At 44.4% G+C, this 576,716-nt stretch overlaps 3 protein-coding genes, 1 long non-coding RNA gene and 2 pseudogenes across 11 annotated transcripts in view; 2 read left to right on the forward strand and 4 right to left on the reverse strand.

The window, feature by feature from the left end:
* Positions 1-45,884: 45,884 nt before the first annotated feature.
* Positions 45,885-343,251, reverse strand: MYO18B (myosin XVIIIB). 3 transcript variants are annotated; one of them, XM_031656039.1, is made up of 44 exons: positions 343,101-343,251; positions 323,925-324,076; positions 321,668-321,826; positions 315,455-316,768; positions 314,699-314,765; positions 313,840-313,952; positions 312,329-312,505; positions 307,062-307,260; positions 303,962-304,104; positions 302,365-302,465; positions 298,528-298,591; positions 285,896-286,040; positions 260,672-260,845; positions 257,844-257,934; positions 255,389-255,581; positions 251,395-251,475; positions 248,472-248,619; positions 239,497-239,656; positions 236,739-236,922; positions 235,358-235,580; positions 231,449-231,558; positions 213,253-213,318; positions 207,229-207,357; positions 205,330-205,473; positions 203,387-203,476; positions 190,294-190,413; positions 189,758-189,866; positions 185,891-186,012; positions 182,715-182,869; positions 178,454-178,577; positions 177,356-177,556; positions 172,743-172,853; positions 170,118-170,222; positions 154,548-154,700; positions 131,045-131,158; positions 129,509-129,625; positions 126,889-126,972; positions 124,925-125,062; positions 121,998-122,183; positions 84,198-84,328; positions 72,788-72,832; positions 71,241-71,378; positions 48,869-50,108; positions 45,885-46,099 (listed from the first exon to the last, which is right to left on the reverse strand). In XM_031656039.1, exons 2-43 carry the CDS (start codon positions 323,961-323,963, stop codon positions 48,881-48,883), a joined length of 7,695 nt encoding a protein of 2,564 aa, XP_031511899.1. In that variant the 5' UTR covers positions 323,964-324,076; positions 343,101-343,251; the 3' UTR covers positions 45,885-46,099; positions 48,869-48,880. The 3 variants fall into 3 exon arrangements, with proteins under 3 accessions (XP_031511899.1, XP_031511898.1, XP_031511900.1); XM_031656038.1 differs by having other exon boundaries at positions 185,891-186,015; XM_031656040.1 differs by lacking the exon at positions 72,788-72,832 and having other exon boundaries at positions 185,891-186,015.
* LOC108580793 lies at positions 220,825-221,581 on the forward strand (annotated as a pseudogene). Its single transcript, XR_004178833.1, has one exon. The product of XR_004178833.1 is annotated as a peptidyl-prolyl cis-trans isomerase A pseudogene (transcript).
* Positions 343,252-357,845: 14,594 nt separating the features above from the next.
* Positions 357,846-521,107, reverse strand: GRK3 (G protein-coupled receptor kinase 3). 5 transcript variants are annotated; one of them, XR_004178835.1, is made up of 22 exons: positions 516,656-521,107; positions 479,873-479,949; positions 439,122-439,195; positions 421,827-421,928; positions 419,542-419,616; positions 415,753-415,814; positions 410,982-411,033; positions 409,069-409,160; positions 408,193-408,292; positions 400,926-401,004; positions 398,816-398,946; positions 396,205-396,299; positions 391,364-391,471; positions 383,561-383,627; positions 382,931-383,031; positions 377,346-377,412; positions 376,156-376,251; positions 372,741-372,903; positions 368,646-368,782; positions 365,654-365,767; positions 363,823-364,770; positions 357,846-358,068 (listed from the first exon to the last, which is right to left on the reverse strand). XR_004178835.1 is itself a non-coding variant. In XM_031656041.1 (21 exons), the coding sequence occupies exons 2-21, from the start codon at positions 479,934-479,936 to the stop codon at positions 364,609-364,611; spliced, it is 1,941 nt and encodes a 646-aa protein (XP_031511901.1). In that variant the 5' UTR covers positions 479,937-479,949; positions 516,656-521,107; the 3' UTR covers positions 357,846-364,608. The 5 variants fall into 5 exon arrangements, 3 of the variants coding, with proteins under 3 accessions (XP_031511901.1, XP_031511902.1, XP_031511903.1); XR_004178834.1 differs by having other exon boundaries at positions 363,719-364,770; XM_031656041.1 differs by having other exon boundaries at positions 357,846-364,770.
* Positions 433,747-436,823, reverse strand: LOC103888280 (annotated as a pseudogene).
* A 1,632-nt stretch (positions 521,108-522,739) lies between the features above and the next one.
* Positions 522,740-569,932, forward strand: LOC101003089. Its single transcript, XR_004178836.1, has 3 exons — positions 522,740-523,014; positions 558,001-558,049; positions 569,447-569,932. It is a non-coding gene; the product is annotated as an uncharacterized LOC101003089 (long non-coding RNA).
* LOC101004370 (gamma-crystallin S-like) overlaps positions 553,540-576,716 on the reverse strand; it is a 104,733-nt gene continuing 81,556 nt past the window's right edge. Inside the window, 4 exon segments of the mRNA XM_031656044.1 lie at positions 553,540-553,866; positions 555,442-555,529; positions 575,891-575,942; positions 576,186-576,274. Of these exon segments, the coding sequence (XP_031511904.1) occupies positions 555,485-555,529; positions 575,891-575,942; positions 576,186-576,274 (186 nt within the window). The 3' untranslated portion in view covers positions 553,540-553,866; positions 555,442-555,484.

The following is a 576,716-nucleotide window of genomic DNA, read 5'->3' on the forward strand; positions in this document are numbered from 1 at the left end:
GTGTCATCTTCTCTCCATATATGACCCAACAAGCTTCTGTGTCATCATGGTGACAACATCTCACAACGGGTCACACCTGTCACACAGGGGCCCATGAGGGTTTAGTAGGAAAAGAGCCATTGGCTACTTCCTGTTCATTCCTAGTCAAGGTCTAGGGGAGATATCCATTGAGAAAGAATGGGTGATAGTTTAGAGAAAGAATCAAAGGCAATGAGTGGCTACTCAATGAAAGCAAGTTTGACATTTGGTTCTGTATGCAAATTGTGCTCCCTGCCAGATTGATTGGTGATAACTACTTTGGAGCTTTAGTTTTCTCATCTGTAAAATGAACTGGTTAAAGAAAGGCAATATTGGCCGGGCGCGGTGGCTCAAGCCTGTAATCCCAGCACTTTGGGAGGCCGAGACGGGCAGATCACGAGGTCAGGAGATCGAGACCATCCTGGCTAACACAGTGAAACCCTGTCTCTACTAAAAAAAAAAACAAAAAAACAAAAAAAAATTAGCTTGGCGAGGTAGCAGGTGCCTGTAGTCCCAGCTACTTGGGAGGCTGAGGCAGGAGAATGGCATAAACCCGGGAGGCGGAGCTTGCAGTGAGCTGAGATCTGGCCACTGCACTCCAGCCTGGGCATCAGAGCGAGAATCCATCTCAACAAAAAAAAAAAAAAAAAAGAAAGGCAATATTTTCCAAAGCATATTGCAACTTACTGACTTACAAGATGCTCGGGGGGAAATAATATTATGACAAAATAAATTTAGAAAAGGCTGCTTACTATGGCCCCCTTTAGGTGCTTCTTATGATACTTTGGCACATTAAAGGCTCTGACAAGTTCTGTAGAGAAGACATTTGCTTAATCTACAGGCTTTACACTTGACAATGGACTCCGATGTGACATCTCTGAGCATCACATCAAATCAGTGACCTACAGCATCCACACTAGGGAAATTTGAAATGGAGGATGCATAACGGCTTTCCTTGCTCTAGGAGTTGCTAATTTGAGACAAAGAGCTCCTGGATGACAGGAATGATACCTCACACAGTGGTGCTGATAAAATATTGCATGAAAGGAAGAAGTTCATGATTGCTTCGTGCCTGTGGATAATCTAAAAAGAATCCCTAATCTTTCTATTTTACCAGGTGCTGTATAATGTACCTGGTAATTCCTATAACCATTTATCGATCACATACTATATGCCAGATTTTGAGGATGCAGATATAAACAAACTAATTCTCTGTCCACCAGCAGTTCCCCACCTCTAGGGGACCTGGCACTAAACAGCAAGTGCCATAATAGAGACCTATGCAGAGAATGGTGGATAGTGGGCATCTTTTGTTTGCCATTTTACCCTTTTCCACCCTGCTCTGGCCTCCAGACCCTGATCCATATGGACCATGTCAGCAGACTTCCTTGTCTTTTTGCTGCCTGTTGTTTTCAGCCAATGAAAGGCACCATCAAGCTACTGGAGAGTCAGAGAGAAGTAAGGTTGAGAGTTTATTCTCTTGGCTCCCTCCTTGACAGGTCACTACGGTGTGGGTGTGTCCCTTTTTCAAGGCTCCTGCCAGGGAATCTTGTCTAAAGTTCTAGCCTCTGTAAATGGTATAATTGTTCTTCCTCCCTTTGCAGCTTCAGGACTAGAAGTAGTAACAGCTTTCCAGTGTTGCTCGTCCCAGGTGCTGTACTATGCCTTGTCAGTTTCCTTTAACCCTGCCCATTGTAATGCACACTCCATTGTAAACAACCTCTTAATCAAAGTCTCTTTGTGGTGTCTAGTTTGAGTATGGCATTTGTTCTCAACTGGGACCCTGACTAATGCATGATGTGAACACAGAGAGTGGTGTGGTGGATACACAGAGGTGGGGCAGGAAGCTAAACCTCAGGAGAGGAGGGGGATGACTAAGTAAAAGCTTCATGGAGGAATAAACATGTGAGCTGGGTTTTGAAGGCCAACTAGGAGCTTTCCGGAAGATTTCATATTGATGAAAGATGCACCTGAACAAAGATATAGGGGTAATCAAAGGCAAAATCCATGCTAGGAAATAATAAATCAGAACTTTGTCCTGGGGCAAGGAGGAGTTGCTAAAAGGGTAAACTTTACAGGGGTAAACTTTAAGAATAGCATAAAGTTAAATGATGCTGCCTCTTCCAAAATCATTCTCCCATGTCTCTGAAACTGACCATCTTGGAGGATGTGAAGGTAACTTCTGGTCACAAATTCTTCAGGATTCAATGACCAACATGCTGCAAATAAGCCCTGGCAGCTCTGAGATTGCAAACAAATAGCCTATAGGCAAGATTGGAAATGCAAAGAGTTATATTGGACCCATAAAGATCTTTGAGAAGAAAACTCAAGGCAACACTTACAAATTGAGATAGTGTACTTCAAAACTCTGGCTTCTTAAAAATGAAGACAGAAAGAGATGGTCTGGCAACACCATGATTGCATTCACACTTGGCAGCAATCAGTTGGAGCTGGGACGCTCTCTCCAAAGCTAGCATAGGTCCTGTAGTTTTCCACAGTCCCCACCACTCCCTATTGACCTGGTCTTTGTGCTGTTGTCTGCAAAGCTCTATAAAAATTATCCACTGAACTCTATAATGATTTAGATTGATAACCCTGGATATAGAAGATACAGCCCCATCTATAAATTCTGTACTGTTCCTTTTTCCTCTGCCCGTGCCTTAAACAAAGAACTTTTCAACACTCTGACGTGTCTTTCTCTGGATCAGTGTCTGGGAAAGGCTGGAGCATGTTTTTGCCTCACCACCTTTGTGCAACTTACACACAGTCTTTTTCTTAAGTGGGCAGAGAGTGGGTTCGATCTGCCTCTCATGATCAGAGCTGGCAGGATTTTAAAAGCCTGCACCAGAAAAACGCTTGTTCTTTGATATACGATGCCAGCCCCAGAAGGACTCTGGGAGCGTCAAAATCATCCCCCTCATTTTACAGATGGGGAAACAGATGGAGATAATGGTAGGACTCACACAGGCACACATAGTGAATAAGGGGTGAAGTGGGAAAGAGAAGGGAACCAACATTTGGTGGCTCACTACTAGATGCTTCATAGGGGAGGGTTGTGTTCTTTTCATAATCAATTAGATAGTTCTTAATTCCTTTTTACAAATGACGTGATGAATTCTTGGAGAAAATTAGTAAGATATCAGAGGTCACATGACCAAAATATTGTAATAATTTTGAACTTAGGGGCCCCAGAGTCAAATAATGGGCATAGGTGCCAGTATCAGCTCTGCTACTGAAAAAAAAGAAGTCACTGACTCATTCCAGTGACTCTTCCTAAAAGAACACTCTAGATTTCTAAGCTCACAGAGTGAAGTTGTCCTGGACACTAGAGGGTTATCATGACAGGAACAGTCTCTCCTCTCTATAATGGAAGCTACTGTAGTGTGACACTGAAACGGGACAGCCTAGGTCCGTAACCCATTCTTCCATTTGCCATCTTTGCATCCTTGACTAAACCACTTCACCTCTCTGAGCCTTAGTGTTCTAATCTCTAAAATGAGAACAGGATGTCTCTCAGTGGAGTGGAGGTGGTTAAGAAGATCAGTGCAATAATATTGTAAAGTGCCTTGCAAATCGTAGACTGTGCTTTAAAGATTTGGTCCTGCTTGGGTTGGGGGTGGTGGTTCTCAAGACCATCCACTGATTCACTAGAAGCACTCACAGGACTTAGCATGCAGTTGTACTCATGGCTAAGGCAACACTACAAGGATTCAAAATCAACTCAGTAAAGGAAAAGACACAGATAAGGGTCTGGAAGCCATGTGCAGGCTTCCTATGTTCTCTCCCTTCCATGGAAGATCACACAGAACACTCCCTCCAGTAGCAAAAATGCAGCAATTCATTTGTAATATTTATAATGCCCAGCATAGCCCATTTGAGATTCAGAGTTTAGGGTGGTTTTCAGGGGTTGCTCATATAGATTTTTCTGTCTAGCAACAACCAAAATTCCAGACTCCCAGAAAGAAAGCAGGTGTTCACCATAAATTACATTGTTTCTATAAACAGTCAAGGCACAGAGAATCAACCTTATCAGTTAGGGAATGGAGGAGACATTTTAAAAGCCAAGTTCCCAGATGCCAGCTAAGGAGCAACTTGCAAACAGGCCTTTATAAAGATTACATCCTCAGGCTTGCTGTTTTAATTCTTTTCTGCAAAGACTCCCTTTCAGAACACTTTTGCTCATTCTACAAATCTTTTTGAAGCTTCAGTGCAGTTTCTGGGACCACAAGGCTACATGTAGAGAACAGAAAGTTCTGAACTCAAGGAATGGGCAATCTGGAAGAACAAAGAAAAAAGCAAAAGCAGTGACAATATAACACTGTGCAGGACAGGAAACCTATTGCTTTTTTCTACCTGTGCCCTCTCCCTGTTTCTGGGATAACAGTATCCGCTTCTTCTCTTTGGAGAACTGCACCACCATTCACCCAAGAAATTCTCTGCTAAGACTGCCAGTTGCAGATGGTCGTAGACACTTGCATATAAGCCAAGCCTGGCCAATGACATTCTGTTGACCACCAAGGGACAGAAAGTAGTTGAGACTGTGTCACCCATGGCAATGTCTTAGAGAGACCATTCGCCAACTCCTGCTTTTATGGTCCCTAAAGATTGACTGGTCCATGCCCTTTCAGAAGCCTGGTGGCTTCTTCCAATAACTCCTTGTTCTGACTCAAATGAGCGAAGGTTGTTTTTTGACATTTGGACCCTAGCTGGAACCTGCAGGAGAAATGTCTTGGCTGGAGAAGAAGAGTAATGTGGGATATGCATCAGGGACAACTATATCCTAACAAAATGTAAAATGGGAAGAGATGGCACTAAGTTGCAATCGCTAAGAAAGACAGGGAGCATATTCTAGGTGCAGAGAGTATCATACCCAAAGGCCCAAGAGTGTGAGGGTGCAGAGTGAGTCTGAGCAACTGAGACATTCAGCATCTTAAGTGCTTCCTGGAAGCAATTGGGGTAAGACAGTTTTGAAGATGATATGGGATAAGCCAAACCACTGAAACTTGCATGCCACTTGAGGGAGATTGGATTTTATTTTGCAAGCAAGCATGGAAAGATACATATTTTGGATAGATTATGCTGACTACAGGGTGGAAGCCTCATGAATGGACATCTGGAGATAGCCATTATCAAGATCACATTCTTTATCAGAGAACTTTTATGCTCATATCTGCATTCCATCTTCATCACATTCCAGATTGAGAGAGGGCAAAATCTATCTCCATTTTTACAGACGGGAAAGTAAAGAACCACCTAGAGGGAGACTAGAGCTACACCATGATGAAACGGGGTCTCCACACAATGACTCTTAAGCTGGAGGGTTTGCCATTGCCGTGATTAAACCAGGGTCTCTCCCTGTGTACCCCGAGGCAAGCCAATGGGTCTAAAACTCAGAAGATTCATGGGCCAAGCAAGTAACAATAAATGAGCAAATTAGGTCCGTGTGGGCCAGTAGGGGTGGAGATGGGAATGAACTGATAGTAAAATCCCTTGACTAGATATCAAGGGAAGGTAGAAGTCTGAATTTTGTGTGAAATGTTCTTATTTTTGAAGCACTGTGCTAGTCAAACTAAAGCATTCCCACCTGTAGGCCACAGGTCTTCAGCCCCTACATTAAATTTCCACCAAGCCCCAGCTAGGGTTGCCAGATTCAGCAAATAAAAACAAGATGCCCAGGTAAATTTGAATTTCAAGCAAGTAATGAATAATGTTTTAGTGTAAGCATCTTAGTCTGTTTGTGTTGCCATAAAGCAATACCTAAGGCTGGGTAATTTATAAAGGAAAGAGGTTTATTTGGCTCCTGGCTCTGCAGGCTGTACGAGAAGCATGGTACTGGCATCTGCCTCTGGTAAGGGCCTCAAGCTGCTTCCACTCATGGCAGAAGACAAAGGGGATCCTGCTTGAACAGCAATCCCACGGTGAGAGAGGAGGTAAAAGAAAGAGAGTGGGGGATGTGTTAGGCTCTTTTCAACAACCAGCTCTTGCAGGAACTAATAAGAGTGAGAGCTCGCACTTATACACCCCACTCCTCCAGAGGTTGTTAATCTGTTCTAGAGATCAGCCCCTGTGACCTAAACACCTCCAACACTGGGGATCAGATTTCAACATGAGGTTTGGAGGGGTCAAAGATCCAAACCATAGCATGAAGTATGTCCCAAATATGGCATGGGGTATACTTGTGCTAAAAAAATTTTTTTTTTGACTTTTTAAATCTAAACTTCAAATTTAACAAGGGTTAGGATTAAGGTTAAGGTTAGCGACTCTATCCACACCAACCTGCTTGCCTTACCCAACACAGAAGAAAGAAGCTGGCTTCGTGTCCACCTCCAGGCTCATCTGGGGCCTGTGCTAATTCTGCACCTTCATCAATAACTCTTGCTGCTCAGCCCACAATTCCCCTTGAGACCTATCCTGTCACCTTCTCCTCCTGCCGTTGATGGATGGAGACCACAGAGGCTTATTGGAGATATCTGGAAGAGCCCCATGCAACTGGGGCTTGCAACATGCACAGCACAATGCCTATGCCATCCAAAATTGACAGCAATGCTATATTGGGCTGAATATTGAATATCTTCTGCCGTGTGATCCTTATAAGAGGCAAGGAAATCCTCCCGACCCTCACAAAGCCAAGAGCTGTGGTCATCTGGTGCTGATTAGAGACTCCGGAACAGCTCGGTGGGATCTGGCTCCCGCCGTTCGCAGATAAGACGATAACGTGTCGTGCTTACTTGGATGCATTACTTGGGAGTATCCAAACAGCCAAATGCAAAGTTCTCTTCCGCTGCCCACCAAGTATACCAGCCCCTGGTTGCAAAGAATCTTTGTAAATGGCTGGGCAATGGGAGGTGTCCTGATTCTCATTCTTTCTTCTAAATGTCCTTCCTGTTTGTCTTTGAATGTCCGGCTGATGAATGGCCCCACTGTCAGGCAGAGACGAGGTGATAGGAGTGGAGTCAGTCCTGTGACTCAGCTCATTTCCTGTGCCAGGCCCAGTGGCTCCAATACCCACTTATCCATCTTTCCCATGCCTCAAGGGAGAAACTCAAATGTTCCCATGCACCCAGGACAAAAATGGCCAAGACTTACCAAACTTCTCTGACATTGGGCATCTGTTTGCCTCCTCTCCCCAATCTGCTTCTCTGACCATTTGAGTCTGCTATGGCTCAACCCTTTGTTTCTCCCCAAAACTGATTCAACTACTCCTAATGGGCCTCCCCGACACCACCCTCTTCTGCCTTCAATCCAGGCTCAGATGAGCCTGGAGTGGGGAGAATTTGGGGTCAGAAAGAGCCAGTTTGAAATCTTGGCCATTCCCTTGGAATGCTGCATCACTCTAGACAAGTCACTTCACTTTTCTGAGGCTCATTCTCTTCATTTGTGACCCAAGGACACTCATTCCAAGCTCACAATGTTTTAGGAACAATTACATTTTGTATGTGATATCGGTGGTGGGTAAGAGAGGAGGAAACAGTTAAGGTTGCAGAGAATGTTAGCTTTTTGAATATTCCCTATGTTCCAAACACTGTATCAATTTAGAAGTTAATCACTTTGTATAGATTACGAGCTATTTAATCCACATCTCCTTCCCCATGCAATAGCAATAGTTTTGGGTCTCTGTGTTACACAAGAGGAAACGAGCTCACCAGGTTTTTATTGAGCACCTGTTATGTGTTAGGCTCTATACCAGGATCTGACAATGCAGTAAATAAAATGGGCACACTCCTCTTGATGGTTATATTTGACTGGAAGAGATAGATATTAATACAATAAAGAGATGCAGAAAAATAAAATTACATATGCATGAGTGCCGTGAGCAAACTGTAGAGGGGGCATCGCTCCGATTTAACTCAAACTCCTGATTGGGTCCAAGATGTCGACGGCATGCTTCCCCCAGGAAATGATATTTGAGCTGAGAGTTGAAGGCTGCTACCTTAGTTTGATTTCTCCAGAATCTGACCCTGAAGCAAAGATTTGAATAAAAGTAGCTGATTCAGGAGATGATCCAGGGAAGCACTTGTAGAGGAGTGAAGAGGTGAGACAGGGATAGGAAAGAATCAATAGAAGATGCATTATCCAGCCAGAAACCAATCCAGGGAACTAGAGTTCCCGTCTGGAAACTCTGGGAGGCTCTGGGAGAGCATACTCCAGCCTCAAGCTCCTGTCACTTAAGGGATGAGAGGGTCAGGGTCGTTCTCTCCTAATTCTCATCGGCCACTGGTTGAGGGATGCTCCCAGAGAGCATTAATTCTGGTGTGCTTTGTGCAAGGGCAGCCAGGGTTTAAGTGCCCAGGAGAAACATTCCAAGGGTGCTAGACAGGGCTGCTGGAAGTTGATAGTTGGGTGGGCATGCACAGAAATGGTAAGTGCAAGGGGCTGTGGCAGGGCACCAGCAGTGTCCACTGGAGATGTGTAAGTATCAACTGCACACAGATTTGGAGAGATGGGGAAGTCTTCCAAGTAGAAGACACTGCTTTTGCATGGACCCTAGGTGGGAAGAAGGAACTTGTCCCCCATCTCATTTATAATAAGCAACTTGTCCCCGATCCTGTTTATAATAAGCAGTAGATCCAGGTTCAAACTGGGGCCCAATTGACTCCAGAGCCTTAATTTCTAAGACTTCCTGTCTGTATTCCAGCAGAGTCCAGCAGGATCCAGAGACAGAAACTGTCAGATCACCCGCATGCCGGCTTCCTGAACCACGATTTAATTACAGCACCAGTGCCAGGGGCTTTGAAAGTCCCAGACTAGGTGTTTAAAACACAGGAAGTAAGAAGGATTTTGCTGTGACTCGCTTCCCCTTCAAGGACTGCTCCTGGGGACACATCAAATCCCCAGCCTCCTTTCATCCTCCTTTTGCTTTTCTAGCTCTTTAGCCGTGGACTGTTTTTTTCTCTTCCAGATAATTATTTACACAGAAGGAGAATAATTAGCAGCCCAGGAAACGCCGCTTTGTTCTCAGCTCTCTGCCCCTGCCTGCCTCTCTTGTCTGAAGTGGGCGCCTCTGCTGGGAAGAGAGACATCAAAGTCCGCGGAGGAGGCTTTACGCAGAGAGGGATTTTCTTTGTCTGGCTGAAAAGCAAAGAAGGACAATCTCAGCTTGTTTGTGTCTCTACCCCCTGACTGCCGCTGTGTCTCAGGCCTGAGGACCTGCCAGTGGCCCTGCAGAGGTTAGAATAACAGATTGCTTTCCTGGGTGGCTGTTTCCCTCTTGGGCTCAATCTCTCTCCCTTGACCCTCTTGCCTTTTGGTCTCCTGTGCGTGAAGGGTGTGTTCTGCCATCTCAGAAAATATCAGAGGTGAAAGAGCATGGCCTCAAAAACACAAACTCAAATGCTTTTGCAGTCAGCAGGTTGTGGGCTGAGTGAGGCAGGCAAGCATAAAATAAGGGAAAGAGGGAGGTGGGGTCTCGGGTGGCTCAGAGAGTACATGCCCCTTCTAAAACCTGTTTGTCATTGCCATGTGGTAATGGGGGCCCAATGCTGCTGACCTCCCAATTTTCCTAAAGAAGTTGGACACCTGAATTTTTTTCTTTTTTCTTTTTTTTTTTTTATTATACTTTAAGTTGTAGGGTACATGTGCACAACGTGCAGGTTTGTTACATATGTATACATGTGCCAAGTTGGTGTGCTGCACCCATCAACTCGTCAGCACCCATCAACTCGTCATTTACATCAGGTATAACTCCCAGTGCCAACACTCCCCTCTCCCCCCTCCCCATAATAGGCCCCGGTGTGTGATGTTCCCCTTCTTGTGTCCAAGTGATCTCATCGTTCAATTCCCACCTATGAGTGAGAACATGCGGTGTTTGGTTTTCTGTTCTTGCGATAGTTTGCTGAGAATGATGGTTTCCAGCTGCATCCATGTCCCTACAAAGGACATGAACTCATCCTTTTCTATGGCTGCATGGTATTCCCTGGTGTATATGTGCCACATTTTCTTAATCCAGTCTGTCACTGATGGACATTTGGGTTGATTCCAAGTCATTGCTATTGTGAATAGTGCCGCAATAAACATACGTGTGCATGTGTCTTTATAGCAGCATGGACATCTGAATTTTCTTATGACATTTTATGTATTGTAAAATACTGTAAGGGTGAAATGAAACACCAAAAGGAGGTCTGGATCCATCCCCTGACCACCAATTTGCAATGACTGATCTGTTCCAATTCTATCTTCTTACAAATAAGGGAAACAGGATTCATAACTTAGCCAAAACCACATGTAGGTGATGAGGTCAGACTGGAACCCTAGCCTTCTAGTATGTTATGGCTGTTCTCATCACTTCACAATCAGCCTTATGTTATGCAAGGCACACAAATAGTTATCAACTAAATAATTAATAACAATGTTTACCTTATATTGTCACTATTACGTTTTAGCACAATTCTAGGTGCTATGTAGCCTCAATATATTCATCAGTACGCTTTTGGTTGCAAAGGACAGAAACTCAACTCAAAACAGTTTAAGCAAACAAAGGATAGATTGGCTGCCATATGCAAAGGTGCATAAGCTTTGGGTCACACTCATCATCAGTTTGCTTTGCTGTACCACATTCTCTCTTTTTTTTTTTTTTTTTTTTTTTTTGAGACTGAGTCTTGTTCTGTCGCCTAGGCTGGAGTGCAGTGGCGCAATCTCAGCTCACTGCAACCCCCACCTCCCAGGTTCAAGTGATTCTCTTGCCTCAGCCTCCTGAGTAGCTGGGATTACAGGCGCCTGCCACCACGCCCAGCTAATTTTTGTATTTTTAGTAGAGACGGGGTTTCACCAGGTTGGCAAGGCTGGTTTCAAACTCCTGACCTCAGGTGATCCAACCACCTCGGCCTCCCAAAGTGCTGGGATTACAGGTGTGAGCCACCATGCCCGGCAACCCACATTCTCTTTTTATCACTTACACTTTGCAGAAGTTGAGATGCGAGATAGTTGAATTGGCCACAAAAAGCTCTGAGTTTGCTCCCTCCCAGCTAAAAACCCTAGTGGGCAAAAGTCCCAAGAGTTGTAAAGAGTTCCCTGTCCCAAGAGTTCAGCAAAAGTCTCAGGGCTGACCCTCACTGCACCAACTTAAGTCATTGCTCATGCCTAAACCAATCTTTGTGGCTAGGAGGACAGACTGCACCCAAATTCCACAGGTTGAGATTGGAGAGGAGGTGGTTCCCCAAAGGAGAATCAGGGTGCTGTATGGAAAATGAAGACATGACAGACATAAGCCACAGATGTCCATTCTAACAGTGTTAATTTCCATAGCAGTTTTGTAAGATAGTTATTGTCCCTGGATCCATGTGACTCACAGGCCCTTTCTACCATGGAGTGAGATACGGGAATAACAACATGTTTTCTACTCAAAGGAAACCATCCACATTTTCTAAGGCAGTGGTTCTTTTTTTTTTTTTTTCCTTTTTTTTTTTTCTTTTGAGATGGAGTCTCACTCTGTCACCCAGGCTGGAGTGCAGTAGTGTGATCTCGACTCCCTGCAACCTCTGCCTCCTGAGTTCAAGCGATTCTCCTGCCTCAGCCTCCTGAGTAGATGGGATTACAGGCACCTGCCATCATGCCGGACTATTTTTTTGTATTTTTAGTAGAGACATGATTTCACTGTGTTAGCCAGGATGGTCTCGATCTCCTGACCTTGTGATTCTCCCTCCTCAGTCTTCCAAAGTGTTGGAAATTACAGGCATGAGCCACCATGCTTGGCCAGGCAGTGGTTCTTAACTGGAGACAATTTTACCCCCAAAGGGACCTTGGCAATGTCTGGAGACATTTTTGGTTGTCCTAGTTTAAGGGTGCTACTAGTATCTAGTACGTAGAGGCTAAGGGTGCTGCAAAATGAGACAACTCACCACAAAGAATTGTCCAAAATGTCAATAATGCTGTGGTTGAGAAACCCTGTTCTAAGAGTTTACAACTAAAGAAGTCTCAAGGACATTTATTCAAAGCGGATAGACAGGCCACAGTCCTGCCTCCCCCCAGGACCTTGTCCATTTGCTTACCATAGGGTGGGGTAGACAGAAGGATCACAGCTAATCTCACCTGTTGGAAAAGGCATTCCACATGCTGGTGGCCAAAGTGGGTTCAAGCTGGTAGGAAAAAGCTGGCTATTCACGGAGTCAGCTCAAGTTCTAGCAAGCATGATCTGTGGGATTCCACAGTGTTCCACAGGCAGGGCACTGAAGAGATCAGAGAAGGGGGTATCAGGGGAGTCCATTTCAGTATCCAGCCTCTGTACTGGGGTCCAGGGCCCAAGAGGACCTGGAAAGACTGAGGCAGGGCTTAAACATCTCAGAGATAGAGACCCGGGCCAAAGTGTCTGAGAAAAACCAGGACACAGGTGAGGGCTGAGGGAACAGAGGGCAAAGCAGAGGCCTAAGTGGAAGATCAGATTATGGGCCAGTGCAGACAAATACCCGAAGTCAGCCCCAAGGCATGGGTGCAGCTGAGGCTTAAATATGGCCCTTCTGTAGGCAAGCTTGGTCCTTCATGCTGAGGAGCAAGTGTGGGTGAAGGTAAGTCCTTACAGGTGTAGAAGGGAACAGGCATGCACAGGTTAAACTCAGGCGTATCTTGACTAGTAGAAAATCCAGCCAAGACTTTAAAAATGTATTGTATGTGTATATGTCTGTGGATATGTGTGTGTGCATGTTTACATTTGTGTATGTATGTTTATATGTTTCAGTGTCTGTGCATTTACCAAAAAGCATATGAAGTGGCTCTCAATCTAAGACACCCCTGACGCGTGGTGGGTGATCAATAACTGCTTTGCTGAATGATAGTAAAGTACACTGAGTACAAAGCTATTATTGTCTATAAAGTTCAGAAGCTAATGTTTCTCTAGGATCAGCAAACAAAAAAGATGTTGATGCTGAATTGACTGTCTCATCTCAATGGTTTGTTAATTCATTCAATCATTGTATTATTTTCTAATGTAAGCACCTACTTCGTGTTCTGTGCTCTGCTCCTACTGAGCATATAGAATAATGAACAAGACAGGCACATTTTTTTTCTTGGAGTTTATGGATGAGTTGGGGAGAAAACCCTAAAGATATGTTAATTGTTTAACTGATGGCTGCTGTCCTTATTAGCAACTGTTAGTTCATCTTAATGGAGTTGGTTGGGTTTGCAAAGAGAGAGAAAATTTACTTACGTCCACCATATTTAAAGGATTGTCTTTGGTATAATCCTTCCTCCCCCGATAAAAACTACTCTTTGATGTCTTAAGATGCTATAATAGACTTTACGCTACCAAATCAAGAAATAAATGATTAGAAGAAAGAAGAGCTTTAATTGCTATCATACTATTTTTAGTTCTTAACCCTTTATGGTTTGAGCTGGAACCTATAGTCACAGTTTTCCCAGGTGGCGACTGGGAAGGCTAATGGTTGAAGGAAAACATAGACATTCCAGCAAAATGGTGTTTAGTGTTGAGGGGCAAACTTTGGATTTTGGAGTGGAGTAGTTGGGATGGCTGAAAAATGGGAAATAGAGTCAGTCCCATGTTGATCAGAGATGGAAACCAGCTAACCATCCCTATCTGATGTGCAAAGAGACCTGGACCTGAGTCAGGCATCTCACATTCAAGCCCTGACTGCCCCCTCTGGCTACCTGATATTGGGCACTTTTGGTCACTTTGTATTCTGGGCCGCCTCGATGATCTCCTCTGAAAAATGGGGCTAATCATCTTCTCCTGCTCAGAGGGTGGTTTGAGCATCAACAAGATTGTTTGTGGAAGCTCCTTTCCACTGTTGAGGGGCGTTCAGCATACGAGGTAATATTTTCATTGTTCTCTTCACGCATCGGGTTATTCTCATTTCTGCCACTTGTTTACACCTGTAGTCTTGGCACTTCTACCATTCCACATGAGTAATTTCCGAATTAAAACTGCTTCTCAGCTGGAAGACCTTGGAGTCTCTCATTTATTCATCTGACTATCATTCAAGTCAACATATGTTGTTTTCTAGTTGCACCAAGTAAACCATTCCAGGGCTGGAATCAATGATCTTTGGTGTTGGAACGGTCTAACAGCAGAGAAGATGGAAATTTAGGGCACATGTAGAATCATGGCATAATTTAAGAAGAGGCAAAGGGCTGGGTGATCATTCCCTGAAGGCCCCATCTAGTGGGTTCACGCAACACCAAGATCCAGGATGTCGAGACTGCGACCTGGCTTTGGAAAGATGAATTATGGATGGGGGCTACCCTGTGTTCCTGTCTTGCTCCATCTGTCTTCTCCTGTTCAAGCCCTGATTTCTATATGGCCTTCTGTCTTCAGGGGACCTCGAGTGGGTGGGACAGAATGCCAAGCACAGGGCCTGGCCTTGGGGATTGCATTCTAAGGATTCAAAGCCAGCAGGTGGATTCTGACCCAAGGTAGCATGGCATGTACTTTGAGCCAGAAGAGGCTGTGTTTTCTCCATCTATTAGCTAGGTATGTTTTATTTGTGAGAGACAAAAAGGTGAACTCAAACTACCTTAAGCAAAAATAAAATGATTAATACTAGTAAAATAAAAATGGAGTGGTAGGACTCCCTCATGTAACTAGGGAGTCAAAGGAATGGAGCCAGTTTTGGACTTCACTGGGTCCAGCGGCTCAGGAAATATTGTCAGGATTCTGCTTTCTCTCTAGCTGTCAATTCTGTTACGGCTTTTGGCTTGGTTTCTGTTCCAATAGCTTCTCCATACCTGATAACCATTAGACCCCTGGCCTACTAATATTCTAGCAACTTAACCCCAGTGAAAGAAAAAACAAGTTCTTCCTGAAATCCTTATCAGAAAAGTCTCCCTAAGGACTCTGGTTGTCCCAATTTAGATACCTTCCCATCCTCAGTCAATCACTGGGGACACAACTGGATGACATCACACCTCTGTTGCTGAAGATGATGGCAGGAAGGTCAGTCCCACCCATACCAGATGGAAAAGGTCTCTGACTCAAGAACGTTATCCTGTCACCAGAAGAAGGGGGTAAAAGAAAGATGGAATCTGGACAGACAAAACCAACAAACATTCATCATATCGAATAATGTTTCATGGATCCTAAGCCCCATGAGATGATCCACACACAGAGAAGAAAAGCTCCATGCTCAACTTAGCTTTGAAAACACTGCCATCTCAATTCCCTCTTATTCTAAAGGCTCTGAGAAGTCCTGTATTGAAGAGACTTCTTTTAATTTGTTTAACCCAGCATTTTCTTAAATGTTTTGACCACTGATTTTTTTTTTTTTCAGGATCAATTTTTAAATCATGGAAAAATGATGGACTAGGAAGGGCCAGGATTCAAATGTTGAGAGCATCAAAACCAAACAATCTGTGGTAATAATGAGGTTGGGGTTATTATACTAGGCTGGAGTTGGGCAGAGGTGTGTTGGGAGGGTGAGCAGTGTGGAAACAAGCAAAGAGCATCAGCAGAATAACATTTCTTGGTGGTAGGGGCACAGGAGCTGAGAGCTATGATAGTGCCACCTCCTTGAGGTCCCATCTTACTCTGAGCAGGAGAGAGATATTGGAGAATGGAGATGGATATTCATCTGGTGACAGTAGAGAAGCCCATGACTCTAGCAAGGACTCCTCAGCTAATGAAGCTGTCTGCTCCAAAAATTTGGAAGAACACAGCCACCCAGTATTCAAAGCAAAACTCCAACAGCCCCATCAAGGTGGAAAACAGAAAGCTGACCCTAACAGGACTTTGGTGCTCCAGCCAGGATGCAGGGTCAGGACCTGGACCTGTCAGGATCCAACCAACAAAACAGAAACAAATCTATGGATTTAAAATCAGGAATTTGATAAAAGAAACTGGTTATACAGGGGATGGAAGGGCTGAGGAGTTTGCTTACAACCATGGGATATCACAGAGAACAGTAGAGCCGGAAGCTCCTACCACCTCCTGGCTGGAAGGTCAAAGGACAGAGTTACTGGAGTCCGGGGTCTGGGGTTCCTCAGCAGAAGCTGGCACCACAGGGGGCCAGGCCAACAGTAGCTGGGGCTACAGAAGGTTCACAGTTGCCACTGGAGATGCTGACTGAAGAGTGTGTGTGTGTGTGTGTGTGTGTATGTGCGCACACATATGTATATGTGTGCGTATGTGGTGTGTGTATGTGTGTATATGTGTGTTCATGTGTGCATATATGGTATGTGTGTGCATGTGTGTATGTGTGAATATATGTGTGTATGTATGTGTATATGTGTGTATATGTGTATATGTAAAACTGTGTATGTGTGTGTTTGTGTATATATGTTTATATGTGTATATCGTGTATATGTATATATGTATGCATGTGTGTATGTTTATGTGCTTATATGTGCATATGTATGTATAAATGTATGCACATTTGTGTGTATATGTATGTATATGTATATATGTATGCTTGTGTATGTATGTATGTGTGCATGTGCCTATGTATGTACATACATGTATGTGTGTATATGTATAAATGTGTGGATGTGTGTTTGTATAGGTATATTTGCGTATATGTGTATGTATGTACACACATCTGTGTATATGTATATACGTGTGTGTGTGTTTAATCTTTTCCCTCTTTAGTCTACTGTCGGTATCTGCCATTGCTGAATCCAGACAGAAGCCAGTTGACCCAGGAGCTTCAAACACACCTGTGGAAGACAGCTCCTTTGCAATTTCCTGCATTGCAGAACAGAGCAGGGAAAAGGTCAGGAGGTCATGGGCCAGCAGAACCCAGCTTCAAAACACAAGGTTAGGTGGTTTCCCTGATGTTTCCCCAAATCAGGGATTGGCGAACTGTTTCCTATCAAGAGCCAGGTAGTAAATATTTTAGGCTTTGTGAGCCATTCAGGCTATTTGGTCTGTGCTGCAGCTACTCAAATCTTCTGTCGTAGTTCAAAGCAGCCATAGACCATATGTAAACAAATTATGTGTTCTGATGAAACTGTATAAAAAGGAGTGAGTAGAATGTGGCCCATAGGCCATAGTTCCCTGATCCCTAGAGAGCTCACTAAAGGATGCTGGGGATGTACGAATGCTTTCCTTCTTTCAAGAGGAACAGAATCCTGTATTGCACTGATCACAAGGCTAATAAAATAATCATTTAAAAAAAACATTTTTATGCTTAAAGTTGTTTCCCCCAGAATTCTGATTAGCAAAGTCTGTCCTCAGCTGTCACAACAATCTACCACATTATTCTCACATGTGTCTTTAAGATGCGCCAACATGTTGCAACCCAGTCCCATACACCTTCTCCAGCCTTTCCCAGGACAGCATGCAATTTCTTCTTCCAAGAGCTCCAGGCGCAAGGGAAATGTGAACAACAGGGGGTTGATTTTGAATTGTACGTAATTAACCACCAGTCAAGGGCTGATCTCTCATTGCAGAGGCTAATTCTGTCTGTGGAATTGTGAGACTAATTCTATACAATGCATTCTTGAGGTTAGAAGATGGAGTTTGGAGGGCAGTGGCAACATGTTCAAGTGGAAATTGATCCAAAGTGGTACAGACAGCTGCTTAGCCTAGGAAGACACCGTCCTCTTTCCCAAACTCAGGGCACCGTCAATGCGCGCCTGAGCTCCCCTTGCCTATGAAAGGAGCTTCGTTCTAAATTTTGACACATTCATGACATAGAATTTCTCCCTTGATGAAAAACTTCTCCAGAAAACTCTCATTTCTTAGAATCCCAAAGTGGAAATGCCTATCCCAGCATTTACATCGTTCCTCTTTTCCCACCCTGGAGTTGGGCTGTTCTATACTTAATAACTCACACAATCTCCATCTCACTCACTCCACATTTGGGTCCTCTTCCCTTAGTTCTTTGGACTCCATTTGCTAATGCTTCCAAGATCCATCATCCCAGGAGCCATTGCCCTTAAAGAGGTAAAGTAACAAGCAAGATGACACAGACTTGTTCGGCTGGAAGAGTCTTGACAGAATTTGCTGACCACATGGCATTCACCACTTCTGGGAGTCAGAAAATGTCCTTGTCCAAGTCTACTTCAGAGTAGGAAGTAGTCCCAAAGGTTTGGAGGGGCCTATATTATATTGTCCTTTTCTCCCAATTCTATAACTTTTTCTTTTACCATGATCACTTATTTTAAAAAGGTGAAGAGGCAAAGAGAAGAGCTATCTTAATCAGAAGTGTTGATATGCAATAATTAATACTTTTTACCTGCTCCATCCACCCCTAAATTTCAGTTTTGTCCATGTCTTAGTCCACTTAGTGTTGCTATAACGGAATTCCTGAGACTGTGTAATTATAAAGAAAAGAGGATTTTTGGGCTCATGGTTCTGCAGGCTGCATAAGAAACATGGAGCCAGTATCTGCATCTGGTGAGGGCCTCAAGCTGCTTCCACTCATGTTGGAACACTAAAGTGAGTGTGTGCCGAGATCCCATAGTGAGAGAGGAAGAAACAGAGAGAGGCAGGGGAGATCCTAGGCTCTTTTTAACAACCAGCTCTTGAAGGAAGTAATGAGTGAGAACACACTCATTACCATGAGGACAGTGCAAAGCCATTCATGGGGAATCTCTCTCTTTGACCCTAACACCTCCCACTGGGCCCCACCTCCAGTTTTGGGGATCAAATTTCAACATGAAATTTGAGGAGATAAACATTCAAACTATTGCAGTCCCTGAAGCACAGTGGATACCGCATTTTCTCTCAGCTATCAATCTTAGTGTCCCTCCTTGTCAAATTACACTTCAACCCCACCCTCAGCTTCATGCATTCACACATTTCTCTTGAGTTAATGTTTTCTCCTATTGACTGACCCTCCAGCAACCACCTTCTCCCACTCACATTCTCACATCCCATCCCCTCAAGGTGGTCCCTATCCCTACTCTCATCCTGGTTGATCTTGATTTTGTGAGCAGGTTATTAGTATCAACTCATGATATTGCCTATCTGTCTCCAAAAATCACTGGCATTAGAAGTTGGTCTGCCCTAGTACTTTGAAATAAGTTACTTTGGACTGAAATAATTTTCTGATAGTGATAGCATTTTTGAAAGCAGACATTCATTTATGCTTGTTTTACATCATTTTGAGGACCTTGAACAGTGTTGCATATGGTGCCGATAGTGAATGAGATTTGTCTCATTTGCCAATTCTAATTGATTGGGAGTGCCTGCATGGAGCCACATCCAGGTTCAGCAGGCAAGAGTTCCACGATCAATTAGTAATGTCTGCCATGGCTATATGGTTATGAGGGTGAGGACATGCTTGCTACTTATCTGCTCTCCCTCTGATAAGTGTTCAACTATTACTTGCTGAAGCTGAGTGTGACATAAAGAGCTCAGAACCCAGAATTTTAAAAACTGGCATTTAAAATTAGTGTTACTGCTAATTAGCTAGGTCGATACTGAGCAAGTTTCTAGTCCTCTGTGGGTCTCCATTATCTTAACTATTAAGGGAAAAGTTGAGACCAAAACAGCAATACTTAGCCTAAAGCCTCCAACCTTGCAAAAGCTTGTGAAGAAATTGATGGGCATTCCCCCAGATGAGTGTCAATATTTCAAAAAGACTAATAGAAAAACTGTAGCATGGCTAAGAATAACTTCTTTGTAAAGGCAATGTTCTTTTGAAGCTAAATCTAAAAAAAAGAAAAAAAAAATAAAGAATGACTTTGCGATCAGATAAACCTGAGTTTTTAACCTAGTTGGGTAAGTTACAGAACTCCTCTGTGCCTCTGTTTCCTGAGTTGTGAAATAAAGACAACTTTATGACAGTCTCATAAGGATTAAGTAAGATAAGCATTGTAAATCCCTCATCTGGGCTTTAGTAAGCACCCAATAAAATCATATAATTATTGATATTATGATTATTTTAGATGAGACAGGCCACTTATCTTTTAGAGGCATTGTATTAACTGAGTGATCATTCGTTATATAGATCTGTGGTTATTCTGTGGGAAGCATATCCTTTTTTTTAGATGATCAGAGCAGTTTAGTTTGCTGGCTGCATCCTTTAGAACAAGGGGCCCTAGGGAAAGAGAGGAATATATCAAAGAGTCTTCTGATGTGGAAAAGGCCGGGAACCCGGGGGATGGTTGTCCTCTGAAGCCCTTTCTTATTTTGAACGTCTGCACTCCTCCAAATGCCAGAAATGTGTCTCTACAGGGCTTGGTACACAGGCAGCTTTCCTGATGGGAGGTGAAGCCATTCTGAGATTTTCTGTACTGTTCTGTGACTTAGCGTACAGTTCACGTCCCCTGTCAGGCCAATTACCGACTTAAAATGTTGTTAGGAAAAGGCAGGCATGTTCATTATGTAGCAGCGAGCACTGGGGCCCACTGGTTTTCTATTTATGCTGTTTGTAAAAGCCATTCTTTCCTAGTCCTTTGACTGTGCATGTCACCAAAAGGCTCCCAAATCACAGATTCTTCCCTGGTAGCTGTCCATCTCCCCTTTTTCTGCCCATCCATCACCTTCTTCCACTCTGCAGGGGTCGGGCAAGACAGGAATTGCAGCTGAGTAGGAGCGGATGCTGTTGTTGGCAGAAACGTTACTTCCTGTGAGAAGGAAGAGAACAGAATAAAATGAGGGAGGAATTAATTGATCAAGTTAGATTCTTGTGGCTCAGATTGATGGGAGATCACAGGATGCCACACCTTGGTTAATTTCAATGAAGAACTTGAAACCATCAAATAAACCAACAGGTCTCCTTTGTGGAAGGTAGACAGGACCAGGAGTGAGGATACCTGGGTTCTACTTAGGGCCCGTTTGATCTTGAGCGGGGCATCAAACCTCTCTAGCTTCCAACCTTTTCTTCTGCAAATTGAAATTGATGGGTAAGATTTTCATTACGTTTCCATCCAGCACCTATAATTCATGGATATTTTATTTTATGAACCAAAAGTGGTTGAGAAGCTGAGTTCTTTGGAGGGTTCCTATTTTGGCTTTATATAGACCCCGTCTCAGTACTTACAAGAGCTCAACCAGTTATAGCTGACTATTTCAAAAATTTGAATACACTTTGGATAAATCTATATTTGTTGGAGGACAGAACTTAAAACTTCAGCAACCTGGAATAGTATCTATTCATCTGGTCAATCAATCTTTCTTTAAAATTCTATAATAAATATTTTATTGCAAGAAATACATACATAGGCACTTTTTTTTTATTAATCCAAGTCTGCTATCAATCAGGAAACAGATTAATGCTTTTGCTTTGCTTTTCCTAAGCAAGCAGAATGAGCTCATCTCAGGCATAGGATTAGTTCCTTCAGCAGTGTGCAGTCTTTCTTGCATCTTCAAGCCAGTTTGACATCTAAAGTCATTGCCTCATTAGGTGCCTGCTGTGTGCTAAACCAGTCTTTTACTCTCTCCTACATTGGCTCTCCTAATTTTGTTTTTCTTTATTTTCTATCTCTCTCTCTTTCAAAAAAAATCACTTGCTATTAAGTATAGGGCACAAGGTTTCCAGAAGGAAGCTTAGGAAGCCTAGATTTCTTGATAAGGTAAAATACAACTCTGTCCCTCCTGCCTCTCCTCTTGCCTCCTGATAAACCAGAAAGATATAGAGTTTCAAAGTGGTTTGCTCCCTTTTCAAACACCACTTTCCATGATGGCTTTTCCCCTCTAATGCAAAGGGAATTGTTCTCCTTTCTCAAAAGAGAAAGCACCCCCTTTTCAGGGAAGCCATCAGCATCCCAGTATTTACTGATTTAAGATGACAATGGTCTCCTTAGCAACCTCATTCTCACCAGATTAGACAGGCCCTCTTCAATGCTCCAGGTCTTGCAAATCCCAGCCAAGACCAGAACATGGCTCTTTCCAACATTGGTAAACGGAATATAATGAGGTTATATTTAAAAGCCCGAGATAGATGATAGTTTCTCCCCAAGTAGCAAAGGAAGGTTGTCATGCTACAGAGTGATCCTCTTTAACCAAGGGCTTGGTGGATAGAGGATCATATCAATCCTATCCTTAAATGAACTTAGTGTTTTAAAGAGAAAAGACACCAGGCTCTATACAATGCTTACCTCTCAGCTTTTGGTTGAAGCTGCAGATAATAATAAACAAAAGCTCCCAGTGTGGTGTCTGGCACACAGGAGGTAGTCACTAATGAAGCCTGAGGGGTGTGAAGATCTACTAGACTGCGCTGGCTAATAAGACAAGGGGCCAGTCTGCTTTATTCAGCATCGATGTTTAGCATGCTGCCTGATGCTTAAAAGTTTATGTTGCTTAAATGCACTTCATATCTGGGATCCTCAAGATCCCAGATGAGTTCAATCACATCATCACCCTATGTTTCACAGATGAAAAATGAGACTCAGAGGCACAGTCTCTGGACTAAGGTTCCACAGTCAGTGGCAGAGCCAGGCTGTGTCCCCAAGTCCCATCGCTCTAGACCACTCCATTAAACTGTCTCTATAAACAGTAGCTCTTTCTCTGGGCTCTGTGAGGAAAAAATCAAGGCTCAGTTCCTCTCCAGTGCTCTCAGCTCTGTTTATCAACCAACTTGGAAGAAGCAATTGCAATGAGGAGATTCCCCTCAAGGAACATACAATGTCCTTGTTGCTTTGAAATTTTGTAACTCCACCTCATCCCGTGCTCCCTGGAAGGTGCCTACAAATTTGAAGCTTGAATGATCCCAGGTTCAACACAACTCGTTCTCATTCACGGAGGAGAGCTCATTTTCTGTTGCTTCTCTAACATATGTTTATCCAAATTAATCATAGTAACAGGGGACTGTACATCCCTGGCATGGGGCTCTGCTGCCTGGGCAGATTTTCTTGGCAGGGAAACTGAGCGGGCACACAGAACTTGCAAAAGGGGTGGGCTCAGAGCTAATTTAATTGAGCTCTGGTAAGAAACTGTCAGCCCCTTTCCACAGGGCAAGGATTATGGAATAAGAAGGAGGTAAAAATGCAGAAAGCAAGTGATACAACACGACTCTTTCCTGGGGCTGCAGGATTTATTCATGATCCTGGGACTCCTTGCTCTGGGCTGATGCTAAGCAGTGGCCTGGGAAAATAGCAGTCACCCAGACTAGAAACCCCAGAGGCATCCAGGAATCCTCTCTTTTTCTCAACCTCCACATCCAATTGGTTTCTAGGTCCTTTTGTAGCCCCTCCTCTTGGCCTGAGTTCACCCGTTCTCATCAGTTACCTAGACTTTTTCATCAGCGTCCCCATTGTCCCCCCAAACCCCCCCAGTTCCCCTTTCTGTTGTGTCATCTCTTTTGCAGCTGGTATGATTTTCTTAGAAGGGAAATCTACTCAAAACCCATCAAAGATTTCTCATGTCTTTATCATAAAACCAAATCTGGAAGCCTGGCATTCAGATCCCTTCATAGCTAGTCCGGGTCTAATTCTGTGGTCTCATCTCTTGGCACCTGGACTCAGTCTTCTTGAGCATCAGTAGACTTCCTCAACTCCATGTCACTGCGTCTTGTTTCTTTTACCTACAGTTGCACTCCAGCCCTGATCGCCCTTATGCAAGTCCTAGTAGTTAATATTTCATTGTTTCCCAAGGGACACAATCTAGCTCTTTAGGAAAATTTTTAGGCAATCATGAATTTGGGGTTCACTACCAAGGGGCTCAAACATATATTTGAGGACAAATGAAGAACACCCTTGCATTAATATAGATTACAGTAATAAGACAGTGACCAGGATGATAGGGGATTCAAGCACAGGCTTTTGAAATAGACACGAGTGTAAGTTCCAGCCCTGGCACCAGCCATGAGGCCAGGGGCAAAAAATGCTGAACCACTTTCCTCTGTTTTTTCCTCTGTAAAATAGGCATAGTAATATCACCTACCTTATTTTTTAATTAGGTAAAACATCTAATGCTATATCTTTTGCAGAAATGTGTTTAACAAATAGTAGCAGTGATGATGAGGATGGTTGATGATGATGATAGTGATATTAGCATAATCCAAGCACATTTTGGAGTACTACATGGTCCAGTTTTGGAGGAATGTGACATTCAAAGAATCAGTCCAGCAGCCAAAAGGCATTTCCACTATTTATCTTAAAAAGACACAATATAACTCACAACACATGTTTAAAGACCCCTTTTTCAATACCTCTTACCCTTCCATACAGTAGCTGTTTAAAAGTGATTCCCTTCCTAACCGCTCCACAATTCTCAACTGTTAATCAAAACCTCAGCAAGCTGCCAACTTTTCCTCTTCTTTCTTTCCTGTTCTTTTTATCTGTGGAATAAATCTTTCCACACCCACCCATTGGTTGTCATCCCTCATGAGTTTTGCTTTTTGCATAATAAATGTCTGGTGGGGATAATGAGAATGCTGAGTGAACAATGAAAACATTTGCCTTAGTATGGGAAGGGAGAGAAGGGATGAGAATATACATCCATTAATCCCAGTGTTTCTGTTAAAACAGCAACAGACCAACCTGTAAAATAACACAAACACTAAATTGGTGAATTGCCACCATTATCTTTGGTAAACAGTGCAATAAATTGGGATGACCTTTCTTAGTCGACAAGAAGATAATGTATGAAATTATCAATACCATCTTAAAACAACCTGCAGCCAAGTTGGAAGGAATCCCATCCTCCAACCTGTGCCTTTAACCCTTAAAAAGCCAACCCACAAAACAGCCAACAACAGACCCTGGGGAGGTTTAGAATAGTGAAAAACCACACCCAATTTTCATTCTAGTAAGATCTACTAAAGCAACAAAAAGAAAAATACACATTTCAACATAGCACTTGCTTTTAAAAATTTCTTCCACAAATGACCTCAAACATATATCCAAAGATACATACGCAAGGATATTCATTACAACATGACAGAAGCAAAAGACTGAAAACAATCCAAGGGTTCATCAAGGAGGACTGGTTAAAAAATGATGGTACATTCATGCAATGGCATATTACGGTGGTATTTTTCTGCTGATACAAAAAAAATCCTCAAAATACGTTCTTAAGTGCAAAAAGTAATGTGTAGAAACATTTATTTAATATGCTCAAATTTGCGTTTGTGAAATTCACACAAACGCATACATTTGTAAGACACACACCTTTAAAAAATTGTGCATTTTATATTTCTGCTTGTCCATGCATTAAAAATATATCAGGAAAGATAACAAGAAATCACTGGGAACGAATATCCATGGGAAATAGGGCCAGGGGTAGAAGTAGGAAGGGAACATTTTTCACTGCATGTCTTTTTATACTTCTTTTTTCACAGGCAAGTCTTACTTTATAATGAAACTTTTTCTTTTCAGGAAGAAAATCGCACTCACTTGGAGTCAGACTTGGATTCAAATCCCATCTCTTTCCTTATTAGCTATGTGACTTGGTGAAGCATTTCACTGCTGAGACCTCTGATTTCTCACTGTAAAATGGGACCAATTACCCATAACTTGTCTGGCTGTGAGACTATGTACCTAAAATACCTAGCATGCATCTACAAGATAATAGGTACTCAATAAATTATAGTTTTCTACTTTGATCAATGTCTTGAAGTCTTATTTCCCATGTAAGTATTAAATATGTAACACTCACTTTGTTCCTGCAGGTGACCTGTCTACTGACCTTGCATCTTTATCTCCCTCTCTCTCAGAACCATACCTGTCCTTGAACTTAATAGATTGTCAAGTTTACCTTCAATACTTGCTTCTTAACATCACTTATAATTCTTTCCAGCAATTTTTCTCCCCAACCTCATCCAACCTTTTATCCTACAAATAGGATCTACTTGCTGGTGGACCGTCTCAGGGTCCCTCATCACTACTCATAAGCAATAATAACAATATCTAATATTTATTGGGCATTTTCTATGTGCCTGCCACTGTTCTAAACATGTAATTCATCTAACTACCTGGAGAAGTAAGGACTATTAGTATCCTCACTGTACAGATAAGATAACTAAAGGTGAAGCAGAGTGGGGTTAAGAAAGTTACCAAGAATGGGGAAGTAGCAGAGCTGTGTTGTTCATCTGCCTTCTATATTCCTACGTACCCTGTTGAGAAAATTCAAATACTGTAAGACCAGGAGATCCTCAGTCTATCAGTGCCATTTAATAATGATACATCCCCATCCTCGTCTGTTCAAATAGCTTTGTTATTCTCTTCTCTAACATCCCTCCACCCGACACCCGCAGAAGTGACTGCAGAAGGCAATCTTGGAACACTCCTCTAGCCCAGTACAGAGGCATGGCTGAATTCTGAGAACACTTCTGGTCTGCAGTCTGTATACCGAAATTCCCAAGGCAGCTACCTTGTCCCCATGATGACAGGGCTTCAATTGAACACTGATCCCTGCACGACACACTGTCGGTGTGTTATTATGACACTGTCAGTGCATCTGTGAGTCTGTATCTGGCCACAGATAAATGGCTTCCTTTTCCCCACACTGCCAACTCATATTTAGGTAGTGATTCTGTGGGAGAAATTAATGACGGCTCATCAGTGTCCATGCACCCATTGCCACAGCCTGATGGCTGATGTTCACCCTAGTTTACTTGTTTCATAATTTAATTTCTCACCAGAGATCAATCGCGCTGTTTTTCTGAGGCCATTTCTTGTAAGAATTGAAATCAATTGAAGCGTTGACTCTGAATCACTCTGTAAGGACAGCTGTATTTTAAATTTTAGAAGCTCCAATGTATTGAGTCTGCATTTTGACTTTGCAATGCAAACGAAAGTATGCTATTATTTTGTACTTGTTGTATACCAGCCACTGTGCCTAGCACTTAGCATACATTTTTCCACTGAATTCTCAGGGAGGTACTATGATTATAGATGTGGAAGCAGTGGCTCAGAGAGGTAACAGGTTTTGCCCAAGCCCACTCAGAGGTGTGGTCAGGACACAAACTCAGGCCTCTGGAATCCCAGCCCAGTGATTATTCATTTCTTCATTCAGTCACTCGTTTATCCAACATAGTCATTGGTGTCTCCCAGGGCTGGGCACTGAGGATTCAGTGGTGAACAAAATGGTCTCACTTCTCTACTTATGAAACCTTTAGGACTGTTGTATCAAGAGCACATTATGCTTGCAAAATAACCATCACCTCTTATTTCCCAGGCACTATAAAAGTTTACAAAATGCATTCACACCCATTATCTCATTTTGAATAAACTTACTGTACTCCCCGATGCTTAAATAAATGACAAATAAGACCTGTGACTCTGGAGTAGCCTGTTACAGAAAGTATATCCTCTTCCACTCAATCTTTCCAAAACCAGATGCTTGCATTTACTGTACTTGAAGCAATTGCATTAAAATTAAATTACCTTTCTTCCTTCATTCATTTCACCCCTGCTTTCTGTTGGTCTTAAAATGCTCCTTGGGTCTCTAGATAGGTGGTTTCTGTTTTCCATTGCCATTGCATCTCAGATGAACAGGTGCTGGGGGCTGGTTGCCACTTTGGAGACCTTTAGGGTACTGTTTGAGAGCTGGGGGCAACCCCTGAGCAGTCAATCCCTGTCCTGGTAGTCTGCTATTCCCCTCCTACATTCTTTGTTTTTTCAGATTTTAGAGGGTTTTAACCTTTATCTTAGGTTCAGGGCTACATGTGCAGGTTTGTTACATAGGTAAACTCATGTCATGGGAGTTTGTTGTACAGATTATTTCATGACCCAGGTACTAAGCCTAGTACCCAATAGTGTTGGCGAGGTTGTGGAGAAAAGTAAACACTTATACCACTGTTGGTGGGAGTGTAAATTGGTTCAACCATTGTGGAAAGCAGTGTGGCAATTCCTGAAAGAGCTGAAAACAGAGCTACCATTCAACCCAGCAATCTCATCACTGGGTATATACCCAAAGGAATGTCAATCATTCTGTCATAAAGGTGCATGCATGCATATGTTCATTGCAGCACGATTAACACATTTTTTTTAATAATGAGAGGAAATAACAAGCAAATACTCCTTGAGCATCAATTATGTGCTTATAGTCCTGTAGGTAAGGATAGAGATTTGAGGGCTTTTGGCCCCAGGGTAAAAGGAAGCCATAGAATGGTGGGTCCCAGCGTGAGAAGGTCTGGCATGTTCTGCGCCACCTTCATTTCTGCTGATGGAGAAAGACCCCACAGGCGGGTCACAGGAGTCATGCTCTGCCCCCCACCCTTGTCCCTCAGAATTCCCCAGAGGTCTTTAACCCTCAGCCACTAAAAACAATAATGATAATAACAATGATGGCACTATTTGTAAATCTAAGGCTTGATCTTAGGATCTGGGACTCCCCCATGTATTTATCACATTGGTCTAGCGACTGGGGGACTCTTCAGTATATCCACCAAGACTTTTCAGGGCATTCTTTTAAAATTATACTTTGAGTTTCTGTTTCATGCCAGGAAAGAGTTCTTGTCCTTGTGGATTTTACTGCGTAGTAGCTGAAACAGACAAAAACAAAACAAAACAAAACAAAAAAAACCATGCAGACCAGTAACTACAATACAACGTGTGATGCGGACCACAAAGAAAATAAACAGGAAGTAGGGACTAAAGTAACCGGAGGAAGTCTACTCCAGACTCTGAGAGCAAAGCACGTTGAAGCTGAGACGTGAAGGATGAGAAGGAGCCAGCCATGAGAATTCCAATGGGAAGAGCATTCCACACACAAGGAACAGCACGAGAGAAGGATCAGAGGTAGAAAAGAAACTGACAGGCAGCCAGTGTGGCAGGAATTGACGAATGAAAGGAACACAGTGTTAGATGTCAGAAGGGGTAAACAGGGACTGGAGTAGATCTATGCAATTAAAATAGAATGCAAGCCAGAATATGTTTAACATTTCTAGATATTCAAATGAATAGAAATAACCAAGCGAAATTAACTTAGAATATTTATTTAACCCAATATAATGAAATATTTTCAAGTTATTTTTTATATATATACAATTATTAATATGGTGTATTTACATTTTTAATACCATGTCTTTGTAATGTGATATGCATTTTATGCTTACAACATATCTCTGTTTGGACTGGCCACTAGAAACGTTCAGTAGCTGAATACAGCTAGTGGCTATCTGATTGGACAGCACAAGGATAGATCACGGTGGTAACCAGTTATATTGGCGACACCTCCTCCAGACCTCCCAGTGGACTACATCTCTCAATAGTCATGCCTTTTTGTAGCATCCCCCCTAAACACACATACAATAAAGATGGGCCAACCGGCCGGGTGCGGTGGCTCACGCCTGTAATCCCAGCACTTTGGGAGCCTGAGGTGGGCGGATCACGAGGTCAGGAGATTGAGACCATCCTGACTAACACGGTGAAACCCTGTCTCTACTAAAAATACAAAAAATTAGCGGGGCATGGTGGCGGACGCCTGTAATCCCAGTTACTCGGGAGGCTGAGGCAGGAGAATGGCGTGAACCCAGGAGGCAGAGCTTGCAGTGAGCCGAGATCACGCCACTGCACTCCAGCCTGGGTGACAGAGCGAGACTACATCTTAACAACAACAGCAACAACAACAAAATGGGCCAACTAATAGAAGGCAGTAGAAGTGATATGGCATAGTTCCCAAGACTTGGCCTTTGGAGTTCTACAACCTCCCCTTTCACCTCTTGTAATTCTTGCACTTGGACTCAGCCACCATGGCTGGAGGAAGCCTAAGCAGCCATGTGGAGGCAAACGCATGGAGGAGAACTGAGGCACCCACCTGATGGCCCCAGTGGATCTCTGACAGCAACCAGCTTTAACTACCAGCCATGTGAATAAGGTGATGTTGGACTTTCCAGCTACCCCAGTGGGAAATAATATTATTTTAAGCCCCTGAGTGTTGGGGTGGTTTGTTTCCTGATAATGGATAAGCAAAACTCATGGCAATAATTTTGTTTTTATTTGGAGTGAGACAGGGAGCCATGGAAGAATTTCGAGGGGAGGGATATCTTGATCTGACTTTATTTTTAACAAAATCACTTTGGCTATTGGGCTAAGAACAGACAGTTGGGGGCAAGAGTGAAAATGTAGAGCTAAGCAGGAGATGATCACAGCATCCAGGCAAGAAATGCTGGTGCTCAGAAATGGGTGCTCAACAAGAGTGGCAGTGGTGGGAGTAGAGGGCAATGGACCTATTTGGGATATTTTCCTGGTAGAGTCAAAAGTGCCACTGATAGATTGGATAAAGGAAGGAAAATTAAGTAAGAAGTTGAAGAAATGTATGGGAAATACTTGGGAGATGCCCTTGAGGACATTTCTGAGGCTTTCACATCTGTCATGGTGCCCCACTTCAGAATAATTCTGAGTTAGTGCAAGTTAAAAGGTGAAATTGCCTTCTCTCTCTAGACGCCATTATTTATGGTATTTCCCCAGATTCAATGAGCCTAGACAACAATGCTCACCCTCTGCCCCCAAATCACAAGTGTGTAAGTGCATGAGCATGAATAAGTAACAAGTATCCTAAGGTTTCTTGACAGTTGCTGTATTTTAGTGGCTGCATAAAATCTCCCCCATCCCCTAGCCCTCAACAGCTGCTGGGATGCCACAATTGTGCTACTCAATACAAACTGATACTTACTGAAGTCATAAGCGCAGATACTATTAAATGGAAATGGGTTGCCTAGCAGAATCAGGCACATATGCAATGAATAACCACTATTTATTTATTTAGCAGTAGCAGAGCCTCCATTTTTCCCCAATGAGAGGTGAAATGCCTGTCAGTTGAGAGCAGAACTAACTCACTGTATCAGTTACTATAGTCACAATAACGCTGCTAACAAACACTCACAGAAGCCCAGTGGTACACACTGGTAACTGTTTCTTGCTCATGTGCTTGGATTTGTTGGCTAGGTGGTTCTGCTCTGCTCTGCTGGTCTTAGCTGGGACTTTTTCACCTATTTGCAGGTGGCAGTCTTAAAAGTACACTGCTTGCATCTCACATCAAAAATAACTTTATGTTCAGCTGCAAGAGCCACAGTTACTTGACAGCTTCAAGTTGCTACTATATTCAGAATCTCCCTTGGCTTTCAAGCCAAGGCCCCACAGTTGGGGTGCAGCCCTCAGATAACGACTTAATGGAGCAGAGTGCCAGAGCCCGGCTGTTCTGCCCAATACTTGATTCCTATATAGGAAAGTTTTTGCTCCAGATCTCCCTTTTGGGTTGGTTGAGACTTTGTCCAATATGATCATGATCTTAGGCTCTCTGTCCAATCCTGTTTCTCTTCCTTTCTTTCATATAATAGGTATCAGATGGACATTGAGGTCTAAAGCCTTTCCCTGCCTAATTCTGCTTCTGTCACCTTTTGTCTTCCACCATCTTGTACTCCTAACTCCACCTACATGTCTGTTTCTCAGATGACCCAACTGACACACTGGAGGTTGGCTTGCTGGCTGTTGGCAGGTCTTGAATGGCCTTGGCTAGGATGTCTGAAGTGACTCAGCCATGCTCCATGTGACTCTTGTGAACCAGCAGGTCAGCCCAGGCGTGTTTCCATGAAGATGACAGAGACACAAGAGAGCAAGCAGAAACATGCAAGCCCTCTTGAGACCTAGGCTTAAAACTGGTATACCATATATTCTACCTCATTCTGTTGGGTAAAAAAAAAGAAAAAGAAACAGTCACATAGGAAGGAAATACTCTGCCTTGATGATAGGAACTCCAAGGTCACATGACAACTCAAGGGTATAGGGAGAGATGAATTACTGGGGCCATGATTACAATTTGCCATTGGACAAACCATCTCAACAGCAGGCCTTCCAGCCTCTGGACCTTCACCCATGCATTTCCTCTCCCTAGAGACCTTTCCTCCTTATACTTGAATATTTGCACTGCACCCAGCCTTCGACAGCTATCCCAACCCTCTTCCTTTGTGAAGTCCTTCCTGGCTACAGTTGCTGTTTTCTCCACATCAGAACTGAGAGTCTTCAATGTGATGGTCAAATGCAAATTCAGATGCAGTTCTTCCTGTCTCCAAAATAAATGGTAGGCAAGTATTTATGGAACAAAGAAGTAGATACATGAGTGAAACTCAGTAAGAGACCTAAATGAAAGGCGTCCTATGTGAAAATGGAGATATTGTTTGTATCTTCTTCATAGACGTGTTAAGGAGAATTAAATAAGACACTCCACATTAAGCACTTAATATGTCCCTAGTATATTATAAGTGATCATATACCTAAGGATAAATTATAAACTAAAACAGAAGAAGGCTGGAAGAAAAAGATGAGAGAATATCTCAGTGACCTTTTGAGAAGGCAAAGATTTCTTAGAAAGGGTTTAGAAAGCATGAATCATAAAGGAAAAAAAAATAAACTGGCTTTACCAAAAATAAAAACATCTGCTCATCAAAATACATCTTTAAGAATACAAATAGGCAAACCACAGACTGGAAGAAAATATTGCAAAACATATCTCTGACAAAGAACTTGCATCTAAAACATAGAAAGAATTCTTACAACTGGATAATAAAAAGACAAGCAACTCAATTTAAAAAACCTGAACAGACACATCATGCAAGAATATATGTAAATGGCCAATAAGTTCTTGAAAATGTGTTCAACCTCATTAGTTATTAGAAAAATGCCAATTAAAAGCACCATAAGATACTGCTATACACCCACCACAATGGCTGAAACTAAAAGACCAACATCATCAAATGAGGGTAAGGATGTGGAGGAGCTGGGATTCCTTTACACAGCTGGAAGGAATAGAAAAGGGCACAGCAAAGCCAAGTGCAGTGGCATGTGCCCATAGCTCTCAGGAGGCTGAGGAGCTCAGGAGTTCAATGCCAGCCTGAGCAACATAGTGAGAATCTCAACTCTAAGAAAAAAAGAAGGCCAGGTGCGGTGGCTCACGCCTGTAATTCCAGCACTTTGGGAGGCTGACGAGGCAGGTGGATCACGAGGTCAGGAGTTCGAGACCAGCCTGGCCAACATGGTGAAACCCCATCTTTACTAAAAATACAAAAAAAAAAAAAAAAAATTAGCTGGATGTGGTGGCGGGCACCTGTAATCCCAGCTGCTCAGGAGGCTGAGGCAGGAGAATTGCATGAACCCGGGAGGCAGAGGTTGCAGTGAGCCGAGATCGCACTATCGCACTCCAGCCTGGGGGACAGAGCAAGACTCCGTCTCAAAAAAGAAGAAGAAGAAGAAGAAGAAAAAAAAAAAACAGGAAGAAGAAAACAGCAAATTCTCAAGAAATTGCACATATATCTACCCTAAGACCCAGCAATCTGGACAAATACAACTAGGTATTTATCCAACAGAAACAAAAGCAAATGTCCATAAAAAGCCTTGAACACAAATGTTCAGAGCAGCTCTCTTCATAACAATCCCGAACTGGAAACAGTCTAAATATTCATCTACAGGAAAATAAGATGACTGGGGTATATTTGGACAATGAAATATTACTCAGCAATAAAAAAAAACAAACTACTGACTCATCTAATAATATGATGAATCTCAAAAATGTTTTGCTGAGTGAAAGAAGTCTGCACCAAAAAAAGTATATTTTGCATGATCCCATTTGTATGAAATTCTAGAATAGGTAAAAATAACCTATGACGACACAAATCAGGGCAGTGGTTGCTTGGGGGAGGAGGGAACACTTGACTGGGAAGGGACACGAGGGAACTTTCTAGGGTGATTAAAGATGTCCTGTCCTGATATGCATTCATCCAAACAGACTGAGCAACACTCTTTAGATCTCAGCAATTTCACTGCATGCTAAGTAGATCTGAATAAAAAAATTAGAAACATGAGCTATTGTCATTATGATTAGTCATTGTTTTGTTGTGCACCACGCACCAAGGCCCGGTGCCATGAAGGCAGGACCCTGTTTTCTCTTGCTCGTGCTTAGTTCTGTGGTGCCTAGCCCAGTGCCTAGCACATAATAGGTACTCGATAAATGCTTGTTGAGTGAATTCATAAATGAATGAATGAATGAGTGTTTGAAGAGGGAGAGAGAAGGAGTGACATAAATTTCTGGCTGTCCAAAACTGGAGCTGGGAGAGATACTGTTCTGATATTTACAGCCTTCAAGCATTTCTGTTCTGGTTTGCTGGACAAATGGGGGCTCCTGTAACACTCATAGCTATGTATTTACAAGACAGCCCTGAAGCTACTTGGGAACTAATTCTGCCTCGTTATGAGATCGTTTGCCTTTAGAAAAGAAGATGTAAATATTCCCCACTCGGCTGAACAGAATGGCTCCACTGGGCTCCCCCAAACAGTCTTTAAGAACATCCTTTAACTTAGAAAAGATTTGCAAGGGCAGGCCGAGGGATGCGTCTAGGGGAAGAAGGGAAGCTGATATTACTGAGGGCTTACTAGGCGTCATGTTCCGTGCAGTGCTGAGCACTTTCACAGGCATAGTCTCCTTTACTTTTTAGGATGCAGCTGGCAGGGATCATTGTCTCCATTTCACAAATGAGAACACTGAGTCTCAGAAGTGTCCCAGGTGAGTTACACTCCGCAAAGGTTGGCATCGAACCCCAGGCCTGCCTGACACCTGGTGGCGGAGTGAACCCAGGGTGCAGTTCCAGCTCTGACACACGCTTGCTGGGTGCGTGGGCTTATCATTCTCTGAGCTTCAATTTCTTCATCTGTAGAAAGAGGGCACATGCCTTGCCTTCTCTGCCTCCTTAGGGTGGAGCCATGATGACAACATCCTGGCGACACTCAGAAGGTGCAGAGAGTCGCTATTTCTCGGCTTCTCCCACCAGTGAGACTGAGAGGAAGCCCAGGGAAGAAAAGATCTAGCTCTTGCCTTACCCAGGGGAGCTGGGCATGTCACCTGCCAGGAGGTCGTCTGCCAGGTTGTGACACAGGGAACAGGCCCTCATTTCTCCAGTGCAACTTTCCTGTTGGTGCTGCCTTCTACATTTATTCAGAAGCTCATTACTTCTCACACCTGCCCTGCTACCACTCTGGTCTGAGCCATCTTCATCCCTCACTTGGATTCATAACCTCCAAACTGGTCTCCCTAATTCTGCTCTTGTCTCCTTAGAGCCTATTTTGTATCCAGCAGCCAGAGATATCATCAAAAACCCCAGGCAAAAATCATGTCAAAACTCTGCTCCAAAGCCTACACTGGCTGTAGGCAGGGGTGTCCAGTCTTTATATTATTATTTTTGTTATTTGAGATGGAGTCTCACTCTGTCGCCCAGGCTGGAGTGCAGTGGCACAATCTTGGCTCACTGCAACCCCCAACTCCTGGGTTCAGGCAATTCTCCTGCCTAAATCTCCAACCAAGTAGCTGAATTACAGGCATGCGCCACCACCCCTGGCAATTTTTTTTTTTTTTGTTTTTGTAGAGGCGGGGTTTCACCATGTGTCCCAGGCTGGTCTGGAATTCCTAGGCTCTAGTGACCCTCCCACTTCAGTCTCCCAAAGTGCTGGGATTACAGGCGTGACCAATCTTTTGGCCTCCCTGGGCCACATTGGAAGAATTGTCTTGGGCCACACGTAACATACCCTAATACTAACAATAGCTGATGAGCAAAAAAAAAAAAAAAAAAAGACTCTAAAAGAATCTCATAATGCTTTAAGAAAGTTAATGAGTTTATGTTGGGCCACATTCAAAGCTGTCCTGGGCCGCAGGAGTCCCTCGAGCCATGGCCATGGGTCGGACAGACCTGCTCTAGGGCCTAGGGCAAACCTCATCCTAGTTCGCTCAGGACTTTCCCTGTTTTAGCACCAAAAGTTCTGTGTCCCAAGAGCTCCCTCTGTTCTGGGCAAAGTGAGATGGTTGGTCACCCTAAATGGCTCCCACCTTACTCTCAGTTAAAGCCAACATCTTTACAAAATCCTACAAGGCCCTACATCATCTGACCCTCATCATCTCTCTCATCTTGTCCACCATTCCTCACCCGCTCGATCACCCCACTGCAGCCATACTGGCCTCCTTGAAGGTGCTCAAACCCACCATTCCTGCTCCTACCTTAGGGCCTTTGCATTGACTGTTCCCTCTGCCTAAAATGCTCTTCCCAAGTTCTAGACATAGCTGGTCCCTTTACTTTCTTCAGATCTTTACTTAAATGTCTTTCCCAAGGAATCCTTCACCTGCCCACTCTATCTAAAATGCTCTCTGCACCACTTCCAATGCCTTCTAGTCACTTCTACAGCTTCTTTTTTTTTCCTCCTCCACATTTTCAGTGGCCTAATATCTTGTATAGTTCACTTACTCCTCTTGTTTACCATTTGCTCCCACCCCCAACTATCATGTAAATTGCATGAAAACGCAAATTATCTATCTGTTTTATTAACTGCTTTATCTCTGGTGCCAGATAAAGCCTGACACCTAGCAGGTGTTTTATGGATAAATTTCCTTAGATCAACCACTAATTGGGTCCTGGACCTCACAGCTGTCTGGAGAGAGCCCCAAGAAAATAGCCGCAAACCTAAGGGCAGACATGGACCAGCGAGTGGATAAAGAAAATGTGTTATCTTTATACCGTGGAATACTACTCAGCCATAAAAAAGAATGAAATAATGTCTTGCAGCAACTCAGATGGAGCTAGAGGCCATTACTCTTTTTTTTCTTTTTTATTGTACTTTAAGTTCTAGGGTACATGTGCACAATGTGCAGGTTTGTTACATATGTATACATGTGTAGAGGCCATTATTCTAAGTGAAGTAACTCAGGAATGGAAAACCAAATATTATATGTTCTCACTTATAAGTGGGAGCTAAGCTATGAGGTCGCATAAACATTAAGAGTGATATACTGCCAGTCTGGGCAACATGGCGGAAGCCCGTCTCTACAAAAAATACAAAAAATTAGCCATAGTTGGTATCACGCACCTGTAGTCCCAGCCACTCGGGAGGTTGAGGTAGGAGAATCACCTGAGCCTGGGAGGTCGAGGCTGCAGTGAGCTGAGATCATGGCACTGTACTCCAGCCTGGGCAATAGAGTGAGACCCCGCCTTGAAAAGAAGAGTTATGTAATGGACTTTGGGGACTCAGGGTTGAAGGGGAAGGCTGGGAGGGGAGTGAGGGATAAAATACTGCATATTGGGTAGTATACACTGCTCAGGTGACAAGTACACTAAAATCTCAGAAATGATCACTAATGAACTTATCCATGCAACCTGAAACCACCTGTACCCCCAAAACTATTGAAATTATATATACATATATAACTAAAATAATTTTTTTAAATACCTAAAAACAGAGGGAGGTACAGGTGTGCAGAAGGCTACGGCAGCCTTCCCAGCCCCACCTGGAAGTCAAGGAAGGCTGACATCTGGAGGAAGGAGGGCAATTAGCAAGGTGAAAAGGCAGGTGAGAATAGTGTAAGCCTCTAAGACCAGTGGATGGTCTTTTGAGTGGATGCTCAAACAATAGCTGTGCATGAGTGAATACAGGAATGAATAAATGAGTGTCCCAAGTGGAGATAAAGGCATGCAAGAAAGCCCAGAAGGGAGAAAGACGAGGGTAGGATTGGAGCTGCATCCAGGGCAGAGACAGGCAAGACAGGTGGGGACCACATCACACAAGAGCCAGGTATAGTAACGTCTATAGTGTCTGTGAGAATGTTGCCAGAGGAGATTAACATTTGAGTCAGTGGATTGGGAGAGACAGACCCACCCTCAATCTGGCTGGACACCATCTAATCAGCTGCCAGAGTGGCAAGAACAGAGCAGGCAGGAGAAGATGGAAAAGCAGACTTGCTCAGTCTTCCAGCCTTCATCTTTCTCCCATGCTTGATGCTTCCTTCCCTTGAATATCAGACTCCAAGAGATACTAACAGCCATAATAATAACAACTTCAGCTCACATTTATGGGGTGCTTACGAAGTGCTAGGCCAATTCAAAGTGCATTTTCATGAATCTGTTTGTTTAATTCTCACATCGCCCTTTGCCTTGGCTTTAGTCTTAATGCAGGCTCCCCAGAAAATGCACCTGGGGCAAGTTTTAAATGCTCATATGCTCTTGGAAGGTACAGTCTCAGGGCAGAGAGACTAAGAGGAGAAGGGAAATGAGGCAGGAGAGCTAAGACACAAGGTCAGTGATGCACTACCAAGCTGGTTACGGTAGTTGGTTGGCTGATGTGGTCTGTCCCCAGTTAGACTGCATAGGAAAATTTCCTGGTGTGGTCCAACAGAAGGAGGAGTGGAGAGAGTGTGTAACTACAGCTCCCTCAAATCTCCTGTTTCCCAGCGCTTAAAGTGCACCCTGCCAGGAGATCCTTTTCATAATATGCATGTGGTAGGAGGAGCCAGAGATCCTGGACTTTGGCTTCAGGTGGTTGGACTCCATGGGCATGGAGTACGTTGCCATAGCAACAGCCGTGAATCAGGTAGCAATTGAGATTCCAGGAGTTATATGAGACCAAGAGAACCTGAGGAGGCTCATGAGATGGATCCAATATCATCATTGTCCTGACTTTACAGCAGGAAACGGAGGCACAGAGAGGCTACACAGCTCCACCCATACAGCCAGCCTGTGGTGAGCTTAGCACCACACTGAACAAAATTTGGGCCACTCAGGATTGCAGACAAAAAAAGAATGTAGACCTAAATCTTTGAGACCAGAACTTGGAGGTGCTGTCAGGATTCTTTAGTGCACCCTAGTTATTTACAATTGACCCAAAGACTGAATTATCCTCAAATCATTTCTCTCCAGCTCTAGGAGGCAGCAAGAATTTGAGGGAAAACACTAGGTTGAAGTCTGCTTCCAAATTACTGTGTAACTGTAGGCAATAGATGCTCCTTCCGTGGTGCTGTTTCTGCATATAAAATGATGCGGCCAGTGTAATGTACCGGTACCAGCTGGGCCCTGCCAGCAGTATTTGCTCCTCAGTCACAGGGAACACTCTTGCCTGTCCCCATCCATGCCCTCGAAACGCACTCCTGGGACTTCCATGCACAGGTAAGGGGCATTAGTCCATGGACCATGAGCCATCATGCCCACATAGCCCTAAATGAGACACCCAGGGAACCACCAGCAACAAGAATAATTTCCAGTACTTCCCTTTATTCGGAAAGGTCACATTTAAACTCTTCTGGGCCTTTGATGCCAAAAATTGAGTTCCCTCAAATATGGGAGAACAGGCTGGGCACCTATGGAACGAGCTTCTTACCCACCCCACTTTTGAGGTTGGTTGCTTGAGACTGAAGTGAACAATAGGGATGAATGCCTCCTAGGGCTGAGTTAGGCACTCCCTGCCTGTGCTAGGCCAGGGAACTCTTTGGAACTCTTTCGAATGTTCCCTGCACTGGCCGGACAACCAGGCCTGGAACTCGAAGATCAGAGTGACTGTCTTAGGAAGAGCACTGAATGAGGAGTCAGGAGCTCTGAACTCTAGTCCCAGCTTCTCCACTGCTAAATCAGGCCAGTCACTTGGTCTTGCTGAGCCTCAGCTGCCCCATCTGTAAAATGGGCATAGTAATCCTTGTCCTGGTGCTTCTGCTGGCCAGATAGGCTCTAAAGATAGGTCTCCGCTCCCACCCCTTATTACTCAAAAGAAACCAAAAATTAGAGGGGCTTAACAAACTACTTGAGGTTACACAGCTTAAAAGATGGCAAAGCCAGGAGTACACCCAAGCCTAGTCCTAGACACAGGTCCCCATTGCCTCCCAGATGGAGCAGGCAGGCCCAGCTTTGTTTAACCAGGAGATGGTGCAGGTGAAGTGATGTGATCCATAGGCCCGTTCAGCCAGCTGACCTTATAGGAAAGCACTATCTACACTGCAAGCTTAGCCCAAGATGTTAATACCAAGAATGCATATATTTGGAGATAGAGCCCCGAGTTCAAATCCCAGCTCCACTTGTCTGTGTTTCTGTCCTCTCTGAGCCTCAATGGCTGGTATGGGGAAAAGTCATTAACTTGACCCCTTGTTATGTTCTCTCTCCCCACTCGCTGAACAATGAAAATTGCTCACCATCAGCCACAGACACTGACTCGTTTTACCAAGGGTGAGGTCACTGTGCTTTAAGGGACTGCATCCTCCAATGTCCTTCCACCTTTTGCTGCAGACCCCCTTTTTGCATAAGCTGAGGATCAAGGGAAGACCAAGGGCTTTTGGTAAATGCAGCCATGTCTTTCCCTACCCTTTGTAGCAAGTCTAAGCAGGAAGACCGTAAACTTTAGATTCTAGGAGATGGGAGATTGAAAGAGGGTTAAATAAGCCATTCCAGTGAATCCTACAAGGTGTAGGCATGCACTATGAGCATGATTTTCTCACTGAGCCCAGAATAAGACTACTGGGCCTCCATGCAGCTATTTACAAAGGAGCATTTTGAGTCATTTTATATTTCTCCTTGTGCATATAGAACACATGGATAGGACAGTGGTTCCCAACCACTGTCTCTTAGAAGTGATGTTTGAATATCACCAAGCACAGTGCCTCTCTCCTCACAGACACACAAGAATGGGAGCTATGATGATTCTTAACAAAGGGTGACAGGGTCACTGTGTCACCTTGTCACCAGAGCTGCTGCTTAACATCTGTCACTATGCTCTGAAGGGAGCTACCTATATCGACAGCTAAATAAGCAACCAGGTCCACGGAGCGGGAGTCCAGTCTGAACTGTCCATCACCTTCTGAAGACAGCAGCGGGAGCTTGGCCAGGCCATTAATCACAACCAGAGCCTTCTACGGCTGCATCCAACATCCTTTGACACCTGCCTCTTCTAGCTGCAACAACAGTCTCCCCTCTCCTGTGCTTCCCATGGACAATCTTTGGGAGTGGGAAAGAATGCAGAGCCTTAGCTCCCCCTCCTTGAACTCTGCAGAGAGCCAGGGGCCTTGGAACAGGGCTGGGTCTGTGTTGGCCTGGAGAGGGCCTCTGAAACTTTAGAAATGTACATTTGGCTTATCTGAGTTCCTTTCTCAGGAAATTGACCTTTGGGCCTCCTAGATGGTATCAGAAAGCTGAGGCTTTTCAGATTGCTGCACCCAGACAATGAGACACACCTGCTGCCTGTTGACCAACTCCTCTTTCTTGCCCCTCCTGTTCTCCTTCCCTGCTTTATAAACCCCTAACTTTGGTTGGGAGGGAGAGGTTTGACAGGCTGATGTCACCTCCAACACAGCTTTTCTTCTGGAGCAACATTTGTTGTCTCAGTGATTGGCTTTCTGTGTGGTGAGCAGCCAGACCTGGGTCAAAGCCCTGGAGTTTGCCAACAAAATTCTGGTTCTCTGATCAGGAATTCATTGCTTATGGCTCAGTGGCCGTGGACCAGGAGCATTTCAGAAGCCCTCCTAGCAGCTTCCCAGCCATATTTGCCAGAGATGGGTTTCAGTCTCCTTCTCTTCTGCCTCACCACTGCCAGCCCCAACTGCATTCCTGATTGCCTAGGAAGAACAGGCTTTGAAATCGGACATCTGCATCCAGATAGGTGAGTGCCCTCTGTAGGTCCCTGACAGCAGGAGTCTCTCCTCTCAATTTGGGGGAATTCCAAAGGAATTTCCATTTGTTGCAGGTTGGACAAGCCCGGTTGACTGGCTTGAGAGTAGAAGGCACCCTAACTGTTTTGGTTTGGACACTCTTGGGTTTGTTGCTACTACAATTAGTATTTTGATAATTGTTTGTTTCCAAAATAAAGATTTCCTTCCCTGGCAATACTCGTGGTCTGTGATATGAGCAACTGGACCTAGGCCCAACCCCTGGTGTTTGGCAAAATATCATGCAGACAGAGAAGGATGACCTGTAGCTGCTGGACTGCTGGTGGGACAGCAGGTGGTAGGGGCATGGCCAATGTATGTGTTTCCAAGTCCATTAGCTGTCCTCCCAGTAAACTATAAGCTTCACGAAGCCAGGGTCTTTGCCTATCCCATTTTCAGCTTTATCTACCGTGCCTGCAACAGTGCTCAGGACATGAGGTGATCTTTGTTGAATGAATAAATGTTGAGTTCTAAACTCGGCTCTGCTATTAAGCGCCTTTGGAAAACTCATGTTCTTCTCTGAGACTCATTTTCCCCACCTGTAAAATTACCTGGAGGCTTTCATCTAGTCCTTATGGTCTACGGTTCTTTCAAGACATGGGTGCCCTGTTAAAAATGGCCTCAGGGTATAAAAGCAAGAGGAAACATTTGCAGGAGAGCATTTAATCCACCTGGATTCATGACCACCAACATCCTCACCTTTGAAATAATTTTGGTTACATCAGCAGGGACGCCATAGCAGGGCATAGTCATATGGTTGGAGCCACAGACTTGGGCATCAGGGAGCAGTTCTTCTGAGACCAAAGAAAAAAGATGCCACCATTTGCTGCAGGCTGACTATCTGACAATCAACGGACTAAGTGATTCATGAGCTCTCGATTCCTTACAAGGATGCCGGGAAGCTGGTACTAGTTTAGACCTATTTTACAGATGAGTAAAGGAGAGGTCAGAAAGCAGTGACGTCTGTGAGATCACGCAGAGAGAATCTCTGACCTGAGGCATGAGAGGCAATGCCCAGCCCAGGGGCCAGGCCGTGTTGATATCCTACGTAGCAGAAGTGGTAGTGTCACATAGACGTGGATGACACTTACTACCCTGGGTGCTAGGGGTGAGCACACTGCCTATGTGACATCAGGGCCCACTGTGGAATTTCTGGAGTCATCTTGTAGGAAAGAGGTTCAAAGCCTAGCCAACATGGTGAAACCTCGTCTCTACTAAAAATACAAAAATTGGCCAGGCATTGTGGTGGGCGCCTGTAATTTCAGCTACTAGGAAAGCTAAGGCAGGAGAACTGCTTGAACCCAGGAGCAGAGGTTGCAGTGAGCCAAGATCACACATTTCACTCCAGCCCGGGTGACAAGAGCAAAACTCTACCCCAAAAAAGAAAAAGATAAAAGGATCTGGAAGGAAGGAAGGAGGGAGGAGGGAGGGAGGGAGGGGAGGGAGGGAGGGAGGAGGGAAGGAAGGAAGGAAGGAAGGAAGGAAGGAAGGAAGGAAGGAAGGAAGGAAGGAAGGAAGGAAGGAAGGAAGGAAGGGAAGGAAGGAAGGAAGGAGAGAAAGAAAGAGAGAAAGAGAGAAATAGAGAAATAGAGAAAAAAAGAAAGAAAGAAAAGAATGAGGATGAAGTTGAGTAAGTGCCTTCTGCTCCAGGCTGTGTTGGGTTGGGGAATTTGAGAGGCATGGGGATGGTTGTCAACTTGTAGCATGTTAAATTGACTTTTAATGAGCATCTTCAGGATTTCTGTTTGCTGCTGCATAATGAGGAAGACTTTGCTGTTATTACTTGAAATTAACCTTTTTGGATGCATCACTTACACATCATTGAAGAATAATGACTGATTTCTTTTATAAAAATGTGCTTCATAAAATAAACGTATTATAAATTTTTAACACAGAACTCACAAGATAATTTCATCTTTATTTTTCTTCATAGTACAGCTTGCTCCTGACAGTATATTCATTTTCTTGCTTATTGTCTGTCTCCCCAGCTAAGATATTCCCTGAAGAAAGGCAGGGTGACTCTGCCTGCTCACTAGAGCTTGGGTGTGAGGAACAGTGCCAGGCCTTAGAAGGTACTCAGCAAATACAAACTGAATAAATATTACTGGCACATGAAGAGAAAGGCATGGAAACTCAAAGGTTCCAGGCTCTAAAATGCCCAGGAAACATCAATGCCAGGAAGGCAATGAATCCGTTGCCCCCCGCATTGATAATCTGTTCCTGACTTCCAGAATTACCTCTGTTTGCGGACCAAGCTGGGAGCTTGGGACATACGTATCCTGTATGAATAATAAATTATTCTGAATGAATAATATTCATGTATATTATTTTGTATGAATAATAAATAAATGATAAAATATTAATAGATTAATAATTAATAATAATTAATTAAATCACCACTTCCTTTTGCATTGTGTTACAGGCTGAATTGTGAACCCCTAAATCTCATGTGTTGAAGTTCTAACCCCCCCATACCTTAGCATGTGACAGTGTTTGGAGACGGAGCCTTGAAAAGGGTGATTAAAATCCCAGCACTTTGGGCGGCCAAGGTGGGTGGATCACCTGAGGTCGGGAGTTCAAGACCAGCCTGACCAACATGGAGAAACCCTGTCTCTACTTAAAAAATGCAAAATTCTCTGGGCCTGGTGGCACATGTCTGTAATCCCAGCTACTCAGGAGGCTGAGGCAAGAGAATCGCTTGAATCCAGGAGGCTGAGGTTGTGGTGAGCTGAGATCACACCATTGCACTCCAGCCTGGGCCACAAGAGTGAAACCCCATCTCAAAAAAAAAAACAACCATGGTTATTAAAATCAGGCCATAAGGGTAGGCCCTGTTTCAATATGACTGCTGTTCTTACGAGAAAATTTGGACACAGAGACACCAGAGGTGCAGCCACATAGAAGAAAGACCACGTGAAGACTCAGCAAGAAAGCGACTATCAACAAGCCAAGGACAGAGGCCTTAGGAGAAACCACCCCTGCTGACACCTTGATTTCAGACTTCCAGCCTCCAGAACCATGAGGAAATAAATTTCTGTTGTTTAGGCCACCCAGGCTGTAGAATTTTGTTACAGCAGCTCTAGCAAACTAATACAGTATGCTATACTTTCCCTTCCCTTTCCAGGGTTTTATGAGAGTTCAGTAACTGTTGTTCCCATTACTGAGATGAGAAAACTGAGACCCAGCGAGGGAAGTGACTTGGCTGAGACTCCATGACTCGATGGATTTCACTGCAGAAACCTTGGGAAGAGCCTCATGCAAGAGCCTGGGTCTTATCCCATTCCCACCCCACACCTAAGCATTGGCGAGCTTTTGGGTGGTGCCTCCTCTTTGCCGGGGCTTTGCCAGAGGTCCTGGCTGCTTTCCCCATATATCCCAGCACTCTCCAGTGACCCAGAGCCCTCCTATGAATGGCAAGAGGTGGATGGTGGATTCACCAAGTGGGAGACTGAGCCTACATCAGAGACAACAGGGTCCACTGTTCACCAACGTGCTCCATCAGAGAGGCAGGAAGGTCTCCAGAGACGGTGAGGTCTCCAGAGAGGGGCTCCAGTGAATTTCCCTCCTGCCCCATCCTCCTCCCTTGCCCCACTTCTACCCAGAGTCTCTAGTGAGGATGATCAGAGATGAGAGCTCCTCTTTTTGGGGTGACCTTACCAGTTATTAGGGGTCAAATTTTGTGCCCACTTCCCCAGCCCCACTCAAAAGAATGTGGAAGTTCTAACCTGCAGTACTTCATAAAATGACTTAATTAAAAGGTAGGGTCTTTATAGGGTGACCAAGTTAAAATAAGGTCATTAGGGAGGACCCCATCCAATATGAAATGGGGAAATTTGGATACAGACATGAACAGAAGATGAAATGAGGAGACACAGGGGGAAGATGGCCATCTACCAGCTAAGGAGAGAGGCCCTCACAGCTCTCAGGAGGAATTTACCCCGCTGACCTTGAATCTGGACTTCAACCCTCCAGCTATGGTACTTCGTCACAGCAGCCCTTGCAAACTAACACAGCAGTGATCCAAATGGGAATTCCCTCCCACGGGTGGGAGCTATGATTGGTTACACCAGAGGGGTCCTAGGGATGGAGACAAATTTGGGGTAGGATATGGAGTCTATGCTAGTGGGAATTTAAATAAAGGCAGCATTTGCTACCTAAATGTGGGCACACATATGCTAGCTTCGCCTTGGTAAAAAGGGAATAAATTCAAGGTTCTTGAATGTTGATGTGGGTGCACATTTGTAGGATGCATATATATCAGTGTGTCACATGCATTCAGGGTGTGTGGGCTCATTTATTTGTTCTTTGGCTCATTCATTCATTCATCATTCATCAGTTTCTTGAATGCTTGTACACACTTATAAATGCACAGGATAGAGAAATGAATTGGCAAAGGAATATGATAGACAAGCATGGGGATTAAGGGAGCATGGAGGGGGAGCATTTGTTTCTGTTTGATATATCAGGGAAGACTTCCTGGAAGAAGTGAGCTGAAACTGGCCAGGTGAAGAGGAGGAAGAAGGTCATGGCATATAGACATGTAGGAAGAGAAATAGCAGTATATACCCCAAACTACACACCGTTCGGGTTGGTTCTATTCTTTGGAACAGTCCCACCCCTATCTGCACCCCATCGACACTCTGGAATCCCAGGTAGCAAGGCCATAGAGAAGGCACAGATGCCCAGGAGTCAACACTTTATTTTGTTCAGGCCAACCACACTGGGAGCCCAGCATCCCCGCAGGATTTGCCTTTGTGGGCCTGTCTTGTCTCTTGAGGGTGGCCGTGCTGGCTGGCTTTGGCCACTGGGGAGGCCTGGCCAGTCTCTCTGTCTCCAGGTTATTGTAGAGTCGGGAAGTCTTGAAGGGCAGCTTCAAGGAGGCTGGAAGCAAACACAGGTCAGAGTTGATGAATGGGACAAAGGATGGATAAGGTTTTTTTTTTTTTTTTTTTGGAGGCAGGGTCTCACTTTGTCACCCAGGTTAGTGTGCAGTGGTGCAATCATAGCTCACTGCAGCCTCCAACTCCCGGGCTCAAGTGATCTTCCTGCTCCAGCCTCCCGAGTAGCTAGGATTACAGGTACATGTCACCACACCCAGTTAATTTTTTATTTTTTATTTCTTGTAGAGGTGGGGTCTCACTATGTTACCCAGGCTGGTCTCAAACTCCTGGCCTCAAGTGATCCTCCTGCCTCAGCCTCCCAAAGAACTGGGATTACAGGCATGAGCCACTGTGCCTGCCCAGGAAGATGGGTACATTTTGACGGAGACAATGAATGGGGTGGAGGGCCTGGAATTCTATACACCCAGGTGGCATTACTGTAGCAACTCCACAGAAAGGGATGGCAAAGTGTAGGCAGCAGAAGGAGAACAAGTCGGGGAAAAAGTTGGGATAGATTTCCCAAAGGTCCAAAAATTCCAAAGTAACCTGGCATTTACTGCATCCATGGGGTGCCATGCTCTATTCTAGGAATCTCTCATATTCTCATGAAATCCACAGTGTTACCTTAGGTAGCTGGTACTCTTATCCCTATTTTCCAACTGAGGACGCAGGGGCTTGGAGAGACTGTATCATTTGTCCAGGGTCCAATGGCTAGTTACAGGGCAGAACTGAGCCTTGGGGGGTCTTGCTTGGTCCCAAAGCCCACCATGCATTTGCATTGTTGGAGGTGCTGCATTGTATAGCTGAAAAACTAGCATCCTTGGAGAAGAACCTAGCTCAGGGTAGGAAGGGGACTTGATTAAAACGGAATGGCAGGGACAAGATGTTCTGTGATGACTTCTGCTAAGGACTGTTCCTCATGGATGTGTGCCCTTTACTTGGCCTTTGAAACTGCTTTCTATGTCCCCGAGAGCATAATAATGTAAATGAATATCAGATCTTTACTCGGTAATTGAGAGCAGAGAGAAGGCCATGTTAAGTCAAATTAGTTTGCTCTGATATAGTCCAAGCCTGTCTCTGCGGAAGGGGCAATGGCTTTTTGATGGGCTGAGGCTGCCTCTCGAAGAAATAGAGGATGTGTGGCTCATTTGGGTCAAGGAGGCCTGCGGGTTGCAGCAGGTGCATCCTGAGAGCCATATGCAATCGCTCGACCATCTGAGCCTTGAGCTGCAGTGAGTTCTGAGATTCAGTGACTGGGAGATTTACGAGGGCTCATAGACTCTCAGGCAGCTCTAATTTCACTCATGAAGATGCCAGGAATGTGTCCCTATGGAAAACTTTTAAAGATAAATGTAGGGATTCTAGAGCTGGAAACCCAATTCTGCCCTGGTGATTCTGTACAAGTGACTTTAATCTTTCTGATCCTCAGTCTGTCAACCTGATAAATGGGGATAAATAATATCCACCACCACTTGGGGATATCAGGAGTACTAAATGACTGTCTGATGTGTCCACTCAATAAATGTAAGCCTTGGTTAGCAATGAATTCCTCTTTTTTTTTTTTTGGAGAGGGTGTCTCGCTCTGTCTCCCAGGCTGGAGTGCAGTGGTGAGATCTCGGCTCGCTGCAAGCTCTGCCTCCCAGGTTCATGCCATTCTCCTGCCTCAGCCTCCCCAGTAGCTGGGACCACAGGCACCTGCTACCACGCCCTGCTATTTTTTTGTATTTTTAGTGGAGACGGGGTTTCACCGTGTTAGCCAGGATGGTCTCGATCTCCTGACCTTGTGATCTGCCCACCTTGGCCTCCCAAAGTGCTGGGATTACAGGTGTGAGCCACCGCGCCCGGCCTGAATTCCTTTTCTTACCTTGACTCCAGATGAGTGACAGGATGAGTGCTAGGAGCGGGAGGAAGGGCAGCCAGTAGTTACTTCTCCTGCACTGTTGCTCTGTGATTTTTGTACTTGTTCCCTCCCCGCTCAACCTAGGGCCTATTTCTCTCCATATGTAATGCAAGTGGACTCCACTATTCTGAAGGTCTCTTCCAACTCGGCCCTTTGCATGTCTGCGATCCCACCACGGATCTCCCGTCATTATGTGGACAGAATGCCATCGCAGCTCCTTCAACCCCAGGTGGAATGACATTAAGAAAAGAAAATGATAGTAGGGCGAGGAAACTTTAAATATCTGGCATCTTCTTCTTCTTCTTTTTTTCCTGAGACAGAGTTTCACTCTTGTTGCCCAGGCTGGAGTGCAGTGGTGGTGCCCTCAGCTCACTGCAACCTCCGCCTCCCCAATTCAAGCGATTCTCCTGCCTCAGCCTCCTGAGTAGCTGGGATAACAGGCACCAGCCAAGACACCCAGCTAATTTTTTGTATTTTTAGTAGAGACAAGGTTTCACCTTGTTGGTCAGTCTGGTCTCGAACTCCTGACCTTAGGTGATCTACCTACCTCAGCCTCCCAAAGTGCTGGGATAACAGGCGTGAGCTACCGCGCCCGGCCACATCCAGCACCTTCTTTAGTGTCATCCCACAGGAACCCCTTACTTTCTGATGTGTCTGCATTTCAAAGTACAAGGAAATGGAGGTACCCAGCTGAGGGCTCGTGAAAGGCTTTGCATCCAGCAACACATGACTTCAGCTAAAACCTCTAAAAATCTTGATCTCTAAAGAAATTAGTTGTGGCAGTAAGGACAGTATAGGAGCACTTGCTCTCCCCAAGGCTGCAAGGTGAACTCTCATTCCCCAAGAACAGCCCCAGCCTGTTGCTTTTACCTGAACTGGTGTCTACTTCTGGAGATATTTTTTCATTATGCTTGCAACATCGTCGTCTTTCCTCCCCGCCCCTGGCTCTCTGTGCTCGGGGGACGTTCCCTCACCACCGTCACCCACATGTCGTTGGATTCCTGGTCGACTTTTGATGCTGTCAGCACTTTTGAAGGACACGATGGAGCTGGAGGATGAGGACGAGTCGGACAGGTGAGCAGGATCCTCCTTGGGCTCCGGGCTCTTTTTCAAAATGGTCTTGATCCCCGAGAGAAAGGAACGATCAGCCTCTTCCGTCTCAAAGTGGACGCTTGAACGCTGTGAACCGTCTTGCCCACCTTTGGCTGCTCCGGCCAAGGATGTAGGCGTCTGGGGCTTCCGGATAGCTGGGAGGAAGTCATCGAAGTCCACTTTGGTCTTGCGTTCGTAGTCGAGGCTTGGGAGTTTCCAGCTGAAGGGGTCACTGCCTAGAGGTTCCTCCATCAGGTGGGCAAACTGGCGGTTCTGGAAAACGAGCGGCTCCTTTCCAAGGTCTGGACAGCCCGCATCGTCCACAGAGGACTCCAGACACCGCCTCCGAGGACGCAGTGTGGGTGACAACAGCATGTCCCTGGGTGTGGTCGGGGAGCTCAGTTTTCTCCCCATGCTCGGTCTGGATTCTAAGAGGGACTCGCAGGAACTGAATCGGGTCTTCGCCTTCTCGGGGAGTAGGGTCGTGCCCCCAACACCATCTGAAGAGATGCATTTGAGGCTGGTGGACCTCAAGAGACCACCAGCGGCCCCTTCGATTTCCAGGGGTGACTTTGCCCCAACCCTCAACGAGAGGTTTCCCTCGTCACTGCCAGCCCTGCCCCTCCTTAGTGTGGAAGCCCCAGTCGTCTGATAAATGGGGAGAGTGGGCCAGTCCTCCAGGCCCAGCGTGGACCCCTGGCCTCTCTGGGCTCTCTTCCTCCGGAGCCCTTCCACGAACTCCGAGAGGGCCGCTGAAGGACTGGGCAGCTTTTCCCTCGATAGCGGGGATGTATTTGTACTCCGAGAAGCCAGGGGAGAGGACGCAGCTTCTAATCTCTCTGTGGACTTTCTCTGGACGGCAAGCCCTTCGCCGTCCCCAAAATGACAGTACTTTTGCCGGCGGACGAAGTGGGGAGAAACAGGTTTGTCTCCCAAGGTCTTGCTGCGGACATCTGCGGACCAGGCTCTGCTCAGTGCCGATTGGGTCCTCTCAGCGTCCCCAGCCTCCTCATTTATCCTGTGCCAAGAAGAAAAATGCAGTCTGTAGAAATTGTGCAATTCATACAATTTGTGCAATCGGTGTGAGAGCCCCTAAGCACAGGCACTAATATTATTTTTCTTTGGAAATACCATCCCTATCGCACTCTCAAATGAACCATATGATTTAATGTGCAAATTCAAGCCATGTAACTGATTTCTTGTTGCTTTCTGAATGCAATTTCTGTCTATAATTAAACCCAGCTAAGTACATTTGAGTAGATTAAAACTGCAGCTAGGACGGAAGAATTAGATTTATGAGGCATCATATCTGACATGATAGGACCTATCATCCCAGAGCTTACTGTGAAATAAGTAGTTTGCTTCTTCAAGACCGGAAGAGGACATACACTGGGTTGTTTGTTTATTTGGGGCCAAGCCCAGAGGACAGTCCCACTAAGTGGGGCTTCTGAGAGTCAAGACCCAAATATGTATCTCCACAGGATGCCCCATGACATCCCTGATTGTTTCATGGGGTGAGGGTGTAGGTAAAATCTTGTTCCCCCAGAAGGGAAAGACTCACATGAAATCAACTTAAAACCAAGACTAAACACAAGAGGACAGACGGTTTCTATTCTGGGACTCCACCAGACGTGGCTTTTATGCAGAGGGAGTTTGTAGCAGCAGCGCCAGAAACACTTTGCCTCTGAAAAGTAGAAGCCTCACAGTGGGACCAAATTAGAGACTGTAAAATAAATGGCATCATTCAAAGGAGAGAGACTGGAGTCCACCAACCTTTCCTTTAATAAATAAAATCTATCTGTCCTCTGTCTAAGAGAAACGACCCCCTTCCCTCCCACCAGCAAAGTCACAATTTATTTTTTTAAAAAGTAAAAAGTGGCCAAATGTCAGAGTTTTGGCATTGCAGATAAAGCCACTGTGGGTGCAGGCCTGAAGAGACGCTGAGGGCAATGCATACGCGGGTTTCCAATCATGGGGTCCCTGCCTCTGAGTGCATTGTTGCTGGAACTGTAACAATCGGGAAGACTGCAGGATTCGGACCTCTGTGTATAAAGCGTGACTGAGATTCTGCTACAAGACTTTGGGGAAGACTTCTTGCTTACCCAGCTGGATAACACCATTTCCACTCCTGATCACACAGGACAATTTAGGAGAAAAAGAACCGACCACAATGGCCCAATGGGCTTTTGAATCTGGGAAGGAAGCCAAGCCAAGGTCCCTTGAGGTGATGCCATGGAAGGCAGGGAGGGAATGGTTGGGGCAGGAGAGCAGCATCTTTCCCAGGGAAATAGGTGGGGGCTGAAATAGACTCAATGTTTGCCTCCCCCGAAAATTAATATGTTGACACCTAATCCTCAATGTGATGATATTAGGAGGTGGGGCTTTTGGGAGGTGATTAGGTCACCAGGGTGGAGCCCTTGTGAATGAGATTAGTGCCCTTATAAAAGAGGCCCCAGAGGGCTCCCTCACCCCTTCCACTGTGTGAGGACACAGTGAGATGGCCATCTATGAATCAGACAACAAATGTAACTGCCAGCACCTTGACCTTAGATTTCCCAGCCTCTAGAACTATAAGAAATACATTTCTGTTGTTTATAAGCCAACCAGTCTATGGTGTTTTCGTTATAGCAGCCAGAAGAGACTGACACAGGCACCTAGACCCTGCCTTCCTGAGTGCCCCTGAGGACAGAGCTTCAGTGATCCCACAAACCTATCTCCTCTAGGTCTGGCAGGAGCTCCCCAGGCTGGGGGCCTGTGTGAGGTCGCCATGGCAACGATGGGCCCAGCTAAAGGGCTTCATGAGGACAAGGCATAGAGCTGGCTGTGATCATCTGCCTCTCCTTATTCCCCATGTCAGATGGGAGGAAGAGGATTGCAGTAGCGGTCTGGTGATGGTAAGATCTGGGTGTCAAGGTGGCAACGTGGAGGAGCTACCTCCTCTCTCTCTCTGACCATCACCCTCAGTCCTTCTCCTGTGTGATCAGGCTTGCTATTCCTGCCCTCTTGCTCACCCTGTTCCAGGACGCTGGTCTCCTGGGACAGGCCAAGCCCTCCCTGCTTCTGTGTCTTGCATGAGCAGTTCTACCTGGAGTACTCCTTTCACTCCCCGAACCCTAGTCATGGTGCCTTCCTCCTGGGGCAGCCAGGACAGTGAAAGAAACGCCCTTGATACTGTCTCTGGCACCTAATCACCCAAATAATGGTTAGTGGTTATGATGAATAATTTATAACCAATAATAAATGGTTATTAATCATTAATAATTAAAGGCAATCATTATTACTACTATTTAACTTCTGGATCTCCAGAACCCAACCCCACACTGGACTCAATAAAAGCCTCAATTGAAGTTCAAAGAGGGATGCACAGGAGAATGAATGGGCAGGTGACCTTCAGCTCACCACAAGAAAGCTTGGTTCCCATGTGCTAAAACAAAGGCCATACGTTTGCCCAGAGCAGCTCCCTCCTTTCCTATTTCTTGCCTGTTCCCATCACAGCTGGACACGGGCTGGAAGAGGAGATAGAGGGCTCCTTTGTGATTCCCCGAAGGCGTATTTGTCAACTTCATTGCTTTGGAATCACTCCCCGAATACACGGCAGGACGGCATTCACACGCCTGTATTTTTTTTTTATTCCCTACTTTTTATTAATAAACAGCTTGGAGCTGCCAGGGGCAGTGGGCTGCTGCAGAACTGACAAAAGTCATTTCCATCCTGTCCTGGTCCTGAAAGGAGGCGGGTGTGATGAATGAGTGTCTTGGATGCTCTGTCTCATCCATTGCCTGCCACGTGAGGAGGGCAACATTGAGGGCTCCTGTCACCGAATCTCCCGGGACTCTGCCATCCTGCTCACCCTAGCTTCCACTGCCACTGCTGGCTGCAGACACCAGGGCAGGGCATGAAAATGGAGGGTGAAGAAGTCCCAAGAGGAGGAAGAGGAGGAGGAGGAGGGAAGAGGGGGAGCCAAAAACATAGAGGGGAAAAAAGGCATAAAAGTAGGTGGAAGGAGAATCACAGACCACAAGTCTGAACTGACAGTGTCTTGCTGACTCTCATTTCTGCACCTCCGGAGTTGGCACCAAGCCCAACATGTAGTAGATGTTCAGCAAATGCTGTCAAATTCAATCAAGGTAGATGAGAAAGAAGAGGTAGTCAGGATGAGAAAAGTGAAGGGAGGGCAAAGAAATGTAGGAAGAAGAGAAGTAGGGTCAGAGCATGAAAGAAGAGGAGGCAGTTTAAACAGGAAAGAAGTTGAAATGAGATGGAGAGAAAGAGGAAGGAGACCCAGAAGGGCAGTGGTGATGGAGAAGAAGGAAGGAGACTTAGGCAAAGGCAAGAAGGAGAGAAAGGAACATTGCAGAGGCCTTTCTGGCTGGCAACGAAGGATCTGCCATCTTCGGCTTTGACAAAAAGGCAAGATAGGCTGGGGTCCATGGTGAAGTAACCGGCTGGCCGGAAATGGGGATCTGGAGGTCACAGTCTGAGTGCTGGTGATCAGGTACAGAGGCCATAGGTTTGCTAGGCCCAAGCCAGGAAGGTTCCCAGCTATGCTGGCACAGGGGAAGATTCACTCGCCCTCCCTGGGGCCCTTGAGGGGCAATGCCTTCTACAAGGCATGGAAGCCAAGATGTTCCAGCACAGCCACTCAGGCCCAGCTTGGCTGTCACGGGGTCTGATGTCTTGAGATTGGAGTGAGCTGAGTCCCACCTTTCTGGAATGGTCTGGTGCCTTTGAAACCTCAGCTGGGGAGCTTAAAACAGGAATACAAGCCATGCAGTGTAGACTCCTGGTGGTGGGGGCTGGAGAGGAGAAGAAGTGGGGGTCAAGTGAGGAGAGAGGGGGAAGAGAGGGCAAGAAGGAAGGAAAGAAAGAAGCTGCCCACGGCCAAGTGCTTCTTCCTGGCTTTCCCATGCAGAAATCCACCCACATCTCTGCAAGTGCTTTTTCCATTTCCTGTCTGCACCACCTCTCAAGGTATAAAGTTCCTTGCATCCACTCCTTTCTGTATAGAGACTGAAGAATTTAACCTGAATTCAGATGTCCTTTTGTAGGCTTTGGGATAAGGATCCCAAGTTCTGCTGAGTGAGGTTGGATGATCACCCCCGCTCCTGTCCCAGCGCTGGACACTTCAGACACATCCTATCTGACTTCATCTGGGGACCAGTAAGAGTCTTTTTTTTTCTTTGTAGCTGTCTTCACAGGACCAGCTCGGTGTGGCTCAGATGGAACTCCCCATCATCATCATGATGGAGGGATGTCGGATAGTCAGGATGTTACGGTGTCCGCTTCCCGGAGCCTGGGCCAGGGAGAGAGATGATGTATAGAAGGCTCTCAGAGTCACTGAGAGACAGGATAGGCAGGGGTACTGTTACTCTTCAAGGAGAGACTCCAGAAAAGCCTTGGAGACATCTGCTGCCTGCCCTGTAGTCTGTCCAAAAAGGAATATCCTTCTGGTATACCTGCTACGGGAAAGAGCCAGAGGATAGTCCTGGAGCATCCAGCCACAAAGACACTGGGCTGGTTCTATAACTTAGTGGATGAAATAGTCATTGGTCACAATGGCTACCCCTGACTAGATACCTACTTGCGCCAGGTGCTGTGATGGATACCAGGAATATAGGAGAGAGCAAATGGATGGTTCCTGCCCTCACAGCAACCCTGAGAGATAGGGATTATGATCTCCAGGCACAGAGAGGCTGAGTAACCTCTGCAAGCGCACACAGCTGGCAACCAAGTCTGGTTTTACCACTCACTAGCCACGTGACCTGGGGACCACTGCCTAACTTCTCTAACCCTCAGCTTCCTTAGCTGAACAATGAGGGAAACCAGATTGGCCTTGCAATGCTGTGGAGATCAGAACTCCATGAGGGCAGGATTTTTATGCATTGTATTCGCTGCTACCAGTGTCTATAGAACAATGTCTATAGAACAATGTCACAGTAGGTGCTCAATGAATTTGTATTGAATAAGTGAGGGAAGCACCAGGGCCCTAACACATTATAGGTGCTCCATAAACACGTGTTGGATGCATGAGTGAACTGCCAGTCCTCAGGCACATAGTAGGTGCTCAATAAAATGTTCAAATTATGAATCATGCTCTAGTGCTTGCCACACAGTAGGTTCCAATAAATATTGGACTTATTAAATGAATTGATGAATAAGGGTATTTATATGAAAAAGCTGTAAGTATGGGTTGCTTCAAGTTATAGAAGTTTATTAGGTAAACTAGGACATGAAAACTCAGGAATACTGAAATTTCAACTCTTTCTGACCTACAAGGCAGGAAAAAAAAAAAAAAAGCTTCAGACGCAGAGAGACCTGAGTTCAAATCCCGGCTCTGTCTATTCCAAGTCAGGTTTGTTTTTTGTTTGTTTGTTTTTGTTGTTTTGTTTTGTTTGTGATGGAATCTTGCTCTGTTGCCCAGGCTGGAGTGCAGTGGCACAATCGTGGCTTACTGCAAACTCTGCCTCCAGAGTTCAGGTGATTCTCCTGCCTCAGCCTCCCAAGTAGCTGGGATTACAGGTGCACACCACCACACCAGACAAATTTTTGTATTTTTAGTAGTGACAGGGTTTCACCATGTTGGTCAGGATGGTCTCGAACTCCTGACCTCAAGTGATCCGCCCACCTCAGCCTCCCAAAGTGTGGGGATTACAGGTGTGAGCCATGGCACCCAGGCCCCCAGGTATCTTTTGAAGCCTGAACTTACACAGGAGTAAGAGTGGGAATGACACTGCCCTAGGACCCAGGGTCTTGTTAGAAATGAGAGATGATGCGTGTCATATGCATACTCAGTATTTAAGAGTGGAAGCCATTTCTACTCCCATTACTCCCAGTACTGCCATTGAGGCAAAAGACACTACAGTTAAACTTTCATGCATTACTTATTTATCTCAAAGTTAATCCTTTGACATAACGGTTTAACATAAATTTTAAAATCTTAACACTTGTCTGATTGCTTTTCTTTAATGACCTCTTTCATCAGTGCTAGAGAAGACCGCAGATTGAGGGCAGATGTTCAAGAGTAAACAATTCCCATGTATAAGCCTACTGTGAACCGCACGGAGAAGGGAAGTGGAGACTGAAGTGGTTGGTTCAGCCTCAGAACGAGCTAGTGTCTGAGACAGTGTCTCCTGCTTGGACCATATCCCTTCCCCTTTCAGATTAGCTTATGAATGGGGCCCCATCATTTTATCTCTAGTGTCGACCACAGAAGCAGATGCTCCATGAAAACTGGCGAAGAACAAAGAAGGCACCTATATCTGCATGTATCGTAGGCAGTATCTCATCAAGCTAAGCAGCATCACCCCATCAACATCAGAGGCATCACCCCACCTTGCAAATGAGGAAACTGAGGCTCAGTGGTGAGAAACCATTTGCTCAAGGCCATACTGCTAAGTGGCAGGGCCTACATTTGAACGCTGGTGGGCCAGCTCTGAATCCCATTCTTCTCCTTCCACTACATCACACACCCACCGGGCAGAAGGCTGACGGGAAACCTCAACCAGTTGAATTTACATCTACACATACATATTTTTCAAAATCCACTGCAATGTAATGAACCAAGAAAGTCCAAGTCAAGGAGATGCTGGATTTACTGTCATTAGATTTAATCACACAGCAAAACAAGCAAACAAACAAAACATAATTCCCAGGTCTGAGTGTGGTCAGAGCCTGGGCCAATTCTAGCTACAGGAAACTCAATACAGATTTAATGACACCGTGAATCATCCCCCAAAGCATGCTGTCAGCCCCCATTCTTCATCCATTCCCTGAAATTAAAGAGGAAATTAAAAACATATTGATGTTCTTTAATACTGGTGAGGCCTGAGATGGGAAACCAGATGCTCTTTGAAGATGGCCTGAAGATTTGGTAACTGAGTCCAAAATAACAACAGAGAGTCTGTAATAAAAGTTGACATGGTACCCAGGACTATGCCTTATGCAGGGAATGGGAGGCACTTATTAAGCTACTGTGGTGCACAGGTAAATACCACATCATTAGAGTTGTCATGTATTATGCCTTTAGGCTTTATAGACATTACTCAAGTTTAGGCTCACAACAGTCCTCTAAAGCAGATATTGCAATCTTCCCCTGTCAGAACTGAGGCTCAGAAAGAATCAGTAATTTGTCATAAGTGGGAGAACATGGATTTAAACCAAGGAGTCCTACCCCAGGCCCATGGCTCCCAACTGCTTTACTCTACTGCCCTTTATCGTCCCATTTTATAAATGAGGAAGCTGAGGCTAAGAGAGGCAAATGGGCTTGTTGAGAAGGAGCAGAGCTGAGACTCCCACCCTGGTCTGTCTGTCTACCTATAATGTTCCGAGCACATAGCAGCAGAAGATGGGCCGCCCTCCCCTCCTGGGGAGAGCAGTGTAGGTGTTGAGTCTGGAAAAAAACATGCAGAAGGGTCAGCAATGCAAGAAATTCCAGAGACACTGTGAAGCACAGACTATAAATGCACCAAGAGGTTGGCAAAGGAGAGAGCAGTCAGTACTGGTGCCTGGGTGCACAGCCTTCCTTTCTTTTTTTTGAGATGGAGTTTCATTCTTGTCGCCCAGGCTGGAGTGCAATGGCGTGATCTCGGCTCACTGCAACCTCCACCTCCCGAGTTCAAGCAATTCTCCTGCCTCAGCCTCCCAAGTAGCTGGGATTATAGGCGCCCACCACCACCACAGCCAGCTAATTTTTGTATTTTTAGTAGAGATGGGGTTTCGCCATGTTGGCCAGGCTGGTCTCCAACTCCTGACCCCAAGTGATCCGCCCACCTCAGCCTCCCAAAGTGCTGGGATTATGGGCGTGAGCCACCACGCCCGGCCATGCACAGCCTTTCTTGAGGAGGTGGGTTGAGTCAGGCTTTGGAAGAAGGGTAGGATTTCACTGTTGACGATGGCTCGAGAAAGACATTCCAAGCAAGAGCAGAAGATTCCTCCTATCGATTCTTAGCTTACACAATCTGCAAAACTCTTGACAAGCAAGGGCTGATATCTAAATTTCACAGGCCAAGGAAAATGAGGCTTAGGAAGCTCCCTCACCCCTAGCTGAGAGGGAAGTTCAAAGTAAGGAGGATGCCAAGGAAGCAGAGAAGTGAGGGGGAGGTGACATTAGCAGCAATCTGTCCCCATGCTGTCCCCATGCCTGGCCACTCCTGGCATGGGGAATAGAGTCAGGAAACAGACACGGTGAATATCCTGCATTCCTTACAATATGGCAGATTTTATGAGACAAGGTCGCTCTCAAGGCTTGCTTGCTGTTCTCTCTGATGCTTAAGGTCAGTGCCGAGTCTTTGACAATTTTACAAACCAATCCATCCAGCTGCCCTGAGTGGACACCTGCCTCCATGCCTTCTGCGGCTCAGCAGAATTTGGCTTGACTTCACCCACACATTCTTACTGGCTACCGGGGACAAAGGTCAGTGATTTTTGCATAGAGTTGCCCATTCAAGTCACCCTTGGAAGTCTACCCTCCGCAAAAAAAAAAAAAAAAAAAAAAAAAAAAAAAAAAACAGTTAAACTGGAGCTGAGTAGTGATAAGGGGATCATTCTCATTTAAAAGAGACTGAAGAGTAATGCAAGATGTTAATAATAAGAAAAATTGAACAGGCAAAAAGGGTATATGGGAGGATAATTGGGTAATATAAATATGGATAATGTTATGGATTTCTTAATTTTCCTAAGTGTGATAGTGATACGTTAGAAAATGTCCTTCTTAGAAGAAAGATGTGAAACTATTTAAGGAGAGCTGTTGTGATGTTGTCAACTTGTTTTCATAAGGGAAAGGAAGGGAAAGGAGAAGGGAGAAGAGGAAGAGGGGAGAGGAGGGGAGGGAAGGAGGGGAGGAGGGGAGGGAAGGAGGGGAGGAGGGGAGGGAATTTTCACAATGTTTTGAAGAACGTAATTCTAGATTTGCAGAGTAATTAAAATCTACTTGGCTTGTAGATTCAATTTGGATTCAACATATGTAAGCGAATTTAATGCATCCCTTCACTTTCCATGCAGAGACATTGCCTCACCAGAGTATGGTGAAATGGCAATAGTCACAGAAAACCTCAGACTAATTCATGAAAGCACCCAGCTCCCCATGAAGATGCAGCTTTAAGTGAATGGAAATTATGCATCCATTAATATTTCCTTGCTTCCATCCTGAATCATTTATTGAGTGTCGTGATGACAGATGCTGTCAACACAGAGATGAACAGTGCTTGCCTTCAGGGAACTTACATTCTGGAGGGGGTGGTAGATTCACTAAGTTAGGACTGGAAGAAAATATGAGTGAAACTTCATGTTTCCCTAGGCATAGAAGGTAAGAAAAAAAAACTTTTATTTTAAGTTCAGGGGTACATGTGCAGGTTTGTTCTATAGGTAAACTTGTGTCACAGGCGTTTGTTGTACAGATTATTTCGTCACCCAGGAATTAAGTCTAGTACCCACTAGTTATATTTTCTGATTCTCTCCCTCTTCCCACCCTCCACCCTCTGATAGGCCCCAGTGTGTGTTGTTCCCCTCTATGTGTCCATGTGCTTTCATAATTTAGCTTCCACTTATAAGTGAGATCATGTGGTATTTGGTTTTCTGTTCCTGTATTAGTTTGCTAAAGATAATGGCCTCCAGCTCCATTCATGTCCCTGCAAAGGACATGATCTTACTCTTTTTTATGGCTGCATAGTATTCCATAGCATATATGTACCACATTTTCTTTATCCAGTCTACCACTGATGGGCATTTAAGTTTATTCCATGCCTTTGCTATTGTGAATGGTGCTGTGATGAGTATACATATGCATGTGTCTTTATGGTAAAACAATTTATATTCCTTTGGGTACATACCCAGTAATGGGACTACTGGGTCAAATGGTATTTCTGCTTTTGGTCTCTAAGGACTCACCATGCTGTTTTCCACAGTGGTCAAGATGGATTAAATACTAAAATGTAAAAGCCAAAACTATAAAAACTCTAGAAAACAACCTGGGCAATACCATTCTGGACATAGGAACGGGCAAAGATTTCATGATGAAGATGACAAAAGCAATGGCAACCAAAGCAAAAATTGACAAATGGGATCAAATTAAACTAAAGAGCTTCTGTACAGCAAAAGAGACTATCAACAAGGTGAACAGACAACCTACAGAATGGGAGAAAATATTTGCAAACCATGCATGTGACAAAGGTCTAATATCCAGCATCCATAAGGAACTTAAACAAATGTATAAGAAAAAAAAAAAAAAAACATTAAAAAGTGAGCAAAGGACATGAACAGACACTTTTAAAAAGAAGGGATACATGTGACCAACAAGCGTATGTAAAGAAGCTCAACATCACTGATCATTAGAAATGCAAAGCAAAACCACAATGAGACACCAACTCACACCAGTTAGAATGGCTATTATTAAAAAGTCAAAAAAATGGCAGGTGCTGGCAAGGTTGCAGATAAAAAGGAATGCTTATACACTGTTGGTGGAAGTGTACATTAGAAAAAAAATGTTTATTTACATAAAAGAATAAAAGCCTAGCTCAGCTCTCAGCTTCCAGATATAGTAGCTTGCATCAGAGCTACCTGGAAAGCCAGAAAAGTAGAATTCAAATTTAAGGACAGTGGAAAGCCATCAAAGCAGCCAGGACTCAAAAGGCCAAATCTTGGAAAGAGGGAAATACACTGAAGGTGAACACAGTATGATGTGGCATTTCCCTGAGAGTCATTTGCTGACCTGAAAGAAGAATTAAGATGGAGAACTTATACTTCCAGATGCTATATTGGTTCAAGGATGGACACATAGAAAAGTGAACTAGAATAGGGTCTGGAGACAGACGTATGTACATAAGATCACTTGATTTATGACAAATTCATACTGTTGTGTAATGTGGACAATATCATTTCTCTAAAACATATGTGCTAGACCAACTGGATATCTATATGGAAAAGAGTGAGCCCTACCTCACACCACAAATAAGTATCAATTCATGATGCATTGTATATCTAGATATAAAAGGTGAATCAATACAATGTCTACAAAAAATAAGAAAATATTGCATGATTTCAAAGTAGGCAAATAATTTTTCAACAATATATAAAGAGTACCAACCATAAAGGAAAACATTATAAACTGGGTTACATTAAAATTAAGAACTTTGCTTATAAAAATAAACCATTAAGAGAGTGAAAAAGGCAAGTGACTGAGTGGAAGAAAACCCACATACCTTATAAAGGGCATGCATTTAGAATACATAAAGAACTACAGATCAATACAAAAGAGATGGATAACCAAAGAATAAAAATAATGGACAAAAGACTTTCTCAGACACTTCATTAAAGAGGATATTCGAATGAAGATATAAGCATATAGAAAGGTTTATTTACCAGGGACATGTGAGTGAAGAACAAAATTTGAAACTACTAACACCTATTAGAATAGCTAATTTTTTAAGTAACAAAACCAGGCGTTGGCAAGGATTTAGAGCAATCAGAACATTCATTCACTGATGACGGTTACATAAATTGGAATGACTGTTTTGACAGTATTTACCAAAGCTGAAAAAACACCTAGCAATTCTACTGCTGAGTATACACCCAACAGAAATCTGTATATTTATGCAACAAAAGATGTGCATAAGATTGTTCACAGTAATATTACTCATAATCATGGGAAACCATAAACAACTTAATTGTCTATTAATAATAGAATTAATTATTACTCTATGTTCACACAATGGCATATTATTGACTACGGTTTCTCAGTGGTGGTATAATTGCCATTTTGGACCCGATAATTCTATGTGGCCTGTCCTGTGCATTGTAAGATACTTGGCAACATCGTTGAACTCTACCCATTAGATGCCAGTAGCATGAGACAGTCAAAAATATCTCCAGACATTGCCAGTTGTCCCCTGTTGAGGTGGGTAGTGGTGCAGAAGTGCCTCCAGTTGAGAGCCACTGTTATAGACTATAGAGCAATGAAAATAAATGAATTACCGCTACATGCAACAGTGTGGAGGCATCTTGAAAACATAATATTGAAAGAAAGAGGCCAGACACAAAAGAGGACATATTGGATGCTTCCATTTACACAGTTCAAAAAGGGGCATATCTAATATACAGTGTTAGAAGTCAGGATGGTGGGTATCTTTGAGGAAGGAGGAGGTGATGGCTTGAATGGGCACAAGGAAGTTGTAGGGGCACTGTAATGGTCCAGTCTGGATTTTGTTAGTAATTACAAATGAACTAGGCATGACCAATTTTTTGAAAATTTCCTTAAGACCCACTTTTCTGTATATATATTTCAATGGCAAATTTGTGTAACAAAACCTTAGCTTAACAGAGAACCACAGATTTTAAAAGAGTGTTCTGAACCATCAATGATGTATCCAAATAGTTTTCTACAAACTTGCAGCTTAGGTGAGTCTCAAATTTTCTAAAAGGTCCACAGACCTACCATCCAAGACCTGGAGTTCCAGACAGGAAACAGGCTTCCTTCCTATAAATACTTGTCTAGGATTTGGGTCCTAAGGATAAATCCTGTGTCTACATTCAGACTCCACCTGGTTTCACTTGCTCAGGCCTTTGGTCCATGGTTAATGTGTTTGCATTGAATATTTCTGTGCATTCAGTTTCAACATCTTTTCCACTAATCTTCCTAATACTAATAAAACTGAAAATACTCCTTATGTCCTAGTAAGACATAAAACCATATTCATGAGAGGCCCATTCATTAAGTGTTTCCAGGATGGATTAAAATTATCCTCAGCTCCCAGTTTTAAGAATGCAGAGACCAGTAAATAAATGTATTATTGAAATAAGATTAGCATCAGATGCTTAACCCACTTTGGGAACGAGCTGTTTTTAAAGCTAAGTACCATTTATTCACATATCTATAATTAATGAACTAATTACAAATGAGTCTTATCTACTCATTTAAGCAGCCCTCACATGACCCATCTTTGGCTTCCTGTCTGTAGTAGAGTAATTGCCCTTCTTTGAAAGTAACACAACTTTTTTTTTCTTAAAGACAATACAGTGTAATTTAGACCTTTTTACTTATTCAAACCAGTCTTATCCCAAATAAAAACAAACAGGGGTGGTGGCAAGATCTGCATCTTTCTTTTTAAACCAAGAACTGCAAGCCAAAAGTTTGGGTCTGCAAATGTTTACAGAAAGCAAATTTTCCCCTGCAAACAGGAAAAGTTGTAATGCCATCTTTTAGCCAAACGAAAAGCAGTTGTGTTAAATCGGCACCAAAGCAAATGATACATACAACAGTAATTAGCAAAGATTACACAGTAATTAAAATCACGATGATTATGTGAGTGAGAATAATTTATACAATAATCTCCATGCTCACATTGCAATATGGTACAAGTCCAATAGCAACAGTAGAAAGCCGGGGTTGGTAATAAATTCAAAGCACAGCATTACTAATTATGTGGTGATGGATTGGCCATTGAAATTTAGGGATAAATAAAGTCTCTGATCAGGATACACCATTTTAGTTGGATTTCCCAAGGTTACTGAATGGGGACCCCAAACACTCGAATACATTTCCTTCCTCCCTACCATTCTTTGTCTTCATAGTCTTGCCCATTCCTGTAGTTCAGCCTCCCCATTGGTGGAAAACATTTTCTATGCTTATAGTTTTCATCTACCAAGTTTCATTCTCCTGCTTCAGGTAAGGCCTTCATTGTCCTTTGGGGAACCCCTCCTCCCTTACTGTTCTCATGGTTTGGTGGGAATTTCCAAGGGCCAGGTGAAAGACTGACTTAGGTCAAAGGTAAGAGGCTCCTTCAGTCCCCTTGTCCATTATGACTGGTTCAGGTTCACTCAGGCTTGCATTTTTTGTGAAACTGTGAAGAAGAGAGAAGCTCTCTTTACTACTGGACTCAGAATGGTGCAGGCATGAATCTGGAGCTGTTGGCCGCCATCTTGTTGCCTCAGAAAGAAACCAACATAGAAGACAGCAGAGCAGAGAGGTTGGTGGGGAACCAAATCCCCATGTTCATTTTTTAATTCCTGGATCTAGCAATGCCTGAAGCTAAATTTTCCTTTTTGGTTTCCCAGCTACAGGAAACAATCAACGTTCCTTCTTACTCTAGCCAGGTTGATGTTTTACGTCACCTACACTCATAAGAATCCTAACATTATGCAGAGGTTTCTCGGTACCTCCTTAGGGCTCCAGGTCAGAGTTTAAAAAGCTTCTGGACAATTCTCTTTGGATGTCCCCAAACACACGAAATTTAACATACTTAAAAGTGAGCTCACCGAAACTCCACTTTCATTGCCAAGAGGTTTTCTGTTGTGTTCATGGATTTCTGCTGTGAGTTTAGCCCACTTTTGCAATCTCTGGCATGTGGAGCATCCAGTCATAGTTTTCCCTAGTCCTGCCTGTCAGCATCCATGCCTCCGCACAGCAGTGTCACCTGGCCTGCTCTGGGATGAAGGACAGAGGATGGAAGGGAGTTTCTGCTTATTAAACACCAACGTGGTGGCAGGCCTTCCACTGGGTACTCTAGAGTGCTAATTTGCTTTGGTTGTTAATTCTTCAGCTCTGCAAAGGGAACATTATTAAAGCCTATTTAATGGTGGAGGGGCTGAGACTTGGAGACTGTAACTTGCTCATAGTCAGGAACTAGTAAAGGAGAGGTTGTATTAGAAAACAGATCTACCCTTTACATTCTTGGAGTGTGTTTTTCAGGCCCACTGGTCAGGCCCTGTTGAACTCTCTGAGCCCACCACCCACCACATGCTTCTGCCCTCCACCTGCACTCTGAGGGCCTGAACCCCAGACCTTCTGTTCTCATTATAATTCATCAATTCTGTTTCATGTTTCCAATAACTTGTTCTGCGATAGGAGACAGTTAATGTGTTTGGCAAATCTATCAGGGGTTCTTGATATTGTCTGTTTCAGTGCCCTGATGAGAAGCCATCTTACTTCAATCCACTGGGCACTTATCTGTTCAATGAGTATTTATTGAGTACCTACTATGTGACAGGCACTGTACTAGGTGCTGAGGTTCAAGAAGGACAAAGACAAGGGTTATGTCCTTAAGAAGCTCACAGCCTAATGAAGGGGACAGACACCTTGCCAAGATTATATCTACATAATATGGACGATGCTATGGGAGAGGGAGATTTGAGTTCTGTGAGATAACAGTAGAGGGGCACCTGACCCACCAGGAGATCGGGGAGGCTCTTGTGGCAGGCAATGCATGAGCTGAGTCTTGAAGGATGATTAAGAGGAGACAAGAAACATGGGAAGGGTGTTCCAGTCGGAGGGAATATCACAGACAAAGGACTAGAGTTACGAACTAGCATAGTACATGCAGAAGAGCTACAAACTATTTGGGGTACAAATTGTGACGAAAAGGAGGGAAATAAGACCAGCAAAGTAGGCAAGACCAATATCATGAAGGGCCATGTAAGTCAGGCTAAGGCATTTGACTCCTACCTTGTAAGGCAGAGGTCAGCAAAGATCTTCTGTAAAGGGCCAGATGGCAAATATTTTTGGCTTTGTGCATTATATGGTCTCTGTTGCAACTCATCAATTCTGCCACTGCAGTGAAAACACAGCCATGGTCAATATGTTTTTTCAAAAAACCATAAGCATGGCTGTGATCCAATAAAACTTTATTTACCAAAACAGGGCAAGGGCCAGATTTGGCCTGTGGACAGGAGTCTGCTGACCCTTACTGTAGGCAATGAGGAGCCACTGAAACCAGATTTTCCTTTTAGAGGAATCATACCGGCTAAAGTATAGAGGATGGACTAAAGGAGGGTGGTTTTGAAAGGTCTTTGCCAGAGTCTAGGAGCAAAATTATGGTAGCTTGACTTAAAGGTGTTGGCAGTGGGGGATGGAGAGAAGTAGAAAGAGTATTTGTTTGGGTGGGGGGTAGAATACAAGACTTAGGGATTCGTTGAATATGGGGATGACAGAGGGGAATGATAACCTAAGATAATAAGGGCTCCGGCACGGGGTGCTTTATGAATGACAGAACCACTCAATGATCCTGATAACACAGGGCTGGTGGGGCAGGATGAGTTTCCTCTTGGACATGCTGAGTTAAAACATCAGGGAGATACCTGGTTGGTGATCAACATAGACAATAAGATAAGATACATAAATTTAAAACTTGGGAGAATATAAAGGCTGTTCGTCTGTATTTGGGGGTCACCTGCTGACAGCTGCAGAGCCAACATCACAAAAGGAGAATTGCCTGCTATCAGGTGGAGAGAGAAACAGCCAGGTGAGGGCACTAACCTGTGAACCCTGGCATTTGGGGATAAAGTCCAGGCAAAGACCGGGGAAGAGACATTTGAGGAGCACCAAGGAACAGAAATCTTGTCAAGGTCAAGCAGATAGAGTTCCAAGAAATGTTCAACAGTGGGGAAAAGTCCAGGAAAATATAAAGACTAGAGAATGTCCCCTGATTTGTGTCTTTGGAAGCTGCTGACACAGTAAGAAAGGTTTCAGTGGAGTGGCAGGGCAGTCTCTGGGCTGCAGTAAATTAAGGCGTAAATGTGGAGTAAGTGAAGATAGTACCTGTTAACAACATGTCTGAGAAGCTCAAATCAAAAGGAAGGAAAAACAATAACTCAATAGGACAGCAGGGTGATGGACAAGGACATGGTTAGGATGGGGAGGACCTCAGGTGTTTATAACCTCTGGGGGAAGAAGTAAAACAAGGAAAGTTGAGGACACAGGAGACAGAGGTGACACTAGATGAATCACAGTGTTTTAGGGGGAAGAAGACCTGGATCCCCATTAGCTTCAGACAGGACAGGATTGGACCTCATCTTCTGAGACCAGAGGGAAGACACGGGCAGATAGAGATGAATGCATACACATCACCACAGAAGTTAAAGCCATTATTATTTTACTTTGAATGAAACAGGAGAGGAGGTGCCTCCTGAGAGTGATGGGGAGAGATCACGAGGAAGTCGGGATGATTTGGAATAATTGCCCAGGAAATGAGAACAGCAACTGCCCAATGACAAGACATTGGCAGTCTCTACAGCTAGCTAGGTCGTCATGCCTGTCAGCATGTGGACCTTGCAGAACAGGGTGAGTGACCATGGCTGGGGTTTTATTGGGCTTGGGGTGAGGATCTAGAAAGAAATGGGGCTTAGACCCTGCTCAGGAAACCCAATGTATTGTAAGGGTAAGAAGAAGTTGGGAGAGCCTCACTGCCCTCGCACTCTCGTCCACAGAGCGGTGGAAGGAGGGCGAGAAGGAGAGACCAGGCACACAGCAGGGACTAACATGAGCATGCCAGCCCCTGGACAGCCCAGGCACCATTTGTGGCCAGATGTTAAGAGAAACTCCTGAACAAAGTGTGACTGCCACCACCCAGCCCATAAACCCCCTCTCTGTGGCGACAAAGGTAATTTAGTGTCTTCGTCTCCAGAAGCGCTTGCATTTATCAGTGGCAGCAGCGCGATTCCTGGGCTGTAAATCATAACGCTTTAGGTGTATTTCTCTTGAGTTGACATCCCCTTATAAATAATGTGGGGAATGCTTTTATTTTGTTGGCAGAAGACTGTTTTCTCCCTCTCTTCTGTTTTTAGAGTGACCTTCTTTCTCAGTCAAATGGGATATATCCAAGAGGCTCATTTATTGGGTCTTCCCACGCACCAGGTAATATGGGAGCAGGTATAAATAGGAGTCCTGTTCTCTACTATGATACAGTCTCCTAGCAGAAAGGACACTCATATCTATTAGAGTTAAAATGCAAATGCCCTTTGATCCAGAGAATCGTTTACCCATGTTTATAAGGATGTGCGTTTTTCAAAGCTTGACAAATTAATAGCAAATATCTGGAAAGCACCTAAAATTGAAATAAGGACACTAGAGTTAAATAAAGCATGGCAGCTTGTGCAGGAATTATAAAGAATGAGATGGACTTAGGCATACTGGTAAGGAAAGATCTCTAAGGTGTACTGTTGAGGGAAAGAAGTAAATTGTAAAAATTTACAAAAAGCATAACACATAATTATATAATTTATGTTTTTTAAAATCCCACAAATATGCTACATATTTGCTACAAGTACATGTATATGTTTATGATATATACATATAGAAAGAGATATAGAAGGACATACACCAAACTGAAGATGATGAATCCTTCTGAGAAGGAAGCATAAGACTGCAGTGGTGGCAAACAGGATTTTAGCCTTCTGATATATTTTAAGTTCTTTAAGAGAGGAAGTATTCATAGATTGCTTGTGCAATTAAAAAGAGCTAGAAGTCAAGACACCTGTACTCTGGGTCAGTTCATACTATAAATTTGGATAAGATATTTCCTCTGCAGACCTCAGGTTTTCCCATCTATATACTGAGCAAGTTGGGCTGGACAATCCCAGTGGTCCTTTGCAACTCATAATGTCTTGAGTCTTCGAGTTGTAGACATATTCAAAGGAAGGGTTTCAAAATTTTTAGGGCTCAATGCCATAGGATCTGGCACTCAGTAGACACTTTGTCTTGGTTGAACACTGAAGGTTGAATAATAATCCTTAGGCAGTTTTAGTATTAATAAACAGAGGTCAGATTTTTCCAGTAAACTTTACCAGGTGAGTGATCTACCTCCTGGATGAATGTCAGAGAGCTGTGGTAGTGTGGCAAATAAAATAGAAGCTTTGGAGGGATTCCAACCTAGGTTCAAATTCTGGCTCTTCTACTTACCTACTTTGTGCTACTGAGTGAACTACCAACCTTCTCTGCACCACAATCAGCGCTGAGCTGTGACAAACCACAGTTAATATTTCTGCTCCAGCTTTGATGCTGTGGTCAGTTATTTATTCATCAAACACTTATGGAGCACCAACTGTGAGCCAACCCTAGGGATGTGGCCATGAGGAAGACAGACAAGAAATCCCTTCTTACAGATGTATAAGTATCTCCCTTGCCTCCTGCCCTCTCCCTGTTCTTGGTGCAAGCACTATTTACTCCGAACAGCAGCTGAACATGCCCAAGGATGTGGAAGGGGAAAGGGAAGAGAAAAGGGAAAGAGACTCTGGATGGGCTCTCTGGGAGATGCTGAAGACCAACCCACCTTGCCTGAGGGCCCGCTGCAGGAGCTGTAAGACCATCTATGCATGGATCAGTTGCTCCCCCTTCTCCGAGTCTCAGATTTCTCTTCCGCAACATGAAGATAGACGGTGAAGTCTACCTCCTGGGATTCCTCTGGGCATCAAATAGTTGCTAATGCTGATTCAAATGGCTAATGTTTTTAGCTCTTTCTAGGTGCCAGGCTCCAAGTAGAGTGGCTTGTGCATCACCACATTGCCCCTGACAACAATCACGATTTACTCAGGAGGAAACACGAACAGAGAAGTTAAGCAGCTTGCCCAAAATCTCACAGCTGCAGATATGCAAATAAAGAATTGAAATATTATTTTTTAATCTATGTCCGGGTCCATACATAGTAAGCATTTTGAAATGCTTATTGAAAGTTATATGTACTGCTTTGTCTTGTTGTTCCAAAAAGTTTACTTGAAAAACTATACGTTATATACGTTTTCCTATAAATTACGGTTTCTAATCCAGTGCTAGAGAATTCAGTGAATTTGGAAGCAGCCAGAACACTGATTAAAGATGAATCTCTGTATAGAATAACAATTCTAAAACTTTTCAACGGGTCATTACAATGCAAAAAGTGCCTACTTTTTGTTATTTGACAATCATCAATTATATCTTAAACATTTATAGCAAATGAAAAAAAAAAAGAATTGGAACCTAGATCTGACTTGAGATCCTGCACCAAAACCATCATACCTCTCCCATTCAAACAGGTGCCAAACAGCTTAGATGAGGCTACGATTCATGGGTTAGGATCCTTATCATCCATCCTAACATGATTATAATTATGAAACTTGGTTATAATGTTAATAAGCATTCTTCTCTGGCTGCCTCCAATTCTCCTGCTGCCACTGGCAGACAGGCTAAAGCAAAGGTATTTAGTTTTCAGAAGAGATAAAGTCCTCATAGTTTGGGGTTCACAGAGGACACAATTCCCTTCTTCATACAGGCCTTTGTTTTTAATTAAGAGCAGTAATCAGATAATCTTGCTTTAATTAGCTCCCCAGAAGCACCCCATTCTTGGAGCCTTTCTTTGATATTTTCTGCATTAAGTCTTTCAGCCTAAGACCATCCTGCAGACATGCACCAGACATTTGCCATTTGCCAAATATGCCCAGAAGGTTAGCATAAACTCCCACTCCCTTCTTTTTTGTAAAGACAACCCCTGCATCAAAGCAAACACGTCTTTGAGTCAGGAAGGGGTTTGTTTAGGTTTGCTCTGTGAATCTGTGATTTTTCCAGTCTTATCACATTGGTCCTTCTGTTCACAAAAGCTGTGTGCATTTCATCTTAATTATGCATCTCTTAATCATAATTTCTGACTTATGGCCATTAACTCCTAATTACAAGAGGGCCACCCTTGAAAAAGGAAACCAAATGAGCTCAGAGAAATGGAGCTGAAAAGCAAGAGGGAAGATGGATGATAGAAGTTGTGCAACTAAGGGTGAATCCAAAGGCCCATTTATTGAAGGTGGTTATTGTTGGCACTTCTGTAGATTTGTGATGCTTCCATATCAGGCCACACCTGAATTCATCCCTTTCTGTGGTAAGGAAATTATAAAATTAAAAATAAAGCTAAAATTCAAATAAAGCTAAAATCTCCAGATGATAAATCCTCTGGCCCAACTTCTTTATGATGACTCTCCATTAAAAAAAATTTAAGTGAATATGTTTATTAAAAATTTTTTGAACCTGTAATTACCCATAAATGGAAAAAAGAGTACGACGTGCCTTAAGGAGAAGGCAACTATAACAACTGTTGCTATTTTTTTAAATGTTCACCCTGTGCTATTTTAAAATCTGGAAAACCAAGCTCTGGAGAGGACTGCATTAAGTCCTCATTGCTTCAACCATTTGGATCAGCAAATAAAATTATATTCCATGTTTTGCAGATGGGGAAGTAGAGGCTCAGAGAGGGTAAGGGATCTGCCTAAAATCACAAAGCTATGTGGCAGAGTTATACCTCAGACTTTCAGGACCATGCTTGTTCTTGCCTATGCCAGAGACAATGAAAGACTTGAACAACAACTTTCAAAGTCTGAGATTCTTCAAGCTATTGGCCATCCAGAGGCAGCAGGGAGATACTCTTACCTGGGGCTGAGGATGCGGCTGCTGGTGGCTGACTGTCGAGAAGGAGTCCTCACAGTATCTGTGGCCATGGACAGAGTACAGCTCAACCAGGATTGCAGGCTGCCCTCTGGCTGGGAGCTAAGGATGGAGACGTTATCCCTAGAATAAGATTGCAGGACACCATCAGCACGATGATAACCACAGTAACAGCAATAATTAGATATTCGCCCATAGCATAAGCCAGGCATTGTGCTAAGTGATATACCTGCATAACCTCATTCACCATCCCAGAGAGGTAGGAGCCAGTGCCGCCCCAGTTACACAGATGGAATTACTGAGATTTGGAGAGGCCAATTTGGGTCTTGGCCAAGTTCGCCCAGCTAGTTAATGATGAAATTGGGATGCAAACCCTGTTCCTTTTTATTCCAATGCCCATGCTATTAATCATGGCCCTCTTCCTTGGGAAGATACACACTCCAATACAAATGTTGAGGTCTCTCCAATTTAGGAGTAAAGTTTGGCATTGATCTTGATATGTTCAAGGAATATATCAAGTGTGAAGGTCTTAACTCCTTCCTTACCTTAGCTGGATCATCTTTATAAACAGGGATTCTACTTTTATGTCCCCTGATTCTGAAAGTGGCACAGACAGAGAGGGGGTCCTCATAGGTTCTCAATGAGACCACGTAAGTTGATATACTCACTCGACATTATGTATATGTGTGTGTATATGTATGTGTGTATATTTGTATATTAATATTTATATGTGTGCATGTGTGTGTATATATAATATATATAGTTTTTTTTAATAGGATGCTCCTTGTATGCCAAGCACCAGGGAGCTGAACACATGAACTTAACATTGACCCTGTCCTCAAGACCCCATCTCTATAAATAACCATAAAATTTTTTAATTATTAATGTTTTATAGAGGGACAGACAGTAGGTTTTACTAGAACCTGCCCTCCGTCTCTACAAAGCGTTCATAATGGTAAGTTCTAATAAAACCTACCCTCTATGCCTCCATAAAGCATTAATAATTTTTTCTTTCGAAGAGGGAGCCTTGATTTGCTTCGTGGAGGCCTAAGGAAAGACATCAAGTAGTGAAAGTTGAGCTCCACCTTCTCTGAAGGTTAGCATTTGGCTATGCAGGGATGGAAGAATGGAATTTTGGGTGGAAGGAATCATGTGCACATAGGTATGGAGGTCATAATGGTTGGGGCATAAACAATATGGAAACCAGAAATCACAGTTAGAGGGGAAAGTAACGGTCTGAATGTGCAGAATACAAATGTCAGTGTAAAAAGTCTATTCTGGGGCAATAGGGAGCCATTGAAGGTGTTTGAGGACCGTGGCATGAGGAGGCACAGGCTTCTTTCTGTCTAAAAGAACTAGGGCAGTTCAATACTATGTCCCCAGTGCTGTATGTTGTGACCATGAAGGCATTAGTCTCATGGGCATCACTGATAATTCTCTAAGTGCACATGGATGTTCCCCCTGCAAACTGGACAGAGAGAGCCAGGGGCTCACCCTTGTGAGCTGCTCGGTTCTACTTGGGGTTAACTTACATCTCTTTTTTGCCACTGCTGCCACAATCCACTGCCGTCTGGACACTAGTAAGAGGCAGAAGAAAGAGTGTTATCCTCGTGCTGCCAGGAGCTTGGGAACATGGTTACTGATGTTAGACAGACATGAGTGTGAATCCCACTTCCAACCTTTGCCCCTGTGTGATCTCAGGGCAGTCACTTGCCTTCCCTGAGCTTCCTTTCTTCCTTCTTAAAATGTGGCAAACAATGGGGGCTCTGCTGTGGAGCAGAGTAAGTGAGATAACCCTTGTAAAGATCTCAGCATGGTTCCTGGCAAATAGATAGTGCTAATTAAGTGGTAGCAACCATTACCGCTACTCTTGTTTTAGTACAACTAGTACTGCCATTATTAATAGCATTGTTATTGCTAACAAGCCAGGCATTTGCTGTATGTTCTTTGTGAGTGCTAGCAAATCAGACATGGAGCAGGGCAGCTTCCCGGGGCATTGTGGGAAACTCCAATACTAATTACGATGGTAGCTATTCTTTAGAGAGCATCCCTCCATTCAACAAACATGCTACCCACACAATCTCATCTACTTCCCCCATGCGTCTCCATTTTAGAGATTAGGAACCTGACACACTTGTCTAAGTCACACAGCTTTTGATCCCAGGCCTGTTAAGCTCATGCTCCTAACCAGCGTGCAATTGTTCAGAGGGTGGGTGCAGACAGCCAAACCGCAAACCTCGGACACCTAGGACATCATTTTAATCTGGATCATCACACTGGGGCTTCTCAGTATTCTCTGCTGTAATCTGGACAATTCCTCTTTTAGAAGATCTAGCTGTTTCCTCTATGAGATGCACCTGCTGCTCCTTGGCTCCCATCCTCAAGAGCCTGTCACCCTGGGGGTTTCTGTTTACATGCATTTGTTCCCACCAGGCAGTGACCAACACCCCTTCTGGACCAAGAACAAGTGTTATTCATCCTTCAGCCCCAAAGCTCAGCCAGACCAGAAGTTCTCAGACAATGCTTGGTGAATCCAACAGAAGAAAAGTCAGTAAACAACAGCCATGGGCCAATTCTAGCCTCCCATCTATTTTTATAAATAGAGATTTTTGTCTGTGATTGTTTTTGCACCATAATGGTAGTGCAACAAAGACAATATGGCAGGAAAAGGCTAAATATTTACTATCTGGTCCTTTGAAGAAAAGGACTCTACAACGGAACAAAAGCAGCTTTTGTGAATGGCCTTGTGGGAGGCAGAATAATGGCCCCCAGAGATGTTCACAATCTAATCCCCAAAATAAGGGAATATGTTTCCATACAGGGAAAAAGTTTTATTGGAACACAGTCACCTATTCACTTACATTTTGAGTACTTCCTCACCTATTTTGACTAAACACCAATCTTTACTTGAATCCAGCACTCAGGAAAGTCTTTATTGCCCAATAGCTAATTAAAGCACACACTGGTGTTAGTTCTTGTTCACTATTTACCCTGGCTGACTCCATGAGTACTAGCCTCCTGGGTGGACTCGGCATTCAGATTCACCCTCTTCCAAAGGGCTCTTCCCCAGTACTAGAGACCCATTCACTTCATGATGTCTAATCATGCTGGGCATCTTCTCATCTCCTTACTCTTCTGCATGCTCCTGCTCTCTGACCCACTCTGTCCGTACAGGGGGCTGGTCTGTATGGACAACATCAATGGGTTCCCTATCCCATCAATGGGTTCCCTATCCCATCAATGGATTCTCTATCCCATCAGTGGCTTCCCTATCCCATCAATGGGTTCCCTATCCCATCAATGGCTTCCCTATCCCATCAATGGGTTCCCTATCCCATGGCTTTCTCTTGGACTCAGCCAATAGGGAATGCAGCTGACAGTTCACAGGAAGGAGGGAAGAGAGGGAAGCTGAAGTACTTATTGTCCTGGATTTCTGAATTTTTCTCTACTGTCTATCCTTGTGTTGGCTGCAGCTCTCAACCAAAGGCCAGAGCTCCTCCTATCAGGCCTCTCTCTCACTCTCTTTCTTTCTGGATTCCAGCAATTGCACCCTCTTCTTCTCCCTTCAGACCTTGCAGGAGTTACTGCTCTCAGTTGCTGCTATTCCCTAGGTGCTGCACCATCTATACCTTGGGGCTTCCTCACACCTTTGTAAATAGTCCTTTTGTTAAGCTCTCTTCATTTAGAGTTTGTATTTCAGTTTCCACCAGACTCTATTACAATAGCTAATCTCAATGCTTTTTCTACCTTAACAGGAAGATCTGCATTTACTAGGCCAATAGTTTACATGACAAAGAAGCAGACAGCAGGCATGACCCAACATTGCACTGCTAACTACTGTTACACCCTTAATCACAGTGTCACAATGTGGGGGGGAAAAAAAAGCAGTGAAGAATCTAAAGAGGCAATCTTATAAGAGCCTAAGATTATCAGCAATCATTACTAGCCCCTCCTAAGCTTCTGATCTGGGAAAGAACTAGCCACAAAAACAAATTTAAAAAAAGAAAGTATAGCTGCTTATGAATCCTACATTTTTATAGTATCTGCACACTGGTTGGTTTTGCCCGTGAACCTGTTTCGCTAAATTTGCATAGAATATCGAAGGCTGAAGTCAAGACCCACCAGGTGGTCTGTTTGTTCATTCATGATGAAATACTGTCCATACCAAGACTGGTATCTGACCTGGAACACATGTTTCCTACCATTTGAGCTGGTCTCCAAAAAAATGAGAGTATGTTTAAAATAAGGAGGCTGAATTAAGAGCTTCTGGGAACTAAGCCTCACGTTTATTGTATGAACAAATGCCAAAGGCACCTAACGCCTTTATCGTGAGATGATCTGCAATGAAGTCTTCGGGACAGGAGATTAAAAAAAAAAAAGGCTTTCAGGCAGAAGCAGTGGAGAGTTTTGTACTGTCTGCTCCTGAGAAGCATTAAACCACATGGGCAGAACTCACTGCCATGTTGACTGCCTGTAAGTCACAGGTTACTGGTCCTGGAAAGTACTTGAGTTTGTACACCATGGTGCATGGAGCCCTCGAGCTCTGGGAGACACCATGAAAAGTGCGGGTACCAAGGGGTTAAGAAGAGAGACCTAGGAGGAAGGATTAGCCCCAAACCTTCCCCTCTCACTCCAATCAGAAGATGGCTGCACTCCATCCTAAGCTAGAATTTTGTACATGAGTTTGCTTTGGTATAAAAAAGGAATTCTACAATAAGGAGGGAGTTTGAAACCCACTGGTCCTTTTACCATGTGAAGAAAGAGTCTCTGGGCTACAAGCTCCATGAGGCAAGTCCATGTCTGCTTGTTCCCTACTGTACCCTGTGTCCCAATACAGAGGGTGTCCATTCATTGTTTTCTGCTGAGTGGACACAGGCCCAAAGGACAGATGACCTGTCCATGGTCCTGATTCATTTGGCGGTACAGCTGTCTGGGACCCTCATCTGACATGAGGTCAGTGGTTCTTTCTCTCCCCTTGGTGCAAGTGGCTTTTCAAAAAAAGAACTTGACCAGGCATGGTGGCTCATGCCTGTAATCCCAGCACTTTGGGAAGTGGAGGCGGGTGCCTCACGAGGTCAGGAGTTCAAGACCAACCTGGGGAATATGGTGAAACCCTGTTTCTACTAAAAATACAAAAATTAGGGGCCGGGCTCGGTGGCTCAAGCCTGTAATCCCAGCACATTGGGATGCCGAGACGGGCGGATCACGAGGTCAGGAGATCGAGACTATCCTGGCTAACACGGTGAAACCTCGTCTCTACTAAAAAATACAAAAAAAAACTAGCCGGGCAAGGTGGTGGGCGCCTGTAGTCCCAGCTACTCAGGAGGCTGAGGCAGGAGAATGGCATAAACCCGGGAGGCGGAGCTTGCAGTGAGCTGAGATCCGGCCACTGCACTCTAGCCTGGGCGACAGAGCGAGACTCCGTTTCAAAAAAAAAAAAAAATTAGCTAGGCATGGTGGCGTGTGCCTCTAGTCCCAGCTACTTGGGAGGCTGAGGTGGAAGAATTGCTTGAACCTGGGAGGCAGAGGTTGCAGTGAGCCAATATCATGCCATTGCACTCCAGCCTGGGTGACAGAGTGAGACAAGAAGGAGGAGGAGGAGGAGGGGGGGTGGGGAGGGGGAGGGGGAGGAGAAGAAAGGAGGGGAGGGGGAGGGGGAGGCGGAGGGGGAGGGGGACTTGTGCTGGGAATTTGTAAACAGGGGATTGACGATGAGCAAGATAATTAATTCAATGTCTTCAGCTGTACTTCTTTAGGGTCAGTCTTTGCCAGACAGTTCCAGTCTAAATGCAAATGTTGCCTGGGAAGTAACATGTAAATTCACTGGCCCCATCTCACAGTGACAGACACAAGTTCTCCTTAATGACAGGGCAGTTACTGGGCAGAGAACAGAGACCTTGACAAGGGAAAGGAGGAAGTAGGTTACATTTGACATGACAGCAGAGCTTGGCCATTAGCAGTGTAGGTTATGGGGTCAGCCTGGAAATCAGATCATGGCTTCGTCACTTACTGCATGGATTGGGGCAAGTTTCTTGACTTCTCAGTTCCTTCATCTGCAAACTGGGAATGATAATGGTAGGAACCTCAGAGAGTTGTTCTGAGGATAATGTATCCCAAACAGGTAGCATAGTACCTGCACAAAGTAATTTCTCAAGAAACGGTACCTATTCTTACAATTATCATTATTTCCTGTAATGCTGCAATAGATAAAGTCGTCTGGAGCCCTGACTCTCTGTGAATCCTACAAGCTAGATATATGGGCTAGAAGGAAAGCCAGGAGGTCTATGCAGCATCATTTAAACAGGTGTATATGGTACTAAGGCCTTGCGTTGCAACGTGAACTGCAGCATCAACCTCCTTAGATTAATAGGAATGCTTTAAGTTGTTCTCCTTGGCCTGGAGCACATTCATTACTCACAGGGGACAAACTAGAAAGTAAAAAAGTGGCTGGAAAGGAGCTGTTGGCAGTTCCAACGACTGTCCTACTATGGAGCAAGAAACTTTACAGTTTGGACAGAGCCTGGGTCCACTCACGAATAGATTAACTCAGAAGCATGCCCTCAGTAGCAACCAGAATCTTTGGTTAGACCCAGATCTTTCCACTTGTCCTACTGCAGCCTAATTTTAGCCAGGTTATAAAAGGATGTACGTTGGAAAATGTCCAACTTATACTCAACAAAGCAATTGAGGACTCTTTTTTCAGAGCATTCATCTCAGATTGGACCAGCTGGTACTTATACACTTTCAGCTAACCCGAGAGTAAGAGGTCATTCACTGACCTCTCTACATCTCACCCAAACCCCTTTACCCCTCAGCCAAGGTGACAGACAGAGCAGCCGCAGCCCCTGGGCCATGAATAAACGGGGCTGTCTGTCAGCCAGCACATTCCTCCCTCCATGAATAATGAGCATGCACCAGGCCTGGGTGACTGGCTTAAAGCATTTCTCCATTAATCTAAGGAGGTTGATGCCACAGTGCAAGTTACAATGCAGGTCCCTAGTGCAAGAGAGCACATGTTTAAATGCTGCCGCATAGGCCACCTGGTTTTCTGAGCACGTAGCCACGTTTCCAGCCTGGAAGGCCTGTTACACTCAGATCTAATTCTCTCCTGGGTTGGCTTTGAATTCTATTATAATTGAGAACTCTGGAGAAGTACCTCGAACCAGTCCCTCAGGCTCTAATCCAAACCTCTTACCCCAGAGTGATGAGGCAATTAGGAGTGAAGTGTAGCATGGAGCTGCTGGCAAGTGGGAGACTATAGACTGGGGCCTGGGCAGGAGCTGGGGGTTCTGCTGTGGACTGTGGATTTACAATCTAGCAACACAAATACTTCTTTTCATTGTTTACAACCAATTTAATCGCACTGTGATCAGAGAACATGCCTTATACAATATTAATTCTTTGAAATGTGTTGAGACTTCATGGGCAATTTTTTTCCCAGTTTCCCCATCTCTGCGATATTATTGAAATCTACAGTGTTTCCACCTCAGATCCAAGTTCTAAGTCAACACATGAGGATCAAGGCCTGCCGAGAATTAGGAAATGCTCCCTAAGAACCACGCTGGATTCAGGGCTGGCTTCAGGGGCTGGCAACCAATGCCCAGAAGGGCCTGCATTTTGGTTTAATGCTCTTCTGTCACTGTCTTAAAATTTTTAATACTTTTTGAACAAGGAGCCCCTTCCTTCCTTCCTTTCTTTCTTTCTTTTTTTTTTTTTTTTTTTTTTTTTTTTTGTTGTTGAGACAGAGTCTCGCTCTGTCGCCCAGGCTGGAGTGCAGTGGCGCAATCTCGGCTCACTCCAAGCTCCACCTTCCAGGTTCACGCCATTCTCCTGCCTCAGGCTCCTGAGTAGCTGGGACTACAGGCGCCCGCCACCTCGCCTGGCTAATTTTTTTGTATTTTTAGTAGAGACGGGGTTTCACCGTGTTAGCCAGGATGGTCTCGATCTCCTGACCTCGTGATCCGCACGCCTCAGCCTCCCAAAGTGCTGGGATTACAGGCGTGAGCCACCGCGTCCAGCCTTCTTTCTTTCCTTTCCTCCCTTTTTCCTTCCTTTCTTTCCTTTCCTTCCTTTCCTTCTCTTTCTTTCTCTCTCTCTCTCTCTCTCTCTCCTCTCTTTCTCTCTCTCTCTTTCTGACAGTTTCACTCTGTTGCCCAGGCTGCAGTATACTGGCACCATCTCAGCTCACTGCAACCTCTGCCTCCCTCGTTTAAGCCATCTTCCTGCCTCCGCTTCCTGAGGCCCTGGAACTACAGACGTGCACCACCACGCCCAGCTAATTTTTATATTTTTGGTAGAGACAGGGTTTCACCATGTTGGCCAGGCTGGTCTCAAACTCCTGACCTCAAGTGATCCACCCACCTTGGCCTCCCAAAGTGCTGGGATTACAGGCGTGAGCCACCGTGCCTGGCAAGCCCCACACTTTCACTTCACAATGAACCCTACAAATGATGTGGCCAATCCTGCCTGGGGCACTGGGGCATTTTAAGAAACTGAGGGTATCAGTGGGTTTCAATGGGTCATCTTCAGAGGAGAAGAAAGGTAGGAGAAAGGGAAAGAGGAAGGCGGGATGGAGAAAGAGAAAGGGGGAACGAGAGGGCTGCTGCTCCCTCATCTACCTTCCTGGGGGACACTGGTCTTCTTTCACTTCCTAGAACGTGCCTTGATCTGCCCTTACTCATTTTCTCCAGGCCTTCCCATGGCTGGCGCCTTCTTCTCATTCAGGTCTTAATTCCAACCCCTTTCTCTCTGGGAGGCTATATCTGCCTATCCTGCTCTTCATCACAGCACCATGTTCTCTGCCCTCATAACTCCAATTGTATTCTAGTGTTTATCAGTCTGTGCACTTTATTTTTGGATACACACACACATATACACACACACGCACACACTCCACCATCAGAATGCAGGTTTGATAAAAGCAGGACCAACCCTAGGCTCTTCTCCCTCTCTATTCGTTGGCAATTCAACCAACCTGGGCTTTAGACACAGTTCCAAACGTTCATTTCTGCCTGACTTCAGGCAAGTTATTCAACCTCTCTTCATCTGTAAGAGAGAGAATAACGATAACGAGAAGCAAGTGTAATAAAACAAGCACTTAACACAGCATCCCGCATGCAATAGGTGCTCAGTAAGAATTTATCAGATGAATGAAAGAATGCAATTGATGATTCTCATTGAGCCCCTACTATGCGCAAGGTACTGTGCTAGGAAGTCATACTTTTTCACTTGCTCCGTATTATTAACCCATCTTAGACTCAAAGAGACGGAGGCTCAGAGAGGTTGAATAACTTGTCCAAGGTCACGTAGAAATTAACTATTAGATTTAATTGGCAATCAAACTTGTTGATGTGCAAAGCCTATTCCCTCTCAAATTCTTCCTTGACTTCCAATTGTAATAATCCTGCACGTTGCACGGGGCTTTTTCAGGTACAGGCACAAGATGCATTTACACCTGGCATTCTGTAGTCATCTCACACCTCACAGCAACTCTGAAAAACGGGTGATGTCCCTTCCAGCTATGAGGCAGGTGTTATATGGAAACTAGAGATCCAGTCAAGGAAAGAACATCAGAAGCCCAGCAGGGAGGAAGATTTAAGCCCCTACAGACAGAAGATCATGAAAAGTGAGACAAAGAATTCAGACTGGATTCCTGGGTGCCCAGGGCATGGAGCTCAGAAAGGGTAGATCAGAACAGAGGAGGCAGATAAAGGCGTCTCTTATTAGGATGAGGGTGACAGCAAGGTCCCTTTAAAGCCAGAGGGGACTCCCCCTACGCCAAGACTGGAGTGATGTCTGCAACCTTCTGTGACCTCACCCCCAGGACCTCATTCCCCCAGTGAGATGTTTGTCCCTTGCTTCTTGTTTTCCTTTTCATTTTATAATGTTTTTATTTCTTAATGTTTGGGGGTACATAGGAGCTATATATATTTATGGGGTACATGAGATGTTTTTATACAGGCATGCAATACGTAATAACCACATCATGGAAAATGGGGTGTCCATCCCCTCAAGCAATTATCCTTTGTGTTACAAACAACTCAGTTATACTCCTTTAGTTATTTTGTAATGTACAATGAAATTATTATTGACCACAGTCATCCTGTTGTGCTATTAAATACCAGGTCTCATTCATTCATGCTAACTACATTTTTGTACCCATTAGCCATCCCACCTCCTACTGTCTATTCCCATGGGTTAAATTGCTTTGATTTTTATACCCCACAAGAAAGTGAGAACATGCAATGTTTCTCTTTCTGAGTCTGGCTTATTTCACTTAACATAATGATTTCCAGTTCCATTCACATTGCTGCAAATGACTGAATCTCATTCTTTTTCATGGCTGAATAGTACTCCATTGTGTATACGCATCACATTTTCTTTCTTCATTCATCTGTTGATGGACACTGTCCCTTGCTTCTTGTTGCACCTTCTTCCAGCCTGTCACCCACCCTTCAAGCATGGACCCTCCACCTCCTTCCAATGCTGTTATGTTTACTTAACTTTTATTGTTTACTAGAAAAGCAATATTTGCTATGCAAGTGAAAATAATTTAAACATTTTGCTCATTGACCAAAGATGGTAGTAACTACAGCCATTCATTCCTGCTGTAATTCATGCAAAAGCTCTATTGTTTCTATGAATGGAGAAGCCAGCCCAAGCATCAAACAAGTAATATTGACAAAAGGAGTTTGTAATTACAGTAAGTTCTGCCATGACACTCATAAAACAGGAGGAGGAGGGGGCAGTGGAGGTGGGATCCTAAATGCAATCATGGGCTGGAAAGCAGCTGCAACATCAGGATTTGCCCTTGTACCAGCAGTTTGGCAGCTGTGCCAACTAGCAGGGAATGGCGGGAATATTTGGAATGTGCATAGAAGCCACTTTTGCACAAATTAAAGAATTTTTTAAAGACGAAGTCTTTTATTTAGAGGCAAAACATGAAGTTTTATTTACTTATTTATTTTCTGAGACAGCGTCTTGCTCTGTCGCCCAGGCTGCAGTGCAGTGGCACAATCACAGATCACAGCTCACCACAGCCTTAAACTCCTGGGTTGAAGTCATCCTCCTACCTCAGTCTCCTGAGTAGCTGGGACTACAGGTACCACCATGTCTGGCTAATTTTTAAAAAGGAGTTTTCGTAGAGATGGAGACTCCTTATGTTTCCCAGGCTGGTCTTGAATTCCTGGTCTCAAGTGATCCTCCTGCCTCAGCCTCCCAAAGTGCTGGGATTACAGGTATGGGCCACCATGCCTGGCCAAGAACATGGAGTTTTAAGAGTCCAGTGGCTCTCCGTCTTGCACTCAGCACCTTTACTGGAGAGTCTGAGGTTACAAATCCCTCAGCGGCTATGACCAGCCCAGGACTGCATTCAGGGAGGAGGTTATGTGCATTCTAAAATTAGGTGTATGGAGTACATAACTTATTTGAGCAAAATCTCCTAAAGAGAGTACTAGTAGAGCCAGAGATGTGTGTGCATGTTCATTGCACAGATTTCAGAAAATATAAATAAACTCGAAGAAAAAAAAATTGTCACCCGTAACGCCTTTCCTCAGTGTTAGAATGTTGGTGTATTTCTTCCAGTTTTTTTCCTGGACTATTCATAGTCAGCTCTAATATAGACAATATAGATGTCTGGTTCTTCCTGCTGGCTAAACCAGAGCTGATTTGTAACCCTCTCTGCTTCCCTTGCCTGTCTTGTACCCACATGCCCCAAAGGTCAGCAGCTGCCCCTGCCTCCACCCCTTAAGAGGGGTGTGAATGGCCAAGGTCTGGGTAGGAAGTTCAGCAGACCTGAGTTCTCGCTCAGTGTATGAAGCTAATTTGCTGTGTGACCTTGAACTTCTCTGCAGTCAGGGTCCTCATACGGAAACAGAGAGGGACGCATTCCAAAGACTGATATTTGACAGTTCTGGCTGCAGAAAAAAACAGCCTTCACAGAGAGGAAGACCAAGAAAAATTGGCTTTTAATGCGGCCTGTTCAGGTGTGTACAGGGGCAGCTTGCAGGCAGCAGGAGGGAACCACCTCTGGAGATTCTTTATTGGAAAGCTATGTAAGGAAAATGTCTTCTCTGCTACCCAGACTTTGCCACAGAAGCTAGAATGGGGGCAGGGATGTGTGGCAAGACAGGCAGCTGTGGTTCCTAGAGAAGCAATAAGCCAAGGGCACAAAGGTAGCTCCTGGGAACAGAATGCTACAGGAGTTGGACGCCTGGACCCATGGGTCCAGCTGGGATACCCCAAACTCTTTCCAGCTGAGCGGTCCACCTGTGGCCTGCAGTAGCTTGAGACTCAAGCAGAGATGGTGAGAAGTAGCCCATCTTCTGAGAAAGGCAAGAAACCCTGCCACTGAACTTGGGTGGTCTCGCTAATCACCAGCCCAACCTTGCATCTTTGAATCAGCCATATGCCCTTGTAAAACGATGTCCATTATTCTGTACAAACATAGCTTCCACTTATATAGCACTTACATGCCTGTCATGTTCATCTGTGAACTCAATTAACTCTCAACAACAGCCCTATGAAATAGGCTGTAGATTGAATATATGAAACTTCCAGTCTGTAGGTCAAAAATAGTCCCATCTTGGCAACTGCATGTGGTTCATCCTAATATTATTATGCCCATCTTACAGATGAGGGAATTAGGCCAAGATTGGACATGGAACTTGCAGAAGACCATACACTAGTCCTTATTCCAGTCACATTGCCTCACCAAAGGCTTGCTGAGCCGGACTGAGAGGTTTTAGCAACAGCAAGGAGAGGTTAATACCAGCAGAGCAACATACAGTCTCTCCTCACCCGAGTAAGCCATTGATGCCTCCAGCCCCAGAACATCTTTGGGTTTCCCAGTGAATGTGGCCCCTGCCCGGCTAAAGGGCAAAGAGCTCCCCAGGATGCCGTCCACCTGCTGCGCCCAGCCCCGCCCAGCCCCCAGCAAGTTACCTCTCAGTATCACTGTCGCTGGATGCCACTTCTTCCAAGGCTGCCTGCAGGTCAGCAATCCGCCGAATGGACGTCTCCAGGTCTGTCTGGAGGGTCTGCCTCACTGTCCCAAGTTCCTCCACATACTTCTCCTGGGGACAGAGGTTGCAAACACACGTTGGCCTTGGGCAAGAAATGCACCACCCATGCATGCACTGGGGAAGAGACACGCCCCAGGCTGAGCCTAGCGTTCACTGAGCACTATTAAGTGGTAGGTTCTCCACGAGAGGCTCTCTCTGTGGACAGGTTTATGGGATCCTCAACCAGGTGTTCCACGGTTCATAGAGGAGGGAATAGATACTCCAGGGCATGACACACAGAGCTTGCTCACCTGTGCAGGGAGTGCTGCTCCCAGTGCATCTGACCCCAGGGCCATGCTCTGAATCTGCACCACCATGCGCAGCGGATACTCAGCCCATCTCGGATGGATGAGTAAATGTAAAAACCAAGAAGGGTCATGGAGTCTGGTTTAGGAAGCTGAGCCCCAGGGATAAATCTGGTGCAGGAGGTCATGGGGAGAGTATAACAAAGATGGTTTTCTTTCAAGTACGTCCCCTAGACACCCGCACCTTGCTGTCCTCACAGCAGCAAAAGCAAAGATGAAAAACCTAGCCGGGCTCCCTCTAGAACAGGCAAGCACAATGGGCATTTGTGGAGCTCTTTCTGTGGCCAGAGCTGTGCTGAGTGTTTTGCAGCCAGGATCTCACTCATGCCTCGCAGGCCCCGCAGGTGAGTCTCTATTCTTGTTCCCATTTCACAGATAAGGAACTGAGGCCTTAAGAAGTAAAGACTTCATGGCGGAGCTGGAACTCAAGCTCAGTGCCTCTGACTCCCCTCTCGGGGTTCATCTTAGTGATCAGTACTTTCTGGTACCTTTCTAATCGGATTTTATCTGGACTCTTGGGAAAATCTCTGACTTTAATTTGTAACCTACTCATTGCTACCCTTTAACATACAATGATTGTCACCTGATGGTTAGTTTGCCCCCAGGGGACATTTGGCCATATCTGGAGACATTTCTGGCAGTCACAACTTGGAGAAATGCTGCCGGCATCTGGTGGGTAGAGGCCAGAGATGCTGTTCAACATCCTATGAGGCACAGGACAATCCCACAAAGAATTATCTGGCCTGAATGTCCACGGTGCTGAGTCTGAAACCCTGGGTGAGACCCAGAATCTAACCTCCTGGTAATTCATCTTATGGGGGATAAATCAAGAGGCAGAACACAGCTCTATGCCCGAGGATGTTTGCAGCGGTGCTACCGACGACAAGGAGAGGCTGAGATCTGCCTCATCACCCAGCAATTGGGAATGGTTAGAGAAATCACAGTGTGTCACTTTGAGGCTCTTAGGCAGACATTAACATTAGAAATAAGAATTGTGGCAGCACGGAGTGCTTCTGTGAAATAACATGAAGCAAACGGAATAGATCCAAACAGTATCATGCCCAAATCTATGCAAATAACACGGAGAATTGAGAATATTTACGGATGGGGCGAAGCGGGGTTATAGATGGGATTTTTCTTGTAAGCGGCTCTAATTATGTAAAGTTTATTTTTGGACTGCTGTATAAAGGAACACACATACCAACTAAGGACAGTGGGAGGGAAGAAATTTGAGGATGTGGGATCAAAGTGCAATTCCCAGCTCCCCATGGAACTGAGTAGGTGAGTGAAAATGAATGGCTCACAGCCCCTCTCTAGCCTAGAGTCATGTTTCTCTTTTTCTCTTTTTTTTTTTTGAGACAGAGTCTTGCTCTGTTGCACAGGCTGGAATGCAGTGGCGCAATCTCAGCTCACTGCAACCTCCCCCGTCCCGGGTCCAAGCAATTCTCCTGCGTCAGCCTCCCAAGTAGATGGGATTACAGGCACCCACCACCACGCCTAGTTAATTTATGTATTTTTTTTTTTTTTAGCAGAGACGGGGTTTCATCATGTTGGCTGGGCTGGTCTTGAACTCCTGACCTCAAGTGATCCGCCCACCTTGGCCTCCCAAAGTGCTGGAATTACAGGCATAAACCACCGCACCCGGCCTCATTTTTCTTTATTTTGCAGATGAGGAAATTAAAGCCAGCAAGGTCACTCAGCGAGGTCACTCAGGAAAGGCGCAGAGCTGGGATCTGAACTCTGGACTTGGTGGCTCCAAGTCCAGTGCTCTTTCTGTGGCTCTGATTGCATTCCCCAAAAGAAGTCAGTGAGGACCATTGCAGAGACACACAGCTCTGCAGATCGGCCTGCCCGTTCACATTATTGTACGTCTGTGCCTTTCCAATGTTTTCTGATTTTAAAGAGAGAGAGGCAGCAGGCAAAGACTGAGTAAGCCTAAGGGCCAGGCTGAGCTGATGAGAGGGAGAAGGGGTGGCGGGAAGGATGCCACGGTGGTGGCATGAGAAGGGGCTGCCAGTCCATCCCAGTTGATTGAAGCCACCAACTGTGAAATCCCCATCTCAGCCTTGACAAGGTGAGAGACAACCTGAGGTTCAGGCCTCCAGGTTGTCAGAGGAAATAAAGGACACTGAGGGACTGTGAAGGAGGGGGTGCTCACCCCAGGACATCAGCATGTCAGCTCATAAACGCACCTAGAAAATGGCTAGGTGCAAAATCCTAGCAGCTTCTGGGAGCATCTGCCCAGGCTCCACTCTTTTCCCTTTTTTTTTTTTTTTTTTTTTGAGACGGAGTCTTGCTCTGTAGCCCAGGCTGGAGGGCAATGGCACAATTTTGGCTCATTGCAAGCTCTGCCTCCCAGGTTCACGCCATTCTCCTGCCTCAGCCTCCCCAGTCGCTGGGACTACAGGCGCCTGCCACCACGCCTGGCTTTTTTTTTTTTTTTTTTTTTGTATTTTTAGTAGAGACAGGGTTTCACCGTGTTAGCCAGGATGGTCTTGATCTCCTGACCTCATGATCCGCCCACCTCGGCCTCCCAAAGTGCTGGGATTACAGGCGTGAGCCACCATGCCCAGCTGGCTCCACTCTTTTCTAATGGGCCAGGACGATGGTGTCACTGGGCATTAGCCACTTTCTCCCAGATATGGCACCTGTGTCTTTGTAAGACACAGAGGCAGAAAAATCTGTATTGCTGTCTTAGATTCTATCCCACGTCCACACATCTGGGCCATTGTGGGTTACGTGTTAAGTACAGTGAATCCTATAAGCATTGGTTCAATGAATGTCTAACCCAATGACCTGTCTGAGGTCACGCCGCTGGGAGACCACAAAGCTGAGATGTGCACCTAGGTCTTGGGTTCTTAAGTGGGAACCCTTTAGGTCACATGTGCTGAGATACGAGAAAAGGGTATACAGACGCCCCTTCCTCGTTTTGCTTAGCTGAATCTTGCCCGTGTCAGTGTCATGCAGGAGCAGCAAGCTGTACAGTCCACATCCTCAGGGAGCTTCCTGGAGGGTAGAAGAGACAGACAGAAGGAGGCACTGTGTCTCAGGGATGGGTGGGCCTGGGCTGGGACTAAGCAAATGGGCAGAAGAAATAGGAGTCTAAAATGAGTCAAATCCACACTATCATAAAAGTGAAAGTAGGCTCTGGAGCCGAGCTGCCGGGGTTCAAATCGCAACTCTGCTGCTCACTGGCTGTGTGACTTCCAGCAAGTTACTTAACCTCTCTGACCTCAGTTGTCTCACTGGGGAAATGGAGCCAGTAGCAGACCCTCCCTCACAGGGCTCTTGCGAGGAGTAGATGAGCTTGACAGAGTGGAAACCTGACCAACAGTGGCATAGCTATCCTTTAATTCTCATAGGAGAAGAAGCATCAGGAAGAACAGTGTCATCCCCAGTTCACTGAGGAGATCCGCCAAAGTCACAAAGCAAACAAAAGCATCGGAATGCAGGACTCTGGCTCTGAAGATTTTTCACTATCCTGCAGAGACAAGACATGAAAAACACAAGGGCTGCATAGAAGGTGAGTTGGCTTAGACACAGCAAGAAGAGGTGAGAACCAGAAAGCCATCATTAGTTAGGCCAGAGTATGTGGACCAAGGACAGGGTTTGGGGACCTGCCACTACCTTCCACCCTCCACCGTTGCCCCCTTGCCACCCTCTGCATCCCGTCCTCCATCTGCTAGGGAAGCATCAGACTCAGTGGGTGCACCCCGAGGAGAAAGCTTGGAGAAATTTAGTGTTGGTGTAATCAGCAATCAGCAAATCTTTCCTGCTTCAACACAAAAACCAAATGGAGTCTGCTGATTGCAGAGACCATTTCATTAGGCTAAACAAGTACAGTGCCCCACACGGTCTTCCTGGGGCAGATAAAACAAGGCACCAGCCAGAGACCCCTCCGGAGACACGGAAGGGATGCACAGGCAGAAGGGGAAGTGAGTCAGTGCCCCTCTCATGAAACAGGAAGTGGACGGGAGGCAACGACAGCATCTGACAATCGCGCTCGCTTGGGCTTGGCTCAGGGCTGCTTCATGCAAATGGGGTTGGGTTCTGAGGTTGGGTGTGAGCTTGGTCCTCTCTGTTATTAGCTCTCCTCAGAGATTTGAAGCATGGAGAGAAATTGGAAGGTGGGGGATAATTAGGATACAAAATGATTTAGATAGTTAGATGCATAGACAGCAGAAATCCTTTAAGATATACACCACATTGCCGGGGTAATCTAAAACTACAATATAATGGTGTACACACTGTAGACACACAACATCCACACCTCCTGGTATATATTATATATTCATATATTATTCATTCATACATACATACATTTAATAAACATTTGTTGAGCACCTACGAGGTGCAGCACTGATCTAGGCGCTGGCAATACAAATAAAGTCCTCACTTCCACAGAGCTTATGTTCTTGCAGGGATCTAATCTCTATCTGTATTACCGGTGTCTGGAACACAGGAGGCACTCGATACATGTTTGGGGATGAAATGAATGGTGCTATTGTATGACTATTAGTGGCGAATTAGGGAAGGATAGAGGTATTACACATTTTAACTAATGCATGCATAATATACATGATACATACATAATATATGGAGGATATATATATCGTGTACACAGAGATCAGTACAATAACATGTACTATGTAGATAACATGCATACTTGCTGACCTGCTCAGCATCACTTGAGAGAACTATGATTCTTGTTAAACCCCCAGGCTACTCCCTCTGGAACATATCAAAGAGTTGCTCATGTGAGAAGCAGTTCATGTGATAATTAATGGCTGCAATTAAAGTCATCTCCTCTTGTGATGTTCAATTAGAGGCTAATATTTAAAACTGCTGTTTGTTGTTTGTTTTCTCTGTCCAGAGCATCTCAATCTTCAGAGGACCCCTCTCCTCTCTGCAAATGGACAAGACTCTCATTTGTTAATTTCTGCACCTCTAGAGGTTGCCTCTCAAACCTCCTGAGGTGTCTCCCAAGGCCCCCCAAAGTTAATTTCACCTGTGCCACACAATTTACACTATAGATCAGACTATCTCAAAACACTTTTGAAACTTGATGAAAACCTATCTTGTTGCTTTCTTCTAATTTGGTAAAGACAAGCAGAAAATGTTACGGAGCCTGGTGCTAAAAAGAATTTCACACACATATGCTATTATATATATAAACATGTACATATGTGAACATGTGTGCACAATATGTACATGTGTAGATACACACCCAAATATTTCCAGCATCTGGCACATAGCTTACCTAACCAATATTAAGGATGTATTTATTAGAATCTGGTTACTGATTAGAATTAGCAATCAGCCATCCTTTCTGGCTTCAACCTGAAAATCAAATGGAGTTGAATTTTGCCTGTAATATGTACTTTATCCTATAGATCAGGGTATATCCTGAAACTTGATGAAAATAATCAAGTAGTTTCATATCCTTAAATGTTTAACAAACCTTGAACATAATAAATACGTGTTAAACTAATAAATAAGTGAATATATTTATGTATATTTCTTGCAAACACAGGCACTCTGCTAAATGTTCAAAATATCTTATCTCATTTAATCTTTATCGAAACCCCCAGAGTCAAGTACTATAGAAACACAAAAAGTGAGCTGAGATTATTGCAACAAAGTGGTAGCAATGGCTATTATCTCTGTGTGGTAAGATATCAGGCAATTTTTACATTCCTTTTAGCACTCCTCAAGATTTTCTGTAAAGAATAAGAATTATGTTTATAGTAGGCAAGTTAAAAATATATACTTTATTCCTCTCTGATGCTACAGTGAACAATCTCCTCATCCACCTGCTCCGTGCTGAGAGGTAATCTTCACCACCTTGTCATGTCCATTTTACAGATGAGCAGACTGAGACTCAGAGAGGTTAACCCACTTGCCTAGGGACACACAACCAAGGAAAGATCTAGAGCTAAGCTCAAGTCTCCTGACTGCAGTCCATGGCTCTTTCCAGCTTTGCTTCTAATTGTTCCTGTTTCATCCGATGATGCCTATGTATTTGCAGGTGAGGGAATCTTTCCCAGAAAGAAAGGCTACGAGGAACTGCCATTGCTTCCTTCAAATTGTTCGAGGGTCACTTGCCTGGGAGAAATGAGGCTGAGGCTGGAGGGTGTGAAGTGGGGGAATAAAAGCCCTGTGGGCCGGTCAGGGTGGCTCATGCCTCTAATCCCAGCACTTTGGGAGGCCGAGGTGAGAGGATCATTTGAGGTTAGGAGTTTGAAACCAGCCTGACCAACATGGTGAAACCCCGGCTGTAATAAAAATACAAAAAATTTAGCCGAGTGTGGTGGCGCACACCCGTAGTCCCAGCTACTCAGGAGGCTGAGGCAGGAGAATTGCTTGAACCTGGGAGGCGGAGGTTGCATTGAGTTGAGATTGCACCACTGCACTCCAGCCTGAGTGACAGAGCAAGACTCCATCTCAAAATAATAATAATAATAATAATAATGCCCTGTGAATTGTGTTCCATCAAGAGCTCAAAGGCTACATTGGTAATAGAGTAAGCATCAGCAGGTGGTGTTAAGCTCCACTTTGGGAAAGGAAACAGTGGGAGTGGCCCTAAGAAAATGCAAATGTATGCCCAGTCTCCAGCAAGAATAAGGACGGAGGAGAAGTTGGTCATCACTCTACAGGGTTCTTTCCTCATAATTATCCTGAAGATTTGTTACATTATTCTTTTTTTTTTTTTTTTTTTTGAGGGAATCTTGCTCTGTCACCTAGGCTGGAGTGCGGTGGCATGATCTCAGCTCACTGCAACTGCCACCTCCCAGGTTCAAGCAATTCTCCTGCCTCAGCCCCCCAAGTAGCTGGGATTACAGGCACCTGCCATTACACCTGGCTAATTTTTGTATTTTTAGTAGAGACAGGATTCCACCATGTTGGCCAGACTTGTCTCTAACTCATGACCTCAAGTGATCCACCCACCCTAGTATTATTCTATTTTTATGATGTGATAATAGACACAGAGAGACCCATCAAAGGTACCAAATTCATACAGCTAGAAAGTGACAGATTAAAGTTGGGGCCTTCGTAATTTCTAAAGGGTCAGCAAATACCCAACAATACCTCCTGTCCTTTTCTTCATACATGGCAGGCATGTCTGATCAATCACAGCAGAGACCCAAGCAATCAGGGACTAGAATCCATTCTCTTAACTCACCAACCCAAGTGTGTCATTCCAGTGCTGTCCTGTGCTTCATCTGCCAGCATCGGTCAGAACTTTCAATTCTGCTACACTTTTTTTTTTTTTTTAAGAGATGGGGGGGTCTCATTCTCTCGCCCAGACTGGAGAGTGCAGTGGTGCAGTCATAGCTCACTGTAACCTTGAACTCCTGGGCTCAAGTGTTCCTCCCAACCTCAGTCTCCTGAGTATCTGGGACTACAGGCATGCACTACCATGCCCAGATATTTTATTAGTAGTAGAAGTAGTAGTAGTATTTGCAGAAACAGGGTTCTGCTATGTTCCCCAGGTTGGTCTCAAACTCCTGGTGTCAAGTGTCCTCCCTCCTTGGCCTCCCAAAGCATTGGGATTACAGGCATAAGCCACTGCACTCAGCCTCTGCCACATTTTTAAATGATCCCAATCCTCCTAGAAATGGTTTTCATATCCTCAAAGAAGATATTTATATTAGTTAGTTGGTTCGCAAGTTTATTTCTCCTTAAAGATTGGTGAGTATTCTGTGGATCCGAGTGAAGCTGAAGCTAATCACACTTCCAGGGAGACCCTAGTGAGTGGGGAGAGGGAGAGATGCAAACTGCTAACAATATCACAAATAGCAGGAACAGAACTGGCTTTGGAACGACACGAGCCCTGAAGCAGCTACGCGAAAACCGAAGAGTTACTAATCCTTTCGCACCTTCAGTTCCTCATCTGTTAAAATGGCAGTACGACATTATTCCTTGACAAAAGGTGTTACAAGGAACAAATGAAATAACGTAAAATTGTGTACACCTCATCTACCTACATCAGTAGCACGTACTTGGTCCTCAGGTTCCTATTTCCTTCTTTCTCAGTAAAGACACAGAAAATACGAGGGCTGCTGGCATTTAGTGAGGATGACTTCATTTTTCAGAAAATGACGTCTAAGAATCTATTACTTGTTTTGTTGTAGCTGGAAGGATTTTACAGAATGCTTTGGGAAAACAGAAACCACTCTAGGTCATTCAGCCAAGGGAATTTAATACAGAAAATGTGTGACCCAGGTGATGGAAAAATTGAGAAGCCAGGAGAAATTAGCAACAGCAGGAAGGCACTGCCAACCTAGGGCTGGACAAAAAAGCCAAGGAGTTGGGCCATCCATTGGGAAGCGAGACCTCAATAGTGCTGCCGGGAGGAAATAGGCTTCATGGAGGAAGGGGGAGAGTCCTTGATAAAATCTGGATTAAAAGGAGGTACTGCTGCTTCCATGGATGCCTCAAGGCAGTGTCAAAGAAAGATATCCTGTCTTCTCCCTTCCTTTTGACCTTCAGTTGTCCATCACTGCCTTTCATTGGCAGAACCTACCAGAAGTCAAGGAAACCAGGAAATGTCATTTTCTGTAATTCTACAGCAGAGCAGAGAAGGGGTAGGAGTAGATCTGAAAGTGAACGGGCAATGGCTGGTTCAGAGCTCTAAAGCATCCAGGATCATTCCAGGTTTCATTATTTAAGACAGACAACAGTGTTTTCAGTCCGTACAAATTCATCAAACTGTTCACTTATGTGATTTGCACACTTTTCCATGTCCATATTTTGAGGAAAAAGTTATAAGACATCCAGAATTACGATTTTCTTTCTTTTTTTTTTAATTTTAGAGACAGAGTTTCGCCCTGTCACTCAAGCTAGAGTGCAGTGGTGTGATCATAGCTCACTGCAGCCTCGAACTCCTGGGCTCTGATGATCCTCCTGCCTCAGCCTACTCAGTAGCTAGGACCACAGGTGCACATCACCGCATCCACTTAAGTTTTTTGTGTGTGTGTGTGTGTGTGTGCGCCTTGTTTTTTGTTTTTTGAGATGGGGTCTCACTATGTTGCCCTGGCTGAACTTGAACTCTGGCCCTCAAGTGATCCTCCCATCTCTGCCTCCCACTGTTGGGATTAGAGGTGTGAACCATTGTGCTCAGCCACCAGAATTATTATTTTCAAGGGCTACAGAATCAAGTGCAGGATTACAGATCCCTATTCTGTACTAGTTACATATTGCTGTATACTAAGTTACCCAAACACTTAGAGTTTTGAAATATCCAATATCATGTATTATCTCTCATGGTTTCTGTGGGTTGAGAATTCAGGAGTGGCTTCTCTGGGTGGTTCTGGTTCAAGGTACTTGGCAGCATGAATAAAGGCCTCCCAAAGATGTCCATGATCTAATCCGGCAACATGTAAATATGTTCCCTTATATAGCAAAAGGCATCTTGCAGATACGATTATGTTAAGGATCTTGAGGTAGAGGGACATTATCCTGGATTCTCCAGGTAGGCCCTAATATTATCAATCATAAGGGTCTTTGAAGATGGAGGCAAGGGGATCGGTGGGGCAGAGAGCAGCAATGTGGAGATGGAAGCAGGGATTGGAGTGGTGCACCCAGGAGCCAATAAATGCTGGCAGACTCTAGAAGCTATAAGAGGCTGGAACAGATTATCCCCTGGGGACTCCAGAAGGCACCAATCCTGATGATACCTTAATTTTTAATGCCTTTGGACTCATCTTGGACATCCGATCTCTAGAACTCTAAAAGAATAAATCTGTGTTGTTTTAAGATACTGTGTTAGCTTTTACACTGTTGGTGGGATTGTAAATTAGTTCAACCATTATGGAAAACAGTATGGCGATTCTTCAAGGATCTAGAACTAGATGTATCATATGACCCAGCCATCCCATTACTGGGTATATACCCAAAGGATTATAAATCATGCTAAGGTGAAGACACATGGACACGTATTTATTGTGGCACTTATTCACAATAGCAAAGACTTGGAATCAACCCAAATGTCCATCAGTGACAGATTGATTAAGAAAAATGTGGGTACCATATACACCATGGAATACTATGCAGCCATAAAGATGTGAGTCTAAGGTCCCTTTGTAGGGACATGATGCAGCTTTCAAAACCACCGTTTTAGCAAACTATCACAAGAACACAAAACCAAACACCGCGATGTTCTCATACCTCACAGGTGGAACTGAACAATGAGATCACTTGGACCGCTGGAAGGGGAACATCACACACCGGGCCTATCATGGGAGGGGAGTGGGAGGATTGCATTGGGAGTTATACCTGATGTAAATGACGAAAGTTGATGTGGGTGCTGACGAAGCTGATGGTTGCAGTACACCAACAGGGCAATAAGTATACATATGTAAATAAACCTGCACATTATGCACATGTACCCTAGAACTCAAAGTATAATAATTAAAAAAAAAAAAAAAAAAAGATGCTGTGTTAGTGGCTGCTTGTTGCAGCAGCGATAGGGAATAAAGGCAGGATCTATCGAAATGCCAGCCAGGGCTTTGGTTGTCTGCAGGCTTGACTGCAGCTGGAGGGTGCCCTTCCAAGCAGGCTCACTGATGTGGCTACTGGCTGGAGGCCTCACTTCCTCACTGGCTGTTGGCAGGAAGGCTCAGTTCTCTGCCTCATAGATCTCCCACTGATGTGGTTTGGATTTGTGTCCCTGCTCAAATCTCATGTCGAATTGTAATCCCCAGTGTTGGAGGAGGGGCTGGCCTGGTGGGAGGTGACTGGATCATGGGGGTGGATTTTCCCCTTGCTGCTCTCATGATAGCGAATGAGTTCTCACAAGATCTGGTTGTTTAAAAGTGTGTAGCACCTCCCCCTTCTCTCTCTTCCTCCTGCTCAAGCCATGTAGGGCCTGCCTGCTTCCCCTTCGACTTCTGCCATGATTGTGTTTCCTGAGGCCTCCTTAGCCATGCTTCCTGTATAGCCTCAGAACTATGAGCCAATTCAACCTCTTTTCTTTATAAATTATCCAGTCTCAGGTAGTTCATTATAGCAATGCAAGAACGGACTAATACACCCGCTGAGCTGCTTCAGTGTCCTCATAACACAGTAGATGGTTTTCCCATAGCAAGTGATCCAAGAGGGAACAAGGCAGAAGCCAAATGTCATTTATTCTATAGTTTTATCATTCTTTAGACACAGGGTCTCACTCTGTTGCCCAGGCTGGAGTGCTGTGGCACCATGATGGCTCACTGCAACCACAAACTCCTGATCCCACATGAGCCTCCTGCCTCAGCCTCCTGAATACCTGGGACTACAGGTATGCACCATCACACCAGGCTTTTTTTTTTTTTCAATTTTTTTTGTAGAGATGGGGTCTCATAGTGTTGTCCAAGCTGGTCTTGACTTCCTGGCCTCAAGTGATCCTCCTGCCACCAAATGTCTTTTATAGCCTAGTCTCAGAAGGGGTGACCTATTACCATTGATGCAATCAATATGTCACACAGACCAACTCTGATGCAGTATGGGAGGTGACAACACCGGGGTGTGAATGCCAGAGACGCAGATCACTGAGAACCATCTTGGGAGGCTGGCTGTCACAGTAACATCAAAAGATCTTCACATGTGTCCCATCTCAATTGACTCCCATACCTACGAAGGAAGAACTTCTCATCTCAAGAAACACATCTGTTTATGAGTTGAATCATGTCCCCGGAAAAGACAGGTTGAAGTCTTAATCCCCAGGACTTCAGAATGTAACTGTACTTAGAGATAAGGTCTCCGCAGAGGTAATCTAGTCAAAATGAAGTCATCTGGATGGGTCCTAATCCAATATGACCAGTGTCCTTCTAAGGACGGGAAACTTGGACACAGAGATACACTTAGAGGGAAGAGAATGGGAGGACACAGGGAGAATGTCACATAAAGATTGACGATTAGAGCGATGTATCTAGAAGCCAAGGAACATCAATATTTTCCAGTTAACCACCAGCAGCTAGGAGACAGGCATGGAACAGTTTCTTTCCTAGAGCCTTTGGAGAGAGGATAGCCCTGCTGACACCTTGGTTTTTGGACTTCCAGCCTCCAGAACTGCAGGACAATACCTTTCTGTTGTCTTAAGCCATGCAGTCGGTGGCACTTTGTTATAGCTGCCCTAAAAACTAATACAACACCACGTGCTCTTTTCTTTCTCTTTTAAACGCCATTGCTTTGCTTTTCTGTTTCTAATAGCATTCACTATAGAGAATGCAGAACATTTAAAAAGTGACAAAAGAAAACTTTGAAAATCATCCTTAAGTCTGTTATTTGGGGACAATCGCTTTTCATGAATATGTTGGTGTATTTCCATCCTGTGTTCATTTCTGCATATGTGTATAGATACATCTATTTGACTCACGCTCAGGTAAAACACCTGTATATTAAAGGCAGAATGGAGTTGACTCTGCAGCCAAGTAGGGGACTCTATGGAACTGCACACCATCCAGCCTTCCCTGCCAGGATTCTCCCTTATCTTGAGGCAGAAGGGCTCGCTGCTCCAGGCACCTGCTTCTGGTCTTTCCTTTCTTTTCTTATTTTTCAACCCGATGGTTTTAAAATGCCCGCAGCTGTTGCCTGAGGGTCTTTATAGCTTTCTGGAAAGTTAACATTTAGGCAACTTGAGCTGTTTAAAATGTACATGATGAAGAGCTTGCCTGCAGAACGTCTAAGTCGGCTGCACTGCTGTGTGCATTCACACATCCCATGAGCATCTGTGGACACACATGCCAGACACCAGGGGCCAAAACGGAGGCTTAGAGCAGGAAGCCACCTGGTAAAGACTGCACAGTCATGGGGCTGCAGAGAAAAAACTAGAACCTGGGTGTTTCCTACCCCTGTCCTCGTTCTCTTAACAAGTGCACCTCTCTCCATTTCATCCACTTTAGATGGATCATTTCTGCCTGGAAATCATTCCAGCTACTTGAGTAACCATCGTGCCAGGGACTGGAGCTTCAGTGGCGAGGAAGGGACTTTGTACTTGATTCGTGGAGTCCCTGATGTGTGGGGAGGAGTGGACGGCACAGACCCCTCAAGACCCTATCACACAGGGATGGAGAATGTGGCTAAAGCTCTCTTGGGGCATTGGGATGGAGAAGGGGAAGGGAAAGGGAGGGGGGATCAGGCTTCGAGGCAGGTAACTCTATCTTGGGTTTTTCAGTCGCAAGGTTTGCAAATAAAAAATTTAAAAAGAAATCTCTCTAAAGTTCCTTAAAGCTCTTGCTATTCAGAACTCCTAGCTTTGCCAGCCCTAAAATTCCTCTCCATCCTGTGACTTCTGATGCAGCATTCTCAGAAAGGCGCAAAGAAGAGCCATCATGGGACCCCAACAACCTTCTCAAAGTTGATACCAACTGAGCAGGGGATTCATAAAACCCTCAGATGCAAACAGACATCCTGACCTGGAGTAAACTCCAAACACCCCAATCCCAACTTCCCAGAGTCACCCACCCAACTGCTCTCTGAATAAAGAAAAAAAGGCATTTCATTTTTCTGCTCAAACACAAATATGACATATCTGTGCCACCCAATTTTCCTGACAGGGGAATAATTATATCAACATAATTAAGTCTCGACTGCAAAAATTATCTGCACTGCATATACTGACACTACACTTCCCACATCATACTGCCATTGTTCCAGCGGGTAATTACTAAGCCACCTTTGACATGTCTTATTTCAATTTAAATGGAAATGCAGCTCATATTTCTTCTCAGCCCACTAGCCCATGTGATTGCAGAAATAGGGAAAATGGACTTTGCAACTTCTCAAGTGGCCACTGGATTTTGTCTCCAAAGAAGTTTAGTGTGGGAACAATTTATAGATTACCCTGGATCCCTTCTCTAGGCTTCAGGTGTCTCATCAATGCAATCTCTTGCATCTTTCCTCTGCTCTCCGTTCTGTTTTTATAAATTTAGTCTTCATCGTAATTTCCTAAGGATTCATCTAGTTCTCTTTTTTTTGAGACAAAGTCTTGCTCTGTTGCTCAGGCTGGAGTGCAGTGACGCAATCTCGGCTCAATGCAACCTCTGCCTCCTGGATTCAAGCAATCCTCAGCCTCCCAAGTAGATGGAACTACAGGTGTGCACCACCATACCCTGCTAAGTTTTGTATTTTCAGTACAGACAAGGTTTCGCCATGTTGGCAGGGCTGGTCTCGAACTCCTGACCTCAGGTAATCCACCTGCCTTGGCCTCCTAAAGTGCTGAGATTACAAGCATGAGCCACCATGCCTGGCCAGGATTCACACGGTTTGGTACTGATGTTCCTCTCATCAGTCTAGCCCACTCTCCAATTGTATTCCACAAAGCCTCCACGGAGGAATCTCTTTACCCTGATCATGTCACTCCTCTGCTGAAAAGTCTTCAGTGTCTCCTCAGTTCCCACAGTCCCAACTGTGTTGTTTAGCATATCAGGTCCTTCACAGTCTCTGTCCCAACTCCCCCTTTCTTTTTGCTGCCCACACCTTGCACCCCACATCAGTAATTCCCAGAGTTTTCCCAAGCTCCCAAACATGCCATGTTCTTTGATGCCTCTGTGCCTTTGAATCTACCATTCCTCCATCTGGAATGTTCTCGTCTGCCTTCTCCCTTCTCTGACAAGTGAACTTCTACTCATCCATCAAGACCCCATTCCATAATCACCTCCTGTATGATGTGCTCTCTGGTTCCCTCTGAGAGAATTAGTTTCTTTCCCTTCTATGCTCCCAGCATTTGTACAAGCCACTAGGATAGACAGATATCCCATCAGATTGTAATTATTTGCTAATGTCTAATTCCCTACTATACTAATCTCCTTATGATAAGGTTGTACTCAGCCTTATATCCCAAATACCTCATGCAGTCCTCGGAACTTAGAAGTCACCACATAAATACTTCAACTTTAAACTCTTCCTGCCCTAAATTCATAACTTGGGCAGTATGCAGCAGATCTTATCAACATGGGCCTTCAATGCACACAGACATAAGCTTGCAACCCAGCTCCACCGTGTGCAGTGTGACCCCAAGCAAGTCTTGCCACCCACTTGACCCTCAGTTTTCTCATCTGCAAAGTGGGAATAATAATAGCATTGCTGTGCTATAGGACTAGCTGAAGAGTCACTGGTGAGAGGAAGTGTTTGACACATTGCATAGACTATAAGAAGTGCTTAATAAACATCAGTTCACTTTCTTATCCTTACAACTATTGAGTGACAGCTTGTGCAATATGCCAACCTGGGAGGTCTCCTCTGTTTTGATGCTTTCTCACCCTCACCCCATCTTCCCTGTGCCCCCAATTCTCTCCACCCAGGCATCTGCCCTATACTCTACTAGCCAAACTATTTTAATGCCCCAGCCTGGGCCTCACAGTCCTTCCTGTCTCCTCTCCACAAAAACATGCTCGTCGTATGTCCCACTTCCTCACTGTCAGGTCATAAGTCACATTGACCATGCCCAAGAATGAGATACGACCACTACTGCCAATGTGACAACTCCCTGGGGGACATTAGGCCTTAACCTGGTGTAGCATCCACGTACATTCACAGCAGTCCCAGGAGAGACTCTACTTGGGTTGCAGACACAGCAATACAAATACAAATACAAATACAAATACAAATACAAATACAAATACAAATACAAATACAGGAGTTGGAAAATCAGATCACCCCTTGAATAAAGCCATCCAGGCCACCGGTGATTAAAATGACTGTATGCCAACAGCTATGCAGATAGGCAAAGCCAGGGTGAAACAGCACAGATGTGAGAATGAGAATCACACCCAATGCAAGACATAAGAAATGGATCCCACATCTGTTCAGATTCCCCAGGCACCAGTGAGTACATCCTGGAGTCAGCCCCTCAACTCTACAATAGATGTCACTTCCTTACCTATCTTCAATACAGAGCATCATGCAGCCCAAGTTACATTCAGGTGCTTTGTAAACTGTAAAGAGCTGAATGCATAGGAGATAATTATTTATCATACTGTTTCTTCATTCTTCAGAGACCCACTTCTCTTTTCAGGCATATCCCATCACCTCGCAACAATGAAACCCCAATCAGCATTTTCCACAAGCCAAAGAAACATCTTAAATGAGCTCGAGTAAGAAGGGGGAAACAATCCCTCTCAGGCAAATCAAGCCTCATCAATAGTCATGTATTATTAGATATGTTCTTCCAAGAATTGATCAAGGAGGAATAGAATGGAGATATTGGTGTTGGTGATCAATGCCAGATCCTAGCTCTCCCCAGGCTTGGATGAGAGTCAATGCTATCTCCCTCAGAAATGGGGTGAAGGCAAAAGCTACCATCAGAGAAAACGGAGCATGCAACATAAACAGCAAAAGACGCCAATAAACAGCGTGCGGCCAGGCATGTTAATGACTAAAATTAAGACAATGATTTCTGGACTTGATTGGTTTCCATCTGCTGAGGCACAAGGATATTACAGAGTTGTAAACATCAAGTCCTCATCTCAAAGTAGTGGAAAGTTCCACCTATTGATTGCATAATTGCCTTTTTTGGTAGTTACAGCTCTTATTTATTCATGGCCATTTTTTAGTGGAATTGGTTGAAATATCCACTAACTCTAAATTAAGCACACGAAGTGGCCTCAAGAGAGAGGTTCTGGGTGGATTTTTATTTCTGACCAAAAGACACTGAGCAGTGTCTTGAGAAAGGAGGGTTTCTCAACCTCAGCATTAGGGATATTTGGGAGCAGATAATTCTTTGTAGGTGTTTAGACGGGGCTATGCTGTACATTTCAGAATGCTTAGCACCATCTCTGGCCTCCACCCACCAGATATCAGCAGCACCTCCCACCCAGGTTGTGCCAGCCAAAAATATCTCCAGATATTTCCTAATGTTCCCTGGGGGGACAAAATCACTCCCAGCTGAGGGTCAAGCTACAGGCATAAGGGTAAGCAGTAGACTTTATTTTTGAAAGACATGGACTCTGGAGTCAGACAGATGTGAACTTGAATCCAGGACAAACCACTGTTTGCTGTGTGACCTCATCTTAAAAATGTAAACCTCCCCTTTCGTAACTTTGGGGGGTCCAGCATAAAGAGAAACTATGATATAGTACCAGCTGTTCCAAGTGAGGTCTCTGGGCCAGGAACATCAGTACCACCTGGTTGCTGGTTGGAAATGCCAAATCTCAGGCCCCGCCTCCAACCTGCTGAGTCGGAATCTGCACCTTAACAATATCCCCGGGTGATCTGTGTACAGGTGATATTGGAGAAATGCAGACATTGTGCTTAAGAGCATATGTTTTGGAGTGATCACATATGTTGGTGTCAATCTTTCCTAGCTATCTGGCCTTGGGCAAATCACTTCAACTCTTGTAAGCCTCTTTCGTTAAATGTGTAAAATAGAGATAAAAATATTTCCTTGCTCATAAGGTTGAAAGTGCAGATTTAATTAGATGGTGCATCGAAAGCACTTTGCACAGTGCCCGTCACATAGTAGACATGTAATAAATGTTCATCTCCAGGCTGACCTCTGCCCCCCCTTTCAGATGCCTCTCAGACTATGATATTAGGATGCCGGGGCTCACCGCGGCGGAACATAAAGACGTTGAAGCTACCTCCATACACTTTTGCGATCTTCCTTTTGATGGAGTCTGAAATTATCTCAGCCACTTGGCCACTCATGGTCCATTTATTCATTTATTGACTCAGCAGGAAAGAGAAACAACTGCTAAGCGGTGTGCTCTCTTTCTTTTACCTCCCCATCTCAAGGTTACGGCCTGGTTGTGCACGCCTCTTGGATGAACAGCCTCATCAAATTCGCTTCGCAGCTGGGGCCCATTGACTCTTGCCAGGCCCATCAATTCTGCCCTCCCAGGCACTCAGGATCATCTTTTGTTTCTGATCCAGGGGTTTGACCCGCAAGGTCTTCCAGCACTTTGGAAGTCAGGCATTGATTCCAATGGTCTCCCCCATTTTTCTCCAACTCTGGGACATGGCTCTTTGACTCTCTCGCCCAGTGCCCGGGATCACTTTGGTCACAGCCTCCGAAGTCTCCTTCCTCCCCCCTGATTCCCTCTCTGGAGGCCAGACACTGCCCTGGGACAGACAGTAGACTGAACCAATCAAAACTGTGCTTAAAATGGCTCCACATTTGAATGGGACCCTTTGGAACCACGGGAGAGGTCTATGAGTTTCCTGTGCACATCCAAGTGCTTGGTGGGACAATTTCAGTTTTATGTTCCAAAACAGGGGCAGCAATTTACAACCCTCAGGTCAAATCTGGCCTCCTGCCTGTTTTTGTAAATCAAGTTTTATTGGAGCACAACGATGCATTTATGCATTATCTGTGGCTTCTTTCATGCTATAATGACAGACTTCGGAGGTTGAGACAGAGACTCTATGGTTTGCAAAACTGAAAATATTTACTACCTGGTCCTTTGCAGAAAAAGTTTACTAGCCGCCCCTGTTCTAAAATCCTAAAGTTCTAAAATTGTATAGCATTAGGAGCTAACAATTCTAAGAATGTATAGATTTCAATAGTCCATATTTCTATTAGGTTGAGCCAGTTACAATCAGCTATGTTGAACCAATTTTGACCTATACAAATGGCAAATTCATATGGTTCAATTTAATAAGATTTTAATATTATGCGTGTCGAACGATTCAAGATTCTATTAATCCTAGGATTTTCTGGCTTGAAGGCTCTAAGGTCTTACATATCAAAGTTCTAGGATGCTATCATTCCAAATGCTGAACTCAGTGGGTCTAATTTTTGAGTGGCCATATTGATAATTAAGAGATGCTGTTGTATTAGAGGAAGAAAAGGTGTGAACATTAATTAGCAGACATAAAAGAGTTTAGTGAGTAAATTAATATTTCAAAAAATGCAAGTGGATGGAACCTTGTGGAAAAAATGGATGAAATACAGATGGGAGATGGTGACCTTTGCCTCCTCACTGTCCTAAGACTAGGATGACCTAAGACACAAGTGAGATTTGACCCAAAAGAGCTGTGGGACCAAGAGAGGCTCAGTTGAGTATGCATTACTCTTTGTTGCCCCAGAAACGGGTCCCCCTGCTTGTGACAATGATATGATGATGAGAAAAGTCACGTGAGTTCAAAAGGGATTGGAAAGGAAGTGGCACGTGGTATAGCCGCCTCCACCCTAGGGAGAAGTCTGGGAGGCAATTGCAAATAAGATGGGAACACAAAGAAAGCATTTGGATTATGCATACAAGGATTATGCCTGTTTGAGATCACGCCTGCTGTCCAATATGGTAGCCACTAGCCACGCATAGCTATTGACCACCTGATGTGTGGCCAGTGTGACTGAGGATCTGAATTTTAAATTTTATTCCACTTCAAATAAATTTAAATATCCCTATGAGGCTGGTGGCTACCATGTTCGACAACACCATCCTAGGGTATTCATATATGTTATAGAGAGATAGAAAATAATCTAAATATCAGAGAAATTATGGCACTTCACTTGTTCTATCTGCTGAAATCACCCCATGGGAGAAAACTGGAGGAACTCCAGGCCAAGAGTCATTGCGTTCTGTCCTGTTCTACATTCTATGGGCAGAAGGTTCTAAGAGATGCTATTATTCTACGTTCTAAAAATGCAAAGCCCCGAAGGGCAGATGTGCTCAGGAAACCCTTTTGATTGATATTCACGGCCACCACCACCACCCCATTTTTAAGAACAAGCTCTCACTTTTGCATTTGTGAATGTTTCATGGGGTCACTCAGCAATTAGTAAATATTGGAACACCTACTAAGTGTGTGGTTAGCTTCTGGAACCCACACTGGAAGCACCAAGAAGAAAGTGATGCTTAACAATAAGAAGTAGATAGTGAGAAATAAGATCTAGAAGCAAAAAAACAAATCAGTAATACAGAGGCAGAAACCATAGCTACATTGTGTAGTGGATTGTGTGGGTGAGATCTGCATGGGAGGAGATCCTGTCTCTCTCTCTCTTTTTTTTTTTTTTTCCTTTGAGACAGAGTCACTTTGTCACCCAGGCTGGAGTGCAGAGGCATGATCTTAGCTCACTGCAACCTCCACCTCCCAGATTCAAGCAATTCTCATGCCTCAGCATCTGGAGTAGCAGGGATTACAGACATGTACCACTATGCCCAGGTAATTTTTGTATTTTTAGTAGAGATGGGGTTTCGCCATGTTGGCCAGGCGAACAGGAGTTGGGCAGTCTCCAACTCCTGCCCTCAGGTGATCTGCCTGCCTTGGCCTCCCAAAGTGCTGGGATTATGGGTGTGAGCCGCCACGCCCCACCAAGATCTTGTCTCTAACCTCTCACAGCCTTTGTCTCCTCACCTGCAATTCAGTGCAATGACATACCTATATCAGGGTTCCTGCCATGGCTGCTGTGCCTAGGAGTCACCTGGGACCCTGTTAAAAAGCCAATTCTGGGTATATAAATTTAAATATTTTGGGAAATTCTGATGAAAAGGCAATAAAGAGAAGATGATATGAGAAAAAAAAAAAAAAAAAAGCCAATTCTGACTCAAAGGTGTGGGGCTGAGCCTGAGACTCTACATTTCTATAGCCAAGGCTGCTGATCTGCGAATATACTTTGAAAAGTAAAGCCATAAGTCACACGAAATGGAAGAGAATTAAATGACATGAGGTGTAAAACATGCTCAGGCCTGGCATAAATGATAGGCTGTTATATAAGTAATAATAACAAGTAAATACAAGCTATACATAATGCAACTTAAAATCAACCTCCAGCTGACATCCTTAACAGAAGCAAACCAAACAAGCAACCAACCACAGAATCACAAACTGGGGTTCTGGTCACACTTTTCCTGTGTGTGTGTGTGTGTGTGTGTGTGTGTGTGTGTGTGTGTGCGCGCGCGCGCGTATTCATAGAATATATATATAATGATCTGTGAGTCATATATAAACATATAAAATGTATGTGTGTGTGTATATATATATATATAAATTTTTTTTTTGAGACAGTCTCACTGTCGCCCAGGCTGGAGTGCAGTGGTATGAATCTCAGCGCTTTGGAGGATGGAGGCGGGTGGATCACCTGAGGTCAGGAGTTCGAGACCAGCCTGGCCAACATGGCGAAAACCCATCTCTACTAAAAAAAAAAAATTATTATTGTTTTGCCCTTTCAGGTTAAGTGAACCTTAACTATGAGTATCAGCACACAGAAGTCTGAATTGTCCCTAGGACCTTGCCTGAAAATCATACCAGTTAAAATGCAAACATGGTGATTAGATTTGACATTCAGCCATGTCTTTGGCTTACAGACAACAAGTCTTTAACACTGGCCCAACATTAAACTACAACAAAAACTACTCTCCCTAAACAACAAAAGTGCATAAACAGAATCTTAACTTGCATACTTGGGATTTCTCAACTGAGGCCACGCCTTTGTGATGGAAACGAAATAGTCTGAACGCGGGAAGGCATCTTGGTGTGGGAAGGCACTGGTAGGAACAGACAACAGAAGGATCATCCTGGGAAACTCAGAGCTGCCAGACTCTCAAATGAGCTACAAAAAGATCTGCATCACTGAACTGTAACCATAGCTGGGGCCAACAGGAAAGCAGACAGCCTTCTTTATTTGGTTTTACTCTCTCATGTTTTTTGGCTGGGGTCAGTGGGTGAGTACCGCAAAGAATTACAATTGATTGACCACTTAACACGTGCAAAACATTCTAATCTCCCAACTACCTGATAACCCATTCTACAGACGGAGAAACAAAGACTCAAAGACGACAGGTGCTTGAAAGAGATAGAGACAAGATTTAAATCCAGCTCTGCTGTCTGCCTCCAACTCCACTTCTTCCAACCGAGCACAGAACAAGTAAGCTAACTACAGCCTGTGGGCCAAATTCAGTCCACCATCTGTTTTTCTAAATAAAGTTTTATTGGAACACAACCACGCTCATCTATTCATTCATTTGCATACTGTCTAGGGCTGCTTTTGTGCTACAACAGCAGAGTCGAGTAGTTGTGACAGAGACAGTATGGACTACAAAGTCTAAAATATTTACTACCTGGGCCCTTTACAGAAAATACTCGCCAGTCCCTGGATCAGAGCATCCAGCTGCTACCTGCGTGCAAACTCAGCAGGCTCTCAGAAAGAAGTGAAAACCGGAAATCATCTTCTTTCTTGAGTTCCTTTCCTTTTGTGTGCTGAAAAGTGACATCAGTCTTTTTTCTTCTCCCCACCCACCAAGCAATTAGCTCACAAAGGCAGGAGCCTGAAGGATTCCCCCTGAGTGTTTGTTTATAAGTCTCTCTCCAGCAGGACGCTTTGTCTCCAAACCGCTGCCAAACTTTAATAACAGCACCAACCACATCATCTTCCACCAAAAGCAAACAGGAAAGCTAGTTCTGCCGCCCAGCTGGGTAGATGTCAGCTGCAGACAGCTGCAAATTGCCTGAACGAGGACAGATGTAGCTTGTTTTTGCCTTTCTTTTTCCATTTGAAAACTTTGCGAGGGGGAGATGAGAATGCTGTTAGGGAAATGAATGTGTTGATTCTAATTATCCAAGCGGGCGGGCGGCAGAGGTGACAAGCAGCAGGATGGGCTCCCAGTCATTTACCTGGAATGCAGCCAAGACAAGGCTGGAGAAAGGGCAGAATTCCAATGAAGCTGACACTCAGGACACTGAGCACAAAGAAGGAGGCATCTGTGAACTCACAGGTCACAAGGTGGGGTATACAGCATTTGGGGACGTCATTCCCAGAATTTTCAAATAGAAAATAATTCAACCACTGGCCTAGACTTCTATGCCTGCTCTAAGTCACAGGGCTTGCCTACTCTTGAAGGAGCTCTACAGTGCTCTTTGATTCTGGTCTCACTCTGATAATGAGATGATAATGGTGGTAGTCATCGTGGTTAGAGGTGGTAATAATAATTTTCATGATGGTGGTGGTGCTAATGATGGTGATGATAATGATGATAATGATGGTGGTGATGAAGATGACGATTGATGATGATGGTGATGATGATGCAAGCAGTAGTGGTGATGATGACGGTGATGAAGATAATGATGGCAATGGTTGCGGTAACAATGGAGGTGATGGTGATGGTGGGAATGGTGGAAAAGATGATGTGTTGGTGGTGACGGTGGTGGTGATGAAGATGATATGGCGATGATGACGATAACGATGATGATGGTGATTACGATGATGATGATAGTGGGCTTACTTTGTGCCAGGCACTGTAATAAGTATTTAAATACATTATTTTATTAAGTAATCCCCACAATGCTGTGAAGCAGTTGTAGTAATTATCTCCATTTTATGAGTTAACAGGGAAACAGAGAAAGTGAGTGCCTTGACTAAAGAAACAAAGTAAGGACATGATGGAACTGAGATTTGCATCTAAGTCTCCTTACTCCCAGTTCTTTGTCCTTTCTGTCAAGCTTTTTCTTCTCTCGGCATGCATTTTTTTATGCCTACTATGTGCTAAGCAATGTTCTAGGGCAAAAGTAAGTGATTTTTTTTTTTTTCCTGTAAAGGACCAGGTAGTATGTATCTTGGACTTTGTAGGCCAAATGGTCTTATCACAAACACTCCTCTCTGCTTTTGTAGCCCCAAAGCAGTCATAGAAAATGTAATGTTTGTAACTATGTTTTAATAAAACTTTATTCATAAAAATCAGGAGAGCAGCCAGATCTGACCATAGGTTATTAAGCTGTATTTTGTGGTGCTGTCTCAGGGGCCAGGATGGAAGAGTAGGTGAGCCCTAATGGGAAGCTCTGCTTTTTTTTACCACAAATCTGTATCAGCTATGGATTTAAAATAAGATTTGGCTACTTAAAAGAAGAAAAAAGCATGGTAATCTCTGGATAACTCCTTGCTACCTCCCAGGCGAGATAAGCAAGGGATATCTCTCTGCCCTTTGAAACCCTGTCTCCAAGAGATAAGGTGACACATCTGGAATCCAGTTGTGGGGTAGGTATAGAATCAATCTAGAACGGGATGGAGAAGGGGAGGTCTATGGGAATGTCGTTGTCCATGGAGGTAGTAATTTCCCCAACCCCACAGCTGCATCAGAGAGATGGAATTTCTACCAGTCTGAGGTTGGAGAAGACAGTTGGAATGAAGAGGCCTGGGCACTTTCAGGTTTGAGATTGTGTGACTCTGTGCATCGCTCTTGGGGTGTAGGAATGTGCTTGTTTCAGGGGAGGCTGCCACCGTGACTATCAGCCCTTAGAGACACACTCAAAGCTTGCAACTCTATGACCAGTCAGCTCCGGGCTTGCCCAGGGGTCTCAGCAGAAAGAACTCTAAAAGTCATCTGGTCCATTTTACAGAGAGAGAGGGTGAGTCCAGCAAGGGAAGAGACATGCCCAAGGCCATAGAGTCAGTTAGAGGCAGAAGTGTGGCTCGGACCCAGACTTCCTGGCTTCAAGGCAAGCTCCTCCTACTGTGTGAGCCACCCCCTTGAGAAAACAGAAACGGAATTTAGGCTGTCCACGTCTGGCCTCCATTTCCTTTCTTTGATCCACCCTACTTATGGGATGTCCCAGCCCCAGGAGTAACAGAAAATATACAAAAAGGAAGAGGAAAAAGTCAAGCAGGAGGCAGGAACACAAGCGGAGAAGATAAAACCTAGAAGGGGCCTGCGGCAAGGCAGAGAGATCTCTGCAAGAGTCAAGGCCCACCAATGTGGCCTCCGCCGTGGGCATCCAAAGGCTTTGGCTTTTTGGAAACCATTTCTCCTCCTTCTGGCGCTAACATTTCAATTTTCTTTGGGGGAATCTATTCTTCCTCTACTCTCCATCCACATGGCTAGGGTGGAGCTGACTCTACTCCTGGATTCAGGGCTGGGCATGTACCCCACAACTGTTCAATCCAGCCTGTACCCTTCAAGTACCAGTGTTTGGTTTAGGTGTGGGCATATAACCCAAACCAGACCAATCAGAATCAATGAGATTCTACTTCTCGGCCTTTGTTTGAGCTGTTGGGTGGAAGGGGCCCTCTTCTTGTTGAGGTTGATAGCCTTGTTTGTCAGCCTAACTCTGTTGTCACTAGGAAGGGAAAGCCTGTCTGAGAATGGCAACCAACTCCAAGGAGATGGGGAGGGAAGGATTCAGTCGGTGGTGTGCTGGTAAATGTTCAAAACTGACGGTGGGGATGAGTGGAAATCCTTGATCTGCAACATCTGCCAATTTCCATAGTGTAAATAATCCCACAATGGCCAATGTCAGGCTACCAATGTGATGTCATGGAGCACGGAATTGGGAAGAGATGGACACAGTCAGCTCTGGCAAACAGATACAGGTTGACCCCAGCACACCAAATTCAGCCTGTTGGCATCATTTGAGTCCCTGAAGTTCACTGAGTCTGAAGCCAGAGGTCATGACACTTTTTCATTACATGAGTCAATAAATTTCCTTTTGCTTAAGCCAATTTAATTTTGTTTCTGTCACTTACAACTAAAAGAGCCATAATCTAGACAAGTTATATTCATCTTTTCCCACTAAATACACTTTCAATTCCGAACCAGCCAATTCTCCGAAAAAAACCATTTTGCTTCCCAACTGCTTGGTCGATACTCATATTCTGAGATCCCCTCTCCATTTCTTATTAAGCTCTGCCAAAAAAGAACAGTCAAAAGAGAATTACCCTTCAAACTGAATTATACTTTGGAAATGGATCAAAAACATGGAAGTGTCTGACTTTGGGGTCCCCCTGGATTTCCTTGGGACCACTATCTTTTAAAGACGTCAAATCATAACAATGATCAAGCTTTTTACCAAGGAGACTAACGTTCCTAAGCCTCCCTGGCATACAATTAAGTGAAACATAATCTCATCTCAACAATATAAATCGGATATATTTGAATAATTTAATATACTCCTGCCATATTCAATCAATACCTCCCCCCTTCCTTTTTTAAGTAATTAACTTTGCGGAGTTAAGTTACTCTAATTTCCAGCAAGTCTGAAGTGACAAAAGTTCAACTGATAAAATCTCAAGGGGCAAGATTAGTATCTGCTCCTCTGTTTGCCATCTTGAGCCTCAGAGCATTATTTGTAATTGGTATTAGCAACTTTAAATTCTGATTAATTGCTGGAGAGCCTGTTTTCAATGCAGAAACAAAGCCACAAGTCGGGGAGTAATAGACCCAATTATTCCTAGGTAGGCTTTTGGTAATAGATTTTATTATCAGGATAACTCATCTCAGAGCCAGACGCAAAGAAACTCATTTCATTAGATGGTAACACCTCTTGAATTGAGACAAGCACATTCACCATGTGAGATAAAGACAGCTTGGGAGAATTCACTTTCAGAAACGTGTCTGAGGCTGGCAGCACCTAAATGCCTATTAGGACTAAGTTTCCTTTGTACAGAAACCTTTGTAGGGAAACAAACAGGAGACCACAGTGCCTAGAAGCGGGGGGAGTGACAGAAATACACGCGGTTTCCCCTGTCAGCTCTCTGAGCATGCGGGAGGCCATTAGGAGTAGGCATTAAAAGGAAATCTGTGAACACGGAGTTTATAAGCGTGTTGGGTCATTTTGAATCCCACGGAGATAACAGGGCAGTAATTAGGAGGGCTACCTCCCTGTCAGGAGAGCCATAAAACGTGTTATTTACACCCAGCTCATGGCCCCAAATGCCCTCCATATGGAATGCCTTTTTAAATACTTCAGTTCCCAGCCAGAATAATTCATCTTTACGCTTTCAAGTTCATAGCCATTTGCAGGGAGAAAACACCAAGGGCTTTCTGAAATGAACCCCTTCACTGTGGGTTTGGTGAATACCATGGAGTAAGTAGATGGAGGGGGACTTTTGAAAACATGGTTCGGGAGTGGAAAAAAAATTAAAGCAAATGAAAACAAAGAAACAAAACAAAACAAAACAAAAAACAGAACCTGACTTTGGGCTTCCTAAGGCCCCTACCTGCTATGTTCAGATTCTCAGAAGGCAGGAGAAAATGAAGAGGGAGAGAGAAGCAGCTGTGCTTTTGGGGATAGTTATGTGACAGGCAGATCTAGAAGCATGGCATAAATTACTTGTTTTAGTCTTTTCCAGGAGACGTGACTGCACCTATTTCATACATGAGTTAAAAGAGTATGCTCAGAAGGACAGATTTCTAATGGTGAAGTAATCTTGCTTAAAAAGACAGTCAGTAAGCGATGAGACTTGATTAAGAGCCTTCTGACTCTAAATTTTCACTCCTTCCACTCCACCAACCGCCTTCTAACAGGGTATGGGGACAACACCCCGAGGAGACTCCAGGTCATGGGTGTGTGGGAAGTGGCTCATATTGGCTGGCAAGAGCTGATAGCTAAATTTTAGGGAATTTTGCAAGCCACTTGTCAAACACAGCTATTATTAAAGATTAAATGATATAAGCTTACGACTAAATACATAGTATGAAAAACAAAGGTAATACATACTCAAAACACATCGCTTTCTAATTATTTTGCTAACGTTTTGCTCTGACGATGCTTTTGAAGGTATTTGTGCTTATTGTACCTGTATGGTGGAAATGATATACAATGATGCACTACTGTGCATGGCTTCCCAACTCTGCCTTCGGTGACATCATGTAGTCAGGTTGAAATCAGCCCTGGAGGGAGAATTTACACCACAGAAATTGGCAAACACTACAAGCCAGGAATCCACCTGCCCTGGAAAGGCAGTTGTTAAACATTTACCAACACAACACCACCCCAATCTTTTTTCCTGGTGGTCTAGTAAAGTCCTCTTAGATCCAAATTCACCTCCTAATCACCTCCTCATCATCAATGGGCTTTTTCCTTCGAGGGAAACTGACCAATACAGAGGGGAACAAGGCCGTCACAAATTGATCAATACGGAGGGGAACGAGCCATCCTCGAATCTGCTCTACGCCTCACATTCTTTACACTTTTCCCCCTGAAGGTGGAAGATATACCCCAAAGTAACACCAAATAAATAATGCATGAACCATATATAATTGATGCTAGATTTAACAGAAGTAGAGCCATAAGTGGTTGTCTATTAACTATTTATGACTTTGCCCAGGCGGCTGACAAGCCAGGCTCAGTGAGGAGATCACACCCATGGTCCCATGTTTTATTTAAACGTGATTAAAAGTACACAGTCTGCAGCAAGGCCTTCAATTCCACTCAGAATTAGATTCTGCTGTGAAGTCACCGCTGGGTCTCAGGAAGGTTGGGATTGGATTTTGCTGGAACCGCTACCAGTTTTTTTCCTACAAGGGTAGGGAGTCTAATTTCTGCCTCTTTCCATTCTTGACTTTCTCCTTTCCTGATGTTCCCCCTTCTCCAGCTGCCCTGTGACCTTGGGCACAGCACCTCCCTGAGCCTCAGTTTAATCATCTATAAAATGGGGAGTTATCATAGGTGTTAACTAAAGGGTTATGGTGAGGATTAGCTCAGACAGGTTGCTCTTAACAGGTGGTGATTTTGCCCCTTAGAGGACATTTGGCAATGTCTGGAGACATTTTTTATTATGATAAATGGGGCAGAAATGTTATTTGCCTCTAGTAGGTAGAGGGCAGGGATGCTGCTGAATATCTTACCACACACAGGACAGTCTTCACAACATACAATTATCTGATCCTAGATGTCAATAATGCCAAGGTTGAGAAAGTCTAGATTACAGAATCAAAAGCAGTATTAACATATATTATTAATTTTTAAAAATTATACTTGAGCACGTAAACACTATGTATCTAAAATTCACCGAGTCGGTCAGACCTGCATTCAAATTCTGACTCTGCCATTTACTAGGAATGTGACTTTGGAGAACCTGCTTTATCTGTCTGGATTTTAGTTTGTTTCATAATAAAATAAGGACAATTACCTCCAATGGTGAGGCTCAAAATAGAGGATTCGGAGGTCAGGGCTATCTAGCTGTAACATCTGTCACCCTATTGATCACCAAGGTTGATCTGGCTGATCTAGCTGGCTGGGCAGGTGTCCCCTTCCCCGCTCACCACTCTATGTACATCCTTCCCAAAGCCACACACTTGAAGAGGATGACCGTCTCTGACAGAGGAGGACCAGTCTTCGGTCAAGGGTATGCCTCCAAACCTCCAAACAAGTTCTCAAAACAGAGGATTCATGTAAAGTACTTAGCCCAGTACCCACCACACAGTATATGATAAACAAATATTAGATCTTATTAACATCACTGCCATCCACCATCACGGGCATTGCATGGCTGTGGAAGTGGGGCTGGGAGAATATGATAAAGCTTGAGTGGAAGGAGAAAATCAGAAACTCAAAGGAAGAAAGAAAATAAAGTACCATCTATTAGGTGCTTATTATGGGCTGTCATTTGACACTTTTATATACATTATCTCATTTAATCCCCATACCTACACAATAAAATAGGCCATATTATGCTTATTTCACAGATGAGGAAACTGAGTTGCTTCAATGTTAACTTGGCTGTCTGAGGTATCATACTCCAAGCCCAATGCTCTTTCCAACCACTCTATAGTGGGTTAAACAGTGTGCCCCTCAAAATCCATATCCACCTAAAAACTCAGAATGTGACCTTATTGGGATATAGGGTCTTTGCAGAAGTAATGAGTTAAGCTGAGGTCATACTAGATTAGGGTGGGCCCTGAATTCAATGACTAGTGTCCTTACAAGAAGAGGAGAGATACACACAGAGACAGAAAGAGAAGAGGGGAAGGCCATATAAAGACAGGGGCAGAGATAAGTGTGATGCAGCCCAAAGGCCAAGGAATGCCTGGAGCCACCAAGGGAAGGAAGGATTCTCCCCTAGAGCCTTCAGAGGAGTATGTCCCTGCCAACATCTTCATTTCAGACATCTAGCCTCCAGAACTATGAGACAATAAATTCCTGTTGTCTTAAGATATCCAGGTTTTGATAATTTGCTATGGTAGCCTAGAAATTTAACACACACCCTCCCCCCAACATGGGTCAAAACAGTTGTGTGTGTGTGTGTGTGTGTGTGTGTGTGAGAGAGAGAGAGAGAGAGAGAGATGAGAGAGAGATGAGAGAGAGAGAGAGAAATAGCAAGCCTAAACCTAGACAAGTGGGTGCTAAGGAAGAATAAGGAAGAACAAGGAAAGCAAAAGAAAACAGATTGAAGAGGGAGGAGGAAGAGATTTTGCAACTGGCATGCAGTAGGGGAGCTGCAAGGAGAAAGAAGGAAGAGGAGAAAAAAGGGGTGAAGAGTCTGTGTGTATATCCCTGTATCTCGTTTCTCTCTGACTCTGGCAGCCTGGACATTGCCTGACACACAGCAGGCATTCACTAGACATTTGCTGAATGCAAGTGAGAGAAGTAACGATAAACAGGACTAGATTGCTGCTCCCCCAAAGCTGCCAGCCAGTATTTGCTTTATCATTCAAGAAACTCCAAACAAGTTTCAGATGAATGATGCATCCTCCATACAATCTCCCCCAGGGCTCCTGTTTGTATGAAACCATTTCTTCCTTTGCCCACACATCCCATCTTGTGTCAGAGTTATTGAGGGATACGTGCATCTCCTTCTCTAGATCTTGAGCAATTCAAGGGCACAGTCCCTAGTCCATCCATGTTTGCATCTCCCACAACATCAGGCACAGGGCTAGGTACCTAGTAAGATACAAACAAAAGTTGGTTGATCTAAAATTTTCCATTTCTAAGATGTACTTTTCTGAGTCATTTGTTAAGATGTAAAACTTCAAAATGCTGAGAAAATTATTCAGCAAGCAATTACTGAGCATCTACCCTATACCTGACTCTGATAGGGAGGTTGCAGCCTGAGTCAAATAAAATCTTCTCTCAGGGTCTCTCTCTTTCTAGGAAGACAAGAACACTGGCATTTACAGTAACTGAGTGACACATGCATTGATGGGGTGGGCACAGAGGGTATGGGAACACAAAGGAGGTGCTTAATCTGATATTTGAGTTTTTAAGGTTGCACAGGCAGGCAGCAGGATGTATGAGGAAAAGGTGGTGAATCAAGGAGTAACACGGCATTGGGGTCTTGTCTTAGTTCAATTGTGTTGCTATAAAGGAATACCTGAGGCTGAGTAATTTATAAAGAAAAGAGGTTTATTTGGCTCACAGTTCTGCAGGCTGCACAAGAAGTGTGACACCAGCATCTGCTTCTAGTGAGGGCCTCAGCTGCTTCCACTCATGACAGAAAGGGAAGGGGAGCTGATGTGTGCAGAGATCACATGGCAAGAGCAGAAGCGAGACAGAGAGGAGGAAGTGGCAGGCTGTTTCCAACGGCCATTTCTCAGGGGAACTCCGGTGGGAATTAACACAGTGAGAACTCACTTGTTACCATGAGGAGGCACCAAGCCATTCATGAGAGATCTGCCCCCATGACCCAAACACCTCATATGAGGCCCCACCTCCAACACTGATGATCAAATTTCAACATGATGCTTGAGAGACAAACATTGAAACTATAGCAGTCCTCAACATCTGCCTTTATGCTTAAGTAGAACAGGTAAGAGGATGAGAGGCAGACAACCAAAGGTGGAAAAACCTAGAAAGGTTAGATTTCTTGTAGGTCATAGGAAGCAGTTTGAACTTTGTTCTGAAGGCAGTGGGGATCTGTGACCCATGGAAGGTCTTTTTTTTTTTTTTTTTTTTTTTTTTTTTTTTTTTTTAGATAGAGACTAGCTCTGTCACCCAGGCTGGAGTGCAGGAGTGCAACCACAGTTCACATAACCTTGAACTCCTGGGCTCAAGCAATCCTCCACTTCAGCCTCCTGAGTAGCTGGGACTACAGGTACATGCCAGCAGACCTAGCAAATTCTTCTTTGTTACTTCCTTCCTTCCTTAATTCCTTCCTTTCTCTTCTTTCCTTTTCCTTCCTTTCTTTCTTTCTCTCTCTCTCTCTCTTTCATAGAGATGGGGTCTTGCTATGTTGCCCAGGCTGGTCTTGAACTCCAGGTCTGAAATGATCCTCCCACTCATCCTCCCAAAGTGCTAGGATCAAAAGGCATGAGCCAACACATCCGGCCCCATAAAACATTTCTTAGCAGAGAAATAACACAGTAAGCTACGCTCCCTCTTGAAAGATCTCCTACAGGCAGGAGCAAGACTGAAGGGAAAGTGGGGAGACAAGTGAGAAGTCACTATAGAAGCCAGACCGGAGGGGATGATACTTAAATAAAGACAGAATAAGCAACAATGGGTCAGGAGGGGTGAATTGAAAAACACCTCAATAGGGTAAAATCAACAGGTCTGACCATTAAGCTGTGTGAGCGAGAGGGAGACAGGCTGCTGCAACTTCTAGCTCAGGTCACCGGATGGATGCAGGAAAAGTAAGCAGAAGCACCATGCAAGTTTTTCAAGACCTGGGGAACTTGTGAAAAGGACACCTGGATCAGGGGAAAGTCAAAACCAGAGAATCAGGCCAAGGTGATGAAGGGTAAAACCCAACAGGTGCAGCCTCCGAAATAGGTGCACCTGGAAGGCCGAAGTCAGGCCTTCCCGTCAGCATCAGGACTTCTAGCTTCCTCAGGCACCCCTTGATTACCCAGTCCTGGGGCCAGGGTGGTTTCCCCTGGGCCCTGTAACTACTGAAAAACAACAGGATATACATCCGCAGACGAGTTGCTTCATCGCTCTAATGACAAAGGGACTGGAATGATTTAGAGCCAGAATATTATTTTCTCCATAATGGCTCCTGGAGTCTCCAGGAATAGTACATTTACTAAAATTAATGGCAAAACCTCATTTTTCTTTTTTCTGGGAAGCAAAGTTCCACCGGAGGGGTAATTGATCCTGATCTGGATGTGTCGGAGAGTCAGCTGGGGGTATAAATCATTCACATGCAACAACTCACAGTCCTTTAAACCAACACCAACAGTGACAAATAGTACAGGCTGGGGACAGGCGGAAAGGAATGTGGACAGGAGATCCATCAACATCCTTCCCGCTGCTCACCAGGGCCCAGAGCACCGGATCCTTTTTTGGTCTCCACAGCAGAGCCATTTTTCAGCAAGGTTGGGTTGAAAGGGAAGCAGGTGACCTGGTGATAGCTTTAGCATTGGACACATGGGACACCAGTCCCAGCTCTGCCCTTCCTGACCCTGCGGCCCTAGACAACCTCACACCCCGGCCCCTCCATGTTCTCCACTTGCTGAGGTTGACATTAAGTGCTAAAGTAGACAACTTCTGCGAAGGGCTTGAACATAGAATGACTCAATAAACATTTGTTGATGGAATGAATAAATCAATGCTTGGACTGTGGAGTTAGGAAATTTATTCTATCCCTCCCAGGGAGGATTTGAATTCTAAAAACGAAGACAGACCAGGAGCGGTGACTCATGCTTATAATCCCAGCACTTTGGGAGGCGGGGGCTGGAGGATGGCTTGAGATCAGCAGTTCAAGACCGGCCTGGTCAAAGTAGTGAGACCCCATTTCTATTTTAAAAAATTGAAAAATTAGCCAGGCACAATGGTATGCACTTGTAGTCTCAGCTACTCTGGAGGCTGAGGCAGGAGGATCGCTTATGCCCAGGAGGAGGAGGCTGCAATGAGCTATGACTGTGCCACTGCACTCCATCCTGGGTGACTAAGACCCTGTCTCAATTTAAAAAAAGAAAAGAAAAGAAAGAAGGAGAAGGCAATACTTTGCCCAAAGAAATGGACTTGTGGTAGTGACAGTGGATATGGGAGAGAGATTTGGTGCCAACTGGCCTTCTAAAGTCCCTCAAATCACAGTGCATGCCCCCTTGTTTTGCCTGTGAAAGCTCTGAGCTCTCATGATGGAGGAAACTCCATATTTGTACGAAGTACACTAGCCATGGCCTTAGTTGTATTTTCTCATGCAGTTATGTATTTCCATGTATGAGCTCCTAGGGGGCAAAGGTGTGTGCTGTTCCTCACTGGGTATCCGGCATCCAGCACAGGGCTTGGCCCACAGTGAAAACTATGAATACACATTGCACGAAGGAAAGAAGCAAAGTTCTGGCTGCCTTGCAGGATTTTAGTATAGTTTAGAGAATGTACGGCACAAAGAAGCTGCCCCTTATCTTATAGAAACGGGATGAGGGAAGGCAAGTTGGTGGCGTGGACACGAACAGATGGGATGATCTGTCTTGAGAAGCCAGGGACAGTACCAGGATGCCACACCTATAGGAGGGGCCTCAGCAGCAAGACTCAAGTTTCAATGACAGCGAGGACTTAACTCTCCCACTGAGCCCTGGTTTGGGCACACTGAGAACTTCTGCACAGCAAGGACCTTATGATTCCTTGCCCTTCCTCATCAGTGCCTACCCCTGTGCCATCCTCATAGCTGGTGTTGAATAGGTATTTGTTGAATGAATAAATGAGCGATGCAAGAAAGTATAACTTCCTCTCTTCTCCCAGTGGAAATTTCCCAGAGCTCAAAGGCAAAGGAAATATTTGAGAGCAAATAGGTTGGTGAGTTTTGGGACATGCAGTATTTGGAAGAGGCTGCTGGCCTGACCTTATCTGTGGAGCTTTGTTCTTCCACAGGATCACTAAGGAAAGGACGGGATGTACTGGATAACTTCAGAATACCAACCAAGCAGAAATGTGCCTTCCTCTTGTGTAGGGGGTTGGAGGGTGGCCTTCCAAAAGACAATTCCACTTGGGACTTGTGAACGTGATCTCATTTAGAAAAAGGGTTTGCAGGCCAGGTGCGGTGGCTCATGCCTGTAATTCCAACACTTTGGGAGACCAAGGAGGGTGGATCACCTGAGGTCAGGAGTTCCAGACTAGCTCGGTCAACATGGTGAAACCCCGCCTCTACTAAAAATACCAAAATTAGCTGGGCGTGGTGGTGCGTGCCTGTAGTCTCAGCTACTTGGGATGCTGAGGCAGGAGAATCGCTTGAACCCGGGAGGCAGAGGTTACAGTGAGCTGAGATTGTGCCACTGCACTCCAGTCTGAGAGACAGAGCAAGACTCTGTCTCAAAAAAAAAAAAAAAAAAAAAAAAAAAGCAAAAGAGTTTGTAGATATGATTAAGGTAAGGATCTTAAGGATCTTAAGGTGAGATCAACGTGGATTTAGAGTGAGCCCTGAATCCAATTACAGTTGTCCTTATAAGAAAAAGGCAGAGGGATATTTGGGACATACATACACAGAAAAGACAGCCATGTGAAGAAAGCCATCACTGAGGCAGCCACAAACCAAGGAGCACCTGGAGCCATCAGAAACTGGAAGAGGCAAGGAAGGATGCTCTTCCAGAGTCTTCAGAGGGAGTGCAGCCCTGCTCACACCTTGATTTCAGATTTCAGGCCTCCAGAACAATGAGAAAATGAATTTCTGTTGTTTTAAGCTATGCAGCTTGTGATAATTTGCTATGGCAATCCTAGGAAATGAACACTCCTTTCAACCACACCCACCAAACTAAAGAGAAAAGTTCAGCTTTGATAAACTTATCCAGAATCTTGCCATCAGAAATTGGAGACAGACGCGGGTCTAATTTCAGCATGCACGCAAGCTCTTTAAGGTTTTGTGTTGTGTCCATTTTGATTCCTGTGTGGGAACTACGCTATAATCTTTTCAGTATTTCAGGGCCTTTTAAGATCTGAATATGGCCCCAGGAATGGGGACAGGGAGAGGAAAGAGAGAAAAGAGGGAAGGAGAGAAGACGAGAGAGAAAAAGAGATCAAGGGACAGAGAGGAAGAAAATCACTATTTGATCTGGCCAGAATGCCTGAGTGCCTGGCTAGTTAAAGAAGACATCAGAGGAGAAAGGCTGGGGATGTTCTCTCCTCCCAGCCAGAGCTTGCCAGGAGGGGCACTCAGCTGCATGAGAAACGGGGCTAGTTAATGAGGAAGTTATCCTGTCAATTGGAGGAAAGAGCTTTTCTCTTTCCCAGGGCCACAGGCGGGGAGGAACTGCCAGTCAGGAGGCCTGGACTTTGGGAACCTGTGTCTCTGTGCGGTGCCTTACCGCCCCTTCACAGAAAAGCCTGACGGGGATGACACCGGCTGTGAGAGACAGTGGCCCAGGACATATTAATATATGTGCTGCAGGAAGGACAAGTTGGTGAGACCTCTCACAATACCAGAGTGGACAATGCAGGAAGGAGAAAACCAGTGTAATTGAGAGACCTCTGGGCCAAGCCTTGGCATATTGTGGGCTGTCTCTAGAAGGCTGGATGATGGTAGGCAATGGGGGTGCCAGATACCCGCCAGATCACAGAATCAGAAATCTGGAACCTTAGTGATATCTGGCCCCATGGAGAAAAGGTGGAACAGACACTCTTAGATGCTCTGTGACCTGTGCAGTTCTTCTTAGAACACACTGAATGATGGAGAAACCTTCCCATTAGGCAGGAAACAAATTTTAAAATGTTCCTTGGGGCTGGGTGCAGTGGTTCATACTTGTAATCCTAGCACTTTGGGAGGCCGAAGTGGGCAGATTGCCTGAGCTCAAGAGTTTGAGACCAGCCTGGACAACATAGTGAAACCCTGTCTACTACAATACAAAAAATTAGCCGGACATGGTGGCTCACGCCTGTAGTCCCAGCTACTCAGGAAGCTGAGCCATGAAAATCGCTTGAACCTGGGAGGTGGAGATTGCAGTGAGCTGAGATCGCGCCACTGCACCCCAGCCTGGGCAACAGTGCAAGACTGTCTCCAGAAAAATAAAATAAAATAAAAATAAATGTTCCTTGGTCCATCCTGGAGGCAAAGTATGAGTTAGTGACTAAAAGTAGAGACTACATTGTTAGGCAGCCCTGGGTTCAAATTCTTACTCCTGTGTGACCCTGGGCAAGCAAACGTACCATTCGGAACCTCAGTTTGGCAAGTTGATATCTCCACGCATCAGTTTCCCCACCTTTTTAATGGACATCAAGACAGCACCTACCTCACAGTTCTGAAATGAGGATTTAGATGAGAAATGCTTCCTTCAGAACCTGGTAGGGAGGAAATACTTCACACATGGTGGCTTGAATCATCATTTGTATCTTTTATTTTTGTTGTTGCTACTAACAGCCCAGAAACAGCTCTATGTTTACCAGATGTGGCCTTAGACTAGTCATCTCCCCTTTTGGAAGGCTCGGTTTGTCCTCATCTGTGAAATGGGGGCAATAATTCTGACTTCACAGGGCTGACATGAGGATTATAGGATATTATGGATGTTGAGACCCAGTGAAAGATAGGCCATTAATAAACACCGGTTCTTTCCTCTTTTGTACGAGGCCTTCCTGCCATTGGAGTGGAATGAATGGAGCAGGAAAAGAAAGTCTGGGATCTGATATGTAAATGAACTTGGGGGCCATCCGGCAGCAGTGAATGCCATTGGTCCACTTTGGGCCCACCCCCAGGGTTTGCAGCCAATGACAGTGTTGTCTCAGCCCACTCCCCTTCTGGTTTCTCCTGGCTTCCGGCACATCCCAGAGGCCCAGGACCCAAACCCATGAGTCTCCCGTTCAGAAGTCTTAAGAAAGGGGGGCTCTACCCCATTGCAAACCCTCAGTTGCTAAGAGCCCGCAATGGGGACAGGACTCACCAGCTCCATGCACCGCCGGCTGGCCTCCGCCTCCCGCTGCACCAGCTCTTCCATGTCGGCCTTCAGCTCCTCCAGCCGCCGCTGGTAGTACTGGCTGCTCTCCCGCTGCTGGGACTCCGACGTGGCCGCCTGTGAAAGCTCCTCCCCCATCTTGATCAGGCTGTCCCGAAGCCGGATCACCAGGACCTGGGAGGGGCAGAGACACATGCCCACCTTGAAGTTGGAGGCCAGGGGTATGAAACAAGGGAGCCTAAGAAAGAGAAATCCTTTGCCGAGTTTCCTGTGTTTTTATAATCAGGATAAGAATGCTGATGTCTGCTACAAAAATGAAGAATTAACAACATGCAAAAAATGACAGTCGGGCTCAGTGCTCACGCCTGTAATCCCAGCACTTTGGGAGGACAAGGCGGGTGGATTACCTGAGGTCAGGAATTAGAGACCAGCCTGGCCAACATGGCGAAACCCTTTCTCTACAAAAAATACAAAAATTAGCCGGGCGTGGTGGCGCATGCCTGTAATCCCTGCCACTTGGGAGGCTGAGGCATGAGAATTGCTTGAACTGGGGAGGTGGAAGTTGCAGCGAGCCAAGATCATGCCACTGCATTCCAGCCTGGGTGACAGAGAGAGACCCTGTCTCGAATAAATAAATAAATGAAATAACTGCTATTCTGAGAGGCAGTGTAGCATATTTATGAGAACCCTTGCCCCCAAGACCCTCTGGGTTCAAATCCCACCTCTGCCTCTTGCTGGCTGTGTGACCTTGGGCAGGTTATTGAGCCCCTCTGAGAGACAGGGATGATGATAGTACCTGTGTCCCAGGGACACTGTCGGAATCTAATTTCTTGGTATGCAGAACGCTTGGGTGCCTGGCACATAGGATGTGCCAGATAAGGGTTGGGGATTATTAATTTTTTTTTCCCCCCCCCAGCAGCTCCTATTTATCTCGAGGGACTGATGCAATGAAGAGAGAACTCTGCTGAGGTCAAAAATCTTTCCCCCACATGTGTTTTTGTTTCCTGATTTATAAAATGAGGGTGTTTAGGTAATCTCTCATGACGCTCAGCCCTACTATTTTATGACATTTTTCCTTTCCTGGTGGCAGGGGGGATGGGGAATCCTTGAGGACACAATGAAACAATAGAGAGAAAAGTGCTTTGGCCATCACAAGTGCCACACAAAACAAACCCAAGGACTGTTCTGCAGAATTCATTAGTTGGCCAACAAGCCCAGAACCAATCGATCCTGATGGGCAAATACTCTAGTGTTGACATAAGACGGGGCCCACATGAATATTTCAAGCCCCTGCTAAGGACTCTGAGCCCTTTTTCTGCAGCCACAGGCAGTGGGGATAACAGCCTGCAGATCAGACACCGAATAATAACCTGAAAGAAACGCTTTCCTATTCAGTTCACCTCTCAAATGAAGTTCAGCAACAATTCCAAGAACAGCAGGAAGACTGGAAGGAGTTCTCAAACTGTGTCTTTGAGGTACCCCATCACTACACCTCAAAGACCCAGGATTCTACTAAATTCAAATCATGGCGGCAGAGGGGAAAATTGAATTTGGAGATAGAATCTTTCCATTTGAAGTTTTCCCACACTCATTTTCTTTTCTCCTCTGCTATCATTTCACTATGCTAGAACCAAGTTTTAAAATGGCATATGATATAGCCCAACTTTACATATTTAATCATTTAAAATATAGTAGATCAAAGTTTCATGGTGATTTGCAGAGACAGTCAGACCTTGAGGAATTTCTGGGAACCAATGAGGGTCAAAGCAAAGAAGAATTTCTCTGTGTTCTTCATCCATAGCAGCCTTATTGGAGACCAAATGTCCCTAGGGAGATCAGGGGGAAATGTTTCAGAATGAGGAATGCAGCCTCACAACCGTCTAGACACACTGTCTTACTGTGGTGAAGCCAGCTGGCTGCGGAGAAATTGGAACCTGTAACCAGGAGGAAGTGAAGGTCAGGTGTCAATCTACCTTATCCCACGCACTGCCTGGCTTTATCTTGAGCAAGTCACTTGACCTCTCTGGGGTCATCTTCTCATCAGATAAGGCTTATCCTACCTGCCTCACAGGACTGTATCAAACATCAAGTGGAGTGACTGATGTGAAAGTATTTTGACAATGGTGATGTCTTCTGTAAATGTCCCATGTCATTGGCCTACAGAGCTGAAGAAGTAAACACCTGTGTTCCCAGCTCAAGGGTAATGTGAATGTAATCACTGAACCCCACCCCAGCCCATCCAAGCCTTACCTGTCCTTCAAGGTTCAGCATTAATGCCACCTCCTCCCAGAAGCCTTCCTGATTCCTGAGTCTTGAAAAGATCTCTATCCTCTAAACATCACAGCACTCTCTCCATATTACAGATATTTATATACATATCTTACCCACATTGCTTACAAAGATATATGCTTCTGAAAGCAGATCTGTGTCATACATCTGTCTTCTGTGCACCCTAAAACAGGGCCTAGCACACACTGGGTGCAAAATAAATTTCTGTTCAAAATGAGTACTGGGCATGTAAGTGGTTGAGTAGGTGGATGGAGGTAGGAAGAACTGGATCAATGCATAAAAGAATGCGCAGACAGAGGGGTTGAGGGCTAAAGAAAAAATAATAGAGGAAGAGAAGAAAAAGTGAAGGGGAAAGGAAGAACAAATGCAAGGGAGGATGGATGAATGGACCCATGATTGTGGAAGCAGAAGGAGAGACATACGTGAGGATGGATAGGTAAATGGGTAGGTGGCTTGAGGGATGATGGTATGATGGAAGGAGGGAGGGAGTGTAGGTGAGGAGTGGATGAGTAATGTATATCTAGATAAAGGCATGTGAGTAGAGAGAAGAGTAGAAGGGTGGATGAAGTTTACACAAAAGCTCTCCCTGCTCTTGGCCCAAGTACTATTTATGTATCACTATGTACCTCAAATCTCTTAATCTGCACCTTCTGGAACTCCGTCTTGTTCTCCAGGTCACAGATGACCGCCTCCTGCCTGCTGACAATGGCTCGATCCACAGTGGACTGCTCCAGGTACTCGATGCGCATCTGAGCCACCTGCAGCTGTAGGTACAAAAGAGAAGTCTTTTGGACACCTGTTGTCCCTGATACCAGGACAGAGACACGTGCAGGACCCAGCCTGGGAGGGTGGGGGGAGCTCTTTATACCACCTCCTTCTCTGCTCAGGTGTGCTGCATGTTAAATGTCTGTACAAGCGAGAATTGCTGGGCCTCAATCTTGGGACCCTCATTGGACCCTCACAACAGACCCTGATACTGGGTCTCAGGTGCTGGGAGGTGATGCTTCTTATGTCTTCAGAATTGAAAACAAGACTTTTAATCAGTGCTTCCCTTCTCTCCTTCCCTGCTCTGATCAAGGAGCAAAGCTAGTCTGTGAGTAAGAAGCTACGGCATCAAAAAGATAAAGCAAGGGTGGGTTTGGGAGCCAGGTTTCTTCCTGGTGTGTGAGTCTGGGAAAGTCAGTTCCTTTCCTTGAGCCTCAGTTTCTTCATTTTTCTTGGGAGGATTAGAGGAGATTAGTGACTGGCACATACTAAGCAGCCAGCAAATGGCCACTGCTGTTATTCCATTTGTTGTGCGTGTTGGTACTCAGCCCCTATAGGAAATTGCTTGAGACCTGGTCACTCCAGCAGTCACATGCAAGGCTTCTAGAAGAGCTTTGAAACTTTCATGGATAATAGCAACCCTCTAGGTAATGACAGAAACCCAGAGATGTTTGGAGGGACCATGACTTCAAAGGAAGAATTCACAGAGGATCATGATCCTGTCTTGCACAGACCATCTCTTTGTTCTTGGAGCCACTTCTCAGAGGGAGAAAATTCTGCACTGCATGGCTGAGTCTCAGTGCATGGAGCATGCCTGGATCCAGCACAAGAACAGGCAAGAGTAAATAAGTGTGAGTCTGCGTGCGTGTGTCTGTCTCTCTAGGGAGCGGTCTCAATGTGCCTGGCACACAACTGGAATTGAGTGAGTATCTGAATGAATTGATGAGTAAAAGAATGAAGGAAACAGTTTCCAGGAGCCAAAGTGTAAGTCAGTGTCCAGGGAAAATCCCTCTCTTCCTCCCTGTGATGGTTAATACTGAGTGTCAACTTCATTCCGTTGAAGGATACAAAGTATTGATCCTGGGTGTGTCTGTGAGGCTGTTGCGAAAAGAGATTAACATCTGAGTCAGTGGGGTGGAGAAGGCAGATCCACCCTTAATCTGGTGGGCACCATCTAATCAGCTTCTAGTGAATATAAAGCAGGCAGAAAAATGTGAAAAAGGAGATGGGCTTTAGCCTCCCAGCCTACATCTTTCTCCCGTGCTGGATGCTTCCTGCCCTCAAACATCAGACTCCAAGTTCTTCAGTTTTGGGACTTGGACTGGCTCTCCTTGCTCCTCAGCTTGCAGACGGCCTATTGTGGAACCTTGTGATCGTGTAAATTAATACTTAATATATTCCCCAGCCAGGCCCAGTGGCTCACACCTATAATCCCAGCACTTTGGGAGACTGAGGAGGGCAGATCACCTGAGGTCAGGAGTTAGAAACCAGCCTGACCAACATGGCAGAACCCCATCTCTACTAAAAATACAAAAATTAGCCAGGCGTGGTGGCGGGCACCTGTAATCCCAGCTACTCGGGAGGCTGAGGCGGGAGAATCGCTTGAACCTGGCAGGCAGAGGTTGCAGTGAGCCGGGATCACGCCACTTCACTCTAGCCTGGGCGACAGAGTGAGACTCTGTCTCAAAAGTAAACAAACAAACAATAAACTCATATACACACACACACACACACACACACACACATACACACATACATCCTATTCGTTCTGTCCCTCTAAGAAAACCCTGACTAATACAACTATAGGATGGCTCTGAGCACATACTTGTTCTTGAAGCTTGTGCTTCTCCTTCTTGGCTTCCTCCAGCTGCAGCTGCAGTTCTTGGATCTGCCCAATGTCAGCAGCAGACTGGTGAGACAAAAAAAAATGTATATATATCACCCTGAGACCACAAGCCTTGCTGGGAAACCACCCCTGAAAATCCCTACTTTCCCCACCCACAGATGTCTACATCTCTCAGAGCTTCTATGATAATAGCTGTCTCCCAAAAATTACCTCTCACATCCTCCTCACCATCTTTCATTTCAATGTTCGCTGAGTCACTCCAATTATATAAGCCTCTGGATTTGGTCAACTGTCCAGCATTTTATTATACACGCCTGAGAATCCAGACAGAAGTGGGCTGGCCATGGCACTAGGACCAGATTCCAAGGGATGAGAGCTACTCGGCGGGGTCAGGTAACTGAGGTTCTAGACCTGGACCCTGGTCTTAGCAATCTACAGATCTGCACCTCAATCTCTGCATCCATAAAATGGACCCATAGCCTCCGCTGGGCTTTTCTGTATTGGGTTTGTTCAGAGACTACATGAAGCAGTGGAGAGTAAAGGTTTTTTAAATAGAGCCAACTGCTGAGCTTCATTACCTCTGAAGAGAGGAATTCTAGAGGGTAGAAGCACCTCTTTACTTTCTATTTCTTGTGTCTTTATTATTTAAATTATTTATTATGGGCATAGGTATAGAGTGCCTTCGTAACTTAACAGATACACCTCTCTTTGGGGCAAAAATATGGGTGATTCGCAAGTGTAGACAGTGGCATAGACTATTTTGTGGTTGTTACCATGTGGATGATATCACCAATTATTTTGCTATTATGATTCTTTGTCCAGCAGAAACCCCTTCAGATCCCACCTCTGTCAGATGCATTTAGAGCGCAGCAGGTATTTCACCCTGGATCTCCTCTGGAAGGGGTATTGCAAGGAAGACATTGCTCTTGGAGGGAGCTGTTCTTCCCCTTATGCGGTTATTATGTGGAGATCCACTGGGGATTCCACATCACATCCCTCAGCTTCACCCCAAAGCTTCTGTTCCACCCATGCTGCCCTCATGTCTCCTGATCATCTCCCAAGAGCATCCATCCACTCCTCCTCATCTTAACTCCATCTACCAGGCTGGAGTTGTCCTTCCCCTGGACACGTTCAGCTTTCATTTATTCAACAGTGATTCACTGAGCACCTCCAGGCCAGACGCTCTTCTTGGCTCCGAATACAGCACTGGACAAGGCAGAGGAGGGTCCTGCCTTTATGGAGCTGACAGTCTGGGGCGGCATGCTGGCTGGTCCTCTCCAACTGCTCTTGCCCCTGAAAAGCTTGCCAATTGATTCCCTTCAACCATAAAATAAAACCCAACCTCATAACAGCCTCTAAGACCCTGATCTGATTCTCTTCTTTCACTGAGCCTGTCTTGTGCCACATTGTCCTCACTGGCCTCCTTTCAGTCTCTCCAATGCACCATCACAGGCCCTTTGTATGTGCTATTTCCTCTGCTTGGAAGGCACCCCCAATCCCCAGTGTCCCACTCCAATCTAAGCAACTCCTGCTCTTTGTTCAGATCTCCATCCAAATGACACCTGCTCTGGGAAGCCTTTCCTGACTCCCAACCTAGGTCACGATTTGCAGAATTGTGTTCATTTTCTGTCTGGACTCTTGGTTCAGTTTGCAAGTCTCCCCTCTGCTCTGGGTGACCATATGATAAGGTCTTCCCAGTCCACTAAACTGTGAGGTACATGAAGGTGGGAATGGGATGTGCTTTTGATCACCACAATATACTTAGCATTTTTCACAGTGCCTAACACATGGCAAGGATTCAGTAAATATTGAATAAATAGATATAAAGATAGGAATAAAGAAAGAAAGCAAGAGGGGGAAAGAAGAAAGAAAAAAGAGAAAGGGAAGGAAGGAAGGAAGGAGGAAGGAAGGGAGGGAGGGAGGGAGGGAAAGGAGAGAAGGAAGGGAAGGGAGGGAAGGGAGGGAAGGGAGGGAAGGAAGGAAGGAAAAAGAAAAGCAAGAAAAGAAAGGAAAGGAAAGAAAAGAAAGAGAGAGAGAAAACAAAAGAAAATGGTGGTTGGATAGGTGAATAAATGGGTACGTGGGTGGTAGGATGGATGAATGGATAAATGAATGGAAAGATGGATGGATGAATGGATAGATGGATAAATGGCTGGATGGACAGACGGATGGGTGGTTGGGTGGATGGGTGAATGATTGGATGGGTGGATGATTGGATGGATGGATGGATGGATGGATGGATGGATGGATGATGGACAGATGGATAGGGGAGTGGGTGAATGAGTAGATGGATGGAAAGTGAATGGGTGAATTGATGAGTAGATTAATGGTCGATGGGTGGGTGGATGGGCAGATAGAGGCATGGATAAATCCAAATCTTTCTTGGTGGACATGTCCTCCAGAGATGCACACACCATCTAAAGGTGACATTGTCCTCCATTAGGACCACAGGAAATGTACAATTCCTATCTATCTCTGTGCACTTATCCCTCCAAGATGTTAAGATGAGGGAGCAGTCCAACCATATCACCTTCTCAACATTCCCCATTCACCCCACCCTAAGTCCCTGAGCTTCTTCCACCAAGGTCCCATTCACTACCTGAGCAATGAGGTCCTTGTGCTTCTGCATCAGCTCATTCAGGTCATCCTGGTCCTCATCAATGCGCTTCAGGAGGTCCGTCTTCTCAAACTGCAGCCTGTACAGCTGCTCATCCACCTGGGAGAGGCAGGTCAGTGGTCAAGGCAAGGTGGGAGGGTGAGGGATGGGCAGCAGGGTCCAGAGGAAGAGTAAAGAGGGGCTTGCCTATGGGTGTGTGAGGTGAGTGACCATCGATGTTTAAGAGTGGCTGTGGTTACCAATGCATGTGGTAGGTGTAACAGCTTGGGGGTGTTTGTGTGTGTGTATACTAGGTATTGCACGTGACTATGAATTCAGGGTATATGTGTGTATGAATTTACGTCTGTGCAGTCCCACTTGGGAACCTATGTGTGCACATTTTAAATAGGCATAGTACATATATGAAAATGCAAACCCGGGCACTCTCCCTGAGAACAGGGACTTTGTTCTGTTCACAGATATAACCTCAGCAGCCAGCACCAGGCCTGTCCTATAATAGGTGCTCAATAAATATGTATTAGATGGATGAATAAACTTGGAGACATAGGTTACCTATAAGGAGGGCATTTATTTTGTGTGTGTGCCTGGTGATCGCATATGAATATGTACATTCATTCCTGTGTATACACATGTGCACATGTACGTGTATGTGTGTGTATGAATGCTTGTAGGCAAGTTCCAACAAAATAAGGGACAAAAAGGCCCACAGAGGTCTTGAGATAAGCATTTGCCTATAAAACTCTATACCTAAACTTTAGGGTTTTATACATTGAGTATAAATCTAAGCCAACCCCGTACACCCAGACAAGGGACTTGGAAACCTACATCCAATTTTCACCAAAATAATAAATCGACAATATATGTCCATGTGTCCCCATTCAGGGGTGAGCACGGGTAGTTCTATAATAAATGGCTGAAATCTTCGCCTGGTAATGAGCCTAAGTGGGCCAAGAGATGCCCTTGTCTCCACTTACTAGAGGGAACATGCAGTAGCCCCACAATAAGGACCAAGTTCCAGCTCATGATGGTGAGCACACAGTAGGACCACAGCAGATATCTGAGAACCACTTAGAGTGGCGAGCAGGGTGGGCACACAGTATACACCTGTGTTCCCACACTGGGTACTGAGCAAATAACAAGCTCACATCAGATGCACATTCACAGCACTGAGCACCCATTCTGTCCAAACAGACTTCCTTGCTTATCATGGCAGATGGGAGTACACAGTTGAGCCTCATCAATGCCTCATATCTTTATAATGCTCAGCTTACAGTAGGATGCCTGCACGTTCAGAACGCTGAGCACCTAGTAGGTCTACAATAAGTCCCCCTGTCCCTGTCACAGAGCTGAGCACACAAGAGGCCTACAATGGATGTCTGTACCTCCAAGGTGCTACTCAGTAGGTTTACAACAAATGTCCTTGTACTTCCTATAGTGCTGAGCGCACACTAGGCCCACACTAGCTCCCAGAGGCCTATGGTGGCCCAGGTCCCTGCAGCTGCAGGAAGGGACAGGTACCAGGCTCTTGTTTCGCGTCATGTTCTCCAGCTCGCTGTGCATGCTCTCCAGGTCCGCTGTGAGCACCTTCTGGGTCTTCAAGGCCTCCTCACACTTGGCTTCACTCTGCTCCAGCTGGACCAGGCAAGAGGTGGAGAAGAGAAAAAAAGAACATGAGAAGGTAAGAGATGAGGGGAAGGGAGGTGGGGAGGGGAGGGGAGGTGAGAGGTGAGGGGGGAGGGGAGGGAGAAAGGGAGGGGGAGGGGAGGGCAAGGGAAAGCAGAGGGGAGGGGAGGCGAGGGGAGGGGAGGAGAGATGAGGGGAGAGGAGAGGCCTCCTCATGAGGCTGCCTCCTTGAATGTCCTTCCCCTCTAGCTCAGCCCAGCCCCTGCCAGGCAGGGGATTAATTTACAGGCGACCCTCATGTCTTCACAACTATTCATCAACCCACACCTAGGGGAAAGCAAATAAATTTGCATTTGAAGCAGCCAGGTTCTGAGCCCACTCACAGCGTCACCCCTGGTGCATCGCCAGGAGCTATTCTTCAGTCCCATTCAGCAAATCCTTGCTGATGCCCACTCAGTGCCAGACATTGGACATGCAGGGAACAATCAAGCCGGCCCCTGCCCTCTCAGTGGGAGACAGGCAAGAACCGCTAATGACAACCTCTTTGTGCAGTAAAGGGAAGCGGGGGACACCAGCACAGTGGAAACGCAGGATGGGAATCAAGGGAGGCTTCCTGTAGGAGGTGGTTTGAAGGCCTATGGGAACCAGCCAAGTGGGAGTTTCTTAACCAGGGTTCAGGGTTAAAAGTGGGTCCACAGACCCCCTTTAAAATGGTATGCAAAATATTCTGCATGTGAGCATTTAGCATTTTCCTGGGTTCACAGCTTTCACTAGAAGGCTGACAGCCACCGACTTAAATAAAGCTCTCTCTCACACTTTTCTTTCTCACTTTTCCTCCCACCTGCACACAGTAGGCCTCCTATCCTAGCAAAGTGGAGTCATCAAGATTCATCCAATTACTTATGTACATGGCCCCAGGTGACTGACATGCCCCACTGGAGAAAGCCATATTCATGAACATACCCTAAATCCATTCTGCAACTGGCAGCTGCCGCTTCTGAACTCAAACTCAGCCTTTTTTTTTTTTTTTTGGAGACAGAGTCTTGCTCTGTCGCCCAGGCTGGAGTTCAGTGGCGCGATCTCGGCTCACTGCAACCTCCACCTCCCGGGTTCCAGTGATTCTCCTGCCTTAGCCTCTGGAGTAGCTGGGACTACAGACGCCCGCCACGATGCATGGCTCATTTTTGTGTTTTTTAGTAGAGACAGGGTTTCACCATATTGGCCACGCTGGTCTTGAACTCCTGACTTTGTGATCTGCCTGCCTCGGCCTCCCAAAGTGCTGGGATTACAGGTGTGAGTCACCACACCTGGCCTAACTCAGCTCATTCATCATGTTCAGCTCACAGCAGGATGCCTGCACATTCAGAGTGCTGAACATTTAGGAGGTCTACAATAAGTCCCGTCGGCCCTCTTATCCCCCTTTTCTGTATCTCTGAACAGAAAACACTCTTAGAAATCACCTAAGGTCAACATTTGGGGCTCAGAGAGGGATGGTCCACAACTCACAAAACCCCCTTTTCTAGCCCCTGGAACAATGTATTCCTGCAGTTGGGCCCAGCAAAAGAGGGCTGGGGGTCCATTTCACTCGGCAAATGGGAGGGATTGAGACACACTGAGAAAATGGATGTAGAGCAAGGGAAGGTAATTGGCCTTGTTAGAGCATAATGGACAGAGGAAGTGAGATGTCAGGCCTGGTCTTATTTTCCAGCAGGTGACTCAAGTGCCTCTGCCATGGCTAGGAGGTGGGTGATAGGGCTCCCCTGAAGGCAGGCAGGGCAAAGCCAGCCCCTCTTTTAAGCAGAAGTCAGAGGACTCATGAAGGAGAAGCATTTAAGCTAAGACCTAAAAGATGCAAAGGAAGGGCCGGTCGCAGTGGCTCATGCCTGTAATCCCAGCACTGTGGGAGGTCGAGACGGCGGATCACCTGAGGTCAGGAGTTCAAGACCAGCCTGACCAACATGGTGAAACCCCATCTCTATTAAAAATACAAAAAAATGAACCGGGTATGGTGGTACATGCCTGTAATCCCAGCTACTTGGGAGGCTGAGGCAGGAGAATTGTTTGAACCCAGGAGGCGGAGGTTGCAGTGAGCCGAGATCGCACCATTGCATTCCAGCCTGGGTAACAAGACTGAAACTCTGTCTCAAAAAAAAAAAAAACAAAAAAAACAAAAAAAACAAGATGCAAAGCAGATGGCCATGTGCAGAGTGCACTGGGCAGCAGCAATAGCAAGTGCAAAGGCCCTGAGGCAGAGACAGGAACTAACGGTGGTGCTGAGGAACAGAAAGCTCACTAGTGCGGCCAGGCAGCTGTACAGAGAAGGAGAGGAGGGGGAGATGCTGAAGATGTGCACAGGGGTCACATCACTGAGGCTTGTGAGCTGGGCTGCAAAGCTTAGATTTTATTTCAGTCTGCCAGGAAGCCATGGATGGTTTCTAAGGATGTAGGTGGCCTAATCTCCCTCTGGCTGCTGTGGGGAGGGTGGGACCAGATTGGAAATAGGATAGACAGTGAGACGGCCGCCATGGTCCTACAGGAAGGAAGCAGTGGAGGTGCTCCAGCTGGGGCGGAAGGGGTGGAAGTGGAGAGAAATGGAAGAATCGGCACAGCGCAGTGTGCAAAGAACAAAAGGTCTGGGCGGCGGGAGCAGATGGGCCATCAAGGGAGATGATGTCAGATAACTAATGGTGGAAGAGGAGGCCTCACGCAGGGCCCCTCTGCCAGGCCAAGGAGCTGGGCTGGGAGCCAGGAGGCAAGAGAGAGTCATTGTAAATAAAGCAACAGGGCAAAGCAGAACACGATGCCACAGTTCCCATCTGCCCAGCCCCTACTTCAGCAGAGGGTTTCAGCAGCATGATCCCGCCGGTCCTCAGAGCCCCCGGAGAAAGCAGGCTCTATTTTTATCCCCATTTTATAGATGGCATAATGGTGCATGATCCAGAAATGCTCTTTCCTTTCCCTTCTTTCCTTGGAGCAAGCAGAGACAGGGATGACTTATCCCCAGACAGAGATGAACACAGACAGCAGTCAATGGAGACAGCTGCTGGCCTTCTTAGCTCATACTGGGCTGGAGATAGGATTATCTCGGCCTTGATGGTTTTGGCATTAGCCGCCCCACCTGCCACTGTTGCTTGGGGACCATGTTCACGGCACTGTGCTTTCTCTGCCTTGCTTCATGAAATCCCCACAGCACCTCTAGGAGAAAGGTGCCACCATTAGGACCTTTTGATAAAGGCGGACTCTGAGACACACAGAGGGGAAGTGACTTGTTCACCATCACAGAGCTGGTCTGTGGACAGCCTGCTTGCTCCAACACCAGAGGCCAAGCTCTTAACCACTGAGCTTCACCGCCCCTCATAGAAAGCCACTCACTGGAAGGTCTGACCACACAGATAGAATGGATCCAAATAGAGAGAGAGCTCTGTTGCAGAGAAAACAGCTCAATGGTTTCGTGCTGTAACAGAAACCTCTTAGGCAGCAGCATCAGGAGAGCCTGGTATAGGTTGGGAGTCTGTAAAATGACAGAACACAGAGTTTGAGCAAATGTGGTGGAAATATGCATCATTCCTGGAACCTGCCAGGGATGAACACATTCATTCCGAAGGACAGAGGAAGGAAACCAACGTTACCAACACTCAGGGCCAGATTGCATTGTATGTGTGATTCAGAGCTAGGGCACTGGAGCCAGACCCGAGGGAGTCTGCTTCTCCCAGCAACACCATCTTCCTATGCCTCAGTTTCCTTCTCTGTAAAATGGGAATAGTTCCATCATGGAATGCCTGCAGGATACATGGGTGAAAACATGCAAAGTGCTTACACAGCATCTGGCAGTGAGAAAACATTACAAAACGGTAACGATGGTCACTGTGGGCTCCTTTCAGAAGGGGGAATTTTAAACTCCATTTTAGAAAGAAAATGAAGCAGAAGCCAAAAGAAGGGGCCAAGTTTACACAGTCAGGATAAGCACGGCCTTGGCACTGACCATCTTAAGGAGGAATTTTGGCCTTCCTGTCCCACTGGGATGGGTAGAGGGAGGTCAGTAACCCAGAGGCACACAAGTCAAGCAGGTCTAGATTTTAATAGGATCTGGATGGGCCAGACCAGGAATCTCCCAGCCCAACACCTCCACGGGGCAGGTCCTGGGCCGCTGCTGACAAGCTGTCTTCATGCTGAGCTTTAAAAGTTTCAATTTATGGCCGGGCGCGGTGGCTCAAGCCTGTAATCCCAGCACTTTGGGAGGCCGAGACGGATGGATGACGAGGTCAGGAGATCGAGACCATCCTGGCTAACACGGTGAAACCCCGTCTCTACTAAGAAATACAAAAAACTAGCCGGGCGAGGTGGCGGGCGCCTGTAGTCCCAGCTACTCGGGAGGCTGAGGCCGGAGAATGGCGTGAACCCGGGAGGCGGAGCTTGCAGTGAGCTGAGATCTGGCCACTGCACTCCAGCCTGGGCGACAGAGCGAGACTCCGTCTCAAAAAAAAAAAAAAAAGTTTCAATTTATTACATTTTAGGGAGCAGAAAGAAATACGGGGCCACCTCTGGCTGGTTTTCTATTATGGATGACCCAGCATAAGAAGAATTCACTGCACATTATTTTCATACGGAGGCTGTTTGACTAATGTTTTTATGAAGTCGTTGGCAAGTCATGTTAGGACGGAGATCAGATCCTTCAGTGGTACGACACTGGCCAGACACGCCTTTGAAAATGCCTTCCCCTGAGGAGCTCTGGGCAGAGTCGTCAGAGAGCAGTGGGGAGTAAAGGTGGCTGGGCTGACAGGCGACGGGGAAGAATTATTGACGTTCACTCTTCAACCCTTGTGGCCAGTGTGACAATGAGGACCTGAGGTGACAGCTGACACTTCCCATCTTTCGACTCCGAGTAACCATCACGTCCCCATGGACCAGGCCTTTCAGTGGTGGAAAGGTTTAGGGTGAGTTGAAGGCCCCGCAATTTCCATCTCTCTCCCGACCTAGTGTGGGCTGGACCCCAATAGACCCTCAACAACACAACTGATTTGATTTTAGTTTAAGTTCATTCGATTTTTGTTTCTCTTCCAATTTTTACTTTTTTGTAAAATCAATAGAACAATGGCAAGAGTATGTGGGTACAAAGCACCAAAACACTTCCAATACCTAGAAAAAGCACGTTCCTCCAGCGCATACTAAGTCATTCCATTGTTCTCTAATTAAATCAGCCCGGCTTCCCCAGATCTGTTCAAGGTAGGCATCTATGGAGGGCTTCATTGCCTACTATTCCCTTGGGATTGGATCCTTCTTCTAGTAAATGGCAAAAATGTTCATTTCCAGTCCTCCCCACACTGTACTTATAGAGGGAAACATACTTCCAGATCTTATGCATAAATTAAGTGCTGCTAAGCTTTGGTCTGGGGATATTTGGTGAGGCCCTGACTCTTCTGCAATTGTGGGTCCTGGAAGCCTGGAGTTCACAGGGGTAAGATGAGATGAGCACCATCTAGGGTCAAAGAACAGGAGGGAAGGAGAGGTTGCATTCTCTCTATGTTCTCTACCACCAGGGGGATGTTTAACATCATACAGTATCATGTGGTGGTTAGGAGCAGACCCAAAGGTCAGGCAGAATTGGATTTCAGTCCCAGTACCTCTGTCTATAAGCCTGTGACCTTGGGCAGGTTTCTGAACTTTGATTTTTCCCATCCATATTAGTCTGTTCTCACTCTACTAATAAAGACATATCTGAGACTGAATAATTTATAAAGGAAAGAGGTGCACTGGACTCACAGTTCCACATGGCTGGGGAGGCCTCACAATCATGGCAGAAGGCAAAGGAGAAGCAAAGGGATGTCTTACACGGCTGCAAGCAAGAGGGCATGTGCAGGGAAACTCCCTTTTAAAAAATCATCAGATCTCCTGAGACTTATTCACTGTCACAAGACCAGCATGAGAAAGACCCACTCCCCATGATTCAAACACCTCACAGCAGTTCCCTCCCATGACACATGGGAATTATGGGAGCTACTTTTGATTCAAGATGAGATTTGTGTGGGAACATAGCCAAGCCATATCAGCATCCAAAAAATGGGGGACAAAGTGATTTGCACTGATCGAGTAGGACTGCTGAGTACAGCTGTATCAGTTGTGCACTGTACAAGCCTAGGGGATGCCATGCACGAAGGTTATGAGGATGAGCTGTTACTCTGTGCCGGGCACTGCTCTGAACACTTTTCATGTATTAATTCATCTAACTTTCAGAATAGCACTCTGAGGTAGGGTCAACCACCATTCCTGTTGTTATAGTTGAGGAAACTGAGGAATAGAGAGGTTGAGTGACTTAGTGATGGTCATTCAAGTACTGAATAGCAGAGCTGGATTATGAACACAGGTAGTCTGGTCACCAAGTTTCCACTCTAAGCCACTACCTTGCACTCCCTCAGAAACAATAGTGCCCACTACAGACGCTCTGTATGGCAAATGTGGTATGGTACATGCCCAGCATCTACTCCCCATTCTTTTGAGAGGACCCCATCTTCCCTGTGATAAATGTCCACCTCCAAACATCCATGTGCTTTGATGGTGCAGATCCTGCTCCCCAAGCTCAGACGGGCACATGACCCAGCCTATACAATCAGAGCATCACCTCCTGTTGGCCATAGTGGTTGGGTTGGTTCTGTAATAATAACACGGTTGACACCAAGATTTTTGCTGAGACTATGAAAATAAAGTTCACTCTTTCTGAAGCAGGATAAAAGCTTGGAAAGTCTGGGCAAGATGGAAGAGTCTGCCTAAGAATACAAGACAGAACAGGCGTAAGATATAAGCTGACGTTGAGGTGAAATGGGTGGCAAGATACATCATCTTGATGACATAATTGGGGTACCTAGATCTAGCCAAACCTGAAGGCAGTCCTAGCCTCAGAACTTTTCAGATATTTTAGCCAATAACTTCCCTTTTTCTATGCAAGCCAATTTGAACTGGGTTACCACCCAAAACCCAGATACGAATGAGTGAGTGAGTTAAAGGAGGTAATGCATACATGATGTTGGCCACAGAGTAAATACTCAAAAAACATTGCTATCTGTCAGGCATGGTGGCTTATGCTTGTAATCCTAGCACATTGGGAGGCCGAGGTGGGCGTATTACTTGAGGCCAGGAGTTTCAGACCAGCCTAGACACCATAGCTAGACCTCATCTCTATAAAGGGTAAAAAAATTAGCTGGGCATAGTGGAGCACTTGTAGTCCCAGCTACCCAGGAGGGTGAGATAAGAAGATTCCTTGAGCCTAGGAGTGCAAGGCTGCAATGAGCTATGATCACACCACTGCACTCCAGCTCGGGCAACCCCATCTCTTAAAAAAGCAAAACCAAACACTGCCATAGTGTTAATTGATGCTAATCTACCAAAAAAGTTGCATCAAAGTGATTCCATCCAAAACCCTGTGATAGAGTAACAATTATTTACTGTTTACCTGTTCTGTGTATGGATCCTCACCCTTAGTGGGCTCAATATTTTTCTTTCCTAATTACTCAATGACGGGGAAAGAAAGGAAGGAGATTTCTTCAACACTCACTACATTAGGCACTGCGTGGCCGCTTGATAATTCATTATCACTATAGCCTACAACAGCCCTATAAGGAAGCAGTCAGCCCTCATCATTTCACAAATGAGAAAACTGCAGCCCAGGGAAAAGTGATTTGCCCAAGGTCAGACTCGTGTGCTAGTGGTTGAGACTCCAAACCCATGCCCTTCCTGGGCCACCCCAAAGACCCCTCTACACACAAGTCTCTGTTCCTGAGCTAAATCTAGGCATTCTCTCCCCTCACCCATCTCTGTTTCATTCAGTGTGAGGCCAATTGAGATTCCTATCACATATACATCAACTACAAACTGATGAATAGCATTACTTCTCTATGCGAAGCCATCTGCCTGCTTTAAATACCTGGGTAAAATGTATTGCTAGGATTTGTTAAGCTATTAGATGAGTTGACTAGACATAGAGAATAAGGTGTGGAGAGGAAAAATTCCGGTCTTTGGGCAGAGTGGTTAGAACCTGGATTTCTGGGTCTAGTTGAACAACTGAAGGGATTTTAAAATACTGCATCACAAACACCACAGGGAAAGCATTCTGGTTAAGAAATGGTGTCTTTGGAAGGCTAATCTCAACACACCCCAGGCCTTGACATCCTGTCAGGGTACTTGGAAGAACCAACCTTCAACATTAAGGCTTTCCCTGAAGGGAATCACCCACAGCTCAAACTAGAGACAGTCCTCACATCAAACAAAATTGTCAAATGCAAACATATTAAGAATGTCAGCCGTGCGCAGTAGCTCACGCATATAATCCCAGCACTTTGGAAGACCGAGGCAGGCGGATCACCTGAGGTCAGTGTCAGGCCTCTGAGCCCATGTCAAGCCATCACATCCCCTATGACTTGCACATATACGCCCAGATGGCCTGAAGTAACTGAAGAATCACAAAAGAAGTGCCAATGCCCTGCCTCGCCTTAACTGATGACATTCCACCACAAAAGAAGTGAAAATGGTCGGTCCTTGCCTTAAGCCATGATATTATCTTGTGAAGTTCCTTTTCCTGACTCATCCTGCCTCAAAAAGCTCCCCCACTGAGCACCTTGTAACCCCCACTCCTGCCCGCCAGAGAACAACCCCCCTTTGACTGTAATTTTCCTTTACCTACCCAAATCCTATAAAACGGCTCCACCCTTGTCTCCCTTCGCTGACTCTCTTTTCGGACTCAGCCCGCCTGTACCCAGGTGAAATAAACAGCCACGTTGCTCACACAAAGCCTGTTTGGTGGTCTCTTCACACGGACGCACATGACATTTACCATGTTGCCAGAGACAGAATTCCATCCCCTAGAAACGTATATGTTGAAACCACCCCCTAATGTGATGGTATTAGGAGATGAGGCTTTGAGGAGGTAATAAGGTTTAGATTCGGTGATGAGGGTGGGGCCCCCATGATGAGATTCGGGCCCTTAGAAGAAGAAACACCAGAAAGTTTCTTGCACTCTCTCCACCATGTGAGGACACAGAGAGAAGGCATTTGTCTGTCTGTAGGCCAGGAACAGAGCCCACAACAGAACCCAGGCATGCTGGTACTCTGATCTCAGACTTCCAGCCTCCAGAATTATAAGAAATAAATGTCTGTTGCTGAAGCTACCTAGTTTACGGTAGTTTGTTATGGCAGCCTGAGCTGATTAAGACGTGTTGATTTACAACAAGTAACATTTCTAGGAAGTAGCTGTTTTCAGTTTCAGATGAGGAAACTGAGGCACAGACAGGTTAGTTAACTCATCAATGTCACACAGCTAATAGTGAAGGAGGCAGAATCTGAACTGAGATCTCTTTTAAGTCCACAGCTTTTTCCTGTAAGCCCTGTGGAATATGCTCACCACCTGCTGAGCAAAGCAGGCCTCTTTTCACTTGTCTTAAGTCTACTTCTTTGAGGGTTCAAGAGTCCTCCTAATTTTTTGTATTTTAGGATCTAAAGACTACTTGAATCCTCCACCACTGAACAGACTTCAAAAGCTTCTATCCTGACTTCCTCTCTGGTGATGATGAATCTAGATCACACTGATGCTCCAAAGAGAGAAAGAAAAATAGAAGAGCAGGATAAAACATCCAAAAAAGGCCCTCCCTGAGCCCCGTCTCATTCACATCCCTCTTTTATTATATTCCAGCACCCCTTTGCTCCCCTAAACAGCACCATGTCTTGTGCCTCCACGTCTGTCTCCCCACTGGACACTAGGCTCCTGGAGGGCCACCTGGCTCTTGTTCAACTCTGGGTCCTGACATAGTATGAACTCGACCCACATGGTGTACTGAGAGACTGAGGCAGACACGTGAGCTCAGCCGCATCAGTGAACCTGCAGGGTGAGCCAGGGCTGCCTGACTCTGTAGCCTGGCACGGCATGCACCCCGGGGAAGAAGCCCACCACCAGGAGTGCTCCCCCATCCTCCGTGCATAGGTCTCTAACCCAGATACCCACAGTGTCCACAGGAAGGACAAGGGGTGGGACATGTGGGCAGGATTCCCCTCTGTAGGAGGAAATGACCTGGACAGGGAGGGTGACCACAGCTTTATTCACCAGACCCCACATACCCGAGCTGGTCCCTTTCTTCAAAGCCAGAAGGAGGGTACTCTGGGAGAAACAAGGGAAGCTCAATTACAACCAAGTACCCCCATTTTTCTAAGACACTGGGTTTTTTTTTTCTCTTTTCTTTCCCCTTGCCCTCTACCTCCTACTTAGCCCTTTTTGAAATGCAAAATAACCTCTCACTTCCCCCTCACCCAACATTCCCTATAGTGCAAGTTCCTCTGTGTGCTCCGAAAGAGTTTCTCCTCCAGAGCACAGCTGACTTGCAGATCGAAGCATGTCCCCAGGAAAGAATCCCCTCCAGGGGGTTGCCTCAGGAGGGTATGCCCAAGGCATGACCACTCGGCCACTTTTACAACTTACTCTTGCCCAGAAAAGTGCCAACTCAACTGCCCACCAGGTAACTAACTACCTGATAGCAGGGAGACCCCCTTACCCTTGCTCACTCTCCCCGTTACCTTATGGAAGTGTCTGATTTTTGCTCCAAAGGTAAAGAGGCACATTTAAAGTATAATGTTTTGTGCCCTTTTCCCAAGCTAGCTTCAAAAATAAACTCACTTTTCTTGTACCAGGCCTGGTCCTTGTTAATTGGACTCTATATGAGGCGGCCAGCAATGAACCCAATTTTCAGTTACACTATTAATGGTCAGGGCAGAGGGCATTTTAATGAGATTTCTCTTTAATAAGTGGATTATTTTGCTAAAAAGAAAACACACACCGTGTGTGTGTGCACACACCCACACGAGCTTGGAAACCACCAGTGTAATTCAAATCCCAGCAGAAACTGATTGGGCACTGAGGGACAGAACCATGAGTAGGGAAAGTTAAATATCTTGAGACCCCCAGTCACTAAGCTAAAGGGAAAATTCAAGGTGGGAACTGCTCAGGGCAAATCTGCCCTTATTCTATTCAAAGTCATCCCTCAGCTCACTGAGATAGATGCGTATTCTGACTGCCTCCTTTGGAAAGGCTTATCAGAAACTCAAAATCACTCATAGGTGGGAACTGAACAATGAGATCACTTGGACTCGGGAAGGCGAACATCACACACTGGGGCCTATCACGGGGAGGGGGGAGGGGGGAGGGATAGCATTGGGAGTTATACCTGATGTAAATGACGAGTTGATGGGTGCTGACGAGTTGATGGCTGCAGCACACCAACATGGCACAAGTATACATATGTAACAAACCTGCACGTTATGCACATGTACCCTAGAACTTAAAGTATAATTAAAAAAAAAAAAAAAGAATGCAATCATTTGTCTCTTACCTACCTGTGCCCTGGAAACCCCCTCCCTGCTTCGAGTTGTCCCCGCCTTTCTGGATGAAACCATTGTACTTCTTACACATATTGATTGATGTCTCAAGTCTCCCTAAAATGTATAAAACCAAGCTGTGCCCCGACCACCTTGGGCACTTCATCAGGACTCCCTGAGGCTGTGTCACAGGCCCGCATATTCAACCTTGGCGAAATAAACTTTCTAAATTAACTGAGACCTGTCTCAAATTTGGGAGTTTCACAGAGTCTTGGCCACGGAGGTAGACTTTCCATCATCCTGCACCACTCCCACCTCACCAGAATATCCAGCCAACCCGAACACCCTCTGCCTGACTAACTGATTTAAAATTTGGATTCTAAGATATTTAAGATTGACCCATTAGATTACCTCAAAATCAAGAATTTCTTTTCATAAAAAGACTCAACATTACACCAAGAAAATGTAATGGTCAACCCTAAAGTGAGAGAAAATAATGGCAGTAGACATATGTAGCAAAGAGCTTCTACCAAAGTATCCCACATATCACTAAGAAAAATACACACAAACCAACAGAAAAATAAGCATACACCTTGGACAGGTAAAAATAAATATCTAAATGGATGATATACTTTGAAAAGGTGAACATCAGAAAAGTGCAAAATAGAATAAAAAATATTCCCCTTCCCTCGGAAAGGCTAAAACGCCAACAACTGATAGTAATACCAAGTGCAGGCCATAACAGGAAGCCAGTAGGGCTTTCATATTCTGCTGATGGGGGTGTAAATGTCTACAGGTACCTTGGAAATTTATTTTGTAGTATCTGCTAAAGCCAAAAACCATGTGTACTATGACCCAGAGATACAACACTTCTAGTTATGCACCCTACAGAAATGCATACATTTGCTCCCCTCCCATAAAATAATGCACAAAAAAAAGTTCACAGTGGCTCTATTCATAACAAAACCCACATACCCATAAACAGTAACATGGATAAGATAAATTGTGGTAGTTGCATACAACAGCAAAAACAATAAACCAGTTATTAGGTTGGTGCAAAAGTAACTGCGGTTTTTGCCATTAATTTAATGCCGTTACTTTTTGCCATTACTTTAATTGCCTAAAATACACGCAAAAATATCAATACAGCTCACATGCATAAACAGAGGGAAAAAAGGCAAGATACAAGGCCAGCACATGTGGATGGTGAGAATTTCTCTAACGAGAAACATGGGAAGACAGAAGACAAAAGGCCTGTTTGGAAGGGGACAGGTTCTCACACTGGCATTTGGTTCATCACCCTTTCTGCTAAATCCACCAGGCACCTTTTGAGAACTGGCCGTACTGCAAGGCCAGGTGGAGGGTGGCCAAGGTAAGGAGATTTTATCTTCCCCAGGATTACTCAGTGCTTGAGACACTGGTGCTAGGATGACAAGCTCATCCCTTTTGGTCTGGGACTTACTGGTTTTAAAATGGGGAGTCCTGAGTCCTGGGAATCTCAGATCTGCATAAATAAAAATCTCAGACCTGCATAAATAAAAATCACTCTGAAATTGGAAAAAATAGGGATTCAAATTCCAGTTCACCCAAAATTGAGGAACATTCTACAGTGCAACTGGCCTGAGCTCTCCAAAAATGTCAGTATCATAAAAAAAGACAGACTGAGGAACTATGACACCATGAAAATAATGGAAGCAGTTTTACATTCCAAGTTGGATCCTAAATTGGGAGATAAAATTGCTAAAAAGGACATTGGGGTTAATTGGCAAAATTTAAATAGACAGCAGACAAAATCAGGGGCCAGATAATTATTTTAGGCTTGGCAGGTCAAGAGGCAAAATCAAGTATATATGTGGGCATTTATAGAACCACCTTAAATGTAACCATTTAAAAACAAAAAAAATTCTGTGCTCACTAGCTATAATAAAATAAACGCAAAAACAAAAACCACAAAGAAATATGCAGTTGGCTGGACTTGGTTTTTGGGTCTTAGCTTGCCAACTCCTGGATTAGAAAATATTTTTAGGCCAGGCAGGTGGCTCACACCTGTAATTCCAGCACTTTGGGAGGCTGAGGTGGGCAGATCACCTGAGGTCGGGAGTTTGAGACCAGTCTAACCAACGTGGAGAAACCCTGTCTCTATTAAAAACACACACACAAAAAATAGCTGGGCGTGGTAGCGCATGCCTGTAATTCCAGCTACTCGGGAAGCTGAGGCAGGGGAATTGCTTGAACCCAGGAGGCAGAGGTTGCAGTGAGCCGAGATGGCGCCATTGCACTCCAGCCTGGGCAACAGAAGAAACTCTGTCTAAAAGAGGCCGGGGCCGGTGGCTCAAACCTGTAATCCCAGCACTTTGGGCGAGGCGGGTGGATCACGAGGTCAGGTCCAGAGACCATCCTGGCTAACAGTTGAAACCCGTCTCTCTCCGCATCCTAAAAAACTAACCCCGGGCGAGGTGCTTGGCGCCCTGTAGTCCCAGCTACTTGGGAGGCCCTGAGGCAGGAGAATGGCAGGGAACCGGGGCCGGAGCTTGCAGTGAGCTGAGATCCGGCCACAGCACTTGCTCAACCGGGCGACAGAGCAAGACTCCGTCTCAAAAAAAAAAAAAAAAAAAAAAAAAAAGAAAAGAAGGAAGGAAGAAAGAAGTTTTATCAATAGCAAATTTTGTGATTTTGATTAGGAAACAGGGGCATCATGTCTTTAAATTGCTTTCAGATAATTCAGAAAATATAATTTATAGAGAGAACCAGATTGCAAATGTGGAAAAATATTAAAAGTTGGTGAATCTGGGTGAAAAACTTAAATGAGCCCTTTGAACTATTCTTGCAACTTCTCTGTAAGTTTTAAATTCTTTCAAAATATATTTTTTTAAATCTCAGTTCCACTCATCTCTGTGACTTTGACCGATTTTCCTCTATGCAGAGCCTCCTCCTATATAAAATGGGCATAGACTGGGCGTGTTGGCTCAAGCCTGAAATCCCAGCACTTTGGGAGGTTGAGGCTGGAGGATCGCTTGATCCCAGGAGTTTCAGACCAGCCTGGGCAATGTGGTGAAACCTCATTTCTACAAAAACAAACAAAAATTAGCTGGGCGTGATGGTGAAACCTCACTTCTCCAAAAAAAAAAAACTTAGCTGGGCATGGTGGCACATGCCTCTAGTGCCAGCTACTTAGGAGGCTGAGGCGGGAGGATTGCCTGAGCCTGGAAGGTCGAGGCTGCAGTGAGCCATGATTGAGCCACTCCACTCTAGCCTCAGTGACAGAACAAGACTTTGACTCAAAAAAAAAAAGAAAAAAGAAAAGAAAAGAAATGGCATAATGGGCACAATACTAGTTGTCTCCTCCGGAGTCTAGCCAACACCTGTCCGGTCTCTCCCCACTCATTGACTGAGCACTTGCGGTATACAGTCACACTCCCACACACTGGTTCAGAACAGAAAAGTCTCCTGCTGTTGCAGAATTCATTTCACTGCACTCAAGTGGGTTTGGGGGATACAATCAGGTCATGACGCTGATGTATTTGGCACCATGACTGGCAGAGTGTAAAGAATCAATGTTCCCCATCAATATCATTGTTGTAGAATAGTTATCACGACCTTGACAGGCCCTCCAAGACTAAACGGTAACAGGTCCTTTTGGGGAGATATCCCCGCCTTCCTGCCTGTAATGAAACTGGTCTCTTCCCACTTCATTCATCATAGCATTGAATGTGTCAATATTTGTGGGGTGAATAGGCCCGTGATAACCATGTTTTCAACCAATTACAACTCTGTCTTTATCTTCTCCAACAGCAGGTTATGTTAATATTGAATCAATTCACTCCAACATAAGCTTTTTTAAAAAGGCTCTTCAAATAAAACATCGCGGGAAGCCACCTGTTCCATAGTTCCTGGCTGGGGAAAAATGTTCCCCAGGTGCCCACACACAAAAGACTCCCATCAGGGTCATCTTCCCAGTGCTTATTAATTATTTCCAGTGTCTCATGGAAGCATGCATGACACACAGTGACAAATGTCCCAATTAAGGGCACTGAGCATGAATCCAGGGTTATTAGTCTTCAGGGCACTAATAGAGAGCCTCAGGCTACTAACAAATCACCGCTGGCAGCTCACGGTATATGAGTCGCACGAGGCTGTGTGGCCCCATCTGAGTAAACACCGGAGCTGAGCCAGAATTCCCAAGTGGAAGGAACTACAGGAGCACTCAGGGTGTCCAGGGAAGATGTGGCCTGTAGTCCCCACACTTTGGGAGGCCGAGGCAGGTGGATCACTTGAGCCCAGGAGTTCGAGACCAGCCTGGGCAACATAGAGAAACCTTGTCTCTAACAAAAATACAGAACAATTAGCCAGGTGCGGTGGTGCACACCTGTATTCTGCTTGAGGTTGATGTTGTAATAAACTGCGATTGCACCACTGCACTCCAGCCTGGGTGACAGACCAAGACCTTGCCTCAAAAAAAAAAAAAAAAATTAAAAAGGATATAATAGCCCCAAGACAGCAGAAGACCAACAGGAGGCATTGGTGGTGTTGGGGGAGCAGTTCAATTCCCAGGTGCTTGAGTCGGATTCCCTCAGTTCAAACCCGGCTGGGATTTTTATGAATCCTTTGTGACTTTGGCTAAGTCTCTTACTATGTTTACTCATTCCAGTCCCTGCCTTTAAGGGGTTGGAAAGAAAATGATGGAAACAAAGGGATAATTGCAGGGAGTGACAAGTACTAACTTAGGGGCAGATTATGAGGAAAGAGAGGCGGCACCCTCACCCAGCCCATGGAGGTCCGAGAGGGCTCCAAGACAGGACACCCAAAGTCAGCTTCACAGAATGCTTAGATGCTCATCAGGCAAAGAGGGATCAGGGGAAGAAGCAAGAACCCAGCCAAAGGCATTGCTTGGGCAAAGGTGAAGGGGTGAGGGCAGACGCAGAGGATACAAAGTCATTCTAAGCTTTGGGTGAGGGGTGAAAGGAGAGTAGGTGCCAAAATATGCATCCCTGTAGGTCAAGGTAAGAAACCTGGACTTTAGGCTGAAGGCAATGAGAAACTACCCATGGATCTTGAACATACAAAGAACCAACTTTGCATTTAAATTTTAAAATTCTCTCTCCAAAGATCAGACGTACAAAGATCGCTCAGACAAGACCGGAGGCCAGCCAACTTGAGAGAAATCCAAGTACAAGATATTCAGGTGGACTGCAATACAAGCAGAGAGAGATCGGGGGGATGCATTTCAGAGCCATTTAGAGGGTACAATGACTTGGCGGCAGCTTTGTTCTCAGCAGGAAGAGGTGAATACAGCCCCCGGCATGAATTAAGTCAACGACTAAAGAGTTCAGTGTAAATCCTTCTCTATTTAACAGAAAGCAAATAACGTATTTCCTCTGTGGAAGAGACAAAGGTCATAAGCATGAATCAAATAGGGGGAGAGAAAAAGCAACCGCTGCCCTGTAGCAGACGCCATCTCCCACTTTCTCCTTGGAGCCAGGTGTTAGCATCTGCTGTTCACAGATGTCATTTGTGCACAGCGATTATCTCAATTATATATCTTGGTTGTTGGAATTGCTTCTGTCTCCAGATTAGTTTGTTTCCAGTGGAAACATTCCATGGGAATTAATTAGAAATTGACTCTGGAAAAAAAACAGGTGTCATTAGATCAACCCCACACCTTGTCTGCCTCCCTGTTCCACGAGGTCGTATAAAATCATGTGCTCAGAAACTAAAATTTTCCAATAGCTGACACCGGTGAATGAAAGGAGAGAGCCAATGAGGATGTTATGTTATATTTTGAAATCGTTTTTTTTTTTTTTTTGAGACAGTTTCATCTTGTTGCCCAGGCTGGAGTGCAATGGCATGATCTCGGCTCACAGCAACCTCCACCTCCCAGGTTCAAGCGATTCTCCTGCCTCAGACTCCCAAGTAGCTGGGATTACAGGCATGCGCCACCATGCCCGGCTAATTTTTGTATTTTTAGTAGAGATGAGGTTTCTCCATGTTGGTCAGGCTGGTCTTGAATTCCTGACCTCAGGTTACCTGCCCGCCTTGGCCTCCCAAAGTGCTGGGATCACAGGCATGAGCCACCACGCCTGGCCAGGAGATCACTGTCTTAGAGTTTTCAATTTAATGACTCCTTTCAAATCCATTGTCCAGTGTTCTTTCTACCAGCCCAATCAGCTGGGATTATCATACCCCCTTATTAGGCAAGAAAGACTCTATGCAAGGCAGGTGACTTGCCCAAGATCTGCAGCAAGGTAAGTGGCACTGGCAGGATTTGAATCCTATATATGGCTTTCAGGAGTCTTCTGCGCTGTATCAGGAGGGTTTTAAGCCTCAGGTGTTCACTGAGATGTATCCAAAGCTCCCAATAGAGGGAAACTGGGAGAAAAGAACCAAATGATTATCTTAGGGTTCTAGATGCGGGGGCAATGGACAGAGGCGGTGCCTGCCCATCTGGAGAGAAGATGCTGTAGCTAAGGGAAACTCCATTGCTGCTGGTAGAGCCTGATATTCTGCACATCAGGGCTCCTGTGATTTAGCTGGGGACTTGCCTTTTTTTTTTTTTTTTTGGAGACTGGGTCTTACTACATTGCCCAGGCTGGTCTCAAACTCCTGGGCTCACAGAAAAAGACCTCCCTCTGTCTCCCAAAGTGCTAGGATTATAGGTGTGAACCATTGCACCTGGAATCCTGCCAATTTTTACAAGCCATTCTGGCTACACCTTCCTCTGCTCAATAGCTTTCTATGGCTCCCTATGGCTTTGGGATAAAACGGAAGCTCCTCAGCCAAGCTCACTAAACCATTCATGAATGGGCTCCAGCCTCCATTACTGGTACTATCCTCTCTGCCCTTTTTACCCCTGGATACCTTATATTCCAGCAATACCACGTCAAATTGAATATGCTTTCTGTCTCTGTGTGCCTCTGCCCTTTTATGCACCGGTGCTTCCTCCTAGAATGGCTACATACATGTACCTTGTCTAACCAGAAATTCATTTCCATCTTTAAAGAGACAGCCAAAGCTACCAGCTCCTCTCTCAAAGCAAAATTAAGGGCCTCCTCTTTAGCTAATCCAAATATTCCTCCAATAAAGAGTTTATCACTCTGCTTATTATAGCCTGCTTCTAGGACTAGGAGCCCCTTAAAGGCAGAGACCTTGACGTTTCCTCTTTATCCCTGTAGCTTGGCCCCAAATTCATCCCAGAGTGGAGATCGTATCCATATTTGCAGAGTGAATACAGTTCTCTCTGATAGGTGCATTCGAACACATTCCCTCCTACATGTCCTTTATACAACAAACCTTTTGACTGGGTGCGGTGACTCATGCCTATAATCCCAGTACTTTGGGAGGCTGAGGTGGGCGGATCACTTGAGGCCAGGAGTTAGAGACCAATTCAGTGAAACCTGGCCAACATGGTGAAACTCCATCTCTACTAAAAATACAAAAATTAGCAGGGCGTGGTAGCAGATGTCTGTAATTCCAGCTACTCCGGAGGCTGAGACAGGAGAATTGCTTGAACCTGGGAGGCAGAGTTTGCAGTGAGCCAGAGATGGGGCCACTGCACTCCAGCCTGGGTGACACAGCGAGACTGTCTCAAAAAAAGAAAAAAAAACACCTTTCTCTAGGTTTTCCATCATCACAGTGAGTGAGTGTAAAGGTCACAGAACATGTTCAAATTTCTCTTTTCTTTTTTTTTTCTTTTTCCTTTTTTTTTTTTGAGACAGGGTCTCGCTCTGTTGCCCAGGCTGGAGTGCAGTGGTGTGATCTCAGTTCACCGCAACCTCTGCCTCCCGGGTTCAAGTGATTCTCCTGCCTCAGCCTCCCGAGTAGCTGGGATTACAGTCATGTATGATCACACCTGGCTAATTTTTGTATTTTCAGTAGAGACAGGGTTTCACCATGTTAACCAGGCTGGTCTCGAACTCCTGACCTCAGGTGATCCACCCACCTCAGCCTCCCAAAGTGCTGGGATTACAGGAGTGAGCCACTGTGCCCGGCCACCTGTTCAAGTTTCTGAAGACTTCACTGGCTTTCCCTCCTCAGCCCCCAGCCGTCATGTGATGATGCTGCTTCGCTTTAGAAAAAGGGCTCAGAGAGGTCAGGACACTTGTCAAAGGTCATGAATTAGCAAGTGCTGGATCCAGTTTTCTCTACTCAAAAATTAACTAATTTTAAAACAGGTGAAAATAAGATGTGTCACACTAATATAACCTCAGTGGCAGTTTTCCCATCTGCAAAATAGACATACTACCACTGAACTCAAACGGGTGTTCTGAGGGATAAATAAAGCCTATGGTTCCCCCAGAATCCCCCAGTGTGGTTGTTTAAAAATGCAGATCCTGAATTCCAACCAAAACTTGATTTATTTTTAAATGCGGGGGGTGGGGAGGGGGCAGAATCCAGAAGTCTGTGATTTTAAAATGGTGTTTAACTTCTCTGATGTGCAGCCAAATCTGAGAAACCTCCGAGACACTAAGGAAAAGTCTGGTACATAGTAAGTGCCTGACAATAAAAGTTAATAGGACCCATATTAGGCAAACCAAGTTGTAAGGGTATAGGACATGTACTGCTGTGGGCCCTTAGGTAAATTACTCAACCTCTCAGAGACTGCCTCTTCATTAGTAAAATGGGTTGAAAATAGGGATAGCCACCTCCTAGGGTTATGGCAAGGATGTTCTGAAATAAGACACTTAAATGTTGCTAACCAAGCCTCATCTGCACATCCCATCGATTCCCAATCAGCCCCACGTTTGTCCCTTCTTGCCATCTCTATCAATACTCCCCCAACCCAGGTGACCATTTCCTCTGGCCTAGAAGGGTGCGTTAGCCTTCTAAAGATACCCCTCATACCTTCCATCATCCAATCTCCACGCAGAACAACAATCCTCTAAAACATGAATCCGATTCTGTCACGCTTCACTCACAACCTCCCAATGGCTTCTCACCACCCCTGGGATAAAATCCAAACCTTCCAGGCCCCGTATGTTCTGGTCCCTGTCTGTTTCTCCTTCTCCCAGGGTATTTTAGCTGACCACCCAAGCTAAACAGGACGCCCCTGCAGTTCTCTATCTTAGCACCCTATTTATTTCCTTTCTCATTCAAATTAAGGTGTGGGATGATTCTATTTATTCGTATCATTGTTTGTCTTCTTTTCCATCAGATGTAACTTCTGTGATGGTGGGTACCACTGCTGTCTCACTATCCATGGTGCTTATATTTAGCACACTGCCTGACACACAGTAGGTGCTGCATAAATATTGAATGAATGAAATTGTTCAGCATCATGCTCCGCACTTAAGCAGCAGCCAGCAGCAAAGTAAGCTCCCTCTTCCTTCCTCCTCCTGTCTTCTTTCCCTACCTATGTCCCTGGAGCCTTCAGGCAAAGGACAAATACTGTATATTGGAGAGGAGATGCAGCAATGCCCAATGTCATCACTGCTTTATTTGATTAGCTCTGACTCTGGCATCCGGGACACGTGCGCTGGGAGCCAAAGCAACTGTATCCTGACCTCTGGTCCACGCGATCCCATCCTTATAACGATTTCCATGACAACAGCAACGAAAAGCCAAGGCTGTGGATTTCCTTTGATAGGAGCCGGATGCAGAGACCGGGAAGAAGGACTTTCAGAAGAATGAGGCTCTTTGATTCAGCTCAAAGCGCCTTCATTAAATACCACTTTTTCCCAAGAACATGCATTTTAACCCTGCAGAGGGCGAATTCTCATGAATACTTAATAAAACAAAAAAAGAAAAAGTAACAAAATCTCTGTGGTTTCTTTTCAAAAACATTCACCTGTTGGGGGAGGGGAGGTTTGGGTGTTGTGGCACTGGGGACATTTTGATGGAAGATGGGCAGGCATGTGGCCTTCTGCCAAGCGAGTTGCTTCAACTCAAAATGCCTGGCCCCTGGCTGAGCCATCACACAGCAACTCTGCCTCCCTGGAGGCAAGCCAGGTGGCTCAAGGTTCCCTACCCACCTGGTCAGCCAAGCAGACAGGAAGATGCAATGTGAGTCAAAAGCATCTCCCAAGTCTGCACTTAGAATCACAAGCTTTGTATTCAAAACCCCGACTCTGCCACTTACCTACTGTGTTACTTTGGGCACACCACTTGCCACCTCTGGACAACATTTCCTCATCTGTAAAATGGGCACAATGCCACCTCCCCTCCCCTAGGAGCATCATGAGGATTAAGCAGGGTGATGCGGTCAAGCACAGGCGATACTGGCTTCCTGACATGGCCATGAAGAGGGTAGAATGACCAGCCATCCTGGCTTGCCCAGGACCCAGAACTGGTAGCACTAAAACTAAGACAGTCTCAGATAAGTCAGGAGGGCGGATCACACTAGAAGAGAATGATCTGATAAGGGAGATGGCTAAGAGTCGTAGAATTTTCAAGATGGAAGGGTCCTCCCAGTGTCTTCTGGTTTAACAAGTTTACTTCTGTCATATTCTTTCCAATAGCATAAACTCGGTCTGTTCATGAGAAAACCATCAAACCCAGATTAGAGAACATCCCATGGGATACCTGTCCAGTGCTCCTCAAGACTGTCAGGGTCCTGAAAAGCAAGGTCAACCTGAGAAACTGTCCCAGAACAGAGGGGACTGGGCAGGCATGGCAATAAAAAGCAGCGTGCGGTCCCGGGTTGGATCCTGGGAGAGGAAATGGGCATTAACAGAGAGACTGGTGAACTCCAAATCAGGTCTGAATTCAGGTCTTCGTCTGGTTTTGTTTTGGTTGAGGTCTTCTAGTTAAGCGAATAAGCTCTAACTGAAATGTTTTGTTTTACAGATAGCAACTGACACCAGAGACTGGAAGCGGCAGAAGCTCTGGGATCTCTGTTTCCAACCATTGGCACTATAGTCTGTTGCCTTTTGCTGCTTTCCTGGAGACCTGCTGGTCATCATGGGCTGTGTCTCCAGAAGGAAGACAGAACAGCACTGGGTTTGGAGTTGGGAAACACGGGTTCCAGGCTTGGCTCAGCCTCTGACTGGAGGAAGGGATGGTAATCCTTTAGGAAGGAAGGTGGTGAAGGCATCTGGGCTTAGCAAGAATGACTGATCCAAGGAAAGGTAACATCAATTGCGAGGACACAACACTCCCAGCAGAGCTCTAAGCCTCCCCAGGTATCTTCAGCTACCCATGGGGACTGGTAGCAAATACTGAGTTCCTGCTACATCATTCAGCTTTGGGACCTCTCTCCCCAAGGCTTGCACCACCCTGTCAGATCCATTCACATTTCTCAACACTGGCTGCCCTGGACCACACTGTCTGTCGCCGGAACAGCCCACACGCATGACATCTCCTCAGGTCCCCGGGCTCTGCTCTGGCCTCACTTCCCTACCATCCTCAACCTTGCCACTCCTCCTGTCCTCCTTTGAAGCAGCCAGGGACGGTAGAGCCTGAAGATCTGGGTTCAAATCCTGATTCTGCTGCTTTCAAGCTGCGTGACTTTGGGTAGGTCATCACGCCTTTCTGCCACCCAATCACCTGAACTTGTGAAATGAAGTTGATGATCCTCACCTCACTCAGCAATCCTGAGAACAGCATGCAGCACCATGTATGGAGATACAGAGGACCCAGTACCTAGTGAGGGCTCCAGCTGGTAGCAGCCAGTGGTCAACATCATGTCTTGATCAATATCATTAGCATACTAATAGGCAGTCAAACTGCCAACGTTTGTATAACTGTTGCTGTTGTTAAGCATTGGTTTTGCATGACTGGCACTATTGCTATTTGGCTCATATACACACCACACACACACACACACACACACACACACCAGGCACACTGCACTTAGCCATTCTGGCTAGTGTTGATCTGCCCAAGTCCTCCAGACATCATCTCTGAAGAAGGCAACAGGACTCCTTCTTAGATCTCTCCTCCTCACCGACACTCCATGTGACCCTTGCAGCCCCGAAATGCCCCCCATCTCCCTGCAGTTCTGTGAAAGTTGGAGGTTGGCACCACGGTTCCGCTCATACCTGGGAGGGAAAGCCATTCCCTGCAGGTCGTAGCATCCTCCCCACCCTGATTCTCAAGGGGATCCCATGACCCCCACCTGGCTGTGCACTTTCTCCAGCTCCTCCTTGCTGACTGATGTCTTGCCATCCTCCATGGTGCCGAGAAGGAGCTGCACGTCTGACAACAGTGCATGTGTCCTCCTGAGGTCTCTCCGAAGTCGCTTCTCCACGTCAAAGTCCCGATGGCCAATCTGAAAGCCAAAGGAAGACCCATGAGCTTAGGTGGCAAAGCAGTGGCCAGGGTCTAAGTTTTCCGGAACCAGGCTCCCTGGTTTAAATCCTGCCTTTGCCACTCACACTGTGTGACCTTGGGCAAGACCATTCTCCTCCCCGAGCCTCAGTTTCCTCAACTGAGAAATGGGATTGGCACCAACCACATTGGGCTGCTGTGAAAATTAAATACCTGCCTAGCCTAATGCTTGACACAGAATAAATGTACAAGAAATATGAGTTGCTATCATTGCTGCTATCATAGCTCGTATGGATCCAAAGTCACTCCATCATCCCACCTTTTGCGCACAAGTCATCAGTATGACCTCACCTCATCTTGTAAGAGCCTCATGTGCCAGGTGAATCCCTCTGCTGCTGGCCAGGTTCTGCTGACAGAAGTTAGGACAGTCCTGGGTGGGCAGGGACTGGACAGAGCCTCTCGATTTCTGGGGAGTTATTAATGTTATTGATCTGGGTGTTGTTGTATGAGTTTATGAAAATTCATTGAGCTGTACACGTGGGATATGGAGTCCTCTGTATGTGTGTTACACCTCAGTAAATTGTAAATGTGCTCCTTTTGATGATCTAAGTCAATCTTTTCTGTCCTTTGGTCCTGTTTTCCAGTTTAAGGACAAGAAAATGACATCATTTGCTGCAGAGGAACCTTACCCAGAGGTGAGTACATTCCTTCCCCCAGAATCTTGAATTTGCCAGGGACAGCTGTTGAGGGAGTCCCAAAGAAGCCACATCCTGGACTGGGCACCAGGACTGTGACCTTAGACTCCTTGATAGCTTTCAGTGGCCAAAAAGTACAGGCTAAGCCAAAGCAGAAGAGGTACAGAATTACACTGGGCCCTACATGAAATTTCAACAGCCGGTCGGTCACCTCTCTAGAAACAGCACTGACTTAAAAGACAACGTGTTAACATCCCTGAAAGAAACTAACGACTCCTTTCTCGGACTCTTCAGGAGACCAGAGGATACAATACGGGCCTGTCCATCAGATGGGGAGTTTTAAGCAAAACAGGGTGCAGGTCCCTCAACACTGGGATGTGGTTTTTACACACCTGGAAATCTGTGTCTCCACATCAAATGCTAACCATTTCCTGGGATGCTCAGAATGTCCTGGAATATTCTAGAAAAAACACGGGGTTGAGAATGAGCAGATCTAAGCTTTAAACCCTGGCTCACCATTTGTTGATGATGGAACAGTGGCTGAGTCACGCCACATCTCTGAACCTGAGTTTTCTCATCCACAAAAGGAGAGGTTAAAAAAACACCCTGTCCTTCCTGTTGAGATAAGACAAGGATCAGACGTGATATTGGATTCCAAAGCACTTTGTATGCTGTTGAGTGCTTTGCAAATATAAAGGATTGTGAGTATTGTCTGATGACCTAGAATGTGTTCCTCCAAATTTTGTATTTCTATTTCTCCACTGCTGGTTTTGAATTCTTTGACAAACAAGTTGGTTCTTAGAATATGGTCTTTATATCTGAAATGTATTGTTTTGGTAGGTTCAAAATGCTGTTCTATTACACACACACACACACACACACACACACACAGTCTCATCTGCTGAACTGAGGGCTGGGCATTGTGCCAGGCTCTTTGTCACGTGTTATTGCATTTAACTCCTGTGACAATCTCCTTAAACAGACCTTATTACTATTGCCTTTACAAATGTAGTAATAGCTTACATTTATAGACACTTTCTAAGTGTCATATACTATTCTAAACACTTTATAGCTATTAATGCATTTAGTCATCATGATGAATCGATGAGGTGTATAGTATTATGATTCCCATTTTACAGATAATGAAACTGAAGTTTGCAAAGATGAGGTAATTTGCCTCAGTTCACACAGCTAGTAAGTGGCAGAGTTGGAATATGAATCCAGCTTTTCTGGCTGGAGAGTGGTAATTTTAGTAAAATATACCATTAGATAGGTGTGTTTTAGTCTTTAATTCTGAAAAAAATACATCATGGGAGCACAGAAGAGCATTATCCAGCTCAGGCTGGGATGGAATTGGGAAGTAGAAGGTAGCTACCGCTAGCGAGGGGAGGTAGAGGCAGGATGTTTTAGGTAGAAGGCACTTAATGAGTAGAGGCAGAGAGGCGAGAAACAATCTGGGCTGTGCATTTCTGGGTGGTTGCCATGAGGGTATAAAACCCTGGAGTGGGTGGGGGGCAGGTTACAAAGTGAAAGAGGTTTTCCAAAAACGGCTCTTACATGGAGGAACAACTGATATGAAAGAGCAAATGATCTGCCCAACGTCATACTGCTACTAAGTGGCTATGCAGAGATCTGAATCCAGGCAGCTCAGCATTAGGATGTAAGTCTCTAACCATTGCACCACAGTGCCTAGTGGAGCTGCTTCATGAACCCAGATTTACTTACTCTAGAACCCAGACTCTTACCATGATTACGCTTAGGCAGTGGGCTTTGCACATTTCTTATATTTGTGTCTGTTTTTGTTTTGCCCATACCCTAGAGTGCCTTTCATTCTCCTGTGGGGCGAGTTAGCATCAGGGACATTCCCTGATGTTGACACTGACCATGCAGTAGAGATGGCTCAGATTCTACGATCTTCACTGCCTGAAAGGCCCTGAAAATGCTGGCACTTTTCAGAGGAAGCACTGCAAACAAAATTCACAAGAAAATCTCAGACCAGTCATCCTCCCATTTATAATAAATGGCTACAAGCGAGGAGGGCAAAAAATACCACTCATTAGGTTAATGGGAAATAAATGTCATGCTGCGAGTTTCCATTTTGTAGCACAAAGATTCAAACTTTGATAAAGATGGTTAATAATTAACCAATAAATCTACATGATGTTTAGTGTTGTTATGAGTAACTATATTGCAGTCTTAGTTGGTTCACCATTTATCATAAAGGCAAATTATTTGGGGAACTTGTTAAACGTCCATTGTCAAAAGAATCTCCAAGCACTATTAAAATATGATCTAGACGTGCTGTTAGGGATAATCAAACCACTTTACAGATGGGGAAATTGAGGCTTGGAGAGAGAATGCATGTTGCTAAGGGTTTCACAAATTAATGGCAGAACTGGCTGCCTGAGAACACGATGAAAAAAAGATGGTCCACAAAAATATGGTTCTAGCTAAGTGGACCTTATTGCTTTTAAGCAGAATCATAATAGGTTTTTAAAATGATAGACATTCAAATAATATAGACCTCATTTAGAATCTTCCTAGGGTACTAACTTGCTAGGCAATCCTGGGCAAGTTGCTTTACTTTTCCGAGCCTTACTTCTTTCATTTATATGAAGGAAATAATAATATCTAACCCACAGCATTACTGTGAAAATTAATGTTGGTAAAAAAATATGATTAAGCATGTATCTTGAAATTTATGAGTAACAACCAAACAAACAGAAATAAAGTTTGTAGCTTCTGAACCAATAGTTCAAAAGAGAACACAGGAAACATCAATCTATCTAAAAGTAGGAAAGCAATAGAGGGAGAGCAATGTAAAGGAACATGAAACTAAAAAAACACAAAATAAGATAATACAAAATAGTTTCAAATATATCAGTCATTATAACATATGTAAATAAATTAAATTTTTATATGAAAAGCTAGACTAAAATATTGCATTGAAATTATCCAGCTGTTTAAAGAAAACACATGAACATGCACGCATACACACACACACACTCCCCTACAAATCTTCAAAATGAAATAGAAAAAAGTTTTGCAGGTAAACTGACTAAAATAAATCAAGCAAAATAAAATAAGGCAAAACTCACTCATGGAGAAAGAAAGACACCAGGTAAGAATCGAAGCAAAGATCTTCAAGAAAATAAAGCAATGCAAAACTTAGATGCACCTAAATATATAACCATAAATACATAAAGAGAAACTATGACAGAATTGTTAACAAAACTTGGAAGAACAACTCTCATGGTAAGGATATAACAGGACTCTCTCAGAAACTGATCAAGAACTCAAAACCAAAGTTAACAGGAGGTAGTTTTTAAAAATACATAATCATGTATTTTAAAACTTTTCTTTATGGCTTATGCTTTTACATTTGTATATAATGTTGAAATAAAAAATTAACAAGCTTGATTTATTTGCCACATAGAGAACCCTGTGCCTCATAAACAGTTACATTATTTTCCACTCAATAGTTCATTTTTGTTTCTTTGGTTTTATTTTTGTTTTTGAGAAAAGGTCTCACTCTGTCACCCAGGTTGGAGGGCAGTGGTGTGATCCTGGCTCACTACAACCTCTGCCTCCTGGGTTCTAGTGATTCTCATGCCTCAGCCTCCTGAGCAGCTGGGATTACAGGTGCCCACCACAACACCTGGCCAATTTTTATATTTTTAGTAGAGGCAGGGTTTCACCGTGTTGGTCAGGCTGGTCTCAAACTCCTGATCTCAAATGATCTGCCCATCTTGGCCTCCCAAAGTGCTGGGATTACAGGTGTGAGCCACTGTGCCCAGCCACACACAATAGTTTATTAAACTCTACCAATAACTAGAGCAACAAAGAGATCTCTACAATTTCAAAGAAAAGATGTTATGCATTCTACCATGTTATCTATCCAAAGTGCCCTTAAATTAAAAATTAACAATAGAAAGTTATTCTATCCTAAATCATCATCCTAAATGTTAATAAACTTGAAACTCGAGTTCTAGATAGCTTACAGGTTAAAAGAAAAAAGAACAAAAGATAAGACAAAACACTTAGTAGATGGCGCTAAAACAGCAATTCCAGGTAAATGTATTATCTTAAATGTACTTAAAAGAAAACATTTTAAGTGGGAAACAAAATATTGAAGGTGAGTCAAACATTTTAATACTAAAACTGAAGACCAAGAACAAAAATCTAAACCAATGGGGCCGGGCACGGTAGCTCACGCCAGTAATCTCAGCACTTTGGGAGCCAAGGCTTGTGGATCATGAGGTCAGGAGATCGAGACCATCCTGGCTAACATGGTGAAACCCTGTCTCTACTAAAAATACAAAAGATTAACCGGGCGTGGTGGTGGGAGCCTGTAGTCCCAGCTACTTGGGAGGCTGAGGCAGGAGAATGACGTCACCCCAGGAGAGGGGCTTGCAGTGAGCTGAGATCGCGCCACTGCACTCCAGCCTGGGCGACAGAGTGAGACTCCATTTCAAAAAACAAACAAACAAACAAACAAACAAACACACAGAAAAAACAAAAAACTAATCAGCGGAAAAAAGAAGGAAAAAGAAACAAATACACAACAAAGAAGCAATAAAACAAAAGCAGGTTATTTGAAGGGATTACACATAAAACTCTAACAAGACTAATCATCATTAACCACAAAAAACTCAAAAGTAAACATTATGATTAAAAAGAAAATAATCTGATACAGTAGAATTTTTTTAATAACAAAATATCATGAACATTTTTTATGTCAACCTATTTGAAAAATTAGATGAAATAATAAATGTCTAGAAACATTTTAGTTACCAAAGTTCACTCAGTAAGGAAAAGAATTATACCTGAATTTGTGTTCAGTTATGATTACAGCATTTTGGCACAGTAATCAAATAGGGTTACAAGCAAATTGTATCAAATTTGCAAGAACTGCATGATCCAAATTTTACAAAAAATTGTCTCAGAAATAGTTGTGAACTCATTTTATGAGATTAGTATAACACTTGGCAAAGTCTAAGAGAAAAAAATTACAAACCAATCTTACTTATGTGCCTGGTTTCAAAAATCCTAAATAAACTCTCAATAAACTGGTAGCAATCCAAAAGAGCCATGTATTGAAAACATATGACACTAAGAAAGGTTTATCTGGGAAATACATCAGGATACATTAAATATCTAAAATATACTACATTAATAGATTCAGATAGGTCATCAGATTAACAACAATTGCAGAAAAAGCACACAATATTCAATAATAAAACATCTTTTTTAAGATATTAGAAAATTACAAGGCCGGGCGCGGTGGCTCACGCCTGTAATCCCAGCACTTTGGGAGGCCGAGGCGGGCGGATCACAAGGTCAGGAGATCGAGACCACGGTGAAACCCCGTTTCTACTAAAAATACAAAAAATTAGCCGGGCGCGGGGGCGGGCGCCTGTAGTCCCAGCTACTCAGGAGGCTGAGGCAGGAGAATGGCGTGAACCTGGGAGGCGGAGCTTGCAGTGAGCCGAGATTGCGCCACTGCACTCCAGCCTGGGCGACAGAGCAAGACTCTGTCTCAAAAAAAAAAAAAAAAAAAAGAAAATTACAAATACAAGAGTGATTTAACCTTATTAAAGTTACAGTTACATGCCACATTACATTTCCATCAGTGAGGGACTGTATATACAATGGTGGTCCCATAAACTTATAATACCATACTTTTGCTGTACCTTTTCTATGTTGAGATATGTTTAGGTACACAAATACTTACCACTGTGTCACAATTGCCTACCAAACTCGGTACAGTAACATGCTGTACAGGTTTGTACCCCAGGAGCAATGGACTATATCAGATAGCCTAGGTGTGTAGAAGGCTATCCCATTTAGGTTTGTGTGAATGCACTCTAGGATGTTCCCACAATGATGAAATTGTCTAATGATGCATCTCTCAGAAAGTATCTCTGTCACTAAGCAATGCATCACTGTAATTACCAAATACACTGCAAATATGTATATCACAAAACTTTAGAAGCACTCCTATTAAGGTCAGGAACAAGAAAAGGATGTCAAACATCTTTCTCTACCATTCAATCTTATACTGGAGGCCCAAGCAAATGAAATAAGGTAAGAAAAAGAAACAAGACATAGAAAGCATAACTATTTTTTAAATTTGTTGAGATCTTTGTTGCCTCAATGGGACTATAGGCAGCGGGTGCCTGTAGTCCCAGCTGCTCAGGAGGCTGAGACAGGAGAATGGTGTGAACCCGGGAGGCGGAGCTTGCAGTGAGCTAAGATCGCACCACTGCACCCCAGCCTGGGTGACAGAGCGAGACTCTGTCTCAAAAAAAAAAAAAAGTCAAAAGCAATACTTTAGAACTACTAAGACACATGATGACAGTTCTATGAACTCAGTTAAAGAAGAGTATCTTGAAGATGGCCGAATAGGAACAGTTCCAGCCTCCAGTTCACAGCATGAGCAACACAGAAGACGGGTGATTTCTGCATTTTCAACTGAGGTGCAGACCGACACCTCACACCTCACACTGCTGGGTACACCCCTGAGACGAAGTTTCCAGAGTAACAATCAGACAGCAACACTCGCTGTTCATCAATATTCTATCTTCTGCATCCTCCGCTGCTGATACCCAGGCAAACAGGGTCTGGAGTGGACCTCAAGCAAATTCCAACAGACCTGCAGCTGAGGGTCCTGACTGTTAGAAGGAAAACTAACAAACAGAAAGGACACCCACACCAAAACCCCATCAGTACATCACCATCATCAAAGACCAAAGGCAGATAAAACCACAAAGATGGGGAAAAAGCAGTGCAGAAAAGCTGGAAATTCAAAAAATCAGAGCACGTCTCCCCCTCCAAAGGAACGCAGCTCATTGCCAGCAATGGAACAAAGCTAGATGGAGAATGACTTTGATGAGTTGAGAGAAGAAGGCTTCAGTCGATCAAACTTCTCAGAGCTAAAGGAGGAACTACAGAACCAGCACAAAGAAACTAAAAACCTTGAAAAAAGAATGGATGAATGGATAACTAGAATAATCAATGAGAGAAGACCTTAAAAGAACTGATAGAGATGAAAACCATAACACGAGAACTACGTGACAAATGCGCAAGCTTCAGTAACCAACTCGATCAACTGGAAGAAAGAGTATCAGTGATTGAAGATCAAATGAATGAAATGAAGCGAGAAGAGAAGTGTAGGGAAAAAAGAGTAAAAAGAAATGGACAAAGTCTCCAAGAAATATGGAATTATGTGAAAAGACCAAATCTACGTCTGATTGGTGTGCCTGAAAGTGACGGGGAAAATGGAACCAAGTTGGAAAACACTCTGTAGGATATCATCCAGGAGAACTTCCCCAACCTAGTAAGGCAGGCCAACATTCAAATTCAGGAAATACAGAGAATGCCACAAAGATACTCCTCGAGAAGAGCAACTCCAAGACACATAATTGTCAGATTTACCAAAGTTGAAATGAAGGAAAAAATGTTAAGGGCAGCCAGAGAGAAAGGTCGGGTTACCCACAAAGGGAAGCCCATCAGACTAACAGCAGATCTCTCAGCAGAAACTCTGCAAGCCAGAAGAGAGTGGGGGCCAATATTCAACATTCTTAAAGAAAAGAATTTTCAGCCCAGAATTTCATATCCAGCCAAACTAAGTTTCGTAAGTGAAGGAGAAATAAAATCCTTTACAGACAAGCAAATGCTTAGAGATTTTGTCACCACCAGGCCTGCCCTACAAGAGATCCTGAAGGAAGCACTAAACATGGAAAGGAACAACCAGTACTAGCCATTGCAAAACATGCCAAAATGTAAAGTCCATCGATGCTAGGAAGAAACTGCATCAACTAATGAGCAAAATAACCAGCTAATATCATAATGACAGGATCAAGTTCACACATAACAATATTAATCTTAAATGCAAATGGACTAACTGGTCCAATTAAAAGACACAGACTGGCAAATTGGATAAAGAGTCAAGACCCATCAGTCTGCTGTATTCAGGAGACCCATCTCACATGCAGAGACACACATAGGCTCAAAATAAAGGGATGGAGGAAGATCTACCAAGCAAATGGAAAACAAAAAAAAAGCAGGGGTTGCAATACTAGTCTCTGATAAAACAGACTTTAAACTATCAAAGATCAAAAGAGACAAAGAAGGCTATTACATAATGGTAAAGGGATCAATTCATCAGGAAGAGCTAACTATTCTAAATATATATGCACCCAATACAGGAGCACCCAGATTCATAAAGCAAGTCCTTAGAGACTTACAAAGAGACTTAGACTCCCATACAATAATAATGGGAGACTTTAACACCCCACTGCCAACATTAGACAGATCAACGAGACAGAAAGTTAACAAGGATATCCAGGAATTGAACTCAACTCTGCACCAAGCAGACCTAATAGACATCTACAGAACTCTCCACCCCAAATCAACAGAATATACATTCTTCTCAGCACCACATCGCACTTATTCCAAACTTGACCACATAGTTGGAAATAAAGCACTCCTCAGCAAATGTAAGAGAACAGAAATTATAACAAACTGTCTCTCAGACCACAGTGCAATCAAACTAGAACTCAGGACTAAGAAACTCAATCAAAACCGCTCAATTATATGGAAACTGAACAACCTGCTCCTGAATGACTACTGGGTACATAACAAAATGAAGGCGGAAATAAAGATGTTCTTTGAAACCAATGAGAACAAAGATACAACATACCAGAATCTCTGGGACACATTTAAAGCAGTGTGTAGAGGGAAATTTATAGCACTAAATGCCCACAAGAGAAAGCAGGAAAGATCTAAAATTGACACCCTAACATCACAATTAAAAGAACTAGAGAAGCGAGAGCAAACACATTCAAAAGCTAGCAGAAGGCAAGAAATAACTAAGATCAGAGCAGAACTGAAGGAGATAGAGACACAAAAAACACTCCAAAAAATCAGACCTGGTTTTTTGAAAAGATCAACAAAATTGACAGACTGCTAGCAAGACTAATAAAGAAGAAAAGAGAGAAGAATCAAATAGACACAATAAAAAATGATAAAGGGGATATCACCACCAACCCCACAGAAATACAAACTATCATCAGAGAGTACTATAAACACCTCTACGCAAAACCTAGAAGAAATGGATAATTTCCTGGACACTTACACTCTCCCAAGACTCAACCAGGAAGAAGTTGAATCCCTGAATAGACAAATAGCAGGCTCTGAAATGGAGGCAATAATTAATAGCCTACCAACCAAAAAAAGTCCAGGATCAGACGGATTCACAGCCAAATTCTACCAGAGATACAAGGAGGAGCTGGTACCATTCCTTCTGAAACTATTCCAATCAGTAGAAAAAGAGGGAATCCTCCCTAACTCATTTTATGAGGCCAACACCATCCTGATACCAAAGCCTGGCAGAGACACAACAAAAAAAGAGAATTTTAGGCCAATATCCCTGATGAACATCAATGCAAAAATCCTCAATAAAATACTGGCAAACCAAATCCAGCAGCACATCAAAAAGCTTATCCACCATGATCAAGTGGGCTTCATCCCTGGGATGCAAGGCTGGTTCAACATATGCAAATCAATAAACGTAATCCAGCATATAAACAGAACCAAAGACAAAAACCACATGATTATCTCAATAGATGCAGAAAAGGCCTTTGACAAAATTCAACAGCCCTTCGTGCTAAAAACTCTCAATAAATTCAGTATTGATGGAACATATCTCAAAATAATAAGAGCTATTTATGACAAACCCACAGCCAATATCATACTGAATGGGCAAAAACTGGAAGCATTCCTTTTGAAAACTGGCACAAGACAGGGATGCCCTCTCTCACCACTCCTATTCAACATAGTGTTGGAAGTTCTGGCTAGGGCAATCAGGCAAGATAAAGAAATAAAGGGTATTCAGTTAGGAAAAGAAGAAGTTAAATTGTTCCTGTTTACAGATGACATGATTACATATTTAGAAAACCCCATCGTCTCAGCCCAAAATCTCCTTAAGCTGATAAGCAACTTCAGCAAAGTCTCAGGATACAAAATCAATGTGCAGAAATCACAAGCATTCTTATACACCAGTAACAGACAAACAGAAAGCCAGATCATGAATGAACTCCCATTCACAAAGCTTCAAAGAGAATAAAATACCTAGGAATCCAACTTACAAGGGATGTGAAGGACCTCTTCAAGGAGAACTACAAACCACTGCTCAGTGAAATAAAAGAGGACACAAACAAATGGAAGAACATACCATGCTCATGGAAAGGAAGAATCAATATTGTGAAAATGGCCATACTGCCCAAGGTAATTTATAGATTCAATGCCATCCCCATTAAGCTACCAATGACTTCCTTCACATAATTGGAAAAAACTGCTTTAAAGTTCATATGGAACCAAAAAAGACCCTGCATTGCCAAGACAATCCTAAGTCAAAAGAACAAAGCTGGAGGCATCACGCTACCTGACTTCAAACTATACTACAAAGCTACAGTAACCAAAACAGCATGGTACTGGTACCAAAACAGAGATATAGACCAATGGAACAGAGCCCTCAGAAACAATACTACACATCTACAGCCATCTGATCTTTGACAAACCTGACAAAAAAAAGAAACGGGGAAAGGATTCCCTATTTAATAAATGGTGCTGGGAAAATTGGCTAGCCATAAGTAGAAAGCTGAAACTGGATCCTTTCCTTACTCCTTATACGAAAATTAATTCAAGATGGATTAGAGACTTAAATGTTAGACCTAAAACCATAAAAACCCTAGAAGAAAACCTAGGGAATACCATTCAGGACATAGGCATGGGCAAGGACTTCATGTCTAAAACACCAAAAGCAATGGCAAAAGCCAAAATTGACAAATGGGATCTAATTAAACTAAAGAGCTTCTGCACAGCAAAAGAAACTACCATCAGAGTGAACAGGTAACCTACAGAATGGGAGAAAATTTTTGCAATCTACTCATCTGACAAGGAGCTAATATCCAGAACCTATAAAGAACTCAAACAAATTTACAAGAAAAAAACAACCCCATCAAAAAGTGGGCAAAGGATATGAACAGACACTTCTCAAAAGACGACATTCATACAGCCAACAGACACATGAAAAAAAATGCTCATCATCACTCACCATCAGAGAAATGCAAATCAAAACCACAATGAGATAACATCTCACACCAGTTAGAATGGCAATCATTAAAAAATCAGGAAACAACAGACGCTGGAGAGGATGTGGAGAAATAGGAACACTTTGACACTGTTGGTGGGACTGTAAACTAGTTCAACCATTTGGAAGACAGTGTGGCAATTCCTCAAGGATCTAGAACTAGAAATACCATTTCACCCAGCCATCCCATTACTGGGTATATACCCAAAGGATTATAAATCATGCTGCTATAAAGACACATGCACACGTTATGTTTATTGCAGCACTATTCACAATAGCAAAGACTTAGAATCAACCCAAATGTCCATCAGTGACAGACTGGATTAAGAAAATGGGGCACATATACACCATGGAATACTATGCAGCCATAAAAAAGGATGAGTTCATGTCTTTTGTAGGGACATGGATGCAGCTGGAAACCATCATTCTCAGCAAACTATCACAAGAACAGAAAACCAAACACCACATGTTCTCATTTATAGGTAGGAATTGAACAATGAGATCACTTGGACACAGGAAGGGCAACATCACACACTGGGGCCTATTGTGGGGAGGGGGGAGGGGGGAAGGATAGCATTAGAAGATATACCTAATGTAAATGACAAGTTAATGGGTGCAGCACACCAACATGGCACATGTATACATATATAACAAACCTGTACGTTGTGCACATGTACCCTACAACTTAAAGTAAAATAATAATAAAGTGGCCGGGCGCAGTGGCTCAAGCCTGCAATCCCAGCACTTTGGGAGGCCAAGACAGGCGGATCACAAGGTCAGGAGATCGAGACCATCCTGGCTAACACGGTGAAACCCCATCTCTACTAAAAAAAATACAAAAAAAAACTAGCCAGGCGAGGTGACGGGCACCTGTAGTCCCAGCTACTCGGGAAGCTGAGGCAGGAGAATGGTGTAAACCCAGGAGGCGGAGCTTGCAGTGAGCTGAGATCCAGCCACTGCACTCTAACCTGGGTGACAGAGCGAGACTCCATCTCAAAAAAATAATAATAATAATAATAATAAAAGAAGAGTATCTTAAGATATAAAAGCACAAACCATAAAACATGGTTAACACGACTATATTAAAAATATTTTTTATTAAGCTAAGGACATTATAAACAAAGTGAAACAATTATGCATAGTGTAGGAGATATTTGTAAAATACATAACCAAAAATGGATTCGCATCTTGTATAAAGGTCATGAACGATCAATAGAGAAAAATGAGACAAAATTCTATGAATAGGCAATTCACATAAGAAAAGGCCACAACCAACATGTGAAAAATGCACAGCATCCCTAGCAATGAGGGCCATGCAATACCATTTAGCACCCGATGCCTGGAAAAAATGTTTAAAGATGTCTGACAGTGCCGCACGTTGGTAGGGACGTGAAGAAGTAAAATCTCAAGACACGTCTAGTGACAGTGGAAACTGCTGCAATCACTTTGGGGAACAATCTGAGCGATATTTAATAATTCCCAAATTGTACATTCCCAGGAGCCAGCAATTCCTCTTTCAGCTCCATACCCTGGAGAGACTCTCGCCCGTGTGCACAGTGAGACAGATATGAGACTATGCATTGCAGTTTTGGGTTTTAGGGTGGAAGTAACTAACTACCCACCAATAGAAGAAGGAGATTTTTAAAAATGAATGCTGCGTGGAAATTAAATGAATTAATTAGAGCTGCATGTATCATTATGGACTAATCTCAAAAACATAATATAGAAGGGGACAAAGTAAAGTGCAGAACCATATTGCTACCTGTGGCTGAAGTTGAAATATACATTCAGGGGAATTATACACTTCAAACCCCAGGGAATGGTTTCATCTGGGGAGGGAGGAAAGAAAGAGGAAAGCAGAGCCAGGAGTGAGATTAGGAAGGGACGTAAAGAGGCCACCAACCGTTCTTAAAATGTTTTGTTTCCTTAAAAACATCTGAATAAGAAGTGGTAAAATGTTAATTTATGTGAACCCTGACAGCTTGATTCATAAACACCAATTACATTATTTGTTCTGCTTTTCCATGGGTTTGGCAAAGGTCATAACAAAAACACTTAAAATCATCAAACGTGCTAGTTTATTAAAAGGATCCAGTTTGGTGACTAACACAAAGCTGGCTTTTTATTCATCTAAACTTACCTTCTCTTTACATGTAAAATTTATTTTTGCAGTATGTATAAAAACCTGGCTTTATTAGATTATCTATTCTGTTTTCTCAAACTGTGCTGAATAGAATGCAGCCTTCTCCCAGTGATTGCCCACTGTCATTCTAGAATCTGGTACTGGGCTGTGCTCTCGCCCTGATGCTGAAGGAAAGCCACCTCAATGACTCTGAATTCAATGGTCCCAATTTCTTGGCTGGAAAATTAGAAAACCCAGAGACGAAGGAAGATTATATCGACTCCCTCAGTTTCCAACTCTTACTCTTGCTGCTGTGATGTCCCTGCTGTGGAAATCACTCACTAAATCAATTTGTTTTTCAATACATAATAAGCATTTATTTTGTCCAAGGCATGGCTGCCCAAGATGATCATCTGAAGTGGACCCACGTTGTTTTGTGAATAAAGTTAGTGAATCTAGGGAAGGATATTGATAACAAGACCATTACTAATTAATAGACATGGGGCCCATGTTAAGCAAATACATTAAAATACACTCCTTTGATACTTTAAAAGAAATCATAGAAACCACAGGTATTTCTCTCCAGCGCTGGGATTTCATGTAACAGCAGCACAGGAAGGGAATAGAGTATCTGGGAGGTGGAAGAGCCATTCCTTGCAATTCTGAAATCGGAAGCTGGCTCTGAGCTCTGCTGGCTACATTAGTAAAGCAACAGTTCTCAGTAGTGAGGGAAGTTGATTTCTTTTCCCCAAAGGACACTGGGCAATGTCTAGACATTTTTGGTGGTCACAACTGAGGTGTGTGCTACCACAATGTGGTGGGTAGAGGTCAGGGATACTGCACAATATCCCACAATGCACAGGACAGCCCCTCTACCTCAAGGAATGATCCAGCTCCAGATGTTCATAGTGGTGCAGTTGAGGACCCTGGTGTACACTGACGGGCGGTTGAGAACCCTGGTGTACAGTAATAGCCACAACCCCATAAGGCTCTGCTCTCCAGAAGCTCGGAGTGGTTAACTAGCTCACTCAAAGCCGTGTAGACAGAAGTGGTCCCTCCGAGGCTTAAAGCTACATTTGCCTGGCTCCAAGGCTGACTGCTTCTAGCAAATGTCATGTTCTCAGGAGGGCAGTCATGTGTGCAGTGGCCATTCACACACATCCCCTTAAAGGAAGGACTGTCTACACTCTGATCCCAACAGCTGCTGAAGGCAAAGACAGCCTCCTCCATCGCTCCTGGCTGGAGGCACTCTGTTTATTCCCCATGGGTTCTTACAAAAACCCTGCTGTTTGCAGGCACCTGAAGTTCTCTTTGAAGAGCCAGTGAATATGGTGGGAACAGAGCTGATGGAGGAGAGGGTATCCCTCAAGCTGTTCTTCCCATGAGTCCGTCTCTCAAATAGGTCCCTGAGGCACTCCTGAATGTCTGCCGATGTCTCCCCCTTACCTGGTCACAGAGGGTTCCGATCAAGCCTTCCAAATCTTGCTTCTCATGGAGGACCATCTGCTTCTCTTCATATTCTTGCTCCAGCTGCATTTCCAGCTGACGGAGCTGTGGATACACAGAGCGGAAGCATACACAGGGTAAATGAACTCCATCCGGACAAACCCCACAAGGCAAGGACCCTCAGGAGGAGGAAAAACGTAGAGCTTGTGGCTTTGTTCCATGAGCCTGCCCTAGTGATTGGCAGGTGGTGTCTCTGTAGGAGAACTTAAGAGCCTAAAAGCTTGGGGGCTGGACAACAGAAGGGAGGGCTGGTCAATGATGGGGAACCTCTCGCCATTGACTGTGAAACCCCCTCCCCCAGGTCCCCAATAGAACAGATGCCTCCCTCCTGTAGCCAAGGCCACAGTTGAATATTTGCAAGTCTTTGCACTCTGATTTTTAAAGGCTCTGCACAATATTATGACCAACATATCAAAAATGCATCAATACACAATGATGCAATAAAAGAAGTTGCATTTGAGATTTTTTGGTGTTATAAACTATATGTGGCCGTCTCCAAAATTCATATGGTGAAACCCTAACCCTCAGTGCAGTGGTATCTGGAGGTGGGGCCTTAAGGAGGTAATTAGGTTTAGATGAAGCCATGAAGGTGGAATTTTCACGGTGGGGTGAGTGCCTGAAGAGAACCAGAGAGCTGTCTTCCTCTCTCTCTTTCTCCGTCATGTGAGTCTACAAACAGGAGGTGGTGGTCTGGAAGCCAGGAAGAGAGCCCTCGCCAGACACTGAACCTGCCAGCACCTTGATCTCAGATTTGCCAGCCTCCAGAACTGTGATAAATAAATGTTATCATTTAAGCCACCTAGACAATGGGATTCTGCTACAGCAGCCTGAACTAAGACATCTGACTATAAGCAACCCATTTAATTTGCAACTGGCTCTGATTTCTCAGCAATTACCCAGCCAACACAGACATTTCCCACTAAAGCAAATACCCCACTGTGGCTGCGCTTTGCAGACCACCCCCACCAGCCTCTCTTGTGTACCTTATCTCATCCCCTCCATCCTCCATTTCCACCTCATACCATCAGAGATCCTATTTCACGGGTGGGCAAACTAAGTCCCAGGGAAAATCCAAAGTGCATACTCTGAAATTAGTGGCTGTTTAGAGGAGTTAGTGTCCTGTCCCCGGACCCCAGCTCTTTCTGCCACCCCAGACAGCCCCAGCATTCCCACCCAGGTCACTAACTATTGATTTCCCGCCAACGTGAGAGAGAGACTGGACAGAGCAGTCACCGGAATGAGAAGTCAATATCAGTGTTTGTCATAAGGAGAAAAACACCTTTCTCTGACTTCACTCTCTCCTTTTATAAATCTATCCAGAGAAAAGCCTCCGGAGAGTCTGGGTCACATCTCCAACTCACTGGAGCCCTGGCTGAGGGCACACACCATACTTTGAGGCATTCTTAGAATAAACCAGAAATGTATGCAACCTTCACCTGAAGAAACATGGGCAGGGACTGAGAGCTTCCGTCTCCTTACCCATGGAGGTGGGGAAAAAGTACTGATTGATGGTCACTTCTATAGAAAGCAAGTTCGTTTCAAAAATTTCGTTTAGGAGTGAGAGAAATACAAGGCACTCTATACCTGTTTTAGAATAAAGACTGGAAAAGCTAAAATCATGTTGAAAAATACACAAAATAACAAAAACTATACATCAAGCAAGGCAGAGTTGAGTGTACTCTGTACACAGGTATGATTCAGGGGATGAGAAGGGAGGGAAGGTCATTATAGATTATGTACTCCATAATGCGAGAACCTGTTAAACGAGGCTTAACCCGAAGCTTTCCAGCAGTTCCACTTTGTAGACCCTACATTCACATCCGTCAATACAGCTCTAAGAATGTTTATCTCAGCACTAGTTATAAGGGCAGAAAACTGGAAACAACCTAAATGTCCAATGATAGGGGATTTATTGTATAAGTTGAGGACATGCTTTGGGTGAAAAACTGTTAAGCCATTAAACATCTAAGTTAGATCTGTATTTACAGACACGAAAAGAGGCCATGAAAACTGCGGAGACAACAGGCTTCAGAACCGCATAGCCTCGTTTAGTGAAAATGGTATCTCCGCAAATCTGCATATGTGTATACAGAGTGAAAGACAGCTATAAAAGAACACTTAAAATAGTAATAATGATGGCTTCTAGGAGATAACATGTCAAGGGGTTATTCCTTTTTTGCACACTGGAATGGCTACAAAGACCTTGGATAAAATGTTAAGAAATGGTTTGACTTGTAAGGAAAATAGTAAGAAAGAATTGATTCTATTATTGAAATTTAGAAGTCCTTGGCATCAGTCACATGGCATTACGGGGACTTAGAAGACATCTCTGAGCCATTATGCTGGATGGTTCCAGAGGCTTCTGGAAGTTCCAAGATCCTATTTAAGATAGGCATTTCCGCTCCTATACCCTTGAAGGCACCTCGATGCTAAGGTCTCAGGTGGTTGCAGAAAGAGCTTGTCCCCAGATCCCAGACCCTGTCCTCCTCATCACTCTAAGGAAGAGGGCATCCATACCAGACCTTCCAGGACCCAACGGTACAGCTGTGTTCACTGCTCACATACCCGCTTCTGGCAGGACTGACGGACATCCTCCAGTTCCTCCTCCTGGTCCTCACGGTCCTTCTGGTGCATCTGCTTCATCCGCTCGATCTCCAGCTCAAACCGCTGGCGGAGCTGGGGGGACAGCAAGGACAGCACGTGAGGGTGACCCACTCTAACTCTCCAAGCCCTCCATGTCATCCTTGGCATTCCAATTGCATTTTTATTGTTGGAATACATAAATGAGAGTCAAGTTATTTCCCTAGGCATCCTGGGAGGTCACCAATGGTGGGTAAATAGATTAAATATTGCCTCTACCCATTCTTGTGCTTATAACAGACATCACATATCAATCACACTTTCCCACTGAGTTTAGATGCAGCCTCAGAATCCTTCTCAACACTCTTTCTTTTTTATTTTTGAGATGGAGTCTCCCTCTTGTTGCCCAGGCTGGAGTGCAATGGCGCAATCTCGGCTCACTGCAACCTCCGCCTCCTGGGTTCAAGCGATTCTCTTGCCTCAGCCTCCCAAGTAGGCATGTGCCACCATGCCTGGCTAATTTTTGTATTTTAGTAGAAATGGGGTTTCTCCATGTTGATCAAGCTGGTGCCAAACTCCTGACCTCAGGTGATCCACCTGCCTCGGCCTCCCAAAGTGCTGTTATTACAAGCGTGAGCCGCTGTGCCTGGCTCCCTTCTCAACACTCTTAAGATGAAACATATTTCTCATTCCTGGAGCAGGCATCAGTGATGGTTTTCTGGGTGGGTGGATAGGTAGACGAATGGTAGGACAAAAGTTTATGAAGACATGAAAGCCTGGAAAAGAAGATGACTTGCCCAAAATGTTATCTTAGACAATTCACTTTACCTCTGGGTTAGTCCTCTTTCTCTGTAGAAAACAACCGTCTTAGAATGCTACTATGAGAATTAAATGAGATGATATAAAGCACCTAGCACAGTATCTGATACATAAACATTATTTTCTCTTTCCCCATTATTTCAAAAACAGAAAAGACTATCCCCTCCCTCCCCAGCAACCTGACATAATTAAGAGGTGTGATCCCATGAATGAGCTGGGTCTTTACACAAGAACCTCCAAAACACATGCAGCAGGCATAGATCTGTGCACAATGCTGGAACTGTGTGAAGTCATATAAAGGATTCTAGAGTGGAAGGCAAAAGAGTCATGAGTTCTAGGTCTAGTTCAAGACTTATACTTTCCTGATCTGCATGATGGACAGATTGGCCCAAGTCCTGGCTTCTCAAATTTTGTGGCACATTAGAATTACAAACACATTTTTAAAACATACAAATTGCAGAGCTTCACCCTAGACCTACTGGAGTAGAATCCCCAGGGTACAGGGTCCAAGAAAGCTTTGAAGCTTTCCTTTATCTACCTATACTCTTTAATGCTATTGGACCTGGAAAAAGCATTTGGAACTCAATAGTGTAGATGGGTGAAACGGTTTTGCTCTGCGTCCCCACCCAAATCTCATTTTGAATTGTAATTCCCATAATCCCCACATGTCAAGGGAAGGACCTGGTGGGAGGTGATTGGATCACAGGGGGTGGTTTCCCCTGTGCTTTTCTCACGATAGTGAATGAGTTTTCACATGATGTGATGGTTTTATAAGGGTTTGACTGTTCCTGATTCACACGCCCTCTCTTGCCGGCCACCATGTAAGACTTGCCTGTTTCCCCTTCCACCATGACTGTAAATTTCCTGAGGCCTCCCCAGCCATGTGGAACTGTGAGTCAATTAAACCTCTTTTTTGCATAAATTGCCCACTCTCAGGCAGTTCTTTACAGCAGTGTGAAAACAGACTAATACAATGGGTTACCTTGTAGAAATTATAACTTTCTGATCATTTACTCTACTGTCCCAGCACCTCTCACCATGCTTTTGGAACTTCACAAGTGCTGTCCCCAACATGGAAATTAAGCTCAGAAAAAACAATCTGGGTCTTTTAAAACGTCGATAATATTCCCTGCTATGCCGTGGTGAGGAGCAAAAAGGATAGTGCACGTGAGAGGCCCTGTTACAGTTCCTGGCATAAAGTAGGCTCACTTTAAATGTCAACTTCATGCCTTTTTTTCCTTTAAAATGACAGGGGTTATGGGAAGATAATCCAAAACCAAGGAGCCTGAGCAAGCAACTATAATATTTCTTTTTCATTTTTTCTAGCCTCTTGGATATTCTTGACATCTGCAATACCATTTATGTCAAACTTATACGAGTTAACATAAAATTCCCTGGAAAAAGTATTGTATTATAATCAATAAATATCTACTGGATGTCTACAAGGGCACAATGCAGCCTGGGGTTATGGGTGAAGCTGAAGACGGATAAAAGTGTTGAGTCAGCCTCACCTCCTGGGTGAACTGAGCATGGAAATTCAGGAAGTTGCATTAAGTTTTGGGTCCCTGAGGCCAGGGTAATATATTTTTTGCTTCCAAGCATCAAGTGGTTCCCCAGTGGTATCTTAAAGAGTTAACACAGTTTTTCAAGAGGGCTTGTTTTATTCTTGGCTCTGGGAAGATCCTGTTCATGTAAGGAACACAAGGAACACTGGGTTGCTACATGGCACTGCACCGTCATCCATGCCCTTTAAAGACCTACACAGATATTCCACCTTCTTCACAAGCCTTCACTGATTCATAGCTGTGGCTGGCAGGAAGCTAGGGGAGAGATAAGGCTCCATATTTGATTGTACAGACAAGGAGACTGATGTCTGGAGGAAACAGGGGTTGCCTAAGGTCATATAGGCAACAAGCTGCCTCAAAGACCCCGTATTACAGCTCCTTGAATATCCTACGGGTATCCTGTCTCCAGGCTTTTGCACAGGCTGGTCCTCTCCCCGGAACTCTCTCATTCAGCCAATTCTCATTCATCCTCCAGCTTCCTGCTTCAGTAAACGTCACTTCCTCCAGGAATTTTTCCCTGATCTCTCCCTCAACCCTGCTGTCATGGCCAGATCTTCAAGTTTAACATTCCTCTAACACTAAGCATGACTATAAACTTTGGGAGGGCAGAGATTGTGTCTGTCTTATTTGCAACTGCACCCTTAGCATCCACAGAGTGCGTGATGCAGAGGAAGTACTTAATGAATACAGGCTGACTGAGTAAAGGACTTGTCTTCCTTATCGCTCCTTAGTGAGCATCCAAGACTTTCCGGATCGTGTTCCCCCATACCCATCACCCACATGTCTTGATACTCACCAGGCTCCATCTTCATGGAGTAGTGGTCAGCAAGAAGCAAGAGCTGACACCTGGCTCCCCAACCCCTGTCCCACCCATCCCCACTTCAGTTCAACAGAGCTGCTCGGAGTTCATCTGCTTTACACATTCACGACACCCGATCACATTTTCTCGCATAAGGGTGGCCCCAGCATTTTTTTAAAAAACACTTTAAAGTAATTGCCTTTTACAAAATCCCACAAGAGAAATTCGTTTAGAGCCAAGCATCAGAAAAAGCGTTACTTCCCCCAGAAAAATTTTGTTTGTTTGTTTGTTTGTTTATCTCAGGCATGTAACTCACATTTCCTGTTTCTCTCCGACCACCAGGAATTGTAGAGCTAAAACTGTTACATGTGTAAGACCATCTGTTTTGCTTTATCTGCATATTAATTTGCTGTCCCCACCGCCCCCCCTTAGTGTCAATTTTAATTTGTACTTTTCTGGTTTGGATTGTTTTATTTATAATTTTTGTATTCTATTATACATATACCTTGTAAGCTGCCTCAAATTATTTATAGAATGAGGTAAATAAACGAGCATATAAATAAGCAAGCAGACAAATAAAATATTCATCTGGTACTTTGCAGAGGGTGTTGGTACAAGAGTATTTTATATTTTTGTCTTACTCCCTTTGTTATTTTATTATTTTATTTTTCCCAAAGAGTAGCACTTCAATCTGCCTTGAAGTTGTGTACAATGCCTGGCACATAGCAGACATTCAAGGCGGTGTGGGGTCAGATGGCATAGGTTCCAAATCCCATCCTTGACACTTTCTCCATGTCTCTGAGTCTCAACTTCCACATCTAAAGTGGGGATAATACTAAGATCTCCCTACATAAAGTTCTTGGGGAGATTCATGAGATGTGTGGGGAGAGCTTAGGGCTGAGGTTAGTACACAGACAGTACTCAATGAAGGTTAGATATTTGGTCAACAGCTATTTATTGAGCATCAACTATGTACCTGGCCTCATTCTAGGCTCTAGGATTACAGTAAGAAGCCAGAGAAACAGAAAAACAATTTGACTTCAGGAAGCTTATATCCTAATGAGAGAGAAAGGCATAAAGCAAACTTTTAAAAAATACTATCTAATATGATGGCAGGTACCACAAAGGAAAGCAACCCAGCTAAGGAGACAGGAAATGAATGTAACATAGTAGGAGCTATTTGCAAGGTGATTAAGGCAGGCTTCTCTGAGGAGGTGACACTGAACCTTGCAGGAGAAAACTGGATCAGGAAGGATCTGAATGTCAGACTTAGGAGCTTAAAAGTTCCCTAGGATAAAAGAGAGCCACTGAAGGATGAGGAGCAGTCAAGTGAGGCACCCATGTCGTATTTTAATAACATCACTCTGCATTGGAGACATGGGACAGGGTGTTGCCCTGGGACAGGGCTTTCCTACCTGCTCCAGCTGCTTGATGGTGTTTTCCTGCTGGCTCTGGACTTTCTGTTGCTCCACGGCACTGGATTCCAACTTCCAGAGCCTCTCCTTCAAGCTAGCAACGCAATTTTCCCCCAGAGAGGGTGACCCTAGCAGCTCCCGTTTATGGTCCTGTAGCATCTCCACCTCCTGCTTCAGCTGCGAGGCTTCCTGCTCCTTTTGCTACAGAGACAAAGAGGACAGAGGTCCGGAGTCACATGAGTATGTCTCCCTCCTCCTCCAGAGATACCTCTACAGTCAACTGGGGCTGGAGTGGCGCTTTCCACTTTCCAGTGCCTGCCGTCTCCACCTGGACCGCACAGCCCCTCACAGCGCCCCCTGTGGGACACCAGCAAGGGCTGCTCTCAGTACTGCTCATACAGGCATGGAGCTGGGGATGGGAGGTGGGATTGGAGTAGACTGTCCCTAGAGTTCAATCTCAGAGCACCTACAAGAAGGGTTGACCCCATTTATAAGGGAAGTGGAGGCACATCGTTAAAGCTTTCCTGTGTGCCTTCTGAGGCTGGATTGAGATGTTGGAGCAGGGAGGCAAAGTGCTCAGAAATGACTCTTCCAGGTTAGAAAGTCAGCTCCAGGATCAAATAACTCTTGGCTAGATCATGAAGGAGCTGAGTACCAGGCTAAAGTGCCCAGAGGTTCTCCTGCGAGTAGTAGAGAATCACAAAAGGATGAGGAGCAGCTGAGTGAGGCACCCGTGCTGTATTTTAGTAAAATCTCTCTGCACTGGAGCCCGCATGGACCAGGGCATTGCTCCTGGACAAAGTTATAGCTAACTCATTCTCTGCTGAGCCTGTCGTACCTCCCAGGTAAGCACCTCAGAACCTGTGCAGGTAACTGGAGCAAGATCAAGACATCAAGATTGCTCAGATAAAGGCTGATTATCAATTTGCCAGCCACTGTTTGCTATTTTATTAAGACACACTGGGACCCAGCTGCTTGACAGACCAGGATACCCTTGTGAAGTTTTCTCTCTGTCACCATTTGCAGCAGGTGCACGCTGGAGTTTCCTGAGATTCAGCCACCAAGAGCCAAGGCAGCTCTGTGTCCCCTATCCCTTACCTTCAACTGCTGCTGAAGCTGGCCTAGCTCCCACCGGACACTGGTGTTCTCCTGGGTCACTTTCTCACGGAGACCCTTCTCAAACACAGACTCACCTAGGGCCTGGGCCAGCTGCAGGTCAAACCTGTCCAAAGCAGAACATGCGTCAGGGCTCTGTAGGCAGGTGGGTAGGGGAGTGATTGAGGCAGGGGCAGGGAGGGGCTGCAGAGAGGCTACTAGATTCCCAAGAACCATGAGAAAGAGAGCGAAAGGAAGAAGAAAGAGAAAAAAAGAATGAGGAGTTGGAAATTTTTCTCAATGCTTTTACATAAGGCTGTGGATGTAGGATGGGAATCTGAAAAATCACAGAGCAATTTTTAGGGTTTAGATAGAGTTGCCACAAAAATACTTGAACTTATTATTCTAGATTTCTCCCTCGCCAGAGTCATTCTGACTGAATTTCCACCGTTAGACTGAAACTTCTGCTGCCCTCATCAGCTCCCTACTAAAACGCTAATCTAAATGCTAACCCTAAAATCTAATAAAAATACATGGACAAAAATGAAAATAGAATAAAATTATATACAGATATAAAGGATATATTTTTAAAACTGGCCAGGCACGGTGGCTCACGCTTGTAATCCCAACATTTTGAGAGGCCGAGGTAGGAGGATCACTTGGGGCCAGGAGTTAAAGACCAGCCTGGTCAACAAAGTGAGACCCCATCTCTATTTTTAAAATTTTAAAATTAAAAAAATTTTAAGTTTAAAATTACCTGGGCATCGTGGCATGCACTTGTAATCCCAACTACTCTGGAGGCTGAAGTGGGAGGATCACTTGAGCCCAGGAGGTCAAGGCTGCAGTGAGCCATGATTGTGCCACTGCACTCCAGCCTGAGTGACAGAGCAAGACCTTGTCTCAGAAAAACAAAACAAAACAAAACAAAAAACCTGATCTACCTGGTCTGCCAGTCTATGTCAAGGCCCCTTAAATCTATCAGGTCCCATTTGACATCCACTATTTCCTAACCAGTGAGCAAACAAATGGATGTAAGTAGAATGAGGATATTCTACATTTCACATTTTAACATATTGTCTGGCTTATACTCTCCTATGCCACACTAAAGCATGCTGATTATTGATAAAATGATGGACATTTATACATTCTTGTCCTCATTTGTTTCTCAAGCAGAAAACACAAAGACTAGTCAGTCCTACTGAATGTCATCCAGGGAATTAACGCCTTGTTAGGGGCCCTCCTGCCCTTCTGTGATGACCACTGGGTGAGAAGCACTTCCTGGATGTTATGTCACTCTGTTCAGTTGTCTCAGCCTCCTGGCAGTATCACAGATGAGGAAACCAATAGAGAAGCCCTTGCCAAGCCTCAGTAAGGTGTGACTTTGAGTCACTTGCCCTTGGCCCAAACAGGAAGTCCCATTGCTCCAGAGATCTTGATATGGCAGAAGTGGGCATGGGGTTTGGCCTTTGGTGGCAAGAAAGTCTCCCTTGTTATAAGATTATCCAATGTTCCTTAATATTAGACTATCACTCAAAGTCTCAGACTCCTGAGAGACCCAATCATAAGGGAGCCCTCCTGTTGGAACAGCTCAGGAGCTTTCTGATTGGCTGTTGGTGACATCATCCAAAGGGCACTATTTGCTGCCTCTGAATGGAAGCATTGTGATGAGCGTGATGATCCAGCCGTCCCAATGTGCCAGATCCTGGGCTGGGATCCATGTCGTTCTTACAACAATTCAGCAAGAAACATGTCATTCAATCCATTCACCGAGGAGGAAACTGAAGTTCAGAGAGGAGGAGTGATTCGGCCCCAAATTCCAAAGTGGTGGAAGTGGATTTGGGCTCAGCTTCCCTAGTGTCTTAGCTAGTCTCCCATCTACCTGTCCGTTCCTGGGACAGGTGAGGGAAGACAGTGGGGGCCAGACAGTAACTGATGGTGCAGAGGAGTCCTTGACTTAACAGGCCACTTGATGCCAAAGAGTAGCTACTACAGACCCCAACTCCTACCAAACAGCTCACAGTGACCAGCCAATCACCTGAGGCCAGAGAGATTTGCACACAACCTTCACCCTGCTAAGAAAGGGCCTTGGGTCCAGCCTCCCTTGAGTGTGGGAGCCAGTGAGTCTAGCCAGGGCTTACCTGGGGTTTCATCAGCCCTCAGAACCAAGCTTTGTGACCCATAGGGTAATCATGCCACAAACAATCCAACCAAAATGAAACCATTCCAGGCCACTCTGAACTTAGAAGCCAAAGTGGCAAACAGAGAACTCTACCAATGGGGAGACATCCCTCTGTCCTGGGCCCAGCAAACTCAAGAGGCAGCTGCATCTACATTTCGATTAAGCATTGAGAGATGCAAGGAAGTATTTACTGACTTCTAGATTTTTCCTTCACCATAATCATTCTGCCCAAACTTCCACAGTTAGACTGAGACGTAAACGCTAATCTACCTGGAAAGGTAATGCCTGCTATCTGCAGTTGGCATCAAAACATAAATTAGCTTCTGCCAAGAGATGGTAACAGAGCAGAGGGCATCACAAGAAAGCTAAGTTTTGAGAGGAGGACATGCAAATATGAAGAAATAGGAAATTTCCTTGGGGGGGTATCCTGGGGAGATTCATAAGTCCCTGTAATGAGGGATTCCGTCCAAAGAGAAAAGGAAAGACCAGAAAGATGGAATTTTCTGGCTGTGCAAATTCCAGAGGCTGGCCCCTTCCTCATCAGAGAGCTGAAACCCTCTGTTAGGCCTTTCAGAACAGGAGTAGAACCCATAGTTAGGGGCCAAGAGGGTTACAGCGGGGAGAAACCTGGGGAATGATGGAATCCAAACCTCTTGTTTCACAGACAGGAGTATATGTCAGACCCATTCTTCAAGATCAGATGACCTGTTAAGTCCAAGGACTCATCTGAAACATCAGTCGCTCTCTGGCCCAGAGAGATGGTGTTATTTGCCAAGGTCACACAGCAGGTGGCCAAGATGGAGCCAAGCCATTTTCCCTACTGCAAGGGTAGGGTTCAGCCAGAGCACCCATGGGGAGGTGGCAAGGGGAACAGAGTGATATATCAATAAACACAAAATAAGCCTTTCTTATTTTGGGGGTGGAGAGCAAGCTAACGATCCCCCAAAGACCTTTTTCAGATGAAGAAGCCAGCTCAGGAAAGCTGAAAGATAAATAAGAGAAATGATATTTAATGCAGATCAAGTTCAAAATCTATGCCACCTCCATGGAAATATAATTCTGCTTCCTACTTCTTGGAAAGGAGGCAGTTTCCACAAAATCACGTCTTGGCTCACGCAGGAACATTTGTCTGTATTTTGTCATGGGCCTTCTAAAAGAGGCTGCTTCCCACCTATTTGCCTTCTATGACATCTCCATTAGGTCTTGGCTGGCTCAAAACAGGACCCCTGTATACCTTTACCCTCACCAAGTGAGCTGGAGAACTTCAGACACAGCCAAGGTGTCCAAGCATCACAGGTTCTGAGGTTTTGCATGAAGAAGCCTATGAGTGTGCGAATCTGGGTACAAATCCAGGCTCCACCATCACTCCGTTGTAACAGCAACCCAATGGGAACGCAAGTATGGGAACCACACTGCGCAGATTCAAGATTAGCATCTTGCTGGTGCACAAGGCCCAGTCTCTGCCAGAATGGCTCATATGATCTGAGAGTCCAAATCCTAAATGAGAAGGCCATATTTTGGCCTCCTCCTTATTCTCTAGCCCAATTTTCACCAATGGAAATAGGAACCAGGATCAGTCCACTTAGATGTACTGACTGCATCATTTAGTCCTCACCACAAGGGGGCGATCTTATCCCCAGCCTACGGGTAAGGAATTTGGCTGGGAAGGGCTGAATGACCTGCTCAAGGTCACACATCTAGAAAGAGGCACCTTCAGGACTTGAATGAGATGACTTTAGTATCAATACCTGGGCTCCAAATCACCATGCTGTCTTGACCCTCCGCAATAAACCCTTCGCTCGACAAATGGGGATGTTAAGGCCCAGAAGGGCAAAGAAAGCTCCCCAAGGTCACACGGTCAATTGGCAACATAGCTGAGGCTGGCTAAGAGAAAAGAATCATTTCTTGCTGGATTCTTGGGAGACCCGTACAGGAATAAGGTGTGAGGGGACAGGGAGGAAGATTAGAGCAAAACAAGAGAGTTGAAGTGAGGGAGTTAGAAGGAGAACCTGGATACCCGAGAAGACCCCAGCTCCAATGTAGCCCACCCTGGCAGCCCAGGTGATGGTGAGGGATGCAACTCACTTCTTCTGCTTCTTCTCCAGCTCATGGTTTCGACTTTGTTGGTTCTCTAGCAGGACGCGGGTGTCCTCCAGGTCACAGGTAAGATGGTGGCACTTCCTCTTCAGTTGGTGAGCCATCTTCTTGGCCCCATCATAAGCACTTCGCAGCTCCCCGAGCTGTAAGAGTAATAGAATGAATTACCTGGCTCTGTAGGCATGGAATGCGCTTTTTACTTTGTATTTCAAGGAGTTGCTATTTCCAAGGTGTGTAATGAGAAAACAGCAGATGCTGGAATGGGGAGACCCTGTCTTGACTACCTTCCTCCTGGGCCACCTCCAGGATGCTACTTTTCCGAGCCTCAGTTTGCTCAGAGGTAAAGTGGGGATAATTCCATCACTCTCTTAAGGTTGATTTTACTTTAAATCTCCAGCCAATGCTCCCACAGACTTTACCTACCCTGCCTCAACTTGATGACCCCCTGAGCCACCAGATAACTCATATCCCCACCAGCCGACACGATCGGAAGGGATATGTGAGGATTAGCCACAGAGCAGCCAAAATGACACACCTAAAAAATCTGACCTGGAATCCCAAGTGACAAGCCTTAAAGGTTAAAGCAGCAAATGGTACTTTGCATGGACTGAATTAACACCTGAATGCACACGGCCTTAAACAAACAAACGTAAAGACTCTTGCATCTTCCTCCAGGAAACACTCTCCCAAATGTCCTAGTTTAGGTCTGGGAAAGAGCAGAGCATGCAACTCAGCACACTGGCTTTGAAGAAATGGCCTCATTACAGAATTGCTTTAAATAAGCAAAACTCTGAGTTAATGAAGCCTGTAATTCTAAATTCAGTATTTGAAGGCAAATGGGATGTTTTCTTATATTCTGCCGCTCAGAGAAGGTTGCAGTTTTATTACTTTTTAATGTATCATAAATATCCCCCTTCCCTAGGGAAACTGACTCAACTTTGTAATTTGTTATTAAAGAACTGGGCTGCTTTCCTGCAGTTGTCCATCTGTGTTTATCTATGGTTCAAGTGTCTCTTGAGGACCACGATGCAATGTTCATCTTGAAAGTGACCACTAAAACCATCACCACCAGCATAGAGGATATCAAGAGTCACTTCCATTGTTTATAAAATCCCATGTGATCTCACCCAGGCCCACCTCTGCAAGGCAATCACATGATACTTTTTGCTCACGTTGAGAATAGAATAGATACACAAATATAACCTCCACCCTATGGCTCTCATATCGAATGGGAGAGACTATGAAGTGCGTAGGCAATTACAGTACAGCATGATGAGGCCTATGTTTTGGGAGACAACTCAGGGACTCCCAACTCAATCTGCGTCAGCAAAGACTTTCTGGAGAGAGTGACATTTAAGCTAAGATCTTAAGAATAGTTGGAGATATCTAGGCAGGAGAGAAAAAGAAAGATTGCTCTGGGAAGAAGAAATAGCATATGCAAAGTCCCAGAGGTGAGAAAGAATCAGACATTTTTGGAAGGAGAAAGAAAAAACGGAGTGTGGCTGGAATCAATGCTGTGCTGGAGTCGGCTGGTACCAATTTGAAAGAGATGCACAGAGCCAATTCTGTGCATCCCTTTCAAATTCCATGTTAGTGACATCACAATGGTAGTTTGAAATTGGCCATGGTGGGAGAATTTACACCAGGGAAATTGGCAAGTGCTACAAATCAGGGCTTTTTCTTTTTCCTGGAGTCATTTACTAGCACACAATTTGTTGGAGTGTGAACTGGTTAGAATGTAGATGAGGGATAGTTGGAGGCCACAGAAGACAAGCAAAGAGACCAAACTATCTGTACATTCATCTAGAAAGGCTAGATAAGATTATATTATATATAGATAAGATTGCATTAGATTTGTAATGTCACCTTCAAGAAAGAAGGACATTTCAGGATATCAGAAATGCAGAGGATGCAAAGCCCTAACAATAATGGTGCATACTAATATTATGGCGGCCAAGATGAGTGGGAAGAACAGTTGATAAATCCAGAAATGTCCTTTAGGATAGAGGTTTGTGTTTCAATGTCTAGACAGAGACAGAAGACAAGGCTCTGGGCTCATGGAAGGTGAAGAGTTGGAATGAAGACCGTTGCACTGACAAACCCCTCAAAGAACTGCATGCACCTCAGTGAGAAGAGAAAATAAAAGCTCCACATCCTGGCCTGGAAGGTGGTAAGAAAGCTTGCTTTCACCCTGGATCTAGGTGGGGGAAGAAGTACTCTTATAAGAATTTTAAACCCCAGGTCTAAGCCTCATGTGGGTTTAGAGATCCAACTGACAATTTTTACACGCTGCAAAAAATCTGAGACCAAGAATTTAGCATTATCTCAGGGACTGCTGCCAAAGAAAGTGAAAAAGGGTTTCTTCTAGCAGAACACACCCACGACCCTGTTATCAAAGGGCTCCCATCAAAATCAATAGAATGTTAAAAAAAAATTAAATCTCCTGCTGAAGATTAACTCACGATAAAAAATAGCTAAACACACATACAAAAATTCACTGGGAGAGAAACAAAAAAAAAAACATTCCACAATGCAGAACACCTGGGACTACTGTGGGAGGAGCAGAGAAACCTGTTGAAGATGAGCTCAAAAACAAAATTTACAAAACACGCAAGGAAAAAAATCCACCATGAGAGTCAGCATACTTTATGATCACAGAACAATCTGAAAGAGACTCTGAAACATTCCTTGGCTGCAGTGTGGCAGGTGGTTGAGAGGAGAGGCCAGAGGCAAGGAGGACAGCTAGGAGGTTGTTGCTTTGGTCTGGATGAGAGATGAAGGTAGCAGATTAGAATAGAGGCAACAGGGAAACGTGACAGTTTTAAGACCACTGATAATTATGTAATAGATAAGAAACATGAGTTAAAGTGACTTCCACAGAGTTCATGTAGAAATGGAACTGGAACTCAGATATCCTGAGTTAATATTCATGTTCTTTACACCACAGAGCAGTCTCTGGATAGAAGATCCACATGTACAGACAATATTTTTCATGTCTCCCAGTGACCAGCATTTTAATAACAGTGGAGATGGAGAAACCTGAAGTGGCTGGTATCCTTTTCCTCCCTCCCCAGGGTCAGTTAGTACCTCGATCACCCACAGTGGAGGTGAGAGGCTGCCCACTCTCTGACACTTCTGTGGCCCAGACTACCCCCACATCTTACCTTTTGCTCCAGCTCTTTCCTGGCTGTCAGCTCCAAGTTCAGCCTCTCCTCGCATTGCTGCAGACGCTTTCTGAGGAACTCGTTCTCCATCTGAGCACAGTCGAAGCGCATTTGCCACTCGTCTGCTGTTTAACGGAGTCAGGGAGACCAGGATAAGAGGCCAAATGAGTGTAAGGCAAGAGTGAGAGTGGCTCTCCTCCACTTTCTTGGCTCTTGGCATGCCATTTCACAATATACACAGAGCCCCTGAGCTTCAACCTTGGACCAAGAAACTATGCTTTAACTCTGAGTTTTAAATAACGCTTCTTTCAGGCAGCCTGTCCTGACCACCTCCAACTGTCTAAAGTTCTTGACTGCTCATTCTTCTAAGGTTGGTTGCCTTATACTGTTTAGTTGTCTCTATAAGTACATTCATATCTTCCCTTTTCCAAGGAAATTTCATAATCCTTAAGGGCAAGGGAGCTGTTTCAGTCATCTGTGAGTCCTTCACACCCTCTGGAAGAGTTCCCTACAAGCAGATTCCCATACATGTTGATACAAGCTCATGGATTGCTTAATGAACCTAATACAATAATCAGGTAAAAAGAGTCATCCTACTAGCCAAATTTATTGGGTTGTACAGAGTATATAATCATTGGCTGTTGCTCCAATTAACAAATAAGTAAATTAGCAATAATTCAAGACTACTAAACTGGTCAGAAGATGTCTCCACAAGATAAGATGCATACCAAATCCTTTGATTTGGTAAACAACTCAAAAAAATTATTGGCTGGTTTGATTAAAACTGTTAGACTGATTAGAATGGGTTATTTTAGGTTGATATGTCTTATCTTTTGACTATCTGAATAATAGAATAATGCCCATTAAGTTAATGAAGCTGTGGAAAACATTCCACAAGTAGATGACCAAAGATAAAGACCACCCACTTATTCACCTATCATCCATCCATCTGTCCTTCCATCCATCCATTCACACACTCATTGAGCACACTACTTTGTACAAGATGCAAGGGATAGTGAAATGAATAAGAAGCCATATCCACCTACCTTCCAGAATAATCAAGCAGGGGAAACAAGTAAAAAGACAGTTGAAACCTAGTATGATCAGAGCTTTCACAAAGAAGCTTATAGAAATCAAGAAGAGAACTCAAATTAATAAGACAACAAACTTGTTTTGTTCATCATTGTGTTCCCAGAGTATCCTATAATGCCTAGCATTTGGTAAATGCTCGATAACTTCCACTGGAAAGGTGGATAATTGAATGGATAGGATGTTTGACTAGATGATACGGTGGAGGATTAATGGATAAATAGTTGGTTGTGTAGGTGGAATAGTGGATGGATGGATGGATGTTACTGTAGACAGAGAAGTGGGTGCATGAGTGGATGAATGCATGGATTGAGAGATAAATAAATGATAGGGTATATGGATAGGTGGGTGAGTAGATGGGCAGATGGGTAGATGGATGGTTGGGTAGATGGATGGATGGGTGGATGGATGGATGGATGGATAGATAGATGGATGGTAGGATTAAGTTCTTGAAAGAGGTGACCTCAATAGAGATTTCTACATCATTAACCAAAGGAAGGATGGTATAATAATAAAGAGTTAAAGCTTGTTCAAGCTTCGACCAAGGTAAAAACATCATGATGGGAAAAGCACACTATCTGTCCACCAGGAAAAGCCTCACAATCACAAGCAGCATGGCCTGCAAAAGTAAGAAGCAGCAGCAGAAAGCATTGCTGCAGCTTCCCATGTACTCTGTGCCATGATGTGCTATAGAGCAAGTGGCATGAGTGGGCAACACGAACAAGAGGGGAAACTGTTCTCCTTCAAGGCTCATCTCTACCTCCAATCTCCCTGCCCATGAATGCCACCCTTAATCAACGTGTTTTCCTGAGTTTACCTGATCTCCCCATTTATTTTGCAAATATCTTGAGAGCAGGGCCCAATTAAAATTCCTCTGTAACCCCCACAGTGTCCAGCTCAGTGCTGAGTGCATATCATAAAAGGTTCTCTTTAAATATTTAGCCATGCATAAAGGAAAACATATTTTTTAAATAATTCATACTCCATCTTGAACCATAGAGATGGTTGTGGTACCACTGCAATGATATGATTAAAATGTTTTACTGCTTCTTTCAAATTTCCTATATTTTAGACATTTTCTATAATGAGTATGTATTACTTTCATAATGAAAAACAAAATATTTGTGGGTTGGCTTCTTGGAATGAGCATCCAGAGCTGAGAGCCCACATAGCATTGTGACTAATGTGCTCATGAGCTAAGCACATGTCCCCCTCCCAATAACACCCCAGTCTTAACAGAGGAAAACAAACTGGGAAGCATTATTTGGACATGAATCTCACACAGATGGAACTGACACTGGCGTTCCTCTGGGGATTTTTTAGAAATTACCTCCAAGGCCAGAGACTGTCCCACCCTACTGATTCTATACCAACATGTTCCCCTCTCCCTATGTGTACCCTACCTTGTTGGGTCTTGCTTTTAAGAGAGCCTCAAACTCATCTGTATTAACCTCCCCGGTAAATGCCTGCCACGGGGGTAGCCAGGATGGAAGAAGAACAAGAATTCAACAGAAAATAAATACGCATTGTCTCTTCTCCACAGACCCCTGCTCTCCATTCCTCTGAGTGTCCCTGACATTTCAAGGGCACAAATTACCTGGACACACGGAGGGAATAATGCTGACATTTTATAGAAGCTGACACACTTGATATCCTTCTCACCCAACTCCATTAGGCTGGGGAGGCACAGTGACAAGCTGACAAAGATGTCACCAGGCCATCCAATCACAAAGTCTCCAGGAAACTGTGTAAGAAGGACACCCCCAGAATCTCCTGGCACGACTGAACAAATGTATAACATCCCTGGGTAAAACCAAGAGTCCTCTTGCCTTCTCGCCATTCAGTAACTGTTGAGTGTCTGACACTGCTTTACCCTCTGTAAAATGGGGAGAGCTGTAGTTTCTGTTCTGCAGGTTGCTATAAGGATGGACTATGATCTCATTATTCCTCATAATAATAACGGTAAAGCAGCTATTAGCTATTCATCACTCTATGCTACACATGTGGCTAAACATTTTCTATCAATTATTCAAGCCAATCTCCATCTGAAAGAGGAAGAAACTGAGGCACAATTTCTTTGCCCCCAAATCCAAATCCAGAAATACAACTTCATAGGTTCCAACTTTTAACCACTAGACTGCCTTCCTCAAAATTTATATTCTGTTTTTATTTGTATTTTTTTGAGACAGTCTCTTGCTTTGTCACCCAGGCTGAAATGCAGCCTAGGTCTCCCAGGCTTCAGTGATCGTCCCACCTCAGCCTCCCAAGTAGCCGGGACTTCAGGCGCAGGCCACCACACCTGGCTAAATTTTAAAATTTTTTGTAGAAATGGGGTCTCACTATGTTGCCCAGGCTGGTCTTGAACTCCAGAGCTCAAGCAATCCTCCCACTTCAGCTTCCCAAAGTGCTAGGATTACAGGTGTGAGCCACCACTCCAGGCCTCTGAAAATTTATTTTTAAAATATTCACATAAACATAAACATACCTTGCCTATAAAGCTACTATTTTAAAATCATCACTTGCATTAAAACTAAACAGCACATATCATACGGATAATTTGCTATCTAGGATATTGCTGGATTGTCTGATCAATATCTGCTTATTCCATTAGGCTGTAAGTTCCAAGAGAGTAACACTGTGCCTGTTTGCTCTGCCAGAGTCGCAGTCCCTCATGCGATGTCTAGCACCTAAAAAGTGCTCTATCTATGAGTGACTGAATAAATGGAAAAGACAACTTTGTCCGTCAGCTTCCAGCCCCAAGGGTCCCAGGCTGCTCACCTCCTCCAGCAGGATTCCTTTCCAAGTCATTCAGCTGAATTTTCTGCTGGGCTTCTTCCAGCTGTTTATTCACGTCTCCCAATTTTTTCTGGACTTGTTCATGCTTGCTCTAGAAGAAATGGCTCAAGGTCCAAACTGGAGCTGGACAGAAGACCTGGGCTGGTCATCTTACCCATGGTGCTTCCAAGGCTCGGATTGGCCACCCTCTGCACAGTCCCCTGAGCCATGCAGAATCCAGGACCATGAGCTAGCCACCTTTGGCACATTTCTCACCAAATCACCTCCAAGGCTAAAGACTGTCCACTTTCTACACAATCCTCTCCTATTTGCCTCTCTAGCCAGGGACTATCCACCCATAACACTCCCAAGGCCAAGCCTTAGGAGACCTAAGTGTCCCCCAGGACCTTGAGCCCAGCAGTCAGTCAATCTGTGCATCTTGCTTAAGCATACTGATCCCCAATGAGAGGGTCGGGGGACAGACCCAACCATTTTTAGCCACCGTGTTCAGCCACCCCTGGCCACCCCTGACCACTCACCTTGAGCTCCTGGACCTCCCGGAAGGCCTGTAGCCGCTCTGCCCGCTCACTCTCCAGCACCTGGCAGGCCACATCACCTTTGAAGCGCTCATCAGCCAGCTCAGTGGTCAAGTCAGCAATCTGGGACGGGGAATGGGGTGATCAAGGATGGGTCACTCAGTGGAGCCACCAACCCTTCTCTCCCCATGCACTGGACCACCTTTGGACAAATCACCAGCTATCATGGGAAAACAACCCTTAAGTATAATCAAGTGGTTAAGAGGATGGACTTCAGAATTTTATTGGTCTTGATGTAGTAGAACTCTTGGTCCAACACTCACTAGCTGTGTAACTTTACACCAAGCAGGATGCCTTGCTGGTTCTCAGTTTTCTCAGACTTAAAGGGGGAAAAACAACTTACGTCATTATTTTGAGGATTCAAGGAGATAATCCATTGAAAGGTTAGCACAGTGGCTGGCACGTAGTAAGTGCTCAGTTTTAAACATGGCCATTTTAGTGGAATCTCTTTGTAACCAGCTTTTAGCAAATCATCTCACTGGATGTACCAACACTGTCCCTCAGTAAGACACACTGAGGGATACCCACAGCACCAGAATGCTCTCCGCCAGAACACCTCTCTGCAATTCTCCATGGCCCATCTGCCCCTAGCAGGTGACAGCATGCACATCCAGCATCAGTGTGTGTGCTCCCAAACTGTTTTTGCCTGTTGCATTTTTACCGTAGCTATCTATTCCGTTCGCTACTACATAAACTTACAGAATATGGCTGGACAGAGTTTCTATGAACACTAGGTTGAATGCCTCGGAAGGAATTAATAAAGGTAAGCTGCTTTTAGAAAATGCTGCCAAATAGGCATTGCAACAACTAAAGAGAAAGTCGAAGTAAAAAATTAGGTTTTTGTATCCAAATTACTTTGCCATTGGCTCTGTTTTAAAGAAGCCACAATTGGAAATCATACAGTTGTATATTACGAGTGTGGTTTAGAGAAAGAAAGAATCAATGGGTCCTGCCTCAGAAATGCAGTGATTTCAATTATACATGTAATTAATTTTAAAATAGAATTTTTTAAACGAATTCTCAGCTGCACTGAATTTTTTTTTTCTGATTAACTGACCAGCCACCGATGCCAAATGCCACAGGGCTTCTGTGGCATTACTGTTCCAAAATGAAGCATTCAGGGTTTGAGGATATGGCAGAATACGTAGGGGAGAAATATATGAGTGGAGTGTTTGTGGCTAAGAGGCAGAGAAACCTCTTATGGGAGGCAGCGGAATTGTAAGAAAAGAAAGAGGTAGGGTGCAAGGTTCGAGTCCAGGCTCAACAACTAACACCTTGGACAATCCCTCCTGCTCTGGAGCCTTAGTCACTTGAGCTGTAAAATGCACTGAATTAGGTGTGGTCACATGTCCTCTTGCTGCAAATTTTGCATGTGAAGATGTTAGAACGCCTCACTCTTTCATCGGACCCTCTGCATCATGACTGATATTTAGGGACAACTCTGCATTATTTTGACTGAGAAGGTAAATAGTTCTTACAATGAGCAATGTAGCTGCCCTTCCTGAGCTAGCCTCTCTTGGTAGCTTAGGCAGGCTCAAAATTTATTCAGCTGTCCCATGAAGAAGGAAGATGCAGATCTATGTTCTGACATAAAAAAATAAATATCCCCAAGAAATATTGCCAAAGGGAAAAAAAAGGCAAATTTGCAGAATAGAATGTTTGGTGTCATCTCATTTTTGTTTGCACAGAACAAAGCACTCCCAAACTGTTAATTGGGATTTTTTTTTTTTTCCTGGAAGGATGATGGGATCACAGGGAACTCCAGTTTTCTTGTGATGCATTTCTGTATTGTTGTTTTTTTAAACTGATTTTGTAATGAGAAAACAAAACAAAATATCTTTCAAAAAGAGTGAAAAAAAAAATCTGAGGCTGCTCTGTGCATTCCATGCTCCCCATCTGTTTCACTTCTCCAGCCCATCTGCTTCCCACCCTGTTGACCGCATCACCAACTGCTGAGACCAAAATGCACATTTTAATAGACACAGAGGAGAAAGGCGGCTTGGGGGAAGCACTGCAAAGTCACATCACGCGTAAATGGCAGAACTGAGATTTTGAACTCAGACCAGTCAGATCCAAGTCAGGACCTCCAGTTAATTAATGAGGGACTCTCCTAGGGTGCTCCTGGTTGTCTCCAGCATGGAGCTTTCTCTTGCTGTTCCTTACACTGTGCACCAGGGAAGTCCTTATGTGGCAATGATCTCGGATAGTTGTTAAAATGCAAATTCTAGGGCAGAGCATGATAGCTCATGTTTCTAATCCCAGTGCTTTGAGAGGCTGAGGTAGGAGGATCACCTGAGGCCAGGAGTTCAAGACTAGCCTGGGCAACATAGCAAGACCCTGGCTTTACAAAAAAGTTTTTAAAAATTAGCCAGCTGAGATGGTGTGTGCCTACAGTCCCAGCTGCTCTGGAAGCTGAGGCGGGAGGATCACTTGATCCCAGGGGTTCTAGGCTGCAGTAAGCTATGATCACACCACTGTACTCCAGCCTGGGTGACAGAGTGAGACCCTGTCTCTTAAAAAATAAAAGAAAATGCAAATTATAGGACTCTCAGACCCCTAAACCAGGATCTCTAAAGCATAATTCAGGAATCTACATTTCAACTTGTTCCAGGGTGATTTTTATGGACAATAAAATGTAAGAATTACTGCCCTAGAAACTGCCAGGATCTCCTCCTAATTTTGGCCTCACACTTGGATTTGGAGGGGTTAAATTTGGTTACCTGTGCAAGATCATTCTTGCTGCAAGAGTGCTGATTTGCACTGGCCACAGGATACAGGGCGGTGCAATCCAGGAATGCCCCAGGTCACACCCCTAACCACCATCCTTGAAATCAGCATTAATTCCAAGCACCAGGATTGTGTTCTCTCCACCTTAGCCAATTAGTGTGAAATTTAATTTATGCTAATCGGCCTGAGCAAGGGGAGCACACAACTAATTTGATGCGTTCATTTTGAGTTTCACAGAACCCAAAGGCTGGAGCCCAAAGGACAAGTAGTATTTTCATACTGGGGGGAATGACACATGCTTTTCACGGAGACAAGTGGCCCCTGACCTTCCCCTGTCCCCACAAATCCCTATCCCTTCCCACACCATGGGGCACAGCGGCTTTGGAGCAAGGTGAGGAGCAGGCACCGTGCTCAGACCTGTCAGGGGATTGCAAATTGAAAACCAATTTAATGAAGGGGGGGTCTGGTCTGCAAACCCAGAAGAGTCCTTGCAGATTCCTCAAGAACCAATTAACTAGAAATTATCTTGAAAACCTCTCCAGATCTACCACTTGGCCAAATCAACAGAAATATTCTTTCTATTGAGGGACAATTACTCCAAGGGTCTGCCAGAGAGAAGGGGACAGGAATTAATACATTTGTTGTATATTTTGTATAGAGTGGAACAGAAAAAATACATCCTGTGCACTGGCCTTATTGGCAGCTTGGGAGAGCAGTGAGTAACTGGGATTTCACGGATGTTAAATACTGGACACACATAGGGTCTCTGGGACTGTCACTGTTGCTTGTTATTCACGGATCCACCAGGCACTATGCGAGCACTTGTTGTGTGCCAGGTCCTGTTCTGAAGGACCACACTGGCCGGTCAGAGAGATAAATAAACCACAGGGGCACACACACACGGGTCTTGGCTTGATCCTGTCCTCAGCTCTTATATTCATAGACTCCCAAGCCCAAAAACCATCTGACCTGCCGACAGCAGGAAACGGCAACTTTTCGCTTTCCTCCTGTAATTTGCAATTTGCACAGAAAGATCTGTTCATTATAACCCCTTATGTGAGAAACAGCTCACACTCTTGAAATGCTGAGGATAGGTATGCACTGAGCACTTGGCATATGTCATCTGCTTTAAGCCCTTCAAATATCTTATAAGAAGGGCATTTTTGTTATTCCCTTTTCACAGAACAGGAAACTGAGGAGTTAAGAGAGAGAGGGATTTGGTTAGGATCATAGCTGGTAAGTAGCAGAGGTAGCCCAGCTCGGGCTGCCTGACTCCCAGCACCTGGTTCATAATAACCCTGCTATTTTCTGTCCTACATCTACCATCTGACCCTTTCTTTAACCTCCCTCACCCCTCTGGCATCTGGACGTTAGTAAAGTAATTATCCACCTGGAACAAATCAGACAGCCATAGCCCAGAGAGCTGAGATTAAGTAGCCAGTGGGTACAGATCAAAGAGCAAGTAAGATCTGGACCTCAATCACCCTTACTGGGCACTTTGGCCAAAGAGAGCCTGGGTGGATGCCCAGTGGAAGGGGAGTCCCCACTCCCATCCCCTTCAACCTGAGTGATGAAAAGACAAAATGAGGCAGTAGATACAGGACCAGTGCAACTGCAGCACCAGCAGGCTTGTGGGATGTTTGTCAAGGAGATTAAGCCATGGCTTCATTCTCATGGTACTGCCCCAGAGTTGCCTCAGTCAGCAGGGGAAATTCAGAACAAATCTGTAGCTTAGTGGCAGGCTCCCGGGTTCCCCAGAGATGCCTGTTGGGCACCAGTTCCAGCCCTCTGCTGTGCATCCCAGCCGGGTTCACCACTCGCTACTAAGTAATAGTAACATAGAATAACCATAATAATAACCATCGCCACCACAGAGAGTGCTTACCACATGCACAGGTTTACCCACAGAATGCTCACAATGCTGAGAAGTGGGTACTGATGTTGTCTCCAGGTGGCAGATGGGGAAACTCAGGCACCAAGGTGCAAACACTCACCCAAGGACACCAGCCAGGTGGTGGCTACTTAACCACGCTGCCAAACTGACTCTTGAGGACTCAATGAATATGGGTCAACGGAACGAATAAGGGCATGACAGCAATTCATACATGGGAAGGCTCTATAGGCTCTGGATATCAGTGGGAATGGGTCAATCTTGTAAGAATGCCAGGAGAAACGTTATGCCTCTGAGCTGGGCATATGAGGGTGACACACCACCCACTGGCCTTGAGGGTCCCTCTAGAAAGAAGGGACAGTTGTGGCCTTCCGGGGGGTTTAGAAGGGGGTTTCAAGGGCCACTAGGGCCCCCCAAGTGTTTCAGCAGAAAGAGGAAATAATCCTAAGATCACGACACCCACATACCCCTTTTTGAAAATGTCCTTTGGTCCTGCCCTGCCCTTCAGGATGAAGTCCAAACCTCAAAAGTGATTCTCCTGACCCCCTGCAATCCAGTCCGGCTTCAGGCCTCATCTCTAGCCCATAAGCAAACCCCCACCCCTGCCAAACACACCCCCCGCCATACAAGACACTCCAACTACCAGAATTGCACCTGCCAGACCAGGTTCTGCTCTCTGCCTCTGCTCTTGCTGTGCCCTATACCTGGAATGTCCCCTCACCTTGTCACCCGGCCAGCTCCTGCTTATCCTTCAAGCCTTCTCCCCTGTGAAGCCCTCCCTGACCCCACTTCCCACCTGAGTAGACGCTTCTCCTCTATCACAGTCTGTTTGGAGTTGGCCAGCCCTGGGTTCAAATCACAGTTCTGCCATTCACCAGCTGTGTGATGTAGGGCGAATCACTTCAGCTCTTTGGGCTTCCCTTGCCTCATCTATAAGATGGGGATACTAACACCTTCCTCACAGTTTGAGTTAAAGGTAAAATTAGATAATGCAGGTAAATGCTCACAGTGCTGAGAGGACTTATCACAGCAGCTGGCACAGAACATCACTCATTAAATGTAATGTTTCTCATTAAATTCAGTATGACTCCATTCATTCACTGAATTTGCATTGAATGCTTTGTGCTAGACACAGAAGGGTATAAAACTGTCTAAGATGTGTCATTATCTTCGAGGAATTCACTCTACTGGGGGGGGAGGGTGAACACTTTTAAAAATACATTTATTGGTAATAGTGGTGATGTGGCTTGCTAGATAGCAGGCAGTGTTATAACTGTTATGAAGTAATGATTACCACTGCCATTTTACTGATGATGAAACAAAGGCTAAGAGACTTGAAGAATTTGCCCACAGTCTTGTAGCAGTAAGGGTATAAAGTCAATCATCTGGAACTCAAGCTGGCTCAACCCTCTGCCCTCCAAACCGGACATACAAGGTCAGGTCACTGTATTCATTCCTTACCTCGTACCCAAATTATTTATCTGCGTTACAAGACAGGTAGAGAAGAGATTATGGACTCGGTGTTGTATGGGCAAACTGAGGCACACAGTCAGAAAGAATACACCAGCTGTTCTTTAGCGGAGAGGCCTTCGTTACTTCCAACAGGACCATCTATGAATATGACCACCATGCCTCTGCCACTGTCCACCAGGAGACCCTCCCCAGCATGTCCCAGCAGTGAAGGCTCAACAGATCCTAATAGCCTAAGACAGATAAGAAACCATGCTGTCTAATTTCCCCCCCGGGAATTAGGGAGCTACCCGTCCAGTGCCTCACAGAAGCATCACGCTGTGGCAGGACTATGGAGCGAGGAGTCAGGAGACCTGGGATGTGGTCTGGGCTCAGTCACCAGTGACCACATGACCCCAACAAGTCACTTTCCTACCCCCTGCTAGAGACAAGCTGGAAGCCACACTGATGACCCATGATCAAACTCCCTCAGCACTTTGCAAACAGACTTTCCGACCTATGTACACCTCCAGTCCCCGTCGGTGGATTGTCGCCACAATGTCTTACCAAAAGCGAAACCTCTCAGGCTAATGAGGCCAGAAATCAGGAGTGCATGGGCCTGTCTTTTGCCATTAATAAGGTCTTGGGGGGAAATCCAGAACCTACTCCAGAGGGGTGGGGGAAAACACCCCACCTCATTAGATATCCCGTGTGCTCCCCAAACCTTACAGGTGCTTCCAACAAGAAGACCAGCGCTGCCTTCTTATGAAAATAAAATTTAAAAAAACCCAGTTTGCACCAAGGCAGATTTTGCATGCTTGAAGCATATTTATAGCCAGCTTCTTAGCGGCTCCTCGTCTCCTCTTCTTCAAATGAAGCACTTAAATCATTCTGCAATAATGTTGTCTTTTTAATAAGCCTAGTCAAATGGAGTTTTCACTGACGAGACACAACATGTGTTAGCAATGTGGATAGTACTGTTTCTCCCCCTCCAGAGACAAAGGGGTGGCATGCAGAGGCCATGAACCGCAGCACGGGTGTCTTCATAATGCACGGCCCTGGAAGGGTGTCTGCTCCTTGTCTGTTAACAGAAATTCCCTCCCAAGAAAGCCGATGCACGTGGAAGAAGATATCTTCTAGCTGTTCTCTGGCCTAATGTGTCTCAAAGTGTGGTCCCAGGACAGGCACCTTTAGCATTTGAACTTGTTAGAAATACAACCTGCCCAAGGCTATGCCAAGCCCACTGATTCAGAATCTCTAAGGCCGGAGTCTAGCAATCTGTATTCTGAGAAGTCTTACAGGGCATTCTGATACATTTGCAAGTGTGAGAACCACTGCTCTAAAGCAACGTCACCCACCGAATCAGGATCACCTAGGGGCTGGAGGGCTCCCCACCCCCCCATACCAAGAACCTCCTCTTGGATCAGACCCTCAGGAGGTGGACTGGGGAAGATACAGGACTAACAGCTCCCCAGGTGACTAGGATGCTCTTTAAAGTGTAAGTACAGGCCTGGTGTGGTGGCTCACGCCAGTGCTCTGGGAGGCCAAGGCAGGAGGACTGCTTGAGCCCAGGAGTTGGAGACCAGCCTGGGCAAAGAAGTGAGACCCCTGTCTCCACCAAAATGGAAAAAAATAGCCAGGTATGGTGATGCACACCTGTGGTCCTGGCTACATGGGAGGCTGAAGTAGGAGGTTCACTTTAGCCCAGGAGGTTGAGGCTGCAGGGAGCTGTGTTACTCCACTGCATTCCAGCCTGAGCAACAGAGTGAGATTCTGTCTCAAAAAATAAAAATAAAAATTAATTAACTAACTAATTAAAAAAGAGTAATGACCTCATGAATATAAGGCACGCTGTTTGGGTGGTGGTTGCACTAAAAGCCCAGACTTCATCACTATGCAATACATCCATGTGAAAAAAAAAAAAAAAAACTGCCATCGTACCCTCTAAAACTATTTAAAAATTTTTTTTAACTTAAAAGTGACCAACATAAACCAGTAGTAGCATTGGAAGTTGGGGAAGATGAAGTGGGAAGGGAGAGAAAGATTTGAGGGAGAGAAAGTCATTATAATACTCAGTCATCAAACGTGCTTCCTGGATAAAGCACTGCTTTGACTTCAGTTGATTCATTTTTGATAGAAGTGACATCACAATTTTGGCTTGCAGTTCAGGATGATGGTACCAAAAGTGCTCCTACCCAATCCCTTCTCGATTACTGTGTGAAGATTGCTGAAGTCATCCTTTGCTAAATCCCTTAGTGCCCCTTTTATGAGAATCCATGGAATAAATTTCCCTAACACCTCAATACCCAGAAAAGTTACTTATCTCATGCAACAGGTGTTTCTTTTTCTTTAATCTACATGCAGTATGTCTATGAAATATCTTGTTTCCCTCTTAGCTTTGGCTGCTAGGAAGCTCAGTGTCGGATTTTTCAGCCCAACTTTAATGCTTCTATTTGACCATTCTTTATCTATCCTGTGCCAGGGACTGGGATTATTTGATGAACAGGGATGAAAGCAGGGATTATTGATCCCTGTTTTAGGGGTTTCAGTCTAGCTGGGACACAGATACAGGAGGTCACTAGGAAAGAGTCAATTAATCCTGTGAGGGGAAATGACAAGGCTAGTGGTAGCACAGAGTAGGGCCCTAACTCACCCTTAGAGTGTTGAAGAGGGCTTCTCAGAAGAAGTGCCACCTAAAATGAGTGACAAGCGATGAAGAGGTATTAACCAGGTGAAGAGGAGGAAGGGAGTGTTCCAGGCAGAGTGAACAGCACACGTGAAGGCTATGAAATGAAAGGGCATCCAAGGCCAAAGATGGATTTCCATTTTCTACCTCTTCCCCTGGCTTCATACGCTCATCAACTCTTATTTCCCTTTGCTCTGGCTTTCTTCACTTTTAAATTTTATCTTAATTTTTCAAGGCCCCATACATCTTGTTGTAACCATGATACAAGCAAAGAGTTAAAGAGGCTGAGCCGAATATGCTGTAGGTGTTGGCATTTGTTTGCTTGGTTCAGGTTGCAGAAGCCTGAGCCCCCACCCTTCCTTCTCCAAGTGTCCCATAAACTGCAGCTCTGGATGCTAAAGATGTTCATCTCTTCCCTGCACATCTCCCCCAACAACTGATGCATGGCAAATCCGACCTGACAGTTCGTGATTAATGACTACCTCAAATGTCAGCTCAGTGGGAAGGAATTTCCACAGGGAAGTCCCTGATATTCCTAACCTGCCCACAGCTCTCCGATTTTTCACTTCTGCTGTTCTACTCATTGTTGCTGCCGGCGAGAGGTCAGACAGCTTGCTCTCGCAAGACATGAATGAGACATCAGGCACGTGTGTGTCATTTCTTCTCCCCCTTACAGTCTTTTGCACAAGAGGAGCACAGGCTCAAGGTGCATCTCAGCCCAGCCTCTCCTAACTCTCTGTGTGGATGTGGTCCTTCCTGCAAGGAGCAAGGCTTCTGTCTTCTCCCTGGCCGACTCCACGGTTGACACTTTAATGTGGGGAGAAGGGACACAATCTTACAGGGAAGATGAGAAGCAGCAGAAAAGAGATCGCCTCCTCCCAAACTTCGTTCCACATCCCCACGTGAGCCATCTCAGGCTCAACTTGGGTTATCAATATGGGAAGAAGAGTATGTTCTATTGGCTTAATCATAAATCCATTTATAGTTACCATTGTCCATCAACCAAGCCAAACAATATTATAAGCAAGTAATAACAACACAAGGTGCTCTCGGGTGTAGAAAGCTTTAAATTTTGTCCTGGACTGACAAATATTATCTCACATTGCCCCAGGACCTTGGCACCTGCCATATCTACTCTTTCTACCAGATCTGCATATAGATTACAGCAAATCATTCGGATCTGGAATCAAACATCCCCTTCCATGGAATTCTTCCTTGACCACTTAGGTAAATAGAGCCCATGCTCAACCTCCATCACTGTCACCTCCTTCTGCTTCATAGCCATAGCACTTCATGATCTGTGACAAGCTTGCTTGTGGTCTGTTGTCTCCCTCTATTGGCCTGGAGACCTTGTGTAAGGACAGGGACTTTACCTCCTTCCTAGCTCTATCAAGGTGTCCAGTCAAATGTCTAACACATGGGAGATACTCATATGTATTTGTTGAGTGGGTGAAAACGTGGGTTTAATTTGGTCTTTAACAGAATCCTTGGAGGTACCCAGAGCTTCATGGAGAAACAGAGCTGAGAATAGGATGAAGCACATAAAACACTTACCTAGGGTGCAACATTTAAGGAGGCACCCAAAAAAACCAAAAAAACTCTCAGAAATCAAGATAAATGATTTTAATGCAATATTTTAAAAATCTCAATTAGTCAAAAAATCCACGATGAAGAAAACATCAACATTTTAAATAAAGATTGGTTCACACTGTATAGGATGCTTACTTGCCTCACCCTAATCGTGGCCTACAAATTTTGCATTTACTTAAAATGTTGATATTTTGTTCATCAGGGATTTTTTTTTTGCATTACTTTACAATTTTAAAATATTATTTATTTTGCTGAGTTTTTTGGTGACCCTTTACATTTTAATCCTTAGATAAGTGCCTCCCTTTCCCCAGTCCTGAAAGTCTACATGGAACAGCAGGTTTTCCTCGAAAAGCTCCTCTTTGGTCTAGCCACGGCTTGCTGACCACATGCAACATAATAGCACATAATATGATTTGGCCGTGTCCTCGCCCAAACCTCATATCAAATTGTAATCCCTAGTGTTGGAGGAGGGGCCTGGTGGGAGGTGACTGGATCATGGGGACAGATTTCCTCCTTGCTGCTCTAGTGATAGTGAGTGCGTTCTCACAAGATCTGGTTGTTTAAAAGCGTATAGCACCTCCCCCTTCTCACTCTTCCTTCTGCCCCAGCCATGTAGGACGTGCCTGCTTCCCCTTAACAATCTACCATGATTGTAAGTTTCCTGAGGGCTCCCCAGCCATGCTTCCTGTACAGCCTGTGGAACCCTGAGTAAATTAAACCTCTTTTCTTTATAAATTACCCAGTTCAGATATTTCTTTAGAGCAGTGAAAGAATGGACTAACACAGCATATGACTTTGTCTAGAAGTCTGTCTCTAATTTGCAGTGACTTTCTTGAAGCAAGAACTGTCTGGTTCATGTAGTCACCCCCAACCCATGAAATCAACACCCAACTAAAGAAAGAAAGCATAGGGAATGCAGTCACACATTCAACCAACATAACCTTCTCCAGTCACATAACCATATCCCAGGTAACCCCCACTCTGAATTTGGTGTTAGATTCCCATAAATACAATGACACCATAAGCATACAAGGATATACCCCTAATCAATCAAGTATTCTTCTGTAACTGAATCATTTTCCTTTGGCACTATGTTTGCAAGAGCAATCCATGTTGATACACATTTTCTAGTTTAAGGATCAGAGGGTAAATGTTTTAGCTTTCACAGGCCACATGGCAGGGCTGAGTAGTTTCAGGTTGCAACTGCTCAGCCCTGCCATCGTAGCATGAAAGCAGTCATAGACTACACATAAAGGAATGCACATGGCTGTGTTCCAATAAAACTTTATTTACAAAATCTGGTGGTGCATTGAATTTGGCCAGTGAGCCACAGTTTTGCCTGTCTCTTCATTCATTTTCACTCTTGGGAGTTCCAGTTTTTACTATCACAAAACATATTAACCTATTCTCGTATTAATAAGCTCCCATTTAAGTGTTTATTTTCCTGTGTTTACATTCCTCCAACACAACAAAGCCTGTTGCTATGAACTTCTTGTATTTTCACATATTCATGGATAAGTTTCTCTAGCATAAATACCTAGAGGTGGAATTGCCAGCCACAGGGCATGGACAGGTTCAACTTTCATAAATAATGCCAAATTGCTCGAGAGTGATGAGATCAATTTATGATCCCATCAGCGGTAAATAAGAATTCCCACTGCTACACAGCCTTGTCAACACTTGGCTACACCACACTCTTTGATTTTTCCAATCTGATTTGTGAAACAGTACCTATTAAGGTGTTAATTTGCACTTCCTAATTGCTAATTAGATTGAGTGTCTTTTCATGAGTGTATTGGCCATTTGAATTCCTGAACACTTGAACTCTTGAAACAAGATTCCCTTACTTGGGAACTGCCCATTCATATTATTGGCCTATACTTGTTGTTTTTCTGTTCTTTTTGTTTTTTTGTTTTTGTTTTTGTTTTTGTTTTTTTTGAGACGGAGTCTCCCTCTGTCGCCCAGGCTGGAGTGCAGTGGCCGGATCTCAGCTCACTGCAAGCTCCACCTCCCGGGTTCACGGCATTCTCCTGCCTCAGCCTCCCGAGCAGCTGGGACTACAGGCGCCCGCCACCTCGCCCGGCTATTTTTTTGTATTTTTTAGTAGAGACGGGGTTTCACCGGGTTAGCCAGGATGGTCTCGATCTCCTGACCTCGTGATCTGCCCGCCTCGGCCTCCCAAAGTGCTGGGATTACAGGCTTGAGCCACCGCGCCCGGCCTGTTTTTCTGTTCTTACTGGATTCTTCCAATTGATCTGAGGAAGCTCTTTACATATTCTGGACACTCTTTTCCAGTTTGCAAATTCCTACTCCAAGTAAGTAATATATCTTCATTTTATGCTCGGATAAACAAAAGTTCATTATTTGAATATAGTCAAATTTGTCATTTTTTCCCTATGATTTGTGCTTTTGTGACTTACTTAAGAAATTCTCCCCTTTGGAACCAAGTGACATGGGTTTGAATCTCAGTTATACTTGCTGGTTGTGCAGCCTCGAGGAAGATACTTAATATCCCAGGGCCTCAATTCCCTTCACTGTAAAATGGGTTCAATAACAGTATGTGCCTCACAGGTAATTCTGGAGTGCTTGTAAAGCAATTAGCACACTTGCAGGCATATCATTGTTCTCCCCCTTAAACGGATCTCACATACATAAAGAACCCCACAAGGACCCAAGAGGAGGGATGGGGATACCTTGCTTTCTAGTAGATCTGTATTCTGCCGGAGTTCATTCCGCAGCTTCTCTGATTTTTCTAGCTTCCGTCTTAGCGTTGTAAGCTCCTCCTACAAAAACAAACACGTTAACAGAAATCATTCCAGACCAGAGATTAAGTTCCACCTGTGTTAGGAGTGAGCAAAGGGCACAAAGTTTCAGTTAGAAGGAATAAACCTTAGCAATCTATTGCACAGAATGGTGACTATAATAAATAATGATGCACTGTATATTTCCAAACTGCTTGCAAAAAGTAGGTTTTGGCTGGGCGCGGTGGCTCACACCTGTAATCCCAGCACTTTGGGAGGCTGAGGCGAGTGGATCACCTGAGGTCGGGAGTTCGAGACCAGCCTGACCAACATGGAGAAACCCTGTCCCTACCAAAAATATAAAATTAGCCAGGTGTGTTGATGCATGCCTGAGATCCCAGCTACTCAGGAGGCTGAGGCAGGAGAATCACTTGAAACCGGGAGGCAGAGGTTACGATGAGCCAAGATACCACCATCGCACTCCAGCCTGGGCGACAAGAATGAGATTCTGTCTCAAAAAAAAAAGTAGGTTTTAAGTGCTTTCACCACAAAAAAATGATAAATGAAGTGGTGGATTTGTTAATTAGCTTTGCTTAATCATTTCGTATTGTAAACATATATCAAAACATCACATTATACCCCATAAATATGTACGATTACTCTTTGTAAATTAAAGATGAAAAAAAATTTTCTAAAGAGTGGTTGGGGAATGGAGTGAGTAATTCAGCCAGCATCCATGAAGATACCCAGGTGCTAGGTTCCAACAAGAGACTTTTTGTTTCACCACTTCCAAATTTCAGTGTCTCTGTTCATGCAAGTCTGGTCCAGCCCAGCCCTGTCTAGGGGCTGAACATAAATAATCAGAATGAGTCCCTTGCTTTGCCTGAGGCTGGGTATGCCCAAGTGTGGACACTGTGCTCACTTCATTCTCCAGGGATTGCCTTTCTGCCAGTGGCTCAGCACTGTGCCTATGACAGCACCATTCAGAAGCTGCTTCACTGCCCACCCACAGCAGGCGGGTGGAATGAACTATGGAGCAGACACACAAAGGAAGGCTATGCAGCCATAAAGAGAGAACAAGGAAGAGCTCCACAAGAATGGAAACGGCAAGATTTTCAGAATATCTTTCAAGTAAAAAATAAAAGTCGAAGAAGAATATAGTACTTTTTTTTTTTTTTTTTTTAGATGAAGTCTCACTCTGTCGCCCAGGCTAGAGTGCAGTGGCGCGATCTCAGCTCACTGCAAGCTCTGCCTCCCAGGTTCACGCCATTCTCCTGCCTCAGCCTCCCGAGTAGCTGGGACTACAGGCAACCGCCACCATGCCCGGCTAATTTTTTGTATTTTTAGTAGAGACGGGGTTTCACCGTGTTTGCCAGGATGGTCTCAACCTCCTGACCTCATGATCTGCCCATCTCGGCCTCCCAAAGTGCTGGGATTACAGGCGTGAGCCACCGCGCCCAGCCAGTATTCTACTTTTTATGTAAGAAATATAAGAACTAAATGTGTGCATGTATTTACTAATTTTTGCAAAATAATAACAACGAAAAGCATGAACCAGAAACCAATTGAAACAGTTATAAAAGATAGGTGGTGACAGGAAAGAATGATAGAAAAAGAGTGTTGTCTGAGAGGTAAAAAAAATAATAGTAATAAATAAATAAATAAAAGACTCAAAGACTGCCCAATGAGCTTCTCTGGGTTAAGTAGTGAGTGTTCACGAACCCCTCTGTGTTGATGGAGGCAGAGGAACATCTGGAAGGGGCATCAAGGCTGTTAGGCTGAGCATTCTAAGATCAAGAATGTTCAGGAATAGGGGCACAGGGTCCTGGATGCAAGCAGGAGGAGGGGGGTGTGGGGAGCAGCTACTCAGCACCCTTTCTGCCACATTGACTGACCTCCTTGGCTCGGAGCTGCTCATTTCCAATGGTGGCACTAAGTAGGGGCCGGAGGGAACCAAGGAGCTGCCACCATGGCCAGTCCTTGACTGCGAGGAACACAGCCACATTCTTCTGGATGCACTGCGCAGCCAGTCGGCGAATCTGCAGGGAAGGAGAACACAGACTGGAGGGTCCTTTCCAATCCAGGTGAGGATAAAGGAAGGAGAGGAGGCAGAGGGTAGCAAAGGGGCTGGAGGAAGTGGGGTTATTTCCTGGTGGAAGGGACTGGATACCTTAAAACACATACACACACACACACACACACACACACAGGCTTCCTTTCTTGTAGTCCTTTTGATAAGTCAGGCTCTCTGCATCAACCATGATGCCATAGTTTAGTCTTGCATGGCCAAATAATACTAGCAGAAAGAGTAAAAGAAACTATACAATAGGTTACATCTTACATGGGGATTAGGTTTAAAGGTCATCATGCAAAACAAAAACTATCACTGAAAAATCTCTAAAACTGCCCACAAATAACAATGTCCAAGATTATGTTATTAGCTTATATTGAAGGGAGATCATTTTTGCAGTGTATTTAAACAGTAATTCCATGCTTCTCAAACTTGAATGTGCATCAGAATCCCCCAGAGGGCTTGTTAAACCCCAGAAGGCTAGACACCACCCGCAAAGGTGCTGATTCAGCCACTCTGGGATGGAGCCTGGAAATGTGCCTTTCTTACAAATCCCCAGGTGATGCTGATGCTGCTGGCCTGGGACCGCAGTTTGAGAAGCACAGATCCACTTCATTCTTATCACTGCGGGGAACCAAAGCAGCACTGACTGGCAGAGAGGCCAAAAGATGCTTTTCCCTCATCACCATCACAGCAGCTGATTCTTGTGCAGCAGACATTGAGCTTCCTAAGTGCTAGGAACTGCCCTGAGCATCTCACACACCTCAATTCGGTCCTCAGTCTAGTCCTGGGAAGATCATGTTATTTTATGTATTTACAGATGGGGAAAGTGAGATTCAGAGAGGTAAAGTCACATGCCCAGTGCCACCCAGCTTCTCAGTGCCAGAGCAGGTTTGAACCCTTGCAGTCTGGCTGCAGAGCCCAGGCTCTGAAACTCTATTCTACATCATTCCAAGGTGTGAGCTACTTGAGTACAGAAGGCCAGTGGGATTGCCTATAATATTTTCATTATTCATGGTCTCATCTTTTTTCTCTTTCTGCCAAGTACTATACTTGAGTTTACAAGTTCGCATAAACTGGAGGCACATACAACAAGACTCCATTCTAGTGGTAGTAGTAATTAAGAATAACAATCCAAAGGTAACAGCAGTTAGAGTTTATTGAGCAATTACTATGTGCCATGTACCGTACTAAGTGCACATCATTTCATCTCACCTTCACCCAGCTACTAAGAGGTAGAGGTGGAATTCGAACATATATATTATTTGTTACCAAAGCCATGTGGTTTTCTCTCTATTGTGCAGCTACAGAGAGGAAATTCAGTCTACAGGGATCTCTGAAGATGGTGACCCTAAATGCGTCAGTGCTTCAAGTTCGACTTGGCCTTTGGTCCCCAAAACCTCAGTGGCTGGGCCCTGGTCATGCCCCGTCTGCTGACCTGTGAAAGTGACTTCCTCCGGAAACAAGACAGGTTGAAAGCATGAACCGGCCCAGGAGGGCTTGGACAACCTCATGGCTACCTAGTGCAAGACTGACCTCATGGATAATTTGATGTCAATGTCCCAGAAACAGTCATAACATCCTGCAAAGCCTCACTTAAAGTCTCACTGCTCAGGTTGGATCCTTGGACCAGGTGCACTGGCATCATCCTGAGGGACAGGCAGACCCTATGCCCACTCCAGACCTGTTGGATCAGACTCCGCATGTAAACAGCATGCAGTACCTTCAACTTCTTGAATTCCTGGCGAGACAGAAAGCCCTTGCAAGCCGCCTGGAAGAGAACGATGCTCTGAGATACCAGCTTCTCTCGTTGCCTCTCAAGTCTGGAGATCACACCTGCCTTGAGAAAAACCTGGGGAGAGGGAAGGTTTCAGGTGAGTCCTCTGCTGAAGAAGGTTGTCTACAATGGGAAGTGCTTGCAACTCAGACCCCACTTCTCTTGCACGCACCTGCAATATTTGTTGGCAGTTGCCCTTTAATTGGGAGGTGGGGGAGTCTAAATTATCAAAGCATTTTGTCTGCTGATGGCTCCTCTCTCCCTTCCCCTAGGCCCTGGATACTCAGTGTGGGCCACACACCAGCACCATTGGAAATGCAGAATCTCGTACTCCATTCCAGACCTGCTAAATCAGAACCTGCATTTTAACACGATCCCCCGGGAATTCCTGTTCACATTCCTCTGAGAAGCACTGCTAGGATGGACTTGCCTAAACTGTTCTGTACACGGTCACCACCTGGAAAGTGTAGTACATGCAGAGTCCCACACCCCAGGAAAGGCTGGGTGGTGGGTTTAAGGCCAGGCCTGGGAATGTGAATATTTCGATTAAGCACCCCCAGCAATCTGAGTGAAGCAGTGGCTTAGAAACAACTCACTCCAGCCGGGCACGGCGGCTCACGCCTGTAATCCCAGCACTTTGGGAGGCCAAGGCGGGCGGATCACCTGAGGTCGGGAGTTCGAGACCAGCCTGACCAACATGATGAAACTCCGTCTCTATTAAAAATACAAAATTAGCCAGGCGTGGTGGTGGGTGCCTGTAATCCCAGCTACTCTGGGGGCTGAGGCAAGAGAATCACTTGAACTCGGGAGGCAGAGGTTGTGGTGAGCCGAGATAGTGCCATTGCACTCCAGCCTGGGCAAAAAGAGCAAAATTCCATCTCAAAAAAAAAAAAAAAAAAAGAAAGAAAGGAAAGAAAAAAAGAAACATCTCAGTCCAGCCTTGTAAGGAGGGGCAGAGACAGTGGGGGGAGGGATGACAGTCCTCTTGGTCAGGAGAGGATGGGGTTGGGCTGGTGCCACCCACGGAGGTGCTGAGGGATCTAGCAGGAAACAGCTCTTGGTACACGATTTCCAGGCCGTAGCTCATCAATAATGGATGATGGCCTCTGCAGCACTCTGATCAATGCCTCCTTGGCACCCCACAGAGCCACCTTCTAGTAGACTGCAGGGAACAGGAATGAGGGAAGCTGGGACCCCAGGACTGACTGTCAGCAAAAGATCAAGGCAGAGAGTCCTGGAGGTTTGAATTAAATGCTTTTCTATGAGAACCTGAAGCTTCTGGGCCAGGCCTGCTCCTGCCGATGCGTAAGGGTAGTTCTGGTTTGCTGTGGTCATTTTCTCATCTTCCGAGAGGCAGAGGAAAAATGCTCTTATGGTGGGATTTGAGTCAGTGACAGGGAAAGGAGTCATTTTTCTGATGCCCTTATGCTGCTTATTTCTAAAAAGAGTCCCATGTGTTTCTTTGTCATATGTGGTTTATAATCACAAAGGGGGTTATCTGGAGACACTGGATAACTCTATATTAATTGATGACATTATCATTTAATGGATAACATTTAGGGGGCACTTACTGTGTTTTGGAACTGGACTCAACAACTACTTGACATGCAGGTAAAACGCTTTACATGCCTAATCCTATATGGTAGTTATTATGATTCTCACATTTTTTGGAGGAAAAAACTAAGGCTTAAAAAAAAAAGGTATTTGCCCACGATCCTTTACAAGCAAGTGGTAACCCCAGGATTTATTTTCCTCTATCTGACTTCAGACAAGACTACAATGATCACTGAATAGGGTGAACATTTGCATGGCATCTACATTTTCTAAAGTGCTTTCTCCTAGGTCTCTTTTTAATACTCAAACAGCTCTATGAGGAATCTACTGGCTTAGGCAGGTTATGAAATTGACTCAAGGTTACACAATCAGGTGCCAACAAAGCTGAGACCTGAGCCCAGAACTTCAGGTTTATTTCCTGCACTCATTCTCAATGTCTGTCAACATGAGGCTGCCTTTTCTCATTCGTTATGATACAAGCACTTGAAGTGCGAGGTTCAATTGCAATTTGATTCCAGGCGGAACAAGGGGTCTCGATCGATTCTCCATTACCCTAAACCTATTTTTCGTAATGGAGACCACTCATCTCCGACCATCCTGCACTACGCCTTTTCTCAATGGGAAAATAAAAATCAGCACACCCAGCCAGTGCTAACTCTGTTTCCTAACCCTCCATGGCTTTGCAGAACACTTCCTATCAGACAGGGCCACCAAGGCCATTACTCTCACTGAAATAAAGACATGATTGGCTCATTACCTATCAGATTGCTTCAATAATGACTGTATTAATTTCACAAGCTAGTGAGTCCCAAAAGCTGCTATAAAAAAAAAAAAAAATCAATGATCAAAGTGATGACAGCTCCAGTTCGTATATTACAATAGATGGCAGGTGCTGCCAAAACCACTATTGATTATGAAGCTTTCATTAAAAAGATAATTGGAAATAACCATACACAGAATGGGAATAAGCCTGTGCAGAATCTTATCTCAATTTCTCCCCTTTTTTTTCTTTCTTTTTTTTTTTGGCCACTTAAAGAGCATACTGCCGACCAGAAGGCCGACTGCATGTAGAATCACACCTTTTCCACAAATGCCATGGCCCTCGGCACAAGCCTTGATAAGGCACCAGAGGCTGAAAAATCACGAAGAAAAATCTAAATTATTTGCTTTTCATGGGTCCAGCAGCTTATCGGAGGCAAACAGCGTGTAACATCCCCAAAGCCCCACCTTTAAGGAATCCACAGGGGACACAACTCTGTAAACTGTTTTTCCTCTAAAAATGCGGAAGGCCCAGGTTTTTAAAAAATCTGATATGGCAACAGCTTCCATATCTGGTACTGCCGAGGAATTAGCTCCTCTCCTCTTAGTCACGTTACAGATTAGAGGAGTTTAATTCTTTAAACATTAAAATGCTATCCTGTTTGATAAGCCTCTTGCCCCACTGACAAATGTATTCAGCAAGCAGTGGCAGACACCACCTGTTAAATGACACTTTATGGATCCCCACAGTCATCTTGGGAGGTAGGAAGTAATGGCCTCATTTTACAGATGAGATAACTGAGGCTCAGGGAAGTTAAACCAGTCACTCAAGATTCACGCAGTTAGGAAGCGGTGGTGCCCGGGTGTGGACTGGGTCAGCCGATTCTCTTGTGCCCTGAGTTTCACAGCCTTCTCCATTATTACGTGCCAATCCTGCAATGCATAAGATGCTGCATCTGCCCCTAACGCTCTCAGTCTATCCCCCGGCCTGGCCTCCAAAAGGACACATTGACCTTGATTTGCTCTTGACAGTTTCTCAGTCAATACCAAGTATTATTCAATAATAATCATGTTTTATTATCTGAATGTTTAGGCGTACAGACTTCTTGCTCCTGCCAGTGTAAACTGTGTGTAACGACTGTTTTCTTTCTTCTTCTGCAAGAGCTACCAGGACTATAGGCCCTGATTTTCACATTTATGACATAACTGCGTCATTATCTAGACCAGTGGTTCTCAGACTTGAATGCACTGGAATCGCCTAGAGGGCTTGTTATACAGACTGCCAGCTCTGTCCACTTCCAGAGTTTCTGATTTACTAGGTCTGGGTGGAGCCTGAGAATGTGTTTCTAGCAAGCTCTTGGGTGATGCTGATGCTGCTGGTCCAGGGCCCATACTTTGAGAACAGCTGGGCTAGAAGGATGAAGTTCCTGGAGATGAAGAACAATTCCCCAGATTCAGGACCGTAAAGACCTATCTGTAAAGAATATGTTATGTACAGTCATGCACTGCATAATGACATTTCAGTCAACAATAGACGCATGCATATACAACAGTGATCCCATAACATTATAACACCATACATTTACTCTACTTTTTCTATGTTTAAATACTCAGATCCTTACCATTGTATTACAACTGCCTACGGTATTCAGCGCAGTCACATGCTGTACAGGTTTGCAGCCAGGAGCAATAGGCTGTGGCATCTACCAGGTGCGTAGTAGGCTATCCCATCTGTGTTTGTGTGAGTACGCTCTGTGATGTTCCCACAATGAAGAAATTGCCTAAGCACTCATTTCTCAGAATGCATCCCCATTGTTAAACCACATATGACCGTATTTCCATTCATAAACAATAGGACCCAGAGTGCATGGAAAAGGCCCCGGTATTTGGGCCAATGCAGGTTTGCATGGAGTCTGAACCTTTGGCTATAGATAGGACCTTGGAAAGAGGCTTGTTTCCCAGGGGCACAGCTTCCTCATCTGTAAAGCAGGAACACACCTGATATCTCACAGAAGACTGTGAGTGAGGATCAAAGAACAAAACGTGAAGTTGCCTCGCATAGTACCTGGCTTGCATGGGAGTCCAGTAACTGACAGGTTTATCCTCTCTAGTGAAAAAGCCTTCAAAGACTTGAGATGCTGCAACTCCTATCAGGAGAAATTATCTTGAGATCACAGCGGAATAATAGCTTCCACCACACACCTTAGCAGGACCAAGAGGCCAGTGGGGAGACACTAGCATGTTTAGGGTGGGCTGAGGGCTGGTAGCCAGTGTAGATGACTGTGAGCTCCCTGAGGAAAGGACCTGCTCTCAGGGATGCATATGATAGGGAGGGCTCCATGAAGTACAAATAGCCAATAATGCCACCCTTGCGGGCTCCTGGAGAGCAGGACCCTCCCAGCACCTCACATAGCTCCTGGAGGTGGAAGGCAATTGACAAAGGTTTCTTAGATGGCATTAGTCAACCAGTAAGTAACTAGGTGGGGAAACGTGTGGAGTAGTCCTTCTTTTGGTCTGTTCCTCTCCAGTCTTCCTTCTTTCCTTTCTTCCTTCTTTCTTTCCTTCCTTTTTTTTTTTTTTTTTTTTTCCTTTTTAGACAGAGTCTCATTCTATTGCCCAGGCTGGAGTGCAGTGGCGCAATCTCAGTTCACTGCAACCTTTGCCTCCCGGGTTCAAGCGATTCTCCTGCCTCAGCCTCCCAAGTTGCTGGGATTACAGGCGCACATCACCACGCCCAGATAATTTTTATATTTTTAGTAGAGATGGGGGTTTCACCATGTTGGCCGGGCTGGTCTCTAACTCCTGACCTCAGGTGATCCGCCTGCCTTGGCCTCCCAAAGTGCTGAGATTACAGGCGTGAGTCAACACACCCAGCCTCTAGGTTGTATTTCTAAACTGTGTCCCTTTCCCCTGCCCCACCTCCTTGGTCCTTGAGTTTAGGATCTCCGTGCCCCACTTGCCAAACTATCAGCCATGGAACACTAGCTCCAGAAGATGGTACTGGGTATTCCACACAAACAAAAGGCGAGGGGTTCCACAGTCAAATAGTTTGAGAATCCCTAAATACCATGTTTCCCACCTGGAAAACTTCAGCGTATATAAGCATATCAGGGAAGTGTGAAACTCTGCTATAAACTTTTGAGCATATTTGGAAGAGCTTTTGGCTCAACACCAGTTTGGGAAAAGCTATTTCTGTCAACTTGAATAATCACGGGCTTTCTTCTCGAGCCCCTTCTTTCATTTCCCTTAGTGCTGCTCATCAGCTATGACGATAGCTGTGTTAGAGCTGGTTGCAAAGTAGAAGTTAAAAGGCTGTGAATGAAGACGAGCAGTTCTTCCCAGGTTTAATGGCGGCTCTTTCTGAGGCTCAGAAGGTCATCCTGAGGACCAGGATGCTAATTCTTCCAGACCACTTGGGGTCCCCAGGAGTGAAGCCTCCAATAAATGATATTTCCCAGTGTGATTTCAACCCACATTATGACAGTTTATCTTCATGACCTTGTAAGATAGGCAGGGCAGAAAATCATTAGCTCTTCTTTCAGTTTGGGAAAAGGAGACATGCAGAGATAATGGACAATGGAGGTAGGACAAGAATCAGGTCATCTCTGGGTCCCTGATGTGATGGGCAGGATGTTGTAAGAAAGCGGCTCTACTCACTTGGCTGTGCCCCAGAGCCACCGCCTTCTTTTCCAGATCCAGGGTCTCCAAGAGCTCCTCCACGGCCTGGGGAGAAAAGAAGAGAGAAGTTGGAGAGCAGAGAGGGTAGGAGGATCCTAAAGGGAAAAGTCAAGCTGGCTCGATGGCTGATGCGCCAGGACGGAGGATGACCCCACATATCTGTGAGCTTCGGCTAACAGAGCCCCACCTCACAGAGGAAGGCGCAGATGCTGAGCACCTACTGTGTACCATCCACTCTATCTTCACACACACACCTATTTGTTCCATCCTCCTATTTTACAGAGCAGAAAACCAAAGATACGAAATGAAATAAAGGATGCAGCTGTTAGGGAAATCAGTACAGAGGTTCCTCAAATAATTAAACACAGAATTACCAGATGATCTGGCCATTCCACTTGTGTGTATATACCAAAATGAATTGAAATCAGGGTCTTGAAGAGATATTTATACATTTATGTTCTTAGCAGCATCATTCACAATACCCAAAAGGTGGAAACCACCCAAATGTCCACTGATGGATGAATGGATAAACATGATGTGGTCTATCCATGCAATGGAATATTATTCAGCCTTAAAAAGGAAGGAAATTCTGACACATGCTACAACATGGATGAACCTCAAGGACATTGTTCCAAGCCAAAGAAGTCAGTCACAAAAGGACAAATACTGCATGATTCCACTTAGAAATGAGGTACTTAGAGTAACCAAATTCATGGAGACAGAATAAAGAATTATGGTGGCTAGGGGATGGGGAGAGGGGGAAATGAAGGCTTATTGTTTAATGGGTATAACATTTCAGTTTTGCAAGAGGAAGAGCATCGTGTAGATGGATGTTATGATAGTTGCACCACATTGAGAATATACTTCTTGCCACTGAACTCTATGCTTAAAATGGTTAAGATGGGCCGGGCGCGGTGGCTCACGCCTGTAATCCCAGCACTTTGGGAGGCTGAGACGGGTGGATCACGAGGTCAGGAGATCAAGACCACCCTGGCTAACACAGTGAAACCCTGTCTCTACTAAAAATACAAAAAATTTAGCCAGGTGAGGTGGCAGGTGCCTGTAGTCCCAGCTACTCGGGAGGCTGAGGTAGGAGAATGGCGTGAACCCGGGAGGCGGAGCTTGCAGTGAGCCATGATTGCACCACTGCACTCCAGCCTGGGCGACAGAGTGAGACTCTGTCTCAAAAAAAAAAAAAAAAGGTTAAGATTAACTTTTATGTTATATATATTTTAATACATACACATACACACACACACACACACACACACACACACAACAAAAACTAAATGAAGGGGCTTTTTTTTTTTCAAGATTACAAGTTTGCACACAGGGCAGAAACAGATTCCCATTAAGTTCTTTCTGGCCACACCTATGTCTTGAACTGTAGTGCATGCCTAGTAATTCACTAAGTCCTCCTGTGACAGCCTCCCCACTCTATGCTTCTCTCATTGCACTTCCTGGTGACTGCCTCTCTCCCACAAATACTTGCTAAATAAATGACATGGTCACTAACCTCACCTGCCTGACCTACATTATGGCAGAGGAGCCTGTGTTTTCTGTACTGCACTATAGTATTATCCTTTTTTTTTTGAGATGGAGTCTTGCTCTGTCGCCAGGCTGGGATTCTTCTGCCCCAGCCTCCCAAGTAACTGGGGCTACAAGCATGTGCCACCACGCCCGGCTAATTTTTGTATTGTTAGCAGAGACGGGGTTTCACCATGTTAGCCAGGATGGTCTCCATCTCTTGATCTCATGATCCACCTGCCTCAGCCTCCCAAAGTGCTGGGATTACAGGTGTAAGCCACTGTGCCCAGCCTATAGTACTGTTCTATAGACACAATAGGAGCTCAATAGATAGGATGACTGGATGAATAAACACCCAAACCAGAGAGATTCCACAGGGAGGAAAAGCAGCCCCATGCAGGAGAAACAATTTTACTCAAAGAGATTTCTGGATGCAGCATGGACCAATCGCCATTTAATGGAATCTTCCCCTTGTCGAATAGTTGTACAGGCTTCGAAACAATCAGCCAGTGATTTGGACTCTCAGATAAACCCAGGTTGTGCCTGGTTGCTTAGTGACTGCTAATTTCCCTCCCACCCACCCTCATACCACCCCTCACTGGTCTTTCATTCACTGAAAATCGGAAAGTCTATTTTAAGAATAAACTGTCAGAAAAGTAATTGCAATGCTCAGGAAGCAAAAGGTATTATGAAGCTGGAGTAATTTAGTAAATGAGTTTCAATTCCATGGGTCAAAGGCATCACAGAAGACTTCCTAAGATTTTTTTTTAAAAAAAAATCCCTATTAAAAGTCTAGCCCCAGACTGCAATCAGGAAGGAAGCTCCATCTTCTGACCTCCTGTAAGAACATTCCATGACACTCTTCCAAAATTTCGGTGGTTTCGCTTATCACATTTTAGCCAAACATGTTCCAAGGGAGCTGTAGGTGGTAGAAATGAATAAAACCAATATATCCAAAATATAAGGCCTTTTTTCTCTGCACAAGAAAAAATAAATTAAAAATTGACTGAAGATAAGATGGATGGATTTTTTAAAGGAAATATAAAACCAATGAAATTTTTCTAAGTGTACCTTGAAGGTAAAGTCTACGGCAGATGTTTTGGGGGAAAAAAAAATCATGATCCAGAGTTAGATCCATCTGGGTTCAGATCTTGGTTTTATCACTCCATAAACTGTGTGGCCTTGGGAAAGTGCTTTACTCTGAGCCTCAGACTCCATTCAGAAAGATGGGGACAATAACAGTACCTGTTTCAGAAAATTCTGAGGCTGTGCTTGTGCAGGGCTTTATATAGCACTGGGCGTGTAGTAAGCACTCAATAAATGTTAGGACTTATTGCATCCTCATAGTCACCTCTGTTTTGGTCAAAACCTTGGAACGGTGCTGCAAAACATGAATGAAGGCTCCCACTTCTCAGATACACTTCAAACCCTGCCAAAGCACGTGCTCAACCCACTGTAACCGAGTTTCCTTCCAGTGCAATGAAATGACTTGGCAAAGCTCACATGTTTAGGAAGTGATGGTAGGGGGTTTGAACCCAAGGAATCAGCTTCTGATCTTCTCTCCACCCTCCAATGCTGGGATCAGTTCCACCACTCACTAGCTGTGTGACCCTGGGCAGGTCTCTCCTCCTCTCTGGTCTTCAGTTTGCTTTCTACAACATGGGGTAATCACGCCTGTCCGACAAGGATGTAGTAGCAATTTTATAAGGTCATATAAGCAGCATGTAAGGGAGATATTTCCAGAATGGTGGAGGAAGGGGCTTAATAAATCCTCTCCCCCTCCCAAAACATGATAAAAATGGATAAAATTTCCAATCACCACAAGTTCAATACTCTGGAAATTGGACAATGGGATATGACAAATTGAGAAGCATTTATTCAAGAAAACCTACTGGATCTTAAGTAGAAACAATGAGGCAATATTGATTCCAGGTTCTCCCACTCACCACCCACCCCAGCTCTGTCTCTCTCTCTCTCTGCAGTAGTCCTTCCAGGGTGAGGCAGCTCTGAAAAACAGCAGCTTTGCTTCCAGAAGGGGCTCACCTGTATGGGGCAAAGCATGGAAAAAACCCACGCCTGGGAGCATTGTCAGAAACAGTAGCGATTTTGGCAGGAAACAAATGAGGAAGGCCAATGACACAGCTAAGCCTAAGGTTGTTGTCCTGATTGAGGCAAGCACTAGCCCTTAAACAAGCCAGAAATTTAACAGGAGATACAGGAAATAGGACAGCCACAGTGGGCTTGATAAATTCCCATATATTCCTGGCTCCAGGCTAAACACAAGAACAAGAGAGACTGGAGAAGGCTCTGGCTATCTACATATACCTATTTATTTGAACATGAAGCCATGTGTACAGGCAGAAAATATGTGAAAGGGCCAAACAGAATGTAGAGGCTGAAGCACAACTGGGAACTACCTGAATGCTGAATGCATTTCCCAACCCCCACGTGGATCCAACAGGATAACAGAAAAGGCTTAAATATTCAAGATGTTTGATAACAACCTCTGCTGACTCTAAGCTATGTGGACACAGGAGCAACGCCTAGGAAGTCAGCTTTAAAATAAAAACACAAATTTTTTTTTTTTTTTTTTTTTTTTTTGAGACGGAGTCTCGCTCTGCCGCCCAGGCTGGAGTGCAGTGGCAGGATCTCGGCTCACTGCAAGCTCCGCCTCCCAGGTTCACGCCATTCTCCTGCCTCAGCCTCCGGAGTAGCTGGGACTACAGGCGCCCGCCACCTCGCCCGGCTAGTTTTTTGTATTTTCTTTAGTAGAGACGGGGTTTCACCATGTTAGCCAGGATGGTCTCGATCTCCTGACCTCGTGATCCGCCCGCCTCGGCCTCCCAAAGTGCTGGGATTACAGGCTTGAGCCACCGCGCCCGGCCAAAAACACAAATTTTTATTGGGCAGAGATATCAGTGGTCCCACATTGTGAGGACACAGATTCCGTAATTTTAGTCAAGACAAGTTATAATACTAAATGATTAAGAAAAGATCAGAATGAAGAGTTACTATAACATATCATCTAAGATGTCCAGTCTTCAGCAAAAAGGATAGGATGTGCAATAAATGTAAAATTGTGATCCAAACTAAGCGTGAGGGGAAACAGTAGAAAGCATTTTTGTGGGTTCAGAATTTGGACTTAATGGCCAAAGACTTCAAAACGGCTATTGTAAATATGTTCAAAGAACTAAAAGAAACAATGTTTAATGAATTAAAGGACAGTGTAATAATAATGACTCCTTAAATACAAAATATCAAGATAGAAATTATTTTTAAAAGATCCAAATGGAAATTCTTCATTTGAAAAGTAAATTAACTGAAATGATAAATTCACCAAAGGAGTTCAACAACAGATCTGAGATGTCAGATGAAAGAGTCAGCAGACTTGAAAATAGATCAATAGAAATTATCCAGTTTGAAGAACAGAGAGAAACAGGAAGGAGGAAAAATAAATAAAGCCTCAGAGACATGTATGGCAAATCAAGCATGCCAATATATGTATAATAGGAGTCTCAGAAGAAGAGGAGAAAGACAAAGATTTTATTTATTTATTTATTTATTTATTTATTTATTTATTTATTTTATTTATTTATTTTTGAGACAGAGTTTCGCTCTGTTGCCCAGGCTGGAGTGCAGTGGTGTGATCTTGGCTCATTGCAAGCTCCACCTCCCGGGTTCATGCCATTCTCCTGCTTCAGCCTCCCAAGTAGCTGGGACTACAGGCGCCCACCACCACGCCCGGCTAATTTTTTGTATTTTTAGTAAAGACCGGGTTTCACCATGTTAGCCAGGATGGTCTCGATCTTCTGACCTCGTGATCTGCCCGCCTCAGCCTCCCAAAGTGCTGGGATTACAGGCGTGAGCCACTGCACCCAGCAAAAGATTTTAAAAGTATGAAAAACGATGGCTAGAAACTTCCCAAATTTGACCCTCCTCCCCGCCCCCAAAAAATCTATGCATCCTAGCAGGTCATTGAATTCCAAATAGAATAAACACAAAGAAGCCACCCCAAGATTTATTATGAACTATTGAAAATCTTGAAAGCAGAAAGAGAGGAATAACTTATTGTGTAAAGAGAAGCATCAAAACAATTAGTGGCTGACTTATCTTCAGAGACAATGAAATCCAGAATGCAGTGAGATTACATGTTAGAAGTGCTGAAAGGAAAAAACAAACAAGTCAATCAGGAATTCTGTATCTGGCAAAATTATTCTTCAAAAATGAAGGTGAAGTAAGGACCATCTCAGGTAAACAAAGGCTGAAAGAACTTATTGCTATGAGACCTGCCTTACTGTTTCACTTATATTAAAGGAAGTCCTTCAGGATGAAAGGTATCATATCACATGTAATTCAAATACTTAAGGAACTAAAGAGCATGGGAAAATAAAAACACATAGGAAAATGTAAAAATCTTCATCCTACAGAATGGGAGAAAATTTTTGCAATCTACTCATCTGACAAAGGGCTAATATCCAGAATCTACAAAGAACTCAAATTTACAAGAAAAAAACAACCCCATCAAAAAGTGGGCAAAGGATATGAACAGACACTTCTCAAAAGAAGACATTTATGCAGCCAACAGACAAATGAAAAAATGCTCATCATCACTCGCCATCAGAGAAATGCAAATCAAAACCACAATGAGATGCCATCTCACACCAGTTAGAATGGCAATCATTAAAAAGTCAGGAAACAACAGGTGCTGGAGAGAATGCGGAGAAATAGGAACACTTTGACACTGTTGGTGGGACTGTAAACTAGTCCAACCATTCTGGAAGACAGTGTGGCGATTCCTCAAGGATCTAGAACTAGAAATACCATTTGACCCAGCCATCCCATTACTGGGTATATACCCAAAGGATTATAAATCATGCTTCTATAAAGACACATGCACACGTATGTTTATTGCAGCACTATTCACAATAGCGAAGACTTGGAACCAACCCAAATGTCCATCAATGATAGACTGGATTAAGAAAATGGGGCACATATACACCATGGAATACTATGCAGCCATAAAAAAGGATGAGTTCATGTTCTTTGTAGGGACATGGATGAAGCTGGAAACCATCATTCTCAGCAAATGATCACAAGGACAAAAAACCAAACACTGCATGTTCTCACTCATAGGTGGGAACTGGACAATGAGATCACTTGGACACAGGAAGGGGAACATCACACACCGGGGTCTGTCGTGGGGTGGGGGTAGGGGGAAGGGATAGCATTAGGAGATATACCTAATGTAAATGATGAGTTAATGGGTGCAGCACACCAACATGGCACATGTATACATATATAACAAACCTGCATGTTGCGCACATGTACCCTAGAACTTAAAGTATAATAATAAAAGAAATCTTCATTTTTTTCTTTGCTTCCCTTAACTCACCTAAAAGACATAAGATTAAATAAAAGAAAATCATAAAGCTTTATTGTTGATTTTATAACATATATAGATGTGATTTGTAGTTATCCCTCAGTATCCACGGAGAACTGGTTCCAGGACCCCCAAAGGATACCAAAATCTGCAGATGCATTAGTCCTTTATATAAAATGGCATAGTATTTACAAATAACCTACTCATATCCTTCTGTATACTTTATCTCCAGATTACTTATAATACCTAATACAATGTAAAATGCCATACAGAGAGTTATTATATTGTGTTGTTTAGGGAATCATGACAAGAAAATAAGTCTGTATATGTTCAGTACAGACACAACCATTCTTTTTTTTCCAAATATTTTCAGTAAGTTGTTGGTTCAGTTTGTGGATGTAGAACCCACAGATACATATGGAGGGTAGACTGTATATTACGATAGTATCACTAAGGTAGGAGGAAGACACGAGCTATATTGGAGCAAAGGTTCTATATTTTCCCAGAATTAAGTTAGTATTAATCTGAAGTGCAGCATCTTGAATTACAAAACATACTGTAATCCATAGAACAATCACTAGAAGGGGTAGTCAAATGGCCCCCTGGAAAATATCTAGTTTACACAAAAGAAGGAAGTAGGCTTTGCAGACGCTGCCGCCGAGGAAAGTCCTGTACTACTAGCTGTGGTCAACCCTACCGTGTTCTTCGACATTGCCGTCGACGGCGAGCCCTTGGGCCGCGTCTCCTTCGAGCTGTTTGCAGACAAGGTTCCGAAGACAGCAGAAAATTTTCGTGCTCTGAGCACTGGAGAGAAAGGATTTGGTTATAAGGGTTCCTGCTTTCACAGAATTATTCCAGGGTTTATGTGTCAGGGTGGTGACTTCACACGCCATAATGGCACTGGTGGCAAGTCCATCTATGGGGAGAAATTTGAAGATGAGAACTTCATCCTAAAGCATACAGGTCCTGGCATCTTGTCCATGGCAAATGCTGGACCCAACACAAATGGTTCCCAGTTTTTCATCTGCACTGCCAAGACTGAGTGGTTGGATGGCAAGCATGTGGTCTTTGGCAAAGTGAAAGAAGGCATGAATATTGTGGAGGCCATGGAGCGCTTTGGGTCCAGGAATGGCAAGACCAGCAAGAAGATCACCATTGCTGACTGTGGACAACTCGAATAAGTTTGACTTGTGTTTTATCTTAACCACCAGACCATTCCTTCTGTAGCTCAGGAGAGCACCCCTCCACCCCATTTGCTCGCAGTATCCTAGAATCTTTGTGCTCTCGCTGCAGTTCCCTTTGGGTTCCATGTTTTCCTTGTTCTCTCCCATGCCTAGCTGGATTGCAGAGTTAAGTTTATGATTATGAAATAAAAACTAAGTAACAAAAAAAAAAAAAAAAGAAGGAAGTAAAGGAGGAGAGGACCAAAAGAAGGTGTGAAGCCCACATAGAAAATAGCAAAATGGCATGTGTAAATTATATTACAGATCAATATATTGAACACCTTAATAAAAAGGCAGAGATTGTCAATTTGGATTTTGCAAAAAGAAGATTCAACTATATACCATCTGTAAGAGTTGCAGTTAAATGCAAAGATAGGTTGGAAGGGGGGAAATGAAATAAGATCTATCATGTAAACACTAAACATAAGATAGCTGGAGTGACTATACTATTATCAGACAAATTTTGTTTTAAATTTTGTTTAAAATTGAAAACAAAAATCATTACTAGAAAGAAAGGGAGACATTTTATAGCAATAAAGGGTTAATTCATCCAGAAGATACAGCATTATAAATGTCTGTACCTGACCACAGAGCCCCAAAACACGTGAAGCAAAAACGCATAGAATGACAGCATAAATAGAAAATTTAACAGTAATAGTTGGAGAGCATAATACCTGACTCTCAATAATTTACAGAACAATTAAACATAAATGATAGCAATACGCCAGGCACAGTGGCTCACATCTGTTGTCCCAGAACTTTGGGACACTGAGGCCAGAGGATTCCTAGAGCCCAGGAGGTCGAGACCAGACTGGGCAACACAGTGAGACCCTATCTCTAAAAACCAAAATCAGCCAGGTGTGGTGGCATATGCCTGTAGTCTGAGTAACTCAGGGGGCTGAAACAGGAGTATCACTCGAGCCCAGGAAGTCAAGGCTGCAGTGAGCCATAATCGTGCCACTGCACTCCAGCCTGGGCAACAGAGCAAGACACCGCCCTGTCTCAAAAAAAAAAAAATAGCAATGATATATAAGACTTGAACTATACTATTAACCAAATCGCCCCAACTAACATCTATAGACAACTCAACAACTGAAGAATACATGTTTTTTACAAGCACACCTTGAACACTCTCCTAGATATATAATATTAGGCCATAAAATAAGTCGCAATAAAACAAACAAACAAAAATAAATGTAAAAGTACTGTAATCATATCAAATATGTTCTCAAACTAAAACAGAATTAAATCAGAAACCAACAAGAAAAAAGGTGAGAAAGTTCCAAATATGTAGAAATTAATACACTTCTTAATAAACAATGGGTCAAAGAAGAAATCACACTAGGAATTAGAAAATATCTTGAACTAAATGAACATTTTTATGTAATGCAGCCAAAGTAGTACTTTGAGGAAAATGTATGCTTTAACCATGTATATTGGAACAGGAGAAGGATTTTGAATCAATAATTTGAGCAAGATTCCATTTTAAGAAACCAGGAAAAGTAGAGAAAACTAAACTCAAATCAAGTGAAAGGAAGGAAATAATATAGAGTAGAAATCAATAGAAGACAAAAGAACCAAAGAAAACAGAAAAACAACAGAGAAAAAAATCAGTGAAATCAAAAGTTTGTCCTTTGAAAAGATAAAATTGACAACGTTTATTTACACTGACCAAGGAATAAAGAGGCAGAAAGAAAGAGATGCTACTAATTAGCACAGTCAGACCAATAGAATGAATTTAGATTATGAAAATAAACTCTTTATTTACGGCCAATAAATATCTGACAAAGGTTCCAACACAATTCACTGGGAGAAATAATAATAGTCTTTCCAACAAACGGTACTGGAACAATTGAATGTTCATATGCAAAAAAAATGAATGTAGGCATGTATGTTACACCGTACACAAAATTAACTCACAACAGATCAAATGTCTACATGGAGGAGCTAAAACTACAAATCTTCTAGCAGAAAATGGGAGAATATCTCTGTAACCTAGGGGTAGGTAAAGAGTTCTTAGATATGAAAAAAGCACCAGTCACTTAAAAAATTAGTAAACTGAACTTCATAAAAATTAAAATCTCCATGCACCACTATGAAAATGAAAAGACAAGCCACAGGCTGGAAGAAAATATTTTCAAAGATACATCTGATAAATAATTATGTCTAGAACAAATAAAGAACTACTACAACTCTATAAGATAAACAGCCTAATTACAATGGGCAAAAAAAAAAAAATAGAGATTTCACAAAAAAAGAGATAAAGTAGCTACTAGGCACATGCAAAAAAAAAAAAAAGTCAACATCATTAGGGAGAATGCAAAATAAAACCACAATGAAATGCCACTTTGTATACAACAGGATGGCTTAAATCAAAAAGGCAAACAATTCCAAGTATTGATAAGGATAGAAAGTGAAACCCTCATACATTGCCAGTGAGGATGAACAATGGTAGAGCCACTTTGAAAAACAACTTGACAGTTTCTTTAAAAGTTATATTTAAAAGTTAAACATAAATTTACCATATAACCTAGCAATTCTCCTCCAAGAATGCACCCAAAATAAGTAGAAACACGTTTTTACACAAAGACTGATGTGCAAATGGTTCACAACATCCTTTTTCATAATAGTCAGAAAATCAAAAACTATTCAAATGTAGTTTAGAGATGATCATTTGATTAAATATCTACTACTATTAATCAAAAAATATTTTATCTTAATTATTTGAGGTTTCTAAGGCAAAGATTAAAGCCTTCATTGTATAGCAGGGGCATTAAAATCCATAGAAATAGTAGAATTTTACTATTTTTACAACAAAATCGTAATTGATTATATTTATTATTCTGTATATATGAAAGTCACCATGTCAATATCTTAAATTACTCAATCTTCCTATCAAGAGTATTAGAGACTATTAGTATGCCATTTTAAGATAATAAAACTAAGTCAAAGAAGGGCTGAGTGACTTGTCAAATGTCACACAGCCAGCGAGCAGATTAGACACAGTACGTGCTCAGAAAGCCAGACTCCAGAATCTGTATCCTTAACCTGTTAAGCTATCCCACCTCGAATTCACAAATGGTAAGATTCATTCAATGAAGCAGCCCAGGCATTGAGCATAGATGGATCATCGTCTTCACTGTAAGTCAACATTACACCTCAGCAAACATGGCTCTTGGCAAACCTGAGATCTCTCCGCCTTAAGTATGAATATTCCAATAGCCTGTGTCAAATTGAGCCCAGATTTTGGGGTCTAATAGATTTCAGTCACATCCAACTCATAGCCCCCACTTACACCGTTCCATTGTTTCCTAGAATTTTGCAAAGAGCTTTCTCTCCAATGTTGAAGAAGAGTGTACCCAAAAAGCATATGGGCTGACATCTCACATTTGGCTCTATATACCAGACAGGCAGAGAGACTCCAGAAATGATGAAGAGCCATAGCTGCAAAGTGCTTCCCCAACTCACTCCTCAATGAACAGCTTGATATGAAGAATCTGTGTCTATGGAATAGGACGCTTATCCTGTGAACCATTTGGCTGCCGTTCATATAGCACCTGCCCCCATGAAGCCCACACCATGGTCCAATGGCTTCCATATGTTGAGCTCCTACAATGTACCAGACACTTTGCTATGCCATACTATATGTTGCCTATGGTCATACATCTATCAAGTATCAAGGGCGTGGATTCATAGAGAGAGATAGGAAGAAGACACAATTTGAACTCAAGTCTATCTGACTCTAAATCACATACTTTAACCACTGAGCCTCTCTCACAAGTGGCCAAATCATTCCATAAGGGTGCTAACTGTGTCTGTTTTTTAACTATTTATGCTCAAGGCTATAAATGAAATGCCTGGAAAAAGGCAGAAACTATCCAAAAACCAAATGCACATGCACTTACCAATGTAATTGGGTTGATTAAAATTAAGTGGAAAACATGTAAAATAATTAAAACAATAGACCCAGCTCACAGTGTGCGGTGGTTCACACCTGCAATCCTAGCACTTTGGTAGACCAAGGTGGCTGGATCATCTGAGGTCAGGAGTTCAAGACCAGCCTGGCCAACATGGCAAAACCCAGTCTCTACAAAAATACAAAAACTAGCCAGACGTGGTGGCGCGTGCCTGTAGTCCCCAGCTACTCAGGAGGCTGAGGCAGCAGAATTGCTTGAACCCAGGAGGCAGAGGTTGCAGTGAGCCGAGATAGCACCGCTGCACTCCAGCCTGGGCGACAGAGCGAGACTCTGTCTCAAAAAACAAACAAAACAATAGACCCAAACTGGAGGGAGACAGCAAGGTGAACAAGAAAGGGATGATGAATAAATTTCAGGAGCAAAGGTGGTGGGAGCCCCTGAATAATTATTCAGCACCTAGACAGCAGACAGTTTCCTCTCTGGCCATGGGCTCATAAGGGTTTCCTCCCAGCAGATAAAGACTCTTGAGATGAATTCACAGGAAACTGGGAATGTCCACCAGGGTGGGAGACAGAATAACAGTGGCCGCCTTCGAGAAGATGGATTGACAGCCCTTAATTATGTTCTTCAGCTCAAGTCCTCAGGGACAGAGATTTTGCCGGCTAAAATCAATCAACATTGTAGACACTCTGCGGGGAGGAGGGTAGGCCCAAGGGTTTCCTCACATCGATCAGAGACTTGGCAACTCCTGCTTTAGCAGCAGAAAAATGGAAGGGACCAGAATCTGGGACTTAGCCAAGGTGAGTTGAAAGAGCGCCTTCACTGACCTGCCTGAAATTCCACCCTTGTATTCACTCTATGTAGGCTTCGGTGTAGGTTAAAGCATCATCTAACCAGAGGGAGTAGCCTGGGAGACAGGAATGGAACTGAAGATGATTAGAGGGAGAAGACAGGGTCATTTGGGAGGCTTCAGTATGTGCCTGGGTGTCTAGAAGAGACAGGGGACCCCGGAATAGCCAGAGGTCAGCATGAGGACACTGCTTCCTAGAGAGGACCATGGAATGGGCAGCATGGACTTCGCTTCCTTCATAATTTTGCTGAAGCCAGTCCAAGTCATAAAGATCAGGTCTGCTATGCCATGCACCTGCTGAAACCCTTCAGAAGAGCATCGCTGAACACCTGATAAAGCCCAGACTCTCCAGCTTGGCTAACAAGAACCCAGAATTTGCTTCTGTTAAAGTCCTCAGCCCCTTTTCTTGGCACTTGGCATCTTTTATGCTCCAGCACCATGAAACTATCTATGCACCTCCGTGACTCCAGATCTTTGCAATCCTGTACCTAACATGAGAATGTCCAGTAACCCTCCTCCTACTCAGTTCCTCCAGATAGTTTCACAGACCTCATCTCAAGCATCACCTACTTCTGAGGTGTCTTCCTTGAGTGCCCCGCTCTCACCTCCCTTGGAAACATCAAATGTTTTAGTGGCATCTCCTGGGGTGTACCAAAGCCAGCTCTGTATGGAAGTTGCTGGTGCCTAGCACAGGATCTGGTGAAAAGCAGGCACTTGGTTAAAGTTGGACGAAATTAATGATAATTATTTAAAGTTAATATCCATGAATGGCATGTCCTGTAACGAACTGCACTAAATATTTTGCCTGCCTTCAGAGGGCTTCCATTCAAGTCCTCTGTGAACATGAAAAGATGCTCAACACCCCTAATCATGAGGGAAATGCAAATCAAAACCACACTGAGACACCATCTCATACCCATTAGCATGGCAACTATCAAAAAACAAAACAAAAAATAACACGTTGGCAAGAATGTGGAGAAATTGCCATCCATATGCAGTATTGGTGGAAATGCAAAATGGTACAGCTGCTATAAAAAACTGTATGGCAGCTCCTCGAAAAATTTAAAATAGAATTACCATATGATCCAGCTATTCCACTTCTGGGTATATACCCCAAAAAACTGAAAGCAGGGTCTCACCAGGGCCTACTGGAGGGTAAAGTGTGGGAGGAGGGTGAGGACTGAGAAACTACCTATTATGTACCATGCTTATTATCTGGGTGATGAACTTGTCTGTACACCAAACCCCTGTAACATGAAATTTACTTCTATAATAAACCTGCATGTGCACCTCCCCTGAACCTAAAACAAGAGTTAAAAAAAAAAGAAAGCAGGGTCTTGAAGAGATATTTGTACATTCAACCCAGCAACCCCATTACTGGGTATATAGCTAAAGGAATAGAAATCATTCTTTTGTAAAGACACATGCACATATATGCTCATTGTAGCACAATTTGCAATAGCAAAGACATAGAATCCCCCTAAATGCCCATCAGTGACAGACCAGATCAAGAAAATGTGGTACATAGACACTATGGAATACTATACAGTCACGAAAAAAAGAGTGAGATGACGTCCTTTGCAGAAACATGAATGGAGCTGGAGGCCATTATCCTTAGCAAACTCATGCATGAACAGAAAACCAAATACCATATGTTCTCACTTATAAGTGGGAGCTAAATGATGAGAGCAAACGGACACATAGAGGGGAACACCCCACACTGGAGCCTGTTGAAGGGTGCAGGATGGGAGGACGAAGAGAATCAGGAAAAATAACTAATGGAGGGAGAGAATCAGGAAACACAACTAATGCGTACTAGGCTTAACACCTGAGTGATGAAATAATCTGTACAGCAAACCCCCATGACACAAGTTGGTTACAACAAACCTGCATTTGTACCCCCAAACTCAAAATAAAAGCTAAAAAGGAAACATGGAATCAACCCAAACATCCACTGACAGTTGAATGGACAGGTAAAATAAGGTATACATCCACAATGGAGTATTTTTCAGCCTGAGGAAGGAAATTCTGATACATGCCACGATGTGAATGAACCTTGAGGACATTATGCAAAGTGAAATTAACCAGTCACGAAAGGACATATGCAGCATGATTCTACTTCTGTGATGGACTTAGAATAGTCAGATTTATAGAGACAGAAAGCAGAACGATGATGGTCAGAGCCTGAGAAGAGGAGGAATCAGGAATTACTGTTTAATGGGTACCAAGTCTCGATTTTGCAAGAAGTAGTTATGGAGATGAATGGTGCTTATTGTTGCTCAAAAATATGAATGTACTTAATACCATTGATCAATACACTTAAAAATGGTTATGGTGGTAAAGTTCTTGTTATGTGTATTTTACCATAATTTTTTTTTTTAAGCCCTATGTCAGGAATCTGAGAGCCTGAGTTCACATCCCAGCTCTACTGCTACCTGGCTGGGTGGTCATGGCCTCAGCTGCCTACGCTGTGAAATGAGGATGATTCCCAGAGTGGGAAGGCTTTATATTTTGAATACTGTCTTAGCTCATGGCTCTGTAACCTTTTCATAGTATGTCTGATATTTTGTAATGAGAGTTTATGCATCCGTGATGAAAGACATATGCTACTTCTGTTTCAGGAACACAATATATCCATCAGGTACCCACCAAATGAGAGTACTTCATTGGGAAACAGTCTTGGCATGAAACACCAACATTCAGACCTCACCTGCTAGACCCACAGGGGACTTCACCAAGACCCATTTTACACCCTGACAATGAATCCCCTCTGCTGCCGTCTAGTGTCTAATGACAATATTGACCTTTTCTAGCTGTCAACCTTGTCTTATTAAATCCTGAGGTCTTAACTGCTTTGCACACAGAAACTGATAGTTTGCCCACCCGAGCACGTGTTCATGTATAATTCATGGCATATCATGTGGCCTGACAAATGAATATTTATCAGCTTTTTCATAAGAGGCAGGATGGTGTTTCTTTTTGTTGCTACCAAAAATTCTATGCTGCAGCAAATAAAATTTGTGAGCAAATAAAAAAAGAATAAGAAGCAGCAAAAATTCCCAACCAAGTCCATTCTCCTTGTAATTTTCCATTTTCTGAGGCCTCTAGCATGTATGGAGGTGGTTTTGGTTTGGCTACAACAGAGAACTGCTGACTCATTCAGAACAGAAACGCTTCCATATGCTACACCCTTTCCCTCCACCAAAAAACTCCCCCATACCTCACTCCTGCACCATTTTCAACCACAGAGGAGCCCAAGACCCTCTCAGTGGTTCCATTCAGCCCCTCTGAATGAAGTCAAATTTGGGGAGACCAAGAATAAGGAACCCCTGAACGAAGACTGGTACAGAGAGGTTGATGGCACCAAGTCAGGCAGGATTTCATGGCTTCCAAAATGGGCCACTACCCAGAGAAGGGATAGCCCTGTGCCACAGACATCTGGGGATCACGTCCCCTCTATAGTGAGTTAGGAGGGCCCTGCAGAAGTCACTGCCTTGTCTACTGAAAGTGGCTTGTGCCCCGGTGCCCACTGCAAAGAAGAACTAAGAAGACACCTAAGAATTGTGACTCTGTTTACTTCTAGTCTTCTGACTCATTCATTGAGGACTGCAGTGCTGATGATCTCAGGCACACGCAGGCACGTGCAGTTGCAACAGGATTGTGAACACGTGGTCTGTGCGACTTGGGTGTCATCACCCTGGATCTGAAAGAGGATGATGACATTGATGGTGCTGCTGCTGATGTTGATGACGGTGGTTAGTGTATATTGAGCCCTTACTGTGTCCCAGGCCCTGTGTAAATGAACTATACTATTACATGCCATTCTCAGAACACTCCATTGAGTGGCATGGAGTACTCTTTCATCTTGCTATTCAGATCCCAGCTTAGCTATTACCCCCCATCACATCCGCTTGTTTAATTAGTTTTTGTAGCACTTATCCTGAAATTATGTGGATTCCCCTATATATTTTCTGCATTGTGGTCCTTCCCACTTTACAGATGAGGAAAGGGAGGCAGAAAGATGACATAACTAGTTTACATTCACGCAGCCCCACCTGGGAATCAAATTCAGGTCGGTTTGAACTACCTCCCTTTATGAACTATGCTCTTTAAACTATCGTCCCCTGGAATGGAGAAACTTGAGTCCAAGGAGCAAACCCACAAATGCCTGGCTGTGTGGCCTCGGGAGCGCCACTTCATCTCTAAGAAGCGTGGTGTTCTCTTTTGTAAATGGGGTGTAATAGCTCTTCTTTTGCAGGGCTGTTACGAAGATGAAATAGGGCTTTGCAAATTCTAACAAGGTCTCTAATCATTGATAAGCCTGTGGCCACTCTTAAGAGAAACATTTTTTGAAAGTCTGGCACTGGAAGCAGAGATGAGATTCCATGAGTTTACGCTGTAGTTGGAGGAAGAAGACACACAGGGACAAAAACACAAAGTTAGGCCTAGGTATTCATTCATTCATTCATTCATTCACTCAACAAAAAAATTACTGAGCTCTTGCTGGAAGCCAGAAAACATAGAGGAGATTCACATTATTTCAAATAAGTGCTACATATACATCAAAAGAAGAGGATGTGATGGTGAATGAGATCTGAGCTGGGATCTGAATAGCAAGATGACACCAGCCATGCAAAGATTTGGGGAATGAGTACTCCAGGCAGAGAAAACAGCTCGCGCAAAGGCCCTAAGGCGTGATGTTCATTAGAATTCTCAAACACTGAGCCCTGATGTAAATATTTCCTAAACATTTTAGACCCCGAAGCCCTCTTTTCATAGACCACCTCAGGGTGCTGGTGCTGAATGGAACACACTTTGCAAATGATGACTTTTCACCCTTTTAGCTGGGATGCTGTCTTCTCATGACTCTATTCTTATTCTTTTCCTAAAGTTCCTTATGTAGGGGCCAGAAGGGTCATTCTGGGATGGGTCGGGTCCCAAATGACATTGTTGTGTGGGTTCGGTCTAGAGCAAGGATTTGAGCGAAACTTCATGCTGCCCTCAGCACTGCCCCCATGGTCCTGCTTTCAGATTCCAGCTGGTCCAGATGCCCCCTGGGGCAATCCCTTATAGAACACAAGCCCATCAGACCTCAGTCAAAGCCATGTTGCCCAGGCTGGTCTTGAACTCCTGGACTCAAGCAATCCACCCACTTGGGTCTCCCAAAGCACTGAGATTACAGGCATGAGCCACTCACCGTGCCCAGCCTTGGAACATATCCAATAACCAAAATATCCGTATCTGGGGCCTTCACCCCTCTTGCATGTGCTCCACCTACCTTCCTTTCATCTATTCCCTCGGAGGTCGACATGAGCTTCTTCAGGAGTGGAGGGTCCAGCACCTGGAATTGCCGGCGGAAGTGAGTGAGCCCCATGTGGTCAGCATAGCCTAGGGAGGTAGGAGCAGGCAGGAGAAGAGCACAGAGTCCAGATGAGAAGACCCAGCCCGGTTCCCTAAACCCCCAGACAGGAGTTCAGGGCCCTGCTCCCAGCCTGGCTACTAACTTGCTGCATGGACTCATATCTTGGGGCCTCAGTTTCTCCACTTGTTAATTTAAGAGACTAGATTTGATCAGCACTTCCCAGAGGTGTTCCTGAGAACACAAACCCTATAAAATGCTCCACTGCAAGTTTGAAAAAGCTGCACACTCATCTGCCTCTTGGAAGAGGCATGTCAGCATCCAAGTCAAGGACTCTGAGAACTCGTGCAGGGCAGATGCCCGATGAGCCTTGAGTTTCCCAACGTTAGCCCAGAGGTTCCAAAACCTGTTTGACAAAGGAAAGTGTTTTGTTTAACACGAATTACCACCCCATACACTGTATGTGAAGCATGCTGCATTGGGCAGTATCTAAGGGCTTTTGTAAGTCTACCATGTAGGGTGGACACAGCTGCATCCTTCTATGTGGGGAACTGGGAAGAGAAGGGGTGCCTGAAAAGCTATTGGGAGAAAATGACATTAGATTCAGTTTGTGAAGAAGCCATAGGGTTTTCCAAAAGAACTTGGTATGGAAGAGAAGTCTAGGCAGAGGGGGCTGTACAAACAAGACCTAGATCAGGGAAGTATAAGTTACGTTCTAAGACTGGGCATGGTGTCTACAAAAAATACAAAAATTTGCCAGTCATGGTGGTGCATGCTGTAGTTGTTGCCACTCTGGAGGTGGGAGAATTACTTGGGCCCAGGAGGCAGAGGTTACAGCAAGCCATGATCGTGCCACTGCACTCCAGCCTGGGTGATAGAGCAAGACACCGTCCCAAAAAAGAAAAAAAATTATTTTATAGTCCACAGTCACAGCCAGCATTTACTGAGAGCTTATGTGTGCAAACCACTAGGGTAACACCTTCCTCGTGTTACAGACACTCATGGGCCTATATTATTATCCTCACTTTACAAAAGGGGAAATTGAGACCCAGAGAGATGAATTCACCTAGTTACACAAGCAAAAATAGTAACTGTCTCAGTTGGGACTCAAACCCAGGCAGTAGAGAGTAGCCAAAGAAGAGCAGAAACCAGGTCCCAAAGGAAATTGAACTCAAATTCCAGGTCTCGAGATTTAGACTCTTCCCTGGGTGCGAGAAGAGCCTCGATTGCTTCAGAAAGACCCCTCGCGTGACTGGATCAGAAAAGGTATGGTAAAATCTCACTCCACTTTTGAGACTTCACGATAAGCCAGATGCATCAACTAGGAAGAATAGCAATCGTGTGTGTGGCTAATCCTGGAAGACTTCCTGGGGAAGAGGAGGGTCTCAGACCAACTTTGAAGGATGCAGACAGCACAGAGATGGGGGACCTGGGAGGTTACAAGCCTCCTTTAGGGCAGACCTATCTGCATTCACGTCCCATCTCTGTGCTTACGAGCCCCACGACTGGGAAAATGATTCACCTTTTTGAGATTCAATTGCTTCACTTGTCAGATGAGAATAACAAGATCTATCTTCACATGGTCACTATGAGGATTAAATGCGATGACAATTATAGTAAAAGCAGCTAATGGGTATCATGTGCTTTTCCACAACCTGCCACTCTTCTAAGCTTTATTGTCTTATTAACGCACCCAGCCCCACAGCAGCCTTCAGAGGTATGAGCTATTATAGGAGAGGAAAGGGAGATAAGCCCTAGCGAATTTCCTAGAGTCACACGGCTGGTGAGAGGTGGTGGATCAGAATCAAGGCCAAACCATCTCCCTCCAGAGCTGGAGCCGTGCCCACCAGGCTGCACAATAGGCAATGTTTAATGAGTTTACTACATACCTTTAGCACAGTGAGAATGATCTCATTTGTTATATCTGACAACACAGTGTCTAGCACGTAGTAGGTACTCAATAAACAGCGTGCATGGGTATGTATCACACATGCATGTGTATGTAGGCATATATATATAATATGCACAGATTCCAAATAATAAATATTTGATGTATCTGTGTATGCATACAAATATATCTCATGTGAGTGTGAAAGAGACAGATATGACTTACAATAGAAATAAAAAGAGGAAACGAACCAGGTCTAGGAGGCAGAAATTGGACATTTCTACCATGAGATATCAAGCCTGCGCTTAGTTGGAAAGCTCATCCTGGCTGAGTTGGGCTGTGCTGAGAACAGAGAGGGCAGATAGTGTCGTGAGGTCCCGCGGACACAGGAACGGGACGCCCTGACCCTGAATGCACACAGGTATTCTAACAGTCTGATCCAGGTCCAGGGTGCCTGCAAAGGCCCAGCACTTCCTGCCAAGCAGCCAAATAGAATCGATTCAGTGTGGGGGACCAGCCACTGGCTGTGACCGTCCCCCTCTTCTCGTGACATTATCTGTCTCCCTCCTCTGCAGCTGTGCGGGCGGGAGGGAAAATCATTGATATGTTCAGCGGAGTGGGGGTCTCATCTTTGCTTCTAGCTGCTCCCAGTCAAATACTCTGTGCCCAGGGGTCCATTATTAACCCAGCAGGGGGAGGTGGGGGAAGCGACCATACACTAGGGCACTAGTGACCACGGAGACTTTAACCAAACGAGGTGCCCACCTGAGACTTCTGCGTGTCCCAGTCACTCTGTCCTCTGCAGACAGCATGGCTGTGTCTGAGCCATTTCTGACTGTCAGAGAGGGGAGTCAATGTGGTGGCCTTTGGGGACTGAGAGGCGGAAAAGGATAGCAAGGACTGGGATCAAACTCAACTCCTAAGATTAGCTGATGTGGGGACATCAGGTGCACACTTACTAAAATACAGACCCAAAAATTTCAATCCCTTGATTAGAACCCCTCCATCCCCCTGCCAGCCCATCATCTCCCCAGGTGGACCTGGTGATAACCCAACACAGGCATTCACAGCCTGCACTGGTGGATGTCTTGGCCTCTTCTCCCACAACTCCTCACTCACTCTGAACCTACTTCTCTGAAAAACCTGCCCCTTTTATGCCTCCCTCCTTCATACTTTCTGATCCTTCTGCCTAATGTTTCCTCCCCTTGCCAGAGGTGAGCAGTTTCTTATGCTTCGAGGCCTGACTATGATATTACATTGCTGTCAGGTTTCCCCAGATTCCCAGTGAGAGTACGAAGCTCCCTCCTCTAGGCCTCAGGGCCTCCTGTATCCCTGGGTGATATGAGCCCTCATCAAATCATATCATCGTCTCCTGGGATCACAGCAATCTCCCAAACCAAACTGAGCATCATGAACACCAAAATATCACTCATCACGGAAATTCCACCCTCTATTGCAAGACAATGCTCCTTAGAAATTCATGGCTAAAAGGAAGACACAGCCGTAGTCTTCTAGGAGTGTACAGGCAATTCTAGAAATAATATGGGCTTTTTCAACAGGTGCAGCTAACCACCATAGCACACGTATACCTATGTAACAAACCAGCATGTGCGGTACATGTATCCCATCTTTTGTGTGTGTGTGTGTGTTTTTAGAAGAAATAAAGAAAAAAAAAAAAAAAAAACAGTGGACTTCAGACTCAAAGAGACCTGGGTCCTGATCCAGACTCTGCCATGTCCAGGCAAGGTGACCCTGAGCAAGTACTTCCACCTCTCTGAGCATCAGTGGCCTCATCTCAGAAGACTGCTGGGAAGAGTAACCAGGATGCTGAGTGTGAAGCTCCTAGCACGTGGCAGGGGCTCCCATCCCTTGGCTGCCACTGGTGGGTGGACATGTCCCAGGAGTCAGAGACAAGGTGCTCTGTCCTGGCTGTCTCTTACCTGTCCTGTGCAGACGCAGAGCCTCCAGGATGTGGAACCCAGCAAGCTGCACCCTCAGTGCTGGGATATCCAGGGCCAGAGGTGCACCTGCCCCAGGCTTGTCTCTACCAGGCTGTGGTGGTGTAGGAGATTCCTGCTCACTCCTGCTTTCCACCACAGGGTTCAGTACCAGGCAGTGGATAAAGTGCAGCCGGGACCTTTTGATCATGCTGGTCAGTGCATCCTAGGACCAAATAGAGGGAAGTCAGGGCCAGTTGTCTCAGAGAGACACAGAAAGGGGACTGGACCCTCCCCAAATATTCATTAAGCCCAACCTGGGCATCTTTGGGGCCCCTATGCCCTACATCAAGGAGCTCCCACTACAGCCTGATTTGGACTCATGAGAAATAATGGTCCTTGTTGAAACAGATGGAGAAACTGAAGCATGGAGAGAGCAAGTGAGTGGCCCCAGGTCACACAGACCAGTGACAGAAGAGCTAAGACTAGAACTCAGGACTCAGGCTAAGGGCGTTTCCACTATAACCCACCAGGAGGTTCATTTTTTTTTCTTTTTAAAAATTAATTCATTTATTATTATTATTTTTTGAGACACAGTCTCACTCTGTCACCAGGCTGGAGTGCAGAGGCACGATCTCAGCTCATTGCAACCTTCTCCTCCCAGGTTCAAGCGATTCTCCTGCCTCAGCCTCCCAAGTAGTGGGACTACAGGTGCTCACCACCACACCTGGCTAATTTTTTGTATTTTTAGTAGAGACGGGGTTTCACCATGTTGGTCAGGCTGGTCTTGAACTTGTGACCTTGTGATCTACCCGTCTTGGTCTCCCAAAGCGCTGGGATTACAGGTGGGAGCCACTGCGCCAGGCCACTACAAGGTTTATTTAAAGGTGTCCTTCCCTTGTCTCAGCCCATTCTCATCTGTGCTCAGCCTGGCCACTGACCAATCTCATGCCCTCCTTTATTCACGGATTCACATTCCAGGTCTAGGTACCACATTTACATTAAGCTGGGCCCTGCCGCCTTGCCCCGGGGGAACCTGGTGGTGAGCAAGGCAGACAGGGCTAGTCTGGCTCTCATACGTGTCACTGGAGTCCAGAGGGCATTCATAGCTTGTAGGAACTCCTCCAGGCCTCTCAACTCAACACCAAGCAGCACAGGCTGAAGGCCTCAGACTTGGATCGGTCACTTCCCGGGGGTGTGACTAGAGTCAAGTTTCATTGCTGCTGGGAGCCCCCATTTCCTCCTCTGTGGGGCGTGGGGTGACGCTCGCCCCTCTGGCCTTGCTGGGGAGGTTAGAGATGATGTAGGCACATGACTCAGCCCAGAGGAGATGAGGATGGAGGCAGTGAAGGCCAGGACACCATGAGACAGGGTGTCTACTCACCATCTGCAGCTTGATCTGGGAGCACGGGGCTTTCCTCCTCACCGCGGCCAGGCTGCTGGCAAAGGTCCTCCTCACCATGCGGTTCCTCTGCAGGGCCTGCTGGGAGGTGCCCTCCAGGCCTGCCACAGCCCGGCACACAGGAGGCAGCTTGGCTCGGGCCTGGAATAGACTCCGCAGCTCCTCTCTGGTGGGGAGGAGGAAAAAGAGAGAGGAGCTTTAGGAAGTTCTTGGGAAAGCCTTGGCCTGGGTGGTGGCAAAGGGAACAAGCCTTCTTGCTTCCTGCTCCTCTGCTTCCTAAAGCCTCCTCTACAGTCACGTGTCCCAGCTGCTCTCCTTCATTCACAGTCTCTCCTGCCAGGTGAGGCTTTGCTTCATGGCAAATGCCAGCTCCTTCCCGATGCCCGTCTTCTACCTGCAAATGCTCCCTCTCTCCCTCGGCTTAAAGCATCTGTCCTATGGATATTCTTGTCACTTACATACCTATAGCAATACTACGACACCTATACTTCCTTAGAGGGCAAACTCCTCTCTGCTATTCCTCGACCAGGCCTAGCACACAGTAGGCATGCGCCATGTGTTTCATGCAAGAAGGAATGACTCAGGCTGGGCATGCAGTTTGTGGAGCTGCAAGATAATGTCAAATAAATACCCAGCCTGGGCCGGGCGCGGTGGCTCACGCCTGTAATCCCAGCACTTTGGGAGCCCAAGGCGGGCGGATCACGAGGTCAGGAGATTGAGACCATCCTGGCTAACACGATGAAACCCCATCTCTACTAAAAACACAAAAAATTAGCCGGGCGCGGTTGTGGGCGCCTGTAGTCCCAACTGCTCGGGAGGCTGAGGCAGGAGAATGGCATGAACCTGGGAGGCGGAGCTTGCAGTGAGCCAAGATCGCACCACTGCACTCCAGCCTGGGCGATAGAGCAAGACTCCGTCTCAAAAATAAATAAATAAATAAATAAATACTCAGCCTGACACCTGAGCAGATAGTGCCTTCCCTCAGCATCCCTGTCATGAACAGGTTCTGAGGTTAGTGGCCAGGGTGCTAGCTTTTTGTTAGTGGTGGTGGTGGTGGTGGTTTTTTTGAGACAGAGTCTTGCCCTGTCGCCAGACTGCAGTGCAGTGATGTGATCTCGGCTCACTGCAACCTCTGCCTCCCGGGTTCAAGCGATTCTCCTGCTTCAGCCTCCCAAGTAGCTGGGACTATAGGCACCCGCCACCAGGCCCGTCTAATTTTTGTATTTTTAGTAAAGACAGGGTTCCACCATGTTGGCCAGGATGATCTCGATCTCTTGACCTCATGATCTGCCCGCCTTGGCCTCCCAAAGTGCTGGGATTACAGCAGTGAGCCACTGTGCCTGGCCAAGGTGCTAGCTTTTTAAGTGTCTATTCCAATAAAGCAGAGCTGGCCTGCCCTCTTCCATGAGCCAACTATGAACCAGGCTGTCTAATAGGTCATCTGCTATTTTATGTCACCAAAGCCTTCTTAGACCAGACATGGGAGTTTTGGGACCCCATTCCCATTTCTTAGATTATGAAACTGAGGTCCAGGTCACGTAGCTTAAAAGAGGGAAAAACAGAATCTGAGCATTTTCCTGACTCCAAAGCTGGGCTATAGCCGCTGAGTCTTGTAGCCTCGTCCAACTCTTATTTATGGTGCAGGAAGCAGAAACCACCAAGAGAAGGGAGAGCGACTGCCCACGGTCACTCAGGTGACAAAGGGCAGGGCTGGGACTCAACCCGGGCCACCTGGGTCATCATTCAGTCCTCTGTGTGCTCGCAGCTCCTGTTGTCCCATCCTTGGCCTGGATCTCTCTCTAGGAGCTGGATGTTCACGAGCCCCACTCCTGGATATGAGTTTCCAGTCAGCTCTGACATAATGTGCTGGGAATTCTCTAAGCATCTCTTAGACTCAAGCTGGGTCCTGGCTGTGCTCCTGTGTTGCTGTGTTGAGCAAAGGCAAGCCACTTCACCGCTCAGGGCCTCGATTTTTCTCATGTGTAAAATGGGACTAAGGATCTTGTGTTGTGATAAGGATTAAGAAGATACTAATAAAGCGTTTATGCTGATCTGAGGCATATGGGGGTAGTGAGCAAGTGGTCCTTTCTCACCCTGGTGCCCACCTGAGACACCAGCACCTCCCTGGTGGTCTCAGTTTCTCTTCTTGTCTCTAAGCTCTACCCCTGCAGAATTCCAGCATTGAACTTGGGAGCATGCGTGCACACACACACAAACACACACACGTACACACACATGCACACACACACACCACACACACACACACACACAGCATTTTCCAATAACCCTCTGAACTAAAAGCAGAGAATGCTGCCAGCCTCATGCCAGCACTCTGGGCTGAGCAGCCAGGGAACATGGTGAGCTTTTTTTAATGCTACAAAACGTATCATTTCAGTTTTACGACTCCCTAGTTCTTGAATGTCCATAAAAGTTGTTCCAGTCACATCATCTCTCAGATACTTAATGAAAGGCAAAGTGCCAAAATAAGAAGTCACAGCTTTTTAGCTTTTGTTCCACCTCCCCAGAAGGCCAGCTTTTCTCCTCGGCTGGGTTTGCTCTGGCCCCAGGGAGACATTGCACTGCTCCAATTCAAGTTATGGTTCTTTGTTCCATTATGGAGGGATGGGATTCCTGGGCTGGCCCTCCCACACTGTGTTGTTGTAGCTGCATGGTTTAGGTGGGAAGGAAAACACAGCGCCTCCAATGCCCCATCCCCGTCCCCAGCCCTGGCCCAACTCACCTTTTTGACTGTTGCAGGACCTGGGGTGCATCCAGGGCTGAGAGGTTGGGCTTGGCTCTGTGGAGCCAGCCCGTGAGGTCGTACCGCACAGGGTCCCATCCCAGCTGGTGGAAAATCTCACACTGGAGGGGCTGCTCACAGGTCCGCAGGGCAGAGGACCCTGGAAAGAGACATGGTGGCATGAGTGCTAGGACCTGGTGGGGACACATTGCAATCAGCTGGCATCCCCTAAACTTACAGTATCTATCTTAATGTGTTCCCAGATAGCTAAAGCTCATGGCTGAAGGCACCCACGTTTCTCCTGCTGTGGTGAATTTGTGTACATTATTTCCAAAGTGCATTTTATTCTTTCTTGCTTTCTTAAATCTAGGATACCTGTTTTTCCCAAACATCATCTGCATACTCAATCTCCTTGAGTTTTTCTATATATATAACCACCTATCACCTGGGCTGTGATTTACTTAATGTTTTCTTTAAATCGACTTACATTTTCACAAGTACAGTACATTCATTTTAAAAGAAGAATCATATTGCAGATTTGATGTGCAAGACATGTTCGTTTTCTGATATGCATGGCAATTGGGATGAAATATTTTATAAATATTTAGTTGTATGCCACGTAAAATCATTTTTAATACCATCAACCAAATAAATACAGGGAATACTTTTGGGAGATACGGGCACACTGGTTTCAAGAGACAGGGTGGGAGAAACAAATGGGCCTGATCTTGGGGGCTAGAGAAATCCTAGGTTCTTTACCATTTATTACTGTGTGAAGGGTGCCAAGCCCTGTAAGTCTGTGAGCATCAGTTTCCTCCTCTGTAAAATGTGGAATAAATAATGCATACCTCCCAGAGTGGCTTATGGCTTAAAGGAGATAATGTACGTAAAATATTTTAGTACAGTGTCCAGCTCATAATGGTCACTCAGTCAGCTGTAATGGTTATCACTGCCCTTGACTGCACTTAAACCTTTGCTGGTGTTCCCAAATCACAAAGTGTTGTTTATGTTCACATCCCCAGTGCCCAGCGTCATGCTTGGCACAGGGAGAGTCCAGAAGTGCTTGCAGAATGAATGCATGGATTAATTAATTGAGGGATTGCTGTTCATTTATTATATCACTCTAACTATTGTGATGCTCACAGGTTGCAATCACAGGTTTGGGATAGCTGTCCCCACACTGAATGACTGCAGATGGATTTTGGGGTTTTTTTTTTTTTTTTTTGAGACAGAGTTTCGCTCTTGTCGCCCAGGCTGGAGTGCAATGGAGTGATCTCGGCTCACTGTAACCTCCACCTCCCAGGTTCAAGCAATTCTTCTGCCACAGCCTCCCGAGTAGCTGGGATTACAGGTGTGAACCAACATGCCCAGCTAATTTTGTATTTTGAGTAGAGACGGGGTTTCACCATGTTGGCCAGGCTGGTCTCGAACTCCTGACCTCAAGTGATCTGCTGGCCTCGGCCTCCCACAATGCTGGGATTACAAGCATAAGCTACTGCACCCGGTCCCCAGATGGATTCCTATTAAGAGTGGTCAGATTATCATGACTCTTGGATGTATCCGGAACGATCTTACTTTGCTTTCCCATCCTGCTATTGCCAACATACTCGCATGCACTAGGGTCCTAAGTCTTCCCCTCAAATCCTAATTTGCTGCCTCTAAACTCCAGTAAGCTAGGAAACAAAGGACCTGCATTTCTTGGAACTCCCTGCAAAAAAAAAGCAGTGTGAGAGTCTGCAGCTTTCGTGAGCCTGTGTAGGAGTAAAGGGCGTGGCATCTGCCACCTGTGTGGTTGCTTAGAGGTACTCTGTGCTCACTTCCCAGATTGCCCCTGTCCAGGATAATGGAAGTTACCAGCACAGAACCCTTCTAATGAAGTGAAGTTTCCCTGTTTCAAGAGTGTCCTGTGAGGCTTTCAGAGCCGTGCAGTCCTTGCCCTCAAGAAAGTCCCCTTCCAATGGGAGAGTAAAGCACCCACGGGGAGCAAGGTGACAAAGCACACACCAGGCTTTGGCACAAACGTCCACACTGCATTTGCAATGCCACAGGTATCTGTTTACCTGGCTGCCTCCTTCCACTGTACTGGAAGCAACCTCAGAGCAGCGACTGGTCGACTCATTGTTAGGCTCAGCAGTCAGTACAGGGCTGGGCTCTGAATGAGGATCATGACCGAGTAGGGGACAGGGAAGAAAGAAGAAAGGATGTTGATGTTTGCTAAGCCCCGGCTCCTAGCACTCTCTGCTGGACATGCCAGCATGAGTGATTTCACTCTGGTTGGTGATGTGAGCATCTCTGGGCTGGTTTCTAGAAGATGACACCGAAGTTCAGAGACATGAGGCAGTTTGGCTAATGGCGCACAGCAGGATGAGGCCACAGGTCTGCTGGTCCAAAAGCCTGCCTCTGTCCAGGGTGGTGTCCAGCACATGGAGAGGCCGCATTTCCCAGGCAATGTCCTGGAAAACAGTACCCAGGTTCCAGGCCTGCTTGTTCCCCTCATTCACTCCTCTATCCTGAAGTTGACTTTTATTCCACAATTTTGTCCATGAAAGCATTTCCCATGAAGTCTTTGGCTTTCGGGAGCCCCGTGGATACTTCTGGAAGATGGAGCCTTATCCAGCATATCTTTCTCACAACTTCAGGCTTCGTCACCTCCCCCAGGAGCCTGAAGCTGAGGGGGCCCCTAGACAGGGCTCCCTCAGCCGCTGCAGGTCACACTCAGAGGTTGATGAGGGCCTGTCACCTGACTGTCCACTGTGCCTGGGCTCCATGAGGGCTGATCCCTGCTGACCTTTGTGGGAACACTCAGCAAATGTACCTGAGGTAAGGGAAAGAGGTCATAAACAGCGAGCCCTGGGTCAGCCGGCATGCCCCAACTGTTCTGGATGATCGAATGTTCTCATTAACTCAGAGCCAACCAGAAAGCAATAGGTGAAGAGAACTATTTTTTCTTTTGAAACAAAATGTCGTAATTAATGTGTCTTATCAGGGGGTTTAAGGCAAAGGATGTGGACAGAGTCTCTCCCTTGGGAACTGAGGGCTTTCTAGCATCCCGCTAGGGATGTCTGCGACTGACACGACAGACCTCATGGATAAAGGGGAGGGGCCCCAAATCTAACCACATCCCCTTGTGCCCACTCCAGCCTCACTCTGCCATACGCCTTCTGCTTCCAACCCTACTTGCCATCTCTTTTGCCTACAAGGCAGGATCCAGAAAACATTCCCTTTGATAACACATTTCATTGATTCTGGATCACTGAGTTTTCACATATTCATCAGTTTTGTAAAAAGGATTCACTGTGCACCTCATCCCACCAGCTGTGCCAGCTGTCGTCCCCGCAGAAGTGACCAGCCTCGCCCCTGTCACCACGCAGCTGGCCTTCCCCAAGGGGAAATTACTGACGAGCAAGTGTGGGACATGCCCCGGTGACCAAAGCAGCGGGGAAGAGAAAAACCAGGGAGGGAGCCAGGACCACAGGCAGGGAGGGGTCACTGCTTTCCACAGGGAGGTCGGGGAAAGGCCACGGGCAGCACTGGGCTGGAATGTGGCGGAAGGGCCCTCCAGGCAGAAGGTGCTGCTGACGTCAGCGCCCAGAGGTGGGAATGTGCATGGTATGTTTGAAGAGCAGCAAAGGGAGCTGTGTGATGGGAACAGGAGAGGGGAGGGGAACATGCAGATACGGCCTTGTTATGATCAGGGCCGTGGGGAGACAGTGAACGGGAACAACTGCCCTCAGGGAGCGCCGGGTCGTAGGGAGAATGGCAACAAGCAAGCAAGCAGAGAAACAACCACAACTTCACAGAGCCTGGCAAGGGCCCTGAAGGAGGAAACGGAATCGTGATGGGGTCGTGAGGCTGCCAGGGGGACAGCTTCAGACAGGGCAGGGAAGGCGTCTAAAGGGGGACCTCTGAGCAGAGCTGAAGGAGTGGGAGGTGGAAATGCTCCGTGTAAGCAGCACCTTCATCCTCACCACGGTCCCCGGGTTTCACCAGGACTGCTGTCCTACGGAACCGGGAGGAGACTTTCCAGGAGTCACCAACAGTGCAGTTGAGCGGTGAGCAGGAGCCACCTCAGGGCTCTGGGGCCCAAAGCCTGGGCTTCCCCAGCTCTTTCTCCTGGCTGGGTGAGTGAGATGGATTTCACTCTGAGATGTGAGTGAGATGGATCTCACTCTGAGATGTGAGTGAGATGCCTCCCTGCCTCCCCAAAATCTCCGCTCCTGAGCCCATATCATACATAGAGACTGGGGTCCCTTTGACAGCCTGGAGAGCTACAAGTCCGCCTGGCCTTTGGAGTGAGGCTGCCCAGGTTCAGTGCCAGCCCTGTGCTCGGCGCCTACAGGGCCCTGGGAAGCCACTGGACCTCAGCAAGGACTCAATCACCTCCCTGTAGCTGGGGTGCAGTGAAGCCCACAGGCCTGGCTCCAACCAAGGGCTCCACAACTAGCAGTTTCTGCCACTCATTCATTCTCCTTTCCCAGCTAGCAAAGGGGCAGACGCATCTCACACCCCAGCTTGCGTGGAGGGGAATCCATCATTGCCAGGATTAAGTAAACGCCAGGACCTCTGCAGGATGAGCACGGCCAGGACTGCGGCATGACTTCCTAGGTCCTAGGCACTTTTGCTTTCATGGGCACCTTCCTCCATGAAAATATATATACACACACGTATATACACACATGCACAGACATGTATACAAACACACTCATACATATATACACATATATACACACACACATATACAAACACACTCATACATATATACACATATATACACATATATACACATACACACATACAAACACACTCATACATATATACACACATATACACACACATATATACAAACACACTCATACATATGTACACACATATACACATGCACACACGTGTACACACATATATACACACATATAGACACACATATACACACATACATATATACAAACACATACATATATACACATATACACATACACGTATACACACTCATACATATATACACACATACACACATACATATATACACACACGTATACACACACATACATATATACACACACATGCACACATATACAAACACACTCAAACATATACACACACATATACACTCATACATATATACACAGGCACACACACATACATGTATACACACACATATATACACACAGGCACATGCACTACATACATACCCTCACATATACAAACAACTAGACATACACACACATGCACATACACAGGCACACATGAATACACACATACACATATAGACACACATATACACATATACACACACATGTTCACACACATACACATATATTTACACACAGGCATACCCATATACACATACATACACACACATACACACATACTGTTGTGCAATGGGAGGTGGAGATGCCTCCCTGCCTCCCCAAAATCTCCACTCTTGAGCCCATATCATACCTAGACACAGGGGTCCCTTTGACAGCCTGGAGAGCCACGAGTCCGCCTGGCCTTTGGAGTGAGAACTCCAAGAACTGCATCATTAGGTGATTCAGCCCTTGTGGGAACACCATAGGGTATGCTTACACCAACCTAGATGGTACAGCCTACTACACACATAGGCTGTATGTACAGTCCATGGCTCCTAACTACAAGCCTGTACAGCATGTGACCACACTGAATACTGTAAGCCACCATAACACAATGGTAAGTACTTGTATATCTAAACGCATCTAAACATAAAAAAGGTGCAGTAAAAATATGGTATTATCATCTTATGGAATCACCATTTGTATACACAGTCCGTTGACTGAAACATTGCTAGGCGGTGCACGACTGTGTGTGTGTGTAATCCCAGCACTTTGGGAGGCCAAGGCGGGTGGATCACTTGAAGTCAGTAGTTCCAGACCAGCCTGGCCAACATGGTGACACCCCGTCTCTACTAAAAATACAAAAATTTAGCCAGGCGTGGTGGCAGGTGCCTGTAATCCCAGCTACTCGGGAAGCTGAGGCAGGAGAATTGCTTGAACCCGGGAGGCGGAGGTTGCAGTGAGCCGAGATCGCGCCACTACACTCCAGCCTGGGTGACTAGAGTGAAACTCCGTCTCTCTCTCTCTCTATGTGTGTATATATGTATACGTATATATGTATATATGTATATATGTATACGTATATGTCTATATACACACATTATATATACATATAAATTACACATATATACACACATATATGTGTGTATATATAATTTAATATATAGGCATATATTAAAGAATTGCACTTGACTTGACCTAAAAGTTCTTTTTCGTTCCAGAAATTAAAACGTTTTCTGGGAGAGAACAGCACACGCTGGGCACACGGTGGGGTGAGGAGGGAGAGCATCAGGAAGAATACCTAATGGATGCTGGGCTTAATACCTGAGTGATGGGACAATCTGTGCGGTAAATCACCATGGCACACATTTACCTATATAACAAACCTCCACATCCTGCACATGTACCCCGATCTTAAAATTTAAAACAATTTAAAACCACATTTTCATGGGCCCCCAGAACACCAGGCACTGTGCCTCCATGATGGGCAGAGAAGTCAGCTCTGCGCCAGTCACTGGCAGAGCCAAGCTCTCTGGGAATAATTGAGGGATTTGCACTGTGAGCTTGCTCCAGGGAGAGCTGCAGGCATCAGATGCTGTTGCTGCTTCACTGGTTAGACAATCCTGTCCGGATGTAGGCAGAGGAATCCACCGTGAAAGTCTCAGACAGAGGCCTCTGCTGGTCACCATAGGGCGGAAGCTTCTGGCGGCACTCACTCACTGGATGGTGACTCTTCTCCCAATTTCTTATAAGCCGTTCCAGCTGGACAATCACCCGAAACATTCCATCAAGATGCATCTGTCTACATCTCCAATGACTTCAACGTGCCCAAATCCAATGGTCATTCCTCAGCCCACACCTCATTTGACCTTTCAGCCCCATTTGATACGGTCGATCCCTCCCTCCTCCTGTGGCGTTCAGGGAGACACATTCTCCTGGGATTCCCTCCTGCCTCCCTGACCACACCTCGGTCTCCTGCGCTGGTTGTTTGCCTTGTCCCTGACACCTTGACATAGGAATGTCCCAGAACCTAGTCCTTGGACATCTTCTCAGCCAAGTCTCATTCTCTCAGTGACCTCAACCACAGCCACAGGCCTCAGTCTTCTTCTTTCAGACGCACCCGCCTTACTGTCTCTTCTCTGCTGGAAGGGCGGTGCCATGTGGGTGAAGATGTGTGTTTTCTTCACTGATGCATCTCCTGGGCTAGGACAGTGGCCGCCACGTATTAGGTGCTCCATCCATATTTTCTGAATGGACCAAGGAATGAGTGAGGAAGAGCACACATCCTGGCCTCAAAGAGGGTTGGGACTGATAAGATCACTAAGTACATTTACCTTCTTCTTTTTTTTTTTTTTTTTTTTTTTCAGATGGAATTTCACTCTTGTTTTCCAGGCTGGAGTGCTGTGGTGCGATCTTGGCTCATTGCAACCTCCACCTCCCAGGTTCAAGAGATTCTCCTGCCTCAGCCTCCCGAGTAGCTGGGACTACAGGCGTGTGCCATCACACCCAGCTAATTTTTTGTATTTTTAGTAGAGATGGGTTTTCACCATGTTGGCCAAGCTGGTCTGGCACTCCTGACCTCAAGTGATCCACCCGCCCCGGCCTCCCAAAGTGCTGTGATTACAGGCGTGAGCCACCACGCCCAGCCAGTACCTTTGCCTTCTTAAGTGCCTAGTGGTGTGGGGATCTGAGTCTCAGATCCAGACAAACCATGTTTTGAATCTGCCTTTTGACCCTTCTCCTCTGGGTGACCTTGCACAAGCGTTTCTGGAACTCAGTTTGGGAATAAGAATATGTATCTCTAAGTGTGGGGCAGAATCCTACCAGAAGATATCCATAAAGCTGAGGATGCAGCTGAGTGGAGCAATGCAACACTCCCCAACCCCGGAATCATGTTCTCTGTCACCATCAGCATCCTCATTCTCATCAATAAACCTGCAACACCTTGCCCCTGGTGACAAAGCTCTGCACGCACATAATATGACCCAATCATCATAGCAGAAATGGTAGAGAAAAAGGGGGCAAGGGGTGACTTCTTTCCCCATTTTAAAAACATATCAACTAAGACTACGAGAGGTTTGCCCCATATCATGCAGGGGAAAGTAGAAATAACTAGACTTCAACTTGGAGCCTATGGATACCGAATCTCATGATCACTTTGTTCTGGTTTAACGTCTTCATCTCCCCTCTTGCTCCCCCTTCCACCAATCCAACTCCCACCAAGTGCTATGGACTTTACCTGCTAAACACCTCCAGAAGCTTCTACCTCCTGGGGCAGGCCAGCTCCTCTCTCACCCTGGCCACAGCCAGCTCCTCTCTCACCCTGGCCACCTGCCTTCCTACCATATCTTCACACTACAGCCTCAGGGAACTTTCCAGAATGTGAAGCTCATCATGCCTCCCACTGCCTAGAATCCTTCATGGCTTCTCGTCGCTCTAGGGTTAAGACCTTTGCATGACCAGCAAGGGTCTCTGCAGTCTGAGCCCAGAAGCCATCTCCAAACTTGTACTGCATCATGTTCCTGGCTCTCTGTTAGATTCATCTGCACGCATCTCCCACTGGCTACCAGAAAAATGAGATGCACCCTGATGCGCCCCATCAGAGTGCAGTTGCAGGCTCAGTGTGCACATGTGTGCTTGGCTATGAGCTCGTCCCTTCCCCATGAGGACGTGGCCCACTCCAGGCTGGTTAACTACCACATGGAACAGTACCCAGCACACAGTGGCTGCCCAATGTGTTCGTTGAATACTGGAATGAATGAAAGCACACACAGGCTCATGCACATTCACCTCTGCACATTGGAGCCTCTGTGCAGGCCTTCTCAGGCCTTTTTCTGCAGCTGAGAAGGATAGATTCCAACACCCAGGCTGGACTCAGGCCCCATCCCCAGCTCGTTGCTTCCTTACCTTCAGTCCCAGCTCCTTTCTTCTCGAAGGCAGCACACAGACGCTCGAGCACCACACTGTCACTGGAGCCCTCTACACGGACTTCCTCATCCAAGACCCAGAAAAGGCCTTTGGCATCCTGGGCACCTCCTCCAGCTGGTAAGCGGACCTAGTGGGAGACCCAGGATTCATTGAAGGGCCCTGATCCCCATCAGAGGCCTGTCTTGGGCTTCTCTTCCCACCGAAGGGGAATGGGAGCATCCAAGTCCCAAGCATCAGGACTCAGAATGTGCCTACCCCAAACCATGCTCCCATTCACCCCAGACTCTCAGTGTTGAAGCCACAAAACGACAGCAACTGCTCATTTGCAAACTGTCCAAATCCTGCCTCTGTGCTCACCTCCTGTGTGGTCTTGGGCAACTTACTACACTTCTCTGAGCCTTGTTTCCTCCTGTGTAATGAAGAATGAAAATACCTTCCTTGGAGGGCCGTGGTGAGGATTTAACAAGGGGAACCCTCTGGGCATTGCACATTTCTAGATACATACAGGCAGCTGGTCTATTTGTGCACAATCAAACGAGAAAGGATTAATTCTGTCTGCATCGTTTCCTCTAAAAAGTCCTTGTATTCTTTTTTTTTTTTTTTTTTTTTTTTTGAGACGGAGTCTCGCGCTGTGGCCCAGGCTGGAGTGCAGTGGCGCGATCTCGGCTCACTGCAAGCTCCGCCTCCCGGGTTCACGCCATTCTCCTGCCTCAGCCTCCTGAGTAGCTGGGACTACAGGCGCCCACCACCGCGCCCGGCTAATTTTTTGTATTTTTAGTAGAGACGGGGTTTCACTGTGGTCTCGATCTCCTGACCTTGTGATCCGCCCGCCTCGGCCTCCCAAAGTGCTGGGATTACAGGCGTGAGCCACCGCGCCCGGCCCCTTGTATTCTTTAAACTAAAATCTTGGGGAGGAAAAAAAAAACAATAAGCACTCAAAGAACATTTCAGAGAAGGTGAACATGATTCAATAGCACAGACGTAGAATTTTAAATCTAGCCATAAGCTTCAGAGATCATCTAGTCAACCCTGTAATGGTGCATATGGGAAACTGAGAGAGGCCTGCGGAGTTTAAAAGGCCTCTCTGAGGGCCCACAAGGAGTTGGCACAACCAAAAGAAGGCCAGCAAGTGGTTATAGAGGAAATGCAATATGCACAGTGACCAACTGTCCTACTGTGCCCAGGACATGAAACTTTCAGTGCTAAAGCTGGGAAAGTCCTATGCAAACCAGGACAGTTGGTCACCCTAACTGAGGAATCCACACCCCTCAGAGGCCTGGAGAGGGGAAGGGGGCACATCCAGGGTCTCATGGATGGAGAGCCAAAGATGCAGAGCTGGAACTGGATCCCAGGCATCCTTCACCTTGGCCTTTTTCATTGGTGCTGAAACTGATAGCCAGCCCATGCTCAGAAGGTCCTCAGAAAATAGCTGTGAAGGTTGGGCATGGTGGTGCATGCCTGTAATCCCAGCCACTCAGGAGGTTGAGGCACGAGAATCGCTTGAATCCGGGAGGCAGAAGTTACAGTGAGCTGAGATCATGCCACTGCACTCCAGCCTGGGTGACAGAGTGAGACTCTGTCTCAAAAGAAAAGAAAGAAAGAAAAGAAAAAGAAAGAAAGAAGGAAGGAAGGAAGGGAGGGAGGGAGGAAAAGGAAAGAAAGGAAAGGAAAGAAAGGAAAAAAAAGGAAAAAGGAAAAAGAAAGGAAAAAGAAAGGAAAGAAAAGAAAGAAAGCAAGAAAGCAAGCAAGAAAGACAGAAGGTAGCTGTGCAGCCACAGGTCCTGCAGACTACCCTGCCCCCTGCCCTTCCCAGCCAACACTGCTAAATCAGCCCTTCAGGTCCACCCTTTCCTAGGAGAGGCACAGGTGAGGAAGCACAGTGTGGAAGGAAATAAACCAGACAGATGCCAACCAGAACACACTGAGCTGAAAACAGCCAGCCGGGCTTACACAGGAGAGGGCTTTGCAATGATGGGTGTAGCCCACTGTGTGCCAAGAGAAAGTTTGCAAGCCAACTCTGGTCAGCAGGAGACAAGGAAGGAAGAAAAGGACAGGGGCAGCCTGCAGTGTTAGATGGCAGGAGAGATGCCACCAGCAGGGTACCTCCTGTGTGCCAAGCATCATATCAGGTGCCTTATGTGCAATATCTCATTGATGTTCACAGCAACCCAGAGAAAGTAGCATCCCCATTCTGGAAATGAGGAAACTGAGGCTCAGAGAGGTGAAGCAACACACCCAAGGTCACCAAGATTGGACCCAAGCATGGCAGGTTCCATGGCCCAAGCACTTTTGTACTAAAATGTGAAGAGGAAGACAAAAAAATCAAGTGAAATTGTCCCAGGCAGTTCTGAGTTGAGTAGAGGTAAAGATCTGGGGTAGCAAAGTGAGTTCTAGGGATGGAGAGAGTGAGGTAAAGACTCAGCTTCCCTCAAACTAACACCTGTCTGCCCCTAAATGAGTTCAGGGCCCTGCACCCAACATGGTCCCCTGTTCTCCAGTCCCCCAAGGTCCCCGGTCTCTTCTGGGAACAGCACCTTCATTCAAACATCTGACCTTTGCAGGCCAGAGTGGCTGGAGGCCTCTGGCCGTGAGCCCTGAACTCACTTTGGCTCAGGCCTCAGCCTCCCAGGCATGGGGCTAGTCTAAGACATAGACTCAGACATAAAGGAGAGCAGCAGTTCTCAACCTGATGACGCTTAAACTTCCATTGTTCAGGCCACAACCCAGACCAATTAACACAGAATCGGGGGGTGGGTCCCAGGCATCCACGTTTCCAATGATCCCGGGGTGACTCTAGGTGCAGACGGCATTGACAACTAGTAGACTGAAGACTCAAATCCACGAGCATTTCAACATGGCCAGCCGGCATCTGAGAGCCTGGGCTGGCTGGGCCCCGTGTTACCTGAGAGGGATTGTGATCCACAGCAGCCACAGTGGTCCCTGGGGAGGGCTCCGGGAGGTCAAACTGCACAGGAACACCTTCCTGGAAAAAAAATCGCAGGATTTAAAAGTTAGTGCTTTCAGTGAGCTGAAGGGGGAAGAAAACTTCTGAAGAAGGAAAAAGCGGAGAGGACTTCCATCACCTCTTGGCCCTTTAAAAAAATGGTTTTAAAAATTTTGGCAAAAGATACATAGCAAAAAAGTTACCATTTTAGTCATTTTAAGTATATAGTTCAGTGGTATAAGATACATTCATGTTGTTATGCATCCATCACCAGCAACCATCTCCAGAACTTTCTTCATCTTTCAAAACGGAGTCTCTGCACCCAGGAGACTTAACTCCCTGTTTCCTTCTCCCCTAGCATCCTGCTTTCTGTGCCTCTGATCTTGACTTTTCTAAGCAGCTTATGTAAGTGAAATCATATAGTATTTGTCCTTTTGTATCTGACTTACGTAACTTAGCATAAAGTCCTCAGGGTTCATCCAGCCTGTGCCATTTTGTCAGAATGTCCTTCCTTTTGAAGGCTGAATAATACTTCCCAGTAAGTGCGTATCTCGTGATGTGCATATCTCATTTTGCTTGTCCATTGCCTGTCAATTGCAATCCACACGTGGGTTGCTTCTGCCTTTAGGCTATTGTGAATAATGTTGCAGTTTGGTGCACAAATACCTGTTTGAGTCCCTGATTTCAATTCTTCTGAGTATATACCCAGACATGGAATTGCTGAATTACGTGGGAATTCTATTTTTTTTATGTTTTGAGGTCCACCATTCTGTTTTCCAGAGCGGCTGCACTATTTTACATTGCTACCAATACCGCACAAGGGTTGAAATTTCTCCACATCACCCCAACACTTGTTATTTTCTGATTTTTTTTTTTAGTAGCCATTATAATGTGTGGGAGGTGGTGTCTCAATGTGGTTTGGATTTGCCTTTCTCTTACAATTTGTGATGGTGAGCTTCTTTTTGTGTGCATTTGTAAATCTTTGGAGAAATGTCTGTTTAATTAATTTTCCCAGTTGTTAATGAGGTTGTTTATTCATCACCTTTTAGCCTTTGTGTGGGAAGAAAAATTGTCAATCAACGCTCCAATGACATTCTGCTCATCATACAGGGTGTCAGCCATAACGCTGACAGCTTTATCAGAAACCGGTAACTCAGTCCACACTTTTAAAATATTTACTGAGAACATAATGAGGCTGAGTGTTCGGTGCTGGAAGTAACAAGTGTAAACTATGAGGAATAATAGTTGCCACAAAAAGGTCACCAGAAGCTGGGTGCGGTGGCTCACGCCTGTAATCCAAGCACTTTGGGAGGCCGAGGCAGGCGGATCACCTGAGGTCAGGAATTTGAGACCAGCCTGGCCAACATGGTGAAACCCCGTCTCTACTAAAAATACAAAAATTAGCCGGGCATGGTGGCAGGTGCCTGTAATCCCAGCTACTTGGGAGGCTGAGGCAAGAGAATCACTTGAACCCAGGAAGCAGAGGTTGCAGTGAGCCAAGATCGCTCCATCGCAATCCAGCCTGGGCAACAAGAGCGAGCCTCCATCTAAAAAACAAAAAATTTAAAAAGTCACCAGAAATGTCTGGGAAGTGCTGTGGACAAAGATGTTCATCACAGTATTGTTTACAAAGCCTCGAACTTAGAAACCACCCTGATGTCTATAGGAGAGGAAATACAATCAGATGCAACCACTGCAAGCAGGTTTACTAAGATTTGTAAGTGAAGGGAGGTGATGTGAGCAATGTAATACTGTGAGGAAAATGACAGACAACAAACTCACGTGTACGGGAAGATCCAAAATCCACAGACAACATAATAAAGGGAAAATGGTAAAAAAACAAACAAACAAAAAAAAAAAACAGAATGGTAACAGTGGTTGCCTCTGGATGGGAGGGCTAAAGGAGATTGTATCTTTAGTTTCTTTGTACTTATATGAAGTTTCCAGTGTTTTAATTAAAAATGTATTACTTTGATAATCAGAAATAAGTGAAATATTATGGGAAAAATAAAATAGCTGTTACACTCTTTATTCTTGTTCATTAAATGCTCAAAACGGCCCCTTTGGGGAGTATGGTAACAATGACCATAAAACAACCCCAGTTCTCTGCACTTTTCTATATCCATACTCTCTGCAGTGACACTGCAGTGCCTCCATCAAGAAGTGGAGCCTGTTTTCCTACCGCTTGAATCCATGCTCAGCCTTAGACCTGTTGTGACTCACTGAACACAGTGGAAGTGATTTTGTGCAAGCCTCAGGTCTAGGCCTCAAGGTCCCCTGCCCACTTCTGCTTGCTCTCCTGGAACCCTGCCCAGCGCTATGAGGACAGCCCAGGCTAGCCTGCTGGAGGATGAGACATTTGTAGAGCAGGGACAAGGTTACCCCAGACAAGGCCTGCCTAGATCCGCTCACAACCAGCTGATCCCACACGTGAGAGAGCCCCGCCAAGATCATCAGAGCCATCTACCCCAACCTACACCTGAATCTGAACACAAGCTCAAGAACTATCCTGGACCAAGAGAGCTGTCCAGGCCATCCAGACACTTGGGAGCAACAACCAAAGATTTTTTCTAAAACACTACATTTGGGGGTAGTTTATTATGTAGCATTATTATGGCAAATCGTAACTGATACAAAAGTATTATTATCTCTGTTTTCCACGTAAAAAAATCGAGGGTCAGAGAGGGTAAGCGCCTTTCCTAAGGCCACACAGTCAATAAGCGACAGAGTTGGGATCAGACCTCAGGTTTCATCAGCGTCATCTGTTTGAGATCCATTTATGTTGGTGCTTTATTTTTATCACCAACTAAAGAAATGAATGTAACTTCAATACTTATTATTCTATATTATTGAACTAATGAACAATATGGCCATTTTTAATATTCTGCCAGTAGCACTTGTTGCAATAAAAGTGGTCACACCTTCAGGGAAGAAGGTGGGAGTCATCTAGGGAACTGAAAATCCTCTCATTTTCACGTGGGTGATAGAGACACACGTATGTTCATTTGGGTAAATTCATTGAGCTATATGCTTCTGATTTATGCCCTTTTCTTTGTAATTTTTTGTTTGTTTGTTTCGAGATGCAGTCTCTCTTCGTTGCCCAGGCTGGAGTACAGTGGCACAATCTCAGCTCACCACAACCTCTGCCTCCCGGGTTCAAGTGATTCTCCTGCCTCAGCCTCTCGGGTAGCTGGGATTACAGGCCCGCGCCACTGCGCCTGGCTAATTTTTGTATTTTTAGTAGAGATGGAGTTTTGCCATGTTGGTCACGCTGGTCTTGAACTCCTGACCTCAGGAGATCCGCCCACCTCGGCCTCCCACAGTGCTAGGATTACAGGCATGAGCCACTGTGCCTGGCCTTATATTTCAACTTAACCTTTTTTTTTTTTTTCTTTTTTTATGAGAAAATAAGATCTGGCAGGATCAGGCCTGTACATGCTTCCTGGTTCACACACAGAGTTTCTCTCAGGTGCCTCCTAGAAGAGGAATTGCTGGGTTTTGGGGTGCATGCACCTTCAACTTTGTGAGAATCACCGTGCTGTGCTGTAGAGGGGTGTGCAGCCCACTGCTTCCACCCACCCACAGGACTCGAAGGACATTCCCCACTCAGGCAGATGTAGACTGACTCTTGCAGGAGCCTTTTGCTTAAGTGAAGCGGGAGAGGATGAAGCAGTCATCCCAAAGAAAGGACAGCCATGGAAGCAAGGCCTGGGGAAGTCCAAGTTCCTTGATGCTTCTGGGCTGCAGGGTTCAGAAGGTGGCGGGGGGAGGCTGGACTGTGGAGGGAGCAGCAGAGGTCTGGGGAGCCAGGCCTGGGGAAAGGGCTTTGTTCCCTGGTGAACCGAACAGGGTGAAGCTGCAGGCTACTGGGGAATGGGAATCCCACACTTCACATCTGACCTCACACCCTCCATGGAGCTCTGGTGAGGGCCCTGCTCCAGCCCAGGCCTACCTCTCGGTATCGCTGCAGCGTGGAGACAAAGGTCCGCTGGTAGAACAGCAGCTGCAGGCGCTCATGGGCGTAATTGTGGCACAGCTCCTCGAAGGTGGCTGCCCGGTCCTTGCCCTGGTGCCGGGGGTTCTGGAAGCCTGGAGAGTCCACCACCATGATGGAGGCCATGGAGAGATGGTGGGAGGAGAAGGATCTAGACAGAGAAGAGGGAGGTGAAATGTCTGAGATGGCATGGAATCTAGGAGCACACTCATCCAAGCCTCCAGTAGAACTGGTTTCAAAACTAAGCTCAACTCTTATAGGCTGTGTGACCTCAAGCAAGCTACTTAACCTCTCTGAGCAGGGGTTTCCCCAACTGTTAAATGAGGATGGGGGTGAGTAGATTTATCCCAGGGACAGCTATAAGGACTAAAGGAATTAAACTGCCTCCCACTGGCCCAAAGTAAAAAAAAAAAAAAAATGACTAGCTTATGGTCACCCAGCAAGTCGGCTACCATGTGAAGCCTAGGCCCTCCTTTCCTTTCTTCAGAGGCCTATTAAAATCAAAAAACTATTTTATTTAATACATCAGTTTACAAAATTCTTCCAAGCTATCACCTCCTTGTATTCTCCTGATGAATCTGTAGGGGTGGACAGAGCAGGGATTATTCACATCAAAAATCAGGACTTAAGAGACTTTAGAGCCAGTCATATGTGGGCTTCAATCCTTGCTCTGTGACAGAGAGGATGTGTGTCTCTGAAGAGTTGCCCAACCTCTCTGAGCCTCCACCGTCTCAGCCACCGTCTCAGTTAATGATGGTGACTAGCTCAGAGGGCTGTTGTGAGGGTTGGGTGTGATAAGCTTCCATGGCCGTGAAAGCAAAGTTTGCCACGTGGTTAGTGCTCAGTAAGTGCCACCTGCTATCATCACCATGAGTATGATCAGCTAGGAGCTTTTCAGGGCCCTTAGTTGAACCTTGGTTCTTCTCTTGTTTGCTAAGGTTTTCCAACTATAATATGGGGATAATAAGAGCAGCCACCACATAGACATGCATGAAGATGAAGTCGGTTAATTCTTGGCAAGACAGACACCTACTAGGTGCTTATAAATGCTGTAGTAGGTACTTTGATCATCAGTGCAGCATTTCACAGACGTGGCCTCTGAGAACCCAAACCTCGAAGCAGCTGCCCTTCACTGGTGAAGGCAGTTTCCTCCGCCAGCAGTTCATTTCCCACTCCCAGTACTCCCTTCTCTAAGCACGCATGATCCCCTTGGTTTCTAGATAATATGTCTGTGGGCTCAGATGGTAATTACTTCGGCAGCGTCAGAGGGACTTGATTCTGTGTCCACGACAACTTGGAGAAACCCGGCTGCTCTGTTGCTACGCGCCAGCCTCATCCCTTTAACAGGATTTCAGAAGCCTAATTATGCTTTCTGCTTTCACAGAGGAGGAAGGCAAGCCTTTGCCTAGGCTCTGGATTAGCTCTGCTGAAAAAACGGCTTCAAGGGTTTCCAAGCATGGGCTCAGTGCCTTGTGCATAACGATAGAAAACAGAGGCTCCTCTGGCCTGCAGCCCCACAGAGGCACATCAGAGGCACACCCCGGCCCACTCCAAATTTCTACCATGTTGCTCCCATCCCCAGCAAGACAATTTTGAAAAATAAATGGATGAGAACAATGTGCTAGGCTATTCAGGGGAACTGAAAGTATGAGATGAGAATGTGGCATTGTGTTTGCATCTCGGTTCTCCCCTTCACGCTTTAGTCTCCTCCTCTGTACAATGGGTCCATGTGAGTACTCGGTGACGCAAAGCAGGTTAAACAATTAGTACAATCCCTGGCCCTCAGTAGACATTCAAAAGTGCTTAGCTTTTATTGTTGGTATTTTTACAAGAATTTGTTTTGTTTTGTTTTGAGACAGAGTCTCGCTCTGTCACCTAGGCTGGAGTGCGGTGGCGTGATCTCGGCTCACTGAAACCTCTGTTTCCCAGGTTCAAGCAATTCTCCCTGCCTCAGCCTCCCGAGTAGCTGGGATTACAGGCGCCCACCACCATGCCCAGCTAATTTTTGTAATATTTAGTAGAGACAGGTTTTCGCCATGGTGCCAGGCTGGTCTTGAACTCCTGATCTCAGGTGATCCTCCCACTTCAGCCTCCCAAAGTACTGGGATTACAGGCATGAGCCACCACGTTTGGCCAGGAAGAGTTATTTAAATTCATTATTTCTTTTAATCCTCACAACAGTCCTTGGGGAGAGAGCTATTGTACAGATGAGGAAAGGGAGATCAGAAAAGTGAACTGATTTACTGACCACACAGCCAGTGGGTGGCCAAGGTGGAAATTAAACCCAGCACTGTCCACCTTAGAAACCCTCTCGCCAGCTGAAAAACTGCCACTTTGCTCAACTGCCCGGTATGTGAATTCATCTGTGCACCTGCAAAAGGCCAACTGTGTGCCTAGGGAAAGGCCCCGTTACCTGTTGATGAGTGAGACCACGGCCGCAAAGAGCTCCTGGTACAGGCCCGAGGCCATCCCCTCCACACACTCCACTCCTGTCATCTTGAGCCCTGGGAAAGGGGATCAGCATTCTTGGTTAGGGATCTTGCCTGGGGCCAAGGACATCACTGCAGAGCAGCAGGGGCCACTCAGCTTAGAAAATCCTTCTTTTCTTGCCACATCCCTCCACTGCTGAAATTATTTCCCCAGGTTCTTAGGACAAAGTCTAACTGTCCTATCAGGGCCTACAGGGTCCTATGTAACCTGCCCTACCTTCACCCCAGAGTGATCTCCTGCTCATCCCTCAGGGCTCAGCCTAAATGTCACCTCCTCGGGAAAGCCTTCCTTGACTACCACCACCACCACTAGGCCAATCCCCAGCTCTACCTTGCTTCTAATAGCACTTCCCATAGCATAATCTTTCTAGTATAGTTATTTTATTAACCTGTGTCTCCCTCATGAGGCTGGGTGTGCCCTGAAGATAGACCCTGTCCCTGGGTTTATTGATCTTTAAATTGCCAGTGTCTGGCATAGAGTAGACACTCAGTAAGTGTTTATGATTCCTTTTCTGGAAAGAAATTTGGCTATTTTGTATTAGAAGTCATAAAATGTTCGTATACTGGGACCTAATCATTTCACTCCTAGGCTTTTATTCTAATGAAACATTCAGAGAAATAAAGCTTGCTGGGGACATAGGTTCTTCCAATTGTTGATTAAATTGGCAAAAATCACTTTTTTGAAATGACTTGAGTGCTCAACAATAGAAAATGGGTTAGGTAATTTGTAGTCTGCCCATACAAAGGAATGCTTAAAGTCAGGTATGAAGAATATTGAATGAGATTGGAAAAGTGCCTACCTAGAATGTCAGGAGGAATATAAAAGCTCAAAAACTATAATTACAGTTGTGGACTCGATTTTGCTCTAACACACACACACACACACACGCATGCACGCACGTATACGCATCCCATTACAATCACCAGCCTTGATTAGGGTGCATTGAACAAAGCAGAGTGAGGAGTGTAGGGGGTCAGATCACAAATTATGTCCCTTAAGTTTTAGTTCCGTCTAAAAAACTGAAAACACAGTTTCCAAATCGGTGCGCACTAGTGCCTGGAGGAGTAATTCTGCTCGTACATTCCAGGCAGCCCACTGCAGCCCCGAAAGCATTTCCCACCCCTCCTCGGAATCCACCCCCAACCTGGGCTGTTGCTAGGCAACCCACAGCCTCCCAGCCTCTCTCCTAAGCCGGAAGGTCCCCTGCCTGCTTAATGTCTACTCTTGAGACCTCAGCCTGAGAGGTTAACTCAGACTCACAAAGTGGTGACTGCATGTGTCTGTGCCTGTGTGTGATGCGCCCGTCCTTAAGTATGTGTGTGGTGTTTGTGCCTGTGCATATGTGTGCACATGTGTGCTTGTGTCTATGCATGTGTGTGTAGTTGTGTGGTATGTGCATGTGTCATATATATCTGTGCACATGTTTACACACACACATGCCATGCATATCTGTGCATGTGTGTGGTGTGCATGCTTGCAGTATATGTGTGCTGGTGTCTGTGCATGTGTGTGTTCATGTGTGTGATTCTGTGGTGTGTATCTGTGCACAGGTATACATACACAACTTGTGCTGTGCATATGTGTGGTGTGTGCATGCTTCTGTGAATGTGTGTGTATGTCAAAGAGGAGAGGTAATCTTCAAGAAAAGCACAGCTCACACCAGAGCACAGACCTGAAAGGAGACACAGAGGGCCAGTGGGGTCCAAGTGACATTAGCCCCTATGCTGAAGTCCCCGGAAGGTGGAAGCAATGCCAAAGGTGCAAAGGAGCTCCAAGAGACGGGTCCCAAAACCACAGCTCACAACACTTCTACTCATTAATCCCAAACTCTGTTGTCTCAAGGACAGCAGCTCTTAGAGAGCCCCCAAAGATGCACAGAGGCTGCAGACTTGGGACTCGGCAGATCACATCCTCGGTAAATCACATCCTTGCAGGTACAGTACAAAGTCCTCCTGCTTTTCCCCCATGGCAGTTCAAAACGCCCTTGTTCTTCCAGCTGCTCAGGCCAAAATCCTAGCAGCCACTGCTGGTCTCTGCCCTTCTCTTAGGGCCCACGCTAACACCTCAGCTTGTAAACTAGACCCTGAATCTGTCCCCACCTGCCCCATCTCCACAAGCACTTCCCACCACCACCTATCACCTGGTGATTTTTATAGGTTCCCAGTGGGTCTCCCTTCTCCCACTCACTCCCCAACCTTCATCCAGGCTGAGCTTCTTAAAGCCAAATCATGCCATCCCCCTGCTGAAGGCACTCCATGGCTTCCCAAGGGTCTGAGAATAAAAACCTTCGTTTATAAACCCTTAGTGAGCTGACCACACCTTGCTCTCCACCCTCATCTTCTCCCATCCGTCCACCTTGCACCAGCCATTCGGGCTTTATTTCCATTCCTCAAACAGAAAGACTAGTCTTTCCTCTACCTAGCAGGTGCTCAGCAAACATGAAATCCAATGGAAATGCATTGGTCCATTGGCCCTGCCCATGGCATCCCCTCCCCACAGCGCGGATCTCCCTGCCAGGTTTCAGCAGCCTTCATGACCACTGAACCGAGGTAGTTATTTGAGCATTAGCATTGACCAGGTAGAAACAATGTCCCTTTCCACCCACGATGGCTTCCCCTGCACCTAACACAGGCCTTCATAGCGTAGGCCCTTAACAAATCTTTGATAAAAAAAAGTTAAAGAATGCTGGTGTATCCCCAGGAGCTGGCCCAGAGGGGGCCCAGCTCACCCAGAGAGGCAGCAGCCTCGTACCTGAGCTGGTTTCCTCGTCCTCGAGGCCCCTTTGGCTTGGCCCAAACGTCATTTGCTGGATGATCTGTCGAAGGTGGTGCTTGAAGGTGGCCGTGTTCAGCTCCTCATACTCGCAGCCGAGGGCCTCGGCTGCATAGTTTGCCCACTCAAACCTCATGAACTGCTTCCGGCCCACTGCACAGGGGACAAAACAGAGGCGTGGCAGTGAGGCCGTGGGCATGGGGGGGTGAATGAACGCCCAAGAGGACCCCGGAGAATCTCAGCACCCTCCCAATCTCCAGGCCAGCCCCCTCAGCAGGGAGCTTGGACAACCGCCCAGGCCTGGACCCCTAGGCAATGGCCCTGGAGGAGTCAGCTTTCCCAAGAGACTTGCTTATCAGACTTCCTTGCCATTTGCATTTTTGCATTACTTACTTGTTCTTTCTTTTTTGCTTTTCTTTTTTTTTTTTTTCTGAGACCGGAGTCTCGCTCTCTCGCCCAGGCGGTGGCGCCATCTTGGCTCACTGCAAGCTCCGCCTCCCAGGTTCACGCTATTCTCCTGCCTCAGCCTCCCGAGTGGCTGGGACTACAGGCACCTGCCACCACTCCCGGCTAATTTTTTTTGATTTTTAGTAGAGACGGGGTTTCACCGTGTTAACCAGGATGGTCTCGGTCTCCTGACCTCGTGATCTGCCCGCCTCGGCCTCCCAAAGTGCTGGGATTACAGGCGTAGCCACTGCGCCTGGCCTGCATTGCTTACTTTTTCAAAGCGATTAAAAATATCATGGGGAAGCACTCTAAATGTGAAATTGGGGAATAGTTAGTAAAATTATGATTGATTCGCCCACCCACATATCCATTTACCTATCCATCCAGGCATGCACTATCCCCTGCAAGCCGCCTACCTATCTTTCAACTCCTCATCCAATCACACATCCAACCATCTAACCAGCCATCTGCTTACTCTGTACATGTTGACTGAGCTCCCTCCATGTGACAGGCACTATGTCTGCCACCGAAATCAATGAGCAAGACAAACAAAGTGCCTGTCCTCATGGAGCTTATAGTCCGTTGAGGGAGTGTGACAGTAGACAAGTAAACAAATAGATAAGATCATTTCTGGCCATAAAATTATAAAGTTCCCTCAGCTCTCTGCCAAACAGAAACTAAAGCAGGGTGCTGAGATCAAGAGAGACTGAAGAAGTCGTTTGATATCTATGGTGGTCAAAGCGGGCTCTATCTGAAGTCGTGATACATTAACTGAGCTATGAAGGGTGAGAAGGAGCTACTACATAAAGAACCAGGGAAGTGCTTCAGAGGTTGAAGGAGGAGGCAGTGCAAAGGTCCTGGGGCAGAAATGAGCATGGTGTGTTAAAGGAATGCCAAGCAAACCAGTGTGGCTGGAATGTAACGGGGTGGGGAGAGGAACCAGACGGGATTAAAGAATCAATGGAGAGCCACTCTCTGGACTATTATAAGGCCATTTAAAATTAGCAACAAAGACCCTACATACCATGGACAATGCTTACATTTGAATGCCAAGTGGAAAGCAGATTAGAAAATGATGTCATAGTATGACATCAACTGTGTGAATCATTCTAAACTGCTGTAAAGAGTAATAAAAGGGAAATATAGCTAAATATTAACCATCACTGCTAGGTAAGGGGATTTTATATTTTCTAATTTTTTTTTTTTTTTACCATGGTTGAGCACTAATTTTTTAATCCATATAAAAATAAAAATAAATGACTTTTTTTTTTTTTTTTTTTTTTTTTTTTTGAGATGAAGTCTCGCTCTGTCGCCCAGGCTGGAGTGCAGTGGCGCAATCTCAGCTCACTGCAAGCTCTGCCTCCCGGGTTCACGCCATTCTCCTGCCTCAGCCTCCCGAGTAGCTGGGACTACAGGTGCCAACCACTACAGGCGCCCACCACCACACCCACCTAATTTTGTTTTCATATTTTTAGTAGAGACGGGATCTCACTGTGTTAGCCAGGATAGTATCTCCTGACCTCATGATCTGCTCGCCTCGGCCTCCCAAAGTGCTGGGATTACAGGCGTCAGCCACTGCGCCCGGCTAATAAATGACTTCTTAAAACAAATAATAGTGCCATCCTTAAAACATTTTCACTAACAAATACATGAAAAAATGTTCAACATTACTAATCATCAGGGAAATGCAAATCAATGCAAATCAAAACCACAACGAGGTATCATCTCACTCCAGTAGGATGGGGTGACAAAATACAAAAGTGCTGGCAAGGATGAAAAAAGAAAAAAAAGGAACTAGTAGACACTGTTAGTGGGAATGTAAACTAGTGCAGCCACTACGGAGAGCGGTATGAACTTTCCTCAAAAAACTATAGATAGAACTACCGTACGATCCAGCAAACCCACTACTGAACATTTATCCCAAGGAAATCAGTACATCAAAGAGACATCTGTACCCCAGGTTTACTGTAGCATTATTCACCATAGCCAGGACAGGGAATCAACCTAGGTGTCCAGTAACAGACAAATGGGTAAAGAAAATGTGGTATATATACACAATGGAATACTATTCAGACATAAAAGAGCATGAAGTCTTGTCATTCATGGCAGCATGGATGGAACTGGAGGACGTTAAGTGAAATAAGCCAGGCACAGAAAGACAAATATCACATGTTCTTTATTCATATGTGGAAGCTAAACAAAGGTTTATTTCATAAAAGTATAAAGTAGAATAGAGCATACTAGAGGCTGGGAAGGGTTTGTTTGGGGCTAAGCGGGTGGATAGGGACAGAGTTGTTAAAGGACACAAAATCACAGCTAGATAGGAGAAATACGTTCTAATGTTTCATAGCATTGCAGGATGACTGTAGTTAACCATAATATATTATATAGATTCCAATAGTTAGAAGGAGGATATTGAATGTTCCTAACACAAAGAACTGATAATTGTTCAAGATGATGGATACACTAATTACCCTGATCTGATAACTATATATGTTTAGAAACACCACTATGAACCCCATAAATATGTATACTTATTATATGTCAACTTAGAAAAAACTAAAAAAAATTTCTTTCATCTCTTATTTTCCTACAAATGTGTTTCCTTCTTTGAAATAAGAATCACAGCCGCCAACAGAGATTTTTCAATCAATCAGAAAGAGATTATGAGGGCCCAATTCTTCAAGCAGACAGCCTGATGAGCCAGTCTGGCTTATGGCAAAATTAGAAATTTGGAAAAGGACTTTATCTAGGACTTTGACCCTACCCAAGGAGGAGGTCTGGCCCCAGTCACCAAGGGTATTACATCCTCCTACGTGCCAATTACTCTGCACTGGTCACAAGAGCATTACTGTATTATCCCCATTTTATAGACTATGTCATTTTACAGATGATGAAACTGAGACTCAGAGAGGTAACATGGCTAATTTTAAAAAATCCTGTCACTTTCAAAAATGATGGAGAAGATGATGATGATGATGATGATGATGATGGTGACAGTGATGATGATGGTGATGGTGATGAGGGTGATGATGATGGTGTGATGACGATGGTGATGGTGGTGATGATGATGCTGATGGTGATGATGATGATGGTGATGATGATGGTGATGACAGTGGAGGAGGGATGGATGATGTGGTGGTGGAGTGGATGGATGGAGGAAGGAGGGTGGAAGGATGGTGGATGGATGATGGTGGATGATATGGTGGAGTGGATAGATGGATGGAGGAAGGATGGTGGATGGATGGATAGATGGAGGGAGTGGTGGAGGGAGGATGGAGGATGGTGGATGGAAGGATTACATGGTGGTGACGGTGATGGTGATGATGATGGTGATTTGGCGATGATGGTAAATGTAATAGATGGTATTTGATGGTGGCGGTGATATATAGCAGTGATGGCGCTGCGGTGGTGATGATGGTGGTGGCGATATGACAGTGCTGATGGTGATGATGATGGTGTCGTGGTGATGATGGTGGCGGTGTGACAGTGTTGATGGTGACAATGATGGTATGGTGGTGATGATGATGGTGATGGTGATGATAACAGTTCTCATTCACTTACCTGATTTTATTCAACATTGCGTCTTTGTTCAGCTCATGACTTTTACTGTTAAAAAGCGTGTGTTATTGTTCCAGGAGTGACACATGGAAAAAGCTCAGTACTTGTTAGTTGTAGTTATTTATTATTATTATTATTGTTATTATTAAATCTTCACAAGAGTCCTAAAAAGCTCTATTATTAATCTCATTTTGTAGATTAAAAATCTAACTGAGAGAAGTCACCAGAAAACAGGCTGATACTAAGTGGAAGAACTACATTTTCACCAAAATCAGTCCTTCAGATATCATCTTTTTTGCCATATCTTTGTGACTCTACTTTTAAATGGACTCACTTTTCATTTTCACTTAAATAAATTATAAACAGAAATATTATCACACTATGTTAAATGAGAATTCATTATCACCTGCCATAAATAGAAAGTAGAAACAAATATTACGTAAGCACAATAATGTCATTAGATTCTAATTAAATACGGTTACCTGTGAGCCTGAAGTCTGCTCTCTCTTTGTTAAGAAGGGAGATTAGCAAATATTAGAGAGAGGTGTTAAAGGCTATTATCACTGAATGAGACTTTCTTCTTCCTGTGCTGGGGATTGAGAGTGAACTAAATAGGAGATGTCTCTCTAGGTAGGTGAGGTCCTGTCCCCTCTTGCTCTACTCCACGCCTGCTCTCTCAACATTTGCAATTGTAGTGACCTTTCTGGCCTCGATGAGCTGGAAGAAGTCATAAAGGAAATTGGCAATTGATATTTCTGAAAAGAAGAGTGGTTAATGGATGCTGGCTGGACTCTCTAAATCCTGCCTCACCTAGGGGGGATATTTGCAGGTGCAGCTGAGATGCATGCTGCTGGTGCAATCCAGGTGGGCACACAGGGAGCTTTGCCAGGAAAAGCATCTTCTACTATCAGCTCCCCGAAGGCTGGCCAGTGCACAAAATCCAATCCCATGGATTCTTCTGTCTTTGCTTAGACATGGGTGGTGACCAAACTGTCTTCCCAGGGGAGGTCAAGAACCCTGAGTTGGCACCTGTGGCATGGAGAAAAGGAACTGGGCAATAATATGGGTGTTGGCCCAAATCGGATCTGGGTCCAATTCCTGTTTCTGCTGTTCCTACTTTGTTGCACAAAGCCAGATGCACAGCCTTTTTGAGATCATTTCTGGTGTGTGCTTTTGGTTGTCAGCCATTTTTCCAGTTGCTAGGGAGAAACAGGTCCCCAGGGCAGGTGGGCCCACAGTTCCTGCCTTCCTGCCCCATTTCCCTTCCTCACTGCCCTCCTGGTCCTTCCTGGATTCACCTCCTGCATGAACCCTTTGCCCTTGAACACTTAACTCAGCATCTGCACTCCTGCTAAGGTGTTACGTCTAAGAGAGCCCCTGAGGCTGCAGGGACCTAGCATGACCATGTTAGCAAGGTTTGGTTGGATCTTCCCTTATTATGGAGGCCAAGGGAAGGCTCTCTAAAAAGAAGACAACAGCCTGGCACGCTGCTCTTTCTCTGTCCTTCTATTTCCTAGGAACTATTTGCATGTCTGAGATGAGGTCAGCCTCCAGCCAATATGCCAGCAAGGGCAGGGCTGAGTCAGTAATTCTCTCAGTGGCAGAATGGGTGTGAAGCAGGGCAGAGCAGCCGGCCACACAGGTGGGGATCAGAGTTCCCCAAAGGTGCACCTCGTAGCAGCTGTTCTATGGAATGGTCATCAGTATCACTGGGAAAAAATGAATAATGTATCACATCAATTTGGTCAATGCTTGGTTAAATCGGTTTCTTAACTGCAGGACTTCTCAGAGCCTTTAAAGTATATCTTATGAATCTGTAAGAAGGGAAAATTCTGTTCAGATTTAGTTGGCCTCAGAATGCTTTTACAGAATCTCTTGCAGATCTAATGATGCATGAGACAGTGGTTTTGGAAATAGTGATTTAGCTGAAAGAGTGCTGACCTAACCAGTTGACCCTGGGCAAACTGCCTCACCTGAGCCATCTGTCAGGTCACTCCTTCGGTAAGAGGCAGGCTGGGATTTGAACTGAGAGAAAGAAAAAAGAAAGAAAGAAAAAGAAAGAAAGAAAGAAAGAAGAGAAAGAGAGAAAGAGAGAGGAAGGGAGGGAGGAAGGAAGGAAGGAGAGAGAGAGAAAGAGGACGGAAGGAAGGAAGGAAGGAGAGAGAGAGAGAGAAAGAAAGAGAAGGAGGGAGGGAGGAAGGAGAGAGAGAGAAAGAAAGGAAGGAAGGATGGAGAGAGAGAGAAAGAGAGAAAGAAAAAAGAAAGAAGAAAAAGAAAGAAAGAGGAAGGAAGGAAGGAAGTGGAGAGAGAGAGAAAGAAAAGAAAGAAAGAAGGAAACAAAGAAGAAAGAAAGAAAGAAAGAAAGAAAGAAAGAAAGAAAGAAAGAAAGAAAGAAAGAAAGAAAGAAAGAGAAAGAAAGAAAGAAAGAAAGAGGAAGGAAGGGAGGAAGGAAGGAAGGAAAAGAAAGAGAGAGAGAAAGAGGAAGGAAGGAAAGAAGGAAGGAAGGAAAAGGGAGGAAGGGAGGAAAAGGAACAAGGGAAAATAATGAAACTGCAGTTCCTGAGTTGCTCAAATCCACCTGCAAAGGCAGGTTTTTCCCTTTATGTCAATAGAAAACAAGAGAGAGAGAGAGATAACATAGCTGTTTCCCCCCACACGCCGTGAGTTCAATTGCTATCAATTACTGTGGCCTCCTGCTTTTATTAATAACCAAGTTATTTCTCCTTCCAACAATAGCCGTGCTGTTGCTGAATTACTCAACATTATGTGACTTATTTATAATCTTGCTGCATCTGGTTCACTTTTCCTCACACAGAGGTTTACAATTCGGAGGCCTGTGAGGAAGGAGGCCACCTGTAGAGAAGAGATAAGTCTAAAAGGCTGTAGCTGCTACAGGAAAAGGCAATGTTCTGGAGACAGAATGCCTGAGTTCAAATCCCACCCCCATTGCTTAAAGCCGCGTGATGTTGGCAAAGTCGTGTCAACGCTTTGAGCCTCAGTCTCCTCCTCTGTGAAATGGGAATGACACAGAATTTACTCCATGGAGTGCTTGTGAAGAACGAATGAGGTTATATCGTTCTAAGCAAACTATCACAAGGACAGAAAAACAAACACCACATGTCCTTACTCATAGGTGGGAGACGAACAAGGAGAACACAGGGACACAGGGTGGGGAACATCACACACTGGGACCTGTCGGGGGGGTGGGGAAGGGATAGCAGTAGGAGAAATACCTAATGTAAATGGTAAGTTGATGATGGGTGCAGCAAACCAACATGGCACATGTATACCTGTGTAATAAACCCACACATTGTGCACCTGTACCCTAGAACTTAAAGTATAATGATAATAAAAAGGAAGAATGATGAGGTTATACAGGCAGGACGCATAACACACAACCTGCTCCGTACATGTCAACTCTATTATGATCCCACTCGGAGATTTCCACCCTTAAAAATGACAAATGGGTCAGAAAGAGAAACCCCGGGAGAAAATCCAATTCAGGTAGCTGTGGCTTTCTGCCTAGGGACATCCAGAAAAGTTCTATTTTTGAGAACATGGAAAATGTAACCTTCTCATTCTTAGAGGCTAGAACTTCAAATCCATTCCTGTTTCTTAGGGCTCCTTCCAGGTCCTGCAGCCCCCAGCTGCCATGCAGCCCCACAAACCTGGACATATTGTTCCACCTGACTGGGTTTGGAGAAAGTTGTCCAAAGGCCTGGCCAATGTGTCGTCTATAAATTAATGCTGAGTTATGCACAATCCAACATGAATCATTGCCTGTACCTTAACAACTGAGAACACAGCACAGACCACTCCCAACGTTCTGGGGACTATGAGCAGGTGTTTGGGGGAAAAGAAGGCTTTATGAGCAAATCAGTTGGAGCAACATCAAACTAAACTCAGCAAAACAGGTTTCCTACTTGCAGGACTTGTCAGAACCTTGAATATGCCAACGTGCATGGGGAATTTACAAGTGGAAGGGAGCCTGTGGGGGGGTCTTTCAAATTAATTTGGTCAAGAAGCCGGAGGAGAAAGATGGATGAGGCATCTTTGAGGTGGTGGGAATTGTGGAAAGAACTGGAAGCTGGTTTTCCCAAGATAATTTCAACCTAGCTGCAAGATCTTAAGTGAAGACATCAGCCTCTGAGCTTCAGTTGCCTTATCTGTAAAATGGAGTAGCTCTTCTCCCATCTGGTTGTTTTAAGAATGAAATAAGACATTGAATGTGTCAAGCCACCTATGAGTGTGTCCCAGAGCAGGTGATCCAAGCTGGGGAGCAGAGTCGTCAGGGAGACCTTGGCTGGAAGATGTCACATGGGGCACCTGCAGGGGCAAAGGCTAAAGAGTGGACCAGCTGCAAGCCTATGCGCCACTTGCCTGAGGTCAAGGTAGAGCCCAGGACCAAGGCCAGACCTAGATGGTCCCCTGTAATGCTCTTTCCACATTCACATGCCCCTCGCTAAGGCAGGCTGAGCGGGGGCCATTCAGCCTATCAGACTGTCCCCTTTAAAGCTATTTCCTGGGTCTGAGGGAAGCCCAAGAGTAGCTGGCATTTTCTGAGTACTCACCATGCATCTGAACCTATGCTAAGCATGTAATCTCATCAATGCAACAACCATACAAAAAGGCATGATTACCAATTCCATTTATTGGTATGGCCATGAACCCTGCAGTTCAGTGTGATATAAAGAATAAGGGTGTGGGATTTAAAGACAGAACCGCTTGGTCCCAAATTGGGCTCTTTCTTTCCCTTTGTCCATGACCTTAGGTAACTTACTTTGCTTCTCTGAGCCTTCACTTACTCATCCATAAAATGGGTATAATCTACCACATAGAGTTATGAAGATTAAATGGAATAATCCATGCAAAGCAATTAAATCATGTCTAGCAGAAGATGAATTCTTAGTAAATATTAACAATTCATTCCATCATCATTGCCATTGTCATTGTTATTGCTAGCATTGCTATGCTTTGCCTCTGAATGACGAGTCCAGAACTCCTACGTATTGGAGTTCTCACTGAGCCATCACTATCTGCCCTCCAAAAAGGGGCGAATAGGGTTTTTGGTAATCAAGGTAAAAAGGGAACCTGGAGAGCACCTAGTCCACCCCGTTCGGCAAGTTCTTTCTCCCCACTGAGCCTCAGTTTCTTCATCTGTAAAATAAGATAATACTAAAAAATACAAAAAACGAGCCGGGCGAGGTGGCAGGCGCCTGTAGTCCCAGCTACTCAGGAGGCTGAGGCAGGAGAATGGCGTAAACCCGGGAGGCGGAGCTTGCAGTGAGCTGAGATCCAGCCACTGCACCCCAGCCTGGGCAACAGAGCAAGACTCCGTCTCAAAAAAAATAAAAAAAAAAAATAAGATAATAGCATCTACTCCATGAGATTGTTGAAGTAGCCAAAGCTCTTAGAATAGTGTCTGGATCCAAGCTACTTGGGAGGCTGAGGCATGAGAATCACTTGTACCTGGGAGGCAGAGGTTGCAGAGGGCCGAAATCGTGCCATTGCACTTCAGCCTGGGCAACAAAAGTGAAACTCTGTCTCAAAAAAAAAAAAAAAAAGAACAGTGCCTGGGCGCATGGTAAGCACTGATTAAATGTGAGCTGCTGTTATTATTTAGGAGAGACAGAGGCCCAGAAGAATGGTAGAAACCTTTACAGAGCTACCCAACAAGTGAGTAGCACAACCAGTCTGAAACTGCGGTCCCCTAGGTGTCCTAGCCTCCTCACCCCACCTTCCCAAGATGTGGGACTGCCAGTGAGCTCTGTCTTCCAGCATCGCCACTTCTCAGCAAGTATTTTTTAAAAATATTTAATTGTTTACATCCCAAGCAGCCATTCCAGCTTTATGAATAAATTCTACATGCTCAGAGAATGCAGCATAAATCCTTGCCTGCGGCCCAGAATAGACCTGGCTGCAGTAGCTGTCAGGTTGAGAGCCAAGCCACTAGCTGGGGCAGGGCAGAGGATGCAGGGCCTGCAGCCGTGGGAAGGCATTTGGGCGGGATGGGGCAGAGGAGGTGACAGGCCTGTCCAAGGACAGATCGATGAAATCTCCAGGATGCCAGGCCACACGGCAATCCTGTCTCCATTAGAGCCCTTAGGTTCACAGCACCAGTGCAGGGTCCCTTAGGTTGACGCTTTATGATTAGGAAGACAGAGGCACTAGGCCTTGCATTCAGAAGGAGGACCCTGAACCTGCTCCATGCTGAATCAAGCCACTGCGTCTTTGCCATTCAGGTTCCTCTGCCTAGAGCACCCTCCCTAATGTATTCTGTTTTCAAGATTTGCTTCAAGGGTCTCTGCCTCTAGAAACTCTTGAGTAGAACTGACCACTCTCAACTTTGGTTGTCTCCTGCCCAGAATTCTTCCCCCAGCATCATCTACCATCCAAGATGGCCTGGGTCCATCTTTCTTAATTTGACTGAAATTTCATCTTGGAGGGTGAGGGTTTATCATCCAATAGGCACAGAGGAGAAGAAAAGAAGGGAGAGGGGCCAGGCGCGGTGGCTCAGGCCTGTAATCTCAGCACTTTGGGAGGCCAAGGCAGGTGGATCACCTGAGGTCAGGAGTTGGAGACCAGCCTGACCAACATGGAGAAATCCCATCTCTACTGAAAATACAAAATTAGTCAGGTGTGATGGCACATGCCTGTAATCCCAGCTACGCAGGAGGCTGACGCAGGAGAATCGCATTGAACCCGGGAGGTGGAGGTTGCGGTGAGCCGAGATCACGCCATTGCCCTCCAGCCTGGGCAACAAGAGCAAAACTCCGTCTCAAAAAATAAAAAAAGAAGGGAGAGGGAAGGAGGAAGTGAAGGAAAGAGGAGGATAGAAGAGGAAAGAGGGGAGGGAAGGGAAGGGAAAAGAGAGAAGGAGATGAGAAAGAAGCAAAGGAGGAGGGAAGAGAAGGATGAAGAGAGGCGGGAAGGAAAGGAGAGAAGGAAGAGAGAGAGGAGAAAGGAGGGAAGGAGGGAGGAAGCCATACAGGATCAACAGAGCACTCACTCAGGAGTCAGGAGACCATGATCCTAGGCCCCTGTAGCCTCGCTGGGTGACCCTGAGAAAGTCTCTTCCCTTCTCTGAGCCTTGGTCGCTGCCCTGTTCAAAGAGGGGCTTAGGCTGCTGCAGTCCAAGACCCTTTCCAGCCCTTGGACTCTCCACCCATCGGGGATGCTCTTAGGGCCAAGTGTGCGAGTGACTCCTTGCTTTTTCAGCCATGCAGAGAGATCTCTATGGGAACTGGCGGAGCCCTGGCAAGTTGAGGCCATGGGAGGCTGAGCTTGCTTGTCCAAGGCCCTCTGCACAGAGAAGCCCAGGCCCAGCCCTGCAGTTGTCCCGCTTCTCCTGACTCCACAACTCTTCACGCCCTTTCAGAGCTTGTAGAACTGAACAAAGCTGTCGCAGCCAGCTGGGTCCCAGACACCATCTCTAATCAGTACCCTCGGGAAAAACGTAGGGAAAGCAAATATACTCTGGGCTTGGAGCACCTTGTTACAGGGTGAAGCTCACCTCATTAAGGGGTGGAAGCAGCTGGAATGGAGGTGGAGAAGGAAGGGAGAAGCCTCTTAGAATTGGAGGAGAGCCAAGCAGAGTTATGAGCTGCAATCAGAAGCCACCATATGGGGACCTGGTCGGGCTCCTCTGAGCCCTGCATGCTTCACCTAAGGAAATAGATGTGAGCCCAGAGATATAAGGACAGGACAGGCCTGTCTTAGAGGCGAGGACAGACACAGCATCCTTAAAGTGGAAACAGCAGGTCCCTTTAAAAATGCCAAGCCTTCCTCGGACTCCCAGTGACGTAGTGCATGGCAGACAGATAGTCCAGCTTTGTGCCACTTGGGACTGTGTGACCCTGAATTAGTGGCTGCACCTCTCTGAGCCTCAGCTCCTCCACCCACAAATGGAAATGATAACCCCATAGTACTTACCCCATAGACTTGTGAGGGCTAAGTGAGCCAACCAGCCCATGAGGGAGGTGAATTGGGTGGGTTCATTGAAATGTTAAACATCGGACACACCCTTGACTTAATAGTTCCACTGCCAGGAAAATGCGCACAACTCTCTGTACACAAGGATGTTCAGTGTGCCATTATTTATAACACCAGAAAAGCAAGAAACAACATGAATGCTCATCAACAGAACTGTCATATACACAGAGGCCCATTCATTCTGGACAGTCCCCTGCAGTTGACAAAGAGAATCAGAAATATCCCTATGAAGCAATGTGGAAAGAGGCCCAAGGCGAGATATGACGTGTGAAAAAAGCAAAAGGCATAGAACAAAGATGGTGTGAACCCACTGGCATAAAAAGCAATAACCAACCGCTTAATCCACATATAGGTGTTAAATGCATAGATGTAGCTAAATGCTCAGTTTTGAGGCCTGAAGATAAAGGCTGTTTGGATTACAGTAATTCACCAATGTCAATGTCCTAGTTTTGATATGTACCGCAGCTATGCATGATGCCCTCATTGGGGGCTGCTGGGAGAATTTTCATGGAATATTGTGTGTGATTTTTACAATTTCCTTGGAGTGCATAATTATTTCAAATCAAAAGTTTAAGGAAAAAGGCAGGCGTGGTGGCTCACACCTGTAATCCCAGCATTTTGGGAGACTGAGGTGGATGGATTATGTGAGGTCAGGAGTTCGAGACCAGCCTGGCCAACATGGTGAAACCCTGTCTCTACTAAAAATACAAAAAATTTAGCCGAGTGTGGTGGCAGGCACCTGTAATCCCAGCTACTCGGGAGGCTGAGGCAGGAGAATCCCTTGAACCCAGGACGCAGAGGTTGCAGTGAGCCGAGATCACACCACTGCACTCCAGCCTGGGCAACACACCAAGACTCAGTCTCAAAAAAGAAAAAGAAAAAAAAGTTTAAAAAAAAAAACAAAACTAGCCAGGTTAGGGTAGTGAAATTATCCTGTATGATACTACAACAGTGGATACATGACATTATATAATTGTCAAAATCCGTGAAAGAACACAACAGAAAGAGTGTAGACTGTGGACCTTCACTGATATAGAGTATCAATATTGGTTCATCACAAGATATCAGTAATAGGGAGAACTGTGGGGACAAGGAGAAGGGGTACGTACGAATTTTGTACTTTCTGTTCAATTGTTCTGTAAATCTAAAATGCTTTAGGAATTAAAGTCGGCTAAGCACAGTGGGTCACACCTGTAATCCCAGCACTTTGGGAGACTGAGGCAGGAGGATCACTTGAGGCCAGGAATTTGAGACCAACCTGAGCAACATAGTAAAACCCTGTTTCTACAAATAAATAAATAAAACTTAGCCACCATGGTGGTGCATGCCTGTAATCCTAGCTACTCAGGGGGCTGAGGCAGGAGAATCGCTTGAAACTGGGAGGCAGAGGTTGCAGTGAGCCGAGATCACGTCACTGCATTCCACCCCAGGTGACACAGAGAGACACCATCTCAAAAAAAAAAAAAAAAAAGCCCTGAAGGAAGGGTACACCCCAAACTGTTCACAGTGGTCACCGGTCACCTTTGATAGCAATGGGATTTGGGGTGTGAGGAAAGACCTTTTTTTTTCAACTTTCTATTCTTCTGGACTATTTCCAATTTTTATAGACAGACAACATTGACGTATTCCTCATACGATTGATTTAAAACAGTAAGACTGGTAAAACACTTCCCAAAGCTCTTGAATATATGGTCATTGTGTTATGTTAACAATCTCTCTGTGACTATCACTGACCGTCTACTCTCAGGTCTTACCACAGCTTGGAGAGCATCCAGCCACCTCCTCCTATCCCTGGATGGACCGTCCTTGCTACTGGTGCCAGGGTATCACAGCTCTGTGGGGGACTGGGCCCTTGTCATTATGGATATTGTCTCTCCTTCCCACGAGCACCTCCTGACACCCCAAGTTACAGCCCCATCCATTCCTGGACTGATCTCTTTATGATGGTGGCAGGCAGGGAGTGAGGTGCCGGCTAGATAGCAGCCTCCCTTCATCACCCCATTATGGGACCCCGTGCTGGGTTATGTATGGTTCTGACTGTGTCATATATTAAGCAATGGGTCAGCAGCAAGTAGACTGGCAAATTTAGTGAGAGACAAATAAATTAAATAAGCCATCAGCCTTCAGAGAAAAAGAAAACCAAGCAAAGCCCCCATCAAGACAAGCATCACTCATCCTTGTTGCCATTTCGAGTTCCGAACATTACTGTCATTTCTGTCAAGTGGTGAGGGACAGGAGGCAGGGTGACCAATAGTCTGACTCTCCAGGGAGACGCACTTCAACTCTTACAGCTACAGGACCACAGGGATAGGAGAAGGTTAAAGACCAGCCCAGGCTGGGCGCGGTGGCTCACGCCTGTAATCCCAGCACTTTGAGGGGCTGAGGTAGGTGGATCATGAGATCAGGAGTTCAAGACCAGCCTGGCCAACATGGTGAAACCCCATCTCTACTAAAAATACAAAAATTAGCTGGGTGTGGTGGCGGGCGCCTGTAATCCCAGGTACTCGGGAGGCTGAGGCAGAGAATTGCTTGAACCCAGGAGGCAGAGGTTGCAGTAAGCCAAGATCACACCACTGAACTCCAGCCTAGGTGACAGAGCAAGATTTTGTCTCAAAAAAAAAAAAAAAACAAAACAAAAAACAACCCAGGTCAGCCTCTCCTAAACGTTGCTGAGGAAAACTCTTCTGGGTCCTGGACCGATTTTTCATTAATAACAATAATGCCAATGATAGCAATGACAGAGCTTTAAATACTCAAGTTCAATAATGTCAGCCTCACAAGAACCTTAGGTGGCAGGCACTCTGATTATCCCCACTTTACAGATGAGGACATTGAGTCTTAGAGGTCAAAGGAGTCACCTGGACCATGCAGGAGAAAAGGACTGAACACTGGTCAGCCTGGTCCCAAAACCCATGCCTTTAGCCCCAAGTCTGAGCTCTCCTCGATTCTGCTTACAGAGACAACCTTCCAAATTGAGGACTGGATGGAGGATTAGATGGAGCTGAGAAGGCACTCTTAGGAGAGAAGGTGGAGATCCTAGCACCCAGAATGTACCCACCAGCTCAGCCAGCTGGGTGGCCTTGTAGTGGAGAAGAGCAAGAACTTTGGAGGCAGACAGGTACTGAGTTTTGAGCTTGGCCCCATCACATGCTAGATGGAAAACCAGACCTTGTTTGACTTTGACAAAGACTGCAAGATCCTGAGACTCAGCATCCTGGACCACAAAATGGTGATTCTTTCCCTACCTGTCAGGGTTGCTGTGAGAATTAAAAGTGAGAATTTATGCAAAGTGATCCCCAGCCCTGGGGCTGACGTGGAGAACAGGGAAAACGTGGAAAGGATTTTAACAGAGGTCACTGCTGGGAAGAGGATTGTGTCTGATTTTAATCTCATACAAAAAAAAAAAAAGAGGCCCCAAGACAGAGAAATCATATCTTGCTGCAAAGAGGACATATAGTTCATCCTTGATTTACTATTCTCTAGGAAGAAGGTCTTTTGAGGGTCTCACAGAATGTTCGGGGGCACTGGTAATAAAACAGAGAGTGAAAGTCTCAGGAGCCATTCTATCTCCACCTCAGTAGGGAGCCGGGATGCATTGGCTATGGAAAATTTGCAACACTATGATTTTTAAAACCTAACTCTTACTTATATGCCTGGCACTGTACCCCAAAGCCCTTGGCAAACAGCATCTCAGTTTATCTGCGAAACAGACCTGTGAGACTCAGAAAACTAAGCCTCAGAAAGCTTAAGTTACTTGCTCAAGGTCACTATGGCAAGATATGGCCACACCAATAGCTCCCATCCTATACGCCCTAGAATCTCACTGCTCCCTCACCTAGGGGTGGAATTTGGTTTTGCTCATCCTTGAAACTGTGACATGATTTTTACCAATAGAACATGGCAGAAGTGTTGCAGCTCAGAAAAGGTGATGCACCTTCCATCTTGCTTCCTGGAAACTTGCATTTGGAGTCCTGAAGCCACCATGCCGTAAGGAAGCCCAACCAGCCCACAAGGAGAGACCTGAGACCACATGAAGCCTGGGAAATGGGCTACTCCAGCCTTCCTATGCTTCATCAGCCACCAGTTGACTGCAGCCACATAGGAGACCCCAAGCCAAAACCTCCCAGCTGAGCCCTTCCAAAGTGCAGATACACAGAAGCCTTGGGAAATAATAAAGTGATTGTTTAAGCCATGGGCTTTGGGGCCAATTCCTTCGGCAGCACTGTAACGGAACAGCCACAAAGCCAGCCAGTGCTGGAATTCTTACTTCAATCTGAGCCCAGATCTGTGTCACTCTAGACTGTGCTCTAACCACTGCCCTACACTGCCCTTGGCCTCTCGGGCCTTCTGCTAAACTGCAGAAAGAGCACTGAGCTGAGAGTCTAGAACGGATTCTGGTTCTGAACCTGCTGTTGTCTAGCACAGAAGTTTCATTTCATGCCTTTAGGTGAGGAGCCACACCTCTGAGAGGTGCAAGTTCTTCACTCACTAAATGGGTTTAACAACCCTCACCAAGCCCATCTCAGAGGCAGGCTTTAATGCCAACAGAAAGAACTGACAACCAAAATGCTTTGCAAAGAAAAGAGAGTTACTGCTTACTGAATACTTCTATACGCCAAGTATTAAACATTTATTATCTGACTGTACAATGATTGTAGAAGGTAGGTGACATTATTATCATTTTACAGACAAGAAAACTGAGGTCCAATGAGATGAAAAGTCTCTGACACAGGGTGAATCACACTGCCAGGAGATCAGGGAGCCTGGACTTGAATGCTGCTCAGTTCAATTCTGGGACGCCAGCTCTCCTCTCCTCCCTACTCTCTCTTTACCAAGTTTAGCTCCAGAAAGCATCCATTGACTGCCATTCGAAATACACAAGCACCAGCTAATTGTTCCACAGGCCATTTTTTGCCAAAGGAGAGAAGCATGAGCTTGGAAGAATTGTTGTCAAATGGACCTGGAGTGATGGCTTGAGCCACGAGCTTTGGTGAGCAGCAAATCAACCACTATGTCAAATCACCAAGTGTTTTCTGCCTGCCATGTGGTGCCGGCCCTCAGAGCCCCCTCCCGCTGCCGTCCCCAGGAACCCATCAGTGATGGCAAGCCAGAGAGACAGAAAGGAGGTGCGGATACTATGTAGACAGAGGGAGGGATGCAGTCCCATTGCCACCATGGAAGCAGGCTTTTAAGATCCAAAGGTCAGCTGTGCCCACCCTCTCGAGGTAAATCTGTAATAAACTGACTAAGCACAGGAGCCACCTGTCCTGTGATGGGAGGCGTCCTAGAGTCAGAGCAAGAGGGGATGCCCACAGGAGCAGAGTGGTTGTCGTTCGGTGCTCTTGTCTGTCTGTCCTCCTGCCTGGCCCCTCTCCTTCAACTGCCAACGTGATTAAGTGTACAACCCCTTCACATCCTCACCTCACCTCAATTCCAGGGTGACTTCTCCCTCCTTTGAGAGTTGCCAAGAAGACACATGGCTCAATAAATACTTATTGAGCACATACTATGTGCCGGGCCCTGTGCTAGGCCGTGGGGATGCAACGATGAGCAGAATCAGACAAGACCTCTGTACTCACAGAGCTACAGCCCAGCATGGGAGACAGACATTAATCCAATAATCAATTGTCCCATATGAAAAAATAAATAAAGGAGGCCAGGGAATGCCTGGAGCATACAGAGCTGGAAAACCAGACCTTGTTCAGGGCCAGGGAAGGCTTGTGGGGGCAGTGACTTTCGAATCAAGAGCTGAGGCGTTGGCAAAGGGAAGTAGGGTGAGCAGGAGAGGACAAGACCGCCATACCATAGCTCTTGCAGGGAAGAGCAAGAGAGTAAAACTGGAAACATGTTCTGCGGCTGAGCCACAGCATCATGGGTGCAAACTGAGGCGGGAGAGGTGCGCAGGGACCAGAGCAGCTGGAATTGCCCTCATACAGGGTCATCGGTAGCTCTGTTGAAGTAACCCGACCAAACGTGTGAACGAACTGGGGAGTTTCTGCTGGCTGTGGCATGAGAACAGATAGGGGTAGAAAGGATGGGGAAGACGGGGAGCCAGGAGCCTGACTGGGAAGCCATTCCAGGCTTCTAGGACAGAGATGATGTCCAACTGGGTGATGTGATCATGAGACAAGGATCCCTGGAGAGAGCTCCAGGGCTCCCAGCTGAGCCTCCAAGAATAAATCCACAGTGATCTTGTCCTGGTCCAACCTGACAGTCCCCAAACAGGGGCCATTTGTCCTTTGACCATCCTCTTTCCATGCTGCAGTGGAAGGAGGAGGCCTTGGAGCCAGACAGACCTGAGTCCCAGTCCAAGCTCGGGCACAGCCTCACTGTGTGCCCTGGCCAAGCAGTTTCTCCTGGAGGAGCTTCGGTTTCCTCATCTGCAGAATGTGGTTAAGTTTATCTAGAGGAGCGAATGGGATGCCATGTGCTACATTGCAGCATGGGGCGGGCATGGGAAAGGTGTCTTAACAGGGGCTGCCCAGTTCCATCCCTACTGAGAGCTGGGCACAGGACAGGCACACTCAGAACCTGTGCATGAGGAGCGAGGGAGAGGGGAGGCCATACTTGACCTCCAGACACCAGAGGAGCTGAGAGATGAAGCATCTCCTTGCCCATCACAGCCATGGGCCCTTTGCTGAGCCCTCCTCAGCAGGCAAGTCCACCACACCTTCTGTGCTGCATGGACATCCAAGGTGAACCAGACAATTAGGGGTCTATGGGTGATGCCCATAGTCTTCCACTATACCCGATCTCACAGTCCTGACCGTGCCCTCTGCCAAGGCTGTCAGGCAGCATCTAATGCAAGTTCAGGAGCCTTCTCACTGCCTGGACCTTGCCAGACAGAGCAGGGCCACCCGCTGACATCCAGGCTGAGCAAAGTACAATTGCCCTGGACAACCAAGAAGTTTATATGGAGGGTGTCCACCTGAGCCTACCCAGCTTATGCCAAAAGCTACTCCCCACACACAGGAGAATAGATTAGACTTCAGGAGTGCTCTCTCTCTCACACACACACACACACACAGAAAACCCTCATCTATGCTGACGGCAACTAAAAAGGGTCCTGGTCCCCGTGCAAAGCCTGAGAGCCTTAGGCTTAGGCAGCTTTGAGCTCCATCACTTCCCGGCTGTGTGCCCTTGGGCACATCGCACCACCTCTCTGAGCCACAACGGCACCATCTGAAAAAACAATAGACAAAGACTCACCTTTAAGGCATTATCTTGAATACTTCCTCAGGTTTGGTGATTTAGCATGTAACTCAGCACAGAGTGCTTGGGAATCATTGCTCCCCTATTCCCTGGAACCCTGGAGATCTTTGTAGCAGCCTTAGCTTGTCTCTGAGCAACCTGGGCAGGCATGGGGACAGAGGAATGGTGTGGGCTGGGTTTTGTGTGAAAAGGGCCACTCTGGTGGCTGGGTGGAGAGATTGCATAAGGTTAAAAATCAAAATAAAGGTGAAACAAAACCCAAAATGGGATTTGTAGCTGCAGAGAAAGTGGATATCCCAGGGTGAGTTTCTGGGCATGGTTGTAGCTACATGCCAGTGTTGGCTTGTTTTCCTTTTTCTTTTTCTTTTTTTTTTTTCAAACTCACGAATACAGAGGATTCCCTCTATTCTCTATAAAATGCGCGTGTGTGTGTGTGTGTGTGTGTGTGTGTGTGTGTGTTCACTGGGTCAAGAGGTAAAATGCTTCTTACCGTAAGTTGAGGTAAAAATAGTGTAAACCCCAACAAGTTCAGAGTAATTGGCTAGACGTTTAAGAGAGGACTGGGGACCCAGACCCAGAGGACTGGTTTATGTCTACCATGGGATCTGCAGGACAAACGAAACAGACACATTTCCAGAACCACAAAGCCCTGAACTAATGGCTTCCTATGAACATCATTGCGTTTCATCACTCCTCACCCTATAGAGAAGGTATCATAACTGTCCCATTTTATAGATGAGAAAACTGAGGCTTAGATACGGGAAGTGATCTGTTCAAGATTACACATCCATCAAAGGGCAGAGCTGAAACCTGGCTGGAGGTGGCTGACTGCAAAGTCTAGTCTTCTTGGCATACACATATATACTTGTCCCATCACAGAACTGCTCTGCCTCTGGGCTCTCCTTTGCAAAATGGGCCTAATTCTACCTGTTGTGCAAGCCGATTTGGGGCATACATTCAACTAGAATTTTCTTAGCAGTTACTACGGCCCAGCTCTCAGGAAGAATAAAAGAAAAAAAAAAAAAACTGGTCCATGGGTAAACAAAATGTGGTATATCCCTACAATGGAATATAATTCAGCCATAAAAAGGACTAAAGTACTGATCCATGCTACAAAATGGATGAATCTTGCGAATACTATACCACGTGAAAGCAGTTAGGCACAGTGGCTCACATCTGTAATCCCAGCACTTTGGGAGGCCGAGGCGGGCGGATCACAAGGTCAGGAGATCGAGACCATCCTGGCTAATGCGGTGAAACCCCACCTCTACTAAAAATATTTTTAAAAATAGCCAGGCATTATGGCACATGCCTGTAGTCCCAGCTATTCGGGAGGCTGAGGCAGGAGAATGACGTAAGCCTGGGAGGCGGAGCTTGCAGTGAGTTGAGATTGCGCCACTGCACTCCAGCCTGGGCGACAGAGCGAGACTCCGTCTCCAAAAAAAAAAAAAAAAAAAAAAAGAAGCCAGTCATAAAAGACAACAAACATATGCACATATTGCATGACTGCATTCACGTCAAATGTCCAGAACGAGGAAATCTACAGAGACAGAAAGTAGATTCATGGTTGTTTAGGGTAGGGGGAAGGCATTGCTTAGGGACAGGGGTTTAGAGGGTAATAGCTAAAGGCTATAGGGTTTCTTTTTAAGATGTGACAAAAGAGATGGAGATCGAGATAATTGCCAATAATTTGATCAATCATGCCTGCATAGAGAAACCTCCATGGAAACCCCTAAAGGATGGGGTTCAGAGAGTTTCCAACACATCAAAGTGCTGGGAGGCTGTCATGCCTAGAGAGGACAGGAGTCTCTGTCCCCTCTCTTATCCCTCGCCCTATTCCTGAGTTGTATCCTTTATAACAGAGTAGTGGTTGTAAGCAAAGTGTTTTCTTGAATCCTGTGAGTCATTCTAGTGAATTATTGGACAAGAGAAGGGGGTCATGAGAACTCACTATGTAAAAAAGCCACTTGGTTAGAAGTACGGGAGGCCGGGTGCTTGCAGCTGGCATCTGAAGTGGGGACAGTCTTGTGGGACTGAACCCCTAACCTGAAGGGTCTGTGTTAACTCTGCTAACTCGGGGTAGTCTCAGAATTGAGGTGAATTGTAGGTCTGCCATAGGCAGGAACACAGAGTGCTTGGGAGGTGGGAGGTGTGGTTGCAGAGGCTGGTCTCAGGGCTCAGAGCTCAGGCGGACCTAAGTCCAAATCCCATCTCTAGCTTTAGCTGTACGTCCTGAGGATGAAACTCTCTGCTATGCATCAGTTTCTTCCTCTATAAAATGGGCATCATAACAGTCCCCACCCCTCCCAAGCTGTTCTAAGGAGGTGGTGACATCATCGAGTCTATAAGCACTCAGCACAGTGGCCCCAGGAAAACGAGAATGGCCCAAACCCCACTCTGAAAGGTACTGGCTGTGTGATACCAGATCAGTGGCACACCTTCTCTGAGCCTCTGTTTGCTTGTCCATAAAACGGAGATGGATGAAAACGAACCCTTATGAAACACCCTGCCAGGAGCCAAGTCCTGTGCTCCACAGTTTTTGCCATTGACTCCTTCAGTTCTCACAAGAAGCCTGCAAAGTGGGTACCATCATTAGCCCCATTTTACAGAGGAAGAGACTGAGGCTCAGAGAGGCTGCGCTAGGATTCATACCCAGCAGGCAGACTCCTGACTCTTGGCCACGGCATTAAGTTAGCACGGATGTCTAATGCAATAAAAAGGCATAATAGAGGTGTAAGTGCTTTTGAAACTGTCAAACGCCAAGCCAATATTAGCGGTGATTGTCATTGCTCTAACAGTTCAAAAACCCTGTGTCCAGTTTTAAGGCCCAAATTCTCCCCAGAGGGAACTATTATTGGTTTTTAAAAATAGGATCGGGGCTCTCAGAATTAGTTAGGAAGCCAGGCGCGCTGAGAAGGAAGTATCATTTTAATGAAAAAAAAAAAAAAAGAAACCTGATTAATGAAAATGATTCTTAATATATTTCAAAATGATCTGTTATGACACAAAGCAAAGACATTTATATACGACTTTGAAATTCTTAATAGCTGATTTTAGAGCAACCTATTATGAAATCTTTCAAAGCAGAATCTATAAGTAAGTAAATCACCAGGCAGGCCTCCCAGGCAGACTGACAGCAGCTCTTCTTAAAATAATTTATAAGGTGGGGTGGGGGGAGCACTAGCAGAAATTATTGCCATCATCGAGTATTAATAAAATATTTATAAAAGTGACTTTCTCTTATCGTCAGATGCACTGATGTGATGGGTCAGGTCCTTGAGCCCACATCAGAGGGGGGGCCCCCACTTTGCCCCAGGAGGAGAAACTCAGGAATGAAATTGAACTCCTTCACTTCCCTGGTGACAGGCTAACAAGCCAGGGGGCTCCCTTAGTTTCTGGATAAATATCTCAACTTCCTTGTCTCTTGGATAGGACAACCAGGAGGCATATTCCTCAGAGTCTCCCAGGGGTCCCCAGCAGGACTGAGCCTCAGTTTCCCAGGGGTAAGCCACTCCTTCATGCACCTTGTACTTCCTGCCTTCCCTCCCCTGTGTCATTTTCCCATTCCCCTGTCACAGCCTTCTGGGGTCCTCCCCCAAATATACAACATGTTTCCACATCTCTGTCTCAGGGTCTGCTCCTGACTCAGGTTGGCCTCAGTGACCAGGAAGTTGAGTGAGAGACATCACAGTTCCCTGAGCAAAGTAGTGCTGATGCCCAGACAGCCAAGTGCTGAGCATGGCCCATGGCTGATTTTTTTTTTTTCAATCATTTTGGGGGTACAGGTGGTTTTTGGTTAAGTTCTTCAGTGGTGACTGATTTTAGTACACCCAACCCCCCAGCAGTGCACATGTACCCAATGTGTAGTGTTTTATCCCTCACCCCCTCTTAACCTCCCCGACCCAAGTCCCCAAAGTCCATTATATCATTCTTATGCCTTTGCATCCTCATAGCTTAGCTCCCACCTGTAAGTGAGAACGTATATTTGGTTTTCCATTCTCGAGTTACTTCACTTAGAATAATGGCCTCCAGCTCCATCCAAGTTGCTGCAAAAGACATTATTTCATCTTGTTTTTATGGCTGAGTAGTACTCCATAGTGTGTGTGTGTATGTGTGTGTGTGTGTGTGTGTGTGTGTGTGTGTATCACATTTTCTTTATCCACTCATTGGTTGATGGGCACTTAGGTTGGTTCCATATCTTTGCCACTGCGAATGTCCGTGGATGATTTTTGGAAAGATAAGTGGCATTTTTTTTTCATATTTGCCCCAGCCCAGTATGCCTGTCCTTGGCTTGGATCAACTGTGGAATCGCCATCTTACTTATTCCTGACTCAGTATGACTTCTAGAAATTTCCAAAATCAAAACAGTGGGTTAACATATGTGGCTCAAATGGATGAGAATCAAAGGAATCGGACCCAGGGCCTGGGAATGTGGGGACGACGGAAAGGATGCACCAGCACCTTCTCGAAGATTTTGCTGCCCCCGAAGGTAACAGCCCAGAACGTCAGCCAGAATCCATGCACAGTCCCAGGACAGACCTCAATTCACGCGGGTGTTCATTCAATAAGCAACTTCCAGTTCTATGTTCTGGACCCAAAGGAAGCCACCGGCCACTGAAAAGAGCTAGACAAAGTCACAACCATAATACAAGGCACCAAAGGCTCCATGAAGGCAGAAACCCTTGCTCTTCATCCTCACTCTCTCCCCAGAACCTTATGTATTGCCAAAAGAGGGAGCAGAAGAGACAGGTTAGGGAGGTGAGGAGCTTTGAATGCCAAGCCAAGGAATTTTATTTGATTTAGAGGCAAGGAAAAGCCTCAGGAGGATTCTAAGCAGGAGAATGACAGTATGGGTCTATGTAGTAGAAAGGAACCTGATGGTCATGATGAGAATGGGTAGAAGGAGGAATGAAGGCATCAGCAAGGAGGCTACTGCACCTATCCAAGCACACACACACACACAAAGGTAAACAACGCGTGTAAGGTGATAACAGTAAGGACAGAGAAACTAGGACAGAAATGATGTCACAGAGACTATCTCTGGAACATGGTGAATGATTGGATAGGGAGAGGGTAAGGACTGGGGGGATGGCAGGAACCACTTGGAAGACCAGGTCAAAATAGGGAAAATCAGCAAGCAGACACTTAAGGATGGGATAAGGATACAAGATCAGTTTCAGGGCATCTCCGAGATGTCTAGCTAGAAACGCAGCACCTTGGCTGGGTGCAGTGGCTCATGCCTGTAATCCCACCACTTTGGGAGGTCAAGGCAGGAAGATTGCTTGAGCCTAGGAGTTTGAGAACAGCCTGGGTAAAAAAGTGAGACCCCTGTCTCTACAAAAAATTTAAAAAATATATGAACCAGGCATGGTGGTGCACACCTGTAGTCCCAGCGACTCAGGAGGCTGAGGCAAGAGGATTGCTTGAGCCCAGGAGGTGGAAACTGCAGTGAGCTATGATTGCACCACAACTGCCCAGACTAAATGACAAAGCAAGACCCTGTCTCAAAGCATAAAAATTTAAAAAATAAAAAGAAACACAGAACCTTTATTGCACAGACCCAACCTTCCCTTCCATATTCTAGAGCTGCTCTACCATACTGCCAGTACAGTAGCCACTCCCTACCTATGACTACTTAAATTTAAATTAAGTAGAAGTCAATACAATTAAACATTCAATTCCTCAGTCGCACTACTGTATTTCAAATGTTCAGTAGCGGCCTGTGGCTAGTGGTTACTGCACTGAACAGCAGTAATCTCCACCACTGCAGAAAGTTCTTGTGGACAGCGCTGGTCTAGAAGGTTTGCTTGAAACGCCAGCCTTGTGTCCTCCTCACGACGCCTAGTTTCAGCAGCCTCCCCGAGAGCAGTCCCAGAGACACAGAACGTGACAGATTGACCCTGTTCCCACCTCTCCAAGAGAGGGGCCTTGTCAGGAGCCTGCCAAAGGAGACAGCTGGCCTCCCAGGTGAGCTCGGCAGGAAGGACGTACCTTTGCAGGCCCCCGCCGCGCCCAGGTGGTAGATGGCTGCCAGGACCCGCCAAATGGCCCGCCGCTCGCTCTCTGAGATGCCCAGCGTCTCCATGGCACCCTGGAGCTGGGCAAAGGCAGCTGCCGCCTTCTGCTTATCTTCAGGCTGGGAGCAAAGGGAGAGAGAAAGAAAACAAGGCCATCACGAAGGAGAAAACACAGACTCACAACTTGAAGCTGAGCTCCGTCTCGGAGGCATGCGGGGGTCATATTATTGCCACAGTAAATTACCCACAATTAAGCTGAGGAGTATTGACAGACGAACTCAGGCGACTGGGAAAGTTATCCAAATCATTTTTCTCTGACTTTGAAATGCAGTGTGGCTTTTATTCATTCACGTGTGCACACATTACAGATTTATGGAAGCTCTGCACTATGCGGGCCTCTGGTCTGGAGATGCAAAGATGAGCAAAGCCCAGACCTTGACTTTGAGGCCCTCTCAAGGTAGAACTGGAGAGAGACATAAAAGCAACTAAGTGTGAAAAGGGCTAAGTGGTAGGTAGGCTATGGGTACAGGTTGATAGGTAGGCTATATGGGATCCATAGGTAGGGTCTAGAGGTAGGCTCTGTAGGGTAAGCTGTGCTATAGGTCTATGCAGAGAACCGTGGGACATCAGAGGAAGAATGGGTAATTAATCCCACCCAAGACAGCCAAAGACAATAGCATAGAGCAGATGATCAAACTGTAATAGAAGTTTGGAAGATAAACAGGCAGAGTTGGCCAATTTAATACAATAAAAAGTCCCAACAGGCAAAGGGAACCACAGGAGCAAAGAGGATTTGGGGAGACAATAGGTGGTCCAGGGAAGCAGTTATTTTTGTTTTGTTTTGTTTTGTTTACTTTTGAGACAGAGTCTTGCTCTGTTGCTCAGGCTGGAGTACAATGGCACAATCTCAGCTCACTGCAACCTCTGCCCCCCCGGGCTCAAGCGATTCTCTCACCTCAGCCTCCTGAGTAGCTGGAATTACAGGCATCCACCACCACACCCAGCTAATTTTCATATTTTTAGTAGAAACAGGGTTTCACCATGTTGGCCAGGGTAGTCTCGAACTCCTGACCTCAAGTGATCTGCCCACCTCGGCCTTTCAGAGTGCTGTGATTACAGGTGTGAGCCACCGCGCCTGGTCTGGAAGTAGTTATTTTTGGAGGTGGGTCAGATAGAGATGGGGAGAAGATAAAAGCTGGAGAAGCTGGCATGGGCCACCCTTGAAGACCTCGACCATGACACTAAAGGGCGTGGCCTCTAAACTGCAGTCATGACTGGCAAATACTGATATGTGCTCCCACTATATTCCTGAGTTCATAACAGACATCATTAATCAATCAAGATCCCGCAGCAAGCCAGTGAGTCCAGATTCCTTTCAGGACATCGCTTCTTGCAGCCACCACCAACGTGAGCTTTCCCACTAAAGGAAATGGCACTTGTTTTCTGTCTCCTGTGCAGCAATAGAAAACTGCCAGTTTTGTTTGTTTTACACAGGGTCTCGCTCTATGGCCCAGGCTGGAGTATAGTGGTGTGATTATAGCCCACTGCAGTCTCAAACTCCTGGGCTCAAACGATCCTTCCACCTCAGCTTCCCAAGTGGCTGGGACTACACGTGCAGACTACCATGTCTAGATGATTGTATTTTATTATTATTTTTTTAGAGATGGGGTCTCACTATGTTGCCCAGGCTGGTCTTGAACTCCTGGACTCAAGCAATCCTCCCACTGTGGCCTCTGAAAGTGCTGGGATTACAGGCGTGAGCCACTGCACCTAGCCTACCAAAGATCTTAACAGAAGGAAACAGAAAATGACATGATCAGATGTTTACGGGTTGTAGGATTTTTTTTTAAGATTTATGATCCCAATTATGTTTGATTGAATATTAAAATTAGTCTGAAACTACTATACACACACCATCTGGCCAAGGAGACTCAGCCCAGAAGCCTGCTGGGTGGACAGGAAGTGAGCTGGGAATGGGAATTCTTTTGTCAATAATCTACCAGCCGATAATGAGAAACTGATTTGCACTTGGCCTGCTTAGAGAACTTGGGTGATGAACTGCAGGCTGTTAAAGCCAACAGGTCTTTGACTTTTGTAGCGTCCAGTGCCCAGAGAGGGAGTGACACTTGCCCAAGGTCACACAGCAAATTAATATCAGATACAAGACTAGAAGCAGGCTTTTCAGACTCTTGGACTGATTCCCAGTCCAAGATACTTGTCTCCTCCACTCAAGCCACTTCCTCTAACTGGGAAACGTGCAAGAATCATCAACCAATTGGGACGACATCAAAGCATACAGTGACATTAAAAGATTTGCTTGGGAAACATTTCAGTTAATACCAAAAGCATGTTCCACTGATCCATCATATTTCTGGACTGCCACAGGATCACAAAATCCCTAGCAACCAGGAGCTCAACCTAGCAACTGCAGCTGGAGCAAACAGAGGGACGGAAGGCGTCTTACCAACATACTCAGTTATTTATGAGATCTCAAAGTAGCAGAAAAAGGACGCCAAAAGGACAACGCCCACACATTTATTATGGCTCCCACTGTCACCTATGAGCGTTTGACTTTAAATTACAGAAGGACTCCATCATCTACCAGGTAGCTCGAGTGAAGAGAAGAATGAGAAAACTTCCACTAAAGCTCATTTGCTCCTTTCTCTTCCTCGTCCCCTCCCAATGTCTTTTTCTTAACAGAAGACATGGATCAATAAATATATATGTTTCTGATTCAAAACGATTAAGATCAGGAAAACATTCACAGTTCCCTAAACTTCCAGAGAGCCAATTGTTCTTCAAACACCTCTGCAGAGTGTCCTGACAAAAGAAACTCTTTGGATCAAAATCATGAAAATAGATCCAGACGCAGTAGCTCACGCCTGTAATCCCAGCACTTTGAGAGGCTGAGGTGGGCGGATCATGAGGTCAGGAGATGGAGACCATCCTGACTAACACGGCAAAACTTCGTCTCTACTAAAACTACGAAAAAAAAAAAAAATTAGCCGGGCATGGTGGCGGGAGCCTGTAGTCCCAGCTACTCGGGAGGCTGAAGCAAGAGAACGGCAGGAACCCGGGAGGCAGAGCTTGCAGTGAGCCAAGATCTCGCCACTGCACTCCAGCCTGGGCGACAGAGCGAGACGCTGTCTCAGAAAAACAAACAAACAAACAAAAAAAACCATGAAAATACAAATAAGTCAAGTGAATGGAGTAAGTCAACTGACAACCCAAACGTCTATCAGCAGGAGAAGGGAGCCACAAAGAGTGGTATACCCAGAGCACAGCGATGGGGCTACACAGCAATAAAAAAGAACAAGCCACACGCAGCCACATATAGGCATCTCACAGACCCAGTGTTGAGTCAAAGAAGCCAAGCACAAAAGCCTGCATCCTGTGTGCTTCTGTTTTTGTGAAGTTCAAGAATGGGCAAAACTAACGTATGGTAAGAGAAGTCGGGACAATGAGTCTGAAGCGAGATGGGTACCTCCGATGGAGATTGCCTGCGAGGGGGCTCAAAGGAGCCTTTGATGGAATGAGGAATGTTCTGTATCTTGATCTGGAGGATAGTTGCTGGTGTGTGTTTAATAATTACTAACATTGGGCCGGGTGCGGTGGCTCACGCCTGTAATCCCAACACTTTGGGAGGCCGAGGCAGGCAATCACAAGGTCAGGAGATCATGACCATCCTGGCTAACACAGTGAAGAAACCTCATCTCTACTAAAAAAAAAAAAAAAAAAATACAAAAAATACAAAAAATTAGCCAGGCGTGGTAGCCGGCACCTGTAGTCTCAGCTACTCGGGAGGCTGAGGCAGGAGAATGGCATGAACCTGGGAGGCAGAGCTTGCAGTGAGCCGAGATCAAGCCACTGCACTCCAGCCTGGGTGACAGAGAGAGACTCCATCTCAAATAATAATAATAATAATAATAATATTAACATTAGCCAGCTGTGGTGGCTCATGCCTGTAATTCCAGCACTTTGGGAGGCTGAGGTGGGAGGAGTTGACTAGCCTGGGCAGCAGAGTGAGACCCTGCTTCTACAATAAAATTAAAAATCCGCCAGGCATGGTGGCATGAGCCTGTAGTCCCAGCTACTCGGGAAGCTGAGGCAGGACGATTGCTTGAGCCTAGGAAATCAAGGTTGCAGTGAACCATGATCACACCACTGCACTCCAGCCTGGGCGAAAGAGAGAGAGAGAGAGACCGGGCAGAGTGGCCTGTAATCCCAGCACTCTGGGAGGCCGAGGTGGGTGGATCACGGGGTCAGGAGATCGAGACCATCCTGGTTAACACGGTGAAACCCCGTCTCTACAAAAAATACAAAAAATTAGCCTGGTGTGGTGGTGGGCGCCCGTAATCCCAGCTGCTCAGGAGGCTGAGGTGGGAGAAAGGCGCGAACCCGGGAGATGGAGTTTGCAGTGAGCTGAGATCGCACCACTGCACTCCAGCCTGGGCAACAGAGTGAGACTCCATCTCAAAAAAAAAAAAAAAAAAAGAGAGAAAGAGACAATATAAACATCGAATTGTACACTTAGAATTAGCATACTTCATATACTTTGTGTTTTACCTCAATTTTTAAAAATCAATGGATAAAAATACTCAAATTGTAAGATGCCCAGGGTTTGTCTGAGGTAAAGTCTCAAGGTCAATCAAAGTCTGCAGGTAATTTAGTAAAAGAAAATAAAATCCAAAATGTTCTCTCTCCATTAAACCAGGCTGAGTTTAGAGCACCCAGGAGATTCCTACAATTCAGAGAGAGGCCAGGTTTGGATTTGGAGTCAGACAGAGCTGGACGCCCTCTAGACTCTGCACTCCCAACCGTGCAACTCTGCAAAAGTCCCTTGCCCGTGCATGGAGGCTCAGTTTCCACTTCTTCAAAGAGGAAATAAGGCCAGGTGTGGTGGCTCATGCTTGTCATCCTAGTGCTTTGAGAGGCCAGGGTGGAAGGATCACTTATGTCTAGGAGTTCAAGACCAGCCTGGGCAACGTAGCAAGACCCTTTGTCTATAAAAAATATATTAAAATTATCCAGGTATGGTGACATGTGCTTGTAGCCCCAGCTACTTGGGAGGCTGAACCAGGAGAATTACTTGAGTCAAGGAGTTCAAGGCTGCAGTGAGCGATAATCACACTGCTGCACTCCATCCTGGATGACAGAACAAGACCCTGTCTCAAACAAAATAAACAAATGAAATGGAAATCATATCTTAGAATCCTCCCAGGGCTGTTGTGAGGACTACATGAGTTTATGTGTGTAAAGCACCCAGCACAGTGGCCAGCACACAGTGGTACTCAATAAACGGTGGTTTCCACTCACTACTGCCTCTTTCCCTCCAAGGCTTCGCCTAGGCTGTTCCACCTTCCGGAAACACCATTCCCCATTGCTGCCCAAGTTGATGCTCCATACTCTATAACAAGTTAATCAGGTATGACCTTGCCCTCAAAGGGCTCCCAGTCCACTGAAGGGGACAGGTGTGCAAAGAGATGACACGCAGAGCACATGCCATGGACTGGGAGACATTGGGCAGGGGTAAAGGACCTGACTGGAAGGATGAGAGGCTTCCTAGAAGGAGTTGGTTATGGAGCAAATCATAAAGGGTAAACAGAACGAGTGAGGCAAAGCAGGTGCCAGGAAGCAAGAGGGGTCTCCAAGTGGAAGGATAGGGGATTGGGGGAACCCAGTGCATTTGGGTGCTAAGAACTCTGCACAGGCTGGTGGTGCAGGCCTCTTCTGCAGAGCAAAGGGTCCTGAGGAGCCATGGTTTGTGGCTGGGAGCTGCCCTCTGATGGAGCTCCTGGTGACCTCCCTGGCAGAGGGGACTAGCACCTGGGCATCCTCCCTCTGGTTACAAGCACAATAGGGGGTCTCAGGCAGGCCTGGGCCCAACTCTGATTCATGGGGAGGTGCACCAACCCTCTCTTCCCCAGGGCCAGGTGGGCCTCCTGGTTCCTACAACCAACCTGCCCGAGGATTTTCACCTCTCTGCTTCCCGGACCAGGAGCTAACTCAGGGAGGAAAATGCTAAACACTGATTCAGTGCATCTCAAAAGGAACATCACGTGGGTGCCTGCACAGGTCGGTGAACCTCATGGACACTGCAGGGAGGGCAGGACAGGTGTCGGTCCACAGCCAGGAGCCGCCCTACCCATTGCTCAGCATCTCACCAATCCACTTCTTATCTCAGCATCGAGAGTCCATTGAAGTGGAGAGGCGAGAAAGTGTCCATTGAGCACATATTCTGTTGTACTGGGCGCTTTTTCCCCATGAGGCAGGCTGGGTCTCTCCAGCCGACAGAGGAGGAAATGGAGACTCAGAGAGGTGAAGTTACTTCCGCAAGGCTACCCATATGGGTAAGGGCCCCCAGTCCTTGGTGTCATCCAAGGGTGTTGCTCTACCCATCCCACAGGTGAAAAACTGAGGCTAAGAGAAGTTAAGTGACCCCCCCAAGAGAGCACGTGGACCAGACCTCAGAGCACACTGTCTTCAGCCACGATCTGCATCGTGATCTGAGATGACAGTGGGAAGAACGAAAGTACCAAATTTAAAGTCAGGCCAACCTGGATCCCAGTCCTGACTCCACCACTTAAAAGCTGTGTGCCTTTGGGCAAGCAGCTTCACCTCTCTGAGCCTGGCTACTTCTCCTGAAAAAAACAGATGTGATCATAATTCCTTATTTAAAGAACCACTGAGAGAATTAAGTAAAAGAAAGCTCCTGGCAGAGCCCCTGGCACGAGTGAGTAATTCCTCATCCTTCCATTTGAGCACCATTCCCCCACAGTTGACAACTGGGTCATAAAAAATAAATGTGCCTCGGGCCAAGGCCTGGAATGTGACAGCCAGAAGCAAACTGCTGGGTGGCAAGGATTATTATTATTATTATTATTATTATTATTATTATTACCACTGCTGCTGGGCACATTTTTAAAAAATTAGGCTAGGTTACAAAAAAGAAATTATAGAGAAGAAGAAAATAATATGAAAGCTTTATGATTTCAAATGTATCCTGGTGCTTGGCAGTTCTCAAGTAAGTTCCATTTACAAGCTGAAATGTGGCAGGCAGCGAGGGCGCAGTGTGAGGACTAAGAGGAGAAACTGGCAGTCACCGAGTACAGGCAGCCTCCGAGGACCTGGCCAGTGCCACGCTGGGGGTCTCCGCACTTTTACCCTGGGGTCCTTGCTTTGACTGGCCACTCATGTTTACCTTTGCATGAGGTGCTCAGTGTAGTCAGAATGCTGGCCTCCCTGAACCTGTCTAATTCACTGTCAGTCCAGCTCCAGCTCATGGTTGCCTCCTCCAGGCAGCCCTCCCTGATATGCCTCTCCTCCTCCCAGCTCGGCCTCAGCCTACATACACCTCCACTCAGGCACATCTCTCTCCAACTTGGAATGATCTGTTGATGTAGACATGGCAGCCCACCACCACCTCCCAAAAGTGAGTCACTTGATGGGTGAGACCCAGTTGAGTTATTTCTGTGTGCCAATACCTGGCATCTAATAAGATCAACAAATATCCATTGACAATGAGCTTCTAGCAACCATCCCCAAATAAGAGCCATTGATGGTGGAGTTAAGTGTGTTCACCCACTGAGCTGGGTCCACAGTACTACTCAGCCCAGATTTGAGGACCCCAGACTGCCCACAACGACTGAGGGATGGGACCCCCAGGCTTTCTAATTCCCTTCTCTGGGTCCTCTGAGATTCCCAGCAACTGCCCCAGCTCCCAGGATCCAAGGAGTGGGTTCAAAGGCAGACATGAGATCCCCAAAGACCTAGTGAAATGATACTGGGGAGAAAATAAAGTTTAATTAACCGATCTCAGATGACCACAGTAGCAAACGATTTGAAAATTGAAAAGATGTGATTTTAGTTAAGTGGTGGTGAGTTGGGCATGCTCGATCATTTATTCACTCAACACACATTTATTGAGCACTTGCTGTATGCCTGGCTGAGTGCTAGGCCTTGTCTATTCAGGAGGGATCAAGACAAGTGAGACTCCCACCCTCACGGAACTTAGGGCCGAGGGGAGACAAATGATAAATAAACAGTGTGATCAGAGATGGGAGATTGTTACCAAGGAGACAACAGGAAAGATAACTGGAGACATCTCCTTAGACAGAGGTTTGGGAGTCTGAGACGGTAATGCAAGCCGGACGCCCAAAGATATTTATCACCTTATCACTAAGAACCACAAAAAGGTTTAAAACCATGTAAATGGACAATATTAGGGAAACAGCAGTTCAGGGAACCATGTCTTCTAATGTTTGTGAAAGGTGTGTGTGTGTGTGTGTGTGTGTGTGTTTGTTTTGTTTTTGAGACGGAGTCTCATGCTGTCGCCCAGGCTGGAGTGCAGTGGCGCAATCTCGGCTCACTGAAACCTCTGCCTCCCGGGTTCAAGCGATTCTCCTGCCTCAGCCTCCTGAGTAGCTGAGATTACAGGCACCTGCCACCATGCCCGGCTAATTTTTGTATTTTTAGTAGAGACGGGGTTTCACCATAACGATCCGGCTGGTCTCGAACTCCTGACCTCAGGTGATCCGCCCGCCTTGGCCACCCAAAGTGCTGGGATTACAAGCGCGAGCCACCGTGCCCGGTCAGAAAGTTTTAATGATATACAGTGTGTTATGAATTATGTAAAATATTTGTAGGAAAAATACTGGAAGAACGTCTGCAGGTATAGGACCAGTGGGTTTCTCAGGGTGGTGAAGTGAATGGCGCTTGTTTTCTGGTTTGCTTGAGTGTGTGCGTGTATTCTGGTTTTTGGTTTTGCCTTTCTGTTTTTTCTGATTTCTCTATAGGAAGTATGTAGTAATTTCATTTTTTATTTTTTACTTTTTCCTTGGACAGAATCTCGCTCTGTCACTCAGGCTAGAGTGCAGTAGTGTGATCTCGGCTCACTGCAGCCTCTGCCTCCTGGGTTCCAGAGATTCTCCTGCCTCAGCCTCCCGAGTAGCTGGGATTACAGCACATGCCACTACACCCGGCTAATTTTTGTATTTTTAGTACAGGCAGGGTTTCACCATGTTGGCCAGGCTGGTCTCGAACTCCTGACCTCAGGTAATCTGCCCACCTCAGCCTCCCAAAGTGCTAGGATTACAGGCATGAGCCACTGTGCCCAGCCATAAATTAGTTGTTTTTTTTAAAAAAAAAAAAAAACAGGAGCAGGCCAAGCCCTCCCCTTGGGCCATTGAGGCTTTGCCCTCCCCAACTTGCCCAATGCTGCCATCTTTGATGATGAAGAAGGAGGAGGAGGAAGAGGAAGAGGAAGAAGGGGAAGAAGGAGAAGAAGGAGAAGAAGGAAGAGGAAAGAAGAAGAAAAAGAAAAAGAAAGAAGGAAGAAGAAGAAGAGCTGACATTGGACAGCCTTGGGGACTTAGCAGCTCCCATTATTGGGGGGCATATCCTGATCACCAGATTTCCTTAATGAAGCTGTACCTGGCCTACTCATCCCCAGTAACTGGCCCAGGCTTGTATCAAAGACCAACGAATTTTCAGACTTTATTTTTCTTCTGAAAGAACAGAGCAAACATTCTCCTGATACCTGCCAGGTAGCAGAGAGAGAACAAAGAAACACCCTACCAGTTCCTGCAAATCAATTGGTCTAAAAAATGCCCCTCAGAAATAAAGAGAAAAAAAAGCAAACCACTTCAAACGCTTCTTTGACACGAATTCACGCTGTGACCAATGGCTTTATGCAGACTGTTAACAAACAGGTCAGGTTGGGGAAAGCTCAGAGGGCCCCTGCTTGGGCCCTTTTCCTTCTCAAAAACAATAGGAAAATAAAAAACAACTCTTTTGCTGATTCAAATGGATATATTTGGCCAAAGCTCATTAAACGAATGAGAAAAATCAGTGCTGAGGTCATTTCTCATCTCTTGCCTTCAAGGTTGAGGTCTGGGCTCCTAATGACCCCAAATCATGGGGGAAAGGGTATGAAAAAAGAACAGACTGCAGAGTCCCCCGAATAAGAGGGTGCCCCCCAATATTCGGTTTAGCAAGAATGCCAGCCTTGTTGCATCTGTTAATTTCATTCTCATTCCAGCTTGTTTCATGTCTGAGTTTTGACAATGAAAGAAATGTCATTCTCATTCTCGTGGCCAGCTCTTGGTCACCTCTTCCAGGCAGCCTCTCTGATATGCCCTCAACTCTCCAGGCTTGCCCATATAATATTTGGGACATACTTATAAGGTGACAAGTAGATTAGCCCCCAGGGTTCAGACGGGGCAGACACATCACCTCGCCCAGTGCAGAAACAGACTCTGCAACAGTGGTTCTCCAAGCAGGGTCCCTGGACCAGCAGCATCAGCATTGCCTGGGAACTTGTGAGAAATGCACATTCTCAGGCCTCACCCAGAGCTACTGAATTAGAAACTCTGTGGACAATACTCAGCAATGTGTAAGAGAGTGTGTGTGTGTGTGTAAGCGCACACGCGTGCTTAGCAACTTTTTTTCTTTCTTTTTTTGAGATGGAGTCTCGCTCTGTCACCCAGGCTGGAGTGCAGTGGTGCAATCTCTGCTCACTGCAACCTCCACCTCCTGGGTTCAAGTAATTCTCCTGCCTCAGCCTCCTGAGTAGCTGGAAATATAGGCGTGTGCCACGATGCTCAGCTAATTTTTTGTATATATATATATATTTTTTTATTTTTTTTGAGACGGAGTCTCGCTGTCTCCCAGGCTGGAGTGCAGTGGCGCCATCTCAGCTCACTGCAAGCTCCATCTCCCGGGTTCACACCACTGTCCTGCCTCAGCCTCTGGAGTAGCTGGGACTACAGGCCCCTGTCACCATGCCCAGCTAATTTTTTGTATTTTCAGCAGGGACAGGGGTTTCACCTTGTTAGCCAGGATGGTCTCGATTTCCTGACCTCGTGATCTGCCCGCCTCAGCCTCCCAAAGTGCTGGGATTACAGGCGTGAGCCACTGCCCCCAGTCTAATTTTTTGTATTTTTAGCAGAGACAGGGTTTCTCTATGTTGGCCAGGCTGGTCTCGAACTCCTGACCTCAGGTGATCTGCCCGCCTCGGCCTCCCAAAATGCTGGGATTACAGGCATGAGCCACCGCACTGGCTGAATTTCTTTAATGACCAATGATGTTGAGCATATTTTCATGTGCGTGGTTGCCATCCATTTACGCTTTTTTTGTACATTCCATCTTTTGCCCATCTTTTTTATTGGGTTTTTCATTTATGAGTTTTGAGAATTACTTTGATATTCTAGATAAAAATCCTTTATCAGATAAGTGATTTGCAAATATTTCCTCCCAGTCAGTGGCTTGCTTTTCATAGTAATAGTGCCTTTCAGAGAGCAGATGATTTAGGCCAAGCTCTGTTCTAAGCATGTTATATACATCATTTCATTTCACCCTCACAACAACCCTATGAGGCAGATACTGCTACTATCCTTTTGATAAAGTTAATTTGTTCTCTTATGGACTGGGATTTTGATGTCTCATTTAAGAAATCTTTGCCCAGCTCAGGGTTACAGAGATTTTTCTCACTTTTCTTCTAGAAATTGTGTGGTTTGAAGTTTTACAATTAGATCTGTGATTTTTTTGTTAATTTTAGTATATTATGTGAAATATGGATGGATTTTTTTTTTTTTTTTGGCACCAGGATATCCAATTATTCTAGCACTATTTGTTTCCCAGACATGTATGTTTGAAAAGAGGCTTTGGAATGGAAGTTAGCTAATTCCCTCCATCTGGTGAACTCCTATTCATCCTTCAAAACCCAGGCCAAATGTTCCCTTGGCTAAGAAGTCTTCCCTGGCAAAGGCCAAGTAGCTCTATCAGTTATCCTGTGGTGCCTGCAACATTTCGTGCAACCTCTGACATATTCTTATCTCACATGATTGCATTAATTTCCAAGTCTGTGCCTCCTGCTAAAATAAAAATTCATGGATGAGGACCATACTCGTAGCACTTAGCAGAAGCATACACCTAACACAACACAGGCCCAGCATAGGTGGTGGTGAAGGTATTTGGGAGAGAAGGGAGAAAACAATGGTTAAAATAATTGAATAATAAAATATCAAACCAGTGAACCATTTGTTTTTTTAAACAATGAAATACCTAACTCTCGGCCCCACTCATAGACTATATTGATCACGAAACCATCTCTGAGTGCACCTACCCAAGTTAACCACCAGTAGTATTGACAAAGAGCACCCTATTGATTGATTTAGGCCAAGCCCTGTTCCAAGCACGTTATACATATCATTTCATTTCACCCTCACAACAACCCTATGAGGCAGATACTGCTACTATCATTATTGTACTGAAGAAGAGACAGACTTCCTGGGAGGTTAAAGTCCACGCCTGAGGTTCACCTACTTAATAAGTATCAGAGCTGGGGCTTGAACTAGACTGATTCCAGGGCCCTAATCCTACCTCTAAGGTATACTACGTCTGGTTTCCTTTATTTGTCCGAGTCTCCTTTACCCAACAAGCCCAGACCCTACAAAGACAGCCCCTGACTCTTCCACATGATCAACCCTTGCCAACTGTGAACCCCAGTACCAAAGGAGACAAGTTGCACGGCGACTCCTCATCACCCTCCCATCTGGCCCCAGGGACACGGACTCACATCCCACCCCTGAGGGACCTCCTCCTTACCTTGGACCACACGCCCATGCCAAAGGAGCTGCTATCTGCCATCTGGTGCAGGTTCAGCTCCGTCCTGGAAGCACAGAAGGAACCAGGAGTCAGTGGGCTGTTCACACCAGGCCTGGCAGGGCAGGTGGTCGTCACAGTGTGTGGGGCTCCATGCAACTACCCAGACACCCCAGGGTCTGTCCCTGGCCTTGGCCCCACTAACTCTGCCCTGGGACATCTTCGATCTCCCAAATATTCCTCACGCATAGCCCTCCCTTGGCCCTTCCTAAACGCCAGGAAATCCCAGGAGAAAGGGTTGTAGAGGAACATCAGGAGAGCAGGGACTAACTCCAGATCTTCTAATCAGCTGGGTGGCCTCACTCAAGGATAATATTGAAACAGTCAACACAAATGAGCCCTTGCGGCACGTTAAGTTCTAACATGACTCATGACAGCCCCACTCCATCGGTACAATTATTTCCATTTCACCATTGACAAAACAGAGGCACTGAGAGTGGGTACCTGCCCCAGACCTTCACAGCTAGCAAGCACGCAGCCCAAGCTGAGCTGAGGTCTGCTGGCCCTTCCAGCCCAGACTCCGCGCTATCCTGCCACGTGCGCCTCTCCCGGCCTCAGTCTGCACTTTATGAAGCAACACGATGTTTAAGGCTCCTTCCCATGTTCAACCTGCAGGCTCCTCGAGAGTGAGACCTGCAGATGGGCCACCCACTTTCGCAGGCTTGAGGAATGCAAGCCAAAGGCGGGGTGGGTACGGCTATGCCCCCTGCCCCTTTGAATCACACTCTCTACTCACAAAAGCACTGTAGAGCCCTGCCTAGGATCCCCAATCCCCATGTGGGCTCAAATTGGTTCCTGGAAAGGGTCGAGGGTTACTCATCAGTCTCCAGCCAGCTTGTCTGGTTCTGAGGCCTTCAGTGTCCTCTCCCTAGATTCTCTACAGACCCCACACCCCTCTCTGCCTCGTGACTTGGAAGGACTCTTACCAGCTAGGCTTCAAGTCCAACCCCAGTGCTGCTATGTGGCAGACAAGGTAATTCTCTTCTCTGCAACTCACGTTTCCTTATCTGTAAAATGGGCTCCCTACCTCTTCTTGCCTCCCAGGATTAAATGAGATATTGTACACTGCTGCGCTGGCACAGAGTAAGAGCTCTGTTTTCCTGACACTCTCTTCCATTCACTGGAAATTCAATCTGACAAATAATTAAGAAGCATCTACCTGGTGCCAAGCCCTGTGCGAGGTACTGGGAAGGCAGAAAGAAGGACAACAGGGCCCCTGATTCAAAGATCTCCCAGTCTATCTGGTGAGGAAGGGAGACCTGCACTGGCAGGTTTTTGAACCAGAAGCATACACCAGGCACCAAAATGGTAGAAAGGAGAAACCGAGGAGCAAGAATCAGACACTGCTCCTCTTAAAAAGGGATTTGGAGTAGGGTTTTGAAGGATGACTAGGAGTTTGCCACATGAGTGCATGGGAGAAAGGACATTTGGGCAAGTGGGAACCTGATTTTGACCTTTGGAAGCTTCCATGTCGGTGAGGGACCAAGTTGGCAGCGGCAGAGGTAGAGAAAGGGAAGTAACTGGGGGATTAACAAGGAACCTTCAGAATGACAATGACTCCCTGAGGGGGCTGAGTTGCTCCAAGCACTTTACTCCCTTGGGGTCCCTGAAACTCATCTAGGCAGCCCTTTCCTCTCAGACGCAGCTTTGGCCCAGTTCCTAAGGATGCCAAACTCAATAAGGATGCCTCCAGCATGCAGGGCCCCCGGCCTGGGCCTGGCTGGGAGTGGAGGTCGGGCATCCTCTGCTAGCCACAGTTGAGCCTCATCCTGCCTGGGTCCACCCCAGCGTAAGCCTCCAAATCCCCCTCTCCAGCAGGCAATGCTTCTATCCCCAGAATCAAGCCCCACCCATGGGGTGCAGAAGAGAGAGCCCCAGTGTGGGGATCTAGGGCTGGAACGGGGTGATGTGTGTGTCCTTCAGTGTTCCGAGAGGTGAGAAAATGGAGGTCCCAAGAGGTGAGGCCATGGGGCTGAAAGTGGGGCTCAAACTCCTATGTTCAGGGCCCACCTACCTATTCCTTCCCGCATTACACCGTTACTATGCACCACACATGGCACCTGCTGCCTTGACATGTGATCTCATTTAAATGCCTACGGGGTTGGCACTAGTAGGAACCCATTTTACAGAAGGAGAAATCAAGGCTCAGAGAAGCCCATGTGGGGCAAAGCCAGGATCAAACCCATGTCCCTCTGAATCCAAAGTCATTCCTTTGGATGACCTGGTCAGGGCCTGGTCAGGGCCTGTCAGGGGTATCAAGGCAGATCAAATCCTCCAAAAACAAAAAAAACACACAAAGCATTTGCTATGCCCGGGCACTATTTTAAGAAGTATTGTTGGCTGGGCGTGGTGGCTCACGTCTGTAATCCCAGCACTTTGGGAGGCCGAGGTGGGTGGATCACGAGGTCAGGAGATTGAGACCATCCTGGCTAACAAGGTGAAACCCCATCTCTACTAAAAATACAAAAAATTAGCTGGGCGTGGTGGCGGGCGCCTGTAGTCCCACCTACTCAGGGGGCTGAGGCAGGAGAATGGCGTGAACCCGGGAGGCAGAGCTTGCAGTGAGCCGAGATCGCACCACTGCACTCCAGCCTGGGTGACAGAGTGAGACTCCGTCTCAACAAAAAACAAACCAAAAAAAGTATTGTCTACCTGTTCATATTTTAACTCTCACCACAACACTGTGATATAGTCACATCTATTTTTGTAGATAAGGAAACTCAGGCTCAGAAAGGTGAAGTCATTAGCTCAAGGTCACACAGCCAACAAGTGGAAAAGCCAACATACAAATCCACACAGCCTTGTCCTCGAGTTGGTGGTCCTTGTCACTCTGCTATACAACCCTACTCCAAGTTCTCCTACAGATTCCCAAGACCTTCTAGAAGTTTCCCTGCTGCTCAGTTACTATCACTCTGAAAAGTGGGAGTTCCTTCTCTTCTCTGCCTTCTCTCTGCAGGTTACAGCTGTCCCTCCAGCCTTAGCCAGGACACACAGGACAGGTTGAGGCTGCCCTTCAGATGGGGAGGGAAGGGTGGGGAACAAACAGTGATGAGGTTAGAGCACAGTAACCACAAATTATCACCCTTCATGTGGGAAAACCCATTTTCTCTCTCTCTGGAGCTTCACGAGGACCGTGCCCATCCATCCAACAGAGGAGGAAACCAAGGCTCTGGGAGAGGAAGCCACATAAGCCACATGCCTAACGATGCCCTGTAGATTTGAGGAAGGGCAGAGATGGCTTTTTAGGCCACCTCCTCCAGGAAGCCCTCCAAGATGAGACTTGCCTGACTACCCAGCTCACTGCGCCACTCAGCAGCAGGTCTGTCCCGAGGAACCTCATGTAGGCATACCCTACTATACACCCAAAACTCCCACAAAAGTTTAGAAACTTCTGGAAGATGTGGGGGTCTGCTGTCCCTCTCCCTCTTCCCACACCGCCGCCAGAACCGGTATTGACATGCCACTATCACAGCAGACAGCCTTGACTCCCAGCATTTATAAAGAGCTGAATGTGAATTATCTCAGTTCTATAAGGTCTAAGAAAGGTGTTGTTTCCACATTACAAAGAAAGAAACCGAGGCTCAGGGTGGATGACATGTGACCAAAGTCACCCAGCCCTTGAGCTGTGTGTACCCAGGCAGCTGGAATCAGAGACCATGTTCCTAATCCCTGGGTCCCATGGCCTCTCAGTACTGGGCAGAAGCTAAGGCTGGGCCCCCAAAGAACAGGTGCTCTTTGTTGCACTGCCCTCGGCTGTCTCTACCTGCCCCAAGTGCTCACCTGAGATCCAAGTCCAATCCAGCCAGCATCTGGGAGAAAATCTGGAAGTTACTTTCCCCTTCCGGCTGCCGCGCCACACGGCTCTTCTCCAAAAGCATTGTCTGCAGGGAGAGAAGAGGGGCACCCAGTCAGCGCTTTGCATACATCTGCACATGCCTGATGCCCAGCTACCCAGGGTGCCCCACTCTGATCCACTCCTTTTTTTTTTTTTTTTTTTTTTTCAAGATGGAATCTCGCTCTGTTGCCCAGGCTGGTGTACAGTGGTGTGATCTCGGCTCACTGAAAGCTCTGCCTCCTGGGTTCATGCCATTCTCCTGCCTCAGCCTCCCAAGTACCTGGGACCACAGGTGCCCGCCACCACGCCCGGCTAATTTTTTTGTATTTTTAGTAGAGATGGGGTTTCACCGTGTTAGCCAGGATGGTCTCCATCTCCTGACCTTGTGATCCGCCCATCTCAGCCTCCCAAAGTGCTGGGATTACAGGCCTGAGGCACCGTGCCCAGCCTCTGATCCACTCTTTGAGTCAACATCTCAGGTCCAAATTTTGCTGGCAACCTCCATATCAGAACTTCTCATCCTTTATCTCACTAATTCAGAGTCCACCTAGGAAATTAACTAATGCAATAGATTCATTCCAATTAAGGTATCAAAGGTACCTTAATTGGTAGTAACTATCAAATAAGGCCACCTTCCAACATATTCCCTTTTTAATAGAAGCCTTTAATACCTTAACCCAAATAGTGATTAAGGGTAGGATTTCAGGGCCAGGACAGAAAAGGAACTTATTTGGCGTGGAGGGGTTTTCCTTGAGTCTGGATATTATACCAGCGCCACTTTACAAACAACTCTTCTAATAACCTAATCCTATTTTCTGTTCAAGCAGGACGTTTGAGGGAGACGGGGAGGGGTACAGGTGATTTTGGAGATGGGAACAAACAGGCCATGTGTTCATCACACACGGACTGTTGCGGAAGGCTGGCGAGTGTCTGTTTAATTTCAACTTGCGCTTTTAAGACCTGGCTAATGAGGGGCTGAATTCTGTATTTGCTCATGAATATTTCATTCCCCTGAGAGTCCGAAGCACAGACGGGCTGGCTTGCTCCAGAAGGGATGTTCCAGGGCACCGAGTGAGGTGGGGAGCAACTGGCCCCAGTTAGGGGATCCATGACCATTTCATTATTTATTATTATTCTTACTTTTTTGTGTGTGAGATGGAGTTCCCCCTCTTTTTGCCCAGGCTGGAGTGCAATGGCACGATCTCGACTCACTGCAACCTCCGCCTCCTGGGTTCAAGCAATTCTCCTGCCTCAGCCTCCCGAGTAGCTGAGATTACAGGCACCTGCCACCACGCCCAGCTAATTTTTGCATTTTAGTAGAAACAGGGTTTCACCATGTTGGTCGGGCTGGTCTCAAACCCCTGACCTCGGGTGATCCACCCGCCTCGACCTCCCAAAGTGCTGGGATTACAGGCGTGAGCCACCACCATGACCATTTCAGACACATCCTAGAGTCCCAGCTGGAGGCGTGGGCTCTACTGAGTGGGGCTAGAGACACAGCAGCCTCAAGGGCCCCCTTGCACATCCCCCCAGAGGCCTCACCTGGAGCTGAGCAGCCGTGATGCGGCCGGTAGCATTGAAGTCCAGCGACATCACCATGGAGAACCGGGTGGCGCTGCAGCTGTGAGCCATGGACACAGAGCCAAAGGCCCGGAGGACAGTGAAGGTGGCTCGGATCTTCTCCACTGTTGGGGGCAGCATAGGGCCACATGTCACTGATGGACCGGGAGCTGCCACTCCCACCTCGCACAGGTCCACCTTTTCCATGGCCCCTGCTTGGGCCAGTCCTCATCCTGGCCTCAGCCCCCTGTGGGCTTCCTGTGAGCTTCCTGCCACGCACTCCCTGCCCAACCCAACTATAAACCACATACATTTCACTGAGCACCGATTGCTGGACTGACCCTGTACTACCAGCCCTGGTGTAGGGGAAACAAGACTCAATCTAGAAGGGCCAGGGATAGGCACCATCTGGGTAACAGAGGCTGCCCTAGGGCTTCCCAGACATAATGGAGCCTAGGAAGAGGTGAGGATAACATTCTGGGGCCTGCACTCACAGCTTAGAAGCAGGCTTGCAAAGCCCTATAATCTCCCCACTACTATTCATTGCATACCTACAATGCAACAAGCACTGTGCTAAGCACCTGGATACAGCCTGACCTGACTTCCACCCTCAGACGCATGCAATTCACAGCACAACTACATTCTGAGAGACTGTGCCTCTTCCCACTGTATCTCCAGTTTCTAGCATGAGCCAGACATAAAGTAGGTGTTCAGCAAAGTATTGAAATAATCCTAGTGGAGAAGCAGTATAGCCAAGCGGTTAGAAGAGACTGAGGATCTTCCCTTTGCTGGTTACCTGATTTGGGACAAATTAACTAGTTAATTATTAATTATTTATAATTAATTCATTAATAATCAAACAATTAATTGACTAATTAAATCTAATCCTCATGTGGCTGTCATGACGACCAAAAGTTTTGGGGTTTTGTTTTGTTTTTGAGACAGAGTCTTGCTCTGTCACCCAGGCTAGAGTGCAGTGCAGTGGCAGTTCACGCCATTCTCCTGCCTCAGCCTCCGGAGCAGCTGGGACTACAGGTGCCCGCCACCACGCCTGGCTAAGTTTTTTGTATTTTTAGCAGAGACGGGGTTTCACCACGTTAGCCAGGATGGTCTCAATTTCCTGACCTTGTGATGCGCCCACCTCGTCCTCCCAAAGTGCTGGGATTACAGGCGTGAGCCACCGCGCCCGGCCGAGGACCAAAAGATTTAATAATGTCACATGCTTAGAAAATATTCTAAAGGTGGAACTATTATTATAGTTATTATTAGAAACACAATATTGCCTGCATCATGTATTCTCAATGGGAGGATATTGTCCCTGAGATGAGTAAAAACTGATTCTTAGAAGTGGTAGTAAAAAAAAATTTATACAAAAAATTAAATATGAAAATATTTGTATAAATATATTTTATATTCTATATATGTATAAATATAAAAAAGTATACAAAAAAACTTTTATGTATAAAACACAAATATACATAAAGGAATATATGGCTTATCTGTGGTATTGACATTTCACCATAGGGGAAATGATTAAGGGGAATAAATGTCTTAAAAGGCTTTTCAGAGTGTGCAATAATGAAAAAGAGCTGAGAACAGTGCCACAATGGTGAGAGCTCTACAGCCAGTAGGCCAAGGTTTGAATCTCAGCTCTAGGAGTATTTGCTGTGTGACATCAGGCAAGCTGAATCTCAATGCCTTCAATCTATAAAATTTAAATAATAGCATCTACCTTATAGGGCTGTCTTAGATTAAAAAAAAAAAAAAGTTCAGGCTGAACACAAGACTCACACCTGTAATCCTAGCACATTGGAAGGCCGAGGTGGGTGGATCGCTAGAGCCCAGGGGTTCTAAACCAGCCTGGACATGGTGAAACCCCATCTCTACAAAAAAAAAAAAAAAAAATAGCCAAGGGTGGTAGCGTGTACCTGTAATCCCAGCTACTCAGGAGGCTGAGGTGGGAGGATCACTTGAGCCTAGGAGGTCAAGGTTGCTGTGAGCTGAGATCACATACTGCACTCCAGCCTGGGTGACAGAGTAAGACCCTGTCTCAATAATAATAATAATAATAATAAAGTTAGTATCCTTGGAATTGGGCCTGAAATATAGGTTTCAGCAAGCATTTACTAAGATCATTATTAATATTGTAGTTGTTATTATTAATTGGTTTTTTGTTTTGTTTTGTTTTGTTTTTGAGACAGAGTCTTGCTGTCTCCCAGGCTGGAGTGCAGTGGCGCGATCTCGGCTCACTGCAAGCTCCGCCTCCCGGGTTTACGCCATTCTCCTGCCTCAGCCTCCTGAGTAGCTGGGACTACAGGCACCTGCCACCACGCCCGGCTAATTTTTTGTATTTTTATAGAGACGGGGTTTCACCATGTTAGCCAGGATGGTCTCGATCTCCTGACCTCGTGATCCGCCTACCTTGGCCTCCCAAAGTGCTGGACTGCAGGCGTGAGCCACCGCGCCCGGCCAATTGGTATTCTTTTTTTAAGGCTCAGGTCAAATATCACATCCTAGAAAAAGCCCTCCTGCAGCCCTCCTCTACACTCCCTGAGTTTCTTCCCTAGCCTGCTCTGCCAGCACTTTTTGAAGAACACTCAAGTTTGAACATAGGTACAGTTCAGTTTCCACTCTGGCTATTAGCTTCTCATGAGTGTAGACTGTGTCCTTGAATCTTCACTCTTCAAGTCCTCTGTTCAGTTCAGCAGGTTGTGCACTGCCCAAAGACACCACATCCCTGGGGTGCCTCAATCACATCGCACTCTCCTAGATTTGTGTACGAATATTAGGATGATTTCCCAGCAGATGGCAGTCAAGTATCCAGTTCTAACAATGTCCATGTGTGATGACTGTTCTGCAAACAGCCATCAATGTCTTGAAGAAGGAGTACCTTATTCTAATTTCAACAAATATATCCCAGTGACCTAGGGATAGCCCTGCCCAGTAGCAAGCATGGGGTCTGTACGTATCTGGTGCTCAGTGAATGCTAGCTGAATGAATATAAGAAAGAGCAGCTCAGCACCCCCTTCCAGCTCTCCCCGTCCTGACCCCGACTCTACGTGTCACCTAGAGACCACCGTACCTGAGACCTTGCCATCCACACTGCCTGCCATCCCCACCAGGTGTTCCAGGACCTGCTCACAGCAGGCGGTCTTCCCAGCCCCACTCCGGCCCAGGGCCACAACACTCTGGTCTCTCCGCTGGTTCAGCAGTGCCCAGTATGCCCGCTGGGCCATGGAGCCAATGTGGGCAGGCAGGCCATCCCGGCGGCCCTTGGGCACCTGCAGGAAGATCACAGGTGTCAGTCACCCCATCCAGCCATTGCCTAGGGAGCATTCTAAAACAGTGCCCCTCCCCAGGCCTAGGGTCCAGATCTGTGTCCCTGCCTCCAGATCTGCGTCCCTGCCTCCCTTCCTACTCTACTGGAAGGAGCCGAGCCTGTGTGTCTAGTTCTGCCCCTGGCGCCCTATGAGTCCTTGGACAACCCATGCCTGTTTTCTGAGCCTAGGTCTCCTCTTTAGTTAGTTAGAGGCCTGAATGAGAGCTACATTCGTCCATGAGATTCATCTCACTGGTTACTCAAAGCATCGCATAGTATCTGCCTGAAGCGAGGCAGCTGGATCGAGGGCATAATTATCCATTACGATTAGTGATGTCTGCCATGGACACAGGGAACGGCACATGGGGGAGTTAGTGGTATGTGTGCTACATATTTGCTGTAACAGATTTAGGTGATACCTGAAATCATATGTTCTCCATCCACTCATTCATACTTCATTCAGTAAAATAATCCATTAGTGTCTACTATGCAGCAGGCACTCGGGCACAGCGTGACACAAAATGGATAAAGGAAATTCTAGCCAATTGCAAAGAGATACCATTATATGCCTATTACAATGGCTGAAAAAACATTTAACAGTCACTACCAAGTTTGGTGAAGATGAGGAGTGACTGGAATTCTCATACGATGCTAATGGGAATGCTGAATGATGCAGCCGCTATGGAAAACAGCTTGGGAGTTTCTTCTACAGTGAGATGCACACTCACTACCCCTCTCCACAACCCCACAACCCCTCTCCAGGTGTTTACCCTAAAGAAATAATGTATGTTCACAAAAAATCCCTCTATGTCATTGGTTATATTGACTATACATTCGAAATCACCAAAAACTAAAACAACACAAATGTCCTTCAACTAGTGAACTAGGATAATCACCCATCTTGGTTGTTCTTTTGTTTTTTGTTTTTGTTTTGAGATGGAGTTTTGCTCTCTGTTGTCCAGGCTGGAGTGCAACGGTGCCATCTCGGCTCACTGCAACCTCCACCTCCTAGGTTTAAGCGATTCTCCTGCCTCAGCCTCCTGAGTAGCTGGGCTTAAGGCATGCACCACCATGCCTGGCTAATTTTTGTATTTTTAGTAGAAATGGGGTTTCACCATGTTAGCCAGGCTTGTCTCGAACTCCTGACCTCAGGTGATCCGCCAGCCTCGGCCTCCCAAATTGCTATCCTGGTTTTAGCATTGAAAGTCTCATGTCCCAGAAAACGTTTTAGTCCCAGGAAAACCAGGACAAGTGGTCATCCTATGAACAAATAAGTACGATGAAATAAAGTACAATGAAATAAGTACATCAGTGAAATAAAGGAACAAACTGTGGATAAATAAAACCATACGGGTGAATCTCCAATGCGTTGTGTTGCCTGGAAGAAGCCAATTCAAAAGGTTACATACCGTACAATGCCATTTACATGGGTTTTTTTTTTTTTTTTTTTTTGAAAAAGGCAAAACTATGGGGACAAAAAAAACAGATCAGTGTCTACCAGGGGTAGAACTTGGGGCTGAGTTGACCACAGAGGGGCCCAGAGAACTTTTGGGGGTGACGGGAACTGTCATGTAATTGATTGTTGAAGCAGTTACACAACTATACATCTTAGTTAAAAACACACAGAACTGGGCACTAAAAAGGTGAACTAGACTATAACGTAAATTACACCTCAGTAAACCTGATTTTTTTTTTTTTTTTTTTTAAGTCCCTGCTTGGTGGAGCTTGCCTTCTGGTGGGAAGACAGAGATGATCAACAAAAGATATAATTCAATTGTAGTGAACGGGAGGCATTTGAAAGCCACAAGGCTGGATGAGATCACCAGGAAGAGTGTGGGGACGGAGCACCCTGACAGGCACAGGTCAGGGAGACCACAAGGAAGACTGACTGGGCGGCCAGTGGGCCGGAAGGAAAACCAGGAAAGCGGAGTCTTAGAGCCAAGGAAGGGTGTGTTTCCAGGAAGAGGGAGGAAAATGCTGCCGAGTTCAGTAAGAGGAGACCAGAGACTTGACATTGGATTTGGCAGCAAGGGAAGAGGGCGGGAGGTTACTGTGAGGTCAGCGGAGAGGCACCAAAAGACACAAGAGGAATGGGCCCTGCTGCAGGAGGATGTCTGAAGCCCAGGATACTGAGGGTGCCCACTGGGTCTGCCAAGGCCCCATCTGCCTTCCCTAGCACAGTCCCTTGGCTGAACTAGGGGCACAAACCCCGGTGTGATGGCCCTCCCCTCAGTCTGGATGCCTAGCTTGGGGCTGGGGCTGTCCCCAATCCACTGTTGGCTTTTCCTGCTCCAAGCCCCTGAGGAACAGTCATGAGTCCCTATCCCGATGCCAGATGTAGGGCTCAGCAGGACCCTAATGCAGGCAAAGCGGGGATATGCCCCCACACTGGCTGGACACAGCCTTAGGGCTTAAGGCAGGCAGAGGGTCCTGGAGTCTGAGTCCTAGAGCCATCCCCCAGTCTGGGAAAACTAAAGTTCAAGGAACGGACAGTCCCATCCATCAGCCCGCTCAGGCCCACTGCCTGGAGGGAGAAGGAAGAATTCTGCACAGCCAGGTTCCTGAAGGCACTCATACATGTGTGCATGTACACGTGCCTTCGCATCTGTGTACATGTGCCCTTGCATACATGCACGAAAGTGTGCTTGTAGGCACATGCATACAACAGTTGCCGAGGGCTCTGCACACCCATGCTCAAACTCACACTCTTATTCACCAAGACCTGCACGGCCCCGAGCACACACCCAGACCCGGGTGGCTCTAGCCCCACAGTGAGAGAGGCCCCCAGTGTGGCCCAGACCCCACCCAGCCCATCCTCAAGGTGGTCTCAGCCTCACCGCAGGCCTGTGCTCCCACCTGGTGGCCATTTGGGGAATCAGAGGTTGATCCAGCCTAAGGACAGGAGATGGGTGTGGGTTTGAGGGTGGGAGGCTGGAAGACTTGAGGGAAGGGTGGGGACCAGTGCCGCACCCCACCCCAGGGTTAGGAAGGGAGGTAGGGGGATCTACCTCAGGGTGTGTACCAACACCTGCACCTTTTAGCGCTTTTGCCTAAGTTCCGATGCCTCAGTCCAGGATGGCCAATGAGGGCCTGCTTGCTATCTGGGCCTGTAAAAATGTCCCTTCCAGGGATTTCCAGGGAGCCAGAGAAGTCACTCGGCAATTCGGACAGCCCAGAGGCCTTGGGTTGCAGTCACAGAAGCCTAAACACTCACCACAGGGATGGGAGAGGGCACGCGCCAAGCTCTGGCCCACCCAGAGCTTCTGAGGTCCTCCCAGGGCCCCTGACCACGGACAGCTGTGACGGGAGAGCCGCTGGGAGTGACTGAAGGGGTGGCGTGGGTCACTCTGAGGAGAAAAATCTTGGAGGGAGGGGTACAGAGCCACTATATCCCCTTTAATGGCTTTAGCATTGCTCAGGGAATAGGGATGGGTTTGTTCCACAGGGCCCCACAGGGTAAGATGTGGCTTTTCACCCCCAATTGGCAGAGGAGAACATGGAAACCAGAAGAAGTATCATGATCTTTCCTGGCCACCAGGTGTCCTAGGGGCTTGTGACTTCCCACTGAGTCTCCAGAACAGCACACAGGTAAGATGTCTCAGCTCCAACAGGCCTCCCTGCCTCCACTGAGCCTCTTCCCATCTGTCCTCTACCCAGCAGCCAAAGGCATCCTTTTACAGCCTAAGTCACAGCACGTCATTGCTCTGCTAAAAACCCCAGTAGGGACTCTCTCTAAGCCTACTCTGGCCGGGGAGGCGGCCCAGTTCATAAAAAATAAAAATCGGCCAGGCGTGGTGGCTCACGCCTGTAATCCCAGCACTTTGGGAGGCCAAGGCAGGTGGATCACAATATCAGGAGATTGAGACCATCCTGGCTAACACGTTGAAACCCTGTCTCTACTAAAAATACAAAAATTACCCAGGCGTGGCAGCGGGCGCCTGTAGTCCCAGCTACTCGGGAGGCTGAGGCAGGAGAATAGCGTGAACCCAGAAGGCGGAACTTGCAGTGAACGGAGATCGCGCCACTGCACTCCAGCCTGGGCGACAGAGTGAGACTCCGTCTCAAAAGTAAGTAAGTAAGTAAATAAATAAATAAACATCCACAGTAGCTGCCATCCCACTCAGAGTAAAAGCCAGAATCATCATCCTGAGAACTGACCCGGCTCTGCCCTGGTTTTTCCGAACCTCTCCCACCTCTTCCTCCACTCATCTGCTCGGGCCACTCTTATCTTTATTGTTGATGGTCTGTCTTTTCTTCCTAGAACAGCAACTCCACAAGGGCAGGCTTGCTCGCCCGGCATCTTCCGTGCTGCTCTTTGTGCCTGGCCCGGTAGGAGAGCCTCAATCAATAGCTCAATCACTATTGAATTACTGAAGGGCCGCGCTTCAGTGACTCGGCTGAGGTGCCTCGTGCGTCCACAAGGTGGCGCTTAGAGATTTCCTTTGCTCTTGTCCGTCTCAACAAAAATCGGCCGTTTCTACACTTGGGAGGAAAAAGACTAAAGCACAACTGCAGCTTCTGTTTCCCCGTTGATGTGGGTGCTCAGGACTCCCAAGAGTTCAGCAAGAGCACACAGGAGCCCGGTGCCCTGGGTTTTCTCCCAGCTCCTCTGCTTGCTAGACCTGAGAGTTTAGCCTACGCCTGGCCCAGCTGGCTCTTCTCATCTGTAAAATGGGCTAATCACAGTACCTGTGTTTTCAGGTGGATATGTGAGAATGAACTGAGTTAATACAAGGTGCATGAGGCAGTATCTGGTAGAGTTCATACTCATTCAGTATTTTCTTTCGTTATTCTTGTGGCATTTAATGCTGCTGTTTCTGTCCTAATGGTGACTGATCTTTCCACCCAGGGAATGGGGGAATCTCATGGTCCATGCCACAGGATGCCCACAATGCCGCGAGAAGGACGCTGCTTGCAGACAGGTAGACTGGGGGCTCTCATGGTTCTACTGTCACCTCAGATGCAGAGGGATACCCCCAGACCCTCCTGCCCTCAACTTCCCAGCCCTGCCCCCCATGGTCCCACCTCACCTTCCCTGCAGATGGCACTGAGGGCCCCCGGGGCTGGAGGACGATCAGATCAGGTCCCGTGCAGGTGTGCGGCCGCTGAGCCCTGTAGCGCTGCAGAAGCGTGTTCAGGACACTGGATTCGTTGACACTGATGAGAGAGGCCAGGTCCTCGGCCTGGTCCAGCTCAGGGGGGTTGGCCTGTGAAACCGTCACATAGTCTCCTCTGGCCTCCTGGGCCCCCAACACACACACACACACACACACACACACACATACACAGCCCTCCTTTTGAGAGCTATGTGCCAAAGACCGGAACAGAGCACAGGGACTCTGGATGGGAAGTGATGAAGCCCTACGAATAAAATAGGGCCATGCCTTCTCCTTGTCCTCTGTGCAACCTATGAGGCAACCCCTCTTCGCTGTGGTCCTGCACTCGGTGGACCATGAGGGCAGACGCTCCCAAGGCAGACTTGACGAAATTCAAAGCACTTTCTGAATCTCAAACACCACAAAAAGACAGGTGATGCTCCAGTGTGTGCGAGCATTCACTGCCATTTCCTTCTCTTCTGGGTCTTATGGAGAAGCTGTCAATATGCTCCGTGATACCCAGGAGAGGAGGCCAATGGCCAAACCGCCTCACTGGTCTCATAGCCCATCATGCACTGATTCCTAGGAAACCATCTGATTCCTAGGAAAAACCACTGATTCCTAGGAAACCTTAGAAGCAAGGGGTGTGTGAAGCTGCTTCTTGAAACATCTATTCTAAGAGGCGTCCTATCATTCTCTCCAGCTTCAGGGAGTTTTCTGAACCTAGTAGTCTCGGGTTTGGGCCAAGCTTGAGCCCTCTCATAGATCAGCCTTTCTTGCAAGGCCACTGAGCCTTTGTAAATGCCCAACGTGGGAGAGGAAGCCTGAGGTGGGCAGAGGAGGAGCAGAAAGGAATGCAAATGAGCAAGGAGGAAAACTCCTTCTAAATTATCAGGCTGCAAGGGGGTGGAAAGGGCATGATAGAACCTTTTTTTTCTATCATTACACTGTGATTTGTCCTCAAAAGGATTTATGGTGCACAACAAAAAATGTATTCAAAACAATTTAAAGAGCAAAGCTGAAAGAAAGTTTGATGCCGAAATATAGGCCATTGGAACCTATGCTGTGGTTAAGGGCAAGCAGCAAATTTGGCTCTGAGTTCCCTGGCAGCCAGAGTGAAAACAGAAACATGCTCTGTAGTATGATTTGCAATACGTATAAAATTAAAAGCAGTCATTTTTTTTGGTCCATCAGAAGAACTCCCAGTTCTAAGACCTGATAAACATGTCCCTTGATGTGTCCTCATTAAGAGAAACCACAGGAAAGGGTGAATGACCCCCTAACAGTATCCCTCCAGCAAAGCAATGAGTTCAGTGGGGTTCTTTGCTATAACTCCTTACAGGGCATCAAGCCAAAATGGTATTGGTAGTCAGGTACAAGGAAACTTCTTGCAGGGCTGGGGAAGGAGGGTATGGAGCAGGGGGGCAGCGGGACAGGGGACTCACCCGATGGACATGTTCCTCATCCACCTCAGTGATACTTTTGTCAGCATCAATGCAAAGTCTCACCCTTCCTGCCGGCAGGTCTGCTGTTCCCTCATCTGGCTTTAGCACCGTAGCTGGTTGTACATCCCAGAGAGAGAAGGGGAAAGGGGAGGAGATGGGAGAAGAAGAGGGGAAAGAGGCGAGGGTAGGAGAAATGAGAGGCTCTAAGCTGGGCCAGCAAGCTTGGGAGGAGGCTTGGGACAGGTCAGAAAGAGGCTACACCTTCTCTGTTTGGGGTCTATTCGCTTGGAGCTTTCTGAGTTGTGAACCCAAATCCTTTAAGGTCAGGCTCAGTCTGACTCACCTTAGGCTTTTACCAGCTGTCACAGTGCCAGGCACAGAGTAGGCACCCAGACAGTTGGGTACACTGACCTATCTCATACACAGACCTGGAATGGCACATGATGGCATACAAGCTGCCATTTCCCCCTCCAATGCCCATGGCAGACATCACTAATCAACCACTCTTCCCAGCCATGTTCAGACTGGGACTCAAAATCACTTCTCAGTAGAGTGCAGTGATCAGCCACAACCAATCGACAAAAGTAGGCTTATGAGATCAAATCTATTGGCCCACTTGTACCTGACTCTGGGTTCCTTGAAGAACACCATAGAAAGCAAGCATGCGTGTTGCATTAATGAGTTTCAGTAGGTAAATAACTCATTGTCAAGACACAAATGCCTTTGAAAGACAGTCTCCACTGCTCCTCTCCCCTCCTGACGCTCAAAGTGTAATCAGGACCTGGAACATATGGCTGGCAGCAGTAGGAGGCACAAGAGAAGACTCGGACCCTCCAAAGGTGCTAACGCCCCTACTTACCAAGAGTAAATCCGTCCTTCTGAGCCAGCCAGACTTTCTCTGCCTCGTACCATCTGTCCTCAGGAGCCTGAGAACCAAGATCACATAAATTAAACCAGCAAATGGCACCACTGCCCACCTTCCACCTTCCACGGGGGTTTCCCACAGTGTGGTCTGGGGCCGTCCAAATCGGAATCTCCTGGGGGAGAACGGGAGAGGGAGTGTGCTTATTTAAATGCAGATTCCCGTTGGAACCCGGGAAGCGGAGTTTGCAGTGAGCCGAGATCACACCACCACACCCTGGCCTGGGTGACACAGCAAGGCTCCATCTCAAATAAATAAATAAATAAATAAATGCAGATTCCTGGGCCCCACTCCTGGTCTTTGTAATGAGACTCCATGGCTGGCCCCAGGAATCTGCATTTTTAACAATCTGCTCTTTATGCCATTCCAAGTTTGAAAGCTGTCGTGTGACATCATAAGCAAGCTCTACCATGTCAGCCATGAGGAGACACCTCACATTTTGGGGACCTTCCCTCACTCCGTGGGGAATTCCACTCCAGGGCAGGTGCAATGGAAACTTTAAGACTTCTGCTCATGAAGGAAGTGCTCGTCCCCTCCTCTGAGTGCCTCGCAGTTCCAGCCACCCCTCTCCAATTCCCTGACCACCGCCCGTCCACCCCTTGCCCATCCCTGGGGGCAGATCTTTCCCATCCCTCCATCTCTGGGGGGGGCCCTGTCTGCCCCTCCCCACTCCCAGGGCCGCAGCCCCCTCACCTGCTCTGAGTTTCTGCTCTGGCCTCCTTTGCCCGCCTCCTGGGGGGCCAGCCCATCTTGGTTCTCCTTCTGTATCCGAGGCCTTTCTGCATCCTTCTCCAGAGCAGGCTGGCTGGGTCCTTCCAGCTCTGTCTCCAGGGCACCAGACCCAACATCTTCTCTTGAGCAGGGCCGCTCTGCTTCCTGCCCACTTCTTCCTGACCAGCCTCCCTTCCCAGCAGCCACTGGTGACTCCACCATCGTGCTCACCTCCTTTGGGGCTTCACAGCCCTTCTCCGTCTGACTCCGAGCTTCGCCTGCCTTCCCGGACTTACCCTGGGGTTGCCCTATCTTTTCCTTCTTATCCCAGGACTCACCTGCCTTCCCAGTCATGCTCCGAAGCTCACCTGCTTTCTCCCCCATTCTCAGATCGTCCCCCAGTTCACCCTGCATTTGGTTTTTCTTCTCTGTCTGGGTCTGAGGCTCACCTGTCTTCTCTGCCTTACTTAAGAGCACCCCTTCTTTGTCCTTCTTATTCTGGGGACCATCCCACTTACTCCTTCTTCCCAGGAAACTTCCCCACTTTCTCCCAGGGATTTGGGGCCCTACATGCTTCCCTTCACTCCCTACATTCTTAGAGATATTCTCCTTTTCCACCGGGCTTGTGGGCTCCCCTCCCTCCTTCTCTGCTTTCCCTGGTCGCACCCCCTCGCCGGGCCCTTGGGCTTGGGGCCTGGTCCCCTGCCTGTCTTTGCCCTGGGGCTCAGCCTCTTTCAGCTCTTTGGTTTTGGGGGTCCCACCCCCCTTCCCCACTATGCTTTGACCCTTCTCGCCTTTTTTCAGTGCCACAGTTCCTTGGCCTGTGTCCCCAAGACCCCCAGTCCGGGTCTTCTCAGCTTTCGGGGCCAAGATCTCAGTGCTGGCCTGGGGGCCACAAGGAGCCCCAGAGGTCTCCCCTTTCTTTTCCTTTCCAGTATCTGTGGCTGGGGGAGGGGTCTTGCAAGGCGGGGTGTCATGGGGATGAGTCCTCTCTGGCTTGGCTGAGTCCGGGTCCAGCTTGGCCACCATCAACAACACATCACCCCTCCTCATGCCCCTCTTGAAGGGGAGGGTCTTTTTGGCTGGTGTCGCACTGGAGCCCAGCTCCTGGGTCTTCTCACCATTGATGCTGGTCATCCGCTCAGGGTCGGGGCTGCCGACCCCCTCGCTCTCCTTGCTCAGAATGTCTGAGCTCCCAGGAGAGCTTGACTGGTTGTCCTGAGAGATCTGCTGGCTTCCAGATCTGGTGCCACTGCTGGACTTGCTGTTGGGTTCGCTGATGGAAATTTCTGGGGTCTAGGAGAGAGAACACAACCATGCCTACAGAGCTGCTTGCTGACCTGACAGCGTTGTCATTCACTCACGCATACTGATTCATTTCGTTGTTCATTTCTCCATTCATCCTTCCACAGATGCTCGAGCACCTCCAAATTCAACAGGCATGGCCAAGCCTAGCACCCTTGACCTTGGCCCAGCCCCTCAAAGTTAAGTGATGGAGTGGAAGGAGTGGACTTTGGAGCCCAACAGAACCAAGTTCAACTCCTGACTCTGACGCTCTATAGCTGTGTGACCTTAGCTAAATGACTTCTCCTCTCTGGGTGAGTCTGTTTTTCAATCAATAAAATGAGGATGATAAAAGCCCACCTTGCAGGTTAGGTGTGAGAATGTGTGATAATATGTAGAAACTGAGCCCAGCACATAGTGTGTTCTCAATAACAGTAGCTACTGCTAATACTGTTGTTATTTCTGCCTGGATTCTTCCTGGGCCAGTAGGGGATCCAGGAAAGGACTCAGGACCTGTCACTAGAAGACCTGTTCTCATCTTGCCTCTAACACTCTCCAGCAAGGCTTCCTCTCTATCTCTATCTGGGCTACCATCTTTTCTCTCTGGGCTTTGGGTTTCCCCAGTACAGGCAAATACCACCTGACCATCCAGATCTTTAATAGGATGAGATGTGGAAATGCACTTTCGAGATCACAGAGAGAGGAACAGCCTGAGCTGCTGCTACTTCCACTGCCCTGGTCCTCATATCACACTTCCCATACCAGCTGAGGGCTCTGGTTTCTGCCCCTGGAGTCCCCCACTCTTGCCTGACCTAGACATTGGTGGCTGCATAACACCCAAGGGGTTTCCACTGCCTGCTCCCTTCCCAGGCCTTTTTACTGCCTTGTGATTTTAGCCTTGTGCAGAGCTTCATCCTCAAACCAGCCTGGCTGTGGCCTGAAGAGCTCACAGGTCCAGCTGTGCCTGCATCCCTGCAGAAAAAGACCTCAACCTCATAAGCAAGTTCCACCCTGATGTCTGGCTTCACCACCAACCCTAGCCTGGGTTCTTCCATCCTGGACAATGCTAGCACAGCCCCACAGACACCCATGCCTGGGAATCTGGGATTCTCCCCCTCCTCTTGCATTCAAATCAGTCCTAGGGGCATGTTGATTCCACCATGCCAAGCTTCACATCTGTGTCTCTTTTTCCAAACCCATGTCTGCTATCCCTCACCTGGGCCATTGCCACAGCCCGTGAACTGCTGTCCCTTCAATTTGCTGCCAGCCATTTTAAACCAGATCAAAAGATTTGCGTAGCTGCCTACAGGAAAATCATTTGGCACCACCACTGGTCTTTCAAATTCCTCAACAAGGAACCCCAGCCTCCAATCTGACTATATTTATTGTCCCTACTCGTTCCCATGCATGAACTGTACTGGTCACCTTCTCCCACCTGACTCTCCCCTGCCTCCAGGCTGTTGCCTATGCTGAGCTTGCTGCCCAGAGTGCCCTTTCCCCTCTTTACTTGTCCATGGTCTACTCATCTTCTATACCCAGCTCAAATATCTCCTGTATATCCTCTCTACAAATCTTGCCTGAAGACCTCAATCAGAAATTGTTCCAAGCTTGCACAAAGTCCCAGAGCACTATGCTAGTACACCAGTCACAGCAAGGCCACCTTCTGCATTCCATTCTGGCTTTTATCTGTGTCTCTCTCCTGTTTTAGGTGGCCGATGCCACAGCAAAGTCTCTGTTTTCATCTTTGTAATAATGATGATAATAATATCTATCATTTATATCTTTCTTGCAATGAGCCCTATATCACCATCATGCAATCTCCTATTTAATCCTCCTAAGGAACAACTGGAGTAGATTCTGAACTTCTCCCCATTCTATAAGCACAGAAGCAGATGCAAAGATGTAAGGAGACCCAGCTACAAAGACGCAATGTAAAACCAGTTCTCTCTGACTCCAAAGCCAGTGCCTTTAACTGCTGCATATTAGACGCCCTTCCTTGTCTCTCTAGGGCTCTCTGGAATCTCCTGGGGCACTTTAAAAAACCTTAATGCCTTGGCCTTATTCCCAGAGACTCTGATTTAGTCTGTCTGGGTTGTGACTCCCCGGGTGATTACGAGGTACAGCTGGAGCTCAGCATCATGACTCTGGGGCCCATGGCCGAGTAGCTCCTCCTGACCTTCTGGGGAAGGCAGGATATAGCCCTGGAAGGGGGATTGACTGCACTTGGCAAATCTCACCACTGTCTACACTATATTGAAAAGTGAGTCAGTGCCTTATTTTTAACCAACCACCACAGAGGAGACAGTAACGTGGGGTGGGCCAAACAAGATAACTAGTGCCAGCCTCCTCCCACCCCACCCTCATATGCCCATGAATTCTCTTCCTTTGGATCTTCAAGGTCATCGAAGTCTTTGGTCGCCCCACCCTGCCACCCTTCTTAGCATATAGAGGAAACAGCACCTCTAGAATCACTGGGGCCAACAGGAAACTAAAGCACATTTTTATAGATGACTAAACTGAGGCCAATAAAGGGGAAGGGGTTTAGCCAGGACCACAAAAAGTGGCAAGGCCAGAGCTGGAATCTAGGTCTCCTTGACATTTAATACGGGCTACTTTCCACTCCGATGTTATTCCAGCCTCTCCCTCTTCCTCACCGGCCGGGTAGCCTTAGGAGAACCAGGTCACCTCCCCAAACCTTGTTCTCCATTCCTGCAAAATGGGATGGATTGTAATGGCTTCTTGCAAAGATTAGATGAGGATCAAATGAAACAGTTGTGCTGGGACAAGGCAGGAGAGTACAGAGTTATTTACTGACTGGGACAAGAAAGTTAAATTGGCAGGAACCAACCAGAGCTTGCTGCCGTGTGGAAACATGTCCTGAGGCTCCCTTGCTCCAGCCCCAGGAATATCTTGGCCCATGGTCCAGCCACCTGCTGTGGGCTGAGGCTCAGAGCCATCCTGCATCTTGGCTCTGAATCTCCATCCAGGCACAGCAGTGACAGTTTGTCCCCATCCATGGCTTAGCTCTGCCTCTTTACTTGCTCACAGTGACACCAGCAGTGCTGGTGTCAATCTCATGGAACCCTTTCCCCACAGGTCTCTGTGGCACCACCCCGGCCACCTCGCTCACCAGACTGGTCCTTTTCCAGGCATATTGTGAGAGAAGTGAACACACAGGCTCCGCTCCTTGCTCTGCCTCTATCTGGTCTTATGACCTTGGGAAAATCACTTGACCTCTTTTGAACTCAGTCTCCACCTGTGATCAATGGGTAGAATCCCATCCACCTGCATTGCTGCACGGGGTATCAAATGAGCCCGTGAGCAGTACAGAAGCATTGTCTGGTGATAAACGGCACACAGTAACATTTCATCCTAACCTAACAACAGCCTGCTGGGGTCAGCTTTGGCCCCCACTTATGCCTCAGGTCAGGAAAGAGTGGGAACAGAGCCTGTCCTCCTGGTCAATCTCCCCAAGAAAGACTTGGCTGAGGTATTTCAGCAGCTGCTGCTGTTCAGCTGCTGGAGGACCTCTCTAATGCATCGAGGTCATTCATCGGACAGGTGCAGGCACATGTGGGACTAGCCGGGCAAACCAAAGCTGAAGGGGAGGGGAAGGAAGAGCCAGGATGGGTCACTGGGCTCAAGCCAACACCAGGCCCTGAGGCCACCAGACCTCTCAGCCCAGGCATTGCAGCATTCATCTTGTCCAAAGGGGGCACTGAAGAGACATAAAGAGATGCCCTTTCTGCCTAACACAGGGATACTCCCAAGATGCACAGGGATACTCCCAAGATGCATTGCACTCCAAGCCTGCCTCTCTCATGGTCTGCCTTGTCATCCTGCCCAGGTTCCAAGGCTAAAGAGGACAGGAGAGAAATAGCACTGGCCACCACCAGGGACAAGTTTACAAATCCTTAAAGCGTAGGGGCCACATTGTATTCAACTATTGCTTCAATCCAGCAGTGCTATTCAGAATAGCTAAGGATTTTTAGTGGACATCAACCAATCAGGAGGGACACCAGCTGGAGGAAGGTACTGAGGTTCCTACCTGTGCCAAGCATTAACCCTGTAATTACTGGATTGTAGCCATTCCAAGGGACTCAGGAGAGGGACCTGGGTAAACATGGCAGCTGGAGGGCACTTGGGGGCCCAAGGGTTACAACCATTTACCACCTGGTATGAAGGATTCAATATTTTAACAATCAATGCAACTACACCAGTTAGTACCAACTCAGTAGCTTTCTGCTTAAAGTGAACCAACTATACATCTTAGCCAGTATCTTGGTTTCCTTTTCTATAAAAATAGTGGTCAAGTAGGCTGGGCACGGTGGCTCACGCCTGTAATCCCAGCACTTTAGGAGGCCGAGGCGGGCAGATCACGAGGTCAGGAGATCGAGACCATCCTGGCTAACACGGTGAAACCCCGTCTCTACTAAAAATACAAAAAAAATTAGCCGGGCATGGTGGCGGGTGCCTGTAGTCCCAGGCACTCGGGAAGCTGAGGCAGGAGAATGGCATGAACCCAGGGGGCGGAGCTTGCAGTGAGCGGACATCATGCCACTGCACTCCAGCCTGGGCGACAGAGCGAGACTCCGTGCTTAAGGAATTCCTAGTCAAATAAGTCATATAATCAAATAAGTACTATGCCAACCAACCACAATTAAGACAGGCATAGAAAGTGCAGCAGGATTCAGAGAAGGAAGACAATGGAAGAACTTTCCAGAGATGTGCTATTTGAGCTGGGTTTTGAAGGGTACACAAGAGCTCAATAGATCAAGTTGAATAAATGACATTCCTCAAAGCCAGGATAGCAGGAGCAAAGGCAGGATGACAAATGACTCAGAGGAAGCTCACAGGACAGAATGATGGGAATGGAAACGCATCTGGTCCCGCTTCTTAGGAACCACTTACCTCTCGTTCCGGAGAGGCGAGAGCTAACTGTTTCCTCTGTCTCGCTTCCTTGGCCTCTTTTTCAGTCTCCCGGACCAGTTGCTTAATGAAGCCCCCTGGGATGACAGAGAAAAGGGGAGGGGGCGAGGACGGTGGAGGGCTCTTGTCCTCTTCCCGAATCTGTTTTGCAGAAGCAAGGAAGGAGAGAGCTCAGTGAGTCAACCAGCAGGAGCAAGCTGCCCTTCAAGAAGTTTGCGATGGAGTCTGGGAGGGGGCAGAGGAGGACATACTTGACCAAGCCCATGTATGAGAAGCCACAGCCAAGCAGGTGAGGCCCAGCAGGACTCAGGGGGGTCCCTGAGACAGTGCATGAAAATGGAACGCAGGGGCAGCCCGGAATTATGCGGGTCAATGTGATTTCTGCCTGGATCCCGTGTCCTTGTGATACGAACAGTCACTTGCATGGTCAAGGCTGCTGGTTCCCTTCCTTGCCATGGGACATGCCCATTTCCAGGAGGACCTGCTCTGAAAGGAGGTTTCCCGGTTTCCAGAAAGGGGTGGATCGCAGGGAATCATCTGCACTCTCCTGGTCCCCCTCAGCTTATAGTTAACATAACAGATGAACCAATTAATCACTTACTGTGCGCCAGGAGCATGGTAAGATAGGGAAGCGCTTATAGCCATGATGTATATAAGGATCTGACTCTGTGGCTCCAACCCACTCAACTGACACAGTGCTGTGGCTTCCTGATGGTCCTTAAACCAGGACTCGGCCAGCCAGGGGCTCTCTAACACTGGGTCCTAGAACAGGCAGGTTGGACCCTGATATTTTACCATCCCCCCTAGAAATATGGCCTAGGCTAGCACTGGCTGGACTTGTGGTGCAGCTGAGACCCCTCTGTTGGCCATAGCGACTTGGAGGCTGAGGCATGGGACCGGCTGTGGGCGACTGAAGTGTGTCTTTAGCCTGCATCAGTGACAGCCCATGAGAAGAAAAAAAAAGTCACCAGTACTTTATATGGAAGAGTTCCATACTGGTTTAAAATAGCCTCCTTATCAAGAACCTCTGTGCATGTGTGGTAAAGACTTGCTGTCTGCAGCCCAACTGATAAGGGAGGAATTCAAAGGAGATAGGAAAGGCTGGGAGACAAGGCCATGGGATAAAGCTGGTGGATGCAGACCTCTGCCCAGGGACAGAGAAGCAAGGGTAGCACTGCAGGGCCCACATCAACATCATTTCCCTTCTTTCCTCTCTGGTCTGGGACTGAAGACACTTCATAAGTGAGAGACAGTCTTTTTTTTTTTGAGACGGAGTCTTGCACTGTCGCCCGGGCTGGAGTGCAATAGCGCGATCTCAGCTCACTGCAACCTCTGTCTCCTGGGTTCATGTGATTCTCCTGCCTCAGCCTCCCGAGTAGCTGGGATTACAGGCACACACCACCACACCTGGTTATTTTTTTGTATTTTTAGTAGAGACATGGTTTCACTATGTTGGCCGGACTGGTCTCGAACTCCTGACCTCATGATCTGCCCGCCTTGGCCTCCCAAAGTGCTGGATTACAGGCGTGAGCCACCGCACCTGGCCAAGAGACAGTCTTAAGGCACACTCAGCAGGTGTCTTAAGACTCACTCTGCAGCTTCCAACGCCATTTTGGATCAGGCTGGGAGAGGCAGGGGCAGGCAGGAGGCAGCCAGAAAGAAGCTTCTCACCCTCCCACCTGCAATTCATCAGATCACATGCACACGGTGGAGTGAGGGTGCGGGAGGTAACACGCATCTTGGAAAGAGGCAGCCCTTCATAGCATATCATGAAAAGTACGAAAGGGGAATAAGGAGAGCCCGTTTCCAGTTCTCTGTGGTGCCCGAAGGCAGGGACCACAGAAACCCACCCCTATGGTATAAACCTGGCAGCTGACAGCCCTGCCTCTGCCCCCATGTGCCCTTCCTCCCACCCAAACTCCAGTGCTCATCAGAGCTGCCATGAGGATTCAGCTGGGACAGCTGGTCTACCCCCCATTTCCCCACCACCACCTGAGGAACTGGAAATGACCAGGCAGCCCTAGGGGGAGTCAAGGGTGTGGCCATCAGTGTCCAGCTGGGTTGGAAAGGCCAAGGCTAGCAGAGCTGGCTGGGAGAAGGTTGAAGGTGGGATTGCACATGCTACAAGGAGGGCTGGACATCAGACTCCCCACTCAAGGTGGGAAAGGTTGGACTTGTCTCCCGAGGGTCGAGTCAGTCCCTGCGGAAGGCTGCAGCCCCAGCCATGAGTGTCACTTTCCTTCTGCTCCCACAGGGCGAGGCGTGATGAGATGGCCATGCTGAGGCAGTGCCAGGGCCGTGAGATGATGAGATGAGATGGAGCTTCCTGCCAGACAGTACGGAATGAGGCGCTACAGACACACACAGCACATGAGATGGATAGAAACAGAACTGACACACAGGGACACAGTGGGGAGAGAAGGGAGAGACAGGTTAGCTCATGGGCACAGCCCTACTCCCACCCCACCAACGCCATAAACCAAGACCCCATGGGGGAATGGGCACAGTCAGGTATAGGCCCTGTCAGCTACCCCTGCGCAGAGGATGGGCAGGCAGGACAACGCAGGCCACAGAGTGAACAGCGCCCTGAAATATTCTTCCTCTTGGCCCACACATTTATTGAGATATAACATACAATCAAAAAAATATATGATCATAAGGTATAACTCAGTGGCTCTTACAGAAAGAACACACCAATATAACTAGCACCCTGATCAAGATTTTAAAGTTATAATTTTATTTATAAGAAGTTCAAGAACAGGCAAATCTTATCTATGGTAAAGGAGGTCAGAGGAGATTTTGGTTGAAAAGAAGCATGAGGGAACTTTCTGGGGCTCAGGAAATGCCTTGTATCTTGATCTGAGCGATGATTGCACAAGTGTATCATACGCAAAACTTCACCCAGCTATACAATTAAGATTGGACGTTTTACTGTATGTAAATCACATCTCAGTTCAAAAAGTGAACAGGGACCTAGAACTTCCCTCATGCTCCCTTCTGGTCATTATTTCCTCAAGGGAAACCACTATTCTTGTTTTTTTGTTTTGTTTTGTTTTGTTTTGTTTTTGAGATGGAGCCTTGCTCTGTTGCCCTGGAATGCAGTGGCATAATCTCGGCTCACTGCAACCTCCGCCTCCCCGGTTCAAGCAATTCTCCTGCCTCAGCCACCAAATTAGCTGGGATTACAGGTGTATGCCACCACACCCAGCTAATTTTTTGTATTTTTGGTAGAGACAGGTTTTCATCATGTTGGCCAGACTGATATCGAACTCCTGACCTCGTGATCTGCCCCCCATCGGCCTCCCAAAGTGCTGGGATTACAGGCGTGAGCCACCGCACCTGGCCGGGAAACCACTATTCTTACTTCTAACACCGTGAATCATGGGGTTTTCTTTGTGGAGGGAGTCCTTGGTAACATAGTTGGGAGATGAGGTGAGGGCAGGAAACCGTAGCTCTCAATCTGTCCCACGCTTGAAGAAATAATTTGTCATCATATTGAGAGCCTTAGAAAATTTTCGTAACTTTTGACCTAGAAAGCCCTTTTCTGGGAAACAAGTTTGAGGAAGTAATCCTAAACCAGAACATTTCATCACCATGCTGACTGTAGCATTGAAAGAGCAGACACGATGTCCAATAACTAGAGAATGTCAAATAGAGTACATCCAATTTGCAGTAACAGTATGAATCCATCGAACAGAGTGTTTAGCAAGCATTGTTTTTACTTGCCCTATTTCCATATCATTAATGTATTTCCTTGTTTATTTACACCTGTTACTTCCCAACCAAAGTTATAACTTTTCTTTCTTTGTTTTTATTATACTTTAAATTCTGGGGTACATGTGCAGAACATGCAGGTTTGTTCCATAGGTATACACGTGCCATGGTGGTTTGCTGCATCCATCAACCCATTATCGACATTAGGTATTTCTCCTAATGCTGTCCCTCCCCTAGTCCCCCACCCCTCCACAGGCTGCAGTGTCTGATGTTCCCCTCCGTGTGTCCATGTGTTCTCACTGTTCAGCTCCTACTTATGCGTGAGAACATGTGGTGTTTGGTTTTCTGTTCCTGTGTTAGTTTGCTGAGAATGACAGTTTCTAGCTTCATCCACGTCCCTGCAAAGGACATGAACTCATTCTCTTTTATGGCTGCATAGTATTCCATGGTGTATATGTGCCACATTTTCTTTATCTAGTCTATCATTGATGGGCATATGGGTTTGTTCCAAGTCTTTGCTATTGTGAACAGTGCTACAATCAACATACGTGTGCATATGTCTTTATAGTAGAATGATTTATAATCTTTGGGTATTTGGGTTTTTTTTTTTTTTTGGGGACAGAGTCTCGCTCTATCGCCCAGGCTGGAGTGCAGTGGCCAGATCTCAGCTCGCTGCAAGCTCTGCCTCCCGGGTTTACGCCATTCTCCTGCCTCAGCCTCCTGAGTAGCTGGGACTACAGGCGCCCGCCACCTCGCCGGGCTAATTTTTTGTACTTTTTAGTAGAGATGGGGTTTCACCGTGTTAGCCAGGATGGTCTCGATCTCCTGACCTTGTGATCTGCCCGCCTTGGCCTCCCAGAGTGCTGGGATTACAGGCTTGAGCCACTGCGCCTGGCCGGGTATTTGTTTTTAAACAGCTATATTGGGGTATAATTTGTATGTCATAAGATTCATCCCTTGTAAGTTTCAACTTGATGATTTTTAATAAATTTACAGAGCTGGCAATTGTCACCACAATCTAACTTTAGAAATTTTCATCACTCCTGCCGGGCGCAGTGGCTCATGCCTGAAATCCCAGCACTTTGGGAGGCCAAGGCAGGCGGATCACGAGGTCAGGAGATCAAGACCATCCTGGCTAATAAGGTGCTACTGAAAATACAAAAATTAGCTGGGCGTGGTGGCGGGTGCCTGTAGTCCCAGCTACTCAGGAGGCTGAGGCAGGAGAGTGGCGTGAACCCCGGAGGTGGAGCTTGCAATGAGCCCAGATAGTGCCACTGCACTCCAGCCTGGGCAACAGAGCGAGACTCCATCTCAAAAAAAAAAAGAAAAGAAAGAAAGAAAAGAAATTCTCTTCACCCCCCAAAAAACTCTTCTCTTCATGCCCATTTACTGTCACCAGTTGTTCCCTCCCTCAGCCCCAGGCAACCACAAATCTACTCTCTATCTCTATAAACTTGCCTTTTTTGGACATTCGCTGTAATGGAATCATAAAGTACTTGGTCATTTACCTCTGACCCCTTTCACTTTGCATAATGGTTTTGACATTCATCCATGTTCCTGTGTGTCAGCCCCTCATTACTTTCTGTTGCTCAGTTGCATTCCTGTTGCATGGTTAGACTGGTTTTTGCTTTTTTTTTTTTCTTCTTCTTCTTCTTAATCCATGTCACAGGTGATGAGCAGTTAGACTGTTTCCACTTTACCGGCACTAAGAATAATGTTGCTACAAAGCCATGTAGCTTCCTCTGAGTGAAATTACTGGGTAGTATGATAACTTTATGTCTAATTTTTTTTTAAAGCAACTTTCCTGCCAGAAAGGTGGCTGACATCTGTAATCCCAACCCTTTGGGAGGCCGAGGCAGGTGGATCCCCTGAGGTCAGGAGTTCAAGACCAGCCTGGCCAACATGGCGAAACCCTGTCTCTACTAAAAATACAAATATTAGCTGGGCGTGGTGGCGGGAACCTGTAATCCCAGCTACTCGGGATGCTGAGGTAGGAGAATTGCTTGAATCTGGGAGGCGGAGGTTGCAGTGAGCCAAGATGGTGCCACTGCACTCCAGCCTGGGCAATGGAGTGAGACTTGGTCTCAAAAACAAACAAACGAGCAAACAAAAAACAACAAAGAAACTTTCCAACTATTTTCCAAAGTGACTATATCCTTTTCCACGTCCCCACCCCTGCAGTGTATGAGAGTTGTTTGGGAAACATTTGCAGAAACATTGGAAGGTGCTTGTCTCAGCTTGTAAAGTGAGTAAGATTGAGTACAATGTTGCACACACCAAAGCTGTCCAAAATGAACAACAAAAGGCTTCCTGTAGAAAATCAAGTGGGAGGAAATACGCCAAGATCTTAGTAGAAGTGGTCTTTAGTGGAAGAATGTGTCTCTTCCGCCTTTGGCTTTTCTCATTTCTAGCCCTGGTTGGCCCAGCCTTCTGAGCAACGTGCTTCACTGACTCCAGGTGAGAGACACCCACCCCCATCCCAGCTGTCAGAGCAACTGCTGACCAGCAGTTTTTGTTTTTGAAATGGAGTCTTGCTCTGTTGCCCAGGCTGGAGTGCAATGGTACAGTCTTGGCTCACTGCAACCTCCGCCTCCTGAGTTCAACCAATTCTCCTGCCTCAGCCTCCTGAGTAGCTGGGACTACAGGCACGTGCTACCACACCCGGCTAATTTTTTGTAGAGACGGGCTTTTGCCATGTTGGCCAGGCTAGTTTCGAACCCTCGACCTTGTGATCCGCCCCTTGGCCTCCCAAAGTGCTGGGATTACAGGCGTGAGCCACTGCACCTGGCCTGACCAGGACTTCTTTAAGGTCTTGTAAGCGTGGAAGTAGCTGCCCTTCAGTGACTTGACTAAAAGGCGGTGGCTATTATAAGTAAAACAGCTATTAATTTTTATGCAAAAACTCTTGAATGGACATGCATTTTCATTCCCTGCCTGATACCTAGAGTATAATGGTATGCCATACAAGAGGTGCATGTTAAGCTTTTGTAAGTTCTAGTGTTCTATAGCACTGTATGATGACTACAGTTAACAATAATATTATATAGTTCCTTTTTTTTTTTTTTTTTAAGACAGAGTCCTGTTCTGTTGCCCAGGCTGGAGCGCAGTGGCGCGATCTCGGCTCACTGCAAACTCCGCCTCCTGGGTTCAAGTGATTCTCCTGTCTCAGCCTCCCAAGTAGCTGGGATTACAGGCACATGCCACCATGGCCGGCTAATTTTTGTATTTTCAGTAGAGACGGGGTTTTGCCTTGTTGACCAGGCTGGTCTTGAACTCCTGGTCTCAAGTGATCCACTTGCCTTGGCCTCCCAAAGTGCTGGGATTACAGGTGTGAGCCACTACCCCCAGCCAACAATAATATATTGTTTCAAATAGATAGAAGGAGGACATGGAATGTTCCCAATACAGAGAAGTGGTACATTTTTGAGATGACGAGATGAAGGCTGCTTAGGCAGCTTCACATCCTGGAAGCTCGTGAGCCCAAGAGCTGGCTGGGCCCCGCTGCTGTGCTGAAGTCACCACTCATCATCTTCTGAGAGTCCACGGTGAACATCTCTTTCTGACTCTGCATTCAGCAAAGCCCAATTCATAACTTAACGGCAGCGATGGGAGTGTTTACGCCACAAACATTGGCAAATGCTACAAATCAGGGCTTTTATTCTGGGAGCCGGCCATTCCACGTCTATCAGCAAGTCACTAGCTGAGACCTCAGCATGCCTACACAGCCCTGTAAGAAGGAAATCTCAGGATCCAAAGATCCGAGAAGGAACATTTCGGCTCTAATGAGGTCACATGCCCAATGGGAGGCCACAGAGACACGTCCAGGTGCCGACAGCCAAGTCTTTCTCTTAAGAAAAAGTCTCCCACAGTGTGGGCCTTTGCATTAGTCTGTTTCGTGTTGCTATAAAGGAATATCTAAGGCTGGGTAAGTTATAAAGGAAAAAGTTCAACTGGGCGCGGTGGCTCACGCCTGTAATCCCAGCACTTTGGGAGGCCAAGGCGGGCGGATCACGAGGTCAGGAGATGGAGACCATCCTGGCTAACACAGTGAAACCCCATCTCTACTAAAAATGCAAAAAATTAGCCAGGTGTGGTGGCGGGCGCCTGTAGTCCCAGCTACTCAGGAGGCTGAGGCAGGAGAATGGCGTGAACCCGGGAGGTGGAGCTTGCAGTGAGCCGAGATGACTCCACTGCACTCCAGCCTGGGCAACAAAGTGAGACTCGTCTGAAAAAAAAAAAAAAAAAAGAAAAGAAAAAGAAAAAACGTCAATTGGCTCACAGTTCTGCAGGCTGTACAAGAAGCACTGCACCAGCACCTGCATCCACTGAAGCCTCAGGGAGCTTCCAATCACAGCAGAACGGGAAGGGGAGTTGGCATTACATGATGAGAGAGGCAGCAAGAGAGAGAGGGGAGGGAGGCACCAGACTCGTTTTAAACAAGCAGTTTTTTGTTTGTTTGGTTTTTTTTTTTTTGAGACGGAGTCGCCTAGGCTGGAATGCAGTGCTCTGTCGCCCAGGCTGGAGTGCAGTGGCCCCATCTCGGCTCACTGCAAGCTCCACCTCCCGAGTTCGAGCAATTCTCCTGCCTCGGCCTCCGGAGTAGCTGGGACTACAGGCGCCCGCCACCACGCCCGGCTAATTTTTTGTATTTTTAGTAGAGACGGGGTTTCACCGTGTTACCCAGGATGGTCTCCATCTCCTGACCTCGTGATCCACCCGCCTTGGCCTCCCAAAGTGCTGCGATTACAGGCATGAACCACCACGCCCAGCCAAAACAAGCAGCTTTCACGTGAACAAATCGCTGATTAACCCAGGGTGGGCACCAAGCCATTCATGAGGGATCTGCCCCCATGACCCAAACACCTCCCACCAGGTCCCACCTCCAGCACTGGGGGTGACATTTCAACATGAGATTTGGAGGGGACAGACATCCAAATTATATCAGATCTCCAGCTTCCAAAGGCACAGGAGGGTGGCCGGGCGCGGTGGCTCATGCCTATAATCCCAGCACTTTGGGAGGCCGAGACAGGCGGATCACCTGAGGTCGGGAGCTTGAGACCAGCCTGACCAACATGGAGAAACCCTGTCTCTACTAAAAATACAAAATTAAATGGGCGTGGTGGTGCATGCCTGTAATCCCAGTTACTTGAGAGGCTGAGGCAGGAGAAGCACTTGAACCTGGGAGGCAGAGGTTGCGTGAGCCGAGATGGAGCCATTGCACTCCAGCCTGGGCAACAAGAGCAAAACTCCGTATCAAAAATAAATAAATTAAATAAAATAAAATAAGGCACAGGAAGCTGGGAGGGTGGGAAAAAGGGGAGAGGGGCTGGGGGAAAGGAGGGAAGGAAAGACAACCTCCCTTCTTGTCTTGGGAGACACTGGCGAGGCCCCCGAGTGACTCACAGGCTCCGTGCATAACGAGCAAAGCCTGAGTTATAAATAGGCCTGACGTGAGGTGGCTGCTTTGGCCGCCACCACCCGCCTTCCTCTCCAGCCCAGGCCTGGCCACGTCAGTAGCCGCTTCCCAAGAATCACCCTCAGCTTCGGGCTCCAGGGGGAATCCTGGCTGTCACAGGGGCTGTTCTTAGCCCTGGGGCTGCCAACCTTCCCAGAGGGCCTTAGCAGAAGGGGACAATGGGAGGGAACTCCATGTGGGGCCTCACCCCCCATGTCCTGCCCCTCAGAGGCCCTGGGCCAGCTCCACTGACCGAGGGCCAGCAGCCAATCCCGCCGGGGAGGCTTTGTCAAGCCTTAATTTAAGCAAATGTTCTTATCGCCACACTCCAGTCCAGGCCCAAAACATACACCTGCCTCGTCAACTGCTGTTTTAAGCCCATGAGGCGGCCATAGACACTTGGAATTCACAGTATAAAATCTCAAGTCTATCCTTAGAGGGAAGAGAGGCTGGGGAGAGAAAAGGCAACCCCAAAGCCAGGAGATGACTTGAAACTGTTTTCCACGTACACATACTGGATCTGAGCGGTCCCATGGGACACTCAAGGCTTCCCCCCGCACCCCACAATGTCCAGTTGTAACACAGCACCTGTCTCATAGAATACATTTCCAAGTCTTTATAGCGCCCCCCCATGACCACCTGTCCTAGCGACTCTCCCCTTCTATCCTCCCTGTCAATTACACTGACCTCCAGGATACACCCTTTCAGGCACATTCCCACCTCAAGGCGTTTGCACATGCTGTTCCCTCTGCCTCAAATGCTTTTCCTTCTGCATGGCTCACATCATCATCTACTTAAAGTCTTCTCAATGTGCCTGTGCTCACCCCCTATTTAAATTGCACCTTAACACCCAATCCCACCCCACTCCTCCTCCAGAACACAGCCCCTGTGAGGGCCAGAATTTTCATGTGTTCTATTCACTTCTGTAGTCCTGGAGCCTAGCACGGTGCCTAGCACATACTTAGCTTTCAATCAACATTTGTCAGTCCAGGCACAGTGGATCACACCTGAAACACCAGCACTTCCAGAAGCCAAGGCAGGAGGATCACTTGAGGCCGATAGTTCGAGAAAAGCCTGGGCAACATAGTGAGACCCCATGTCTAAAAATTTTAATTAGCCAGGTGTAGTGGCAGACACTTGTGGTTTGCAGCTATGTGGGAGGCTGAGGCAGAAGGATCACTTGAGCCCAGGAGTTCCAGGCTACAGTGAGCTGTGATCACGCCACTGCTCTCCAGCCCAAGTGACAGTAATAGACTCTGTCTCTTAAAAAATTAATTAAAATAAAATAAAAATTAAATATTTGTCAAATGAATAAGTAGGTGAATGAATGAATGAATGAATGAAGGGACAGTTAGAAATGGGCCTGAGAAGGGACAGAGCAACAAGTCTGTGGGCAGAGATTTCTGATGTCCCCCTGTGCTGTCTGCATCCACACATAACAGGGAAGCATGTTTATCAGGGCCTGAGTTCACATCCTTTGAGACCCCAGGGAGCTCTCCGAGCCTCAGTTTTCCTAGCCGTGCAATGAGAAGACAGCCATACATCAAGCATGTGCTGGATCCCTGGTAACCTCTCTCAGTCAGATTTTCACTTTCCCTTGACTCCATAGTTGAAACCGACCTGAAGACCCCAGCCCAGGACCCAGCACAAGACAATTCACCAAACATTTAGGGAGAATCAACCGTGTGCCAAGCACTGATATAGGTCCTTACTCCTAAACTCCCATGATCCTTAAATTCTTACTGGACCTGGAATTTCATTATATTAAAATCCATGATCAGGCCAGGCGCAGTGGCTCACGCCTGTAATCACAGCACTTTGGGTGGCCGAGGTGGGTGGATCATAAGGTCAGGAGATTGAGATCATCCTGGCTAACATGGTGAAACCCCATCTCTACTAAAAATACAAAAATTAGCCGGACATGGTGGCGGGCGCCTATAGTCCCAGCTACTCAGGAGGCTGAGGCCGGAAAATGGCGCGAACTCGGGAGACAGAGTTTGCAGTGAGCCGAGATTGCGCCACTGCACTCTAGCCTGTGCAACAGAGCGAGACTCTGTCTCAAAAAAAAAAAAAAAAAAAAAAAATTCCATGATCACATTTCATTCCTACAATAGGCCTACATGGTTGGCATCACTTCCATAGAACAGACAGAGACTCAGAGAGGTTGAGACACTTGTCTGAGGTCCCCCAGCAAGAAAGCCAAGGTGAGACTTACCCCCAGGTGTGCCTGACTCCTCCCACACATGCATCAAAACTCCACATCAGTGATGATAAGAGAAGACCAATCTGTGGGTGCCAGGCCAAGGCTCAGAGGTGCTGGTGGCAAGCTGTGGAACCCTAGGAAGCTGGCTCAAGTAGGTACATTCGTAGGGCAGGGTGTGCAGGGGGCACTGGTATTTACTTATCATCTGTTTGGTGTTAGTCACAGCACAGGGTGTGTGGTAGTTGGGATCAGAGAAGTTAACAAATTGAATCAAGGTCACACAGGAGGAGGTGAAGATAACCTAAGTGCCTAAATCCCTGTATTTTTTCTGTTCCACTGTGAGATTTCTGCCCCTCCTCCCGTGCAGCAGGGGACACGACAAAATCAGGGCTATGGATAATGGTATCACTAGGATTTCTGCGTTGCTCAATACTGAGGACTTCAGTAGATCACATCATTTACTCTTTCCATCCAAAGAGGTGGATTCTCTGAGTATCTCTACCTCAGGACACTCAGGCAGAGGGAGGGGATGTGTCTTGCTCCCAGCCAGAAGGTGCTGGGGCTTATTCTTGGACCCAGATGGTCTGACTTTAGAGGCTGAGCTCACAGCCACTTTAGCACACTGGTCTCCCAGCATGGGCCGCCACTGTGCCTGGCACATGGCAGCTTCTCAATAATAGTTGTTTCCTTCCCCTTCCTGGCTCTGACGCTGCTATCCTTCATGTGCTTGTGGGGCCACCTTCCTCCATGACACTGTGCCTGAGGGTGCCAGCCAATGTCACCGTGCAGGATTCTATGACAGCCTCCTGCAGCCTCCACCCAAACACCCTTGTCACCTGCCCTCCCCTCCACTGGCCACGAGGCTTAGGTCACTATTTGGTTCTTTATCAGTTCGATCTTCATTTCGAATTCTGTCTTGACCATAGTGTGGTTGGTGAGTGTAAGCACGTAATCGCTCAGCTGTTCCACAAGATTCCTGGAGGCAGGCAGAGGGGTGGGCCACCGAGAACACCAGCACGGAGCTTAGATGCTCAGCAGGAATGATCTGACTGCCTGACACCTGGTTTCTCTGATGGTCATATCGGAGGCCAGATACAGAGGGAAAAAAAGGATGCTGGAGAACTGAAGACACCACCTTCAGATCCCCCTCTGTCTCTTTTACCTTGCTCTAGGTCTGGATGCTGACCCTGTGGACTCTTCCAATGGACTCCCTCGCTTTCCATCTTCTAGGCAGGTTCAGCTAATGGGAATCATCCACTAGTGGGAGATCAGAGGGCATCTGTGTCTTCACCCTCCCTCCTGGATGACCATGGGTTGCCTGCCTCCCTCTTCCAAAGGCGCCTTCAGGCTGCTCTTTCCACTCTCTCCCCTGTCCTGTTGCGGCAGCAGCTCCCTCCTCTGACATGTCAGGCCCAGGAAAGTAACAGCTCCACTGTTGCTATCTTCAAAGTGTTGCAGCATCCCTTAAGGGAGGTGGCCGCAAATATTTTCTGTAAAGCGCCGGATAGGAAACCTTCTGAGCATTCAGACCTGTAGGTTCTCTGTTACAATGACTCAGCTCTTCCCTTGCAGCTCAAAAGCAGCCATACTTAGTACGTAAACGAATGGGCATGGCTGTTTCAATGTGACTTTATTTTTATAACCAGGCAGAGAGTTGGATCTGGCGGTGGGCTGTCATTTGCTGGCTGTCACCTTAACGCTACCATTGCATTCTGCCCCGAATTTGGTAAACAGTTTTTTTCCTAAACTCCTCAAATAGCCCCACTGAAGTGAACCCTCTGCACCCTACTATAGCCCTGACTTTACAGCTGCCTCAGCCCAAGAAGGAAGAGAACTTCCCAGGAGAGGACTGACTAATGGGAACGGGACTATCTGCTCTGACATCCATGTGGAATGCCTTCTCCAAGGGCCGCCTCCGGGCTAGACTGCTGTGTGCCCCAGGAGCTTACCACTAGGCCTTGTGCTCCCCACCCCCAGGCTCTCTTGGTCTCTGGCTTCCCCTTGTTTGGCCAATGGAAGGCTCTGGGAGAACCTGCATATGAGAGGAACTAGAGGTCAGGGTATTTAGTTCCCACTCTACCCCCCTCTCTCTCTGTATCAGACCCTAGTTTTAGCAATTGCTGTGTTTCTTCATCTACAACCACATCCCCCTTCAAGTGGTCCTTGTCCACCAACTCCAGCTATCTCCGTGTTTCTAAATTACCCTTCCTCTCCCTTGTCCCATACAGCCCCAAGGCTAGTAAGGTATTCCCACCACTGCTTATCTCTGAGGGCTTCAACATGCTTTGCTGGTTCCCCTAACCCTGCACACATTTCTTGAGAGAGTTCTTTCGTTAAAAAGGCTCTCCAGTGATGGACATTTGGGTTGATTCCAAGTCTTTGCTATTGTGAATAATGCCGCATGGCAGACTGGATTAAGAAAATGTGGCACATATACACCATGGAATACTATGCAGCCATAAAAAAGGATGAGTTTGTGTCCTTTGTAGGGACATGGATGCAGCTGGAAACCATCATTCTTAGCAAACTATCACAAGAACAGAAAACCAAACACTGCATGTTCTCACTCATAGGTGGGAACTGAACAATGAGATCACTTGGACTTGGGAAGGGGAACATCACACACCGGGGCCTATCATGGGGAGGGGGGAGGGGGAAGGGATTGCACTGGTAGTTATACCTGATGTAAATGACGAGTTGATGGGTGCAGCACACCAACATGGCACAAGTATACATATGTAACAAACCTGCACGTTATGCACATGTACCCTAGAACTTAAAGTATAATAATAAAAAAATAAAAAATAAATAAAAAAAAATTTAAAAAAAAGGCTCTCCAGGATACCAGTTGAGTGTGCTGTTTTCTGGTGGGACCTTGACTGATACAGTCAGCGGGGAAGTAGGTTTTAACTCATATATCAGTCCTGATAGATGGATAGTGGCTGCCTCGTGGGTTACATGGGAAGGACTCTGAGCTTTTTTTTTTTTTTTTTTTTTTAAGACGGAGTCTCACTCTGTCACCCAGGCTGGAGTGCAGTGGCACGATCTTCGCTCACTGCAAGCTCCGCCTCCCGGGTTCATGCCATTCTCCCACCTCAGCCTCCTGAGTAACTGGGACTACAGGCAGCCGCCATCAGGCCTGGCTACTTTTTTTTTTTTGTATTTTTAGTAGAGACAGGGTTTCACCATGTTAACCAGGATGGCCTCAATCTCCTGACCTCGTGATCTGCCCACCTCGGCCTCCCAAAGAGCTGGGATTACAGGCGTGAGCCACCGCGCCTGACCAACTCTGAGCTTTTATCTGGGCTCAGTGGAAGAAGGGTGCTCTGATTGATTATTAATGTCTGCCCTGGATGTGGAAGGAGGGAATGGTGCATAACTGCTATCTATTGCCATCCACAGGATAAATGGACAAGAGAGACTCATGATTCATACAAAGTCCAGCCTACTTCACCCAAGCCTGGAGTTTGGTGGCCAAAGAGCCAGGCAATAATGCAAAAGGACTTTGCCCAGCACGCAGATCCTCTCCCCAGTCAAGGTAAGGGTGTCTCACAGCCAGCTATAGCCAGGGATTCAGGCCACGCTCACAACAATACACATGAAGGTGAGAAAGGGGAGAGGAATGAGTGAGAAACAAGGGCAGGAAGGCTGATAGAGGGAAAGTGAAATGTTGAAGAGGGAGGGAGGAAGGAAGAGAAAAGCAGGTTGGGTGGTGAGATGAAGAAGAATGGCAGGAAGGGAGCAGCGGGTGTGGAGGCTGCCAGAAATGCCTGTTAGCATCAGAATCTGGGGCCTTTACATGTGGAGAAACCCCAGAGACCCAGCTCATTTCACAGGGAATTTCCTGGATAAAGAGTCAACGAGTTCCCTCTTGGTCATGTCCATTGACAGGGAGCTCACTAACACATAGGACATTTGGAGTCTGCTCTAATTGTGTTTCTTCCTTGGAATCAGAGCTCCAAAAGGCCCTCAGAAGCCATACAACCTACTTCTCCTGTATCCTGGCATTCATGGACCAGGGAAGGGAAGTGACTTTCTGGAGGTCCTACAGCGGCAATAGCAGAACCAAGGTCCTCATGTCCCAGTGAGTAAAGTCTGACACTTTTTCTTCCTTCTCAGAGAGCTACCTCCCCAGGACAGCCACACAGTGGCCTCAGTTGCACTCTCTAGAACAACAAACAACGAGGTTAACCCCTTTTCCAACTGAAATGTGGAATCTGCCCCCAGTTTTCTCATCTGTCGCCTTCAGCCTTTTCTCAGGGGACATGGCTCCCGGTTTCTTCAGGACAATGTTCACTGTCTCCTGGGACTTTTCTAACCTGCCTTCTGCCACAGAAGTGGTATTTCACTCTGCAAAGGGTTGATCAGGGTACACGCAGCAGGCTTCCCTCACTTCCATGGGTCCACAACAGCCCTGGAAGTCTTAGATCTGAGTGGGGGCCTCACTATGCCTGTTGTCAAACCTCTCAGGTCACCAACTCCTCCATCTGTCAAATAGGGACACGGTTTTTTGTGCCCACAAAGCAGTTTGAGTACTAGATGCTCCGTAGGCCAGTGAGCCATTACTGACGTTATTACCATGTCCTTTGCAACATCTATGTCCCCAGTTGACTCAGATTCAGTCGCAGGCAGATTAAAATCTTCAAATGCTTTGCATACTGGCTGACCAGCCAGTAGCCCCACCCACACCCTGCCAGCCTCCATTGCTAAATCATGCAGTGGGAGTTTCTTTGAGAAATTAGAAAAAAAAAAAACTCAGCTCCTCCAGTCCATTGGCTCTCCCCTCTCTGAATCATGGTTGCTCCACTGACCTAGGCTGGCCACACACTCCTGGCTGCCTGGTGAGTCATCAGGCCACTCTTACAGGCTGATGAGATGCTGGACCTCACAGATGGGCCTCGTGGCCGAGTGCCAGGATGGCCAATAATGTTTCTTTCACCTGCCAGCACCAAGTGATCTGTAGTTGGGGGCTACCCAGAGTGTTGTATTGAGAAAGGTTCTGAGCTATGCTTGGGCTGAACAAGACAGCATGCTGTGATTGACTAGCAATATCTGCCACGGATGTAGGAATGGCTAGGGATGGAACCTGTGCCAAGTATTTGCCATTTCCAGCCTAGTGTTGCCCAGCCACAATGAAGCAAGAAGCTGGTTAGACTTTTGATAACAGGTTCCCCTGACTGATTTTAGGGATTGAGTGTTCCATCAAAAGGCTAATTTTCTTTCTTTCTTTTTTTTTTTTGAGACGGAGTCTCACTCTGTTGCCCAGGCTGGAGTGCAGTGGCGCCATCTCCACTCATTGCAAGCTCCGCCTCCCGGGTTCATGCCATTCTCCTGCCTCAGCCTCCCGAGTAGCTGGGACTACAGGCGCCCGCCGCCACGCCCGGCTAATTTTTTTTTTTTTTGTATTTTTAGTAGAGACGGGGTTTCACCATGTTAGCCAGGATGGTCTCAATCTCCTGACCTTGTGATCCGCCCACCTCAGCCTCCCAAAGTGCTGGGATTACAGGCTTGAGCCACTGTGCCCGGCCTCAAAGGGCTAATTTTCTACCCACTACTGTGTTGCTACCTAGAGCTGTACTAATACAGTAGCCACTAGCCGCAGGTGGCTTGTTAAATTTAAATGAATTCTAACTAAATTAAATAAAAAATTCAGCATCTCAGTTGTATGAGCCACGTGGCTCATGGCTACCATGTTGGACAGCACAGATACAGAGGATTCCTATCATCGCAGAAAGTTCTATGGGACAGAACTCACCAAGCGGTGATTGCGCCCACCAATGGCCATTTTTGGCAACATCCTAGAGACATTTGGGGTTGTCACAACTGGAGAGGAGGTGCTACTGGCATCTACTGGGTGAAGGGCAAGGATGTTGCTACACATTTTTCCAAGCACATGACAGGTCCACAACAAAGAGATATGCAACCCAAATGTCAATAGTGTCCACGCTGACACTGGTCTAGAACCCTGGTCTGGAAGAATCCTGCCAAATGGGAAGGAGCATCAAGAGAAGAAGAGGGCAACATCATCTTTGCTTTGAATAATAACTAGATGTAACAGAGAAAGAACTGAAAAAACGGGTCATCCACTGTTGGCAGAAAAACAAGCAGAAAAGCAAGTCACTAAACCTCTCTGATGCTCAGTTTCCTCCTCTATAAAGCTGGGACTGTATCGCTACCCTGCCTTGATCATCAGTGGATTGAATGAGGTAATGAATGTGAAAAAGCTTTCTTATCTGTCCCTGTGAAACAATGCCACACAATTTATTATCTCAGCAGATGTTGTTTATTACATTAGGCTGAACAGTCTCTAGCAGGAAGGTACTGAGTCTTGCTTTTATTTCACCCTGCATAACCTGGGGTCACTCCAGGCTCCAAATCTTACTTCCTGGCCTGTAAAATGGGGCTAATAACTCACACCCAAGCTCACTGGAATATTAAGCATGAATGACACATTTAATCCCATCAAGCAAGCATCTCTCCCTCAACACAGCAGTTAATCCAGCTGCCCTCCATGAAATTGAAACTCAAACCCCAGCTGGTACCCAAGAAACAGCTGAAAATGCATTCCGTCTTTTACAGGCAAAGAAAAATTCGCTTGAAACCCTGAACCATGAAATTCCTGCTACCCTACGCATGAGCACTGGCCAAGTGGTAAACTCACTTTGCCGATTCTTGAGGATCTTTCCTCTGTTGTCAGAAACTACAATTCTTAAAAGTAAATCAGCATCAGGGAGAAACACAGTGAAAAAGAAGCAGATAGGGAAATTGATGAAGCTGGATGAGTCATGCTGTGGGAGAGAGATTCATATGAAACTAATGGTGTCTCTGGATCCTTCAGACTGAATGTGGTGTGTGTGTGTGTGTGTCAGAGAGAAAGAACTCTACCTTGCTGTCCAAGGCCCTTGTTTGTGTAATAAAGTTCATTTTCTGCCAGGCGCAGTGGTTCCACGGCTGTAATGCCAACACTTTGGGAGGCTGAGGTGGGTGGATCACTTGAGCTCACAAGTTCGAGACCAGACTGGGCAACATGGTGAAACCCCGTCTCTACAAAAAGTATACAAATTAGCCAGGCGTGGTGGTGAACTCCTGTAGTCCCAGCTACTCAGGAGGTTGAGATGGGAGGATGGCTTAAACCTGGGAGGCAGAGGTTGCAGTGAGCCAAGATTATGCCACTGCACTCCAGCCTGGGTGACAGAGCCAGCCCTTGTTTCAAAATAAAAATAAAATAAGATGCAATTTATTTTTGCCACCCCCATTCAAACAAGAGCTGAGGTTTATCCTTTCCTTAAGGTCTTGGTGGGGGGATAATATGGTGGATTTATTATTTCTAACATAAGGAGCACCTGGTTGCTCCCTGAACACCAGCCATGACAGCAGGGGCTGATCTTAGCCCAGTGCTCTTGCTGCAGGGCTGTGTGTCCTTGAACAAGTGGCTTTCCCTCTCTGTGCCTCAGCTGCACCATCTGTCAATAGTAGGGGTTGGATTTGGCAGTGCTCTGGAGGGGAGGGGATTCTCCCTGGTCTCAAACCTACCTCCTCCATTTTTCAAATAATTTAATTTCACTTTGTTTAATTTTTTTTTTTTTTTTTTTTTTTTTTTGAGACAGAGTCTTGCTCTGTCACCCAGGCTGGAGTACAGTGGTGCGATCTCGGCTCACTGCAAGCTCCGCCTCCCAGGTTCACGCCATTCTCCTGCCTCAGCGTCCCAAATAACTGGGACTACAGGCACCCGCCACCACACCCAGCTAATTTTTTGTATTTTTGGTAGAGATGGGATTTCACTGTGTTAGTCAGGATGCTCTTGATCTCCTGACCTCGTGATCCACCCGCCTCAGCCTCCCAAAGTGCTGGGATTACAGGGGTGAGCCACACCACGCCCGGCTGCTTTGTTTAAATATTAAAGATATGTCACACACCACAGCAGCTAACCATGTGCTTCAAATGGGCCATTCAGACTGTTGTTTGTATCTACCAGGACCCAGTGAAGGGCCATCTCACCATAACCTTGTAGGCTCGCAGTCCCAAGTCCCTATCTTGGGGCTGGAAGTGGTTCTGCTCAGCTTTGGGGCCCTCCATTCTCACCTCAGAATGCCACAGAAAGTCGTGATTTTTCCCCTGGAGCAACACCTGCCCAATAAAATCTTGGCGATAGTCAGACCCTAATAAAGTGCTGTGCAAGTTTTCCGTGTTTGTGAAACATGGAAATTCCATGAGTTTTGACAGGGCAGGTGCTGAGCAACAGCCTTCTGTGGTTTTGTTAGCTCGGGTCAAAGGAAAAGCTCTTCTCCAATTTGGGTGGGCACCAGAACCACCTGTGAGGTTTAAAATCTGTGGACTTCTGAGACTCTTCCCCCAAGACTGTTCAATAGGTCTAGGATGAGCCCAGGAATCTGCATTTTAAAACACCCCCGCCACACCCCTTGCCCCACGTGAGTCTGAGGGGTAGGTCGTCAACGACCGTCCCTTCAAGAAATACCTTCCTGGGTGCTGAATCCTAGCAAAGATCTCAGAGGTGGTCTAGCCCAGCCCCTTCAGGTTTTAGAAAGAGAAACTAAGTTCTGACTGGGGAGAGAACTCATCCAAGGTTACAGAGTCCAAACTAGGATATTCAAAGTGACAAGGCCTGGAGGCAGGTGACACCAAATATTTGTTGATTGGTAACATGCAGCCCTTCAAAAGCCAGGAGACCAGGAGCCTCCCTCTCCCCCTCCTCTTTCTCCTTCTCCTCCCTCCTCCACCCCTTGGCCTCTTCTTTTGGCCTTTTCCTTTGCTGTTCTTCTCCTCCTCCTCCTTCTTCTCTTTCTCCTCCTCCTTTTTTTCCTCTTTCTCCTTCTCTTCTTCTCCTTCTCCTCCTCCTCTTTCTTCTTTTCTCTCTCTCCTCTCCACTATTATTTTCTAGAACTCATGCATAGCCTAAGAGTATACAGACCCCTCTCTTTTCCCATGGTACACACTGGACACGATGCCCAGGCACAGGAGAATAGAACTTAGGTCAGCAATGGATACAGCACCCAAGAGAACCATTATGCTTGTTGGAGTCTAGAAGCCCTAGTGCGACACAGCCTCCATGAGCTGGTGCACTGAATGAGGCAGCATCTTTTTGGACAGCCACAAAGTGAAAGTAACAGCCTCGTTTTCCAGGCCCTACAGGATACAAGCCCAGGCCCCCACACCTGCGGGTTGAGGCCAGACTGGGCAGCTTGGAGGCGACTGGGAGCCGACTGGGCTCCCCACTCCAGGGCTCCCCACTCCAGGCCTCCCCACTCCTGGCCTCCTCCATGGGAAAGCCGCAGGAAGGCAGCAGCCCAGAGGGCTGTAGCTGGTGAGGGCTTCTCGTCTGCTGGGAGAGAGCTCCATGTCAAAGCATAGCCCCCTTCTGCCCCACTACGGGGCCACTGAGACCTGTGAATCTTCTTCATTCAAAGAAATGCCTGCTAACCCGGGAGCCAAATAAGACACCTTCCCTCAGAGCTCAAGGAAGGTGGCATGAAATTGAAACCTTCGGCCATGAACTTCCATCGCCCTTCCCCCAACACTCACACATGCTTAATTTGCAGTTTAAAAAAGAACATTAAAAGTAACGTTTCGACCCAACAGGGTTGGAAACACGAAAGGGGAAGCCTGGCTCTTCCCTGACCGTAACTGAATACCAGTTAAGCAGAAATCACTGGTAGTTGAGGAAAAATATAAACCCTGACATCTGCGGGCAAAGATTCACAGTGGAGACTAACTCATGACCCCAAACACATTTAAAAAAATTATTAGCGAACAGCTGGGGCCTGAGGAGAGTGATTCTTAAAAATGCCCATTTGCCCCAGCATTTTGTTCTAAAATCCTTCCACAGAAACACTCTTGTTTTCAAAGTGAGCAGCACGGGCAACCAGCAAAGGAATCAGGCCTCGGAAGCTCTCAACACCAGAAAGGACTAAAATAGACCAAAAGACCGGAGGCCGGCCACCGCAGCCCCCAACAGCACATTCCGGAAAATTAAAACTTGCCGATCAGCTCGCCAGGTGCCCGTCTCAAACCCAGCCCAATAGTACCTTCTGCAAAGAGGACACAGATCACAGGAACCACGACTGCCTAAGACGTCTCCCCGGGTGGCCGCGAAGGGACCCCACCAAGCCGGGAAAGCAGGAGCGAAGGAGCACCCCCTCCACACACACCGACACACATCCCTTCCCTTACTGCCCCTCCCCGGGCCGCCTTCCCCCCACCCTCCTTCGGGGCCAATGTGATAACAGCAGCTGAGTCGACCAGTCATTTCTAAAATTAGCTTGTGAGCTCCAGGTCTGGTCAGGAGACGGCAGCCCGGGGTGGCCGTTGACCAGGCAGCCGAGACCATGGACATATTTGGTGGCCCCTGAGCAGGGAAGGGGACAGCTCCGGACACAAGCACATGCTCTCTCGTCATCCCTGTCCCAGGGCTGGCCACACACCCACACTCCCGCCTCTGCCCACACAGATAACTGGAGGCTGCAGGAACTGTTTGAGGACGAGAGCTGGCCGGTTCTACATTCCAGGCGGACTCTGGAAGAAAATAACTTGAATGCTGTTGCATCTTGGTAAACGACCAGTGTATGTAAACCTACCTAATGTCTAGGTAGTGGTTATCGCAGGCCAGTCACCGAGGGCTTTCATGAACTCACTTAATATTCCTATGAGGTAGGGCTTTTCCCCAGCCCCACTTTACGAGTGGGGAAACTGAGGCACAAAACATTAACCAGCTTGCCCAAGGCCATGGAGAGCCAGAATTCAAACCCAGACTGTGCTAGCCCTAGAGGAAATAAACACAATAGAAAACCAGGTGCTATAAAAAAAGTGCTTTGGGCCCAGCGCAGTGGCTCATGCCTGTAATCCCAGCACTTTAGGAGGCCGAGGTGGGCAGATCAGCAGGTCAGGAGATCGAGACCATCCTGGCTAACACGTTGAAACGCCATCTCTACTAAAAATACAAACACAAAATTAGCCGGGCGTGGTGGCAGGTGCCTGTAGTCCCAGCTACAGGCGGAGCTTACAGTGAGCCGAGATCGCGCCACTGCACTCTAGCCTGGGTGACAGAGGTAGACTTCGTCTCAAACAAACAAATAAACAAAATTAGCTGGGGTGTGGTGGTGGGTGTCTGTAATCCCAGCTATTCAGGAGGCCAAGGCAGGAGAATTGCTTGAACCCAGGAGGCAGAGGTTGCAGTGAGCAGAGATTGCGCCATTGTACTCCAGCCTGGGCGATTAGAGTGAGACTCCATCTCAAAAAAACAAAAAAAAAAAGAAATGTTTTGTCCACTGCCTAAAAGAAGAAAAGTACAGACTTCAATAAATTAGATAACGCGTGCAGGTCCATGCAGCTAGCGAAGGGTAGAGTCATGACTCAAATCCAAGTCTTTCTGGTTCCAAAGACCACAATCACCCCAGCATGATACGGCTCCTGTGAGAATTGTTTCCATAATTGCTGTGTTGAGGAGAGAAGCTATTTCTCTTACTGTCTCCTGTCTCTGAAGAGGAGGAGGAAGTAAGAGTTGAAAAACAATAGGAATGAAGTCAGTGGCAAGACCAGCCCGTACCACTGATGACCAGACCTGAGGTTAAAAGATTAACCCCCAACTCTAACCACATGTGCTCTCAATCTAGCACGACCCTTTCACGTGGAACCCCTTAGCATTGTAAGCCCTTAAAAGGGCCAGGAGCTCTGTCTTTGGGGAGCTCAGCTCTTAATACGCGAGTCTACTGATGCTCCTGGCCGAATAAAAACCTCTTCCTTCTTTAATCCGGTGTCTGAGGAGTTTTGTCTGCAGCTCGTCCTACTACAATGTGGTGTTGCTCCTCTTTTCCTCGGAGCTCATCGAGCAATATTTTCCCAAATACTCACTTCCGCTGAGGTCTTGAAAATTAGCATTCAATCAGAAGTTCATTGAAACACTAAGGGAAGGCTGCTTAGAAAACGGCAGTCTAGGCCCGGCATGGTGGCTCACGCCTGTAATCCCAGCACTTTGGGAGGCTGAGGTGGGTGGATCCTTTGAGGTCAGGAGTTCGAGACCAGCCTGGCCAACATGGTGAAACCCCATCTCTACTGAAAATACAAAAATTAGTTGGGCGTGGTGGTGGGTGCCTGTAATCCCAGCTACTCGGGAGGCTGAGGCAGGAGAATCGCTTGAACCCAGGAGGCAGAGGTTGCAGTGAGCAGAGATCGTGCCATTGCACTCCAGCCTGGGTAACAAGAGCCAAACTACATCTTGAAAAACAAAAAAGAAAGAAAAGAAAGAAAATACAATATACATGAGGTTGAGGAGGAGTCCCTGGGGCCCCCAGTGGAGAGCGGCATGGGACATTTAGGCCGCACCAGGGGAAGAATTTAGAGACAGGTCCTGGTGAGCTGTTTTCTCCAGTTTGTACTAGATCATTTGACATTGTGCCACGAACCCCTTTCTTCTCCTCAGCCTCCTTTTGCATTTACATATATAGATCCTTGAATCCCATCGGCTCCTTGGGTTTCTTGTCCTTAAGGTTCTTCCCACACTGTTGGTCTGAAGTGGTAGAGTTGACATGCAGAAGTGATTCTCTGGGCCCAGGGCTGGGGCTCTCTATAAGCCATGACCTGCAGTGATGGTTTCGTTGACTTGAAGGGAACTATCTGTTCCCAGGCAGTCAACATGGCATGTGTTTGCTCCATTCACCTGGTACCTGTGGTGGGTGAATTTTTGCTGCACAAGACGACCAAGTATTACCTTGAGCACACTGTGATTTAGGGCAGCCCTTGTAAGCAAGATTTCGTAACCCAGCTGAGCATTTATTGTCCAGTCTCCAGGCTTCATTCCCAAAGCAGGGGGAAAAGATGAGAAAGTGGAGGCTTTCTTATCAAGGCATCCAGAGAACCGGCTGCTCTGGGTCTATCTGATCCTGAAGATGGAAAGCGAAAAGAGTGGATCATGGTGCTATGGAAAGAGTGGATCGTGGTGTCGTGGGGTGCTGTGGAAAGAGTGGATCAGAAAGCCGGTGAGAAAGAGTGGCTCAGGTGCCGGGTGGAAAGAGTGGTCAGGAAAGGTGGAAAGAGTGGTCGGGAAGTGGAAAGATGGGAAGGCTCAGGCCGTGGGAAAGAGTGGTTTAGGGAAAGCCGTGGAAAGAGTGGATCAGGAAAGCCGTGGGGGAAAGAGTGGATCAGGAAATGGAAAGAGTGGTTCAGGTGGAAAGGGAAGGAAAGAGGATTAGGGAAGGTGGAAAGGTGGATCGGAAAGAGGGATCAGGAAACCATGAAATGGAAAGACCAAGGGAATCATCACTTCACACACCTACCGTGGGTTGCTGTTCTTCCTTTCCCCTGGAGATTTGGTCTCTCCCAGGTTGGGCGGTGCCTGGATCCACAAAACAGCACATTTTATATGGACAATTGACTTCTGTCTCTTGATCATCCCTAATTTTTTTTTTTTTTTTTTTTTTTTTTGAGACTAAGTCTCACTCTTGTCCCCAGGCTGGAGTGCAGTGGTGACGATCTTGGCCTGCCACTGCAAACTTCTGCCTCCCTGGCTCAAGTGATTCTCCTGCCTCACCCTCCCTACAGTAGCTGGGATTACAGGCACCTACCACCATGCCTGGCTAATTTTTGTATTTTTAGTAGAGACAGGGTTTCACCATGTTGGCCAGGCTGGTTTCGAACTCCTGACCTCAGGTGATCTGCCCGCCTCCGCCTCCCAAAGTGCTGAGATTACAGGTATGAGCCACAGTGCCTGGCCTCTATTTTTTTTTTTTTTTTTAATGTTCTTAGCGTCTGGGTCTCACTCTGTCACCCAGGCTGGAACACAGTGGCCTGATCACAGTTCACTGAAGCCTCAAACTCCTTACCTCAAGTGACCCTTCCACCTCGGCCTCTCAAGTAGCTGGAACTGCAGACACACACCACACCACCCAGCTAATTTTTCTAAATTTTTGGTAGAGATGGGGTCTGGCTATGTTGCCCAGGCTGGTCTTGAACCCCTGGCCTCAAGTGATCCTCCCACCTCAGCTTCCCAAAATGTTGGGATTACAGGCATGAGCCACCATGCCCAGCCCATCCTTAATGTTTTTAATGGTACAAATGGAGTGGACCCTTGTTGGTGGCCCATCTCTTCTGCACTTAGGATGTTACATTCTATTAATCGTCTCCATGAGTCTTGTGAGCCGCTCCCACCTTGCCACTCACTAGGATGAGTGCTGCCACCTGATCTCTATCATTCCAGGGTCCTGTCATCTCCATTGCTGTCAGGGAGCCGTGTGGGTGTACAAGTCCCCCTTCATCCACGGTTTCACTTTACAAGGTTCCAGTTACCTGCAGTCAGCCACCATCCAACTATCAGTGAGTATAGTACATTAAGATGTTGAGAGAGAAAGAGAGCACATTCATGTAACTTTTATTACAGTACAGGTATATTGTTATAATTGTTGACATTATTGTTATTAATCTCTTACTGTGCCTAATTTATAAATTAAACTTTATCATAGGCATGTATATAAAGGATAAAACACAGTATATGGGGGGGTTCAGTATTATCCACAGTTTCAGACATCCACTGGGGGGCTTGGAAGGTATTCCCCTCATATAAGGGGGAGTTACTCTGTCTGTGTGTGTGTGTGTAAGAGAGACAGAGACAGAGACAGGCATAGACAGAGAGAGAGAGAAGCTGTCCTGTGTGCCCATGGTTAGGATATGACTGTACAGTGAGCATGGACGCTTGTGAATATATGTGCATGGATGTGCATGGATGTGTCTGTTGATAAACTGCAGAACAGGCCTATGTGTGTTTGTGTGTACAACAATCATGAAAATCCATCCATGTGACCACTGCAGGGGCCTAACTTGTGTGCCACCATCCCTGTAGCAATGAAGAGAAACTGTCTCTGTGTCTCTTGAGGCTGGTGCACAGTAAATGCTTTGTAATGTTCATGGAATGAATAACCAATTGCATGCAAACTGGACTAAAGCGAGTGTATGAAGACCTAGTCCTGCATCGTGCTTTCCCTAGATGTCTGTCTGTCTATCTGTCTATCCTCCAGCAGTCTCTAGCCTCCTGGTTCATTCCTGGCATTGAGTAGGTGCTCATGGAATCTCTGGTGAACAAAGTAATGAGTGAACAGTGGACTGTAGCCAGGAGTGTGGAAGTGGAAGAGACGCAGAGGAAGCCCCACTGAAGCCCACTCTCCACCCTAAGCAGGAGGTAGGATGTCTGCACAGAGCTCTGGATGCGGGCTAAAGCGTATGGGCTTTGGAGCCGGTCTCCATCCCAGCCATCACCACGTGACTTGGGAAAGTGGCTTCACCTCCCTGGGCCTCAGGTTCCCCTCTGTAAAATGGGATTCTTATCATTCTGGCTGTTCCAGTCCACATGGCCGATAGTACATGCCCAGTGGATGTTTGTTGAATGACTGAATGACTGCATTTAGGTCTGTAAAAGGCTTTCCTACCACTGGTGCTGTCTGCAGGGGAGAGTCACCACTAAACTTCTCAGCAATGCGGGTACCCTCTCTCTTGGTGGTCTTCGTGTGTCCTGGGCCCCTAGTGTGGCCTTATTTAATATGTCCCCTCAAGTGTGCTGACGTCTCTGAGCTCTTTGTTCTCTTCCTTCACCGTCTACTGCAGGAATCCTGCATCTGAACCTCTGTTAGCGCGGGCTGAGGTGAATGGGAAGCTCACAGGCATGGCATTTCATGTCCCTGACCCAACTGTGTCCTGTGGATCTGCTGCTCTGCTTCTAGAAAACTATGTCAGATACAGGGACATCAAGAAAGTGGTGACGCAGGCCAGGCACGGTGGCTCACGCCTGTAATCCCAGCACTTTGGGAGGCCAAGGCGGGCAGATCACGACGTCAGGAGATTGAGACCATCCTGGCTAACATGGTGAAACCCCGTCTCTACTAAAAATACAAAAGTTTAGCCGCATGTGGTGGCGAGCGCCTGTAGTCCCAGCTACTTGGGAGGCTGAGGCAGGAGAATGGTGTGAACCCGGGAGGTGGAGCTTGCAGTGAGCAGAGATTGGGCCACTGCAACTCCAGTCTGGGCGACAGAGCGAGACTCCACCTCAAAAAAATAAATAAACAAATAAATAAATAAAAATAAAGAAAAAAGTGAAAAAGAAAGTGGTGACGCAGGTGTCAGAAGAAGCAACAGGGAGGACCAAGTCCCCTCCTGCAATTTTAACTGTAACACCCACTCCTTCGCTTTTGATGCTGGGGCTGGCATGACCTCAACAGTCAATGTGGTAAGCTCATTTCCTGGCATGGCAATGAATTTGGGCACAGCAACTACAGGGTAGATTCAGGAGTTACAGCCCTGGTCCCTACACCTGGCATCAGCCTTCAACCTCAATCCTACTGCAACACACCGAGAATCTCCTTCAATCTAAACTAGCGGTTCTCAAATGGGGCAGTGCGGCGGTTGGTGGGGAGGGGGGAGTAATTTTTGCCCTGAAGGTCCTTTTCTTTGGCAATGTCTGAAGACATTTGGGGTTGTCAAGATTTGGGGTGGGGAATGCTACTGGTATCTAGCAGATAGAGGCTGGGGTGCTGCTACTTATCCCATGATGCAAAAGAAAACCACCTTCTCTCCAACAAGGAACTTCGCCTCAAATGTCAGTGGTGGTGTGGTCAAGAAACCCCTCTCGACACAATTATAACCCCAGGCCGCTGAGGAGGGAGACGGCATCTTGTCACAGCCCACCAGTACTATCAAAAAGTCTACACCATACACATTGTCTATACCATACTATGCCCACACTGAGGGCAGGATGTGGGAGGAAGTATTTGTGTATGCATCTGGGAGTCACAGCAGAAAAGCCATCCTCAAATTGGTTAATCTGAGCAGAGTTTAGTAAAGACACTATTTGCGGCCGGGCACAGTGGCTCACACCTGTAGTCCCAGCACTTTGGGAGGCCGAGGTGGGCAGATCATGAGGTCAGGAGATTGAGACCATCCTGGCTAACACAGTGAAACCCTGTCTCTACTAAAAATACAAAAAATTAGCCGGTCGTGGTGGCGGGCGACTATAGTCCCAGCTACTTGGGGAGGCTGAAGCAGGAGAATGGTGTGAACCCGGGAGGCAGAGCTTGCAGTGAACCGAGATCATGCCACTGGACTCCAGCCTGGGCGACAGAGCAAGACTCCATCTCAAAAAATAAACAAATAAATAAACAAACAAAAAACAAACAAACAAACAAAAAACACTATTTGCAATCATGGAGCAGGTTTTCCTAAATAGGAAAACCAACAAGGAGTGTAGAGGCCTCAGGGGCTAGCAGTGGCAGAAAGTCTTTTCCACTTCTTGGCCTGAAAGAAGAAGGAGTATGTGGCCAGGAGAGCTGCAGTAAGGGGCTGCCTGATGAGCTGTGGCTGACAGCTGCAGGAACAGCTGGCTCAAGGTTACTTGGAGGGAGGAGCCTGGGGAATGTGATTGCAATTTCCTTCACCTCTTGCCCTCTGTTTTCCTGAGAGGCTTCCTCTTTCTGAACCCCAGCAAAAGTGAGACACTAAGGGAGCCTGCTGATCCAGTCCACATGGGCAAGACTCCTGGGGCAAAACATTTAAGCATATTACATGGGTACCACAAAGTCCATTGTGGACAAGCTAAAAGAAAATAAATCCCTTGGCCAGGTACGGTGGCTCATGCCTATAATCCCTGCACTTTAGGAGGCCAAGGTGGGAGGATCACCTGAGGTCGGGAATTCGAGACCAGCCTGACCAACATGGAGAAACCCCGACTCTACTAAAAATACATAATTAGCCGGGCACGGTGGCACATGCCTGTAATCCCACCTACTCAGGAGGCTGAGGCAGGAGAATCACTTGAACCTGGGAGGTGGAGGTTGCAGTGAGCCGAGATCATGCCATTGCACTCCAGCCTGGGCAACAAAATCAAAACTCTGTCTCAAAAAAAAAAAAAAAAGAAAAAGAAAAAAGAAAAGAACATTATCTGACTTTAATTTTAAACTATTGTCTTCTGAAGTGGAAATTAGTAATCTGCAATTAGTTCCCTGGTTACTGATAACATCATGCATCTCTTTGGGATTTTGGACCGCTTTTGGATTCCTTTCTATGAACTATCACTTTGTGTCTTTGGCCCATTTTCCGCCGGATGAACTGATTTCTTATTGATTCATGGGAGTTATTTATATGTTATACCTACTAGTCCTTGGGTCATACATATCCCAAATATCTTTGCTCAGTTATATGGCTTGTCTTTTATTCTGTGTGTCTTTCAGTGAAGAGAAATTAAATACTTATCTTTCCTTGCATTTTTTGGGGACGAAGAGTTTTCCTTTCTAATTTTCCATTTTTCTGTTTTGTTTGTTTGTTTAAGACAAGGTGTCACTCTGTCACCCAGGCTGGAGTGCAGTGGTGCAATCATAGCTCACTGCAGCCTTGAACTCCTGGGCTCTTGTGATCCTCCCACCTTAGCCTCTGGATTTTAAACACTTTTTGGATAGCTAATTTTAAAAACTTTTTGCAGAGACGAGGCCTCGCGATGTTGCACAGGCTGGTCTAGAACTCCTGACCTCAAGTGATCCTCCCACCTCCGTCCGCTAAAGCAGTGAGATTGATTATGGGTGTGAGAGGCTGTATCCAGCCTTAATTTTCAATTTTTCTTGACACCAGTTTGGTAGTTATTCACTATTTCAATTTTTTCAGTGGTTGCCCTAGAATTTTTAATACGCATTTTGAACTTCAAGTCCAAAATTATCCATATTTTACCCAGTTGACATTTTTTAAAGAGTTAGGCAGCTTGAATCAAAATGAGTAAGAAAACGCTTCCTCCTTTTTGTAGTTACCTTACTATGACTCATGTTCATTACTGGTTCCCCCTGCGATGTTGATCTTTGGTGAGGAGGCTAAGAGCTTAAACCTCCAATTCTGAAACATGATGATGAACCTTGGAACTGCCTCCAAGTGCAACGTTCAGAGCACTCTAAAAGGCAGTAGGAATCAAATACCGGGTACTTGCATCTGTGACTTCATCCTCCGGGTCTGGCCAAGAATGAGCTCAAGACAATAGGAATATGAAAGGTGGAACCCCTAGAAACATTAAAGGAAAATTTAAGAGTTAGACCAGCTGACAAAGAGGTAACACCAAGGGCACCTCTACCACGTGGAAAGGACACCTTTTTTTTTTTTTTTTGAGACGGAGTCTCGCTCTGCCGCCCAGGTTGGAGTGCAGTGGTGCGATCTCGGCTCACTGCAAGCTCCGCCTCCTGGGTTCACACCATTCTCCTGCCTCAGCCTCCCGAGTAGCTGGGACTACAGGCGCCTGCCCGGCTAATTTTTTGTATTTTTAGTAGAGACGGGGTTTCACCGTGTTAGCCAGGATGGTCCTGATCTCCTGATCTCATGATCCGCCCGTCTCGGCCTCCCAAAGTGCTGGGATTACAGGCGTGAGCCCAGCCAGAAAGGGCACCTTGAATCTGCTTCAGGGAGAAGACTATCCAAAAGCAGCAGCATCAAAAATCCCAAGCATTGGCCAGGTGTGGTGGCTCACGCCTGTAATCCCAGCACTTTGGGAGTCTGACACAGGTGGATCACAAGGTCAGGAGATCGAGACCATCCTGGCTAACATGGTGAAACCCCATCTCTACTAAAAATACAAAAATTTAGCCGGGCGTGGTGGCGGGCGCCTGTAGTCCCAGATACTCGGGAGGCTGAGGCAGGAGAATGGCGTGAATCCAGGAGGCAGAGCTTGCTGTGAGCCGAGATCGCACCACCGCACTCCAGCCTGGGTGACAGAGCGAGACTCTGTCTCAAAAAAAAAAAAAAAAAAAATTCCCAAGTCTGGCCTGGCACAGTGGCTCATGCCTGTAATTCCAGTACTTTGGGAGGCTGAGGTGGGTGAATCGCTTGAGGTCAGGCATTCGAGACCAGCCTGGCCAACGTGGTGAAACCCTTCTCTACTAAAAATACTTTAAAAAAATTTAGCCAGGCATTGGTGGCACACACCTGTAGTCCCAGCTACTTGGGAGGCTGAGGCAGGAGAATCGCTTGAACCTGGGAGATGGAGGTTGCAGTGGGCCAAGATCACACTACTGCACTCCAGCCTGGGTGACAGAGTGAGGCTCCATCTCAAAAACCAAAACCAACCAAACAAAAACCCCAAGTGCAAAGCTAAGTGTGAACCACTAGCGCACCCACATCACATGTGGTCTGAGTTGTGATTGGTGTAAATCTATACATTTAAACACATTTCAGTCACCTAGATCTTAAGCAGCATTTTCCTTACCTAGTAGCTGCATCTTGACTGACCCACTGGGTAGGTTTTGAGGGCATGAGGATGGGCAGCACCCCCATTCCCTCCTGCCTTCTGCAGGAAGCACCAGCTTTGCCTATCACTTCTGAAAACGAGAAACAAGAGGTCCCCTTCAATGCCTGGGCTGCAGACTTCATGGCATTCCCCAACCTGGTATAGTGAGCTGTAGTTTAAAATATGCTGTGGTGGATCTACAAACAGTAAAATATTCATAGAAATAAAGTCAATCTGCATTGTGAGAATACTGTATGTTGCACACCCTTCTGAGTGCTTGGTATGTTTCTACTTATTACATCCTCAGAAAACCTGTAATGGATATGGGGTGTGTCTTATCATCGTCCCCATTGTAGAGATGAAATGATGCAGGTCCCTGGGGGTTACTGGGAGCTACTTTCAGGACACCTTGGGAGCAAATTGAGGAGCTTGGTATAGCTCCTAGACAAACTGACTCCACTTCCTTCTGCCATATATTACCTCCAGGCAGAGATTGGGTTTACATGCTATCAAATTGGGGCTGTGTCTACCCCTAGAAGGGTAAATGATAACTGGGCTTTTTCCCCTGATACTATGGTTGAAATATAAACATGTATTGGCCGGGCACGGTGGCTCATGCCTGTAATCCCAGCACTTTGGGAGGCCGAGGCAGGCAGATCACCTGAGGTCAGGAGTTGGAGACCAGCCTGGCCAACATGGCGAAACCCCATCTCTACTAAAAATACAAAAATTAGTCGGGTGTGGTGGCAGACGCCTGTAATCCCAGCTACTTGGGAGGCTGAGGCGGGAGAATCACTTGAACTTGGAAGGTGGTGGTTGCAGTGAGCCGAGATGGTGCCACTGCACTCCAGCCTGGGTGACAGAGCGAGACTCCGTTTCTCAAAAAAAAAAAAAAAAAAAAGCATTAAATAAAATCCAGTCATTCTGGATATCCATAAGCTATGCAAAATGCTTCCTTGCTGTGCTTCTCTGCCTTCATTTCCCATTTCACTTCTCAAATTACAGACCCATTAATATGAGCCACTAATCTCACTTCAGTTAAAATGGCTTTTAATGGCCCGGCATGGTGGCTCATGCCTGTCATCCCAGCACTTTGGGAAGCCGAGGCAGGTGGATCACTTGAGGCCAGGAGTTGGAGACCAGCCTGGCCAACATGGTGAAACCCTGTCTCTACAAAAAATATAAAGATTAGCAGGGCTTGGTGGCACCCAACTGTAATTCCAGCTACTAGGGAGGCTGAGGCACGAGAATTGCTTGAACGTGGGAGGTGGAGGTTGCAGTGAGTCAAGGTCATGCCACTACACTCCAGCCTGAGCGACAGAGCAAGACTCTGTCTCAAAAGATAAAATAAGAAATAAAATTCCTTTTATTGAAAAGACAGATCATAATGAATGCTAGTGAGGATGAAGAGAAAAGGGAATCTTCATACACTGTTGGTGGGAATGTAAATTAGTATAACCAGTATGGAGAACAGTTTGGAGAACAACATAGAAGTTCCTCAAAAACCTAAAAATAGAACTGCCATATGATCCAGCAATCCTGCTGTTAGGTATATACCCCAAAGAAAGGAAATCCGTATATTGAAGACATTCCATGTTTATTGCAGCACTATTCACAATAGCCAAGGTTTGGAATCAGTCTAAGCCTCCACCAACAGATGAATGGATAAAAAAATTGTGGGCCAGGCGTGGTGGCTCATGCCTGTAATCCCAGCACTTTGGGAGGCCGAGACGGGCGGATCACGAGGTCAGGAGATCGAGACCATCCTGGCTAACACGGTGAAACCCCACCTGTACTAAAAATACAAAAAACTAGCTGGGCATGGTGGCGTGCGCCTGTAGTCCCAGCTACTCGGGAGGCTGAGGCAGGAGAATGGCGTGAACCCGGGAGGCGGAGCTTGCAGTGAGCCGAGATCACGCCACTGCACTCCAGCTTGGGCGGCAGAGCGAGACTCCGTCTCAAAAAAAAAAAAAAAGAAAAACTTGGTACATACACACAGTGGAGTACTATTCAGCTATAAAAAAAGAATGAGACCCTGTCATTGGCAACAACATGGAAGGAAATGTTAAGACACGTTATGTTAAGTGAAAGAAGCCAGGCACAGACAGAAAAGTTTTGCTTGTTCCCACTCATTTGTGGGAGCTAAAAATTAAAACAATTGATGTCATGGAGATAGAGTTGAATGATGGTTACCAGAGGCTAGGAAGGGTAGATTGGGGATGCAGGGCAGGAAGTGAGGATGGTTAACTGGTGAGAAAACATGGTTAGATAAATAAGATCCAGTATTTGATAGCACTACAAAGTGATTATAGACAACAATAATTTATCATACATGTTAAAATAACTAAAACAGTATAATGGGAATGTTTGTAACACAAAGAAAGGATAAACATTGAGGTGATGGATACCTTATTTTCCCTGATGGGATATTACATGTTGCATGCATGTATCAAACTGTCTCGTGTACCCCTGAATATATACACCTGCATCCCCATAGAAATTAAACATTAAAAACAACAAAAAAATGAGCCAATAAATTTCTCCTCATGGATTTCATTAATTATGTGCACTTCCAAAACTGTATGTGAGCACAAAGTAAAAGCTGAAGGTTTTATTGGGTGAGTCTGATCTCTGGAAATAGCCTGAATAATTTGGGCTGAGAAACCTTTTTTTTTTTTTTTTAAAGACAGGGTCTCACTCGGTTGCCCAGGCTGAAGTGCAGTGGTGCAATCACAGCTCACTGCAGCCTCCACCTCCAGGGCTCAAGCAATCCTCTCGCTTCAGCCTCCCGAGTAGCTGGGACCATAGGCATGGGCTACCATGCTTGGCTAGTTTTTTATATTTTTGTAGAGATAGGGTCTCGCCATGTTGCTCAAGCTGGTCTCAAACTCCTGGGCTCAAGTGATCCTCCTGCCTCAACCTCCCAAAGCACTGGGATTACAGGCATGAGCCACTGTGTCTGGCCTGAAAAACTTTTTTTTAGAACTCCAATATCCAGCCGGGCGCGGTGGCTCAAGCCTGTAATCCCAGCACTTTGGGAGGCCGAGACGGGCGGATCATGAGGTCAGGAGATCGAGACCATCCTGGCTAGCCCGGTGAAACCCCATCTCTACTAAAAAATACAAAAAAACTAGCCGGGCGCTGTGGCGGGAGCCTCTAGTCCCAGCTACTCGGGAGGCTGAGGCAGGAGAATGGCCTGAATCCGGGAGGCGGAGCTTACAGTGAGCGGAGATAGTGCCACTGCACTCCAGCCTGGGCAACAGAGCGAGACTCTGTCTCAAAAAAAAAAAAAAAAAAAAAAAAAGAACTCCAATATTCAAACTGGTAAAAGTGCCCAGGGAAAGGGAAAGAAAACCTTGCAGTTGTTAGATGGCTCTCCTCAAATTCAGTACACAGTTGAGGGGCTCCTGCATCCAGGAACTCACAGTTTAAAGGGGGGACATCAACATGATTACTCGTAATGCAACGTAGGAGGAACCTAGGGCTTGGAAGGCATTTCTTTTTTGCGTCTCAACACGTCACTTACCTCTAGTCAGAGACGGAGGATGTTTCTGGCTTGGACGACCTTTCAGGATCCTCTAATTCAACTCTCATAACACAGGGGTGAGAAAACTGAGGGCCAGAGAGGTTGTCCAAAGTCAAGATGCTGGGAATTGAGATCCTGATGCTGTTTCCCCTCCTTCTGGCTCCTGAGGGGGTGACTTGATTTCTGCAGCTCTTGAGAGGGCTTGGAGTGCTTGTTTGAACCCCCATACCCAGCTTCCCTCGGTTATGTAACACATTAGACCAAGGGTTCCGTGATGGTTGTCGCCCCCTGCCCATGGATCTGGCTACACACTCCATAGCTGGGTCCCCTGTCAACTATTTTGCAATACGGTTTTCAAATTGGCAAGCACAAATATACTCCAGGGTTACTCAGTGGCTACGCGGACCAGTCGTGACTTCCTTCTTTTCTGAACTAGCGAGAGGGTATTCCCCACCCCCACCAGCTTAGAGACAGGAGATACCCAGCCTGCCCTTGACCCGCGGACCTAAAGGAAGACAGTCATGCCCAGGCAGCTGTGGCTTGGGGACTACCACCTTGCATTTCTGGCTTAGCGACGGGCACCATGGGGGTGTAGGGGGGAGCATCTCAGCACATTTCTGTGGGAACAGGGATAGGGAGCAAGGGGTCTTGTCTTCTGGGAGGGAATCTAAAGTCCCCCAGTGGTGGGCCGGGGAGCATGGAATAGCTTCTAGATGAGCCAGACCCACTGGATTTCCTCACCGCCTGGGCTCTCCAGGCTCTTCGTTTGCAACGTGTTCTTCTGGGGCCCAAGCGCTGGTCTCCCAAACCCTGAAACTGTGAAACTGGCTACGCTCCAACAATCCACCAAATCCGCAGAAATGCTTTCGGCGGTCCCCTTCCTCCTCTACATAAAATCAGTCTCTGCGTGAATTTTCCGCAGAGTCGGGATTCTTTCCAGTCACTTGCTGATAGCTTAACAGCTTGGTAAAGAAATGCAGCTTTTAACTGAGGGGAGAAACAGCACACGGAAGTAGATACCTTTGTACAGATCCTTTTTATTAAGATTTATATAGGCAATTTACCAACACAGAAAACCAGTCTAGCAGCTCCGAAGTCACTGTAAAAACGGTGGCGCTAACTGATGGTGGTGTCCTCCACACGGGGCAGGTGGCCTCAGACATGGAGCGGCATCTCCCGTGGGATACTATTTCAGACGTGCACTAGTCGGTGTATACTGAGAAGGGATTATAAACCTTCCCTGGCACAATAGATACAAAAAGAGATAGAACCAATGATATTTTTTTCTAGGTACAATATCTAGATGTACAGTATCTAGTTTACTGGCTTCACTTCGTACAGCAATGCACAACAGAAAACGGATTTCTTTCTTCAAGGGTATTATACTTTGCCAAGAACATAGTAAATATGTTACTATATTGATGGCTATGAAAACAGACAGAGACAAATGAGTGAGGAGGCACGTTCTCTCACAGAGACAGGACTTCATTCTGTTTCACATAAATCCTTAAGGGGCCATTCAAATACAAGACCTCTTACAAAGTTTCAGTCATGCATGAGGGCGCTTACCTTTAAGACCCCATTTTCGAAACCATTTTGAAATAGTGAAGGGGGGAAAAGGTCACACTCAAATGTGCTCCTCTTAAAAGCAGTGTTTCTAGACACAGCTTGTCTTTTTCAAAGAGTGAAGGTGGCCTTTCTGTTTAGTGGTTGGGTAATTGGGTGCAATAATCGAATCTTAAGGCAATGGCAAGGCTGATGGTGGGGATTTGGCACAATAAGGGGAAAGAATGATGCTGTCCAGTTGTCCCTTGAATCCTAAAGGATTACTAACGACATGGGAGGGATAGCTACCTGCCCCATGCACAGGGGCTCCTGGACAATACTGTGGCTTTAGAAACAAACCTAGGTTCTGAGGGAATGACACTGCAGAGTCTTACAGAAATCCTTTTATGAGATAGCCAGTCCAGAATAAAGCCTTTGGGGTACTTGTCAACAAGCAAGAGGCCTTCTGAAGAGGTAGATGAAAGCAGTATTTCATAGCAGGTTTGCTGCCCGATGTGACAAAAGACGTGCATGCGCCTCTCAGCACAGACCAGAAGATCAACTGTTGTTGAAAACAGTCTATGGTAGTGAGAAGAGATGTTGGCCACATTGCTATGTGCATTATTTCCATTTTATTGTATTAAGAACAGGAAGGACTGCCATTTCTTTAAATAACAAACTATACAAATAAAAAGGAGCAGAAATAATATGGAATGTTTTTGATGACAACAAACTTAGGGATTCAATAAATAATATAAAATGCTTTTGTGCTAAAATAGAACTCTTGTTTCTTATATATATATATCAGTGATCTTTATGCTATCCAGAAAAAGCCAAATCTATTATAATTAAACATAGAAAAATACCATTTAACAATAAAACTAAAAAAATGGCCAGTGTTGAGCTTATAAACCACATATAATATATACATCATTTAATATAATCAACTAAGAAAGTAAATTTCAAGTTCTTTGTAATACAAATACACAATTGAAAATATTTCTCCATTCCCTACCCTTACATCAAAGACATCTGATATTTAGGACAAAATTAAAAATGGAAGCATAGTTACCAGTTTTCAGAGATGATTTTGAGATTGTTAGATACTGGAGAGCTAACTCTGCTACACAAAGCTGAGTTATTTAACTCTAAAATGAAGGATTTTTTTTCTCTCTCTGTGTTTGATGAAATGCATATACTCTTAACCCATTTTCTATAGTTTCTTTGTGTTTGTAAGAAAGGCAATTTAAAATTTAGGACCTTGCATTTCTCAATCGATGCTAACACAGCTAGGTCAGAAAGACCCCATTGGGCCAGCGGTGGGGGCCTGCAGGAGTGCTAATCTCTGTTATTCTGCTAAAGTAAAACAACTATCTTAGTTCCTAAGGACAAAGAAAATATAAAGTTCATTATGACTAGAGGAAGCCAAGGAGTACCATTTTAGAGTTCAAATTTCCTTTGCTCCATAATAAACTTTGTTAAAATGTGACCTGGACTTTTAAAAAATCATATTAACATGAATTTAAATAATTAATTCAAGTCTCTCCAGTAAACTTTACATAGGAGGGAAAAATCACGTTAAATCTTTAGGAAAAAATTTAAACTGTTAATTACTTAAAAAAATTTTTTTGTAGAGATGGGGTCTTGCTATGTTGCCCAGGCTGGTAACTCACCGTAGAAGTGAGCAGGGCAGAACAGAAGAGGCCTGTTATTCTGACAGTTTTACCAGGACTACAATGAGGATTTGTAACAGTGTCCCCAACTGACCAATGGGGCAATGAATTCACAGTGATCCAGACACTGCCTCTCCACCTCGGGGGCTGCAAAGTGCACACACACATTCAGGGTGTTTTGGAGATGGCCCGGTAATGCTTTAGCTCTAGGTCACCTGTGCCTTCATGGGAGGGTGCCAGAGGGTAGGCAGAGGCCAAAGAACTTCTTCAGAAGGTCCTGACAGACGGCAAATAGCTTCTGAATGAGTTCAGCAGCTCCATATTCAAAAACGAAGTGACCAAGTCTTAGAATAATTATCATAAGGAAAAATCTCCTGTTACGGGGGGGAAAAAAACTTCACCTATCCTAACTCAGTTATTTGCTTGGTGCTTTATGGTGTAATGATTTTTACCAGCAACTTCTTTCTTCCTTCGCCCCATTTCTACCACTATTCTCTTTGTGACACCCAGCCCAGCCCCCACCTGTCACAGATCCCAGTGAAGCCCAAATCATTTCCCAACAAGTCAACCCCTCACTCAGGGTGGGAGGTGTGAATTCATCAAGCATCTCTGAATGACACAGAAACATTTCCCTGAACATAACTGAGACAACACTGCATACGATTAAATCATACGAGATAACTCTTATCTTACCCCAGCACATTTCAAAGCATTTCTATAGGTTTACAACACGCGAAAAAGGCTAGACTTTGAGAGCGTTGTTTTCTTCTTGATATGTTAAAATTCTGAACCATTAGAAAAATCAATTCCACTGAAAAGTAAAACGTGTTGAATTGGCCCAGCTACAAATTCCGAGCGGAATTTTAAAAAGCAGAGAAAAACCACACTTTGATCTTTTTAATCTAGTTAAATCCCTGTTAATTGGTAAACATTACTTTGTAGATGGCCAATGTGGCCTTCAAACAGTTGTTTCTAATATCCACAGATGGCATATGTCAGACCAGAAATCAAGCTACATCTTGTTTGCAACAAACAGACGGTTGTTGGTTGCTGCTGCTGTCTTGAGCAAAATGCTTCCTTTCCTCAGTGCATCTCACTGGATATTTAGCCCCCTTTTTTTTTTTTTTTCTTTTTTTTGAGACGGAGTCTCGCTCTGCCGCCCAGGCTGGAGTGCAGTGGCGCGATCTCAGCTCACTGCAAGCTCTGCCTCCCGGGTTCATGCCATTCTCCTGCTTCAGCCTCCCGAGTAGCTGGGACTACAGGCGCCCGCCACTATGCCCGGCTAATTTTTTTTTGCATGTTTAGTAGAGACAGGGTTTCACCATGTTAACCAGAATGGTCTCGATCTCCTGACCTCATGAACCGCCCCCCTAGGCCTCCCAAAGTGCTGGGATTACAGGCATGAGCCACCGCGCCTGGCTGGCCCCTTCTTTGTGAACATAGGATTTGAAATTGTCACGTCAGTGAATGGACCAATCAGAGGCATAAGCACTTTGCGTGAACGTTGACATAATAAGCTGACTTCTAGAAGTTTTGTTGAAAAATCATACTTAAATATGACAAAGAAGGAAAACCAAGGAGCCCCCAAGACATGAGGGCATGAATGAACCAAAGAGAATGTTTTAGGTGAAAAATAATAAACCTGGATTCATAAAAGTTTTTAATTTATTCCATATGTATCTTACATAGCAGCTTAAAGTAATCTATTATTTTTAGGCTTTGTTGATTCTTTTGAATCATGAAATCAAGACTTATTACAGCATGATTTTGTAAAAATACCAAACTCAATTATTTTTCTCATCAATGTTAAAATATCCCAACCACAGAAATCTAAAATAATGAAAAAACGTAGGCTGAATTTTGACCTTTTTAATAGTTGGAGTGTAAGAAGGGTGAACATCTAGGACTTAAGTAACACTTGGAAAACCTTCTAAAACATTCAAGTACTACGGCTGGGCATGGTGGCTCACATCTCTAATTCCAGCATTTTGGGAGGCCGAGGAAAGAGGATCGCTTGAGCCTAAGAGTTCAAGACTCCTATCTCTACCCAAAAAATAAATTAGCCAGGAAAAGTGTCATGCACCTGTAGTCCTAGCTACTCAGGAGGCTGAGGTGGGAGGACTGCTTGAACCTAGGAATTCAAGGCTGCAGTGAGCCATGATCATCCCACTGTTCTCCAGCCTGGGTGACAGAGCGAGGCCCTATCCCGAAAAGTTAAAAAATTAAAAAAAAAAAAAAAATCAGCCCAAGTATACCACGATGTTTAATCCAACTGACTTTTCCTCTGGCCACGCAGGCAACCCGGTACAGCCGAAACACCTGCATCACAACACTTTGGCAGAAGACATTCAAACCAGACCCCAACACAACAGGTGACTGCCCTCAGAAGCAGCTCAACCTAGTCTTACAAAGGACTTTAAATAAATGACATCTAGATGTACTTCTCAACCATATCATTACAAATCAAATGTGAGTTGGGGAAGTGTAAAAGTTTACACTTTTGTTTGAAGCAAAAGGACTTTCAGGGTATTTTCCAATTCATATATCTTTTCTAAAAGGGAGAGGAGCTTTATGTTCTTTTCTTAGAGCAGAAATTCTAGTTTTTGAAAGAGATGCAGATCAGCTCAATTTTAGAACAAGTGTGGGAAAGTTGAATAATCTTTCGGAACACATTTGTGTAGCTCATGCCCTAGGTACGAGACATTAGACGCTAACCCCAGGCCCTGGTGGAGTCAACAGCAGGCCCTTTATCCTGGAGAACAGGCATGAGGCCCAGCGCATCCTCAACTGCACGTGCTGAGAACCTATGAGCTTGAGATACAGACAGGAACGGCATCAGTCACAGCTATAATTAACCAGGGCTGGGAAGGCATTCACTCTTTAAGAACAAAGGCTTTTCTGCTTCTAGGGGGTGTGTGTGTGTGTGTGTGTGTCTATGTGTGTGTGTGTTTAAACAGAATTTGAATACTATTCCTTTTTAAATAAGGAGAATGCATATAAGTAGTACATCCCTCCTCCCACACTGGAAATAACAGATAGTAGAAAATGTACGTTCATTTAAACCCCAACTAGTAGTTAAGATAGACAACAAACCCCCACATTTTTTTTGCAAAGTAACTCTTATGAAATAATGGACCCTTTTGGTAATTTATCTTCCAAACTCTCAAAATAACTGCATTAAAAAGTACTTACTTTGCCCATGAACACAGCACACAAATATAAAAACAAAGATTTAGAACCGTTAAAAATATCAAGGACAGGATGCAGACCATTATGATGTCAAGTGATTTATACTGTTAGTAAAGACATACACTAAAACTACTCCAAGAATGGGACAAATACGTGGACTTGGAAAATTATTTTTTTTAAGACTGATGACATGGGGGACTTTGCTGGTTCTCATAACCCAGCATCTATTTGGGGGTATCAGTGGGGCCTGGAGGCAGTGGGAGAAAATAAACTTCACGGGGCAGACGCTGCAGGGACCAGGAAAAAGGCTTCATGCCCTAAGGTCCTCACTGTCGTACAGTCCAGTGCAAAGTATCACTCATTCATGACAGATGGATGACAACATGAACGTCAATATACACAGTTAACCCATTTTGACACATTCATTCTTCAGCATTTTTTCAATACAATTCATCTTAAATTATACTACAACGTAAAACAGACCTGCTTTTGTACATCCATTTCTGATATGTCTCCCAGGGTCAGGCAGAAGGAACCAGAATGACTGTCACACAACTGCTAATTGTCGAGACCCGAGATGGACTCACCCACGAGTGCTTCTGCACGCCAGGTACTGCTTGTCGACTCGTGCACACTGGACTCAAAGACTTCTGAAAACTGCTCTTGCCCCTGAAACCTAAAACTCCACTGCCTGTCCTTCAGAATCATTGTAAATCTTTCCAGTGATGGACGGACGAATGCCTTCAATGACTAGTTAATCCATACACTTGGAGAGTACGTGTCCATCATTCCCACCTGGCCGAGGGGGCCCCGGAACAGACTGGTGAGAGGCAGGGCAGTGACGTGGGTGCAGCTCCCAGAGGAGGGCCCGAGTGCAGAAATATCTTCAACTTTTAACCCCAGGACAAGAAGTCAGTTGTGAAGTGTGCAAAGGAAACACTGTGGCTCTCCCATCCCCCAGTAGTACAGAGCAAAGACACAATCAGCAGTGACTAGAGATAAAATGCGGCAATGCTTAGGGCAATCTGCTACCCAACACTGAACATCTTTAAATTCCATCCTGGAAAGTCTAAGACGTGTTTGATATCAGACATAAAAATGTACGTGATAAGTGGGAGTCACTTCAAGTTCTAGGTTCATAGGTACCAAAGTGTGTAGCAAAGAAAAAGAACTTTTATTTCTTCAGTAGTTTTGAATGTGGACAAATGTGACAAGGCAGGGAGCTGAGCTGACCCTGAGCCGAAGGGTCCCGACTCCTCTCGGGAGCCTGGAGGAGTCCCGGTAGCGAATAGATCAGATGCCTCATCCTCGTTCACCCCAAAAGGCTGAGACCCTGGTGTGTCCTCCGCAAGGACCCTCCCTGTTTCCGGGTGCTAGAGGCCGTTGCTGTTTCTGTGACAGAGGGATGGCTTTGGGAGCTCCACAGTGCCGGACCGAGGTTTGTTGAGGAACTTCGGGGCTCGACGTAAGAGACGCTGGGCCTCCTTGAAGGTTTCGTTCAACTCCTTCTTCCACTGCACAAACTCTGGATCACTCTGAGGGGGAACACAAAGGCAGACGTGGTGACGGGCTCACCCACTTTGCCAACAGCGGTGGGCGCCTCTATTGATTACCAGCATCCCTGGAACCTCTGAAGGAAGCACACCCTAATTGTCCACCCCCAGTGGCATTACTAGCTGATGGGCCGCGCTGCCACCTTCTCTAGAATCTCTTGAAAAGAGCAGGGAAAGGCCACATGAAAACCCTTCAGATGATTCCAGTACAATCCCACTCTGAGAAGCACTGCCTTTCATTTTTTAGAGATTATCTTTGATTTCTAAAACAACTGAAATCTATAATATAGGGGAAGGAGTTTTGACAAAAATTTTTTTTAATATATATTCATGTATGTAATGACATTAGTAAAAATGACTTTTTGCATCTAATACGTGTTTATTTCTCTAAATATGCTCTCTTAAAACAGGCACACACTAGTACACCAGTCGCAAAGTGTCCAGGAATGAAATTTGTGTTATAACGTAACTTTGAGGAAAAGATGGCATTTTCCTTTAGAGAAGATGGCATTTCAGCTTGCCATCTTATATTTATCTAAATATATAAACCTTAACATCGAACATGCTGAAAAATCTTCAAAGTTATAGAACAAATAAAATTCTAGGCCCCATTAAATACTGAGCAGATTTTCCTGATAGGGTAATGACATTATTTTATGTATATCCTCCTTCCATTTTCTGATAATGTTTGCCTTTTTAAAAAATAACGATTAATTTCCTGAAAACCTTGTACCTTGGGGCTTTCTTACTAAGTCTGTAAGTGATAAAACATGGCGTAGGAAAATGTTTTATAGCCAGGCAGCCAACTTCGCTGAACATTTAATTATTCTAACATTCACCTAAGAAAAAATAAATAAAAACTCACCTCACATTGCAAGACAAATTGCTTCCCTCCTTTTATTCTGAACAAAATGCATTTTTTGTCTTTAATTTGAGTTTCTTCCACAGAGAGAATCTGTTCCATTGTCAGTAAATTTTGCTAACCGTAAAAACAGAAATTCAAAATTCAAATTATTTTGTGATTTCTTAAGTAGTAATACCAAAAACTACCAAGTTAGAACAAGTGAAAAAAGAAAACGCATTCAGTTTTCTTTCTTTGATGATATTCTAGAAGTAAGGGGAAAATGGCTGTAAAGGAACATACACCAAAGTTCAAATTATAATGTTTCAAGGAAAACTGCAGAGAAAGCAACGTTTTGCTAAGGCAAAACGGCCAAGCTGTTCCCTCAACACAGAATGGATTTTGAATGCTGATGAATTGCAGGCGTACTTGTTGTACGGCACGCTCATACAAATTCTATCAATAACATTGTGAGGAAGCAATAGAGCCACATATGATTTATGTGAGTCAACGGTGTGTGGTTCAGTTTTAAGGCAGCAACTCAGTAAATGTTTAGTGATGTCAGCTTGTAAAGCTAACAATATTTTGATAGTATCCCAATGATGTCATAAATAGAGGTGGTTTCATTAAAAGATTAAAAGGTCTATAGGCCACGCGCGGTGGCTCATGCCTGTAATCCCAGCACTTTGGGAGGCCGAGGTGGGTGGATCACGAGGTCAGGAGTTCAAGACCAGCCTGGCCAAGATGGTGAAACCCCATCTCTGCTAAAAATACAAAAATTACCCAGGCGTGTTGGTGAGTACCCGTAATCCCAGCTACTCAGGAGGCTGAGGCAGGAGAATCGCTTGAACCCAGGAGGTGGAGGTTTCCAGCCTGAGTGACAACGTGAGACTCCGTCTCAAAAAAAAAGAAAAAAAAAGTCTATAGCATTATTGCTTAAGGTGAATGCTATAGTGTCATGAGTTCCTTACCATTTTATGGTTTTTTGTTTTTATTTTTAATAAATACTTCAGGAATCCTGAATGAGAAATGACACCCTGATAAACACTCAGGTTTGCTTTTTCCTTACTTAGACTTACGAATCTGCTCATGCATATGATGCAGCTTCTCAAATAGAACGCTAAATGTCGAATCTTTTAAAACCAAGCTCATTTATTGCATCCAATGTTAAACAAAGGTAAGTTGTTTTTTTTTTTAAATTCTCAAACATCCTGAAAAGTGGGGTGATTTCCTTTTAACATGCCAGTGGGTAGCATAATAAATGTATAATCTGCCCAGGTCCACTCATTACCTGGAAATACGCTGAGCTTTGGGGAGCTACTTTGATGCTTCCCAGCCCTGAGTTACAATTCAGGGTCCCCAAAAGAATCTTATTAATTGGAACTTAGATCCTAGATTCTATTTTTTCAAAAATCACTTTGATGGCAGGAGTGATGGTGGGAAGACCGTGATTCTTTTCAAAGAAATGGGGTGATATGCAATTGTAATCATTCATAATTGAATGAAAACTTTGCCAACAGTAAACTAAAAATACAGTCCAAAGTCAAATACATGAGATTTAGGTGCCCTGTTTTCCACACTTCTGATCCCTGCAGAACAGATGGGTGGTATTCCAACACATCCAACACATCAACAATGTTTTCAGTGTTTGAGACCATTGTCCTGCTTCTGATGACTCACCAGGCACCACCCCCCACCAAGAAAAGAAGCGATGCCTTCCACCAGGGTTGGCTCCTTCTTTGGTGACAAGCCCTGGTCTCCTCATACAGTAGGCACTTAATAATGCTGCCTGATTTGCTGAAAGGTACAGTGTGAATCGGAAACTTCTTTTTATCTTGTTCACAAACATTAGCTCTTGAAAGGATCTTAGAGGGCAGCTACATCTTGCTGTCTGTTGTATGATCCACCTACAAATTCTCAACAAGGTGGAGACACAAGGAAGTACCTTTTGGTGACCTCACCTCTGTGTCAAGTGTCATAGCCTGGGACATTATATTTGACCCAACTAGGAGAGGCCGTACAATGGAGAGACTCAGGACACAGGACAACCTGGTCTGAGTCACCCCTCTACCTCCTAATTGTCCAGCTGTGTTTTTGGGTGGCAGACTTTCCCCCTCTAAGCCCACTTTCCTCTTTATAAAATGAGAGTTGGACCCTCAAATGTTCCTAAACATATGGAGTTGTTGTTGTTGTTATTGTTCCTGTTTTTTTTTTTTTTTTTTTTTAACAGCACTTGACCTCACATAAACATGCAAAAATTACAGTACAGTCATCCCTTGGTATCCACAGAGGACCAGAGGACTGGTTCCAGGAACCCCCGAGAATACCAAAATCCACGGATGATCAAGTTGCCGATATAAAATGGTATTGTATTTGCATACAACCATCACACATCCTCCTGTATACTTTAAATCACCTCTAACATAAATGCTATGTAAATAGTTGTTAGACTGTGGTTTTTTTTCTTTTTTCCTGTATTACTTTTTATTGTTGTGTTGTTACTATTTTTTTCCCGAATATTTTCTCTCCTTGGTTGTTTGAATCCCAGGATGGGGACCTGTGGATATGGAGGGCTGACTGCAGTTGTTATGATTTCTATTTCCCTCATGTCAGATGAGAAAACGGAGGCTGAGAGAGTCAGTGTGATGTGTTCAAAGTCCCAGAGACACTCAGCAGTGGAGCTGAACACCTCTGTCCGACTTCAAAGTCCGGCTTGTCTTTTTTTTTTTTTTTAGATCTGCCTAACTGCTCTCCAGCCTTCCTCAAATCCATCTGATGATGAGGTGCTTCTGACCGCACTAAATAGCATGTTCTATTTTCAGGTATTACCAAGTTCTTCCTTGACGTGGAAGTGTAAAAACAAGTTAAAGTTTGCACATTACAATCTCATGGATACCAGTAAAATAGACACACAGGGTTTCAGAGGATATTGTATAACACATGTCAGCAACATGAAATAACCATATGCCATTGTACGTACTGGGAAACATGCTTGGTGAGACTGCCTTAGACTTACCCGGGACTCTCCCTCTCCTCTCCATTCAAGTCTATTTGGAAAGAGGTAAAAATAGCGACGCTGCCACTGAGTCAGAAATGGGTTTCCCAGTTTCAGCATGTACCCGTGCATAATACAGTCCTTCCCCAGAGCGTAATCTGAGGAATACAAAATCACTAGGAGTTAAACAGGCTCTGAAACAAAATGTCTTAGCAGCATTATTCTCTGAAAAAAGAACAGACATACTTTTTGGAAAAAGCAGGTTTCTATAAACAGAACACATTACAGAAGTCATGATTTTCGTTTTAAATGCATGTGCCCTGGGGATCTAAAGATCAGAGGGCTCTGCAGCTCTCTCTGCTCACATAGTAAATGGCTGCTTCTCAATATTCTGATAAACCCATGATGTTCATTTATCGCTCTGGGAGGGCAAAAGTTAAGTTTCCAAACTCTTTTCATTATGTATAAGGAGAACTGGAGAATAGAGAGTATTGAAAGTCAAGTTATCCCCAGAGTACCTTCTCCTTTACGTGGCGTTGGGATTCCCCCTTTAATCTCTCTTTTATCTTGAAAATAATAATAGTGGGAATTTTCTTGTCCAAGTAATTTAAGGTAACATAAGGATGAAAAATGGTTCATTCCTCAGCTTAATGTTAGGTTTATTCCTCAAATATGTGGTTATGTATACAGATAATTCACACACATTGTTGAGTCCTGATTACATTTTTATCGTGAAATACTGTGTCTTTAAAAAAAAGGTTAATTTTAAAGTCTATATTAAAGGCTTTGGTGATTGTGCTAAAATCATTCACTTACACACTCATTTCTTCAACAAGTATCACATGAATGCCCAGGTGCTGGGCGTGTTCCAGATATTCTAGGTTCAGCAGAGAACAAAAGAGACAAAAACCCCTGCTTCAGAGAGTTTACAATCTAGTGAGAGTTTCAGACCATCAGTAAACAAGTAAAACCCATGTGGTGTCATCTGGAGACAAGCAGGAAAAGAACAATGGAGAGGGAGGGCCAGGGAGGGTCAGTGGTGATGGGGAAGGATGGAGTTGTCGTTTTCACTGAGAAGTGCTTGCATTTCCAAAATCTATTTAAAATACGAGCACAGTCATCCCTTGGCATCCACAAGGGATAGGTTCCAGGACCCTAGCAGATACCGAAATCAGTAGATGTTCAAGTCATCAATCTAAAATGGCATGGTGTTTGTATAGAACCTACACATATCCTCCCACAAACTTTAAATCACCTCTAGTTTACCTATAAACCTAATACAGTGTAAATGCTACATAAATAGTTGTTACACTATGTAGCAGTGGTCCAGAACCTTTTTGGCACCAGGGACCGGTTTCGAGGAAGACAATTTTTCCACAGATGGGGGTGGAGGAATGGTTTGGGGTTGAAACTGTTCTACCTCAGATCAAGCATTTGATTCTCATAAGGAGCACGTAACCTAGATCCCTCACGTGTGCAGTTCACAGTAGGGTTTGCACTCCTCTGAGAATCTCAGGCCCCTGCTGATCTGACAGGAGGCGGAGCTCAGGTGGTGCCTCCTGCTGTGCGGCCCAGTTCCTAACCGGCCTCCCCCTCCTCCGGGGTTGGGAACCCCTGCTGTATAGCTTTTATTTGCATTCTTTGTTATTGTTGTATTGTTATTCTTGTTGTTTTTCTCCAGATATTTTTGATCATGACTGGTCGAATCCACAGATGCAGAACCTGAGATGTGGAGGACCGACTGTATTATAAGTTTTTTTTTTTTCAGGAATCTAAGCCTAGACTATATTTTTCTATAAAGGTGACCTCTGAGATTGTCAGCTGAGACCTACTTATGCACGAATTACTTACTAACATAGGAAGATAAATTCCTCGATTTGCTAAACTTTCTGTCTAATTACAGCTCTAACTAGAAGGATACACTTGAACATGCTTATGAAGATCTATATATATTTCTGGATCCAATTAATCAGGATTCTAGTGACATCATGACACCTCCCTTGAGCAAGTCCACATTGATTCAATTTCCTGTGTAAAATCTGCTGTGGCAAACAGCCCACATTGTGATCACAATGGACTTGTTCTCCAAAGAAGAGCTTAAGGCCGGGCGTGGTGGCTCACGCCTGTAATCCCAGCACTTTGGGAGGCCGAGGCGGGAGGATCACAAGGTCAGGAGTTCAAGATCAGCCTGGCCAACATAGTGAAATCCCATCTCTACTAAAAATACAAAAAATTAGCCAGGCATGGTGGTGGACACCTGTAATCTTAGCTACTTGGGAGGCTGAGGCAGGAGAATTACTTGAACCTGGGAGGCGGAGGTTGCAGTGAGCCAAGATCGTGCCACTGCACTTCAACCTGGGCGACAGTGCGAGACTCCGTCTCAAACAAAAAAAAAAAGAAGAGCTTACAAATAAAGGCTGTGTGTCCTTGCAGAATTGAGGTAAGCATAGCTCAAAGAATGCACAATTCCCTTGGTATATTCTGGCAACGTTTATATACAGAGTAAGTCATCCAGAATCGAAGACACTTTAAATGATACAGGGAAATTGTCAGATAAGACCAAGGAATCCTATACTAAGATGCTGCCACCAAAGTAACCTATTAATAGAGTGAAAGAGTTTCTGATCATTCTTGTTACATATGGTTAACCTTGCAAGGGTCTTTGCCCAGAGGGAAAATGAAATTACATCTTAACATAATCATCAACTACAATAAATTATCCAAAATTCAAGAAATCTTAGAAAAATCAAGAGTAATCATATTCATTGAATCGAGAAAAATTGATTTATTTAAAACTTATGTTTCTTACTTGATGTTATGTTTAGTAGGGCACTGAATTATTTACATAAAAATACAGTTTGGCAATTTTTTTTTTTTTTGAGACAGCTTCTCGCTGTGTCACTCAGGTTAGGGTGCAGCAGCACAATCTCAGCTCACTGCAGACACCCTCCTGGGCTCAAGTGATCCTCCTGTCTCGGCCCCCCAGTCCCTGGGACCACAGGTGCACACCACCACACCTGGCTAATTCTTATTTTTTGTAGAGATGGGGTTTCACCATGTTGCCCAGGCTGGTCTTGGATTTCTGGACTCAAGTATCCTCCTGCCTCAGCCTCCCGAAGCACTGGGATTACAGACGTGAGCCACTGCACCTGGCCTGATTTGGCAATTTGTAAAATGCTGTTTGTAATATAAATGTCTTCATACATTTAACTCTTTTGTCTACGGCCATACCACCCTTAATATGCCCGATCTTGTCTGATGTTGGAAGCTAAGCAGGGTTGGGTCTGGTTAGTACCTGAATGGGAGACATTTACCTTTTTTTTTTTTTTTTTTTTTTTTTTGAGACAGAGTCTTGCTCTGTTGCCCAGACTGGAGTGCAGTGGCCGGATCTCAGCTCACTGCAAGCTCCGCCTCCCGGGTTTATGCCATTCTCCTGCCTCAGCATCTGGAGTAGCTGGGACTACAGGCGCCCGCCACTTTGCCCGGCTAGTTTTCTGTATTTTTTAGTAGAGACGGGGTTTCACCGTGTTAGCCAGGATGGTCTCGATCTCCTGACCTCGTGATCCCAAAGTGCTGGGATTACAGGCTTGAGCCACCGCGCCCAGCCCATTTACCTCTCTTGACAAGTGACGTGTCATGCTAAGTTCCTTGCCAGGACCGGCTACATACTTCTCGGGTCCCAGTGCAAAATGAAAACGCAGGCCCCTTGTTTAAAAATGACTAAGAGTCTCAAGGTGATGACAACAGAGGACTAAACTGAGTCAGGTGCCCAGATGACTGCACAGGGCACACACCAATGACACCAGCCCCACTCCTGACACTGTCATACTCAATCTGCAAGGAAAAAACCTCCAAACTAGTCCCCAAGCACTCCAAGATAAAAGGGCATACTAAAGAAACCCGGCCACCTGTCTCCATAGACTTATTTGTGTGCTGACTGAAGACTTTGAAATATTACACTGAGCTCTTCCAAGCCAGAGCAAACTGAAACGATTTATGGCATTGATTTCTTCTCGACTGGAAAATACCATAAGACCCAAATACTTTTTCAGCTTTACAAGAAATTCTGAAAATGTACTGCATTAGAAATGTATTGAGACACGTGAGCTATTTTACCTTCTTCGTGGCCAAGTTGCTTATTTTTAGCTCTCTTCCTGGCCTCAATTTTATCCGTGTCTGCATTTACTGCTTCATAAACTGTTTCCGTTACTTCTTGCTGCCACCGTTCAGAGATGACCAAAGGGAAGTTCTTGTAGAGTTCTTGGTCGCAATCAAGCAGCTGATTATTTTAAGAAATCAAGATGTTTATGATTTAACATACTTACAAAGGTAAGAGTCCACGGCGCCACATGCATGGTGACTCGATCATAACTCTATATAGGAAGATAACTAGATGGCAGCAGTAATCATTTCGAGGCAGGTTATTAGTTGTCATAAATATCTGCTAATGACAACTCAAGCAATCAGCATCCACAAACAGAACTGGGGAGCACTTCACTTTCAGTCCTGGATCAGCTACGTCCAGTCCAATCTTCTATACTATCTTCATGACATGTTTGCCAATGAAAACTCACATATACGGGGTTTTACCTGAAGTACTAGGAGATTCTGACAACCAAGTAAAATTTCAATTACGGTAAGGATATTTTGTTTATATAGGTAGGAAAACTGTTTCTATAGTTTCAAAAACTGTTACAAGAGAGAAGCCAAGAGGGCTTTTGAACCTACCCTCAATTAATCTGAAAAGTTAGAAAAACAAAAGGTAAATGAGGCTGAGCTTCCTATTAATTCCACGAACCTTCCAACTATTTGCAGTTTGACATCATAATCACATGTGTAAGAACTCTCCAGATACACGGAGAGTTTAGGCAATGGGGACTTTAAGAGCTGCTGTAACAAAAATTACACTTAATGGTAGCATTTTTCTTCCAAGCGAGTACTCAAAATTCTTCTTTCTGCCCTCTAGGTAAGGCTGCACTTTGAATATGAACAAAGAAAATGGTTTTCTGCATGTCAGCTACATTTTTATGGCAGAAATACTAGCAAGTCTACTGATAAAAACATGCTTGTCTTAGAAGCACAGACCTCCTTAGAAACTTAGTTTGCTTACTCCTTGAAAGATAAGCAGGGGTAGCTATCTTAACAGGCAAAATACTGACAAGGACAAGAAAGACCAAGGAGGCTAAGGCACTTGCACACATTCCCTTAGCAGATCAACAGAACACCAGAAGAAGCTGCATCCCACATCCCAATATGGGGCCTACTCCATCCAGTCTAATTGATCTGTTATAATAATCTGTTGACTCTGAGGTCGCTTTGACCTGTAGAGCTTTTCCTCTTTCTGTTTTCTTCAGGCATTCCATCTAAGCCCATAGCTGAGCCCCTCGGTTGCTCTGAATGGGACTGGAGGTGCGTGTGTGAGTGTGTGTGAGTGATGGGGTGTTGAAAACCTCAAGGTCCGATGAGCAGCTGAGATCAGGCGCACAGGGACAGGTTCTGAACGGTCTGGCAAAGAGTCAAAGCACGCTCCTTGCCCAGGTAGTTATTCTGAAATGGCCAACTCTGTTTAACAGACACTGTTCTACCGCCTATCATTTCAGCAAGACTTCATCTTTATGACTGAGCCCACCTTGCTGAAAAGGAATTTAAAAAAAAAAACAACTTATGTTTACATGAGGTGAGTTTCCCCCCACCCTTTTAAAGAAAATGTATTATTTGGGCTGTTTTTAAAAGATAGTTTCTTAAAATGCAGTCCCCTGCCCTCCCTGCGGGACTCAGCTCTCGTGGGGGCAGGACCTGGGCTTCTTGCTTCAGCTGACTCCCTACCAGACAGGACTTCTTGTTCTAAGTGTGCTCCTTCTCAGCTCTCGCCCAGGAAGAACCAAAGCATAAGAGTAGAAGCTACTGGTTTGTCAAGCATTGACTATATGCCTGTAGCCGTCAGCGGGCCACCTCATTTATCCTCAGAGAACGCTTGGCAGTGAAACCCCCCACTTTACAGGTGAGAAAGCCAAGACTCGAGAGGTCACAGAATGGCCCACATTCACTCAGCTAAGAGGCAGACCCCAGCCCAGTCTGTCTGACTCCAAAGCCTGGATCTTGGTTTACAACATTTTTAAGTATGATAATCTCTTTTTAACATCAAAACATGTTCGTGGGTGCCCATGTAATAGTATTTTATTTTTAGTACTCTGATGGATAGATAGTGGTATACGGCAGGTGAAAAAATTCTGTTGTGACAGCAGTAAATTTTAAAAATTCCTTTGAAAGTGGATTGTTCCCCAAAACACTGCTGTATACTCATATACATGACAGGTATCAATGGTTCCGGCTACAGACGATGCCTGGTGTACAGGTCTAGGCATCGGTCTCAATGCTGACCCCAGCCACTGCTCCAGACCACAGAAGGGTGTCTCTCAGTTGGTCAGCAATCCTCACAGCCCTGTGACCTGGGTCCTCTGCACTTTGTCTTCGCCTAACCTCCAACACCTGAGAAGCTGGTCCCGTGAACACCCTAATCATCATCATGGCCCAGCCCCTCGTCTCCTGGGGCCCCTAGCTCTGACCAGCTGCCACTGGGTTCCCCAGGTGCACTTAGCCTGTACATGCTGCTCCCGATAGCTGCTCTCCTTCCCCGCAATCCTCCCATCTTCCTCCAGCCATTTACTGCCTTTTCTGTCCCACAGCCTAGTTGGTCCAAGTCCTATGTGTCTCCGGTTACAGCTCCTGCTAGGCCCTTGTATTTTACTTGTCACTCTTTTATTTACACCTCACAGGCGTGTGTTTTAATAGTGCTGCAGCCTTCTGGAGAAGGAAGCTACTTGGTGGGGAAGGCAAGGAGGGTTAGTGTCAGAAGGGTGTAAATGGGGGCAGCTAAGAAGAACAGGGGAGGCCCGGGGGCAGTGGGCAGAGCCTGGGGCAAGCTGCCAGCATGGGGGTGGGTGAGAGCTTGATGTAGTGATATGCTTTGACCCAGCATCTTAAACAGGATGATCTTCTCTCATGACTCACCATCTCTAATTATGTCTTGTCTACTTGGGGGAATGACAATATGAAAGAAAGTTCAAAAAAGGCAGAGGATTGTATTTTAAAAAAACAGTGATTATTTCACCTTTGACTGACAAATGCAAAATGATTCATGCTGTTTGCTCTTTCATCCTAATGTGGGGAGATCTAAAAACTTAGAAGAACTGAGACAGTTGGCTGTTTTGCACTAGGGAAGTATGTTTGATATCACACAGCTGTTTTTCCTGTTTCAGGTACAATTCAAGTTTTATTTCAATCACAAATATTCCAAATCAATAAACATTTTATCTTGCAGTTCCTCAGAAATAAAACTATTAGTCTGAAGAAAGCTTTCAAAGCCTTTAATTTAGGTCCTTAACTTACACATTCTTCAAATATGTTGATACTCATTTGTAGGCTAAATACTACAAACAGCCCAATATTAAAACAACCACTAAGTTTGATTTCCAACAGAAATCCCCCCATCCAAAAATAAAAATAAAGAAATAAGTGATCGCATGTGTACCTTAATCCCTTTGGTATCCTCTTCATCAAATGAGCCAATATCAAAGGCATCAGCAGCATTGACTTCTCCCCGGGGAGGAATCAAGGGTGGTGGGTACTGGAAGATCCAAATAAGCATGGTACAGTTATCAGATGATCGTATGGTCCCGTCCCAACCTAACATTCCACAAAGACAGCACAGTGCCAGATATCCGCATGCTACACTGCGCAGCATGTCATTCAAGCTTGTAACAAATCACATTTCATATTGTGTAGAAAAGCCTCTGCACTGAATAGCCCCAAAGGAAGGCCCTAGATTTTAGACAAATTAAAGAAAAACAGGATTCATGTCCAAAGTCTTAAATAATTTTCAAATATAACAAAATCTCAGGACTGCATATCCATCCACCTCAGCTTAAGAAAGCACATTCTCTGAGAGGACGCAACACCACCTTCAGGTTGCTAGAACCACAAGAGACAACGGGGCCTAGAGGGAGCAGGGCACACCTGCGAACACCCTGAGGTACATGTTAACTGACCCAGAGGTCGAACTCTAATTCGGTAGGACTAACAGATTAGTCTTTCTTTACTAGAGAAAATCATCATTTCTCAGCAGCTTGAGTTCATGCAAAGCGAATCTAAAGCTGATAATCAACATTTTTCTAAAAATTGAATTCGGGGTGTTTCCTGTATCAACGCAAATATCATGAAGCTTAAAATAAGGAAAGGAAATTATCCTGATATAAAATCATGCTCATTCTTATGTAGTATTGGGCTAGAAAATATACATACATTTATGGCAGAAGTTTCATGTACATTTTATAGAGATCTATGTAAAAATACAGTCACGTTGAGATAAGAATTCAAGAAGAAGCGCAAAAACTAAAAACGGCTCAATTATATGTGCATTTGAATTAACTAGATAATAGCTCCATTTTACCCTGTATAAGTTGATACAGGAGATATTTTCAAAATGTTTATATTAGGGAAATGAAGAGTGAGAGAGTGCCCCAAAGGGAATTGGCTGCATGGTAACTCTTGGGTACCAGGGCACTGCGGACACAGGATGCTGGGGGAGGTGGGTGGCGGGGATGCTGGGGAGACAGAGCCAGGAAGCCATCAGTGCATAGAGAGACAGAGACAGAAACTGAGCCAGAGATGAGCGTGTCAGGGTGGCAGTACCCAAAGTTGAGTCCCAGACGGAGGGAGTACCTTTTGTAAGTAGACATGCTGCCAGTCAACACCTTTGAAAAAGCTGTGCTCTTTTACTTCCTGTGAGCTGGAGGAGAAAGAGTCATAACAGTGCTAAGTATGCATTTGGAAACGTAAGAAATACTGTGCAAAACTGTCTCCTGTTAACGACGCAGTGGAACAAGTATTTCCAGTTTTTCCTTTAAGAAAGCAAATAAATACGCTTCCTGCAGAACAACAGGAGGAATGCTATGATGTTTAGAATACTGCACGCAGCGCCTGGGAATATTATCCATACGATCATTTATTTGGGATAGTTATTACAGTTTAAAATAACCTAGAAATTTTCACAGATATATACACACACGCACACACACGCACAATAATTCTATAGTCATGAGAACATAACTGAAAATGAGAATTAAATTGGATATCTATACATTAAAGAAATCTATAGCAAATATTTACACATCACAATAGATAATATAATAGGAAAATGACAGGAATGTGAAGCACCACATCTACTCAGAAGCAAACAAGAGATCTAATAATATAATGTATACCAAAATCCTTTATAAATTGAAGAAACCCATCCTGACTAACATGGTGAAACCTCGTCTCTACTAAAAATACAAAAAAAAACTAGCCAGGCATGGTGGCGGGTGCCTGTAGTCCCAGCTACTTGGGAGGCTGAGGCAGGAGAATGGTGTGAACCCAGGAGGTGGAGCTTGCAGTGAGCCGAGTTCACGCCACCGCACTCCAGCCTGGGCGACAGAGTGAGACTCCGTCTCAAAAATAAAAATAAGAATAGAAATAAAAAATAAATTGAAGAAACAAGTTTTCTTGAAGGTCATGATTAAAACTCAGAGTACCCAGAGCAAAAGTTGGCCGGGCATAGTGGCTCATGCCTGTAATCTTAGCACTACGGGAGGCCAAGGTGGGTGGATCGCCTGAGCTCAGGAGTTTGAGACCAGTCTGGGCAACACAATGAAACCCTGTCTTGATTAAAATACAAAAAATTAGCTGGGCGTGGTGGTGGGCGCCTGTAGTCTCAGCTACTTGGGAGGTTGAGGCAGGAGAATTGCTTGAACCTGGGAAGCGGAGGTTGCAGTGAGCCGAGATTGTGCCCCTGCACTCCAGCCTGGGTGACACAGTGAGAACCTGTCGCCAGGAAAAAAAAAAAAAAAGTTGCACACTCCAAGGAAAAGCCTGCGTCGGGGAGCAGCACTCCCAGCACATGCCACTGACTGTCTCTCCACGTCCTGTCACAGAGCTCAAGGCTGCTTCTTGGGGCCCTTCTGTAGTCAGTCCCTGGGGCATCTCGCCCAGCCCAGAGCTTGAGTGTCCTTATAGGACTCCTCAATCTGTATCCCAAGCACCAACCTGTGCCCTGTGTTCCAGGACACTCCTACTTCCCAGCCCACTCAGAGGATGCAGGCAGGTCTAAGTGCAGAGGGCTCTCTGCACTGCTCCTGCACAGGCCCAGGCAGGATGGTCCTGGATGCTTGTCTTCCCACAGGCTTCACAGCCACCCCTCGGCCAGACCCAGACCTGACTACTTCCTACCACCTCCCATCCTCACGACACTCTCGCTTAGGGGTGGTCGCTCTTTTCTTCCTTTTTTTTTTAAATTTATTTTTATTTATGTATTTATTTATTATTATTATTATTTTTTTTGAGATGGAGTCTCTCTCTGTCACCCAGGCTGGAGTGCAGTGGTGTGATCTCAGCTCACTGCAACCTCCGCCTCCCGGGTTCAAGCGATTCTCCTGCCTCAGCCTCCTGAGTAGCTGGGATTACAGGCATGTACCACCATGTCCAGCTAATTATTATTATTATTACTATTATTATTATTGTATTTTTAGTAGAGACAGGTTTTCAGCATGTTGGTCAGGCTGGTCTCAAATTCCTGACCTTGTGATCCGCCCACCTCGGCCTCCCAAAGTACTGGTATTACAGGCGTGAGCTACCATGCCTAGCCAGGGGTGGTGATTCCTGCTTAGGGTGCTACCGGCATTTGTGGGCAGGGAAGAAAGAATAGACGTCCTGTCAGAAACACTGAGGCATCAGAGCCCTGGCACCTCTTGTCTAAACTGCTCTAATGCCTCCTCCTTTGACCTCTAGTCCTGCCCACCTGCAGCCCCATCCCACTTCATACAGCGCCCCAATCATCTTCAATGAACTCACCACTTCTCTGCTCAAAACTCTCCAAAGTCTTGCTTCGCACTATCTGGACCTGTCTTACTCGACATTTCTACACCATGGCTTTCCCACCGCATGAGCTTCAGGAAGGCAGGGGCCATGCCTACCATGTGCACTGCCTCAGCCACTTCACGGGGTAGTATCAGTGTGTGCCCAGTAAACAGACATTGAATGAAGGAATGGGATCCCAGTCAGATGTTATCCTTGTGCATTTTTACTGGAAACACTTCGGTGATTTTCTTAGTGGGTTCCATTTTGTACCCATCATTGTCCACACATTAAATGTGGTACGCTAAATAAGAAATTTACTTCCATATATCCAAGCAATTAGAAATGCCCCAGAAAGAAGGTTTCTGGTTCAAGCCAGGGATTGCGTGCAAGCATGCAACTTTACACAGTCTCAATAACCACTGAAATGGCAGGAAAGCAACGTGGAGATATAAACCCACCACAGGAGCCAGGCACGGTGGCTCACACCTGTAATCCTAGCTCTTTGGGGGATAAGAGGGGAAGATCACTTGAGGCCAGCAGTTCATGACCTATCTGGGCAACATAGCAAGACCCCTTCTCTATTAAAAAAAAAAAGAATGTTAGCCAGGCATGGTAATGTGGGCCTGTGGCCCCAGCTACTCGGGAGGCTGAGGCCAAAGGATTACTTGAGCCCAGGAGTTTGGGGCTGGAGTGAGCTATGATCATGCCATAGAACTCCAGCCTGGGGGACAGAGTGAGATACTATCTCTTTTAAAAAACAAAAATAGGCCGGATGCAGTGACTCACGCCTGTAATCCCAGCAGTTTGGGAGGCCAAGGCGGGCAGATCACTTGAGGTCAGGAGTTCAAGACCAGCCTTGCCAACATGGCGAAACCCCGTCTCTACTACAAATACAAAAGTTAGCTGGGTGTGGTGGTGCACACCTGTATTCCCAGCTACTTGGGAAGCTGAGGCAGGAGAATCACCTGATCCTGGGAGGCAGGCGTTGCAGTGAGCCAAGACTGTGCCACTGCACTCCAACCTGGGTAACAGAGCGAGACTCAATCTCAAAAAAATAAAAAATAAAAATAAATATTAAAAAAATAAATCCACCACGAGAGAGAGAGAGGGCCATCAGCAGACAAGAGGGGATGCTGACACAGGGGCAGTGACTGACAGCAAAGCAGGGCAGAGCTACTGCCCTGGAGACGGAGCCAGCATGCTGAGCTCCAGTTCACCACAGTGTGTGGCTGGGGGATGAGACACAGGACTGGAGCTCTGGACATTGAGCTGCACACGCACACACATGCACACCCATACCCGCTGTACTTCCTTCCCCCACACCCAACTCCAGAAACCTGCAGCAAGGTGTTTACTCTAACATGGGGTAAAACCCCTGAAAGGTTCTACTTTTAAGAAATTAAACCTGCTAAAGATTTTTAGAAAGAAATGAATAAAAGGGTTGAAAATGTATGCTATCGGCAAGTAAAACAAAGAATTAAAGCAAAGATACAGATAATATACAAGATCAGGAGCACAGAGGCCCAAATCTAGAAAGGAATCCCAGCATCTGGCTAATAAGAGTTCTACGAGAAACGGAGGAGGATAAATGTCAAATAAGTAAAGTAAGGGTGGTCTCCAAGCTGAAGAGCACGAGTCTCCAAGCACGAGGGATGCTATGTGCCTGCCATCGTGAGTGGTAACCTAGCTCCATGACCTGCACGACTGTTCGCTTGTACACAATAAAGCAAGAGCTTCAAAGTTCTGGGGGAAAATTGTTATTTACTTAGAATTCCATATCTAGCCGAAATAGAGCAGGAGGCAGGGAATCGAGTGAATGGCAGATTCAAACCAGGAGACTGGAAAGGGAAGTGTTGGGTGAGATGGTGCCAATCAGCAGAAAGAGAGCACCTCTGTCTCACTGCAGCTGTGGGCTGAGTCCCTCCCGAAAGAAACATCAGGGAAAACAAGGTCCACAACTATCATATTCTGTTCTGAGAGAGAGAGAGAGCGCGATATCATATTTTATATATATATCATATACTTTATATATATATATAAAACTAACTTAAGGTTTATTACCAGGCTAAGTAGAAACTATGTAATGAACAACATTTTTGATTCCATAAGAGTATAAATACCCCTTCTTCATTTGCAACCTTTGAAATCAACCTATATGCAAAGCACAAAGATTGAATATGATCACAGAATAGAAAGCAGTATCATCTTGATAACGTAAAAATAAAAATTAACATGAAAGAACATGAGACAGAAGAAGTCAATGAAAAACAGGAATGTCAAAATCCTCAACTTAGATACTGTTTATAGTTGGAAAAAGGCACGACCGGGTTAAGCACAGAATTTAAAGCTACAGAGGCAAGCAAAAGAGGAGCCCAAAATAGCCTTTCAACTTTTGAGAGGTGGAGGAAGCGAAGGCTACAGAGAGGGTAATGAGTGAGCTAAATCTTCATCTATTATAGCAGGAATAGGTAATTTTGCAAATTGATAAATAAGGACATACTCATATATAAGTACATTATTTAGCTATCTATGTAAAATGCTTATATGTATAATATGCACACTAAAAATACATACACATACATATGATATACATATAGGTAATATACAGTTAAAAGTTATTTCTTATGCCAAGCAAGCCTGGGGGTAAAGAGATACAGGAGAAAGGTCTGTCTTAAGTCCCTCTCTATAAGATTTCCAGATATTACTGTTCAGAGTGTTTTGAGGCAGGAGAATAGTGAGCATGTGTTAGATCACAGTTACTCAGTTATGCATGAGAGAAATATGTGAGAATCTGATCAGAATGTTAAACTGCCACAATCACAAATATAACCATCGCTAAAAAACAAATGGACTACAAAATATCAGAATTCATTTCTGTCATCTACAAGGTCAATCTTTAAAAGTTAAAAACTGGGCTGGCCCCAGTGGCTCACACCTATAATCGCAGCACTTTTAGAAGCCAAGGCAGGTGGATCACCTGAGGTCAGGAGTTTGAGACCAGCCTGGCCAACATGGCAAAACCCTGTCTCTACTAAAAATACAAAAATTAGCCAGGCATGGTAGCACACACCAGTGGTCCTAGCTACTCAGGAGGCTGAGGCAGGAGAGTTGCTTGAACCCCAGGAGGTGGAGGTTGCAGTGAGCCTAGATCACGCCACTGCACTCCAGCCTGGGTGACAGGGCAAGACTCCATCTCAAAAATAAATAAAGTAAAAAAGTGAGTGACTTCTTCAACTTCTTAATTATAAAACACATAGGACAATATATGTATATTTCCTATGTGATTTTTTTTTCCCCCTTTCACATCAAAATGGAAGATTTTAATGACTAGGGATGACTTTTGATAGGCAGTATTTAAAATCACTCTTTTGCTCTTCTGGTAAAGATACCGAAAGGCAGGAACAATGACCTACCCGCCTCCGTGACAGCCCAGCCGCTTGCTAACGTCTCGCTGAAGCAAGCCCTCCAAAAGGGACTTCAGTTCAGGAGAGAAGGTGTCTGGAAGTTCCACATTCTGGGGAAAAGAGTAAGATTTCAAAAATCCGTTCATGGAAACAGTATCCTAACACTCAACCAGATTTAAAGGCTATTACTGGGCTAAGAATAGTATTAAAAATTGCAGCCTCATTATGAATTAATATTTACTCTATAGACACATAAAAAGGTAACTAATCAGTTGCAAAATCAAAGTGGCTGGGGGCAGATCAGAAGAACCAGAAGGCATTCTCATTCGTTGGCATCTCAGTAATTTCTCCTTTTCTTTGATTTCTTTACTTCTGGTTCTCAATTTTCTTTAGCTTCCTCATACTGTTTGTTAGTAAATCCTGATTTTTGCCTTGGCATCTATTTCCATTAATTTTTCTCCTAGAAATTCTTTTAGAAATTGTATCTGCATTTATTTGTTTCAAGAAAGCAAATTTTTATTATGTTTATACATAATTTTATATTTCCTATAATATTTAATGTAATAGCATTTTTTATTATTGATGGAATGAAGCATGACAATTACCATGCAGACAAGAATACAGTTTTGAATCCCTTACCACGGTGAGTGTCATTCGGTCAATTTCATGCTTGTCTTTGGTTTTATGTTGTCTGAAAGGGCTGTGACTGTAGAAATAAAGAATTGTTCTATTAAAATATGGCATCAGGTGATATAGCACATACCACTGACTAATATTTGGGTAAAGTATGATGTCCTATCACTATTCATTCAAAACTGGAGAAATGCAAAAGTCATAAACATTTATCATTTCCATGGAAGAATCGGCGAACAAACGTTAGGTCCTGAAATAGAAAGACTTGTATCTCACTTGAACTGCCTGAGTCTCACTTCAGTGAACTTGTGGCCCTAAAACACACTGTCCCAATGGAAATATCATTAGAAAAGAATATACAACTAGCCAACAGGTAATCATGAGAATAAAAGTCATTTATATAACATTTGTCATATGAGAGTTTGAGCTAAACAATAACTTTCATGTACATTTTTCAGGAAAATGGAGATTGTTTCCTCAAACAGCCCCAGGAATAGCAGTTGAACCAAAACATGAAGGAGATGAAACGATTCACCCCTAGAAACCAGTCATTTTAAGTAATACATCCTTTGGATGAAAACAGAAACTAACCATGCACCAGCAGATTCTCCACCGCTCTGCGTACTTCCTGCTTTCCCTGTGCAGAACCCCAGACTCCAGAGTCACAAAAGCTGGGTTCAAGTTGCGACTTGACTGTCTACTGACTGTCAGCCAGATAGAAACCTTCAGTATCAATTCTTCATCTGTGAAGTGGGGATCAAGCCGCATATTTCACAGAAGTGGTGAAGGGAAAAAGTAAAGTGACATCTATGCAAGTAGCCAAGACAATGGCAGTACACGGTAGGTACCTAATACAGTAATCACTGGTGAAATTAATAAAGATAACTCTGACTTCAGGAAATGAATGTCTACTTGGTGAACTGTGTAAAACAGATTACTTTTACTCTTTCTCATGTTTTTAAAATTTTGGAGACGCTGGTTTTCAAAGGAAATCTTATCATTAAAAGACACTATTAAATATGCAAACTAGAATACCATGGTTGATTTTTCATTCTGAAAATTAAAGGGACAGATATGATTGAGTTTTCTTATAGCAAGATGTGCCTGGTAAGTAGTAATCTTATAAATTTATTTATAAGGCATATATGACATAATCTGAGGCAGGCAGGATATTATGTAAAATATTTTAATATTAACTCCATAAAATGGATTAGAATGTTGAATACATAAATCAGTGAGATTCTAAAAAAGAACGAAAATGCCACTTATCTTGCACTGCTACTTACTGCTACTGACCTGGTCATCCTACTGAATTAATTAGGTTATACATTGAACTATCTTTTGAGATTATTACATTTCAGACCATTTATTGTCTGAAACACTTTAATTTTATTTTTGTACAAGAGAGGGCACTCTAGTCCTTTATTTCCTTCCATATCATGCCGTGAAATACAAACTAATTGCCATCTCTTAAAAGCATTAATCTGGGGGAAAAAAAAAAAAGATCAAAACAAGGTAAATTAGCACCCAGCAAGCATTTAACTTTTAAAACAGATTTTGATTGGAAATACTCTTTTTGCCTTATTTCCAAGGAAAAAATGTACAATTACCACATTTAAAAAGCAGCTATAAAAGCAAACAATATCTGTTATTTATAATTTTTAAAAACATACTTGTATCATTCTTTTATACAAAATCCATGGAAATATTAAGGTGTTTACAGTTGCAGAGAAAAGGAATGAAAGTTTATCAAATCTTACGAAAACCGTAGTCTCCCTGCTTGACGCTTAGCTGTTTCCACCCCACAAAGTTCCTTAACGTATATAAAGGGATTAAGTGAAGATCCCCTGGTGTTTTGACAAATCCCTCAGACCTGGCTCCTGCGTGCAAAGCCAGAGGACCCCACTCCTGCATCTGGTCCCCGTGTCCTTGCGGCCTGCTGTGTTCTGACACAAGCACTCTGTGCTAAATTTAAAAAGTCTTTCATGAGACCACAGGGAGGCTTGTGAGGGGACTTGGAGTTAAAGTTAGTGGTGCCAAAACCATTTCCAGCACATGGGCCCCATTGCTACAAATTCCATTTATAAATATAGCGATTCCATGTCCGGCTCAAGGAGAAATTATCAGAAAACGCTCTTCAGCTCTTCAATTCTATGCTGCCATGTTCAGACAGCTTGGGCTTTCAAGTTGAAATCTTGATGCACATCTGTTTCCAATGTATTCTTGATTATTCTTTGTGAACAAAGCCAAAGACTTGGTTTCTATTTTGAAAAACGTTAAAGAAAACCTATGATAGTAATAATCTCCATTCTGAGGGAGGCACGTGGTGCGCACAGATCCTGTGCGATCGCAGCTGCTCCCTGATGCAGCCGCTTTAAATAGGAGACAGTAACAGGCCTGTCAACAGCTTCCAAGGCACGGCCAAGCTCTTCCCGTGCAACATGCTGGCTGCATCAGGGAATGCTGTGGGAAAAGAATTCACATGTCCTGTGGTCAAGTGTAGCTTTCTGAACTACAGATAGAATGGAACAGCTGCACGTCTCCCCTAAATGAACTGGAAAATTGTTCAGGACATTATAAATGATGAGGAAACACACCCCCCACAAAGTTAGCTCTACATCATTTTCATGGGGAAACAATGGGTTCAAAAACTTATGCGATTAAAAACTCTCACATCAAAAGTTAATTATAAAATACTCAAAAGATGGCGTGTTATATTAAATGTACATTTCAAACCTAAGCCAGTAGCTGTCAAAATATTTATAAACTTTCCTTTTTCCCCAGCCTGGAACAAACTCAATAGCGCCAGCAGCACTCAGTTCTCCCTAGGCCACTGCCCAGGCTCTCTCCTCATATCTGACAACTCCACAGGGAGACAATCAACAGTGACAAGCTTAAGATGGAGGCCACTGTCACATCAATTGATTTCCTTAACAGACATCTTAAGTCTAGGTGAAGATCAGGACAGCAGCTACACAGATTTGCAACATAGATGCATCTTCATACACAGACACTCTTAAGTATCTGACAAAGTCATCTGAAATAGCAGTAGTGACCAGCACCCACAGATGGGGCATATGAGTGGCCCAGTCAATCACTGTGAGTCCAGGGACGCAAAACGCCTTCTCAAGCCTTGACAACTTTCTCCCATCCAGACTCCTTCTCCAAGTGCCTTGCAGTATTCTTGTAGGGGATGAAGACAAAATGAAGTGTGCAGAAAAGTGTTTCAGCAGAAGCAAGGGGGCACACTGGTCGAAGCAAGGGGACATGTTGGTCAGAGCAAGGAGGATTAAATCACAGAAAATAGAAAGACCGGCCAGGCGCGGTGGCTCATGCCTGTGATCCCAGCATTTTGTGAGGCTGAGGCGGACGGATCACGAGGTCAGGAGATTGAGACCATCCTGGCTAACACGGTGAAACCCCGTCTCTACTAAAAATACAAAAAATTAGCCAGGCGTGGTGGCGGGCGCCTGTAGTCCCAGCTACTTGGGAGGCTGAGGCAGGAGAATGGCGTGAACCTGGGAGGCGGAGCTTGCAGTGAGCTGAGATCGCGCCACTGCACTCCAGCCCCGGCGACAGAGTGAGACTCTGTCTCAAAAAAAATAAAATAAAATAAAATAAAGAGAAAATAGAAAGACCCTTCCTTGGTGGCCACTGATTCAACCTCACTGCACAGCTGTGGGAGGAGGGAGGGGCACTTGCTCTGGGGCAGTGGTCCTCACCCTCGGCACTGTTGACATTTAGGGCTAAATAATTCTTTGTCGGGGTGTTGCAGGGGCTGTCCTGTGCCTCATAGGATGTTGAGCAGCATCCTTGGCCTCTACTTAGGGGATGCCAGTAACAGCCCCCCCCAAAGTTATGATGACCAAGAATGCCTCCAGCCATTGCCCAGTGTCCCCCAGGGTTGAGGACGGCGCTCCAGGAGAGTGTCAGGATGTAGAGGGGGCTGTGCCCAAGCCTGTGCCTCGGAGACCCTGCCTAGTCAATCTCCTCCTCCACTCAGTTGATTTCTTAGGCTCCGTGTGCCTGAGAAAAGACAGCTGCCAGGGGCTCCCTTGTACACAGCATAGGAAAAATGCACAGGAGGCTGAGAGGCAGATTTCTGAGGTTCTCCCACATGCAACTTTGTGAGGAAGTAGAACAGGTGGCATTCTCCCCTTGTTCACAGCTGAGGCAGTGAAGGCTCCTGCACACAGTCCCACCTCCTGCCCGCCTCGCCACAGGGCTTTGCTCCTGAAAGGCCCTCCAGACACTTCAGTTTCACGTGAATCACTGAAAATTCACAGACACTGATTTTAGTAATGACATCGTTATTCTCCCAATCATCTGGAATCTAAATTGCACCATGTTTAACTCCTATCCTTCCATATCCAACCATCTATTAAAAGAAAAAACAACAACAACACACACCCCACGAAAACACTGAAGCATTACGGATGCTAACTCCGCAATACCGCCGTGTCATCTGCTCCTGTCAGGTTCCAGGGCTGCTGTGCAAGCTCACTGCCTTTTGCTCACATTCTTCTGCCTGCACCCTGTCTCAGTCCCTCCATTGCTCCAGGCTGCTTCCAGAATAATCTTACTGAAAAGCCATCCAACCCTGCTGCTGCTCCACTGAAAAGCTTTCAGCCTCGGGGCCTGGAGGATAAAGGTCAAACTTCCCAGCACTGCATCCGAGGTCCTCCCAGTGCTGACCCAACCATCTGAGCCTTCTGCAGCACTTCCTCCCTCTTGAGAAACATAGAAAGCTGATATTTTCCCTGCTTCCAGGCTTTGTATTGTCATCCTACCTATCTTCAAAATCTACTCCACAGACCATCTCCCACATGAGGTCAACTCAACACTTTCAGGTTAGAACGGCTTCTCCCATGTCTGTGCTCCCAGCACATCACTCCTGTCGAAGTCAGCACAGCTCGGCCAGCTCCTGATACAGTGTGTGTATCAATAGCTACTCTCCTGGACTGCCTATCCCTCAAGGATTTTGTGTGTCTCTCTTCCTGGCTGGTCGGCTTTCTTCCTTCCTTCTTTCCTTCTTTCCCTCTCTCCCTCCCCCCCTTTCCTTCCTTCCTTCCCTTTTCTCCCTCTCTTCCCTCTTCTTCCTTCCTCTTTCCTTCCCTCCCTTTCTCCCTCCCTCCCTCTCTTCCTCTCTCCCTTCTTCCTTCCTTCCTCCCTCTCCTTCCTCCCTTTCACCTTCCTTCCTCCTTCCCTTTCACCTTCCCTCCTCCCTCCCTCTCCTTCCTCCCTTCCTCCCTCTCTCCTCCTTTTTTCCTTCCTTACCCCTTTCCTTTCCCCACAGCATCAAGTACAGTCTCTTGTATATTACAGGTACTCAATAGATGCTTATCACATTTAATTTCAATCACTTAAGTCAAAAATGTTTCCTGCTTTTTGGCTTCAGTGCCATATCCTATCTGTGAGTGACTTCTGAATAAACAATAGGAGGAATGGCACGAGATAATAAATCCTAGTGGAGGAGATTCATCTAATCCTATCTATCACACACTGGAAAGATTCCTTCCACTTCAGGATCAATCAATGGTCACCAGACAGTGACAAGGAGCCTGCTATCCATGAGGCAGAACCCTCCTTCATTGGGTAGCTCAAACGACTGGACATTCTTGTATCAAACTGCAATCTTTTTTCTCCTCAAAATGCATCCCTCTGGAGTTACACAGTATGCATATGATCCCTTCAACAAGATGGCCTTCCGGCAGCTGGAGTCAACCATACGCTTCCCTAAGTTCTGCACTCAGCTCTTTCAGTCTTTCCACAGAAGCCATCATTTCTAGCTATTTTACCACTCTCCATTCATCTCATCCATCCATCCCATCCTCACAGCCATCCTCAGGACGTCTTCTTGTCTGTCAAGACTCTTTTCAGCAGGAGCCCCACTGACCATAATGCTTCCATCAAGACCGGTGGAGGATTTCACAAAGGAATTGATATCTTCCAGTTCAGTACACCAAAGCTGAATTATAGCGAAATTAGACTGAATTCATTTTATTAGCCACAAACCACACTGTTGGAGCAGACAGAGTTATTGAACAAAACCCTCCAGTCTTTTAAAAAGTGAAGTAGTGTTACACCACATCCTCTCCAGCCTATATGCACAGACATTTGAACAGCTAGAGTCACAAAACAGAGAAGTACACAAAGTCCTAGATACAAGGCTTCTGGGATTGTCCGATTTTACTGCTGATTTTTGCATTCAACAGTTCAGCTGTTACATAGAGTTTTTTTTTTTTTTTAATCATCTCCAAATTCTGTAGGTAGGGGCTGTCTGTCTCCAACCACATCTCCAGCAGAGATCCAAAATAAAGACCTCCTGGGTGTCTTCATGCACTCCATACGCATAGAAGCGACTCCATGGGGAGAACAGCATCTCATAGGGGAAATGGCTTTCTCTGGTTTGCTTAGATAAACTCTCTAATTAGGTCAGCTAGTCTGATGACATGAATTAAAGCCATCCAGGCTCCACAAATACAATAATTCAATTAAGGAATAACAGAACCCGACTTTCTAAGCAATAATACAATTTTAGATCACAAGTGAATGCAAAGCAGAGAACAACTGGATTATCAGAGTCTTGACAAAACAGAGGGTGCTCAGAACCGAGTTTTGGGGGAATGTGGAATTCAGCCTCTCTCCAGGATGTGCTAAATGTAAGAAAATGCAGTGGTGCTCACTTAGGCTCTCCGATGGAAAGGTGCAACGTTTAGCAAACTATCAGGACTGTGTTCATATGAAAATATTAACAGGAAAATTATTAACTAGGAAATTTTAATGTAAAATGCTTTATGAGTCTGAATAAAAAAATTTAATTGAAGCTTTCCATTAAAATTGGCTAAAAGTCTTAGAATTAATGGAAACATTAACATAATTGTTAAGTGTTTAATATGAGAACATATTTTGAGAGTACTTTCCTCTCATAATCTTTTCTACTTTATTTCATCATCTTTGGTAGTTCAGAACAAGGGCCAAGTATACTACTAGCTTTAAAAGACAAATTAATTTCAGCATTTTCCCCAATAAATGCAAGCTTTTTAAAATGGGTTTACCGGCTAGGTGTGGTGGCTTATGCCTTTAATCCCAGCACTTTGGGAGGCTGAGGTGGGAGGATGGCTTGAGGCCAGGAGTTCGAGACCAGCCTGGGCAACATGGCAAGACCTTATCTCTAAAAAAATTAAAAAATTAGCCAGGTGTGGTGGTGAGTGTCTGTAGTCCCAGCCACTCAGGAGACTGAGGCTGAGGTGGAAGGACTGCTTGACCCTATGAGGTCGAGGCTAGAGTGAGCCATGTTTGTGTCACTGCACTGCAGCCGGGCAACAGAGAAAGACCTTGTCTAAAAACAACACAAAACAAAAACAAAATAAAATAGGTTTACTTTGGGTTTTCATCCTTTTTTTGTAACTCTCAAAATTCTGTAAACGCTCAAGATGATGAGTAATTAATTTCTAGGGAAAAAATTATTCTACCTTTTTAAATTATCTACATTTCAAAACAATACTTATTCCTACAATGTGGCTTATCACAGAAAAAAATTCAAAGCAGTCTAATTTTAAGTTTAAAAGAATTCTGATTCCTACATGGTATAGAATAAAAATACGAAGCCATAAGCTTTTATCTAGCAGCTTATCGGGAAGCAGCTTTCACTCTTCTAAGACACAGTCTTCCAGATTAGCACGTGGCTTAAAGATCACTGTGTGATTTAAAATAACGTTAGCATCTAGTCATTTCTACATATCCTCAGCTTTCATCCAGGCTCCTGCTGCCATGAGGACAGCATTAGAAGGATGCGTTTCCACTCACCCTCTCAGAAGTTTGAAAAGCATGCAGCCCAGGGAGAACCAGTCGGCACTGCTGTCATAGGCCGTCCCCTTCTGCAGCACCTCGGGAGCCATGTACCCATGGGTGCCACTAGGGAGAAGGAAGGATACAGTGATCAGAGCATGCCCACTTCAGAAAACACTCACAGCACCCCAAGGTCCAGGTGTCATTCGTTAGACGGCAGTGACTGTAAACAAAGGAGAGGGGACCGTGGTGCTTCACTGCAAACGCAATGCACTGAACATCCAATGGGAAAACACTCTTTTCTGCCTTCGCTCATATATGAATTAACATAAATAAGCATATGAAATAAATATGTAAAATGCAAGTTCGGGCTCTCATCAGTCCTTCTCTACTCCAGCTATGAAGAGCAAAGGTTCTCCTGCCGTTTCAGTAGCTCTCGTGTGGAGGTGCGTGGGGTCAGGAGAGGCAGGCAAAGGGCAGAGAGAACGGACAATGAACAGGCGACCACACAGAGGTGCTGTGGACCTCGAAGGCATGGAGACATCCACCTCTGTGTGGTGTTGCCAATTGTGCTGAGGACCTGAGCTCGCAGGGGCATCGGCTTGGTCATGGTCAGCAACAGACCCTAGGGGGATGGGGAAGAAGGAGGAACATGAGCACAGTTGTACATAAGATGGCGAAATCACGTGTCAGGTTTCAAAAGCTGCAGAAGGTCAAAGGACTCAGCACTAAGCAAATGTGAAGATGATTTTCAGGAAGTTGAGAAAAATCACTTGAGAGGACAACCATTTTATATATAATCTGCACCATCTGCAACTCGAAAGCCCTTCCCGCTCTAGCACTCTCCACCCCTCCTTGAAGGACTGAGCTCGCCCGGCTGCAGCAGGAAGCACGCGAGGCAGCCGGTGGGGAACTTTCCAAGATGCAGCCTGAAGGGGCTCTGGCAAAAGGTTGCATGCCCTACAACCTCTTCATCCACGATTAATTTTCTTCATCAGTAAAATGGGTAATCAGACGACGTCTCTACCACGCAGGGTTGCTGTGAGCACTGCACATACATCATGGGCTCACATACAGCAGCAACTGGATTCATGTTGGGGATCTGCATCTCCGTGCTTATCGTAGTGTAAGAATTTTTAGGCCCTGTGCGGTGGCTCATGCCTCTAATCCCAGCACTTTGGGAGGCCAAGGCAGGCGGATCACCTGAGGTCGGGAGTTTGAGACCAGCCTGACCAACATGGAGAAACCCTGTCTCTACTAAAAACACAAAATTAGCCAGGCATGGGGGCGCATGCCTGTAATCCCAGTTTCTCGGGAGGCTGAGGCAGGAGAATCACTTGAACTTGGGAGGCAGAGGTTGTGGTGAGCCGAGATCGTGCCATTGCACTCTAGCCTGGGTGACGAGGGTGAAACTCCATCTCAAAAAAAAAAAAGAATTTTTAACTTGCTTATGCTCAGCAACAGTGAGAATCTACTCAGAATAAATGATCCTGGATCACTAATGAGGCTGGGTCATCACTGGGTCCAGTACTCTCTGTCTAAGAGGTGCATTTGAGAGTTTTATCAAATAGTGAAGATGGGCGTTGGTCCATCAGGGCAAATCCAGCATTCTGGAAAGCTCAATCAGCCCGAACCTAAAGTCTGACGGTGTAAGGCCATCAGGCCACGCCGTGAGAGCACTGGAGATTTCTATGAGGGGCATCCAAGCCACTTTCCGGGAAGGTTTAATTTCAGGGTTGCCTGGAAAGTCCTTTCTGGTGACCTTGTAATCTGTACCTTATCAGGATCAAGTCACAGTTCTGGAATGGAAAGATATCTACAATAGATATCTACGGGATAAATAAGAAATGAATGCAGACCAGTCCCCCATGCTTATACCAGATGCAACGAAAACTCAACCTTGGACTGCCTGCCGCTGAGGTTTTCTGATTCTGCCTATGGGCCAGCTGCTAATGCTTCCTGACGCATTCCACTAAAGATCTGTACTACTATTAATACTGAACGAACACTTGGACGTTTTAAGACACTGTGACATGAGACACAGCTTTGTGTTCTTAGATAAAATAAGCTAGTACTCAAATTAGTCACTGACAATCTGCTCAGCTCCAGAAGTTCTCCTGTGATTTTTCATGGCTACTTCACAGTTAACTTCTAGTTTACAATAATTTGCGATTCTTTCGTTAAATGGACTAAGTCTAAGCTCAAATCACAAACCTCAACTACAATACTACTTTGGAGATGGGCTGGCCGCGAGATGAAGTCTAAGAATCACATCTACAGCTTTGAAAAGATCTGATAAACCAAGTTCAGGGTGAAATTGTGGCTTAAAATCTTCAGTCTTGTACTAAATAGATCATGCCAAAGCCTCAGGGAGTTCATCCACACAGTGTACAGGCTTTGGAATCAGACAGAACTGGATTATAATTCCAGCCCCATGGCATACCAGCCATGTGACCTGGTTTAAGTTACTTAATTTCTCTGAACCTCAAGTTCCATACCACAAAAATTGGAGAGTGACACCTATAATTTATGGGGTTTCTACGAGGATGACACATGCATGACTGGGACAGCTGGATATTCAGACAAAGTGAATGCTGCTGGTACCGCCACCACTCCATATGCTGGTCACTTCGGGGACAGGGCTGCTCCTTCCAGGAGGTCAGGGGTCAGCTCTGTCTTACAGTGGCGTCGCCAGCAGCTGGCACGCAGCAAATGTTAAAGACTCGCTGAATTATTTCATTAACTTAACCCTCACAACTATCACAGGAGATAAGTATCATTGTCCTCTCTTCCTCACAGAAGGGAAAAATGAGGCTTACACAACCAGGAAGAGGAACCCAAACTCAGATCTGTTGGCTCCAGAGTCTTTTTTCCTAGCCACAAAATGCCCCCTTTACTTAAAAGTACAGGATTTTGACAGGGCATGGTGGCTCACACCTGTAATCCCAGCACTTTGGGGGGCCAAAGTGGGAGGGTTGCTTGAGTCCAGGAGTTGGAGACCAGACTGGGTAATACAGGAGACCCTGTCTTTATAAAAATATATTTTTTTACATTAGCTGAATGTAGGGGCACATGACTGTGGTCCCAGCTACCTGGGAGGCTGAGGTGGGAGGATCACTGGAGCCCGGGAGAGGGAGGCTGCAGTGAGCCATGATCATGCCCCTGTACTCCGGTCTTGGAAACAGAGCAAGACCCTGTCTCAAAAAAATAAAAAAGATAAAATTGTATTGTATGTTTACCTTTTTAAAGTAGTGGCCTCCTGATCATTATTTAAACATGGAAACCCACCTTCTCAGTCCTACCTCTTTACAGATGCTTTTCAAATATTGTGCTTTCCAGAGCAGGCAAAAGACCAGCCCACCATTCACAGCTGATATGTGAATTATAGCAAAAAGTGCACTAGGTCCTGCTAGGAAATAACCCCATATCTGAAAGTTAATTCCTCTGGAAGAGTATTTCTTATGAACCCTTGGATTCATATTTAGTTATGACTATACTAACCAAAAAAATTAGCATACCAAATAGCTGTGGCATTAAAAATTCAAATGACTCTCTTAAAAGAATCTGATGAACTCCCTGAGAGAAGCTTATACGACCACAGGTTCTGGTCTAATAATTGTAAAGTGCTAGCAAAATGCTAATGCTTTTATCACCATATCCCAGATTCCGTAGAAAAAGGGAAATATGTTTACAGAAACAGTGCTATTCACTATTAACATTTGATCAGAGCTTTAAAAGGCAATTCTGATTTAATGCAGTCCTTCATAAAGTATTGCAGTTCAGAACCACTTCTGGTTACACAAAGAGAAGGATCTGTGGTTTATTTTCTGCACAGATGCATGAAATGAGACCATTGGGAGTTTTTTTCAAGACCATTCAACACAGAGATGAATGTTAGCTTAAGATGTAATTTTAAAAGATTCAGTGCTAAGGAGGAGACATTTAAAAAGACAAAATAAAGCAAAAGTTGTCTGCTTTTCCACAAACTGTACATGTGTTCATACTTTCCACCCAGATCATCGCCTACCGAAGAAACAGAAATGAAAAGCAGTGCATGTTCCATGGTGTTTCTGCAGAGCTGAAACTGTCCTAGTCCTGCTGTCTTTTCAACAACTCTGAGTACAGAGAGAAGTCCTCGGTTCAGGGCCAGTTTGCACTGATCAAGCAGGGCTACACCCAGAAGCAGTCTGGTGTCCCGGAGGTGTCAGGTGCTGGCTGAGGGCTGTGGCCTCAAGAGTTCCCTCCGGGTGATCACGTAGAGAACCTGGTGCAAGACCCAAGTCTAACAATATGACCTGCAGTGAAAGCCTAAACTGCAAGCAGATGATTTGTTTCTTCAATTAAAAAAGAGAGAGGGAAATATTTCTAATTTCTCTTCAGGGAAAAAAAGGAAGAAAAGCCTTTTTGAAAAAGAAGGAAAAGTAGATGAAGACAGAAACTTGGCTCCGAGGACCTCCCTTGACCACATCCACGCAGCTGCCTCGGTGCCTTTCCAGGAACAGTCTCTTTCACTTATCCTTAGGACTGCTTTGAGGGGTTTATTACTACGATTACTAACAGACTAAGTAACTGACTGACTTTTAGGGTCACACGGGCAGCATGGATTCTGGTTTCTTGCTGAGGTCCTGATTGTTTCTTAGAGGCCACCCTGGTCCCTGAGCAGGTTCAACTCCACTGTGGGTTAATTCCTGCTCTCCGCAGACAGGGAGGAAGGCTCCCCGTTCTTATCTCCTTTCCTACAACCTGTGATGTTGGATCTTCCCGACATACTGAAAATCACCACTGGCAGTGACAAATGGCCACGCCTTTGAAGGGGCATGAGAGCAATGATGGTGAACCGAAGTTGACGCATTACTTACACGCTCGCATGAGGCTTCTTTTTGGAAAAATCGCAGGCAAGACCAAGATCGGAGATCCTTGCGTGTCCGTGTTCATCCAAGAGGATATTTGCTGGCTAAACAGAAAGAGAATGATCTTTAAGAGTGCCCCCAAATGCCATGGAGGCTTTGAGAACTTTGAGTGCAGATGCTTGATATCTTACTATTTTATCATAGCTTGTTCCTAAACACAAATTACAGCTTGATCCCATCACATCGAAGTAGGGCATGATACTGAGAATAATATTTTTCATTTTAACTTCGGCAGAAAAGTGGTAACGATAGAGGCGGAGGATTCTACTCATTAGAAAATGAAACATGGGGCAGGTAACACAGGAATGTCGGGACCACAGTTCATCAGCGTTAAAAGCATTTCCTTTTCCCCGTACCAAGGACCGCTGCGCAGAAAGGACAGCGTGCCTCTCAAGGGCGGGAGGTGAGTCCACCAGCTTCCGGGCTTCTGAGAACCACAAGGATTTCTAAGAGTAAAGCCATGAAGCACAGGACAGAGAGGAAGCTTCCAAGAATGTATCAACACTGACCTAAGCAATCAAAATATTCCATAGTGCCACACTAATCCCAATAAATGTCATTTCCGCTTATTAGTACATCATTAACGTAGGGCCCTACCAAATGGCCAAATATAATTGTGACCACAACTCTGATAAAATGTATCCATGAAGATTAGATTTAGTCATCATAATCATGAACAACAAATCTAGTCTCTCTGATATACATTGAATTATAGGCATCTTAATATTTTTCTGCTGGTGATCAACTACTGTTTTGCTTGAAATAAAAATAAATGGCATGCTATTATAAAACTGAAGCATGAATAATCATGAGTGACTAGAATTAAGTTTGAATAGAAATTAAATAATACCACTGCCTTCCAAATAGCTTAGAAAATAAAAATAAAGCATAAAGATGATTAGAAACCAGTTATTGATTTAAATTAGAATGTATTACAATAGCGCTTCATGGGCCTTCAGCATGTGTTTTGTTCTTCTGCAAAGCTCGCATAAGGAAATAAAATGTCAAGGGCCAACTATTGTCTAGCTATTTCTAATTCAATAAAAATACATTTTTCTTCTTTATGCTTATAGGAAAACTAAGGGAGTAATAATAATTCTGTAACCTTATAGAAAGGTTTAAAATTCACAAAGTATTTTGTAAAAAAAAAAATAACATTCTTGGAAATAAAATACAATTTTTATAATATCTTAGAAAGTAATCTTCAAAAGCTAATCACGGCATCTCAGCTCCCTAGAGGAAGGAACATAACCTGTACATTTCAGTTGGCCACTGTAGGTTCATTCAAGAAGGCATCTGAAAAGAGAGGCAAACACATTCTCCCGGAATCTTCTTGCCTATTGGGAAATTGTCGGTCCCATCATTTTTCTTATTACTATTTACGCATTTCTATGTTTGCACAATCATTAATTTGTCAAGGTTCCTTTCTCTCCATGCCTGCCTGCAGGCTGTTGGCCATACAACTAGGTGAGTGTCACCATGGACGTCCTGAGCCAGCTTCTATCTCCCTCCCACGTGTAAAACCCAGGACCAAGCACCACGTTCTGGAATGGAAAAACTCAGAATACTCCTATATCATTGCTTTCAAGGCGAGTGAGCTCTTACAGAGGACAAGAACAGAAACCTGGGCACAGCAGTTGGAGGTTACACAGTTCAAGGATCTAAAACTCTATCAGTGATTTTTAAGACAATCTCAAAACAACGTAAAGCTCTGAGGGTGGCCTTTGGGAGAAATTCCGCAGGCTGGTCGGCAATCCACTATTCACTGATAGACCTTGCCTCGGAGGAGTTATGACTCAGCCATTCTATGTCTTAGCTCACCAGCTTCTAAGCCCCATAAAATATATGTTCTTTGCTTATTCATCATTGTACATGTCCACCTTTACAGAGCCACGACCAAATCAGTTGCTTAGTGAACATTAACTGAATTATAATTATGAAATGTGTGACACCAAAAGGGCTCCTAAACTGCTTTTCTTTTTTTTTTTTTTGAGATGGAATCTCCCTCTGTCGCCCAGGCTGGAGTGCAGTGACACAATCTCGGCTCATTGCAAGCTCCACCTCCCAGGTTCATGCAATTCTCCTGCCTCAGCCTCCCAAGTAGCTGGGACTACAGGTGCCTGCCACCACACCCGGTTAATTTTTTGTATTCTGAGCAGAGACGGGGTTTCACCGTGTTAGCCAGGATAGTCTCGATCTCCTGACCTTATGATCCACCCTCCTCAGCCTCCCAAAGTGCTGGGATTATAGGCATGAGCTACCATGCCTGGCCTAAACTGCTTTTCATTAACTGATCAACGAAAATGTTTGGCTTAGTATATGTGCTGCAGCAGGCACTGTAGTAGGCACCAGCGTTATAATACTGACAGACACAGACATGTGCTCCGTCCCTGCAGAGTCTGGTCTAGAGGAGATAAAATGTCATATAGCTAATAACTTTATCAGGGCTGAGACGAGGGCTATGAGGAAAATGACAGGACTCTGTGAAATAGAAGGGGACTTCTAGAGGACCATTCACACAATGCCTACTATGCAGAATGAGTCCGTCAACCATCCTCACCTTCAAATCTCTGTAGACAACAAACCGATTGTGCATGTGTTCCAGACCCAGAATGATTTCAGTGGCATAAAACCGCATCTCCTTCTCAGAGAACACACCGTGTTGTGAAAGGTGATAGTGCAAATCGCCCCCTGGAATCAGATTCAGAATTTAATTCAAAGCATATTAATTTAAAGGACACAAAAATCATTCTCATCCTAAATAATCAGGACTCCATAGAAAAAGGGAAACTATGCTTCTGCTTTGTCTATATATCTATCTTTCATTCCTGTAGTTTAGCAACAACTTAAACGTTATAGAGAAAATTTAAACATTGAGAAGATTTAACTGCAATGACAGGAGGGACAAGACAGCAAAACCAAGCCACCATTTTCAGGCTGGCAGCTCAGCTCCTAGTTCCGCCATCACAAGATGGGACCAGCTAACCTGCTTTGATTACTTAAATCCTAGTAAATGAATCAACCCATGGAGTGATCCAACAGACACAGCTTAGCAAATGGCTCTATGGATAGACAAAAAAAAAAAAAAAAAAAAAAAAAACTAGGCTGGGCACAGTGGCTCATGTCTGTAATCCCAGCACTTTGGGAGGCTGAGGTGGGTGGATCACTTGAGGTCAGGAGTTCGAGACCAGCCTGGTCAACATGGTGAAATCGTCTCTACTAAAAATACAAAAATTAGCCAGGCGTGGTGGCACACACCTGTAATCCCTGCTACTCGGGAGGCTGAGGCAGGAGAATCACTTGAACCTGAAAGGCAGAGATTGCAGTGAGCTGAGATCGCACCACTGCACTCCAGACTGGGTGACAGAGACTCCGTCTCAAAACAACAACAACAACAACAACAACAACAAAAATGGATCATATAGACAGATATTTGACAAAGCAAATACAGTAAAATTTTAACTGATAAAAAATCCAGGGGGTGGGTATCCCCAGGAAAATTCTTTCATCGTTGCTATCTGCTTGAAATTTTTCATAACAAAATGCTGGAGAAAGGAAATAATCAGATGGCCTGAAATTACAGAGACAGAGAATGCCATCAACAGGGTAAGGGAATGATTTTATATAACACAAGGGAGAAGCCTCTATTGATTTATAAAAATGAGTGCATGTGTCCAACTTTATTACCCTTGCTTTCACAAGCATATTTCTCTCTCCATACACATATTCCCGTAAAACCACTACCACATCAAGATGGAAAAGATGCCCAGCATCCCAAAAGCTCCCCTACCACTATGCCCTTTCAGTCAAGACCTTACCCCCCAGTCCCACTCACACAAAGGTCACTCCAGCCCTCTCTCCCCATCCATTAGTTTTGCCTGTTTTGGCAATCACATAAGCAGGGTCACCTAGGGTAGATGCTGCTGGGTTTGGCTTCTTTTGCTCGTTATTATGCTGTGAAATTCCTTCATGCTTTAGGGTAGATCTGGTTTTAAATCAAACACTTGGAACATAATAAAACTTCAAGTGAACTTAAAATAAAAAAAACTAGGCATGTGAGTTGTGAATTGTATGCTTTATTTCAGTTCTTGTTACTAAAAATACTTTAGATATATACCATGACACTTTCTAGTATCAGAAAGCTCCTTTTCTAGCCAAACGTTTTCCAGCATTTTCAAAATCATCATCCACAGTTTAAAAGATCAATGTACAGTAGTGCAGATTTAGAAGGTGCAGAAGATTGGGCTAAAATCTGTACTTGGCCCAAAGTCAGTCCTTCAAAGTTGGTTTTTAAATACATTTCTATCTTTGGCCTATATTCTTATGAGGTATTTCATTCCTAAAAGTTGAGGGCCAGGAAATAAGCTAATTAAAGATCTAGGCCAGCTGCATTCCAGAAAATCAAGTTTCACTGTAAGTATTTTATGAGAATCTTTTCTAGAATATTCAACTTCTTGGGAAGAGACTGGGAGGCCAAGAAGGACATTGCAGTCAACATTTAAAAACGAATTTTCAGTGAAGATTAAAGGGTAAAACGTTTCCTCAAACTTCAGGGGGAACCTAATTACCTGAAAGACCCACATTGCTAGTCTGCCTAGATTAATGCATGCTAAGATTTAACATCATGGCAAAGTCTTTCAAGGCAGTCAGACTTTCCAAGTTTTGCTTACCGTTCATCAGATCCAGGATGAAACAGAGTTTATCTGGGGTATGGAAGGCATAGGTCATACATACAATGAAAGGACAGTCCTAGAGTGAAAACATAAAAGTTTATAAGAAGAGAAAAGCTGCCTAGAAAGCGCCAACACCATGCTACATATTTTTAAAATTTCTTTATTTTTTAATTGACACGTTGCAATTGTACATATTTATGGTGTACAGTTTGATGTTTTGACATGCATCTATATTGTATAATGATTGAATCAGGGTCATTAGTGTATCCATCACTTCACACATTTATCATTTATTTGTGGCGAGAACCTTCAAAAGCCTCTCTTCTCACCATTTTGTAATATACAATACATGCCATGGGTTTTTATCCAAGCTGCTACCCCATGCACTGAGCACCGACACCTACATGGTAATTTTTAAAGTCACAGTAAAATGGAGCTGGTTACATAATAAAATGCATAGAGACACAACATTAATAATTGGAGCAGATGACCTTGAAGGTCCTTTCTCGCTTGGATTCAATCACGTCTCTATCCTAATTACATCCTCTTCAAAATGCTAGATACAGAAACTTATCACTATCTTGCCAGGCTTTTTGCTGGTCAACATTTTGGTTCTGGCTATTCAAATAACCATTTCAATCTCTGCTTCTGAAGTTGATGGAATCATAGCACAGGTCGGGGAGGGAGGAATGTTATTTGTGGTGTTGTTTTGAAACACTGAAAATAAAAATGGAATTAAATTAGCTTTTGAAAGTGGAAAACTATTATCATGACCAAGGATTGAATAACTCAATTGTAAAGATTTTAGTGTTTCCATATTAATCTATAGATGCCATGTAATCTTAATTGAAATGAAAATTGACAAGGTGGATTCTAAAATATATGTAAATGTAAACAGACAAGAAAAATTCCAATATTCTTGAATATAAACAAAGCCAGAAAACGTACAGGACCAGATATCAAGACTTATTAGAAAGCAACAGTAATTCAGACAGTGTGGTATTAGCCCAAGGACAGACAAATCAAGTGACCATTTATGTGTGGGTCTATTATGGATTACTTTTTCCATTTCATTGTTATTAAGGTGACACAACAGGGCCTGGGGAAGGGATGGCCTATTCAATCAGTGATGCTGAAGCAACTGAATATCTGTACAATAAAATATGAACCTTGACCCCTGCCTCACACCATACACTAAAGTCATTTCCAGCTGATGTAGATCTAAGCGTAAAAGATAAAACAATAAAGCTTCCAGAAGAAAACAAATGAGAATATCTTCATGATCTTAGGGTAAGTAAAGATTTCTTAGGCCACAAAAGGCAGTAACAATAAAAATGTTAATTAGACTAAAATAAAATTAAGAACTTCTATTCATCAGAGGATACCATTAAGACAGTAAAAAGACAAGTCACAGGATGGGAGAAGATATATGAAACCCATAAATACACAAAGGACTCATATCTAGAATATATAAAGAACTTTAAAAAATCAACTTAAAAAAGTCAGTCAACCCCCAGAAAAATGGCCAAAAAATAGGCATTTCACATAAGAGGATACCACATAGCCCCCAAACTAATGAACAGATGCTCAACCTCGACGTCTCCAAGGTAACGCAAATTAAAACTACAACATGCTGTCACTAAACCCACAAGAACAGCTAAAAAGAAAAACACTGATGATATTGAGTGTTGGGAAGCTATAGAGTAAATGGAACTTTCATATATGGCTGCTGGAAGTGTACAATGAATGGTGCAGCCACTTTAGCAACCCATTTGCTGGTATCTACCAAGGTTGAGTGTCACTCGCAAACTTTCTGACTCAGTGATTTCACTCCCAGGTAGACATCTAATAGCAGTCTGTACTTATGTGCGCCAAGATACCTGCACAAGAATATTCAAAACAGCATCATTCAAAATAGCACAAGTCAGGAAATAACCCCAATGTCTACCAACAGTAGAATGGATAGTATGGTATATTTATACACTAGAATGCTATATAGAGCACGGATCAGCAAATGTTTTCTGCAAAGGGCTAAAAAGCAAGTATTTTAGGCCTTGCAGGCTGCATACAATCCCTGTCATCTATTATTCTTTGCTTATTTTCTTTACAATCTTTTAAAAATGTAAAAACCATTCTTAGGTCATGGGCTGTACAAAATAAGGCCAACAAGCTAGACTTGGCCTGAGCCACACCTGGCTTTCTGACCTCTCTACACAGCTACAGGAGGGAGTTACTGCCATGGGCAACACCACAGATGAATCTCATAAGCAACATGGAGTGAGAGAAGCCAGACACAAAAGAGCACATTTATAAAGTTCAAACACAATTTGCAAAGCTAAATTATGCTGTTAGAAATCTGGATAGTGTTAAGTTGGGCGCGGGGTTAGTGACTGAGAGAGGCACAAAGAGATTTCTAGAATACTGGTAACTCTCCGTCTCTTGATCTGGGTGCCAGAGATGCGTGTATTTCCTTATGAAAATTCACCAGTGCTATGTTAGATCTATTAGCTCTATTTATATCTATTTTATCTATGAAATCCACTTAGATTCTTTATATATAGTGTATACTTGTCACTAAACTGATTCAGTTTTTAAAATGGCTTAGATTATCTATATCCTCTTTCTTAAACACACACACACAAAATTATTAAATTCCAAAGAAAATGTTCAAATTTCAATAGAATCTGTAAACAGAAGTTGCATTGTTAAAGCTAACAGCTCAAGACCACATCCCTAGGAGGTTCAGCCCCCCTTAAAATGCCTGCCTCAGAGAAATCAAGGCTTCCCAAAGAATTTTTATTTGTTCCAGCCAACACTCAAAGAGCCCCTGTCTCCCAGCCTCCATGGGAGGGCAGGAGTCTAACCTGGATAAGTCCCAGTTAGCAAACCAACATGGGTCCCATATGGACCACACCCCTTCCTGCATTGTAAAATTCTTCACTTCCTTGACTCTGCTCCACTCCCCATTGCACTCCACCAGCCACTGTCCCTTTAAAACATCCGGTCACCTCTGCACAAGTCAGAATGGAGCTCAGCTATTTCTCTTACTATCTAGTCATTACCAAATAAATGCTGTTTTAATTACCAAGTACATGCTTTAACTAATGTCCAACTATGTTTATCTTTGACTCAATGTAAAATAAACATCCGGGTGAAGGAATCAGATTTGGTTATCTCCACAGAAATCAGTGACTGCAACCCTCACCTCTCGGGGTGCTGAACAGACACTATAATGGGTTTCATGTGGAGTCCAGGACACAATCGAATACTGACCAATATGAAAAAATAAGTGGCAATTTAATGAATGGTGGGATATAGTTCCAAGGATAATTATGGATAAGAGGGCCTGCCTTGATTACAAGTCAGAATAAAAGTGGATTTTTAGAAGTAGACCATTAAGTAAAACTCTTGAGCAAGGAACTGTCTTCTTTGATTTCCTACCAACAGTGAACAAAACAGCTTACATTTTGCAGGAACTCGCCATTAAAAAACTGTGATAAAACAGGACCATGAAGTCGTTAAGAAAATCCTTGGCCAGGCGCGGTGGCTCACGCCTGTAATCCCAGCACTTTGGGAGACTGAGGTCGGTGGATCACGAGGTCAGGAGATCGAGACCATCCTGGCTAACACGGTAACACCCTGTCTCTACTAAAAATACAAAAAAAATTAGCCGGGCATGGTGGTGGGCGCCTGTAGTCCCAGCTACTTGGGAGGCTGAGGTAGGAGAATGGTGGGACCCTGGGAGGCGGAGCTTGCAGTGAGCCGAGATTGCGCATGGCGCCACTGCACTCCAGCCTGGGCCACAGAGCGAGACTCCTTCTCAAAAAAAAAGAAAAGACAATCCTCCACACTGCAGTCGGAGCAATCTTTGTGAATTGCAAGGCTGATTATGGTCTCTCTCTAGTTAAAACACTTGGTTTCTAACTGCGGTCATATCATTTAGGCTCCTCAAGATCGGCCTGCGATGCCCTTCATGGTCTGGCCTGGCCTTCATGTCTCTCTCCAACTTTCTCTTGCACGCCTCCTCCCACCACCGCAGACCTGGCCCCTTATCTGATTCCCCCAACCTCATGTGCCTGGGCTCAGACGTGCACTGGTTCCTCCAACTTCAGAAGGGCATTCACTGACCCCATCTCCACCCGGCAAAAGGCCTTCTGAGCACCGTGTGCCTGTCTTCCATGGCTCTTGCCACAGGTCCCAGTTGTCCATACATTCCCATCATCATTTGAATAATATCTTTTCGCTTTCTGTGCAGCTCTGTAAGAACTAAGAACTGGGACCACAGTCAGGTTTTGGGAGCCCCAGCTTGCCGCAGAGTGCCTGGTTGAACCTAGACATTCAACTGTGGTTCAAGGAATAAATGAGTCACACTTCTGAGGAACCTAAATGATTGACTGGATGAATTGCTGACTGCTCTTCACAGCTGTGGACACGCTTATGCTGGTTCTCGAACATGCATATTGCCTTTTTTGCCATCTGAGAATTACAGAAGAAAACCGGAACAGCACTTCCTACTGTCTTTTAGGGAGATGGGTGGGATACTTAAGTTGAGATTTAAAAACAAAACAAAACAAAAAAACTTCCAGTAAAAAGAAAACTATGGTGAATGAATGCATTTCAGTTACATACCCACAACACAGGAAAGCCTGCCAATATAGGCTGATCAAAAGCTTCGCCTAATAAGGGTATTTTCAACTATGTTTTACTAAAAACTATAGAAAGTATGCCTTGATTAGCAAAAACAATTCCAAATAACTTTACTGTAATTATTTTGGTTAAATTATGCACTTATAAATTTTAAAAGTATCATATAGTTTTGATATCTTTTTTTTTGTTTGTTTGTTTTTGAGACGGAGTCTCGCTCTGTAGCCCAGGCTGGAGTGCAGTGGCCGGATCTCAGCTCACTGCAAGCTCCGCTCCCGGGTTTATGCCATTCTCCTGCCTCAGCCTCCTGAGTAGCTGGGACTATAGGCGCTTGCCACCTCACCCGTTTAGTTTTTTGTATTTTTTTAGTAGAGACGGGCTTTCACTGTGTTAGCCAGGATGGTCTCGATCTCCTGACCTCGTGATCTGCCCGTCTCGGCCTCCCAAAGTGCTGGGATTACAGGCTTGAGCCACCGCGACCGGCCCGTATAGTTTCGATATCTAAATAAAATACAAATAATTCTTTTAAATTAGTTCAAAGTGATAGCCTCAAATAACCCTAATTTCTTAGGGTTACACCAGTGAGAAACTACACAGCTACTTAACCACATCTCCTCTCACCTGAGAGTCAAATCAATATAAAAATACTACATGAAAACTATACTTATGTTTTTCCAATATTAAAACTTTTTTTTCTATAGGCCTTCCTGAGAATAAATATCCAAGGCTTTGAGATAACTCACTGAAAATTAATATTTTAATAACCACTTATAATCTTCATCCAGTACTCACATCCACGTCTGAAATTTAGGATACAGACATTTCCAATAGAAATTAAAAGCCAATGCCATTCACACTGATTCCAACAGAGTATGCAGGATGTTGGTTTCCATTCTCATCAGTTAAAAACTTGGTCATACACACAAAGCAACTCTTATTTGAAATGCTTAATGCCCATACAGTGGGAGGTCAAGGCACATAATTAGAAATTATTTATGGCTATGGGGTTTCCATTTGTTACAACTTAGCGACATTACGCTATTCTTTTGCTTCAAGAGCAAATACCTCTTCTAGAAACACTTTAACAATAGAATAATATAAACTATAATATAATAAATACAGATGATAAATGAAAAACATACAGTCTATAAAGTGATGATAATAGGAGCACTGGCCAAAAAGTCTAGAGATTTGGGGAAGGAAATTAACCTCTCTGGGTCTCAGGTTACTTGCTCAGCAATTGAAAGGAATTCTTTTGGCTGGGCGCGGTGGCTCACACCTGTAATCCCAGTACTTTGGGAGATTGAGGCAGGAGAATCACAAGGTCAGGACATTGAGACCATTCTGGCTAACACGGAGAAAACCCATCTCTATTAAAAATACAAAAAAAATTAGCCAGGCGTGGTGGCGGGTGACTGCAGTCCCAGCTACTCGGGAGGCTGAGGCAGGAGAATGGCCTGAACCTGGGAGGCGGAGCTTGCAGTGAGCCGAGATCACGTCACTGCACTCCAGCCTGGGCGACAGAGCAAGACTCCATCTCAAATAAATAAATAAACACATACATACATACATAAATACATAAATAAATAAAATAAAATAAAGGGATTCTTTCATTAGCCACTAAACTTTGGTTTTTGCAGATCCTTTTGGTGAAGACCTTATTTAGAATCCAGCCATGGGATCTGGAAGTCCCTCACATTTCTCACTGAATATAAATCTTCCTGGCTGGAGTATCTACAGTTTCATTCACATGTGGGGTACACAGTTAGTGTCTGGCCCCTCCACGCTCACCCCATGCCTCTCCCTCTCTGTCCTGACTCCCTAACCCACTCTGAACACCAGGTCCCAGCCATGCCAGTGCACACACGCAGGAACAGGGTACTGGGAGGATGGGTTTTTGGATGTGTCTTCACATACACTGGCATCTGTACAGATACATAAATGCTGAGGTTTTCATCTTGGGTAATACCATTAACAGAAAAAGAAATTGGAATGGGCAGCTATTTAGTAAGAAGATGTAGGGTAAAAGTGGGGTCACACATGTTGAGCTAAAAATGATAGCTTAGTATACAAAGAAAGTGTCCAGTAAGTAGAAATACGGTGCTAGAAATGGAAAGGCTGATAATCAGAGTAGCAGGTAGGTACTGGCAGGTACCGGTCACCTTCCAGGGAAACACTGACTAGGGACAATCTCAAAAGGACAATTCAGATGTGACTAATCCAAGTCGCTTCTCTCGATTTGCTTCTGAAGGACAGAAGCCACTTTTCTTACTTTTCCTCTCTAGGTTAGTCCTTCTTGCCAGTCGTTTAGTCAAGGCTTGACTATATTCCAGTGATTTTTCTGGTTATCATTATTTTCTGCCATCTCCACTACCATATTCTGCAAAGAAGGAAGTCAAGGACAAATAAATAGACACTAAAGGGAGAAGCCATGCGTGTGCATAATGGAGTTGGCTAGTGTTCTTCTAACTTGCAAAATCAAATAAAGAGATACTATCAGATTCTAACCCACCCAAGAACTCACTGGCCTTATAATCAGCTAGAAGGAAAAATAATAAATCATCCTGCTATAAAACAAACAAAACATTTTTAAAAGAAATGCCGGAAATGGAATACTTACTCCTGTGCTGACAAGAGACAACATGATTCTTTCATTTAAGGCTAATGTTTCTCCTTGCTTCATTTTGATCCTCTTCTTATCTAAGCATTTCATTGCATACCTAGAAACATAAATTTATTGAAAAATCTATGCTGCAAATATATCTAGACTAATTTAAACAATATACATCATACTGGGGCAAGTTTCTGAATATTTAGGCCATGTTTAAAAGAAGCAGAGTAGCACCCAAGCGCCATGCAAGAAGTATTTTTATTTTGCATGTATTGTGAAAATGAAATCAAGCAATACTTAAGATATCTGTATCATTAAATGGATACAAATCCCAGTGAAATAAATGATAAAGCAGATGGATATAAATAAATTTTATTATGACTGATAATGGGGGCATATGTATATATTTAGCAGCTAGGAATTGTGAATTCAGCAATGGTCAATTTTTGTTTTGTTTTGTTTTGTTTTGTTTTTTTGAGACAGATCTCACTCTGTTGCCCAGGCTGGAGTGCAGTGGCGTGATCTTGGTTCACTGCAAGCTCCGCCTCCTGGGTTCACGCCATTCTCCCACCTCAGCCTCCCAAGTAGCTGGCCCGCCACCACACCGGCTAATTTTTTTGTATTTTTAGTAGAGATGGGGTTTCACCATGCTAGCCAGGATGGTCTCGATCTCCTGACCTCGTGATCTACCCGCCTCGGCCTCCCAAAGTGCTGGGATTACAGGCGTGAGCCACCGTGCCCGGCCTACAGCTTAATTTCTTTTGGAGGTAAAGTACTTCAAAAGCAATGTCACAGGCTTCCACGTTTCTCTACAGGACTTTTATTTTCATGCAAATATTAAAATCTTAATAGTGCCAGTAAAACATACGAACACTGAAAGCTTACATTTTTCCAGTGTCTGCTTTCCTGCACCCATAAACTTCCCCGAATCCTCCTCTTCCAATAATCCTATGCACACTGAACTCATTCATGGTCAACTGGGAAATCCAAACACAAAATGAAAACGTAAGATTACATAAAGCTATGGTGTTTTAAATATTTTTTTATGCAAAACATAGACAGTAATTAAAATAGCAATCTGACTTAGGGATCTACCCTTTTCATGACTGAGTCTTTAAGCTGAAGGATGAGATGCCCCAGGAGTAAGACTTTCGACAGACTCCCTCAGCTCCACCTCCAGGATAAACGAGGCACCAAATGGAGGCACGAGGGAAGATGATGGAGTGGAACCAAGCCGAACTGTTTCTCCATTCTCACAAATCCCAGATTACAATATGTATATCTTGAAGACAAGTGAATGTGAAATGTCTAATCAAAATGAAAAGCAGCCTTAGCTACTCCAAAGCCTAATGTCTGGGAACAATCCAGTGCTTCCAAGAACTATCAGAGTTGAAAAATGAGAGTCCATGTCAGGGGCATCTATGTGTTTATGATATGAGGCCATATGATCAGGAAACCCAACAGATGCAGGCCATGTGAAGTTGTTATTGATAACATTAGTGAATAGAGAGAACTCATGCTGGCCATGTGAGCGTGAAACAAGGCTAAATGTGAGTAAAGTATATACAGAGGCTGTATTCATAAGCACTTTCCTTCAGTCAATAATATCTCAGTAATGCCCCACTTCATCATTAGATTTAATAATGTGAAATGGCACAAAGACAGATAGTGAATCTGACATTTCACATAAGAGGTCATAAGACAATAGCAAGTACCTACTACTTTACATATCCTGGAAAATTAAAGGTGGGATTCTTTAAGGGTTCCCCCAAACAACCTTAAACATCGTATAGAAACCTGCATTTGGGCCACAGAATTCACGTTTGATTCTCAGAGTCCACAAGGACACAGGGTCTCCCGAGGCAGAAGCGTATGAAAGAACAGAGCAGATATAAGGGGTTTTTAGGGTATGTGTTATTGCCTCTTGCTTCTAAATCCTTCCAGGAAATATCATGGGGAAAGGAGGTTAGAAATTAAAAAAAAAAAAAAAAAAAAAAAAAAAAAAAAGATCATTTCTTGGCCTTTTAGTGAAGATTAAAAAGAGCAAATATTTTAAAAAATATTTTTAAAAAAACAAAACTGCTCTTCCAACAATACCATTCAAGTAAAAATCTAAAAAAAAAAAAAAAAATTCCAGTTGATTGTTTTGCCCAATTGCAAGCCTATGAGAAGGGAGATTGTAAAACAGAAGGTAAGAAAGACTGTGCAAAGAAATGTGGGCATTTTCAAACTGCAATAAGGATGATGCAATAAGAATTATTGAAATTGAAAACTTAAAGTAGATGCAACACTAAGGAGATGACGTGTTAGAACGTGGCCTGGATTGGAAGATTGCTTTTATCACTCTCAAAATGATAAAAAAGAAGATGAAGCCTCGGTCTGATAAAAGATGTCATTATTTTTATTATGACACTCAATTTGTATTACTACATCTAATAATAAGAAAAAGAAAAGGAACTCTACCAGAACGGCAGAAGGCAAGGACATGAAGGACTTATATTAAGTAAAAGATTTGTGTTTTTACTACTATTTTTGTTAAAGAGTCAATCGCCGCTTAAAATATCCTTTCTTACATAAATAAGCACATTCTCATCTGAATATGAAAAAGAATTAAAGCTCCAATTGTTTATAAGGAAGCATGGGAGGGTGAGTGCTCAGTACTTAAAGCTGGAAGAGAGACATCTGTGTGGGCAGTGGACCCTCTGGGAGTACGTTCCAGAATCAAGTATTTTCTCATGAGGTTAAGCCAGAGGAAGTTTTTATTTAAGAAAAAGAAAAAAGAAAAGAGTGATACTCACATGGATATTTAATTCAACGTTTTTCCACTGACAAAATCTAGTGAACTTGTCACTAAAAGAGAATAAAATAATTAGTAAAAAGTTAAATATTAAATTAACTGGATTTACAAAACAACACTGTAAGACAGACTAGAACGGCATTCTTGGGTAGCTTGTCAAATAAAGTACGTTTTCTTAAACCCTTTTTCACAGAGCATTTACCAGTATTCATGGCTTTATTTCATGATTCAGATGAAAGAGTTCATGTTTCTTCTTTAATTGTCATAGGCTATGGTAACACTTTTATCTGAATAAGCACAGACCAATAGGGAGATAATATGAACCACACATATAATGTAAATTTTAATAATGTACTTTATGTAACCCAATATATTAAAAAATTATTTCAACATGAAATCAATATGAATTAATGAGATATTCTACATTCTTGTTACTATATTAAGTCTTTGAAATCTGATGTGTATTCTGTACTTAAAAGCACATTTTAATTTAGACTTGTCACATTTGAAGTGTTCAATAGCTGTATTTGGCTACTGGCTACCATATTGGACAGCCATGGCTTTTAGAGCACAGCTCTAAGACAAAAAATTAATGTTTACAATAATTCTAAGAGTAGCCACGTGCCAGGCCTGCTCATGTATTCCTCCTACCGACTCTACAGCCAGGTACTATTATGATCCCCATTTTACAGCTGGGACCAAGGCATCAAAATGTTCAGAGGCTTGGCCAGGGTCACACAGTGACAGAGTGGGACAGTGGAATTTGAACCCAGACCAAAAGAATCTAATGTATCGTCTTAATCAAGATTTAGTACTGCCTCTCAAAGACACAGGTAGCATAGAAGAGAAACCCTCAGTCTAGAATCCCAAGAGGCAGTAAGTTCGCCACAATGACATGCTCCCACAATTCACTCAACTGCTTGATGAGTGTTTTCTTTATCCATGAGGAAAAAGATATATCCTGTATCTATTTAACAAAGACATTTTGATCACATTTTTTATTAATGAGCAACATATCTGTAAGGTGGGTTTTTTTTGTTTCTGTTTTTTGTTTTTTGTTTTTTTGAGACGGAGTCTTGCTATGTCCCCAGACTGGAGTGCAGTGGCACAACCTCTGCTCACTGCAAGTTCTGCCTCCCAGGTTCACACCATTCTCCTGCCTCAGCCTCCCGAGTAGCTGGGACTACAGGCGCCCGCCACCACACCCAGCTAATTTTTTTTTTTGTATTGTTTGTATTTTTAGTAGAGACAGGGTTTCACCATATTAGCCAAGATGGTCTCGATCCACCCGCCTTGGCCTCCCAAAGTGCTGAGATTACAGGCATTAGCCACCCTCCCGGCCAGGTGTTTGTTTTTTAAACTATTTTCAAAATAAATGCATTCTAGATTGAATACTTTTTTTTTTTTTTTTGGTTTTTGTTTTTGTTTTTGTTTTTTGAGACAGAGTCTCAAAAAAAAAGTCACCCAGGCTGGAGTGCAGTAGTGCGATCTCAGCTCACTGCAACCTCCATCTCCCAGGTTCATGCCATTCTCCTGCCTCAGCTTACTCGGACTACAGGTACCTGCCACCACACCCGGCTATTTTTTTTTTTTTTTTTTTTTTTTGTATTTTTAGTAGAGACGGGGTTTCACCATGTTAGCCAGGATGGTCTTGATCTCCTGACCTCGTGATCCACCCACCTCGGTCTCCCAAAGTGCTGGGATTACAGGCGTGAGCCACCGCGCCTGGCGATTGAATACTTCTTAAAAGTAGAGAACATTGTGGTGATGGTTCGATCTCATTTTGCCCCTGGCATGATTCATTACACAGACACAGGATTCAGGGAGAGAGGGAGGAAGGGAGGAAGGCAGTTACAGGTAATATCAGCATCATACTGGAATGCCTTAAAGACATCCAAATATCACAGTTCCCTAGGGGCTTCATTTAATGAGCTTTACAATTTTTTTTTTTTTCTTTTGAAGACAGGGTTTCACTCTGTGTCCCAGGCTGGAGTGCAGTGGTGCAATCCTAGCTCACTACAACCCTCAATTCCTAGGTTCAAGTGATCCTCCCGCCTCAGCCTCCCAAGTAGCTAGGACTACAGGTACACACCACCACACTCAGCTATTAGTTTTTAATTTTTATTTTTGAAGACACTGGGTGTTGCTATGTTGTACAGGCTGGTCTCGAAGTCCTAGCCTGAAGCAATCCTTGCTGCCTCAGCCTCCCAAAGTGCTGGGAATACAGGGGTGAGCCACCACACCCAACCAGTAGACTTTTTAAAAAAGAAGGATCTGTAACAAATATTTCTGAGGCTAATAATCAAATTAAAAATCAAAAGCAGAGGAACAGTTGCAATTACAATAGCATCTTTTTTTCAATTAATCTAAAATGACTCACAAAGAGTATTTCACTGATCCTCCTAACGTGTCTGATGAAGTTGGTGAATTAAAATTATGTTTTGAGAGTTTCTAAGAGTTACTTCAACCTATTTTTTAAAAGCATGGTGCATGCAAAAGGCAAAAGCACATTTGGGTGCACTCTGCATTTATAAATCTATGACAGGTCTTTGAAATTCACTTGGTTTGTTGGGCTAGCTCATACCTGTTTTCTCACAGATTCTGGAGTCCAGAGCTGGTGACAGGGATGGAAATCTGACACATTTTACAACTAGCTGAGGAGGGTTAACAAGGAAGAGAGAAGTGCCCACATATTTTGCCCACTAAGAATGGATTTGCTGTAACAAGTTCCTCTTTAGGAAGTACAGATGGCCCTGAGTATCTAGGCTCAGTCCTGTCTCCACGGGGGTTATTTGAGTGCTATTCCCAACCAATGCCTGGTTACTGAGTGGGACACTTCGACAGGAGGGGAACTGTGGCAAACGAAAGAGCCCAGACAATTATAGGGCTTCAGGTAGCTAGAACCCTTGCAGATGACTTAAAAGGATCTTGGAGAGAAGATCAGAGGTTAAAGACATGGAAACGCCTGGGATGCAGTAAGGGTGGAGTAGAAGAAGTGTTTTTAACTCTGATTCCTGACTCAGTCGTTGTCCTGCTGAGCAACTGAAGTTCACTGCCTGAATGAGGCACATAGCTCTCAGCTAGAAGACAGAAAGCCTCCACTGCCCTCTCCAGTTCTGCCTCACCTGTAACTCAGCCCCATAGCCCTGCTTGGACCTCAGGGAAGGTGGGAAGACATTGCATACGGCCCTGCATTGCTGATGGCTGCCTCTTTACCATCAGACTCAGGGTGGTGATGGAAAAAAATCGCCTTTTCCATGAGGCCCTTCATGTGCCCAGCCCCAATGAGGTCAAAGGCTACATGACCATATTGATGGAGTCCCTGTGCTTTTCAAAATCAAAGCTCCAAATTTATCACCTGACATGAATTTTTTTTTCTAATTTGATAGAAATTAACACATCAACTTTAAAAATAATTTATTTATAGAAAATTGTAATGGCTGCAGAAAATCCCGTGTGCCTACTTGCCTAAAATGCAAACAGCGTCATTTGCATTTACTGCAAGCATATGAAATGACTGGCTCAAGGAGTGAAAATCACTATTATCTGTGAGCCTGGTTTCAAGCGAAAGGATGCATGGCAAAGTTATAAAATATCCATGGGAAAACCTCATTCCCATTTTTAATTACCTTCCCCTCTCTCCCTTCTCCCCTAAGGATCACACAAAAGTTAGGTTTACCCAAGAGTTGGGAAAGGTCAGATTTTAGGACCAACAGCCATGGAGATGGCTCAGGAGCTGGCTGCAACTCAGCCCTGAGCCAGCAGCCCACCCTTTCCGTTTGATGCTGGCGCTTTTTGGCAAAGCTCCTGCTACTACTCAGAAGAGAGCGGTCATTTGTAGGAATATTAGTTTCCCAACACACTGACTCTACTCCAGCATAAAATTATCTCTTGAACTCCAACAGAATTGCAACACAACTTTCTTTTTAATTGCTTTAGTTCTGTGAATTTGTGGAGAAGAAAACTACAGTAAAGTAGCGATTGTTCTTAAAGGGCAATTACTGAGCAGCTGCAGAAAGCTCTAGCATGAGATATCATCATCATGTATATTGTCTAGAAATTAGCCAAGCTCATACCGTAAAGTCAGTGGCAATGCAGATTCTGTTTTAGAAGGTCCAATTTCAGTGGTGCATTGTCACAGAGACATACTCAAAAACTGAAGAATTGACCAGTAGGTGCCTGAAAAGCGTATGAACTGGACATTTTTATAGGTGTCACTAAAAAGTTTCAGAATATTATATGATAAACATGTTCTATAGTTTGAGTAACCAAGGGACATATTTATTAGGTATTTAATGATGTACACGATTATAAACAGACATTGACCTATGTCCTTAAATTCTAATCCCACATAAATCTCCTACACAGAATCTACCACGCTGCCACTTTTCAACAAGTTCAGGCTTGTCCTACTTTGGGAGACATGTTTCCAAAATCCAAGCAAATGAAGCCGATAAATTATAGTCCAGTTTGCATTATTAGCAAAGGTCTCCCAATAAGATACTTTTTAAAATTGAGGTTCCTCAGTGTATATTTTAGACTATATTGAAGCTAAGAAATTGAAGGTCAAAGAGATGTTAAGATAGACAAACCCTAAAGTTATAATGTAAAGTACTGAGGAAACAGCTTAACACAAAGCCTGGCACATTGTATGTGGTCAATGAATACTTGCTGAATGATTAACACACATTCTAAGGTCAGCATTTACAGTATAAGATGAGGTACACATACACAATAAAAAATTGTGTGTATACATGCATAAAGTTTCATACCTTTCCATAAATTTTTGAAAAATGTCACCTCGAAGACTTTCACAAATTTCTTCTATGTATGGCTGGAAGAGATGGAAAAGAAATTCCACACTGAATGAATCGGAACGTATCAAAAAAACACAAACCAGTGAGACTCAGGTTAAGCGAAGTTCCCAATTATGCACTCCCCATAGCATCGTGTCTGGTACCTGCCCTTCTCTGTGCTTGTCTAATATTCACTAATGGATTCGTCAATATTTATCTATACCACTTGATTCCATAAGACAACACAGACAGGTCTGCCCTGTTTGCCACTATATTCCTACTACCTAATATGACTCCTGGCAAGTTACAGACACTTACTCCCTGAGCAGGGCTTGCTTCACAGAGGTGTGACTCGGAAAAGTCTGGTGCTGGGTTTAAAGCTCTGTTGTTGCCATTTCTGAAATTCTTCATCATTTTTGTATGAGGAGCCCTGCATTTTCACGTTGCACTGGGCCCCACAAGTTATGTGGCACAACTTGTAAGCTAATACAAGCATCTGTAATCTGCACTGAGTTTTAAAAACTCAAAGCTAATAGGTCCATGAAGTGAAATTTTTTTTAATTAGCTATTTTATTTATTGATTTTCTATCTCTTAGAGTCATAGAGATAACCACAGGGGAGAGTTGATCCAATCCCACTCCACATCTTGCAGGTAAGGCTACCAGACTGCAGGCAGTGCACTCCCAAGGTCTCTGAGAAGGTCCATGGCTAAACTGGGGTTAAGGCGAGGGTTCCTGGTTCACATACACAGCGCTCTTGCCCTCCTGGAGGACAACTACCATCTACTTCAACTTCAGGCCACTTTACCCGTTACTGAAGAAACAGCAACAGCTTTCCTTTCCCATGTGATGAACTTTTAAAATCAAGAACTATAAAAATATAAAGTGCCAATATTTCACAGTTCAGCCCAGAGTCAATTAGATAGTTTCAGGAAACATTTTGGCACCCTCGGTTCATTGAATGATCCAAATTTAAACTTTTTTTATGTCTTCATAGATCATTCTGAAAGTTTACAAAAAAAAAAAAAAAAAGAAAAGAAAAGAAAAGAAAAACTACATCATGGAACAGTACAAACCAAGCGACGAGAATAGGAAGTCTGCAGAAGCCACAGGAACCAAACATGGGCTGGGAGGCAGCTGCAGTCCTTCTGGAAGCCTTGCTTCCTGCAAGCAGAAAGGACGCTAGCCTGGCGGGCAACATGGGGTAGGGGGTGGTGGTGGGGGGCGAGCCAGTCTACGCCAACTTGCAGAACTATCCCTGTCCTGGGGAAGGCACCAGAGCTAGTTGCGAAAACCATATGGACTTTGTCCCCTTCGTGGTGAAAGAGGAAGCTAAATTATCTCTCTCTGAAGTTCCTTCCAGCTCTGAAATCCTATGATTCCAGGAAACACACAACATCTATCTTAGCCAAGTCCTCGACAAGTCTCAAGAGGTTCAAAAGAGTCAAGAGACGAAATAGGTTCAAATGTTCAAAGATCTAACAAAGGCTACATTTATAGATCACAGATTTTTCTATTTATAAAAGCTATTATGTCAATTAATATTTTTCTTTCACATTTTATCAAACATCCCTACATTCTGCTAATAAAGTGAAAGATGAGTGTCACTGGGAATTTCTAAGACTACACAGAATCTACCACGCTGCCCCTTTTCAACAGAAGGAACTGCAGCAGGCCTGCTAAGGCGTATGAAAGCCAGAGTTCAACAGTAGGATAAGGAGCAGACTACTTTCCCTCTCTGATCCTCAGTTCCCTTAATCTGTAAAAGAGAACAGTCGTATCTAAGTTGCAAGGCTGTCGTGAGAATTCGGTAAGATTAAGATTGCTGAGAGCCGAGCTCAGGGCCCAGTGCATTTTAGAAGCACCCAAGCACAAGTCAGGGCCCCTCCCAAGCCCGCCACCAATGAACCTACCCACTTACTTACTTCTAAAGGCAATCTTACAACAAAAAGAATTTAATAAAAAGCATTTGTATTTACTTTAAAAAGTTTTGTTTTACTATGAACTTCAACTGACTTTATTGGTTAATATACCTCTGTAAACAGGACATTCAGACACATACTTTTTACTTATACTTAGTCATTATGCTCTGATGGTACAGAATACATAGAATTGTATTAAGACACTATTTTAATAAACATTATGATATTCTCTTCACCTCTGAAATAAGAATAATACCCATTCTATATCCATTTAGCCAGAAAATTATTTTGACTATGTTTTTAACAAACAAAACAACTCAGTAAAGTGTTTTTTAAAAGATATATGAAAGAAATTGCTTCTAAATTGAGTGTTTTTTGAAGGTATGAAAAGAATCCTAGTGGTCTTTGTATCTCCACTGGAACAATTTTTTGTCAATGTTATTTATGTTATAGTAGAAGCTAAAATCAGATTTGTAACACCTATGTATTATGAGGTATAGTTTAGCAATGTTAAATGTAATTGACCATGAGGCTGTCTACGTACCATGGCAAAGTCTGATGAAAACTGAAATTCTGACACTCAAGTATCATGGAGGCAACCGAAAGCAGATATTGACATTGTACTTTCTGACTGTAAGATGTGTGATAATAGCTAACATTTGTGGAGCACAGTGATGGGCGGACCTCGTACAAAGCAACCCGTGTGTACCCTTCTCACTGAATCCTCCAGACCTTCCTTTGAGGGAGCGCGCAGTGTCATCTCCACTTTACAGATGAGAAAACTGAAGTTAGGAAGGTGGAGAAGCTCACCCAAGGTCCTCCCGCTACGGTCCTGGGACTCAAAGCCAGGTCAGGTCAACGAATTTCATAACCCAAGCTTATAACCCACTACTGTCCAGACAGGTATTACATTTTATGAAAGTCCATCTAATTATTGTCACAGAAAGGTAACACCCAGTTTGTTACTATCTAAATGCTCTAAGAGCCAAATCGGCATTTGCTCTGCCGAATAATCAAATTCATTTTGCATAAACACTATCATAAAATGCCAAAGTCAACTTACCTCCCTTTAAATGACCAACTTATCCAGGAAAAAGATGAGTTGATTATTTTCATTTATTAAAACCAATATATTACTCAATGACATTCTTTCCTATTTCTTGTAATTCACAGAAACATGAAAAGCACTTATACACTGAAGAATCTGACTGTCCTTGTAAACCACTGCCACCTCTATAAAAAACACAGGATGGAAAAGGCTTTTGGGAGGAGGTGAAACCACCTCATCTAAAGAATGTCAAATATATAGGCCTTTTAGTGGGGAATTTGATTTTCCAAGTCCTGTCATTTAAACCTATATGACTGTATTGTGTTCAAGATATGAATAACCAAGGTAAAATACAAAGATCACTCAAACATTTGCTCCTGAATCTTGAAAATAAATCGTATTTCCCCTAGAGGATAATCACAGCAAGTATCAACAGCCTGGCACTACAAAATAAATCTTGTCGAGTCTTTGCTCATCACAGGTGCTAGAATGTCAAATGGGAAAAAAAGCTTTCTTCTCTGATGTCTTATCTTGACTGATTTCTAGAACATAATGTTACTGCAAAGCTCTGGTGGCCTTTTTCAGAAAAGGCTTTATGAAGCACATTGGTAAGAGGACACTTTGCAATGGGAAGACAAGCGATAATAAACTCAAATTGTCCCAGACAAAGCTCCAGATTAGAACACAGTCTGTACAAAGCAAGTCCTCTAGTGTAATTGCACATGCAAAAGGAATGTCACCAAGACCGACTGTTAAGCAAATATTATCTATTTATTTTGGAATCATTTTAACTTACCTGAAAAAGAGTTGATGTCACTTGTTTCTTGGATAAATGACTTTGTACGTGTTCTACAGCTTGCTTTGAGAAAGGCTATCAAAAGTCAAAAATATTATTTTTTAACAATAAGATGTAACGAATCTGTGTATGTTATATAATATCACAACAGATAAATTTAGCACAGCAATTACTAAACAGTAACCTATGGTAATTATATTAACAAACACTCTTTAAAAAACCTGTTGAGTATTTACAGGCAATCCCAGCAAGTGCTTGTTCCTCTGGGCATCCGGTTCTTAGCTACATGTCCAGAAGAATGACCATGCAGGGGCTGACATTATGCAATTCCAGAAGGGTTCAAGATCACTCTGATAATAAAGTGTAAAGAATCCTATTATCAGGCCAGTGCACTGGCTCATGCCTGTAATCTCAGCACTCTGGGAGGTCGAGGCAGGAGGATCACTTGAGCCCAGAAGTTTGCAATCAGCCTGGGCAACATAGTGGAACCTCATCTCCATGAAAATAAAAATAAAAATGAGCCGGGCATGGTGGTATGCGCCTGTAGTCCTAACTACTCTGGAAGCTGAGGTGGGAGGATTATTTGGGCCCTAAATATATCCATCAACAAACTGATGATGGGGTTGTAAAAATGTAAAATTTCCACCAAATAAGAGAAAATACACAAAAATACCCCTAAGAATTAATGTCAGGATTACAAAGTCAAGCCATAGCGGTAAAAGGCTCTAAGTTAAGGAAAGTCTTACTGTAACCCCAGCGAGGGCAAAAACAATGGAGCTTCCACTGATAAAAATTAAAAGGGTATCCTCCCCACTCCAAACTTCAAATTGTGTCTTCTTTAACAATGCACAATAAGAAGAAAGGCTTAAAAGTACCATCATACGAATAAACACCCTGTAAATTGTTGAACTACATAAAAACTAAGTTTTCGGAGGCTTTCCCATTGAACATCTGGCATTCTTCAAGCGTTCAGTCCTTCCCTACTGAGGCAGCAAGGCAGGGAGTGGCAACAATTAGCCCTAGGCCCAGAAATCTCTTCACCAAGCCAAGTGGGTCCAAGGAACAGAGCAGTGCATGCCACAAGAAAGAGATGTCCTCTTTAGCCACAGTTATGCAAATGTCAGCAGGAACTGTAAATAAACAATGAATACAGAAGCACCAAAATACACCATGACCACGACCTGTGCTGTCCAATAGGACTTGCTGCAATGATGGGAGGGTTGTGTATCTGTGCCATCCAGTACAAAAGCCACTAGCCCCATGTAACCACTGAGCACTGGAAAGGTGGCTCATGAATAAAAAAATATTAAATTTTTACTCCTATTTGATTTTAGTTAATTTTTTTTTTTTTTTTTTTTTGAGACAGAGTCTCGCTCTGTCGCCCAGGCTGGAGTGCTGTGGCCGGATCTCAGCTCACTGCAAGCTCCGCCTCCCAGGTTTACGCCATTCTCTTGCCTCAGCCTCCCGAGTAGCTGGGACTACAGGCGCCCGTCACCTCGCCCAGCTAGTTTTTTGTATTTTTTAGTAGAGATGGGGTTTCACCGTGTTAGCCAGGATGATCTCGATCTCCTGACCTTGTGATCCGCCCGTCTCAGCCTCCCAAAGTGCTGGGATTACAGGCTTGAGCCACCGCGCCCAGCCGACTTTAGTGGCTACTGCGTTGACAGAGCGGGCCAGGACTGTCAGGCCACGCTTTGGAAAACATTCCTACTGTAGAGATAGTACATGATAAATCTTCTTCCAGTTACTCCTGGTAGAATCATTTCCTAATAACCTAGTTTATCCTAATGACCAAGTTAGATTGTTTATCTGATTTAAAAGAAAAACAAATATTACAACTGCTATTTAACTAATGAACAAAATTAACATAATGATTATAAGCCACCTTATTCATTCAAAGAGACCATTTAAAATTTATATTTATCAATAGTTGATTAGCTTAACTGTTAAAGTATAGCTCATTTTAAAATAACAAAGCTTAATTTCCTTCAGAATGTCTTGAATTGAGACTTTTTCTTCAGTTGATCTAAATTAGCGATTTTATTTCATTGATTTTTGCAGTGAAAGTATCAGCTTTTGGAAATGAACTAAGCTTACATGAAGCAACACACGTCGTGCCAATATTACCAGGAAACAAATGACAAAGCAGAAGAAATGGGTTCCATCCCAGGCATGCATTTTTCAATTGTAAACACCTTTCTACTGTTTTATTTTCATTCTGGAAACACTGAACATGGTCCCATATTCATCAGTACTAAAGTAACAGAGTTAGAAGAAATACTTACATGTGAACAGGAAAGAAGTTCCTTCATGATGTAGGCATCATAAATTTGTCGACTTCTGCAAAGGCGGTCTTCCTCATTATCAAGTTTTTCATATTCTTTTATCTAGGTTTTTTAAAGTTATCATAGTTAGGTTATGTCTTCCTGGAAACTTGCCTCATTAAAATATATTACTGGCCCAGGCAGAAACCACTTGCACATGAGATAAAGCAAATTACTGAACCAGCTATTCCACAGGAAACAGCTACTTCTAATGTTGTAATAATGAAGTTGGAATAATTTAAATTCAACTAGAAACATACAAGTGGATTTTTTCCCTATGATGACTCTCATCACTTAAATGTAGAAACATAATATTAGGAAACACGCACTGCCATGGTTACAATTATCTTACAACACACGAGCCATAGACCATGCATCCTTGCCAATTCTCCTCTCCAAAGCACAAATCATTTCAATTTGGCTGTAATTCAGTTCTAGGAGTTATGATAGGGAATGTTCTCACTCAACTACAGTGTTCCAAAACTACAAGGAGGAAAAAAATATATTGCCAGAATTCCTGCAAAGAGATTTTTCAAAAATCAACTAAAGCAAATAAGTATTATAGAAAGGAATTCACCCACAGATGAAAGCATTGGCTTTGCAGGTTGGAACCTCAGTTGCACTATAAAAGTATTAACAGGCAGGTGACTTCAAATCGCGTACTTTGCTGTATTCAGGGAAGGTAACCTGGCTGGTGTTAAAAATGACTAAATAATGAGACTGTGCTTTACAAATATTTGCCTTATGTGGAAATGGCTCCCAATGCTCTAACCTGGTAACAGAAGGTCCTGGACCTCAGAATTGTTCCCAATTTATTTACAGAAATACTTTTAATCCAAAAGACAAGAAGAAAATGAAAACATACATGATCTATGAAGCTCGGAGGGAGACTGTCACAAAGATCCTCACTATAATGACTGATAGTACATACGACTTATTTTTGGAAAAGAAGGTTTCTAACAGTTATCCACTTACTATATTGACCTAAGCACTCTTTATTTTGGTATGATAAAAGTTGGCACTAATTACGCCCATGGGAGAGAGCACCAACTAAACAGAAATAAAGGTTACCTTTTACTTTATAGTATGACCTTCACAGTTTTGAAATCAAAACCAGCATATCCTATTTATTAGATTCCTAATTAAGATAAGGGCACAGTCATGCAGGTGAGGGGAAAAGGGTATGTGAAGCACTGAGGTCCCATATGGTTCACACGCTGAGAAATTACCAGGAACATCTTAACTGTCCTGAAAGATCATCAGTGTTACACTGTGATGGCTGAAATTCACATGGAGTCTTCTTGAAAAAGACAATAAAACCTGACATAAAGGCAGGCAGGCCGGGGAAGGTTGATACTCTATCCCACAGGAAAAGACCATCTTAACGAAGAATCAGTCCAGTAATGTCAACATAGCCAAAAGACCAGGGCTTAACCATCCTAAGGCAATTCAGGAGAACAAGTCTAACATGTTCAAGCGCCATACCAGATGTGAATATGGTAGCTGCAAAGTAACAGAAGCCAGATACCAAAATCTGAAGGAGAGCTGGAAAATAAATCAAAGATTTTTGGCTTGGTTGATTCCTTTTATTGTATTTTGCTTTAGGCAAATCCAAAGGTTAATGCCAGAATGCTAGGATAAAATGGCAGACTATAACTAAACCAAAGGCAAAAGTTTCTGCCTCTACCTAAGAACAACCTCAAGGGATAATAAGACTTCATGGAATGATGATCCTGGAAAACAAATGTAATGAAATTTAAGTTTATGTTCCAAGAAACCTACAAAGCAAACTGACACCTGGTTAAACAAATGCTCATTCTGTGGAAGTTCCTTCCCATGAACAGTCAAATCCCATCATTTCTGGGTAAATGATGCTCTGAACCACAACACTGTCTTTACTAAGAGCCTTGTGCCTTCTAAGCTCCAACTTGAGCAACAGAAAAGGTAGTTCTTAGAAGGCAAAGTAAGAGCCTAAAGCATCTGTGGCTGTAATTTGGTATTCACTTTCTATAACCAGTAAGACCACTGATTAAAGACCATGCAGTCGACTCCCAATAGCTCTAAACAGATGTCCTATTGCAGCATATATGTAGCAAATGCCATCTCTGATCCCGGAAGTTTGGTTGTCCAGGTAACCTGGGCAGGGAAAGGTCTAAGTTCAAGGTGAAAAGCCTTCCCTGCTGCAGGATAGAAACATTATCATCAATAATAAATATTCACAGACCTGTGGTCCCTTTCTGCTTTGGTGGTTACACAGCTCCCAGCTGAACTGGAAGACTAAATAACCTGAGCCCTAACAGCAAGCGCTTTTGGTCCACAGGTGTCACAGTCTCCGCTTCTGCGCCCAGCCTTTGTTCCACCACCACTGCAGTGACATGGTCTAGTGAAGTCATCTCTGCCTGGCCCAATCCAACGCTCTCTCTTTCGTCCTTCACCTTATTGACTTCTCAGCAGCATTCAACTCAGCTGTCCACTGACACCTTCTTTGAAACATTCTTCTCTGACTTCTGTGACCCATCCTCTCCAGGCTTCTCTTTCTTGGTCTCCTTTGGTAGTTCCTCTCCTCCGCTTGACTTCCAAATACTGAACTGCCTCAGAGCACGGTGCTGGGGGCACCCCTTCTTTACCAGCTAAGTTCTCCCTAGGTAAAGTCATTTAGTCCCATGGTTTCAAATATCAATTATATTCTGATGACTAAGTCTGGATCTCTAGGACTCCTGAGCTCCAGATACTAAATATCTAACTAGCTATTTGACATTTCTAGTTGAATATCTAGAAAGCATCTCAAATTTAACACGTCTAAACGAAACCCTTAACTTCCACATCCTCTGTACTCCAGCCAAACAGGCTCCTCTCCCTGTCTTCTTTATCACAAAAATGAGTAAAATCATCCTCCCAGTTGCTTAAGCCAAAAAACGAATAATCGTGATTCCACTCTTTCGCCACGCCCCTGCCACCACCACCCCTTACATCCAATTCATCAGCAAATCATGTTTGCTTTACATTCAAAATATAACACAAACTCAGGCTCTGCTTCTGGTAAGCACCAATTAACTCCTAACACAACAATCCTCCTGAGATAACAACTAGCATTCTGGACACACACACACACACACAATAAGCACCGAAGAGTCACCAAAGGTACGCAGAGAATGGAAAAGGGCCTCCAACAGAAACTGGAAGAAAACAAAGAGCCACAGAAGGAAAGCTCCAAAATTCTACATATAAATCCAATCAAAATCCCTGGTGGACCCCATAATGACACATGAGCATGGCAGACCCTAAGCAGCCTAGCTAAGCCTTAAAGAACTGAACAAGATTCATCTTCCCCCATGCAGAGAGGACAGGGCTCAGAGTTTGAGTAAGCCAAGCTAACTGTATTCTTCAACAAACAAATGAAAAAAATCCATATCCCTTGCAGGAGCATAACAGAGTTTATAGTATCCACAATATATCAATCACACGTTCCAGACACAGGCTAAAATTATTCTACAGATGAAGAAACAGAAAGTGTGACCCATATGCAAGAGGACAAACCATCAATGAAAACCAGTCTAAGATAGCCCAGATGTTAGAATTATCAGACAAGGATTTTAAAGCAGCTATTATAACTGGACATAACAGAAAGGATGTTAACAGAAAATGTTCATGTAACGAATAAAAAGATAGGAAATAGCAGCAGAAAACAACTATGAAAAGAACCAGATAGAAATGTCAGAAGTAAAAAATAGAGTATCTGAAATAAAACATTCAATGGATAGACGTAATAGCAGATTAGAGATGCCAAAAGAAAATGCCAATAAATTTGAAGGCAAATCCATAGGAAGTATCCAACCTAAAGAAAAGAAAGAAAAAATATTGGGGGAAAACTCAGACAGGGCATCCAGGATACATAGGATAGATAATATCCAAAGATCAAACATATATATAATCAGTCTTAAAAGGAGAGGAAAGAAAGATTGAGGTAGAAAAATAATCCTTTAAGAAGTAATGGCCCCTAATTTTCCCAGATTTGGTAAAGAAAAATATATATAAATTTACAGATTCAAGAAACTCAGCAAACTCCACAAAGGATAAATACAATATCTAAAATTACTTCACTAAAAAGCAGAAGCTGTCGGAATGAGGGAAAAAATAATCAAGACACTTTTATATCCGTCTAAAAGAAACACACTTTATATATAAAAACAAATTGATAGTGGAACGATAGGAAAAGACATATCATGAAAATAGTAAGCATAAGAAGACTGAAGTGTCTACATCTATATTAATATCCAGCGAAGTCAATTTCAAGACAAAGAATATTACCAAAGATACAGACATTTCATATGGAAAGATACAACAATAAAAAATGTTTATGGACGCAATAGCAAAGCTTCAAAAAATGTGGAGAAAATGGTCAAAATAAAAGAAGAAACAGACATTCTACAATCAGAGTTGAAGATTTTAACACCCTTTTCTCAGCAATTGATAGAACAACTAGACATAAAATCAAAAGAGATGTAGAAGCTATCATATCAATTACCGTGACCTGATACTTATAAAACATGACACCTAATACTCCTCTTTTTAATTTTTCCACGGGCATTAGAATAAAATGTAAATGTGTGACCAGGCGCGGTGGCTCAAGCCTGTAATCCCAGCACTTTGGGAGGCTGAGACGGGCGGATCACGAGGTCAGGAGATCAAGACCATCCTGGCTAACACGGTGAAACCCCATCTCTACTAAAAAACACAAAAAACTAGCTGGGCGAGGTGGCGGGCGTCTGTAGTCCCAGCTACTCGGGAGGCTGAGGCAGGAGAATGGCGTAAACCCAGGAGGTGGAGCTTGCAGTGAGCTCAGATCCAGCCACTGCACTCCAGCCTGGGCGACAGAGCGAGACTCTGTCTCAAAAAAAAAAAAAAAAGAATAAAATGTAAATGTGTTACTCTGGACCCCAAAACTCTGCCTCTCTCTTCAATCTGATCTTATCTCACACTACCTGCCCCTCTCTTCATGCAGTACAATCAGACCACACTAGTTTTCTTTCAGTTCCCCAGACATGCCCAGTTCTTTCCTACCATGTTAGGGGCTCTGTTTTGGCCATGACTTTAGCCTAAAATGCTCTCCCGCTCATCTAGCTTCCATCTTCAAAAGACCAACCTCTTTAACAATCAAACCTGGGTTGAGATGTCATCTCCTCAGACAGTCTTTGACCCATCAATCTAAAGTGGTCACCAAAGTCACAATACAACATGCAGAGTTTTGAGTAGATTTTGAGTCATTACGTAGCAGTTTTTACTTCTGGGTACATTTCCTGTTTATTATTTGTTTATTGTCTGTTTCTCTCAACCAGAATACAAGCTCAAAGAGATAAGTTCTTTGTATCTGTTCATCTGAACAATGTCTGGCATGATGTTGCTGTTTAATAAATATTGGTTATGCTAGGCATAGTAGCTCATGCCTGTAATCCCAGCACTTTGGGAGGCTATGGTGGGAGGATCACTTAAGGCCAGAAATTCAAGATCAGCCTGGGCAACACAGTGAGACCTCATCTCTACAGAAATTTTTAAAATAAAAAAAAGTATCTGGGTGTGGTGGTACACACCTGTTATCTAAGCTACTCAGAAGGCAGCGGCAGGAGGATCACTTGAGCCCAGGAGTTCAAGACTAGAGGGAGCCATGATTGCACCACTGCACTCCAGCCTGGGTGACAGAGTGAGACCCTGTCTCGAAATTTTAAAAATAATAAATAAATATTGACTGAACCAGTGAAAAAAAATCTATATAGTAACTTTACCTTGGAATAATATTTATTTTCTCTTTTCCATTATTTATTTTTAAATCTAGGTATAAGGTACATGTTTTTATAAGCCGCCTCAAAATCTAACAGGAACAACAAGTATATAAATCAACACACGGAGCAGTAACTGTGGGGCATCACTGTCCTGTGTGTGTTGCGTATACACACAACCACTCTACAAGACAGGTACTACAATCATTCCAATTCTTAGCTGAGGAATCCCAGGTAGAGAAAAGCTTTCCCAAGTTTACACAATTAGTAAGTAGTAGAGTTCAAATCCAGGCAATCAGAGCTCAGCACCTAGAACTCTGAACCACTATGCTGCACATAACGGAAGAGCATATTATAGATACTATGGTTTTGAAAGCAATTGTTCACCTGGTGTCCTATTTGAACCTCACAGCCTGTGAAGTGAGCAGGAGACGATCACGAGCCTCACTTTATAGATGAGGTAACTGAAGCTCAGATATGAAGCCCTCATACTATGACAGCCTCAAGTACAGGGACACAGTCTGCATTTCTAAGCTCAGGGTCTGACATAAGGTAGATACTTCAGGGTTTGCTGAATCACTTGCCCCATATGCCACAGCAGATGAGAGGCACCGTTGCACCTAGATCCTAGCTAGGTCTTCTGCTGATGAGTCAAATAATGGTGGAGATGAAAATGCTGACCACACACACAAGCAGCAGGCACATGGTAGGCATGACATGAGCATTAGACAACAGTGTAAGAATCAGAGGAGTCAGCCATCACAGAAGACGGAAACAGCTGCACAAACAGACTTGCTAGAAAATGTAGAAATTTTCCATATTGAGCTAGACCTTACAGAAAGCTAGGCTTCCAATAAGTGAAGAAGCAGCATTCTAGGCTGGGGAAAGGACGCAGTAAAGTAACAAAAAGAACAGGCTTGGATTTGGGGAATGCCGGTTAGTCAGGTTTGGCCAATGTAGACATTCTATGTAAGAAGATAGTGAAAAATAAACAGGGAGAGGTAGGTAATAAGTAATGTAAAGCTACTCTGAATGCCAGGATACACAGTTAGAACTTTAACGTGAGAAATGGGTAACTGTTTGGGGACACAGGGAAGTGGAAATACAATGTACAAAATGTACATTTCAAGATACCTGACGAGAGCTTTGTAGAGATTGGGGTCACAAACCAACAAGCAGAAATTAAAGAAAAATTACTAAACTGACAAAAATGAGGGGTCAGAGAAGAATTACTGACAACTTCAATGTGTAAAGGCTGCACTGATTTAATTAGAGAAATGCACTTGAGCCCCAAGAGTGGAGGATATCTTCAGTGAAAGAACACAGAGCAGGTTGCTGAGCAGTTTTGCAGCATCCTCCAAGGGGATCATCTGATGAGCCAGACCCACCATGTACCAAGCCAGAAGAGAGATGAAAAGAGCTGGGGAGGACGCCAGTTAAGAGAAACACCAATGCTTCAAGTTCAAATGGAAACGCATCAGCAGCAATCACCACCGTATCTGCAATAAGTACTTAGGAAATAACCACAAGTAGATTGCCCATCTGTTTCAACCCAGCAAAAATTATCTGCTAAAGGAGATTTCTATGTGTTTGACAAGGTGACTTAGTAAATGCTGAAACGGGAGAGTTCAAGTTTTTAGAAACACAAGAAAGAAATTTCTTATGACAGATCACGCTGTGATACGTATCCAGATAAAATGCCTGATTATGATTCAGACTGAAATAATAAGGTCACTTTATACTGAGTAAAATCCTTTTGGATTTAGCTTACTTTTTTACATTATGGTAGATGTACATCATAATTTGACCCTTCTTTCTAAAAATATATTAACATAATTGTTTAAGTTTTCATGTGCATGTATATTTTTATGTGTATTTTCATATATAAATGAGAAAGAAAAGAATATTCCTCTAATTTTCAAATTTTTACAAGGATGACTTATATCAGGCAGGCCCAGTCATGCTATGCTTTCTTTTGACCATTTAAAATGTTTTAGGATAAAGATACACCACACTAATAATAATGGCATATATCATTTCTTAAATATATTTTCATTAAAAATAGTTTCTAATTTCTACTTTACTTTCCTTTTTGACTTACAAATTGTTTAGAAGTATATTCATTTTCAGGTAGTTAAGGATTCGTTAGTTTAACTCTGTTATTAAATTTGAGCTTAATTCTACTGTTGTCAGAGAACATACTGTAAGCAATTTCAATCATGAAATTTGTAGAAGCTTTCTTTAGGACTCAGCACATGATCTATTCTGATGCTCCATGTGTACTTTAAAGAATGTGGGCTGGATGCCGGTGGCTCACGCCTGTAATCCCAGCACTTTGGGAGGCTGAGGCGGGCGGATTACAAGGTCAGGAGTTCGAGATCAGCCCGGTCAACATGGTGAAACCCCATCTCTAATAAAAATACAAAAATTAGCTGACCGTGGTAGTGGGCACCTGCAATCCCAGCTACTTGGGAGGCTGAGGCAGGAGAACTGCTTGAACCCGTGAGACAGGTTGCAGTGAGTCGAGATCATGTCACTGCACTCCAGCCCAGGCAACAGAGCAAGATTTCATCTCAAAAAAAAAAAAGAAAAAAGAAAGTGAATTCTATTTTTGCTAGGTGCAGCATTTTACATATGTCAATTAGGTCAAATTTACTCATGATGTATTAGGATCTTCTATATCCTTACTAATTTTTTTGTCTGTCTGTTCTATAAGCTGTAGAAGGGTATGTGTTAGTATCTCCCAATAGGATTATAGATTTGTCATTTTGTATCTGCCAATTTTTGCTTTATATTATTTGAAGTGATGTTATTTGTAACATACAGATTTCAGTTTGTGATATCTTTTTGTTGGATTGACCCTGTTATCATTAAGAAATACATCTTTATTTCAAAGCAGCATTATTGCACAGTTTGCCTGATATTAGTGTACTTATGCTGGCTTTGCTTTGGTTAGTGTTTGTATTATACCACCTTTTCCATCCCTCTGTTTAAACTATATCTCTTGTAAGCAGTATATTGGGGGAGGGTCGGTTCTTTATCCAGGCTGAAAAACCTAATCTTTTACTTAGAGTATTTAATCCTTTACATGAAATGTAATTACTTAAATAGATTTGTAGCTACTTACTCTTTGTTTGCAATTTGACCCACCTATTTTATGCCCTACTTATATTCCTTTTATTGCCCTTCTGTTGATTAGCAAATGTCACTTTATTTAATTTTTCCCGCTTTTAACTTGTTAGATATACAGTCATGTGGAGCTTAATGACAGGGATACATTCAAAGAAATGTGTCAATAGGAAATTTCATAATTGTGTGAACATCATAGAGCATGCTTACAAGAACCTACATGGTATACCTACTACATCCCTAGGCCATATGATGTAGCCTATTGCTCCTAGGATTCAAACCTGCGCAGCATGTGACTGTACTGACTACTGTAGGCAACTGTAACACAAAGGTAAGTATATCCAAACAAAGAAAAGGTACAGTAAAAATACAGTATTATAATTTTCTGGGATCACTGGCATATACATGGTCTTTTGTTGGCCTAATATCATTATGCAGTGCGTGGCTATATATACTTTTTTTTTATAAATTACCTTAGAAATTAAAATAAACATCCCTGACTGATTACAATCCAATGGAAATTATTACTTATACTAAAATTATTACTTACACTAATCCCCAATAATCCTAGAACCTTAAAATATTAACTTCATAAACCTCCCTGGCCTTTTCTGCTACTGTCATGAAATTTAGTTCTAGATTATTTTAAGCTCGAGAAACACGACATTATTGTTTTATACAGTCAATATTCATTTACATTTTACATACATATTTACCCTTCACGCTCTCCATTTCTTCCTGCATCTCCATCTGGATCATTGTTCTTCTGACTAAAGTACTTCCCTTTAGTATTTCCTGTCATGCAGGTCCACTATTGACAAATCCCTCAGCTTTTGTTTGTCTAACTATATCTTTACATCACTTCATTTTTTTAATGAGAATTTTTTATTTCAATTATCCACAAAACAATATTATAATACTTTATAAAAATATTAAGTTTAGGCTACTATTACTCATTTTAAAAACTGTGCTAGAAGGCTGTTTTTGCCAAGTTCCTTTTTTGGTAAAGGTTAACTTCCACATTAAGACATTGAAGACGAAAAGCTGTTGGAAAAACTCTTCAAATGTACAAAGTTGTTTATTTTTCTTGGCAATTTAAAAATACAGAACAATTTAAAATGAATACATGTTAAGTTAGTGTTTTATCCCTACTATACAATTGTTATTATATAAGGAACTGCTCCATTCAGTTAAAACCTAATGAATACCATCAACTTTTCCTGGCTTACTTTCCTGATCAGATTTAGTACATAAACATAATTTTGTTACTTAGAAAAATTACAATACCATAGTTCACAGAAAGCCCTTTAAAAATCTCATGTCACAAGTTGTTGACAAGAGGAAATAATGATGTCACTCTTCTTAGGAAGACCCTCTTGGTAGAAAGAGTCAATACGAAGCAGGTTACGTAAACAGAAAAAACAACTACAATTTTTAGTACCAGAACCATTGCCAACTTACATGAAGTCCATCTGTCACATTTTTAAATGGTTTGAATTTGAACATATATGCCATGGCACAGAATTTCAAATCTAATGATTAAATCAGGTAAATAATGATAGTTAAGAATTATATCCTGAAAACAGAGAAACCTAGTATAAGGCTTAATTTAAGGTGTGACTGTACAAGAGTATTTTATAACATACACACCAGACCTTCATTTTATTTATTAGATTCAATTTTTCCTTTGCTAGACACTGATACCACTAATGCTGCTATTCAAATTTATATTTTGAAATTTTTGAGTGACTCTTAAAAATAGTCTTATTTTGTATGTTTAACTTTTGCACTTCAGGGCAAAAACTGTCCTCTTTTCACCACTGTTAATATTCAGAATAAGTTTTCCTCCCCAAATCAACTATTTAATATATTCTAAAGGGGAAAAAATGACCACCATTAAGCAGACTTTAAAAGTGAACGCAGATTCAAACATGATTTGAAAACTGGAGTTCTAAAAATGTTTTGCACAAAAGCCGTATCCCACTGGAATGAATGTGAAGCCGCAACTTCACTATTTTGAACAAATAATACCCATTTAGTGTGTAAGAAAAATTAGTTTATAGTTAGTTACACCTTATAGCTCTTAAAAGTCTCAGAAGATAGCTAAGTGAGGAGCTCTGAACACCAGCAATGTCATTTTGTCATTCCATGACATCAACACTAAACATTACATTCCATCCCTCTTCTTGTAAAATTTTCACATTTTCTTTTAAATACAGTTTCTTCTCTCTGTTCATCGATTTCTTTTCTTTTTTTTTTTTTTTTTTTTGTGACAGAGTCTCACTCTGTCGCCCAGGCTGGAGTGCAGTGGTGCGATCTCGGCTCACTGCAAACTCCACCTCCCGGGTTCACGCCATTCTCCTGCCTCAGCCTCCTGAGTAGCTGGGACTACAGGCGCCCACCACCGCGCCCGGCTAATTTTTTGCATTTTTAGTAGAGATGGGGTTTCGCCGTGGTCTCGATCTCCTGACCTTGTGATCTGCCCGCCTCGGCCTCCCAAAGTGCTGGATTACAGGCGTGAGCCACCGCGCCCGGCCTCTGTTCATCTATTTCAACCTGAGCAAAAGTGCGTTCAAGTCCCCGATCTGGTCATATTTTCTATTTGTGGCACCCATCACCATAAGGACATATTAGCAATATCTCACAGTACCAAGTCTATTTTTTCAAAAGGGCTTTTTAAATGCTGGGTCTTACTCTGCATGTTATCTAAAGATTAAAAGATTTCCCCTTGGATTGGATAGTACAGTTTCAATTATATATTGCCTTAAAACATCACTGGGCATGGTGGCTCACGTCTGTAATCCCAGCACTTTGGGAGGCCGAGGCGGGCAGATCATGAGGTCAGGAGTTCGACACCAGCCTGGAAAACACGGTGAAACCCTGTCTCTACTAAAGATACAAAAACATTAGCCAGGTGTGGTGGCAGGTGCTACTCAGGAGGCTGAGGCAAGAGAATCGCTTGAACCAGGGAGGCAGAGGTTGCAGTGAGCCGGTATGGCACCAATGCACTCCAGCCTGGGCAACAGGGCAAGACTCCATCTCAAAAAACAAAACAAAACAAAAAAAAATAATCAATGCAACGTCACACAAGATTAAGTCACTTTCCAGTTACCTTCATTATTCTAAGCCAAACTCTTCAGAAAAGGAGTGAAGTGAAAAATTTATTGTTTTACTTTTCAGTTCTATTAATATGAATATTAATGTACTGCATTATACTTTCAAATTCCACTTCTGTGGTCTAGCATTTAATCAAGTTTGAGATCCTGTTTATATTCCTTTTGAAAAACCTGGCCCATGTCCATGCAAAAAGAGGCATATATTAAGATTGCCTACTGACTGTTTAACTTAGAAAAAACTTTTGAGAATAATAAATGCAAGAAACTTTAAAAAACTGGAATGGAATTATTCGGTCTAAAATCTAATTTTAGATTTTATTATGGTATAGCTTTTTATCTCTCAAGTTTTATCTATAACAACAATTTTCTTTGAGTAATTCTGACTTTGGGGAAGAAAAGAAAGGAAATGATTTATAAGCAGTAGTCTCAGTGTCCTTCATTACCATGCTATCACCCACATTGTCATCAGTATCCTAGCTCTATTTTCTCTGGACCCTGAAATTGGTTGGAAAATTCATCATCGGTACTCTAGAGTTTAATACTTGAAGAAAAAAAAGTGGTTTTGTGGAGCCATATCTGGGATTCCAGTTTACCATTAAAAACGTGCAGAGTAAAGAAGATATTCTTTTGATCCCTGTAGAAACTCTACACAGGTTCTTTATATTTTGGTAGATATGTGCATATCAAATAGGCTACTTGAATTATAAGTTTTCTCCCGGCTGGTACTATGGCTCTGTAGCAGTGAAGTAGTCTTCCAAGAAGGACTGAATATATTCAAATGTTGATCTTTCATCAGGGTCCTTCTTCCAACACAGATTCATCAATTCATGGAGGGATTCCGGACAGCCCTGAGGGCAGGACATCCTGTATCGTGCTCCACCTATTCCAGTACTTCACGGTTCACCATACCTGGATATGGCACTCTGCCCTTTGTTACCAGTTCCGTCTGTAGAATTCCCAATGACCAGACATCAGACTTTATTGTAAACCCACCGTACAGTGCAGCTTCAGGAGCTGTCCATTTGATTGGAAATTCTGCACCTTGTCTTGCTGTGTATTCATTGTCTTCAATTAACCTTGCTAAACCAAAATCTGCTATTTTGCCCACAAGATTTTCTCCTACAAGAATATTAGCAGCCCGGAGATCTCGGTGAATATAATTCATTCTTTCAATATATGCCATACCATCAGCAATCTGAGCAGCCATATCAACCATTTGTAGAAGCTTCAAATACTTTCCATCTCCTTCCTTCAGTCCTTAAGGAAATCTAATAAGCTTCCTTTTGACATGTATACAGTGACAATGTAAATTGGCTCTTCAGAAACAACAGCATATAGCGGAACAAGTTTACCATGTCTTTTTTTTTTTTTTTTTTTTTGTCATTATCGGAGCTTCTTGAAGGAAAGTTTCGGGCATCATTGTGCCTGGTTTTAGTGTTTGATTGCTACTTTTGTGGTTCCATTCCATGTTCCCATCCACATTTTGCCAAAACATCCTTGTCCTAGTTTAACCTCTAGTCGCAAAATTCTCAAGGGATTTCCCAAGCATCTTTTGCTAGACCTTGAGTCTGAGGTTTCACAGTTGGACACACAGTTGTTAACTTGTGGCATACACTATCAGCATGTTCTGTGTAGTGTTTTGCCAATTTCTGCAGAGCATCCAATTGTTCTCTGGTTGTGATATAGTATCCACCATTGACAAGTTTCCTAATTTTGTAGTGTTTCACATTGTCACCCCTTACCTCATCCCAATCACGAATAGAGAGGGAATAAGCAGCTTTAGTAGTTTCACTCTCACATTTTTGTTTTGTTTTGTTTTGTTTGTTTGTTTGTTTGTTAGATGGAGTTTTTGCTCTTGTTGCCTAGGCTGGAGTGCAGTGGCATGATCTTGGCTCACTGCAACCTCCGCCTCCCAGGTTTAAGTGATTCTGCTGCCTCAGCCTCCTGAGTAGCTGGGATTACAGGCGCTCACCACCACGTCCAGCTAATTTTGCTTTTTTTTTTTTTTTTTTTTTTTTAGTAGAGATGGGGGTTTCACCATGTTGGCCAGGCTAGTCTAGAACTCCTGACCTCAGGTGATTCGACCGTCTTGGACTCCCAAAGTGCTGGGATTACAGGCGTGAGCTACCACGACCAGCCGTTTCACTCTCTCTTCCTAAGAAAATACCTCATTGATTTCCAGGATTCAGAAGTAATCTTTCAGCATCTTTTCTCCCCATTTTGCGAAAATACCATTCTTCTGCCTGAATGGAATCTGCAGGCGCTACAACTGCTCAGGATATAACCATTCTTTCCTGTAGCGATTGATCTTGCTTTCCACCAGTCTCCTTCCGTATTGTTAATTACTTGAAATCTTTCACCCTTCTTAAATGAAAGGTCTTCTGTAGCTCTAGCTTCATAATCATATAAGGCCACAAATATAGTAACACCACCTGTTAAACCAGCAGGATATGAACTTGGCACCACTGAGAATGAGGAAGATGCACCTCCAAAAGGTGTTACCCCTGAGGATCCTCCAAATGGTGTCATGGAAAGACTGCTGAAATTAACTGCTGTTCCCTTTGCTGAAGATGACGGACATGGTGACACTGAAGCGGGTTCTGCTCCTGTGGCTCACCCTTGTACGGACAGGCTCTGGAGTATTTTCAGGTATTTAATGGCTGGAATTTCGTTTTCTTTGCTTTTAATGCAGCCCATTATCAAATCTGTCCTCCAGCTGTGCTCTCATGAGTCACGGCTGCTGCAGCTCCGGGAGGTGGGAGGGGGCGGTGGGTGGAGGGGAGGCCCCGGGGCTCTCTCCCTCCTCCACCTCCTCGTCCCCCATTTTTGAAGGAAATTTTTGCTGGGAATAGAATTCTAGGCTGGCAATTATCTCTCTCTCCTTTAACGATGGCCATTTCATTGTCTTTTTTTTTTTTTTTTTTTTGAGACAAAGTCTCCCTCTGTCACTCAGGCACCATGGTGCAATGGCACCATCTCAGCTCACTGCAACTCCTGCCTCCCGGGTTCAAGCGATTCTCCTGCCTCAGTCTCTTGAGTAGCTGCAATTACAGGCGTGCACCACGTCTGGCTAATTTTTGTATTTTTCGTAGATACGGGGTTTCACCATGTTGGTCAGGGTGGTCTCGAACTCCTGACCTCATTATCCGCCCGCCTTGGCCTCCCAAAGTGCTGGGATTACAGGCGTGAGCCACTGTGCCCAGCCTCACTGTTTTTTTAAAAAACCATTTTTCTTAAGATGTCAGTCAGTCAAATTGTTGCTCTTTAAAAGTATTGTGTCTTCCCCACCGTTCACCATAGCTTTTTTTTTTTTTTTTTTTTTTTTGAGAGACGGGATTTCGCTGTGTCGCCCAGGCTGGAGTGCAGTGGCGCGATCTCGGCTCACTGCAAGCTCCGCCTCCTGAGTTCATGCCATTCTCCTCCCTCAGCCTCCCGAGTAGCTGGGATTATAGGCACCCGCCACCACAGCCGGCTAATTTTTTTGTATTTTTAGTAGAGATGGGGTTTCACCGTGTTAGCCAGGATGGTCTTGATCTCCTGACCTCGTGATCCGCCCGCCTCGGCCTCCCAAAGTGCTGGGATTACAGGCGTGAGCCACCACGCCTGGCCTGTAAAATTCTTAGTATTATCTTTTCAAATACTGTTTTTGCCCTATTCTCTCCCTTCTCTTTCTGAAACTCCAAACCTATATGTGTTAGACCTTTTAAGAATGTCTCATGTGTTTCTAATGTTCCTGTTTCTTTTTTTGATTCCTTTTCTCTGTGCTTCAGTTTGAGATTATCCACTGACCTGCCTTCCTATTTATTTTGTCTTGAACTATCTAACCAATCTGCTATTGAACTGAACCATTAGTTCTAATTTCAAATATAGTACTTTCTGTTCTAAAGTGTTTAAGTCTTCATAATAAATTCAAATTATCCTGAAATTATGTATCCCTTCATCTATTTTGTCCATCTTTTTCTCTTTTTTCTTGAACATATGATTCATAGTTATTTTAAAGTTATTGTCTGCTAACTCCAATATCTGACTCACCTGCTGGTCTGCTTTTATTGCCTTGTTTATGATTCACATGATCTTGCTTCTTAGCATGTCTCATAATTCTTTACTGTATGCTAAACACTATACAGTCCTTATATAATGTTATTGCCTACCTGTAAAAAAGCCAGAAAAGGGTTCCCTTTGTACTCTGGTAAGCAGGTAAGGAGGGAGCTCATCATCCAATAAGGGATGGCGCTAGGTTGGGTTGTCATTTTTGTAGGACCCCGTCTGCTTCTGCCTTGACCCTGTTTCTAAGGCATGCCCTCCATGGAGTTCAAGGAGAGACTTTTATTTCCTTAGCACTGGATTCAGTTCTGCCCGTAACAAGTTTTCAGCTTAGCTCTTTGGCCTCCCACCCCACTCAGCTTGAAAACCTGGCATGTGTTTTGAGAGGGTGACTAATCTCATATGTGGGGCTCTCCTCTAGTCTTATTTTTAAACTCTAGCTCCAGAAACCTTTTCTGTATTTTTTGTCTCCCAGAAGCAGCCAAGCCTGGATGCTCATCTGCCTGCTACACCTGAAATCAACAGACACCCTGGGTGAAAAGTAGCTGTAGATACTCAATGCCACCAGACCACTTCCTCTAAGGTTTTCACCTCTTGCCCATTCTGTTTCCAGCCTCCAGCCTCCAGCAGGTCTGTTTCCTAGGCACTGTAAGGCTGTAGGAGATTTCAATGTGCCTTCCAGAAGTTTCTGGCCTCTCTCTTCAGCTCCCCTCCAACCTCAGATTTCACCAAATGTCGTATGGGGAAAATCGGTCATGCATTTGAGTGCCCCATCACACCCCCAACCAAATATCCAATTTGTCAATCCAGTATGACCAGAAAACCTGGGCTAGTATCTCTTTCAAAGCTAATAGCAGTCCTCTGCCTCTGCTCACATCTCCAGAACTAGCATGCTTCCACAGAAAATAAAATACCTGGCGCTCCTTGGTGCAGCTCTGGATGAGCCTCCCGTCTCTGGAACTGTCCCTCACTGTTTCCATAGCACTCTGAAGCCTTTAAGAGTGCGACTTTTATGGCATGCTCAGCTTTTTATACCTGTTAGCATCTCAAACTTGATACTATATTTTGCACTACTAATTACTTTCAATGAATTTCTAAATATTTATAAGATATTGAGTAGTCTTAATATGTTCCAAAGTACAGTTTAAATATGCTTTTGAAAGAAAAGCATCAGTAAAACAGTTACTTCTTACCTCTTCATAAAACTTCACCTGAGGTACAGCTTCATTAATTTCATTCAAACAAAAATCTTTAAATAGCAAGAAACCTAAAGGAAAAAAATAAAAAATTTCAGGGTGGGCAATTAATTGAAATTTTATCCCACAAGGGTGTTTTCAAAGCAATGTGTTTATACCTCAACCTCTTCTTCCTCTACTTTTTTTTAAAAAAAAATTCAAGAAACTAGTGAATTAATTAATTCCTAGAAGGAAATACTCTGGGCAGAAAAATACCACATACTTGGCTCATTGCTTCAGGATTCCTTCTCTATTGATGTTCCCCCCTCCCCACTCCCCACTTTCTACATACTTTCTACAAAAGTATGATACAACAGGGCTGACTTTCGCGACCGTCACTTGGAGCCGCTGACCATTGTAGTGACCAAAATAACAACCAAAGGAATAAGAGATACAGACAGTATGAAAGTGTTGGTGAGAATCACCAAGACACTAATAAACACTATGCCCACTAAAATAGGACTAAACTCCCTTAAAAAACAAAAACAAAAACAAAAAACTTCCAAAAAGAACTTTCCAAACCTTTCTAGTCCCTTCTCTTGCCACTTACTCACTATTTCCAAGTCCCTACCAAATACCTAGTGCCAGAGCAGATTACCCACTCCCAGGTCATTCTTTACTCCTTCACAACTACATGCCTCACCTTTAAATACCTTTGCCTAGAAGACCACACCCCTCTCTGTATCTTGAAAATTCCTAAAATAACCAGAATTGAACTCAAAGGCCGCCTGTGCTCTGAAGTCTTCTCTGATGAGACAGCCCCTATTGCACAATGCCTGGTACACAGTAGGTGGTCAAAAAATGTGCATTGAATGAATGGTTGTTTACTTAGCCTTTCCAACATTCTGTCAAAATATTTACCACACACTAATTAGTTACCTGATTTATAAGGCTCCCATTCCATTTGAAATCCTAGTGCCTAGCTTAATGCCTAACGGTCACGCCTAGATAAACAAAGTTGAATAGAACAAGCTGATACCAGACTGAAGGTAGAGATACTTGAAGATTATAAAATTCCAAAAAGTCAAAACAATTACATGGAGAGTTCGCAGAAACAGAAGCCGCAGAAAGGAACTGAAGAAAGACTCACAAAGTCTACCACATAGAGATGAAGTGGACCAGAATTCCCCAGGTGGGACTGTAAAAGGAAGTGGCTGTGATGAGATTTTAATTAACATTAGCATAAGGATCTTGTAACTTGAACTGGTCTGTGACTGATCCATAAATTCCCCTCCATAGTTCCTGGAATATGGCCTTTGAAAATGGTAAGCATTCGTTCACTCAAACTAGAGTAGAATGACAAAGAGTACTAGTTAAATAGGCACAGCCAGACTTTACCAGGGTCAGGCGCACACCTGCAGGGGGAGCACAGCCACGCTCCTCCCATGGAGAAACTGCGATGACCCCAACATAGGCAGGAAGTAGGAAATTCAAGAAGCAGGCAAATGGGAAGGATACATCTCTACCTGTTTGTATGTTAGTATTCTGATTTTAAGAGTAATGATTGTTTCTTGATTTTCATTCATTTCAAAGGATTCCCTAATTTCCCTTGTTATTTCTTCTTTGATCTGTGAGTCCTTCAGAAGGGTGTAGTTTAATTTCAAAATATTTGGGGATTTTTCAGACACCGATTTCTGTTTAGCTCTGTTTGCGGTCAGAGAACATGCTTGGTATGATTTCAATGCTTTTAAATGCATTGAAACTTTTAGTCTATCTAGGTGAATGCTGTATGGCACTTGAAAAAAAATGTGCATTCTGTTCTTGTAGGGTGGAGTGTTTCATTTAAAAGAATACAAAGGCAATTAAACCAAGTGGGCTTGATAGAGTTGTTCAAGATGGTCCTCTGCAGCAACACAAATGGAACTGAACGCCATTATCCTAAGTGAAGTAAGTCAGAAACAGAGAGTCAAATACTGCAGGTTCTCATTTACAAGTGGGAGCTAAACAATGGGTACACGTGGACATAGGGAGTAAAATAATAGACACTGGAAACTCCGAAAGGCAGGAGGATAGGAGAGGAGTGAGCCATGAAAAATCAGACACTGGGTACAATGTACACTAAAAGCTCAGAGTTCACCACTATGCAGTGTATCTATGTAACAAAATTGCACTTGTACCCCCTAAATACATCAAAATAAAAGATCATCCTCTGAATCTTTACTGAATGTCTATTTATTCTCTTTTGTTTGTTTGTTTGTTGTTTGTTTTGAGACAGAGTCTTGCTCTGTCGCCCAGGCTGAAGTGCAATGGCGAGATTTTGTCTCACTGCAACCTCCACCTCCCAGGTTCAAGTAATTCTCCTGCCTCAGCCTCCCGAGCAGCTGGGATTATAGGCACCCACCACCATGCCCGGCTAATTTTTGAACTTTTAGTAGAGATGGGGTTTCACCATGTTGGCCAGACTGGTCTTGAACTCCTGACCTCAGGTGATCTCCTCGCCTCGGCCTCCCAAAGTGCTGGGATTACAGGCATGAGCCACCACGCCTGGCCATCTGTCTATTTTTTCTATTCATCATCAACAGTGAAGTATTGAACTCTCCATTTGTAATTGTAGATTTGTTCATCTTTTTTCAATGTTGTCAGTTTTTGCCACATATATTTCTTTTTCTATTTCTGGAAGAGAAAACTAACATGAGAATTTGAACTTAAGTATTTTGATCAAATCAGAGATGTTTTCAAAATGTCTAAATGACAAAATGAAATAATACCACACATGGACCACTGTCTTTTGACTACACTTGGAATCAAACTGAAACTCTTTACCACAGCCTACCCACACCCTACCCACACCTTCTAGAGTCACCATTTCCTTCTCTGGCCTCATCTCACAGTGCTCTCCTCAAGCTCACTTCACTTAGGCCAAGCTTCTGTACTGCAGTTTCTCTAATACCAAGCTCATTTCCTTCTCAGGGTTTCTTACCGGCTATTCCCACTGTCTCACACACTTGTCCTGGATCTTCTAGACGAACAGCTCACTAGCTCACTTAAAATACCCCTTTCCTTGAGGAGGCCTTTCATGATTCTCATTCATTCTCACTGTCCTGCTGTCTATCTCGCATCCATTCACACACACACACCACAAAACACTTTGTAGCACTTACGATGAGCAAAAATTGTCACATGTTTATATTTGCTTCTTTACTGTCTACCTCTCCCACTACAATGTAAGCTGCAATGCATAGGGTACAGGTGTTTTATTCTCTACTACATTTGCACAAGAGGATTGACTGTGACAAAGACAGAGCTCAGGAGAGAGAATAAAGGAAACAAGGTAGAAGGGAGAGAATAGGTACAAGGAGAGGGAGGGAAGTGGGTGGAAAGAAGGAAGGAAGAGGACAGAAAGAGGAGAGATGAGGGAAAGAGGGAGTTGAATGAATGAACATCCAGCTTAGAATGTGTTTATGTACTTCTTTAAGGAAATTTCCATTGTTGGTCGGTAGAATAAGCCAAGGACTTAGTTTAACACACTATAGGAAACACAAAATATTATTTTCCTCCTGTGTGCACATAAACTGAAGCTTTACCTTCTATCAGCTGTTTAAATGGAGCTGTTAAAATGAAGCAGCAGGAAGAAAGATATTTGCCTTTTGGCTAAATCCTAAATCACTAGGACCTCCTAAATGTCCTAGGCTGAACGCAACTTACCTTCATCAGCCTTAAATTATATAAAAAGCAAATGAAGCATGGCCTAGATTAGGGCAAAATATAAGAGGCAAAAATAAGGAAATACTTTGCCTAACAAGCTCACTTCATCATTGCAATTTCTCCAGATCTTAAAGAGTAAAAAATAGTGGCCTAACACCTGCTTAGTAGATATCTATGAAATGTGTTTACTTTGTTTCTATATTTGAACCACTGCAAAATGCTGAATATTAACTTTTTAGTGTATGTAACACCCAGGAAAGGCAAACTATCCCAATTTGCCATCACGATAATTTTTCAAAAATTAGTAGAAAGAATTGTATTGCTTTTTATAACATGTAAGTTAAGAGCTTTTGAAAGTATTAAATATAAGTGGTTTCTATGAGAAAATTTGAAATCTCCTAAAAATTAGAAAGGTGAAAAGAGAAACATGAAAATTTTCTTGCGAGAAAAAATACTTGTCCTCAGTTTTACCAAGGAGATTAAGACACTAGGAAGGAGAGTTTTAGCATAACTGCTAAAACTTCCTCCCAATATTGACTAATTCTAGAAAACATTTGCTGAGTATCTACTAAGAGCCACTGTGTTACTCACTGAGGATGTAATTGTGAAAACAGTGTTTTTCCAATACGGGGCTTATGGATTAGTGTAAGAGACAAACAACAAAGAAATAAACACATACAATTTATAACAAGGAATATATAGTAATTAAATATGATGCTGAGATAATGATAAAAAGAGGAAGATGTATTTCAGAAAGAACGGTCAGTAAGGCCTTTCTGAGCTGTGAGATAAACAAAATACAATGCATGTCAGATAAGAAAAAAGCTGGAATATGTAATCTCACTCCTCTTCAACACTGTATTGGAGGTCCTAGCCAATGCAATAAAGTAAGAAAAGGAAATAAAGGTTTTCCAAATTGAAAAGGAAGAATTAAAACTGATTCTATTCAATCTGGTTACCTACCTGGCAAATCCTATCTTTGTCAAATCCAAAGTAACTACTAGAATATGTAAGTAAATTTAGCAAGGCCACAGGATATTAGGTCATTAGATAAGAACCAATGAAATTCTTATAAACTCATAGCACACCATTTTAAAATGGAATTTTAAAAGCAAGTCAGTTTGTAATAACAAAGAACTATCAATACATAGGAATAAATAAATAAATGACATACAAGACCAATATGCTAAAAACTATAAAATGTTACTGAGAGAACTTAAAGAAGATCTAAATAAATGGAAATATATACTCAGTTCATGGATTGGAAGATTTAGCATTGCTTAGATGTTAATTCTCCTCAAATTAATTTGTAGATTCAGTGCAATTACAATCATAAGTCCAACAGGCCTTTTTAAAGAAACCGACAAGCTGATTCTAAAATATATATGGAAATGCAAAAAACCTAGAATACCCAAAACATCTTAAGGAAGAGGAATAAAGTTCAAGGCCTTAATGCTATCCAATTTCAAGACTCATTACATAGCCATACTAATCTTAATCAATGCATTAGATTGATTAATATGGTTATATAATTTAGTGGCATTAGATTAAATCACTGGAACAGAAATATAGGGTCCCAGAATATATCCACATTTATATAGTCAATTTAAGTCTTTTCAGCAAATGATACTGGGAAAGCTGATAACCATATGGGGAAAAGGATGAAAGGAATTGTTACCTCACACCTTATAAAGAATTAAATTAAGGATTATCATAGAACTAAATGTGAAGGCTAAAATTATAATGCTTCTAGAGTATATATAGAATATCTTCACAGAAAATCTTTATGCAAAAAATTTCTTAGGCAGGGTAAAGAAAGAAATGATAAATTATACTTTATCAAAATGTAGAACTTCTGTTCTTCAAAAGACACTGTTAGAAAAATAGACCAGCCATGGACTGGGGTAAAATATCATAAAACCTAAGTTAGAAAAAATGCCTTGTAAATTTGCATTCAAAGAAACAAACAAAATTCTTACAAATTGATGTTAAAAGAAGAACAACTCAATAAAAGAACTCAAGGAAGATTTGAACACATCACAACACATGAACACTTCACAAGAAAGGAATATAAACACCCAGTAAGCCCATGAAAGGGACGCAGCATCATTGGTCATCATGTAAATGTAAATTAAGCCACTCTAAGATACCCCTTCTCAACTACTAGAATGGCTAAGTTAAATATTGACAACCCCAAGTGTCAGCAGGGATACAAGGCAGCCGGAACTCCAATAAGTTGCTCAGGAGGACAGACAATGCCTTGGGTCCCCCATGCCTCTGAATCAACAGCCAGGGAAGGGAGATTTTGTGTGGGCTGGAGTGACTGAGCCTGACTGCCAAGGGGATCCACACTAGAGAGATAAGGAAGAGCGTGTCTGGAATACAGGAGATTTCCTAGGGTATCCCCCCACTATTACTATGGCCTGTCATTAAAGTCAAGGGAAAACTATAACCCAATTCAGGTGGGGCTATGAATGTCCCAGACCTTTCAGGAGTAATGATTTCGGTCATCCCACCAGATACAGAACCATGACCCACTGAGGTGCTTACTGATGGTAAAGGGATCACATAATGCATGGCAGTAATGAATACCAGCTACAACCACGTGACCAGTTAGAGGAATGAGGACTGCAACTGTCATGAGTGGTTCCACCTTATTGTGTGTGTGTATGTTAAACAAATATCTTTGCTTTCTTTCCCCCTTCTTATCCCTTTATCATGTAACAGAAGATATACTGACTTCCTAGTGTAACATTTAAATATTGTTAACTTTACATGAAAGTATTTAAGTTGCAGGACGTCGAAGAAAAGAGCAAACATTATCCAAGGACTTTGCATCCTCCTCTGGGAAAAGAATCCATGCATTTTCCATTGTACGCAGACTAGTTGTATCATGTTAGATGGAAGTAGACCTTGTTATCGTCTTTATTGGAGATTAATCGTGGTGTAAGGAGATGTGTATGAGCACCAAGATGACAAGGGGTGGATGTGTGATGATTAATTTCATCTTGGAGAATGTCCTGGAATGAGATTAACATTTAGATCAGTAAACTGCGAGTAAGCAGATTGCTCCCCATAACGTGGGTGGGCTGCATCCAATCAGTTGAAAGCCTGAATAGAACACAAAGATCAGATGCCCCAGGGAAGGGAGAATTTCCCAGCAGACTGCCTCCAGACTTCATCTGCACTACCAGCTATCCTGGGTCTCGAGCCTGCCAGCTCACACTGCAGATTTGGACTTGCCCGTCTCCATGATAAGCCAGTTCCTTACAATAAGTCTCTTTCTGTCTGTATACACACATCCTATTACTTCTGTATCACTGGAGAATGTTGCGTTAAATAGATTTTGAGCATGGTAAAGAACGTTCAGTCCCTTAGGAAAATAGTTTGAAAGTTTCTTATAAAGTTAAGCACACACTTACATAATGCAGTGATTCCTCTGTTAGATACTTATCCAATGAAAACCTGTATCTCCAAAAACACTTGTATAGGGATCTTCATAGCAGCTTTATTCATAACTTATCTGAAACAATTCAAAGACTACCAACAGGAAGATAGGCAGAATGTGATATTTTCACACAATGGAATACTATTCAGCAATAAAACAAAACAAACTACTGATACATCCAGCATTGTACCTGTATTAGTCACGGTTCTCCAGAGAAACAGAATCAGTAAGATATATATAAGCAAGTAAGAGGAGACTTATTATAGGAATTGGCTCACATGATTATAGAGACCGAGAAGTCCCATGCTATGCTGTCTGCAAGCTGGAGAAACAGATGGTGTAACTCAGTATAAGCTTAAAGACCTGAGGACCAGGAGAACCATTCTCTAAAGCCAAGGGCAAAGGTCTGAGAACCAAGAAAAGGCTGCTAGTATCAATCCTGGAATTCCAAGGCCTGAGAAACTGGAGCTCCAATGTCCAAGGGCAGGAGAAGATGGATGCCCAAGCTCAAAAAGAGACAAAGGATGGGCCCTTTCTCTACCTTTTTGTTCTATTCCTGCAGGCCCTCAATGGATTGGGCAATAGCCACCCATATCCCTGATGGTGGATCTTTTTACACTGATTCAAATGCTAGTTTCTTCCAGAAACATCCTCACAGACACATCCAACAATAATGTTTTACCAGCTATCTGGGCATCACATTTAACCTAGTCAAGTTGACTACTAAACTTTACCATCACCGTCAGTAAATGTCAGACATTACGTTGGTCAAAGGTTGCCAGATACAAAGAAGTATATGCTGTATAATTCTACATACATAAATTCTAGAACAGGCAAAAACTGATCTGTGTTTTTTAAAAAAACAAAAAAACAGCTCACACTTGTAATCCCATCCCAGCACTTTGGGAGGCCGAGACAGGCGGATCACGAGGTCAGGAGATCGAGACCATCCTGGCTAACCCGGTGAAACCCCGTCTCTACTAAAAACACAAAAAAATTAGCCAGGCACGGTGGCAGGCGCCTGTAGTCCCAGCTACACAGGAGGCTGAGGCAGGAGAATGGCATGAACTCGGGAGGCGGAGCTTGCAGTGAGTGGAGATCGTGCCACTGCACTCCAGCCTGGGCGACAGAGTGAGAGTCTGTCTCAAAAAAAACAAAAAACAAAAAACAAAAAAAAAAACAAAACAAAAAAACAGAAAAATTCTTGCCTCTATGAACATGAAATTGGGAAGAGGCATGAAGGAACTTTCGAAGAATGGAAATATTCTGTCTTTTGATAGAGGTAGGGGTTATGTAGGTCAATACATTTATCAGAATTAAACTGTGTACAGTACTGTAAGTAAATTTACCTTAAAGAACTGAAAACAAATATTAACTCTAGCTAGTAGGTTTGCTTTCACAGTAGTACGAGTTAGCAGTTCGGAAACTATTTACAGTGTATTCTAGGCTTACACAAATGAGTAAATATATTGAGGATAATAAGAGCCTTTTTGGACAAGAGAGTTAAAACATGGAAAGAGAACAGAAGGTACACTGTAGCACTGAATTGGAATGGGAGTATCTATTTGAACTCATTGCTTTTGGTAGGTAGAGATGTGAACACATACACATATACACAAACATTTCTTTGCTCCGTGTATGAAGGTCTAGAAGCAATGACACACCAGCAGCAATGAGCACTTCTGTGTCCAAATTTAGGCTGCTAAACACCATTCTCCATTAAAAGCAACTAGCGCTCCTTAGAGAAAAGGCTGATTGATTCTAGGGCAAGGACAGTGAATAAATAACAACATGAGCTTTAAACATCTGCTAGAAAGTAAGCAAGGGCTTGTAGGATGATGGAGCTATTTGAACAGGAACCAGCTTAAAGCGCTCCTAGTAGCCAAAACTGGGAAAGTGTGAACATATCAAAATAAATATGAAGAGTAATAGATCATAACCCATTAGATAAATTAAGGATCCATGAGTGCATACTGATATAAATAAGCAAACAGGGAGAAGGAAAAGTGCTTTCTTATAGTCAAATGCCAATCAAAAACTATGGAATGAATGATGGAGTCAGAAAACTGATGGGTACCGGCCGGGCGCGGTGGCTCAAGCCTGTAATCCCAGCACTTTGGGAGGCCGAGACGGGCGGATCACGAGGTCAGGAGATCGAGACCATCCTGGCTAACACAGTGAAACCCCGTCTCTACTAAAAATACAAAAAATTAGCCGGGCGTGGTGGCGGCGCCTGTAGTCCCAGCTACTCGGGAGGCTGAGGCAGGAGAATGGCGTAAACCCGGGAGGTGGAGCTTGCAGTGAGCCGAGATCGCGCCACTGCACTCCAGCCTGGGCGACAGAGCCAGACTCCGCCTCAAAAAAAAAAAAGAAAACTGATGGGTACCAAAACTAGTGAGTAAGTTTGAGTAGGAGCAGAATATTTACGCAGTGTCAAAAGCAACTCCCACAAGTTACTTATTTACAAAGGGAAAACTCATAACAGTGGAGGATGCTAGCAAACACCCACTTTAAGCAAACGGTCAAAATTAACAATCACCAGACTTGGGACAACTCCGCATCGTGATGCCTTGAGAACAACACAACATCTGACCTATGGTCTCCCCGACAAAAGTGCCTAACATGAATCTTAATTATTATGAACCACTAAACAAAACAAAAGAAAGGGATATTTTACAAAATAGTTGTCCTGTGCTCTACAAATGTTAAGGTCAAGAAAGTAAAAGAAAGCTGAGGGATTTGTCCAGATTAAAGGAGACTAAAGGTATGACAAGGAAATGCAGGCATGTTCCCAGACTCAATCCTGGACCAGGAAAAATTATCGCAAAAAAAGAACATTTTGGAGAACAACTGTCGAAATGTGAATATGGACTTTGGATTAGACAGTAATATTATATGTGTGCTCAATGTCCTGATTTTGAACACTGTACTGTGGATCTCTAAGACAAAAACCTTGTTCTTAAGAAATATAGGCTGGCCAGGCGCGGTGGCTCACGCCTGTAATCCCAGCACTTTGGGAGGCCGAGGCGGGCAGATCACGAGGTCAGGAGATCGAGACCATCCTGGCTAACACAGTGAAACCCAGTTTCTACTAAAAATACAAAAAAATTAGCCAGGCGTGGCGGCAGGCGCCTGTAGTTCCAGCTACTGGGGAGGCTGAGGCAAGAGAATGGCATGAACCGAGGAGGCGGAGCTTGCAGTGAGCCGAGATGGAGCCACTGCACTCCAGCCTGGGCGACAGAGCGAGACTCCATCTCAAAAAAAAAAAAAAAAAGAAAAAAAAGAAATACAGGCTGAAACATATAATAGTCAAGAAGTGTGATGTCTCTAAATTACACCCCTTAAAAATCATACAAAGAAAGAATAATGAAACAAACGAGGCAAAATGTATACAAACAATGAAACTGTTTAAAGCAGGGGTGTCCAGTCTTTCAGCTTCTCTAAGCCACATTGGAAGAACTGTCTTGGGCCACACGTTAAAAAAAAAAAAAAAATCACAAAAACATCTCATAATGTTTTAAGGAAGTTTATAAATTTGTGTGGGGCCACATTCAAAGCCGTCGTGGGCTGCATGAAGCCCACAGGCCGCAAGTTGGACAAGCTTGGTTTAAAGGGTATGTAGAATTCTTCATACCATTCTTATGACTTTTCTGAGTTTGAAGTTATTTCAAAATATAATTTTAAAATGCATATCAAAATACAAAGTTATTAGAAAAGTGGCAAAATCACAAAACTCATTTATGACTAAAATTATATATAATTATTGGCAAAAAGGCTAGAGAAAAATAACTGAAATGTGGCTTTTAACTATTAGAAATTTTATGTGACTAATAATAGAAATGATTGCTGTCCAATTGGCTTTTCAAATATTTATTCCTTTTATAATTAGTAATTTCCAACTCATTTAAAAACTATATATAGACTTTTGTACTGGAAGAAAACTTACAGCACTTTAAATCCTTGAACAAACACAATATAATGGAAATGCTAATATAATTTAACCAGAGCAATGTTAATAAGCACCCTTATAATTAAACATAATTCTGAGAGGAAACATAAAGGTGCTTTAATGCAGCAAATCAGTTACATGTTCCAAGAGTTTTCTAAAATATTTTATCATAACAATTTGAAGATTATCATTTTCACGTATTATATTTCTCTGCAGTCTTTTGAATAAAACACCCTAAGCAAGCACACTAGCTCCCGTATAATTGGAAATTCCCTCCAACCCCTGCAAGCACCATGAAACAACTACCTTACATCTTATCATCCAGCATCACAACACGTATCATGAGACAGCCCCATTGACCATACTAGAATTATCTCTAAACCAGGATCTCTAAACCAGCATTACATGTTAGACCTTGTGTCTTAATCTGCCCATGTGAACAAATTAACAAAACAGGTGTTAGGTTTCTCTAATATTAGTAGATTTTTTCAAGTTTAAAAGAAAAACTCCTTGGATTAATCTCCAGAATTTTTTCAACTCTTAGATTCTATATCTCTAAATAAAATAAAACTAATCAAATTAGAAAGTCATGAATTGAATGGTGAAAAATACAAACATAACTAATAATCATGAAATCAAAGAGAAGAAGAAAATGAAATGGACAAAACAAGCTGATTATTAAAAGACCTTAACAGCTAGGGACAAACACCTAGACAGTAACATGAAGGTCTAGAAATAAAAATTAAATTATCCAAAGAGCAGATAGTGAACACTCACCATAACTATGCTGTATGGAATAATGAAAAGCTCTAATAATCAAATAATCAAATTATTATAATGCATTTTCTTATAAAGTTTCAAAAGTTTGACCAACCAAAGCATTAAAATAAAACATGAAAAATCAACTATTTAAAATATTATCATGAAATACATAACCATTTTGCCAAGAGATAATGGAATCAAAAGTGCCCTAATTATCATTTGCTTGAGAAATAAATTAATTAAATAGATGTATTCATATATTTGGTGCACATTCCGAATTGATATTTTTATTTATTAGTACTGAACAATGGGAAATTTAAACTTAAGCAACAGAACAATAATAACACAAAAAAACCCAACACTTAGAAATAAATCTAACCAGATATGTGCATGATTTGTATGCTAAAAACTACAAAATACTAATGAACAAAAACAGAAGTTATCCAAATAATTAAGAATAATACCATGCTCATGGAATGGATTGGAAGACTTGATATTGGTAAGATGGCCATTCCTCCTAAATCAATCTATAGACTTAACATGATCCCAGTCAAAAATCCAGCAGAAATTTTTGTAAAAAATCAATAAACTGATGCTAAAATTTATATTAAAAATCAAAAGAACTAGAATAATAAACTTTTTGAAAATAACAAAAAGGATTTACACTATCTGGTTTCAAGATACATTATAGGCTGGGTGCAATGGCTCACGTCTGTAATCCTAGCATTTTGGGAGGCCGAGGCGGGTGGATCACTTGAGGTCAGAAGTTCGAAGCCAGCCTAGACAACATGGTGAAACCCTGTCTTTACTAAAAATACAAAAAAAAAATTAGCCAGGCATGGTGGTAGGTGCCTATAATCCCAGCTACTTGGGAGGCTAAGGCAGGAGAATCACTTGAACCTGGGAGGCAGAGGTTGCAGTGAGCCAAGATCGTGCCACTGCATGCCAGCCTGGGTGACAGAGCAAGACTCCATCTCAAAAAACAAAAACAAAAACAAACAAAAAAGATATATTATAAAGATACAGTAATCCAGGCAGTATGCTGTTGGAGAAAAGGATAAACACATACATCAATGAAAAAGAATACAGTCCAGAAATAGATCTACATATACATAATCAATTGACTTTTCACCAAGGTGCAAGGATGGTTCAATGAGGAGAAGAAAGCCTTTTCAACAAATGGTGCTGGAACAATTGAACATCTCTGTGCAAATATATGTGATTCCTACAAAAATTAACTCAAAATGGATAACAGAATGAAATATAAATCTTCAAACTATAAAATCGTAGGAAAAAATTCAAGAAAATCTTTGCAACCTTGGGTTAAAGCAAAGGCCACCAAGATCCAACATGATCTATAAGGGTGAAAACTGGCAAATTCAGTTTCATTATACTTTAAAACTTCTGTTCTACATGCTTAAGAAAATGCAAAGACATGCCATATATTTGGAGAAAATATGTACAAAATATATATCTGCTAAAGGACTTGTATCCAAAATACATGAAAGACTCTCAAAATGCAATAACGAGAACACAAACCAATATTTTTGAGCAAAAGACTTGAATACACTTTCACCAAAGATACGTAAATGTCAACTGAAAGCATGAAAAACTAATATCATTAGTCATTAGGAAAATACCAATTAAAATCACAGTAAGATAATACTATATACTAGAATAACAAAAGCAAAAAAGAAAAGACAATAGCAATGCTGGGAAGGATGTGGAGCAGTTGGAACTCTTAGACCGCTAGTAAGAATGCAATTTGTATAGCCTCTTTGAAAACTGCTTCTTTAAACAAACATTTGTCATTTGACCCAATAATCCCACTCCTAAGTATTTACCCAAGAGAAATAAAAATGTATGCTCTTATAGTCACACAGAAATCTGCAAACAGCTATTTATAGTAGCCAGCTTTATATACAGAATCCAAAAACTGGAAACTACCCAAATATTCAGTTGGCGGATGGATAAACCAACTGCGACGCATCCATACAATGGAAGCTTCCCAATACACGGGAGTGAACTACGGATACGTGCAACATGCCAGTTTCAAACACATCATGCTAAATAAAAGAAACAAACGGCTACATGCTAAATGATTCCACTTATAAGACCTTCTGGAAAAGGAGAAATCATAGGAACAGAAAAAAAATCCATAGTTGCCAGGAGCTGGCGCATAAGGCGTGGGCTGACTATGAAGGGTCACCAGGAATTTGGGGAGGTAACTAACTGCTTTGTATCTTGATTTTGGTAGTAGCTGCACACTTTATGCATTGGTCAAAACTCATAGAATTGTAGATCTAATTGCTGAATTTTACTTTATTTAAATTATACCTCAATAAACCTGCACCTCCACCCCCCACCTAAATAAAAATAGCACCATGAAAGAAGAAAGAAAAATAAAATTGGGTACATACAGTTGAGCCAGGAATAAAGCTCAGAGATGTTCCCTCACAGTGGCTGTAAGTAGGCCACAAACTGGAATCTAAAATTTCTAGAAGCCAGTCTGATCACTTGCATAGTTCTCAATGTCTACAGGATGTTTTCATAAATGCAAGTTTGTATGGAGGATAAAATTATTCATACACATAAATGTTGACTAAAATAAGTCATTAGAAAGGTTCTTGGTAATACAGAGGTCATAAACAAGTACTCTGACATGTCCAGGATACAAAACATTCTTTACAAATGAAAATAAGGGAAATTGTAGATGACAAATAAAAAAGCAAATTCATAAATAAAGAAAAAAGCATACAGATATAAAACCTGAAAACTCCATAAGATGTTATGTCTCTACTGGCTAGGGATTACTAACCTACATTCCCAATTAACAGCTCTCTGCTTTTTTTCTTCCAAGCTCCAACAGGAGCCAATAAACATAAATCAAAGTGAGTATTCAGTTAACTGTAATCATCTATTTCATATAAGCCTTAAATGCGTTTATTTTTATTTAACTCTACTTTTCAAACTGGAACTGTTACTTCTTGACTTAAAACTTGACAGGAGGAGAAAATTATAAATGAAATATAATTTGGGAATATTGTAAATAGTTTTGGATCTTCTAAAACCCAAGTTCTCCATCCTGCCCCCAATTTAAATTCAACACATATGTGTTCTTCCAGCATATCAATAAAATATTCCTAGATTTATTAATAGGATCATTCATTTAGATAATGGAGAGATTTTGAGCCATGAATATTAAGAGTCCAATAGACAAAGGCACAAATGGAAATGAATGTGGCCAAAGAAAAATTCATGGAATGTTCCAAGCAATTGGCTCTTGACTCAAAAAGGAACAACGCGAACTGGGACTGGGAGAGAAATGTAAGAATGTAGGGGCGAGAAAATTCTATCAAACCCTTCCAATGGCTGGCTTGCTTTCAGCCTTTTAAAATCATTACATAATGACAGAAAAGTAAAAATTTCTGACTATGCCACCATGCTAATACTCCTCTCCAGATTGCAGTCAATTTTTTCATTTATCACAGTTCTCTGCACATCAGACAGTAAACAAACTGACAGTTAAAATAAAGAGAGATTTAAAATAATTTAAAATGAAATAGAAATATTATTCAAATAAGCCATGTGACTTACATTTCCCAGGGACTTCTCTAAGAACAAATATTAAAGCTGGAATTATGGATACCGGGGTCTGAGTGTACAGCACAAATCATCTATCCACCTCTCTGGACAAAGTGGGGGTGGGGAGGTTGTGAACATGCTGAGTCTAACCATAATTTTAACAAGGAAGGAACAGAATAAGAGCCAACCAATCGATACCCATGAGTTTGCTTTGTGATAATTCTTGTGGCTATGAACTCATGATTTCAGCACTTTTCTATATGTATATTTTATTAAATCAATAAAAGTTTATTGAAAACAGAATCAGTCAGGCAGTATTTATGGCATGATACTATAATGTAAAATGAAGGGTCCTCAATGCAATTGTACTCTGCGTGGAGATCCTGATAGCTACACACAAAATGATAACACTTAGTCGTCTTGTATTAAGTGCCAAATTCACTTGGTAGAGGAGAAATGCTAAAACGTCAGTGTTACTTCCTTAGATGACAGCAACAGCATCCTCACTAAGCTCCCAGCCACCTGTCATCCTCCTTTCCGATTCATCCTTCATGCTACTCACATCAGATCTGGATCTGATCATGACACTTTCTTGCTTTAAAACTTTCCATGGGTGTTGCAGAGGATATTGGATAAGACATTCATGTTACTGTAACGCACACCACGCTCTGTCCCATACCTCTGCCGTGCAAATGCACTGCCATAGACTTGACCTGACCAGACCTGACCTACCCACCCACCAGCCAGATGTCCCTTACGACTTACAGTCCCTTGCACAGAGTTGGGAGAAAAGACATCAAAGTCATCACACTGATTTCTTAATGGCCTTGGCCCAGAGGTGACACAACCCACTTTTCTGAAAAGATGGGAGAAATTAATAACAGTGGTTGCCTTGGGGGTGATGGTAGTTCCAGCAGGTTCCAGCACCCACAGCTCCGCATGCTGTATTAACCTATCTACCGTAAATCCTGCCTCTGTATCTTCATACGGACTCCTCCCATCTCGGCACCCACCCTTTCTTCACCAATCTCCTGGCAATTCTCTGCCATCCACTTGTCTAGCCCCTTTCTCACAAGCCTCTTTTCCTGCAGGCTTGACCTGGTTAACATCTGCTACACCTTCAGGGCTTCAGGCGAGCACTACAGAGAGCAGTACACTTGGAAGGCCGCTCCTCAAGGCAGGGCAGAGCTGCCCCTTCTATGCTGCCACAGCACTGGGTTATTACCATTTTCTGAGCATGATCCGACTTTATGACAATGATTTGTTTTTATTTTATAAATGAATAACATAGTTCAAAATTGTTAAAATATATTTTAAAACTTTTCCTCTCTTTCCTGCCCTTCATCTTGCCAGTCACGTACCACCACCATCACCCCCAAGGCACCTGCTGCTATTAGTTTCTTCCGTCTTTTCTGGGAAGTGGGGTATGTCACCTCTGGGCCACGGCTGTTAAGAAATCGGTGTGACAGCTCTCTGCCAGGGACTCCAAGTCCTAAGGGACACCGGTGCCACAAGATGGAAGACCTCAGTGCATGCAGAAAAGCCTCACGCTGATCTGTAACAACCTGTGACAAATGTTACAGGCTCGTGACAACTTGTGACAAGCACTGTTACCAAATGAGAAAAAACATTGCCTGTGTACAGTCCCTGACATTCTGCGGATTCCTTGTTACAAGTGTTTGCGTTACCTTCGAATACAATATAAAAGCAAGTGCAAATATGAACTCTAATTTTCCACTGTACTCTATACACACTGTCAACATCAGCCTTTTTTCCAAAACACTATGCCTTGGAGATCTTTCTATACCAGTCAGGAGGAGCTACTTGATTCCCTTTCACAACCGCATGGCATTCCATCTCATAGCACAACATATTTTACATAACTTGCTCTCCAGTGAATATTTGGGTTGTGCCAAATATTTTGCTTTAACAAAACTGCTGCAATAAATAACCCTCTACGTCCACTGTGTATCATGTATTCAGGTACGCTTGCAGGATGCCTTCCTCAGAGTAAAACTTCTCAGTTAAAGGTCATGTAGACATTTTGTTATTTCAGTAGACAGGGCCACATTCGTCTCCGCTGGAGTGGTACCTATTTTAACTCCCACCAGCAATGGATAGGAGTGCCCAGTTTGAAACCTACTGCCATACCAGAAGTGTGTTCTTTAACTTTCGGCTTTTTATCGATTTGAAAGATAATAAAGTAACATTTGAGAGCAACTTTGTGTTTCTCTCACTTTTGAATAACATTGAAAATCTTTTCTTAGGTTTAAGTTCTATCTGTTTCCCTGTTTTAACGACCTGTCTGGCTCTCAATAGGCTTTGCCCATTTTTACCCTGGATGATGGGGCTTTTGCTTAGAAGTTTCTAGGGCTTTTCTGTATTGGGATTTGCAAGTCAATACTGTTGCTCAAGGAATCCTCTGGATGACCGCCTCTCAGGTACTTGGTCAGATCCATGTGAGTGATCTGTGTGTCTGTTCCTGGTTCCATGTCATTCCTGGTGTTGACAGAAATACCTCTAGCATTCTCCTCTTAAACATGACACTGGCCTTTGAAATCGACAGCCTGCATCATGTTAAGGACGGACACATCGTCTCCTAGTTCAATGAGTAGCACCTGGTTCCTCATTTGTCTCCCTGACTAGGCTGTGGGCTACAAGGGGGAAGTGGTCTGTTTTTGTTAATTTTTCTCTCTAATCCCTAGCACAATGGCTAGTACTTAATCAGCTCAATGAACGTTGGATAAATTTACTTAAAGGAAGACAGCACCGTTGCGGTAGGGAAGACCAGCACGGTTGAGGTAGGGAGGACCCGCACGGTTGCGGTAGGCAAGAGTGGCACTGTTGCGGTAGGGAGGACCCGCACCGTTGCGGCAGGGAGCACCCGCACCGTTGCGGTAGGGAGGACCCGCACGGTTGCGGCAGGGAGGACCCGCACGGTTGCGGTAGGGAAGACCGGCACCGTTGCGGTAGGGAGGACCCGCACGGTTGCGGTAGGAAAGACCGGCACGGTTGCAGCAGGGAAGACCGGCACGGTTGAGGTAGGGAAGATCGGCACCGTTGCGGTAGGGAGGACCCGCACCGTTGCGGTAGGGAGGACCGGCACGGTTGAGGCAGGGAGGACCCGCACGGTTGCGGCAGGGAGGACCGGCACGGTTGCGGCAGGGAGGACCCGCACGGTTGCGGCAGGGAAGACCGGCACGGTTGCGGCAGGGAAGACCCGCACGGTTGAGGCAGGGAAGACCGGCACGGTTGCGGTATGGAGGACCGGCACGGTTGCGGTATGGAGGACCGGCACGGTTGAGGTAGGGAAGACCGGCACGGTTGCAGTAGGGAAGAGCGGCACCGTTGAGGTAGGGAAGACCGGCACCATTGAGGTAGGGAAGACCAGCACCGTTGCGGTAGGGAGGACCCGCACGGTTGAGGTAGGGAGGACCCGCACCGTTGCGGTAGGGAGGACCCGCACGGTTGAGGTAGGGAAGACCGGCACGGTTGCGGTAGGGAAGATCAGCATGGTTGGGGCACAGTCACAGATGGTTTCAGGAAGACTTTAAGTGCAAGCTAGGCTTGGAGAGATTAATGGGCTATAGAGTCAGGAGAAAGAATGAACCAGTAGTGCTCAAAGGCAGGAAATTTGGCTTGAGATAAGGAAAGGGTGTGACTTCAATTTAGGCAGAGCAAGTTCCTACAGGGAAGAGGTGGAAGGTATGCTTTATTACGCCAAGGAGGCTCAGGGAAGGTTAGCCTTCAGCCACCGGGCTAAGGGATCCAGCCTCAGGAATTCCAATACTCAGTATTTATTAGTTATATAATACTCTGCTTGATGAAAGCTTCAAATGCCAAAAAGCCTGCTGGGGAATAGTTTTCAGTATAAGTGGGCAATTGTTTCATAAAAAATAAAAACTCGGCTCTTGGGCCTAGTCCTGAGGATTTTAGAGGAGAAACTGTTTCTCCCCAACACGGGAGTCCCTGAGCAAGGCTGAAGGTCGGTACTATGAATTTGTACTCCTTCTCCTTCCCCCAAGGTACTCTGCAATATGACGCTTATCTGCCATGACACCTGTCCCCAGCTGACCCTTGCATCCTCTTCCCTGTCCCTAACCTTACCCAAAATAGGTACTTGGTGTCAACACCTATATACTAATAGTGCCTGCCTACCTCCACCCCACTGAATATTTCTATTAGAATGTGAAGATGTTATAAAAAGCCTTCAAGACTCAAAAGACTAAACGTGTAACAGTGGAACACGAGGTGGTATGGGTGCCACTGCCAACCCATTGGGGGCAGAGGTTAGCCCTGACTGGGCACCAATCCTCACACCCACAGCCTGGTGCTATGCCGCCCCAACCAGCTTGTGGTTAGAGCTGCTTTTCATATTTACTGTGGAATCTAATGCATATAAATTGACTACTTGCTAGAGCAATCAGATGGTTTCTGTGATTATTTTGCCCCAATTCATTTTAACTTATAGCCACCTGAATATAGTAATTTGTCAATTAAATAACAGGTATTTTTTTAAAGTCATCTGGTAAGTTGTGAATACCTCTAGTGAGAGTTCACTCTGAATGTTTTAAAGAAAGTAACACCCAGTGGCTTCACAGCCTCCCAGAAGAGGGGATATCTCCTGTGGAAATGAAGTTGGCTTGATCGGTGAACACTCCCTCCTGCTCCCAGTACAAGGGAAGGGCAGTGGACACAGCTGCTATTCCCTGATCCCTACTCCAAACAGCTGCCCAAAGGATCCCTCTACTTCCACAGATATTCATCTTATCACCCATCCCAACAGTGCACAGACATCTGCAAGTCCTACGGCAAGATGACTTGGAGAGAGGTGCGTGGGCTAAGACTTCACACTAAGAGAATCATCATCGGCCAGGCGCGGTGGCTCATGCCTGTAATCCCAACACTTTGGGAGGCCAAGGCAGGCGGATCACGAGGTCAGGAGATGGAGACCATCCTGGCTAACACGGTGAAACCTTGTCTCTACTAAAAATACAAAAAATTAGCCAGGCATGGTGGTGGGCGCCTGTAGTCCCAGTTACCCGGGAGGCTGAGACAGGAGAATGGCGTGAACCCTCGGGGGTAGAGCTTGCAGTGAGCCAAGATCGTGCCACTGCACTCCAGCCTGGGCGACAAAGCCAGACTCCGTCTCAAAAAAAAAAAAAAAGAGAGAGAATCATCATCTAGTATACACTCTTTATATTAAATGCTGCAAATAACAGTTTGATACTAATGGCAGTTGAAATCATTGTGTGCGGAAACAGAAAGTCAACCAGAAAAGAAGAGTCAATTCCTCAGATGTGTAAAATACTCAACTAGAAGCTTTAGAATTACAAAGAGAACATAGCCTCAGAGATGAGCTTTGACCTCAAGGATGAGGTGGGAAACATTAAAGAGGCACCTCACAGTATTACACTTTCCACAGTAAGCGCCCAATGAATGCTACAGACAATAAGTAGAGCAGGAACATCAAAAGAGATAATTCATAGTCAGAAATCAGGGTTTTTGTTGTTGTTGTTGTTGTTGTTTTATGACGGAGTCTCGCTCTGTTGCCCAGGCTGGAGCTCAGTGGCCCGATCTCGGCTCACTGCAAGCTCCGCCTCCCGGGCTCATGCCATTCTCCTGCCTCGGCCTCCTGAATAGCTGGGACTACAGGCGCCCATCACCACGCCCGGTTAATTGTTTGCATTTTTAGTAGAGACGGGGTTTCACTGTGTTAGCCAGGATGGTCTCAATCTCCTGATCTCGTGATCCGCCTGCCTCGGCCTCCCGAAGTGCTGGGATTACAGGCATGAGCTACTGCACCCAGCCAGAAATCACCATTTTAAGCTAATCCCTGAATGGTGAATCTTTGTGAAGAGGACAGGAAAGAAGGTGGCCTTCCACAGAGGGAGACAGACTGTGAAAGCAGATGCAGGGTGCTAGTAGCATGATGCATGTTCACAGTGCACGCTGAAATTAAGAGATGAGGAAAAAAAGATGGAGGCAAGTTCTGGGTACCTGACTGACAGAAACAAGCTGACCGCACCCTGCAGTGGGGGCTTAGGAAAGCTTCGGAATGCAATCAAACCATGATAAGACTGTTTTCAGACTGCCAGATAACAGAAAAAGAGCTGGAGATTGGAAGTGCCTGATCCTAATTCTTGGCCAGAGGCTATGCTTCCCAGCAAAAATTAAAAGTTTAACAAAAGGGCTGGAGAAAGAAAAAAATCAAAATAGGATAGCCAGGAAGGAAGGTCCTGAACTGTCTGGGTCAGGGCAATAATGGCATAACTAAGGTGGCTGTGGTGGGAATGGAGGATAATGGGGCAGGAGAGACAAGGACAAGAAGGCATCAGCAAGGCTTCAGAGCTTTGGATCCTGGACAGCTTGGAGAACAGTGGTGTCATTAATGTCAATAGAAAGGGAGGAAAGGACACCAGGTGTGCATGTGCATATGTATGTATGCGTGAATACAGATGTGCAGGTTTCTTAGTTTGCATTTTTCTGGTCAGGGAGGTGATAATTAGTGAGGTATTGGATCTGTTCTGGTAGAGGCAACGGCAACACATTACACTAGAAATGATCATTCATTATGAAATGAACAACAGAACTGAAACGAGCTGGCTCACTAAGGCTGCACCAAAGCTGTGCCATCAAGTAAGTGCAGAGGTTACTTGTGGGAAGGGACAGGTGCAAACAAGGATGCAGGAGACAGAGAGGAGCACAAGCCAAAGGTGGGGCCTTACAAGGCGGGAATCAGGAAGGCCTGATTCCGTCGTAGCCGCTGCATCCCTCTGTCTTGTCACTTCATCTTTCTGCGCATTAGCTAGCCCCTCTCCTTCTATATTTTTGAATAACTTAAGAAAGTATGGCCGGGCGCAGTGGCCCACACCCATAATCCAGCCCTTTGGGAGGCTGAGGCAGGCAGACTGCTTTGAGCTCGGGAGTATGAGACCAGCCTGGACAACATGGAGAAACCCCGTCTCTACAAAAAATACAAAAATTAGCCACGTGTGGTGGCACACACCTGTGTTTCCAGCTACTCAGGAAGCTGAGGCTGGAGAATCACTTGAACCCGGGAGGCAAAGTTTGCAGTGAGCCGAGATCGCGCCACTGTACTCCAGCCTGGGTTACAAAATGAGACCCTGCCTCAAAAAACAAAAAGAAAAGAAAATAAGCTTTATAGAATGTATTTATTCCCCTGAATTATAGAAACTATGTATACAGTTACCCCAAAACTATGGCATTGAACTTCTCCTTGAGTCTTCTCTTCCTTATTCAGTTCTGGCTCCAGAACATATCACAGGCCACCCATTCTTGCATCTCTGATGCTCTTACTCTGACAAAAGGCAACTTTGGCGACTTCCTAAATGGGATAGGGGTCACCAGATTCTTCTTCCTGTTTCCATGTTCCCACTCTGATCCCAGCAATTCATTCTTCATGAAGAGGCTAGAATGATCTTAAAACATACATCGGGCCTGGTCAAAACCCACCAGAGCTTCCCATCACACTTAAAACCTTGGCTCCTGCGCAGTTCTCTGCCTCCCTCTTCTCTCTCATCGGGTGCTGCCCGTGTGGGCCTTCTGGTAGTTTCTGAAATGCACTGCCCTCTCTCCTGCCCCGGCTGATGACGACGCTGCTCCCCATGATCCCCTGATCACATCCTCAAAGAAATGTCCCCAAACAACTAATCTAAGTAAGCGCTACTCGGTCTCCTTCAGGTCGTGGCTCTTCATGATCCCACTGCACAGCAGACGCTGGGATCTGGCTGATACCCTCATGCTGAGGGAGCTGATCCCCGCATCCCACCCAAGGTCAGTGTTCCCTGCATTCCAGCGCCTGCTGCACACCAACGAGCTGTATGGTTCTGCCAACTCACTTCCTGCCAGTGCTCCTTAGTTTCCTCATCAATCAAATGAAGGGGGTAAACTCTCAAGTTTCACTTAGGCCTAACATTCTGTGGTTTCATGAATTCAAGTGGGGTCAGTTTTGATTTCATTCTCTTCTGCTGGTGATCTTACTGCTATTTTGACAAAGAGAGGAGGGATTTAAAAAAAAAAAAGGCAAAGGATGTCAACAGGACACAGTTGGAAAAACTGGTTATTTTACCAAGGCTTCAACTGAAACAGTGTGTTTCCCTTCAAGGAATCAAGCTTAACATGTACAGCCAGTAAAAGCCCGTTGGCGAGAACTGGCCTCATACCTTGTCTATACAGTCTCTGCACAGGGTTCCTAACCCATGGTCAGTAAAGAATGTCACTTTCTAACAGGTCTGGGAGCTCCCGGTTTATCCTGGGACCTCAAGAGGAGAGGATCACCCAACTCACAGGTATTTGAGGATACAAACCCATGGCTGGGCTTTAAGGGTCTTATCTAAGATTCCTTGTGGAATTGAGTCTCATCAAAGCTAATCCAAAAGGCCCATGTAAAAATAACCATTCTTGCCGCCCTTTATGCAAATAATCAGGCCAAAAGTATAAAACTAACGTTTATTCATAATTAGTTTTTACCAAACATGAGGACTGGAGAGAAAAATTTTGTTCCAAAGGTTATCATACATTTGTCATTAAATCCTAGTCTCATTAATTGTTTTTAAGCTTTCTGCCTACATTTAGACTAACCCTGCCTATTCCTGTGAATCAAGTGGTGATCTTCTGCAGCTTGAAAAAAAAAAAAAAAGAAAAACAGGGATGGGTAATGTAAACATGTGAATCAATATACTAGTTCTGGGCAATTATCTTGCAAATTCTGTCAGGTAACGGAAGTGAGTAAGGTGTCCATAACCCAGAGGTTTCTTTGTTTGGGAAAATAAAACCAAGGAACTTCACAGACCCCCACAGGGGAACTCTATATGTTGGCGAGTAAAATTTTAGATGGAAATTACCTACCACACCACACTTGTGGGAACTGCTGTCCTCACTCTACTATTTGCAATAGGGTTATATACAGTAGCACCTTCTAGCTGAAATACTGGACAGAAAGTTTCCATCGCTGTCATATTTCGCTTAATTATTATCCCTATAGCAGGGATAACATTTACTAACAAAAAGGAAGCATGAAAGTTTTACTATCACTAAGTCTGCTAGGACTTTTTATTGGGTCTAGCGATGCACTTTTAAATGAAACATGCTGCTTTTGGATTAACACCTCTAGTATAGTAAAGGAAAATCTACAGGTACTTAAAAATCAAATCAAAATTATTGACAGGCTTAGGGAAAATGCCGGCTTCAGCCCCGAGTGGCTACAATCCCTCTTTAATAAATTGCAGTCTTCTTTATGGAATTCTTTAACTCCTTTATTAATCCCTCTCTTACTTATATGTCTTGTATTGATATTTGGACACTGTATACACAACACTACAACTCAAATTGTTTCTTCTTACCTAGAAGCAATCAAACTCCAAATGGTGCTATCAACTGAACAACACATGGACACGCCATTCTTCCGAGGACCGTGATTGGCCCCAGGAGGAACCTTAGCTCTGTTCCCCACAACACCCTTTTTCTGCAGGAAGTAGCCAGAAAGAGTCGTCACCCAAAACCCTCCAACAGCAGTTAGTATGGCGACTCGACAAGGGGGAACGTTGTAGGAGTTATTAAGAAATTATTTTAGGCAGATAGGGAGGAAAAGTTTTGGGACGTTTTCCTTTTTTAAAGCATCTTGGGAAAAGTTTCTTGTAAAGCCCCTGTTCTTAGAATCAGGCTGGCAACCTTTGATATCCAAATACAGGCCATTAGAAACTAGGTCCACCCAACAGGACAATCACCGCCGCCTTCCTGCCCTTGCCCCACGTTCCTGGCAACCTGATGGCCCCCGCACATCCCCACGTGTGTAGAACATCAGGGCGCCCTGCATTTGCATATTAAAAGGCTAGAGTGGGAGGGCCAGCTTTTGCCTCGGGCTATGTGAAAGACAGGCCTGGTCAAACCAATCCCCTGAGCCCTGTGCAAAACCGACAGCGCCTCCTCCAGCCTTTCTCTATATACACCTGGCTGGTCTCTGCCCCATTTGGGGTTCCCTCTCTTGGCTTTGGAGCGCCCCTCCCTCTGTCTCTGTACAGGGGAGCTTCTTCCTTCCCCCTTCCTTCTTGCCTATTAAACTCTCCGCTCCTTAAAACCACACACACACACAAAAAGATGAAGGAATGTGGGGAGCAGGAGAGAGTAAAGGAAGAGAGAAGGGGGAGAGGGAACCACTTTTTGTGGGAAATGAATCATAATGCTTTCTCCTGGCAACAAGTGGCTACCTCAGGAAGAAACCAACCACTTCATGGACGTTCCAGCACCACTTAACCTGCTGCTGCCCCTTAAGACATTTCAAAAACTTAGTTTGGTCTGGCTCAGTGGCTCATAATCCCAGCATTTTGGGAGGCTAGGATAGGAGGATCACTTGAAGCCAGGAGTTCGAAACCAACCTGGGCAACAGCCAGATCCTATCTCTACAAAAAAAAAAAAAAATACTAGCCAGGTATGATGGTGTGTGCCTGTAGTCCTAGCTACCCTGGAGACTGAGATGGGACGATCGCGTGAGTCCAGAAGTTCGAGGCAGCAGTGAGCTATGATTTCGCCTCTAAACTCCAGCTTGGGCAACAGAGCAAGACCCTTTCTCAAAAAACAAACAAACTCCTTACTCAGCTTAGTACAGTGGTCAAAAGCTTTAGCTTGGAGTGTGGCAGACTCCAGCTCAGCCCACCACTATGTGCAAGACACCAGGCAAATCCCTTCACCTCTGAGGCTCGGCTCCTCGCCTGTAAAAGGGGGCCAAGAACGACCCGCACAGGGTCACTCTGAAGACGAAATGAGACCACATATATAGAGCACTAAGCACCAAGGGCTCAATAACTGTCATTGTCACCCCAAACTGTGCGGATACAGCCTTTTCTAAAGCTTCTTAGTCTAACCTGTGCTGTTATGGGTAACCTGGAAGCCAACCATCAGGTTTGTGTTGCACCATGAAGTTGTAACAAAGGTGCTATCTGTCTAGGATTTTACAGGGTGTCTCAGTTTCAAATATTTATCAGATTTTCCCACCAAGAGCCAAATACTTTATTTCAAAAATGAAATTATGCTTCAAGGGCATAATACAACAACAATAAGGACCAGACTTAATCTCTCAACATGAACAACCGGGAAGCTGGACAGAAAAGTTCCATAAAATAACTGTTTTCAGACATGGAAAGGGCTGCGGTCTTTCAGAGAAGGAAAATAAACCAGGAGGATCCCAGGATGGGCTGGCTCTTGGCCTAGAGGTACCTTAGTATAGCAGTCAACTGCACTGAACTGCAGCGCTAGGAGGGGGACCCAAGCAGACCATGGTGGTCTTGCTGAGGTGAAGGCATCAAGAGTTCAGGGATGCTGAGGTTCCTGGAAACACCAAAAAAAAAGTAAAAAATGAAATGAACAGGTACAGCTAATAAGCCAGTGTGGCAACAACCTAACATACCAAAGTATATTCAATTCAAAAGACAACAGGAAAAGGAAGAAAAAGAACAAACAGAAAACAGGAGGATGGGAGACTTAAGTCCAACTGTTTTGATAACTAATTGCAAATGATCTAAAAATTATAATGAAATAACAGGGATTGTTAGTCTGGGTTTAAAAAACAGTCTCAAGCAGAGTCTGCCTGTAACAAACACATTTTAAATAGAGACACTTTGAAATTAAAGAATGGAGAAGAGATGTACCATGCAAACACTAACATCAAGAAAGCTGGAGGGACTAAATCAATATTAGACAATGTGGATGCCAGAGCAATATATTGCCAGGATAAAAGACATTTCACTGTGATAAGTGAGTCAATTCCTCAAAAAGACATCACAAGCATAAAGTCTGTGCACCTATCAGAGAGGATCCAGCAATTCCTCTCCCAGGCATTCACCAAAGAGAAATGACGGTGTATGTTCACAAGGTTTGTGCAGAAATGCCTGTGGCAGCTTTATTCATACTTGCCCCACACTGGAAATAATTCCAGTGTCCACAGACAAGTGAACTGTGTTAAGTGCACAGAAAATAATAATATTCAGCAATAAAAAGAAACAAAATCCTGGCTGGACATGTTGGCTCACGCCTGTAATCCCAGCACTTTGGGAGGCCGAGGCGGGCGGATCACCTGAGGTCAGGAGTTCAAGACCAGCCTGGCCAACATGGTGAAACCTTGTCTCCACTAAAAATACAAAAATAAGCCAGGCGTGGTGGCGGGTGCCTGTAGTTCCAGCTACTCGGGAGGCTGAGGTACAAGAATCGCATGAACCCGGGAGGCAGAAGTTGTAGTAAGCCGAGATTGCGCCATTGCACTCCAGCCTGGGCAACAAAGCGAGACTCCGTCTCAAAAAAGAAGAAAAAAATCCTGATACGGGAGACGCAGTATGGAAGAATCTCAAGAATATTATGCTGAGCAACGTAAACCAGACACAAAAGAACATGTACTGTTTAATCCACTTATATGAAGTTCTAGAAAAGCTGAATGTGATCTATTGTGACTGAAAGCAGATCAGTGGCTGCCCAGGGCTGGGGTAAGTTGAACTCAAAGGGTAAGACTATACTTTTTGAAGTTATGGAAATGCATATTATAGAAATGCGTATTATATATCCATTAAATTGTTTTAAAAAGTAAGAGTACAAGTACAGAGCACATTTATTAGTAAACAAGAAAAAGTAAATAACACTGGATTCTTATATTTAGTACCTCATGAATAGGAAATCAGGTATATTCTGAAAATAAACTAAAAGGCAACAATGAAAGAAAGGGCCAAAATCACTGTTCCCAGCAAGCTATTCCACGTCAAGTTCTTTTCTGTCACCAATTCTGAACTCAATTGCTGGCTGAAAAGTAGAAGCCAAAAACAACTAATTTCAATCTTCTTAAATAGACATAAATTTTAAGATAAGGAAATGAATTCCTAAAGAGCAAACTCCAAAGGCTGACAATGATTTAAACTAAAAAATATATATATTTCTTTGGAAAGTAAGTGCATCATACAAGGTAAGAATATTTGCTTCTTTAAAAAGTTGTCCTAGTTTCTCTTTTTGTGTTCCAATGTTATAAACAGACTCTCTGGGGGCCTAGAAGGACTCTCTCTGTCCCAGCTGGGATTTCACTCCTGACTCACACCCGTAAGAATCTTCTCTGTTCATCTAGCAAAAAGCTATCAGCCTCAGGACAAAGCTCTTAGCTTAATGCTGACCTCAAAGCCCCAGCTAGAATGCAGAGGAGGTGTGACAATACTCCAGCAAACGGCCCACTGTGCAAATCAAGTTACTTTAATGCCAAGAGGCATAAACATCATCGCCCTACAGTCTCAACCTCTTATCTGAACCTCTCCTTTATCTTTAGACCTGAGGACACAGTGTCCCCAGCAAACCACTTCTCCCCGCAACCCTTTTTTGTACTGCAATATAATTTCTTACAAATCCATGACTTCTCTCTACTTCCATGGCTACCCCAATGGTCCAAAGGCCAGCATCGTCTCTCATAGCCTCTAGCTTTCTAAGAGGCCTCTGAAACGGTTTGGATGTGTAGCCGTGCCCAAATCCCATGCTGAATTATAATCCCCAATGTTGAAGGAGGGGCCTGGTGGAAGGTGACTGGGTCATGGGGACGGATTTTCTCCTTGCTGTTCTCGAGAGTGACTTCTCAAAATATCTGATGGTTTAACAGTGTGTGGCACCTCGCCTTTCTCTCTCTCTCTCTCTCCGCCCCCCGCCCTCCCCCCCTTCCTCCCTCCCTCTGTCTCTCCTGCCTTCATGTGAAGAAGGTGCTTGCATCCCCTTTGCCTTCCGCCATGACTGTAAGTTTCCTGAGGCTTCCCAGTCACGCTTCCTGTTAGGCCTGTGGAAATGTGAGTCAATTAAACCTCTTTTCTTCATAAGTTACTCAGTCTCAAGCAGTTGTTTACAGCAGCATGAGACAGGACTAACACAGCCTCCCTCGCCCATGCCTCCCCAACAGCCAGACTGATCCAGGAGCACTTGAGTCAGATTATGCCATCCCAACTCTCAAACTTCCCCATGTCCCACCTCATTCTGAGTAAGAGCAGAAAACCTCACAAGGGCCTCAAGGGCCTGGCCACTCTCCACCCCCACCCCCACTCCCACTGTACTTCCTGCCCTGCAGCCCCCTGGCCTTGTTGTGCCTCAACCGGGAGGTTCCAGCCCTGCCCTGCTGAACACTTCACCTGGGTACTCTCCCCCCAGATAAATCCACAGGGGCTCGGCACCTCCTCTCCCAGAGGACTTTGCTCAATTGTCCTTTATGAACGGCACCTTCTTAAAATGCCCTGTTTAAAGCCGCCACATGCACCAGCGCTCCCTGCCTCTCTTCACAGCTCTTCTACCCTCCTTGAGATTTACCCCCTTGTGGGCAGTATGTATTTGTGGATCCTTCTCCCCCAAGAAGGAGGAGTTAGCTCCAAATGGGTGTGGATTTCTGCTTTTGCTCACTAAGGGATTCCCCAGTGCTTAGGAGAAACGTATGGCACATAATTAAATTTATTAAACGAACAACTGAATGTTTAGCAACAAGTTTCAAACAAAGCTTAACCATCACCTCCATAGCACATCTCTATATTTCTTGGTTTTAACTTTGACTAGAAGTAGAAATACTAAAATAAATCAAAGACAAGGTGTAAAACCGTCAGAAAAGCTATCTCCAAAAAAGGCTAAAACCAGAAGATATTATGACAATGCACCACCACCTTGAATTTCAAAACCAATTGAGGGCTCTTAAAATCCTAAAACAGCCCCACCGTCCCCCACTGTCAGTTCAAAAAGTTTACAGAGAACTTTTCCAGTAGAGGTGATGCTTCATAGGTCCTTGGCATTCTCTAGCAATATAGATTAAGATCCCACATTTGCTAATATTGCTGGAGCATATAATTTTTTTTTTCCTAAAATACATCGACCCTGGCAGAGACAGAGCTACAAAGTTGAGTTTAGCTGCAGAGGCTGGCTGATCAGCAAGGCTTACCTCTTGGCTAAGACAGTAGTGTCTCCACATTTGCCTTAGGATTTAAATTCGTGCCTCAGGAAAATGACCAGTAGGCTCTTCTGGGAATCTCAGGGGCTCTTGCGATGGTAAACACACTTAACAACTGTTCAATACTGGAATGCCAGAGGTCTGTGCGCTTCCACACATACTTTGCTACCCATCTTTTGCAGGGTGAGCTGGTTAGGGATGGGAGCCTTCTATCTCAGTCTTCTCTATGTGCCGTTTTGTTTAATGAGACATTCCCAGTGAAGGACTCAAACATATTTGACTGAATGTCCCCTTCAGCAAAGCACATAAAGTAGACCAGCTACAGAGAGATCTTTGTGCACAGCTGCCAAATCCTGGATTTTGGTATCGTTATATAGGAAATAAAAATTATACAGTTGATATGTCATTTTTTTTTTAAAGAACTTCATATGCATGCTAATTTCCACACTAAATTTTGCAGGTGATAGGCAGAAAAAGCAGATGACTTCCAACTCTGGCTCTGCCACTTGGGAGTTGTGCAAACTTGATCATATTATTTTACCACCACATAAAATACTCACTGAAGTGTCTAGTACACAGGTAGCATCACTGTCTTAAACTAATAGTAAACCCAATTATAGACTAATAGTATTCCAATCACACAATCAGAAGAGCTCAGGGAAAATTAAGCAGTAAAAATTTAACAGAAGAAAATCTTTGCGAATTTGTTAGGCAAAAAGCTCTTAAATATGACACTAAAGGCTGGGCTTTGGTGGCTCACGCCTGTAATCCTAGCACTTTGGGAGGCTAAGGCCGGTGGATTGCCAGTGGATAGCCGAGCCCAGTGGCTCACACCTGTAATCCCAGCACTTTGGGAGGCTGAGGTGGGTGGATCTCTTGAGCCCAGGAGTCCAAAATCAGCCTGGGCAACATGGCAAATCCTTGTCTGTACAAAAAATACAAAAATTAGCCAGGCATGTTGGCATGTGCCTGTGCCTGTAGTCCTAGCTACTCGGGAGGCTGAGGTAGGAGGACTGCTTGAGCCCAGGAGGTTGAGGCTGCAGTGAGCTGCGATTGCACCACTGCATTCCAGCCTGGGCCACAGAACGAGACCCGTCTCAAAAAATAAATAAATAACATTAAAAAAAAAAAAAGATAATATATTTGCTAGCTGGCAAATCAGCGATCCTCCAGTTTCCAGTGATTAGTAGATGTTAAAGGATTGTGCTTTTCCAGTAAAATGCAGCTTTTCTGAATTGTTTTTGGGTGGGGCGATGATAATTATGGCTGGTCTTTGAACTTGAATGATAATTTTATGAAGGAAAACCAGCCCTACTAAGCTGGGTTTAAAAAAAAAAAAAAAAAGATAACCAAATTTTCCCATAGAACTGGTTTAGCCTTTTTCTCCTCTTTTTATCCTTTTTAACCCAAAACGCTCAGATGTCCCAAATGTTCAGAGCCACAGAGGCTGCACTGTGGGGGCATGTGGCAGCTCCCAGCCTGGGCAGAATCCAGCACCAGGAGCTGATGCCCGGACTTGTTTAGTCCAACACAGATAATGAAGTCAGCTGAAAAGACCGCCCTGCCAGTAGGTTTGTAAGTAATAGCTTTTCCTCTCCCCTAGTGTCTTTCCTCTCTGGGCAGCATTTTTATTAGGAAACCTAAGTTGAAACTGTGCAGAGGCTGTGACCCTAAGTCACCCAGGCTCCCCTTACTGCTTGCACCCCGTCACTTCACTGCCTCTTCAACAGAAAATCCAATTAGCTGTGCTTAGTCCAGTGTTGGTCTCTGCTGTTTGAAAGTTTACACGCCTCTTTAACTCCTTCCCTCACAAAAAGTCTCCACAAAGGCATGGATAATGGATGCAGAATTGAATAGGGCCCCAGGTTTTTCTCCTCTGAGGCTGTGGTTGCTCTGGTTAGAAAAATCTTATAGATAAGGCAGGGTGGGAACTGACTGTGTCACTGTCAATCAGGGGATCTGTCAGGGAGGCCCTTCACTGTGACAGAAACAAACACTTCCAAACAAAGGTAGGAACACAGAGGAAAACAAAGTTGAAGTTGGTTCCCAGGACAACATTTCCCTGTCTACAACCTTATGCAAGAGGGCTCTACTTGCTAAAATTTAACCTTAACCATTGAATCCAAAGCTGCTGACTTATACATGTTTTCAGCTTTTAACCATCTATGTGTTGTATTTTAGATAATTAAACATGTCAAGCAATAATTTTACAAATTATGAAATCGATTGGCAACTTTATTCATTGAAACTGACAAAAAAACCAAGTGATCCTAAAATGTTTTATGTTTTTTAGTATTTGGGGGTTTTTTTTGTAATTACCAAATTTTTAAAATAAGCATCTATGGTATATCTACATCCATCTTCATTATGATAGAGACTGCTCAGAATTTTTGTGTGTGTGTGTGAAAAAAGGACTTTTAAAGGTAGTAGCTTCTGTTTTTATCAATGCATTATTTTTTATAATGAAACACACACCTTTGCTTTCAAAGCCCACAGCAAGTACATTTCTTATGCCTTGGCCCTAAATGTCAAATATAATTTATGTATTCTTTCTAGATAAATGTTCTTTGAAACCATGCTAAATATGTTTGAGATCAACTTAAAAAACATTTAAGAAATTAAAGTGAAAAGTAAAAATTGAAAGGAAATAAAAGACACCAAACTGGAAACAAAGTAGTAAAACTCTTTTTATTCAGATAGGATTCCATACATAAAAAATCCTCAGGAATACACATACACACACACACACGCACACACACACACACACACACACATACGCAAACATATCTTACTAGAACTGATAAACCAGTTCAGAAAGATCACTGGATACAAGATCACTACAAAAAAACTCCTTCTATCTCCATGTACTAGCAAAGAACAACCAAAATTAAAATAAAGAAAACAATTCCATTCACAACAGCATCAAAAAGATTAAAATACTTGGGAATAAATTTAATGAGAAATAAAAAATCGGATATCCACATGCAAAAAAGATATATTTAGACCTTGCCTTACACCACAGACAAAAATTTACTCAAAATCAACCACAGACCAAAATATAAGAGCTACAACAATAAAACTACTAGAAGAAAACCTTTGCGAATTTGTTAGGCAAAAAGCTCTTAAATATGACACTAAAGGCCGGGCTCGGTGACTCACACCTGTAATCCCAGCACTTTGGGAGACCAAGGCGGGTGGATTTCCTGAGCTCAGGAGTTCATGACCAGCCTGGGTCACACTGTGAAACCCCATCTCTACTAAAATACAAAAAATTAGCTGGGCGTGGTGGCATGCACCTGTAATCCCAGCAACTCTGGAAGCTGAGACAGAAGAATCGCTTGAACCTGGGAGGCGGAGGTTTCAGTGAGCCCAGATTGCACCACTGCCCTCCAGCCTGGGTGACAGAGCGAGACTCCATCTCAAAAAAAAAAAAAAAAAAAAAGACACTAAAGTATGAGTCATAAAAGAAAAACTGTATAAATTGGACTTCAAAATTAAAACCTGTGCTTCAAAAGTCACCATTAGGAAAATGAAAGAGACTGGATTCCAGCCACCAACCAGAAGAAAACATTTGTAAATCATACATAAACAACAAATAACATAAATAAAGAGAATCCAACTTTCAGGATGGGTAAAAGATTTAAATAGACATTTTACTAAAGAAAATATACAAATAACTAATTAGCACAAACATGTTTAATATCATTAGCTATTGAAGAAATACAAATCAAGACCACAATAAGATACCACTTCCTATCCATTCAGATGGATATAAAAAAGACTGATGACAACAAGTATTGACGAGGATATAGTAAACCTGGAATGCTCATAAATTGACAGTGGGAATGTAAAACAGTACAGGCACTTTGAAAAGCAATTTGGTAATTTCTTAAAAAGTTAAACACAAATTTTCCATACAACCCAGCAATTCCACTCCTTGGTAAAGACTCAAGAGAAATGAAAATATATGTCCATAAAATACTTATACACAAATGTTTATAGTAGCATTGCTCTATAAGCAAAAAGTGGCAATAACTGCTCCATAAACAGGCAAAAAGTGGAAATAATCCAAATGCCTATCAACTGCTGAATGAAGAAAGTGTGCTCTGTAGGCCGGGCACCATGGCTCACGCCTGTAATCCCAGCACTTTGAGAGGCCAAGGTGAGATCGCTTGAGGTCCAGGAGTTCGAGACCAGCCTGGGCAACATAGTGAGATCTCGTCTCTACTAAAAATACAAAAATTAGCTGGGTGTGGTGGCATGCACCTGTAATCCCAGCTACTCAGGAGGCTGAGGCACAAGAATCATTTGAACCCAGGAGGCAGAGGTTGCAGTGAGCAGAGATCGAGCTACTGTACTCCAGCTTGGGTAGCAGAGCAAGGCTCTGTCTCAAAACAAAACAAAACAAAACAAAAAACGTGTGCTCTGTCTATAATATGGAATGCTATTTTGCAACAAAAAAGGAATGAAGTACAGATACACACGACATGGATTAACTTAACCTTATGCTAAGTTAAAGAAGCCGGATGCAAGAGACTACAGACTTCATACCGTATAATTCCATTTTTATGAAATGTCTAAGAAAAGGCAGATAGAGAGAGACAGACAGATGAGTGTTTGGGGCTGAGGCTGGGAGCAGAGTAACGACAAATGGGCAGGAGGGATCTTTTGGAGGCATGGAAATGTTTTTAAATTGTATTGTGGTGATGGGTGCACAACTGTAGAAATTTACCAAAATCATCACATAATACATTTATAATGGGTAAATGGCATATAGTAGTTTTGCATTCTGAGGGTTGTTTTTTGAGACAGAGTCTTGCTGTATTGCCAAAGCTGGAGAGTATTGGTGCAACCACGACTCACTAAGGCCTTGAAATCCAAGTCTTAAGAAATCCTCCCACCTCAGCCTCCTGAGTAGCTTGGACTACAGGCCTGCACCACCACACCCAGCTAATTTTATTTTTAAATTTCTATAGAGACGGGGTCTCACTGTGTTGTCCCCAGGCTGGTCTCAAACTTCCGGCCTCAAGTGATCGTCCTGCCTCAGCCTTCCAAAGTGTTGGGATTACAACCACACCCAGACAAGTCATTTTTTAAAAAGTAAAAATTGCAGGGCCAGGCAAGGTGGCTCACACCTGTAATCTCAGCACTTTGGGAGGCCAAGGTGGGTGAATCACAAGGTCAGGAGTTTGAGACTAGCCAGGCCAACGTGGTGAAATCCCATCTCTACTTAAAAAAAAAAAATAGAAAAATTAGCCAGGCATGGTGGCATGTGCCTGTAATCACAGCTACTTGGGAGGCTGAGGCAGGAGAGTTGCTTGAACCGGGGAGGCGGAGGTTGCAGTGAGCTGAAATCGCGCCACTGCACTCCAGCCTGGGTGACAGAGCAAGACTCTGTCTCCCAAAGGAAAAAAAAGTAAAAATTGCAAGTTTTTGTGTCTATATATCAGACACCAAATTATTTCACACAAATTGAAAAAGATTACTATTTAAACTGGGGACTGAGCTCTGAAGTCAGTATTATAAAAGGAAATGCCTTTAATGGCAGTATGTGATATAATATTACATTAATCACCATGTTCTTTATACATGAGAATGACATTTACATACACCATGTATTAAGTATTGATTTGGGGGCTGGGCGCATTGGCTCAAGCCTGTAAGTCACAAAAGAATCTTAACTATAACTGATAGAATGATTTTCCTGTCTATTCAATAACCAGTATCCCCTTAAAACCAAAGATACTGCGTCAATATCTAAATGTGTAAGTTTTACTGGCAGCAAGTTAGGGATCAACTTAACTAATATTTATTAAGATATAATTTCTTTATAAGGATAAGGATATAAAAGTAACTGTCACGTAATCCCTTTATTCTGAATAATGGCAATTAAAAACAATGAATGGAGATTTCGCCTGCTGTATTAGTTTTCTCATGTTATGCCACAAATCACCACAAACTTAGTGACTTAAAAACAACACCCACGTATCATCTCACAGTTCTGTAGGTCAGAAGCATGGGTGGGTTCCACTGGGCTCTCTGCTTAGGGTCTCACCAGGACAAATTCAAGGTGTCGGTCAGCCTGGGTTCTTGTTTACAGGCTCTGAGTAGGAATCTGCCTCCAAACCCATTCCAGTTACGGATGGAATTCTGTGCTTTGCGGTTGTGGGATGGAGGTGACTGTTTCCTCGCTGCTGCCAGCCAGGGCCACTCTCAGCTTCTAGGGAGCACCCACACGCCCTCCACCTGCAAAGCCAGCAACAGTGTGTGGAATCTTTCCTGAGCTTCGTATCTTTCTGACTTCCTCCTTTCTGTTGGCCTGAGGAAACGCTGCTTCTAAAGGGCACACGTGAGTAGATTAAGGTCACTCGGACAATCATCTTAATTCCACCTGCAGAATCTCTTTCAGCCATGTTATGCATGGGGGAAATACCACGAGGCAAGGGTCATGGGGTTGCACTGACACACCTGCCTTTCTAATTAAACTATATTTAAAGGCAACTAAATATCCTCTCACTGAGGAATCAAAGTAATCAATGCAGAAGGAATCATGTATTTAGAAAACTCACCATTTTGTAAGTCCCTAATAAACTCCACTGTTTGTTTTTAATTGCCAGTATTCAGAAGAAAGGGGTTAAGTGCCAGCTACTTTTATCCTCATGCTTATATAGAAATTATATGTCTTAATGAACATTAGTTAAGTTGGTCCCTAACAAAATAACTGATTGAGACAATGATTGTCAATGAGAAACTGACACCGACCGCATCTGAGCCCACTTTAGAGACCTGACTACAGAGACCCTAAGTGGCATGTGCCTCCTGCTGCGACGTACACAGCACCACCTATAAAGCGCTCCTGCCAAAAAGCAGCTGAGGCTAAACCTCATTAAGCTGTTAGAGCGAACTCTCGATTTATAGGACATGTAGGAAACACAAGTATAATTTAAATGATACCATTAAAGGCCAGGCATGGTGGCTCACGCTTATAATCCCAGCACTTTGGGAGGCCGAGGCGGGCAGATCACTTGAGGCCAGGAGTTCGAGACCAGCCTGGCCAAAATAGCGAAACCCTGTCTCTACTGGGGAGAAAAAAAAAAAAATTAGCTGGGTGTGGTGGTGCACGCCTGTAATCCCAGCCACTCAGGAGGCTGAGGCACAAGAACTGCTTGAACCTGGGAGGTGGCAGTTGGAGTGAGCAGAGATTGCGCCACTGCACTCCAGCCTGAGTGACAGAGCAAGACTCTGTCCCCAAAAAATAAATACATAAATAATTTTTAAATGACACCATTAAGAAGCAGACAGAAAAGCCCAGAACACGGAACATTCTACAACACATAGGACCCAGTTTCTTTGGTAAGTTAATTACCTGTACATGTGCTGGCAGGGGCAATGTTTGGGGAACTGTCTAGATTACAAGAAATATTATCACCAATTACAATACAAGAACAGTATTTGAATCCTGATTCAAACCAAGAGTTAAAAACAAACAAACATTTTTAAGTCAATCAGAGAAATCTGACAATAAACTCAGTATTAGAGTACACTAAGAATCATGATAAATTTCATGTTTGGGATAAAGGTATTGCAGCTGTATAAGAAAGCATGCGTATTTTTTAGGGCTGCATATAGGACAAAATGCTGTGACTGCTTTGTTAATTCAGTAACCGCAAAAAAAGACGGGATGGGAAAACAAAGTATAGCAAGATGGTGAAATATATCAAATCTAGGTGATGTAAATATATACACACACACACACACATACATATACATACATATGGGGTTAATTATTCTAGTCTACTTTCTGTATGTTGAAAATTTTTAACATAAACAATTAGCTTCTATTCACTGAGCATCTGCTGATAGCCAATTGTCGTGTTAAGGGCTTCATGGACACCGCTAGCTAAACCCTCTCAACAGCCTCATGGACCAGAACTATTATTATCCCTACTTTTATAGATAAAAAGTAATGAAATAACAGGCACTTCAGGGTGTAGCCAAACAATCTGCCAGTTCGGCAATGCCTCAGAGGCCAAGTAAATTAAAGACTTCTATGGTTTTCATTTTGAAAACCATTTTTACCAACTGCCCACAGCACACATTGGAGGGCAGTCCCCAAGCCCTATGGAGATCCTATGTGTCAGGGAGCTTGGGAGGTAAGCAAAGAGGGAAAAGGAGCAGATGGGTAGGCAGGTAAGAGGGTGAAACAGAACAAGAGGACCAGAAAACAGTGAGGGGAGAGGGACGGAAAGATGGCGAGGGGAAAGAGTAAGGCAGGAACGCATGGAGTCAGTGCTGGAAGGCGCGAATGGAACCTGGAAAAGGAAGACCTGGAGTGTCAGACACATTTACTCCCACCATGGCCCACCTTCCACTCTCCCCCATCCCTGAGACCAGGCAGAGAAATTGAGACCAGTCTCAATCCCTGAGACTACTACAGAGAAAAATGGGGAGCAGGCCAACACCACCACACAGCTCTGTCAAAACGTAATTACAGATGGCGGTGTGCGCTCTCCCTAAGCCTCCATCAAACTTGGCTTCTCCTGACCACATCCAAGCTCACGAATTGAAGGCAAGAGAAGAAAGTATTTATTTAAACAATGTTTAACAACTTCAGATAAGATTCAGAGCCCATCAGCGCCCGGTGAGGCTGCTCTCAGGGAACGCTCTGTGCAGCTGAGATACTGGGCCACACTAACGCCAATGGGTGCTCAGGTCAGAGCCTCCCGGTGCCAGGGTCTGGTAAGGTTTTAATCCAAGCAACGGGAAATACATGTTTTGGGGGCTGTATGTATGTTTAGGGGGATTGTAGACAGGAAAGGAGCCACAGGAGGGAGAGAGAAGAACAGAAAACAAAAAGAAGAATCCTCGATGCATTTCAGAAACTGGAATGAGAGCTGAAGGGAAAGCAGACTGAAGTTCTGATCCGTGCTACCACCAGAACGAACCTTGAAAGCATTATGCTGAAGAAATCCAGTGCGAAAGGCCACACAGTGTGTGATTCCCTTCATGTGGCGCGGCCAACACAAGCAAATCCATGGAGGCAGAAACTCAATTCGTGGTTGCCAGGAGCTGAGGGAGGGTAGAAGGCAGAAGGACTGCTAATGGGTACAAGTTCTTTTGGGGGTGATAAAAACATTCTAAAATTAGGCAGTGCAGATGGTTGTATGACGGTGAATACACAAAAAGTCACTCAACTGTTTACTTTCAATGTGGCGATTGTATGCTATGTGAAATATACCTCAATAAATCCACAAAAAGAAATTAAAAAATTTTTAACTAGCAAATAAAGAGATAATTCCTTTTTCCCTCCGCTCCCGGAGATACAGAGTTTCTCTCTTGTTATCACCAGCTTTATTTTGTTTTTTAGTACAAAATCAGAAGCAAAGGAGAACATCTGTGTAGCTTATAGTAACCACACACCATGAAAATAATGAGAAGCCGTGAGAACTAACAAAATGAAAGCCAAACTCTTTTAACTTATCTGTTCCCCAACCAGCTCCTGAGGAGCAGGATGAAATATCTCTATATGGCAAAGACCAATCGCTTTCCACACACAGTGCTCAGGCACAGACAGACCACACGTCATCTACTTCTCCAAACCACTCTGTCCACCTTCCCCATTGTACTTCATGGGTGATCAAAGAAGCTGTATCTACCAAAGACCACCTTCACAGACAGGTTAATTTTTGTAAACCAGATAAAGTAGTTTACCAAAATCCAAAGATTTCTGCACCAGCTTCTACTCGTAATTATTTTATTATTTACTGGTTACTATTTTATTATCGGAATAAAGAAGAAGGAGAACTGGGAATTAGAACAAGTCACGCCACCTCCCTGTGTCTACATCTCCTCATCAGCAAACAAAAGGGCAAGCCCAGAATTATCTCGAAGGATACACGGTCTTAAAGGGATCTATCAGTCTATGTCTGTTAATCATGGAAACAGAGCACAAATTGAGTTCTAGGGAAGTTTAATTTCTTGGAATTTTCATAAAGTAATTTCCTCCAGTCATAAAATAATTTTACAGCTATTACACACAGCTCCCCAGCAAACCACCTCAGTAACCATATGAGGCAGGCAAGACGCAAAGAAAAGAAAGGAATATCCTATTTTCTTACATTCAGCAATGCTGTTTTCATGTAAAAATCCTAGAAATACCCATCTCCTAAGAGCTTATTAATAGACTATGCTACTAGGAATATAAGTCATTATTAAATACCTTATTAATTACATGAAATTTCCTTTATTCCCAGCTGCAGCTATAGAGGATATAAAGCACTGGAGGGTGCATTCATTTATTACTATAGTATCGCCCAGTTTCATCACTGAAATTACCGTATGCCAAATGAACAAGCAGGACTTACCAATTTTCTGATTGAAAATCTTGTCAAAGGTTATTTCATTTCTCTCTGCAAGGTACTTCTGCATCACACTCCGGATACTGGAAGGGAAGAGTGACACATTTTTAACAATACAGCCTACATTGTGAATAACCATCCCCAGGATGAGAGAGATACGGGTGTCTTGACTCAAAGATGTCAGCTTTACAAGAGACCCTTCTTACCACGACTGCATGAAATGCAGACTAGCCTAAAAGCTGGAAACTTTACAGACTTAGCCACCATCCCCTCCTGCGACACAGGGCCAACATTAACACGTAGAAACTCAGCTGCAGAAAATAACTTCAGGGCTTTGAAAACCCACCCTCAATATATCTGCTCTCCAAAATATTCACAAATGTGTCTGCACGCAGCACACACATGCACACACCCTACACGCACACACCACACATGCATGTGCCCCCCCCCACCACAAATTCTGCTCATCAATAAATGGGCTTCTTTCTAAAACAAGAGCAAAAGTTCCCTAGATATACATTAACATTTTTAAAAATCATACTTCTATACACCAACAATAAAGCACAAAACATAATTAAAAGATTTAGCTTGCAATAAAATAAAAAACATCAAATACTTTGAAATTATTCTTTCAAAATATGTGCAAGAACTTTATGGGAAAAATTAATTACAAATTGTACTGGGAGACATTAAAGGGGATCTAAATAAATAGGAAGATATACCACAGTGATCAACAGAGAAATTTAATACTGTAAAAGTTCAAAGTTTACCCACATTTATCTGTGAAATTGACATAACCCCCATCAACCTTCCAATAGGGTTTTTCATAGAACACAGAAATAAATAAGCTCTTTCTAAAATTTATACAAGAAATACAGGATCAATAATAGCTAAAACACTTCTGAAGAAAGAGAATAAAGATACTGGAGCTTACTATGAAGTTAAAATAATAAAGACAGGATCAACAAACTGATCAAGGAAATGGAAGAGTGCAGAAACTGAGCCACACATACATTCAACTTTGACATATAATAGAAGTAGCAAGTTAGAAAAATGGGGAAAGGATGGATTGTTCAGTAAGTGAACCCCAAAAGTGATTATCCAAATGGAAAAAGTAGAAAATTGAATCTCTATTATCCACTGATGGTGGGAGTGAACAACAAATTAGCATTACTTTTTTTTTTTTACCTTTTAAAACAAATTGAGGCATAATTTATATATAATTAAATCCACACTTAAAGTATATTGTTAGCCAGACGAGGTGCCTCACGCCTGTAATCCCAGCACTTTGGGAGGCCGAGGCGAGCGAATCACCTGAGGTCAGGAGTTCGAGACCAGTCTGGACAACATGGTAAAACCCCGTCTCTACTAAAAATACAAAAATTAGCTGGGTATCGTGGTGCATGTCTGTAGTCCCAGCTACTACAGAGGCTGAGGCAGGAGAATCACTTGAACCCGGGAGCCAGATGTTGCAGTGAGCTGAGATCGTGCCACTGCACTCCAGCTTGGGGGACAGAACGAGACTCTGTCTTCAAAAACCAAAAAAAAAATATACTGTTAAATGTGCTTTTGACAAACATATACACCTATGTAATTACTATCTTAAGATACAGGATATTTCCATTGCCCCCAAAAGCACCCTTTACAATCAATCTCCCCATATTCTAGAATCCAGGCAACTATTGACCTGCTTTCTATTTACATAGATTACATGCTCCAATTCTAGAATTTTATATAAAATAAAATTACACACTATGTTGTCTGTTGTGTCTGGCTTCTTTTGTTTGACATAAGACAGCTTCATCCAAATTGCTACGTGCATAAGTATTTCGTTCCTTTCTAATGCCAAACAGCATGCCATTGTATGAATATTCCACAATTTGTTTACCCAGCCATCTGTTGACAGACATTTGCGTTGTTTCTATAAATAAAGGTGCTTTAAATATCTATGTATAAGTCTTTTTATGGGCATGCGTTTTCATTTTTCACAGGTGAACACCAGGAAGTGAAATTGTTGGTCATATGGAAAATCATATTTAACATTATGAAAAACTGATTAACTATATTACAAACTGATTGTACCATTTTACAATCCCACCAACAATGTATGATAGTTCCGGTTGTTCCACATCCTTGTCAACACTTGGGTTGTAAGTCTTTTTAAATTTTAGCCATTTCGTATCTTATTGTACTTTGTATTTTAATTTGCATTTCCCTAATGAATAATGATGTTGAGCATGTTTGTACATGATTATTGGAATTCTCCTCTCTTCCTTTTAGAGGTGTGTAGACAAATCTTTTGTCTATCTTTTAATTGAGTTGTCTTATTATTCAGTTGTACAACTTCTTTACTTAGTCCAGAAATAAGTCCTATGTCAGATTTATGTGATGCTAAGATTTTCTCCCAGTTAGCAGCACCTCAGCTCTTCATTTTCTTCAAGGAGTCCTTCTCAGAGTAGAGGTGCTTAGTTGATGAGTTCCAATTTATTGACATTTCTATGATGGACAGTCTGTGCTAAGAAGTCTTTCATACCTCAAAGTCATGAAGACTGTAAGCTATATTTTCTTTTATAAGTTTTAAAGCTTTTAGATTTTGTGTAAACACAAATATGGTCTAATATCCGTTTCAGATTAATTTTTGTATAGAGTACAAGGTAGAAATCAAAGTTCTTTTTTTTCCATATAATATTTCATTATTCGGTTATTACTTGTTGAAAAGACTTCCTTCTTTCTTTTTCTCCATTAAATTATCTTGGCACCTTTGTTGGTTCAACACTAAGTATGTGCAGGTCTATCTCTGGGCCATCCTGTTGCATTGATCTGTATGTCTATCCTTACACACACATTATATTGTCTTCATTGCTTCTTTTCTAACTTAAGAAATTGGATCAATGGATTTAAATTATTTCTAATGTAACCATTTAAAATTATAAAATTCCCTCTAGGCATCGATTTAACTGCATCTCACAGATATTGATACATTCTATTTTCATTTTCATTCTATTCTGATTATCTTCTAATTTCCCTTGAGATTTCTTCCTTGATCTAGTCGTAATTTAGAAATGTGTTGCTTCATTTCCAAATACTTGGAGATTTCTAGTTATCTTTCTGTTATTAAATTTTATTTTAATTCTCTGATGGTCAGAAAACATACTTTGAATAACTCAGTTCTTTTACGATTTGTTGATATGTGTTTTATTGCCTAGAATATGATCTACTGTTTTGAGAAGTTCATGTATACTTAAAGGGCATGTGCATGCTGCTGTTGGATAGACTGATTCATAAATGTCAACTGGGTCAAGCTGGTTGATAGTGTTGCTTAGATTTTTCTGTATCCTTACTGATTTTCTGTCTATTTTTTCTATAAATTACTGAGAGAGGAGTGTTGAAACCGTCAACTATAATTGTAAATCTATTTCTCTTTTCAATTCTGTTTTTGTTATATATTTTACTGCTCTGTTGTTAATTACATGAAAATTTAACAACAATGTTGTGCTACTGTGATGAAACGACCACATGGTCATTATGAAATGTACCTTTTCAATGACTGTTTATAATCTTTGTTAAGTCTATTTCATCAGATACTAATCAAGTCATTCCAGCTTTCTTTTGGTTAGTGCTTATACAGTATTACCTGTCTATCTTTTTACCTTTAAGGATTTACATCTTCACGTTTAAAATAAGTTTCTAGTTCACAACAGATTGTATCCCTTGGTATGTAAGCCATGAGTTCCAGGACCCACCCCGGATGCCAAAATCCTAGGATGCTCAAGTCCCTTATATAAAATGGTGTGGTATCTACAGAGCACTTACGCACATCCTCCTGAATAGTTTAAATCATCTCTAGGTTACTTATAAGACCTAATGTAATGTAAATGCTATGTAAATAGTTGCTATACTGTATTGGTTTTTATTTGTATTTTTGTTGTTGTATTGTTATTTCTCATTGTTTCTTTCTTTCCAAATATTTTGATCTGCAGTTGGTTGAATACCCAGATGCAACCCACAGATATGGCCAGGTACCGGGGCTCACACCTGTAATCCCAGCACTTTGGGAGGCCGAGGCAGGTGGGTCACCTGAGGTCAGACGTTCAAGATCAGCCTGGACAACATGGGGAAACCCTGTCTCTACTACAAATGCAAAAATTAGCCGTGGTGGCGGTCACCTGTAATCCCAGCTACTCAGGAGGCTGAGGCAGGAGAATCATTTGATCCTGGGAGGCAGAGGTTTCAGTGAGCCGAGATCGTGCCACTGCACTGCAGCCTGGGTGACAGAGCAAGACTCCATCTCAAAAAACAAAAACAAAAACAAAAAAAAACCCTGCAGATATGGACAGCTGACTGTAACCCACAGATATGGACAGCTGACTGTATAGCTGGATCTTGCTTTTTCACCCTACCTGATGATCTCTTTTAATTGCAGTGTTTAAACAATATGCATACTTCGGTTAGGTAGATACATGTAAGTGAATTAGCTAGATCATATGGTAAATATGTTTTAGTATGACTTTTTAAAACACTGCCAAACCACCTTCTATTGTGGCTATACCTTTCAGATTCCCATCAGCCAAACAGAATTCCTGTTTCTCCTTGAACACACTTAGAAATTTTCTGAGTTTTTTCTTTTAGCCATTTTAGTGGGTGTGAAGTAGTGTCGCACTGTGGTTTTAATTTGCGTTTCCCTAATGAGCAATGACGAGCATTTCTGCATGTGCTTATTAGCTATTCATGTATCTTCTTAGTGAGCTGGCTACTCAAATATTTTGCCCATTTTGAGGAGGACTGGTATCTTAATATTCAATTGTAGAGTTCTTTATATGTTATGGATACCAGTTATTTATCATAGATGTGATTTTCAAATATTTTCTCAGAGTCTATAATTCATCTTTGCACTTGCTTAGTGGTGTCTTTAAAGGATAAGCTTTAAATTTTTTATTAAACCCAATTTATCAATATTTTTCTTTTAAGGATTGTGCTTAACGATATCATAGCTAAGAATTATTTGCCTAACCCAAGGTCACAAAGACTTTTTCTTATGCTTTCTTCTAGAAGTGCTAAAGTTTTAGCTCATAAATGCAGATTTATGATCAATTTGGAGTTATTCTGGGAGTATGGTGGGAGGTAAATATCTAAGGGTTTTTGGTTTGTTTTTGTCTTTGGTTTTGCATATGAATATCCAATTTTTCTAGCATCATTTTTTTTAAATTCCTATCATTTCCCCCACTGAATTGTCTTGGCATTTTTTTCAAAAATCAATTACTGTAAATGTGAGGATTTCTCCCCTCCATATTCTGCTCCATTATCTATGTTCTTTTTTTTTTTTTTTTGAGACGGAGTCTCACTCTGTCACCCAGGCTGGAGTGCAGTGGCGCGATCTCAGCTCACTGCAAGCTCCGCCTCCCAGGTTCACGCCATTCTCCTGCCTCAGCCTCCTGGGACTACAGGCGCCCGCCACCACCCCTGGCTAATTTTTTGTATTTTTAGTAGAGATGGGGTTTCACTGTGTTAGCCAGGATGGTCTCGATCTCCTGACCTCGTGATCCGCCCATCTCAGCCTCCCAAAGTGCTGGGATTACAGGCGTGAGCCACCATGCCTGGCCCATTATCTATGTTCTTTATGCCAGTGTAGCACCATGTTGATGACGACAGCCCTACAGGAAGTGGTCAAACCAGTCTAAGTTCTCTTTGTTCTTTTTTCAAAATTGTGTTGCCTATTCTGCTTGGATTTCAAACAGGACTGCAGTGAATCTATAAATCAATATGGGAAGAATTGCCATCTTTTTGTTTTTGGGTCTCCGTTGCGCAGGTTGGAGTATAGTGATGAGATCATGGTTCACTGCAGCCTTGGCCTACTGGGCTCAAGCAATTCTCCCACCCCAGACTCCCAAGTAGCAGGGAACACAGGTGCATGCCACTGTGCCCAGCTAATTTATAATTTTTTTTGTAGAGACAGGGTCTCACCATGTTGCCCAGACTGATCTTGAACTCCTGGGCTCAAGTGATCCGCCCCGCTCAGACTCCCAAAGTGCTGGGATTACAGGCATGAGCCACCATGCCAGGACCAGAACTGCCATCTTAATAACATTGAACCTGCCTTTGTCTGTACTTTGTTCCTTTTTCCTCTTTTCTTGCCTTCTTCTTATGATTCAATTTTTATCTCCCCTACTAGATTGTTTTAACTCTTTTCTTTCTTTTTTTCCTTAGGGGTTGCTCTAGGGTTCACAATACACATCTTTACTTACCATAATCTACCTCTAAATAAAATTTTACATTTCCATGTCCTCTCTGTGATTTGTGCTGTTATTGTCATATGCTTTATTCCTACGTGTTCTAAACCTCACAATATATTTTTACTGTGTTGGCTTTAGATATGCAATGTCTTTACATTCAATGGCTTTTATATTATTGCAGGTGCTCTATATTTCTTTGTGTATATCCAAATGTCACCTGGTACCATACACTTTCTGCCCAACACACTTCCTCCAACATCTTTTGTAGTGCAGGCTAACTAGCAATGAATTTTCCCAGCTCTTGTTTTTCTAAAAAGTCTTTATTTTTGCCTTTAGTTTTGAAAGGTATTTTTATTGGGTATAGGATCCTAGGTCGGCAGGTTTGTTTTCTCTCAGCACTTGATGTCACTCCACTGTCTTCTGCGTGCATAGGTTATATAAGAAACTGTGCTACAATTTTTATGTTTGTTCCTCTATACATACATTTTGTTTTAATCTGGCTGCCTTTCTTTATCTAGCTTCTTTAAGAATTTTTCAGCTGGGCGCGGTGGCTCACACCTGTAATCCCAGCACTTCGGGAGGCCAAGGCAGGCGGATCACGAGGTCAGGAGATCGAGACCATCCTGGCTAACACGGTGAAACTCCGTCTCTACTAAAAATACAAAAATTAGCCAGGCGTGGTGGCGGGCGCCTGTAGTCCCAGGTACTGGGGAGGCTGAGCCAGGAGAATGGCGTGAACCCGGGAGGCGGCGCTTGCAGTGAACCGAGATCACGCCACTGCACTCCAGCCTGGACGACAGAGCAAGACTCTGTCTCAAAAAAAAAAAAAAAAGAATTTCTCTGTATTGTTGGTCAGTAGTTTAACTATAATGCATCTAGAGGTATGCTTTCTCTCCCTACCTTTACCCTGCCTGGGGTCCTCTGAACATTATTTTAGCTTTGTGAACTGACACACAATAATTGTACATATTCATGGGGTGCAGTGTGATGTTTTGATACATACAATGCATAGTGATCAGATCAGGGTAATTAGCATACCCATTATCTCAAACATTTATCATTTCTTCGTGATGGGAACATTCAATGTCCTCCTTCCAGCTATTTGAAATTATGTATTACCATTAACTACAGGGCTACAGAACACTAGAATGTATTTCTCTTATCTAGCTGTAATTTTATATCCTTTAACAAATTTCTTCCTTCCCCACCCTTTCTCCTACCCCTCCCAGTTTTCTGTCTTTCACTGATTTTGGAAAATTCTCAGCCATTTTCTTTTTGCATATGTTTTTAGTCAGCTCTTTCTCTTCTCTTTCTGATATTTCACTTACTCGTATGCTAGAACATTTGATATTGCCCCACAACTTTCAGACACGGAGCATGAGACCCTAATTATAAATCCAAAACTAAAAATATAATCTATAGAAATACATGTAAGTAATAAAACCATACATTTCTGAAAGGCAGGGAAGTGCGTCACGTGCAATTCATGAGTGGCTGCCTACAGGGAGGAGGAGGAAAGGAAACACAGGGCCAGGAGACGGAACGGGGAAGGAACTCACAGTAGAAAGAAATGATTCTCAGTATCCTCGTTCTCATGCTGGTACTATAAGTGCTTATAATATTTATTCAAAATGAATTAATGAATGATTCAATGACTACAAAATAAAGAAGGCCGTGCATAAATTAATAATGAGAGAGTATCATGAATCAAGTTCCATGATTAGTTAAACTCTGTGAACACAAGTTCAGCACTTGAGTCATGGTAAGTATCAAGTAAATTATGAGTCTCAATAAAGATATGAATGAAGAGAAAGGGCTTATTTTTCAAACAAGTTACAAGACATGCTAAGACTCTGCCAGGGATGGTCTATCACTAAATGTAACAGTACATAGATTAGCCAGTTGCTGGCCCCTGCATTTAATCACACCTAGTTATGAGAAGTCACTCATAGTACTCTCCTGTCTCAAAGTACTGAGGGAATAAATCAAATGATAGTTTTAAATTTTTTTGAAATTGCTAATTTATTGATAACATTTTCTTTTTTTGAGACGGAGTCTCGCTCTGCCGCCCAGGCTGGAGTGCAGTGGCTGGATCTCAGCTCACTGCAAGCTCCGCCTCCTGGGTTCACACCATTCTCCTGCCTCAGCCTCCCGAGTAGTTGGGACTACAGGCGCCCGCCACTGCGCCCGGCTAGTTTTTTGTATTTTTTAGTAGAGACGGGGTTTCACCATGTTAGCCAGGATGGTCTCGATCTCCTGACCTCGTGATCCGCCTGTCTCGGCCTCCCAAAGTGCTGGGATTACAGGCTTGAGCCACCGCGCCCGGCCTGATAACATTTTCAAACAGATGTTTAAAATGCACGTAAAAGTAAAAACGAGAGATTAAGATGTTCTTCATCTCTCACTTTTCATATTGTCAAATATTTCCTTGATTGAAGCAGAATAGTTCAATTGAGTCTAAACTCTATTCATAGATCACATTACTTCTTTTTGAAGAATGGCAGTCTTTTTCTTTAGTAAATTAAAAGACCTCATTTATTTGATTCATCTAACATTTCATGTATGACAATTGGCTTTTCACCTACCATGACTCTCATCTTTCCCCATGAATACTCTTGAAGAAGTGTTCCAGAAGCATTCTAAAACAGTCACTAAATTTAGCAATTTACTACCTATTTCATTCTGAGTTTCCAATTTTTCCATACAATTCCTACCATGATATGATTTTTACTCTTCCCTTCCTGTAGAGGGTTGGTGCTGGTGGTTCTTATACACCTTCATGTAATCATCTTCCTTGAAGCAGAACATTTTATACTTATAAATACATACATACATGTATATGTATACATATACATATGCAAAAATATACATATACTATATATGTATATTACATGTACATACATACATACAAAGGTGGTCTTGCTCTGTCATCCAGGCTGGAGTGCAGTGGTGTGATCATAGCTCACTGCAGCCTCAAACTCCTGAGCTCAAGCCATCCTCCCACCTCAGCCTCCTGAGTAGCAGAAACTACAAGTGCACACCACCACACCCAGTAATTACTTGTTTTTGGAGACAGAGTCTCACTGTGTTGCCCAGACTGGTCTTAAATTCTTGGCCTCAAAAGATCCTCCCACCTCAGCCTGCCAAGTGGCTGAATTATTGGTGCAAGCCACCATGCCCGGCAATTTTTTATTTATTTAAAAAGTCTAATTTCCTAACCATGAGAAATCTAGTCTGTGCTTATATTTTTATTTTTTCCTACAATTCTTGACTATTCCCTTATGCTCTACTTGTAATTTTCTTCACTGTGATATTCAGTTCCTATTTGTATTTTTAATATCTTGCGTGTTTTTATTTTTAGCTCAAAGAATGTGGCTGGTTGTCTAATGTTACATACAAAAAGTAATCTGATGTATTCCTAAGTATTTTGTGTGTGTGCAGCTACTGTAAATGGGACTGCATTTTAATTTGGCTCTCAGCTTGAACGTTACTGGTGTATAGAAATGCCACTGATTCCTGCATATTGATTTTGTATCCTGAAACTTTACTGAAGTCGTTTATCCAGGAGTCTTTGGCAGAGGCTTCAGGGTTTTCTCGGTATAGAATCATATCATCAGCAAAGAGAGACAGTTTGACTCCTTTTCCTCTTTGGATACCTTCTATTTTTTCTCTTGCCTGATTGCTCCAGTACTATGCTGAATAAGAGTGGAGAGAGTGAGAATCCTTGTCTGTTCCAGTTCTCAAGGGAAATGCTTCCAGCTTTTGCTCATTCAATATGATATTGTATTTAGGTTTGTCATAGACAGTTGTTATTATTTTGAGGTATGTCCCTTCGATGCCTAGTTTGTTCAGGGTTTTTAATGTGAAGTGTACTGGATTTTATTGAGAGCTTTTTTCACATCTATTGAGATGATCATATGATTTTGTTTTTATTTTTTATTTTTATTATTATTATTTTTTTTGATATGGAGTTTTGCTCTGTCGCCCAGAATAGAGTGCAGTGGTGCAATCTCGGCTCACTTGCAAGCTCCGCCTCCCAGGTTCACACCATTCTCCTGCCTCAGCCTCCTGGGACTACAGGCACCCACCACACACCCGGCTAATTTTTTGTATTTTTAGTAGAGATGGGGTTTCACTGTGTTAGCCAGGATGGTCTCGATCTCCTGACCTCGTGATCCACCTGCCTCGGCCTCCCAAAGTGCTGGGATTACAGGCGTGAGCCACCACGCCTAGCCAGTTTTTAATTTTTTATGTGGTAAATCACATTTATTGGTTTGCATATGTTGAACCAACCTTGCATCCCAGGAATGAAGCCTACCTGATCATGGAGAATTAACCTTTTTGATGTGCTGCTGGATTTCATTTGCTAGTATTTTGTTGAGGATTTTTGCCTCCGTGTTCATCAGGGATGTCGGCCTGTAGTTTTCTTTTTTTACTGTGTCTTTGCCAGGTTTTGGTATCAGGGTAATGCTGGCTTTGCAGAATGAGTTACGGAGGACTCCCTCCTCCTTGACTTTTTTCTACCAGTAGAACCTCAAAACACTGATGAAAGAAATCATACATGACACAAACAAATGGAAGAACATTCCATGCTCACAGATTGGAAGAATCAATATTGTAAAAATAGCCATGCTGCCCAAAACAATCTACAGATTCAGTGCTATTGCTATCAAACTACCAATGTCATTTTTCACAGGATGAGTAAAAAATATTCTAAAATTAATATGGAACAAAAAAAGAGCCCAAATAGCCAAAGGCATCCCAAGCAAAAAGAACCAAGCTAGAGGATCATATTACCCAACTTCAAACTATATTATAAGGTTACAGTAACCAAAACAGCATAGTGCTGATACAGAAACAGACTCATAGACCAGTGGAATAGAAGAGAGAACCCAAAAATAAAACCACACGCAGCTTCAGCTGTCTGATCTTTGACAAAGTCAACAAAAATAAGCAACAGGGAAAGATTCCCTATTCAATAAATGGTGCTGGGATACCTGGCTAGCTGGCTAGCTAATATGCAGAAGATTGAAAATGGATCCCCACCTTTTAGCATATACAAAAGAGTCCTCAAAAAATGCAGAAAAAGTCCTCAAAAGCAACTGCAAAGAAAACCAAAATTGACAAGTGAGACCCAATTAAACTAAAGTGCTTTTGCACAGCAAGAGAAACTACCAATGGTGTAAACAGACACCCTACAAAATGGGAGAAAATATTCACAAACTATGCATCTGGCAAAGGTCTAATATCCAGATTCTATAAGGAACTTAACAACAAAAAAACACATAATTCCATTAAAAAATGGGCAAAAGACATGAACAGACACTTCTCAAAAGAAGACATACAAGCGACCAACAAACGTATGAAAAAGTGCTCTCTATCACTAATCAACAGAGAAGTGTAAATCAAAACCACAATGAGATACCATCTCACTCCAGTCAAATGGCTATTATGTAAAAAAAAAAAAGAAAGAAGGCAACAGATGCTGGCAAGGCTTTGGAGAAAAGCGAACGCCTATACACTGCTGGTGGGAATGTAAATTAGTTCAGCCACTGTGAAAAGCTGTTGGGAGATTTCCCAAAGAACTTAACAAAAAATTACCATTCAACCCAGCAATCCTATTACTGAATATACTTGTTTTCTTTCCAAAAGAAAATAAATCATTCTACCAAAAGAAAAAAAACCACATGCACTCATATGTTCATCACAGCACTCTTCATTAATAACAAAGACAAGGAATCAACCTAGGTGCCCATCAATGGTGGACTGGATAAAGAAAATGTGGTACATATACACCATGGAATACTGTATTGTCATAAAAAAGAATGAAATCATGTCCTTTGCAGCAACATGAATGCAGCGGGAGGTGATTATCCTAAGCAAATTAACACAGGAACACAAAACCAAATACCACATGTTCTTACTTACAAGTGGGAGCTAAACACTGGGTACTCATGGACATAACCTTTTTGATGTGCTGCTGGATTTGGACACCAGGGATGAACGGCGGGGAGGGAGGGAAGGGAGCAAGGGTTGAAACACTATTGGGTACTATGCTCACTACCTAGGCAATGGCATCAATCATACCCCAAACCTCATCATCACACAATATGCCCACATAACAAACCTGCACATGTACCCCTTAAATCTAAAATTAAAGCTGCAATTACTGTTTCTAAAAAGTAATTCGAGATGGACCATAGATCTAAACATAAAACCTAAAACTATAAAAGTTCTCAAAGAAAATATAAAAAAAACTTTGTGACTAGTTCAAGCAAAGACTTTAGACATGTGAGCAAAAACATAAACAATAAGAGAAAAACTGATAAATTAATTTCGTCAAAATTAAAAACCGCTGCTTCTGAAAAGACACTTAAGAGGATGAAAAGCCACATGCTGAGAGAAAACACTGGCAAGTCATCTACCTGAAGATCTGCACCCAACATAAATAAAGACCCTTTATAGCTCAAGAATAAGAAAATAACCTAATAAAAAATGGGCAAATGATTTGAACAGACACTTCAAAGAAGATATGTGGGTGGCAAATAAGCATATGAAAAGTTGTTTAACATCATTAATCATTAGGAAAAGGCAAATTAAAATCACAAGAAGATTCCACTACATATCTATTAGAGTGGCTATAATTACAAAGGACCATACCAAATGTTGGGGGGGATGTGGAGTAACTGAATTCTCACACACTGCTAGTGGAAATGTCCAATGAAGCACATACTTTGGAAAACATTTTGGCAGCTTCTTAGAAAGTAAAGTTAAACTACACCTACCATATGATAAATTCATTCCATTTTTAGGTATTTTACCTGAGAGAAATGAAAGCATATATCCATACAAAGATTTGTACATGGATATTCTCAGCAGCTTTATCTGTGATGCTCAAAAAAACACAGTGGCCACAATGGGTAAGTAAATACGGGTATCACTATAATGAAACAGTACTCAGCAATAAGAGGAATGAACTATGAATACATTTAAAAACACAGATGTATCTCAGAATAACTGTGCTGATTTAAAGCAGCCAGACTCCCCAAAAAAATACACAACGTTTGATTACAAAGAGGCAGGAGCAAACTTTTAAGGATAGTGCATGTGGTATAATAAAAAACATATTCAGTCTTTGTCTCTGGTTCCTGACACAGAGCTCCAAAAACACTTGAAATTTCCTGAGAGGAGTGTCTTTTATTCCTAAGCAGCCCTTTTTCAACCATACCTGAGTTTATGCTAATGAGTTGACTCTTGGTGGGCTTCTAGATTCCTCAGTATGGGGGCTTGTCGCCAGAGGAAGCAAAAAGTGTGACTAGAGGGTTAAGACTTTCACCCTCATCCCCTGATCTCAGGGAGGCTGGGGATTGAGTTCTGTCACCAACACCCAAAACTTTCTGCAATCAAGCCTACTTTGCTTAAAAACTCTTGAAGAGTTTGGAGAGCTTTCGAGTGAACACATCATGAGATGGGAAGGTGGTGCACTCAGAGAGGGCACAGAAGCTCTGCTCTCTACCCCTCCCTGCAAGACCCTGCACCATGTACCTCTTCCATTTTGCTGTTCCTGAGTTGCATCTTTCATAATAAAATAATCACAAGGATAGCATTTTCCTGAGTTCAGTGAGTCGTTCTAGTGACATAGCACACCGGCAAGGATGGTCATGGGAGCCCGTGAATTTGTGGTCAGCCAGGCAGAAGTATGGGAGACTGGGAACCCCATTCCTAGCTGGCATCTGAATTGGGGCAGTCTTGTGGGAATGAGCCCTTAACCTAGCAGCGGGGAGGGGTTTCTGCTAACGTAAGGTGGTGTCAAAATCAAACTGAATTGTAGAATGCCCAGTTGGTAAGACAATGGAGACATTCATTATCTAAATTTTGGTAATGGTTTTGCCAATGTAGACATACTTACGAAACTGTGCACTTGTAATATGTTGTTTATCTTAGGTTAATTACACCTCAATAATGCTATTTGTTTGTTTGTTTTTTGTTTGTCTGTTTTGAGATGGAGTCTCGCTCTGTCACCAGGCTGGAGTGCAGTGGTGCAATCTCAGCTCACTGCAACCTCTGCCTCCTGGGTTCAAGTAATTCTCCTGCCTCAGCCTCCCAAGTAGCTGGGACTATAGGCGCCCGCCACCATGCCCAGCTAATTTTTTGTATTTTCAGTAGAGATGAGGTTTCAACATGTTGGCCAGGATAGTTTCCATCTCTTGACCTCGTGATCCACCCACCTCGGCCTTCCAAAATGCTGGGATTACAGGCGTGAGCCACCGCGCCCGGTCTGTTTGTTTTAATTACACCATTGGGAGGTAGTAAGTAAAACCTTGTGTGGAGGCCGGGCGCGGTGGCTCAGGCCGGGCGCGGTGGCTCAAGCCTGTAATCCCAGCACTTTGGGAGGCCGAGACGGGCAGATCACGAGGTCAGGAGATCGAGACCATCCTGGCTAACACAATGAAACCCCGTCTCTACTAAAAATACAAAAAAATTAGCCGGGCGTGGTGGCGGCGCCTGTAGTCCCAGCTACTTGGGAGGCTGAGGCAGGAGAATGGTGGGAACCCGGGAGGCGGAGCTTGCAGTGAGCCGAGATCGCGCCACTGCACTCCAGCCTGGGCGACAGAGCGAGACTCCGCCTCAAAAAAAAAAAAAAAACCCTGTGTGGGGAAACTACACAACAAAATGACCTGATATCTTTAACAAAAAGTCTCAAGAGAAAATAATGATAGCAGAGGAATGTATAGGTCAAAACAGACTCAAAAGAAATAATCTGGCATAATGTATGGACCTTATTTAAAAACTCAATTCAAGTAAAAAAGTATTCTTTTAAAAAAATAGAGAAATGAGAATATGCATTGACTATTTGATAATATTAAGGGAGCATTTTTTTTTTTTTTTTTTGCATTGGCTTTGTATTCCACTTTCACTTTTGTATTCTGAAAGAGTTCTTATCTTTCAGGAATGCATATAGAAATATTTAAAGATGAAATTATAAATGTATGATCTCTAGACATATTTCAAAATAATCTCAGGGAGATAGGAGGTATAGATGAAACAAAATTAGCTATTTGTATTTGATCTGCTTTGGCTGTGTCCCCATTCAAATCTCATCTTGAATTATAGTTCCCATAATTCCCATGTGTTGTGGGAGGGACCCAGTGGGAGGCCATTGAATCACTGAGGCAGATCATTCCCATGCTGTTTTCCTGAAAGTTAGTAAGTCTCACGAGATCTGATGGTTTTATAAAGGGGAGTTCCCCTGCACGCACACTCTTGCCTGCTGCCATGTAAGACATGCCTTTGCTCCTCCTTCACCTTCCACCATGATTGTGAGGCCTCCCCAGCCATGTGGAACTGTGAGTCCATCAAAGCTTTTTCCGTTATAAATTATCCAGTCTCAGGTATGTCTTTATTAGCAGTTTGAGAACAGACTAATACAGTATTAGTAACTGAGAAAGCCGAGTGATGGCTATATCAATTTCATACTCCTATTCTCTCCTTCTGTGTATGTTTAAAATTTTCATTCTACAAAGTTTTAAAGCATCAAATTCTGGCCTCCAGAGTCCAGGGTTATTACTTTTACACTTCTCACCAAAATAAGAATTATGTACATTATACACTGTATACTGCTTGGAGGCATAATGACTTGTGTTAATTTAATACCAACTGGCTGGAAATATACCAGCCCTACCTGTCATGGCCTACTGGGGTACTGCTACATAAATGCATGGTAAGCATAATAAATATTGTATTATAATTTTGGTTTTTTTCTACTACGAAAGTGGTTGAAAGACCAGCCACCAGGTATCTGCTCCCTATGGGCCAAGAATAGATGGGCTAGATTGTACATCAACACCTTACTAGTAGAGAAACTACAATCTTTAGGACATAGCTAGATAACCTCACATTATTAAGAGCCTACATATTCTATCTGAGGTTTAATTGTTTTATTCTAATGTCCAAAATAAAATGCATTTAAGCAAATATTTTAATTAATAGGTAACATATTGCCTAGAAAAACTAGTAGTACATAATAAGGTAGTTGTAAAGGTTGAACAAGTTTGTAAGAGTGCTTTCTAAACTATCAGCAGTGGGTGGGCTTGGTGGTTCTATAATCTCAGCTCTTCGGGAAGCTGAGGCAGAAGCATCACCTCAGGCCAGGAGTTCGAGAACTGCCTGGGCAACATAGCAAGAACCCCTCTCTACAAAAAAAATTAAAAAGCTAGCCAAGATGGTGGCATGAACCTGTAGTCTCAGTTACTCAGGAGGCTGAGGTAGGAGAATTACTTGAGCCCAGGGGTTTGAGGCTGTAGTGAGCTATGATCTCACCACTGCACTCCAGCCTGGGTGACAGAGATAGACCTTGTATCAAAAAAAAAAAAAAAATTAATAAACTATAAGCAGCACACAGATGAGAATTGTTGCCATTACTGACCATCAAGAAAACCAAAAGACAGATGTTTTTTAATGACCACACAGTCATATCAAGATTCTGTTCCCCCAAAATGAAACTACTTTTCTTATATGTAGTTACTATTTTCCACAAACCACTCATCAAGCACACAGAATAGAGCTCTGTTATTCAAAGTCACAATAAAAATTTGACCACTAGATTTAAGACCACCAAACTCCATCAGGATTCTGAAGTAGTCTATAAAAGAATCTTAAATAGTTTAATGTCAACTCTCTGAGTTTCCTCAGTTTCTTCTGTCTCTTACAGGAAAGTCTCATATAACTTGCATAGTATTAAACAATTCAGCACAGGATAATCTACATTCAGATAACCACCCAATTAAGCTAACTACAAATTTATTTTGTGCTTTTCCTACAATATTTTGATAATCCACATTCTGTTTTAATGCCTTTTTCTTTGCAATATAACTAGATACTAAGGTTACATTAAATATACTTGATTTTCACTGGCCCACAGTCATCAGATACAAAAATCATCCCCAAACAGACACCAGCTGAAGGATAAATAAAGTTATGGGGTCCTCGGCTTATCTAATCAAAGAAACTGAACCTTTATACTCGAAACTATCCCTTTAAATTAGTTACAACAAGCAGGGCGCAGTGGCTCACACCCGTAATCCCAGCACTTTGAGAGGCTGAGGCAGGTGGATCGCTTGAGCTCGGGAGTTTGAGAACAGCCTGGGCAACATGGTGAAACCCCATTGTATTGGTCCGTTTTCACACTGCTGATAAAGACATACCCAAAACTGGGTGATTTATCCAGGAAAAAGGGTTTAATTGGACTTATAGTTCCACGTGGCTGGGGAGGCCTCATGATCATGGTGGAAGGTAAAAGGCACATCTTACATAGCAGCCGGCAAGAGAGAGAACGAGAACCAAGCAAAACGGCTTTCCCCTTTTCAATCCATCAGATCTTGTGAGACTTATTCGCTGCCACAAGAACAGTGTGGGAGAAACCGCCCCCGTGATTCAATTATTTCCCACTAGGTCCCTCCAACAACAGGTGGGCATTATGGGAGTGTAGTTCAAGATGAGATGTGGGTGGGGACACAGCAAACCATATCACCCATCTCTACCACAACTATAAAAAAATTACCCAGGCATGGTGGTGCGTGTCTGTGGTCCCAGCTACTTGGGAGGCTGAGGTAGGAGGATTGCTTAAGCCTGGGAGGCAGAGGCTGCAGTGAGCCAAGATCGTGCCACTGCACTCCAGCCTGGGTGACAGAGCAATACTCTGCCTCAAAAAATAAAAAATAAAAATAAATTAGTTATGAGAATCATTTCAGAATTCATTTGCCTTTTCATCAAAATCCTTTAAATCAGGCATAATACAGAAGAGACTGTTTTATGGCTATGGTGTTATTAGAGGACAGAGACTAGGATCAGGGAGCCTTATGCAGGGAGGATGCAGCCTCCTCGTTTCCAAGAGTAATTTTTCTAAAATATAAATCGGACCATGTAATCATCTCATTTAAAAGACTGCAAGGGCTGCTGGGCACGGTGGCTGATGCCTGTAATCCTAGCACTTTGGGAGGCCGAGGCAGGGGGATCACCTGAGGTCAGGAGTTCGAGATTAGCCTCGCCAACATGGTGAAACCCCGTCTCTACTAAAAATACAAAAATTAGCCAGGCATGGTGTCAGGCACCTGTAATCCCACCTACTCGGGAGGCTGAAGCAGAAGAATTGCTTGAACACAGGAGGTGGAGGCTGCAGTGAGCCGAGATCACACCATTGCACTCCAGCCTGAGTGAGACTCTGTCTCAAAAAAAAAAGTAAAAAACATTGCAAGGGCCTCTCACTTGGCCCAATGTCCAAACCCCTTAGTGTACTGCAGGGAGCATTTTCATGGAGTTGTCTTTCTCACACTGCAGCCACACTTGATTTTTTCACCTTTCATGAAAGACACAGGCTCTTCCACAGCTCCATCACACTGTACATACCATTCCCTCTAATGCCCTTTCCTTTTCACATGAAAATCTCCTGCTATACTCCATGACCCAGTTCAGGGGTCACCAACACTATGCAGCCCTCCCCAACTCTGCAGAGGTGAGCCCTCCCACTTCTGTTCCTACTGCTTGCTGTACATCACTGCTGTATCATTTCCCACAACGGACAGTCATGATTTTTATTTTCTTTATTTATCTTTTAACTTTTGTGGGTACACAGGAGGTAGATATATTTATGGGGACATGAGATGTCTTGAGATAGACATGCGGTGTGAAATAAGCACGTCATGAAGAATGGGGTATCCAACCCCTCGAGCACTTCTCTGTTGCGGGAAGTCAGGGACCCTGAACGGAGGGACCAGCTGAAGCCGTGGCAGAAGAACATAAATTGTGAAGATTTCATGGACATTTATTAGTTTCCCAAATTAATACTTTTATAATTTCTTACACCTGTCTTTACTGTAATCTCTGAACATAAATTATGGAGATTTCAAGGACACTTATCACTTCCCCATTGAACATCCTTGGGATTTCCTATGCCTGTCTTTACTGTAATCTCTTAATCCTGTCATCTTCTTTGTAAGCTGAGGAGGATGAATGTCGCCTCAGGACCCTGTGATTGTATCAACTGCACAAATTGTTTTTTTGTTTTTTTTTTTTTTTGAGACGGAGTCTTGCTCTGTCGCCCAGGCTGGAGTGCAGTGGCACAATCTCGGCTCACTGCAAGCTCCGCCTCCCGGGTTCACGCCATTCTCCTGCCTCAGCCTCCCGAGTAGCTGGGACTACAGGCGCCCACCACTGCGCCCGGCTAATTTTTTCTATTTTTAGTAGAGACGGGGTTTCACCATGGTCTCGATCTCCTGACCTTGTGATCCGCCCGCCTCGGCCTCCCAAAGTGCTGGGATTACAGGCGTGAGCCACCGCGCCCGGCCACAAATTGTTTATAGAGCATGTGTGTTTGAACAATATGAAATCTGGGCATCTTAAAAAAAGAACAGGGTAACAGCGATGTTCAGGGAACAAGAGACATAACTTTGAACTGGCCACCGGTGAGCCGGGCGGAACAGAGCTATATTTCTCCTCTTTCATAAGCAAATAGGAGAAATATCGCTGAACTCTTTTTCTCAGCAAGGAACAGCCCTGAGAAAGAGAATGCGCCCTGAAGGTAGGCCTATGAACAGCCCTCTCAGCCGTCTTTTATGGTCGAAGCCGAAGGGATGAAATAAGCCCCAGTCTCCTGTAGCACTCCCAGGCTTATCAGGTGGAGGAAAATTCCCACCTAATAAATTGTGGTCAAACAGGTTGTCTGCTCTCAAACCCTTTGTTTCCTGATAAGATGTTATCAATGCCAATGCGGCCGAAACTTCATTAGCAATTTTAATTTCACCTCATCCGGTGGTCCTGTGATCTCGCCCTGCCTCCATTTGCTTTGTGATATTGTATTACCTTGTGAAGTACGTGATCTCTGTGACCCACACCTTATTCATGCACTCCCTCCCCTTTTGAAAATCGCTAATAAAAACTTGCTGGTTTTATGGCTCAGGGAACATCATGGATCCTGCCGACATGTGATGTCTCCCCCGGACACCCAGCTTTAAATTTCTCTCTCTTGTGCTCTTTCCCTTTATTTCTCAACCAAGCTGAGACACTTAGGAAATAGAAAAGAACCCACGTTAAACATCGGGAGCGGGTTCTCCCGATATCCTCTGAGTTACAAACTATCCAATTATACTCTTTAAGTTATTTAAAATGTACAATTAAGTTATTATTGACTATAGCCACCCTCTCGTGTTATTGCACAGCAGGTTTTATTCATTCTTTCTGTTAATGATAGAAGTCTCTGTCTCCCACCGCCCTTGAAGAGACGTCAGCAATCATTCTAGTACTCAATCCCCCACCTTCAACACTGTTGCATACCAAAGGACTCAACATGTCACTGCGGAATGTCCACAAGGAGTGAAAGAGTATCATTTTTCTAAATAAACTACACAATGATATAAGCATATTCATGTTGGTTAATATTTGCTAAGGATCTGTTTTGGGTCTGGAAGTATTCTGGCCACAAGAATATGGAAAGATGAGTAAGACTAACTCATTTATACTAAATCTGTACCCATCAACACCACTGAGCCTTCCCCAACTCTTCAAGAATGGTTTCTACAGTTAAGAGTGTATATAGGAAAATAATTAAAAGGGGGCTCTAGAAAATGTGTTGCCCTACCAAAAATGACATTCCTATTTAACCTTAACTTTTTTCAGATTCTACACCCTTAAAGTTGCTATAACCTTTATGGGATGACCCAGGATTTCAATTGACATCACTGGAATACGTTTTGGCTAAAATTGCTTTTCTGCCTCTTTAAACAGCTTGCACCAAGGGAGGCCAAACAAATGAAAAAGTAACCCGCAGCAGGGTTTCCACTCCTAAACAGCTCATAAATGACAGTGAAACAAAGAGCAACAACTTCATGATTAATAGAAACTAAAAGCTTAGTAAATGTAAAACTTTAAAACTTTGTAATTAAACCAAAGCCTCTCCCAAGTCTTTGCATCTAGCTCATAGCCTGCCTGTGTGTCTATGTGTATAATTATCTCATATGACATAATTATATATGTGAGGTCAGTTGAGCTCTGTTCAGTTTTAGAGTTGGTAATTGGTAATCAATAATAGTTTTAATTAATGGATAGTATGGTACCCATTACACTCTTCTACCTATAACAGAAACCTTCCCACCTCAAAAATTAGCAGGGCAGATAGCCAACCAGATTCACATCACATTTCTCAACCTCCACTGCAGTTACATAGTCACGTGTCCTAGCAGCTGCCAATGGAATGTGCAGTTACAGAGTCACGTGTCCTAGCACCCGCCAATGGAATGTGCAGTTACACAGTCACGTGTCCTAGCACCTGCCAATGGAATGTGCAGTTACACAGTCACGTGTCCTAGCACCCGCCAATGGAACGTGCAGTTACACAGTCATGTGTCCTAGCACCCGCCAATGGAATGTGCAGTTACATCGTCACCTGTACTAGCACCTGCCAGTGGAATGTGAGTGAAACATGCTACTTCCACTTCACCTCCTTAAAAGGAACTTGTGCACTCCACTTCCTCCTGGGTGGGAAACACCCATAACACAAGGCTTGGCCGAGCGGTGAAAGCCCTATAGCGAGGCAGGCGGAGCTGTTCTACAAGTCCAGGATGAGGGATGGCTGTGGGCTGCAAAACTCAGTCACTTCTGAATACCCTCCCTAGTCACTTCTGAATAACTCCAGGCCAGTGGTTCTCAACTGTACCTAGACTTTAGGATGACCTAGGAAGAATTCTAAAAATCTTGGTGTCTGGCCCTCTCCAGGGAGAGTCTAATGTAATTGGTCTGTGAAGTGGTCTGGGCTTGGGGGCCATCTCATTTTGGGATCTCTTGGTTACAACAGCTTAAGCCATGTTTTCATTAACAAGACGGCCTTTCCATTCTAGTGACCAGAGTTTCTCTGTATCTAAGTTTCTCAAATCATCTTGACTAAAAAAGGAAATACAAGGCCAGTGGATGCCTGAACCCACAGATAGCACTGAATCCTATATCCACCATTTTCCTATACATACACATCCATGATAAAGTTAAATTTATCAGTCAGGCACAGTAAGGGATCAACAATAACTGCTAATAAAACAGAACAATTCTAACAATATACTGTTCAGTTTCTTGGATAGAAGATTCATTCTTACTTCTTAGAAACCTCCGCATATGATTTATTCTGTTCTCTTACGTTGAAAACGTTCACCTTCTCACTGAGGCAGCACTTTGCAGCTTCCCTTTGGCATATCTGAACTGCCAATATCGCTATTCACGTGCTTCGGGGCCATCATTCAATAAAATAAGGGTTACAAAGGATCTGATGCCTAAGCTAGGTACTAAAGGACTCACAGGGCAGTAGCATCTACACTGAGGATTCCTTGAACGAAGGAACCACGTTCCAGACAGAATGGTGCAAGATTTCATCTTTCTACTCAAAATGGCATGCAAGTTAAAATTTATCAATTATCTATTTCTGGAATTTTCCATGTAATATTTTCAGGCCTCAACTGACTCCGGACAACTGAAACTGCCAAATGCAAAACCGCAGATAATGGCGGAACTACCACATAGCTATAAGCAGAGCTTTCAAAGCCACTTTTCAAAACAAATCAAAATCTTCCAGAAAAAGTACTCCCAAAGATTTTAGGCATTTACTCCCACCTCCCTACTTCTGCCCCCAGTTGATTCTAGTTTCATTTTTGTATATTTCCTTACTCATTAATAAACCATTCACTTTTCTCTAGTATTTATCTCACATAAGCTGCCGTAGCATTGTTTAGAGAAAACTATTTTTCATAGTTTATAAAATCTATAATGCCAAATCTGTCCAAATTTGGAGTTGAAATATGATGTTATAACCTATACAATATTTTTGGACATTCAAACGAATTCAAGAATTTCTGATCTCGCATAATTTGAAGAATCAAATCTTTGCCACAGCTGTCTCTAAAGAGTCAAATACGGCCGGGCGCGGTGGCTCAAGCCTGTAATCCTAGCACTTTGGGAGGCCGAGACGGGCGGATCACGAGGTCAGGAGACTATCCTGGCTAACATGGTGAAACACCGTCTCTACTAAAAAATTCAAAAAACTAGCCCGGCGAGGTGGCGAGTGCCTGTAGTCCCAGCTACTCGGGAGGCTGAGGCAGGAGAATGGCGTGAACCCGGGAGGCGGAGCTTGCAGTGAGCCGAGATGGCGCCACTGCACTCCAGCCTGGGCGACACGGCAAGACTCCGTCTCAAAAAAAAAAAAAGACTCAAATACTTGGTATATTAGCTATGTGTAATATAGGCTATAAATACATAGGCTCATTGGGAGGAAAAGGAAAAGACAACTCATCTGTTCATTCACCCATTCGCTCATTCAGAAGATGGGTGCTGCATCCTTATCCTGAGCCAGGCACTGAGTCTGACCCTCAGAATACACAGTGAACCCCACTCATCCCCGGCCTTCAAGAAGCCCATGTCCAGAGGGGGTGCCAGCAGAGGACACAGGCAGTCCCAACACAGTATGATGGGTCGGCCTCCACAGGGGCAACTGCAGGGTGCCCCAGAACCCAGTTCACTACAGCTCAACGATAGAATCTAAGGGATCGCGGGCAAGGCTGAAGTGACAGAAACCAAGGAGACCTCTCGAGAAGGATCGTGTAAGTCCTGTTAGCCTGCCCTAAATAATCTAATGGAACAGACAATGGATGACAGTAACTAAGGAAAAAAAAAAAAAAAAAAAAGAAGTACACAGAAAAATGCCAGGCCACAAATAGCCTCCACTTTTGGACTGACTTATTTTTACAGTCATGTGAGAAGAATTCCTAAAGTACCACCCATGAAATTAACGTCCATCTTTCTGTGGCATTTTTAAAGCAAACTCTTCCTTCCCAATGACTGACAGATGAAATTACCACTAGCAAACAGGCGACTCACTTGATACAAATTGCCTTACTTCCTGGACACCCAAACACAATCCAGGCCTCCTACCCACTCTCTTCCCTAGGACAAGAGCCAGTCAGGAATTTTAGTAAGCACACGCTATCTAAGCAGACAGACTGACAAACTAAAACATGCTCCCCAGAAGGTCATGCAATGTAAGTTTTCCGGTTGTCTTTTAATTTGGATTCTGAGATCTCTGTCACATGCCAACTTTTCATTCATGTCCTCGTATCCATTCATCTCCTTCTTTGTGGTTTCCAGGTTTGGGATTTGCTTTAAAAAGCCCAGAGTATCTGTACTCCATAGTAATAAGAATATATCCTCTTTTTGTATTTTTAGCTTCTTTCTTATCTCATTAAATACCCTGGAATTTATTTTTGTGTATAACATGGAGGAATTATGGCTTTATTTGATAGACAGCTACTACACATCACTCTTCCTCCTAGACTCAAAATGCCACCTGTATTTTACATAAACCAAACTGAGATGTGTACACATCTATGCATGAATATTTACACTGTTTTAGTTGCTAGAGGAATGTTTTATATTAGAGCAGATCTCCATTGTTTTACTTTTCCAAAATTGTATTGGTTATTTTTGCCCATTTTTTTCTTCAGATGAGTGAGCACTGGCTTGTGAGTTTCTTTAAAATTCTCATTTGGAATGACTCTCATTTGAATTTTGGTCTTGGATTTACAGATTAATTTGTGGAGACCTGACAACTTCACGATGCCGAGTTTTCCTGTCTAGAAATACGTTACAGCTCTCAATTTACTCTGATTTTTTTGTTAATTTTTCTCTTAATAAACTTTTGTTTTTCTTCACACTGGTCCTGTTGGTAATTATTTAGTGAGACATCGTTTAGAGCAACAAAGTCTTTTTTTTTTTTTTTTAGACAGGATATTGCTCTGTCGCCTGGACTGGAATGCAGTGGCACAATCTCAGCTCACTGCAACCTCTGCCACCTGGGTTCAAGTGATTCTCCTGCCTCAGCTTCCTGAGTAGCTGGGATTACAGGTGCCCACCACCACGCCTGGCTAATTTTTGTATTTTTAGTAGAGACAGGGATTCACCATGTCGGCCAGGCTAGTCTTGAACTCCTGACCTCAGGGGATCCACCCGCCTCGGCCTCCCAAAGTGCTGGGATTACAGGCATGATGAGCCACTGCACCGGCCATGAAACACTTATTTTAAAATGATTATTTTAAAATGTTTTCACAAATTAATATTCAAGTAATTTAAAAATATAAAGCTGTAACATAATTTTAATAAGAGACTTACATTGCAAGGTTTCCTTAGGCATGGATAGTATGCTTAGAGGGTAGATTATCTTAAAGAGCACGGGTTTTTTTTTTTTTTTTCTGCTAAATTTAAACATCAGAGCCGTGATTTAACAGACACCCATGATCTGAATGAAGTCAGTGAAGTCTTTTGTACTCAGGAAGTAAATAGATCATCGTTTTCTGAAGGATAATCTCTTACTGTGCTTTCTCCTTTCAATAGCCTTCTTGCATGTTTTTCATCATCCTTCTATGGTAAGCCTTCAGGTCAAGAAGTTGTACATCTGTCCACTCCGGCTGGATCAGTCAGGACCCTTAGGTTCAAATGAGCCTCTTAAAACTCTACCCGCATCTTTGTAATCAGCGTCACAGAGCCTCTTTTTGAGTCATCCAATGCAGTTTCCAAAAAACACATCATCCTCCCGTCAATCTAAGTTGTCTGACATGCGGTACATTTTGCATCTGTGTATAATGCTGTCATAGAAACTATACAGTACATCTTAAGTCACCAGTGCTATTACACATGACATTGGGAAAACTGAGGCTTCCATCAGCCCTGCAGGGACACAGTTGTGATCTTCACACCTAGCCATCTTCTCTACTGTTTTGAAAAATTATTGCAAAAGTTTTCAAACATGCAAAAGGATATAATATAGTGAACACCTAGACCAATCACTCAGCACCTCACTGGAAGTTACCAAGATTGTAATCTGCTACTTTTCCCTACCCCACCCTCCATTTTTTTTCTTTTTGTTTTCTCTTTTTTTGAGACAGAGTTGCACTCTGTTGCTCAAATTAGAGTTTAGTAGTGCAATCTCAGCTTACTTCAGCCTCACTTTCCTGGGCTCAAGTGATCCTCCCACCTCAGCCTCCCAAGTAGCTAGGACGACAGGTGTGTGCCACCATGCCCAACTAATTTTTGTAGAGATGAGGTTTTGGTGTGTTGCCCAAGCTGGTCTTGAACTCCTGGTTCAACTGATCCACCTGTCTTGGCCACCCAAAGTGCTGGAATTACAGGCATGAGCCATTCCGCTCAACTTATCCCACCTCCATTTTTTAAAGCATTTTAAAACAAATCTCAGCCAGTCACAGTGGCTCATCTAAGGATCACCTGAGGTCAGGAGTTCAAGGCTATCCTGGCCAACATGGTGAAACCTCGCCTTTACTAAATACAAAAAATTAGCTGGGCATAGTGGCAGTTGCCTATAATCCCAGCTAGTTGGGAGGCTGAGGCAGGAGAATTGCTTGAACCCGGGAGGTGGAGGCTGCAGTGAGCCAAGATTGCACCACTGCACTCCAGCCTGGGCGACAAGAGCAAAACTCCATCTCAATCAATCAATCAATCAATCAATAACAAATCTAAGACCACATGTCGTTTTAGCCTATTTCAGCTTGCATTTCTAAAAATTATGGAAATTTTTCTCACATAAACACAGTCTATTATTACTTCCCAACTCCCCCTTGGAAATAATAATTCCTGAAGATCCAATGCTCAGTTTCTAACCACATTTCCATGACTCAGGTGTCTTTTGTATAGCTGGTGGGTTTCAATCCGGATCTAACCAAGATCCACACATTCATCTGATAGCGCCATCTCTTAAATCTCTTCTCATCAAGGGCACCTGACTGTCCCCACCCCTCACCTTTATCTGCAGTGACACCCCTGAGGAAGCCGAGGAAGCCATCACGGGGGATGCCCTTTCTGTCTGTTGCTTCCTTATAAGGTCTTTCATTGTTCCTCTCTCTCCATATTTCCTATAAACTGAAAGTTACCTCAAAAGACTTGATCATATTCAAGTCCACCATTTGGGGGCAGGAATACTTTTGAGATGGTTTTGGTACTTTATATCGCCTCACAATATGGGGTACACAGTTATTTCATCCTAGTGATGCAAAAATTACATAGAAAATTCAGTTAGTGATAGTCTGATCTCTCCATCTGAAATTCCCCACCAGTCTTTCATTTAGTGACATCATACACTGATGATCTTTGCCTAAATCAATATTTTCATTAAGAATTGCAATATGGGCCAGGCACAGTGGCTCACGCCTGTAATTCCAGCACTTTGGGAGGCTGAGGCAGGCGGATCACAAGGTCAGGAGATCGAGACCACCCTGGCGAACATGGTGAAACCCCGTCTCTACTAAAAATACAAAAAAATTAGCTGGGCGTGGTGGCGGGCGCCTGTAGTCCCAGCTACTTAGGAGGCTGAAGCAGGAGAATGGCGTGAACCCGGGAGGCGGAGCTTGCAGTGAGCCAAGACTGTGCCACTGCACTTCAGCCTGGGGGCTGAGTGAGACTCCATCTCAAAAATAAAATAAAAAATAAAAAAAGAAGTCCCCTCATTGATTGGTTGGGCACAGTGGCTCAAGCCTGCAATCCCAACTCTTTGAGAGGCTGAAGTGAGCTGATCATTGAGCCCAGGAATTCTCAACCAGCCTTGGCAACATGGCAAAACCCCATCTCTATCAAAAAAGTAAAAAAAAAAAAAAAAAAAAAATTAGCAAGGCATGCTAGCCTGTGCCCATAGTCCCAGTTACTTGGCAGGCTGAGGTAGGAGGATCAGTTGAGCCCATGAGATTGAGCCTGAAGTGAACTGTGATCACACCACTACTGTACTCCAGCCTGGGTGACAGAGCGAGAGCCTGTCACAAAAAAAAAAAAAAAAAAAAAAAAATTCCTGTCCCGCCACCCCAACCATCAACTAGGTTCTGAATACTCTAAGAAGCAGTTTTCAGGATAAACGCTTAATTCTTTACCTTTTCAATTGCCACTATTGAGAGACAGGTAGGTGCCACGGTTCTACCGCTGGTGGTGATCAATGAGGTGTTCTCTTCTGTCTTGTTTGGGGATCGCTTGTGGCTAGCATCAGTATCTTGGTTTGTTAGTGCAGTCATAATAAATTACCACAAACTTGGGGCTTAAATCAAGCAGAAATTGACTCTTACAGATCTGCACGTCAGAGGTCTGAAATGGGCCTCCCTGGGTTGAGGTCAGAGTGTCAGTAGGGCTGCGGTCTTACATGGAGGCCGTAAGAGACAGGCCACTTCCTTGCCTTTTCCAGATTCTACAGGCTGCCAACATTCCTCGGTCCATGGCCCCTTCCTCCTTCCTCAAAAGGCCAGCAGTGGCTGGTTGATTCACTCTCATGTTGCATTGCTCTGACACCAACTCTCCGCCCCACTCAGGGTAACACTAGGGCCCACCTAGATAATCCAGGATCATCTCTCTATCTTAAACTCAGCAGCTTAGCTGCTGTGATGCCACCTACACCCCTAACGCCCCCTTGTCATAGAATAGAACATGTTCATAGGTTCTGGGGATTAAGATGTTGATATTTCAGGGGGGCATCATTCTGCCCACCACAGTGGGTTTGTATCAGCCATATTCTTTTGATGGTCAGGGCATCTCACTTTTAGCCAGTGGGAACCCCTTCTTCTGGCCTCAGAGTTTGTTATGGATGGTGCCCACCACATTTCTTGGATGGTGCCTTCGCTTTCTGATACAACAGATAACAGAGGTTCCAGGCTCATCTCGTCCACACCTGGAGTCAGGCGCAGGTGCATGGGGTGCCTACGTGATGGAAATGCAATTGTGTCTTGAATTTTTTTAAAGACTGGGGATGATAAGTACACTTATTTTTTTAAAAAATCATGAATTTCAAATAACCTTCCAATTCAAATTTGATCTTACAGAATTTTTATTTAACTCTTATCTTGTCCTCATGTATCTCTTCATTTACACTTAAATTCTTGGTTCTAACCAACAATAACATTATTTTTTGTTTCACCCGACTTTATATGAAATAATTTCAAAATAAAAATATTAGTCTTAACAGTAAAGCTTCTGAATAAAATTAAAATTTCTTTGCAGCTCTATCCTTAAATGTAGAGGAGAATGTGCCCCTATCTTACTTCTTTCCAGCTATCTACCTCAGAGAAAGGCTCACACATAGACCCAAAGGCACCTGTGTAAGAACATTCACTGCAATTGCACTTGCGCTTCTGAGCACAGGGTTAAGTAGATCAGAGCTCTGACATCTCATGCAGCAATTCCAAACACTGACAAGGTCTATACACTGCTGACGAGGAAAAGCTCCACACGCACCACCAGGTGAAGAAGGCAAAAGCCATAAATGGATTTACTAATGTGTTCCTGACAAATACAACTCTGCCCCAAGCTGAGCTCAACAACCTTTCTGGGTAGGGGTTAGATATGCAACCTGCTCCATTAATTTTCCATCACAATTTAGAATGAACTGCTAACGAGTGCCAAGTTTAACATTAAAAATCCTTTACGGGCCAGGCACAGTGGTTCATGCCTGTAATCCCAACTCTTTGGGATACTGAGGCAGTTGAATCACTTGAGGCCAGGAGTTCGAGACCAGCCTGGGCAACATAGCAAAACCCTGTCTCTACAAAAAATACAAAAATATTAGCCAGGCATGGTGGAGCACTTCTGTAGTCCCAGCTACTCAGGAGGCTGAGGCAGGATAATTGGTTGAACGTGGGAGGCGGAGGTTGCAGTGAGCCGAGATCACACCACTGCACTCCAGCCTGGGCAACAGAATGAGACTGTCTCCAAAAAAAAAAAAAAAAAACTCCTTTACGTATCTAGAGTAACTGACAAATGTGTTCAAGTCAGGGATACTCATTCACCCACTGGCAGGGATGGAGATGAATTTTAGTTAAGAATGCACCTAAAATCACAAAAAGATGTTTGCGGTAAGAAAATATTAAGAACCCATAACATGTAGTTTTTCTCAAGTTATAACACTGCCATCATTATTAATAACAATCTTATTACTTAACATGGAATTTATGACATCTTTTCTAGAGAATTATTAATGTATTTATTATTAAGTTAATGTGGCCAGTGAAATTATGCTACTGGAGCACTTCCTCAGACCCCTGCAGTTGATAATCTTTACTGAATGAATACAATGCATTTTCAAACTGTGTTACTAATGTCTGAAATTGACAGTGCTCCTCTACTCAAATTCATGAGTCCCCCCTCCTCATAAAATAAGATTCACCAGGAAAAAGACAGTCTGAAGGTTTCTCTGAAAATATGCTGAATTTGGAATCAGAAAACCTGGGTTTGAAGCTCAACTGTGCCATTTGTTATTAACGCGACCTTGAGCAATTAACTTTTCCCTGAACCTGAATTTCCTTCTTCTAAAATAAGATGATGAGTATTATGGAGCCATTTCCAAGAATCTCTAAATAAAGAAAAAAGCTTGCTCTCTGAGAATTAAAACTTTAAATCAATACACAACACAAAGGGCCGAGAAATGCCAAAGGTTTCTGGTCTGGGCAGCTTTGGCAGTGGTTTCATGAACTATATTGTCAAATCCAGTGGAGGTGTGCCCACCAGCTACAACAGGAAACGTGAAAACACGGAAAGATGACTTGTCCCGAGGCCACCCATAGTCAGGGATTTCAAGTACTGGACATCCAGCGTAAGCCGCCCCTGTGGAGCGTGACTGAGTCCCAAGTAACCATCTGACTCATCCACGTGGGTCCGTGCTCGCTACACCACCTTCTGATGGTCATTTTGCTTCCCACAAGGGCGACCCACGAGAGAGAGCTCCAGCCACACAGACGCTAGGCACGGAGGCTCCTACAGGAGCCAGTGTTCAATGCAATGTAGCAAACTGGACATTCTAGCTATGGTGTAGCTTTTCAGGTAAATCTACTGTGTAAGTGAGTTAGCGCACTTTTGGGAGGGGGAGGCTCTCACTTAGTAGGATTCTCAAAAGGGTCTTTAATCTTAAAATAAGAACCAGAGGCCTAGAGGAAGAGAATAATTTAGTCAGGCGGACTTGGCTGATTATGTGAGTTTCACAATAAGAGACAGATGCTTAGTACAGTGATATAATAAAATCTAGTTTCTGAGTCTGGAAGGCTAAAAGCCACTCCCTGCACCACAGTCAAGATACTAGTATCTAAGGAGAAAACCAGTTGTCCTCAAATACATAAAATATACCTCTCAATATCTCCACATGGATGAAGCTGGAGTAATTTTTTGTCCTTTTTAAAATTTCTACCTACTACCTGGGAGGCCGAGGTGGGCGGATCACAAGGTCAGGAGATCGAGACCATCCTGGCTAACACAATGAAACCCCGTCTCTACTAAAAATACAAAAAAAAATTAGCCAGGCGTGGTGACAGGCGCCTGTAGTCCCAGCTACTTGGGAGGCTAAGGCAAGAGAATGGCGTAAACCCGGGAGGCAGAGCTTGCAGTGAGCCGAGATCGCGCCACTGCACTCCAGCCTGGGCGACACAGCGAGACTCCATCTCCCAAAAGCAACAACAACAAAAAAAATTCTACTTACTACCAAGCATAATTGTAAAAAAGTTAAAAGTTAATATATATATATAAAACTATAAAACACTATCTACAAATATCAGTGGGGTTTTCTTAAACTCTAAATAAATGACCATCTACTGTGGGATTTTCTTAAACTCTAAATAAATGACTATCTACTGTAATAAACACGAAATAAATGACCATCTACTGTCACTGGGTTTAATTAGCTAACCTGTATAACTACAGATCTACATGAGAAGTCCAGCAAGTTGGCCTCTCACTAAGATCATTTCAGTACTGACCCAAGTCAAACCCTAGTTCTAGAGCATAAGTTTCCTGAAAGTAAGGGAAAGAGGGTTGTAAAAGGCTAGCACCACTGAGCACTTCAAACGTGCCCTGCTTTTTCCATCTGCTCCACCATCACCTATGCCACCCCAGCTAGTCATAAACCATAGGCCATAATGCTTCACTCAGAACGATCATCTCACACGAAGGAGTTTCCACCCAAATAAACTTTTCTTATAGAGGAGCCTGAATTTTTACAATAATTTGAAACATCAATCCAGCATCAAGCAGATCACCTTACTTAAATAAGGACAGAAATGTGGAGAGTCAAGCTAGTCTTCCAGGTGGAATTTAATAAGCCAGTCAAATAAATGATGAAACCCTAATAAATCCCTTTCCAAAAACACTCTCGGTTTTATTTTATTGGAGGGATGACGAGGAACAACAAAGTCACCAACATACGTGTCCTCTCACTCATTGCTTAGAAACTGCTATTGTGCAACGTTTTTCTTCTATACTATTGGGATGTTTTGCATAAAAAACAAAGCTTTTCTCCATTGCCACTGGAAACAAAACAGAAAGAAGCAGGTCCAAAATGGAACGAAAAAGATAGGACAGAAATTTTGCACGCTATTCTAGACTTCCTGGTGATGATGATATTTATTGCATGATACTTTTCCCAGTTACGGTGTCATAATATAAAAAAAGACAAAGAAAATTCACTTGAAAAAGGTAGGAGCAGGTTAAAGATGTATATTAAAGTCCCTTGATCTTACTTAGCCATGAGGATTCATTCCATTTTAAATAGAAGATAGACCCCACCACCACCACCAAATACCTCATATTTTTTAAAAAGATGTTTCCAAAATACCATCATGGTCTTAGACATTCACAAAGGAAAATGAAAGTCTGCAATATTTAACAGCTGTGTAAATGCCATTCCATGCGACTTTTAGTTTTTGGTTTTCTTTGTTTTTTGTGTGTGTTTTGAGATGAGACCTCACTCTGTCAGGCTGGAGTGCAGTGACATGATTTCAGCTCACTGCAATCTGTGCCTGCGGAGCTCAAGCGATCCTCCCATCTCAGCTTCCTGAGTAGCTGGAGCTGGTACCATAGGTGCGCACAACTACATCCGACTAATTTTCTGTATTTTTGGTAGAGACTGGGTTTTGCCATGTTGCCCAGGCTGGCCTTGAACTCCTGAGCTCAAACGATCCTCCTGCCTTGTCCTCCCAAAGTGCTGGGATTACAGGCGTGAGCCACCACACCTGGCTTCATTTTTAATTTAAACTTTTATCAAAGGCAATAAAGATATGAAATTTCAAAGAAATACACCTGAAAATATAACCAGACATATTAGTATCTAAACAAGATAATAAAGATCAACTGACTGACTTAATAATAAAATGCACGAATACTAACAGCACATTATTCAAGAAAGTTTTATTGCTGACATTGAAGAAGTTTGCTGTCTTCCCTAGCCAATGGGATTTTATGGGGTTTTTTGTTGCTGTTGTTTTGGTTGGTTTTTTTGTTTGTTTGTTTGTGACGGAGTTTTGCTCTTGCCACCTGGGCTAGAGGCAATAGCATGATCTTGGCTCACTGCAACCTCTGTCTCCTGGGTTCAAGCAATTCTTTTGCCTCAGCCTCCCGAGTAGCTAGGATTATAGGCACCTGCCATTATGCCCAGCTAATTTTTGTATTTTTAGTAGAGACGAGGTTTCACCAAGTTGGCCAGGCTGATCTCGAACTCCTGACCTCAGGTGATCCACCTGCCTTGGCCTCCCAAAGTGCTGGGATTACAGTGATTTTATGTTTTTGACTATATGAAACATACCCCCTAATAAATATCCTATGACTTTTTTCTACATATTTAAAGCTCCCTTTCTTCCTGAAATATTTTAGTCCATAATTATCTAAGAACACCAGTGCCTAGTACCTACTTAGCAGTCAGCAATGGCAGCTGTTGTCATAATACACATGTAACCCATACCTGGCTTCCAAACTCTGACTAATGAAAATATTCATCCCCTAAGCAAACTGGTATAATGAATTTTAAATCATTCAAGGAACCAAATCCTAAAATGGAACTTCAGAGGTACTCAACCACACACTTGAAATAGAATTTATTACTAGCTTTGTCATTACTAAATTAATTATGATAATTTTACAGATCTCTTTTTGGTCTTCATAAATTTTGATATTCTTAGCTCAGTAATGTTCAGACTAAGGAGCATAGATTACACACAGCAGTGTGCATTATGAGGAACAACTAACGGAACTGGGGACAGCTTCCTATAAAAGGCATCTTGAGCTAGAGGAGCTGCCTTCAAATACTTGATGATCGGTCACATTTGAGAGGAACTAAACTTGTTTCTCACAACCACAAAGGGATAATAAGAGATCAGTGCACAGAAGGTATTACAAGAGAGCTTTCTGATACAACAGTTTCCAAAGATGCTCATCAAAGATGCCTGTAGCTAGATATTAGAGAGGGAAGTCACCCATCAAAAAGCATAACTAGATTGGACATCCCCCAAGATCTTTTCAAACATGAGCTACTACAATCCTATGTAATTAACATGCAATCTGTTAATGTCTAAGAAAGACTGGAATGAATCACCTTATACACAATACAATGAAGCCAGCTGCTTTTAGATCATGATTTTTGGTTCATTTTTCTGAAACAAAGACCTCTAAAGAATGAGTCAACTCTGCTAATTGCCTGGTTATACCTATTTAATTAGCACGCTTGCAACTCTTACGCACTGATACCACCATCCCGGAGACTACGGGATGGATAGATGGATAGATGAAAGAAAGAAAGGAAAAAAGAAAAGGGAGGAAAGCAAGCAAGCAAACAAGCATGAGTGCAATGAGATACCATCTCACACCAGTTAGAACGGCGATCATTAAAAAGTCAGGAAACAACAGGTGCTGGAGAGGATGTGGAGAAGTAGGAACACTTTTACGCTGTTGGTGGGACTGTAAACTAGTTCAACCATTGTGGAAGACAGTGTGGCGATTCCTCAAGGATCTAGAACTAGAAATACCATTTGACCCAGCCATCCCATTACTGGGTATATACCCAAAGGATCATAAATCATGCTGCTATAAAGACACATGCACACGTATGTTTATTGCGGCACTATTTACAATAGTAAAGACTTGGAACCAACCCAAATGTCCATCAATGATAGACTGGATTAAGAAAATGTGGCACATATATACCATGGAATACTATGCAGCCATAAAAAAGGATGAGTTCATGTCCTGTGTAGGGACATGGATGAAGCTGGAAACCATCGTTCTGAGCAAACTATCACAAGGACAGAAAACCAAACACCACATGTTCTCACTCATAGGTGAGAATTGAACAATGAGAACACTTGGACACAGGGTGGGGAACATCACACACTGGGGCCTGTTGTGGGGTTGGGGGAGAGGGGATGGATAACATTAGGAGATATACCTAATGTAAATGATGAGTTAATGGGTGCAGCACACCAACATGGCACATGTATACATATGTAACAAACCTGCACGTTGTGCACATGTACCCTAGAACTTAAAGTATAATTAAAAAAAAAAAAAAGTGTGAGTGAGGTGTCATGCATAGAAGGTTCTAGACACACAGTACCACAATAAGCAGCTAGAGGAGGAAAACTAAGAAATCTGGGCAATTAACCTACTTATGAGTCTAAGGCTCCACAATTGCTCTTCTCTGTTCCAACCAATCATCCAGCTTTTTAGAAGTCCTGCCTCCCAAACCCACTCCTTCCTCTCTCAGAGCACATGGCATCAGGGTCTCCTTGCAAGACTGCCTTAATATTCGCTATTACATTGTACTTTTTTAAAGGTGTACTTGTATCTTACACTATACATAATCTCAACAATAATCCTATAGCATAAATGTTTTTAATCATTTCTTTTAATATTCCTTCCCATCTTTTTTCTTGAGTTATCCATGTCTGAAATTCAATATGGGTAATTTTTAATGTTTCCTATTATTTACAAATGTATTGCACGACAGAAAATGCTCACAAGGCAGATTTTTATTGGGACATTTTACAATCGGAAAGAAATAGATATTGTATTTTACAGATGGAGAAACTAAATACAGCAAATTTAAGTGACTTGCAGAGGTCCCAAAGCAAGTTGCCAGTGGAATCAGATCCTTACCTCTGGCTCCTGATCTAGAACCTTCTCTTACACGACAGTTTGGCAGGTAGTAGGGAAGGCACAGGAAAACGAGGGGCCCAGCAATGACAGTGGCCTTCTGGTGAACTAAGGATGGAGGTCTGGGCTGGCTATTTTCCTATCAGCATCTTTTCCTGCTCCTGAGACTGTAGGAGAAGGAAATGGTGGCAAACAATAGTACGGGTCCAAGGCTGGATCAAGCTGACTTTTACCAACTACCAATCACAAAATAGTTTACAAAATATTTTGCAAAAACATTTTCACTGCATTTGCAATGGGCTCTTTATATGGTGTCCTACATAGAAAGTATTCAAATATGCGTATGCTCCAGTGGAAGCAGAGAGGACCCAAAAGATGGCTTCCAAAATTAGAAGAAACATTTACAGGCTATGAAGAGCCACATTATTACTTATTCTGCATTTTAGACCCACAGAGCAATCACAAAGGGCCCAGGGGTTGTAACTTCTAATCAATGATAAAAATAGGAAGGGAAGAATAAAAAAGTAAGAAATCGGAGAAGGAGAGGGGGGCCGGGATATCCAGTCCCATTCGCATGCAAATTACTTACCATACAAATGATTCTGCAATAATAGAATAAAAGTTGCCAAATTAATCATTTCCATGTCCCCACTGCCAATGTCCAGAGAATAAGAAGAGACAATGATAGCCATGCAGACAGCCTACACTGTCACCTACAGTGGTCCGCAGATATGTGACTGTATTAACAAAGGAAGATTATTTGAATGAGAAAGTGATTTTTATTGCAAATAAAGCCAAATATACTGTTTTTCCCTTTTACTCTTTTCCCAGAAATGAAAAATTCAGGGCAGGGGACAGCTCAGGCTACTCCTTTTTTAAATAAAAAGGAGAGGGGGCAGCTCAGGCGGCCCCTTTTCTAAATAAAAAGACAGTAGAAATCCTGTTTTGAGGCTGGGGGGTGAGATGGTGTATTACACAATTTCTCACGAACACCAGCAAGACTGCATGGCTTGTGTTAAACAGAACAGGCATTTAACCCTCAAGCTCATGGGAAATAAGGAACAAGCTGCTTATTCACTTAATCATAATTACCGTTTCTGCAGGTCCCAGAGGAATAGGTGTTCTCTATCAGTCTCTGAGGACTAGCAGCCGATCGGGAGAGTACGAAAAAGGATTTTTCCCCCAAATAAAAAGTCTCGCAGTTTCATCCATTCCTTGCAAAATAAGACGCGAGGGAGTTTGGTATTCATTTTTGGTGAGGCAGCCCAGCAAGACCCTGCCTGGGCTGGGAAAGACTCCGAGCTGGGCAAAACCTGGGCGTCATTCCTGCCTCCGCCACTGTCAGGTGTCACCTGGGCTGAGCTCCTTACCTTCCCTGAGTGTCTGCTCCTTCTGTTAAATGGAGCTAATGCAACTCACCTGGTGGAACTATTGTGGGGACAAATGAACTAATTATGCCAACCGCCTGACAGAGGATGAGCTCTCAATTAAAGGTAGTTATTACATTATGACATCATGGAGGTTAAACTTCTCTTTCGCTTGCCAGGGCTCCAGGGACCCTAGGGAGGCCAGGCGTCCTGCTAGCTATTTAATACTATTTTGCATTTCACTACTCTGCTGGTCAGCCACTGACTGAAAAAGACCTGCGCTTCCCTTCCTCTAGCCTTGACACCTTCGTCTGATAGTTTCCATCCTTGCCCAAACAGATGTTTGGCAAAGTCCAACTCAGTGTACTGGGGAAACACTTTAAGAGGCTGCCTCTAAGAACACATTGCGTGTAAAAGCTGGAACTGCTTGTACCTCAGAGAGATCTATAAGGCTCTCCATTCGAAGCATTTCACGATGCTCGGCTTTGGCAGATTCTAGGTCCAAAACAGATTTCACTGGAACATTCATTTCTAAGAATTGACAACTACACGCACTTCTTGCATCTTCAAGTCACTGGCACAAGTTAACTTGGACCAAGAATGAAGTAATAACTGAAAGGTCAGAACCAATTATGTTTTGAATTTGTACCTTAATGAAAAAGAAGCAAGAACACTACTGCTGTCTTACTCAGAGAACTACTCCTATCAATAATAAGAAATACTTTCTTTCTAAAGGCTATTTGTGCTTCGAACATGGACTTTTCAGTTAAAAATTAGGCTATGAGTACAGGAGAATGAAGACACAGAAAACTCTACAGCCTAAACAGAGAGGAATATTTCAAGTTATCCACCAACCACTTACTGATTGGAGTTAGAAAATTACTGAATAAATTCCATGTCCACTAAAGAAGAAAACTGGGCCACTAGCAGTAGCTGCACAAACAGAAAGATGCAAACTACCATATCACTATGTAGACTATGTTTAGATAGTTCTTCAAAGGTAATCACTAACAGATTATTGTAAAACACTTACCAAACATCATGTGTTCTATGCATTATCCTATATTCTATATTCATTCTTTTTTATTATTCTATATTCCATGCATATAGAATAATAAAAGTCATCTATATGCTATTTGTTTGTGGTTAAATAAAATTTTCAAGCAATTACACTTTAAAGCAAACATCCTTCTTGGCTCAACTCTGTGCATTTCACACTAGTCTATAAGCTCCATGAAGGAAGGGGCTGTGGCTGGGTTTGTCATAGTATCCCGGGCCTGGCTCTTAGAAATGGCTCTACAACTATGTACTGAATTAATGTCATAAACGGTATCATCAATGTCCTTTAAGGACTCTCAGTCCTCCTAGAAAATTACAAAGAATCTTTAAAATGTCATTTCAGACCTTCCTATCATATTGTATGAATACTTTGAAAGGACAAGCTTTGCAATAGGTGATCCAACATTCGCAATGTCCAGTAAACAGAAATGAGACTCCAGGGGAAAGATGAAGTTCACGTTACTCAACCTCTTTCAACTATGTGTGATTTCAAGTCATCTGAATTTCGTTGTTTTTTAAAAAAGAGTAACAGAGTAATACAGCCTACAGTAAAAGTCATCTGAATCACTCCAGGGTTTAAGATGTTGACTTTTCGTGGGCCTTTGCTTATGAATTAGACCTTACTTAAGTAAAAGTATTTCTTTTCCAACGTGACGTAAAACAACTGGCCTGCACATCTAAATGCTCCTGTTTTAACTGGGCCTACACAGGGAGTCTGTGGGTCACAGTCTACTACTCCCAATAGGGCCCATTATCAGCTACATTAGCCCAGCAACATTTCGGTAAACTAAAGCAGCTATACCATCTGGACAAATAGTCAGCTTTTCCAGGATTTGCACTCATTGGTTAATTGAATAATGTGTCAACATAACAAAATGTTTGCCTCTTGCCATCTCAGAGAAGCAAAATCTCCCCTGGGCAGAATGTTCCATTTTCTGAGACTCTCCTGTAATAGCAGGAAGCTGCAAACCCAGTGTTTCATTTAAATTAGCTAGATATTTCGTTCTGATGCTCTTCTGTTTAAAACTGTGGAAAAGGCAAAGTAACTAAAATAAGGAAGCACAAAGAATAGTGACTGCAAATAATTTGCTGGAAATAAAAAAATCACTAGTGATAGACCAAAGGCAAATTAAAATGTATGCTTCTCATTCAGATACTAAAAATACAAATCTGAACATCTCTTTCAAGAATACCAAAAACTGGGGGTCACATGGCTTGCTCTATAATGAAGCTGAAATAGAAACTCTCATCAGAAAACATTTGACCCGTATCCCTTTCAACAAAAGTGTGAAGTCATACCCGCCATTTAAGTCATTAGGCTGGGGCATTTTAACACGCAGTTAACTTTCTTACAGGATCTAGAAATTCCCCAACCCCCAACCTCCGAATCAAATAGGTAGGCTACTAACTGCCATCCCGTGGTAGACAGAATTTTGCAAGATGCTGTACCTGATAATCTCAATGTGACAGAATCCTAACACAGCCCAAGGAGTGACTGTTACTATGTAAATAGCTACATTACAAAACTAAAGCCAAAGCCACTAAGATAAGTAGAAAACAAATTAGAATCTCAGGGGGAGGTTCCAGTGGCCCAATTCGAGAGTCTATTTTAAAAGGAGCAACAGAATAACAATTACTGAAGGGCTGTTTCCTAAAATTACTCTCTGGTTGGTATTTCTCAATTTTAAAATGTCATGAGAAATATGCTGGCTGTCACTCTGCCTTAAAAGAAAGCATTACCAAAGAATACCACTGAAAAACAAAGGCATTCATACAAGGAAGTGAACACCCTAAGCGCATAAGTAAGTTCTTAAGAGGGACACTAAAAAAGCAGAAGTCACATTAAGTTCCAAATACCAAGAAAAAAAGAAAACTGAACAGAAGTTCCTAACTTTAGTAATATTATATTCTACCCCCCAAAAAAATAACTGCCCATGAGTTGAGATTTATCAATTGTATATATAGAAACCCCACATATTTAGGACTCCCTGCCTTTGGGTGGTGGAGGGACACTAGGAAAGGCAAGAGAAAAAGGAATTAAGCCTTTTTCTACCACATTTATAAAAATGGACAGTTTTTTCGGTGAAATTTAGGTTTGATATAGGAGTTCTTGTTCTCTAAATAAGTTTCCCATTTGCCGGAAATTTTAAGCAGCACTGATTTTTTCAATTAGCTTCAGATCTGCTGCACTCTGGAATAGGGGTGTTAAACTCACGACATGGCAGACAGGTTTGCACTTTTCCCTGATTTTCACTACTTGGCATTGCCTATCAAAGAGTTGCACACCCTGCAAAGCCAACAAGAGGCCTGGGCTAAGGAGGAAAAAGAGGCCAAAAATATCCAGCAAGCAAGTCTTCATTTGCACAATTTAGCTTTTCACAACAAATAACAAGGGGACTGGTATTCTCTGTATCATAGCGCTCATAGATGGACTTGTAAAAAAATCATATGATGATCACTTAGCATTAGGTAACATTTAAGCAATCTCGGACGCCTAACGCTTGAAGGACTGATGATTTCAAATGGACAGTAACTTTGGTTTAGATTCCAGTATTTTACAGAATTGCATGGTTTCAAATTCACCATAAAGAAAATGCCTCATTTGAGCATCAATTCCAAGAGCTATTTAGCATCAAGGAACCGCATTAGCTGCACAACTCATGATGGTGTTAATTAGGAAAAAGGAGCTAGAGAAAAAAAAAAAATCCATCGCTGAAGCCTTGATACACTATTTAAAACTCACCATTAACCTGACGAACTACTTTTTCTGGGGAAGTGCTGATGATACGAACCAGCAAAAAAATTTACTAGTTCCTTAATAATAAATCATTTGAGAGAAAACTGCAACTTGGTATGGACCTCACCGAGCCCCTCGCCAATTCAATCGGGCCCTCCTTTGATAATTTAACAACAAATTCCTGTCTGGAATCATCCGTTCAAGTGTCTTTTTAAGTGACTCCCGTTTCAATTTTTTAATGAAGTGCCACCAGTAGATCTACAAGTTGAGGAAAGCAGCTCAGGGGACACACTTCGCACCAAAAAGAATATTGAGTGGGTCAAAATCCTGCCTAGGCACAAAATAGAAGAGAAGCCTAAGAAGGCGACTAGACTTAGTGACTACAAGAAGAGCAAGCACTGAAAACAGCAGTTTACCTCGGACCATAAGCAACAAGCCTGCAGTCCCCAGGTAAGCAGCCCAGAGGGAGCTGAGAGATGAAGTTGGAAAGGGGGACCGCAGAGCCCGGGAAGAAGCAGCGACCAGGATGGAGCGCAAAGGAGTGACAGGAAAGGAGCCAAGGGGGACCACACCAATGCAACAGGAAGAACCACGGGGATGGGACAGGGCAGGACAGGGCTGGGCGGGAGGGGGCGAGAGGGATGGAGCTAGTTCAGCAAAGTCATGACCAGCCCCTCGCTGGGGCGCTCGCTGCGCGCAGGGCGCCGCGCCGGGCATTTCGGGGCGCTCTCTCCCGGAGTGCCCCCCACCAGCCCTCCGATGCCCCATTTCAGAGACTGGAACAACGAGGCTGGCCCCGCATCGCCCGCTCCGCTGTGTCACCCGCCCCGGGGCAGCGGAGGCTCAGTGCCCGACCCTCCAGGAAGCAGGGAGTCGCTGGCGGCCGCAGGGGGCGGCGGCTTGGGGCCGGCGCCGGCCGGGGCAGCTGGTACCTGGGCTCAGCAGGCTGATCCCTCTGGCGCACTTTGGCGGCCAGGTGTATATGCCTCCACAGGCATCAATTGGCTGACATCGTAGCACGGCCTCAGGTCCCGCCATGTTGGCGAGCTTTGGCGGCAGCGGCAGCGGTTACTCCGGGACCTGGACGGGACGGCCGCGCCCGCCGCCATAACCGCCGCGCGCCCGGTGCCGCCAGGGCAGCCCTCTCCGCCGCGCCCCGCCGCGCGCGCGCCGCGCGCCCACCAGCGCCTGCGCGCGCCGCGGGCTGTAGCCCATAAAGTTCGCCGCGCGCCTCCCGCTCGCCCCCTCGCGCGTTCCAGCCACTCCTTCCTTCAGTCCATTCCATCCATGCTGCCAGTCACTCCCTCCATTCCCTCTTCCTTCTCCACCATTTCCCCTTCCTTCCACCCCCCAGCTCATGCACTCTCTTCCTTCCATGGCCCCATTTGTCTACCACTACCCAGGAGGCAGGGCTTCTACTCCCTGGACCTGTTGGATTTCTCAAACTGAACCGTGTCAATCAACTCCCTCCAGGGAGGTCAGAATTGTCCACAAAATCTATTAATCCCTACCTGTCCCAGCAGGTGATGAAACTCCTGCTCTGGTCCCAGCTGCCCCTGAACAGCGCTCAGCGGGCCGGGCCCCCAACCTGGCTCCTGACCCTGAAAATCCCCCCAACCCCGCCGTGAGAATTCAGCGAAGAGTAAAAGCTGGAAAAAGTTGCGTGTCTCAGGCTAAGCAGAACAAAGTGGGTGACGGCTCCCCCTCTTGAACAGAGATGCCGATAGGGAGCCCCCTGATGGAAGAGCTCTCGGCTTAAGAAGGTCACCACTCCCTTGCACTCAGGTGAGAGGTTTGAGTTTGGGTGTTGAAATGGTGTTGAGAAATAGGAGAGAGATTATTCCTGTCGTTAGGGTATTACGGTCAATACTAGGGACAATTAGGAAGCATCTACTGCGAGCACACTCGCACCACGAGGGTGATTTAGGGAAGTGGAGAGGCGAGATAGCGCCCAAACACCCAAGCTGGGGGGGAATTTCCAGCTTCCCGATCTTCGGTCTCGGTGTCTTTCGTCATCACTCCACCCCCTGCTTGGGGTTTTCAGTTGCTTCTTATTTTTCTACAGTGTGCACACAAGTCCACACTCAGGATCCATATGACACTCAGGCTGGCGTGGTGTTAAGGGACACGCAGGCAGTCTTAGGAAGACCTAAGCTGGAAATGAATGTTTTAAAATCCCTTTCATTCACCTGCATTGGTCACGTATTTCCATGAGCCTAGACGTTGCTAGAATTTGAGTAAATGTTCTGTCCATAACTTACAGGGTTAACGGGACCCACTAGACACAGTTAAGGTCAAATTTCGGGTATTTCATGTAATGTCATTGCAGAAGCAGCCTGATTCCGTCATCAAGTAGCCTGATACCCTCTTTTGTTTTCTCTCCCAGCCCGCCACCCCCCACAATCTAATTCCCTGCTAAGCCTGCCATCACCATTGACCAGTTTTACCATATGCTTCTCAAGATCCAAGGCACAATAGGCATAAAGTTGTCCTGAAAAGCACAAGAGGAGTGTCAGAAGTAGGAATGGCCGTTGAAGGAGCTTGGTCTGGCAGCAGAAAGTTGAAATGACAGGCAAGCATGAAATATATTAATGAGACAAAGCTATGCATGAGCCAAATATCAAACTTTAATCTTCTACCTACTGTTTTTTTTTTTTTTTTTTTTTTTTTTTTTGCTTAAAAACAGGAAGACAGAATGTCTTGTCGAGGGTCACCCCAGGAGGAGGAGTAAATTCCCCAAAAAGCAGAACATATTTTTATGATTTAATTAATACTGTTTCTCTCAATGTGTCTGTTTATCATTTGAGCATCCACATGATCAGACCTGACATCTGCCTGCATTTTCTTGGTCGTCTTTGACTTCAGTTAAGAACATTTTGGGTTTTGCTTTTTGCTCTTTTTTTCCCCCAGCAGTGCTGTGTAGTAAGTTTGGAACAAGACACACCTGAAATCAAATCCCTGCTCTGTGCTGGGTGATCTTCGAGGCAGTCTTTTACCTCTTTCTACTTTATTGTTCTCATAGGAAAAGTAGTAATAAGGCCTTTTACCCCAGGGTTGTTGAGAAGACAGAGGAGAAAAAGCACATAAAAATGCACCTTGTTGGGTGTGGTGGCTCAATGCCAGCACTTTGGGAGGCTGAGGCAGGTGGATTGCTTGATGCCAGGAGTTCAAGACCAGCCTGGCCAACATGAAAAATACATTAAAAATAATGTCTCTATTAAAAATACAAAAATTAGCCAGGCATGGTGGTGCACGCCTGTAATCCCAGCTACTCGGGAGACTGAGGCAGAAGAATCGCTTGAACCCAGGAAGCGAAAGCTGCAGTGAGTCAAGATTGCAGCATTGGCCAGGGGCGGTGGCTCATGCCTGTAATCCCAGTACTTTGGGAGGCCGAGGAGGGTGGATCACGAGGTCAGGAGATCGAGACTATCCTGGCTAACACGGTGAAACCCCGTCTGCACTAAAAATACAAGAACAAAATAAACTGAGCATGGTGGCGGGCGCCTGTAGTGCCAGCTTCTTGGGAGACTGAGGCAGGAGAATGGTGTGAACCCGGGAGGTGGAGCTTGCAGTGAGCCGAGATCGCGCCACTGCACTCCAGCCTGGGCAACAGAGCAGGACCCTGTCTTAAAAAAAAAAAAGTATCTTGCCTGGCACCCAGTAGATCCTCTATAAAGGTCATAGCACTTCCTGTATTTATTTTGCTTCATTTTACCCTGGCATGCTATAGAAGATACTGAAACTAGTTGTTCACAGTCATTACACTTGAAGCAGGAAGACCCCTTACCAAAAATAACGTCTCCCTAGGGCATTTCTAGGAACCAAAATGGCAAAAACATTTGCATTTATAAACATGAGCAATTACTCTTTTGGCAGAAAGAACAAGGAGTCCAAAATTTGTTCCTCTGAGGCCCCTACACCATTTGAGTCAGCTGACTCAATTACCCAGGGGTATTTTTTTCTGGTATACATAATGTATCAATTTCTGTTCCCTGGCTGTCTCTTTGGTTGTCTCACTTTCTCCACCCCCTCTTATTTCTCTTTTTCTTGACTCTCTTAATACTGCATAGCTTTTTGTGTTCACTGCAAACAAAAGGTGTTAATGACAGTGATGAAGTTGTCATCACTGACCTGCTGGATCCTGTTACTAAACACCATCCCCAGCCTGTAATCATTACAAAGAACAGAGAAAACAAATAGCAAACCATTTGTACTTAGCTAATAATGCTCCCTTGCAAATAATTATGTTTCCCACCCCAGAGGATTTAAATGACTTCGGGCTCACGCTGCTTGTGATAATAGACAAAACTCCAGTGTTCCCACAAGATTCATAATGTTTCCTTTTCTTCTTTTCTACGCCTTCCCATCGTTAGAGGAGATGTTACTGAGATGGGTGCATTAAAGTTTAGGCTTTTCAGAGTTTATTTTACTAACAACTGAAAGGAAAAAAGCTAACTAGAACTGACTGGTCTGATTTGTTTTAGATTCTGGGCTTTACTAGGACTTCCTACTCTCAGAATCTCTGGACTATAAAAGCTGGGTGGGGTGGGAGCGGAAAATTAATCACAAATGAAAAGAAAATCAACTCTAAGGCTCCAGTTAGAAGATTTTTGAAAATGGCAGAACATGACTGGCCTTCATTCAAGTCAAAATATTTAAAGCAATCCTTGCTAAGAAGAACTTGATTTTGTATAAGCAGTCCCTTAAATAGAGTTACTTCTCAAGAAACCCACACACAATTGAGGTTTGAATGGTGTTATTTACAAGCACCTCACTCTGTAAGCCTCTGCAGGTATTTCTAGCCTCCCAGGGGCCACTGTCCCATTTCACCTGTAATTTGGATCACAATTCTGTTTATTGTCACACACATCATACAAATTGCTTTTCATGCTACTTTTATTCACAAAGCTTTACAAACATTAATGGCAGCTCTATATATGGCAACTTTAAAAAGATCTGCCAAAAGGTATGACACCAGCCTTTGGTTTTATTAAACTATCCCCGATTAGCACTGAAATGATGTTCAATACTGAAGTACTTTCCTTTCAATATGTGAGTGGAAACAATTTCTCTATGGGTGCTGCTGGTCGGAGAGTCACAGTGTTGTGGTTCAGAGCATGGACTCAGAAGTCAAATGGCCTGGATAAGAAGCCCAAGACCAGTCCTCCTGAGCTGTGTGACCTTAGACAAGTTGTCTGCTCTCTCTGTGTCTCAGCTCTGTCTCAGTGTTGTTAACGGGATTGCCGTGACAGCAATGCTGTAACAGGTAAAAAGCACTTAGAACTGTGTCTGGCACACAGAAAGCACTCAATAAATATTGACCGGGTTAGCAGCAGCCGCAGCATCATTGGAGCATCTCCACATCATACAGGGCCTGATGGAAAGAGAGACCAGCACTGAGAATGAACAAAACAGCGCTGGCTCTGACCCGCTGGCTCTGGCATTGCTGAATAACTCTAAGCCAGTCTCTTAAGCTTTTTAAATCTCACTTTTCACCAATAACTAATGAAAGGATTGAAGGAGTGGGTCCCCTGAGGTCTTTTCAAATTCTAAAATTCTCCAGCTTTAATCCTGCAGTGAATCATTTTGCAAGGTAAAGAATACTCACCTCCCTCCATCACATCTTACGAGTTTAGGTTTCAGTGCATAGGGCAATACTCAGGGCATTAATCATTTCCACTGTCACCATAGCCTGCAGGTGAGGTGAGCAACCCATTAGTTTGCTTCTGGAAACAAGGCTGTCTGTATTTGTTCCCCCAGCATCTGCACTCAGCACACTGACTTTGCTCAATACATGTGTCGGATGGGTAAGTGAGTAAATGAATGAATGACGTAAAGATTGTAGATTCTCTCAGCCTTCTATTGGAAAATAACCTAAAGGGAGGGGGAAAATTGCTACTTAAAACCACAAGTGCCACTCAAGGGATGCCTCCTATGAAAGGAGGAGTGCTAACTGCCAGGTCCCCACTGGTCCTTGGTGCTGCTTATGGCCTGGAAGGCCTCTCCTACAGCCAAGAGCCCTGATGTGCTTGGGCTGTGCAAAGGTGAGTCTGGGAACTCTAGGCATAGGAATGGAGAGCGCTCACTCCCTTTGCCTCAGAAAGGGGATTTACAGAGGAACTTGAAAGAGGGAGTAAGAGAGAGGGCAACAAGATGGGCCGAGGCTAGGCACTGCATGCAGTGGCAGCCAAGCCTGGAGGTGGGGTGGTCTGGAAAACATTCCGGAACAGGAAATCTGTGTTTCTGTCTTCTGTGCCATTTGAAGTTCTGTACGGCAATGCCGTGCTTTTCCAGTGACCGTTGCAACTTCCCAGCTTGTATTTGTGGGTACTTTGATGGAAAGTCGCAGGGGAGGCAGGGAACCAGGGCTGGGATCAATAACAGGACCGAGATAAAGGAACAGTTGTAAGAGCAAGAGAACAAGAACTCAGCAAAAGCAGGGAATTTGGGGCCTGCCATGATGATGGGAACGTGGGCTCCGATGATCTGCAGACAGTCAAGGCAGACCTTGGCCTCTCCGTGGGACTGGAAAGCCCAGCTTGTCTCCCTCTCAAGGAGTAAGAAGATGACCTCTGGATACGTGACCTCTGGATACAAAAGGCCAGAACTTTTCTGCATCACAAAGTCACCTCTGGCCCTTAGCCTGGTGGCCTTCCCTCCAGCATTCTGTCCCAAAGGACACGTGCCATTTAGCTGGGAAATTATATCAAAACCAATCCAAGAAAGGCTACCACCGACCCCAGCCTGCTGAGAAAATGTGTACAGATCTCCCAGGGCACCCCTTTACAAACATAGGTCATTTTGGCGCATGCCACCTGGGCCAGTGGCAGCAGGCACTGAGCAAATCTACCCCCGACCTCTCAGTGCTTGTCTCTTCCTGTCCTGGCCAGGTCTGTTTCTTCTCTCTTGATCAACAGAAATAACTCCCAAACTGCTTGGGATAGCGTAGCTCATGAATAGAGATTCAAACAGGTCACACTCAATTATGAAATCAGGATGCGTGGGCCAGGCCTGGCGTAACCCTGATCCCAGAGGACCACCCCTACCCTCCCCAGGGAGCCACCAGAGAAGCTGTCACATGCTCCTAAGACGTGCTCACCGCCAGCACCCCCACTTATGTGCTGAAATTGCCAACATGCAGATTCAGAGGTCCAGTGGGGGCCTGAGAATCTGCACTCCTTGCAAGCCCCCAGGTGGGGCAACACAGCAGAAACATTGACATCTTCGGCCCCACCACGGAATTAACTAAAGACAAATCTGCACTGGAACAGGATGCCTCAGCAGTCTCCCATCCTGCAGTTGTTCGGGCTGGCCTCACTTAAGGGAGTTCCAGATTAGAGAAAGTTCGGCTCCGCTGAGCCCAAATGGACAGCCACCAGACAAAGGAGGAGAGGAGGGACAGGCAGGACAGAGGGGTCAGCAGGACTAGATTCTGCAGCACCTGGAGCCACAGTGGGGAATTGAAGCTATCCTCGGGGCACCAAAAAGCCAGTGGAAGGTTTCCAAGAGGAGAGTGACAAAATCAGATGGACCGTTTTATAGGATTCTTCTAGCTGGGGATACAGGACCAGTGGGAGAGGGGCGGATAGGTGAATTAAGGGAGGCCCTAGAGAGATCTAGGGTAGCAATCCAAGAGACCCAGATGAGGGTAGCTGCAGTCAGCAGACCAGCACATCACTCGTAGTCCAGGGTAATTTGCAGGCCTCTGAAGCAGCCAAGTACAAAAGGAAGGCCCTCCCACTTCCCTTCTCCCTGGACCAGACCTCTCTGACTTCTCACCTGGAAGGGGCCCACAGGTTGCCAACTCCTTGTCCTGTTTCCAAACCCTCCCTCCTTCAACCCATCTGATACTCTCCCGCCCCCTGCTCAAAAACCTTCAATAGCTCCCCATTGCCGGCCAAATGATCTGCAAACTCCTCCGCCCACACTTTTATGTTCTACTTCTATTTCTGCCTAACCCTTGACACAGTAGTTCTCACTTTCATTCATGCAACAAATATTTATTGACTACCATCAATGTGAAAGGCACTAAAAAGAAATCACTCATCTGCCAAGGCACATAATCAATTTTGGGAGGCTGATAGCCACACTAAAATGCTCTTCCAAATAAGCGTGTTGGCTGTAGCAAATGAAAATAATAATAGAAAACACTTATTAAATACTAACTTTGTGCCAACTATCATGTTAAATGCTTTGTGGGACTATCTTAATAATCTTCCTCAGACACCTATAATGGAGAGGGTTGGCCTCATTTTTTTGTTTTGTGGGTTTTTGTTTTGTTTGTTTGAGACAGGGTCTCACTCTGTCACCAAGGCTGGAGTGCAGGGGTGTGATCTCAGCTCACTGTAGCCTCAACCTCCTGGGTTTAAGCAGTCTTCCTGTAGCAGGATGAGCCGCAGACAAAACTCCTCAGACACCAGGTTAAAGAAGGAAGGGGTTTATATGGCCAGGGGCATCGGCAAGACTCCTGTCTCAAGAGCCAAGCTCCCCGAGAGAGCAATTCCTGTCCCTTTTAAGGGCTCACAGCTCTAAGGGGGTATGTGTGAGAGGGTCATGATCGATTGAGCAAGCAGGGGGTACGTGACTGGGGGCTGCATGCACCGGTAATTAGATCGGAACCAAATAGAATAGGGATTTTCACAGTGCTTTTCTATACAATGTCTGTAATCTATAGATAACATAACCGGTTAGGTCAGGGGTCGATCTTTAACTACCAGACCCAGGGTGTGGCACCGGGCTGTCTGCTTGTGGATTTCATTTCTGCCTTTTAGTTTTACTTTTTCTTTTTTTGGAGGCAGAAATTGGGCATAAGACAATATGAGGGGTGGTCTCCTTCCTTATTGCCCCGCTTTGAGACTCTCACTCAATAGTGGGAGTTCTCACTTTCATTTTTACTACCCATGTCTTCTTGCAAGACAGATTGATAGTGATTCATATAGTACACTTGTGCTGAAGCATTTTGGTGAACTAAGGTAGCGATGAAGCTTTTTATCATTTGAAGAAGTACAGGTAGCATACAAGGGAGCAGTAAGCAGGTTCCTATTATTATTATAACTCTTATTATAAGAGTTTTAAATCTTACTAGCACTGGGAACCATTTTCCAAACATGGCCCAGGATCAAATCCATGCCACACTTGCACAGGCACATGTGCCAGTTTTGTCATATCTCTATCTATGGCTCCAACTACTTGCCCTTGATTATCTATGTGTAGGCAGCAATTAGTAAGGTTAAATTTCCTACAGACCTCTCCTTCAGCTGCTAGCAAGTAGTCGAGAGTTAATCTATTTTGATAGATAGCATTTCCCATCTAAGTTTCTTGCTGGACCAGAATAGTCCAGGCTCTGCCGGTTTTATTAGTGATTATTTTTAAGACAGCTTGTAACCGTATGATTCGGTTGATCATGTAAATGGGGGTCCAGTATCCCCACGAGCTGTCTTGTGCCCAAGTAGCAGGTCCATAATATTGTCTGATTCTCTCAGGGGTCCATTTATCATTTTTTCAATTTCCTATAGCTGCGGGAAGCATAGACAGGGAAGCCCAGGAGTTCGCCTGTTTTTATGGGCAGTAGGAAGAGAGATGGTTTAATAGTGCTAGTAACACAACTACCTGCCCACTGGTCAGGTAATTTGGCTTAAGCTCTATGCCCACATATCCAGTATAATCCAGTAGGGGCGGTCCAGTCCCGGTGGGACTCCGGGTGGGTCCACACAGTTTGCAACTTTAGGAATTTACTAAATGGAGTTCTCTCTGTGTGATTTCAATTCCACCAAGTGACTTTTTTTGTGGTACCATTATACAGTTTCTGTCCCAGACAACTAAGTCGTCCTATGGGGTGAGTGAATTCTTTTCCTTCTCTAGCTATGCAATATTGTCTAATAATTGAGGCTTTTAGGACCCAGAAATTAGCAGGGTGATTCTTTTAGGCAGGGAATTCATCAGAAACTGGTCTATAGGTACTAATTCTCAGGCTTCTGGCCATTGATCTCCTACAGTTCCTCCACATAACATGAAGTGACATTGAGGGAGACTAGGCTACATGCTTGGCTAGTGCAAAAACACATTTCTTGGTTTCCTGGAATTTCTGGTACTGGTACATTTGGTTCATCATAGAAAGTTTGAAACACTGGCTCAGGAGGCGTTTGTAAACTTCTCCTTATGACCAAGATATTTACTGGAGGATCCAGTCCAGCCCCAGTAGTTCCTAAGTTGTGAAGCACCTTTTTTTCCGAAGTGAGGATCAAAGGGATTTGGTTGATACTAGCTCTAAGAGGTTGTCCTGTAGAACAAGAAGGGCCATTTTTCTTTCTGAAGGTGGCCTGGATCCTTTTCATTTTTTTTTATCCAAATTTCGTGATACAAGACCAGTATTTACATTTATTTTCTACAGTCCTAATTTGTGACAGATGTACTTATTTTTACCATATAGCCTCTTTTCTAATTAGAGAACTACACCTTATTTCCTAATTTATTCTTTTTTTTTTTTTTTTTTTTTTTTTGAGGCCAGTCTCACGCTGTCGCCAGGCTTTCAGTGCAGTGGCGATCTCGGCTCACTGCAAGCTCAGCACTCCCGAGGGTTCACGCGCCATTCTCTGCCTCAGCCCTCCTGGTGCTGGCTGGGACTACAGGCGCCCACCACAGCCCGGCTAATTTTTGTATTTTTTTGGTAGAGGCCCGGGGTTCCTGTGGTCTCGATCTCCTGACCTTGTGATCACCATGCCGGCCTCCCAAAGTGCTGGGATTACAGGCGTGAGCCACCCAGCATGACCTAATTTATTATTAATGACCTTTGGGCATCAGAATTTTAAAGGGTGACTTGTTTGGGCACCTTTTTCTTCTGTTTTGGCTAACACTTTACTTATATCATTTGAGCCCTCCTGTCCTCAGTCCTTAATCTTATTTTAAAACTGTGGTCATGGGAGGCTCAGATGGCCACACATCAGATTGGTCATTCCTGGGCTACATGCAACTTGTATAGAATAACATTATACAACAAGTTCTTTTAGAGTTCAGTACACCCATAACCACTTAACATGTGGGACCCATGCTTAACCTTTTGTCCTACCTCAGTGACTTGATGTACTATGAACAGTCCTCAGTCTGAGGAAGGTCAGTTGAAGTCCTTCTGTAAAAGTCCAAATTTTAAGGAAAATAGACCATGAGTTTCCTCATTAGCTGACCATGCAGACAGTCAGCTTCGGGTGTGACTGGAGCAGGCATGTCTTCAGAGTCACTTTGCAGGGGGGTTGGCAATGCTGCCATCCACATGTTTGCTGGGAATTCTACTGATGTTTAGGATGGTCTCAGAGGTTGGGCCTGCTAGAATAAACTATGGGTCCAAAACATCTACACAGTTATGTTCAACTGAGCTCTCTGATATCAGAACCCAGGTGGTGGGAGTTTACAGTGTTGCAAACTGGTGGTTATGTGGGGATTTTCACATGAAGTGACTTTGGTACTTGGTTGAAATCTAGCATTTGTTAACCAGTGATGTCCTTACAGGTATTTATTAAAGTTACCACAGCATAGGGCCTTTATATTCAGGTTTGTCTAGGGTTTGGGGCTTTCTACCAGGTGTTGTGCTACTACTAGGCTTGCCTTAGACCTGGGGACAGCCTTTGCGGCTCCCTGCTCTAGTTGTTTTCAGAGATAGGCCACTATGGCCTTGGCCAGAGACCCCCACAGTCTAGATTTAAAACTCCAACTGCCATTTTTTCTCTTTCTGACACATAGAGTGTAAAGAGTTTTGTCAGGTCCGGTAACCTCAGGGCTGGGGCCGACATGAGTTTTTCTTTTAACTCATGAAAAGCTCGTTGCTATTGGTTGTAATAGATGTAGTTTATCTAATCCACATTTTTATTAACGGTCACCCACCAAAATATTGACTTAAATCCTGCAGCTATATGATTTCAAGCTTTAAATTGATCTGGTATTCCTCATTATTCCTCATGGGACTCCAATCGCGTCTAGTCGTGAGAGTCGAAAGACCCATAAGGGACTTGTCTCACTTTATGATGTCTTATTTTTTCCCCTCTGGTTGATGAAATGCCAGGGTGAAAGAGATAGCCAATTGGACTAAAGTACAAGTGCCACTCCAGTTATTTGGCAGAGTGCCCAGTAAAGGTCCACCACAATACCACCAAACATCTGCTCAGGGATGAACAAGGGCTGACTGATTGATAAGCTCTTGAAAATTCTTAAGCTCATTGCATCCTTTCAGGTCTCCAAGGAACGCTAAGTTTCCTCCCTGTCGTGAGAGACACGAAGTGAACTTAGTATTGGGAGACGGAGGCTGGATGGCCCTCAGGGGCTGACCCACAGGGTGCCGGACTTTGGGATATAACAGAGAGAGCTTGGCATGACTTATTACTCCAGGTTATAGAATCCTGGAAAAGAGCTACCATGCAGCCCACACCTGGTCGACTGGAGGACCACCTTAGTGGAAGGGGGACAGTCTGGGCCTCTGGCCTGCCATGTGCACAAGTGTAACAATTGCTTTTGTTCAATGTGCAGATGGAATATTTGATCCATTTTAACGAGGCGTTTGCATCTTGGCATCCTGTCTTAATTGCTAAAGTTTGTTTTAAGTCTTTCTATGATCCTCTAGTAAAATGAATGTATGGTTTTAGGAAATTACAAAAACTGGTTGGGGCAGTCCATCCTTGCTCTTTAGTAGTCCAGAGAACATTGGACCAACTATGGCATGAAAGCTCTACATCAGGGGGCAAGACTCCTGGTTGGCACTGGGGTCTTTATCGAAATCTCCCTGGATTCAATGATCCTACTTTACTAATGCCTAGTCTGAGGAGAGTCAGGAAGAAGTACTTTTCTGAAGTAGAAAACTGTCTTTGACTTGGCAAGTCCCCACAGTGTATAACAAGGCAAACATTAAATGCAATAGTGTGAGGCAAAATTGACTTGGTTATGTTAATAACTAGATGGTCAGGAATAGAACAAGGAAAGAAGAAAGAGTAATAGAATAGATGAAAAGAGTTAGATTTTTCTTAGCTTTAGTTTGGTAGGGTTTTCCTCTGGGACTATGGCCTATGACTCTGGAGGGGGTGGTGCTTTCTTGACTCGGGTGTGATGAGCCCATCCTTTTTTTGCTATGGGAACAGCAGTCTTGGTGGTTAGCAGCACAAGGTAGGGTCCTTCCCAGGCTGGCTCAAGTTTTTCTTCTTTCCACCTTTCGATGAGAATGTGATCTTCAGGCTGGTACTGGTTTACCAGAAATTCTAGGGGTGGTACATGTGCTAAAAGACTTCTATTTTTTTTTTTTTTTTTTTTGAGATAGCGTCTCACTCTGTCACCCAGGCTGGAGTGCAGTGGCGCGATGTTGGCTCACTGCAAGTTCCGCCTCCCGAGTTCACACCATTCTCCTGCCTCAGCCTCCTGAGTAGCTGGGACCACAGGCGTCTGCCATTGCGCCCGGCTAATTTTTTTGAATTTGTAGCAGAGACGGGGTTTCACCGTGTTAGCCTGGATGGTCTCGATCTCCTGACCTCGTGATCCACCGCTCAACTCCCAGAGTAGCAGGACCCACGGTGTGACCACCACGCCCAGCCCAGGCTTCTTTCTTTTTTTTTTGGAGATGGAGTCTGGCTCTGTAAGCCCAGGCTGGAGTGCTGTGGCGGTCGCAAAGCTCACTCGCCTCGGGTTCCCGCCATTCTCCTGCCTCAGCCTCCCCGAGTAGCTGGGACTACAGGCGCCCGCCACCTCGCCTGGCTAGTTTTTGTATTTTTTTAGTAGAAGCCGGGGTTTCACCGTGTTAGCCAGGATGGTCTCGATCTCCTGACCTGTGATCCGCCCGTCTCGGCCTCCCAAAGAGATGCTGGGATTACAGGCGACCACCGCCCGGCCCACAGGCTTCTTTCTAATGGCCAACCTACCTCTAATGCTGGCCCAGTCTATCTTACAAAGTTTTAAGTTTTCCTAGTGTCCTTATTACTCCATAGTCTCCTTTAAATTCTTTTGAAATTTTTTCCAACATACTTCCTAGTAGGGTGGGCTTATTTGTGCCCTGACCTATGCTTCTTGAGACAAATACTATGCTAACACCGTACACCCACAAAACAAAGAACGAGTTAAAAAGGGCACACACACACTTTTGCGGTTTGCACCAAACCAAAATCAAAACCAAAATCAGAGCATCTGGAAGTCCAAGCCAGGTCAAAACCAAAATCAAAGTATCAAGCAAGCCAAGTCAAGTCAAAAACCAAAACCGAAGTGCTGGTACAGGCACACCATGGGTGATCAGGCCACGCTTCCACTCAAATGGAGTAGGCAGGTTCCCAAGACCAATCCTGTCAAGCAATTCAAACCAAGTCAAAACCAAAACCAAAACCAACGTGCCGATAAAGGCACGCCATGGGTGATCAGGCCATGCTTCCACTCAAACAGAGTGGGCAAGTTTCAAAGACTAGTCTTACCAAGTTTTAGACGTCCAGACTCCAAGTGCCCGTTCCTTTCCCGTGTTCAGCCATTGCTTTGATCCTCCACGGGGGCCTGCCACACATTGCTCTGGCGAGGCGTCCCACCAGGGCAAAGGCCTACCCGGGAGTACTCTTAGGATCCACGTCGCTAGGTCTGGTCGGAGTCCCCCGCAGGGATATTCCACAGGACAGGCTTAAGCTGCCTAAGGATCTGCCTTGACCATCCGCCATTCACCTCGCTTCCCAGTCAGGGAACCAAGAAATGTAGCAGGACGAGCTGCAGACAAAACTCCTCAGACACCAAGTTAAAGAAGGAAGGGGTTTATTCAGCCAGGGGCATCAGCAAGACTCCTGTCTCAAGAGCCGAGCTTCCCGAGTGAGCAATTCCTATCCCTTTTAAGGGCTCATAGCTCTAAGGGGGTGCGCGTGAGAGGGTCGTGATCAGTTGAGCAAGCAGGAGGTACGTGACTGGGGGCTGCATGCACCGGTAATTAGATCAGAACAAAATAGGATCGGGATTTTCACAGTGCTTTTCTATACAATGTCTGTAATCTATAGATAACATAACCGGTTAGGTCAGGGGTCGATCTTTAACTACCAGGCCCAGGTGTGGCTCTGGGCTGTCTGCTTGTGGATTTCATTTCTGCCTTTTAGTTTTTACTTCTTCTTTCTTTGGAGGCAGAAATTGGGCATAAGACAATATGAGGGGTGGTCTCCTCCCTTATTCCCACTTCGGCCTCCCAAGTAGCTGAGACCAGAGGGATGTGTCCCCATGCCTGGCTAATTTTTTTGTTTTTTGGGGAGTGCTACCATGTTGCCCAGGCTAATCTTGAACTCCCGAGTTCAAGCGATCCATCCGCCTCGGCCTCCCAAAGTGCCGGGATTACAGGCGTGAGCCACTGCGCCCGGCTGGTTGGGCTCATTTGAGCCAAAAGAAAAATATCAAGTCACTTGCAAAGTAAGTGCAACAACTAAATTCACAGGATATGAATTCAGGCCGTCTCAACCTCTCCCTCAACCCCTGTCCTCTGAATGTCCTTGTACTCTAAGTCATGGGGCTGTGAGTGAAACAACATCAAATACGGCATGTTAAAGTGCACAATAAAACCCCATTCAGATTCTCTTTCCATCTCACCTCCTGCTAATCCCAAGTCCTCCCATGATGCCAGGTCACAATGGCCGAGCAATTCCAGCCTTGAGGGTTTTGTCCTCCTTTTCCCTTTGCCTGGAACACTCTCCTTCAAGGCCTTTTTTTTTTTTTTTTTTTTTTTGGCCTCTCACCATTCAGATCTCTGCTCAGATATCACCCCTGGCATCTCTGGGAGAGAAGCCACTGAGACACTTGTAGGCAATAATGCAAATCTGTCAAAAATTCTCTTGGGGGACTCCTATCGCGTTGTAAGCCCTTTTCTCCTGTTTCCTTTTTTCTCTCTTCCTCTCCACTTCCCCCCCACCTCCCCTTGCCCCTTTAGCCCTTCAAGAACAAGTGCCTCTCTCTTCTCCTCCTTAATCAAAAGCTGCTCGCATCAAAAGATGTCATATCCATCATATATGCCTCAGTGTGAATTTGTTGGTAGGTCAATTTTCCCAGAAATGTCTGTTGTGTGTGTGTGTGTGTGTGTGTGTGTGTGTTTCAGACCAAGTAAGTCTTGCTCTGTCACCTACGCTGGAGTGCAGTGGTGCAATCTCGGCACCCTGCAACCTCAACCTCCACCTCCTGGGTTCAAGTGCTTCTCCTGCCTCGGCCTCCCGAGTAGCTGGGATTATAGGCATGTGCCACCATGCCCAGCTAATTTTTGTATTTTTTAATAGAGATAGAGTTTCACCATGTTGGCCAGGCTGGCCTCGAACTCCTGGCCTCGAGTGATCTGCCTGCCTTGGCCTCTCAAACTGCTGGGATTACAGGTGTGAATCACCACACCCAGCCAGCAGTGTCTGAATTTTAAACCATATGCTTGATTATAAAATAGTAGGGTTTGCTTTTCTTAAAGGAATTTCATACAACAGGATTGCTAGTTTTGTGTGTGTGTGTGTGTGTGTGTGTGTGTGAGTGTGTGTTAGGAGCAGCAGGTTTTTCCTTAACTCCAGGAATCATTCAGGCTGACTCTGTTCAGCTGGAATAATTTCAGGCATTGTGATACAGTTGAAAGGAAAGAGGATAGACATTAAAATACGGAAGGCCTCAATTTGAATCTCGCCTCTAATAGTACTCGAATGATCTTAGACTAAGTGATTTCACTCTGACTCCCAGTTGTCTCCTTTATAATATGAGGGTAATCAACTATTGTAAAGATTATTGTAAGTGCTAGATGAGATCACAGGACACACGATAAGGGCTCAGTGGGGCTGGAATGCATGAAGTCCTCCTTGCCCTTGGTGCAGTCAGGCCTGATGGACCCCATGCCTGGGCTCGAAGACACCGACACACACTCCTGGGGCCCCCACTGCTCACAATTGTTTCTGGAAAGAACTGGGCATGAAACTTGGCAGGAGACCACAAAACGTCCTGGAATCCTGGCCATGTCGCGTCTAGAATGCTCTCCTCCAGAGAATCACATTCTTGGGGCCAGTGTTAGAGCATGGAAGACTTAATTGGGGATTGGAACTGCTCCAGCCCTGAAGCCCTGCTTCCTGGCCCTATAACCAGCAAATGTCACTGTCTGTCTTGCCAGGCTAACAACCTTTCTCATAAGCATCACCAAACCTGACCAGACATCAGTCCCCTAACAAGAATTATAATCCAGCCACCATAAACCCAAAAGCCAAAGTGCTACTTATCTAAAGACAAGGAAAGGTTTCCTCCCAGGCCCTCCAGGGGCCGAGGAAGGTCTCACATTAAACAATTACTCACATTAAACAAAAACTGATCTCCATCGATGTCTTCAGTCCATCAACCAATTATTCAGCAAATTTTTCTTGGAAACCTACTGTATGTGAGGTACCGGGATGACAGTGGTGGACAGGTAAACACCCTCCACCTTCACGGAATAACATATTTGCAGGGGGGAGGGTGCATTGGCAGTTAATTGGTTAATTTATTAAAATTGTGCTATGAGCCAAAACGATCTAATAGATGTCTTAGAAGAGCCCACAGTTGGTTGTGGGCCCAGGAAGGCTTCTCTGAGGAGGTGACATTTAAGCCGAGAACTGAAGGAGGAACAGAAGGGAGTCAGAGACAGCCTCCACGTGGATCATACAGCCAGGCAAAGGCCCTGGGCGGCAAAGAAGGAGCACAGCTGGGCAGCAAAGAGTAGGGTGTGTGATGACACCTGAGACTGGGCAGAGGCCAGACCCTGCAGGGCCTTGGAGGCCACACCAAGGACCTGGGTCTCTGTCCTGACAGCAATGAGAAGCCAGAGATGGGCTTTCAGCAGGGACATGACATGACCCATGACCTTATGAAAGAGAACTCTGACTGCCCTTTCTCTCCCTTTAACACAGTCCAAAAAAGGCATGTGTCGGGGTGGGGAGCCGGCTGGATTTTTCTGGAGGACTTTCCTTATAAACTGCTTTAAATAGAAATGAGAGGAAGCAAACAAATGATAGCTCTGTCCATCCAGGCCTGAATTTTTCTAAACAAACAAGAACCATGGGCAACTGCAGGCAAAAGCGTCTCCACCCTTGAGGTCTTGAAAAGAAATGTCTGTTTCACCTCTTCCTCAGAAGTGCAGGGAACAGTGTGTGCTATGCAAATAGATGCCACATACAGTTGGGCTAATTGGCTGGGGACAAAGGCTCTCCGGGGCTCAGCCAGGGCCGGTGTATTTGACAACATCTGACCTCTCCCCTGTGCTCACTGATCTTTCTTACTCCATCAGTCCAGCTCCCATCCATGTGGACGCTGAGCACGTGATCAGGAAGCTTCTCAGGCTGAACCCTTGCTCAAGAAATGTTGCTGCAGCTAACAGCCCACTGGGGAGTCTTTGTGACTCTTTTGATCCCCCTTAGAACCTAGCAAATTGCAAGAGAAAAAGCAGTTTCCCAAGACTGGAATTACAATCCAGATGTCATGGGATGTTTGGCTCAGAAAGCCTTCATCTGCTGGTCATGAGTTACGGGACTTCAGCGGCTCTCCAGGGAGTTTTCTCCCATCTACAAATGGTGTGGTTGTCTGTCACCAGCGCTTAAACTGGGTGAGATCTGTTGGCTGATGTGATATTGTGATTTATAAATATTCATATATATTCTTATTACATATTCATATATATTAATATTCATGTATGTATTAAATATTCATGTGTACATATAGATATTTGGTCTTCATCCTTTTCCCGGCACAGAGCTCCTAAAATCCTTGGACCCTCCAAAATGTTAAGAGTGTCTTTTGTATGTTAATGAGATGACTGGTGCCTAGAGTCCCTAGACAACTTCAAGATGGGACTGGTTACCCACAAAACAAAGGCATGATTAGAGGGTTGACACTAAAAAAAAAAAAAATAGGGTCTGGCTTTGTTGCCCAGGCTGGAGTGCAGTGGTGTGATTACCACTCACTGTAGCCTCAACCTCCCAGGCTCAAGCAATCCCCCACCTTAGCCTCTGAGTATCTAGGACTACAGGACCACACCATCACGCCCAGCTGTTTGTTTTTTTTTAATTTTTTGTGGAGATGGGGTCTCACTATGTTCCCCAGGCTGGTCTCAAATTCCTGGGCTCAAGCCATCCTCCCTCCTCAGCCTCCCAAAGTATTGGGATTGCAGGTGTGAGCCACCACATCTAGCCTAGAGTTGAGACTTCTCATTCCACCCCTTAGCCTCTGAGGAGCAGAGAGGGGCTGACGGGTGAGTTGACTACTAATGGCTGGTGATTTAATCAATCATGCCTACAGAATGAAGCCTCCAGATAAATGCAGAAAAACCAAGTGGGTTCAGAGAGCTTCCATACAGCTGGACACATGAAGGTCCTGTAGTGTGGTATGTCCAGAGAGGGCAGAGATGCTCCTAGCCCCAGGACTTGCCCGATGCATCTCTTCCATTTGGCTGCTCATTTATATCTTTTGTAATACCCTCGTAATAAGTCAGTAAACACAGATACGGTGTTTTCCTGAGTTCTGTGAGTCATTCTAGCAAATTAATTGAACTTGAGGAGGGGGATCATGGGAACCCCAATTTATAGCTGATTGGTCAGAAGTGTAAGTGACAACCTACTACTTGCAATTGCTCAGAGTGAATTGAATTAGAGGATACCCAGTTGGTGTCCCCTGAATAATTGACTGGTTGCTGATGGGAAGAAATCTCCACACTTCTGGTGTCAGAAGTGCTGTGTCGAGTGGTATATGAAAGTACAAAAAACACTAGGATTTTTTCTGTCTCTATTAGCTGAGGATTTTTCCTATCTCTATTCGCTGATCAAATCAGATTTCCTTCCTTCCTTCCCTTCCCTTCCTTTTCCTTCCTTCCTTCCTTCCTTCCTTTCCTTCCTTCCTTCCCTCCCTCCTTCCCTCCTTCCCTCCCTCCCTCCCTCCTTCTTTCCTTCTTTCCTTTCTTTCTTTTCTTTCTTTCTCTCTCTCTCTCTTTCTTTTCTTTCTTTTCTTTCCTTCTTTCCTTCTTTCCTTCTTTCTTTCTTTCTTTCTTTCCAGGGTCTTGCTCTGTTGCCCAGGCTAGTATGTGGTGGCATGATCGTGGCTCACTGCAGCCTGGACCTCCTGGGCTGAAGCAATCCTCCCACCTCATCCTCCCAAGTACTAGGACTGCAGGTACACACCACATGCCCAGCTAATTTTTTTTTTTTTTTTTTGGAGAGATGGGGATCTTGCTATGTTACCCAAGATGGTCTCAAACTCCTGGTCTCCAGCAATCCCCCTGCCTTGGCCTCCCAAAGTGCTGGGATTGCAGGCATGAGCCACCATGCCCAGCCAGATCAGATTTCTTGATTACATTCTTTATCTCCATGCAGAGACAAAGCTTTTATATTAGTTATTGCTCTGTAACAATATGACCACACACTTAACAGCTTAAAACAAGAAGAAGACATTTTTGCAGTCAACAAACATGAAAAAAAGCTCAACATCGCTGATCATTACAGAAATGCAAATCAAAACCATGATGAGATACCATCCCATGCCAGTCAGAATGTGATTATTAAAAAGTCAAGGAACAACACAGGCTGGCGAGGCTGTGGAGAAGTAGGAACGCTTTTACTCTGTTGGTGGGAATGTAAATTAGTTCAATCGTTGTGGAAGACAGTGTGGCAATTCCTCAAGGATGTAGAACCAGAAATCCCATTTGACCCAGGAATCTCATTACTGGGTATATACCCAAAGGAATATGAATCATTTTATTATAAAGATACATACACACATATGTTTATTGCAGCACTATTCACAATAGCAAAAACATGGAACCAATCCAGATGCCATCAATGATAGACTGGATAAAGAAAATGTGGTACATAATACACCATAGAATACTATGCAGCCATAAAAATGAACGAGATCACGTCTTTGCAGGGACATGGATGGAGCCGGAAGCCATCATCCTCAGCAAACTAACACAGGAACAGAAAACCAAACGCCACATGTTCTCACTCATAAGTGGGAGCTGAACAATGAGAACACATGGATACAGGGAGAGGAACACACACCAGGGCCTGTCAGGGGTGAGTGGGGGAGGGAGAGCACCAGGAAAAATAGCTAATGCATGTGGGGCTTAATACCTAGGTGATGGATTCATAGCTGCAGCAAACCATCATGGCACACGTTTACCTATGTAACAAACCTACACATCTTGCACATATATTAATCCTGCACAGGATTTGTTACCTATGTAACAAATCCTACACATCCTGCACAGAAATTAAAATAAAATTTAAAAATACATGTATTTTTTTAAAAACTACACATTTATTATCTCAAAGTTTCTGTAGGTCAGGAGTCTGGGTATAGATTAGCAAGGTCCTCTGTTCAGGGTCTTACAAGGCTGCAATTACGTGTCAGCCAGGGCTGTGGTTTCATGTGAGGCTTACTGGGGAAGGATCTGCTTCCAAGTTGATGTGAGTGCTGCCAAAATTTAGTTTCTTGTGGTCTATTGGATTTAGGCTGTTAGATTTTTGTTGACTGTTGGCCAGAGGCTTCCCTTAGCTCCTAGAAGTAGCACTAATTTCCTTGCCACATGAACCTCCCAAACATGGCCCAAAGCATCTCAAGATGGCTATTACAATCTTTTACATCCCATCACCTTTGCATATTGTATTGGTTAAAATCCAGTCATAGATCCCACACACACTCAAAGGGAAGGGCCCACAAAAGGCCAGGGACACCAGAAGATGGGATCATGGGGCCTACCCATGAGCCTACAGTCTGTCTGCCACAACTTTAGAAAGCTTTCCTCCATTGAAGAGAACAAAACTGTTAGTCACTGGTTCAAGTAGCTTGCTATTTCATATAGATATTCTTAGTCCACTGGAGTCTTAGTCTGAGCTGCTATAACACGATACCCGAGACTGGGTAATTTATAAACAATAGACATTGATTTTCTCATGGTTCTGGAGGCTGGGAAGTCGAAGAGCAAGGTGCCAGCAGGTTCGATTGTCTGGCAAGGGCTGATCTTTGCTTCCAACACAGTGCCTTGAACACTGCATCCTCCAGAGGAAAGGAATTCTGTGTCCTCACATAGGGGAAGGTAGAAGTGCAAGCCAGACTGTGTGAAGCCTCTTTTATTAGGGCCTTAATCCCATTCATGAGGGAAGGAACCCTCATGACCTAATCACCCCTTAAAGGCGCCACCTCGCAGCCGGGCGCGGTGGCTCGTGCCTGTAATCCCAGCACTTTGGGAGGCCGAGGCAGGCAGATCATGAGGTCAGGAGATCAAGACCATCCTGGCTAACACAGTGAAACCCTGTCTCTACTAAAAATACAAAACACTAGCTGGGCGAGGTGGCGGGCGCCTGTAGTCCCAGCTACTTGGAAGGCTGAGGCGGGAGAATGGCGTAAACCCGGGAGGCGGAGCTTGCAGTGAGCCGAGATCGCACCACTGCATTCCAGCCTGGGTGACAGAGTGAGACTCTGTCTCCAAAAAAAAAAAAAAGGCGCTACCTCTTAATAGGATCACATTGGCCATGAAGTTTCAGCACCTGAAGTTTGGAGGGAACACATTCAAATCTTAGCATGTATGTGTGTGTGTATATCTATATATATACACACACACATATATATAATTGGTATATAGTCAATAAATAGGCACAGATATCACTTGGCTAAAATGTATGCTTTTAACAGAGAATTAGCTCTATCAACACAATGTACAGGGTGTTGAATGGATCAGCCAGGGTGAAGGGTGGTTCCCCAGATTCCAAGGTGATACTTAATAAAACATATAATTACATGTGAGGATACAATACATGGGGATTGTATCCCAAAGTACCTTAGCCTAAACGTTGACTTGGTTGGTGACAGAGTGAAAATGGATCACGGCACAGCACATCCAGCAGGGACCAGCAACCCAGGGTGTTATATGCACAGTTTGAATCTCGACGTTACTATACAGTGGCTGAGAGAGCTTAAGCAACTGGCTCGACCCCCCAAATCTGTGGTTCTTCAATGAGGAAGCAGGAACAATAACAGGTTTGTCATGAAGATTTACTGACATCATGTATATAACTGTGCTTTATGTTAGAATGGCTAAAATGAAAAATACAAGCAAAACCAATATTGGTGAGAATGCAAACAGAGCTCTTCTGTGCCCCTGGTGTGAGTGTCAATTGGTTTGACCATTTCAGAAAGTTGTTTCGCAATATCCACAAAAGCTAAATGCGCGACCAAGGAATTTTAACTCCATGATATATACCCTACAGAGATGAGTGCTTATGTAGACCAAGAAAACCTGTACATGAATGTTCACAGCAGCTTTATTCTCAGCCCAAACTGAAACAACCCAAATATTCATCAACAATCTAATTCAGTTGTCCCCAACCTTTTTGGCACCAGGGACTGGTTTCATGGAAGACAATGCTTTCATGGACACAGTCTGGGGAGATGGTTTCGGGATGATTCAAGCACATTACATTTATTGTGCACTTTATTTCTATCATTATTACATTGTAACATATACTGAAATAATTATACAGCTCACAGTAGTGTAGAAGCAGTGGGAGCCTGAGCTTGCTTTCCTGCAACTAGATGGTCCCATCTGGGAGTGATGGGAGACGGTGACAGATCATCAGGCATTAGATTCTCGTGAGGAGCACACAACCTAGATCACTCACATGCACAGTTCACGATGAGAATGTGATTCCTCCACTGACAGGAGATGGAGCTCAGGTGGTAATATGAGCAATGGCGAGCAGCTGTAAATACAGATGAAGCTTGTCTTGCTCACCTGCAGCTCACCTCCTGCTGTGCAGCCCAGTTCCTAACAAGTACGGGTCTGTGGTCTGGGAATTGGGGACCCGTGATCTAATGGATACATTGTAACATATTCACACAGCATAATACTACACAGTGATGCTAAAGCACCATGGCATGCAGCAATTTGGTTCACACAGACCTACTGTTAAGGAAGTCAGACACAAAAGAATGGGTGTTATTTGAGACCACAACAATGTGAAAGTGAAAAACAAGCAAAACTGATCAATGCTGATAACGATCAGAACAGGGGTTACCTTGGGTGGGTATTGACCAGGAGCGGGAGAAGGGAGCTTCCTGGGGGCTGGAAACGTTTTATATCTTGAGCTAGTCGTGGTTACATGGGTATATACATGTAATTGACCCATGCGCTTATTGAGTTACAAATAAGAAAAGCAAAGCAAAGTATTTGGTGCTGACCCTCTGTTCCAATCCCTAACCTTCTTGGCCACAGTGCAGCAGACTGCCTTGATTGTCCTTACCTGAGGCATCAAGAGAGAGGCCATCTACCATTTCCCAGCCCAAGATTTCTTCCACACAGTGATGCTGACCAGCGAGGCAACATGGGTATGCAACTATGCGAGTTATTATCTACACCTATGCGAGTTATTATCTGATCTACACAAACTTGATCAGAGGCAGACGGAGATGCACAGCTTGCATCCTGCCTGGAGTTTTCCAATGCAACACAAAAAGTCTCTCATTCCTCTGCTCTCTCTCTTCCCTCCATGCAAGATTCTCCCCACAGCGTCCCACCTGGGAGCCTTTGAGATCTGCACATCTAGTTCTCCCTCTCCCTCTTTTAGAAACAGGGTCTTACTCTGTTGCCCAGGCTGGCATGTAGTGGCATGATCATATCTTACTGCAGCCTCAATTTTCTGGATTCAAGCAGTCCTCCTGTCTCAGCCTCCCAAGTAGCTAGTGCTTCTTCCCATATTCTTGTAATGATAACACTGGAGGTTTGGTGTCTTGAACCCCCATGTTTAGGACCTGAATGGCCCTTACCAGTGGGGGAAAAAAAAAGCAAAACACAAAAAACCTCTTGCTGTCTTCTTCCTGACATATAAATTATATCATGCTCTGTGACCACGATGACATGGATGACAGGTGTTTCCTTCCACATACCTCCATATCACAGACACCAGCTGGTTTTAAAACGACTTGGTTTTCATTATGCTTCTCCCTGGGCAGGACTCTGCAGAGGAGTGCTTTCCTTCACTCACACCGATCTACTCATTCCCACCCTGTTGTCAGACCTCTTTCATGTTTCCTGTTGCTCTCCATCGCTGAGCACGCTATAAGGACTCAGTAAATGGGAGCAGAGAACACTCCTTAGCAAACCGAGCGTGACAGTCTCTGGAAAAGTGAGCCCTGCAAGACAGCAGGTATAACTCACGCAGACCCATCACACTGTTACTCAATTCACCTCAGACTGCTCTCACACTCTCCACTCTGACTCCAGGTATAACAACAACTTTATAATGATTCAATTCAATTTCGCTTCCTTCTGAGATCCTTTGATTGCAAGAAGAGAGGCCCTAGCTTAGTGTTTTTTATGCTGAGACTCCAGGCCAATCGGTAGGTCATGGAATACATTTACATGGATGCTAGCAGCATTTTTACACAATGAAGTGAAATAGAATGGAATAAAAATCATCGGAGTGAGTCATACACAGTCAGTTGTAAGCATTGTTAAGTGAAATATAATGTACTTCTTACCATGGGCCATGATCAAAGACTTCCAGAGTCCCTGAGCCCAAAAATGTATCCACAAGCATTCCAGTCACTGCAGAGGTAAATTAATAAATTGACTTCACCCAAGTGAACGGCAGAGTTGAGTTTCTAAAACAGAGGTCAGTCCCTGATCCGTGGTGGCCTCAACCAAGACACAACCACCCCGTAAGAAGCTCTGCCAACAACAGCTTAAGAATTAGCCTCACTTCCCCGGTTTAATGTTGAAATGGAAATTGCGACCACAATGATCAATGCAAATTGTTTTAGGAGAAGACGCTCTCTGACCTCTCGGGGAGATGTAAGCACTTTAGAGAACAGGCTTTGAGAGTGTGGCCTTTTCAGAGATGGGTCACTCCTAATTGGCCCGTTTCTACGCCAAGATGAGTGCTGTGTGATTTGGAGCAAACTGCTTTACCTCTTTGGACTTCTGCTTTTTTGACTGTGAAACAAAGAGTAAGTAGGGCTGGGAGGGATCCTTGCAGGGAAGTCTGGAAGCTTGTTGTGTTCAGTTGGTGCAGAGGCACTAGCTTCTCCCTTTTCATCACCTTCTTCCTGGGGGGGAGACAGAATCTTTCCTTTTTTCCCTGTTTTTTTGTACATCTGCATTGCCTCCTTCATAGATAGGAGACAAAGTTAACAGAAACGAGAGGGTTGGGCTAGATTGTGATTTCTCAACATTGGAAACCCACATCTCCTTTCAGTAAAATGGAAACTGTGTGTGCTTGGGCCACCTTTGCAGGCCTTGTCCTTCCCCATGCCAAGTTCAGACCAGACCTAGGACATCTATAAGGGAGAAGGGAGGGAAGGAAGAGAGGGAGAGAAGAGGGGAGGAGGAAGGGATGGAGGGAGGAAGAAGGGAGGAAGAGAGGGAGGAAGAAAGTGGGAAAATGGAAGAAATAAATCCAACTTAAACAGTATGGCCAAGGGCTGTGGGTTTTACTGAAGATGAGGTGGAGATATGAAGGGAGCGATGACATCACCCATCACACAGCAAAACTGCCCCAGTACCCTCTTTAGACCTCTCTGCTCTTTTTTCCTGTTCTTTGAGTACAGAAACTACATCTAGCTGATTATTCTGTTGTCAACTTGGTTACACTGGGAACTACATTTCCCAGACCTCCTTTTCCTGTGTGATTCTAGGTTAAGAGTTGCCCAAAAATGAAGTCATGCAAGACCAGGGAGGCTCACAGGAAGCAGCAGCCGTTACACTCTGAAGGTCATCATTGGTTAGAAGCAGTGAGGGGTGGCCAGACACAGAGGGGCCAGCAGCTCCCAGTTTGTCCTCCATCTTTCCTGCTCCGTATCCAGCTCTCCCCTGACCCTGCCGACCAGCAGTGATGGCGAGCCCACCCTCAGGCCCTTAGCTGCAGACTCACAGGGGCACTCACTATGGAGAACTAATACATTCCATAGCCTTCTAGACCAGCCCCTTTCCTGGTGTCTCTGCACCAGCTTAATACACCAGGCTTCAGACTTCCCTGCAAGCTCCTGACTCATTCACTTGTACTAGCCCTTGTTAGTGATCTCCAGTTGCCCTCAATAGACCTTCTTCCCCAGCTTCTCCTACAGGTGTGTATCATCTGATTCCTGTAATGCAGTTCTTATTCCAAACATACCACCGTGTGGTTCTGCTTCCCGGACTAACCTCTCACCAACACACCCAGTTTCTGCCCCCGCACCCAAACCGCCATCCCTCTCTTCAAAGATAGCAGAATTGAGATTCAACTGGAGATATCACTGAAGAGCTAGACTCTGCAAGTTCTCAAAGTTTGAATAGGAAGTGTGGGCTGAATTCTGAGGGCAAAAGGGGGCCATTGAATGTGTTGAGCAGGGAATGGGGCATGATTTTTTTTTTCCGAAAAAACTGTTACGAACATAATGGGTTACTGGGGGGCCACGGGGACTGTGGGGAGACCAGTGAAAGAGCTGTCACATATGTTCCCAACTATTTATTTTCATCTATATAAATGGAGCAATTGTTCAATGAAAGTTAAACTTTAATCATGGCATGAAAGGGGATAAATCACTTGTCGAGTAAATATTTACTGTTTCTGGACCACAGCTCCTCCATAAAATGTGGCTGCCTCCTCTTTTCCCATCCAGTATCCAGCATAAAAACTAGAAATTAAGAACTCCTCTGCTGGATGTGGTGGCTAACGCGTGTAATCCCAACACTTTGGGGAGGCCGAGGCAGGCAGATCACTTGAGCCCAGGAATTTGAGACCAGCCTGGCCAACATGATGAAACCCTGTCTCTACAAACACACACACACACACACACACAAATAGCCAGATGTGGTGGTGTGCACCTGTAGTCCCAGCTACTTAGGAGGCTGAGGTGCGAGGATGGCCTGAGCCCAGGAGGCAGAGGTTGCAATGAGCTGAGCTTGCACCACTGTACCCCAGCCTGTGCGACAGAGCAAGACCCTGTCTCACACACACACACAAAACCTCCTCAAATCGTGACAACACAGATTAAATCTTAAATCAACCAAATGAACCAGAAAATATGAACAAGTAACACCAAGAACAAGTAACACCAGACACATGACACATGAGACAACTTAAATAGTAATAACGGCAGCATGGTGGTACCAGGTACCAGGTTTGTAGAGGTTTGGTCATCTACAATAAGAAAATGTTACAATGTTCAAATGGAGAAATGGAAGAAAAACATATCACAGTCTCCCTTGCCATCCTACCACTGCCTTTTCAGCTCCGTTTCAACATTCATGCTTCTTTCAGCTCATCAAGAACAGGCTGTGTGCACATCAATTTCCAGAGCAGTTTTCTGAGGCTCCAACTCTGTGTGATATTATCCTTCTGAAAATTAAGTCATAAAAGAAGCACCGCTATTTTTTTTTTTTTTTTCTTATCTGCTGGAAAAAGGAAAACGAAGGATAAGGAAGGGAAAGATAGGTTTTGATCGTGTATTCTAACTCTCGGTTAAAGCAAAACAGAAACAAGATATAGCTGCCTTGAGCTTCATTCTTTTGAATTTCTGCTTTGAGGTTTGCATTCAATCACAACATTTGATTGGGAAAGTTCCCCCCAAATCTGAAGGGGCATATGGATCTGAGTTAACAGCATTTACCCAACAGCCCAAAGAAAAATTATTTTCATATCTTCTGAAATTAAGGGAACTATCTTTATTCCCATCTCATAAAAAGGAAGTGAAATGTAATGATGAAGCTGAACTGCAGTGGCCCGCGATGTCCTTTTGTTCCCCCAAGTGGATGCTCTCAGATTGCAACTTTGAGGAGAAGTTCACATGGGTAATAAAGGCTCTGGGAGGGCATAGACCCTGAAATACCAGGGGTTAAGCAGAAATTAAGTGAAGCATCTGAGGAAGCTTCTAATGTTCATTCTATTGTTTTCTTTGGATGAGGAATCTTCTCTTCCTCTGTCTTTCTATTGGTTGGTCTCTCTCTCACTCTCTCTCTCTCACACACACACACACACACACACTCTCTCTCTCTCTCTCTCTCTCTCTCTTTCTCTATTTATTCCTTTTTAAAATACTCTATGAGGCCAGGTGCCATGGTTCACACCTGTAATCCCAGCACTTTGGGAGGTCAGGTCGGGAGAATCATTTGAGTCCAGGAGTTCAAGAACAGCCTGGACAACACAGTGAGACCTCATCTCTACAGAAATTTAAAAAATGAAAAAAATTAGCTAGGTATGGCCTCAACTACTTAGGAAGCTGAGGTGGGAACATCACTTGAGTCTGGGAGGTTGAGGCTGCAGTGAGCTGTGAAAGCACCATTGCACTGCAGCCTGGGCAACACAGTGGGACTGTGTCTCCAGAAAAAAGAAAGAGAGAAAAGGAAGGGAAGGGAAGGGGAGGGGAGGGGAGGGGTCTCTGTGAATAAACCTGGATAAGAGTTTCCAAGTAGCACCCTGCTCCCTGTTCCCTGTCACATTGCTCACACTCCCAGAAATTCCCTACCTTATCATGACACTACAAATATTTTCTACTCCCTACTCGTCTAAAAAATAAATAACAACAACAACAACAACAACAACCACCACTACTGCCTCTGTTTCACTCCTAAGACTGATTACTTTTTGCTCTGTACCAGCCATGTGTCAGGTGCCTCCAGCACCAGGGACACCAGCACGGGCAGAGGCCCTGCCCTTGAAGAACTCTCAATCTAAGAGAGGATAAATGAACCAGATGACAAGGGAATAAATGAACCAGATACTGTGCCTGTAAAAATGCTGTGAAGGAACTAAACAGTAATTTGTAAAGAGTGTCAATGAAGAAAGACTTTCTTTAGCAGGGTGATCAGGGAAGGTCTCTCTGAGGAGAACCTAAAGTAGATTCCCGGAGAAGTCAGCACAAGTGCATTCTAGGCAAAGAGAATAGCAGGTGCAAAGGTCCTGGGGCAGAAATGAGCTCGGAGGATTTAACGTTCAGTGAGTTGGGGAGTGGGTGGGAATGTAGCTGATAAGGTCAGATAGGTGGATAGCAGTCAGGTATAAAACCTGTTAAGAGCAATGGGAGGCCGGGCGCGGTGGCTCAAGCCTGTAATCCCAGCACTTTGGAAGGCCGAGACGGGCGGATCACGAGGTCAGGAGATCGAGACCATCCTGGCTAACACGGTGAAACCCCGTCTCTACTAAAAAACACGCACAAAAAAACTAGCCGGGTGAGGTGGCGGGTGCCTGTAGTCCCAGCTACTTTGGAGGCTGAGGCAGGAGAATGGCGTAAACCCGGGAGGCGGAGCTTGCAGTGAGCTGAGATCCGGCCACTGCACCCCAGCCTGGGCGACAGAGAGAGACTCCGTCAAAAAAAAAAAAAAAAGAGCAATGGGAACCATGAAGGGGATTTGCCCATGTGTGGGAAGGCCTGTATTTCTTTTATGGAATATTCATCATCTTTTTGCCCAAAGTCTCCAAACAATTAGACTTTCCTTGGCTATCAAGATAAACAGATATTCCTAGGTGCAGATCACTGTAAACACTTTAAGTGCTGGGAATTCATACTAGGCCTTGTAAACTTTAAATTTTAGAACTAGAAGTGATCCCTGAAGATCAATTATTTTGATACTGTTTTGCATTCTCTGAATAACATTGTCTTCCTTGATTAGAAAAGTGATAAAGGCTGAATCCACTGAAAATAGTTTGCATATGAGTAATGAAGATTCAACTAATTCACTTAAACTATATAAGCTACTTATTGACCTTTGTTTGCATGAGAATTCAACAGTGTCAGCTTCAGGCAAGGCCTGATCCGGGTGTCTGATATGATGCCAAGGACCTGCTCTTTCCATTGCTCTGTTCTGCCGTTTCTAGTGCAAGCTTATGCCATCCTTAGTATAAACTTTCTCCTTAGGCCGGCTGTTTTTATAATTACAGGAGAGCTGCCTGCCCCTACCATGACTATCTATCATCTTCTCTAATAATGTCTAGTAAAAGCACTCGGGGTTTCAACCTGCCCAGCCAACATCTTAAGATTAAATCTGGACCAACTTAGGTCACATGCCCACTTCTGCACCCTTGAACCAATCACAGTGGCTGGAGGAACACAAGGCCCTCTTGGCTCAGCTTGGGTTACATACACTACTCCTAGATTCCAGAAAGTGTGGTCACCTTCCGTAGAATCACATCAGCTAAGATTAGAGAGAGGATGATTTCTCTGAAGCAAAATCAGTTATATTGTCAGAGCTGGGAATGGTAGGTGGATGTCTTAAGTAAACCTTCAGGTCACTTATCAAAAATGAACACTCAGATACATAATTCTTATAAAAGTTACAGTTTACAGAGTTAACTCAAAGAAGTCAACAGGTGTCACTAGTGACCACCAAGAAGGTGGGTTATATTAGTCAAGATATGCAAACTGCTATAACAAACTATCCCAAATCTCAGTGACTTGACACGACAACAGTTTGTCAAAGAAGTCCAAGATAGCATAGGTTGGAGACCACTGTGCTCCACATAGTCATTCAGGGACCCAGGCTCTTTCCATCAAATAGCTCTCCTGTACCTGAGGGCCTTGGGGATCTTCACGAGATTTGTTACATCCAATGAGCAGATGAGGAAAGAGAGCACACAGAAAAGGCACAGCCACCCTTAATTGTCTTGACCCAGAGGTAACACCCAACACTTTTAGTCTCTTTCCATTGGCTGGAACTAGTCACATGGTGCCACCTACATACAGCAGAGCTGGGAAGTATAGAATAGTGGATGCCCAGGTGGAGGTGGGAACATGGATATTGGTGAACACCAGCACCTTCCTAACAGTGTGTCATCAATCACAGCTTTTGGAATCTCTGCAGTTCTTTCACATGGTTATTGTAGAAAATTTAGAGATTCCAGAAACACCATTTTTAACTTTGATAAGTAACCCAGAAAGGGAAGTACAGAGTGGGATGTGGTAGGCTATTGTTCAGAAATATTGACTGCCTGTTCCCTCTCCACTAAAAGGACAGAGGCTATTTCCCCCACTTCTTGATGCTGAGTTAGGCAGCGTGGCTCACTTTGGCCAACAGAATGAGACAGAACTTACTATTGCTAGTTCTGGAACTACGTCTCAAGTGGCCTTGCAGTTCTCACTTGCCTTTTGGTGCGTCTGCTGTTGCCACTGGAAGAACATGCTGGGCTAGTGTGCTGGAACCAGGAGAAGGATGATAGATGCACAGGGCAGAGCTACTCCAGCCAATTCTCCCTAGATTGCCCAGCTCTCGTTGCTAACCCTCAGATGTGTGAGCAAACCCAGCTGAGATCAACAAAGCCAACCAGCCAAGTTCACCTAGATCAGCCACAACCCACCCACAAACCACGGACTAAATGAGTTCTTGCTGCATGACATTGAAATGTGTTGTTTATTGTGCAGCAGTGAGCCAATATGGTGGAGGTGCTCAAGCTTGCAAAGGATACTGTGTTTTCCCAGGTTACTTTTTTACTGGCGACAATTAAAAAAAAGGGGGGGGGGTAGGAAGATATTACAGAAGTGTCAGGCGCATGTTGAAGGAAATGTTCCAGACTCTGTTGAAGATAATATGCTCTGAGATGACACACGATCCAGAGATGGAATTCCAGAGCCATGGTTAAGTTCATCCCTCATGACGTGAATCCAGGGCTTCCAAGGACAAGGGAGTCAACAAAGCACGGTGCATCGGCAAAGAAGGTGCTGGAATCAAGACAGAAAACACCACCCACCACTCACCACCACCACCACCACCTTCAACCCCACCGCTCATGACTATGAAGCATTTACGCCTACAAGTCACGCGGTTGTTTTGCTTACAGAGGAGTCAATATGGGCATAAATGGAGCTGGAAGAGGCTCAGACACCAAGAGCAGAGAGGAACTACAGACCAAAGTTCCCCATTCTGAAAAATCAAAAATAATTATAGAAAAGCTCTGACTTCTGAGTGGAAAAGGGGGAAGCTTCCACAACCCAAAGTAATAGAACAAGCACCTAACACCCAGATCTTTGTTTTTAATGCCATTCTCCAACTTAAAAAAATTTTTTTTGGAGAAATGGTTGATTCTAGGACTGGGGTAGGAAATCTACAAGATGAGCCTGGAGGATCTTGTAGTGCTAGAAATTGTTCAAACAAAACCACACACACACACAATGATGGGGGTGTGTCAAAGGAACACAAGGGCCACTGAAAGAGCTCCGAGTGGCCAAAGCTGGAACAATTCGAGCAAGAAAATAAATAAATAAAGTTGCAATGGATTACAAACCAAAGTATTAAAAAATCCATGAGTTTATACTGATATACGTGAAATAAATACAGAATAAAATAGGCAAATCTGTGCAGAAAAATTGCAAAAAATATACATATATATTCTGCCCTCAAGGAGGGGGAGTCTAACATCCCACTCCCTAAGTGTGGGCTGTGCATAGTGACTTCCCTCTCTTCAAGGGTCACAAGGCAGGGGTGGGTGAAGGAAGAGAATCGTCACTTTACCATGGAGAAAACTGACAGACTCTACCTCAGCCAGGTGATCAAGGTTAAATTATGGTGTCATAGGTAACTTTAATATGATATGATGAGTTATTGCACTTTATGTTTGTGGTCTCCCTCCTAAAAACCCACCTCACGGGTTTAACCATGAGCAAAACACCAGATCAATCCTAGTTGAGGAGTGTTCTATAAAGAAAACCTAACCAGTACTCCTCCAAACTGTCAAGATCATCAAAAACAAAGTCTGATTAATTGTCACAGACAAGAGGAGCCTGAGGAGACACGATGAGTAAGTGGAGTATGTTATCCTGGATGGGATCCTGGAACAGAAGAAGGAGATTGGCCGGGAGGGGTGCCTCACACCTGTAATCCCAACACTTTGGGAGGTCGAGGTGGGGAGATCACTTGAGGCCAGCCTGGTCAACATAGCAAGACCCAGTCTCTATCAAAAAAATTTTTTAATAAACAAATAAAGGACACTAAGTAAAAATTAAGGGAATCCAAATAAAGTAACAATTTTAGTTAATGTATCAGTACAGGTTCACTTCTGGCAAATTTACCATGTTAATGTAAGATATAATTCATGTTAAAAATAGAGGAAACAGGGTGGTATGTTAGAATGCTCTCCGCGATCTTCACAACTTGTCTGAAATAAAAATGAATTCTCAAATAGAAAGTTTACTGTTAAAAAATGTGAGAACCAGGACCATCCTTGAGGATGAAAGAGGAAATTTAAGCATAGACTTTGAGGTCAGGGACAGCCAGATTTAATTTCAAGTTTGCCTTACTTGGTTGTGTGGTCCTGGAGAAGTCACTTAACTTTCCAGCATTTTATCTTCCTTGTCTATAAAATATGATCATCAAGGTGCCTTCCTCCTAGCATGGTGGAGAAATATAAAGCAGGTTACATACGGAAGCAGTGTGTCATATTGCAAACGTTACATAGATTAGGGCCATCATCATTATTTATTTCTTAGTAGGAAGATCAGGGAAATCTTACCTTCCCAACCAATAATAAATAAGGCAATAATTACCCTCAATAGGTTGTGCATGCTGAAAAGACAAAATAGTTGCTTTCTTAAAATTTTAGATTCAAAGGGTAAATGGGCAGGTTTGTTACATGGACAGATTGTTGATGATGAAGTTTGGGTCTAAGTTGCCCAAGTAGCGAACATATTAACCAACAGGTAGTTTTTCAGCCCTTATCCACCTACCTCCCTCCCTGCTTTTTGAATCCCCGGTGTTTATTTTTCCCATCTCTATGTCTGCATGTACCCAATGTTTAGCTCCCATATATAAGTGAGAACGTGCGGTATATGGTTTTTTGTTCCTGTGTTCGTTTGCTAAGAATGATGGCCTCCAGATGCATCCATATTGCTGCAAAGGACATGATTTCATCTTTTTTTTTTTTTTTAGACAGAGTCTTGCTCTGTTGCCCAGGCCGGAGTGCAGTGGCGCGATCTCAGCTCACTCCAACCTCTGCCTCCGAGGCTCAAGCGATTCTCACGCCTCAGCCTCCCAAGTAGCTGGGATTACAGGTGAGGGTCATCATGCCCAGCTAACTTTTTGTATTTTAGTAGAGATGGGGTTTCACCATGTTGCCCAGGGTAGTCTCAAACTCTTGAGCTCAGGTGGTCTGCCCGCCTCGGCCTCCCGAAGTACTGGGATTACAGTCATGAGCCACCACGCCTGGCTGATTTCATTCTCTTTCAAGGCTGCATAGTATTCCATGGCGTATCTGTACTACATTTTCTTTATTCAATCCACCATTGATAGGCACCTGGGTTGACTCCATGTCTTTGCTATTGTGAATAGAATTGAGGTAAACATATGAGTGTACGTGCCTTTTGGGTGGATTGATTCACTTTCATTTGGGTATAGTTTTTTTGTTTGTTTGTTTTTTGTTTTTGTTTTGAGACGGAGTCTCGCTCTGTCGCCCAGGCTGGAGTGCAGTGGCGTGATCTCAGCTCACTGCAAGCTCCGCCTCCCGGGTTCATGCCATTCTCCTGCCTCAGCCTCCCGAGTAGCTGGGACTACAGACGCCCGCGACCACGCCTGGCAAATTTTTTGTATTTTTAGTAGAGACAGGGTTTCACCATGTTCGCCAGGATGGTCTCGATCTCCTGACCTTGTGATCCACCCACCTCGGCCTCTCAAAGTGCTGGGATTACAGGTGTGAGCCACCGCGCCCGGCCTCCTTTGGGTATAGCTTTAATAACCATTGAGGCCGGTGCAGTGGCTCACGCCTGTAATCCTAGAACTTTGGGAGGCCAAGGTGGGTGGATCATCTGAGGTCAGAAGTTCGAGACTAGTGTGGCCAATATGGCGGAAACCTATCACTACTAAAAATACAAAAATTAGCTGGGTGTTGTGGCACGCACTGTAATCCCAGCTACTCAGGAGGCTGAGGTAGGAGAATCGCTTGGACCAGGAGGTGGAGGTTGCAGGGAGCCGAGATTGGGCCATTGCACTCCAGCCTGGGAGACAGAGTGAGACTCCATTTCAAAAAAACAAAAACAAAAACAAAAAAACACCATTGAGATAAATCAATGAACATGAGAGTTACAGTGGAGTGGTCGATGGTATTGTTTGTTCACGACTTCCTTTTCTCCCACCTTGGCCATGACTTCTTTTTAGAAAGTGTATGATGCTACCCCACTGACTTGAGCTGCTGTGCTGTGGCCAATGGCCCACAAGCAGAAACGATGCAAACAGAGGCTTTAAGTATATTGACATGCCATGGCTTGGCCTCTTGCATACTTGCTGTCATCATGATGAGTATGCTCCAAGTAGTCACTGCTCCTTCATCCTGGTCCTAACGTGAAAGACACACGGAGTTGTCCTGAATCTCAGCCCAGTTAACTGTGGCTGATGTCCAGACCCATGGGAGAGCAACGAACGTTGCTTGTCACAAGTCGCTGAGATTTGGGGCTCCTTGTGCAGCCTTATCCCAGCAATAGCTGACTACAAGTTGATTGTTACCAAAATTATTTGAACACTACCCGTGTTTCTTCTTTATTGTTTTGTGGCGACTCAGTAGAAGATGAAGATACCTTTCTAGGAAAAGCAAGCAGTGCCCCTCCAAAGAGATAATCACAGTGGAGGAAGAGTTGATCTTACACACAGTATTTATGTTTTATGCCACTCAACAGTTTCCATTAGTCTTTTCTTTGAATGCTCCCATTTTTTGTTTATTTTACTATTTTTTCTTGTAGTTATTCATCACCTAAACTGTAGGTACTTCTAGAGTGTCCGTGATGTGTTAAACAGAGCGGACACTTCACAGATATGATCCCTAGATCACACAATATCTTTGTAAAATTTGCTTTATTGCCTTCAATTTACAGGTGAGGAAACAAAGGTCCAGAGATCTTAATTGCATCACACAGCTGGTAGGTAAGTCACAGCCTTCAGGCTCAGATGTATGTCTTTGGTTTCTACAATCTTTGTTTCAATATTGCAACTCTTTTATTTTATTTATTTTAGAGACAGGGTCTCGCTCTGTTTTTCCAGATGGGGTGCAGTGATGTGATCATAGTTCACTACAGTCTCAACCTCCCAGGCTCAAGAAATCTTCTTGCCTCACTCCCCCAAGTAGCTGGGGAACTACAGGTGCATGTCACCACACCTAGCTACTTATTTATTTATTTAGTAGAGATGGGTCTCCCTATGTTGTCCAGACTGGCCTCAAATTCCTGGCTTCAGCTTCCCAAAGTGCTAGGTGTGCCATCGTGCATGGCCTTATTTTTTTATTTTTAGATATTTAGAAAGAACAAATGCAGGTTTCTTACATACATATATCCCATAGTGGTAAAATCTGGGCTTTTAGTCTACCCATCACCAGAATAGTGAACACTGTACCCAATAGGTAATTTTTCAACCCTCATGCCCCCTCTTACCCTCTCACCTTTTGCAGCCTCCAGTGTCTATTAGTGTACTCCGTATGTCCATGATTACAATTATTTTTAAAGTGGACAACTAGAATTACGGGATGGGTTCAGAAATGCATATCTAATGTGGGGTTTAGAGACACTGGAAGCTTGGTGAGAGAGGTACCTTTAGATAAGAAGATGTCTCAGAGATCCCCAAGCTACCACCTAATTTAACATTGACTGTTTATTGAACATTTATTACATGCCAGGTGCACTATGCCTTGGAGAGGCAGAGATGTGCAAAGAGTCACATGGTAAGGAGATTGAGTTTTGTTCTGAGGGTAAGAGGGATCCACAGAAAAGTTTTCAGTGAGGGCTATGAGGGAGCAGTAAGAAGGCAATTACAGGAGTCCAGGAAAATACTGGCCTGGACTGGGTTAAGGTGGTGGTGGGTAGAGAGAAGGGAGAGATTCAAAAGGCACTTGGCACAGGTAACAAAAGGAAGAAACAGACAAACCGAACTTCATGAAAATTTAAAACTTTGGCGCATTGAAGGACATTCTCAACAGAGTTAAAAGGAAACCTATAGAATGGGAGAAAATATTTGCAAGTCATATACCTGATAAGGAATTCATATCCAGAATATATAGAGAACTCCTACAATTCAACAACAACAGCAAAGGCCAAACAACCCAACTCAACCCAAACAACTTGAATAGACATGTCTCTGAAAGGGATATACAAATGCCAATAAGCACAAGAAAAGATGCTTAGAATCACTAATCATTAGGGGAATGACAATCAAAACCACAGTGAGATACCACCTCACACCTGTTAGGATGGCTACGATCAAAAAAACAGAAAATGACAAGTGTTGGCGAGGATGTGGAGAAACGGGAACACCTACGCCCTACTGGTGGGAATGTAAAATGGTACAGCCTCTGTAGAACACAGTATGGAGGTTCCTGAAAACGAAATAGAATTATCATATGATCTAGCAATTCCTCTTTAGAGTATATACCCAAAAGAATAGGAAGCAGGGTCTTGAAGAGTTATTTGTACACTAAGGTCCACAGCAACATCACTCACAAGAACTAAAAAATGTGGAAGCTACCCAAATGTCCATCCACCAACGAAAGGATAAGGAAATGTGGTATATCCATACAAAAGAATAGTCAGCCTTAAAGGGGAAGGAAATTCTAGCACATGCTACAACATGGATAAACCTTGAGGATACTATGCTAAGTGAAATAAGCCAGTCACAAATAGGCAAATACTATATGATTCTGCTGATGTGAAATACTTAGAGTTGTCAAAATCATAGAGACATAAAATGGAATGGTGGTTGCCAGGGGCTGGGGGTTGGGGGGAATGAGGAGTTACTGTTTTATAGTCTCAGTTTTACAAAATGAAAAAGGTTCTGAAGATAGATGGTCGTGACAGTTGCACTACAATATGAATGTACATTTAATATCACTGAATTGTACACTTAAAAATTAAGGTGGTAAATTGGCCGGGCACAGTGGCTCATGCCTGTATTTCCAGCACTTTGGGAGGCCAAGGCGGGTGGATCACCTGAGATCAGGAGTTCGAGACCAGCCTGGCCAACATGGCGAAACCCCCGTCTCTACTAAAAATACAAAAATTAGCTGGGTCTGGTGGCAGGTGCCTGTAATCCCAGCTACTCAGGAGGCTGAAGCAGGGGAATTTCTTGAACCTGGGAGGTGGAAGTTGCAGTGATCTGAGATCATGCCACTGCACTCCACCCTGGGCAACAGGGCAAGACTCTGTCTCAAAAATAATAATAATAATAAGGTGGTAAAGTTTATGTCAAGTGTATTTTACTACAATTAAAAATCAAAACAAATGATATTTTTAAAGGCACTTAGGAAGTAAAATGAGTAGGGCTGGGTCTCATTTATTGCATGCAGGTGGAGGGGGCTAAGGAAAAGAAAGGAATAAAAGCAAATCCTAGATTCCTGACTCTGGCACCCGCGTTACTAGTGGCGGCATTCTTTAAGACAGAGAGTACTAGGGAAGGATTCATCCCTCCACACATTTGCCTTTGGCTGGTATGTCTCTTCAGTCTCCTTTATCTATGGCTTCTGCCTCCACCTATTTTTTTAAATTTCCCTTGCAATTGACATATTTAAAAAAACTGGATCATTTGCTCTGTAGAGTACCTCACAATCTGGGTTCCATTGGTTGTATCCTTGTGGCATCTTTTGACGTTGTTCCATCCCTTGTATGTTCCGTGAATTGGTCTTTAGATTTAAAGATTTTATCTGATTCAGGTTTGAGTTTTCAGCAAGAATATTTCGTAGTTAGTTGTATTATTCAATCAGCAGGCTCCTAACGTCTGGCAGTCTCTCTTCAGGGGATTTTAGCAGTCGATGATCACCATTGCCTAGAGCTCTTATTTCTGTAGGCACTTGCAAAATGGCTCTATTTTAAGTCTATCAGTCCTTCTTATTAGTTGGACTACTATGGAGAAAGCTTTTCTTCATCGACTAAGATACAGTACCTACAGGAAAGGCAAGATAAATGCTCAATTCTTTTATTTGTCCATTTTCAGAATAATAAGTTGGTTCTTTAAAATACCTTCCAAAGGAGGCCAATGCATTTTGGTTTGATTTGTTTTGTTTTTAGGATCATTGGTAACTCATGGACTTTAGAATCATTAATGTGTTTCACTGCAATGTAGTTATTCTTCTTTCAGATGCTCATAGAATTTCATCTTTAGCCAGCAAGAGTCAGTGGGTTGGTTCCTGAGCCCTTTTGACACAACCATAGTAATCTTTGATAGCCTCCTTTCTTCTGATTACCAAGATGTCCTAAGATCATCCTGTACATTTCCTGCCCCACTCTCGGAATCAGCCATTTCTCCCGGGAGCTATAATTCCTTTCACTTTGAAATTGTTCTTAGAGACCATAATCTGTGTTATTGCTGGGTTGGTCATTGTTTCTAGGTAGTAGGTTGGTGCAAAAGAATTTGAGGGTTTTGCCATTACTTTTTTTTTTTTTTTTTTTTTTGAGACAGAGTCTCACTCTGTCGCCCAGGCTGGAGTGCAGTGGTGCGATCTCGGCTCACTGCAAGTTCTGCCTCCCGGGTTCATGCCATTCTCCTGCCTCAGCCTCCCGAGTAGCTGGGACTACAGGCGTCCACTACCACGTCCGCCTAATTTTTTTGTATTTTTAGTAGAGATGGGGTTTCAACCGTGTTACCCAGGATGGTCTCGATCTCCTGACCTCATGATCCACCTGCCTCAGCCTCCCAAAGTGCTGGGATTACAGGCGTGAGACACCGCGCCTGGCCTGCTATTACTTTTAATGGCAAAAACCGCAATTACCTAAAATTTCAATAATCAAAGCTAGGAAGTAAAAATTTTAAAAAAGAAATGCATCATAAGTTTATATTATTTCCAGTTCAAATTTAGGATTACAAGGCTTCATTCATTTAGGTGATCTTGTATTTTTATATGTTTTCTCTTATGCTGAAAATCTTAGTTGCTAACAACACTAATTTACCAATCCATTTATTTTACCCACTATGTATTGAAATAACAATACCAATATTTTTGCTAATAGTATGATTGAGAATAGTTTCTTCCTTTTTTTGTTTTTCTTGTTATTTTGTACAGTCAAATTGCTGTGTTTAGAGTCACATGTATGTGGCTAAGTCACTAAGCCAACATGGCGAGGTTCATTTGTTTCATTTTCTTTTCAGTTTTAAAGAATTAGTTTTCATTTTCTTTTGGACTTTTTATCATTGTAAAAGAAACTTATATGGTTCCCGAGTCAAATCTATAAAATGATATATTTTCGGATGTTAGTATTTTTAAATGTGTCACCCATATCTCTCAGACTGCTTTTTATTATCTAGAAAATGTTAGGTTTTACCCACTAATGAAGGGAAATAAGACTAAGTGTCATTCAGACTGTTAGAAATGATGGGGTATTTTTATGAAAAGAAACAAATTCAACCTTGAAGCTAGAAGCCATTTTTGTTTCCCCTAACAAGGACCTGTCTGTCAATTTCCCACAGTTTCAAAGCCCCACTGCACAACCTGAATGAAAACACAATGTCATTATGGTTACTGAAATCAATTAAATGTCAAGGTTTTCCATTTGCATGCAGCTTCCTTCAGACAAGAATGCTTTTCAGAAAATCTTTATTCCCTTTGGATTTTTTTTCCCCTGAAAGCTTTTATGATTAATGTGACAACACAAACGCAGCCATGTCTATAACTTTCTTCCACAGATCCACAAATAGAACGTACTGAAGCACCACAGGTTGAACTTACTCATTGCCTTGCAGGACTGGCACAGCCCCGGCTAGAAGCCTCAGCCTCATCATTGCATGCTCTCCCTCTCTCTTCCATTGCTGCTAGTTGCCTCTGTGTCCTACTGATTCCAGTACTCAGGGTCTCAGACATCCAGCCTGCCTCTCCTTTCTACTTGGCCTCATCCCTCCACCAGCATCTCTCATGATGGATAGTAGCAACAGCCTAGTTTCCATGCCACCAGTCCCTCCCCTCCAAGCACTCACAATACAGCAACCAAAACTGTCTTCCTAGAAAAATCACAAGCCTGATAGTCTTAAAGTCCTGTTTAAAAATTGTCAGTGGGGGCCCAGGCATGGTGGCTCACGCCTGTAATCCCAGCACTTTGGGAGGCTGAGGCAGGGGGATCATGAGGTCAAGAGATTGAGACCATCCTGGCCAACATGATGAAACCCTGTCTCTAATAAAAATACAAAAATTAGCTGGGTGTGGTGGCTCAATGTCTGTACTACTCCCAGCTACTCGGGAGGCTGAGGCAGGAGAATCACTTGAACCCAGGAGGCAGAGGTTGCAGTGAGCCGAGATCATGCCACCGCACTCCAGCCTGGCGACAGAGCAAGACTCCATCTCAAAAATAAATAAATAAATAAATAAATAAATAAATAAATAAATATTAGAAATAAAAAAAATTGTCAATGGCCTCCCATCAATCAAGGAACAAAATACAAAATCCTTAGCATGGTATAAACACCTTTCATAGTCTCATAATCTTACCCTCTCTTTTTTTTCTCTCTCTCTCTCTGTCTCTCTCTTTTTTTTTTTTTTTTCTAGAAACTCTTTTATGCTCTTCCCACGTCATGGTCCTGATTAGGGCATGCTAGAAATTTTTATTCCTCTCTGCCTTGACTCATATCGTTTCCTTACATGCAATGCCCTACCCCTACATCTTCACCTAACCAACTTCTACTCATTCTATGGCACCCAATGCGTTTCCATCACCCCTCCTGTGAATCTATTTCATTTCCCCAACTCCAAAGGCAACTAAGCCTTCCCTTCTCCAGGTTTGTTACATTGTTGTCAGGCTTTGTTTTAGTATTTATCTTCTACAGCAGAGATGGGTTTGTATATCCACTTCTTAGAAGTGTTATATACCAATAAATTCATCTATATGAAATGGACAAATTCCTAGAAACACACGAACTACCAAACTGACTCAAAAAGAAATAGACAATCTGAATAGGCTTATAACAATGTAAGAGATTAAAGAGATTAAAGCATAATCAAAAAGCTCTCTAAAAGGAAATCCCAGGACTAGATGACTGGTAAATTCTACTAAATATTTAAAGAAGAATGAACACCAATTCTTCCCAAACTCTAGTTAAGAAAAGAAAAAAAAAAAAAATGGAAGAGGAGGAAACACTTCCTAACTCATTGTATGAGGTCAGCATTACTCTGATACCAAAGCCAGATAAAAACATCGCAAGAAAAGAAAACTACATACCCACTTCTTACTAAAGGATGTGAATGCCTGTGTCTTACTCAGCTTTGGGCTCTTAGCACCCAGCACAATTCCTGGCACGCAGTGAGAAACCATAGAGCCTTCTTTATTCCTGAATAATTTAATGGCTAAGCATGGGCAATGTTTGAACTGGAAGAGGTTGTCTGACTTGAAAGGATTTGAATCCCAAGATAGTTTTAGATGGTTATAGAAAGATGTGTTATTCTTAACATCACTCAGAAAGTAAGTCTATCACATTCAATCAGCTCTGTGATTTCTCTCTTCCAAATTCCCCAAGGGAGGGAGTTGGAGCTGGGTAAAGTTCAAGTTTCACTTAATGAGGTAATGATTTGTCCTCTTTCTTGTGGGAGTGGCTGCAAAGATGAGATCGCACAAGAGCCCAAGAGCATTCCTTGTGTATTTCTAGAACACAGTAGATAACCATATGGAAATATTACTCAGCAGCTGAATTACTCTCTGGGAAGTGCCTTGGGTTGGGATTGGGAACAGGCTAGAGGGACAGAGGATGACTTCCCCCCCCCCCCCATCCTTGCTGTTGTTTTGTTTGTGTGTTGCAGCACGCAGAACATTAACGGAGCATGAGAATGCAGTTACTAAGGAGACGTTAGAAGCTTCAGGGAGAAAAGGAAAAGGAAAAGTGGAACAGGTGTCACCACAGAAGTCCTATGGGGATGGGTGATGAGGAATCTTATTAAGTTTTGCTTTTTCATCTGTCATGTAAATTCTCTCCCCAGTGTTTCCATAACGATGTAAAACACCCATTTCTCATTAACATAGAGGGTAGCTAGACTTTGTTTTTAAAGATTGGTCCCAAGTGCTGTGTCCATTTTAAGGTGCTCTTACAACACAGCAGATCTCCCCACTAGAACCCACTTGTATTTAAACGGCAAGCATAATGCTTGATGTACCAACTGGAATGCTTTCAGTTGAACGAAACAGAACCCCAGCTTAAAATAATGTGAACAGTGAAAGAAACTTATTGATTCATGTAAATAAAAATGGGTCAATACTAGTTTCAGGAATGGCTTGATCAGGGTGCTGACTCCATTGCTCTGCAGTTCTCTTGATTTTGCCTTCCTGAACGTGATGGTTTACTTTTCACACTCACTTTTGTCATGGTGACAGAATGTCTGGAACAGTTCCATACCCCACATCTTCCTGAAGAAAAGTGTCTTTATCTCAACTACCAAACAAAATCCTAGGTTTCACTCTAACTGTGCAAACGGGTCACATGTCCATCTCTGAATCAATCACCATGGCCGAGGGAAGTGCCATGCTCCTGAGAGGTGACAATGCGCTAGCAGCCCTCACTCTCGGTGCCTCCTCCGCCTCGCCATCCACTCTGGCATCCACTCTGGCGGCACTTGAGGAGCCCTTCAGCCTGCCACTGCACTGTAGGAGCCCCTCTCTGGGCTGGCCTGGGCAGAGCTGGCTCCCTCCCCTTGCCGGGAGGTGTGGAGGGAGAGGTGCAGGCAGGAACCCGGGCTTCGCGCCGCGCTCACAGGCCAGCCCAAGTTCTAGAGGGGTCGCGGGCTCAGCGGGCCCCACACTCAGAGCGGCCAGCCAGCGCCGCTGACCCAGGGCAGTGAGGGGCTTAGCACCCGGGCCAGCAGCTGCAGAGGTTGCGCCAGGTCCCCCAGCACTACCAGTGCTGTGCTCAAATTCTCACCGGGCCTCAGCTGCCTCACCGCAAGGCAGGGCTCAGGACCTGCAGCCCGCCATGTCCAAGCCCCTGCCTCCGCCATGGGGCTCCCTTGCAGCCCAAGCCTCCCCGACGGGCGCCACCCTCTGCTCCGTGGCACCCCATCCTATCCACTGCCCAAGGGCTGAGGAATACAGGCGCGGCTTGGGACGGGCGGACAGCTCTGCCTGCAGCCCCCGTGCGGGATCCACTGGGTGAGGCCAACTGGGCTCCTGAGTCTGGTGGGGACTTGGGGAACTTTTATGTCTAGCTAAGGGATTGTAAATGCACCAATCAGTACTCTGTGTCTAGCTCAGGGGTTTGTAAATACACCAATCAGTACTCTGTGTCTAGCTCAAGGTTTGTAAATACACCAATTGATACTCTGTATCTAGCCAACCTAGTGGGTACTTGGAGAACTTTTCTGTCTAGCACTCTGTGTCTAACTCAAGGATTATAAACATGCCAATCAGCACTCTGTCAAAACGGACCAATCAGCTCTCTGTAAAATAGACCAATCAGCTCTCTGTAAAATGGACCAATCAGCAGAATGTGGGTGGGGTCAGATAAAGGAATAAAAGCACGCCACTGGAGCTAGCAGGGGCAGCCTGCTCATTTCGTCTTCCACGTTGTGGAAGCTTTGTTCTTTTGCTCTTTGCAATAAATCTTGCTGCTGCTTACTGTTTGTGTCCATGCTGCTTTTATGAACTGTAACACTCACCGTGACAGTCTGCAGTTTCACTCCTGGAGCCAGCGAGACCAGGAACCCACCGGGAAGAACGAACAACTTCAGACACTCTGCTTTTAAGAGCTGTAACGCTCACCGTGAAGGTGTGGAGCTTCACTACTGTCAGTAAGACCACAAACCCTCCAGAAGGAAGAAGCTCCAGACAATCTGAATGTCTGAAGGAACAAACTCTGGACATACCATCTTTAAGAACTGTAACACTCACCACGAGGATCTAGGGCTTCATTCTTGAAGTAACTGAGACCAAGAACCCACCAATTCTGGACACACTCTGATGAGCTTAGGATGAGATGTGTGCCCATCTCTAAATCAATCACTATGGCTGAGGGAAGTGCCATGCTCTGATTGGCTTAGGATGAGATGTGTGCCCATCTCTGAAACAATCCTGTGCTAGAGTAGGATTTTCTGATTGATTTTAGTCAATTGGAGAGGCGTTTACTTTTGGAATTGTGAATGGAGCCACTGTCCCCTAAATTATTACATATGACTGCCGTGCATTGGGAGTAGTGTCAATACTCTCAAAATCACATGACCCCATGCCTTTGGGGAGCAGATGAATGGGTGCTGCTAAAAAAGCTGTTAATGTCTTCTGGAATGGGAATTTTCCTTTAGGATGTAAAAAGTACATTTCATTCCGGCCTTTGATTCTCCAACACAAAGTTAGGCCACTCTGCTACTTCCCCAGGATACATAGACGTGTCCACACTTACACTTTGATGTATTTTATCAGTTGCTCCAAATATTAGCAAAAAGCTGTTCATGGATTTCAACATTATTTAAAAACAAACAACCTTGCTGTTGAACATTCCCTTGACAATATACAGTTGTCTACCTTGAATCTTTTGCTCCTTTCATTAGGCTGAATAGCACAATGGTTAGGAATTGGACTGCCTGATTTCGGAAACTGCTTCTGCCACAAACTGGCTGTGGACCTTGAATAATTTACTTAACCTTTGTGGGGCTTGGCTTTTTTATCGCCAAAATGGGGATAATGTGGGCACAAACTTCATAGAGCTGCTATGAGAACCATATCCTATGATGAATATACAATGTTGGTTCAGTGCCTGGTAAATAGTAAATATTCCAGAAATGTGGTGGTGATGATGATGATGAGTAATTGGCCTTAGCTCCTGCTTTGTCCTTACTCGCTAAATAGAGTCTGACACCACAAATGTAACATTTTCTATAGTTCCAATAACAAACTCTAAGCATTATGGATTCTACACATTTGCTCCTTGATAAGAATTTATAGATTCACAGTCACCTAAGTCAAAAGGAGGCTAAAATCTAAAGTTGGCATTCAAATAACAGTGCTATTGGAAAAACAAATTTAGAAAAGGAAAACGGGGGCTAAATAGCTGAATAGTTAATTGTGGTACTTGAGCTATTAAAAATATTAATAATGAATTACTAATAACAATGATTAACAGTTTTGATATTTAGATATGAAAGAGTTCCTTCCAGAAGAGCTGTTTCGGTCCTGCTTCACAAACAGGCAGCAGCATCTGTAGCAGGGTACGGAAAGCAGCCACCAAGCCCGAAGACACGAGTCATTTATATGATTAAGGGCTTTGGCCAGGCGCGATGGCTCACGCCTGTAAACCCAGCACTTTGGGAGGCCAAGGTGGGCAGATCACGAGGTCAGGAGTTCAAGACCAGCCTGACCAATATGGTGAAACCCCGACTCTACTAAAAATTCAAAAATTAGCCAGGCGTGGTGGCACATTCCTGTAATCCCAGCTACTCAGGAGGCTGAGGCAGGAGAATTTCTTGAACCCAGGAGGTGGAGGTTGCAGTGAGCTGAGATCACACCACTGCACTCTAGTCTGGGCAACAGAGTGAGACTCCATAAAAAAAAGAAAAGAAAGGACTTTAGTTTTTAGGGAAGCAATGCCCTTCTCTCCCTATCCTTTGAAACAGAAATTCAATTTTAAAAATCCTGATCCACTGGGATTTTATTCCCCCTTTCTCTACTCACCAAAGTAGTAGCTCATTAAATCCATGTTCCAAAGCCTGCTGTAGTCACAAAGCCCTTTCTGCATCCTGCTCAGCCTTTGTTATATCACATGGCTTTATGTGTCATAGTCATTATAAAGACAACTGATTTAAGAAGGTACACCAGTTTTGGAAAATCTCCAGAGGATGCAAAGGCACAGAGCAGTGGTCCTCAAGCTTTGGGAGCTGCTAGAATCTTCTGGGCAGGCAAGTGGAGGAAAGAAGGATTGGTCCAAAATGTAGATTCTTGGCCCCAGCCCCAGAGACCCTAACTTGAAATGTCCAGGGTGGGGCCTGAGAGTCTGTACTTTTGTACCAGCTCCTTGGACAACACTGAAGCAGATGTGGTGTGGATCATTCAAGAACCCTATCTGGAAGCTCAGAGGATGAGACCCTTCCACCCAAAGACAAACCCAACAGCCACTCAATGTATTTATTTTATGGGGGTATATCACAGGGTGTGTGTTATGGACTGAATGTTTCTATCTCCCTAAAGTTCATGTTAAAGCTGTAACCCCCAATGTGATGTTTTTGGAAATGGGAACCTTTGGGAAGTAATTAGGTTTTGATGAAGTCATGAGGACCAGGTTCCCGTGATGGGATCGGTGTTCTAAGGAGATGAAGAGACTGGGACAACGTGCACACACACTCTCTCTCTCAATCCCTATCTGTCTCTCACTCTGTCTCTGCCATAGGACATGGTAACAAGGTGGACACCTGGAATACAGGAAGAGAGCCCTCACTGGTGACCTGAGCCTGCTGGCACCTTGACCTTGGACTTCCCAGCCTCTGGATCTGTGAGAAATAAATTTCTGTTATTTGAGTCGCCCAGTCTATGGCATTTTGTGATGGCAGTCTGAAGTGAGACAGTGTGTGAGCATGTGAGTGTGGGGGTGTGATACAAAATGAACCAAAGCCAGCTAAAATCTGCCACAGGCTGAGACAATCCATCAGCCAAAACTCCAGGTTCAGGCTACATAATATTGTCAGAGATCATCATGTGCCAGTTTTAAGTAAAATATTTTCTCTTCTCTAAAACTCATGAATTTAAAAACTCGTGAATATGTTACTGTGTTGGAATTGTTTACATACTTTGCATTTTATAAAGGAAAGCTTCATTCAATCAATATAGTCAGGCTCTGACTCTGATAATAAAGGTTGTAATTACTCATGTGTTTGAAACCACCCCTATGAACTTTATAAAATTAATCAGGAAAAACGGGAGGAGGATAAATGAAAATAAACCAAGCTTGCAGCATATTCAGCATTAATCATTAAGTCAGCCTGCTCTCTGACCTGCTTCCTCATATTTTTTGGTACCTATTGTCCCACAATCACATAGACTCTGTTACAAGATTATAGCTCCCCTTAACTGCTCTATAGATAACAACCTGAATATTAAAAAACATTAAGTTTTCCTTTTGAGATAGTCCTTCAGGTCCTGCATACTAATAAGACTATAATGCCAGTCGGTCTGAAGGACCCCATGAGAATCTGACTGCCAAAGAATGCAGTTTTCACATTCTGATGATTTCATCTCCCTTTCCCTGTTCAATCAACAGCCCCAATTCTCTAGTCCCTCACGCTCCATGATCCCCTTAAAAAACCCAGCCCAGAATTCCTTGGGGAGATGGATTTGAGGGTCTCCTCCCATCTCCTCACTCAGTGCCCTATGATCATGGATCTCTTTCTCTGTTGCAAACCTTGCTGTCTCAGTGTAATTGGTCTGTTACTGCACAGTGGACAAACAAACCTGTTGGTCCTATAATATGGTTGTCCTTCTAGGGATGATCAGCAGAGCTGTATTTGCCTGAAAGTGTTCTTAGCTGCAGATGCTGGTGTCATCTGAGTTTTAATTATAATATGTACCTAGATGTGGGTAGGTACAGGCACATGCATTACATATATTGTATCTGACACCTCTTGGGCACCACTGTGGACTTCTGACCTCTGCTATTTTGGGGACCCTTGGCTACTGGTTCTATTCCAGTTGCCATGGGGGTGATCGACTGTGCATGGGCTCCGACCACCTCTACACAGGGAAAGCTCTGCAGCCCTTGCTCACCTTCATGTTGATGCTGAGACTTAAGAGCAGCAGAGCTGACTCAGCAACCATTCATAAGCAACTTAAGTTTTTAATGATTGCCCTTTGCAGCAAACCTTTGACAAATCTAGACTGGAAGTTGATGCATCTGTTCCTTCCCCTTCCTGCTCCCAGTTTAATGATCTTTAAACACAGTAATTCATGTAGCCCCACCAAAGATGGTCCCATGAGAGAGGCAACCAGTAGCTCCTGATACCAAGAGATGTCCAGACAGGATTGCATACTTGTGTTGTCTCTCCTTTCTTCCCCGTCTCATTCCTCTTTTCCTTCGCTCATATTTCCCTGGGACTGCACCCCTCCTTGTAAAAGAGCAACACATAAGCTTTTGCCTCATGTTCTGCTTTCTGGGAAATGCAGGCTAATGCACATGGACATATAAACTCCATACGGGCAGAAACTTTTGTCTGTTTTGTTCACTGTTGCATCTTTGGCACTTACTGGCACATAGTAGAAGCTTAATAAATATTTGCTAACTGAAAAGTAAATATCCAGGTTCTGTGCTAAGCACTCTTCGTGCATGATGTCATTTCATTTTCACAACGACCCTGTGACATAGGTACTATTATTATCTGTATTTTATGTGTGAGGACAGAGTCTCAGAGGGGTCAAGCAACTTGCTCAAGGTCACTCAGCAAGAAAGTGATAGAGCTGGGATAGGAACACAGGAGATCTGAGCCACGTTCAAAACAGAAGTTGTACATTCATGCCACTAATCAGTTAATCAAACTGGTAACAGTTAATCAAACTGGTAAGAGTTAATCAAACTGTTACCTTCTCGTTTTAGAGCTCTCCCACCTTCCTTTTTCCTTTTTAACTGTTAAAAAAAAACCACATAATGTAAAATGTAGCACCTCAACCATTTTTCAGTGTACCATTCGGTGGCATTCGTTTACTCATGTTATTGTGTAACCATAACCACCATCCGTCTCCAGAAGTCTTCATCTTACAAAACTGAAACTCTGAACAAAGTAAACAATAACTCCCTTCTCCCCTTTCCCCATAGCTCTTGGCAACTACCATTCTATTTCCTATCTATGAATTTGCCTGTTCTGGGCACTTCATTGAAATAGAATCGCACAGTATTTGTCTTTTTGTGACTGGCTGATTTCATTTAGCATAATATTGTCAAGGTTCATCCATGTTGAAGCATGTGTCATAATTTCCTTCTGTTTTAAGGCTGAAGAGTATTCCGCTGTGTGGATAGATGGCATTTTGTTTATCCATGCATCACTGGATGGACCCTTGGGCTGTTTCCCCATTTAGCTATTGTGAATAAGGCTGCTATCAATATGGGTGTACAAATACCTCTTTGAGACCCTGCTTTCAATTCTTTTGGGTTTATATGCAGAAGTCGATTCCACTTTCTCTTTTATACCACTCACTGCATAATGGTCAAAGAGTCTTGTGCCTCTGATTCTCCACCCTCCTCCTCCCCATAAGCTTCATCCCTCCTAGCTAAGGGCCTTTAATTATTCTCTGTGGTGTGGTGGGAAAGAAACAAGGGAAATGTCGGGAGGGCACCAGAGATGCAGATCTAGTAGGGATGGATGCAATATTAAGGGGCCAGAATTGAAGACTAACAGAAATGGGATGGGAAGGTGAGGATTGGAGAGCAGGATCCTTCCACCCCAGTGAAACCACCACAAAGACCTTCTTAGGGCCTGTCAAGATCTGTGAATATTCAAGGACTCCAGTGGCAGCAGGTCACTACCTCCCAGGATGTCTTGCCACCTCTCTGGGCCTCAGTTTTCATGAGTGTGAAACATGTGGATTGGATAAGCTTAGGGATCTGAACCAGTAATTTTAAACTCTTACAATATGTCACAACCTGTGCTAAGCACGTTTCATGTATTATCTCATTTAATTCTCTCAGTGCTACCATGAGGTAAGGGTGGTCCCTGTTTTACAGATGAGGAAACAGAAGCACAGGGTGAATGAATAACTTGCCTGATGTTTTGTTGCCTGGAAATGCTGGAATTTGTGCCACAGAGTTTGCATCTAAGCTCTCTGGACATAATCACTAACCTGTGCTGCCAAGTGGCCACAGGCCAGCCTTGGGGATCCTTGAGCCAGGCAATGACGGTCCTTTGGCTACCTGTTGTCATCCCTCTTCCCCCAGCCCTACTATTGAAGACTCTTAGGATTCCCAGAAATGGGAGCATGGTGAGACAGGGAGGGAGAGATGCTACTGACAGTATTGCTCTTTCTCGACAAGAAGAAATTACCAAGTTGGCCAAATCATACAGAGTAGGGCGAAACTAGGCTCAAAACATGAAGTTAAATATAAATGAGTGAACGAATGAAAAGATATGCAGGGCTGGGCGCAGTGGCTCATGCCTGTAATCCCAGCACTTTGGGAGGCTGAGGCGGGTGGATCACGCGGTCAGGATATACAGACAATCCTGGCCAACATGGTGAAACCCTGTCTCTACTAAAAATACAAAAATTAGCTGGGCATGGTGGCCCATGCCTATAGTCCCAGCTACTCAGGAGGTTGAGGCAGGAGAATCGCTTGAAGCCGGGAGGCAGAGGTTGCAATGAGCTGAGATCGTGCCACTGCACTCCTGCCTGGCAACACTGCGAGACTCCATTTCAAAAAAAAAAGTACGCAGAAAGAGAGGTAGGCAAACTGAGAACCCATATTCTGAGAACCCATTGCCTTTTAGATTCAAATTTCAGTTGATGGCCAAAACCTACCTGAAGTTGCCAAAGATACAAACCCAAAGTATCTGAATTAGCAATTTTGGAACTCTTAAAAACAGAAATTTGTCTTTGCATGTACCTGCATAAGCTTTTAAACTTTCCAGGACCCTTCCAGCCTTCTATAGTGGAAAGCATGAGAAGGTCTGATTTCTGATTTTATCTGTGTGACCTTGTACCATTCACTTGCCCTCTCTGGGCCTCAGTTTCCCTGTGCATCAAATAGTGGTTGGCCTGGATAGACATTAAAGTCCATTCAAGCCATGGCCTGATTTTATGTTCTGGTGCTCCTTTCAGCCTCATGATTTATGACTGATGTAGGCGAAGCAGGCACAAGTCTTTGTAAATGACATAGGAGGAAATAGAGGCCAAGAGAGGTGAAGTCATAGTTAACAGTCACTGGCAAGGCTGGGACAGGGACTCCAGCCAGAGTTCTGGGCCATTGACTTGTGGACCTCATAGTCATGTGAACAAGATAGAAGATAAAATCATTAATGTTTTCCTGAGCCTAAGCAAGATATTAGCTCATTCCCGGGACTCAGCCCAGAGCCTGGCATAGAGTAGGTACTCAATAAATACTTGCAGATCAATAAAGGAATAGACGTGAAAGCATAAACACATTGAAACCAAAACATTTTTACCTGCTTTTTAAAGGTAATTTAAAATAACCTTTTTTGTTTTAGAATAGTCTTAGATTTACTGAAAAATTGCAAAGGTAGTGCAGAGTGCTCCAACAAACCACACACCCAGTTTCCCCTACTGTTAACATCTTACATTCATATGATATGACACATTATTCACAATGAATGAACTAATATTGATACATCATTACTGCTATGGTTTGGAGGTCACCTCCAAAAAACTCATGTCAAAATTTAATTGCCATTGTGATGGTATTAAGAGGTGGGACAATTAAGAGGTGATTTGATCATGAGGACTTTGTCTTCATGAATGGATTAATGCTGTCATGGGGGAAGTAGGTTAGCTATTGCAGGAGTGGACTCCTGATAAAAGGATGAGTTCGGCCTGATTTCCTTTTCCTCACATGCTTGCTTACTCTTCCATCTTTTGCCATGGGATGACACAGCACAAAGGTCCTTGCCGGATACCGGTGCCATGCTCTTGGACTTTCCAGCCTGCAGAACCATGAGCCAAATACATTTCTTTTCTTTATAAATTACCCAATCTGTGGTATTGTGTTATAGCAACACAAAATGAACTAAGACGGTTATTAACTACAGTCTGTACTTTATTCAGATTTCTTTAGTTGTTACCTAATGTTCTTTTTCTGTCCCATGGTTTCATCCAGGATAGCATATTACACTCGTTACTTGGGCAATTGTTAAACTTCCCGAGTCAAATATTGCCCCTCTTGTTCACTATTGCCCTACTTCAATCCACGTTCCACGTTGGAGCCAGCAAGACATTTAAAATATAAGAACCTGATCATTTACCTCACCCTTTGCTTCAAGAAGTCCCCCATGACTTTGAGGAAAGAGTTGTAATCTGTTAAATGAGTACCCAAGGCATTTTATAGCCTTTAAGGACCTGAATCTTGCACTCTGTCTTTACTGTGTTGTAAGATGCCGTCAATTGCAAGTTGTGGCAAACCCATTTCTAACAGCCTTAAACAATAAAGAAAGAATATCAGCTTATGTGATAGTTAATTGTATGTGTCAGTTTCACTGGGCTAAGGGATACACAGATAGCTGGTAAAACATTATTTCTGGTGTGTCTGTGAGGGTGTTGCTGGAAGAGATTAGCATTTGAATCAGTCAACTGAGTAAAGAAGATCCACCCTCAGCAATCCACCCTCAATCCATTGAGGGCCTGAATAGACCAAAAAGGCAGAGAAAGGGGGAATATTCTCTCTGCTTGAGCTGGGACATCTGTCTTCTTCTGCCCTCGAACATCAGTTTTTCTGGCTCTCAAGCCTTTGGACTCAAAGTGGGACTTACACCATTGGCACCCCTGGTTTTGGGGCCTTCAATTTTGGATTGGAACTACACCACCAGCTTTCCTGGGCCTCCAGCTTGCAGACAGCAAAGCATGGGACATCTCAGTCTCCATAGTCACATAAGCCAATCGCTCATAATAAATCTCTTTCTATATATCTCTCTATATAGAAATATATGTATTTCTGCTTATTTCTGTTTCTTTGGAGAACCCTGAGTAATACAGCTTATATAAATGAAAAGTCAAACAGGAATGTGGGCTTCAGGCATAGTTTAATCCACAGGTTTACTCTATCAGGAAGGCTCAGCTCCCTTTCCATTCTCCTCCAGCCTGCCTTTCTATGTCCATTGATTTTGTCCTTCCTAGAACAGCTTCTTACCTGGCAGCAACATAGCCCCAGAGTTCCATGACTCATATCCACACTCCAACACCTAGAAGAAAAAAAACAAGCTTTTTTTCCCAGCAGAGCTCTGAGATTTACTCTGACTGGACTAGCTGAGATCTCATGCCTATGACTGGCCATATCAGTTGGTTCAGGGATTATCACAAGTATTACTAGCATAGCCTTTATTGCGTTGAACTACAATTCTGGTTTTCTCATTGGTGTCTCCAATAGATGGTGATTATGTTATTCTCCTTCATATCCCCACTGCCTAGGACATAGTCATACTCACGAAATATGAATTGGATTTTCAAAGTACAGGGTTAGTTGTCCTCTTCTCTTATCAAACTCTTGTGCCAGCTTAATCCGGGCCTCAGCAGTCTGTGGGCATAAAAGGTGCCCCATTAATAGTCATTAATACATAAATAAATACCAACTTGACTGCCTCTTGGCTCCATAGGACCTCAGCTCTTATAATTCCTCCACAGCCGGGTATTCAAGCCCATCTCAGGGGCTGTCTCAGACAGGTTTACAAATACGATTAGTATGTTCCCTCTGGAACAGATGGGTACCGCTGTCCTTACCAAGTACCATGTCTTTGCTGGGTGCTGCAGTCTCTATCTTTGGGTCTCCATGGAGATCATGGGAGAGTTGGGGGGGCGGTGCATACACCTTCTCCCTCTTCCTTGTAGTTGATGAGTCCTGCAGCAGTGGGCTTAGGCTCCAGTGTGTTGCAGAGGTCTGCATGGAGCCCATTGCCCATTCTTCTTTGCTGCCCTCGCTCCTCCAGGGCCCCAGACACATGTCCATGGACTAGGCCAAA

This window comes from Papio anubis, chromosome 16 (assembly GCF_008728515.1).
Source record: "Papio anubis isolate 15944 chromosome 16, Panubis1.0, whole genome shotgun sequence".
In the NCBI taxonomy this organism is placed as follows: Eukaryota; Metazoa; Chordata; class Mammalia; order Primates; family Cercopithecidae; genus Papio; species Papio anubis.

Excerpts from the sequence above, each read along its gene's own strand:
- MYO18B (XM_031656038.1), bottom strand. The coding sequence starts at position 323,963 with ATGGCCATCTCATCACGCCTCGCCCTGTGGGAGCAGAAG. Across the intron at positions 231,559-235,357 it reads TCTGCGTCTGCACAGGACAG|GCTATGCTGACCACATGGGG; the intron begins GTAAGAGACAGC and ends CTACCTCCCTAG. Across the intron at positions 170,223-172,742 it reads GTCAGTCCTGCCAGAAGCGG|CTCCGTCAGCTGGAAATGCA; the intron begins GTATGTGAGCAG and ends GTGTATCCACAG.
- GRK3 (XM_031656041.1), bottom strand. The coding sequence starts at position 479,936 with ATGCAGAAGTACCTTGCAGAGAGAAATGAAATAACCTTTGACAAGATT. Across the intron at positions 401,005-408,192 it reads TGTCTCTTGTCAGCACAGGA|GACTGTCCTTTCATTGTATG; the intron begins GTAAGTATTCCA and ends TTTTCACTCTAG. Across the intron at positions 368,783-372,740 it reads GCAACTTGGCCACGAAGAAG|ATTACGCTCTGGGGAAGGAC; the intron begins GTAAAATAGCTC and ends TGTATTCCTCAG.